Source organism: Trachinotus anak, unplaced genomic scaffold, assembly GCF_046630095.1.
Source record: "Trachinotus anak isolate AG129_WGS33_773 ecotype Australia unplaced genomic scaffold, CSIRO_AGI_Tana_v1 ptg000002l, whole genome shotgun sequence".
Classification (NCBI taxonomy): domain Eukaryota; kingdom Metazoa; phylum Chordata; class Actinopteri; order Carangiformes; family Carangidae; genus Trachinotus; species Trachinotus anak.
Genome location: NW_027273853.1, coordinates 5,232,980 through 5,809,585, shown reverse-complemented (window position 1 = coordinate 5,809,585; position 576,606 = coordinate 5,232,980). Strand labels below are relative to the sequence as shown.

At 40.6% G+C, this 576,606-nt stretch overlaps 19 protein-coding genes and 1 non-coding gene across 56 annotated transcripts; 13 read left to right on the top strand and 7 right to left on the bottom strand.

Moving 5' to 3' along the window:
- The first annotated feature begins 5,611 nt into the window (after positions 1-5,611).
- On the top strand, positions 5,612-13,738 carry skic8 (SKI8 subunit of superkiller complex). Its single transcript, XM_071492615.1, has 11 exons — positions 5,612-5,733; positions 6,105-6,153; positions 6,263-6,290; positions 6,857-6,962; positions 8,348-8,520; positions 10,197-10,345; positions 10,623-10,716; positions 11,601-11,694; positions 11,950-12,042; positions 12,449-12,527; positions 13,494-13,738. Exons 2-11 carry the CDS (start codon positions 6,142-6,144, stop codon positions 13,581-13,583), a joined length of 918 nt encoding a protein of 305 aa, XP_071348716.1. The 5' UTR covers positions 5,612-5,733; positions 6,105-6,141; the 3' UTR covers positions 13,584-13,738.
- A 655-nt stretch (positions 13,739-14,393) lies between these two features.
- On the bottom strand, positions 14,394-22,587 carry slc25a44a (solute carrier family 25 member 44a). 2 transcript variants are annotated; one of them, XM_071492596.1, is made up of 4 exons: positions 22,312-22,587; positions 19,258-19,965; positions 18,876-19,003; positions 14,394-16,462 (listed from the first exon to the last, which is right to left on the bottom strand). In XM_071492596.1, exons 2-4 carry the CDS (start codon positions 19,889-19,891, stop codon positions 16,271-16,273), a joined length of 954 nt encoding a protein of 317 aa, XP_071348697.1. In that variant the 5' UTR covers positions 19,892-19,965; positions 22,312-22,587; the 3' UTR covers positions 14,394-16,270. The 2 variants fall into 2 exon arrangements, with proteins under 2 accessions (XP_071348697.1, XP_071348706.1); XM_071492605.1 differs by lacking the exon at positions 22,312-22,587 and adding an exon at positions 20,804-22,195.
- A 2,097-nt stretch (positions 22,588-24,684) lies between these two features.
- ireb2 (iron-responsive element binding protein 2) lies at positions 24,685-38,759 on the top strand. The gene is made up of 22 exons (XM_071492515.1): positions 24,685-24,751; positions 27,177-27,263; positions 27,890-28,055; positions 28,348-28,485; positions 28,598-28,834; positions 29,089-29,158; positions 29,476-29,659; positions 29,795-29,934; positions 30,135-30,306; positions 30,410-30,510; positions 30,822-30,938; positions 31,065-31,224; positions 31,552-31,687; positions 32,585-32,669; positions 32,754-32,910; positions 33,418-33,542; positions 33,643-33,747; positions 33,855-33,997; positions 34,814-34,961; positions 35,218-35,340; positions 36,171-36,356; positions 37,105-38,759. The coding sequence occupies exons 1-22, from the start codon at positions 24,727-24,729 to the stop codon at positions 37,213-37,215; spliced, it is 2,916 nt and encodes a 971-aa protein (XP_071348616.1). The 5' UTR covers positions 24,685-24,726; the 3' UTR covers positions 37,216-38,759.
- A 2,712-nt stretch (positions 38,760-41,471) lies between these two features.
- snx1a (sorting nexin 1a) lies at positions 41,472-56,469 on the bottom strand. Its single transcript, XM_071492529.1, has 15 exons — positions 56,340-56,469; positions 52,697-53,630; positions 49,934-50,070; positions 49,583-49,658; positions 49,276-49,319; positions 48,601-48,742; positions 48,431-48,509; positions 48,266-48,341; positions 47,837-47,950; positions 46,952-47,045; positions 46,313-46,518; positions 45,481-45,624; positions 45,066-45,146; positions 44,896-44,967; positions 41,472-44,086 (listed from the first exon to the last, which is right to left on the bottom strand). Exons 1-15 carry the CDS (start codon positions 56,466-56,468, stop codon positions 44,036-44,038), a joined length of 2,379 nt encoding a protein of 792 aa, XP_071348630.1. The 5' UTR covers position 56,469; the 3' UTR covers positions 41,472-44,035.
- Positions 56,470-56,862: 393 nt separating this feature from the next.
- On the top strand, positions 56,863-67,401 carry sv2 (synaptic vesicle glycoprotein 2). The gene is made up of 13 exons (XM_071492556.1): positions 56,863-56,997; positions 57,546-57,644; positions 58,642-58,803; positions 59,971-60,133; positions 61,270-61,391; positions 61,928-62,091; positions 62,177-62,257; positions 62,493-62,591; positions 63,338-63,426; positions 63,880-64,007; positions 65,140-65,235; positions 65,831-65,990; positions 66,354-67,401. The coding sequence occupies exons 1-13, from the start codon at positions 56,901-56,903 to the stop codon at positions 66,535-66,537; spliced, it is 1,644 nt and encodes a 547-aa protein (XP_071348657.1). The 5' UTR covers positions 56,863-56,900; the 3' UTR covers positions 66,538-67,401.
- Positions 67,402-68,414: 1,013 nt separating this feature from the next.
- On the bottom strand, positions 68,415-113,286 carry LOC139629685 (AP-3 complex subunit beta-2). Of its 7 annotated transcripts, none has more exons than XM_071492461.1 (28): positions 112,909-113,286; positions 97,894-97,969; positions 97,229-97,303; positions 96,807-96,902; positions 96,415-96,575; positions 95,909-95,975; positions 94,983-95,165; positions 93,511-93,708; positions 91,311-91,408; positions 89,048-89,102; positions 88,875-88,946; positions 88,320-88,382; positions 88,053-88,185; positions 87,581-87,690; positions 87,202-87,378; positions 86,247-86,433; positions 85,490-85,608; positions 81,922-81,960; positions 81,098-81,212; positions 79,579-79,762; positions 79,056-79,221; positions 78,766-78,853; positions 78,398-78,507; positions 77,594-77,822; positions 76,141-76,225; positions 75,782-75,879; positions 72,410-72,548; positions 68,415-71,416 (listed from the first exon to the last, which is right to left on the bottom strand). In XM_071492461.1, the coding sequence occupies exons 1-28, from the start codon at positions 113,244-113,246 to the stop codon at positions 71,227-71,229; spliced, it is 3,651 nt and encodes a 1,216-aa protein (XP_071348562.1). In that variant the 5' UTR covers positions 113,247-113,286; the 3' UTR covers positions 68,415-71,226. The 7 variants fall into 7 exon arrangements, with proteins under 7 accessions (XP_071348562.1, XP_071348593.1, XP_071348584.1 ...); XM_071492492.1 differs by having other exon boundaries at positions 68,415-71,377; XM_071492483.1 differs by lacking the exon at positions 112,909-113,286 and adding an exon at positions 105,831-106,600.
- A 1,792-nt stretch (positions 113,287-115,078) lies between these two features.
- On the top strand, positions 115,079-123,487 carry LOC139629739 (dynein axonemal intermediate chain 4-like). 2 transcript variants are annotated; one of them, XM_071492542.1, is made up of 17 exons: positions 115,079-115,212; positions 115,337-115,499; positions 116,614-116,777; positions 117,162-117,277; positions 117,421-117,577; positions 117,807-117,946; positions 118,315-118,470; positions 118,648-118,833; positions 118,992-119,146; positions 119,489-119,569; positions 120,026-120,180; positions 120,462-120,622; positions 121,102-121,217; positions 121,427-121,525; positions 122,053-122,279; positions 122,357-122,510; positions 122,939-123,487. In XM_071492542.1, exons 1-17 carry the CDS (start codon positions 115,184-115,186, stop codon positions 122,993-122,995), a joined length of 2,316 nt encoding a protein of 771 aa, XP_071348643.1. In that variant the 5' UTR covers positions 115,079-115,183; the 3' UTR covers positions 122,996-123,487. The 2 variants fall into 2 exon arrangements, with proteins under 2 accessions (XP_071348643.1, XP_071348649.1); XM_071492548.1 differs by lacking the exon at positions 118,648-118,833.
- A 2,026-nt stretch (positions 123,488-125,513) lies between these two features.
- snx22 (sorting nexin 22) lies at positions 125,514-137,005 on the top strand. Of its 3 annotated transcripts, XM_071492652.1 has the most exons (9): positions 125,514-125,576; positions 127,501-127,542; positions 127,652-127,802; positions 130,544-130,627; positions 131,077-131,181; positions 132,523-132,617; positions 133,218-133,250; positions 134,954-135,021; positions 136,188-137,005. In XM_071492652.1, exons 3-9 carry the CDS (start codon positions 127,716-127,718, stop codon positions 136,298-136,300), a joined length of 585 nt encoding a protein of 194 aa, XP_071348753.1. In that variant the 5' UTR covers positions 125,514-125,576; positions 127,501-127,542; positions 127,652-127,715; the 3' UTR covers positions 136,301-137,005. The 3 variants fall into 3 exon arrangements, with proteins under 3 accessions (XP_071348753.1, XP_071348744.1, XP_071348735.1); XM_071492643.1 differs by lacking the exon at positions 125,514-125,576 and having other exon boundaries at positions 127,389-127,542; XM_071492634.1 differs by lacking the exons at positions 125,514-125,576; positions 127,501-127,542 and having other exon boundaries at positions 127,561-127,802.
- A 69-nt stretch (positions 137,006-137,074) lies between these two features.
- Positions 137,075-148,899, top strand: adpgk (ADP-dependent glucokinase). 3 transcript variants are annotated; one of them, XM_071492568.1, is made up of 9 exons: positions 137,075-137,208; positions 139,253-139,362; positions 140,276-140,519; positions 141,623-141,848; positions 141,943-142,005; positions 145,328-145,448; positions 145,540-145,736; positions 146,477-146,575; positions 146,710-148,899. In XM_071492568.1, exons 3-9 carry the CDS (start codon positions 140,293-140,295, stop codon positions 147,271-147,273), a joined length of 1,497 nt encoding a protein of 498 aa, XP_071348669.1. In that variant the 5' UTR covers positions 137,075-137,208; positions 139,253-139,362; positions 140,276-140,292; the 3' UTR covers positions 147,274-148,899. The 3 variants fall into 3 exon arrangements, with proteins under 3 accessions (XP_071348669.1, XP_071348674.1, XP_071348686.1); XM_071492573.1 differs by lacking the exon at positions 139,253-139,362 and having other exon boundaries at positions 137,118-137,208; XM_071492585.1 differs by lacking the exon at positions 137,075-137,208 and having other exon boundaries at positions 139,123-139,362; positions 146,713-148,899.
- A 2,356-nt stretch (positions 148,900-151,255) lies between these two features.
- ppib (peptidylprolyl isomerase B (cyclophilin B)) lies at positions 151,256-156,291 on the top strand. Its single transcript, XM_071492625.1, has 5 exons — positions 151,256-151,519; positions 152,868-152,981; positions 153,428-153,521; positions 154,176-154,360; positions 155,864-156,291. Exons 1-5 carry the CDS (start codon positions 151,385-151,387, stop codon positions 155,984-155,986), a joined length of 651 nt encoding a protein of 216 aa, XP_071348726.1. The 5' UTR covers positions 151,256-151,384; the 3' UTR covers positions 155,987-156,291.
- Positions 156,292-161,114: 4,823 nt separating this feature from the next.
- On the bottom strand, positions 161,115-161,186 carry trnap-cgg (transfer RNA proline (anticodon CGG)). The gene has a single exon. It is a non-coding gene; the product is annotated as a tRNA-Pro (tRNA).
- A 12,320-nt stretch (positions 161,187-173,506) lies between these two features.
- On the top strand, positions 173,507-188,233 carry oaz2a (ornithine decarboxylase antizyme 2a). Its single transcript, XM_071492458.1, is given in 6 exon segments — positions 173,507-173,726; positions 181,304-181,370; positions 181,372-181,452; positions 183,192-183,364; positions 184,783-184,868; positions 186,032-188,233. Coding segments are annotated over 6 exon segments (648 nt in total). The 5' UTR covers positions 173,507-173,616; the 3' UTR covers positions 186,163-188,233.
- A 5,115-nt stretch (positions 188,234-193,348) lies between these two features.
- psma4 (proteasome 20S subunit alpha 4) lies at positions 193,349-199,037 on the bottom strand. Its single transcript, XM_071492457.1, has 9 exons — positions 198,951-199,037; positions 198,026-198,050; positions 197,597-197,639; positions 197,266-197,428; positions 196,946-197,023; positions 196,720-196,808; positions 195,835-195,965; positions 195,041-195,164; positions 193,349-193,621 (listed from the first exon to the last, which is right to left on the bottom strand). Exons 2-9 carry the CDS (start codon positions 198,026-198,028, stop codon positions 193,467-193,469), a joined length of 786 nt encoding a protein of 261 aa, XP_071348558.1. The 5' UTR covers positions 198,029-198,050; positions 198,951-199,037; the 3' UTR covers positions 193,349-193,466.
- A 1,012-nt stretch (positions 199,038-200,049) lies between these two features.
- On the top strand, positions 200,050-374,295 carry LOC139629595 (unconventional myosin-IXAa-like). 15 transcript variants are annotated; one of them, XM_071492319.1, is made up of 46 exons: positions 200,050-200,154; positions 201,103-201,244; positions 248,987-249,956; positions 291,050-291,144; positions 291,541-291,603; positions 296,137-296,236; positions 299,433-299,486; positions 305,840-305,940; positions 306,766-306,892; positions 313,841-313,930; positions 321,720-321,836; positions 324,243-324,377; positions 335,681-335,802; positions 337,599-337,740; positions 340,716-340,911; positions 343,801-343,920; positions 346,407-346,482; positions 347,202-347,345; positions 348,333-348,372; positions 348,467-348,589; positions 348,983-349,063; positions 349,172-349,282; positions 349,895-350,017; positions 350,099-350,248; positions 352,479-352,780; positions 353,944-355,071; positions 355,459-355,543; positions 356,275-356,478; positions 358,154-358,251; positions 358,425-358,528; positions 358,678-358,898; positions 360,018-360,134; positions 360,435-360,623; positions 360,841-360,888; positions 360,994-361,105; positions 361,650-361,711; positions 363,139-363,331; positions 364,023-364,151; positions 364,261-364,366; positions 364,657-364,788; positions 366,140-366,263; positions 368,539-368,592; positions 370,157-370,177; positions 370,487-370,722; positions 371,186-371,328; positions 372,330-374,295. In XM_071492319.1, exons 3-46 carry the CDS (start codon positions 249,054-249,056, stop codon positions 372,713-372,715), a joined length of 7,407 nt encoding a protein of 2,468 aa, XP_071348420.1. In that variant the 5' UTR covers positions 200,050-200,154; positions 201,103-201,244; positions 248,987-249,053; the 3' UTR covers positions 372,716-374,295. The 15 variants fall into 15 exon arrangements, with proteins under 15 accessions (XP_071348420.1, XP_071348496.1, XP_071348517.1 ...); XM_071492395.1 differs by lacking the exons at positions 200,050-200,154; positions 201,103-201,244 and adding an exon at positions 209,051-209,762 and having other exon boundaries at positions 371,186-371,439; positions 372,330-372,463; XM_071492416.1 differs by lacking the exons at positions 200,050-200,154; positions 201,103-201,244 and adding an exon at positions 209,052-209,762 and having other exon boundaries at positions 305,843-305,940; positions 358,428-358,528.
- A 3,465-nt stretch (positions 374,296-377,760) lies between these two features.
- LOC139629675 (maternal protein exuperantia-1-like) lies at positions 377,761-382,262 on the top strand. The gene is made up of 3 exons (XM_071492453.1): positions 377,761-378,075; positions 378,226-378,277; positions 381,448-382,262. The coding sequence occupies exons 2-3, from the start codon at positions 378,226-378,228 to the stop codon at positions 381,984-381,986; spliced, it is 591 nt and encodes a 196-aa protein (XP_071348554.1). The 5' UTR covers positions 377,761-378,075; the 3' UTR covers positions 381,987-382,262.
- A 520-nt stretch (positions 382,263-382,782) lies between these two features.
- On the top strand, positions 382,783-385,493 carry LOC139629668 (protein PML-like). Its single transcript, XM_071492441.1, has 2 exons — positions 382,783-383,349; positions 384,068-385,493. The coding sequence occupies exons 1-2, from the start codon at positions 383,277-383,279 to the stop codon at positions 384,727-384,729; spliced, it is 735 nt and encodes a 244-aa protein (XP_071348542.1). The 5' UTR covers positions 382,783-383,276; the 3' UTR covers positions 384,730-385,493.
- Positions 385,494-385,625: 132 nt separating this feature from the next.
- On the bottom strand, positions 385,626-396,428 carry mpi (mannose phosphate isomerase). The gene is made up of 8 exons (XM_071492430.1): positions 396,385-396,428; positions 395,169-395,296; positions 393,434-393,634; positions 392,970-393,111; positions 392,596-392,775; positions 391,311-391,484; positions 389,819-390,027; positions 385,626-388,834 (listed from the first exon to the last, which is right to left on the bottom strand). Exons 1-8 carry the CDS (start codon positions 396,398-396,400, stop codon positions 388,616-388,618), a joined length of 1,269 nt encoding a protein of 422 aa, XP_071348531.1. The 5' UTR covers positions 396,401-396,428; the 3' UTR covers positions 385,626-388,615.
- A 1,828-nt stretch (positions 396,429-398,256) lies between these two features.
- scamp2 (secretory carrier membrane protein 2) lies at positions 398,257-415,840 on the top strand. Its single transcript, XM_071492308.1, has 9 exons — positions 398,257-398,434; positions 404,094-404,171; positions 404,548-404,634; positions 406,014-406,125; positions 407,419-407,547; positions 408,149-408,308; positions 409,488-409,589; positions 412,974-413,091; positions 413,573-415,840. The coding sequence occupies exons 1-9, from the start codon at positions 398,378-398,380 to the stop codon at positions 413,720-413,722; spliced, it is 993 nt and encodes a 330-aa protein (XP_071348409.1). The 5' UTR covers positions 398,257-398,377; the 3' UTR covers positions 413,723-415,840.
- A 6,309-nt stretch (positions 415,841-422,149) lies between these two features.
- LOC139629577 (microtubule-associated protein futsch-like) lies at positions 422,150-503,717 on the top strand. Of its 2 annotated transcripts, XM_071492288.1 has the most exons (7): positions 422,150-422,461; positions 429,973-430,074; positions 482,013-482,095; positions 482,894-483,031; positions 484,049-497,012; positions 497,992-498,224; positions 499,148-503,717. In XM_071492288.1, the coding sequence occupies exons 1-7, from the start codon at positions 422,197-422,199 to the stop codon at positions 499,301-499,303; spliced, it is 13,941 nt and encodes a 4,646-aa protein (XP_071348389.1). In that variant the 5' UTR covers positions 422,150-422,196; the 3' UTR covers positions 499,304-503,717. The 2 variants fall into 2 exon arrangements, with proteins under 2 accessions (XP_071348389.1, XP_071348398.1); XM_071492297.1 differs by lacking the exons at positions 422,150-422,461; positions 429,973-430,074 and adding an exon at positions 454,989-455,245.
- Positions 503,718-510,710: 6,993 nt separating this feature from the next.
- Positions 510,711-567,954, bottom strand: LOC139629530 (inositol hexakisphosphate and diphosphoinositol-pentakisphosphate kinase 2-like). Of its 10 annotated transcripts, none has more exons than XM_071492207.1 (31): positions 567,574-567,953; positions 558,895-559,490; positions 557,327-557,522; positions 555,032-555,122; positions 553,635-553,720; positions 552,977-553,131; positions 552,455-552,556; positions 552,112-552,273; positions 550,780-550,901; positions 549,865-549,966; positions 549,272-549,358; positions 548,260-548,335; positions 547,786-547,895; positions 544,621-544,706; positions 543,878-544,003; positions 541,435-541,479; positions 540,266-540,387; positions 539,007-539,189; positions 538,680-538,821; positions 538,322-538,545; positions 537,319-537,446; positions 537,071-537,185; positions 536,061-536,168; positions 535,848-535,964; positions 534,901-535,041; positions 534,576-534,684; positions 531,289-531,438; positions 528,642-528,704; positions 519,509-519,646; positions 518,501-518,614; positions 510,711-515,039 (listed from the first exon to the last, which is right to left on the bottom strand). In XM_071492207.1, the coding sequence occupies exons 2-31, from the start codon at positions 559,087-559,089 to the stop codon at positions 514,948-514,950; spliced, it is 3,687 nt and encodes a 1,228-aa protein (XP_071348308.1). In that variant the 5' UTR covers positions 559,090-559,490; positions 567,574-567,953; the 3' UTR covers positions 510,711-514,947. The 10 variants fall into 10 exon arrangements, with proteins under 10 accessions (XP_071348308.1, XP_071348299.1, XP_071348318.1 ...); XM_071492198.1 differs by having other exon boundaries at positions 567,683-567,953; XM_071492217.1 differs by lacking the exon at positions 567,574-567,953 and adding an exon at positions 562,919-563,669.
- Positions 567,955-576,606: the final 8,652 nt, after the last annotated feature.

Below are 576,606 nucleotides of genomic sequence, written 5' to 3'. Positions count from 1 at the left end.
GAAGGCATAAACCTCCCCACACACACACACACACACACACACACACACACACACACACACACACACACACACTCCCATTGTTGTTGAGGACTGAGGACTAAAGACTGTAAATATTAACATGTAATGCACTCAAACACTTTATTAAATATCATACACATTAGCCTACACCTGTAATATAAAACCTTACTGGGTATTGTATCAATGGTGTAATAACGAGCACCCCTTTCATCGTGAAATCACTGTTATACTGCACTGTTACAATTTACCTGCCACACAAAAGAGACTTTTATTTATCATTTACAGATAAAGGACACTATTTATATATCTACACATGTCTCTGTATTATTTTTATCCAATTTGTTGCGCAATACCTTTTTACACCGCACTGTTTGCACTGTCACCGGCTTTTATTTATTATATACAGATAGAGGACGCTGCCTCTTCATGTTTATCTTGTTTATTTATCTTGTTTTCTATTACTGCTGGTCTCTGAGAATTACCAATTTTGTTGTGTGCCTACAAAGGCAAACGAAGTGTCTTACATTATGTCTTATTAATTATGTATTACTATGGAAGGTGTGACCACTCTGAACTTGCAGTCCAACAGCTACACTGTTGTGTGATTTCTGTAGTTTCTCTGTTGACCTCTCTCCTGTTTTATTCTGTGCCTTCGGCTAAATGAGATATTACAGTGTAACTTTGAACAAATTAGCCTCAAACCAATCCTGAACCACAAACACAGATCAAAGAGATGGTTCGTTGCACTGAGGATGCGTCATATAGATGTATCCCTGTTGATTTTCCCCAAGGTTTCAACAACAACAAGGCATTATTTATTTATTATATATGCACCCAATTGTATTAATTATGTATCAGTCTGTATTATTATGTAATGTGGAATCAGTGTAAACATTTAGGGTTTTTTACACTGCTCAGTTTGAATTAAGCTGTGGAATTGCTTTTAGTTAGTGTTGTGAGAGAACTGAGGTGCCCTTGAGCAAGTGTTTTAACCCCAAACTGCTCAACTCAAGTGAGCTGCCTGACCAAAGACCCAACCATTACAAATACAAATATATAGAAATATCACAAATACATAACAGTAACAAAGTGAAGCTGATGTTTTTAACAAAGTGTCCCTAGCTCTACATAGATATCAGATCTTATCAAATTATATAAAATTAGGGACTGTATGAAAATGATTGGTGTGGGGAGGGGGGTTGATTTGTAACTTTTAGCTTATTTACAGTAAAAAGAATAAGTAGAAGAAGAAGGAGGCATGTACTGTATTCATCAACACCAAATCATGGCTGTTAATGGACAAGCATTTTAAATCAATCCACCCATCTAAACTGAGATATTTCACAGGTTCATTCTTAACTAGGTTCTTATGTCAAAAATAGTTTCAATCTGAGGGATTTAAATGACTGAAAACCTCTTATAAACGTCTACTTTTTTTTCTTTTTTTATTTTGGCTTAGTCATTTTATTTCCATCCACCCAGTGAGCCAGGTCTAAATCCTATAATCAGTCTAGACTGACCATTTAGAAAATCAAAAGGGGGGCAATGACAATTACATAAGGAGCTGACACTTTTAAAGACTTCTTGCAGCCACTTTCCATGTTTTTTTTCTAACCTCTTCCTTAATGACAGAGCAGAGTTACAGAGGCACTAAGCACATGTAGAGTTCAGCTGACGTCTTACTTTGGCAGCCTACATCAATGCCTGTGCACATCATAAAAGCAACTTCTCATTCATTTGAACAAATTACAAATGCTTTGGCATATTATTATGTAAAAAAAAGTCTGCTGTTTTCTACATTGTTAATGTATCGATAGCTTATATCATGTTGCTCAAAATGTATTATACTGGTTCTCTGTTGAATAGTCTGATACTGAAAAATGATTAGACATTAGTTCATTGCAGCACATGTAAAATGGTTGTCATGATCAGTCAAGTGTATTTTGTCATTTTTATTAGTCTTTCTTTGTAATGTGTCCTGGATTGATGAATTGCTCTCAGGTGAATCTAGACTTTCACTAATGAAGAGGAATGTGTGCAGCATTAGATCAACCAAAGATTAACCAGTTCTCTGGTTTAGCTCATGAACCCTCCATCTGCAGGCATATATACACGGAGCACAACGCAGTGTTTCAGTTTCTGACTATGGAAGAACAACAAGGGAATGAACAGGGTCAACAGCCAGGAAGAAGAAGAGGAGTAAAAGGCTGCGTGGTGAACCATGTTCTTATGTATTTTATGCCTTTATTTGACAGGACAGTGTAGAGAGATAGGAAATGCAGGGACAGAGAGAGGGGAATGAGATGCAGCAGAGTCTGGCCGACTGGGAGTCAGACCAGGGACTTGTTTGGTTATCAGGTTGCCCCCATGCTGGTCGAAGGGTGCGGCCGAATGTTGGCAGAGCAACCATGTCATCAATTACTCAAACATTTCATAGACAGAACAGGTATGTAATCCAACAATGTGCACTGTACTGTGATACTGTATACTTACTCTAATGCTGCATATCACAGCAGTCTGCTTGCATTTTACGGTATTCAGTAAATACACTTTATACATATGCATAAACTGTAACAGACAAACACACATTTCACACATATGCATACACACACACACACACACACACACACAGTATTTATATGTGTGTGTTTGTGTGTGTGTGTGCGTGTATATATTCATGTAAATTATAGTAATGCAATTATATTTATTATAATTTATTTTGTACTGTTGTATTTTATGCCTTGTACATGAGTGCCTTGAAAGGCCCCTATAAATAAAATGTATTATTATTATTATTATAGTACAAACAGTAAAAGTGTAAATGTGAAAACTGTCCCTGTCACTTGAAAATACTTACAGAATACACTGTTATATTGACAACTTGGCAAAGCATTTTGACCTTAATGTCTCATCATTCTGACGGCACTGATGTGTTCATTGACATAAACATTTACTGAGAGACAGACTAAGGTTTCTGGGTAAGTTACGAGCTCTTGCAGGTAATCTATTGGGTGGTGCTGTTTGTACGAATTGTTCCGAGAAATATGCTTACTGTTTTGCAAATGTTGAGGATAATTTGAGAAATGTACCATAGCAACTGAGACAAAATGTAAAAATATGAACCTTGTCCAGAGGTTAGTTTATCCAGACCAAAGCTTTGATTCTGATTTTCAAATACATCCAGTCTTAGTCTATGTTTTGACTCAAAAATAAGCATCTAAAGTTTAGCTTGTGTTTTGAGGAAAATGCTCTCTAAACAACAAGGAGGAATATTACACAATTTTGGTATGTATGTAGGTAGATAGATTTTTTTGTCATATTACAGATAATGACAACAGAAATCCTTCCAGCATGCTGCAGCTAATGAAATAATGTAAGGTTCATTACCCACCATTATTATTTCCCTGAAAACACAAATGAATCACTTGGCTGAAAATAGCAGCATCATTATCACTGCTGCCTGCAGGACCAACAAAAAGAAATGTACAAGTGCCTGAAGGAAAAAAATAATAAAACAGAACAGATCCAGATTTCAGACATCATATTACATGTATCATTTTGAACACAGTTCTTGTATATTGCAGTTTTTCCCCCCACTAATTTGTATAAGTAAACATACTTCAATACTTCAATCTATACTTTAAGTTCCCGTATTTAGCATTTATAAGCAGTATAGAAACATTTAATACATGGTTTATGACACACTATCAGGTTGTTGCTATAAGGACATTTTAAGTGATTACTAGAGACGTTTTAAATTATTACAAATGTATTTTACAATATCGTCATTCATTTATTCTATGTATTCTACTGTGGGTGCCCCCAGGAGCAGTTATAATGGGTGATAAATGCATTAATAAACACGTCTGCTCATACATTAAAATGTGTAAAAAAATTAAATTATGTGTAAATAATTTATGAAAAGTGCTGAACAGTTTTGTTGACGAGAGCTTTTCCCTCAACATAATCACAATAATAACCCCATCTTAGAGTGAGGAGTGTGGAGGAATTTTTATACTACAGATGGAAGTTCCTCCAAAATAAACAGCTACTTGAAAAACAAGCTGCAAACGTTAAGTAAGATGGCAATTTATACTTAAAATGTCCTTATATCTATTTTACATATACATTGTAGTGTGTTTTGTGAGGCTTTAACCATGTATAAATTGTTTGAAAATTATATCATTTGCATCATTATTGGCAAGAGCAAGACTTTTATTCAACTGGAGGTCAACTCATTTAAAGACTTTGCCCACAAGTTTTATTCCACAAGGGCTCCTATGATCCATTTTCCTTATCATAAGAGTCTTTCATGAGGGATCTATTTTTATATCAGTCTATTTTAACTTTGAATTTCTTCAACTATAAACATTTTTATTGAACAGAAACACCAGTTTTCACTGGCTTTCACTGTTGAAAGGTGGTGGTGATACAGAGGGACCCTCTGTATCAAAGGTCTTCCAGCCCTAAATATTGTACATTTTGTTTTTATGGGGTTCAGTGGAGGATGGTTTTCTGATGGTTTTACATCTATGTTTAAGACTTTAGACTCTAACATGAATAAATCTCTGGGTGAGGTATGGGTTATATTCAAAGGGACTTTATATCAGCACAAAATATCTGCTGCAGGATAGCTGTAGCTAATATCATAATCATTTGGGAGCCTTTAAAAAATCCCACCAGGCTCTCCCTCTCTCTCTCTCTCTCTCACACACACACACACACACAGACACACACACACACACACACACACAATATCACACACTGTTTTAAATAGGTCATCTCTCATCTCCTTCACTAAGGTCCTGAGCTGTCAAGAGATTCATGATGTCCTTTCTCTATGACGCACACGTCCATTTCAGCTTCACTTCAGGAGTTATTTAAAACACTCTCTCTAACCTCTACTTGGAATAATTCTCCTAAAACTTTATTTTGACAACCATTTTTTTTTTAAGTGTGCAAAGCAAAGACTGCTGCTGCAGCAACTGTCACAATATTAGGATATTTTTCTGCTTACTCCTCAAACTCAGGTTTGCCTTCCTCTGTGCACCACTGGGGTTTTACTTTACTGCAAACCATCAGTACTGCAGTCAAAACAGACAAGAAGCTGCTCTAGAGTCAAACATTTATCGCATTTTGGCATTTTAGGCACCTTAGATGAGGTGCTGCAAAAGGCAAACAAGAGAACAGAAACACTCTGTTTATACACAAGCTGTGAAAAAATGTATAATACAATGAATTAAATGTTCCTGAATTCAAACTGGAATATCGATGAAACACTGGAACACTGGAATTGAGTCAGTATGGCAGTTCTTTTACTGTGGTCAGTGAATAAATTACTATAAATTACTAATCTATTAGATTCATTTTTTATTTCATTCTCAAATATGTTTCTCACATTTTCTTGATTTTTTATTGTCTATAATTTCTGAGTGGATGCTTCCCTGTCATCAAGTTTTGTTCTCCCTCCTCCCATCCATTATTTATTTATTTATTTATCTATCTATTTATTTTATTCATTTATTCATTCATTATTTTGAATCTTATTCTGCTTTACTGGCAAATTCCGTTGGAGGCGATAGTGCGCTTCACTGCCTTTTTAAATAAACGAAGAAGACACAGACCGGAAGTTACGCTAGATGTTGTCATGGCGTTTCACATGTAAATCGCCGAGCTTCAGAAATTTTATAAAATATATTATTAGGAGAATTGAAGGTACGTAAGAGCATGTTATATCACAGTGAACTAGTTTAATAGCATCAACGCAGTTCGGTCGATGAGGGGAAGCGAGAATCCGATGTTAAAACAGCAAACTTTACTTTGTTGTGAACCGGTTGCAGCGCTGCTAGCCGGAATTAGCCGCCGTTAGCCGCGGTGTTTCAGCACTTTTAACAACACTTTGGTGCAAAATTGCATTTTCATTTCCATTTAAATTGTATCGTCTGCTTTCCCAGCCTCAGTAGCATGCCTTCAGATTAAATATGTGTCGTTGCTTTGGCTAACAGTGACTTTTAAAATAAACACTAGTTATTATTCAGTCTGTCCATTCCTCCTAACTAACTAAATTTAACATTATTGTTTTGTAGGTTGAACTCAGTTAACTGTTTCTCCTGGACCAAAACAATGAGCACCCAAGTAAGCTGCAAATTCACATAGGCTCATGTGTTCTATCCAGCATACCTTGGTTTTGTTTCCTGAATGACAGCACTCAGAGATTAACTGTAAACTTGTGCTTTGGTTTCAGTACAGCATCCTTTTCAAGCAAGAGCATGGTGAGTAACATTATGGAAAAACTACACTTCACTGTGTAACTGTGCTAATTTTCTAACTTAATAAAGATGCCACTGATTTTCTCCTCAGATCATCATTTTATTCAGAACTGCTATCACTGGCTTTTCATCTAATTAAACCTATGTTTAATCAATTAAAGACATGTAAATGCCACAAAATTGCAAGAAGGATAAAAATTATGGTTTATGTGGTTTTATTTTCTTATTTTCAACAAATCTCTTGACATCCACCTGCTTATTTTTAGCCAATCCCACATACAATACTTTTGCAGTAAATACTCACCAGAGTATCAAGTGTGTATTGATGCACAACTGCATAATTTACTCCCTTTTAATTAACACTGGCTAATGCACCTGTACATTTATGACACATTTATAAAGATTTATGTCTCCAGTAGTAAGAATAGCTGTGGAGCTGAGAACCACAGACAGGGATGTCAGAAAATATCCATACAGTCATACAAAAAAACCTCACTAGTTTCTGATATGAAACATCACTTGTACTCATCCCGCTGACTGAGTTTTAACCTGCATTTGTTCCCTCTCAGCACATGACGATGCCATCTGGACGGCAGCGTGGGGTAAAAGTGAGGCAGATGGGTCAGAAACCATTGTCACTGGCTCACTAGATGATATGGTGAAAGTCTGGAAATGGTGAGTTTTTGTTTTATACTGCTCCTCAAGACTGACACTAACAATGCTGTACTAACAGCTACTTATATAGTTGATATCCTTTATTCTTCTCTTGTATTATTTTGTATTTGTCTGTTTTCCTGTTTTGTAACAATAGATTTAATAGATTATTCACTTATTTTCCTTTATGCAGAAACGGTAATAATGAGAAAATAAAAACGGTAAACAGATAAGGTAAAGAAAGGTAAACAGATTTTTTTTCAAAGGGGATGGAGACATCAGACTCTTTTTAAATATGAAAGTATATCAGTAAAGACATAACACTGTCATTTATTTCCAATCCTGTCCAGGCTGTTGTTCACAAGGCTGTACATTTTACATGTAGCTCACAAGCATAACCAGTGTTTTATTGTCATAAGACTTCAGATCTCTGCTTTCACAGTGTCGTGACAATCTTCATTCCACATCAGGAAATTCTGCTTTACTGAACTCGACTGTTTTCAGTCTGTATTGACTGTAGACAAATCAGCTGCCTCTCTGAGTTTTCACAGGAGGAGGTATTGATTGTGACCACTGCTGCAGACTGCAATGTCATACTTCACTGTCATCTTCCCTTTGGACCCTCCCCAGCTGTGCCTGCACTTATTAATGTGGCATAGATCATTTATTGGTTGATTTGAAGTCCAGAATACACTGATGACACTTTACTTTTTAAAGTTCCCCTATTCAGCATTTATTTGCACCATATAAACATTAAATAAGTGGTTCAGAACACACTAAAATGTAGTTGCACTATTAGTACAGCTTAAGGGTTTATTCTTCTATAGTATATGTCAACAATTATATTTTTTCTTATGAAGTCATAGTTTCCCAAATGTGTTTTGATATGTTTTCATTCATTATTTCTTTATACAGACTGTCATTACATCATGCTGTGTATATGTGTGTGTGTGTGTGTGTGTGTATGTATGTATGTATATATATATACATATATATATATATATATATATATATATATATGCTTATAAATGCTACATAGCAGAATGTCAGTGTACATATAGTATATGCACTTTCACTTTCAGTGCAAGTCCTCACAATCATAAATATAAAGTAAGTAATAATAATTTGTCACCATGTGTGTTGTTTTTTTGTTTGACTTGTACTCACATTTTACAGAAGCACTTTCTTTAGCATTGCTTACACAAATGATAGTTGCTTACAGATTGGAAACAAAATAAGTGAGTGTTTGTTTTGGTCAGTGAAACATGTCAAAGTAAAACTAGATCTCAATGATCTCTCTCTGTTGCAACTTTGGTGAAACGGAGCCCAGTTTCTCATTAATCTTCGTTAAAGGTGCTGCAGAAATAAACTTGATTTGACTTGACCAAACAATCTCTGTGCTGCAGGTCAGACGAAAAGCTGGAGCTGCAGTGGACTCTGGAGGGACACCAGCTGGGTGTAGTGTCAGTGGACATCAGTCACAACGGAGCCATCGCTGCCTCCAGCTCCCTCGACGCTCACATCCGTCTCTGGGACCTGGAGTCTGGAAAACAGATCAAGTCCATGGACGCTGGACCAGGTAGGACTGAGCTTCAGAGGATGGTTGATGTGGTTATTTATTGATTAATCAGTACCAGGTGATAGGAAAGCTTGGTAAATGGAGCGGTAATTCTTCCTCAGATCCATATCTGACTGATGTCTGACCTGAGAGCAAACATCAAAGGAAAATGTATTTTCTCTCTATGATTATCATTAATTTAGATTTAATTAAACTAGTTGACCCTCTGTTTCCTTGAAATGCAGGTTAGTTGTAGTTTTGATTTTTACCTTTAACATCTAGTACCTATAATTTATCTAATGAATCTTTGATTTATCCAACTGATGAGTGACACTAATATTAATTAATATTCACACTTACAGTCAGCATGTATTTTTTACTGTAAGATACTACAGTACTATGTCTACAGTTGAAATAATTAGACTGTTAATCAATTAGCTGGTTGACAGAAAAATAATCATTTGCTATTTAGATAATTGATTGATTGTTTAGTTTTTAAGCAGAAGTGATTGATGAATGATTTCAGCTTCTCAGTTGTGGTTGGTGAGAATTTGCTGCTTCTCATTTGTCTTACGTGACAGTAAACAGAGAATCTTTAGGTTTTGGGCTTTAGGTTGGACAAAACAAGACTTATGATGACTATAGGAAATTGTGACAGTTGTGACAGAAACTCTTGCCTAGATTTTTTCAAAATATTGTTGAAATCAAATGAGAGGAACTGCAGTTTTTTGGTTGAAGGTAAAATGTGTCAACAGACCATAACTGAGGCGTTGTGCTGTGACGGAGCAGCCCGGCCAACACATCATACTCTCCAGACGTGAGGGAACAAGCTTATTGAACAATCAACAATCACAGTAGTATTTTTGCATATCGTTCAGCCCTGTGAGATTAAGTTGTTACTGAAATTATTTACTATTAATAGATGTGCCAGTAACTGTTTATCTTAAAGGCGTAGAGAATTACCTTTCTAAACAATTCCTGACCTGTAAGCATAACTCACTTCATATAACTTGTATCTGAAACTCATACTTCTTTTAAAAAGTAAAACGGCCTGACTGTTGTTGCCTGTTCATTCACTGCCTTGTTTTACTGTCTGTCACTTGCCACTGGAGTAAGGTCACCACAAAGGAAATTGTCACCCAGTTTGGTATTAAAACAAACCTGCAGGGGATGACAGCCTGTCCGGTCGGCTGTGTGGCTCAGCATGCAAGTTTTATTTTTTACTCTCACCTTCCAAGAACCCCACACCCAGAAATGTCTGTGCCGTTGTGCATCTTGACCCGAGCTGTACTTCATCTAAATGCCAAGTCACCTTCCATTAGTGATACTCCATTTCACTCAGTGGTTGGTCTGGGTCAGTGGATTAGTTTCTCCTCTGTTTGAACGTACTGTACTTTCTCAGTTTGGATTCTTCAGACATGAGATCTGTTAATATAAAAACTTTTTTTTTTCATTTTTCTTTTTGTGGATTTACAGTGTAATACTTGGTCAACAGAGCACAAATTACGTTTTGTGTCTTCTTCAGGGACAGCTAGACAAGACGTGTTCACATATAAGTATTAAATTGTGCATTAAAAAATAAATTATAACATGGTGAAACGTAACTGAGATTTATTTTATTTGCTGCAGACAGCACTGGTAAAAGGGTCACTTTGATGAGTTAAACCCTCCCTTTGTCTTTCTGCTCTCCTCTTCAGTTGATGCGTGGACCGTTGCCTTCTCCCCAGACTCTAAATACATCGCCACAGGAAGCCATCTTGGCAAGGTCAACATCTTCGGTGTGGAAAGTGGCAAGAAGGAATATTCTCTGGACACTCGAGGGAAATTCATCCTGAGCATTGCTTATGTAAGGAACCATAAATTATCATTTTGCTCGGGTGGGTGGTGGCTTCTCAAGCTCACAGTCTCCGAGGACTCACTCAGATGAGACCTCACTGCTTTGGCTTCACAATAACTCATCTTGATTTGTGTTTTGCCTCATTCAAGGTTTCCCCTTGTTTTAACTCTTAACCCTTTCTCTGCTGGTCCAAGAGTTGTTTTAAAAGACTCGTCTCATGTCTCCAAATGTGGAAATTATAATTATACTATAATTATAATAGGTTTCAATCTGATTTGCTCCTCAGAGCCCTGATGGAAAATATCTGGCCAGTGGAGCCATCGATGGAATCATCAACATCTTCGACATTGCCACCGGAAAGCTACTCCACACACTGGAAGGTAGATTCAATTATTTATATTTATTATTTAGGTAATAAAAGATTAATCAAATGCGACAACTAGCTATTATTTTTATCACCAGTTATTCTGTAGACTATGTTTTTTGATTAATGGTTAAAGCATTTTGTCTATTAAATGCCATTAAATAGTGAAAAATTTCCACCAGCCTTTCTTTGAGGTCAAGATAACGTTTTCATCATTGCTTGTTTCATTTGAGCAAAGATTTTAAATTTGCTGTGATATAAATCTGAGAAAATATGCAAATCCTCATATTTGAAAAGCTGGAACAAGCAATTTTTCAGCCTTTCTCTAAATAAAATAAATATAATAATTAAACAATTTTTCTAATTGACTAATCTAGGTCGGACGTTAAATTCTGAATACAGACTTAAACACTTAAACACATGCTGGCATGTGAAGAAGTTGTGAAATTTTGCAGCCTTTCACTGCTGCATATTTCACATAATAATAATAATAATAATAATCGGAGAAGGGGCGTCCCTCTCTATCTTCAAGAATCTCTTGACAACTCATCTCCTCCGAGAGCACCTCCTCTCCTAAAACCTTAACATGTGTAACCAGCATTTACTACGCACTTTTGGTGAACCTCCTTATACAATCTCCTTGCACTTAGTAAATAGATGTAGTGCTTAATACTTCCACCAAGGTTTCCCACTGCACTGACGCTTTACTGATGTCCCTCACTTGTAAATCCCTTTGGATAAAAGCATCTAACAAATGATTAAATGTAAATGTAAATTTCAGCAAAGAACATATCGATACTGTACATATATTACACACAAACTGGTAATTGTTTGAGTGATAAGGATGACAAAGACCTTGTGAGGATCCTTATGTTGCCTCTCTCTTTCTCTCTCTCTCAGGTCATGCCATGCCCATCAGATCCCTCACCTTCTCCCCTGACTCCCAGCTCCTGGTCACAGCCTCAGACGACGGCTACATTAAGATATATGACGTGTGAGTTGAGCTATTTTTTGTGCCAAGATGCTCATTATATATACATATATACATATATATATATATATATATATATATATATATATATATATATTTAATAGAAGGAACATATGTAGATACAGAACAAGGGATGAAAAAGGTGCATCAGTGTTACTATGTTATAAATAATGCAAATTGCAAGCATAGAAACTGAAAACAGAAAAAAAGGAAACAGGTTTCGTTTGCTGTAACAGATTTGATGATATTGCTTTGCAGGCAACATGCTAACCTGGCCGGTACACTGAGTGGACATGGATCCTGGGTTCTTAATGTTGCGTTCTCCCCTGATGACACACACTTTGTCTCCAGGTGAGTCAACATTTTAGCTTCAAACAGTCTGAAAACACAGCTTCAGGAAGCTGAAACACAGAGGCGTATGTAAGGGTTCATGCTCCACACATGAAAAGACATCCAGCCGCACTACTCTTAATTCTGTGAAATTAGTGACAGATGAGAGAACACTGACATACCTGAATCCATAGGTATTACTCCCTATGACATTAGTGCGTTAGCAGAAGTGTTTTCCTCTGTCTACTTTCCCATGCTTTCACTCCCACTGTGCAAAGCCGTCGTCAACTGAAGCTGTTTTTCAGACAAAGTTTCCAGCTCATAGTGCCAAGATAAACTGAGCAGGTCAGCCAGACAACACAAAGTTTGATTCTGAGATGAACTACAAGACATGTCAAGTGTTCTCTTTCTGCTCTGCTGCCTTCAGCTCGTCTGACAAGAGTGTGAAGGTTTGGGACGCCAGCACCAGAGTGTGTATCAACACTTTCTTCGACCATCAAGATCAGGTGACAAAGACGACCGTGCTTCTTTTCTCTGAGTGTGTTATTGTCAAATTCAAAGTGAGAAAATCCACCCGCTGTAGGTGCTGATGTGTCGGGGGGAAATCAATCTGGGCTGGCCCACTCACATAACCCAGCTCTGATGTTTCAGCTCGGGCAAAACCAATAATCCCAGCTGTCATTACATCTCCGGTTGCAGGCGCCTGTGGGGAGTTTGATCCGTTCTCCAACTAAGCGTCTGATTGAAATGGCACATCTCCTCAGAGAGGAGATCAGAGGAGCTTGAGTCTGCCATATTGTTTTTGTGTCTCATCTTTGTGTGACTGTAAAACCAGGAAGTCCACTGGGACAATTTGCAGCCAATTAGCTGTTCTAGCTTCGCTTTGTTCCTCTGTGTGGACCATTTTTTCTGCTTTGTTCTTAGCTCACTGTGCTGCTGAGTTTCTGACTAAATGAGAGGTTTTACGTTTTTGTAAAAAGTTCAAAGAACAGCAGCAACATGAGCACTCAGTGTTTCACTTGGATGTGTGTATTGTTTGTGCAGGTGTGTGCTTCAGCTGCCATAGTTACAGCTATAACTTGTGATGCACAAATTGAGAATTTTGTGTTAGCAAATTTAGAGAACATTAAAAATGGGTCATGTCTTCAGGAAAGGACATGTTATCACCCTTTTAAAAATGCACTCAAGCCTTTTTATAAATGTCATGTTTTGCTTGTTTTCTGTAAATGTCAGGTTATGTGAAAGGTGCTTGAAATCAAAAGTATTACTACTGTTATTGCATCTGCAAGTAAAACAATCATTCAAGAACAATATTCGATAGAAAACCTTGCAGAATGTCAGACCACCCTGATCCTCTGAGTGAAGCAACGTGTTTAGATGTCATTGTGATGAAATGTAGATACCTGTATGTAATGAATACCAGCGCACAGTGTTATTGAAGATCCTCTATGTTCTGCTCCTGTTGTCTTCAGGTGTGGAGCGTAAAGTACAACAGCACCGGCTCTAAGATCATCTCAGCTGGAGACGACCGTGCCATCCACATCTACGACTGCCCCATGTGAAGAGGGACGTCCAGTCCAGGCTGCAGGAGAAGAGGATCTTCACAGCTGTTTATTCAAATCATGGAGTTGAAGTTGGTTGGGGGGGGGCAAACTGTAAATGTCATGGATTATTTTGCACTGGCCAACTATGGTCAAATAAAAGGGTTGTTTTTGTACTTTCTGCTTCTGTTGTATTCTTTTGAGTTTTAGTTTGAGTCGGTTCTTCAAAAAGCAGCAAAAGATGTAACAGCTGATTACAGTTAAATCTCTAAAATGCAGTGTGACCTCCAATCAGTTGGTTAAAAAATGGAAAACGTTTTTACTCTTATCTTCCACTCACTCCTTTTCTTTTTAAACTTTTATTTGTCCTAGTGCACATTCAATAGTTTATGTTATCTATTTAGCTCTATCAGTTAAGCTGTTACTGTCTTTTGTCAGTTTTGTGGCTCCATAATTTGGAGACATTAATTTGGAACGGCAACCATGAGTTTTCAGAAAACTTAAGTTTCACCCTACTTGTGTGTGTAGTGTCTGTGGGCGTGATATGACAGACTGGTGAAAAATAATTAGTCAGATTTTGTCTTTGATCCTAATGTTGGATGCTCAGCTACGTCAGGAGTTGAACCTGTTTCCTGCTCACAGGAAACTTTATGTTGACCAGTTAAACCTGTGTCTGCTCATCTGACAAAAGCAAAGAAGAAAAGTTATCCCAGAGGAAAGTTTCCGCAGCAGTGTGCAGAGGATGAAGTGTGATATCGCGCTCCATCCAGTGTCCCCGCAGGTGTACTGCAGCCTCATAATACACTGATGCTCCTTTAATAAAATGCCGACTTTGTTTTTTGTTTTGAAGACATCTTTATTATGCACAGATCATGACACTGTTCACCAACTACAGCAGTGATTCACAATTCTTTATTACTTTTCATCAAATGTCCACGAGTTCCCAATGTTTAAAATCATCAAACTAATCTTTAAATGATTCTCAGGTATCAGCAGGTAGTTGGTAAATATACAGGTGCAGCACTTCCTCCTTACAGGCAATGGTCCGTTTAACTTGTTCTCCAGAAATCCTGGAGGAATCATCATTCCTCTTCACCTGAACACTGTGTTGTACAAACTGAAAAGTGCTGTTTGCAAACACTAAAACATTGACGCTTATATAAAAGAAAGGTCACAGAGCGTCAAACCTCGCTGAGACGGGTTTTCTGGCAGTAACAGTTAAATGGCTGAGTGATTCTCCAACAGTGGCCTGGATGTACCCCACACTCATTAAGTGACGGGTGAAATCTGAAGGCAACTCTGGAGTTCAGTTTTGTTTGCTGGTGAGGTGCTGCTGCATTTAAATGTAATCTTTGCAACTTTCTGCCCTGTAACCGAAGAGTAGCAGATCTGACCATGAATAATACACTGAATTATCAACAGCAGAGGTGGCCCATGAGGAATATATTGAATTGACACTTCTCTGGTGTGGTCTATAAGCCTGTAACGTTTGGTTTATGTTCACCTCTCACCTATTCTCTCCTCTTTTCTTCTGTCAAGCTCCACTTTGTTTTTACACAGACAAAAAAAAAAAGCAGAAGCACCTGCCCCCATTGGCCTTTTTACATAGAAATCATCATTATATCTGCACTACTGACTTCACAAACTGCCAGAGCTACATTAAAGACAGACTTTGGGTCAAACTACACAGACTTGGGCCTGGTTTCACAAAGACCTCTACAGAGAGATGTAATATTTGTTGTTCTGTAACTAAAGCGCACAATCATATTTTAAAGATACTTTTGGAAATCTAGCTCAAGTTTCACACTTTGAAGATAAACAAATCTTTTCTGTACAATTTAACAACATTGCTGTAATTAAATAACATCAAATCTTATTCTCTCTTCATTTAGGCTTAAAACAAAGGTGAGATTCTTAGATGTTTTTAAACCTCTGAACAAAATCTTTCACTGGAATGCACTCAGACATCAAGCTCTCCTCCTCTGTTCTTTCCTGTGCTCATTAGGGCAGAAATAAAGGCATTTTGTGTGTCTGTATTTTGGCACATTGAACACTCACTAGACTGGCCTGACTGCAGATGCTCTTAAAATACATACTGTAACTTACTGCCATGTACCTGTAGCTCTATTTTAAAAACTGAACCCAGCTGGAAAGTACGCTCAACATGTATCATGTGCTCACGAGCTCAGGCTGCCTAGGTGCATGGTAAAAATAAAACCTCTGACTCGCTCCATATCCATTCATAAAAAAAAAAAAAAACACAGAGCCATTCTGTGTTGTTAAAATATACAGTACAGGAGCAATGACTTGACTTATCTACTCTCCTTTAACAAACAGCCCCTTGTCATTTTTCAGTGGTTTAAATTTTAAGGATACATTTTTTTTTTTTAATGCTGCCTTTAGTTTTGGCAAAATGCGGCACATTGTTTTATATATTCATATTTCACAGTAATAATTTTGCAAAAAGAAAAACAAAAAGACCAGGAAAAAATGTGTTTGTCCAATAGAAAATAACATGGTATTAACTCCTGTAACTCCCACATGTAGCTGAAGACAAACATCACCACTTCCACTCATCATACATGCATTAAAACAGCACAGTCTGTGGCAGCAGCCGCACAGTAGAGCAGTTACCCCGAGACAGATCTGGGCCATTATCTCCTGAGGCGAAGCCCGGTACGAGGCCCATCTTACTCCCATGAGGCCTTTCACCAGTGCCTGGACTCTATGAGCTCGGCTCGCAGGCTCAGTCTCTTCAGAGTTTCGTATCCCACCACAATGAGCACTGATGTGGGCGTGGAGGAAATGATGCGGGCCGACAGCCCCTTGGTCATCCCCCAGACGCCCTCCTCTGCCAGCAGCTGCTTGAACGTCTCGATGACAGATGATCGTCCCTCCACCTACAAACACACAGGGAAGCATTAAATCATCCTCATTACTCGCCAAAATAAAATCTCACCAGAAGGTCCATTTTATTTTTGTAAAACATTTTATTTTGCTCCAGAACACCTACTCAATGGACCTTGTGGTGAGATTTTTTTTCACCAGCTATTGTTTCCAAGGTCAAGAATAATTTACCAAATCTCAATTCAGAAAGTCTTTACAGTGCTAACAAACCCAAAACTTTGAACATCAACAATTCTTACAACCAGGCAAACTCTCAGAGGAAGATCAAGTTCCACCATCAACTTATTTTGTCATCTAATTTTATTGTGTATTGTTTCTCTCCAAGGCAACATCTAATTTAAGTCCAGCAAAGTTCGGTTGTATAGTGTTTGTTCTGAACGTATGAATACTGAATTAAAAGACGTTAAGTGTGTTTACACCTCTGAAAAAAGGGAAACTAAAAAATGCTGCACTGTAATCGAGCAGGTTGAGGAACCAGTGAGTAATATTGTGTAAGTGTAGCTACAGAGAAAAGGAGCTGACGCAAGCTGTGTTTGGTGTTGAGGGAAATCAGTGTATGAACGGACTGATTATAGGGGAAATCAATGCAAAGTGGCAATTAACAGTAGAATTGAGTGGAAGGTGACTTAGGCTACGTCCACACAACTACGTTTTCATTTTAAAACGAAACAATCTCAGTCCAGACCACAGTTTTAGCTCCGTATCAGAAATGATTTCCATCCATACTAGCACTCCTGAAAACGCCTGCACACATGACCATTCACGTACACTGTGTAAACAGGAAGCAGGCTGTCTACCCTACAGTAGTAGCAGAGACCGTGGAGAAAAGAGATGTTTCATTTTCAGTTATTTCCTGTAACTGTGGCACGTGGGTTTCTCCACCTCCTCGCCCCTTTAGGAGAGCAGCTGCAGGTCTGAGTCTGTTCATTCCAATGGGAGGGGTGAACGCAATCACAGATTATATATTCAGTTATATTAGATTATTATATTCTTTGACTCATCAGAGATCTTGCAGCTCGGATCTCTTCCCTCTGTCGCCTCTGGTCTGGTTTCACTGCTGCAGACGATGCTTTAGGTTTAGAGGGACTTATATGTGAAACTGTGAATTAAAAGTTAGTAAAATACTAAAATAATAATAATAATAATAATAATAATAATAATAATAATATTAAAAATACTATGACTGTTATTATCATTTGACTGTTTTTGGAGGGAAAACAGAGAGAACTGTATTATTAGACTGGAGTGATCTTGTACTGGGTTAATCACATAGTAAGCTGGCATTTAAAAACGAGCGGCAAAATCAGGCGCAAATTCATACTGTATCTAGTTCTGTGACATCACGCCCACGCCCACTTAGGAGACAGGAAGTGTATACCATGTCGTAGCCTGTTATGCATTACGTTTTCGCTTTTTTTTGCTTGAAAACTCCGGAGTTGTGTTGTAGTCTGGACTGTCAGAAATGGAGACCTTTGGAAACGATGACAGAGCCACCCACAGTTGCTCCCTGATTGGGTCTTAGCCTCGACTACAAGCGGTGACAGCAACATGGATAATGAACTACAAGCGTTACTGGCCTTGTTGTCTTCGCTAGCAGCTGTTGTGAAGTTGAATTCTGTAATTTAATGCTACATCTGTCTTTACTGTTCCTCGTCTGTGGTATTTTGTGCAACTAATCAACTGCAGAGCAGCCAATCTGCTTATTTATTGAAGGATTCTGTAGATGAATTGATGATATGCTGATGACTGTATGAATACACACTCTGGTTTAAGACCAACGTAAGTTGATTAATTCTCTCTCGTCTCTTGATATTAAGCCTTATTGAATGATCTACTGTAGTGGTTGTTTAACTTGGGTTTGGGTGAACTTGGGTGAAAGGTTAGGTTCTCTCACAGCTCAGTGTGGAGTTTTCAAGTCCTTCAACAGACACGTTACGATCTGTCCCCGGTATAAAATCACCCGTTATCACTATCACTAGAACGCCACAGTTGGGTCACATGATAACAATCATAACAACAGAGCAAACTCCATCCCCCAATGTAGGCCAGGAGAGATGGCCTGAAGCTTCCTGGAAATTTTACAGTAGGTGGACCTTGTCCGAGGAAATTTCTCCCGCTATTTCCATCTTCGATGATGAAACTTCAAGCTCAAATCATAAAAATAGGCCAGCAAGGCAAGGCATTACCAGTAAGGCGCAGGCAGTGTACTCCTCGCTCTAAATGTGGTTTCAGTTTGAGTCTTTTAAATAAACTTTAACTAATTTCTCTCCCTGAAAACTGTGACCCAATAAAACCTGCACACTCTGTTCATTCCACTTTTCAGGATGTAGTTTTGGTGAATTCATTCTGCACTGACTCATCAGTTCAGCATCCATGTGGTGCACAGTGGAGGCTCTCAGTGTTTACCTGTACTCTTGCTCGAACAACATCCATGGGGTTGGTGATGGTGGAGGCGGTTGCGGCTGCCATTGGTCCTGCCAAAGCCTGCAGAATCAGGTGGGGGCACTCACTTGGTGCTAACAGGGACAGCTGCTCTGGGAATACGAAGGATATGAAAACAGTGTAAGGCCAAAATATTTCATTTAACTGTAGTTTTTTTTATTCTTGTAGATTTTGCTGCATTTTTTTCCCCAAAAGCTGTAATTTCTGTCTTGTATAGTTGCCTTTTAAATATATTTTGGTGTGATTATATTTTGGCCAAATAAAGTGCCGATCTAGATTTCAGTCCACATTCTCATCAAATGCACATAGAAGACAAGAAACCACAGCTAACAAGGTGCTGAATTACCTGCATAAAAATGATAAAAAGGCCACCACAGTGCACTGTTTGGGATGTATGTGAGTAGAGAAGCCACATAGCCCCGGTAAAATCCCCTGAATCCATCGGCTGCAAATATCTGCACCGTAATTTCACGCGTTTGCCCGAAAGTCAGTCTGCGCTTAGTTGCTGCGAGCATCATCTTGGGTTTGGCCTTGAAGCGAGTTAGGTGTTCCCCCTGTCCCTGCATCATCAGGTGTTGCGACACCACGTCTATGGGTACAGTGATGGTCTGGGCCACCAGGGAAGCCGCCCCTCCCGCCACCACCGACTTCACTGTGTTACTGGGCGAGTACTGGGACACATATTTGCGCACCAGTTCGTAGGTGGTGATATAAGCCTGTCCTGAGACGAGGGTGAATGTATTGACCATGAACCCGCGGTACAGGCCGCGCACGCCCTCTGCGCGCAGGATCTTGCAGAAAGCATCCAAGGTGCCGGAGTAGAGGGCCTTTCCCTTCTGCACCTGGAGGCGGGTTCGGATGAGGCTGGCTGGGTAGACCGTGGCCCGGGTGGTCAAGGTCATGAACACACCCAGGGAGTAAAACTTCCTCTTGTCCAGGTCCTCCCATTCGATAATCTGGATCGCACCTTTCTGCTGCATGATGCCGGGCGGGGCAGCGCTGCGCCCCTAGAGCCACATGTCCACAGTCATCAACCCTCCAACTGCCATCACACCTGTAACCAACAAGATTCAGCTTATTAAAGCAGCACACATTAAAGTGACACATCAGACCTGACACCAGTAGCACATTAATAGATTTGATTGAGAGAAAATTAACGGTAACTTTTTAGAAAATCAATTAATCATTTCAGTCTGTTTTCAAGCAAAGATGGCAACACTCTCCAATGTCAGCATCTTTCTCTGTCTGATACGATCGATTATGATCGATTATGATCTTTGATTTTTGGACAGTTACATCACCATTTTGGGCTCCAGGAAATTATAGAGCTAATTTTTCACAATTTTCTGAGATTTTATAGGGAAGAAAATGATTAATCGGTAAATCAAGAAAAAGAAAAAAGCAGAATAATCAACAATGAAGATAATGGTTAATTACAGGCTTGTACAAGATAGACAACTAAACAATGATTATCAAGGCTGCATCATAATGTCTAAATACAAGGGCCTCACACAATGAAAATGATGAATTAGGGATGCAACTAACAATTATTTCCAATATACATTAATCTGTCACTTATTATTTTCTAATTGGTCCATAAATCACTGGGAAATACTGAAAAATGACCATCACAGTTTTCTAGAGCTCGAGTTGCCATCTCCAAATAATAATTTTATCTGAACTAAACCTCCAAAACCCAAAGATATTCAATTTACAATTATATAGAACAGAAAAACTTAAGAAACTGGACCAAATTAGTGAGGTGTTTTTTCCGTTGACAATTAATGTTCTGTCAATCATCTAAATATCATCAATAAATAAATGGATCATTTTAGCACTATGGTAAATCAAACAACTGACATGGCAATGACCTCAAATGAGCTCATATTTACCATCATGTTTTTGTTACAATGTTCACTGTTGCCACAGACTTGTAATCAAGTTACTCTGAACTCCAGATTGCTCCTGATGGTCAGGCCAGCACCTCGTATGGCATGACAGCTTGCTGCCATATAACTGCCTTCCCTTTACAACACTGTAATCCTAAACTCAGCAGTCGTTCTGCATCTGAGACAGTACGTCTTTGCTTTGTAAATTACATGCAAATAGTGTGTATGATGCAAATACATAAAGGAGATTATATAAAACCAGGAACATCAAAAAAGTGGCATAGTCTGAATTCTCAGTTCATAAAATTAGTCAACAATTGTCTACAGAGTCGAGTCAATTCAATTCAATGACCCACTGCTAAGTTACTGGTGTGGGAGTGGATATATTATTCTTTGTGTGGCACAGGAAACATTGCTCAGGTGTAAGGAAGAATTGATTCTGCTAAATATCAGAAAATTCTGGATGCAAGTTTCCTGCAGTCCGTCAAGAAAATTCAGTTAAAAGTCAGGACAAAGCATGATCCAAAGCAGACCTCAAAATCCACCATGAACTACGTCAGGAAACACAAACTGAAGCTTTTAGGACAGCCCTCACAGTCTTGAACAAGACTGTGGGTACACCTTACACATGCTGTGTGTGCAAAACAGCCCAAAGATATCTCAGACCTTGAAGTAATCTGCAGGAAGAGCGGTTGATAATTCAGAAATCAGGAACAGCAAGTCTCTAAGATGGCTACAAAAAGTGCTTGGACGCTGACTTCTTGTAGGGGGCCCAAACATTTGCACATTACTTCTTATTTTTTTAGGTTCATGAAATAAAAAAAAAATGGTGCAGTAACATTTGAAGAAAGGCTCTTTGTAATGTCTGTCTGCTGCAGGGGTTGTATTTATATACTCATTTTCACTCCAAAGGAAAAAAGTCAACGTACTGCGTTACATGCCCAGGGGCACCCAAACATTTGCACACATTTGTGTCCCGCAACCTTTAAGGTACAACTCACAGCCTGACAGACTCGTCCCAGCTGCGGGGGGAGCGACTTTGTGTTATCAGAAAAACACATCAGGAAGACAGAGGACGGTGCCACGGACTGCATGAACACGGAACTGGCCTGCTACAGCACAGAAAACGTTTTCCACCAAACGCCTCATGCTAAACGAAAGGCCGAGACAAAGAGAGGTCGGACCGCAGCGATCGGTTTCTAAGTGAGACGCTCAGAGCAGGACCTTCCTGTAGAGGCCAGAGCGGTCGACAGCCACACAAACACATGATTTTGTCCTTGTAATTATCTCAAAGTAAAAGCCAGGCACGGTTTCATAGCACTGTCGTGTGGAAGTCAAATAAGTCCGTCCAACACGTTACATGTTGTTTTGCTTCGGTTCGTGAAGCAAAAAGGAGAAACACGTGTTCACGTCGCGGCGGGTACGTCGTGTGCGTTAGTTAGCTAGCTACCGACCAGAGCTACTTTGTTGTCTCAGATCTAACGTGGACACAACACGTCGGTGAAACTCACCTGTCAGGGGGTCGTGTAGCTCGGGTTCACCTCCCACTGAGACTGCTGTGAAGCTGACCCGCTCTGTTGAACTCATACGGCCTGTTCCGCGACGAGGTGGGTCATGTCTTCCGTCCATTACTGCTTCGAACAAACATTGTCAAAGGTGAAAGGTCAAGGGTTGCGTTTAGTTGCAGCGTGATGTCATCATCACTACAAACTTTTTTTTTTCCAGATAAAAGAAAATGTGGCACACTACCGGCTTTCTCTCACTGTGTGTGACCCTTGTATTGATTGTGTTTACTTTTGTGAAATTTGACGATTATGTTACATTCACGGCCAGATGTAAACGTAGGAATTTCAATAATCACGTTTAAACCAATGAACAAAAACAAAACGTTAAATGGGTTTTGTATGACACCTGGAGCAGCGGTGGGAGCGGCGCTGAGAAATAAAAGTAGCAATGTCATAACATAATAATAATCTATTACAAGTAAAAGTCCTGCATTCACATTCTTACTGAAGCAAACGCGTGAAGTACTCGTATCAAAATGTACTTTAAAGTACTGATCATGCAGCAGAATGGTCCCTGTCAGTGTTCATAAAATTATTTAGTTGGGAACTCTTTCGTTGATTTATCCGCAGTATATAAACATTCACTAACTGGTTCATGTCACACACAATTGTTATCAATTCACAAAACTTCTCAAGGATTATTACTTCACCTATGATACATATGTCATATCATTATAAATGCGTTTTATTGTTCTTGTCAGTCATCATCTGTTTATACACCAGCCTCAACTTATGGGTGGCCAGATGAAGAGTTATAGTTGTTAATAATATTAATAAAAACACACTATGAAGTAGTTGTACATCCATAAGGGGAGGCTGGAGTATAAACAAATAATTAATGATTGAACAATAATAAACAAATTCCATACTTAAATGTCCTTAAAATACCTTATATCTGCCTACAACTATATTAAACTAAATGTTTATCTACTGCATAGCTACAGTAAAATGGGACCATTTGTTATAATTACGAATGCATTCATATGCAAACTGCATTTTCATTTTGTAGCTGGTTGCGAGAAGGCTCATTTTAACTTCTTTATCTACTGTTTAATCTATAACCATGGACTGTATTTTATAAAGTGATCATAGGTTCTGTAAAATTTTAAATCTTAATCGGCAAAGTAAGAGTTCAAGTAGTTGGCTAACTAGAGCACAACCAATAAGGACAATAAACTGACCGATATTAACTCATTGCAGATGTATCGGCATATATGTTGGCAGATAAATGACAAGAAATTAAAGTACAGAAATACCAAACGTGTTTTGAAACAGTTCTATAATTTTTCCACCAGAGGGAGGTAGACAAGTGTATTCTTCAGCTGTAAAATGTCCTACCCAGTGCATTTCAAATTTTGAGAAGTTGGGGCCATTAAATGTTTGGTATCTTTGCATGTGGCATCAAGAATTGGTAAAATAGTTGCAGATTAATTTTCTGTCTATTGACAAATCAACAAATTGTTGCAGCTCTACTTGTATTTATTGTTAGGTAGTTTGATTTATAATAAAAACATATTTTATAAGTTTCGTATATGCTTGCAAATATCTTAATGCAAAAATCTTAATTTGTAATATTAACTTAAAGCTTTCATATAATTGTAATGGAGTAAAAAGAACAATAATCAAATAACCAGGGCCCACAGTGACACCTTCACAATGCTTATTTTGTCCAACCAATAATTGAAACCTCAAGATTATTAAAAATTCTTCAAATAATTAAAAGGAAAGGCAGTGGATCCTTACATTTAGAAAAGTTTGGCATGTTTTGCATGAGCCTTAAAGCATTAATAAAATAGTTGCAGATTCATTTTCTGTCTGTGAACAAATTGTTGCGGCATTACTTGTATTTACTGTTTTCTGATTTATATTTTACATTTAATTTATAGCACATCATCATGTTTTATAAACTCTGTATATGTTTTGTAAGCAATAATATTAATTTGTAAAGTAATCAGTAACTACAGCTGTTAGTATTTCCATTTAAATACAATAGGAGTCTAATTTAGCTTTAGTGTTATTGCATTGATTTGTCAGGAACCATGAACAAAAAACATTAATCTAATAAAAGGATGCATTGCACCAGATTTAGCTATTAATCAATTACCATCTCCAAAAAAGTAAAGTAGCACAAAATGGAAATACAAAAAAATGTGTAACCAAGTGCAGTTCTTGAGTATATCCACCACTGCCTCGGTTTAATGACCTGTTGTTTTAAATGTTTCTGTTAATTTATTTTTAGTGTTTTTATTTTGTTAGTAATTTGTGAGTGGGCGTGGCTTTAGCTCTCTGCGCTCTGATTGGTCGGCTCGGCGCTGTCCTGTGCAGTCGTGAGGACGGATCGTGTTGATTTCAGAAGTCATCATGGCGCTCACTTCCCCAGTCAAAGGTAAAGAGGTGTCTTCTTCTAACCTTACCCCGCAAGCCGACATCCGATCAGCCTTTTACCCTTACCAGACGGGAATCGAATAAAAAAAAGACAGCCTGCCCCTGAACAGGGCTGTCGTTTGCTTTCAGTTAACATAACATAAAGTGTACCGGCGTCAAACTGGTAGAGACATAAAGCTAACAGTAGCTAGCTTCGTTAGCCTTACTATACAACTAACCGAGCGCTATTAAATTAACTGTTTCCGCGAGCCAGGGCCGTCTTTGCTTTACTCGGAGTGACATAATAAGGTTTTAGCTAAGCTTATATAGTTTGTTAATTGTCTTGTTTTCTATTATCTCCTCAAGACGTTCAGCCAGTAGCACGATAAGTAGCGAGTGTGGGTCGCGATAAGGGGCAGCGTTAGCGGCGTGAACCTTTGCTGCTCCTCTGTACTTGTCTTAAGGACACATGCACGGATGGTCTGATGTATGAGGGCGCTCATAGACAGCACTGTCATCATCACATGCACCAATTCATTCTGTTCATCACAGGGACAGTGTATAACAAGACCAGGTTTTCTTTGCTTTTACGACCCGTTTGTTTCTGTTCACAAAGCAAAGAAAACAACAAATGACAGCGCAGCATTGAGTCAGGTGTGTAATAGTCTCTCTGTGACATCATAATGGGGATTTTAACCTTTCACCTTAAACTAACCTCGCTGCTCTTTAGTGAAAACAGAGGTTCCTTTGAGGATTAATCTCCGCAGGACCTCACCAGTGATCAGCCACTGTTTTCGTTGTGTTGTGTGTCATGTAATACCATATATTTTGCATTCTGGCTGCTTTGTGTTAGGTGATGACTTTAATTTTTGCATACAGTTATTTAAAAGAGGTGAGCACACTAGCTGTGCTTAATGAAATTGACGCAGGAAAAAAATAAGGTTTAGGGTTGTACTGTGAAGAAGTAAGGACACATTAGAGTGACCTGCAGGATGTTTGTGAATAATCTGACCAAAAGAGGCCAAATTGTGCAGAAAATGTCTAAAATATTATTTGACCAGGGTAAATAAATGTTAGACCTTTTTTGCTTTAAATGTTCCTGTCCTTGTGCCATATGAATGCAGCATGAGTTTTTAATCCAATTCCTTGCCTCTTCCACCTGCAGTGGAGTTGAGAGCACACACACTGACCTTACATCAGCATTCAGCTATCATCAAGTCCTAGTCTCAACCTGGTTTATGCCTGCTTTGGTAAATAATGCGAAATTACAGCATTTTGTTTATTTGCCCTCGTCTTCAGCACCAGTGATAGTGCTCTTGCTGCAGTGCCCCACCACTAGTGACAGTGTTTAGAGGAAATACTGCAGACAAGGAAGACAGGAAACTTCTAGTGTGTCAGTTGGTTTATCGTCAGATTTGTTCGAATTAGACTGAACCAGTTCTATTGTGTGTTGACATGTCTTTTCCAAGTAAGTGTTAGGGCCTTGACTTTCACCTCTGCATGCCCTCGGGATTGATTGCAGGGTTGCAGGATTGTTCTTGAGGACATTCTTCCTTTTTTGTATTTATTCAGTAAATACACATTCAGCGTTGCGAAACCAAAAACAACACAGCATGCTTTATATTAAAGACAGTATTTTCTGCGCAGTTTCAGTCTCACGTTAAAAGCCAGTAACCTGAGAGCCAGAGTTACAGCATGATGTCCTGTTGAGAGACCAGAAAGTAATGCCAAGACTCAAAAGATTACGGTGTCCATAGAGGCTCAGCATCTGCTCAGCATTACATTAAGGACTTAAAGGAGAATTTCATCAACATTAAACAGCTGCAAACTGAATTTACCAACATCCAGCTTTTGGTCCAAACCTGCCAGCTTTGAGTCTGCGCTCCCATGAGATACCAAGGATTTTTTAAATATTAGTCTGACAAAGTAATATGAATAATTTATTTTTTCTTTAACCCCTTATGTTAAGGTAACCACATCCTGCATGGGCTAATTTTACTACATGGAAAGACCACAAAGGAAGGAACGAAACCAGAGAGATGTTCTTCATTTCTCTTTTCTCTGTATTTGGATATGAAATGTACTTTTTTTTTTTCATTGTAATTTTATCGAAGAAACAAATTCAAACTACAGTCAAATTCAAAGTTTGGCTGTTTTTGAGAATAACTGCTGAGATACTAAAAACCTTTATTACTATATAGTATGTAAGGATGATGTTCATAAGTAGTACAGAAAAATGTAGGCTGTCTCCCAGTTTCTTTGTGGTGACATAAGCTGTTTCCTTGCCTGACCTACCTTGTTTTGTGGAGATTCCCACTGTGTAAATGTCAGTGAGGTGGTTCACTGTCCACAGCACAAAAAAGCAGATTTGATTCGATCATATCTAGAAAATGTTTGACTTGTGTGAATTTTTCTTTTCTGATAAATGTTTGTTTGCCCCTCTGCAGAGCACCCGTATAGTCATCTAATCGACACACTGAAAGACGGCAGGATCAAGTTCTTCAATCCACAGAAATTAAATGATCCAAGATATGGTGAGTTAAGGCCCTTTGACTCAGTGGTTCTCAAAGTGGGGTCAGGGGACCCACAGGGTTCCCCAGAAAAAGGGCAATAATTTATTTTCACTATAATTCCATCCATAACTAACACAAAGACTGAATGTTTTACTGTTTTGCTCGTGGGTTTCAAGCACTTTCTGTCATAAAACATGTAAAAGCAAAAATCTCATCAGATGGGGGTCTGTGGTTGAGTTTGTGTCAGTTAGAGGGTCCTTGACTGCTCTGACTTAAAGAAAGAGCAGAGAGATTTTAAACCCGTTCTCCTTCTTCTCAGACTCTTTACATGTAGTATTCATTTTACTGCAACATGCAAAACACAGTGGGTTTAAAGGACACTGCGCAGTAGAAATGTGTCAGCATGTTGTACAGTGCAGAGTAAGGGTATGTTTGCCAGAGGCTTTTCCAGGACAGCAGTGTAAACATGTTTGTATCTCAAAGGTCTTAAAGAGCATTTGTGAACCAACCTGCTGCTAAGGCACTTTCACTGAATGCACACCCAATTTGACAAAACTTGAACTTTTAATGAACAATTAAATCTGACTGCATTTTGTTTACCGAAGGAAATTAAACGTCACCACGTCTTCTTTGTTTGCTCCGTGTAGACAAGCTGCCTCTGTCCATCCGTGTCTTACTGGAGGCAGCAGTTCGTAACTGTGATGGCTTTTACACAAAAGAAGAAGACGTCCAGAACCTCTTGGACTGGCAGCAGCAGCAGAGTAAAGCCGAGGTGCCGTTCTGTCCAGCACGGGTCCTTCTCCAGGACTTCACGTGAGTTTCACAGGGTTTACATCAACATCGGGCTCTGTGCCAAAGACATTAGGCAAAATTAGGCAACAGGCAATCGCTGATCCACTCGGTTTGTTATATGATTTGTGTCAGTAAATAAAGTGATTGAGATGTTCTCAGTTTCTCCTTTACCAGAAAAGTCGGAGCAGATGGCTGAGTGACAGGTTGTGGGCAAAGCAGCTGATCCGCTGGATCATGGATGTGTGTTCGTGCCCTTTCTTTGTACTGCAGGGTTGGGTTTGATTACATTTCTTCTTCTGCTTTGCTTTCACAGTGGTATTCCTGCCATGGTGGACCTGGCAGCCATGAGGGATGCTGTTGCCAAACATGGCGTGGACCCCAGCCTGGTCAACCCTAAATGCCCCACAGACCTCATTGTAGACCACTCATTACAGATTGATTATAGTAAATGGTGTGTTTACAGGTGTATTTTCCCTTTCTACATTAAGTAGGTTATTTTTTTCAGTTCAGCAGGAACACTGATCTGCTTTATTAATCTTTCTGTTTTTCATTTTTGTCCACAGTGCCATACAGAATGCTCCAAACCCCGGCGGGGGGGATGGCCCACACCAAGGTCCCTCTCGTTCCACACCCTCCAGGCCTCCGTCTAGAGGAGGCTCACATTGTGGGGGCCAACGGGGCACGTGTAGTAAAGCTGCTTGCAATGACCCTCCAGCCTCCCCAGGTCGACCTCCAGCCTCTGTCCAGCAGATCGAGAACACGCCTCTCCTCTGCCCTTTCCACCTGAAGCCTGTGTCTGAGTGAGTTGTGAGGGACGGGGGGGCAATATTAACTATTAAAGAGGAAATTATGCAACTTGTTAGAGACTCTTTTCTTTGTCTTAGTTTTGCGTTTCACATTTCTAAACTCTTCATCACTTGCTAATCAAAGTCACAACAGTGTTTTTGCACTTTCGTGCAAGGTCAGCTTAGATGACTCGACATATTATCACTGACTGACACTGAGTTCCTCTTCAGCGTGTTTACTGTTGTTGACTTGTTCTTCTTTTCTGCAGAACTGAAACAGCTGTGAAAAACCAAGAAATGGAGCTGATCAGAAACAAAGAGCGGCTTCAGTTTTTTAAGGTACAGCACAGAGCACAATTGTGTTTATTACATTATGTTGGAGGCAGAGAAGTGTCTGTGAGGAAACTGGTGGACTTTTTTTATCGTTGTTATTTTTTGTTGAAGTGGGAAGTGGTTTATAGTTTGTATCAGTCAGATGCTTTTACACCAAAACAAAAAAAGTCTCCATGTTGGCTCATGGAAATATTTTGTAGCTCTCAATTAAAAGTTAAGAAACTTTACATCTGCTTTAGAGAACAACACCAAACTGCACCTTTTATGAGACACACAATTAAACTTTCTTACGGTTGCCGTTTTCCTCCCTGTCTGCCAAACAGTGGTGTTCGAAAGCTTTTAAGAATGTGAACGTGGTTCCTCCGGACGTTGGTGCAGTCCACCAGGTAAATCTGGAGTATCTGTCCAGAGTGGTCCAGGTCAGCGATGGTTTCATCTACCCTGACAGCGTGGTTGGGACCGACTCGCACACCACCATGATCAACGGCCTGGGCATCCTGGGCTGGGGTACGACATTTTATAAACCTTTAAAAACAACTGTAGACATTTTTGTTGTAAACATTCTCAAGCTGCTCAAGAACTGTGATTTACAACCATATCTGATGATTATTATTCTAACATGCTGCTATGCTCCTCCACCAGGTGTTGGGGGAATCGAGTCAGAAGCCGTGATGCTGGGCCAGCCAGTGTCTCTGACTCTTCCTCAGGTGGTGGGCTGTAAACTGGTGGGCTCCATCAACCCTCTAACCACCTCCATAGATGTCGTCCTCGGCATCACGAAGGTAACACCGCTCTGCTGCTCCGAATGTGTTGTGAGGACTGAACCTGTAAACATACACACAGGAGGCCTGTAGGAAGGTTTTATCACTGCAAACTGCAAGAACTGACAGTGAAGTGAAACATCTAGAGATGCAGTGCTAAAATAAAAGAGGTAACTTTGCTTCATGTGAGTAGTAAAATGTTACCTGCTTTGATTTTTCAGCACTTGCGGCAAGCTGGGATCGCTGGGAAGTTTGTAGAGTTTTTTGGGCCTGGTGTCTCCCAGCTGTCCGCCCCTGACCGAACCACCATCGCCAACATGTGCCCAGAGTACAACGCTACTGTCAGCTTCTTCCCCGTCGACCAAGTCACACTCAAGCACTTTAAAAAGACAAGTGAGTGCCACCTGTGGAGCCACAAAACAGCACACAGCACTTCTTTTCTGCTGACTGAGAATCACCAGAATCAAGAACTAACCTGACATCATTTTCTGTTCAGATTTTACCCAGGAAAAACTTGAATTGCTGGAGTCGTACATGAAGGCTGTAAAACTTTTCCGATGCTTTGACGACCCCTCAGAAGATCCCCAGTATTCTGAGGTAATTTTTGTGAATGTGAACTGGAGCTGCGCTTCCTGACAATTGATGTAATAATATTCCTGTTGCTCTGGAATATTTATGCACAAAAGACAGAAGTTATTTCCTCTTGAATGGGACATTTTACCATTTTAAGAATGTAGAAGAGATGACGCTTCGATAATCCTGATATGGTGTTTATGATGAATATTTTTATTTTTTACTTGTTTTTGTAAGCCCAGAAAAGCAGTAATGATGATTGAAGTGCACCATCATGGCTGTGTGGACCTGGTTTGTGTAATAAAGTGAAATAAAAAGTATTATTCTTTGTGCAGGTGATTGAAATCAACCTGAGCTCCATGGTGCCCCATGTGAGCGGACCGAAGAGGCCTCAGGACAGAGTGGCCGTCTGCAGCATGAAAGAAGACTTCCAGAGTTGTCTTGATGAGAAGGTAACAAAAATAGTACCTCTTTATTCTGCCGATCTTTAGACTGAATAAGATGCTGGTGATGTGTTGTTGACATCTTTTTGTTACCCGAGAGCTGAGTTTCATTTGTCTCCTTCTGTGTCCCTGCAGGTGGGTTTTAAAGGCTTCCACATCTCCAAGGAGAAGCAGGAGATCCGTGTCCCCTTCCTGCACTGTGGTCAGGAGTACCAGCTGGCCCACGGCTCAGTGGTCATCGCTGCCGTCATCAGCTGCACCAACAACTGCAACCCGTCTGTCATGCTGACTGCAGGTAAAGGAGGGAATCCCAGGCGGTATTTCCACTGAAAATATTCCCTCATGTAATGTGTATATCAGTCAGAGTATGAGCTGATTGTTAAATTCTGCTGAACATATAAGATTGTAACACACAGTAGCATTTCTGATGTGGTTGTTTTGCTCCGAGGTGGCAGGCGTTTGTCTGACAATCTCGACATTTAGTTGTTTTAACAGCTTCCTCACATCCAGTACCTTCTGTCTCCTCTGTTACTCACAAAAACCAATATGCAGCTTTGTGATACTTAACTTCTCTGTGTGTGCACATTTGTCTAACAGTGATATTTGTGATCCTCTTCTTCAGGTCTACTAGCCAAAAAGGCCGTGGAGGCGGGGCTTGTTGTCAAGCCTTACATCCGGACCAGCCTGGCTCCTGGAAGTGGCATGGTCACTCACTACCTCAGCACCAGTGGAGTCCTGCCTTACTTTAGCCAACTGGGGTAAGCTTGTCTACATGCACAGACACACACACAGATGCAGGGCGGCTGTGGCTCAGGAGGTAGAGCAGGTCGTCCACAAATTTGAAGATAGGTGGTCGGTCCGATTTTCCAGCTCCTCCAGATACATTTGTCTTTGGGGAAGATTTTGAACCGCTAATTCCCCCTGATGTTTCATTGGTGTGTGAATGACCACACGGTCACTCCATGAAAGTGTGTGTGTGAATGAGTGAACTTCCTTTGTGTTAAAGTGTTTTGAGTGGTCGATAATAAAAGCGTATATATTGCCCTTTTCCACCAAAACTAGCAGGTGTAAGTGGCATTTTTACACCCTCTAATAAAAGCTGATTGATCGACCCCTTTTCCACTGCCAGTCGAGTTTGTCTTTCTGTTCGGACTGAGGACACACACAACTGCAAGGAGCAGAGCACACACACACACAGACACAGAATAAGAGTGAGCTGCTAGTCGGCGTCCATACTGGTAAAATGGATCTGTCATGTCTCATCTCTGGATTGGTGCAGAGATGCACCAATCAGGGGTGAAAATTAGCAGGTTCATCCTGGTGTTGTGTCAATGTCGATCGGAGCCGGAGCCAATAAATACTTGCGTCTGTTGCAGGGTCATTTGACCTGGGTCTGAATGATGATTCATTTACATTGCTGACAAACACCTGACCAGTGGAAAAGGGGCTTCAGTGCAGTCCATTTACCACAACACGAAGACAATTACCTGAGAGAAACCTGCATTTGCAGGTTGCACTTTCAATATGTGTTAACACATGTTAATTATCTTGTGTCATAATGAGGGTTTTGTGTGTGACAATGTTGTTGCACACAGACACAGAAGAAGTCTGAATGAATTCCTTTACTCAACACATTGTTTTTCCTTTACATGAAGGTTTGAGGTGATTGGTTATGGTTGTGCCACCTGTGTAGGAAACACAGCACCGTTACCAGAAGCCGTCGTGGATGCAATCAAACAGGTAGGACTCTGCTTTTTATTTCAAAATATAAAATTGTGTTTCTAGTTCACAGCAGTCAAGCCCTGACAATATACTTTGTTTTAGGGGGACCTGGTGGCCTGCGGTGTGTTGTCTGGCAACAGGCACTTTGAGGGCCGCCTGTGCGACTGCGTGCGTGCCAACTACCTGGCCTCCCCTCCCCTGGTGGTGGCGTATGCTATTGCAGGCACTGTGGGAATTGACTTTGAGAAGGAGCCTTTAGGTAAAGAACACACACACATCAGGAGCTGCTTTAAGCTGCTGCTCTGAAGCCTGAGGTTCATCAGGGGATTTTAGGATTTGGGCTGATTTCAGTGAGTAAGCATGTAATGGTTCAGTGTCTTGTGAGGTCACGTGTCGGCTATAGAACAAGTCACAAAACAACAGTTCAGGTTAGTGGGAGATTAAGGTCCTAGCTACTTTATTACCTGCTCATGATGAGTTTTTAATTACTTATACATTCAATTTATTACAGCAGAACAAACAAAGGTGAAACCATAAAAACATTCTTAGTTATAACAATAACCTTATCTTATCTTTATTGATATTCTTAGTTTTTTTCGTGCAGCTACTGTGATGTTTTTTTGTCCCTTTATTTCATGGACGATGTCAGTCTCTGAGTTTCCACTGCTCAGACACCAACATTAAAAAAATTTTGTCTGTAAATGTGAAGCAGGTTGGACATGTGTTGACATGTGGTTTAATATTGTTACTCCTGTTGTGGATGCAGGTGAGACAGCGGAGGGGAAGGAGGTGTATCTCCGTGATATCTGGCCATCGAGGGAGGAGGTCCAACAGACAGAGGAGGACACGGTCATCTCCTCCATTTTTAAGGATCTCAGGGGAAGGATGGAGGTGAGGAGATGACCCTTACTGGCTTCTCCTCTCTCTCTCTCTCTCACTCAAGTCAAGTGAATCATATAATATTTATAAATGTTGTCGTGCTTTCTTCCAGAAAGGGAACACATTTTGGAACAACATCGATTGTCCAGAGTCCGTACTTTTCCCCTGGGATCACAAGTCCACATATATCCGCTCACCGTGCTTTTTCAGCAAGTTGGTACGTTCACATGGACCAGGGAAGGTCTCCTGGTTTCATCATTGAAGTAACACTTCAAACTGTTTAGTCAGTCAGTAATCACCTCCTCTGCTTGTCTCTTCTCTCAGAGTAAGGAGGTTCCGCCTCCTCAGTCGATAGAGAGTGCTCATGCCTTACTGTTCCTCGGGGACAAAGTGACCACGGACCACATCTCGCCAGCGGGCAGCATCGCCAGGGTCAGCGCAGCTGCCAAGTACCTGCTGAGCAAACGGTCAGTTTCCTTTCTCAGACCAGATTTCCTGACTCCTCTAAGACTGTCACCGTCAAACCAAGTTTTTTTTTTTTTCAGGCATTGATTTGACAGGACAATGTAGAGAGACAGGAAATGCAGGGACAGAGAGAGAGCAATGACACACAGCACAGAGCCTGGTCGGCCAGGACTTGCTGCTCAGGGTATTTGGGCCATTCTTTGACTACAGCTGAAGTTAAACAGCTCAGTAATCAGTCAGATTGGCTCATGGAAATCAAAAACAGCTTTTAAAAACTCAAGACTCACCACCACTGTGGTTTGTTTCACTCTGCACGTTCACAACAGTCCTGATTAGTCTGATGGTGCAAGTCATGACAAGTCCAGACTGATTCTGATTGGTCAGAGGACATGCATCATTATGCATTATGCATTTTTTTGCATCCTGCATTAAGAGTTGTTTCACACTGCTGTACCAACATCATTGTCTCCTACTTGTTGGAGCAGTAAACTAACATTTATTCCTAGATTGGCAAACATAATGATATTACATGTTGCTCCATAAAAATATATATAACAGTTCTTAGTTTTGTCACACATGCTTTGTTTTTGTTATTTTTCCGTGACAAAACAAAATAACTAAAAAAAAAAAAAAAAGCCCTTTGAAAACCTAAATTATGACGTATTCAAATTTAGCCATTAGAAACATGTTTTCCACAACAGGAAGCAACGATGTAGATATGTCACAGCTGTGTGATCTCACTGTCGCACTGTTGCCGTTTGTTTATCACAGGACAAATTCAGATCTATTGACATTTCACTTTGAATGTTTCTCCTCAGCCTGACGCCGCGGGAGTTTAACTCGTACGGCGCTCGCAGAGGGAACGACGCAGTGATGACCAGAGGCACGTTCGCCAGCATCAAGCTCCAAAATCGATTCATCGGCAAATCAGGCCCCAAGACTTTCCACATTCCTTCAGGCCAGACAGTAAGTAGACACTTCACCGGAGCTGGAGGTTCACTTATTACACACAAATACTGTTTTTTTAACCTCGGACAAAGATTCAGAGTTCTTCTTGTTTGGCAAATACAAGCACCAGTCCTGCACAGGCTGGCTGTGACAGGGACTTCTGACCTTTGAGTTGTCTCTCACACTGTCAGTTTGGCCCACAGTGGCCGGCTTGTTGGTGTTTTTGCAAAGTAAGAGCTGCTGCTGATAACCTGTCCTCTTCCTGTCTGATCAGCTGGATGTCTTCGAGGCAGCTGAACGCTATCAGAGAGACGGCATTCCTCTCATCATCCTGGCAGGCAAAGACTACGGCTCTGGAAACTCCAGGGACTGGGTAGCGAAAGGACCATATCTGCTGGTAAAGCACAGACCAGACAATAGGATAAACAACCAGAAACAGCTGTCATTTCACTGGCTGAGACCTGTTTGTTCTATGTACATTGTTACTTAATTCCACTTCATCATATCCAGTTTTTAAGGAACTTGACTGAATAGAAACCCTTCATACCACACCGTAAAACTACAATCAATAGGGCTTTTATTTTTTTCAGTCACTGACATCAACCGGCCTGTACAGGGAACAGGTGTCTACATGGGACAGGCTTTTAATTCCTTTCACACAATACTTTCAAACTGATTAATCAAACCAGAATGAATGTTCAGGCTGTCAAATAACATATCACGAATCATTCATTTGATCTAGTGCTGAGAGACATCTAGGCCAACCCCACAGAGAGAGAGAGAGAGAGCGAGAGAGAGAGATATACACATACCGGTAGTCTACCTTAGACAGGATGAAAGCCGGAGGTTGCCACAGTTATTTAAAACCTTTATTTGCATGAGCAAATTTGATGCCATTTAAATTTCATGTCATACCTTTTTGTCTTTGCTGCCATTGTTTTTGAATGCAAGCGTCTTTCATCTCGTGACAATACATCCAAAGAATCGGGTGTCTAATTGAGACCTATCTTCATTTGACAAAATGTGCAGCCACACCAGGCCAGTAAAAGGGACTCGGTTTCTAATTGAAATTTTAAATCTCTACTCTATTTGTAATATAGAAGAGTGGTAAATTTTCTTGCCATTTGAGGGGATGAAAAGGTTTTACATTAAGATAAGTGAGGATCATTCAGTTACCCCATGCCCTCGCTTGTGTCTGCGATTCACCCCTTTCCCTGCGGTCGACAGGGGGTCCGTGCGGTCATCGCTGAGAGTTTTGAGAAGTTGCACAAGAGCCAGCTGGTGGGGATGGGCATCATGCCGCTCGAGTTCCTGCCCGGCCAGAACGCCGACTCGCTGGAGCTCAGCGGGAAGGAGAAATTCACCATCACCCTGCCGGAGAGCCTGAGTCCGAGGCAGCAGCTCACTGTCAAGGTTGGTAACACATCCAGCACCAAACTGTGACAACAGACACACAGAGCTCAGGAGTCTTCGACTGTCAGGAACGTGTCTGGGTGTTTATGTTGTTTGTTTTTATTGTATTTACCCAGGACTCCCCTGTGCTGAGAGGATTGTCTTAGAATAATAGAATAAATTGAATCGATGTTGTTCTTTATGGAGGTGGCAAGAAGTGATGAAATATGTTTTTGCCAAACACAGTACTGACAGTTTTCAAAAAAGATAAATACAGACACACAACAAGCAGCACTTCAGTGACAGGCAGCTGGTCGGAGTGTGTGTGTGTGTGTGTGCGTGCGTGCGTGTGTGCATCAGTGCGTCAGTGTTGAAAGCATTGGTTATGGTTACATGGGTCAAACTATGGCAGGGCAAATTAAACTTAATAATAAGTTAATACATTAATGGGAAAACGAGCCAAATATCATCTTGACATCAGCAGAGGGAGAAGCAATTAGCGATCGCTCTGATGATCATCGATCACCAATATCATCCATCGGCACAGCCCTAGTGGTTTGGACACTGTGATTAATATAAAAACATGCAGCTTTAAAAATATTAATCATTGGAATTTGGACGTGAAAGTGTGTTTGCTGAAACAGCTGTAAACAGCCACAACTGTAGCATACATACACGAAGGATAGATCATGTGAAACACTGTGAATCTGCTGCGTTTGCAGGAGTATGAAAGCTCCACAGTGAAGGATTTGTCTCTGTTTTCTTGCAGACCAGCCAAGGAAAGTCCTTCGCTGTCACCGCACTGTTTGACACTGAGATGGACGTCATCTTTTTCCAGCACGGAGGGCTTCTCAGATACGTCGCTCGGACTTTGCTGTGAAACAGCCTGCAGCCTGGCACCAAGCCTCCTGAGTGTGCACTTGGCTCATGAACTGCAGCCCTCATCATTTCACCGGTTTGTCTTCAGCATGGATGAGAAACGGCTGATTGGAGTGACATAAAGACATAACAGTGGTTTGTCTGCTTCAGCTGGATGAACACCTCCAAACCCACTGGAGTCATGAGACGACAGTTTTAGCTGCTCCTCCATCACTACACGTGGCTGTTTCTGCTTTTGCCACAGCCTCGTTTCTCCTCACATGACCGTCAAAAACAAGCGCAGGAGGAAGTGCTGACAGGCGCTCAATAAAGAGATTGAACCCTAGACGACCTTTGAGCATCAGTTGCTGTCTTGTTGTTGGAGACTGGAACTGCAGAGTACTGAGGGGACATTTCTTTTGCCATTAGAGCCCAGAAGAAATTAATCCTGTCTGCTTCTGTTGTCGTTTAATGAAAAAAAAAAACAATCCTGCCTAGAAAGGCTAAGATGGTGCTAGGTACTATGGCATGAATACGTTGTTTTTTTAGGGGTCAGTACAGCCTGTTTTTTCCCAACGTCCAAGTAATATGAATTTCAGAAAGCTGCAGAATCTGTCAGTTGCCCGCATTTCGAATTAGGGCCAAACAATCTTCAGAAAAAGTACATTAGCCTCCTAATACTCAATTTTTACTATGTGGAAAAATGTGAACTACTTCTTTTTGCTGTTACTTGTATCACTAAGCTCCCTGCATTAGCATGGCTCCCACTACAACTGACAGTCTTCTGCGTCACATTAAAGGTAAATCATAAAAGCCTTTCTGCATAAAGACTCCATTAAGACCAATGCACACAGCAGCAGATGCTTCTAAAGGTTTGATTCATCTCTGCAAAAATATTACCTATTTAAAACACGATGAGTATTTCTACCCAAAGAAATACTAAGTGCAACACAAATACAGTGAACTTTTGTAACGTTAACTGGTGCTGAAGTGAAAGGCAGTCATGTGTTGTGGATGTTGGTGGCTATATTCACACTTGTCATTTTGATGTAATGTTTCTTTTAGGTATGATTGAAAACTGCTGAAATCACCTTCATGGCTTTCACTCACGTATCTTCTCCGGTGAGTGCGTCTGGGTCCAGTTCAGTCTCTGTCCGCAGCCTGAGCCCCACGACCTCCTGCAGTAACTATTTATTTAAAGGGGGACTCCACCGATTTTAGTTTGTTTACAGGTCTTGGAGCAGAGGCCTGCTTCAGCATATGTGGAAAAATATTCCACGTTATATAAAACTTTATAAAAAGTGATGTCACCTGTTGGGTCTGAAGACTACAGGACTGGAAATGGGAAAAAAAAATCTGTTGGTGTTGAGTTATAAAGAAACCGGCTCGCAGCCCTCTGTAGCCCGCTCCTCAGCTCTTTGAGGCTAGCAGCTACATTAGCTGCTAACACAACACCCCCAGAGTCCATGACTGAGCTTTTGGCGGTTGTGTTGCATTGTGGGTAATGAAGGCACCAGGTTTTTGACATGAGGAAGAATGCACTGAATAAAAAACCTGACAACTCTGGTCCTGCTGCATTGACTCGCATCATTTTATTTTTATTTTTTCAAACATCATAACTGACAGTTATAGTTACGTGCAATGCTAAATCGGTGGAGTGCTCTTTTAAAGCAAGCCAGTGTAACTTTTGCTAAAAAGTTACACAAATAATTACAGTACAAATGCTAAACTATAATGCAGCACTAGCACGAGTAGGAGAGAGTTAGCGCTGTTCAATAAATGGCGACGTCTGTCGAGACGTAGAAATCACGTATATTCACTAAAACTAGCGCCAGGCAAAACCCTTGGATGTGTTGAACTGAGGGAGGATTTGGCTTTTCATCTGCAAGAAGAAGGTTTTACTTATTTTGTTAAAGGAAACGTGTTTTTATTTTGGGAGCTAAGCTTCTTTGCGAGCCGGGCTCTGTGTAAAGGTAGAAAGTCCACCTGTTAACACCTCTAAAGCTCAAAACTATAACATACATGTAGTAAACAGTTTGATTGGTGAGCTTTAAAAGGTGCTGGTAGGGGGCTCTTGTTAGCTTACGACAGGGCCAGGCTAGCTGTCTCCCCTGTTTCCAGGCTGAGTGCTAGGCTAAGCTAACAAGTGACAAGTGTGAACCTGGCGCTTCAGCTCTGCGGTGCTTTTCACGCCAGGTGTGGGTGGCATCAGTTTTTCAATACTGCAAAAGCTCTTTGCACGACGAGATTATCAATCCATCCCGGCGACTGATAATCGATGCTCGATCGATCGATCACCGGCGGGACTGCAGTTTGAACTGACTGGACTGAATCTTCAGTGGCTGGACACCAGCTCTGCCTAAAGTGAGGGCATCCTGGAGCTCATGGCCCATCACTCATGGCATGCATGGAGGTTCAGTCTGAAGCTTTCTTTTTCTTTTGGTGTCAGCTGTGAGGTTTAATATTTGTGCAGGACACCATTTGACTCAGTAAAGAGGATTTTGGTAGATAATGGCTCTTTTTCCAGAAACCATCCATCCAGTGCATCGTCACATCATGTGGACCGGAGCCTTCATGCATTTGGAGATGTTTTAGAGAGCATGATAGTGTGCTGTCTGTGTTCATGAGAAGTTATTTATTGACACCTACACTGTTCCTGTAACGTGTTGAACCATTGACTGCCTGAATCTGTTGCAAAACTGTGCAGTTTTTGTCATTTAAGAGTGAACAATGTTGGTGTTTGGCTTTGTCCAGCTGCCAAAATGAGCTGAAGCAAGCAGCAGACTGTCTTGTGGTGATGTCTCTATTGTGTGGGTGCCTCTTGAGTGAAGGTTAGAGTTTCTACACTGCTTCATAAAACTGGACATGTAGGGGGTTTTGTTTTAGCTCCTCACCAAGGCCGGTCCATCTTCACAGTTTGCCTCCTCAGCAGGTTGTCGTAGTTTGTCAGACATGTGTGGCAACAGAAAGCAGCAGCACCAGGGACTGGAGCGTGGAGTGTGAAAGCTGTCCTGCAGTGTCAGTGTGTAGCAGTTAACTGGTTCTCTGCTGTCACTGCTTCTCATGATCTCAGTTTAGGGAAGCAAAGTATGCAAACCCAGGGGAACGCCACTGATTCTACACATCAAGGTTTGTGCTACTCTGAACTGTGAAAACAAGTGGTACAACATCTTCTGGTGGAGCTTCATCAAGTCAAGAAAACAACCCTATTGATGTCGTCAGACTCTGAAAGATGTGGGTGTTTGCTAACAGAAGATGCAGTTAAGGTGAATTATGACTAAATGTTGGATCCAGTGTCTCTGGAACCTAAACCAGGCCCTGCAGGCCCGTGTGTCCGTGCATGCTGAAGGTCAACTTTTTTGGTCAGTTCATCAAGATAACCAAACAATTTTCTTCCTGGAGTTAAAGGTGAGTGAGCTGATTAAAATGACAGATACTGGATCCTTCAAACCAATATCCAGTTTATTTATATAAATACACAACATAAAAAAAACTGGGGTAGAATTCAACCGAGATCTGTAGTGAGGACTCTTTACAGCTGAAGAATAAACTGGTCAGTGCCCTCTGGTGGACAATCTATGCAATGGTGACATTGTTTATAAAAAATATGTCAGTGGCATTTTTGTGCTGCAATTTCTCGTTTTTCATTGACATTCACAGATGCTGATTCACTTGTTTCAGGCAAATATTGGACAGTATGTTGCCCTACAGCGCTGGGTTCTAGTTGGACAGTAATTTTACCTCATACTTCAGCTTTATCCACCTCTCAGTGGAACTACAGAACAGTGTAGTCCTTTGAAAAATGAGTGTTAATCTCTATGAAGTTTCAGTAATATGCATTTACTCAGCAGTTTTAGACCTGATTCCTGTAACATCCTATACACAGTATACATCTGCATGTCATTATAAACTGTAGCCTGTTTTTGCCCGGAGCCAGTTAAGATTTACTCACAAACTCACTCATTCATGTTCAGCTGGCTGCATATTCAGATTCTTACAGGGCAGCTTAGCTTCATCAGTTTAGTTATATACCTGCTAATCTGAGTCACCTATGGAAAAGAAAACAACAGTGCATTTGTGTCTCAAAAACATACTATTTACATCTGGTGGTGGTTGTTACTTCATATTGGGTTTTGTCCTCAAGAGAAACACTCATTGTAGATTTTTCACCCACATTCATAAGCTTGTTGTAGCTTTTAGCCTCAAACAATAACAACTCCAGGCTTATTTTAATGTGAGAGGAGAAGTGGAGAAATAAGACACAGAAGACTTAAGCTCTCAATTAAATCTCCAAGTGTAAACAGTGCAACTTTTATTGATTTGTTTTAAAAGAAGTTTCTAAGACAGTGCGCGTTGCTGACGTTGACAAGTGATGACACAGTATGATGACACACTAAGCCAGTTTGAAATAAACACTGTCTAATGTAACAACAGTTGAAAACAAGCATGTATCTAAAGGTCAAAAACAAAACAAAGAAAACAGTGCAAAAAAATGTCTGCAAGCTTAGTGATGCCTCAATGACCACAAATGATGATGTGTAGCTACACTGCTTCATTTTGACTGTGTGCAAATGTGAAATTAAAGCTGTAATCATAAGACAGCAGCCCTGCCACATAAAGCTGTGATGCAGGTCACTGCAGACTGAGGCTTCAGGGAAGCATTAGGTTCACTATGACATCAGTATGTTTAGTATTTCATGTTTAATCCTATGTTTACAGGTCAACGCCATTGGTCCAGTTCTGGTGCTTTCAGACTGGCTTTTAAAAGGACTCTTCCAGTGTTTTTTCACGCTGTTGCCCATTTAACAGAAATCAGAGACAGTACTGCTTAGTGCTGAAATGATGAACAGTTTTGATAATCAATTTATCACTGATGTGGTTATAAAAAAAATAAAATAAAAAATCAAGCAAACATATTAAACATTCGCTGGTGACACTCTCGAATGTGCGTATTTGCATCTTTTTTTCGTTTATATCTCTGTTCATTAAAGGTACCCTGTGGATTTTTTTGTAAGCAAAATTATATTTACATTTAGTTTCTCATCAAAACACACTGTGCATCTTCGAGGTCTAGAGTCAGTTTTTTTCAAGAAAGGCCAACTGTTAAAATACGTGCTGGCTAGCTAACGGTCATCTTCTTCCTTGTCTTTGTTGGCACATTGATGAGTTTCTTGGCAGCTTTCGATCAGGCAAAGAGCATGAAACCATCAGCAGGACCATGTATTGAATCAGCCATGTGTATTACTAACAAAAATGCAGACCAACACATACAAACACAGCTCTATAGTGCCATTACTTTTTAAAAACTCCACAGGGTACCTTTGAAAATCTTTGGGTCTTGGACTGATGACAAAAGATGTCATCTTGGGCTCTGGGTTCATGATCTTGTGTTTATAGGATGAACAACTGAAAATATGATCAACAGATTAATTCATAATGAAGATATTCTTAGTTACAGCCTTGTTATTCTAGGATTGCTAACCATATTTTGAAGCAGCATCCAGGCATTAGTTTCCATTCGTTTGACGACAGTACACTGCTCTATTGGTGGGACTTGAAACTTCTTAAAAAGGCTAATCCATACAGTGAGAACATGTCTGCATTTAATGCATGTCTGTATTTTTCTTAAAGTTAGTCGACATTGCTTGTTAAAGCCTTAAAAAGTTCCCACTGACACTTGCTGTAGGGCATTACCACACAACAATGATGTAGCTTTGACAAAAACAGACTCAGACGTGATGTTCACTGTGAGGATTAAGTGTTTCAAGTCTCTGCAGGTTGATTTGCAGGTACTGAATTCAAAGGCTGAGTAGAAGGTACCAAAAACAAATGACAAAACTTACAGTATTAGAGGCAAGAATTTAGAGGACGAGAAAAAAATGTAATTTTTTAGTAAAAACCCAAGAATTGCTCTTTAACCTCAGCATTGACACTCGTTATATCATTATGGCTCTTGTGGAAGTAACTGTTATGTAACAATCTGCCCACAACTGTGTACGATTTTCTCCCAAACCAGAGTTAACTTGGTATCTGGAGAGAAACACCGCTCAGACTTAAAAAGGCACAGACACGTGTAGTCGTAAGAGTAAAGTTTGCACAATGACTGAAATCAAATTTAAAATGTTAAACCAACAAGCTTCACCTACAGTACGATGCAACCCTTGACCCCAGCCGTAGACTTTGCTAATCTAATGCCTCTCTTTGCCGTGCACCCACTCCCCTCTGCATCAATAGTATTTTTTAAATCTGAAGGGAAAGAAAAAGAAAAGAAAACATGGTTGGTATTTAAGTACTTCATCCACCTGGTGGAAGTGCTCATAATTCTTTTTTTTTTTTTTTTAACTGTTATTTTATCCCTTTAAGTCTTAAAAGAAAAAGAACAAGTGAGACTCTTGGCCACTTTCTTCATCTGGGTCCCCAGAAGTATGTGATGAGAGAGCAGCCGTGCTGTAAACAATTAACCACTGCTGATGTGAAGGAGCCTCTGATCACACGAGGGAGAAAATCCTGAGAACAACGGACTCGGTTCATTTCCCTTCTCTTGTGGAAATCAATGGAATCATTCATCTACACTTTCTCTCTCTCTTTTCATGTGTCCATATCTTTGTATATGCAAACTCTTTTCATCTAATAAGAAAATATTTGTGGAAGATTAAATGAAAATATACAATTATTAATACAATAGAATACAGAGCTATTATGTTAAAGGTGATTAAAAAAACTGGTTTGATTGTATCTCCCTTTTACAATGCACTCATTTTCCTTGGTTTAAAGGCAAAAGAGGTAAAGTGTATAAGAAAAAGGCAGCCTGTTGTGTCATCCAAAAGGCTGGTAGCTGAGGATTAGGCGATTGCTTTTGCTTCTGGTAAGAAAGCCTCCCAATATTTTATCAGCTGGAGAAAAAAAAAAAAAAGAGTCAACAGTGTCAGGTTAATTCATAAGTGGTTAATATTTAGTGTTTAACTACAACAACACAACAACATTTTCATAGTTCTGATCATCACTTTGTCAGTAGACAGAGAATTAATTAATTTAACATCAAGCAAAAATGTTCTCAAACATGAGTATTTGCTGCTTTTCCCTGTTTTACATCATTGATAATTGAACATTTATGGGTTTTTTGACTGCTGCTTAGACAGAACTAGCTTTTGAAGATGTTCCTTTAGGAGGATTTTCTAGATTTTCGGCGTACTATTACTTACTACTATTATTTAAATGTATTATACAGACAGATTACTTAATAATGTGATGTAATGAATCATTACTTGCAGCCCTAGCCTTTCCTTTCCCTGTGATGTAAACACATCATTCATACCTCACCCCTTAGCCCATGTCTCATTTACTTTCCACTTATAAAAATATCCCTCTGGCTCCTGTGATATTGTGGGTCACTGTACTTCTTCCACTCTTTTCCATGTGTCACTATTTATTTAAATCATTTAAACTTCAAACTTCTGAAGTCTTAACAGATAGAAGATAATCAGCTAAACTGATAAAATGTAGAACATATAATGAATTTAATTCCAATTCCTGTTAATAGAAAAAAATATATGATTTTGTGACACAGAGTCAAAACAAACTGCCACAGTTGGGGAAAAAACAGCATCAAAACTATTTACAAATGTACAGTGAGTGTTTTGACAAAATGAATATTTGACCAAGGAAATATAAAGTACCCATGTTTGACTGGAGAAACACTCACCTGTTGCTGAGATTGGAGCAGAGACTCCAAGTACTTGATGATCTGTCTTTTGAAATTTTTGGCCTTTTCCTTCTGTAAGTGAAAAATTTAAAAGGTGTTTATCAGTAATGATGAACACGTTCAGCTGTTCAGTGTCATCCAGAGAACACAAAAAGGAAAAACATTTGTACCTCAAAGCGAACGACTTCCTTGCGCACGGTGGCAGAAACTCTTTCAAAGTCTCTCTCATACTGCGTCACTTTGGCCTCCCACTGTTTACAAGGAGAGAGGACAATATGGAAGCAACTTAATGCCAGAATATTATCTTTTTTTCAGTCGGGATCCTCAGTCCCCAAACTGATGTATTTTGTATGAAAGAAAATATATATTGAAAAAAAAAAAAATCCCATTTAAACTATTTGTTTCATCGTACCCCCCGTTTCTGATAATAGCTGTGATCACAGTGAGGCCCTTTGAAGTGGCTCTTTCATTACTCAAACATTGTCCCCTGTCTTGAAAAGACCACATCAAACTCCATCACTTCCAGGCAGCCCAGCCTCATCTGACTTATTCTCTCTGATGTGTTGATTTTGGCCTGTGCTGTACCTCAGCGATCTCCTCTTTGGCCAGCTGCAGTTTGTCTGGTTTGTTGGCCCACAGCAGTTTGGCCTCAGTCTCCCTCTTCTTCTGCAGCATGGTCTGAGCATCCTGCCAACGCTGCCACGCCTTCATCCGGTGATCAAACGACCCCTGCAAGTCGCAAACACACAGAGGATCATTTCATGTTTACATGAGGCTATTTAGCCCTGTAGCTGATTCCCAATCCTACTCGGAACAACTTTCAAAATAAAAGTCAAGTCTTTATTGGCTGTCAATAGAAATCTTGCTTTTTTGTGGAATATAATCCAGGTTCACATCATTTGTTTAGCTTGAGTATGAGTGAAAAGGCTGCCCAGATAACATGGCCAATAATAAAGTACTCTAACGCTCTTATACTGCATCCCTTTGTACAGAAGAAAACTGCCCCATGCTGGTCTGCTTTTGTTCTTCACTTTAATTCATAATATTAGTAGCATTTCTTCTTGTCCCTGAAAATACTTCTCAAAGTAAAATTTTCTAGCAAGTATTAAACACAACTATTTTACTAAATTAAAAAGGCAGACTTGACCTAACACAGTGACAGATGGAAGGGCGATTGTGATGAATGTAGTAACCAGCACAAAAATGAAACTAAACTACTCCAAAATTGTTTTCATCTGGTATTAATTTACTTTCATTCATCTTCGAAAACTGAAAGCACCTTGCTCACTTAAACATTGTGAGTGTGTTTTTTGTTTTTTGTTTTTTAACTTAAACTATACTATTTGAGAATTAATACTTTATTATGCAGAATAAGCTTTGATTTTACATTTAGTTTCATATAAAATTTTATCAGTACCCTCACGGCTCCAAGCAGGCGGATGAAATCTGCAATGAGTTCAGCGAAGCTGAAGGTGTCGTTGGCAGCCTGGTCGTGGTGTAACTGCTCCATCTTATCCTCCACCTCTGCCAGCTGGGACAGAGCTCGGGACAGAGCGGTGTTATCCTCTGCACTGCCCAGCATGGCGGCACTCTTGGCAAAGCTCGCTGTGTTCAAGGACAGCTCTAGAGAGGTGGCAGCAAAAACATGTGGAAATAGAATATGAGTATATGATGTATATTAATAATTGTTATAGTATACTTTTTAAGTGCAGGAGGGATTGTGCTTTGGTTTTTAGAAGGCCACAAAGATTAAAGCCACAGTGCATAGGATTTGAACAATCCCTTATAAGTGATAATAAATAAAGACACTGTGACAGACTTCATTTCCCACCAAACATTTTCTCATTTTTCAAACAAAATTGTATACTATCAAAATAATTTTAAAACTAGCTATGATCACAATTTTTTCACATGGTGACTTTAAAAAAAACCCATCTGGCTTCCTGGTTTCTGGCAGCAGGATTTGGTTTTGGTGGTTTGCTCACAATCTGATCAAAGATTACAAGGGCTGGATTCTTGGCGATGGAGTATCTGTTACCAGCTGGAGACAGCTAACCTTTCCTGTGGACGACCAGGGATTCAACTAGAGCGTGGAGCTTCCTGAACTGCTGGTCGGCAGACTCCACCTCCTGCAGCTTCTCCTCAAACCACTGCAGCAAAACATACTGTTAGTACAACTCCCACCATCACGGCCCCTACATGTTTAAAACCCCAATGTTATTCTAATGTTAACATTTCAATATCTTTCTCAGTATAACACTATTTTGTAAAGTGAAGAGTGAGTGGAAACACTGGAAACCCAGTAGAGTTTAATGCACATCTGTCTTTCTGCACATCTATTCTGTTGGAGTACATATTTATTTCAGTATTGAACGTAGTGTGTACACAAATGTGATAGTTTGAGCTCAGATCAAAAGGAGGTCAGTCACAGCTCAGCTACTACTTTATAAACCAACTTTCAATAAATGGGTTGTTGGATTTGCATCGCTGGTTTCCTCCTTCAATATTTAGACAACTACACGCTACCTACTAAATATAGAGTTTAGCAAATGTTAGCTTTCACCTTAGAGCACAAGTGCACATGAATCAGCAAACTAAACTCTGTGTCTGCCGGTTGATGCCTTCATTTAAGCAGGTCATAAATACTGTGTCATAACAAAAGCACACAAATGAAAAACTGATAAATTGAGAAAAACAAACATGTTCACAGCTCTGCTCTGACTAATGTTGCACCACTCTTTAACAGCCGTACTTCAAATGTTTTGCGACAGTGCTGTTTACTGCTTCAGCCTGAATGTGCCATCAGCCTTTAACCGTAAGATGGAAACATTCTGTCTCTGACTGAAACATGCACGTTTCCTCATTACAAAAATGATCTGCTACATGAATGTTTCTCGAGAACAGAAAGCGTTGTGAGCAGCCGGAGAGTGCGTTTACTCACCACATCTGACTCATTCATCTTGATGGTCATTTTACTGACAGCATCTGTTGCTTTGTTAATCATTTTCAGGAAGCCGGCGCCGCTCAGAGCCTGGGTGCTCACTGCTCTGGGCAACTGAAAACACAGCAAAACACAACATCAGCTATAACACAGTCAAGCTATAACACAGTAAAGACTGCATTTATAATATATACTAAAACTTCAGATGTCCAAAAGAATCAAGAATAAGTAAATGGTAGAAGAATAATACATCTCTCCTCCAAGTCTTTACCAAAAAGAGCAGTTTATTTTGTGCTCTAGTTGTGTGCCAGGAAGTTTCACGGTCTTACAGAGACACAGTGCTTCAATGCGATTCAGGCCAAAAACTAAATGTTTGTCTTCTAAAAACGCACAAAGCCCTGAGGCTCTTCTGACTCAATTTCAGCTTACTTCTTCTCTCTCCAGGAACTCTCTGACATCTGGGTCTTGGAGAAGTGATGGGTGATTTACCACCCTCTGCAGATACCTGTGGGATGAGAAGAGAACTCATTTTCCTGCTTGTATCACAGTCAACATGATGAAACCTGCAGAGGACTTGGGTTTTTTTTTTTCTACCTCTCCAAAGCACCTCTTCTTCTCTCAACAAAGTCTGCAGATGAGGAATCTTCCTTTCCTACCTTCACCTTTGTCATACCTGTGCAAGACAACATCCATTTTCACAGCTGATTGAGATTAGATTTACTGTTACAGCTTAAGAGGAAAATCAGAGGATAGGAAACATTTACCCAGGATGCTCTTCTCTGGTGGTGGAGGCACGATGAATCCATTTGGTCCATGTTTTTCAGAAAGCTTCTCATAGAGGCCGAGGAAGTCGCTGAAGCGTCGCCTCACTGTGAATGTCTTGTTGCGGAACATGGACAGTGTTGTCTGAAAGAGACAGTGTCCCTCACTTTAAGTCTTTATATTATTGTATTTCACGTCCCTAACAGGCTCCAACTGTAAACTTCGGATGTAGTCTTTCGCTGTGTCTCGAGTCGTGTACTTCCGCACTCACATAGCAACTAGAGGTAACCAGATGGTGCGCTCAAAATAGCCAAAAAGTTGAGTGTAAAAAGATGGACACTTCTCACATACAGCTGGCACCATCTTGGGTAAGTAGCAGAAGGGGAGGGACCAGTAATGCATTTTCAAAATTGTGAAATTGACAGCAGAGGAAATAGGACACACTACGCCAGTGAGTCTACTGCATACACAGTGTACTACATGTGAGTGTACTGACTGAAGTATCCATTGAGACGCAGTATATGTTCAAGTATGGGCGTTTCTCTTACAATGCACTGACCAGTATTTCCTCTCTTTTCACACTTACCACACATCTGATGAGTAACTGCACTAACTTCCTCTGGATTTAAGATGGACAATTTCACATCAAGAGAAATGGTGCAACACTGAGTTTTTACCTGCGTGGATACTTTGTAGGCCATGTACGCGTTCATCCCGTCCCCTGGGAAAAAAGGACAGATATTGATTTAAATACTTACAGAGCATTACTCACGATAAGCTGCCTGTGGGATTCATTTATAGTTCTTCATCACTGCTCTCACCATCTTGGTTCCTTTGTCGTTTTCACAGTTTTGCAGTAATAAAATCAAGGACTCAAGTACTTCACAATAACCTTTGCTTGCTTGATGTTTAAAGCACACAAACCAGCCTTTATTGAAATGAACACTGTTTTGTGAAAAACTGAATGAAAATAATAAGCCTCACCTATTTTTTCAGGGTCTTTGACAGAGACGAAGATGTCAAATTTGTCCTCCTGCTCCTCTTCTTCCTCTTCTTCCAGCTGAAACAAATATTAAACAGAGAGTGAAATTTTTCCCGTAGTAATAACAGCAGAATTTGGATTTCAGTAAAAATTGGAGTACTTTGTTGATGGAGGTGAGACTTGTTTGTTCTAGTGGGATGTTAAAACTCCCTGTTCCTGTGTTCAATTTTCGAAAATTCAGAGCCTTAAATGAATGAAATGGTGGGCAGAAATGAAAAACTCCAATAGTTTCCAATCATTACTTTGTTACAATCACACTGGGAATTTCACTCTGGGATTAGATATCCATGTACCTCCTCAAGGGCAGCAGATTGGGGCTTGGCCAGGCTGGCAGCGACAGACAGGGAGGGGGCGGACGCAGACGGTTTGGCCATCGCCTCCTTCTTTCTCTCGTTGCGCGGGCTGTCAAGAGAAAGCTCCACTGTGGCCTCTGTTAGAGAGGAAAAGAGAGTAAAGAAACCAGATGTTGAACAGAACTGTGTGGAGAGATGTCCTTTATTTGACATCCCAGAATGTCCAGGCCATGTTACAAGTCTACCTTTATGTATCTATTGACAACATGTATTTACATTTATGGCAGGTATTTACATTTACATGCTGTTAGTGTGGCAGAAAATGTTTTTTATATTTGTCAAAACTGGCAACTGTACAGATTCTGAATGTGAGCAGTTGTATTTACTTCAATATCGGACAAAGAAACTGAATATCTACAGTTTTCGATTTTTATAATTATTCTATTCTAGTCGCAATTATTATTATATTACAAATTCATTACATTACACATTCTTCATTTGGGAGCTGGTGTCTTCCTCAAAGACACCTCAACAAGCGCTGAACTCACACACAGTGTCAACACAAAAATTCTGTGTCCTTTTGTGTTGTCAGTTTGCAGGATTTCATCTTTGAGGTCCTCGTGGTGTATATTACATCTTATACTGTTTTGCTGGTATCTGAGAGGACAGCAAACTAAGAACATCACTGTAAAATGCATCGTGTTTCTCTCTGGGTGTGATTATAAGGCTTTTCATCTTCACTTGACACAAGTAAATAAGCAAGTTCGTGCCGACATAGACTCTGAGTACTTGCAGTTTGCAGTTTCTTTTCTTTCTTCAGCTCAGTTTAATGTGCTACAGTGTTTGTTAACAGTTACAAGTGCCACATTTCTTGAAGAGAGATTCAGTGACTTCAGCAAATAAAGTATTTTTTGTCCGGCATGAAGAAAGTGACAATGCCTCTGTTGTAACTCATCTTCTCTGTTGTTTAGGACACTAAAAGGGAATCATACTGGGTTACTGGCTTAAAGGGGAATCATCTTGGGCTACTGGTTTAGGAGGTTGACCACGAAATAAACAGCAATGTCACCGGTTCGAGTCTAGCCGTAGACCTTTGTTCCATGTCATGCCCTGTCTGTCTCCCCTCATTTCCTGTCAGCACTCTACTATCCATCTACTATCTCCAGTGCCTTGTGAAAGTATTCACTCCCCTGGTGTTTTTCCTGTGTTGCTGCTTTACAACCTGGAAATAAAACTGATTTTTTAGGGGGGTGGAAGGGTTGTACCATTTGTACCATGGCACAAGATGACATCCACTTTAAATGCAAAGAGTTTTTTATTGTGACACAGACGATAATTAAGACAGAAGTCTTGAGTGCAGATAAATATTCACAACCCAAAAGTCAATACTTTGTGGAGCCAACTCTTGCTGCATTTCCAGTGGCAAGTCTCTTAGGGTATGCCCCTATTAGCTTAGCAAAACTAGCCCCTGGGATTGTTGCCTGTTCTTCGGGGCAAAACTGCTCCAGTTCCTTACCCCAACTTAGACGGGGTGTGTTGAGGTATAGCACCCTTCAAGTCATGCCATAGATTCTCAATTGAACCTAGGTCTGATATTTGACAAAACATTTGAATATTTCCCTTTAAACCACTCCAGTGCAGCTTTAGCTGTAAGTTTAGGGTCACTGTCCTGTGGAAGGTGCCCTCCTTGCCTGGTCTGTGAGTTTTAGTGAGTGGCCTACTCTTGTCATTGCATTTTCTTATAATGGATTAAATGGTGCTCCATGGGATTTTCAAAGTTTGATCAACATGTATACTACATGGTTCAGTGGTCAGGGTCCTTTCAGAACAAGTGTTTTTATACTGACATCATCTAATTATGTAACTTCTGAAGTTCAGTTGTTGTACCAGATCTCATTTTGGTGTTTTATATCAAAGTGGGTGAACGCACATGAACTCGCAACTTTTTACTTATCTATAGATGTAAGAACATGATGTAAACAAACTAACAATTCCCTGGAGGCAAAGGAGCTGTAGAATCAGCACACTGTTTCTTTCCTCTACCATTTTTTTTCATTTATTTTTCCTGTTTGATAACACAACACACCATTGAAGAGTTTTCTTGAATGTGCACACCTCTTTTCTCAAACTGAAAACAGACTGACCCCGCATTTTATCTAAGACCAGCACAAATAACTATTGTGCACACATGACTTTGAATGCAGCTATGGATGGATTACTGACCAGGCACAGACCCAGGGGCCTGAAGGGTCAGGGGGCCCTGGGCCAGAGCCTCTTGTTTGAAGTGTTAATATTCCTTGTTAGAAAATCAAGAGACAGAAAATAACAACAAAGAGGTGCAAAAAATGGGCATAAAGAGACACAAAACAACTGTAAAAGGACACAAACAAGTAATGCAAAATTACCACAACTAGACACAAAGCAACAACAAGATGCAACATAACCACAGAGCAACACGAAAATGGCTGCAGAGACTGAAACTGACAGCAAAGAAACACAAAATGATCAAAGAGATGCAAAACGACTCTAGAGAGACATAAAACAACACAAACTGACTGCAAAGTGACACACAACAACTACAAACAATGTGGCCTATGTCTGAGGGGTGGGGGGACTTTTACATGTCTGTGCCCAGAGACCCATTGACTTCTAATCTGTGACTGGTCGCACATGATCATTGTGAACACTCCCTTTGTCACTAATCCTCCCCTTAGGACATTAAATCCTGATAATGGAACAAAAGAATTAAAAGAGTGGACCCACCAGCAAAGATGTCCGCCTCCTCTTCAGAGTGAATGCCATTGGTCTTGGAGTTGACAGTGCTGGTGCTGCTGACGCTGGGCGCTGTGGCGACGGCTTCTTCACTGAAGATATCAGCAGGTTCTGCAGGATGACTTTCTTGCAGAGGTCCAGCTACGTTGATACTATTGCCAGCAGCAGCTTTGGTTGAGACAGATTTGTCCTTCTGCTCTTTATTGATGGTTTTCTTTAAGGTGGCGCCCAGCGGCTCACCGAACAGATCCTCGTCAGGTTCACCGAAGAGGCTTTTCTGCGGCTGCTTGGCAGATTTAGTCTGTTGTGGTTCCGAGAACAAGTCGCCTCCCTCATCCTGGAACAGGTCGATGGTTGCGCTGTTGGGTTTTTTGGCCTCAGCAGCAGGTGGAGCATCACTAAGGAGGTCTACCAGAGGGTCAACAATTTTGTCAGTGCCAGGTGGCTGCTGTGTGTTGTTGGCTGATGCGTCACCACTGAAATCAATAATTGGAGCAGTGGAAGTTTCTTTTGGTTCCTGTTTCCCATCTCCAGGTGGATCTGTAACACTGCCTGCCACTTCACTTTTACTCGTTGCTGCTTCAGCAGTCACATCCGCTACTACCACTTCCCCTCGCGGTGCCTCAGTTTCACTTCCCAATATGTCAACAAAGTCATCTGAGGGTTCATCTAAAGAGATTTCGGTTGTGTCTTTTGCTGTAGCTGCAACTGTGTCAGCAGCAGCTTCGCTTACGTTGTTTGTTAGGTCGACAAAATCATCAGAGTGTTCACTGACGACTTCGCTCGCTGGTTTGTTTTCTGTTTGGCTGCCGACGGGCTCAATTAAGGGGTCGTTCATGATGTCAGTGGAAGGCTTCAATAAATCATTGCTGGGTTGGCTGGCAGGTGTCAGAGTGGTGTCCATTTCAGTCAGTGGAGGTTCAATCTGGGGGAAACAGGGAAAAGGGGGAGAAAGATTTAGATTATTTGAATAGGGCTGCAACTGATGATGATCTGTCAACTATTTTTTTGATGATTTTTTTGATTATCAAAATCATCATCGAGACAATAAAATGTCAGGAAAGAAAATGTCTGACAAACTGGAACATATTCAACTTTCAATCATGTAAAACAGAGAAAAGCAGCAAAACACCTACTATGAGAAACTGGAACCACTGAGTGTGTGGCATGTTGACTGGTAAATGACTAAAATGATTAATTGATAATCAAAATAGTTTTAGTCAGTGACCAAAGGACTAATCAATCAACCAAAATGGGTTAATTATTTATCAGTTTCTCACCACCCATAGCCTAACAAAAGGGTTGTACCCTCATTATATCAAAAGAATCTGCTCTTCCAAAGTTACCATAAAGGTCAACTATAAGTAATTGTCTATAAAACTTCACTTAAGTCAAGTCTCTGTATCCATTTGCTTTCTCTTTACATCCCAAACACGTGTATTTTTACTAGAATACTGCTAAAAATATAACTTCCACAAACTCAATAACTGTGATCACAATCAGCCACATTATGATTAAAAGAAAGTGTAATGGCTTTCTGGTAGGTATTGGGAGTTTTTAATGAATTTTAGGGGAATAAAACAGACTTTAACTAACAAGTTGTGCGAGGAGTGTGAGCTAAAGTAGATACTGCAAGTGGTAAATGTGGCTGCCTGTTAAATGTCACTCTAGATTTATGAGTGAATTGCCTGCTGTCAGCTTTTTTTTTACTCATTTATATGGTAATGTTCAACTTGATTCTGAGCCAAGCCTCCACATGACACTTTTGGAAGCTCCAAAGAACAAGAACAAAACATTTTCAAGTCAGTCCAGGCTACTGGGTGTGCAACTGAAACAAAAATATTAATTTAACATCAAAATGTAAGAAGCTTGTAACTTACAAAAAGCAATGACTCGCTGAAACATTTTAACATGTTTCAGAAATAACTTTATCAGACGAACGCTCAAAGAAGTCTCATGCAGTCTAATGCAACAATCCAAAAAAAAATGTTTGAGATGTTTAACAATCTATAAACATCTCATCACAGGGTTGGGGTGCATTTGCCAGTAATGATGTTGAGTAATACTAAGCAAACAGACTCTTAACACACGCATCTGCATTGGGGGAAAAGGGTTTAATGAAATTATCAACTGAATCCACTAACAACCACTGCCTGGTGCATTTCCAAACATTACTTCAGCTACAGGCTCTGTTAAATGTAACATCCACAACTGCTGACTGTGGTTTTCCATGCAGCAGTAAGTCGAGCTCTCAAAAAAATCAAAGACAGCAACTTTCCAATCTGTCCTCTGAACTTTGACTGTAGGAAAACATCCGGGTTCTGACCATGTGACCACAGCTGACTCACATGACAGGAGGCTGCTTGAGCCAGCTTTTAGTCCTCATTCAAACAGAGTCTGGATTTGAATCCACTCATAAACATGAAACAACAAAATCACTACCTGAGAATGTCAGCTTTCACTGTCAAACCACACAAACCCTATTTCCTCCAGAATGCTAAAATTACACTGCTTTACCAGCTGTATGCACGGCCTATAAGTCTGCACATGCTGAGGATTTTGGTTTTTGGTTTCAGAAGTGTCAAAGATATTCTGCACAGACAATATCCACATATCATTAACTAAATAGGAAAGATATTAAAGAGTAGGGCTGAAAATAAGTATTATTTTTCTTATGGAGAGCCTTGAATCAGCAAATATTTTGCAGCTCTATTAGTCCCTCTATTATGCCATTGCATCTTCAAATCTCGTTTTGTTTAAGCAAAAGTCCAAATACTTTGTTTACAATGACAAAGTCACTGGTTTTGGTTGGAAAAAACACTAGGACTGCAACCAACAAACAACAAAATGACCAAATGTTGAAAAACATCCACCACAACTTACTGGAGTCAAGGGCATTTTCATGATCAATTATTTTTGCGATCAATTGCCTTGCCAGAAAACACTAAAAATGCCAGTTGTAATTTCCCACAACCCAAATTGACAAATTGACATGTCTAGTTTTTCCAACCAACAGTCCCAAATTAAAGATGTTCAGTTTACTATCATGTATAACAGAAAAGCATAAAATCCTAACATTTGAGAAGATGGAAACAGCAAGTATTGAATTTCTTTTGCTTCTAAAATGACTGACACGATTATTTATCAAAATAATCGCCAATTCATTTTCTGTCAAGTGACTGAAAGATTAATGGACTAATCACTGCAGCTCAAAAAATGTAAATCGAATATCGAAATAGCAGCCGAATAATTTTCTGTGGATCAACTAATCGACAAATCGTTTCAGCTCTGTCGACCTGATCAAATCACAAGCAGACAGTACTTCACAGAAACGGATCGGACTTTCTGCGTTAAAACCTCCGTACTGCTCCGACAAGTTATGCTGCAGTGAATACTTCAGTGTAGCATTATCCGACATGACAGTTGCGTATGTCAGCATTATTTATTTCTTGTTTTCTATGCGGTTACAGAAAACAGCGAAGTGTTGGTGAAAACCTCTCACAACTGAACCCAAACTTGCTGAAAGTGCTTCATTAGCTTTCTCCGCTGACGTTAGCTAACTGCCTCGTCAGTTAGTGTCAGTTAGCCAAACCCGAGGCTAGTTAGCCGCCGTGAAATCAACATTTAGACATACTGCGCTCACGAAGAGGTCTTCCCCGTCGTCTTCATCACTGTCTCGGCCTCTGACCTCTTCAGAGTCCAGCACATCTTGGTCCTCGGAGTCGGGGAACGGAGGAGGACTGCGCTCCGAGCTGGTCGCCATCTTCAATCTCTTTTAAAAAACACACGGGAAGGTAACGTCAACCGTCCGCCGCTTACGCACACACACAAACACACACACACACACACAGACAGACAGACACAGACAGACAGACAGACGGACCGAAGCACTGAGGCCGAAGCACCGCCGCTACACACTGAAGTAGTTACTTACCTCAAGGTAGGTTGACTATAAACGAGAACAGGCTGCAAACCGTAGGCTCAGTACGTGCAGACCCGCCACTGTCTTCTTACTTCCTGATCCTCCTCCTCCTGCTGCTGCTGCCAGGTTAGCTGCAGTCGGCGTTAGCTAGCCAGGCAGTCATGGGACAGATGTAGCGGTGCAAGTACATGAACCAGGACAGGGGTGCAGCTGAAGTGAGCTAATCGGCCCTCGGCCCACGGAGCCCATATTAGAGACATCCGACTGTGGAAGATGTCTCGTCACACACGTACCGGAGATGTGGAGGCACGGCGGCCGCTGCTTGCCGCCGGGGGTCACCTGGAGCCGGACGAGCTGGACTCAGAAGAAGGTAAACGCCGTCTCACCTCATCACTTCAGCCTTGACTGAGCTTTGGCCAGAACAGTGCAGGAAAAACCCCACATTTAAAATCCTGCACAAGTAACAATACAAAAGGATCGTCAGCAAAATGTACATTAAGTATCAAAAGTACTGGCCTGTCTGGCATATTATCACCACTGGAAGGTTTGATTGTACAAAAACACAATGTTTAGAAACTTTATAACTGCAAATATGATTAATCGATTGGTCGACTGACAGGAGACCCTCGTGTGTATTATTGAAAAAAAAACTACATTTTAAAAGTCCTATGAACCGTAACTGTTATCTGTAATGACAGTTTGTTCTACACATGTGCACACTGCAGTTGTGTGTAGTATACAAAGGTGTGAGCACCTGCAGAAAAAGCTCTCTCCTGCTGAGCCAGTTTGCATTAACCTTTCCATCTCATTTAAGTCTGTGAAGGTCTGAGGCAACTGTTGCATCTGTAATGTCTGCAGTATGTTGAACTCACTCCTTTCTCCTGACCTGTTTGTGTGTTGTGTTTTGCTGCTTCTCAGGCGAAGTCATTTTTGACAGGAGCACATCACATATCAAACGTGAAGCCGGAGCGAGTGCATCGAGGAGATTAACATATGAGGAAGCAGTGGAGGAAGCAGGTAAGGTTGCATTCAGTGGTGTTGTGGTTACTTTGGTCTGTGAGTTTTCTCATGCTCTTGATCGTGATAGGTAAAGTAACATGTTAGGTGAAATAAATGTGGTAAGTAAACATACTGTATTGTATTGTACTGGTGTTCAGCGGAAAAATACATTGTCCACAAGCTATTCTTTATATAATTTATGAAATGTAAGATATGTAGAAATACAAGGATTTGACCCAGTGGTGAGCAATGAGAATACAACATATTTAATAATGCAGCATTTGGCTGCATTATTGTGAGAGTTCCCTTCAGTTTCTGCCACATTAGATCTAACTCATGCATCCTGACATATTTGTTCAACTTTGTAAATGCAGTTTAATGTTACTTGATACTCTAGTGTGTAATAGTGAGGTGTCAGTTTATTATAACTGACATATATATGACATATATATCTACTCCCCCCGTGAGTTCGCTTCATTCATCCTGGTCGGTGTTTACATCCCACCACAGGCCACAGCAGATACTGTGTGTGGAGCAGACCAACCCGGACTCCGTAGTTATTGTCCTTGGTGACTTTAACAAAGGTGACCTCAGTCATGAACTGCCCAAATACAGACAGTTTGTTAATTGCCCGACCAGAGAGGGGAACACTCTGGACCACTGTTACACCACAATCAGCGGTGCTTATCACGCCGCCCCCCGGGCTGCACTGGGCCACTCTGACCATGTCATGGTCCACCTGATTCCCACATACAGGCAGAAACTAAAACTGTGTAAACCTGTTGTTTACAAGAACCTCCAAGAACCTCCAATTGCACCAATCACCAAAACAAATTCCTTGTATGTGGAAACATACTTGGCAATAAAACTGATTCTGATTCTGATTCTGATAATGGCAGCTAGACTACATTACTGTTGACTTCAAGCAAAATAGGCCTACAAAGACTTAGGAGGATCCTTTTATTGGAAAAGTTCCCTCTTTTTTATTTGCTCTTTGTTCTGCTTTGGCTCTCAGGTTTTGGTTTATTTCAATGGCTGTTGTTGGTGGTTTGCGGTTGGGCCAATGCCAGCGATGCTGTGGAAATTCTGTGTGTGTCTTTTCTCCTGCCAACGGCACGCTGCGATCTGCTGCTGAGCTCTTCAGACATGGGTCTGCTGACTGCCAGCATCTTCCTCGGTGAGTAACAGTCATTTAATAAATGGTTATCATACCTGAGCAGGAAGAGTTCAGCTGTGAGAACAGTAACAGGAAACCCACAGCACCTACTTGTCACCGGTGGACGGTGGTATCTCTCTCATACTTCCTCTAAATTTGGTATCTGTTAAAGTCAATGTAAACAAAGTTGTCTCAATGGCATTAAACCTGTATGAAAAACTTGGATACTAGGTGGAAGAGCAGTGGAACACACAAAGATAAAAACTACGTGTTAATAGTGTTTCATAATTTGAACTTTAACTATTAAATCTACTTGCATAATTAACAAACAAAAGGAAAATGAAAATATAGGTTGTCAAATTTTTGTCAAGCAAGTTGGAGCTTTAATTTTAGTTAACTTGAGAAAAAAAAAGGATTGTTTTACATAATACTTGTTGCAAACACACACAAAATGCCTGTTCTAACAATTTTTGATCTTATGACATTTTATGACCTTATGAGTATTAACTGCATCAATAAAAATAAAAGTAGAACTGGAATAAAAAAAAAAAACTAACTAAAATCTGAAAAGACTGGAACTATCAAATGCACCTTGTAAAGCAGCCAAAACTAAACAGAACAGAGATAGCATAAAAAAAATTAACAAAAGGTTTTATTAGGAAGCTAGTGAGTTTATAAGTGTCACTACAAGAACTTAATGTTAAAATGCTGAGTGACAAAAGACAGAGCACCACCTTATTTTAAAAACAAATGAGTATATTACTGTCTTGTCATACTCAACCATATTGTGAATAAGGCACAGTTAATTGAAATATAATCAAAATGGCAATATGGCCAAGTGCCAAATCACAGGAGCTGAAAAAAAAAATCATAGTAGCTGCAATTTTTTTTGATAAAGGTAAAATGTGTCACAGCATTTTTGTGCATTGTTAGCTCCATAAGTGTTGTGGTGCTACAGAGATGCCCCGGCCTGTAAATCATATTCTCCAGACATAAGGTTCATGTTTGGTGCAAGCCCCAACCAAAATCACATAATCGTTTAAAAAAATTGTTTTCAGTGAGAATGAAATGTAAAGACCATCATTCCAACTGAAATTGTGGCTCTTATCATGATATCTGCCACAATAATCCCAGTATGATTGATTTTTGCATATGATGCAGCCCTAATTGTTAATTCCTGTTTTCAAGGAATGATGGTGGGGGGCTACATGTGGGGATACTTGGCTGACCGGAGGGGGCGTCGCAGAGTCTTGGTTGTGTCCCTGACGGTAAACGGGTTGTTTGGAAGTCTGGCCAGCCTGGCCCCGAGGTTCTGGCTCTTCTTGCTGCTGCGGTTCATCAGTGGCATCGGGTGAGAGCACGATTTTCACTTCTTATTTGCATGGTAGCCATGAACTGGATCAAGTGCATCTGGGTGGTTAGAGAGACCATCCAGGTCATTTTAATCCTTGACTGAAGGACACCACAGAAGTGACTTAAATTACTTTTGGTGAATTTGGGCTGCAAATAACAATTATTTTCATTATTGATTAATCTGTTGATTATTATGTCAATTAATTAAAGATGCAAAGTCTCATAATTAAGAAGCTAAAACCAGACAATGTTTGGCTTTTTTCTGCTTGAAAAGTGCTTGAAATTATTCATTTCTCATCAAAATAGTTGCTGATTAATTTTCTGCAGCTAAATTAATTGATTACATGGGTGAATACAAAACGCAACAAGGCAAACAAATAAGCAAATTATGAGTTGGGGACTATTTATGGTCCCTGCATTAGGTCAACCATATACCGTATTTTCCGGACAATAAGGCGCACTTAAAAGCCTTTCATTTTCTCAAAAAATGACAGTGCACCTTATAATCCGGAGCGCCTTATATATGGATTAATTCTGGTTGTGTTTACTGACCTCGAAGCGATTTTGTGTGGTACACGGCGCTCACGACGCTCTGTCAAAATGTTTTAGTACGACTTTGGTAAACTACAAAGCTGCACCGCTTGCAGCATTACGGCTACCGTAGTCAGGAGCGTCGCGGAGTAATACATACTGTGCTTCACCATAATATTACAGTGTGTGTGTATAAGGACCTATAAGGAGTCATTGTGAATACGCTAACATTTGATTTAGCGGTATCAGACTGTGTTTTTTTTACGTGTTACAACTGGACAAGGTTGGGAGTTATTGTGGATACGCTCATTAACGTTTGAACCATGTTGAGAGTTATTGTGAACGTGTTTAATAAAGTTTGACTGACTTATCTGACTGTTTTGTTTCGCTTAATGCGCCTTATAGTCCGGTGCGCTTTATATATGAAAAAAGTTCGAAAATAGACCATTTATTGACAGTGCACCTTATAATCCAGTGCGTCCTATAGTGCGGAAAATACGGTATATTATTTTGAAATCCCAGAATATGCCCCCAGAGTTCATCAAAACTTGGCAAAACTGACTGGATTCAAAGTATAAATGTTGATTTCGTCTCGCTCTGTAGGGTCGGCGGGTCGATCCCTGTTATCTTCTCGTACTTCTCAGAGTTTATGCCCCGGCTGAGGAGAGGTACAATGATCAGCGCTCTGGCCACCTTCTGGATGGCAGGAAACATCCTGGCTGCAGGTGGGAGGAGACACAAATTCCTAAAACTGTGACAGTGTGTTTCAGAATGGATCAGTTCTTAAGACATGTTTTTATAAAAAAACTTTTATTGTGTGATGTCTTTTAAATTTCAGTTACATTTTACTTTGATTTGTTTGGATGGTTTTGCCCCAAAAATAGAACTTCAGACATTTTGCTTTTATTTGATTGTGGCCATAGATACAGACCCAAAATAAGGGGAGGGTGGCCAGACATAACATCATCCATCTTTGCTCATATAGCAGAATATATTACTTACATAATTAAATTAAAGTTGAGCTTTTGTTATCTGGCTAGAAATAGAACCGTGGCAGAAATCCCAGAGCTGGATCGCTACCAAGTTTGATCAGTGAGATCTTATCCTAAATGAATTCAAACACAAATCTTTACGGTTATAAACTTTGGGGTTAAAGCATGACTTCCTTTTCAGGCACTGTCAAAATAAGACAAACCATACAGAGTTCTGAAATGGAAACTGCACCTGTGTTTAGTAGTGACTGTGCATTTTTTGTCTGCAGGTCTGGCCTGGCTGGTGATTCCCAGAACCTGGGCGCATTTCTTTCTGGGAGCACTGGACTTCCAGAGCTGGAGACTGTTCGTGGTGCTCTGCTCCGTTCCTAGCCTCACCTCAGCCCTCCTCTTCAAGCTGCTCATGCCTGAAAGCCCCAAGTTCCTCATGGAGGTATTCAAAGTCCAGACTAGTGCTTGTGCCAGCAGGATGTTGTCTGTCCCGACCTGTCTCTGAGGTTTCTACCCTGTCCCTGCAGGCTGGTCGGGACAAAGAGGCGATCCATGTCTTCAGACTGATGTTTGAGCTGAACATGAGGGGGAAAGGAAAGGCTTTCCCGGTATGAAATAAATACTTTTCCTATATTCCTAAATGGATTCATAGTCAAAAAAACATATGAACTGCAAAGACACAACTGACATCACGACAAAGATTGAATGATTGAACTTACAAAAACAATGCAGAAGGAAGAAGAAGAGACTTTCTAACCACTTCCTTTATTGCTTCCAAAGCCCTGTGTCCTGCTGTAAGTGTAATCACTCTGATCTTGCTCTAATCTATTTCTTGTTTCGCAGGAATTTGGTTTGTGTACAAGCTCCAAGCACAGAGGGGAACTGGAGGAGACCAGAACTTTGGGTTCATGTCGAGAGCGACTTGCTAGGACTTTAAAAAAGGTAATGTCACACATTCAGACAAAGACATGAGTGGACATCCAAAGAGACGATTTACAGGTTGTCTGAGAAGAGTGCAAAAGCACACTTTATTTCCCCCCTGATGTTACTGGGTGCCTTATCTTGTTTGACCAGTATATTTCCTTGTGTTTCATTGTGTTGAAGCAGCGGGGCCAGTTTAACATGCTGTGGACAGAACGGGGCCCCCATTCGCATCTTGTTCCTCTTCCCCAGTGTGCACAGTGTATAGTTTCCTTGTGCTGTAAATTCACCTGGCTTCAGGTTTAGGGCTGCGACTGAACCTGATTTACCTGATGAATCTGAAGCAGTAACCATCAACAGGTCCAGATACATGAACTAAATATCTTATCCTGCTCCCACAACCACTGCCCTAAATTCAGTTTGTGACCATTTGATTATCTCATAGAATTAACAAACCTGCACACTGTAAACATAATATCAGCTGAGAGGTGAAATGTATTTAACTAGAGTTTGACAGATAAGACCAGACCTTGAGATGAGGAGCCAGCTCCAGGCTCTTTCCTGGTGCATATTCCCAAACAAGTTTACATTTAATCCAGGTACCACAAAGCTATTGTAGTTGGATGTTTGGGGCTTCAGGTGCTTTAGTTTAAAACATAAAATCAGTTATTCCTGTCATAGCAAGAGATTTGATCGATTCGTTCTGATCTAATCATTTCCCTCTTATTTCTCTGTCATTTAAATATTTTTATTTGTTTCACGTGCAGGGCTTGATGCCCATTAAACAGATGTTTAATGGTCCACTCAAATCCAGGAGCTTCACTCTGCTCATCATCTTCTACTGCATCTCCTTCGGGTGAGAAATCCCATCTGTCCTTCTTCATACAAACAACAGCGTCTGTAGTGGAACAGGAGTCCTCCTTCATACAGTGCAGTTCAGGACTGGTTTTATCTCATGTGTTTCAACACTGCTAAATGTGATAAATCTACCGCGAGCAGCTCTGTAGCTTTGAACGGCGGCGAGAGATAACAGCTGGACATATTTTATCACCAACAACCAGAAATCATGTTACTTAACTGCAAAAACGTTTGTCTTTTAACACCTTGTGTGTGAGGCTTGTTAACAAAGGAACGTGAACAGCTACCAGAAGCTAAAAAAAACAAATACCAGTGAGTCCAGTTGCATTTTCTGGGCAGCTGACTCTCTGCTGTTTGGGCGACAGGTTGTATTTTGTGGATGCTTCAGCCCGAGTGTGGGACATAAACTATTTTACCCTTAAATTTCCACTTCTAACGTGTGTGTCGGCAGTTACTACGGGCTGTGGATGTGGTTCCCGGAGCTGTTTGAGAGGGTTGAAGACGGCGGTTCGCCCTGCGCCAACGTGTCCCTCCCATCTGCACTTCACAACCAAAGCTGCTACCCAGTCAAGACAGCAGGTGTGTCGGGATAACAAAGAATTCATGCTGCCATCAGCGCTCGACTTTCAGCCAGAGAACACACAACTGAACATGAAGCTCACACTTAAAGCTCAGCCACGAAAAGTAAGCCAGAGACAGGGTGTAGTAAAGTGTAAAGTCTGCAGTACTAATATCATTTTAAAAGGATCATCACACAGTGGTGCAAACAAATGTGAAAAAAGACAAAACCATGAACCCTCACAGTACAAAAAATGTGCAGCTCAGGCGAATTAGACTCTAAATTGTCCTCAGCTTTGAATGTGTTGAGTCTCCTTACGTGTTATGACTTGTCTTGGTAATGCTTCTCTCGATGAGTGTGTAATTTCCTTATAATTTTCAAGACGCTTCCTCTAAAGAACAGAACAATTTGATTCTAATTACAGGGGAAATAGAGGCAGCGTTCAGTTTGTGCACTTGCAAATAATTGCGCATGTATCTCAAAGGACCAACCCACTCTACAGGCAAGAATACGCTTCAGAATATATGAAGAATAAAGAGTCTAATAATAAATGAATGAGGAAGGCATATTGAGTTTAGACTGAGCTTTTCCTTCTTTCTTCTCTATAATTAGTGTCAAATTACAGTTATTTCCAAAAAAAATATTGACCCATGAAATTAAAATGTCACCACTTGTATTGTACTTGTATGGGTGGATTTATTGGTGGGTGGATGTTTGTCACGCCTCCACGCCGGCGACGGCCCGGGTTCTAACGTTATGTTTTCAACAACGAGATATCTCAGCAACGCCCTGAGGGAACTTCTGCAAATTTGGCACAAACATTCACTTGGACTCAAGGATGAACTGATTGCATTTTGGTGGTGAGAGGTCAAAGGTCACTATGACCTCAAAAAACATGATTTTGGATATAACTCGAGAATTAATTTGATAATTATGACACAGTTTAACTCAAATATCAAACAGGATAAAATGATGAAGTGGTGACATTTTATATCCAAATGGCCAAAAGTCAACTTCACTGTGACATCACAATGTCCCCAGGGGAGATTGTGACCATATATCCTGCAGCCTGGCTGGTTGGCGGAGGTGTACAACCTCGAGGTGGTGATTCTAGTTTATTTCATCCTCCTGTGTCTGTTCCTGTCCTGACAGTGTATATGGAGGGCTTCGCCATCGCTGCATCAAACCTGCCAGGCAACATCTTCACCATCCTGAGGATGGACAGCATAGGAGGGAAGACTCTACTGTGTGAGTCTGTTGTTTATAAAGTGGTTTATTTCATAGAGTAACTTGGGAGACATGTTGTGATACAGTGTCTGAAGTGATGTTTTACATCCACTCTCCTCAGGCTCAGTGTCAGATTATTTACTTTGCTCAGCACTGTCACTCTGCAAATCCTTCCTTCCTTCTTCTGATAGAAAACATCTGCGCACACTTCATCTTTGATAGTAGAGGAATACTCTTCTGAAGGAAACCTCTGTTGTGTTATTGGGGTAGGGCAGAGTGTGTCTTCTTCACTTTTCCTTGAGCGCTGGTCTCCACTGCACTCCATTTGCAGTCAGGCAGACACTCCTCTCTGCTTAATCAATAAACGCTGTCACACCATGGACAACAATAATAATAATAATAATACATTTTATTTATAAGCACCTTTCAAGACACCCAAAGATGCTTTACACGGCAAATCAAACATTTAGAAGCATCAACAAGATAAAATACAGACAAGATCAAATGATATTGAATGAATGAACAGATGTTGGAGAGGAGAGGTCACGCAGCCGCTCCATGAATCCTCGCACTTGATGTCTGATCTTAACTCTCTCCATCTTTGCTGCGTCGTCAGCCCTCAGCCTGGTGGTGTCCAGTCTCAGCGTCTTTTTCATCTACATGGTCCAAACCAAAACCCAGAGTCTGGTCCTCTCCTGTGTCTTCAGCGGCGTGTCCGTGATCGCCTGGAACTCCCTGGACGTGTTGGGAACAGAGCTCTACCCGACGCAGCTACGGTATCTCGCCTTAAAACTAAGTCGAAAAGGTCAACAAGGTCCAGACAAATGTTCTCAAGGATTCAGCCATATTTTTGAGACTTCTACAGAGAATATTTTACTGGCATTTTTTAGTTTGTGCCGAGGATCTATGTTCCTTTTTTCTTTATTGTTTCAGCATTGATAAAGAAATCCAACTTCACGCATTAAAAATGGGACAAAGACATTGCAGAGAGCACTGAGACAAATAAAAGTAGGCAGGGACAAGCTAAATTGTCAGAGAACATTTTTCCAAATAAATCAACAGTAGTTTTTACAGTTTTGTACAATGTTACAACACAGACGCTCACATGTCCTCATCTACTGTGTATGTCTTTCTTTCAGGTCCTCTGCTCTTGGGTTCTTCACAGGCGTGGGCCGAGTGGCAGCGATCACGGGGAACATGGTCTTTGGGAAGTTGGTGGACACGAACTGTGCCGTGCCGGTCCTGCTGGTCTCCACTCTGCTGCTGACCGGAGGACTGGTGGCTCTACTGCTCCCACAAACCAAGCAGACTGAGCTCACCTGATCACTGACGCTCCACATGAGTAAATTATTAGCAAACACCCTCTGAATGTGCTAAAGGAAGGAGACTGGAGGAGTTGTGCCTGTGAAATCCTCCGGTCATATATGTACATATCTGTTTTGCTCCCGGAGGATGTGTAAATGCCTGTGCCTTCTGTCTCTCTTTATGGTGCCTCGTTTAAAAAGCCAACTAAAGGAAAAGTTGTCAAAGGACAGCAGCCTCTCTGCACCTTCCAACAAATATTATTCAGGAAAGTGAGTAGGAAGAAGAAATGCAGTTGTACTACAGTAAATGCTTTGAGCTTGTGAGAATTGAAATTCTCACCAGATGTGAATCAGGCGTCAAGGACACCTCTAAAAAGTTTGCCAGTCTCTAAACTTTACAGAAAGTCTCATCTCCTGAGTAAAAAACTTGGAGGCTGATGTTGGCCACATTTATAAAAATGTCCCTGAATGTTTTTGTCACCTTGAACTGAAAAGGCTCTGAAAGGCTGTTTCAGACTTTTTTTTGATTACAGATATGATATGAACTGAAAAGATTCCAGATGAGTTTTTTGTTCTAAAAATGACCTTATTAAGCTAAATCATGCGTTCATCTATGCAAACACTAGATTTTGAGATTGATTTTGATTTTCATTCTGTACCAAAGCTGTCATTTCCTGCAGACTGGACCAAACCAGTTCATCATTCCAGTGGCAAACCAAAGATTTCTGATTTCAGGGCTAGAACACTAGAGTTTCTGGTCAGCTCACATTCCCATCAGTGATTTTTAGAAAGTCTCTGTTTTCATACAGGTTTCATATTACTTTGTGACTACTGAAGCTTTTTTTTTTTTCAAATAAACATAGTTTTGTTCGTCTCAGCAGCATCTGTTGGTGTCATGTCACCTGTCTGATGTCACATCACACAGATTATATTCACATCTTTTATGTAAGTGGAAGTACATTAGCATTATCAGTGAGTTGTACAGAAAGTGTCAAAGTAAAAGAACCTGTTCAGCAGTAAAACGCTGCTTGTGATTGGTGTTATTATATCTGACATTATTAGATTAACACTGATGCATCAATGCAGAAGCAACATTTTACTGTTGTAGCTGCTCCAGGTGGAGTTAGTTTGATCCACTTTACATACAGTACAGTAGTGTAGTCCAGGGGCTGCCAACTGAGGGGTCGGGCCCCTCCAAAGGGACCACAAAATATATCAGTATGGTTGTGTGATGATTGATGTGAGAGGGAAGAAGAAATGACAAATTTAGATTAATTTTTTGATCTTTTCTCTTAATCTTAACTTTGGTTTTGAAATATTGGGTGATTCGACCTTTTAAGGCCTCAATGAAACAATCAGAGAAGTTTAGAGAATAAGAAATTGTTTTTTATATGAGAAAATGTTTTTTAGAAACAACAATAATTATGTTCTGTAAACTTAAAATGTGTTATATAATGTTTATATAAAAGCTGAATCTGAAAAATAACCAGCAAGAAAAATACCATATTTCCCTCTGAACTGTAGTGAGTTACAAAGCAGAATAAAAAGGAAATGTTCAGCAGGTCAGTGGATGAGTAAAATGAGGACGTCCCAGGAAATGTTTTGGAATTTTTTGAAGGAAACAGGAAACTGTTTTCCAAACTTTAGAAAAGTACACATCAAACATGCCACATGTAACGGTACAAGCTCAGAGTAATAATAATGAGTCTGAGCCGTGGAGAAGATACAGCAGACTGTTTACAACCAACTTCCTCTTTGTCATCATGACTCAAACTGCCACTCCCCTGATCTCTGCGTGTTTTACTGTTCATTCACTCATTCAATAAAACCGTCAGTTAAAGATTAAACACCACTACAGTTCAGGAGTTTTTCCCTTTGAAGGACAAAAGGCACAAACATTGTTTCTGTATTTTTTATTTGTATAATAAATAAACTCGTAATACTTCAGGACCACATTTCACAACCACACACAGGGTCTGATAAACTGTATTTTGGATATTTGATGCAGATAAAACAAAAGGCCAGACATGAATAATAATTTGGAGAATCCTTTGACATTATCCAGCTGTTTTTTCATCGGATTTGTACATTAAACATAAGATTTTTTACTCTTTACATTCTTCATAATGACTCTACTGCAGAGACTGGAAATTTCAGGAATGACTGGGTTGAATGTAAACAATGCAACAGGTACGAAAATAAAACAGTAAACAAACAATAAATAAAAACAGATAGTGAGTTAAAGATAAGAAAACGTGCAGCCACTGGACACATAAGCATCCGTAACAAAACAAAAAAAAAGAAGCCACATGACCTTTGACCTGATCAAAATGTAACAAAAGGCATGAGAACAGTGTCACCTGACAAATGAGATCAAGGTAACACTTCACCTGAAAATGTTTGACATTATCATAAGCACATAATCTGCAGGTATTTTAAGTGATTCTCAGAAGCGTAACACTGTCTTCACGTCGTGCCGATGGGAAAACGTGTTAGTGATGAAGCGATTTAGCAGCTACTGAGAGCACGTTTACTGCAGGTGTTTCAGCAAGAAGGTGACACGGTGACAAAAATGTCCGACCGTTCCTTTAAAATTCCTAAAATTCCTTTACAGGACGTCCTGAGGGAAAAGTCTGAATAGTGAATTTTGCAGAGCTGAAACAGTTGGTCGATTGACAGAAGATTAATCTTAAACTATTCTGATCATCTGGAAGTAGTTGTCAATCAAAAATGCAAAAAAAATCTGTTTCAGCTTCTGAAATGTTTTTCTTAATTTTTTTTCTATTTTTATGAAATTTACAGTGAATGTCTTTGTTAAACTGTGATGAGCACTGTCTGACATTTTATGGAGCAAATGATGCATCACAGACTTTTGTTATTAGGTTCAGTCACTTTTGTCTTTTCTCCAACACTTCACATCTCTCCTGTAACATCTGCAAATCTATGAGAAACTGACAAACAGACAAGTTTGGGTTTGTCAGGTAATAAACTTGTGATTACATGAGAGACGAGTACATCATTTGTAATTTTCACAGACTGTAGCTTCTCAGCAAAGACAAACTATTCTCATTGATGCTGTTCTTCGTCTGACCGATGATTACGATGTGCTTCATGACGATTTCAAGTCAAGTGTTACATGAGTCGTTTTTGAAAACAGCGAGTTCATGTTTGCCAGGTCAATACTCAGTATCATCACGCCCACACACACACACTCGCGCACACACACTCACACACACCACGCCTTATAGTAGGACTGTATTACATGTCGCAGTACATACAATAACATTTATACGTCTTCAGTTTTTCTAAACGCCCCACTTGTTGTGATGAACGTGCGCACTACGACAGCTGCTGTAGGTAGAGTTTGACAGGAGACAGGTGAGTGATTGATTGACGGCATTTTTGTGCCTAAATGGATTCAGTTGCATGTAGTTGTTGTTGCCTCCGTCGAGCCTTCGTGCTACATTCATGTTCAGACTCCAAATGACTGGATGAGTACAGATGAAGCAGATCTGTGTGTTTTTCATGGTGTCATGTTGTTGGGGGGATTTATACCTACAGTACATTTTCTATTTCCTATAATATCTACATCTTAAAACAGTTGGTAACTAACAAGCTAAAAATTTAAACTAGAGTGACAGGTTTAAGTTCCACTTGTCAAAGAACAATGAAAATTTACTTGGCCACTTTATTTCTAAATAATCTCAAGCGAAGAAAGTCTAAATTGTTTGTGTGAAACTTGGGTGAAATGTATCTTCTCAGAACTGGTTTTCATCTAATAATCCAGCTGTAGTTTACTGCTTTGTTTATATCTTTACATCCTCAGATCACGCCACAGAAACACTTCCTTTCATTCTGACAACAACCATTTTCAACTCAACTCGCTGTGCGTTTTCAGAGCGTCACACCACATCTCAGGGCCTTCCTCAGCAGATGGAGTTCACACAGAAGTTTTGTTTTCCACTGCCTTTTTTTAAAAATAACATTTGGAAATATTCATTCATACCCTGCACTGCATTGTTATTTCTGCTTTATTCAGTTTTAGTTTATTTTCATCTTCTATTTCATTTTACTCTTAAAATCCTATTTATACAGTATGTATCTTTTTATATTACCTTATATTTCTTTTCTATCTCTTTTTCTATGTCTTTTTTCTATGTACAACATTTTGAACTGCATTGGTGTTTAAACATGCTTTACAAATAAACTTCATTCAGTCTGTGACTCCATCCACTCAGGAAGGTCATGAGATGTAGCTGAAAGCTTGGAAAACATAAAGTAAGTGAACCTTGTGCTCAAACTGCTGTTTCCAAAGACAAGACTGAACCATCAGGCAGGATGCTGTGATGTTTGTCCTGATGTATTTGGATGGGACCTATTATCATCTAAAGTTAATTTAGTTCCACTGAGTGCACTAAATCCAGCTGGCTCCTCAAGGAAGGAAAATAAACATTTAGATAAAGTTTCAGGGTCTGATTGTCATGAATATCGCGTACAGCTGTGGCGTTCACTGTTCCCAGGAGTCATTTCTAAAAATCGGGACGGGGGCTCTTTAACAAAACAACAAACTGGAGTTAAACGTCGTCACTGACACAGCTTACAGGAGAGCGGAGGAGATGCTACACATGTGATGAGTCTTGGACGACATGTGAGAGGTGGGTGGAGCGAGTGGGGGCGGAGGGCAAAGGTCGAGCGCGGACACACCAGGTCACTGCGTCAGAGCCAGGAGGATGTCTTTCACCAGCATGGTGCCAATCACCATCTTCTCACAGTTGACCGTCAGCTGGGCGGCTCCTTCCTCTTTGGTCGCCACGGTGACCAACACCAGGCTGCCGCTGGTCACCGTCCTGCCGGCGAACCTGTGGACAGGATGGTCAGGAGGAGGAGGAACAGGAGGACTGAGGTCAAAGCAGCAGAGATCAGAAGTAAAGATGAAGCCACAGAATAAAAGAGGGATACACAGCAGGTGAGTGATGACACAACTCTGAGTGATGAGCACACAGGTCTTCATCTACATCTGCACACCTGCTTCACCACAGATCCAGTCTGACCAAAGATGACATGGAGCAAAGAAAAGAAACTCTGTAATAATCTGCTCAACACTAGCTTGATTTTGCGGTGTTAATATGTTTACTAAAATATTTATTAGCATTTGGTAAAATGTTAAAATCAAACAATAATTATGTATTTTTAAGTTTTTTAAATTTAATGAGGTGATGAGTTTTGATCAATCAATCGTATAATTCATCGTTTGATGTCATGAGAACTGTGAACCTCAATATCTCAACACAACATGAACATGAAAACCTAACTATCACCAGGTCTGCACACACATTTAAAACTGTATTTGGTCTTAATTAGTGTGAAGTGTAAGACGCAGCTGGTCCCTCTGTTGTGTCTCATGTGTTTTGCCTTGTTTGGAGCCATGGCAGTGATCAGCCAGGCGGGGGCAGTGTAACATCAAGTCAACATTGCCACAACTGACAGAGTGACATAAAACTGGTACACAATCAGGCCATGAGGAACACGAACACACACACACACACACACACACACACACACACACACACACACACACACACACACACACACACACACACACACACACACACACACACAGAGTCTCATTTATCTTTGATGGCATTTAGCCACACATCACAAAACAAACTGCATCTCAGTCCAACCACAGACGTCAGCTTGTATGCTTGTGCTCCACATGAACCTGAGACGTGTAACTTCTGTGTGCAGTGTTCTCGGTTCATGTTCTGATAAAACCTGGCCTCAGCTGGCAGAACGGGATCCTGCATCCTTCCTGTGGCCTCACTCAGACTAAAGATCAGCACCACCGCAGCTTTTTGTGTGACTGCTGCTTCTTCTTTGAATCCTCTCACCTGCACTCTTTATCTGAACCACAGGGGACTCTGCTGAGGTTGGCGGCAGTGGTCACCCTCTGGACGATGGCGTGTTCGTTCCGGCACTTAACGTCCAGAGTCAGCTTCTCTGTGATTTCATTCATGCCCATCAGCTGACCTGCAGGGGTGTGAGCAGAGCACTGGTCAACCTGCAGACCTCTGAAGCTTCTCTCTCTCTCCCAGTACCAAAGCAAAAAGCAAAACGCAGTTATTATTAATACAACAATACAGAACAGGCTGCTGCTTGTATCAGTGTGGGGACTCAGTACAGAGCTGCTTTATACAAGAAATAAAATAAACTTATTTTTCAGGATCTCTACCAGCTACAAACATATACAGTATTATACTCAGATACTGTATACGTGTCCTAAGACTACAGTGATTTCTGCATCTACAGCCCTCTGAGGGACTGATGTGAGAATTTCAAAATGCTGCTTAATCTAAACTGGAATGCTTTCCACTGAACACAGCAGGGGGCCATTCAGTTTTCTCTGTGAATTCACAGCACAAAAGGGGCGAATATGAGCACTTCCAGCCTAGTTTAAAGCCTTATGAATTTTCACTGTGGTGCTGTGAACTGGAGAAATTTTGCACCCTTCTCTCCTGTAACTCCTGTAACACTGAGGCCTCCCTGTAAACACTGACTTTGGTGATTTGCAGGTCAAACGACATCAGGACGTCTGGTTTGATAAATGTAATTTCATGTGTCTTAATCACTTCTAATTGTTTCTGACAACAGCATTTGAATGTCTGTATGTCACTGTGAAGCAGTAATTAACTGGTGCTAAAGCAGTCAGGCACTTGACAGAAAATTCATCAACAACCGTTTGATTAAGTGACTGAATATTTAAGCCGTTTATCAAACAAAAACGTGAAATATTTGCTTAAATTTATGCTTTTTCTGCTTCATGCTGTTGTATACTGTGAATCTTTAGGCTTTGAACTGTTAGTCAGACAAAACAAATCATCTGAGGAAAGAATCTGTCCCTTTATTCTGACTTTAATTTGGGCTTTTTGCCTGTAGAAAAAGAGGCAGCAGCGGCAGAGGAAACAAAGTGAGTGAACAAGAAAGATAAAACACGATTTCCTGATTGTTTCATGAAGGTTATGTTATAAAACAGAAACAAGCATCAGACTCTGAGCAGATTGTCTCTGTAGAGACTCTGGAGATATCGGCCTCCTTTTCATCCAGTCATTACAACCAACTCACACATCAGAGCCACGCAGCAGTGAATACTGGGAAAATTTTTACTTCCTGGTTTAGTTTTCCTGGTCTTATAGTTCCTGGATGTTTTTTGGTTGAAAATGGGCTGAAGCTTTATTTTAAGGGGGCCTGGGCCAAAGAGTACAGAAAAGAATTATTAATGAATAATCAAAAAATTAATCACACTCAATTCATCACTGATGAAAACACAGGACTGTGTTTGAATATAGTCGTTAAAACAAAAGCTCTTAGTCTTTGAAGCGGCTACAATCAGTATTTTCATAACAATAATTAATCAAGTGACGTTCATACTCAGGATTATCACTTGAATCTGCAGTTTTACAGAGCTTTATGTTGAGTTTCAGCTTGTTGTGTAGTTGTTACTGTTCTGAGTCACTCTCATGGTTCTCATAGTGTCATTTTTGAATGCGGCAGGCAGCTGTTTTCAGTGAATAAGTAAATACTCAACCTACCCAGCACCAAACAGCAGACAGACACACTTAGCGACCAGCTGGTGAACATAGTGGAGCATTTAGCAGCTAAAGAGCCAGAAATCTCCCTCAGGAGTTGGCGGAGATCAACACCCGAGCTAAGAGAGTGAATACTGGACCAGAAACCAGAGCAGCTGCTGAACGCCGCTCTAACTCGTTTTGCCATATCAACCTAAGAGGTGATGATATGTCAGTGTTGTGTTCACAGGTTGTTTCCACTGCCTCCAGTGACCAAAAAAAAACAGTTTCACCAAATAGAGCCTGGTTGTAACACTGACTTCAAGATGTAATTTGACCTCCAAACCACAAAGGGATCAGTGCTTACAAGGTTTGAATACACAACAAACCATTCAGACAAAAAAAAAAAAAAAAAGCATTGTGACATTGCAAAACTTGAAAGCTCAGATAACAGAAAGATGAACGATGGGACACATGATCGAGCGCTGCCCTGAGCCAGATGTTATTGTTTTTTTGTCCACATGGTGCCCAAAGACGAGCGAATCAGGATCAGTGGATGAGCATTTCCAGTCATTCCCTGTGTAGCAGAGTGTGAGCGGCCTTTATATGATGGAGGTTAGCACAGGTGAGTCTGTCTGCAGCTACAGACCTGGAGATGCAGTCACAGTGTTGATTACCAAGGCAGGAGGAAGGGGAAGGGGGGGAGGGGTCAGCGGGAGGTGTTAGAGGAAGGAGGAGGAAGGTGAGGAGGGGTCTGTGTGAGGTTGGCTAAAAGGCAGGTGGGCACACAGACGGCTGAGAAGAACAAATCTATCAAAGCCAACTTACCTAGATTCTGTAATAGCTTCTCTATTGAGGACAGTACAGAGAGGGAGGAACCGTGGATATGACACACGTTCAAAGAGTCACTATGGGTTTGTTAGAGCTGAAAACTCGCTCAGCGTTAGTCAGGATGGAAAATGAACACCAGACACTAGACACATGCTGCTAAACACTGTCTGCAGGTGCTCTACCAAACACACTGGTTGGATTTTGGTGTATTTAAAGTTTTTTTTTTTGTGATGACACTTTTGCACTTGACATAAAATGTGTCTACAGCTTCTATCACAAGGACAAAGTCTTAAAATAAATGCTGATGCGACCTCAGGGTATTATGTGAGTGAGGAGACTGCTAAAGAAATAATGAGAATCTTTGGAATAAAAAGTTGCTCTTTTCTCACATTATACCTGAACAGAATCCCAGATAAATAAAGGCTCAGGATGAATATGTCTTTAAAATATTTCAGGCTGCTAGAAAGAAAGCTATCACACTGACAATGCTGCTGGCAAATGCTCAAAAAGTAGAGAATTTAAGATTACAATTTGATCAATGTGTAAAATACTGGAAAAAAAGGGACAGCATATACAGTATGTGACTATAAACATGTAACCAATTACACATGACACTGTGCATGTCAACCAATTATTTCTGACTGACAATAAAAATTAACATAAAACTGCAAAAAATGTGTTAGATGTAACATAAGAAACATAGGAAATCAGCTGTTTATCAAACCACATACAGTGCAAGAAAATTAGATCCTGTAACTCCCCTTCCCCATTTTTATAGACTTGTTTTAATGTGATGTTGGTAAAGTGATACTGACTTTATATTCCATATGTCCTCATAGAATTATTTCATTTACTTTTGTCACACACCTTGCTCCTTTTTAAACTCATTCTCTGTGAGGAAGACGGGCCTCATCAGCTCCCCGACCGGCGGCTGGATCGTCACAAAGAACTTCCTGGTGTGAGTGCTGGACATGGAGAGAAACGTGGACAACGAGCAGTTTTAGGGATTGATAAAGTGTAAAAACCAGTAAAGTATACAAACACAGAGCACAAAACCTGGCGGGATCTCACGTCACAATATTTCACTAGGCCTGCAGACACATGCAAAGCGAACAAGTCAAACAAAGTGAGTGTAATTTCAAGACTCAGCAGATTCATGGGAGACGGTTTGTTACGACATCAGCGGTATAGAAGGACGCCAGAGTCTACAACAGAATCCATCTCACCACAGCTGGAAGTTCGCTGCTTGTGTCGAGTCACAGAAATCGATGCCCATCACAGTTGTGGCCGACTCACCTGCTGGCAGCAGCTCTGTCAACACAGAGGGGAAAAAAGAGACAACACTGTGAACACACACCAATAAAACAACATGAAGCTCTTCAGTCAGCAGCACAGCTACTTTGATCTATGAGGGTTGGGTCTGTATCCTCCAGTCCAGACTGTGTTCTGTGTGATTCACTGACAAAGCTCCTCTACACACTGATTCTGAGCAGGCTTCAGGTACGTAGTCTTGAGTGTGTTGCTGATGTAAACAGTAAACTGCAGATCATGATGAGACAGCTCCAGAAGGAGAAAATGTGAAAACATTTTTTTTTCTCTCTTTGTGAATTTATTCCAAAGACAGTGTTTGATTGACATCCATCGTTTTCTTTTAGTACTGAATGATTTTGAATTTTGAATGACTTTTATAGTACCTGATTACCTAATTAGTATATAAATACTGTGTACAAATACTATGTAGACTCTAGAAAACTCAGATAGACTCTCTCTAGAAAATTGTTAAATGGATTAAATAGTTGCTATCTATGACATGCATTTGATATTATTTCCTGTTTTATTTTGTTTTAAATGCTATGCTACCATATATCCTTTCTACAGTTCTTACACTGCATTTTATTGTATTCAACTTTTTTAATGAAGTTAACCTTTTTCGTTGGATTTGTGAGGACCCTCTCCATGCAGGCCTCTCGCTGCAGGAGCCTGGTGGGAAGAGTTCAGTCGTCAGGGAGATTCAGCTCACCTGCTAAAGCTGCACGTCCCTCCTTTGTCCAGCCTTGAGCCCCGTTGTGACAGATTAGTAATTCTTTTCTGTTTATTTGTCAGCAACTACTGAATCAATTTGCATCGGACTTGGTGGAGGGAGGGGGCATGGTACAAGGAGGAACCTGTTACATTTTGTGCCAGATCCAGATCATTTATTATGAATTTAGATTTTTAATTTTAATAATTTTTGCATAAAATCTTGTGTATTATATTTGACAGCGGCCTTGGTGGAGGTCTGTGCTCTCTAACTGGACAGAGTGTGGTGTAGGTATTGATGGGTGTCTGAGAAAATCACTACTAACGCTTGTGATCCCCTGACCTTAGGCCCTGCTCCAGCACTATTCCCATTTTCACACTTGTACAAATGACATATGATATTTTCATGCTCCCAAGAGGATAAACTCCTTTTATATTAATGAACCTAAAACATATTGTTTCCATTGTTATTAATGGAAAAGCTCTAAGAGCAGCAAATCCCTCAGTATGGTGTTTATTCAATCATCAGTTCTTTACAGTGAGGTGTACCGGTATGAACACAAAAGCTTCCGTACTGATGCTGCTTTTTTGGTGACCTTGTTTGGATCACATCGTACTTGAAGGTCAGTCCCCACTGGACCCCGTCACCCCATCACTCACCAATCTCTGGGAACTCTTTGACTCTCATCCCAGACTGCAGCTTCACGTCCTCCATGTGCAGGCTCTTGGTGTCGGAGGTGGAGTTGTTGGTGAACTGCATCTGCACTGCCACCATATTGGCGTCAGAGCTGAACGGCTGCCGGCTGAAGCAGTACTCCACCGACAGACCCTCCCCTGTGATCCGGTGCAGCAGTTCGTAGCTCTTCAACGCGCTGGAGGGAGTGATGGTCTGTGGGCAGAGGAGGAGATCATGAACCATGACTGCCTGAACACTGTTTTTGTGCTTTGCTAGGATGGTGGAGGAGAGGGAAGTTTTTCCTCTATCTAGTCTATTTTTCTTTCTTTTTTTTTTTTTTTGATCAGCATTTGTGCTTCGTTTTTCTTTTCTCATTCTCTTATTTTGAAGGAAATAAGTTCTGTGGATTTCACTACACATGAAGTAGCACTGACATATGCATGTGGCATCTGAGCATTGTTAGACATGAACTCATCCTTTAATATATGACTGACTTTGTTGTTGATGTGGTGAGGAAATTCCAGGTCGCACAATCCCCTCAGAAGTGATTACAAACAATGGCTTTAAAACTATGACGACATTTTCAAAACAGTTCTTTAAATCACAGTCTGAGAATTTGGGTCAAATATTTATGTAAAAACCAGACAGTCATATCTAGATATTACTTTTGTGGCTTTCCTATGTGTGTGTGTGTGTGTGTGTGTGTGTGTACTACAAATCTACTTAAGAATAATTCCTACTAATTTGTTTAATAGAAAAATAAAGATGCTGGCAGTAGAAGTACTTACTGTTGGGGAGAGAACAGTGTCAGACAGAGACAAACCCTCCAGGTCGGTCACAAGGCTGCTGGACAGGAAGGTGTTGACGGGCGTGACTTGAGGGGAGGGAGCAGGTTCAACTGGGAAGAAAGACGCAGAGACATTCAACAGGGATGTCTCCAAATTCAGACCTGACTGTATTTATCTATTTCTTATATTATCACCTCTGAGGGGAACAGAGGAGTTGGCATAGCAACAGGTGAAGTGTACCTACTATGATTTGTAGAAACAGACACGTATGAAAACGTCCTTGTTCACTGGTTTTGTCTGACGTGAGGATGGATACTTTGACACTCTCTTTCAGAGGAGAAACTTAAGACAGGAATAAAAACACTCACAGTCGTCGAGGTCGAGTAGAGACATTTCTTTCTTCTCTTTCTTGCTCTCTGTCTTCGCAGGTTTGGAGGGAGGTTTAGATTCAGCTGCCTGGAAGGAGGAGAAACAAAACTCACATGAACAGATGAAGATGTTTATGCGTATGGAGAAGTCAAAACACAGATTTAATTTATTACATGATTTAATTTAAATGTCCGTTTTCCTCCATGGGGTCCCATCTTTTTCTGTGTTTAACATCTAAAGGAGTACATTTTAAATGCTTTTTAAATGTGGAGAGATTCATCGTCATTACCTTTTTTTTCTTTTTGACCTCGGCCTCAGACTCAGAGTCTTCAGACTCTGACTGGCTGCTTTCAGACTCGCTCTCCTCCTCCTCCTCAGATTCTGACTCGGAGTCGCTCTTCTGTTGTTTGCTCTTCCTCTCGTGCTTCCTCTCTTCTTCTTCACTGCTCTGCTCGCTGGAAAATGAAAGCAAACATCCCAGAGTTATATCTATAACAGATGAGACAGATTCTACTCTTGTACAGTGGAAAAAATTGAACCATCCATCAAACTTAACTGGGTCTTGAAATAGCTACACAAGAGCACCCAGAGGAGATTATAGAGACCACATCTGACCACAAACTGGACTTTCAGTGTAAAAGGAAAGTGTGTTTTTGATTTGATATATCCAACTATAAATGGAATTTTAGAAATACAGAATTAACAGATATTAAGAAGTAAAATTTGTGCAAAAAGATGAGATGGATGGTTTGGTTTGAGCAGGGCCCATAAAAAAACACCATGATTGAATAGAAAACAGAAGCATCTGCTACCTTTCACTTTCCTGCACTGGCTTCTTTATTTCGTTCTTCTTCTTCTTCTTCTTGTCTTTCTCTTCCTCCTCGTCCTCCTCTTCTTCCTCAGACTCAGAGCCTTCCTCACTCTCTTCACTCTCCAATCCCGACCCGCTCTCCTCGCTGCCGCTGCCGCTCTCCGAGCCGCTGGCAGAGTCCGACTCTGAAGAGGAACAGGTCAGAGTGAAAGGGTGAGGAGGTCAGTGGTTTTACACGGAGCACAGGGACATGAACGTCTGCCTGGCACATGACAGGATATAAACCAGGTCCAGTGACTTACTGTCTGCATGCACTTACACAAACACATGATTTTTACATGAACCAGGGGACAACAAAGTTTTAAACCATTCCTCATTCAAAAGAGTCAAGATTTCGAGTCAAGTTTTTCATTGACATTCACCAACATAAGTTCATTTTTCTAAATGAGCTCTTCCGTTACCGATGCCCCAGACATTAAAAGATTTTTTGTTTCTCTGGCACACAGAACAAAATCAATGAAAGACAGAGAATAAATGGACAATTTCGTGCTACACCTGCACTAACAATGGTGAATTTTTCTATGACAGCTTCTCATTTGTCAAGTGACATCCAAATGTTTGCTATTTCTTTTATTTCTCCTTTCTCTAATACAAACTCAACTACCACTGTTGTCCTGTTTAACACACCAGTGAACTAAAATAACTAAAATAACTATAGTGTTCTCAGTTAGGACAGCTGAACTCTCACAAACATCATACTTCAGTCCTGAACTATAACTACCAGCTGTACTCTTTCAGTGGATAATACTGAAAGCATGGTATGTATTTTTTACTATAAACCTGTTAAAAGTAACACTGTCCATTAAAGTACAAGGCTGGTGATATATACAGATTTACATTATTCTTATTGTCAACAAATCCCATGGAATGAGTAACATTTACATTTAGTCATCTGTGCGATGATTTTATCCAAAATGAAGTACAAGTGAGGAACCACACTAAAGCTGCAGTGCAGCAGGAGACCTGGTTGAAGTACTAAGTACAACATCTACTCAACAAGTGCAAGGAGATCAGGTGAGGAAGCAAACCTGAAGTGCATAATAGGTGCTAGTTAGTTATCAATGCATTGATCCAAACAACAGGTGTTGTGTAGTAGTTTTTCACTGTGCTGAAAACAGAATATAGCAAATAAAATGTCTGAATAATGTTTGGTGAAAAGAGCAGTGTCCTGCTGATAAACAGCCTCTGACAGGAAAAGCTTTGGTTTTGATCTTTTCAAAGGGTTTGACAATAACAACCAGAGGCACTTAGATTGTCTTCTATCCCACCATCATGATGCTCACAGAAGTTCAATAAAAACCTGTTTTACCTCATAACCAGAACCACCCGGTTCACCTTCACTCACACTGAGTCTACAGCAGAAATCACACACCAACACACCAACACATCTGTGGTGGACTCTCCTCATTTGACTACAGGATGTGATGGCTCTAACAGAGCCAGCAACCCTCTAAAGTTACCACTGTCAGCTGACTCCGTTGGCCCGGACTCGCCCTCCGAGTCCGAGTAGAAGGGCTTCTCCACCTTCTTCTCCTTCCGCTTCTCTCGGCTGCTGCATTTGGTCCATTCAGGCACCTGGCAGAGGAAGCAGAGTTCACACAGTGAGACGGCGGCTCTGCCTCGCTGACAGCAGCAGAGACGTGGGCAGATTACAGTACAGTAGCATGGCCATGAATGCCTCTGTCTGGATGTGATGTAGCCAAATGAAGCCAGCCATCCCTGCTGCAGATCTGCGTTTAGATCTGACAGCCAGACAACAAATTCAGTACAGACCAGACACTAATGCTTGTATGGAGTCTTTCTTTTTTTTTCTTTCTTTTTATGCACAGATAGATGTTAGCACCAGGTGATGCCTTCATGACCAGTTGCAGAAATGGTTTTCTTTTAATAAAGGGAGCAGTTCCATTAAGAGAAGTGATGTCTCTGAGGAGTGGTGACGATCCTCCCACACTTTAAAAAAGAGGCCGTCTGTCTTTCTGCAACCAAACTCATTAACCAGTGCCATCAGCTAATGAGCGTGGACATCTCAGCCCCCCCCCATTTAAAACCCACACAGTTGCTAATGCATCTCGACGTGTCAGAGGGCCGCACGTTCCTGCTAAAAGAATCACTTCTTTAATGGTAGAGACCGAGGAAGAGGGTGCTGTGTTTCAGATAGCTTTGGCTGAGCTAAGCACAGGACAGCAACTACATTAGGCGGGGTGTCATAAAAGCACTTGGGTTTTTTGCAGCTATATGGGTTGAGGCTCAAGGAGGTGTGGCTCTTTGCCGCTAACTGACTCACACTCGTTAATGTTGTGACTCTTTCGAGCAGCGTAAAAACCTGGCAGACGTAGAAAAGAAAAAGATTGGGATGGAGGTGAGACGAGGAAAAAGGGAAGGAGAAGGTTTTTTTTTTTCTTTTTTTTTTTTTTTCAGGAAAGTCAGGAAAGCAAGAGAAACAGGCATAGGAAGGTTTCTGGGTCTAAAAAGAAGAAGGTGTGAGAACAGCTTTGGAGATCACAGAGACAAAAAAATAAATCCTAAATTTTATCACAGCATAATTATTTAGCACAATATCTGACCATTATGTAGTTATTATATACACTAAATGTTTTCCTACTGTTAATTACACTCCAATATAACTTAATCATAATGTACACATATCTATATACTTAAATACTGCAGAAATAAAAAGTCAACATTAACATTTACTACTTACTAATATGTTGACATGCATTTAGTATGAATGTCTTTATCAGTAACAAAGCATGGATTAAAATGAACTAGATGAGGAGGTGGAGGTGAGGGGGAGCCGTCATGGAGTGAGGCAGAAATCACATCACTCAATATCACACAAAAGCATTTGTGACACATTCACAGACTGTGTCACAAATTTCATTGGTTCATCGTCTTCCAGTTTGGCTGTGAGATTTATTCTCTGTCAATCTGCGCTGAGTCATCTTTGTGACGTTTAATCCCATTAATCCTATCTTGTCATCATCACTCTAAATGATGACCAGGGAAAGAGGAAAGAGAGAGCAGTCATCACAACAAACACCACCGCACTCCCAAACTGTGAGGGGGGGGGGGGGCACCTCTCTCCAGTCCCCTAACAAGCCGATCCTCCCCTCGCCGGTGGTTATGACTTCCTCTGTCTGTGGAGACGTACAATGTGCAGAGGGAGAGTCTGTGAGAGGGCTCGAGGCTGACCCTGCCAGCGTTTACAGCCACAACATGAGTCGACATAGTAACAGGTCATTCAGTGTTTGAGCTAATAAACTGCTACTTCAAGCTTGTCTTTGCTCTTTACCTACAAATCATGTATATTCTACATTACTACCGACCATTTTCCAAAGCATGCCATATTTTGTTTAGACTTTTCAGACCCAGTCATTTTAATATATGACTCCTTTTTGGTATGTTCAAGGTGTTTGACCCCACTTTGTGGTGTCCTCTGTGGAGGGCTAATGTATACAACATAAGCATTACACTAACAGTGACCCACAAGCACATGATTTATAAGATCTAATATGTCACTATATGACGCTTCCCACAAAGGTGGCTACAGCGCCTGAGATTTTAGTGTTTGCTGGTAAAAAACATCACAAGTGAAGACTTCATCTCAATTTTACCTGATAGATTTAAGCAAAACACCCAGTGAGGATCGATTGAGCCTGACCAGAAATGTACCCGACCACTTAGCAAAGACAGAGTCAAAACCTAATGAATATCAAAATATCTGAAAAAGGAAATGTGGCAGACCTTAGTAACTGAGAGACTGGAACCAGAGAATGTTTGTTCTTTTGGTTTAAAATGTGACTAAGATGATTGATCAACATTTAAAAAGACTTTATATACATAAAGTATATAAAGTTGAATGTATTTATGAAGGACATAAGCATTCTGTATTGTCTGTATTTTTTGTTTATTAGTAATTCCTCAGGAGTTTATTTATTTACTTATTTTGCTGTCAATACAGTGGTGCACTAATATATTTATGTATATATGAAACTATTGTTGCATCATTGTTTTAGACTGTATCAGCTTTAGCAGGGTGTAGCTAATAAACTCCAACAGAGTATATATGACTGTGTAAGCCTAATGAACATTAATCTATTGCAACTAAGTATTATCATTATATAATGAAAAATGATTCTGCACTTGCATAGCCTGAAAAAAATTGTATTAAGTGAATAATTTAGGAGAAAAATCAAGAGCGATGGTTATTTATTAGGAATTTGTAAGCAGAGACCACTGAGGAGCTCAGTGAGTTGTGAGTTTGTCTACTCAGGTGCTGAAGGGGTTCGTGTTGATGTGTGAGCTGTCGGTAATCACTTGCAAGACCTTAAATTGACGTCACAGGCTAATGTAATTTGATTCTTGCCAGACCACAATTAGAGAAGTGAAATTGGGGCCTTGGATTACAAAGCTAGCTGCGCCTCCGAGGTATGTTGTCAGAAAATCAATGAGATGTTGGAGCGTCTTTGAATGCAGCTACAGGGAGACTACCTGCTCACATCTGCATTATCACCTGATGTAAAGACATTGATAACAAAATAATAGCAAGACGTGTTCAGTGTTCAGTATGGAGTGTATATCTACAGCTTCCAAACTCTGCACAGGAAACAAATATCTCCCTGGAAGGTAGAGAATTAAATTAAAAGTGAATTCTTTGGAAAATGGGCAGCAGTAATGTAACTATATTTATCTAGCAGGCTAAAACATACTAATCTCCCTGTGGGGTCTTTTATGATCCTGTCTCTTTAATTATTACACCAGGCAAACCAAAATAAAATGCAGCAGCTTGCCTCATCTTGAAATCTGCATCACGAGTAAACAGCAAGTTAATACTGAGTATAAAACAAAATCTGCACTATCATACCATTAATTAACAAATATGACAACAAAATCAAGCCTGGAGGTTACTCCTGTGATGAAGCGACTCACTCAAGTTCTTGATTTTATGTCTTCACTTTAAAAACACGTTGTTGGTTATGAACCGATGGCACATGGAGTGAATGGGATGGAGAAGAAGAAGAGGGAATATGGTGAGTTGGGATGATGCTCTACAAGAGAACATTTACTGTATTTTTAAAACATTTGTTTGTTCATCTATGCCCCAGTAGAGTGTAAGAGTATTAGGCCAAAATTAAATATATTTATTATATTATGCAATGTATGAAACATTCTACATCTGTATAAAAATATTAGTATTATTGTAGGTGCCAACCTCTTACAATCCCCCATGGGTCTGCGTCCAGCAGAGACGACAGGAGCAGTGGTTTACTACTGCTGATATGATTTACAGTTAAACTTGGGTTGTTTCTCCCAAATCTGTTCCCTTCTGCGTCACATGTGCTATTGGCTCAAACAGTGGTGAAAAATCACCTGGACAGGGGCGAGTGAGCTGCTGCCAAACAGATGCAAGTGCAGCAGAGAGGGCAAGGAGTTCAGCACCTCTGACTGTTTTCATAGTGAATCAGGAGTTTTTAAATAGAGGCAATAGAGGCAGAGAACAGTCCTCTTTTCTCCTGTGTGACTCATTCTCCTCCATGGAGGGGGGGAGTTAGTAACAGCATCCATTTGGAGGAAGATGGAGGCCAAAAAGGATGCATGTTACTGATGAGTTGTTAATGCTAATGAGCTGTAAGTGAATGAAAGATGATAAGTGAAAGAGAAATCAATGTTATATTGGAGTCAATGTTATATTGGATGTGAGGCTCTGGTGACTCTGTCCAACCCCTCTGAGGCACTGCTCTGGGACAGGAGCAACCCTCACTCCTCTCCATCTTTTGGGGCCCCAGGAGATCCCAGAGGGCCCCTGTGTCTCTGTATGTTACTGTTCCCACTGCACGCACAGACTCCTTCACCTCCACGTTGCGCACGGAGGGGTCTGGGGCGGCTTCAGGCCAGTCAGGCAACTCCTGGTAGCCCCCAGCCTTGGCATTCAGCAGGTGGGACAATGAACCCAACTGGAAGTGGTCTCGATCTGCAAAAACACAAGAAAAAGCAGGAAAGTACAACATAGGTTAGTACAACACACAGGGCATATGAAGCCGCTCTTTTCACTATTCCAGGGACAGACCTAGACAAGTCTCTAACTGTGGTCCCCCATCAGACAGACCTGAGACAACTGTGCCCTCACCCAGTGTTTTTGCAACAGTGGAGATATCTGCATATGAATGGAGGGATGAGGGTGTCATTGTGAGCCTCAGTTATGTCAAAAAATATTAATAGTATAACATGAAAAAAGTTTGTGGGAGGATAATCATGGTTTAATTTTTGGAACTACAGTTCCCATACTTGACTGCTTTGGTAGATGTTAACAGGAAGTACAATGTTGCCCATTTGTAGTCTATATTTGTTTATATTTCAGCAAATTGGCACCAAGCTGAATTAGCTATTAACAGTTCTGGTTTGCAACACACTCATGGATGTACACACAACTATTGCTGGAATACTTTGATACTGACGAAAACTGACAAACATGATGGGGTTATAACAAGCATGTTTCACTCTAGTGTTGGGAAATTATCACAAATTTGATAAAAGAAAAACCTTCTAGCTGGTCAGATGATACATTTCTTTTTCAGTGCTTAAATGAGAACTTTAAAGTGCCTTCTTTACCTTTAAATGGAGACTCAAGGACTGGTGCAGGTTTGAGGGCGAGGAACAGTTTTTTAGCATACTTGCTAAGAGCCCCACTCTTCTCAGTGGGCACGATGAGCTGGCGAATGAAGCGTGCCCGATCACGGATGTCGTAGTTCTGGTCGTACTTGGCCAAATTGAGAACATACTGCGTCAACAGTTTGGTCTGTGAGGAGAAGGAATATTAAGAACATGGAGTATAAAGAAACAATCAACAAGAATAGCTTCTATCTCATGTATTTATGCATGTACCGTATATGAGTATGTCCTACTGCACATATGTGTGTAAAGGCTACCACAAAACAAGGTCTGGTATGAAGACCCCAATGTAAGTGAACTGGTATTTAAGGTACTAACAATTAGCCAAATAGTTGTTAAATTAGTTGATAAGTTTCCAGGTGTTGCTAGGTGATTGCTATGGTATTATGAGTAGTAAGTAGGGTGTTCATGGGTGGTTGCTATGGTGTTATGAGTACAGTAGTAGTATGGTACAGTCTTGCTAGGTAGTAATTGGATTCAATTAGTGGATTGCATACATAGTTGGTATGGTGTTCTTGGCTATCCTGGTAGGGTGTTGCTAGGTAGTTACTATGGTGAATTAGAGGGCTGTTTGGTTGTTGCTATGGTGTTCTGAGCAGTTAGTAGGGTGTTGCTAGGTCGTTACTAAAGTGAATTAGTGGGTTATTAAGTGGTTGCTATGTATCTGGTCGAGGTGCTAAGAGGCAGTGGTGGAAAGTAACAAAGTAGAGTACTCAAGTACTATACTTAAGTACAATTTTTATGTACTTGTGCTTTACTTGAGTGTTTTTCTGCTACATTATGCTTCAACTCCATTACCATTTACTCTGCTACATTTATCTAATAACTTTAGTTATAACTTTTTATAAAGGTGGAAGATAATAGAAGTGGAAGTACATTTACAAGCTATCCATACCTGTTTGGAGTTGGTGAGATACAGCTTGGCAGCCAAATTGATGATTTGTAACTTGACAATGTCCTCTTCATTAGTGAAAGACTTAGCCATCTTCCTCAAGACATCCGGGGCAATCTTAGGTACGTGCTCACAGTACTCTCCAATCAGCCACAAGATACTGGCTCTGGCCATCGGCACCTGACAACACAGGTTAAATTACATGGATACAGTATGTACACATCTATTGTTTCTTCTGGTGATGGACAGGGATGTAACTCGTGAAAAATAATCTTTCAGTTTTTGTCAAGGTAAGCATTACTTGCAACCTTGTCTTCACACATCAACCTACCTTTACTTGCAAATTTAAAATGCAAAAGGAGTTTGTGAATGAGCCTCTCACCTGGATGTTGTCTGTTAGTTTTGCCATGTGCTTGATGATGTCACTGTGCTTCTCCGGTTGCATCTGCAGCAACTTCTTTATAACAACCACGGACTCGGCTACAACCAACTCTGCATAACAGGACAAATTCATTGAAATTATTAATGAACATTGAATTGAACATTCAATAAGTATACCTTCATCTTCTACTTATTTACTGAGGAATTACTCTGAAACAGGTTCCTCATTTTCACTCTTTATTTATTAAAGTTTTTTTTAAAATTAATTATTGATTAATTTCATTAGTATGTGCCTTGGCGATTATTATCTTGTCTTCTCTTATTATTATTTGACTCCTATTTTTTCACGATGCGAAAAAAATGTATTTTGCAATTTTCAAATGCTGATGAATGAATAAGCTTGATTTAATTAAACTATTGACCCAATAGTGCTATCTGCATCTTTTTATTCCAATCGACAATAAAAGACTTACCATCTCTGTTGGACAGCAGCTGCACCAGGCCATTCAGACATGTGTCCCTCACCTCTCCAATGTTGGTAGCACAGCGGCCGATAGCTTGGATTGTAGCAGCCACAAAGTCTTTATCCATGCTTTTAATGTATGTCTACCAGAGAAAATATTCACTTAGTGCAATAATACATAAAGGAGGCCTACTTCTGGCAAATCCCTCCCTACTGAAGGACAGATCTGCTTAACCTTTTTTCTGATTGAAGATTTATTCAAGTTGTTTCACTGTACCTGAAACTCTCTGAGAATGGTGGAAATGTTCGTCTCATTAGCCAAATTGGTGAGAACCTCCAGCTGTAAGAGATAAGACAAAACATGTCTTTTTTGAATACAGCACAGTAAACCTTAATTAATTGGGAAACATAAAAACTGTATTTATTGTAATTACTCCACAGCCTTTTTTGATAGCGCTGTTTACTTACTAAGACTTGTGCCAAAGACTGGGCTTTCACTTTTAATTTTTTTACTTTTTCCACATTGATGTCTACATCCTTGAAACTGCCTCAGTCTGATTCATGGGGATTGATTTGGCATGCCCAGGTAACAATTTGTTTTGGGTGAGTAAGTTCAAATTCAATACTGTTGCATTCACAGTGACAGGAATAAATTACACCCACACAAAATTTGTCAATTTTGACAGTTTGATGTCCTCTGTCACTTTTTTCCAGTTATAATGTCCAGTTATTTCTCCACTTATTCTAAGAAAATGTATTTCAGTGTTAAGATAAGGATGGCAGCATAATTCAGACTGGAGGAACAACAGAGTGGGATATAACAGAAAAGAACCTTAAGGACTTTGATCTGGGTTGGGTCTGTGGAGCGGATGTAGAAACTCTTCAAGTACGGCTCAAACATCCCCTGTGAAAGAGAAAGAAAAAGCTCAGCTGCAGCTCCACCAGCATTTTATTTCAAGTTCTACACACACAGCAACACACAAAATACCACCCGGTGTAGCTCACCCTTCTCTTGATCGTCATTGTTGCCACGTTCTGAAGAACAACATACTGGACTTCACTGGAGGAAGATACAGAAGCAGGAGAGATTGATGGAGAGGAGGAGCAGAAAAAAAGAGGTATTCAATAAAATGTTAATTTGCCTTCCCTGTCCTTCCCTATGTACTTGGCCTGAAACACGCTGTGGTCATATTGGACGTTCACAGCTCTTCACAGCAGTGGTAATGTTTATTCTGAATATTCATAATTAGTACAAGATCATTTAAAAAAGTACAACCCCAACTACTGACCAGCTGGGGTGTGTGCATATGAATGATGGTACAAAAAAGTTGGCACCAAATTGTGAGATGTCCTGGCCACAACATTTAATTAGTGAGAAAACAGCAAAGCATTTACACACTATATTCTGACTTTTTTTTCTGGATTACATTTGCTGAAAAATAACTGTGAGCTATCTGAAAGTAACACGACGGGCCAGGGCTAGCTGGTTAGCATGCTAACTTCAGTAGAAGATGTGATAGAGACAAGAGTTAACACGGGCACCGCTTCCACCTCTGGAGACAGCTGCTGGTGAGCAAAGGAATGAAGCTTTATTCTGCACTCAAAACATTTCCTCTAGACTGGTAAGTAAATAGCTGTTAATGCTAGTGTTGGTTATGTAGCAATAGCAAAACTTACAAATAGCTACTTTAATGTAAGCCATCTAGTTTTATTTCTGAGTTGAAGATATAAGAAATTTCTCACCGCTATGATAACTTCCCTTTAAGAAAAGAATACCAAAGTGTCAGCAAAATAAAACATGCAGTGAAATAGCTTCAAGACCACTACTGCTAGCAGTCGCATCTAAATTAAATCCAGTATTAACACTACTACAATTGTTTCTGCTAATTAAAAGTCAGTTATACACTATTTATTTGTATTTGGTTTCACTTGTTAATAAACTGCACAAAGATATTAAATTTAAGTGATTTATCTGGTAAGACTACAAGGCTGGAGGTAACCACCATGGAGTAACACATACACTGAAATAATGTAAGGTTTTCCCATGTTCCCGTTTCCCCCCATTGTGTGGTCGCAGCATAAAGGGATAAAGAGTGTCCTGAGTCAAAAAAAAGGCAACTATTAATTTTCATGTGTATGAAAACTTTTAGTTTTAAATTGATGTGGCTTTACATCTGCATTTGGGTAACAAGACCAAAAAAAATGTTTTAAAAAAGTTGTTATTGCTAAATATCTTGGCATTATTATTCAAGGTAGTAAACCAATGTAGTGGTTATGAAAGTTGAAACACCACTGACTCTGTACAAATAATGAAGTCTAATGAAACATGTCGCACAGCACAATGGATTTCTGACAAATCCCCCAGAGGGAGATGCTGCTGTTTGGTGATTTCTGAATGATGATCCCATTGCAGCACACTCCGAGCCACAAGAGCACTTGTTCAATATGAAGCTGACAGTCTGCAGGACTTACAGCCAAGAGGCCACCTATGTGTCATCATCACTCCTCATGTTTTATGCCTTCATGTTTACCTCAGCCTCACTGAGCTCCCTGTTTAATTTCACCCTCTCCATCAGGGCTATAAAGATTTGTTTTACTCCCCTCACTTGTCACTTTCTTGTTGTCATACTGTTTTCCTCATCGCTGAGTTTCATGGTCATTATAACTTTCTCTTATCACATTCAGTTGTGTGTTTTTGTCAGTTTGAATAGTGTTTTGTTCCTTTTCAAGTGAGACTCAATGCAGCTCAAGCCTCAGCTCCATTCTCAGTGAAGTACAATAACATTGTGAGATGGCTCATTACTAGTGGCTCAACTACTTTTTTGCATTGCAGCTAAAATCTAAAAAAGACAAGTTTATAAAGTGCTTTAGAGACATTAAAAAACAAAGTGGTGCACTCATGAAATAAAGAATAGCTATAAAAGACGATATACAAATAAAATTGATTAAGAAAATAAAAGCATACTACAAGTGGAAACTCAATTAAAAGCCTTTTTATAAAAATGAGCTTTTAAAACGAGGCTTAAAAGAAGTCTCTGAGGCAGTTTGTCTAATTCTCACTGGAAGGTTGTTTCATAGTTGAGGAGCCCTAACAGCAAATGTCCTTCACCCCCTGTCTCAAGCTGATTCGCAGATCTAAGCAGGGGTTTAGGGGTTGAGAAGGTCAATAATATTAGATGGGAACAGGCTGCTCAGTGATTTAAAAACAAGCTATGGCATATCAATTTGAGTAGACAATTTATTTCAAATGATAGCCAGTAAAGTTCACCTGTGGCTCCTCAGGAGACGGACCAGGGCCTTGGCAATCACCCCAACCTCCGCTTTGGGGGCAAGATGGAAATACAGCTGAGCCACAGCCATCACCACCTGGAGTGTGCAGGGAATGAGAAAAGAGAAGCAGGCCTAAATCTTACGCAGTGATACAAACTCACTATATAAAATCCAGCAAAAGGCCACTGGGTAATGTGTCTCAAGCTTTGTTCTCCATTGAAAACCCATTAATTACAACAGTCTTCCACCACTGCATACATTTCCTTACATTGCCTCATGCTGCGATGCAGATGTGTTGAATTTATTCTGCCAGTGTGCTGAATATGTTTTGCATTCTTTTTACAGCTCCAAGCTAAAAGTTAGAAGATTAAAAGCTTTTTAAAGTTCAAGAAATGATCTGGCAATAAATCATTCAGGTTTGTGTTGTTTAGGTCCTTTAAGGTCTCAGTCAGCATCTTGCACATAATTTATACCAGCAGTAACTGATTTTTTTGCCACTTGGCAGCAGCACAGCGAGCTATGAACATGACATTGACACATTACTTTATACAAATGTTGTGGTGAACTTGTTAGCAAATGGAGGAACAATAGCATTCATTTGGAGCCATCTGGTAAATATAGCTCTGTTTTGTTGTCCACCACCTCCTAAGGGAACATCTGGCTCTTTAGCTGCTAAATGCTCGACTATGTTCACCAGCTTGTTGCTAACTTCATCTGTCTGCTGTTTGGTGCAGAGCAGGTAATTTAGCAGATAATTCTCTGTAGGTTCATCAGTGTCAGCAAACCCCTTCACATGGCCACATAGTTAATATAAAGATATCAGTCATTTTTATTTCCAATGCCCCTTGGGGAAGTAACAAGCTGCAACATCTCGGGCTGAAAAATGCAGCAAACACGAAAGTGCAAAAAACCTGCAGTTCCTCTAATGACCAGTAGAGTCTGGCTCCAAAAGTGAGTCAGCCCCCACAGACTCGCATGTTCAATTCACTGCAATTCAATTAAGTTTTATTTGTATAGCGCCAAATCATAATATACATTATCTCAAGGCACTTTACAGGGCAAGGTCAAGACCTTACTTTGTTACAGAGAAAAACCCAACAGTTCCCACAAAGAGCAAGCGCTTGGCGACAGGGGGGAGGAAAAACTCCCTTTTAACAGGAAGAAACCTCCAACAGAACCGGGCTCAGGGTGAGCGGCCGTCTGCCTCGACCGGTTGGGTTTAGGAGGAGATGAATAAAATGTTAAAATGTTCAACTTTACAACAGAAATAAGCATGTTTACAGCCTGCTAGTTTTGGTCTTTATGGCTAATTTCCAACTTTTTGACAACATTGTGGGGGCAAATTTTTATATAACTCACCCATTTAAATTTCATTAAGGCTTAAAGTTATGCATAATTGAGGGTGAGCTGCTTTGAGTGACAGGTGGGTGAGCGTATCCTTGCCACAAACGAGCATGCACCACACACAGCTCCACACACGCCCCACCTCTTTGCCCATTTTTGGTTTAGCCAGCAATAGAGGAGCAGCCTACTCTGCGCTTCAAAACAGCTCTTCAGAAACCTATGGGTGACGTCACGGAGGCCTCGTCCATCTTTAGTTACAGTCTACGGGAAGCACTTGTATGTGGCATTTTACCACAGAAATTCACTCAAGAACAAAATATGAGCTTCTCACAGGCCCAAAACTAATTCAACGATTTGAAGTGACGTAAAGGTAAAGAGAACCCATTTATAAATCCCTTAATAGGCACAAGACAATAAGCTGCATTAAAGCAATTACAGAGCACAATGATATACTTAAGCAACACATGCTTACTTTTTTACGTAGCCTAGAATCTTGACAGCAGCAGTAAGACGGCCGAACAATGTGTGTTTTATAACATCTAACATGGAACAAAACAGGGCACCCATGTTTTATAAATTTCCTTCAGGAAATTGTCACTTGTCCCCCTTTCAGAGTGCGAGGTCAGCTCTGATTAAGGACACTTCAGATGGACGAACGCCTGCTAATATAAACCAAGGCCGTGATTATGAAAACCTCAATTAATTACAACACCAACCTGCTGCTCAAAGAATAATAAGTTGGGAGAGGAAACAATTATGTTCTCTACTATGGTAACTGGCTGAAAAGGAGAGTTAATGGACTCTACTGTGTTATAACGATGTAAGGTGTGTGTATATAAGTGCAGTGGTCTCACGGCTGCGTTGCGGCTCTGCAGCAGCGGCTTTGTGTTCCTCAGCAGCAGCCGGTGATCTGGATCCATCACATACGGTTTCCTCTTGGCTATGGCAGCAGCCTCGGCTTTCTTCTCTTTCTCCTCCTCGTCTTCATCCTCATCTTCATCTGAGCCGTAGAAGGTCTTCTCCCCGCTGCCCCCCTCCTCCAGCAGAGACTCCTGCAGAGACAATGGCGATCAGACAGTGTCCTCAGGGACAAACCGAGACAGAAACCTCTCTTGCATGGAAAATAGTTACTGGCAGCCTAAAAGGTCACCAGAAGTCACCAGATGGTAATTTGCTCTTGAATATATTTGTTAAAAAAAAACAAAACAGCACCACTATGTACAAGAAGCATTATCATTAGACCTCCTGATGTTTGTTATACAAAATATGTCACTGCATTCATTGAGAATTACCACAATAACAATGTTCAACACAGTATGAAAAATGGCTCAATTTGCTGCCGGTTGCTCATGAGAAAACAAGTTGACAGGTGGGTCTGAAAAACTGATAAATACAGAGAAAAGAATCACCAAGTTGGCATCGGAGAAAGAGGAAAATAATGAGAGGATGATTTCAATTTGTACCTCTGCACAGTCACATTGGCAGAACTGGGAGATATAATTAATCCAACAAAATAACAGCTGTATTGATACAAAAAAAATGCACCTACACACTTTTGTTGAACAGTAATCTCCTAAAATCCCATTCCTATGCAAATTAGTTGTTGGTGACAGCACACAATGGGTATACTTATGAAACAATGAATCAGTGTATAGACTTTTATGTAATCAGTTTCATTGATACACTGTGCTACACTGTAAGCAGTGTCTGTGTATAGAACTACTTTAGATTTAGAGTCAGAAAAAATTTGCCTTTAATGTGACTCATAAATTGATAAAAAACCACAAAGTACAACATGGAGTAAAACCTTCTAGAAAAGTATAGTAAATATTACTGTCCAAAAAAAGTGCAAAATTTTTTAATTAATTAAAGTCATTTGTTAGACAAAATACCGTTTGTTGTTACAGTTTCACAAATGTGAATATTTGTTGCTTCTCTGTGTTTTATTTCACTGTACATTACATATGTTTGATTGTTGGACGGTTGGTCGGACAAAACAGGCAGTCTGGAGGCATCATATGGGCTTGTAAATAGTGATGGGATGTTCTCATTATTTTTAAATTATCATTTCATAGACTCAGTGATTCATTAATTGATTTAAAATAACATCAGATTAATCAATAAAGAAAATGAATGCTAATTGTTGCACTAGTTGTTCATTAAGTTATTAAACTGCCAGGCTAATAAGGTTGACATTAGTCTCATCACCACAGAAGAAATACAAACAGCTGATCAACTACAGAGCCAGAGAACAGAGGTTACACTTTTGTACACTGATTATTTATGGGACACTAAACAGTCTGGATGTGCTGTGCTTGTTACTCACATTGATGTTTGGGTTGAGGAACTGGGTCCTGGCGTAGCGGGTCAGCATGTTGATGATGACGACCTGCCCCCACTCCTCAACGTCGATCAAAAGGTTACACAGCTTCCTGTAGTTCTTGTGGATCAGGTCGATGCGCTCCGGGCACACCTCCTCAAAAGCCATGACAACGCTTCCCGCCACCAACTGCAGCACATGGTCAACCACACGATGATAAGGGTGATGCGTGTGAATACCTCATGTCAGGATGGTTCATGTTATCTATGTGGATTACTGATGCACAAAATACTATCGACATACAGTCACATCTTCATATGAACTACAATTAGCACCTTGCAGACCTGCCAAGCTGCAGGAAATATTAGCACTTCTGGGGTTGAATAAACACCAGAAGTGCTAATATGAGTGTTTATGAAGTTGACCTTTGACCGTTTGGATATAAAATGTCATCATTTAATTTTATCCTATTACACATTTGTGGTAAATATGTCATAATAAGAGTATAAATTCCTGGGTAATGGACAAAAATGTGTTTTGTGAGGTCACAATGACCTTGACCTTTGACCTTTGACCATCAAAATCTAATCTGTTCATCCTTGAGCCCAAGTGAACATTTGTGCCAAATCTGAAGAAATTCCCTCAAAGTGTTCCTGAGATATTTCCTCCGGCCACACTGACTGGCACAAAGACATAACAAGAAGCCTGTGGCTGTTGACGGAACTGTACAGCCTGTTTCTGTTTCTGATGTATTTCAGTTAGAAATTACATGCTTGTGCAAAAACTGAAAACTGCAAAAAAAACTGTAATCTGGTGCGGTGCTCAGAAGCTGGTTCAAATGTTTTGTGCACTCTGTGTCTTTTTATCTGCATTTGTTGAGTAAAATTTGGTGGGAAAAAAAACACTGAATCAGCAAAGCTCTATAAACCCACCGTGGTTTTGTCAGCGAGGAGTTTCTCTATGACTTCAATCAGCTGGTCCTTCTGCTCTGGATCCAAACTGAGAGTAGAGAAAGATCAGTCACAGAAGAAATGTTGCAAACAGTTGTGCTTTAAAACAGATGGATTTTACTGCTAGAGCAGGAATGGATTTCTGAAGGACGTACTTTTTTACTGCCATTAAGGGCTTTAATTTCACAATGGCAATAAGTCACAACAACATTTGATCTTAGCCTTGTGCTTCTCAGACCAGGGATCAGGACTAGAAAGCAAAAGTGAATTATGAATTATCAAAAAAAGATTTCTGAAGCACAAATTCCTTATTTTGATTCTTCTAATTATTATCATAATCACTAATAGGCATCTCCAATAAGTGCTGAAGTAAAATAATCTGAAAAAGGAAAATAAACATCAGCATTTGAGTTCACCATGGTGACTAAAATCCCAACACTGAGTCAGAACTGATTAGTTTTTGTTTTTGGGGCCGGTGTGTGGGTCACCTGTAGAGTTTAGGAATTGCATGTGCAGCTGTCTTTCTGACGTATGGAGACATATCAGAAGCAGCTTCTTTGATGGCCAGCATCATTATGGGGACGATGATCGTGACTCGGATGCTGGAGAGGACTCGCAGGGCGCTGGCTCTGATCAGCTGGTTTGGATCCTGCGAAGGCACAAAGCAAAGATTTAACCAGCAATGTTATGGATGTTGGGCTACAAGGTTGTGGCTTGGCTTCATGTAGTTTCATTTGCGAAGACCATAGTGCACAGTGCTAATAAAAAGAGTTCGAGTAAATTTTTGTTCTTAAAGTACATCCACAGTTCGACAAATGTGTCTCTCTCCACAGTCGAAAAAAGTGAAAACGTGAGCTGTCACAGCTGAAAACTGCTGCACCTTCAGGCCGCGCTGAAACGTGGAGATGGAGAGCAGAGCGAGATCCTGCTGCTCCTCAGCATAACGCACCAAATAGACATAGACCAGCTTCTTCACCTGTGGTAAGGAGGAGAAAAAAAGATTTAATACAAATTATGTAGATCAGTTCAATTATATTCACTGAGATAAATCTGAGATAAAGCCAAGTGATTAAAACCTGAAATAGAAGAGAGGAAAACTGCAATTTTGTTCATGTGAGATAAAGCCAAACCCCACTGGGCTTTTAAAAAATGTGATAAGATGATGCATAAATTATAAGCAAAGAAAATGTAAAAAAAATAATAGAAAAAGCCTTTTTTTAAGAACATAACACTACACAAACATAAGAAAAATCGCATTGCAAATAATACATGAAGCTACATGAAACTGGGCTCATTACAAACCTCTATGTTTTTACAGGCCACATTTTTCACCACAGCAGGGAAGAGATCCGATGCGTTTTTACCTCGGGCGATCATCTGCAGAGATAACACACACCAGAAAACACAATGAGGATTTTACAAGGTGATAGTTTCCAAGAGTAACAAGCATTTGTAAAAGAAGGTGCAACTTTTTTTAATATATATATATTCTATTTCAGCCCCTTCAGATGCTTTTCCTCCTCTTTCGTCTTCTCTGTCCTGCAGGGATAATGAACCGAGAGATGGGTGTGGAGCCTCAGAAGCAGGAGTCTGTCACAGATGATGAATATTTAACAGCTGACTGTGCAGCTTGCATCTCTAGCCACTGTAGTTCTGTCATTGGAAAATGCCTCTGTTTTATAGCTGAGGGATGTTAAGTCTCTTAAAGCTTCAGGATCTTAACTACAGTACCGTTTTAATCGGATTACAATCTCTCGTAACAGCATCATTACACAGAGATCTTTACCATCAAAATTATGAATCAATTTTGGTACCGAGAACAAGCTTCAGGTCTTTCCAGTTAGCGTAAATTAATAATGAAGAATGCTGTGTTTTGCTGAAAACTTTCCTTGCCTTTGTCCTTCATTCGGCACGCAGCCAAATCTGCTGATCGGTGACATCCCAAAGTAAACATTATTTATACTCACAGCCACAATCCGCTTCATTGCCTCCAGCTTCAGGGAGTCTTTGTTGCTGTCCAGCATCTCCTTCAGGTCGTCATGTCTGAGGGGAGGAAACAGTGGAAATTTGCTCACAGCTCAGTCATTTTTAGTACAGACAACAGGGCCTCAGACAAGAAATGCAGACCTGTTTTACAATTTCCAAAATGTTGCAAACATTGCAAGTGTGGCCCAGAAATTATTCCCTTTGAAGTGGGAAATCCTACTTGCAAAATATGGAAAACTTTGAAACAGCAGCTCGTAAAAGCAGAGTAATTGGAAAGTGACATAATCCCTGAAACACGCCAGGGTCTCACTGACACATAATGTGTAGATATTTTAGCAGGGATAGGGCAAAGCAACATTCCATGATCAGAAATGTTTTGCTCAAGATGCGGCTCAGTACAAAACCAGGGGGGTCTGTTAGTATCATACAAGCTCAGGTCTTTAATGTTTTGTTAGTTGATTGACAGAAAATTAATCAGCAACTATTCTGATAATCAACTGTTACATATTTTTAATAAAAATCTTCTGCTTCTGATGTGATAGTAAAACTAAATATCTTTGGGTTTTCTGAAGACCTCAACTTGGTCTTTAGGGAACTTTGATGGACACTATATTCAGGCATTTTGAAAACCAAACCATTAATTGTTTAATAAGAGAAAAAAAGCAACCGAATAATCAATATTGGTAAATAACAGTTAGCTTGGGGCGGCCCGGTAGTTGAGTGGTTAGGGCGCGCACCATGTGTGAACGCAAGACGCTCTTAGCAGGCAGTCACCGCTTCGACTCCCGATCGGTCTGACTCTTTCCTGCATGTCATTCCCCTCTCTCTACCCCCTTTCCTGTCAGTCTCCACTGATCTATCATAAAGGCACAAAAAGCCCCCCCCCCCAAAAAAAAATTGTTAGCTGCAGCCCCAGTTCTAATATTTTCCAACATATTTATTACAACTACACTGTGATTATCATATATTATATTTATGGTTGAGATTTGGAGAAAAACTTGTTCAGAAATTCAAAGAAAATGGCAGTGGGCTTGATGTATAATACATAAAGTAAAATGAACTAATGTCTAAAACATTATAAAAAGCCTTTTCCTCTGTGCTCCAGCTCTCTGTAGGCTACCTCTATGTACCAGCTGAAATGTGTCTGAAGAACAGAGTATCAGCTTGCTATGTACCAACAGCTAGTGTTTTTGTTATTGAGAGTTTTTGTTGGCCCTTTTAATATAATTATTAGGACTGCACAATTAATCAAAAATGCATCAAAAATATTAGTGAAATAATAATATGGCCAAGTGCAAATATCCAAATCGCAGGAGCTGTAATTTCTTTTATAGTTAAAATGTGTTGCAACATACTATAAATAAGCATTATGGTGCTACAGAGGTACACCAGCCTGTAAATCATATTCTCCAGACTTAAAGGAACAAGCCCCAGAAAAAACCACATCATCATCATTTTTATGTTTTTTGAAAATGAAATGCAAAAATGACCATTCCAACTCAAATCATGACTCAAATCACAATCACAATATCAAAAATATATAAAATAATTGCAATATGATTTCTTTTTCATATCATTCAGCCCTAATAAGTATGCTTTCACATTTATCAAGGGAAATCAACAGACAGCACTCAAAACAACTACAACAGAGAACACATCAGGGTGGGGGGTGCAAGGATGACACCCACACCAACAGACGCAGTCAGTTACAGTTCACGTGATCGAACAAGGAACTTCCTTTCTTCTTTTAGTAGATGTTCTGAACTGTCAACATGCCATAGGACATACAGGACATTTAACAATAATAGCCATCACGGACACCAAAAGCTAGTACTGAATGTCTGGTCAGGTTTTTCATAATATGGTCAGTCACTTTACATTATTTTATTCAGGTACAGCTGCTTATATTTAGATTTAACATTTGAGATGTTTCGCTTCTTTGGTTGAGAACTCTATCAGAACCAAAACACTAGCCCTGAAGCTGCATCTCTACATAATCCAAAAACACACTATCTACAGTATAAAGTATATGCTTTAGTTGTTTTCCAATTTTATCAATGACAGCTGCCTCTCACATCTGCATACAGGCTTCTGCAAACCCAGTTAACGTAACTCTCGGGCCACGTTCATCTGTCACCCCTGTCACAGACGACGGGAACAGACCAGTCACAGTGGATGTAAGCTGACATCTCCACACTGACACAATACAAACACACATAAACAATACTGACAGATCCCACCAAACCTGCTGGGAGGAACCTGCAAACGGCAGAGGTGACAGATCCGTGCAGACAGGATCACTGCTGCAGTCCCAAGATAAAGACAGCGGCCTAATTGAACACTGAAATACTGACTGATGACATTTTCAGACAGGATAGATATTGTTTTTTCCGCTATCTATTGTTAAATAATAGAAGGCAATAATTACTTCACCTTTTTCCAGTAATGAAAACCTTTGAATTTACTGTTATAAACCCTTCATGTCTGGTACGTTTAAACACAGTCAAAACAAGTGGCGAACACAACGTCGACATGTCGCCTTTGGAAGTTTATATTAGAAACTTGTAAGCAAACAGTTTATTTACACAACCAGCAGTTATGGAGCTACATTATCATTCAGTCCAATAACCAAAAGTCAAATATTCACTATCTTCTATCTCTGTATTTGGGTCTCTACTATCTCACCCTTATATCTCACCCTTTAGCTGCTAAATGCTCCACCATGTTCACCAGCCGCTCTCTAACTGCGTCTGTCTGCTGTTTGGTGCTGAGCAGCTAGTGAACAGATATGAGAGCAGTGAGAGTGAAATTAAAATAAAAACAGGAAAGTTTCAGCTAAACAATGAGCTGAGTATTGTAAAAAATATGAATTATAGATGTTTTAATTTATATCAGCTACACATGTGTATATGGATAGAAACTGTATTTCTATTTTGAAAATGGCAACAGCTAAGTTAGCATTTAAGAACTGCTCTAAACCTACAATATCATATACATGTATATGAATCAGTTGAAATACTGACATGTGCTTGGTAAGATGCTAAAGTTGTAAAAATGGATTGTAGCAGCACCTGATATATAACCAGGACTGGATATCCACATCTCATTGTGCGGAAATTAAATAAAATTAATTTTGTTTTATTTAGTGTTTACAGAGTCATCACTCTAAATATGGCAGTGTGAGCCAAATGGGTAATTTTCTATTGTTGCCCTTAGCCAGGTGTTAAATTACCCCTCACACTAACAACAATACGAGCAAATCAAAACGGAGCAGGCAGATGCACCATAAAACTGGATAAACGGAGAGTCAGAAGCAACAAAACAGAGTGAGTCCATCTGCTCTCTGTGGGTGAAACAGCATTTACTATTGATTTCAGACTGAAAGCAACTTTAACAGATTATAACTCTAATATTAAAACTGCTTTTATGTCCAGTTGTTATTGTTATATATTGTCTGTGTTGGTGTCAGTTTGTCCGCCTGCATGCATAAACAGAACTTTAAACTACCAAACAAGATGAATCCACCAGCAGCAAGAGCTGTAGATCTGACTCGCTCTCATTTGGACTTGTAGGTCTGATAGGTGGGGTTTGTTTGGCAGTGGGTGGGGTGACCAAAGAGCTGCAGAGCTGCACATTCCCCCTTACTAGTTTCCAAGGCAACAAAGGATGCAATAAAATGAGTTTTAGTTAAGTGATTTCCTGCCTGTGGTGCCTTTGTTGGACACTGAGACTTAAGACCTGAGAAGAAGAGCTAAGAAAACACAGCAATTTTCTCCTGGGACTACAGGCTCCTATGAACACAGGACTGTGGTACTGCTGTCCCTCACACTGCTGTATCACGGGTATATATATATATATATATATATATATATATATATATATATATATATATGAGTGCTGATCTTGTTTAAAGCAGTGAATGGAGGCCATGCAGTCTGTAAGGAGGTGGCTGCTGCAGAACACAGTTGATTTATCACGACTCTGCCTCAACTTTAATGTGTGTGTGTGTGTGTGTGTGTATGTGTGTGTGCGTGCACGTGTGCAAGTGTTTGTGAGTGTGTTTGTGTGCTAATATTTCTGCTGTCATTTTCATCAAAGTGTTAATAATTGCATTGCATGAACAACATAGTTCACTGTGTCACAAACTTCAAAACCCACATTCATCAAAGAGAGTCAAATTAAACCTGACAGTATCTATAAAATGCTGTTTGTCAGGATTATTTTTGGACACGAGCAGTGAACCGACTATGCTTTCTTAGTGACAAATACGTGGCTGCGCCTCAAAACAAACTGAAAAATATACTCAGAGAAAATGCAAAGATTATTTGGCCAAAGCACTGAGTGCCCAGACATGAGGATGAGTAACTCTAATCCTGATTTTGAGCAGAAAATTAGGGTCCCACTGGTTCATTTCTTCCTGTGAAATCATGATGATGGGTCGCAGCCTTTGGCCATGACACCAGAAATAAGTGCATTTTTATCAAGTAGTCTCTTTTATTACAGCCCGAAACATCCTCCGTCCACTGTCTTTGATGTCAACTTCTAAACCCAAAATGTTATTTTGTTCCGTTTCTTCAAGCATTAAAGACAGAACTATGAAATGAAAGTTTAACACCTAAAAGCATCTACTGGTGACATAGTTTGGATTTCTATACCAAATTTGTCATTTGGTTCCTTATTTCTGCCTTTCTCATGCAGTCTGTAGATCGTACAGTCAACAGCCATGTATCAGAGGACAGTTAGCAGGATCACAATGGCAAAGCTGACATGCTGCTGTTGCACAGGTGTAATGTTTATAATGGCTGCTATCTTAGTTTAGTTATAAGCATTTGGCCTGGAAGGGTAATTAGTTTTGCAAATAATTTCGCTATAAAACAGAGGAATGTACAAATTAAAATATTAACTGATGACGCAACTAAATGACAGTTTAAAGGTTTGCGACAGGGGACATTAATGTGTATGCCAGAATTCATTACAGCTCATACAACAGTTGTTGAGACATTTCACTCCACAGGACAGGCCAGAGGATCACCACAGTCTTTAGGATTCATCCTCTGGGGAACATGAATGTCTGTACAAAAGTTCAGGACAATCCATCCAGTAGTTGCCCAAGTGGTAGACAGACTGACAGACAGACACTGCTAGCTAGCTTGGCTAAAAATGCAAATGATCGTCAATTGTCCAGCAGACATTAGATTTTAGCATCTGAGCTCCCTTCAATACTTACTGATTTTTTTGCTGATTCTCTACAATCACACAGTTGAGAAAAAAGCAAATTTTCTGTTGACAACAGCCTCACACTGCTGCACGCTGCTGCTACATGACCTTGCTTGTTCCTAGGATGTTCTCACTCACTCTCCCTGCACATGCAAAGAGCTCACAGCCTCCCTCTCTCTCTCTGGGCGTTATCAAAAAACAAACTCAGAAAACAGGATATCCCATCACTTATTCATGGTTTACAGCCGACCTGATGAGTAAACGTCTAAATTTACCACACACTTTCAGTTTTCTTACCTGCAAGGAAATCTAACATTAGAGCAGAGACATTCACCAAGCCAAGGGTTCATTTGTTTCCCAGCCTGTGTTAATGACCCACATTGATCAGCCTCACTGATTAAGAAAGTGATAGGGATTCATTGTTTGATGACAAGCAAGCTTGTGGAAAATCTAATTAGGACTAGACTTGAAAACATTGATCACATTTGCCGTAGCGGTGACCAACCTGTCCAAGTGGAATTATCAACATTTAGCAAATTTAAACGTGAATTATTGAGAGCAGCAGGAATAGAGTTAGTGGTAGCATATAGCTTTCTGCACCTTCTTCACCATTTTATGCACCAGAAATTGTCTTTGCTACTGTATTTTATCTGTTAAAGCATAAGCTACAGCAGCCTAACAGATACCATGACTCAGTAAATGAGAAGGTTTGACCCTCAAATCATGAATGGAGCACAAGACAAAACAGTCCAAAGCAGCTCCAGGAAAACTATGCCAGCCCCGGGTACTTCACAGTCTATCTGCTCGACCATGATGAATTATCACAAACTGTAAATGCTACCTCAGTGAATTATTTTAGAAATAAAACCTGAGCACCTAAAGCAAAAACGACCCCCTGACTGGGTTTATACTTCTCTGCTCATGCCCAAAGGACCCACAGAAATTCTACACCAACACCGGTTCTCTCATTTCTTTGGATTTCGTCCTGTCCTGCCAAACAACAGCTTCATTTACAAACAGCTCTGAATTATTTAACCCACTGTGGTACAACAGACTCCACTGGCGGTCAGGTTACCTGGCACCAAAGCCAAGAGATCAGCAGGTCCCTCCAGCTGGAAAGTCTCCATGGAAGTAGGCCAGTGTTCAATGATAAAACTTCAGATGCAGTGTCATGGTGCCCACCAACAGAACACTGCACAACTGCAGTAACACGGTAACAAGTGCATGAATCAGAGGCAAGGGAACGGTTGAAGAGTTGCAGTTTGTATTAAAATTTTACATAAGCTGACTCTTTCAAAACAGACTTGAAAAGCTTCTTGTTTTTCCATGGTGACAAATTTAAAATACGCCTCCTTAAACCAACCACATCTGTACTTCAGCAGAGCTCTCATCCTGTAAAATTAAAAGAAACGAAGACTGCAGTTTGTAGGTATGACCCAATAAAATCCAAAAGTACAATTACGTGTGTCTTGAAGCAAATCTATTTCTGAAGAGCCCCACTTTTGATGTCCATTTTAAAGGTTTGCAGTCTAATTAAAAACTTCTGCAGCTCCTACAGCCTTTGCATGAGAAACGTACTGTAGGTCTGATTCCTGATACAATACCCAAAGACATGTCTTACTGTAACAGCAACAATTAATAGAAGCTATGGATTTTTATATATCGTAACAAAGCTACGTGGACAGTATTTGTATGAACAGGAAAACTGATAATTTTCTCCATCCCCTCTCTGAACCAAGTCTATTCGTTTTTCTTTTTGGCCATTGCATTATGAGGTCTTACGCCAGTCCTTCCCATCTGTTTTGGCTTGTGACCCTTAAAAGTGAAGCCATGTCCGCTCTACAACCTAATTTAACATGTTGCATATGTCTATGATTTGTGGGCAGTTCAACTGAACAAGAATGGTGTTCCTGATGTTTTCCTTAGACCAGAGCTCCAACGATTAGTCATTCAACAGAAAACACGTCAGAGCTATTGTGCGAATTAACTGTCATTTTTCAACCTAGAAGGCCAAATATTTCCTGGTTCCAGCTTCTCCAATGTGTTTCTGGTTTATATCATTGTAAACTGACTATTGCTGGGTCTTGGACCAACAAAGTCATCTGAAAATGTGACCTTGGACTCAGGGAAACTGTGATGGGCATTTTCAGTATTTTCTGCAATTTGATAGACCAAACAACTCGTTAATTAATCAATCAAATAATCTGCAGTTTTATCAATAATGAAAATAATCCCTAGTTCCAGCAATAAAGTCTACTTACTTTCTTCTTGTCTACACTTTTTATCTGTGCACAATAAGGTTTTATTTGTTTTATTATTTGGCTGTGTCCCATCACACTGAGGTACAGTCTACTCTCCACCCTCTGTTCTGTTTCATGTATCTATGATTTGCAAGCAGTTCAACTAAAGATAATACAATATTTTATTTTGATAGTTTTAGAAGACTGTAGAGGCAAAAAGCTGCAGGATTTGAAAATGCAAAGGAAAAAGATGTGAATTTGTGTTGAAGAAATATATTTTTATATATTATTTTCTCTCTCGATAAATATCCTACGATACATAAGAATTTGGTGGTTCCTGAATCTCATCATCCAGGTACAGCCATCGTAATCTGCACTGGAAACGAAGCAGCTCAAAGCCCTTAAATAAAACTGTAGCATGAAAAGGTTGAACAGGTCTGGATTCTCCTGGATTATCCTACCGCAAAGGCTGACTTTGGAAACTGCCACCACCACTGCCACCACCGCCTTCCTCCAGTGCTGCTCGTTCCTCCTGGTCTCCACCACCTCCTCCACCACCTCCTCCTCCTCCACCTGTACCTCCAGATCGAAGGTGGCGCAGCTCATCCGGCTGCAGGGCGCTGTACCAAGCCTGCTGCCCGCTGTCAGGGGTCAGCACCGGGCTCTTGTCCTCCTCCTGGCCCTGGACCTGACTCTGCACCGTCTTCACGATGTTCACGGCGTTCACCGGCAGCTGCAGCAGCTTTTGCATAGTGGTCATGTCTGAAACTTAAGTCTTGAGAGCAACCTGTAGAATCCTGGGTGGATAAAGTGGGAAGACTTGCAGTATTCTTGTGCAAATCCTTGGGGTTAATCGGTGTATGAAATTCTCCAGATCCTCCTCAAACAGTTTCCACACAGCAAACAGCAGCTTCAGTTAGATTCTGTCGTTATAAATACTTCTTCCCTCCAAGGTTAAAGATATCCGATGTGGACATTTCTGGCAAGAATGATGCAACAAACCTCTTCAGAAATGCTCCAGCGGCTGCTCAACGACTGCTCCACGGTGGCACGGTTGATGTATTTTGCTGCCTGAGTGCTGTAATCCAGATCCACCGGAGCTCCACAGCACTCTAGGTTCCTTCCCTTCAGTTACAGCTGAGTCTGTGCGGCACACACCAGCCTCTCAGTAAATGGATGCTCGGCAGAGAGGGGCGTGGAGTTTTATCTGCCTCTCCTCTCGCGACTCCTCCCGCTGCTCATGTGGTTCCTGTTGCTGCACCAGTCTCTCTCTGCCTCTCTGTGTGTACACAGGATGTCCACATACACGTTTCTGAGCTCTCCCGACAATGACACAGCCTCTCCCATCTTTTTGCCACGTTATCACGCCCCCCCCCCACGCCATCACGCTTGTCATCTTTCCTCCGCCTGCTTCCCTCATTCATCTTAAGTCTCACTCTATCACAGCTTTTCTTTATCTGCCTTATTCTGAAGTCAAAGCCAGCAGATCTTTGCTGATACCCGACAGATGCTTTTAAATAGTCCTCACTTCTCTTGCTCATTATGTTTAAAAAATTGTCCTGTCTTATTCATTTTTAATATTCAGTGTGGTGTCTTTTTTTTCTCGTCTTACATGACTCAGCTTTTTTGGCAGTGTCGTGATGAGGACACCTCTCTCTCTCTCTCTCTCTCTCTCTCTCTCTCTTTCTCTCTCTCCCACTCATTTCTGTTTGGCTGAAACCAGAATAACTGCCTTGAAGCACAATTCACAATGCTCCTCCTGTGATCTGCAGCGGCTCAGTTAGGATTTGTTGACATTTGCTGAAGACTAATAAGATTTTTAACCTGTGATGTCAACAAGACATAAAACCCAGGGCTGCAGCATTTACAGTGAACAACACTGATGTGTAGAGCGTGTGGTGTAAAAACTACAGCTGGACAGAAAACGGAGAAAATGTATTCCTGCAGCTGCCTCAGAAAAAATTCTTGATTCTATAAGAAACTGCAATCTTTGATGTCTTAGTTCTAAATTTAGGAGGAAGAAGTTTTCTTTCACAAAACAATCTACTCCATCTAATGGTACCAAAATGGAAAAACATCACAATCATTATTTAAAACGCCCTGAGAAGATGCACTTTTGTAAATCTCTTATCAGTCTGACTACAAAAGACTGCTGCTGCTGCCAAGAAGGACTTCAAAGCTTTCTCTGCTTTTTCTTGTCAAAACTTTTGTGTCTGACTTTGGGTGCAGTGCAGTGGTATCGTATTCTTTAAATGAAAGAATCTTATAGTAACAGAACATCTCAAAGGAAATATATGAAGGCTTTCATGAATTAATAAACTCTCGTACGTCCCGAAGATGGAGAATTTATATTCATGCCCTGCTAGGACCGTAATGGAAAGAACACTTTTAGCTTCACTGTGACATCCTCCTCTTGCATGTGTATTTTTTGAAAGGAACACTTTGACATTTTAGGAAATATGTTCAGTTGCTTTCTCGCTAAGAGTAGAGATGAGAAGACTGACAGCACTGCCATGTCTGTACATTAAATATAAGGTTACAGTCAGCAGGTGGTTACCTGGGGAAACAGCTAGAAACTTGGCACATAACCTGTAAAACCACAACATGTTTCAAAAGGTGCTGATAAATGAATTCTGTTACCTCCGACAGAGCCAGGCGAGCTGTTTCCAGTCTTTATGATGAGATAAGCTTTTCAGCATGAAGGAAAAAGACTATCTCTCAATATGTTCTGTTTCTTCTTTTAAAAATTTTTTGACTTTCATCAGCCTTTTGGGGGAGGAGCTACAAAACCAAAAACAACACAGATGTGTTTGCCACGGCTTATGGTATGATGTAATTGACAGAAATTTAAAACGAACTGAAAAAAAGCCAAAGATCCGAAAGCAACATCAGCTGAGAAAAAGGCAACTGTCAATATGTAAAATGCGAAATAATGTTTGATTTGACTCAAGTGTGTTGCAATGACCCACAGCAACACTGTGCAAGCCAGAAACGCAGATTCTCTGACTGTGAAATCTCAACACCAGGCAGAGAAATAGTCACTGACATCAACCAACAACCCTGTTTCACCGTCACGCTGATGGACAGTAAACACCTTTTAAAGGAGTAGGCAAGGTGTTCTTTTTTTGCACAGGTTAAAAACACAGAGAAACTGACATGGTTTGAGAAGTGAAGCAACATTTTACACCTGCCCTGTTTCCAAGGAGACGACAGTGAAGGACGAGGCAGCTGTTTTTAACCTCATATTTACAGACAAACTGGTTAAACTGCCTTCACTGAGGAGACGTCAGCTTCTACAAACACACATCTGCTTAACAACAACAGGCAGCCTACGCTGTCAGACAATTAGGCCTGGATTAAAAAACTAATGACTGATGTTTGCCAAACAGCCTGGAGGCAAAACCTCCTGATCCACATCCGAAGGTTGCAGTTCACAGCCACAAATCTCACATCTATAAACAGTGAGCTCCCTCTGCTGGCGAGTTCATGCTGAAGCAGCGGTGTTTATTAGTGGAGCCTGTTAAATGAGCTGCTGCTGCTGCTGCTGCTGCTGCTGCTGCTGCTGCTGCTGCTGCTCGACCCACGTCGTCTGCACAGCTTCATTACCAGCCTCAGTGGAACAACAGTGAGGGCCATAAGCAGTGATCAAATGCATTACCGAACAGGTGCAAAATGCAAATACCTGCGACTTAACAAAGCAAGACTCCACTTATACAAAACAATTACCTAAATTAAAGTCTCTTTCAAAAAAGTTTATGAGACGAACACTCTGAAAGAATACAACATATTCATCTGTTGATCTTGATTTGGTCTGTAAAATCATGAGTGAACAGCAACAAAAGTGAAAAACGTTCTAGAAAAATGTCGTAGAACACAGATGGTGTGTTGATTTCTCTGACCCACAGTCCAAAACCCAAAGATACTCACATCACTATTATGTCAGGCCAATTCTCACATTTGAGAAGCTGGAACCATGAAATGTTTTGCACTGCTGCTTGAAAATAATTGTTTCAGCTCCATATTACTGTAATATAAAGTGTCAAAAAACATTTCTTAGTAGATACCTTTAGAAGTACATGTCTGTTCTGTGAGAGTTTTAAAGGTATAGAGTACAGACTGTATGCCCGTGCCAGTATATGAACTCACTGCTCATATACTGGCACTGATGAGTCATATGAATGAATTTAATAGTATCACTCAGCACAGCTATCCAATTATCTTTAACAACAATGGTTGACAGGGTTTTTGTCTGATATTCTGTTCACATTAAATCAAATAACTATTCACTATGCATTTATTTCACACAGGTGAGAACTGTTTTTACCTCTTATTTTGTTTGATTACACCTCTTCTCACCAACAACACTTGATTGGCTCTTCTGTAACTCTCTGACGTGGCTTATTGGGAAACTTAATGGAGCTGAGCCATAATAAAAACAACAGTAATTTTCACCTGTGTGTTTTGTGCTAAGACAAGTCAAGGGTCTACCCCAGGAGCCTGAAACCAAAGCAGCCGCATGAAATTATTATTCATTATATTATTTTCCATTGTCAGTCTGAGCAGAGGCCTCATCACCCCAAGTGAAAACACCTGTGCAGGTGTGCAGAGCCTTTAACAAGTCGCTGATAAAAAGAGACATAACACTATGTTAGTACATCTGACCATTTCCAAATAGTATGCTATCACAGCACGCATACACAGTCCCAGGTTCCTCCCTGTGGACAGAATGTTTGTGGACAGTAGCTGCTCTGGCGAAGATCTAACTTGTCGTGGCCCGGCCTGACTTCAACCCTCAGCCCAACTATCTCTGTCTCATATGTTAACGTGAATGTCATTGTCATTAAAAAGATAACTGATATCCACTTTTATACTTTTTTGGAAATTAATGTCTTCTCCTCACAAAGTTCAACAAACAGCTGTATCAGCATAAATCCACTGTGTCGTCCACATTCATTAATCAACAGCACAAAGTCTTAGATATCAAAACATAACGACCAATGAATTCAAGATGCTTAAGAGTGAAAATCAATACCTTTCCCAAAAAAAGAAAAAAAAGAAAAAGAAAAGAAAATGTGTCTTTGTGAAACGTAGAACATTGTCCTGGCTGGATTGGGTGACTGTTTCCAGCATATATGAAGTAAATAACATTCAGCTGCACTCCACTTTCTAAGATGGTATTCATAATTAATTTACATCCTGATGCTTCTTAGCCTAGTAGCTACAGCGAATGATGACTAAACAGTCGAAGCTTACCTATGTTCTATAAACTATACAAGTCATTCATTATCGAACTGGGTAGCACTGTCATGCATGGTCAACTTAAGAATCCAGAGGATACCAGCCTTGTTTTGTGAGTCTTAACAAAATCAATCATTCAGAATAATAAATCATGGCCATCAACACCGCTGCATATCTTGCTGCCTCACTATAAGTCAATGAAAGCTGTTATATTAATGCTGAGTTCCTGCATTGTCCTTCGGTCAGACTGAGGACAATCCTCTGGTGTGGACAGCAAAAAAAAAAAAAAAACCTGGAAGAACAAATTGTTCCCGTGCAGGACGCCTGACTTTACTGTGCTAACTGACCTGACAGACAAGTTTCCCTCCACAACGAGAAATGTGTTGATACAGCTGGTTTGTGTTTGGCAGCTTGATTCCTGAGACTATTCCTGTTGCCCAGATGAATAATTTAGAAGTTTTGACCGATACACCTGCAGTAAGGGAAATGATGATTTAGCCTCTTTGGTGGACTGTTGACTGCACTGTGTTGCTTTAAAAGCTCACACATCAACATGTTAATTACAGTCGTGTCCTTAGAAACCAATACATCTTTCAATGTAAGTATGGGCATATCTCAACCTATTCCTCAAGTGGTTGGTATGTGTTTACATGTCTGTTTGCCTGAGGACAGATTTTTTTCACTGCGATACCATCACCACTGTGCAAGATACAGTCACGAAACTTTACAGGTGTGTTGAGATCAAAATGAAGGCCAAGTTCAACCATGGCCGTTCATGTTCATGTCAGTAGTAATGACTTCTGACCGCTCATGGGTCTGAACATCAGCATATTGATGGGCGTCGTGGCTGGTGTGATCCCATTGTGAGATGGATTCAAGTTGGCGTTGCAATGGGATCACACCGGCCACGACGCCCATCAACATGCCGACGTTCTGACCCTTGACTACTCAGTGGTCATTGCTACATTATTACATAGGTTCTCAGTTCTCATGGGTCAGACCTTGCCCATCTTGAGATAAAAATGATCTCAACTACACACCTGTAAAGTTTTGTGACTGTATCTTGCACGGTTGCAATGCTATGTGACGGACAGACAGCTTAACACCTGCCAGAATACTGAAAACTGCCTCTGTGGTAGTTCCTGCTACAGTGTGTCTCCAGGACCACAGTTTGCCCCGATGATACACACACACAGAGTCACAAGATAAAAACAATATCAGACCCACTGTCACCACTGGCAATAAACAGGCCTCATATCCACTATGCTACTCATTTCCATGGTTACATATGATTGAATGTGATCATTCAGGTGCTCACTTTCAGATTATCAAGAGTTCAAACAATTAGTTGATGAAACAACAAAAACAAGTGTTTAATTAAAGTCAGAAAATGCTGGTTCCAGCCTCTCAAATTTAATTTTTTACATCTGTTTGTCTTTAACAACAACAAAAAGTTCCAGCACACAGATGCCAAACTATAGGTTTGAGTTAATTTTGAAACAGGCTCTTTATTATGTATTAATAGCACAGAGAAAGGTTATTTTCCAATTGTAATATGACCCGTTGGACTTCAGTATCAACCTCAAAAAACATCGATCAGGCCACAGTTGGGAATATGCTGTTCAGACTAAACAAGCACCTTAAACAACTTATCTTTGTTCTTGGAACTTGTTTTGGGTGGTTTCAACTTTTTGGTTTAAACTCATTCTCAGACTTATTTTGTTGTTTCTTATATTCAGATATGATTGAATGAAGTCTCAGTTGTTTTGTTTCTGCAGGGACTGCTGCTGAAGCCTGGCTCAGGTAAGTGTACAGTGTGTGCCATGCTCTCACGGAGCTGCTGCCGCTGTGCGCGCTGTCCAGCAGGGGTGGTGCTGAAAGCTGGAGCTGAGGCCTGCCCCCCCCCCCCCCCCCCCGGCAGGCCTTTCACACCTCACCTCACGGACTTGACATGAACGCTGCCAATTTAAACACCACCACCGCCTCTCTGCTTTAAACACAGACCAGCGAATGCACAGATGCGACAGGTCAGCTGCAGGACCGGGCCTGTATCCGACACCAGCGGCTCAAATCACGGTGAGAGATCCACGACGTCGCTTTCAATCACGGGCCTGACGACAAACAAACTTCTGTCTGGTGCTTTTTAGAATCGCTTTCCGTCCGCTGACGGTAAAATACACTTCCTATGCACCGTAAGAGACAGGAAACTGCACCTCCCCCTCGACAAGCTGCCCCGGTACAACCCCCACAATATGACAAATAAAACGGCGTCAAGCAGCACCGAGGCAGGTGGCTCTGTACCTTTTGTAGTCGGAGGAGAAAATCCCTCCACTCGCCGGGTCGTGACCATATTCGGGCTCCCCGACGCTGGACGACCCCCCCTTCTCGTCGTTGAAAGCAGAGCTGGCCGACATTGCCGTGGCTTTCTGTGTTTTCTGGCCCTCACCGAGCAGCGATGGAGATTTAGCGCAGACGGCAGCGGGATGGACGGCTCTTAAAGGCGCACAGACACTGCCGCTCTCCCCGGGATGCTGGGTGCAGAGGGGGGTGATGGGTGGGAGAGGAGGGGGCAGGGATGATGCTCTGGTCACGTGATTATCCCAGATTGTCGTCTTTAAACCCGGAAGTATTTGACACATTTACCAGGCATCCACGATATTTCCTCATCTGTCCTTTTGGAAATATGGTGTGTGGTTCACATAGTTGTTATTCTTTATTTAACCATCAGCAGCGGTCCACCTCAAGGCTGGATTACCACAGTGCAAAATGGGTAACTGCTCAAAAGGCCCATGTTTATTCTGTATGTTTCTGTGTACATAATCTGATGAATCACAAATTTGTACCACTGCAGTAGGATATCAACTATGACAGGTCCCCATCCTCCAGCTTGTAGTCTTGTCTTGTAGAAGGAGTCAAAAATCTAGTTTAAAATATTTTAGCTTACTTTCATTTGTTGTAAAGTTGTGTTTTATCAAATTGCTTCCATTTATTCTGTGCCAAGTCATTATAACACTCAGGCAAGGTTGTAGTATTCCTACCTTGAAGTGCTATAAGTTTGCAAGCAATTGTTATTATCATTATCAAGACATCTGACAATTACTTTCTTTAATAATCATTTGATTATTCATTGTATGAAATGTGAAGAAATAGTGAAAAATCACAATCATTATTCCCTGAAACCCAAGTGAACTGTGATTGAATTAATTTAATTAATATAACTTTAATTTAATTTAATTTAACTTTTAAGTGAATTCAAAAGTACACTTTACTAATGATTGTTTAAATGACTTAAACAATTATAAGGATACATACAATAAAATAATAATGCATAAAACATACAAATTGCTGCCAATTAACTTTTCAGTCAACCAATTAATTAACTTATCATTTCAGCTTCGAAGTAAGTGGTTGGTTCTTAGGTGTCTGGGGAAATAATGAAACCGATGTAGTGGGGGTCAGTGGAGGCCCAACAATTCATTTTTGCCCCTAAAGCTCCTCGGGAGGTTAGTGGGGACTTTTGCTAATGGTTAAAAAAAAGGGGAAACAGGAAACTTGTGAGCACTCTCCTTGTATTTATCTGCAAAATTATGCCAGTTAACTTTGTGTCAAACCTTTGAAGGAATGCTATTAAAAAATGTTGTCACTGTCAATTTTCTTAAGGGATGATATTAGCCTTTGTGCTTTTCATGTCATATTTATCAGTGGGATGATCCTCTAAAGTTATAAATAATAATCCTAAAAGCCTGTTTTTGTGCCTTATTTGTCTACGCAAACAGACAGATATTAAAGGAAAATTACATTTGCTTTTTCTGTGGAGTTATTTGATGATAAAAAACTTGTAACTATGATTAAAATTCTTGTCATTTTTTGTTATTTTCGACTGAATTGAAATGGAATCTGAAGCAGAGACAGAAGCAGTTGTTGTGATAGGATTGGTTGTGGCATAAGTAGAAGTCGTAGTAAATTGTAGTGGTCTGTAATTATTGCAGCAACATCTCATTCAATTACAGCAACCTACACACACCCTCACATATCACATGTAACCAGGGCAGTAGTGAGGGGGACAGTGGAGCTAGGTACCCTAGGCCTCAATTAAAAGCTTGTTTTTATCTGCAATTGGAAATGAAATTATTAGCATTAGTTATTAGTTATTAGTTTAAGGGGGCTTTCACATGAAATGTTCCTCATTTTGAAATATGACCAGTGTGCTCTAGAGGTGTCATAAGTTTTCATATTTGTGTTTACAAAACTTACTAATGCAACTAAACCTCCAGCAACATAAGAGAAGTGGAAGACTTACTATTTTACATTACTTTGGGGTCTGATTATTTTCTGAAGCCACTATCCAAACATCCAGTTCTCCTCTGTAGAAAATGTGCTGTAACCGTAAAGCAGACGGACCTGGGTGAAGAAGCCAAGATGTCTCCTGAGCCCACAGGAGCCATGGCAACCCGGAGGAGCGGCGGGTTCGGGAGTCTCCGCTCCTGCGAAATTAAAGTCGGAGTTAGCTTCAAAGACAGAGAGGCTGTTCTGGGAGGACGCAGAGAACACGAAAACTGTCAATCCATGCGAAAAAATGAGGAAAACTAGTGTGACAATTAACTCGTAAGGTCACCTCTTCACAACAAGTGCTTTTATTCGTTTCTAGCTCGGGTAAAACACAAGTTAGTTAGCTTACCCAAGAAACTATTGTGTCATTTTTGCTTTCTCCTGTATTTTCTCGACCAAGTAATATTTCAGGATCAGGGATTCATGGAGCCAGTCAAAGTGGAAGACACATGTGGAGCTACACTGGTTCTCAAATCAGAGAAAACTGGACCTCGGCCGGGGGAAGCAGCGACAAAGGTAACGGTCGTGGAGGAAACCCTCAGACCCCCAGGAGAGCCGTGCAGGTAATACATCCATGGTGTCACCTACACAGACTCAGCATATTCTCAACCACTCATTACCTCTCACAGTAGTAATATGGTGGTTTTGTTTTTCATTAAGTGATATTAACAAGCATGGACTCACCCACTAACACCTCTGTTGTGTAAATAAACACCGTTGAAAAAACAAAGAAACTGTAGTGAAAGGTAAACAGCGCTGAGGTGCTTGTGTTTGAGTATTTCCTCTTTATGCTGCTTTATGCTCCTTCTCTACTACATTTCCACTGACATTTCAGAGGGAAATGCTGTACTTTTTCCTCCATTACGTTCTACATACAGCTCTTACTCTACAGTTACAAATTAGTTTTTCATTTTCAAATTCATAGCTCCCAACTTTAGCTTGTGACCACTTAAAGAAGCAGCAGAGGTCTCATGTTTAAGATGTCTATGAGTTTGTTATCATTTGCACCAAAGATACATTTTCATCTAAACTGCAGAAACTACTATTTTCACAAAGAGTAATAATTAGAGAAAAAAATATACAGTATAAATTGTTTGTAAGCACAAACCACTAGGCCCAACCTCTAGTTTGGCAACCACTGGAGTAAACTACCTAACTTTAGCCTACATAAAATAGGTAAAACTAGCTCCACCAATAATGCTACAACAGTTAAATGCTGCTTGATGGATCAGTATTAACAATCTAATAATGTCATAAATAATTAGATCAATCGCAGGCGACATTGTACTGCTGAACAAGTACTTCTACATTTCATACTTGAGTACATTTTGCTGATGATACTTGCACTTTCATTTAAACTAATATGACTAAATATGACTCAAATAAAGAATAGGTTCAAGGAAAATAACAAAAAGTTACAATAGTTCAGGTGGCTTACCAAACAATTATTTACAATACAGTGACGCATGCATGTTCTTTTGTTTGTGTGTAATTCCAGTGAGTCTATGTACAGGTTAAATTCTATCAAAATGCTATTTAAGGGAAGACTTTGGTCTATTTGGTCTGTTAACAGTGTGTAACAGAAAGCAATGTTTTATTGAAAATAAATTCCTGTATTTCTGTCCAGTCATAAAATAGATATTTAACCAATTTTGGTTGTTCTTCCGCTCTTTGTAGGTGTTGGATGAAGATGGCAGTGATGTTACACCTCTGCCTCTGTATGACGCAGAGTCAGGAGACACACCACCCAAACCAGGCAGATTCTTCCTGGATGAAATGTTTTCCAGCTCAGGATCAGACCATTTACAATCCAATACAAGTGTCAGAGTGCGCTCTTCCAGGTACCAGGTGGCAACATTCATACAGTACACACTGGCTGACTAGATGATCAAACAGCAGGTCCACAGTTTATTTGAGACTGGATGAGAGGAGGGTTTGCAACTCATTTGTTGTGGCAGTAAAGCAGTAGAGCAACATTTTACCTTGCCAGTATTATATTAGCACTATTAATAGTCTTGTGTATAAGGTGATGGTGGTGGGAGGAATAATATCCATAAAAGTATTAATTTGAATTCATATTTACTAATTTACTCGTTTGGCCAAGGCAACTTAAAAGTGAATTATAGTCATAGAAATGTTTATAAGGTTATGTCATGTAAATGTTTCTTTATTGCATATGTTGTCTATAAAATATGGACTGACTCAGTAATGACATTGTTTTGCAGCTCATTTATGGGTAGCAGCCAACGATCCAGCCTGCCTAACAAAGCATCACTGACTAGGGACACTGAGGATAGTCTTCCTAAACTGGATGCACCAATAAACCCCCCAGCTCCATATGGTTATTATATTGTTATATGCAATAAAATATTGCCAGATGCAGCAGAATACACTTAAATCTACAACATTTTATTATGATAAAATGACATTTTTGTAGCAGATATTTTGTTTTATATATTATATATTTTTTTTGTTCTCTGCTAGAGTTGCCAAGGAAAAGAAACAATGTGAAACAACACATGACAGAAGAAAAGCTGGATGAGGTAATAGACATCTGTCTCTCTGAGACAGACACCATTTCACTGCTGGACATAAACAGCACTGTTGTCTCAGAGGATGCTGATGATGCAGAAGTCATTAAGTGAGTAAATGGCCCCATTGACTGGTTTTCTTAAATATCAAATAATATCTGACATGCATAACAAATATAGGGAGTGGCACTTTATGTCTTAAAGTTGGGAATTACTTGCCACATACTCTACAATATGTGTAAAGATCAATGTCAGTTTATTTTTGTGCAAACTTGTGTGACATGTTGTACTCTTCTTTGGTTGTAACAAGCTCTTGACTTTCACCCTGTTTTCTTACAGAGAAAGAAACCTTCACTATGCTGAGCTTTGCAGGAACAAAGTGGGCAGTGATAAGTATGAAGAGCGATCAGTGCAGACAGTCAGTGGAGCACCTAAAGACAAACACATCCAGTGTGACAAGATTGCCATGGTGAATGAAGGTTAGGCTTCATTTTTCTCTTTTTTCTCTTTTCTCCTCAAAACTTAAGCTCATAATGTAGCTCAAATGTTTTGTCTGACTCATTTCATATTATTAAATTGCAAACTTCTCTAAGGACAGCAGCTTACAGGAATTATGATATCACATGGTAATATTTTAGAGAAAATATACACATCAAACTTAATGTGCTAATCAATTGTTGATTCCTTTGGCTTTCCAACCTCAGACTATTGCATCACAGACAAGGTAAAGGTTCACCCTATGTTTTGCTGCAGTATCTAGATAGAACTAATACTTTGGTGCAGAGTTATTAGTGTTCAGGTTTTTTTTTGTTTTTGACAATTAGTTGAGATTCTTTCATGTACACAGGAACAACTGCTACTGTCTGGGACATCTATGACTCTTTCTGTAGCCAAAATAACGCCAGTGAAAGTGAGAAGAACTATCCAGAGAATACTCTGAACACCAGCAACATTCAAGAGAACAGACAAGAAAAGAGCAGCAGCAGCAACACAACTGGCACAGGTAACAGCACCTGAGAGAACACTGACTCTGTTTATGTTCACCTCTCCTGGACTGGAGAGGTCAACTCATTATATCAGATCCTATATCTACTCTGACAGATTCAACATTTTGCTGTTTATTAAGGCTAGCTTTGCAATAACAGGCATGTATCATTTTCTCATATTTCATTCGATTCAGGCAGTACCCTCAGCTCATTGTTGGAAATGGAAAACTATGGGAACAGTGTAAATGTTGCGGCCGACCCACAGCAGATCATGGGGTCAGAGTCATTCCAACACAGCTTATCAGTCATGATGAGGAACGTAATGGCAAACATCTTTCAACCCAAACTAGCTGCTTATAGACACCTGCCTATACTAGAGGGTAAACTCAAGGTTATCGCTGCTTTTCCTTCATCCAGCCTGCAGATTTAAAATTAGGACCTTTGTCCTTTTTCCATCTACCACAAATTTGGCAAAGTATAAAATGTAAGTGTATGTGGATACATACAGTGTAAAGTGTAATAATTTTGATTATATAAGATCCTGACAGCACGGTGAAGCCTAGGACTGAGGAACAGAGTGAGGGGGATAAGACGAGCTATTTGACTCCAACCCTTGAACGTCTCTGGGCTTTCAGCTGTGAGCTCACCAGAGGCTGGAACGTTACCAGCATGTCCTGGAACAAGAAGAACCCGGTAACACAGGCCAAAAACCAAAGATCAAAGCACCTAGACCCGCTGCAGAACAAATCCTGCACACCAGCATTGTCATTTTGTGCTGTTTTATTCATTGTGGAACCTGAAATGGGATCTCTATTTAAATCTTCATGCAATATTTAATGTGAATTTTAATTATGTATATATACCTGCAGTTTGCATTTTACTATACATTTATTCTGTAATTTTGGAATTACAGATGGCATATATTCATCTTCTATGGCTCTAATATTACTAGGCTGTTTAAGTTTAAATGAAAGCTTTTGCAAAATGTCTCATTCTTTACTTAAACCTTTGTCTGTGCTCTGGATGCTCTGTAAGGACCTCCTGGCAGTGGGCTATGGTGACCTCATGAACCAGAAACCAGGACTGATCTGCTGCTGGTCCCTCAAAAACCCAGTGGTATACTTATACATTTTTGTCCTTTATTTCCTTTCAGTCATCATCTTACAGTGTCCTGTCTCTGTTCAATAGTGTAACCAGAGTTGAGTAGTGGTAAAGTTAAGCAGGAATAGGATATATGTGATATGCCTGTATGGAAGTGTCCTATGGCAAGACACTGAACTCCGAAGTGATCAGGCCAGTGTTGTTCATGGTAGTACATTGCCATTCGTGTGTGTGTGTGTGTGTGTGTGTGTGTGTGTGTGTGTGTGTGTACTTGCTACACTCAGTTGTGATGGTTAAGGTTAGGGTGAGGGGCTAGGGAATGCATTATATAATGAGTGTCCTCATTATACAAGTATGTGTGTGTGTGTGGGTGAATGAGAGCAAAGTTTGAAAGTGCTACATAAATGCAGTCAATTGACCAATTTTGTTATTTTGGAAGTGACAGCTGTTCTAAATGTGTCCCCTGTGCAGTGGCCGGAACGTGTCTTCCACTGTCATAGTTGTGTTATATCCATGGATTTCTCAGCCAACAACCCCGGCCAGCTGGCTGTGGGGATGTTTGATGGTACTGTAGCACTCTACAACGTCCAATGTCAAGATGACTGGGCATGTACCGCCAGCAGCAGGTGAGAAATGCATGCGTGTGTGTGTGTGTGTTTGGACAGTGGCTGAAAATAGAAAACAAAAATACACATCCCAGTATCCAATAGCATTGGTGTTGGATCAAAAAAATGGATGAATTCTCAGACCAAATAGCTGCTGTTAAAGATTTTGTTTGCTGTTGTGATACTTGGGGTACACGGCTCTTCTTCAGACAGTGTGGACAGTGGAGCATGGAGGTAAACTCACATCACACATTAAAAAAAAGACCTTTTCTATTAGCTTTCTTCATGTTTTTGTTTTGTAGCGCGTGTACCAAAAAGCACCTGCATCCAGTGTGGCAGATAAAGTGGTCTAGACAAGAGATGAGATTATCAGGGGTGGAAAGAGTGGAGGCCCTGGTCTCTGTGTCGGCAGATGGCAGGATTAAGAAGTGGCTCCTCTGCAGCAATGGGCTTGAATGCTTAGGTACTGCAGTCTGAAACAGGCAATGGCTTTAACAGTGTAATTACAGTTCAGAAGTAAACAGTGACACTGTTACCTTCTGACATAAGTGTTACGAAACAGATTTCAGTCACAATACCATTTTTAATTTTCTTTTAGATCATTTACCAGTAAATCTCAAAGCTCAGATGAGCTTTGAGTTTAAAAGGCAGGAAACTAACAAAGATCTGCATCAATTCTATCACTAAACCTGACCCTACATTTTGACCCGTACCGTGAGTTCAAAAAATAATGTTGGTTAATTATTTTTACTATTTTACTTGCCAAGACAGTTGGCAAGACAAAATACCTCTAGTTATTTGGTATTATTCAGTTAATGTACTCAAGATTTGCTATGACAATGCTCTCATGTAAATTATTTCCAGGTTAACTCTGTATAGTAGTGCGCAAACACAATAGTCATAATCATAACACCTGTATCTTTCCTAAAAACATGTTCTTAGACCTGATGGAGCTGAAGAGGACCGATCATCCTAAGGCGCAGGCTCCAAAAAAGAAGAAAAAGGGATCTAAGCTGTCAATAATGACACCTGGTCTTTGTATTGACTTCCATTCAATCGTAAGTTGGCCACAGAAATTGAATGATCCCTGGTTTTGTCTGAGACTAGTCTCAAGGCTAAGAATCTTATTTCTGTGGGAAAAAAAAATATTTCAGATGGCTACGAAGCTGTTCCTTCATCTAGGCTGCCAGTATTCATATGGACAATCTGAGGTTGTTTTTCAGGTTGTGTGTTTCTGCTGCTTTGACTACATGCCCTGCTCCTGCAGGATTCCAGTGTCTATCTGATTGGCACCCAGGATGGCCTCATCCACAAGTGCTCCATCTCCAACACTCAGTATTTTCTGGATACTTACCGAAAACACTTTGTAAGTCTTTGTGGATAACGCACATGGTAAATGGCTGCATATTCCATCTCCATTCCATCATCTAAGGGCAGTTTTCAATAACACAAGAGACCGGGGGCCTGTTTTTGTACACAGGAGTAGTGGGACATGAAGCTAACTTGGCAAGCTTAACACAAGCTTTTCAGTCTCATGAAAGACACTTTGACTTCAAACCAACATGGAGACCAAACCTGACAAGTGTAGTCTGAGTTGTTCCAGCTTATAAATTGTGATAAGTATAAGAATCACCTCCTCACCAAACTATGTGTGAGGAAAAATAGTCATCATTTCTAAATGTTCCTACTGGCAGATATACTGCATTTACACAAAGGTGACAAGTAGAGCACTGAATAATGTTTATATACTGTATGTAATAAAAACAACTTCAGTTACACTGTTACTCTTTTACTAACACATGATGTACAACTGAAACTGGAAAATTCTTGAAAACAAGTGCACAAGTCAGTTATTGCAGTGTTTTCATTATATATCACATCTTGTCCTCTCAGGGCCAAGTGAACCACGTTGAATGGTCTCCATTCAGTCCTGATGTGTTCCTGAGCTGCTCCTCTGACTGGACCATCCAGCTGTGGAGGCAGAGCCACCTTTCCCCAGTGATGGCCTTCACATCCACCCAGAAGACCGTGTACTGCATCAGGTGGTCCCCAAACTACTCCACAGTGTTTGCAGCCATTAATGGACGGCAGGTGGAGATCTGGGACCTGAATAAATGCATGTGAGTCAGTCTGACAGAACATGTGTCTGTTTTAAGCTGTCTGCCTGTAGCCACTAAATACAAACCTCTCCTTCTAGCCTGCACCCAACCATTGTGCACCACGCTGCACCTGGTGTGAAGATGACAGCGCTGCTGTTTGCCACAGGGTCAGACTGCATCTTGGTGGGAGACAGTGAGGGACGAGTGACTGTCTATAAGCTCAAGAACTTCAGTGTGGGAGACAGCAAGCAGGTAAAACTGAGGTGGCCTGTGATATTCCACACGTAGCCTATTGCGTAACACTTCAAATACAAAAGCACATGCATTAATTCATTCTTTTTATTATTCATGTATTTATTTTTCTTATATCAGTCAGGTTTGCTGAGCGTACAAGCTCTTACAGCAAACCAGACAAGTAGTTACAGGCAAGATACGGGACAGCTGAAGTTACAGAGAGTTTGAGTAATTTGATTTTCAGGTGGCTTCGCAGACTAGACAGCTAAAAGCAAAAGCTCTGGTACAGGGTCCCAAAGAATTAAGGATGATTTAAAATTTTTCTACAATTCTAACTAACTAACTTATGACTCTTGACTGAGAAGAGGAATACAGCAGAGTCAGTGTGAGATAAATCGTCTAATACTGTACACAGGTCAAACTGTCTCTCTTGCTCTGTCTTACAGGTGGACAGTCTGGATGACATCATTCGCTCTGCAGCCTCCAGAGTTCAAAAACTGTAATGTCAACGTTCAAATCCATTTTCTCTTTTAGAAATATCAAACAACACACTTGTAATCTCTTTGTTTGAGAGACACTGCAGGTTTTTGTTACTGTGGTTAAATATCTGAAGTTATTTTATTTATTGCCAGTTGTTGAAATCTATTTGAAATTGAAGAAAATGTAGAAAAATGTGGAAAAATATTTTATCCATTGTTCCATGCAGTGTATGCATTTGTCTTTAACAGGTGAACAAATACAAGAGTTAAAAGACAATAAATATACAATAAAAGAGTCTTTTACAATATGTGAATTTGACAATATGTTGCAGTGCAATGTAGTGATCTCCTAAAATTTAGCTTCAAAGATTTAAGTAAGCAATTTAATAAGTAGATTTAAGTCCTTGAGGTGAGCGAACCTGTCACTTCAAGTCTAAACCTTATGCATTATATTATCTGTATCAAATAAAAAAACTGTCTTCAAAAAGATGTAAGGGCTTTTCATTGTGCAATCAAACAAGGTACATTAAAACCAAACAGTCTCAACAGCCTAGAAGAGTCTGCACTGATGGGCTTTATTTTAAGTCCTGGAGAGACACCTACTGACAAAAAATTACTTTTACAGATATTAACAGAAAAAGAGTTTTAAACTGAAAAGCACTGCGTCATCCTTCATCTATGAGGGTGTTTGTGTTATATAGTTTTACATTTGAAGAGACTGCCAGCTTGGGTCAGCTGTTTACCGCATAATTTAGTTTGCTATGAGTTTTTACAGGTGATAAAAGATATCCAGCAATGCTGTCTTTCTGACAGACCAGCGTGCAGCCTGATGGGTAAATGAAACAAGAGATCATGGAAAATCATTTAGCGTCAGATAATTTCAGCCCATGCCACCAGCTAAATGGCAGCAGAAAGAAAACCTGGTGGTGCAATAAAATCTGTCATAAAGCAATGAAAACTCAAATTGACATTTTAGTCCATAGTTGTTTTAAACATTAGTGCATCATTTTTTCATTTTGTACAATATGGTGCTTATTTTGTTGGAGGAACTACTGAATTCAACACCAGCGTAAGATTCATAAGACAGCTTTCAGTTTGTAGCAGTAAACAACAAAAGTCGAACTGTGTGCAGAACTCAAGAATGCGTCAGCTAACGTGGTTATTCTGGATGACAGTGCTTTCTTTCATTCACACACTGGCTCCGACAAATTGCATCACGCTCCCCAGACTGGCTGGCATGTCTATGAATGACAAACTCAATGTGTGAAGTTGTGAAGACTTGCCTTCACATTCCACTGAAAAGAATTTCAGAAGGAGGCCAGATGCCAGCTGACACGTGTAAGAGTGAAACAACAACTTCCAGGTTTTAGTTTACAAATGATCTCATTTTTACACCATTCACATTTCTTTAACTGACAGAGGTTGTCGAAATGAAACCTTTTGTTTACAGTCATTCACCCATTACTGTAGTGTGGGTTTAAGGATTGACGCTAACATTGTCAAACTTTTAGTAATAAGAACCTTAAAATAGTTAACGGCCTGGGAACTATTTTATTCCCTCTGCGTTTCTTGTCAGTCACTGTATGAGTTTATCGCTTCAGTACTTTTAAAAAATACCTACATAAAATAAGGAAAAAACACTTTTTGTTGAAATGAAACAAATAATGATGAAGAGTTGCAAGTAAAAAGGCCTGGAACCACTGATTTAAGTCTGTGATGCTGCTGTACAGATCAGATCCTCTGCAGGACAACATTTTATTATCATTATTATGGTGACTGGAAAAAAACTGAAGGTTTTACATATTTTAATAAGAAACCTGACACACAGTTACAGATTTGCAGATGCATGACTCAAAGGATGAGCAAGTTGTTTAAAAGGCTTCATATTTTACACTTTTCCTGTGTTTTATCTGAAGTGGTTTTAAACTGTCTCAGTGTAGTTCTACATCTCTTCTCTCAGCTCTGGTAACAACAGGTCAGATTTTCTGAGAGATCAAATAAAACCATTGCAGATTTGAGGTAAACACTCAGAGACACGAAGGCTGGTGGGTTCAGGTGGGCTGAGCTCTGGGCGTGGCTGAGAGCAGTGACTGCTTTGTTGTGACATCACAAAGTTACAGAATTCCTGGCGGCTGGTTTTAAGGCTCAGTTTCTGAATACAGGCTGTGTGCATTTCTCTGTGGACTGAGGCTTTGATACTTTCACAGTATTAATATAGAACCTAGACCTGCTTTATAATCAAAAAACACATGGAAATCTACCTTTATACATTATGGGTACTTTAAATTAAGGTTTTCTGTGTCCATAATTCAAAACTGTTTTCATCCAAACAGGAAAACAAATCACAGCGGAAAGGCAGGAGACAAAAGGTTATAAAGGGCAGGAAAACACAGATAAGAGGAAGGTTGAAGGCTGGATGCTGTGGCAAAGAGCACAACAGACGAGAACACAGGAAAAGAGGCCTGTATATATCCTGGGGAGCTGATTAGGGAATAAGAGACTGGTGTGCAGGTGGGCATGGAGGTCAGGTGATGTCTGTCGGTGGGAAACAGTGAGGATCACTGCCGCACAGGGAGGGAGCGGCAGGCAGGAGAGTTAATGACTAGTAAGCAGAAAACAGGACGATAACACAGAAATGAAAGTGATGTCATCTAACGCTCAGCAAAGGAAGCAAATGAGTGATCTCCCCGAAACTGATAATAATCTTTTTTTTCTAATCCAACTATTTATATTACAGCCACTGAACCAGGACTAACCCCCTTCTTGTTAATGTGTATGGCCTGTATCTGCTGACAGCGTCACTTCAGACAATGATTGTTCACCGGCAGGACGAGGACTCACATGAGCTGTAGTAAAACACTGTGATGACGCAACAGGCAGACAAGCAAATTATATTTTTACCCGGCTGTGATCTGTGACTCTTGAAGGTCACATATCCTCACAGAGTTGCTTAAGTAAGCTCTTCTGCCACACTGTGAGCAACAGCAGGGGACGGGGAGATATAGATCCCATGACGACACGTCACAGACACAGCATGTGATTGTGGCAGAGATCAACACATGGAAAATGATCCGTACTTAGGGTTTAAACAGTGAAAGAGGAAACATGGCTGAGAACTGTTCTTCACTGAAGGAAAATAAACCATTTTAAAGTGCTATATGACAGCTTCTTCTTAAGTTTTGAGCAGTGGCTCTGAGGGGATGTGAGCACAGCTTTGCGTTACGTGGTCTGGGTTTACATCCGTTTTTACACCCACTGAATTGTTATTGTTTCACTGTAAGTTTTGGGCAGAGTGGGAAGTGAACCTGGATTTGAAAGTGACATGTGACAGTGTTGCTGTGTCCAAGATCAGAGGTTTAAAGCACAGTCTGGCTGGTTTTATTTTTAAAATGAGGTGTAACTTTTATGTAGCAGAGGCAGAATAAGAATAAATAAATCATGTTCGGCATTTGAATGCAACTAAGTACGTTTATGCAAGTTCTGTTCAGAAGGCCCTTTATTATCTACATATTGAGAGATATGCTGTACAAGTGACTTTCTTTTTTATTACATAAAAAATGAGCTAAGCTTATAAAATATGATCCATTGTTTAAATTGCTCACTAGTTGTTTCACCCACAATTGTACAACACTTCAGGACATGTTTTGCCAGTAATTTACGATCTCAGAGTGCAGAACTTTTAATTTTACGGGAGTGTTTGTCTATTTTCATTACCTATCTTTATCTACCTATTATCTTTATCTATCTATCTTCTGTACCCGTTTTTCCTGTTACTTCGGAGGTTGTAGCAGCCTGGGGAGCTCATGCTCCTCAGTTCAAACGTACAGACGGTGGGCATTTCAGAGGCTGATTACAGATGCAGATGTAGTTTAATCCAACAATCCCGTGATAAATCCGACCTTCATGAAGATTATCATGTTCCGTTTTCATTGAAACTGTTTCAGAAAGGTGCTGACTGAACTGTATTCCGACAGTTCAACAGCACAAACTGCAGCCTCCAAAATGATCCTAAAGTTGAATAAACTCCTCTCAAACTGGCAACTCAGTAGACTTAAGGCTGCTAAATCCAATATTTTTATACAAATGCTCCATCAAATAACTCTGTGTAATCAGGATGGAGTCATTGATAAGAACAAACCCACAGTCTCATCACCCATAACTCAGCTTGCAGTTCACAATCAGCCTTAGTGTTTATTTCAGAATGAAGTTTGTTGGGGCTCAGTATTTGTAAAATCCTGCATACAGCCCTGTGCATGGGTAAAGGTTTAAATCACTGCTCCACCAGAATTAATTGGACAATGGAACAAAAAAATGTGGCTCCACACATTCAGTTGTGAGTGTACAACTTCTTGCATGTGGATGCAAACCACAAACCCACTGGCATTAAAGCTCCATGTTGGCAGCTCTGTACACCACCATGCTCTCCGCCCTCTAGCCTTCAGAGTTCACAGCTGCAGACAGCACACTCCGGCTCTGTGCTCTTGTTTCTTCATGTGCAATTTACTTTTTTTTTTTTTTTTTTTTTTTAGATTTCCAACCTCAGCAACCTCGGAGTGGATTTCTCCCTAAAGGTCGGACTGCACCTTTAATGTCCCTTCATGCTGCTGGGTTTGTCCAATTACTGTGTAGGTGGAGCTGAGGAGGAAACCGACAGCAAGCGTCTCTTTCTTTACTTTGCAGCTTCCAGACGCGGAGAAACCCGTGAGAAGTTGCGTTTCATCTGCTGGACAGCTGATACCGCCCGATGGTGCTGGAGGAAGACTTCCCGATGATCGAAGTGTCGATACCATCGATGGAGCGGGAAGTGGATGAGTCGGGAAAGTCCAAAAAGGTGAGGACGCCGCTCGATCTCTTCAGGTTACGTGTTGGACCGTGGGCTGCGTGAACATCGCTGGAGCACGGCCGCGTCTGCGCGGTGCGGGTGGGCCGTGGCGCCAGGTGAGCCCGGTTACCTGCAGGAGGAGTGGAGGGGAACTCCGCTCAGACTTTTCCTGAGGACGTACTCAGATCCTGTGAAACTGTCGATACAGGCAAACTGTTTCAGATTAGCTTCAGCAAAACTAACCACGGAGCAGCAGATATGAACACAGCGACTACAGTCGATATAAATCGCCTAATGCAGTTTCACAGTAGAAGTCCTGCACTCCGCTCACAGAAGCAATGTGCACTTCAAGTGCCCAAGGTGAAAGTACTCATTTTGCAGAATGGCCCCTGACAGTGTTTTACTATTTAATGACTGGATCATTCTGTATCATGCATTTTAACATCCAGCGCTGCAGCGATCAGTCGATTAGTTGGTAGAAAAATAATCAGGAACGCTTTAGATAATAGAATAAATATTTTAGTAATTCTTGGAGCGAAAGTGTGAAACCTCTTGTTTCCAGCTGCTGAACTGTGAGCAGTTGATGCTTTGTTATGAGCATGTGAGCATGTGTAAACTGAGCTTTGATCAGCACACCCCTGACAGCCACAAACACTGAATGTATGAATTATAACATGTATGTGTGCGTATGTTTTGTGTGTAAAATGTTAAACAAAAAAGTACCTACAGTCTTCCACTGTCAAAAAAAGTCCAGTATTCTCCTCTGAGGTATAATAAAGCACAAATACTGAAGCACATGTGACTCCACCAGTGAAAACTCACATGTACTTATATATTTGCTCTTGACACACATCACCTCATTTACGCTCACACAACTCCAGAGGAGAAAACCATGTTCTCCAAGTCTTGACCTCATGGTAGAGAAGAAGAAGTATTCTGTTACTAAAGCAATAGTAATTGAACTGCAGTTTAAAAGTACTCAATTACAAGTAAGAGTCCTGCATTCAAAGTCTTACATACATTTCAAAAGTCAAAAAAGGTCAAAAGTAAAACTGGTGTGTTCGGTGGTTTAATTTATAGCAATGCAGCATATTTTGTAAAAAAGATCTATGTGTGAAAATCTTTATCTTAAATCTTAATAATTCATGAAAAGTAACAAGTAAGTTGAGCTGTCAGAAACTGTAGTGGATCAAAAAGTAAAATATTTCCCTCTGAAGTTTAGTGGCATAAAACAGGAATAATCAATAATAATAATAATTAAAAGATGTTACATTTGACCATATTTTTATATTGAGGGACATCTGACTGATTCATACATGTCTCTTTCAAGCAGAAATGCCATCATTTATCACCAGCTAAAATACATTAATATGAAGTGTTTGTTTAAATGAACTGTTGAAATATCTCAGTCTGTGTAAGGATTTCTCTTTAGGTTTCAAACTGAAAGCTGTTTTCCTTTTCAGTAAAGACGCTTAGTTATGTTTGCAGATGCAGAAGTGATGGTCTCCCATGTTCCTGGGGAAATGCTGTATTTATTTATATGATTTTAACCTTTGCATTGTTTTGACTCAGTGTTTTGATCACTCACTGACACAGTGAACAGTGGTGGCCTACACATCTCAGCATGCACACAGTGTGTTGAAATGTGTTAAATATGTATTAAAGGTGGTAAAGTTGTAGAGGAAGGTGAAAGTGAGTCTGTCTTCCCTGTATGAAGCAAACCCTGCCCATGTGTTGGCACTAATGTCTGGAGAATTGAAATCTGCAGCTCTGTACCTCCTCCTGGTGGAGAAATCCTGTGCTTGTATGACGATGCAGGAACAACCTGCTAAAACACTTCATAATGGACACCGAACCTCTTTTTTTTGCTTCATGTGAAGTCCTTACTCTTAAATCCTTAACTTAAACCTGCTTTATTCCACCGTTCACTGAGGAGCAACAGTTAAAAACATGGCTCAGCAGAAATATGACAAACTTTGAACAGCTCCTCCAACCTGAACAACCACACGCGTCATTTTTTCAACCTTCTGATGCAGAGTGTCTCCTCAAATAGAGGCCCTACGGCAGCAGGCGTAACAGACCTCAGTTGTCATGGTTACAATAATAAACACACTGACTATACCGAGTGCGGCATACCTACCTTCGTGCTCATGGTTACTATAATAACAGTCATGGATTGGTTGGGTTTAGGCGCTAAAACTACTGGGTTAGGTTTAGGAAAAGATTGCGATTTGGGTTAAAATAAGTGTTAAATCAACATTAGACGATCTTTGTTGTCAGGGTTACAATAACAACAACGTGGTCTTAAGGACGTGGATAATAGAAACATGGGACATGGGAATCGAACACCGCTCTCCTGTGTCAAATTCATAGTGCTAGTTAAAGTTGTTAGTTTATACTCAGCTTCATCTGATATATGTGATCACTTGATGGGATAATGTTCTTTTAAATGCAGTAGATGATAAAGGACAAACAGTGTGTCTGTACACAATGAGGAGGAACAATTTAAAGTGATGTTAATCTATTTAACTTATGTTTCCTCTTTGTTAATTGTGCTTGAAATACGATTAGACCGCATTAGAGAACCATGTCTGTTTAAAGAGACAGAACTTGACGATAAAACAAAGATGTACTGGGTTTATTTTCATCACAGTTTTCGAAATGTGAGACACAACCTGACAAACATTGTCTTCAGTAAATAACAGGCTGTGGATAAATCCTCCGCCTCTCCTCCTGTCTCCTGTTTGCAGCTCTTCAGAGTTGAAGTCTTGTTTAATGAGAGGAAACATTATGTGCTGAGGAGAAGCAGCGAATTCCACACACTGCACAGAAAAGTAAGTACATGAGTGTATGTGTCTTTGTAACATAAAAGAAGAGACTTTATATGGATTTAAAATGTAATGGAAGCTTTATTTTGATAGTCTCCTGCATTTGGAAACATATGTACAGGTTTAAATATTAGAATATTAGAATTATTAGAATTTACAATAACTAAGGAGTTTTAGAAAAGAGAAGCAGATTTTTGGGGATTGAAGGACCAAATGTTCAGCACTTATTTCTTTATCTTAGATGATAAAATTCACTTTTATTTAAAAAATTGAAAGTGTTGCTCACAATGTGGGGAATTGGCAAATGAGGTAGAAAAAGTAATTTAACCATGACTTAGATCTTGTTCCAGCTCATTTGCAAACTTAAATCTGTCCACCTCGTGTGTTGTGCTCTGTCGTGGTTTGTTCGTTACGTTTGATGTGGAGGTTCTCGCTGTATCTTTTGGCACCTGCAGCTCAGGAAGATCATTCAGACGCCCGACTTCCCGAGCAAAAGGAACCCCAACCTGAGGACCAAACCTCTGGAGCAGAGGAGGCAGGAGCTGGAAGATTACATCCAGGTAAAACATCCAGGTGTTCGTCCACTCACCTAAAGGTCGGAGGTTCAATCCCGGCTCCTCCAGTCCGTGTGTCGAAGTGTCCTTGGGCAAGATACTGAACCCCACATTGCCTCTGATGGCTGCTCCATCAGTGCATGAGTGTGAGTGAATGATAGAAGCGCTCTATGTGCAGACATAAGTGCTGTGTGACTGTGTGTGTGAATGGGTGAATGTGGTTTACATTGTAAAGCACTTTGAGTGGTCAATAAGACTAGAAAAGTGCTCTATAAGCAATTTATTTACACCATTTCCTAGTGAGGTGGGTCTCCCTCAGGCACAAATAGCCTCTGTCATGTTCCAATGTAAATAAAAACGAAGTGGTTTTAGGAGCCTATTTAAGCGAACAAGTAAGTGAGAAGGCAGCTTTGTTTATATAAAGCACTTTTTACAACAGAAGTTAAAAGGTGACAATATATGAAACAAGGAGAAATAAGTAAATATGCAAAAAGTTATAGTCAAGACAAAGTAAAAGGAAACAAATTGAGATGCATCTTAATCTAAACATATTAACCAGCTGAGCGTGACAACAGTCCAGTCAGTTTTAACTCTGTACCGACACAATCCTGATGCCCTGTGGCTTTTTTCTGTCTTGTGCCACAAGGTCAGAATCTTTCCACAATGCATCAGCCTTCCCTGAATCATTGGAGATTTTAAAAATCTCCCTGTTTGCTAGTTTTTGTTTTGTGTCATCCACTGCTGATGATCCAACCTGAGCACGACTCAGGCCTCAAGCATCACACACACAAAGAAAAAGAAAAATGGGCTGATATTATATTATATTATATTATATTAATACTGTGAAAGTATCAAAGCCTCGGTCCACAGAGAAATGCACACAGCCTGTATTCAGAAACTGAGCCTTAAAACCAGCCGTCAGGACTTCTGGTACTTTGTGATGTCACAACAAAGCAGTCACCGCCCTCAGCCACGCCCCAAGCTCCGCCCACCCGGACCCACCATCCAACCTTACAGGCTTTGGTTTCTCTGAGTGTTTATCTGAAATCTACTATATTTTTATTCGATCTTTCAGAAAACCGTCAGCCAATCAGAAGAGAGGCTCAGATCCTCTCTTCTGATTGGTTCACTGACCTGTTGTTACTGGAGCAACAGAGAGAAGCCTGATAGAGGAGAAACTCCACTGAGATGATTTTTGGTGTTTAAAAACCACAGATATATCTTTTTATGGATATCAACACTGGAAAAGCGTAAAATATGGGACCTTTAAATACAGAGATGTGTGACCAGTCCTGACAGTATTTTAATAATAAAATAAAATGTTTTATGTCATTCTCTGTGGGCCAGGATATCATCTACCAAAACGAAGATGTGCCGCAAGTGCTGCTGGACTTCCTCCACGTCAAACACTTTCACACGGGGAACAAGATCAGCAGCGCGGAGTAAGTCCTTCAGTCCTGACTCCTCTGTCTGCACCCAGAGATGCTGGACGTGTTGCTATATTTAGATCCTCTATTCTTGGATTGGGGGCAATGCAGCAACATAATAAAACTTCAGAAGCATTTCCCACAGTCATGTGGAGAAGCAGCACTGGCTCTAACCCATCATATAATGATAATAAAGCTGAAGATCAGGGAGGAAGAAACATGTTGATACTTTATGTTTCACATGTGCTGGTTTGTTCAGTGGATTTAAAGTTGCTGCAAAAAGGTTTTTTGTTGTTTTTGTTGCTCTTTTAAATCTGGTTCACAATCTTTGCTGCATGTCCCTGTTCCTGGGTCAGTGTACTTTGTTCAATATACAAGACATAGGTGGTGTTCTCAGACCTCTGGACCCCAACATGTATGTGTAGGACATAAGAGTTAATTGTACATTAGTTTTAATTTTTCATTTTTATAAAAATGTTCAAACTTCATAAAGAGATGAAGTGACTGTATGTACTATAGACTATGTAATCTGTCTGTAGAGTTGTGAACATATTAACCTTTGTTTTCACAGTGTCCTTGCAGAAAATATCTAATAGTTACATTCTCTGATTTCAGGTCACTTGAGGAACTGGACAGTCAGGATTACAGGTAACATTTGTACTAGTGTGTCCCATTTCTCAGTTATATCGCAGTACAGTATATATACTGGACTTCATCTACTAGAGTGGCTGTAGCTACTATAGGAATCTTGAGGCCGGTGCATTGGAGAAAAGAAAAAAAATAGCATAATTTCAGTGATTACAGATGCATTATAATGACTACAAAGTAAGTAAGTAAAGATGATCAAAAAACATTTAGTACAAAGCAGCAGACAGTATAAAAAATGAGATTAAACTGCAAACACATCAGGGAATATAATATGGGTCGTGAGTTGGACGCTCTAATAGTTAAAGATAAATTAATCCAAGGTTTAGGGACAAAAACAAAGCAAATGCATGTTTTGCCTTCGTTTTCACTGGGAACATCTAAAGGACGCTGGTGAGTTGACCTGAGAGACTGTAGGTTTCTATAAGGACACAATTCTTCACCTGAGAGGTAATAATCAATATTTTATATTTAATTCTAAAATCCACGGGCCGCCGATGAAGAGAGGCCAGGCCTGGAGTCACTTTGGAGTCATCCAAGAGGTGTGAAATAGATATTAGATATTAATAAAGAAAAATGTATAATAAAATCACTGAAAGAAGCAACACTGACTGATGTGCATCAAAACTGTTTGTATAGTTTTCATTTATGCTCACACAGCAGCAGCGTCTTGACGTGTGTCAGCAGTGTTGGGGAAACTACTTTGAGAGCTACCAATTACTTTACACTGGAAGAAGTTGAACTACAGCAAAGTTATGCTCAGGAGAAATTTAGTTTAGTTAACTAAAGCCACTTAGAAAAAGCAGTTAAAACTACTTTAGAAAAAAAAAAAAAGATCAAATTGACAATGTTCATCATGTACACATACATCAGGAAATCATAACAATATAATACAAAAGAGTCACATGCCAGTTCATTGCAAAAAGTGTCTACTTGTCCACAGGTCATAACATAACATAACCAAAAATATCAAGTACTCCACCCTATGTGGAGTAAGTATGGACATACAAACGTACAAACACAGTCCAGCAGAGACACAGTCGCCTGGAACGTGACGAGACAGGCGCCTCAAACTAATTCCCCAAGGCGATGCATGGAAACATAACTCTCCCTGTAACCAACCTTGAAATAAAATAGTTGAATTAAATAGTTGATTGACAGAAATGTAATCACCACTGTTTTTGATGAACGATTGATTGTTTCAGTAAGGTTTTGTGCAGAAATCTAGCGTCTTAATTATGTCCGTCGTCAGGGGTTGAAAAAAAGCAGCAGATTTGTGACATTTTCTCTCTGAGTTGAGACATTCAGGCTTCTGCAGCTGAGGGATTTACCGTGATACAGCATCCCAGGAAGATATCACTGTTATTCCAGGATTCCTGAGATTTCTTGTCATAATAAATAGATTTTAACCCCAGAGCTATGAGTACCAGCTCACAAAGCTTTTCTGATGTATTTCTTCTGTATTCAATATTTTGTTATTCTTGTCTCTCTTGTCTTGTTCTGTCTTGTTCCTGCTGATATCAGAAAGCAAGTGCCAGGCCTTCTTATCATGCTTCTAGCATCCAGCAATATACAAACATGACCTGATGCACTGGTGCAGTTACAGTAATGGATAATAACCTGATTCACAGGAAGAATAAAAGCTGATACTAGTGTACACACATTACAAGAGAATTACTGATAACCATCTGCTTTTGTTTCCTCAGTTTTTCGTTACCAAATCAGCGAGTGTTGGGCTTTTTCCAGGATCCTTATCTCTCTGACGGCGCATCAGGTAGGAAGAACAGACCATTTTGTGTCAGAGCCAGTTCGTTCTGAAACATGTTGACGCTGAGAAACAGCGACTGAGGGTGGACCTTTGTGTGCATTTTGTTGTTTGCTGTTGTAATTTTGAAAAGTATTAAAAACAAGACCAGGTCAAAACCTAGTAGATGGCTGGACCGCCTATGGTCAAATCCTGATTTTCTAACTGCGACCTCGTCTGACAAAATCGACACATATACATACAACACATGATTTAAAGACAAAGACTGAGCTGTGCTTTCAGCTGTATTTACTGTCAAATTATCTGTCAGGGGGAAAGTTAGAAGAGACAGAAGATCCTTCTTATTTTGTCGGTCACGCAGAGCACAGCCTCTGTCTGGATCCACAATAGTTTAGCTTTTATTTACCTGAACTCCAGAACAGACTTCTATCAGAGGCAGGTCTTAGTGTCCAACTCGCTCTGTCTGATACGCAGAACTGCTGATAGCTGTATTTCAGTATGAAGCCTTGTTTTCAGTCACTTCTGTTTGCCATGTTAAATTTAATCATTACTCGTTAATACAACCTCAACACTTCCTGTAACTGTTTCAAATTAATATCCCTCCAGTGTTTCAATGGGCAGAAACCCTTTATTTATTTCTTAACAGGACTTTTATTGCTGTGCCACAGTAAGCATATTGTCTCGTTTCCAGCTGCTGATGTTTCTGTTGTTTACATGATGCTCATGCTCTTGATTCATTTCTTTAGCAGTTAGCGATGACCTCTCTCGCTCCCTCTCTCCTCCTCTGTCTTGTTCAGTGTGTCTTATGTTTAGTTGTTCCTCTGCCTCTTTTAGTGATAATGATACACATGATGAAAGTAGTTTATTTGCTGTGAATGAGGCAAAGCTCAGTATATTGGAAGCGCTCCTCTGCTTTCCTGCAATTCCAGCATTGTACCCAGTGTTGTTTGAAAAAAAAGTCTTTAAAAAATCTAGCGACAGAGCTCTAAGTTTACAACACTGCAGGCTGTAAACACTCCCTAATTGAACCTGTTAGCACCTGAAAGCAGCTGACCAGTGGTGGAAATATGGTCAGTCAGTCAGTCAGTCAGTCAAAGACATGCCAGATGTCACACCAGGCCCTGCAGTATCACAACCTTGTCCACACGGTGTAATCCCTGATCTCTGTCTTGCAGAGCTCCCAGACATCGTTGTGGACGGGGTTCTTCAGGGTTTTTACTCCCGGGACGTCCGGGTCAGCTTCACCGCCCCCACTGAGCCTGAGCCCACCTCTTCCATAGAGGCCTGAGATCACAGTCACCGTGCAGTAAAATGTCAACGTGTCAAAGTAGAATATAGAGCACAGTCCAATACATGATACCAGCAAGAAAGATACCTGAAGAAGCCATCAGCAACAAGTATGACAAAGAGTGTGTGTGTGTGTGTGTGTGTGTGTGTGTGTGTGTGTGGCCCCAGTGGGACTGAAACACATCACCCAGCCTTTGTTGTTGTTGCTCTGCCTGTTGTCCTTCCAGCAACGTGAGGATCTCACATTTAGGCCAACAACCAAAATCCAAAAACTGTGATCTGTTGTGAAGTAGCCAGACTCTCAGTGTGTGTCTCAGTGTGTTTTTTTAAGCCATGAAGGTGACACACAGACTTTTAATCAAGGTGTGACATTATTTTGCAACCATAAGCAAACAGGAACCAAAACATTGTTCATTTTAGTGAAACTGTAGATTAATAGATGTGAATTTAATTTTAAAATAAAGACGTAGTCACAGAGTTTAGAAAAGTACTTGAAATTTAAGGAGCAGACAATGTTTACTTTTTAAAATACTCCTGTTTACAGTTTGTTTGTTTGTCAGAGTAACAGACAGAAGCTGCGTACAGGTTAGATGTTTGGTCAAGCAGCCTTAAATGTGTAGCCATATACTTTTGGAGTTGACATATACTGTACATACTTCTTTATCATTTTATTTATGTTGAAACTGTAATAAAGAATCAAAGACAACTCAACCTGTGTGAAGTCTCTACATAAACCTGAGCCGCAGAACAAGAAAATCAACATTGTTCTGTGTGAGAACCTGAAGGAGGAAGGAGATGGTATTCTGCTTTTTCTCCTCCCTGTCATAACACGTGTTCTGTTGACCAGGCAGCTGCGTCGTGGATAGATTCCTGTTTTAATCCCAATAACTTCCCACAGTGGATGAAGAGGTATGATTACTGGTCTCATTTGAAAATGCTTCACATCAGCTATTTCTGATCAAAGTAAATTATTCTTTTTTTGCTGAGGACCCCCAGGAACCCCCTCAAGGACCCCTGGGGGTCCCCAGACCCCACTTTGAGAACCACTGATTTCAACTGCCTGATCAACTTTTTGAAATTGTTCTTGGTCTTTTTTTGTAACGTTCCTTCATTAGAGACACCTGTAAAATGTATCAGGATCCAATACAACTGTTCAGTCATAAATAATAACGTTTCATTTTGATTATATTGATTTAACTGTACGTTAATTACTGAAGTTGCAGTTTGCAGTAATGTTGACATGGACTACAATATATTGTCCCCAACAGTGTGGATCAGAACTTAGGTTAATTATCTCTGTAGAAGTAGAATTTATGTCAGAGCTGTGGTATCATGTACAAACAAACAAAATCTGTCATGTGTTAATTAAACTGAAAACTCATCTAGATTCAGATTGTTTCTTTATAACCTCAAATATTCACGACTACATGAGCAACAGCTGAAGTTTAAATTTGGATTCAACAGCAAGCAGCCCATAGCTGTCGTTACCACTCGATTCAAAAGCTGCTAAATCTTTGTTTTTCTCCAGCAGAAAATGATCTGTTCATGCAGGATCCTGTTACTCACGGTGAGAAGCTGGTTGAGAAACGTGCACAAACACATGCAGACATCTTGTTATTGTAAGGGAACCAGTTCAGGGATTTTATTACAAAAAGTTGTTGCAATTGATTTTATATTGCTTATAATGTTTGAAAACCATCATTTTGCTGAGAAAACCTGTGTGTTGTTCCATTGTGGTTTGTCCACCATTTAAAAACACACATCATCAGTTTAGTGATAAGGAGCAAATCATTTTAGGATATGGGTTCATGTTCGGCTTCTCAGGAAAACTATTTTTCAGACAGGGACCATCTTCTTAAAGGTTAATATTAAATGATGAATTTCAGTGTGTGACATTTGAGAATTACTCCACAAGTAGAAGGTGTCAGTCCCCTCTACAGGTGCCTCTCCTCTGCCTCAAGCAAAATAGTTTACAAGCCACAACAAGCACTTCAGGTAGAACAGGCAGGATCTGGGTCTTTTTATAATTATTTCATTTGGTTGTGGTTTCTTGGTGTCTAATTTGCCTCCTGTTTGGTTTGTTTCAAGTCCAGGTTGGACCTGTCCACACTGAATATTGAAAAGTATTAAGCCAGAAAAGTACATTTTCTGGGTGTTGTGCAGAAGCTGAAGGGCTCTTGTTTCAGAATAAAGCCAAAATGCTTAAATACTTAGAGAGTAAAACGTGTGTACTGTTGTACCCATACATTTCCTGAACTACCTGAAAAGTTTAAACCCTTTATAAACGAGGGAGCAAAGTGAACTAACATAAGCAAGTTAACGCAGCACTCAGTGAGTGTTTCTAAAAATAGGTCATCACGTTTTGGACTTTGACGTCATTGAATATCTTATTTTGTCCGACCCTCAGCACAAAACCTAAAAATATTCAATTTACAGCATCAGATTTGCTTGACAAAATGAACCAATATAGTATGTAATATAGCTCCTGCTCTGTCGGTGCACTCAATAAGAAAGTCAATTTATGAAGTGACTTTAATGGTTGCAGCTGTAATATGTAGAAAAAAGTGTGTTTTCTTTGCGTTCATGTCACGGCTCGGGATCACCAGGATAATCCACATCCACAGTGATAATTTCCAGAAATACTGAGGTGAAATGTGTGCATTTACATTCACCAACAACACAAGAGACAACATGTGCATTTTAAATAAGTAACTCTCTCCAAAAATGCATTTTCCCCTCGTTCTTACTTGAGATCAGACCTGAGCTCCTGTACGATCAGTATTTACCCCTGAGCTGCTTTTGCGCGCATGCGCGGTCAACGAAAGCCGCCTCAGTGTGTACGTGTACGTGTGTGTGTGTGTGTGTGTGTGTGTGTGTGTGTGTGTGTGTGTGTGCTGTCTTTCCCGGTCGTCGCTGCTCCTTCAATGACTTGCACCGACTCGCACTTCTCCAGCTACCTCTCCCTCCACCGGCGGCGTCCGGCGAACTGAACGCTCCGTACGTGAGAGCGCAGGAAACCGGCTGCTCTCCCTGAAGGACACACCTGAACCTGGACAGTTATCGGTACGTCCGGCTAACAACCAACTAGGAAGCTACTTCCCTTTAAACAAGCGCTGTTAATTGAAGCTGAGCCGTAAACTGTCCTGTACTCAAAGTCTTTATGCTCGGCAGAGTCTAAAGCAGCTTTCCGAGCCGAGCTGGCTAACGCTGCTGTCGGATTAGCTTTGATTACCAGAGATACTCCCTGGTGCTGGTGTTAGCATGCGAGCTAACAGACTGAGTGTGTCCACGTTAGCAGTAACTTTAGCCTGTATACTGTTATGGGTGAGACTTCAATGGCAGAGCAGGTTTGTGATGGCTTTCACTGTGCCCCTGGCTAACATGGAGACTAAGTGTATAACCTGCACTGTCCTGTTGTTTTCTCTGCACACTCTTATTTTTCATACACTGTTTTCACTGTATATATTGTATATTTGTGTCTATATATAGCTCTAACTCATTAAGTAAGGCAAAACCCCTTCAGTACCCTCTCCTTTTCAAGAGGGTCCCACAACGACACAACAATGTAAAAGAAAAAACTAATAAGAATCTAATCAATATCAAAAAAAGGGAACCTCGGGACAGGTAATATCATGGATGATCACACTATAGAGTAACAGTGATAGAGTCTGTGTAAACATGCAGTTAGTTTTAACTTTAGAGAATAAAACTTTTTTAAAGATATTCAGTTTAGTATCACACTAGACAAAGAAAAGCACCAAATGTGATTAAAGTAAGTGATTCATTTAGGGGGGCATCACTGTATCTTCATTTGCCAGATCCAGCAGTAGCTTCTTTAACTGAGTGGTATTTTTAGATACCATCTTTCCTGTATGCAGCCCCTTAATGTCATTACCGGTGACCACAATAAACCAGCTGATCAGTTTTTAATTTTAATGTTTGATATGAGACAAATGAGAGATTTCCTTTTTTGCAGGAGTGTGTGGGAGCATCATGTGGAGGAAGGCTTCAGCAGCGGCCCTGCTGGCGTTAGCTGTTGGCTATTTCTACCATAGCGGCCACGATGTGCCGGAGCAGATTCTGGAGTATATCAGCCTGCCAATCTTTCAGTCATCATCTCACAGTGTGAACAGCCAGAACAGCTTGGAGCAGGTGATCTCTGCTGCCTGGGAGACTTTGATAACTTTACCGACCCGGCAGTGGAGTAAAGTGGCCGTAGGGTGAGTAACAGAGCTGTAAGAAATATATGTCTTTCTTCTGTCCAAAAAAACTGTCACCTGGAGTTAGTTTTCATTTCTACATCTGTGCTCCTGCAGCTCTACTGCACACTGTGGCATGTTGAGAGGCTGTACTCAGCTCTGCTAGTGAGAAGGAATGTGTGATCACAAGTCAGTCCCAGCTCAGATGGCCTGGTCCAAGACACGGTGCCCCAGTGAATTATATTGCTGTCCATACCTAGCCTATAGCCTTGAGGCTGTGCTAAAGCTGCCAACACACGTCAGTGTTTTAAAAAGGTGCTCGATGATGATTGGCTGCAGCTGAAGGACTGCCCACCAGAAGGATGGACAGATGGTTTCCACCAAGGAGAGCAGTGAAGGGAGAGAAAACATCTTTACTACACCTTAAGATACTTGTTTGCCAGATCCTTCTGATTTGATTAATCAAAGTGTGGCCAAGTGATACAGAGCTGTGGAGGACTGTTTGTCCTGGCTGGAAAATCCCATTGTTGCAGACTTCTCATGTTATGTAGAATTCATATGTGAAGTGGAAATAAGTTATTTTTTTATCTGGTTTATCTGTCCATCCATTTTCTGGTGCTTGTCCAGGTCATGTTTTTCATGAAATGTATTATTAGGAATTATTCTTATATATAGTTGGGACAAAAATGTAAGATAAATGCCAATAAATGTATGCACTGGGTAAATAATTATCATTCTGACTTATTTAATGTGATATTAAAAAGATCTTAAATTTAACTGTTAACTGATCAGGAGGCAGCAGCTGAGGGAGAAATGAATAAATTAGACCTCAACATAAAGGTGTTTGCCACCTGATGATCCAGTTACACACCTCTGACCCATGACCTTGCTGTAGTTGCTACTACGACTAATAAGATAAGGGTCAGATGCAGTTTTATATGATGAGAGGGGTTAGCTGGATTGGACATTTGGTTGGATAAATACATCTCCAAGTTCACTGTGTACTGTATGTCTATGGGATTATTTATAGTTCAAGCCAGAGTTGAATGAAAATGTATCTTATTAACTGAAATAACACGTACTCAGTTTTCTCTTGAACTGTAATGATTTCCCCTCTCGTTCAGTGTGAACGCCTGTGTCGACGTGGTGGTCTCCGGAGTGGGACTGCTGCAGGCTCTGGCTGTGGACCCAGGCACTGGACTGGATCACGAAGTGTTGCACACCAAAGAGGACTTGAAGGAAGCCTTCATCCATTACATGGGGCGTGGAGCGGCTGCCGAGCGCTTCTTCAGCAACAAAGAGGTCTTTCAGAGGATTGCACGTGCGGCAGCAGAATACCCCGGTGCGAAGGCAAGGCTACCAGACTCCTGAAACGTTCTCAGACGACGATTACTATTTTTAAATGATCTTCCTTCTGATAAACTTTACTTTTGTCCTCTTGCAGCTGTATGTGGGAGGAAACGCTGCCCTCATTGGTCAGAAGCTCGCCACCTACCCTGACCTAATGGTACAGTAGCATGTCTCTACTTCTGTCTTAAACTCTTGCACTTCACCTCAGTTAATGAAAAGTTGTCTGTCCTGTTTGAATAAACATTAAAGGCTCAAGGTCGGTTAAACCAGTTTAATAATAAACATCTGTTGCCATGGCGCCGCGGATGGCTGCCTCGGTGTTTTGGTGCACATTTTTTTGCCTTATTTTCTTTATAAATCCAGTTTTCTGCTTTGGTTTCCGGAGCTCTTTCACCAGAGAAGAGCTCATTAATATCAGAGAAACAACTCCAGTGGATTTTTTTCCTACTTTTCTCGACTCATCTGTGGGATTATTGGACATTTTGGTCAGAGGTCACTGACCGTTGCTCTCGCAGTGAAACGCCGGAGGAGAGGAAAACGTGCCGGTGCGCTTGCGCGTCTCTGCCGGCGCGCACTCCGCACACCTCTCCCAGGTATCTTTCTCTCCAACGTGCGTTCACTGCCCAACAAACTGGATGAACTTCAGCTACTGGTGCAGAAGAACAGAGACTTTTCCTCATCTGCCGTCCTGTGCTTCACGGAGACGTGGCTGTGTGGATCGATTCCGGACTCTGCGCTGGAGCTGACCGGCTTCCAGCTCTTCAGAGCGGATCGCGACACAGAGCTGTCCGGCAAAACCAAAGGTGGAGGAATCTGCTTTTATGCAAACAGTGGCTGGTGCAAAGACGTGACAGTGATCCTGCAGCACTGTTCTCCTGACCTGGAGACTTTCATCATAAACTGCAGGCCCTTCTACTCCCCCCGTGAGTTCACCTCAATCATCCTGGTCGGTGTTTACATCCCACCACAGGCAAACGTGCAGGAGGCACAGCGGGCGCTCGCAGACCAGATACTGTGTGTGGAGCAGACCAACCCGGACTCCGTAGTTATTGTCCTTGGTGACTTTAACAAAGGTGACCTCAGTCATGAACTGCCCAAATACAGACAGTTTGTTAACTGCCCGACCAGAGAGGGGAACACTCTGGACCACTGTTACACCACAATCAGTGGTGCTTATCACGCCGTCCCCCGGGCTGCACTGGGCCACTCTGACCATGTCATGGTCCACCTGATTCCCACATACAGGCAGAAACTAAAACTGTGTAAACCTGTTGCGAGGACATCGAAGCAGTGGAGCAGTGAAGCCATAGAGGATCTGCGGGCATGTTTGGACTGCACTGACTGGGAAGTGTTCAGGACTGCTTCCAACAGTCTGGATGAGTTCACAGAGGCTGTGACGTCATACATCAGCTTCTGTGAGGACTGCTGTATCCCATCACGCACCAGGGGGAGTTATAACAATGACAAACCCTGGTTCACAGCTAAGCTCAGTCAGCTCAGGAGGCAAAAGGAGGAAGCTTTCAGGAGTGGGGACAGGGACAAGTTTAAAGAGTCCAAGTACAGGTTTAGCAAAGCGGTGAGAGAAGCTAAACGACTGTACTCTGAGAAACTTCAGCTCCAGTTCTCAGCCAATGACTCTGCTTCTGTCTGGAAAGGGCTCAGAAAGATCACAAACTACAAACCTAAACCCCCCCACTCCATTAATGACTTCCGTCTGGCCAACGATCTGAATGAGTTCTACTGCCGCTTTGAAAGACAGTGGGACAAGCCTGACACTAACCTCCACATCAGAGCCACATCAGAACCCCCCTCCTCCCCTACCAAAGGAACGTCTCTCTATCCTGGAGAGAGATGTCAACAGGCTTTTTAAGAAGCAGAACCCCCGCAAAGCAGCTGGTCCTGACTCTGTCTCTCCATCATCCCTGAAGCACTGTGCTGATCAGCTGTCTCCAGTGTTCACGGACATCTTCAACACCTCACTGGAGACCTGCCACGTGCCAGCCTGCTTAAAATCCTCCACCATCATCCCTGTCCCCAAAAAACCAAGGCCCACAGGACTAAATGACTACAGACCCATTGCCCTGACCTCTGTGGTCATGAAATCATTTGAGCGTCTTGTCCTGTCCCATCTCAAATCCATCACTGACCCACTCCTGGACCCCCTGCAGTTCGCCTACAGAGCCAACAGGTCTGTAGACGACGCCGTCAACATGGCTCTCCACTTCATCCTCCAGCACCTGGACTCCTCAGGGACCTATGCCAGGATCCTGTTTGTGGACTTCAGCTCTGCCTTCAACACCATCATCCCGGCTCTGCTGCAGGACAAGCTCTCCCAGCTGAGCGTGCCTGACTCCACCTGCAGGTGGATCACCGACTTCCTGTCTGACAGGAGGCAGCACGTGAAGCTAGGAAAGCACGTGTCTGACTCCCAGACCATCAGCACTGGATCCCCGCAAGGCTGCGTTCTTTCTCCTCTGCTCTTCTCCCTGTACACCAACACCTGCACCTCCAGCCATCAGTCTGTCAAGCTCCTGAAGTTTGCAGACGACACCACTCTCATTGGACTCATCTCTGATGGCGATGAGTCTGCCTACAGGTGGGAGACTGAGCGTCTGGTGACCTGGTGCAGGCAGAACAACCTAGAGCTAAACGCTCTGAAGACAGTGGAAATGATAGTGGACTTCAGGAAGAGCCCAGCCCCACCCACCCCCATCTCCCTGTGTGACTCCCCCGTGGCTACCGTGGAGCATTTCCGCTTCTTGGGAACCACAATCACAGAGGATCTCAAATGGGAGCTAAACATCAGCTCCCTCATCAAAAAAGCTCAGCAGAGGATGTATTTCCTGAGGCAATTGAAGAAGTTCAACCTGCCAAGGACTATGATGGTGAACTTCTACACCTCCATCATTGAGTCCATCCTCACCTCCTCCATCACCATCTGGTACGCTGCTGCCACGGAGAGGGACAATAACAGACTGCAGCGTATCATCCACTCTGTGGAGAAGGTGATTGGCTGCAATCTTCCGTCCCTCCAGGACCTGTACGCCTCAAGGACTCTGAGGCGTGCGGGGAAGATTGTAGCTGACTCCTCCCACCCTGGACACAAACTCTTTGAGACACTCCCCTCTGGCAGGAGGCTGCGGTCCTTCAGGACCAAAACCTCTCGCCACAAAAATAGCTTCTTCCCATCTGCTATTAGCCTCATCAACAAGGCTAGAGAGCCCCACTGTTGCTGATCAATTGCACCAATCACCAGAAAAAATTCCTTGTATGTGAAAACATACTTGGCAATAAAACTGATTCTGATTCTGATTCTGATTCTGATTCTGATTCTGATGGGAAAAATGTGAAGAGAATCACAAGAGAACAAGTGTAAACAATTCCCAAAATGAATTTATTCTGCTAGAAGAGCAGCAGTTCAACACAAATGAACAGTCTGGCTCAGAATGAAGTGATTAATATTTGTTTTTGTACCACAGGTTTTGTTATGTGGGCCAGTTGGTCCTAAACTTCATGAGATGCTGGATGAGCAGATAGTCGTTCCTCCGGATTCTCTCCAGGAGACGGATGAATTCCACCTCATCCTGGAATATAAAGCAGGTAAAGAGAAGAACGGGCTGCAGCCGTTAAAGGATCTGTAGCACTTCACTAGATCCCTTCAGTCTGTTAAAATGTTCTTCTCTGTCTGTAGGTGAACAGTGGGGCTCAACTCAGGCACCTCAAGCCAACCGCTTCATCTTCTCCCACGACACGTCCAACGGGGAGATGAGCTCACTGGAGACGTTTGTGGCGAGTCTGGAGGAGTTTCAGCCCGACCTGGTCGTCCTGTCGGGGCTCCACATGATGGAGGGTCAGGGCAGAGACGTGTGGGAGGAGCGGCTGAAAGAGGTCAGTGCCTGAAAGCTGTGTTTTACAGTATTTCCTCCGGTTGTTGTTTTAGTCACCAAAGCTACTGTGACCCATTTACTGCAAGTCACACAGATGTAATGTGTTACTTATTTCTGCTTTCCCCTACCAGTGTATTAAGCTTTTATCACTCTATCACAAAACAATGTCTGATATTGTTGAAGTCTATTGATTGATGTGTGATAATGCAGGGAGAAGTAAAGGTCAAGGTCTACAAATCTCTTCTGTTAGTTTATGTTAGTGAATAATAATAAAAATTGCAACATCAATCAGCTGAGAAACTATGGTTTGCTTTGGAAAATGTTTGCCACTAATGTAGAATCCAGTGTTACACTTCACAGTAAAACATACAGAAACTCTAGTCCTTTATTTTAGCTGATTTTTTCAGTCCAGAACAATTTAAAAAACTGTAGACCAGCAGTGCTGAGGTGGCACACATCATTAAGGCTTAGTCCTAACTGCAGGGGCCCGGGTTTAACTCTGACCCATGACCCTTTGCTGTGTGTCGTCCCCTCTCTCTCTCCCTGACTTTCCTTTCTCTGTCACTGTCCTATCAGGAAAAAACTGCCCAAAAATAACTTTAAAGACTCTAAACTAATTGTTAACATATGGTGTTAACAGTATTTTTATTATTAAGTTTTATTATTATATACAGTATGTGTGCATGGTCACATGGCAACGACTCAAATTATACATTTCGGGTGCTTGCTTCTTCTCTGCAGGCTGTGTCAGCCATATCTGACATTCGTAAGGATATCCCCATCCACCTGGAGCTGGCGAGCATGACTGACAAAGACTACATGAACAGCATCATGCAGGAGGTACATGTGGAAAACAGTTTTCTGAGGGAGTCTCATGAAGTCTCTCACACAGAAAAGATGAGTGTGCTCAAGTTTCACTAATCCCTAAAGAGTTCTGTATATTTAATTAAAGTTTTCCCTCTGTTTCCTGTTAGCAGGTTATGCCCATTGTCAGCTCCATCGGGCTGAACGAGCAGGAGCTGCTCTTCCTCTCTCAGGCCGGCAAGGGGCCTCATGCAGACCTGGCTGCCTGGAAAGGCATCCCAGACGTGGGCCGGGTCAGTGACATCCTCCTCTGGATCCTGGAGCAGCACGGACGCAGCGACCAGTTGTCGGAGGCAGACCTCACTCGCATTCACTTCCACACGCTGGCCTACCACGTCCTGGCTACGGTGGACGGATACTGGGGTAACCAGGCGGCAGCAGTGATGGCGGGAGCTCGAGTGGCCAGCAGCCAGGCCTGTGGTCTCCAGGCTGTTGACGTTAGCAAAGTGGGGCTCAAAGCCCCACTAGAGTTTGACAGCTCACACTTTGAGCCACGAGAGAGGTTGTCCCTGAACCCAGCAGATCCTGTTACGGTGTGGCGTCGTGGAAACGTCACCTTCCACCTCACACCGGTGCTGGTCTGCAAACAGCCGCTTCGGACAGTTGGGCTCGGGGACGCCATCTCAGCAGAGGGACTAGTTTACTCAGAGTTAAAGACCCAGCAGCCCTTCTGAGGTTTGCCTCACTCTGACTGGAAAACGTTGATGGGATGTGCTGAGAAGACCCAGTGAAGCTCCACCTGCACCTGTGCTTGTTGGGCTGGAGTCACGTTTCTGAATGAGAGCCAGGTTCTGTGTCGTCCTTCCCAACACTCCTGAGTTTAAAAACGTGATCTGTGGCGACAGTTTAAAATCCTGCCTGAAGACTCCTCGAGCCTGCTTCGGTCTCCTGTCTCCTCCCTCCTTAAATCCTCCGGCAGACGCAGAAACTGAGGCAGAACTTCACAGAACTGGATCTGACTGGGCTGTGAGGCGGCCTGACTCTATGCACTGTGCACAGATCAAAGCCATCTTCAAAAACTTCAAAGAGTTTTGTTGGCTCACTTACTTTACTTTGACCTGCATATCTTAAGTCTACTGTGCCTTGAGAAAATAGAAGAATTATAATATTATTATTAAAGATTTTATTCCTCCTTCAGAGCCAAACAAAGTTAAAATCAAGCTTCACATCAGTCATCCCTCTGATATATAAACACACACATATATATAATTATGTCTGACTGGAAACTGATGAGTGTCTTTACTATATGGTAGAATCCAAGTGTTATCTTGATGTTCTTTGTTTCTTCTGGTACATTCACATCAAAAAGACCCTAGAACACTTGAACCTTCATTCTCCCGCGGGTGTCGGACCTACCTAGATATACTTGACATTTTTGTTACTTGTTCTGAAAGGATGAAAATACTGGAGAGTGTGACAGCATTTGTGTTTTCTCAGTTTTTTATTTGGTCCAAACACTCCCACTATAAAGATGTGTCAGTGTGGAAACTCCACAGCACAGTCGTGATCTGTTTCTTACTCTGTTATAAATTCCTGTTGCAGATGTTATTGATATTCTCTTATTGATTCATGTGACATGTTTAAATGCAAACTTCAAATATGATTTTGAAGGGGATCCTTCTTTATGCAGTAAACCTGTATTCGCAATCAGATGCCAGCTCAGTTAATGATTCAGTTGGCAGGAAATGAAGTTAGAGGAAAAACAAAATTTCAAATTGTGGTGTAGGTCGTATGTAATCAGCGCTGCTGTACTTGTTTGCTTCCTGTTTCGTTCGTCTTTTCAGGTACTGCTTTCCCTCGGTTCTAAAATGTGATAATGTGACACGATTGGCTGGGAGTCCTTTAAAGCTCTCCGTGTAACAAACTGCAAGAAAAACTTCCTGATTCAGATTCTAGCATATAAGTAAATTATGCTTTTTTTTTTCATGGGTTGTTGTCTTTTTTTGTGTGCTTATTTCAAAATGCCTGCATCATGTTAGATGCACAGTGTGTAACTATCAGAACAATGTGTTTTTATACCTCAAATGGCCACTGAAGGCACGCAATAATAATAAGTCTTAATGCAGACATACAACAAAAAGGTGATGTATGGGATTTAGCAGAATTAATTCTTTGCACTAGTAGGAAGTGGCAGGTGTGTCTGCAAAGGTGAATGTAACCTTAACTCCAACCCCCATTTATTTCTAGCAAGTACAATCTATTCAACTTTACTCATTTCATATATTGTGTCTCATGTTTTTAACATTTGTCAACAAGTTTCATTTACTTGTAGTTTGTCATTAAAATGTGTATGGACAGTAGTGTTTGGCGTGATTGTGTTAGTTGGTGCTGAAATGATTAGTTGAATAATCAGTTGACAGGATATTAATCAGTAAGTATTTTAAAATCATTTTCCAGGAAACGGTGCCAGGCACTCTCTGGTACCAGTTTCCTAAATGTGAATATTTGCAGATTTTCTCTGTTTTCTATCATTGTAAAGTGAATATGTTTGGGCTTGGGACTGTTGGTCAAACAAACAAGACTGTAGAAGTTGTCGTCTTGTGCTCTGAGAAGTAATCAGGAATATTTTTACATTTTTCTCACCATTTATTCATTATATGTGAATATATGTATTAACAGATTCATTGGTAATAAAAATAAGTGTTAGTGAGTGGCAGAAGTGACTTATGTAATATTCAAATGATACTTATTAATGTTGCGTGGGCTGAAGAAGGTGAAAACAAGTTGCGTTTCCCACTGATGTGTTTTAACCCAGCAAATCCTTCAGGGGCGAGGCTGGATTACCAACCAGGCAAAGCAGCAGCTGCCCCACAGCAGAGGGCCCTCAGGGGCCCTAAAACACCCAGGTTCAATGTTTGTCTGTCAAGCAGTGATTTGATCAATTGCAAATTTGTTCAGGAGGATGCACCAGTTGATCACAGTGTCAGAGTGCTTAAACTGAGCCTTGCATTAATTGTGAGGTCCAGTGTCAAAATCAGTGCAAGATAAAATATTCTAATTTTGAAAATGCAGCTTCAATGGTGTAAATGTGGTGAAACAGGATCCTGTTTTTAAGAAGACCAAAAATATTGTGCAGAAATGGTGCATATTGCTACATAATCTGTTGAATTTATTTTCTTCAAGTCATCAGGATACAGAAATGTGGAGGTGCTACATGCAAACGTAGTCATTTTTAAAATACCATTTCATCAATTTCAGGATATTAGAAAGACATAAATCTATCCAGATATGTTTGACCGGAGCTGTCAGTCTCCCCAGCACTGATACAGTACGACTGGATTGTTATTCTTGTACTAAATCATATCTCAAGAAAGGATGTCTGATTTATTTTTATGGTTTACGATCAAACATCAGTTTACTGGGCAGGATGGAGCAGTCACATCACAGCCAGATTAACCTGTTCATGGGCCCCAGGGTGAAATAGTTTTGTTGGGACCCCCACTGTACACAGACACCCAGAAACCAATCAGTAGTCTAGAGCAGAAATGATTAGTTGATTAATTAGTCAACTGAAGGAAAATTAGGTGGAAACTATTTTGGTGACTTATTCATTTAAATCATTTTCAAGCACAAATGCCTCAAATTCACAGGTGCCAGCTTCTCCAACTTCTCAGTTTTCCATGATGGTTAACTCAGCATCTTTTTGTTTCTAACTCAAACAATAAAAACCAAAGAATATGGTAACTTGGGCTTCAGGGAATAATGTTTGGCCTTGTCCCTATTTTGTGATATTTAACTGATTATCAACCCTTTTACCAGCCTGTTACTAACCAATTTTTGTGCGGAAAAGCGTGAAAATTAGGGACCCAAAATAAAAAGGTTACTGTTTTTCAAACCTGGTCTCCTTTGAAAGGTCATTCTTTAAATTTTACAACCAAAACAAAACAAAACAAAATGAACATAAAGATACTGACAGAGGCACTAACACTGTGTAAAAAAGGGAATATAAGACCTGTAGTTGGACTTTTTGTATGGAAAACACAAAAGTGTGTCACAAATCTGTGTCAACAGCTGTTGCAGTGATATGTGGACTCAGACAGTCTCAGGAGACGTAGGGCTTTCAAACAGTTTTTAATTTGTCAATGTTCAGAGTGAGTCTAGCACAGACCAAAAGACCTAAAGTAGGCTACCAAGGACAAAGTGTCCCACGGGTGGGAGGGTTTATTTTAACAGGTTAAAGAAAATAGTCGGATGTGTTGAAAATGAAAATTGGTTGCAGCCCTACACTTGACATATAATGGATTAATATTAACTTGACACACATACTTGAGCTTAATCAAGGTCTTAAAACTAGATTTCTGAGACCAGGCACACGATGGAGGACGCAGGTCCTGCCATAGGTGATGTTGTATTTAAGTGGGGATTAATTAACTTATATAGACCCAAATGAAATGGAGTAAACCTGAGGCTTTTGGGGCCCCTGGGGAGGGTCTGGGGTCCGTCGCTGAGAGATATAAACCTATGATATGAACCCACTGCTTCAGCTCATTGTTTTTACTTCACAGCTTTGGCCAGATCGCGCTGGTACGCGGCTGCAGCTGATTGGCTGACACGCCAGGGGACGTGCACCAATCAGAGCTCCGTGCGTCTCCCCCGCCGTGCTGACGTCGGCCCCTGCGCGGTGAGGCAGGCAGCGTAGCCCGGAGCCCGGAGCGGCCGCCGCTGCAGTCTCCACCCCGGACACCGCTCTCCCTCCACCAATCCCACCCACCCCCTCTCCCGGCTCCTATATAGCTACCACGACTCACAGGCCGTCCTCCCGGGCCGCTCTCTCTCTCCTGGTTGATGGTTAGACTCTGCGAGAGAAGGATGAAGTTCCTCGTCGCTGTCACGGTGATTGTGGGATCGCTGATTTTCCTCGCCTTCCCCAACGGCTCGTCCGCCGACGAGAAGAAGAAAGGCCCCAAAGTGACTGCGAAGGTAGGCGGCTCCCGGCTGCCGGATCATCAGGCGAACCAAAGCTCTTCCTCCCCGCTAACCACTTCATGCTAGCGGGTCGTAAAGCCACGTCACTAGCTAAGTTAGCCTGTAGCCTTAGCTGAGAGCCAGGGCCCGTAGGCTCCCCTGCTGCTAAGCTAACCGCTGCTGTTGGCGCTGTCACAGTGGGATTAATTGCTGCATAAAACCAGGTTAGCCACTGTTGCCAGAACAAGGTAGAAATCTGAATGAAATGACTTGCGTGGGCTGAGCGGAGTTTGCTGTAAACGCCACGAATGTCGGTGTTTCTTACTGCAGCCGTGTCTCCTCATCCCTCTGAGCTGCAATTAGAGCTGCAGACCTGGTCTACAAAGTAAGCCCCCTTCATATGAACCGCTCGGTGCAGCTCAGGGAGGCTCAGCAGATGTAGTGTCGGGGAGCAGCAGGTTTGTCCACGTCTACAGATTCAAGGAAGCTTTGAAGTGGTCAGTGGGTAACCCACAGGCTCTTTGTTTCCAGAGCAGACCAGTCCCTCTGTCTGACTTCTGACATTTACAGTCTTATAGGTTTTGTTCAGAAGGATCGACAAACCCAAACCAAATCTTTACAAATGCATGGTTGTTTAAAACTGCTGCCAGAAGAGCAGCTCTGAGTGAACTTTTGATTAACCAACAATTTAACTTAGTTTTGGGAAAGAACCACTAAAGAGAAGATATACAGGGTAGAATTAGAGTTGTACGTCTTGGTTATAAGAGGCCTTTAAATCCTGGATGAGAGGATTTACGGGGATTAGAGCTTCAAAGATTAATCAATCAGGTGATCCACAGAAAATGAACAGGCAACTATTCTGATAATCAATGTTCGTTTTGATCTTTTTTTTCAAGCTTATCTGTGAGGAGTTCCTGTGTTTCTTTGTCAGACATGGCAGTAAACTGTTGAGCTGTACCTGAACATCTTCTTAGGCTGTGAACTACTCTATTCTGACATTTTTAGACAAAAAGATCAATCAAGAAAATAATTGGTAATGAAAATAGATAATGAAAAATGAGTTGCAGTCCTACAAATGCTGCACGTCTCCTCAAAATACTTTTGGCGAGAAGCCATTACACTGAAACGGCTGCAGGAAAACTCCTCAGCCAAAGGATGGCACAGCTAACCTTTACATTAACACTATGATGTGGCTGATATGTGAAACATGGGGAAGCGTCTGTGCCTGTAAGGTGTAACCCACTGAACGATCCTGTGCCTGCACAGTTACATCAACCCGTTCACTTTGATTTAAGATGTCGGTAAAATAAAGGTGGAAGAAGTCGGTTTGGCCGAGTTTAAAATAACTTTACATCTTTTCCAGGTGTTCTTCGACATTAGAATCGGAGATGAAGATGTGGGAAGAGTTGTCATCGGGGTGTTTGGAAAAACTGTTCCCAAAACAGTTGACAACTTTGTCGCCCTGGCGACAGGAGAGGTGAGAAATTGGGAGCCTTTGTGTCGGTTTGTGGTAGAGTTTGTGTGTGATGTGCAGCCAAACTGCTGTGGTTTGTTTTGCCTCTTTGTCGCCACGTGCAACACTGACTGGTGAATTAACTGTGATGGAGAAGAATAGTTGTCGAAGCAGACATTGATGCACATTCATTACAACATCCTGCAGTTTTCACACACTAACAGGACAAAGAGAAGGTGTCAGGGTTCAGTGTGTATCAAGGGTGAAATGAGCTTTTAACTAGTGGTCAGCATCTTTGTTTACGTTCCCAGAAGCACACAAACGCACACCGCCATGAAGAATATAAGAAGAGGTCCTTGAATAAGTCACTTGATTCACATTCAAAATGTCATATAGTGGCAGCTGGTATCTGTTTCAGATTTTTCATGTGTTGTTTATGTTGTTGTTGTTGTTTTGCTCTAATTAAACAGAAAGGATTCGGTTACAAGGGCAGCAAATTCCACAGGGTCATCAAGGAGTTCATGATCCAGGGCGGAGACTTCACCAGAGGAGACGGCACCGGAGGTAAGACGGCCACAGAACCCCGCTGACATCGTGACTTTGTGCAGGGTTTTTTTTTTGTTTTTTTTGTTTTTTTTTTTCTCCTCCTGCAAGAACGAACTTGCACGTCTGACATATCACTGCTGTCCTGAGCATTTAATGACTTGAGGGCTGTTTCAGGCGTCAGCTCTTTAATGTGTTTTACCAAAAGCAGTTCAGCTGTCAGGAAAATGTCAGATTCCCAGTGTGGACTTATGCTGCTTTATTTCTGTTCAGCTCAGAAGCTTTGTTGCCATCTCCAGAGCATGAAGGCTGTCATGAACTGATGATTCATTTTATTGTTTTATACATTTATGAGGGCAGAGGAAACCTCCTGCTTTATTATCAGAATGGGAGGTTGTGTTAAAATTTTTACCAAGAGCTGTTTCACAAGTGTCATGTTGTAATGATTTTTAGAGTATGTTTGACACTTGGCAGAAGCTTTTTACTACTGACTCAGTGCTGTTCAGTATTCATGTACAGGGAAAATGTCATAAGATAAAGTGAAGATAAACGTTTGGCAGCGATCAGGGTGCCAAACAGAGTGAGGTTGCTACAGGGAGGGAACACAACAAGCTAACAGCAAGCAAATCGTCTTGTAACAGATTTTAAATAGTGCCAATATTTTTCTTCTCAAAGGCAAGAGCATCTATGGCGACCGTTTCCCTGATGAGAACTTCAAGCTGAAGCACTACGGCGCCGGCTGGCTCAGCATGGCCAACGCCGGCAAAGACACCAACGGCTCCCAGTTCTTCATCACCACAGTCACGACTCCGTGGCTGGACGGCAAACACGTCGTCTTTGGAAAAGTTCTGGAGGGCATGGTGAGTCTCAGGCAGTGGTCACATGACGGCGTCATGCTGGTGACGGGAGAAGCAGATCTGAGGTGTTGCTATCTGATCTGTGGAGTTCACCACCAACAGTCAGTAACTGATGAAATGCTAAAAATAACAAGCTGGGTTTCAGACTAAAATAGACGGCAGTTTCCTGCTCTCTGCCCTCCTCAGGTGCACTGTGAATATAAACCAAAGGAAATGGAGACATCTATTAAAGTAGACTGGTCAACTTTTTTTTAACTCTGCCTCTGCACATGATGGCAGCCTGCTGAGCTGGTCAGGGTTGAGTTCTTCACTGTTTTAACAAAAGCAGTTCAGCTGCACAGACCCTCAGGAAAAAGTCTCATTTCCAGCGCCGTCGTCATCGTCACTTTAAGGCTTTGATTAACATTTTGTCGTTCAGAGGAGTGGAGATGAATGTGTCAGCAAAACGCATCAGTGTCGATGCTGGAAAACCAACAGTACATGAGTACAGAAGTACACGAATTACCTGGGCTTAAACTTCAGTGCTGCTTTATCCTCCTGCTCCACTACATTTATTATTACAGCTGTAGTGACTTTGTAGGTGAAGATTTTGCATAATTACATAATGAGTAGTTTATAAAATATAATGAATGTTGCAATTACCACTACAGTAAAGTGATGCTTGTACATTAATGCATCAGTAATGTTAATGGAGCATTGTCATATACAATCATGTAACAGGGGCCATTTCTGTATAATGAGTAATTACACTTATTAAGTTTAAGTACATTTTACTAATGAAACTTTTGTACTTAAGATTTTGAATGCAGGACTTTTTATTCTCAGGCTGCGTCCACAACAAAAACGATCTCCGTCCAGATGACTATTGTAGCTCTGTATCACAAATCTACCTCTATACTATCACACCTGAAAACACAAATCACATCACCGTTCACGTACACTGGGCGCGCACAAGCCAGTGTAAACAGGAAGCAGATTGTCTGCTCTGCAGTGGCTTAGCTGCAGAAAACACTACAAATGAGGAACAGCAAGGACAGATGTAGCGTTAAAATGCAAATGAAGTTAACTCCACAACAGCTGCCATCAAAGACAGCAAGGTCAGTAACGCTGGTAGTTCATTATCCATGTTGCTTTCACCGCTGGTAGTCGAGGCTGGTAAGACCCAATCAGGGAGCGACTGTGGGCGTCTACGTCATTGTTTCTGAAGGTCTCAGTTTCTTCCCGTCCAGACATCAACACAACCTCTTTTTTCAAAATAAAACAGTCCAGCAGCATTTCCAGAAGTCTCCGTTTTAGGGGCTCAGACACCAGGAGAAAATGGCAAATAATGTTTTAAAAATGAAACGTAGCCGTAAATTGTTGTTACTACTTTTACTTCAGTAAAGGACCTGAGGACTACGTCACTGCTGGAAGCCATTAGAGCTAAATCTAGAACAACCAAGAAATCATAAACCTGTTGTTTTAAGATTCACAACTTGTAAACCTGTAACTGTTTCTATCCTCCAGGATGTGGTGAAGAAGATCGAGGGCACAAAGACAGACGGCCGCGACAAGCCTCTTAAAGACGTCATCATCCACGATTGTGGCAAAATCGACGTGGAGAAGCCGTTCGCCGTGGCCAAGGAGTAAGAGCGCTGCTGGAGCAGACCAGGGAAAACAGGACTGTTTGGGGCGGGGGAGGGAGGGGGTGTTGAGGGGAAATTGTGCAGGCCACCTTGTTTTATCACTTACAGCCCTGTGGTCCTGGAGAAGGGGCTTCTGGGTCATTCTGGGTCAGTGTCTGCCATCTTAACGCACCAGAAGAGCATATACATCGAGCAATCATGACGACACTCTGGGTCCATTCACCAACGAGCATTCCAAGGTGCACTTAACTGTTCGTGGTTGTTTTTGTAAAAAATGAAATCTGAAATAAAGGTTTCAAGTTTTGTTAAGTTTTGGTGTCTGAAGTTTTTATGATACCTGTTCACACTAGCTCAAGGTCTGTGTGTCTGTGTGTCTGTGTCTGTGTCTGTGTGTGTGTCTCCACTGGTAGGTGCTGTTTACTCAGAACCATTAACCTATCAGACTGCTCCAGTGGAAACCCAGTGTGAAGCTCAGTTCCCCTGAAGCAGCTGATAGAAATATGAAGGTTATTTCACAGATTTCTACCCAAGTAGAAAGTAAAGATAAGTCACTGGGTGAGGGACAATCTCATGAACTGGTTGGACACCTGCTCAAGGAACCAAAAAAAAAAAAAAAATACACCTGATTTCAATACAGTTATGGGTGACTACTCAACTAAAACATTTAATAAGATGCACCCTGCTATTTGCATCTCAATTAAGGTGATTTATCCTGATAATGGAAACTTTTTTTTTTCCTACAGTCCCTTATTTTGAAATACAATTTCTTTTAAAGGGAAACACAATTTTAAAACTATGGAAATTCCTGAATTTGATGTAAGTTAATAAGTCTTATTATGACTTAGGCTGGTTTTAGACATCTGACCTTCAATCCCATCATCAACCAACTAAGTGAGGGAGCATAAAGGTGCAGCCCACCCAAATTTACAAAAGCAACCACATCTCACTGTCTCCACTGGCAGATGCACCTGGTTCAGGTGTCATCGGCTGTCTGTGAAGACCAGAATAAAACCAGTCACAGCAGCCGCTGGAAATGGGTCAGTGGGGCTACAGAGACGGGAGCTACAATCCTCAGGTCCATGTAGAACCACTTGTTATCCCCTGTATTGTGTGTTATGTTGTGTACACCTGAGCTAGTTTCATTTGCAGTTGAAGACCATGAGGTACGGTTTGAAAGCTCAATAAAAGCTTGTAAGTGTATCTTTGAGTTAGTATTTTGTTACACATGCTAATCACATGAACAAGACTAAAGTCTTCTTTATGCAGGAAACACATGTTTTTTGTGGTTTGGGTGAAATACACCTTTAATCTTGCAGATTCACCAGCTGTTTCTCCATGTCCTGGTCCTTCAGAATAGAGGTACATCTAAAAAGATTACAACAGGGATCCTAAAAGATTTGTTAGCAAGGAATCCAGCTCTGGTGACTGTGTGTTTGACTAGTACATAATCATAATATGGGAATAATAACACGCTTAAAACTGTGAATAAAGCAATCACCTCAGTAACCTAATGTTTGAGATAAATATCTAATTTTATTATTTTGCAAAGGAAACTCTTAGCACCCAGCACAGACTGTTATTTGTACATGCAGTATCAGCCTGACCTGCAGGGGGCTCCCTAACACCGCAGACACCAGCTCTGCAGCAGAACAGAGGAAGTCCATGTCAGAGGTTTCACACGTGATTTTAGTGCAATAAAATGAGGAATTGTGCATCTCTGTGGTTCCCTGTCTATTCATGATTGTTGAGACTGCACTTCTTTTTTCTACTTTGATCACACATTATCTCCAGGGGAAAGAAAGTGGTTTGTTTGAGCACAAAGATAATTTGTTCTGATCTTATTCTTGTACTCAGGGGGCAGATTTCACTGCAGCAGCACAGCATGGTTCAGGAAACCAGGAAACTGACCTTACAGATGCATCTTATCTGACCTTCTCCATGCACTTGTGGCAAAACTGCTCCCATGTGGAGCTTCAGGCATGTTCAAACTAACGCTTTGCAGACTTGTCCAGAGTTTGACAGATGTTCTTCTGACTCATAAAAGGCAGTAGACTGTGGAGTGACTATTTGCCTGTTTTGCAGTCACAAAATCCAGGAAAAAAAAACAGAATGGCCTTTTTTAAAAACCCTGAATCAGCATTAAAATATGTTAGATACTGACGGTAAAGTGCATAAATAAAGAGTTCATTACTGAGCATAAGCAGTGAGTAAAATACCTTTGAGTATAGCAGCCACGTGGTAATAATTTCTGCAAATACCATCTATCGGTGTAATATAATCAGAGAGATCACCATGAATCTGGTGCTTAATAAGAACAACTATAATATTTACAGTAGGCTACAGCTCCTTTGGTTCTGGGTATCCTGAAATATTCAGGATTCTCCCCCCAAACAATGCCCCTGATATAAGTTTAATATAAAGTCATATATTCCCATGAAGCCATTTTTAGAAGCAGTGGAAACACAGAGGCCATGGGAACAGCGCTGGATGAGCGAATGGTATTCCTAAACACAACTGACCTCATGTGTCTCTGTCAGCTCGTCTGCAGACTGAAGGTAACATCTCCACTGACACTGGGGCTTTTTACGAAGAAGCAGGGCTGCTGAGTTTTTCTGCTAACTCTGTGTCAAACTTGCTTTGTGGAACAAGCTGCTGTTGTTGTGAAGATATTTTGTATTGACACTCAGCTACTTATAGATTTCTACTGACTGAGCAGTTGGCAGAGCTGTAGACTTGAGGCTTTGTCTTGAGTCAAGCTTAAGTCAGGTTTAAGCCTGACTAGAGTCTGCTGTCATTACTGCGCCTTTTCACATCAAGGACCCCTAAACTGACACAAATTTGACCACAGACCCACAGTTCGTAAGATTTAATCCCAGGGTCCCTCATCTGATAAGATTTTTGCTTTTTGATGTTTTATTACAGAAAGTGTTTACAGAAACCCACGACCGAAATAATCACACATTCTGTCATTGTGTTACTTATGGATGGAAATATAGTGAAAATAAATGATTCCCCTTTCTGCTGGGGACCTTCAGGAACCTCCTCAAGGACCCCTGGGGGTCCCCAAACACCACTTTGAGAACCACTAGCTTAGATAGCTTAGCCATGCTGGTTGAAAATCTTTTGAGCTGGACTTGCTCTCTAGAACCTGAGACTTGAGGCTTTCCTAGCTGTTTCCCTGTAGCTTCACATTTAGTGCACAGACAGGAGGGTCTGTGTACTTTGGTTCAGCTACAAACGTCATCAAGGTTTCAAAAATCAACCTCAGCTGTCAGAAATAAAACAACAACTGTCATAAATGTACACAACCATCTGACTCAGTCATCAAACATAATGTGTGACAGGCTGTTTAATGTTTCACTGTGAGACTGCAGGTACACACCCTGACTGAGAAGTCCGTCTCTATTTTCAGACATGGTTTAGCATGAATTTGTATAATTACAGAGGAGTGTGGAAGTGCTGTGCTCAGAGTACCATTTAAAAGATTATCTCACTATAAAATGAATTATATCATCTTCGATGAGCTGTGATTAAAGTTTGTGAGTAATCTGAAGTTGTGAAAGTGGATATTGTGCCTCAAGAGGCCTTTACAGCTTTAAACTCCTCAATGTTATTCTTTGTAGAGTATGTTTTCTTCAATAAATGATTGGTGGGAAATGTTTCAGGATTGCTAAACAACAATCCAGCCAAGAAAATCTATGTTGATGAGACACAGAAAGCAGGTCGATGCTCTGCAGTCCTTGTTTTGCCCAGATTCACTCAGGCATCAAGTGACTCACCAGGAGGAAAATATGGAAAGAATTCCCTGGAGTTGGCACAACTGTGGTCTTGGTTAAACCCTCTGTTGTTCGGTTTGGCCTTGTTTGTGGCGATTGGGGATTGTCCGGTGAAACAGTGTTATTCTACACTTACTGGCTTTGCTAGAAAAGCCGTGACGGGCCGGACATATCTGGCATAGCTTCCTGCAAGAGGCTTTGTCAACGAGATTAAAAGAACACTGGAGAGAATCACAACACGAAGCGTGGAGGCATTCTGTCACACTGAAGGACCGAACGTCCACATCCTGCCCTGCTGCCAGTATCTGCTGTTTTCCCTCTAGAATATGATCAGGTTACTCTGAATGTGGATTTTTGCAAAGTCAGTCTTTTTGCACCTGAAATAAAAGTCCTGTTACAAAAATATATGGCTTCATTAAAGCATTTGACTCCATCATCTTCTCCACATTTTTTAAATCTTAACTCAAAACTCAACTAATTTATATATTGACAATGGGTTAATTGTCTTTTGTGTAATCTGAAAGGTATGTTGTTGTTGTTGTTGTTGTTGTTGTTACACTCAGTTATCCAGAGCATTTTAGCATCTTTCAGCTCTTTGTATTGGTTTGGTTGTTCCAGAGGCCCGGTGAAAAACTAAAGGGGGCAGAACATTTGCAGTCAGGGCCCCGAGGCTGTTTTAAAACGTTCTTTTTCGGGCAGGTTTTCCTGGTTTTACTTTCCCATGAATGACATTGGTTTATTTCTCTTAAAATGGCTCTGTATTAGGTTTTTTTAAAACACCTTATTATTATTATTTTAAGACACAAAACCTTACTGTTTTGATTATCTCTCACCACTTTCACAGTGTCACATAAGGCAGATGTTTTTATTTTTAAAAAGTTTTTAAAATTCATTGTACACTACCTGCTAAGAAAGAAACAGTGAATAGACACAGTTGGCAACTAGCTGGTGAAGACCAAAAACAGAGCAAGAAGGACTGAGATGTGGCAGGAAACAGGACAAAAGCTCATGTTTTCTGGATGCATGAATATCCAAATGGCTGTTTGCTAACAACTCTATAATGTGTCCAACATGTTTGTGTTCTGCTGCCATGTTGCAAAAAAGGCTTGCTGCTTTAAAATAGACTAAATGCCGTTTTTGAAATTTTAACACCAACATGTATATTAAGGTGTTTACTTTAAACAAGCATGTGTCACGGTTCCTTCATTCTCCTCCTCATTTACGTTTCCTCAGATGTTTTTATCCAAAGCAACCACACTAAAGCTTGGTGGAAAGGCAGAAGTGTAACTTCCTTTGACTCTATGTTGTAGTTTTAGAAGTAATAACTGTCCAGGAGAATCATTGTCTCACAATTGAGGGCTCGTCCGGGACTTGAACCCGGGACCTCTCGCACCCGAAGCGAGAATCATACCTCTAGACCAACGAGCCACTGTGCTTTGTTATTTCTTCTCCATTTCCACTGTCTCTCATGTCCTTGCAGATCCAGCTATGCCCTGCAGTACCTGATTACCCACAATCACCTGCTCACCTGTTTGCCGTCCCTAAATCAGCTTCCCAGTACTTACACCACCGCAGTTTCACACACTCTGCCTGATTGTCTGTCAGGCCACAACTTTCCAGCCTTTCCTTCATCTGATCACCTGCCTGCTGTTTGAGTTGGTGCCTTTGTCCTGTTTGTCGCAGTTTTTCCACCTGTTTACCTGCTGCTGACTCTTGCCAGCCCACAGACTTCCCCCCTCGCCATCCTTTTACTTGTTTGCTTTGAGAGTTAAAGGTGACCTGTTTCATTATGACGTATTTCAGCTTTACCTGTCTCCTAGAAACCTCATTTCTGTATTACTAAATAGTTGACAAATGTAATCACTGCCCTGAATCTGTTCAGAGGCAACTTTTTGTGAGTGAAGTGAATGAAGTGATACATTTTTGTAGCAAACCTAATGAATATCATATGACAGACTGGGAGCCAATAATTAAACCATTTTTGTAAATAAATTAGTTACATGGCAACAACTGTAAGCCCCCAACACTGATGGACTCTAGATTAATAGTAATGAATGAGATATAAATTCAGGCTTCAAATGAGTTTGAAGTTATTTACTTCACATGCAGCTATTGTACTTTTTACTCCACTACATGTGTCAGACACAGTTACTAGTTACTTTGCAGATTTAGATTTTCACACAAATCATGTGATCAACTTATGAAATATGATGCAGATTAAACTACCCCATAATCTATAAACTCACTTCACCTCCGGCAAACAAGAATTATTAAAAAGTTCAAAATAACAACAGCCAAGGCACGTCCACACAGATAAGGAAACACAAACATGCGATGTACAAGTCAGAGAGGAAACAGTTCGACAAGAGAAGTATAAATATACAATATGAGCAGCAGCAGCGTGGGAAAGGTCGCCGTGGGAACTGGGCCTTGTTTTTTGTCAATGAGTTTTAGAAACTCAGGCTCTGACTCCAGTACAACAGACTCTTGGGTTCCCACCCAGACCTATAGCCAAACAGTAGTGTCACATCCATTTCTTCATTGTTCTCCGGCTTCCTCTCTCGTTTCTTTTCCCCTCCGCTGCAGCTTGCAGAGTTTGTCATGTTGTGCTCTGGAAGGAGCTTTCTTCAGGACGTGGCCGAGGCCGCGGTGACACGCCGGTTCCCACGATCTCCTGCCCTTCCTCCAGAGTTACTGCTTGCTCACTGCTCTGGACAGGAAGACGGTACAACAAGGCCATGGAGAGTGTGTGCTAATTTAGGCCAACTCTGCTGGGTCTCCATTGTCTTAAATGGGAATTACGTGAAAGTGCCCGTGTCTTTTCTGAAGCTCATCACCAGTAAATCTGAGTTATGAGTGTGCGTGCGTGCGTTAAACATGTGAGACGCAAATGTCCTTACAAGTATGGAAAGATAGGAAATATCTTTCAAACTCATGAGGACATTTTCCAGTGAAGACAGTTAGACCAGGGTTAGGGGTCAGAGAGTCCTTCCTCATTTTATCCTATAAGACGGGGTTCTCAGCCTGGGGGTTGGGACCCTTTAAGTGATAAATCTGGTAAAGATAAATCCGAGGGGCCACTAAATGATGAACAAGATAAAGAATATTAAAATCAGATAAACTGAGTCTATTTTTTCTAATCTTTGCTCAGTCTTGTGCTGTGGCTCGAGGGTTGGGAATATTGATCTGTGTGTAAGTCCACTACTTTGGTCCTGACTAAAATATCTATTACAAATATCTATTATAACAGCTATAATCTGTCTTTGATCTCCCCCAGACTTTTACTCTGGCGCCACCAGATATTTTTGGTACGCACATTCATGTCCCCCTCAGGATGAACTGTCTTACCTTTGGTGATTCCTCGACTTTTCATCAAGGGCCATCAACAGGTGAAAAATGTACATTTATCAGATACTTTTGTTTCTGACCTACAAAACCAACCATCAGCCTCAGCTGTACTTATTGTTTAAAAGCTATCTCTCAAATGCTAGCATGCTAAACTAAGCTGGTGAACATGGTAAATATTTTACAGTGAGCGCATGTTAGCATACTGATATTAGCATTTAGCAGCTTCAGTGCACCCTGAGCCGCTAGCATTTACCTTGTCAGACCTCTAAGCTTCACTGACAGTGACAAATCTTCACTGTAAAGTCTTTATTTACACACACTGGCATATGCAACCTGTGACAACAGGTCACAACTATTGGTTATTGGTTTATTTTCACTGGTCACAAGCCAGAAAGTTGGGATCCAATGCCTTATTGCACCACATTAGTTGCTGTGTACTTCTTAACTATGTTTCAAGGAGAGGTTTTAATGCTAAAATGTTGTTGTTGTTTTAATCAAAACAAAAATCTCTTGATTACTACTACTGCTGATTACTTTACTGTGACAACCTTTCTCTGGCAGTATTTCACTTTTGTTGTAGTGCACCATAAATGAAATAAAATGCAGTATATAGATGCATTTGATCTGCAGGACAGCATATTTTACCACAAACTGCAGAGCCACTAAAACTAAAAAGTCAAACTTTGATCATGCTGCATTTTTCTTTCATGTTTCCATCTTTTACTAAATTGCCTTGTGCCTTAAAATCTATCTTTGCCTCATCTTCTCTCCTTCATCTATCGCTCGGCCTCAGGATTAAAATGAAAGTGTAGTTAATGAGTAAAATCACAGGGGATAACAGCTTCCTACGTTGCTCTGCGCAGACCAGGTGGCCTTAGCGCTCTGTTAGCTCGGTGCAGCGTACTTAGCTAATTAAAGTCACTTCCTCCCGGCCTGGACACATGTTTCTGGGGACATGATAAAACGATAAAGCTGTGGTATGGGGACAATGTTAAGTGCTCTGCCAGAGACAATAAAAGTGCTGCTGCATCCCAGCTCGTCTCATGTCGTTGGGCAATAGCAGTTGCGCTTGGTTGTGCTGACTCGCGAACAGACAGGATTGTGTAAGAGTATGAAATATTTATGTGTAGTTCCTCCGGCTGTGGAACCAGTGCCAGAATTTCTGCGTTATTTTGATATGTGTTGTGTGTAATAGAGAAGGAGAAATAACGTGAGTCTGTATTTTTAATGCAACATTTATGAGCCCACATACAGAAGTAAGGAATCATCATCACTTGTGATATTTATGCAGAAAATCTGCAGAAATGGGACAGCAGCTCTTATGTAATAAAGCACAGAGCTGAGGGGCAAGATGGGCTTCTTTTAGAAAGAGCAGCTCTGTTGGCACTGGAGAGATTACCCACTTACACAGTTTCTGCAGACTGCTCACTCACCCAGGGATGACCACAATCCTGCAGTCCCACCATCTACTGGTTTGAGAAAACTGTACTCAAACTGGGAGGAGGTTCATGTTGTCCTGCAGCCCCCCCCCCCCCCCCCCCCCCCCTCCCCCACCTCTGTTTTCATTGTTTCTTGTAAGATGCTTGTTTCCTGACCACACTCGTCCAGAAGCCCCTTAAGCCCAATATCAGTTTTATCAGTGACCTCCTCTCTGACATTGGTCCACAGTATGTCAAGACTGTGATTTTTAGATTTTTCATCATTCATTTCATCTGTTAACCCTTTATTACATTGAGTCAAATCCTTTGGTTTACAATACTTTAACATGTGTCAGTGACCCAACACATGTTGAAGATCACACCCTTAATTTATTTCTGTCGTCAGGTCCTTTTATGCTCAGCCTTGTGGTCAAAGATCTCCACCTCCATCACTTAAACTGCATCATCTCACACCGAGGAACTCAGTGTATACCGACCACTCTTGACTCTGGTGCTCTTATTAGCTCCTGGAGCTCACTATGACTTCATAATACCTCCTCTTTTTTTCTTTTGCTTTGGTTTCTCATTTTTGGATCAACTGTGTTGTGCTTAAAGTGTAATATAAATAAACCTGAGCTGAGTTAACATCCCTTCAAGCTCCATGCAAATTGCTTCAGTAGTAAACCAATTATGGAAGGAGCAGCAGCCAGGATTTTATATGCAAACCCACCACCTTCATTTATATTTGACTAATATACATCAAAATCATAAAATATCTAAATATATAACATTATATTTTCACATATTACACTATATACATTCTTTTAATTGTTCAGTAATGTTTTATACAAACTGTGTCTTCCTATTTAATGTGTGTATCTGTGGGATCTAAACACCTTTTCAGGTTGTTAACATCACTAAATTCTCAGAAACCATTGTGAGGTCTTAATATTAGTAGTTTTGGATCAGAAGAGAGAGAAGAGAGAAAACATTAGAATTTTGACCAAAGTATCTCAGAGGTCACCAGAGAGACTGTATTTGATGGCAGACAGTGGAGTCTCAGATCATGTTCACGACAAAGTCTTTTCTTGGGACTAACTTAGAGTCACTTAAAACCATCAAGCTAACGTCTCCAACCTGCCTGTAACAGACTGTTGCTGCAGACCTTCATTAATTGATGTGGTGAGACTGAGATTACACGAGTGTGAAGATCAGATCAGCTGCAGGGCACGCAAACAGCTCTACCTGGAAACACACGCATTACACAGAGACAATCAGCTTATAAAGGTGCTGAGTATGTCTGCAGAGAGAGAACAGCACATGGTGAGAGTGGGTTTTATCACGTGAAGGCAACTTCCTGGGAAAATCAAGGTGACACACGTGGGAGCAATGAGACCATGTCTCCTCTTCCTAGTCCACTGATTGTTTTTATTTTTGATAAAAATCACTCCTCCTGATTTGACTGACAGTAACTGAATGCAAGGAAGAAATGAATATGCCTACTGTGGCACATTAGTGACTTTTTTGTTTCTCAAAACCTTATTTGGTTTCCTAAAATCCACAACAACCTCTGACGAAACAGACCGTTTAGGGATCAATAATCTAACAAGTCTGGGTGCTCACAACACACAGATTTAATGTAGATCTATGGTGTTATTGTGTCAAGTAGGTGTATGTGTGTACTGTATGTTCTTGACCAGAGAACTGATCAAAAAATGTGATTTATGAATATATTTTGATTATATGAATAATAAAAAGACATGCATAAATATAAATAAATGTAATTAATCAAATGTAGTCAGATTCAATGTCACATAGAGCTACACACTATCTCTGCAGGTACAATGTTCCTGCTGTGCAAATGCATCAGTCTGTAAACTGGATCAAAATAGAAGAGATCAGCTGCTAGTTTCAGGAACTCCTCTCTCATCCACAGTTACACACCCTGCAACTCCAAACAAAACTAGCCAGGTGACTCCTAAATAAAGACCTATACAGCAGGCTGTCTAAAAACACACAAAGTGTGAATAAAACAACTTTGAGTCACATTTCTCCTCCTTCAGTAGAGGATAATCATCTTCCCCCACCTGAAGCCTCTTCACCAAGCTCCCATATCTGAGATAAATCTGTCCACTGAACACAGAAACCAAACTCCATCAAAGTCCCTGTAAGACAGTGGACTCACAAGTGTCAGAGTAACATAGTGTTGGGATTTGTAACTGTAATGTAATGAATTTTTCTTACACTACTCATTGTAAGTAATCAGATTACTGTAAGTCACTAATTAATGTGGTTACTGCACAGCACTGATCAGGACACGGTACAGAGTGACGATTTCCTTCATTATTTTAGGATGTGTGGTAGCAAATGGAGAAGAAAGCCTCTCAGTACCAAGACGGATCCATCCACACCCTGTAGATCAGCCACTGGAACAACAAACAGCATCCGCCATGCAACTTACAGGAGTACATGTACACATTCTCACGTCATCATCTGAAGAACAAAAGCAGACAACTTCTCCTTCCTGTGGACGCCTGCATGCCTGACTCTGCTGTGGACCTCACCCACAACAATCACCATCATCATCATCATCATCATCATAGCTTCCAGTGGAGATTTGGCAGAGCACAGAGGCTGTTCTCATCCAAACTCACACGTACCGTCTTGTTGTCTGGAGATCACAAGAATCCAGTCTTAGTAGAGATATTTCTGCCTGTGGACACGAAGACCAAACGAAAACATTCTGACATGAACTCCAGTGTGTCTTTGTGTTTGTTGTGAGTACCTGCACGAATAAATCAACATTTCCCCACACAAAATGTGGGACGCTGCCAGAGAGGAACAATAGGAACTTTAATTAGATCAAGAGTTTGTCCAGATAATGACATACTCTGGCTCACAAACACACACAGAGTCACATACAAAAGCAGAAACATTAGCACTTGTCTTTATGCTTTTCTCTCTTGTGTTTTGTAACAGAGACAGTTTAGCTACAAGCGTGAAACCTGAACACAGGTATATTCAGAAGTCAGTGTCCCAGTTCTGATGTTTTTCCCCCAGTGTAACACATATGTTTTTACAACAGAGAGCAGAAAACACATTAACAATGTGTACTTGGTTATATGAGCTTATTTTTCAGTAGGAGTGAGATGTTTTCCAAAATCTGATCTGACTTGAGCTGAGCACCTGCAGGCTGCACCGTGTGACTGTGTTTCAGAGACATGCCTCTACACAAATGAAGCCAACCAATCGTATCAGCATCAGACCAGGAAAAACAATGAGCTGGCTCCACAACAGAAGATAAACGAAATGTCAATAAACGGTGAAGTGCAGGTTATAGCCGTTATACAGTTTCACCACTGTTCATAAATCCATCAAAGTTCTTAGTAACAGCTTGTTAGATTCAAACTAGAGTTTTACTAAGTCAGGTTGCCCTATCAAATCTCAGGAAATGTCTTATGCAGCGTTCTTGTCATTTTGTTAAAACCATAATTATGTGCAGCCAACTGGAAAAACTGTTCACGTCAGCCTCTAACTTGTAGCTAGAGAAAGATTTACATGAGAGCTGAACGATATGCAAAAAAAATAAAAATAAAAATATAAAATATATGATGATGTGATTTTTGTTGGGGCTTGTACCTACCAAACATGTTACTTTACGTCTGGATAATATAATTTGTAGGCATCTCTCTAGCACCACAATGCTTCATTTATGATATCCTGTGACACATTATTGGTCATATTGTGATTTCGATAATATTTTGATTAATTGGGTAGCTCTAATTTACATCATTATTAAAAAGTAGTTATCAAGTTTCAGGTCAGATATGTTGACCACATTCAGATTATCTCTGGTCAAGCTAACGTTAGTTTTGTCAGTTGGTTCTGTTAGCTACAAAACAGTTGCAAGTTACTGGGTCTAACAACTGATCTCTACATATGTAAAAACTAGTTTGTGTTGTGCAGCCTGCTTTAATTTAATGATGTGTCATTTTAAACTTGGGACCATCTGGTTTTTACAGCCCAAGTATTTCTCTGTTAAGCCCCTTTTCCACTGGACAAAAAACCTGCAAACACCCACTGACACTGGGCTTTTGTCGGCTGTGGAAAGACGTACAATCACCATTCAGACGCTGGTCAAACAACTGCAGTAGACCTGGGTATTTAGTGGCTCTGCCTCCAGTCGACATTGACGTAAACACAACACCCAGGTGAACCTGTCAGTTTTTGCCCCTTTTCCAACTGTAGCATCTTTCAGAGCACAAACACTGTAGACAGAGCTGCAGCCCCAAAATAAGTGCTCAAACATTTTTACAGGAGGACCAATCCAGGGGTGAGATGCATTTTATCAGTTTGCACAGCGGTTAGCCGCTCACTCTCTCTCCCCTGCGTCTGTTGTGGGCAACCAGTGTAGAGAGGCCAGCACTGGTGGGACCAGCTGGAGCTAAGATGCAGAAGAGCGACTCAGACTGGTGACCAGGAGGCTCAGGATTTTTTTTGAGCGTTAATGTGTTTTGAGAATTGAAACTGACTCTAATTAACTTGAAAATTTGAAAAAAATATTAAAAAAGACTTAACTATTTAAAAAACTGCAATATTAATAGTTTTTCTTGCATGCATTCCTCTGAACATCAAATATTTAATGAAAAAGCTCATATTTAAAGTAAAACCAGTGAGACCAAGAAATGCTTGCACATTCATTGTATTATCTTAATGAAAAATGACCCAAGCCATTCTTGGTCTTAAACTTCCTTCCTTAAGGGATGTACCATTCAGCCCTGATAACACCTCTGATTAGGCGCCTTTCATTATCAAACTTCAACACCCGGATGCTCCTTTAGCTACAGTTTTCAACTCTCATCCCCCACTGTGCTCCTGCTGAATATTTCATCTTCAAAGCAGAGATAGAGTGTCCCGTGCAGTTCACATGATCTGCCTTTTGTTTTCAGCCTGGGGAGCGAACTATCAGGTCAGCGGTGACGGCCTCAAACAACATCGATGAGACAGGTTGAAACAAGATAGACGTTTTGTTTTTCAGCCAGCATCTCATGTGCGATTCTGTGATGCTGCACCAGAGCTCATGAGGGGCAGCCGAGGGACAGTTTGTCCTGGAAACTAAGATGCTCAGGGTTCACCTGAGATTCAGCCTTGGTCTCAGATAGCTGCTGTAGACCTGCTGCAAACAGCAAAACAAAGGACTGCTTCTGTGATTTGGAAGAAACTGAAAATTACTTTCTGTTGTCAGTTTTGTGATGAAACTATCCATCCCTTATCTATACCTCTTATCTGCACAGGGTCATGATGAATCTGTGTTGTCAGATAACGTCTGTACTGCTGATTTTGTTTGGGCAGATGATTAGAAAAGATATGCTATAAGCTGTGCAAAAGATCAGATCTGGAATGTGGCTCATTTATTTCAGAAAATCTTAAGTCAGACTCTGATGTTGCCTAGGTTTTAACATATTTTGCAATGTGACATTTAGCTGCGACATTGCTCATATTCAGTCCACCAGAGTAAAATATCTCAAAATCTGGTTCATATGTTCATGTTCCAAAAAGATCCCAATCCTACAGACTCTGGTGATTCCCTGACTTTACCTCTAGGACCACCATGAGGTTCACATTTCTAGTTTTGAGTGAAATATCTTGACAACTATTGGACAGATCTATATATATATATATATATATATATATATATATATATATATATATATATATATATATATATATATATATATATATATATTTATATTCAAGTGTTACTGTACTGTTTATTCTATGTCATTAGAGATGTTTGTTTTTACCCATAGTTAATAGAGTTGTAACCAACTAATCTAAACTAAATCCACAATGAACACCTCTCACTTTCATGCAACAAATATGCCCCATTCCCACTACAGTCTTAAGCTCGTCATGTGGAAACAGGAGAAATCCGTCAGTGTTTGAGACAGAAAACACAAACAGTGGGTGGTAGTATATTTGCATTATAAATAATGAGGCCAAGAATTTGACCTTGGTCTCAGTTTTTGTTGGCAAACTCAGTGTGACTGAAATTAAAATGTCTAACAGACTCTTTGACAGACTGAAGTAGAAACAAGTGACCAGTGTAAACTTGTTAATGATCTCAACTCATGTTGTCAGTATCAGTCAGTCTGTTTCAGAGTAGTAAGTCATCAAAGGACTGATTGCCTTAAATGTGCTTTATGTTTTTATAAGATGATTTATTATAAGAAATCCACACATATACTGTATGTGCTTTCTTTTTTGCCAAACAGCATTAAAACCCAGTGTACTTTACATTATTATACAGAAACCCGTATATGTATTTAAATATTCATGAAAAGATGAAAACTTTTTAGATGTGCTGAAGGTGCAACAACAAAAATCTATTTGGCCTTATTGACTCATGGCTTTAGCTTGTCTTTGCTCCAGCAGCAGTTTTACTTTTTGCTGAGCGAAGGCTGAGAAAGTACAGACCACCAGTTAATTGACATTAATTTTGTACATTAATGACTAATGTCTAATGTACAAAATTAATGTCAATCCCTGAAAATAAATGCTCACACAGTACCTTATATTTGAAGTTAACTTTTTACCACCAGTGGCTGCTGGCTGGCTTTGAGTTAGAGGATAGATGCTTTGCTCAAGGGCACCTCAACTGCAGTCGTTTAGAGAGAAGAAGTTTTTCTCTCCCTGTCCAGTCTCTTGTAGTTTATCTGAGGGGTTAAACCAACCACAATTTTTTGTTATCTTCTCTATAGATACCTCACATCTCCTCGATGAATGATGTCTCCTCTCCAAAAATCCACATTTGTTGATTGCCAGTTGGACTGCACCATGTTCCATCATGGGGAGGGAGCAGTGTTTCCTAGCTTTGATTTTTGTTATTATTTCTATGACAACTGGGCTTTTGATATTGATGTTTCATTACTTTTCCTTATTTAATATTATGTAGCAGTATACTGACATGTTTTGTTGTTTAAATGGTTATGCCTTGGTCTATCCCCCTGTCTGTCCGAATGGCCTCATGTCCCAGTTCATAAGGTCAGTATGTGCTCAGTTCTCTTCTGTGGGTGCTTGGGTTTAGTTCTGTTACGTTGATCCCTTTTATGGACCCAGGATTATTGTCAGAGGTATACTTGATACTTTATTTTTTGGTTTTTATAAATAAAAATAAAAAACGTTTTTCAAAAACCCATCTGTGTCTCTCTGGTCTCTCTACTCAGCCCCTGACATAGATCAAGAGATGTGATTTCTGAATTTTTGTGTGAGACGGACACTTCTAACTCAGCAACTTTCACTCACTGTTACATCATGAAGGTGCTGTTCCACGGTGGCTGGAAGGTGGCACTGACCCCCATGTCTCCTGCTTACCCAGGCAAGCTGGACCGCCAACATCAATGCTGTGATGTGCCAGGATCAAGTAGCTGGCCAGCTATCTTGTTACTAATCTGATAATCTGTTTGGCACAGCAGCCCTTTTCCACTCCTCCTTACATAACTGTGTCTATGTTCAGATTCACGCTGAGAGTAGGGGCCAAAAGCTGACCACTGTGAGGGACAGCTGGAGACTTTTAGAGGAAGAACAGGGCTTAGCGGTCGCTCCCAGGAGCTGAATTGAGCTTGTTTTTTCAAATATGGCTCCCTGGGTCACTTTGATGCCTACTAAGGCTTTTCTCCAGAGGGGTAAGAGGTCAAGGTTAGCCACCCCAAAGTAGTTTTGGTTTGGTTTGTGTTCAGCTCTTTCTTTGATCCTAAAGGATTACTTGGTGACAGGTAAAACATGCCATTTTCTAATAATGATAACATTTTGGAGCCAGGGATTATAAAAAAGACTGGGAGAGAAGAAGGATTACTGTGACATCTCAGGTGAAAAGATGGTTAGGCTGTATACTGTATATATAGTGTTAGTGACTTGCTAAAAAAAGAGAGGGTCTGTATGCATAAGCACCCCACTCAGGCCACAATAAGATAATCCTCTAGCGTACTGATTTAGAAAGAAAAAAGATAAGAAAGTAGGTTAATCCCTCAGGGCGAAGAACTATAGAGATACAAAATGTAAAGAATGTAACTGAAGAACATCTTGTAATACTATCGCCAGAGAAACATGTATTTAAACTACAATACTACAAATACAGAAATATCAAGGAATGTTTTTTGATGGAAAGTGTATTTAAGAACTTTGCTTTTACATGACAAAAAGTTAATAGATATTATTTGGAGAAACTACTCGATTAAAAGTTAAAGTATTGATTTGGTACTTTTCAGAGTGTCTGGTATAGTGGTACTTTTGAGGTACTTGTACTTTACTTTAGCAGTTCCACTGTATACTCTACTAGTAGTAGTACCTCTACAACAAGAGTGGGAAATATTGCACTTCTTACATTTACTTGACAACTACAGTTTTTATCTTTTATTTAAATAAATGAGTATATTTTCTGCTTCTCTCATTTTTATGGTCCTTTTGTGTCTCTTTGTTGGTGTTTTGGGTTTATTTGTGATCATTTCACATCTCTTTGTGGTTATTTTGTGTTACTTTGTGGATGTTTTGCCTCTTTCTGCAGCTGTTTTACATCTCTTTGTGGCCATTTTGTGTCTTCCCACATGCATTTTTGTAGTAGTTTTGCCGTTTATGTGGCCGCTTCGTGTGTATTTTTGTGGTTGCGGTTGTCATTTTGTGTCTATTTGTACTGGCTCTGAGTCTGTCTGATCAGTGTGCCTCTCTTTGAAGTTGTTTGATTAACTTCCTCACAAGAGATATTAAACATCTTTTCAAACAGAATTTCTGACTCAGTCTCTACCGGAATGTTATTGGAATATTACAATAATTGTAAAATAATAATTAATATATGCCAGTATAAAATATTTAACAGTTTTATATCAGTTTGTTATCTTTATTTATCCTGTTTTTAAAAAAGGAAAAGCTCGATGTGACGTCATTACCCATGATGCCTAGCTGCAGCTATAAATACGCCGTAGCTGCCGCTGCATCTCGCAGTCTGGCTGCTGTACGTCTCTCAGTACAACTCGCTCCTCTCACTAACACCCACACCAGATACTTTTACTCTTACAAAGTTTTGTCTTAACTTACGGATGGTGAACTTTTCTGTGGAGTTTTTGTTGAGTAGTAATTGTCGTGGTTGTAAAAAAGGACGTAAAGATCCGTGTTTCCTCGAAGCTATCATGCTGAACACCGAGGAAAGGTAGGAGCTCATATTCTTCTGGAAACATCACAAACAGACGTTGACGGTTATTGTTGACGTTACGGGCCTTGTTTATGTTGTCTTTTCGTTTCAGTTGATGACTTCAGGTCAACTTTTAAAGTGGTGGCCCTCTGAAAATAGTTAGACTTGTGGGAAGCTCGCAAAGTAGCAGGAAAACAATTGAGAAAAACCCTGAAATGACAGACCGTAAACAAACATGACGTGACTTGACACCTTAATGCAGAACCGGTTGTTGGTATTTTTGTGTCTCCGCGTCAACAAAGTTGGATGCTCAGGCTGATTTGAGACAGGAGTTTGGAAAAACATTGTTATAACGAGGCACCAGAAGTTATACAACAGGCACATTTCGATAACATCTTTCTCCAAAATGTATACCGTAAAATAAACTTTAAACATGCATCAACAGCAGGAACTTAAAGTGACACAAACCATAGCCCATTTTAGCAACTATTTTCTCTATTATTTATATTTTCTCGGTTAAAGAAGTTGTTTGGTCTATAAAAAGGCAAAAAAAACCCAAAACTATTTTCCAAAGCCCAAATGATGTTTTCAAATGTCATGTTTTGTCTGACCAACAGTCCAAAACCTAGAGAAATACAGTTTGTTGTCACAGAAGACTAAAGAAATCAGAAAATATTGTCACAGGAGAAGCAGAATGTTTATTCTTATAAAAATGTTGATTTGATTATCAAAATATTTGGTAATTTATTTTCTGTCGTTTGAATAATCGATTAATCAACTAAGCCTTGCAGCTCTAAAATCCCCATTACAATATATTTTCTAGTTTATATCCTTGTGGGATGTGTTTCTCTGAATTTTGATTCTGAGTTTTGTCTAAGCAACAGTCTGAAACCTAAAGATTTTACACTTTTATCACAAAGATATTACACAGAGGAAAGCGGCAGATCCAAATTTGAGAAACTGGCAAAAGCTAATTTCATAAATATATGGATGGATATGCATATATTATGGATATAAGATAAATGACTGAAATGATTAACCAAATATCTAGCTATACTAAAATCAGATGCTCTGTTAATCATTTAATACTGATATTGATATTTGAAGGGTTAGATCTCATTATTATGTTGTGTGTTATGATGTTGATGTTGATATGATATATTTTACATGTGAAAAAAATCACTTTTCAGTGCTCTCTGGTGGAAAAACGCTGTAACTGTTGTTTATTAAGCAACATTTATTAAAATAAATAAATTAAAAAAAATCAGCAGACTAATTGAAAATGAAAGTAATATTTACTTGGAGCCTGGCAGACTTCTCTACCATTGTGCACTGTACTGCACAAAGCAGTGTCATCTTATTACCTCTGTGTTTCCCACAGTAACCTTATAAACCCAGTAGTGACTTTGTTGTGACCTTATACTGCTGTGTTGTATTTTGCACTGGATGTTCTCTGATTGCATCACCTTGGCAAACCTATAGGGATTTGGTGTCGCTGTGGTTGTGAACATGTCTTATTATTATGTGATAGTTATTTTTATGTGAGAAGTGATAAAAGGTCGGCCTAAGAACAATATTTTTAAGAGCTATTGCATGGTTAAATTGTAGCCTGTGTTTTTCCTGTGTCCTGCTCTGCACAGAAACGGAGCGATAAGGCTTGTTTTTGTCCTCTGTGGGTTTATCATCTGACACGCAGAGAGGAGAGGGGAGCGGCCCATTGATGCTGTGAGCCAGAGCAGTGACTATATTAGCTCTCTGACTTGTTATGGCCCTGTCAGCTAAAGGCATCAACTGGCCTACATTAGGCTGGTTACATAAGCCCCCCACCTCCCCTGTGCTGGTTCACATCAATGGAATATGTTTGTTTGTGTGTGTGTGTGTGTGTGTGTGTGTGTGTGTGTGTGTGTGTGTGTGTGTGTGTGTGTGTGTGTGTGAAATGTACAGAGGTGCATTCACTCAGAAACAGTTGGATTATCTAACCTGAGCTGCCTAAGTGTGACTAAGTGCCTCTTAAAGTGACTGGCAGACTGATCTCCGCTGTGGTTGCTGTGGTTGCTGGAAGATTTTGGAATTGAGCGCAGTTGAATTTTCCATAACGAAACTGAAATGTTAACAGTGCCAACCAGTTTCAGCCAGCACCTGGAACTGTCAACCTCTGCTATTAAAGTCGACTGCAGGCGAGGCTGTGATACAAACGTTTCGCTTGCATGTACAAGTGATCAGTGAGTAGCAGATAAGCTTGAAATTAAGACGTTGCACTGGAAATAAAAGTATTTACACTTACAAAACAATAAATCAGGCTCTTCAGTTATAGAAATTATACATTAGCAGCAGCTAATCATTATTTTCATATCCAATCAAAAAAAAAAGAATAAACCCAAGATATCCAATTGAAACACATTGAAAACAATGAAAGCATTTTTTTAGATAATATAGTTATCCTTCTTTTCTGTTGGTGTGTGGCCATTATTTTCCTACGTGATGGGACTGTTTATATTGGCTACACAGCCCTGATGCGACCTTCTCACTTTTCTTCCTCTGACATGAAAAAAAGCCAGATAAAATCCGAGTCTGTTTTCATTTACTCTCCAACTGTTCTTGTGTACAGCAGCGTAGGCAACTGCTGGTGTCATCTGCTGAAATACAATAAGACAGCCATTTAATTTGGTGCACCGCCCAACGCACAAATGTCACCACAGATGGTTGCTCACATCCTCTCCTCTGTTGGAGACATAAGTTGATTTTGTTTTCCCGCCAAAGCTAATGTTTTCACAACAGGCAGTAGACATGTAGGCTCAAATAGCGTCTTCATTATTATGACGTTATTGTTATTTATTGTTGCCACAGGCTTACCAAGCTACACCTGTGCTGACAAAGCCTGTGTTAAATTAAACCAGTGCAGGTGTTGGATCCCATAAACTAGTGTTGGATGAGGCGTGTGTCTGTGAGATTTTAAAATTGCTATGTTCACTTTATTAGTGCTGCCTGTTTGCACAGTTTGGTGGTTTTATGATCAGCATGGCTTCTATTGTTACTCTGTTTTATGATAATTATAAGAAGTAATAATTATATTATAGCAATGTCAGTCATTCCACCACTTTCAGACTGAAATATCTCAACAACTGTTAGATGGATTGTCATGACATTTTGTCATTTGTGGCTCCCAGAAGATGAACCCCAATGACAATATTAATCCTGCATACAAAGTTGCAGAGTAACTAAAGGAGCGTTTTTGTTATTTGGTTTATCACTTACTTGAATATCCTGCAGTTGTTAAATGTTGTGGTTATGTACACTTGTTTGGTTGTTTTGTCGTCCTCAGTGTGTCTGACCAGCCGTGCACAGCCACAGTTTGAGTCCAGGGGTCAGAGCAATGTGTTTTGACAGGGATACGTCCGTCCACACTCAAGTTTCAGGGCACGTGTGCCTTTCCTGTTTCTGTCTCGACATCTTTTCCGACACACTGCTCTGCCAAACTTCCAGGGGTTGGAGGAGGACTTAGGACTCTCCTGTTTACTTTCCTGCATGCAGCAATGTGTTGTTTATGTCTCCAGCCTAAATCATTTTCACCACAGGTTTTTTTTGGAGCCAGTAAGATTGTTTGTGTTGACAGTCTGGATTTCACTTGAGTCTTTTTCCATTACTAAGCTGTTAAATACAGTATTAGAAGCTGGTTTGGTGTGTTTCGGTTTTCCTGGAGAACCTGCCAAAGCACTTCCTGTTTTGTTTGAGTAGTGTGTTTTTTGGCTGTCAGCCAAACTCTGCCTCAGCAGCCAGCCAACCCAGGCCGTTCATCCCCTCAAACAATTCACCTGAATCAGTTTCTCAAAACAACTTACAACTCAGGAAGAGCAAACTGGCCATGGAAGCATTCATCCTTACAAATAAAAAAAAATGTTTCTATTGCATATACACACACATGTCCTCACCCCGCCTACCGGAATCAGACAATGACGCATTTGGCTTTTTAACTCACACTGCAACACAGAGATGATTAAATCCTCTCTGGCCTATTAATACAGCCCAGGCTTGAGAGTGTGCCTGGGCCTTCACATTAGTGCACAGTCTGTTTCATCCATCAAATTGACCTTCTTTAAAAATGTAACCTATATTCTGTTTTTAGGGTGACCTCATGACCTATTGGTGGGCTGAAGGCTGCAGCTCTCCAGCTGGAGTGGCGTTATGGGACAGGAGGGTGGGACAGGGTGCTTAGAGTGTGGCTGAAATGTCAGAGGACGAGAGTGTTGCCTTTCAAAACAAGCTGGCATTCCCATCAAGGACAGGCTCTTCTGTCTGTCTCTGCAGGGGAAGGTGGAAAAAGAGAAGCAGGTCTTGACATCTTGGCGAGCATGCTTATCTTTTCCTCCATCTGCGTCCCACATACAGTCAGTATCAATTTTGTTTCTGTGGTATTAATGAAGAGAAAACTCCTGGCTGTCTGGACTGTTTTAAGGGTGCACTGCCAGCATTCACCTCATTGCACACTGTACTGTGTTTAGAGGAAGTTCCGGTAGATGTTGTAGCAACACCTGATGGGTGCTGTCACTGCATCTCTTCATGTGTCTGTTCCAGTTATTCAGTAGATTCTTCTTCTCCAGAAAGTTTACAGTGAGTCAGTAGTGGGATGTAACAGTATCCAAATAATGTGCTTGCATACATTTTGAAGTATTCATATTAGGGCTGCAACTAACCATCATTTTCGTTATTTTTTGTAATTATTTTCTGAATTTATCAATTAACAATTTGGAAAAGTAGCAAATTGTCACATTTAAGAACCTTTAAACTTTGATTATCTCAATAGTTGCAAATTAATTTTCCTTTCACTTTATTACTTCTGCTTGAGTAATGGATCTGAATACTTTTTCCATCACTGCACTAAGTGAAGTACCAGGGTAAGCTCCAGGCATGGTTGAGCAAACTACATAAAATCATGGCCAAGGAGAGGTCAAGGTTGTCTGCACTTTGTAATTCATCAGTTCCTGTGTAGTTAAGAACCACGAAAGTGATGAATCGGGGAAAGGCTGTGTGCATTCGCTGCTGTGACGTGAACAGGCCAGAAACAATGAGCTTTGTTTTCCATTGCTCACTCTCTTGACTCGTATCTATGCAGATCAGGTCATCCAGGTTACCTGTCTGGTCGGCAGGGAAACATTAGCACACCTCCTCCCTCTCACAGAAACAGAGATACCTGTAGCTGATGTTTTTCTGTGGCACATGACTCAGTCTATATCAGTGTTTGCTTACAAACAAGTCTGTCTACGTGATGCAGACATGAGAATGTGTAAAGGTGTCAGGTTTCTGTAAAGGTGTAGGAGCAAAACCAAAACGGATTCAAGCAGGGGAGGGGATTTTCTCATCTAAAAGGGCAAAGTTTAATAAAATGAGTATCCCCAGCCCTCAGGTCCAGGCCTGCCTCAGCAGTCTGCCTGGCAGCCTTAGCCAGATGCCATCATGTCTGGTTTGAGATACTCAAGTGTAACTCAAACCGCCGAAGATGTATGTTCCCGAACGCCTCACAAGCTATTTGCAGAGGTGTTTACAGATCATGTGCTTGTTCGTGATGCATGCCTTCCACCATACGCACAACCCGACGGGAACTCTTTGAATGCAGTTATAAATCATAGGCTTTAATGTTGTACTCTTTATTCCAGGTTAGGCTTGAATTGTGTTCGGATAAACAGTTGGAAACTTGCAAATTGTATAAGGGATGATACAAATGAGCAAACAGTATAATCATGTTAAATCCCTCTGGCTGTCCTCTGTACTGCAGAGGTGGGGTGTGCTGCCACAGGTGTTTTACATTTGCTAATTACAAGGACATGCTTAATGAAGTCAGCGTGGGGCCGCGGGCGTAAGAGGCAACGAGCTTAGAGGTTTTCATCAGGAGCAGAGCAGGATTAGACATCATGTCTTTCAGTTTCTGTTCTATTTAAGTTAAAGAGTTAAAGTTGCCCTGTGGAGGTTTCTTGGAAACAAATGACAGTTCTGTGTACATTCAGTGTTTTTAACCAAAATGCATTGTGTGTATCCCTGAGGTCAAACAAACTTGTTGAGAGCATTTCCTTCCTCGTTAGACATTTGCAAAAACAATTTAGGAAAAAAATAAACAAATTGTGCATCGTTTAGAGTTGAAATGATTAGTCAATTATTTGATGAGATAATTGCCAGAAAAATAGTCTGTAACTGGGGCGACTGCATCAGGAGGTGGAGCAGGCTGTCCACTAATTGGCATTGGGTTGGCAGTTCAATCCCCAGCTCCTCCTGTCCTCATGATGAACTGTCTTCGGGCAAGACTACAAAGCCCAAATTGCTCCTGATGGTCAGGCCAGCACCTTTCACAGGAGCTCGCTGCCACTGGGTGAATGAGAGGCAAATTTTAAAGCGCTGTGAATAAGAGTGCTAGATCAATGCAGTCAATCATAGTTTGTTAATCAATTTATTGTTTCAGTCATTTTTCACGCAAGAACCGTCAAAACAGACTGCACATTTTCTGGTTTCAGGTGTGACGACCTGCTGCTTTTCTTCATCATAAATCATAGGAAATCCAATACCCCTTAGTTTCGGACTTTTGGTTGGACAAAAAGACATTTGATGATGTGACCCTGGGCTTTGGGAGGTGTTTTTTGATATTACATAGACTAAACAATCGATCAAAAAAATATCAGTGAAGATAAACCTTAGTTGCAGTCGTAGCATTATTTATATTCACTTTTACTTGCTAGTGGTTTTCTTCTTCCCTGTTTGCGTTTTTGTGTGTGAGCATGTGATTTCTCATGTATGATACAAACAATATGCAGATTAATTCATAAAAAACACTGCTTCATGACTGCTACTATCCGTTAAAAACTCCACAGGGTACCTTTTGATGTTAAAAAGTCCCAATGCAGCTGCAGCAGAGGGTCTGGCCTTTTATATTCCAATGATTTCCTGCATTAATTTCAATTGAAAAAGAAATTACTTCTGACAGGTTGCTTCAGTGACTCTGACCTAGTCCTGAAATACTGGATGGACTCAGCTTTGGAAGCAGCCAACAGCAACAGCTTCCACACAGTTTAGTTTGGCAAACTTGCAGCCGGTCATTATCACAGTGAATGCAGCTCTTCATTTAAGCTTCTCAGGAAATGCAGAGTCACTGTGAACCAGGACCTCTAGAGACCTGTTTGCCTTTATAGAACAGCACTGAGGAGAAACTCTATTCGATTTATTTTACTGTTAATCAATGATTGGTCTTCGTTTGCCTTTCGATATATTTCTACAGCTGGTCCAAATTGTGAGTTCTTGTTAGCAGGTTATTCACAAAAATGGAGCCAAAGATTGGGATTAAGATATGTGTTTTACTAGTTTTGCACATAAACATGATATTTGTCATATCCCCAGTGTTGTTACCATTGTTACCACCATCATCATTACAGTACAAAGTTTGGGGATGTTGCACTAGCGACACTTGGGACTATAATATTAATTATTGAGAATATTGTTGAAAAAGAGAGACTGTGTAAAGAAGGATTTATTTGTAGTTAAAGTAAGCAAAGAAGAAATCATGAGATTCTGTGAGATGATCTGAGACACTAACCAATTCATCTTTGTCCCTGCAGTTCCTGGTTAGTGGGGTCCCGGCTGCCCAGCTCCATCCCTCAGGCTCCGGGGCCTCTGTGGTGCTCCTGATGCCCCTCACCCACAGCTAAAGATCCCGGGTGGGCGAGGGACTGTCAGGGATCACTCTCTCGGCGTGCTACTACACAAGGTGACTGTCTTTGACTACACACACACACACACACACACACACATACACACACACACACACACACACACACACACACAATGCTGTAGTACAACATTTGTAAAGCTTTCTGGTGACGTCTGCAAATGTGCAACATATGATGCAAAAGAAAACAGGGGAAAAGTGTTTACAGGCAAATATCTGTCACATTAATTGTGATAACGAGCACAAACACTGGCTGAACTGAGAGAGGTCACGCTTTAAATTTAAACTTTATTAAAAGAGAGATAGATGATCTAAATGTTGGTCCCAGATTAATATTTTATTTCAGATACATTTGAGGAATAAAAAGAAATGGTTACAAAGAGTAGTGATGGGAAAAATAAGATTGGGCACGTGTAGTTCTAGTCGCTGTAAGCGCTTTTTGTAATCATTGTGATAAGTGCTTCATCCCCTCAGGGACCAGTCTGACTCAGTGCACTAAACACATGAACACCTTGCTAATGAGTTGTGCCCTCATTTTGCAAAGTTGCTGTTGCTGTTTTTTTTTAAAGCTTAAAAATCCTTTAATCTGACTCCTACTCATCATCTGCACCTGTGGTGGATTTAATACATGAATTCTTTCATTCAAATTTTAGATTCTAAATTTATTCATGTAACATCTAAAAAGATGCAGAGATCTCTGATTCAACATAAAGAAATTGAGCTGTTCTCTGGTAAATTTCTGTATTTTATAAACATCTACTCTTAAAACTGCTGTTCTCTCTACTGTGGGCGCGTGCATGCGCATGCGTGTCAAGTTGTACCCCAGACATGTGACTGACTGTCCCTGGGGGGATTAGAGATTTAGGATCAGACAGATCAGTCACAACTGTCATATTAAGGTCCTCATCTGTCCTCAGTGAGTGAAAACCCTTTCTGATGTTACCAGTTTATCAGATCACTCTGGGGACCAGTTCTTGCTAACACTGATATAGACGTTTATTTACTTTAGAAAGGAACTTGGAAGTTATGCAATGCAGTATAGAGTTACATGTGTGCTTCAGTATTTACACACATTTGCATGACAGTTGCGTGACTAAGACAACGTCAGATCCAGTAAACACAGACGTCTAGCAGCAATCAATCAAATTATCTGAAAACTATCAATGCAAGAACTGCTACAAAAAATAACATAATGTACCAAACTAACAGGCTACACCCACCATCACTGCCACAGCACTCATTGCCCAGCTATCACCCAAAGTATCTGAAGATCTGTAACCCAGCAGATTAATAAAAGCAGAAGTGTTGTGTGGCACCACTCATCAGTTACAGTGCAGGATCTGTCTGCTGCAGACATGACACTGTGATGCTTCTTCAAGATACCCAAGCAAACCCAACCACTTCCTCTTTCCATGTTTCATTTAACCACTGCTTTTAGATGCAGAACGCTTTCTTCTTCTTAAAGATTTAGAAAGAAATAATATGCGGCCACAATTTTTTTTTATAATCCCCACTAATGTGGTGCATAACAACAAGGTTTAATCTGTGATTTTGACTTGTTAGTACTCAAGTTGGATGACATGGTCTCACTCAAGTGTATTAATTACATTATTATTGTTTTTGAAGGATTTAGAAGGGTAAACATGTCTGTGGTCAGAGTTGTCTTGTTTCTAGACCCTCTGATGGTCAAACATTTGCTCCTGACAAATGATTCTTAGCTTTGATGCTGAAGAATAAAATTGAATCAACAAACTAATGTACTCCCTGTTTGAATGCAGGATGAGAAGTTAACAGTAACACAGGCCACTTCAGTGAGTGGGAACCCCTCTCTTCTTCACTTCCACTACCAGCTGAGTGAGCGCCGCTCGGCCTTCTGGGATACGGCTCTATCAGACGACAGCCTTTTCCTGGAGATCCCTGCCGGGCCACTTGTGGAGGGGAGCAAGGAGGGGTAAGGATGTGATAAGACCCATTACTTTAGTGATGTGAATCCCCATGCTGTCTGTTCCTGATCTAAATGGTACAAGGACTGTATTATAAACAGTGAAGAATTACTCTGCAACAAAACCAAACTATTTACACTGAAGTCTCTGAAGGGTAACTTTTTATACCCCGTCACCATTATCTCAGGAAGGCCTTGAAGGAAATTTAGTGCAAACCTTCACTTGGACTCAAGGATGAACTGATTGGTGGTCAAAGGTCAATGTCACAATGACCTCACAGAACATGTTTTTGGTCATAACTCAATCATTCATATACTAATTATGACACAATTTAACACAAATGTCTAATAGGATAAAATGAACAAAAGATATTTATATCTAAATGGTTTTAGGTCAACTTCAATGTGACAGCATAATCTTCTGCAAACACACTTCAACACTGTCACTCAGGAACGGAGGGAGAGATAGTGACCATATTTCCTGAAACTTGGCTAACTGGTGGAGGCATGCTATTGCAGTGCAATATTTCTACTTTGAATGAATAAAAATCAATAATGTGTATCAAATACTCCATGTATACTCTATATGTCCTCTGCTTGCTGCTTCACCTATAAATCACTACATTTGCTATCTCCGGGGAAGCTTAAGAACTACAAGGAGGATATAGTGTGTCATGGAAACAGTTTATTTAGCTGTGTTGTGGAGAAAGTGTCTGAAACATAATGAATATAGGGATCAACACAGGAGAAATGGAGCATGTGGCAGTGGTGGTTTGAGAAGTTTTGTGGATGATTTTGAGTCCATCTCACCACAGCTGCTGTCTTTCTACCAAATTTTAGAACCTCCTTTTAAACTCACAAGGGGAAATTAAGAGAGATGTTATTTGTTGCTGTAGCTGCTGCTCCTGTAATTCTGGCCTCTGTCATTTAGTCCTGGCCTGGAGTCCAAGATGTTTCACAGAAATCAGCCGTCACTACTGTTAAGATGAATTGTTTCTCCACAGTATCAGGAATGAACTGTTAAAATTGAAATAACCCTATCAAGTTCTGTTTGCCAGAGCGATTTAGTGGAAATCTGCACAGCATGTTGGTCTCAACTCTTCATAAAAGGCTGTCATCGTGTTTTAAGGCTTCCAGTGTGCCACAAATTAAAGAGGCTGCTCATAGGTTTCTGTTACCATTGCCTTGCTTTGTGTGTGGCTGTAATCGATGCCAGGACAAAGTAACCTTGCCTGCTGTGGTCACAGAAGCGGTCCATTGAGCAGCCAGCTTCACAGCTGCCACTGCATTATTATGTAAAGTTGCAGTGCTTATGTAAAGAGAAAAAAAAATTAAAAAAAAAAACTTTGTGTGCGTCATTGCCTGTCCCCTCTCCTCTCGCTCACCGACTGACTCTCTGTCTCTCTCTGTGTTCATGTCATCCTCAGGCTAACTGCTCTGCTCGAGTTTGCAGAAGAGAAGCTCAAAGTTAACTATGTGTTCCTGTGGTTCCATAAAAACAGAGAGGATCGATGTAAGTGCTCCTGTTATTTTTAAATACCGTGTCTTTTTTGAGGCAGGCTTTGTTTCTCACAACCTTTGTTTTATTGATTTGAAAGCTACAAATACTTGTAACCAGGTGCATGATGGGTATTTTAGAAATGTACAGAATGTACACGGCTGGATTAACAAGTTATGGAGCCCCATGGCAAATGTTTGCTGTTGGGTCCCTGTTTACTGAGCTGTACTCAGGTGTAGATTAGTATAAATGTCTACAAACCTTCCTTTATGACTCGTGACACTCACTCATGATTCTCGTCTTGTAGCCAGGTGATACAAACTTAAACATTAAACATAATAAAATACATGAAACATACTACAAGTACATGTATGACACATGCTTAAAACACCTCCACAAGTTCATATAAAACAGTGTACATCACAACCAGTCATCAGAGTTTTTGACCTTTTTAAAATATACAGTTAAAGCTCTAAGTCTCAAAGCATTTTAGGATCCCACTGTCATTATCACTGCAACACCTCTTTTTCATTTTGTAGCAGGTTAGCACACAACAAAACAGTTTATTCTTACCTTTGTGGTTGTTTTAGGGAAGACACCATTTTCACCACAAGATTCACTGAACAAAATGCACCCAAGCTGTGGTCCAACAAATGTGTTGCTGTGGTGGAAAAGTTTTATTTGCTATTGCTTGTATAATTGCGACCAGGGTTATGACTCTAATCCAAAGAGTTGAAGAACAGTATCATTTTCATGCTTGTTTACAAAAGGGGGTTTGTCAGGTAACAGGTGAAACCATGGACAAGCTGCTTCTCTTTGCTTCCAAGCTTCATGCTGAGCAAAGCTAATCGTCTCCTTGCTCTAGCTGTTCTTAACACACAGCCATAATGATGGTGTCAGTCATTTCATTTCACTCTTGGGGAAAAGGTTGAACTTCGAAAAACAGACCAGTACAGGTGTGTGAGTACAGGGCCTCAGCATTAATAATGTAGGACCCACAGTTGATACTTTAGCAGCACAGATTTGCACTTAAACAAATAACCAAAACCTAGTATGACTGGTTGCCAATCCAGACTTGAAAATGTACACAAACTGTTTATCATATACGTATCAGACTGGTTTTATTGGTCATGTAATCCCAGTAGAACCACTGAACACTCTTCTTGTTTCCTCCCCAGTGTCCATCATCAAGACGTTCCACTACATTGGCTTTGAGATGGTGAAGCCGGGCAACCCCATGGTACCGGCCCGGCCTGATCTGGCCTTCATGGTTTACTCTCTGGACAACAGCAGCTCAGACGAGGAGTGACTGCCACATAATCTCCTGACACCTCCCTCACCCACCCTTCCCCGCCTACCCCATAAGAAACACACCCCTCTGCCCTTTTCTTGTTCAAGCTATTGAACCCGCCTCGACTCTCGCTCTGACGCAAACACCTCCTCCCTTTCAGAAAGCCTTCACCACTGACTGGGAGGTGTCACCCATCCTTTTTACAGACTTGTGGTTTAAGAGGGTGTTTAAGGTGGTAAGATTTCCATGTGACACAGACACGCCCGCCTCCATCCTTTTCCCTTCCCTGTGGATAACTGCAGATTGGGGGGAAAAAGGGAACGATGAAGGTTGAACGAAGTCGTCACACGTGTTGTGGGATTTGGGCTTTCTTTTCTTCCTGCTTGGTGGTTCTTCAAACAAATGTTAGACATTCAGGAGAAGGAGGTTTTACATTAAAATTCAGCATATCTCTCATCTGACAGCTTCTACCTTTTATAAGAAAAGAGACTTTGGTTTGTCTTTGTGTGATGTATACCATGCAAGCTGTGTTGGTAGGGGTAAAAAAAAAAAAAAAATAGAGGGAATTATGGGTTTGGTATAGTTAATAAAATGATGTTTTGGTTTATAATATTGATGGGTGAAAGCCTGATCTGTTACTTTTGACATTAAAGCACATGTAAACATTTCTTTCCACTTCTTCCTGAAATATGTCTACACATCATTCCAGTACATGTCACTCACTTGGGTTTTTTTTTTTTTTTCATCTGTCCAAAAACATCTTGCCACCAATGTTGAAATATGCTGCGAGTCTCTCCAGACGTGTCAAAGCTAAGACGCAGTGTGTGTGTTGAATGTCGCAACAGGAGCAACGCCTTCTCTCCTGCAGTAACTCCAGAGTGAGTTATTGACGGGCTGGAGTGGAGGACGGCCTCGCTGCTGTTCCACTTTGTACATAACTCACAGAAACCAACAGCTGTGAGGTTATTTTTTTCAAAGACAATAAGCTGAATAACTGCAGGTGTGAGGTCAGGTTTAAAACTCCACTTGCTGTTGTTTTCCATTAAAATGTACACATAATGTTTAAATCTAATGAAGCTGTAACCCTGGTTTGTGGATCTCATGTATTGCCTCTACATTTGAGTCGCATAGCTAAGCATCTGAAAAAATAATTACCCATTGAACTTTGAAAAGCCCTAGAAGGTCATTTAACAGCACTTAACAACTTTCTTCCTTGTAAATTGCGGCTGAATTTCTTATCAAGGATGGTCAGAAATTACAGGCACAGACTGGGGCTGGTTTAGTTTCATTCAGCCCTGTAGAGTCGGGTCAATAATACTGTCCTGCACCGGTTGAAAGCTCGATTGAAAAGGGGCTTTTTGTGCCTGATAGAGGAGAGTGCAATGTTAATATTTTTTACTCTTGAGTCTTATTGAGGAATGTGTTCATTTTACATTTTTTCATCCCATGCAGATTCAGACCCATGTTATGTGAGGAAATAAGTTCATCATAGGGTACAACCAGAGCACTTCAGGTGACTGACATATATGCAATTAGAGTTAAAACGCAGGAGGGATCCTGCACAGGTTTTTTTTTTTCCTCTTTTTTAATTTTGTGGTTTGTAGTACTCTGAACAAAACGCCAAAGAATCCATTCTGTGTCTGCTGTCGATTCAAATCATCTTGCTTTTTAAATTCAGCTAATTTAAACCTAGTGTGGTATGTAAAGCAATATTAACCTACATTCCCCATGCCAGCCATACTTCACACCTGAGAGAAACATGGTGATAGTCTGTTCATGCTGGGGTTGGGATGGGGTGGGGGCCTTTTGTTTTTTCCTCCTTCTGCATGTGTTCAGATCATATGAGTCTTCATTGCTACTGATTGAGCCCTGACTATAAACTGTTAGGAAATGTCAATATTTGAATTTTCTCAGAGGTATATTTTTACGTATGTATATTTCTCAAACGTTTATTGTGATAGTTTAGGGATTTATTTTTTGTTTTCAGCGATTAGTTAGCAGCCATTCAGTGACAATCCAAACTTGTATACTCTGGAAATGTTTGTCTTGGGGTGGGGAAAAAAACAATAAAAGTTGATATCTAAATGGGTGTTGTCTGTTCCTTTCTTTCTTTGTTTCCTCTTGAAAGGCCAACGATTTAGCTTTAAAGTAGGTCACATGTTTTGTTGCGTACAGTAGTTAATTACAGGCTTTGGTATTTTGAAAACAAGCATGCAGAGAGAACACAGGAAACAAGACAAGATTATAAAACAGAAACTGGCAACAGAAAAGGCTTTAAAGGTCCCATATTTTACACTTTACTGTGGTTTATTTGAAGTTTTGATATCAATAAGAATCCATATATGTATATGTGTGTGTGTGTGTGTGTGTGTGTGTGGTTTTAAGAACCAAAAACCAAACACTCAGAGAAACCAAATCCTGCAAGGTTGGATGGTGGGTCCAGGTGGGCAGGACTTGGGGCGTGGCTGAGAGCAGTGACTGCTTCTTTGTGACATCACAAAGCTCCAGAAGTCCTGACGGCTGGTTTTAAGGCTCAGTTTCTGAATACAGGCTGTGTGCATTTCTCTGTGGACTGAGGCTTTGATACTTTCACAGTATTAACATAGAACCTAGACCTGCTTTATAATCAAAAACACATGGACATCTACCTTTATACAATATGGGTCCTTTAAAACTAACCATAATTATAGTAGATAACTGTGGCAGTCGAACTAAGACAGTGCAGTGGTGATGAGGTCGATTTGAGGAAACAAAAGTGTTATTTTTCTTCACAGGAACAGTAGCTATAGGAAGCTCTGTTTCAGACGATCGCTGACTCAGGCGCTAATCCCCAACCAGCTCAGCTCACACCACATTACAGCTCATCGCTGGCTTCTCGCCAGAGACGGCAACAACCTCCCCGGTCAGTTGATCTAGAGATCTATTTTCAGTGCCTGGGCCAGGATGGACTCAGCTGTGCTATATCAGCCTCTCTAATACAGCAGCAGCCTGTTTTTCAACTTTTTTGTGTCCTCCTGAAGGAGAAAAGCCATTCACAGTGTTAATCTGTGGCCGCCCACGCAACAAAACACAAACACTACCAAAATGGAAAACACATTATTTCACAAAACACATTACAAGAACACAGTGGTGTTTTACAAAATTATGACACAAAGCAGAAACTACAACTTTACAGAGCACACAACATTACAGAAGACACATTGAAGATGCTCTGTGGAGTTTTCTTGCACATAAACAAAAAATATGTTTACATGAACTGTTTCTGACTAAATTGTATTGAGTATATTATTTAGGTCTACTAAATGCGCTGGATGCATTTCCTTCTAAATACAACATTTTTAATATTTGAAATCCTACATTGTTTAGAAAAACTGCTGACAATTTGGCATTTTACCGCCACCAGCTGTGGGTCAGCAGGGTAGTGTGAGACCAGCAGTGGGATTGTGTATCCCATCACCAGAGTACACAAAACAAACAAAACAAGGACCCGTTCAATAAAAACACTGCTCCACAGAGCCATCAGTGGTCAAACACCCCACTTCAACTTCAACTTTTGTTGTGCTTTCTGAAACGTTATGTAGCTTTTTGCTTCATCGTGTTATCTGAAATGCAGTTGTGTTTTCTGTAATGTTGTATTTTCTGTTTTGTCGATTTTTCTGAAAAATCATACTTTTGTATTGTGCTGTTGTCTTTTGTTTAGCTGTTGGCTTCTCAAAGGTTGTTGTTTTCCAAATTATTACCACACTTTCTATTTTTTTTTAAATGTTTCGTCCAACGTTGTGTTTTGAACCTCAAGGCCACCGTACAAATGGGAGCAGTTTGATGTCATGACATGAGCAACAACAGAAAACAACACATAAAAGATAAACCTCAACACATTAAGATGGTGTTAAGACGCTTCCCCATGTTAGCGTTGATAATTACACAGCATACAAGATAATCACTCATATAAAAAAAACTGAAACCATTAAAGATCTTCAGGATAAAAGTATTATGGAAACAAATAAGTGTAGCTGTTAGACAAGAGGGCAAGTTGACAAAGATGTGTTTTAAGACCAGATATGAAAGTTGAGACAGTGTCAGCACACATTAGAGGTCTATTCCCAAGCCGAGGAGCCAGGCCTGCAGAAGCTCGATCACCCTTTGACCCTAACATGAACTCTGGAGCAGCTAAAAGGCCTAAACTCAGCAGCGCTCGCTCGAACAGGCCCTCTGGGACAGTAAAGTGTGGAAGTTCACTCATGTACTCTGGCACCTAATGCAAAAAACTGTTACTTATGAAATGTGTCTCTGGGCTCCTGTAAACTGAATGAATCTATGTATCCGGGGCCCCCTGCTGATCGGAGCCTTGTATAAGTACTCATGCTCTTCCATAACCACAAGCAGCACTTGTGTCACAACAGTACATTGAAAATCTAAAGTCAGGCACTCAAGCTGTGTCACTAATCCTCGGACTAAAAGACAAGAGGCAGATAGTCCCCTCCTGGCCTTAATCTTTTGTTGACTTTATATAAACTCACCTCAGATTGCGGCCGATAAGCGGTCACCACTCACAGGGTGGCGTTTTCTCAGAAACTGTATGTCCGTGCATCTGCGTCCGGTTAGTGGAGTTAAAACCGCACAGTCAACAGCAGCTAATCCCCTCTGCAGAGACTTCAAACTGCTGCAGAGCTCTATGTCTATGATCTGTATTACCTAATAGCAGGGTAGACAGCAACAAAGTGCATTTACTTGAGTACTGTACCTAAGTATATTTTTCAAATGTCTTTACTTTACTTGAGTATTATTTTTTTGTAAATGTATGAATTTTACTCCACTACACTTAAAAGACAAATATTTTACTTTTGATCTGAAGTACAGCTTTTAGTCAGTGGAATGAATTTTCTTTTATTTTGAAAACTGTGAAAGACCATACACTGTGTTCATCAGAGGAGAAAAACCAACCCCAGCCAACTCCTACACAGTCAGTCATTTCTAACAGCTCACTTTGAACGCGGCAGTGGCCTGATGATGGCTACATGAAATAAAGAGCACCACGGCCTTATCTTAAGTCCATGTTGCCGGACAACTTCAGAAAGCACATCGAGGTAATGTTTCTTTAATTCCAGACAAACCTCTAAACAACTAGTAGGTGTCGGCTCCTTTTGTTGATGCAGCTGTGTTTTTATAACCATTTCTATACTCTTCGTATCATCGTCTACAAGCTGTTTATTCTACAGTCAGTCAGTACGTTCATCAGGTTCTGTAAATGCACTGAGGAACAGCACGACAATGTGTTGACACCAGGAAATGTAGGCTACTTTTAAGGATTATTTAAAAGCAAATATTCCAGTACTTTAAGTAAAAATCTGACTGAGCAACTTTCCCTTGTGTTGGAGTAATATTTGACCTGGAGGATCTATACTTTGACTCAAGTAATGGGGCTGTGTACTTTGTCCACCTCTGCCTAACAGTGTCCTGACAACTAGCTTGACCAAATGATCTCAACACAAGGTCCATTTAGTTGCAACTTTTGGCTCATACTACATGATCTTCATCAGCAGATGGAGATATTCATATTTTCTTTTTTTTTCTCCGTGACTTTGGAAACTGCAGTTGACAAAAACCATGTTGAGAAGGTGTTGAGGAGCTTTCAGTCATATTACATGATCTTCATAAGCAGATGCTGCCTTCATGTCATGTAATTATAGATGTTAAATTTTTGTTGGGTGTGTGTGAGCTGTGTGCTGAGACTCAGGCTTCATCCTCGTCCTCGGGAACAACTGTAAACAAAATTACTTCACTGCAAGGTCCATTTAGCAGCTGTTCTGGAGCTTTCAATTCTATCACATGATCTTTTATCAACTTTAAAAACAACCTGGATGAGAAGTCTTTCAAGATCTCAGAAAGTAGAAATTTAAACATCTGCAACTCCGTGATAAGACTCTATGTGCTGATGAGGATCATTTGATGTGATCAAAAGCAGAACCAGAACAGCTACTAAATGGACCCAGCTGACAAAATTATCTCACAGTAATTAGTAACTTTTCAAAAGCTTTCAGTCGTATAACATGATCTCCACATGAGCTCATTTGTCATGGAATTAAAAATTCAGTTTTTTTCTAAACATTTTCAGCACTTCTCCATCATGTCATCTACTATCGCAAAGTACACCAGCTGATAAAGATCATGTGATATGACTGAAAGCTCCAGAACAGCGACTAAATGGACCTTGAGGTGATATTGCAGTTACAGAGCAACACCATCATTCATTTGGAGCTGTGTTTGTGTCTGATACTGACTCTCTTTTCTCTCTAGTTTCGGTCTCCACCACCTCCTGAGGGAAACATCTGGCTCTTGAGCTGCTAAAGGCTCCGCTGTGTTCACCAGCTGGTCTCTAACTGAGTCTGTCTGCTGTTTGCTGCTGAGCAGAGAGAGGACACTGGGTTGTTAGGAGATTTTTTTGCTAAAATAAGCCAAAAATGACGCTATGAGAGTGAACAGAAACAATGAAGTGTGGGTCCGATAACTCAACATGAGATGAACCTCACTATGAACCTTTGTAAAGCTGAGGGCAGCTGCAGATTCAGGTGATAATCCTCTGTCAGTTCTTAACTGAGTGACCCCCTACATTGTCATTTTACAGCGTAATATACAAATATTGATCCTGGCTGCTTTCAATGAATGTTACTGGTATATAATAACCAAATATATGGGCATCACTGTCCTCACGACTTCTGTGACCCACATTCAGATGAACGAGGAAGAAAACACCACTGATGCAAAGTTAAACTTCCTGTTCCACAGCACCCACACTTAAACATGAACATATCAACCATTGTGTAATCATGTTTTCCCATTTCATAACGGCTTTAAGTATGCATTACACAATTCATGCAGAATACATTACGACCATCTGCTCTGCCCTAGAACACACATTTAGCTCTAATCCCATATCGATTTAAACTGTACATCTGCAACCCCCCCCCCCCAAAAAAGAAAAAAAAAAAAACAGTGAATCTTTCATTGAGATTTTCTTTCACTGCTCAGCTTTGCTCCACAGTTTGGTTCTATCACTTAACTCTGAGGTAGTTTTAGATTCAAAATAAATAAATACTAGTTTTCATCATGAATTGAAATGGAGTATTTGAACCTTTTCATGGCTAAAACTACAACACAGAACATGAGAGGGGGGAAACTGAAAAAAAAAAAAACATCAACTCAATTGTTTGTTATCCTGTTTTATTTGAATAAACAACACATGCAAACATACCTGAAAACTTTTACACACACAAGCTCACATTCGTTCTCACACACAAAGGTCAGAGTGTGAACAGGCTCCACTACTTGTCCTTCTCCTTCTGCTCCTTCTCTTTCTTGTCTTTCTCGGCTTTGGCTTCTTCTGCTTCGTGCTTCTTGATCAGCTCCTCCACTTCCTTCAGCTTCAGCACCTTGATGCAGGTCTTGCCGTTGTCCCGGGTCAAGGTGGCGATCTCCACTGAAACGAGAGAACACACAGAGACTGTAACGAACCTGCAGCAGAGCCATGTGGAGTAACTTTAAGACCTTAGACCTTAAAAACTGAGCTTTTATTGTGAAGTTTTTGCAGGGGAAGGTTTTATTTACACCTTACTGTACTACACTCTACACACTGTGCGTTTCATTGAGATGCAGTTTCATCGCATTGCATTTAGTTTTGCATTGCTGTGCTGATCACATGACCCGCCATTAAACCAGGTTCACCGGGCTCGTACAAACACCACCTGATGTTAATTTCACTGTCCACTGGACAGAATGTAACTCGCCCCTCTCACCATCTCGCTGCACTCCTGACATCAGGAGGAAGGTCTCAGAGGATCTGAGCCAGGTCAGCCAGACTCTGAGTCCTGTCCCTTCCCCCAAAACCACATGAACCAGACTGAACTGACCCACACTGCACACGCCACTTTCTCTCTTTCGTTCTATGGACTGGTGAAGTCATTTATTAATGCACTTTACTGTATCTATTATGATTGTTTTTGTATATATGTCTCTTTTAATTGTGAGTCTTTTCTGGTGTCTTGTTGCTTTTTATTGCAGTGGGGAACTGTATCTCGCTTCCAGCTTATCTGTGTGTGAGCTATAAAAGTGACAATGAAGAACCTGAACTTGATATGTTGATCATGTGCATTTAAGGCAAACAAATGAAACCAGGGTGACAACAATAGCCTGAATTTAACTTAGACTTTTAGTGCTGATGTTCGTTTCCCAACATTTGGACCCACTTAAAAAGAAATCTCACAATTTGCCATAAATCCTCTACATCTGACAGAATTTTATTGGAAATGTTTTATTGATGCTGAAATAATACACACACCTCTTTAAGCTTTTTTTAGGGAGCAGGAGAACAAGTTGTAAACACAATGAACAATTTATCACCTTAAAAAAGTTGATGCAGTGAACTTGTTGGTAAAAAACCTATTTACACATCTGGATGATACAGAGCATCACTACTATTCATCTGGAGTCACCTGGTCAATGTTAAGTTCAATTCAGGAGCTAAAGCTAAAGTCCACTTATTGAAAGGTCGGGGGTTTGATTCCCTCCAGTCTGCATTTCAAAGTGTCCTTGGGCAAAATACTGATCTCCATATTAACCCTGATGCATCATTAGTGTGTGTGTGTGTGTGTGTGTGTGTGTGCGACTGGGTGAATGTGGCTTCCATTGTAAAGTGCTTTGAGTGGTCGATAAGACTAGGAAAGTGCATTTAAGTGCAGACCATTTACCATCCTGTTGAAAAAAGAAATCTTTATCTCAGTGACATCACCAGATCAAGAAATGTACTATGATAGCCGATTGCTCGAGAAATAGCAACAGTTTTTAAAATGATAATTATGACTTTTGATTTATCTGCACATCCAACCACTCAAATCCGCACCTTTCTCTGCAGACAGCTTGCTGACGTCCATGGTTTTATTGAGAACTTTAACGGCGAGGGCGAGAGCTGCGGAAAGGGTCATCTCTCCCTCTTTGTAGTCCTGCTTCAGCATGGAGACGGCTGCCTACAGAGTAAACACAGAGAGACAAAGTAAAAATCACTCTAGTCGCAACCAAGTCCCAAAGCACCATCCTCCTATTGTTAGTGCTGCAGCGCTGACGTAGGAAGAATCTGCAAAATGGCCTTCACGTCTGTTTACAACTGTGAGGGCTGCATTTCATCTCTTGTGGACTCCTCTGTATCTGCCAGATCTCATATCAGCTCCGCACAACACCGACACTGTCGGCATCAGGTGTGTGTTACCTCACTGGAGACGCCACCGCTAAACGTGCATGTACTCATCTTACTGTAGGGCCTCTCGCACAAAAGTGTTTACACAGTGCTCTGAGGAGGCTCTGTTACCCACAATGCTTTGTGTGCAGCCCTGTGAAAAAACCCCACTGAGATTAGCAAAGCCACCATGAATGGGGACTTACACAATTAGCTGCCCTAGGAGTCGGCACGAAGTAGGCCACAGTCTGTTTATTGTGAGCGTCCAGTCTTTGTCATGGCCCCTGTGTTTTGAAACTCTGTGCAGCTGCGCCCCCCAGTGTCCCTATCTGGAACGTCAGCTTCATTCCTGTCTGAACACATCTACACAGCGTATCCATCTATCTATCCAACTATCTATCTTTAATTGAATTTATTTTAAATAATATAGTTGTTGCAGAGAACTGGGCTCGTGTGAGACTTACAGCACTGTTGTTTCCAATGCAGGTGGCTTTCCAGCCTCCGTAGTTCCCACTGGGGTCGCTCTGGTACAGCTGGAAGCCATAGTGTTTATCCCAGCCCATGTAGAGCAGCGAGACTCCAAACGGACGCTTTCCTGTGACCACACACACACACACACACACACACACACACACACACACACACACACACACACACACACACACACACACACACACACACACACACACACACACACACACAGATTAAACTGAGATTCCAGGAACCTGAAAGATTTTGGTTTTATCACTTTGAACTCCTTATAACAATACTTCAATATTACAGCAGGCATGGCCCCTGTTAAAATTTCAATTTCAATTTAGATGTAGCGTAGACAATACCCATGTATACATGCATATAGCCATACTGTGCTGTGTCTTTCTTAAAAGTCTCTTCTTAAACTGTTTTTTTTTTTAGGATAAAGAACAAAATAAAACTTTTTTTTTTTTAAATAGTTAAAACTAATGATAATGAGTAACATTTTGAATCACAATAACACTGAAAAAGAAGAAAGACGGTGAAGGATTTACAAGTTAGTGACTGAACGATGTACATTAAACATTACACTGTATACGTTGTCTGATGTCTGATGACACAAAGCTTGTCTGATGAGGACGTAACGTGAACTAGCCTCTGCATGCAAATGACTGATCTGAATCTGTCTAAGAAAGAACTGAATGCTGTCATATAAGGAACTCATCTGCCAACACAATAACATCTTTTAACAGGAGAAAATAAACCATATAAGAATATGACAGATACATCAATAGTAACTACAGCTAAAAGAGTCAAAACCACAACAAAGACACATAATCGTGAGCCTGCTTTAACTGTGCGGTGCTGCTCTGTACCTCCAAACTGGGTGTAGGCCTGTTTGATGTCACACAAGGCTGTGACCAGCTGCTCGCAGGGGATTGGCTCCTGGTACTGCAGCAGGTACCTGAACAGCAACAGAAACACGCATCATGACATTCATTAATATTTGTCTTTTTGAAGGACAATCCAGCTGCAGCAAACAAAACCAAGCAAGAAACTAGTCACAACCTTTACAGCTAAGCTTCAGCGTCAAGAGCTCACCTCTGTGCTATGAGCCTCAGCTCGTTGGTCAGTACGTTGGCATCTGATGTGATTCCCGCCACACTGCACGCCATGTCTCTGTGAGGTCATGGAAGGATGTAGGATCAATGCAAAAACAGTGATTTCTTTTAATCTGATCAAATCATTTATGACAGTCACACAGTGATGTAAGCAGGTACAAATATGCCACTCCAGTTGCATTCACTTACTAATGCAAGTTTATGAAAGTCATAAATAACTTAACGCACCCTTTAAACATGTAGACCTGTAAACTAATGACACTGAAACACAACAGCAACGTGCACCAAGAAGTAACTCACTCATTCAGCTTGTAGATTTTCTCGGAGAAAAACACTTCATCCAGCAGCTTGTGGATGTTCCTCCTCTCGGCGGCCAGCAGCACGCCATCGTTGGCTAAAATTCCCAGGCAGGTGCCAGCGTGGCCGATGGCTTCCATGGCGTACTCGACCTGGTACAGACGCCCTGCAGAGGACACACAGCGCTGCCAGGGTGAGGACGCAAACACAAAGCACTAACAGGCAAGAAATTTGAGAGCCAAGTTAAAAAGGGTGAAGTAAAATAAAAAGCAAAAAGCCTTCACACAGTAAAACACTTGCAGCCTCATCAGTTACATTATTCAATGACTCGTACCTTCTGGTGAGAAGATGGTTGTTCGGGAATCATATCGACGGGACTGTTAGGAAACAGGAGAGAGAAGAGAGTTCATCAGGAGTCGAGTTGTTTACAGGGCCTATGTTACACTTTTCCAGAGTTTTATTTGAAGTATTGATATCCATGAGAAGATCTATCTGTGGTTTTGAAACTCTGGTTTTTGAGCTCTAATAGCAACAGGCCAGGAGAGAGGCCCTGAGCCTCTCTTGGTACAGACAAAGAAGCTTCTGTTTCATGCGTCATGCATTGAGGACATCAGCAGTCATGTGCCCCTTGTCAAAGAGTTGACTGGCTGCAGAGATGCTTTGTTTTTAATCTCATATGAAAGTAAAGAGAGAAGAAAGCAAACGATCAATATAAATCAACACAATTAATACAAACCAAACTCTAACAGTCGGGTTAACTCACCATTCTTGGAGACTGTGGTCAAACTCTGTAGAAAACAAATTTAAACAAGTCTGTCACCATGTTTGAGAGGAACATATTGGAGAGGCAAAACAATTACACAATTAATAATCACCTGCAACATTTGACTGATGTACACTTAATGTATCAACAACCACAGTCAGTTGGCAGTTTATTAAGAACATCAAACTAAAACTGATGCAATATAATACAACAGTCCTGCAATAAATCCTCCTTCATGAACAAATGTTTCATTTTTGCAGTGCTGTTGGATTTTATATCCATGAGGCGAGGTTAAATAACAGAAACATCTCTTTGTATAATCATGCAACATCACTGCAAACTACATCCTCCACAATGATCATACAGTTGAATCAACACCTTTTTAAAACAGCTTCAACAAAAACCCAACATTATAACCTCCATGGAAGAGGATTTCCTGCAGGACTGTTGCATTAGTTTTAGCCAGGTATACCTAATAATCCGACAACTGAGTGTACAATCCAATAGAGCAATAAACATTATTGAGTAAAATATATTAAAATATGAGAAATAAAAACTACAGATCTGCATGATGTCCTGCGGCTGGTTGTGTCGGTGAAAGTGAAAGAGACTAAACTCAGAATCCATAAGATCGTGTTCAACAAACAATAGCGACTGAGGTTAGTATTAAACTCCTTTATCATTAATATTATTATAATTATTATTGTTGTTGTTGCTTTTATCTTAGGTTGTTCGGCTTTACGTTAGTTAACACTTCTTTATGTCACACAAACGGAGATGAATCAACGAATATTTTGGCCGGACGCCTCCACGCTCCGCTAACAAAGAGTCTTTTGTAAATATATCAAACCTGCACCGAGGAAGAGGAAATAAACGTTAAACAAGAGAGTAATGTAATGTTAGTTTGTAAAAATAGGAAACTTACCGCTGTAAGAGCTTTCTGTGGGGCGCGTTATGATGACAACAGAAAACGGGGTGATGGCGTCATCGAGACGCGACTTTTTTCTTTTTTTTTTTTCCTTATTGAATACAAAAGTTCAAAATCAGCTCTATTAGATAATTATGTTTACAAGGAATCTGACTCCAGTTTCTAGAGGCTCTCAGTATTTTACTTAACCGACACTGGATTTAATAAGCAGCAAAAACAAAGAACAAAGCCGAGCATAAATAAATAAACATAAACATATGACTATCATGTGCAAGCCAGTAGGTTAAAAAAGATACACACAGATGGGATCAACAACTGACACAACATACGATATGTATTCACAAGTCAACCACCTTCTGAAGTTGTAAATAAGAAAACAAGTATTGGAGAGTGCAAGAAGTGCTGAAATAAATATTAAATGAGTAATGCAATGAGTTACTTAATATACACACAGCGTACAGGTGGTGTAAGGTATATACAGCCAGCTTGTATTTATATTTGACAAGGGATGGATGATATGTATATGTCAATGTATGATGTGTGTTTATAAAGTAAGAAACTTATGTACAGAAACCTTTGCTGTCTGGCTGTACAGTGCTCTGTAGCACCCACCAGAGGCAGAAGTTGAAATAGGTTGTGTCCAGCATGTGAGAAGTGCAGTTCTTTTCCTGCCCTCTCTTTAAACTGGCATCTGAAGAATATAAACACAAGTTCATGACGGTACAACTGAGAGCATGACTGCCACAAATACTGATAACATCAAATAAACGACTTCAAATATAATCTACAATCAACGAAAGTGAATTTTAATGAATATACAAACGGTACCAGTTGCTGATAAGTCAATCTTTTTATTCTTTACGCATATATTATTGATAAGCCATTAATAAAAACCTATTTTGGGTTGCCAGATTGTGAAAATCCTCCGCCAGCATAGTGCTTTGCTTTTTAGGTCTGAGACCTGGCAAGTACATATATGTGCCTCTCCAGAGCATAGACAGGGTAAATACAAATAAAATAAAGAATATAATAAATAATTAAAAGAAGAGAATCTAAATATCAGGTTGGGAGAGACGCCCCCTCCCTCCCCTCCCCCCCTTGATGAGCTACTCTGAGGTCAGGGACGTGGCCGAAGTCCAAATGTACTGTTCATACTCTCCCGGTACTGATATCGATGGATCAAGGAATATGACACTATTTGGTAATCAGGTCTTTATCTTTACTTGAACTATTTAGCAGCTCGAAGTGTGTTAAGCAGCTGTTGTTAGCATTGATATCTTTTGCTAGAATCCCAACAAAGCAGAACAGTTAAACTTTAATGTGTCTTAATTAGCTAATGTCGTATGTTAGCTAGCTAGCTAACGTTAGCCGGCGCCCTCACTCTTTAAAAAAAAGTTCCCCAATATCCTGTTAGAAAGGTTTTCTGGCAGAAATCAATTAAGTAGTTTTGGTGCCTAAACCTAAGCAAATTTAAATGAAAACTGAAAATAAAAATAAACAAGTAAAAACAATAAGGAAGCAAAAGTCAAAAACTAAACCAGAACATAAAACCCAGTCTCCTGGGTGAAAGTCCTGTTTGACCCTTGCTTTCTGACAGAAGCCCTGGGGCAAACCTCTCCTGTGTGCTCTCTAATATCACAACTGGCCAGTGAGATCACACATGTTGACTGGACTCTTTGTTGGGCAGATTGGCTTCTAATTTAATAACCATTGATTCTATTGGATTATTGCAGAGTATGATAGATCATCATACTGTGAGACGAAGACATAGCAGGTACTTAGTTATGCAAAGTGATCAGTGTATCGAAGTCCTTCTTACCATCAGATCACCTTCTCTAGTTACTGTGTGTGTTGGTGGGCGTGAAATCAGGCACTGATGATACCATCTTGCCTGCCGTCACTTCAGGGTGTACTGAGTTTCATAGGTTCAGCCTGACGGACAGGCTGCAAACAGCCCCTCACCCTCCACCATGAGAGGACGATATAGCAGCTCTATAGTTATGAAACACAGCATATCTTAATCCTTGTCACCATCAGCTCGTTTTTTATAGTTACTGTGTGTGTGTGTGTGTGTGTGTTTAAGCACCTTTCAAGTAGATGTAAAGACAGAAATGGACTTGAGCAGCAGTGAATGCTCTGTTCTCCACAGACCACAGCAGGTCACCTGGTGTGACGAGTGACTGAGCTGATTGTCTGAGGATCACAGGGTCTCAGGTGGAAGAAACCAGGAAGACTTGGTGATGGATTTTGAGTGCGTTTCAAATAAAAGGGTGGAGTCAACAATAATGCAGGTAAAACAGATATTTAAATTTAGCACTGGTGACTTATGGGTGGGGGGGCAGGTTATATATTTATGTATATATTTGACCACCAGGGGGGCCCCTAAGCCTTGGATGTGTGGAAAGATGAGGCCCATTTTCTTTACCTTGTACAACTGTGTGTGCTGGATTAATTGCCGTCTGCCTGGCAGTGAGTTTTCAAACAGTGACCAGCGATGAGTCAGCTGTAGCGCAGAGGTCCTCCAAGCTGCTGAACCAGTTTGATTTGTGGTCAGAGCAGTAAATCAGCTCTGTTGAGTTTCTCTTTAGGGGTGCTGCTCTGTAGCTGACCTCTGATCTGTGACCTCTGACCTCCTTGGTCAGCTGGTGGCAGTTATGTGTGTGGTCGCTTCTCAATCAGACAGTGTGCTCAGTTACTGTTCTTGGATTTTTCAGTCATTCCTTTATTTATTTCAACAATAATTTAGGGATAAGGCCTTTTTTTCATCTTTTAACAGTTTTGGTTAAACTCAGTGTTGATAAAGGTTTTTCATTTGGTAATATTAAAGGGATGATTCAGGTTATTTGATGTGGGGTTGTGTGAGGTAGTCATGCAGTGTGTTACCTATAGTAGATTCAGATCACTGCCAGTTTGGAGAAGCAGCCGGGAGCAGCGACACAGTAGCTGACTGATGTGCTGCTGTGAACGGGGCCAGCAGAAAAAACGCGTTTTAGACAATTTTAAAAGACACCCACTGAAACAATCCAATATCTGTTTAAATGTTTGCTTCATTTAGAATATTTCCAGGGCTTTGTCAAAGTGAAGTTTAGCCTTTTCTGATTCATTCAGCTGACCTGTGTGATACAGTGCAGGCTGTAGGTGCACTTGTGTGTAAGAATATGGTAGTTAAGCGGTTGAGAAAAGTGTAGTACCAAAGGAAAGTGCTGTTTTGACGGGAAGATAAAGTGCTGAAAATATTCTAAATGAAGCATACATTTAAATGGATATTGGATTGTTTCGGTGGGTGTCTTTTCTCTGCTAGTGTGCTGTGCTCCCTGCTGCCTCTCCTAACTGGCAACGTGCTGATCTGAATCTACTGCAGGTAATATCCTGAACGTGCATGACTACCTCACACAACCCCACGTCAAATGACCTGATCCATCCCTTTAAGGAGCTGTTACTGAAACTGAAAAGTTGTTTTCCAAAACATATTCAGTTTGTGTGTATTCAAAATGAAACTAACCCACATCATGATGACATAATGACACATGGACACTCATCCCTGCGGTTAGCCAAGTCAGTCATGTGATCAATAGCTCCGGACCAACTGCTAAATAGATCTTGAGGTGAGATTGTTTTGTCAAAGGTGAAATACTATGATTAATTCTACAAAATGGAGAATATACTTGAGAGAAATCACATGATGAGATTCAGGCAGTGGTTTATACACCGGTCAAATGATTGTAGAGCGCTGTAGTGTTGTAGAACAGAACTCTTTGTTTCTTGTTTGAGGTTTTCCTCTTAGTAATACAGCCCGGGGTTGCCAAAGCCTGGCAGCTTACCTTGAGATTATCAAAAATAATCACATCCTCACATTGTTCTCCGAGGATTGGCGCTGGGAAGTAGAGAGCTGCAGCTGCAACACCTCAATAAACAACCCGTAACACCGCAGTGTTTATTCTGAGACGAGTACTACGCTGCGTTTTGATTTGTTTTGTGTCTGCTGGGGAGCTGGCTTGCAGATCCTCCTGGACAGGGTTTATATCTCATCCAGCGTATTTATCTTTTTAGGGCCTCTGACACAGGTTTCACATTGTTCTCACTCCAGACTGTAATTTCTAACATTGGAGCTGAACCCAAAACATATATTCTATTTCTTCTCAGGAGTAATCTGTTGTAGCAAATAGCCACAATGTTTTGACATACAGGCTTATAGCTGAGTGATGGATGTGAACCATCCAATCTCCTCTGGCCTCTAATTGTTTGGTATCACTAAAGCTGATGTTGTTGTACTCATTATTTAGCTGCCAGTGCTGGAAGTTGGCTCCAAAGGGATTTTTATTGGCCCCTATAAAACTCAATGCAGTGGCAAAAGGTGCCCGGTGCCCAGCTGAAATATAGGAGGCCGGGATGGCCAGCCACCAATCACCCTGAGGAGGATGGCATGGATCCACAGATAAACCAAACATTTACACACACACACAGCCATACTGTCAAACTCTCTCTGTAACATCTCACTTTCACATGCACTGTTTTTAGCGACTAAGCAGCTCCAAAGTAAAAGTAATGAGTGCCCCAGTACCTTCCATCAGCCTCCTGTCAAAGGTCAGAAGACACAAATATTTCTGTATCTTCACACTGTAGGTTAAATATATCTTTTACAGAGCAGACAGGTCGAGGAACAGGAAGCCTGTTCTAGTTTAACTTGTGTGAAAAGGAATAGAGTTGTTCTGATACCGATACTAGTATGAGAAATGCTTCCTCTACTGCCTAAAATAATCGGGTATTGGCGAGCATGCGAGTCTATGCACTGATCCAAAACCACATGACTTATTAATAAACTTTATAGTTTCACGCTCAGACAAAAGGGCAGTTTTCCTGCTCTAAAACAGAAGCCTAGGGCAGGAAGTTGCACTGTGCAGCCACTGGTAACTACTGTTTTGGAGCAGTGAAGAAGAACTGACTTGCGATATATAGTGTAATGTTTGCCGTTAGCAAAACGTCAGTGATTTGCCAGGCCATAATCTGGAGGGATGACACCAGTGTTAGGACAACGAGTGTAGGAATTGTTTTTTATTTCTTTATAATTGACAATCAAATTAGATAACAAAAGAAATATTCCATGTCATTCATTTATCTGTTCAAAGGGTTTAACCCACAGACTGAATATAAAAATGGACGTAGACTCCAGGTCTGAAAAGTGAAGCCAAAGCTGAAGTATTCATCAGGGGGCGACTCCACTGGTTGCAAAAATAAGTCTGATTGTTTTTCTGTCAGTATTGCCCAATACTCAAGTTCAGGTATTGGAATTGGTCTTGGGAAGGAAAAAATAGAACCAGTTCATCTCTAAATAGAAACATGCTCATGAACTTCATCATTTTAATTACTTGTCTCAGTTCCCACCCATGATTGCTCAGACATCCCACCATTTCAAAATCCACTGCTAATTTTGCTTTGTCACAGTTTCACAATCACGTCTGACAATGTGACGCTATTCAGACTGTGTTACTCATAAAACCTAGAACGAAAATAGAACCAAGAAAGGTAGATTCACTTGGCACAGCCTTCACCTGATGTTTCCTTGGTAATGACACACAAGCAAAAGGATAAAGGTTATGACACATGAAACACTGGTTAATATTCTATAGAGCTAATCTGAAAGAAAAAGAAAACTTTTGACTAAAATATGTTTACATCAGAGAGGTCTGAAATTTTTACACATTTTAAAGAAGTGCATGGAAAAAATGGGAACCACTGTGGGGATTGGTGAAGAAGAAATGTTGTTTACAAGCCTGAGTCATGACTTTGAAACAAGTCTTTTCTTCGTAGTCGGAAGTTTCCTTTTTCTCTGCTGCAACAGATTAGGCCTCAACAGTATGACCAGCGTTTCCAGAGCCATTAGCTTAATGCAGTGTTTTGAATCCAGGAGAGTCAGTTTATCTGTGTGTTATTTCCCACCAAGAAAATATCAGATGAAGGCAGCGCCAAGTGAATCTACCTTTTTTTTTTTTTTTTTAACCAGGTTCTGTTTTTGTTGTTGGTTTCATGAGTCACAAAGTCTGCATACTGTCATATCATCAGGGATAACTCAGACTGTGACACAAAGAAAAAATTATAAGTGGATTTTGAAATGGTGGTATGTCTGAGGAATCACGGCCGGGAACTGAGGCAGGTATCAGACAGTGTGTCATCGCAGGTGGGCGTGAGATCCTGATCCTGGAAGTTTCTCAATCACAAGAACATCTTTCATATTTGTACACAGTAAGAAACTGAGCTGTTTACTGCCATTTATTCCACGATCATTAGGGAGCTAAGCAGTGAGAGAGCAGTTTCAGGCTCTTACAACTTTCATTTTAAAATGGCACAAGTATAGTATGGAAACCCACTGAATGCCTGTTGGCTTATTCATACTGAAGCAAGAATAAATCACGCAAATGAGCTGCTGTCCTGCTGGTGTTGACTTAATGATGAAAGTGGCATTTTTGAATTACGATGGTGATTAACTATTGTTTAGTTTAAAACTAAAATTAAATAGTTTATTTATCCCTTTATTCATTTATGTTGTTGGTCTAAAATGAATCTTTTGTGAACATAATGAAATCTGCCTAAAATATGCAAAGACACAGTCCAGGAAAAACTACTGAGGACATGAGTTTAGTGGTACATAGGGCCATGAACAGACTTTGGAGAAAGCGCATTTTGAAATAAAAACTGCCAGAATTAATACAAACAAACAAACAAACAAACAATCAATCAAACAAAAAAATGCTTGAAACTAAATTCTGCTATCGGGAAAAGAAGCAGGATAAATTCACATCTCATCAAATGGGCTGTGTTTTCTCGATTTTGTTGAGATTTTTATTAGGATATTTCACTATTTCCTAGTTAGATTATGTGTCATATTTATTCATATAATTATTAATTTCATAATGTCTCAATATTATTTGATTTAAAATTTAATGTACTAATATTGAGCACTTTTGGATCTATCTCCATGAGGATAAAAAGACACTTTTTATTAAAATGACAGTGCTTGTGCTTATTTACTTTATTGACAAGACTTAGCCAAGATAACACTCACATATCTGTCCGTTACTATGAAGCTACCATTAGCAACCAGTTAGCTTAGCTTAGCATAAAGACTGAAAACAGATGTGTAAAAAAACACATTGTAGTTTACACACGTCATTTTTGGAAAAATGAAAGAAAAGAGGTATAAAGTGTTAATTAGTGAGCTATAGAAGTGCTCTTAGAGACGTTTTGTAGACACCTGTGCACAGAGCCACGGTGTGCTCAGTCTGTATGCTTAGCTAATCAGCTGCTAGCGGCAAAAAATGTTTCATGTAAAGACATGAGAGTGGTATAAATTTTCTCCTCTAACTCTCAGAAAAAAAGCCATTAAGGGTATTTCCCAAAACGTCCAACTTTTACCTTAATCTGGTAACATCAGCATTTTATTCTTGATAAATCTAGCAATACTTGGATATGGACTCTTGTTTTACAGTAAGAAAAATGTCTAAATGCCTCGCTGACATACCAAGAGGCCCCTTTGTTGCTGATGTCTCTGTTTTTGAGGAAACAATTTTTTTTTCTCATCCGATCTCGGTTTTCTGGTTGACAGAAGAGTCATGTTGGCCTCCTGGTTATGCTCTGCCCAAACATTTCAACCTTTCTATTCTATTGTCTCCATCAGCCCACCCTCTGCCCTCAGCTACTGTCTCTGTTATTTTATGTGAAGCTCCTGTCACTTTGGACACCGATGCTGGCCTGAATGTGCTCGCCGAGGGCCCCTTGACACGGAGTTGGATTCCAGCTTTCAGGGCCAAAGGGAGGATTTCCTTTTCAAAATGTCTGGCTGGTAAATATGTCACCAGGCTGGAAACCGATCCCATGAAAAACAGGTGGGATGTTTTCAAACCCGCCACAGGAGTGTGTGCGATCTGTTTCTTCCCCTCGCACACACTCGAAGGTAAAGCGTGTCAGTCCCCTGCCAGCAGAGGTATTATCTGTCAAGAGTAAGCAGCCCAGGGGCAGTTTATCCGAGATCTGCTGCTAAATCTTCTCTAATTAGATTCACAGAGTGTGTATGTTATTCCTATACACCTCAGAAAGAGTAGTATTTCACTGTACACCCCCATAGTGATAACACAAATGAAATGACACTGACCTTTCAACTGACAAATCCATTTTGACAATGAGGCGTGTTGTGTGAGGGGAGTTATGACTCACAGGGAGTTTGTTGTCAACACATGCCCCGAAGAGGAAAAAAACCTGTTACTCATTCTTATAATTAAGTCACAGAAATTCTCCATCATTCATCAAACACCCACTTGTTATCTATTACGAATTAAAACTCAATACATACATATTTTAAAATACTGTTTTAAAAAAACCCTGATTACATTACAAGTATTCAGAGGTTATATACATTGTTTGACATATATAGTTAAAGAAAACACTGTTGGCACCTTGATGTGAAAAAATTAAAATGAAACAGCTTTGATGCAGGAGAACAGGTGCCTGAGCAACATCATACTACCATCAAATCCACATAACTAATACAATGTGTATCAATGTGTGTCAAATATCAGAAAATTACATACAAATAATAAGATTACTAATATTTGCAACCAGGGCACATCATCAGCTCATAAGTAAAAGCTTCATCTAGACTCTGCAGCCATGTTAACACCTCTGTGCAGCCCTGTCACCTAAAAATGACATTTCTGTACAACTAAACTACAACAGCAAATACATCTTGTAGGAAACGTAATTGTAACCTGATTATGTTTTCTATTAACATAATGAGAATATATTAATTTACTTATTTCTGATTTTTAATGTCCCTATAGGCATCAATAAACTATGTTTTATCTTTATCTTTTATCTTATTTATCTGTTTTGAAATTTGCAGGTAATGTTCACAGAATATCCAAATATTCCAAAATATCTGACCTTGCAGTATAATATCCATTTGTAGTGACTGCACTTATTTCTGTTTAGGCACGTGCAGCTCTTGGTTAAGTTTAGGGGAAGGTTGTGGTCTGGTTTAATACATAAGATATTAACAGAGACTTCAGACGTGTTTATTTACATTTAACCTAAACCATTATCTTCTCCTAACCCTATAAAGTGTGCCTTTTGGCCCCTAAACCTAACCACAGGTACAATGTTTACCATAGTAGTTTAGCATGTTAGCATGCTAACATTTGCTGATGACCAAGAAACTCCAAGGACAGCAGAGGCTGATGGGAAAGTCACTAATTTTGCAGGTATTTGACCAAACAGATCTTCTAAATTAAACAAAATATTTCATCAGTTCATATTTTCCAGAACAACATACATAAGAGATTAGTAACAAGCAACTAGTAATTACTGAATTTTAATTTGTAACCTCTCACACTACTTGTTACTAAAATCAGTGATCACATTACTGTAATGTGTCACTAAATAATTTGTTGCTGCCAACACTGTTCGTGGTTACAATAATAACCACCTGGTTATGATTTGGCAGTGGTTTTTTGACCCATCATCGTCCTGTCAGGTAGAAGTCATAATTACTGGGGCCACTAGAGGGCTCTGTCATTAGAAAGTAAACATTTCTGAGCATTTGCTGAACTGACTGATGCAGTTTTTCAGTTGACTGTATAATTTGATCATTAACCCAAGTATTAAATTGAAAACTGTCACTTTGACCTGATGATGGCACTAGAGGAAGAGTTAAAGACCACCAAAGTCTGACACATTCCTTCTCTTGGGATCATGAATATTGGCAAAAAAAGCACACTGATCCATCCAGTAGTTATTGTGATGGCACTGGAGTAATTAACCTCATTTTCTATATCATTTTCATGCCCTGTTGAACAATAATAAATAAATTAAAGAAGCGAAATATTAGGGAAACTTGAAAACATGTATGATTCGTAGCCCCAGTTTTGTTAAGCTTATTATTATGTATGCAGTGTTGCTCTATTGAGCAAATTTTAGCGAAATTTTAAAATATATTTTTTAAATATAATTAATATACATATCTCCATACAAGAAACAGAACTCCATATATTGGAAATAGAATTACCTGTAAAATAAATATAATAAAATAAAGTGATTAAATTTATCAGTAAACCTCACAGATACACTTCATTTCAAATCAAAGTGATTCAGGGACATGCATATTTGTGTGTGTGTGTGTGTGTGTGTGTGTGTGTGTGCTTGGGGGTGGTGGGTGTCCACACTTGTGGCCACACCCCACTCATGTCAGTCATGTGCTGAGTGACACCGCCTGCTATCAAACCTGAGATGAAATTCAGATTTAATTGCCAAATTCCTCACTTGAAAACAATCACCGTTATTCAACAGGGGTCTTCCCGAAGCCCACCCACCCATAACGCTCCCACCCTACGGCCTACGTGGACGCGCAGTGCGAGTGCACGCACGGTACGACTTGCAGCCGACTGTAGGCGAGAAGAAAAAGAGAGAGAGAGAGAGAGAGAGAGAGAGAGAGACCGGAGCTGAGGGAGGAGGGCGACGTGACGGGAGGACTCAAAACAGAAGCTCTCAGGACTACGGCAGAGAGAGAGAGAGAGAGAGAGAGAGAGAGAGAGGGAAGGGAAACAAAAAAACTGGATCATATCTGCAGCAGATCTGGAGATTTGCGGAGCCGGATACGTGGTGCGGACTGTTACGCACGACAGCGTTTTCTCTGCGGTGAAACCAGCCTGAGTTTTTGGACCGGGAGGCGCACGGCTCGCCTGCTCTTCCTCGTCAGAGAAACAGAGGGTTTTATAGCGGGGAGGGTTAACGGAGCAGCGGACTGGAGACACCGTGGAGGAGGTAAGCTGTGTTCCTCTCTACAAGTGCACACAGTCTGTAGGTTTAGCTGTCAGGAGTGGGGCATGGCAGAGCTCCGTGCTGCTGTCAGTACATCAGCTGTGGTCATTCAGGTTTCACATCAGCGCACACAGCATGCAGCCTGTTATCTTCAGAGGAATGACTCGACACGGACGGAACACCTTCCCGCTGCAGCCCTGTGCGCACCCTGGGCTCCAGGCTCCCCTCCCTCCTTCCCCTTCCCTCCTCACATCACCCCTCCACCGCCACCCCCTGCCGCCGCCGCCGCCTCGGATAAATGTCACGCTGTTTTTCTTACATAATGCGTAAATGTGCAGGTACAGATGTTGCCTGGTGTGTGCCGGACGCCACATCTGGTCAGCAGTGTGTGTCTGTGGGGTCGCTGCAGCAGCAGTAAACGTGACGCACTGGTGTGAATGGATGAGCTCCTGTAGAGCTCGGTCCATCCAGAGCAGAGCTGGTGGGGCTCATTGTCGCAGAGGAAGGCTGGAGCCCTGGCTGAGTGTGTGTGATGCTGGTGGTGTAGAGGCTGCAGGGCTTTGTTTTTCTGTGTCATTTACTCCACCTCCTGCACGGTGCTGAGAGCTGTGACGGACGGCTGTGACATTTTTCGTCATGTGTGCGGCTGCTTACATCAGACTGCTGCTGCTGCCTGATGGGGCATGGCCGAGGCTCTGCGCAGCTGGACACAGGGGTGGTCAGCTGCTGTGCAACCATATCCACATTGCTATGGATGAGGCTCAGTATAGTTTGGTGTACTGGTGTAAAATCTGCTGTATATCACACCCTGTTGACCAGTCACAGAAGAGAATGAAAGCCCTGTTGCCAAAAGGGGAAATGTGCAGCTGCTGTGACTTTACATAGTCAAGCTGAAACAATGGGTAACTCCTCTATTAGGTGATTTACTAAGAAATGATCTGGAACTTGAGTCATTTTGAAAGCAAAAATCCATCGGTTGTGTTATTATATTTGGCGGTTTTCTCATTCTTGTGTGATACTAAACTACATTTATTAAGGTTTTAAACTGTTCGAGGGACAAAACATGTAATTTGACGATGTCATCCTGGACATTTCTATGATTTTATGACTATGGTTTTCTGACCTAACAATTAGACACAATCAACAGAGTAACTGAAAATGAAAATAATTGTCAGTTGCAGCTCCTATCAAGATTCAAGTAAACTGTCCTCTACAAAAGAAGAGATGGGAAAACCTGTCAGCTATATTTATACAGGGGATTTCAAGATTTCACCACATATAAGCATTAAAACAGGAAGCTACTATGTTCCCAATTGCTTTACAGAATAAAGTGTTTTAATTTAGTGAATGTGAAAAAGTAGTCTGGAAATTCAGCAGCAAGGTTAAGAGGTAGAAGAGGTAATGATGGCAAAGTAAAACCAGAGCTGCATGGATTAGTCGATTAATTGACTATGTAAGCAACAGAAAAGGAATCGGCAACTATTTTGATAATCAATTAGTCGTTTTTTAAGCCAAAATGCCAAAGCGCTGCTGGCTGCAGCTTCTCAGATGTGTAGATTATTTTCTTTTCTTTGTCCTTAATGATGTTAAATTGAATTTCTGTTGGTTCAGATAAAACAAGACATCTGTGGATGTTATCTTAGGCATTTTTCACTGATTTTTGAACTTTTCCTACACAAAAAGATGAATTGAACAATCAAGGAAATAGTTGGCAGATTAGTTGATAATGAAAATAACCATTAGCTGAGGCCTTATTATGAATTTGACACTATCACTCAGCTTAGAGCTTAAAAAAACAGCAACAAACAAAGTGGGTCTGTTACTCAGGCTTCAGCTGGAGCTTAAATGAGGTTGTTTCAATCCAGCTGACATGTTCAAACAGGCCTACATGGCCTCAGTCAGACCAGACCAGACCACCAGTGCCCCCAAGGTCTCTGTCCACGCGCCCAAACACTTCAAGTGGAGACCCACCCTCCTCCTCCTCCTCCTCCTCCTGCTGATCTGAAGTGCTTGTGTTCAGCAACAGCACTGAGGAGCCATGCGTGCATGTGACGAGTCTGCTGGCCTGTGGCCCTTTACATGAAATGTCACAGAGGGAAAAAGATAAAGTCGTTATAAGTGAGTTATTTTGAAATGCCAGGACTGACGGCTGCCTCTCACCTCCTGTACGCAGGTGACGTACAGTCGACTCCTCTGACTCCCCCCGCTGCTGGTTCAGTCAGAGCAGAATTCCCTTATTGCGATGTCAACTTTGCTGACATTAACATTTCATTCACTTATTATGTAAGTGGCAAAGCCCTTGAGAGCATGACTGAAAACATTGCTTTGACAGCTCCAGCTGCCCAGCGAATCTCCTCGCGAACGCAGCAGAGCAGCTCAGAAGTGCCTCGATTGTAAAACATGTGACAGATAAAGACGTCACGGCAGAGAAAGAGCATCCACAGTGACTTTGTCTGCACAGCCACAGTCAATATAAACCTCACCACAGTAATCACATACACAGTAAAAGGAGAGGAAGCTGGAATAACAATCACTTTAATAAGTCATGTAGAATAAAAGCCTCTAATCCTTTCTTTTCCGAAGTCTGTTTGAACAGAGTGGACGGTTTGCTCAGCATCTCTCCTGCTGTACAGTAGCCGCACTGTCAGCATCATGGGGTGTCCGTCTTAACCACGAGGTCCCGGGTTTCCAAACGCTTTGTGACAGGTCTCGTGTCAGCTGTTCATTCAGTATTTATGAACACAGCCAGTCAAGAGGAGGAACAAGGCTTTATTCATGTATGGAGCCTCTCCTCTGAGATTTGATGACGTTCAAAAGCTTAACGGAGGTGTGGAAATGATGTAAATGTGTTTCATGTTGAAGATGTGTTGTGCTAAATTGTTCTCCCACTTACATTGTTGTGAGAAATGTAACAACATTATGTTCAGATAAGTGCTGGAAGGTGGGTGGGAGGCCGGTGTTCAAACTGCAGGACTTTGATTTTTAGAGACCGGGGGTGGCATCCCAAGTGTTGCCTGACATGTTTTGCAACTTGACATTATTTAACAACACTTTCTCGTTATGTGACTAGAAAGCATGAATCAGGCCTGCATTACATTCCCCACAAAATCTATTGTCTGTTGTATATAAACATAATTTTCAGACAGGGTTAAAACAGAAGTGAATGTTTATTAGTAGGAATCAAGCCCAAAGATTTGGACGTGATAATATGGATTTACACCTGAGGATTACTGATTAATTTCTGAATGAGAAAAGACAAGTCAAACTGTAGAATTACAGCTGATGGGGCTTAACTTGGCTTACCTCCTCTGTATAGGGCCTATCTGACCTTGTTTCATATTCACTGGCATCCAATCAGATTTATGGTAATCTACGGGCTCTGATGATGGTGATGTCTGTATTAGATCGCGGTGATAAGCTCATCAGCAGATTTAGGGCGGAGCCACACAGCCCGTCTACTGTAAATCACTGAAAATCATTTGAAAGCCCGCTGACCTGCATTTATATTTTCAACCGGCGGCTTCAAGACAAATAGTTTTGTTGTACGACGCTGGTTGCCACTGGATCCCGGCGTCCTCGCTCGAGCAGTCAAGTCACGTTCAGACCTGCTGCTGCAACGCTCAAGGCTTCGTGTAAGACAATACCAGGATGAGGTCAATGTTACATGTACCATGTCAGTGCAGCTATATGCATCTCTAACCAGGTGTATTTATAGAGCCTTTTACAATGCTGCTGCTGCTGGTGGTGGTGGTGGGGGTGGGGGTGTGTGTATACGTGTGTGTGTGTGTGTGCGAGGGGGGCATCTTAAATAGCATCTGTCTTTGTCCTGACACAGACCAGAGGAGACTTGAGAAGATACTACAGTAAAGTAGTCAGGTTTCCATTGTTGTCACTGGCTTTTGTCAGTGAGGGTTTTAAGAAAAACAAAACTTCTCTCTCACATCTTTCAACACCGTGGAGCAGCAGCATAAAGCTTTCTATGCGTTTTTCTTCTTGTTATTAATTTAAATGAAGTTCACTGTTATATTATCAATCTGTGGTGTTAAATGTATTTCAAGAGTATTACAATTCACTTTCAGTTCTGCCTTTGTAGTGCAAGACAGAAAGTCTCACAGTCATTGTGGGTGCAGTGCATTCTGGACTATTGAAGCCTCTCTCAGTGGAGTTACTGCCATGTCTTCCTGTTCTTAGGAACAACACTGCATGTGTTGTATATGTTGTATATACTGTATATGTTCTTAGGACGATCACTGTATGTTTTGATAAATGTCGATGAAACGTTTTACGTTTGGCATTCTTTGAGTTTGATGGACACCAAACTGTGACAGTACTAACACTTTTTTCAGATACACCAGTCTGCGTGTGTCCTGTGTGTCACCGAGCTCCAAAAACTATGAAAACATTAGTACCTCTGTTCATCCGCAGCTGAAAATAGTCCCTAACAAATGCACTGTTCACTCCTGTTTGAGTTACTCTTGATAAAAACAGCAGTGCCCAGTAGTTTTAAGAGATCACTGATCCTTTTTTAAAAATGAAACTATGCTTTCAGTTATTTTCAGTAGGAAACGGTTGACTATAGACAAACACATTGTTGGTAATTTTCATGGGGTTTGTTGATCATTTCACAAATCTAAAATAACACCAGCCTTATACTTTAACTCCATAGTAGCTGCATTGGGTAGCAGCTTGATATGAGATATTATTTCATATATTATATACAATATTTTAATTGTGTAAACACTGCCCTCCTAAACAAAACATTTGCCCCATATAACGCCCCAGAAGAGCAAAATACACCACTGTCAGCTTTTTGATATATCATGTATGAATGGTGTTCACTTATTTTTGGCCACAGCTGGTCACATTTTCCATGTTAGGTTGGGATTTTCTCCCAACAAACACACTTTGGCGTACACATGCTTATGCACACAGCTGCACTGAAAGAAAAATAACAGGCATTTTAACATCTGTAAAGGATTCTGCATGCTTTCTGAGTATCGACAGTCAGTTGGATCACTCAGTGGAAATGTGACCACTGACACACTTCTGCTGTTGACGCTGCTAGCTGAGGCTGCCTGGCGACCTGCTGACCTCTGTGACACTCATGTGACGTGTGAAGACTGAAAGTGATTTGTCATGGTGCTGATGCGCTGCTGGACAGAGTGTTTAAGTGAAGTTCAACATATTCACCACAGCCTGAATTAGACAAGGCTAACCTTGGGAGAATCACTGAGGCACGTTTTTCTGCTTTTACAGCCTTCATCCACAGTGGAGGTTAATTCATAAACACATTCTCCTTGTTCCGTTTCCCGTACTCTTTAGAGAATAACACTCAAAGAAACTATGTCCAAAACAAAAAAAGACAGCCGGCGAGAAATCCTACCTCTGTCTTGTGCAGCTGTCCAATGATATTAAAATCCCTTTTTCCACAGTCTTCTTCAAAGGAGCTGCTGCAGCACAGTATGTGTCACCGGCGCAGATTGTTAGCATGATAGCAGAATTCCTTTTGATTCCAACATGGCTTGATTCTTAGCAGGGAGCTGCTGTTTGTTGTTCTCTCAGCTGTTCAAAGCCGAGCAGTGAACAGTGAATTTCTGCATCCATTATTGGTTGTCACATCTCTTTGTATTATTCATTTAACCTCGCACTATGGCTGTCACTGCTTTGGGCATAAACACCATTTAAAGACTATTCTCCTTGTGCAAATAAACGTGTCTCGGTTTTGGTTGCTGAAGGTACTTTGACACGGGGAATTGGAGCATTTGATTGTGTTTGTCGCAACAGGCAGCAGCTGGCGAGGCCATGGATCAGTCCCCTGGCACCGCCTTGGGCAAAGAGCAGCCAGCAGCATTGCCACGCTCTCCTCCGTCCTGCTCGGCTGGTTACAGATGGAGAGAGAGGGATGATCAAGAGTGGGAGTGCAGGCATTAATACATGTTGAAGGATCGCTTTCAAATAGAAGAGTGGACAGTCGGGCGCTCACAGATCAGGACTGTGCTTCCAGCTTTAAATGCCTCTGCTGGCTTCTGTGTGTCGTGTATCTGTGGGATGTAAAAAGAAAATCTGGGTTTATTATTATTATCTGTGTTGTGTTGAACTTGTTATTTACACACTCTGCTTCTTTTTAACTCATTAATTGCGCACTGTAGAGAACCTCAACAATCAGCTTTTCCTCCATTTTGATTCAAGTCAGAAAAGGTTGAAGTTCCTTCTCGCTGTGGAGGGAAGTAGAAAACAACTCTGTGCGTCTGTTTCTGCAGGAATCAACATGATGGTGACAGGCTGTCATCTGGTTAATGCTTGCACTGCATCTGAGAATATTTACAGAAGGTTGACCCACTCTTAATTTTCCCCTGTGACGTAGCGAGGCAGTGGCATGGTGGCGCAGTGGTTAGCACTGCCGCCTCACAGCAAGAAGGTTGTGGGTTTTGAAACTGGGTACTTCAAAGACATGCGTAGGTTAGCTGCCAACTCTAAAATACAGAGACAAACAACCATTGTTGACTGTTGACTGTGATAAATTGGCAACCTGTCCAGGGTGTACCCAGCCCTCACCCAATGTCAGCTGGGATTGGCCCCTGCGACCCTGAAAGGATAAGTGGAGTGGCTAATGAATGAATGTAGCTGGGTGCTTTTTTAGTCCGACAACCTCATGGGACATCCTGGACTGCAAAGCCAGGAACAGCCTGTAGCTTCTGTTGGCATGGTGACCATCATGTCCAGGTGTATGAGCAGCATCGTACTGAGATACACCTCATGTTCTACCCTCGGGCAGAAGATATGAAGCTCCCACATTTAGATTAAACCACTACAAACATTAGTTTATCCTTTCTCCAATTTAAGGGGGTAAAAGGCGCAGCTGACTCAGGGTTTGTGGATGGATACAGTACTGTTTGTACTTGTGTCCCATCTTGAAATGGTTTTCAGTTCTTTTTACTAAACCATGGCTGTCAGCCTTACATCAAACTAAATCTGCGTTACCTGATTTCTTCTGGTCAATGATGGGCAGCAGGAAAAAAGCTACAACCACAACACTGACATATGATCATCCTATAAGTTGATGAAAAAACTTTTTAGGAAACAGTTGCTCATTTATACATCTAGAAGATACAGAGGAGCTTTAGCACTATGTTGGAGTTGTGTGTCTGGTCAGCTGATGACTGCTGGTCCAGTATTCTCTCCTCTGTTTGGTCCACACCAGCTTCCGAAGGAAATATGTGAAATCTAGCTGATAAATGCTTCACTGTATTCGCCACTTGGTCGCTGATTGTGTTGGCTGTTTGGTGCTGAGCGTGTAGTGTTCAGTGCCTTCTTTTTATTTGGTGCTTTTTCGCTGAAGGCAGTTGCATCTGGCAACAACACTGATGAGAGTGGTGAACCAAAACAGTAAAGCTGCGGGTCGGGAAACCAAAACAATGAGCTAATAGATGCTTCAAATGACTGAGGAGAAATGCAGAGTCAGGTGATGATCACCAGTGGGTTTGTCACTGTGAGAAAGCCCCTTTCTCTTTACACAAGTATATTCTGCTCTGTTCTGCTGTGTATGGGAGCAGTGCAGCATCTCTGCAAAGATGGTCAATGGACAATGAGAAGGGTTTTTAATAAGCAGCATGATTATCTAAACCACTTCATTTGAAGGAAAAGTAGTGTACACAAAATGTTCTAATGATCCCTCTCTGCAAAACTGTTGGCATGCACAGCTAAAGCAAGTACAGCAGGTCAAAGTTGAACCATAAAGTTGGTCTGAGGATTGACAATGAACAGTTTGGCTCACAATTTGTTCAACTTTTTTTCTGTTTTTTGTTCCAAATAACCCAAGAAGCTTTTTTTTTTTAAAAAAAAACAAAAACCTATATGATCATCTGAATACTTTCATCTGACATCTTTTTAGTGATGTTATTGATTTACCAGATCTTAGTAATTAACTTCTTGAGTACAAGGCTATGATAATGGATATGATATCCAAAAGGACAAGAATAATACCCAAAGTGTGTGAAATTACCAGTTTGTCTTCCTTTCCCTGTCCACTTCTGGGTGGTTTTAAGTGTTCAAAGAGCCCATCCACATGATCCACATGACCTCAGTCCAAGTGTTAAGTCAGCAGTCATCTGCCCTGCTGAAGTGTCTTTGATCAGTTCTCTGAAGCCCTAAAAGCCTGGAGGTCACTGTGCTACATCTGACCCCACAGTCAGAGGTCTACACAACAGAATTTCCCTGCAGCGATCAATAAAATATCACATTAATCATTTTGCTGAACTGTGAAGTTGCTCTGTATTTATTTCTTAGACTATGAGTCGAGCAGCTGAGTGCAGCTAGAAGCCAAACCACCACTGGTGCAGCTGGATGTCGGTTTGGAGGAGCCCACAGAAAACAATGGCAGGAGGCTGAGAGGATGTGATGAACAAGTACTGCAGAATATCAAATTCCTATTTATTACAATGTGAGATGTTGTGATGCTGCAGTCAGCTATGATTTGTGCTGGTTAGGAAGTGGGAGAACATCCGGAGACTTAAATCCACTCCGGTGGGTTCAGTTCAGGTGGCCAGCATTAGCTCAGTCTGTGTTTTAGCTCTGCTGCCGATGCTGATGCTCGCATTGTTTGTCTCCCTGTGTTGCCAGCAGATTGATGGAGCTGTTTCTCAGATTGACAGATCTAGCTCAGCCAGCCACTCTCGCCTGAAGCCGGCCAGACTCCACCGGTGAAAAAAAACTCCAGAGAGGGTTAATCAGTAGTAAGAAAAACTCCTGCCCCTCTGCAATTAGCACCGTGTCATTTTGGGGTTCGGAGACAGCCGATAATGTCACATTTCACTTTGTGTCTGTGGTTCAGTAGTTAAACATATTTGACAGGGTGCCTGCAGACTCGCGAGGCGGCGTTATTCAGCGCTCGTGCCACTTCCCCGGGAGCTGAATTACTGTCTTTTAATAAGTGCTTGTCTCATATTTGTGCCGTCTGCGCTGTCAGTGAGTTTGCGAGCAGCGTCTGGATTCAGTAACCGTGGGCTGGCTGCGGGCTGGGAGTTGTAGCCAAATGACGCCCTGCTGAAGGGCGCTGGCGGCAGAAACACACGCGAGAGGAATTTGAATACATGCACTGTACGACAGACAGGCAAGACAGGCATGTGACCTACTGTCTGCCACCGCTTTGTTGCAATATGCTGTTGGCAGTGTGTGTGTGTGTGTGTGTGTGTGTGTGTGTGTGTGTGTGTGTGTGTGTGTGTGTGTGTGTGTGTGTGTGAGAGAGAGCGAGAGAGACAGAAAGAGAAGCAGTGGTGGCCAGAGCCAGAACAAAGCAGTCTGCGACCAGAGGACTTGGGTGTGGCACACTCAGTTTGATGAAGCACCAAATGAAGTCTGATCTGTGTGTATTACTCTCTTCCACACTCGTGCTTTCACACAGCCGCTCGTCTGTCGGTGTAGCATGTGTGGAACCTCAATAGTTTCTGTGAACCCAACAAAACGTTGAGTATAAAAAACTGTCAAGTATCAAAGCAAGAAATGCATTTTAAAGTGTCGTCTTTGATCAGACATGACCTGGTTTAAGTCATAAAATCGCCAGTTTTGCTTTATTCTGAAAGTGACATTAGGAATACATACAGGAAGTGAAGGTGGGAAAAGGTCATGACCTGCATCAGAAGTCCCAGACCAGAATCAGACCAGGAGTTATATCATCTGCTTCTGATGCTCCTTAATGTTTCCAGTGTTGTACACTTTTATTTCTGCACAGCTCTTGTGTGGCTTTTAAAGGAAGAACGACAATCGAGCTGCAGCGATTAGTCGACCATCAAAACATCTGATCAAAACTATTCCACAACTTGTTTCATTTTTTATTTCTAATGTAAAAATGTGAAAGATTGGATGTTGCCAGGTTGCGGAATGAAAGAGTTTTTAGATGTTCTTGGTCTTACATGAGAGTAAACTGAATATCTGTGGGTTTTTTACTGCTGCTCAGACAAACAGGACATTTGATGACGTCTCTTCCTGCTGTAGGGAACTGTGGTGTTTTTCACCGTTCTCTGTTGATTTACAGAACAAATAATTAATCAATGGCAAAAACAGTTGTTAGTTGCACCTTATTTCAGAAGAAACATATCAAATATAACACTGACACCTGTACTGGAAGAAATCTGCAAACACCCAGCTCTGTAGCTCACTTGTCATCCTCCTTTTCCTTTTGTTCACACTGTCATGCAAAGTCTGTGCCTCTGTCCATCCCCATGTCTCTCTCCCTTCTCTCTCTGATCCTGAAAGCTTAGTCATCGTGCCAAGGTTGTCTGAAAGTTGCTCTGTCCTGCAGTCTGTCCTACTTGCTCAACTCTAAACTGGGACGCCACAATACGGATATAGCAGGTAGGAGGAGGTGGTTCAGTGGCTCAAAGTCACATTTTGTGAACATCAGACGATGCAGGTTGTGACTTTGCAGGTATCTTGTCTTGTCATCGCCCTCCACTGTGTTGTCGTGTTTGAACCAAAGAGTTTTAATGGAGGTTTTGTCCTGTAGCAAGACATTGAACTCAGTTCGGCTGAAGTTTCAGGTTGAGAGCGAGGTGAATAGGAAGTGACGCATTTTCTCCCTTGTGTACATGTAGTTAAAACCCTTTGTTTAACATGGAGTCATGCGGTACGTCACACAGTCACCATTGTTCTTCAGTCTTTATTAGTTTCCTCATTAGTTTGTCTTGTTGGGCTCCATAAACAATTGTACAGCTGCAATTACAATTATTTTCATAATCAATGTATCTGCCTGTTATTTTCTCAATTAGCTGATTAATCATTTGGTCTATAACTTGTCAGAAAATAGTGATAAATGCCTGATATAATATTCTGGAAATGAAAGGCATCAGCGTCAAATTGATCAAAGTTTCACATTAGACAAATAAAAGCAGCAAATTCTCACTTTTAAGAAGCTACAGCCAGAGTGTGTTGATATTTTTGCTCTAAAAATAGCAATTAGTGATTAATTGATTGATTGATTGTTTCATTTTTTGTTGATGGACCAATTGTTTCAGCTCTGAACACCTGACATGTACAAGAGTTAATGGCTCACAGAAGCCATGTTTTCATCACTTTATGTTGTTCGGTTCGTCCTTCTTCTTCTGTCATTGATGTGTTTGGAGTTTCACAGATGAGGATTTACTGTTTTCTTGCTGTTTTGAGACGACGGTAAATTGAATATCTTTGGGTTTGGGTCTGTTGGTTGAACAAAACAAGACATTTGAAGATGTAACATTTGGCTTTGAGTAATTTTGATTACTATTTTTTTTGTAACATGTTCTGAGATTTTATAGCCTAAATAATAATCTACAGATTCATTTAAAATAATAATAATTGTTAGTTGCAGCTCAGCAAACGTCAGCATTGCTCTTTATACTCTATTAGGATCCTCATTAGCTGGTTTCTGTCTTGTTGAGCTCCACAAACACAGCACCATAAATAACCATTAATATCTACTGAAACACACAAGTCTGTTTTTGAGGCTCCTCCGCCCTGTTTTCATCATTTTTATATGTTCATAAAACAATTTAGAGCAGAAATGGTCAGTCGATTCATCAATTAGTAAAAAAAAAAAATCACTAATTTTCAACAATTCAAATCAAGAATGTGATATTTAATGTATTATTGAAGATTTTTATCAAGCAAAGATGCTGGCGAGTTGCTGTTTCCAGCTTCTCAGAGGTGAAGGTTTGCTGCTTTCCTCTGTTTGTATTGAACACTTCACGTTTGGATCACAGACATTTTGATGGAAGTGAATGAATGAACTTAAAAATTTAATTAAATTAATCAATCAGCTGATTTGTTAAATAATGAACAGATTATTTTATTATTACAATAATCATTAGTTGCAGCCCTGTAGCAGCTCGGCGACAGTCAGCCTCCCTCGTTAGCCTCTGTTAGGATCCTTTTGAGCTGGTTTCTGTCTTGTCGTGCTCCGTAAACAGTAAAGACCTGCAGCAGCTGTTTTCAGCTCCGTCTTATCCTGGCTGCTTTACTCCTGTTTTTATCATCATTGTTAGTATGTTAATGAAGCAATCAGCTGGAGTTCAAAGCTTGGACCTTCTTACTCTCCCTCTACTCCGGATCATTCATTCATTCATTCATTCATGGTCTACACATACCTCCTCAGCCTTCCCTGACAGGCAGCGGTTGCTAGGAGCCAGACTCACTTGCTCTGGAATAAGCAGCTAGTAGGTAACAATAAGGGTCAGTGCTGAGGAGCTTCAGAGACGTGTTTATTAACGTCAGACGCAGCAGCAGGTAAGAAAGACTCTAGTTTAATTCATTTTTAGACCAGATTCAGTGAAATCGAATAAAAAGAGACGCGTGTTCAGCTTTTTCTTAAGAAATGTGATATCTTCAGTTTTGTCAATGTTGTTTTTCTGTTGTTATTGATCTGTCAATGACAGCTGCCTTTAGAAGGACAAATTACTGTCATATGACATGAAATGATATCTTATTTGGCCTGAATAGCTGTTACACCTGTTGAAATATCTGGATAGTTTTCAACATACTGTGGACTTGTTTTGTCCCATTTGTCATAAGTCAGAACAATAGAAACTAGAACTGAAATTAAGTCTTTGAATTGATTAGTCGATTAACAGGGATTGAAACTATCATCTGAACTGATTAATTGATTAAATATATTTTTTTGTAAAAAGGGTTATGATATGCCAATAATATGCCAATTTGGGAGATTGTGAGGAGTTGTTTACACAGTTTGTTAAATAATTGATTTATAAAATATTCAGTGTGTCAGTCAGTAATGAAAGTAATCATTAGTTGCAGCCTTAATGAAAACAAATAGGCACTTTTATGTATCAGAAGATAATAAAATAAAGACTTATAGAAGATATATGCCTAACACAACAAGGCACAAGGAAAGTAGTAATCAGTGAAGATTAAAGGGACGGTTCAGCATGTACAGTGGACATACAGATGATGAATAAGGAGCGTCAGTTAATAATTTTGGGGGGAAATGGACTGTGTTAATCCAGCAGGGAATCAGTCGTCTTCAGAGCTGTGTTGTTAATGAAAAGCTCCGTTTCCTCCGAGGCAGCAGAAGCTCTTTGGTATAATAATGAGAGCCGAGTCGCAGCAGCGCTACGGTCTCATCTGGAACAATAATGAACGCTGCTCATGTAAAACGAGATGCAGACGGAGTGCTCTCATTGGCCAGAGACGAACGAAGGGATGCGGTCGATTGGCTTGTGGTTTCTGAGTGGCCGTGATGTGGTTGGCTGTTGTCACGGCGCTGAAAAGTCTCACCAGGCAGTGTGTGTTCAAATGGGGGTGAGGGTGGATCCGTGACAGTGACAAGACTGTGTGTGTGTGTGTGCGTGCGTGCGTGTGTTAAAAGGTGAGCACAGTGGGGTTTAATTTAGTCTGATCAGGGTGTGAAAGCTCTCCCTGCTGTGGTTACATGGGTGTGAATGCGGGGTCTTTGAGTCATGACACACTCTCAACACACAAAGACACACACACACAAACTAATAACTTGTGTCCACATTCATGCCTCCTCTGAGATCAGACGTCATCTTCCTGCATTCATTTCAGAGATATTTTATTATTTCATGTGCTTGTCATTAATGATTCTGTTGTTTCTCTGCCGTCTTGGATGCTTTTCAGGTAAATCAGGTATAGAGCTGCAACAATTAGTCGATTAATAGAATAGTTGCTCAAAAGAAATTAATTGGTGACTATTTTGATCATTGTTTTTGTAATTTTTTTTAAAGCAAAAATTCCATTCATTTCCAAACATTTACTGTTTCTAGTCTCAGATGTGAGGATTTGATGATTCTCTAAACTGAATATCTTTGGACTTTGGATGGTTGGTTGGACAAAAAAGACTTTTGAAGTCATGAAGACATCATATTGATCCTAGGGAAATTATTATAGGTATTTTAGAGACATTTAAAGACACAGTTAATTAATTTATTGAAAAAGTGAGCAGCAAATTAACCGGTGGCATGTGACATTGTGCTAAATTATCACCTGTACATGTACCATTCTATTTATGTGAATTATTCAGTGTGTGGTTTGTTGTTTTGTAGTTGTATTGCTTGTTATTTGAGCCCATCATTGAGTGTTTATACAGGGAGGAAAACTGCATGAAAACCTTAAAGCAGGGCTGTGTAACTGTGTTTGAAGAAAGAAGTAAAAGTTGAAATCATGAGCAGTAAACTACACTTCTTCAGTTCATCACACATTCAGGACCTTTCCCGTTACAGCCTTACTTGGTCTGGTATGACCAGTAGCTAATGGTGGCTAATGTTAGCAAACTTCAGATGGATTCCTCTGTATAACTGAGAATACTGAGTCAGTTCATGACTCCATGACTCTTGTCTAGTTGTGCTACTACTACTTTGAATTTTAACTCTTAACACTGTCCTGCATTTATCACCCACCACTGTTGCTTTAAAATTACAACCTTGAAAAATGACCATAAATGTGAATCAACACCTATTTGACACAGTCTCAACAAAAACATCACTACAAAGGATAGTGGTCATTGCAGATAGAGCTGAAACAAACTATTATTTTCATCATCAGTTAATCTGTGTATTATCTTGTTCTCTTTTGTTTTGTCAAAGTCACAGTTCAGAGCTTAAATATATTCAATCTACAGTGAAACGAAACAAAGAAGAGAAACACATCCTGTCACTAGAGAAACTGAGACAGTTGATTAATTGTTTCTACACTACTTGCAGGATTGCTGTTCACCTGTGTAATATGCAGTGCAAACCTACATATCTAACGCAGGCTGAGTCGTGATCATCAAAGTACAGAACCACTGCATCCATGTCGTCCCTCACTGTTGCTTTACACATTGTAGTTTTTATGTGTGTGTGTGTGTGTGTGTGTGTGTGTTTGTGCGTCTCCATTGCGACCCTTTAAACGCAGAATATGTAATTTTCTGCCACTATAAAGGATGCTATAAAAGATGGAGTTTGGAAGTATTGTGGGATCATGGGAGTTGTTGTTCGTAATCACCATTGCAGTCAGCTATGAACTGAGCTGCCGCTAACGTTTGCTCGGCTTGTTTCTCTGACAACCACAGCATGGACACATATGCAAAAGATGCCATTGACAGACGACCAAATGAAACTTCACTAAAATTATGTATTTTTCAAGGTTTGAAAATTCCTTGAAACATTTGAGACAATATAAATATACAATGCAACAAAATATCATAATAATAATATAATCCAGTTGTTTTTAGACATTTTAATGTAGAAAAGTTACAAATTAAACCTTTAAGCTCATTTGTTTGTCATATTACCATCTCACCATGTCATCTCACCATTGATGAATGGAAATAGATTTTTACCATCACATCTTGTTTGTTGCTTTAAACAAAGCATAGAGTCACTCGTCACTTCCTGTGTACAGGCAAACACTGCTCTTCAACCTTTTGGATCACAGTCATAACCCTGGTCTCCTTTGAAAGGTCACTCTTTAAACTGTACAACCTAAAAGTCAGAGTGAGGAAAAGAGATCCTGAACCAATGTTATAGAAGCATAGAAAAAATGTTTTTTTGCCAGAAATATTTGTTTTGGCATAAGAAAGGGGAATCTAAGGCCTGCAGTAGAAAACATTTTGGAGTCGTAGCAACAAGTCTGAACCAATTCAGATCCTGAAATGCTCTGCACAGATAGAATCAGGAGACAGAGAGCTTTCAAACAATGTAAGATTTGTCAAGGTTCTGTGAAGACTGAAGTAGCTCTACCAATGAGAAATTAAAAGAAATAACAAAAGACATTTATTATTTAAAAATTCAATGGTTCCTCACTTAAAATTTAGAGTTTGTTACACTGGTGTTTAAAATGAAAGCTCCAGAGAGCCTGGATCTGTTCACTATTGAAGGAAATTCAAATCTCCCACCTCTTCAGTCCATCTCCGCCTGACTGACAGTTGATTAGGTGGAGGAGACGGAGCAGCTGCCGCCCGAGAGAAAACAATCAGAGAGTCACACACTGGCCTCTAAGTGGATTTGGTGGCTGGATGGAGGAAAGAGGGAGGGGAGAGAGGGGGAGGGGAGACGGCGTCTGTGCTACATGTCTAGATCTCCTTGTATAGTGTGTGTATGTGTGTGTGTGTGTGTGTGTGTGTGTGTGTGATTAGATGTGCCTTTTGTTTTCAAGACGTGTGTGTGTGTGTGTGTGTGTGTGTGTGTGTGTGTGTGTGTGTGTGTGTGTGTGTTGCCAGTTCTGTGCTGTGGTTTAGCCTTGCCAGCAATATGTTGGACGTGTGTGTGTGTGTGTGTGTGTGTGTGTGTAAAAGATGAATGATCTGTGTGGGGAAACTGGGTCGTTCCACCAAAAAAATTAATTGGATCCAGTAAAGAGATGAAAGATTTGAACAGAAATGAATAATATAAAATGTGTGTAAGTGACAACATAAACTGTAAAACATGTAGACAGAGCGTAGCAGGATGGATGGACGGATGGATGGAAAACCTCTGGGTCACAACATTAACGAGACAATAAAATGGTCTTAATACCATATGATGAATATAATGACATGGGAACATGTTGAAAATGTGATTTATTGACTGGACTGCAACAGAGGGTCCGCCCCTACAAACAGGTCTGTCACTGACTGACTGACTGAGTGATGATGTTTCCTCATTGGTCGTTGCTCTTTCAAAATCATTTGGGACAAACAAGCAGCGTTTCCAGCTGAGCTCTTTCCTTCCTGTCAGACCCTTTTAGGGACTTTTTTTCACAAGAGCACCTAGTGACACATTGAGCAACTTTTTTGGACAAACCTTAGGGACTTTCCATCGATGAGAGTTGTCAATACTGTGCTGTGAGTGAGAGGTCAGGCTTACCCTCCTCTTGACGCTGACCGTGCGGCAGCGGCTGTGAATCAGCTTCTAACTTTCTCCCTGACTGATCATCACAGCGCAGTTTTTGTTGTTAATTTTTGTTTGATGACGACCTGGATTTTCGCAGCAGAGCAGCAGCTTGGAAAAGGCCTGGAAGTTAACATGTTGTCTTAACAGGCTGTGTTTCAGTGATATATTATATAATATTAAAACACTGTATATGTGAGCACAGAGAGGAGATGACACTAGACAGAATCCAGTCCCGCTTTCATTGTTTTAGCAAACAGCCTCAGTATTTTTTTCAGCAGCACCTTTTCATACATGTGACACGTGTGTGTGTGTTGTGTGTATAGTTTATTTTGCTTCCTCCTCAGAGAAAGTCAGAAGATTTATTGCAAGATCCAACTCTGAACACAAAAGGTTTGGGATGGATGGATGGATGGATGGATGGGTGGGTGGATGGGTGGGTGGATGGATGGATGGCAGTACAACAACTTTTGACTTAATGATTTCACAGTTTAAGCCTTTATATTTCCAACAGTGTGTGTTATGGAGCCAAAAGCTTGAACCACAAACTGATCCTGAGACCTTTGTCTGTTGTTGATTTGAAGTTTCATCACATTTTCATCAGCAGTTGTTGCTGCAGCGTGTTGTGACGCACTCTGTGGCTGTATTTATCTCAGTTTTTATAAACGTGTGTATGTGCGTGCGTGTGTGTGTGTGTGTTGAACATGGTAAGAGTTTGTGGTCGATCTTGAAAGGAAGTGGAGAGAGCAGCTCTGTCTCTGTCTCTCAAACCTCCTGGTTGGTGCAGTAAATAAATCCACTCAGGTAATGATGACAGACTACCAGGAAATACTTAAGTTACTGCAGTTGTTTGTCACTTTTAAAGCCTCAGTCTGTCTCCATACTCAGTGCAGTAAAAGCAGTAATATCATGCTGGAGTGGGAAACACTTTATATCTTGTTTTCATCGTATCTGAGTTCTTTACTGTCCTCTGCTCTCTGTACCTTGCTGTTTACGCAGCATGTTTTACATGAGCGAAGCCATGCCGGCTCACAGTGAGGCAGACCTTCCCTCCACTACCCCGTCCCATCCATACGTGATTTATTGATGAGGATGTGTTCATCTTTCCTGCTCCCGGAGCAGAATCACATGCGTGTCCTTTCTATTATTCATCTCTGTGTGGTCATGTGTGGAGATTCACAGAATATAGACGTGTGTGTGTGTGTGGGTGTATGATTTCATGATAATGACTGAGACGACACTGAAGAGGATGATGATGCTTGTGTGTGTGTGTGTGTGTGTGTGTGTGTGTGTGTGTGTGTGTGTGTGTGTGCGCAACTTCGGTAACACCCTGTTTTATGAAAGGTGCCCTGAGGCTCATCCTTGTGGGAGAAGCGTTTGGCCTAATGGCTGCATTCTTGGAACTAAATGGAGTGTACCTAATCCACGTCATTGATATCTCCACACACACGCACACACACACACACACACACTCTCTGACAGACGCACACACTCGTACAGAGCTCATGTCTTCCCTCAGGGCCTCTGTGAAGGAAGCAGACTGGTGGCTGATGGTGCAGACGGACCCTCAGTCGTGTCTGCGAAGCTTCTCTCTTTAAAATGTCACCATGAATGTGATGCGTCTAAATGTTAACGTCCCAATCAGAAATAGCTGTTGGCCATGAAGCCTCATTACTGCATTAAATGTGTATTTGAGCGTCTCCGGCGGGACTTGCAAACACAAACGTGGAATTTGACACCACTTTCCTTTTTTTCCCCCTTCTCGTTCTTCCCTTCGGCCTTGGCCACCAATTTTTCTTTTTTCTTGTATTCTAGCTGAGAGAAAACAGGCATTTGGTCCACAGGCGATGTGAGGGTTTTAAAAACATCCTCTGAGTTGTTTGAGGGGGGGGAGGGTCAGATTTAAGTCTGGAATCTGAGTAGAGTGAACGGCCATGAGTTTGTCACACAGTCTGTGTTTCTGTGACATAATCCTCAGAGGATTCAGTTCCTCTGTATGATGGTCATATCTAATCTGTACAGAATTGGACTGGGAGTGCAGAGAGGGTGACTGAGCCAGGGCTGTTGCCATGGTAACCTCAGGACCAGGGATAATCACTGGACCAGGCATCTGCTTTCAGGAAAAGTGTAGTGAGATGTTTTCGAAGGGTTTCTGGAGCTCAGTAGATGAGAATATTAACACGCTGGTTATTATTTAATTTTACATTTGACAGGCTACTTTTAGCTTCTAGCTTTCACTTAACTAAAGAAGATATTTCTCTCAAATGTTAACGCAGTAATTTGACATTTTGGGAAAGATGGTTGTTCACTTTCTTGCTGAGAGTTAGATGAGATGATTGATATCACTTTCATGTCTGTATGGTAAATATCAAGCTGGAGCAGCAATCCGTTAGCTTAGCTTAGCATAAAGAATGGAAACAGGGGAAGCAGTTAGCCTAGCTCTGTCAGAAAGTTAAAAAAGCTGCCAACTAGCACCTCACCAGCCTCACCACCTCGCCGGACTTTTTCTTGGCAGGAGTGACTCCCGTTAGCAGGAGGCTTGATTCAGGACTAAGAAGGTCTTGTTTCTCTGGTTTGTTTCTCTGTCCTAATAATCTCACAGCTCTGTTGTTAAATTGACATTATTTTCTTATTTCATTGTGTATTAAATGCTTCAAACTCAGTGTGAGGAAATCATATCAGGCACAAGAAACACAGTGTACGTTACAAATAACTTTAGCTTTAGTCTTAATGCATGTAACAGTAAACAGGGTAAAAATAGTGCAGCTCTTCTATGAACTGAGGTCAAATGTGTAATTAAGCCACAGGTATGAACAATAATGTTATATGCTGTCACCTTTGTTGGACTAATGCCACATCAGGACATACAGGACAGAGCTCATTACTAACTAGTAGAGCATGTACCTCTGCCATAGATCTCAACAGCATAAATATGTCTGATTTTTTTTACATCAAGATACAAACATTATTTCTGAAAATGTCCAAAAATGCCCTAGCTCACAATATTTAGAAAAGTGATTTTTGCTGGTACTGCCCCCCTAATCTGATTGACACCAACATTTATTGGGCTTGTCCCTGACCCATGCCCAATAAATCCATTCAGTACCTTATATGTCATCCTGCTGACAAACAAACAAACCAACAAACAGACATGGGTGAAAACACAACCTCCTTGGGGGAGGTAATAATTCATAAAGTCAGTATGATATAAAGAACAATTTGCACCTTGAAGACAAGAGACTGGCCCTTCGGGCACAATAACGTTTAATCGTTGAATCTCTTTAACTTTCAGTCAGCTACAGTCAGCTGCAGATACAATCATGTGAGAGCTCATTTCTGTGCATGAGCTTGTTTGGGGTTTGAGTGAGTAACTGTGACCACTGCTACCGATCTTATTGAGGTAAGAGCTTGATTTATGACCCTATTTGGACTCATCTTCACCAAAAAGCCTTTTGTGTTTCCCTCTCAGCCTCCAGGCTCAGAGCTGAGCACCATCTCTGCAGCCGTTTCTTAGCGCGTCACCCATTTCTCAATGATAGGATCCAGTGGAGCGTTCAGTGCCAGAGGTCTTCACTTTAATAACATAATCACTTGGCCGAAAAAGAGAAGATGAGCATCGCTATCAGCTCCACATTCAGCTACCAGCCTCAGTTGTGTAGCCCTGAAATCTAGTTGTTCAGGTCATATTTGTTATAAAATTAACCCAAAGTATCGCAGTTAAGTCACTGTTTCTACTGTTTCTCCCTGTTTTTTCTGGTGTTTGTCTTCCCACAAAAAAAGGTTTGTGCTCACACCTGTGTGGGCATTTTGAGAACACAGCAACCTTTGTCCCAAGTAAAAAGTGGAAGGACAGTGTAACAGAGGTGAATAATAAGGGAGATTTCCGGAGAATCTGCATTGTTTTCCAAACCAGCTGTAGACTTCTCTGCAGTGAGCAGGAGGGAGTTTGGTGATGACTAAAGATTCTTTGGCCATGGTTGTATGTTATACACAGTGTTGTCCATCAGGACTCAGCTTTTGCTGCAACACAGTTCAGCATCTTCTGGCACTGTGCTTTGTTTGCATTCAAATGCAGGCAAGCTCACATTTCTCATATATTATGTTGTAATATTAGCAGCGTTTTCCTACTGTTTACCTGACAATCATTGCTATGATAGATAAAATCATTGCTGCAGTGATAACTTTCCAAAGGTGTCTCGTAGTTATAGAAATTGCTGTGCAGCGTTGTGCTGTACGATAAGATGATCAGCCTCTGGAGTCAAGGATCTATTAAACTAGATTTACTGGCTGGTGTTTTATTCTGGTGCCTTAAACACAGAAATGGGGTCTTGCTTTGTTTTCACATTGGGCTGTTTGTGGTCTGAATTAGACCTGCAATGATCAGCTGATTAATTGATCATAAGAAAAACTATTGACTAGCTATTTGGGTTTTCTGTTGTTTTGCATTTGGAGATGTCCCCTTGGGCTTTAAGAATCTGGGATACACATGCTTACATTTTATACACTGAACGATTAATTGATAAATTCAGAAACTAATTGTCAGATTCATAAATAATGAAAATAATTGTTAGTTGCAGCTCTAGTCTGAATGTTATTTTTTCGCAAACTTGTATATCAAGCACTAAAGCAAATGGGGAAGCAGGAGTATATTTTGTCTCTTGAGTCAACCCGCTGAGTTGTCTTCAGCTTCAGTTTATCTTTCTTTTCAATGATAGTCTCATTTGGCCCATGTGCTCTAATGAAAGGTTGAACCAGCTGTGCAGCCTGCAGAGCCCCGTCATTACCTGGCGTTGCACCGCAGCCTCAGCTCTCAGATTTGTCCCCTCCCCAGTCTGTCTGATCTGCTCAGAGCTCTGCAGCAGCAGAGGCAGCAACGTCCTGCACGTTCAGACTCTCAGGTTTCTCGTGATTCAGTATCCCCTGCCCAGAAAGCTTTGCGAAAGGAGAGTCAGTCCAGAAACTGTGAGGTATGAGGAGGATGTGCTAATCTTTTGCTGCCCTGCGTACTTAAACTGACCATTACAGGAAATGAATCATGTGGAGGAGGCAAACACAACATGGGAGCTCTGTGGCTGAAAACTCTGAGGTGGAAGTGAAAGTGCCGTGTTTGCCCCTCGCCTCCTATCGTGTCGTATCTCACCCGAACCAAAAGAGGACCTTGAAACATCTTCCTCTTTAGCTAATTAGAGACTCATTTCCTTTTGGATTTCAGGGTGGGTGGGTGGTTCGCTGATGCGGTTAAATGAAAACTGAGAACTGAGATCAACTTCTACTCTCTGGAGAGAGAGTGAAAAACAAGGAGCAAGATGATGTGAGGCTGCCAACGAATGTACAGAAGAAAAGCCCTTGTATTGTTATTGTGTCCAGCCTGGATGAATTTGCTGAAACATACGGTCTGGTACACACAATAGGTGGGGCTGAGGCGAACAATACAGGCTTTTCCTCAGAGAACAAATCAAAATGTCAAACGGACATTTCTTGGAAACTCTAGTACCACTTAACCACGTACGGTAATCACTTTCTCCTTAATGAAACACTTAGTGTTTTTTTTTTTTTTTTTTTTGTGTGTGTGTTCGAGAAGTGGCTGCAGGATCCGGTCAAACATGTACTCACCTTGAGTAGAGACCTGCTGCCGAGTCAGAGGTCAAGGCTGAGATCCTCTCCACCTCAGCATTCGGGTGAAGTGTTTACAAGCCTGTAAATAGAGCTTGTCAGAGCTCAGACATCTGGTCGGGGCACATTCTTCTTATTTTTCTCCAGTGATCTCAGATTTTTGCATGACCCCCACCCCCCTTCCCACCACCCCCCTTTACAAACACAAACTCTGCCTCAGGTTGAATTAAGGCCCAGACAACACAAAACATGGGGCTTAGACATTCCTTTGGTCTCTCAGTGAATGTATTTGACATGGGTCTTCCTCCAAGCTTATTTCACCTTATTTAAATGTTACTAGTTTTACTGTACCAGAGGAAATATTCGCCCTTGTCTTACAGCTATAAACTGATAATTATTCATACCTCTCCTACCCCTGTAAAACATTGTATATCCATCTTCCTTAATAAAATGCTCTCAAAATGTCCCGGATGTTTTTGACTGAGGACAGCAGGTCGACCTTGAGGATCTCAGACCTCCATCTTTGCTCTGAGCTCCGTCTGTCCCTGCTGACTGTGGAGGACGTGACCGTTCCTCTTCCCGTCACTTGAGAGACGCCACTTCTCGACAACCGTGTTGTTGCCATGGTTGGTCTCATGACTCACTGTGACGGGAGTCGACCCTGTTGTTGCCTATCAAGGCCGCCACAAGCTTTATCTGTACCTCTGCATGCTTCATGGCTCCATGTGCGGCATGTCTTGCCTTTCCAGTGTGAGATGAGTCTTCTTGTCGTTATCAGCAATAATTCTGAAAAGACTGAAACTAACACTGAATATATATCCTAACTCAGTGTTGTAAGAGTGTGTTGGGTAACATATTCCTTCATTGACATTAAAACAATGCAGCAAACTGCAGTTTTGATTTCAGAGGGGACCTTTGCCTCTATCAGACGTCATTTTCCAACCAGATCACCAGACAGATTGTTGGTAGTAGACAATACCTGCAATGAAACCCTTTCACAGTTATTTGTTTGCAAGAATATCTACAAGTTACTTACTAAATTTTTTCACCAGGATAATCCAGTCAGGATCTGTACTGATTCCCAGTGAGCCCTGGATACAGTCATAAGATAGAGAACAATAAAACGGTTAGTACAGTCAGTTGTGCTCCACTGTTCTGTTGTTGTCCTGCTCCACAACACTCCCAGCTGCCCTTGAATGCAACCTTCTTGGCTGAAGGGATTTCCAGGATATGGGTCCCACCTCTTCCAGACCCTTTGCTGCTGACATTGTGTGACCATTCGTGGCCGGGGTGTGAAGCGCACCTAAACAGTTGTGTTAGGTACGGGATGGCAATGTGACCACTGTGTAAATACCACTGTCAGTAGAGTTACACTGAAAGTACAATACGGTTTAGGCTAAGGAAATGTTGTGGTTAAGGCAAATAAACCATGGTAAAGGTATGGTCAGGGTGAGGCTACTAAAATGTGACTTTCTCTACTGCTTTCTTTACTCGCTATGTGTTTTGTCTGTGATGTTGAGATAACAGATTTTCATCATGGTTTAAACACTGATAACACAAAGAGTAATATTTGTGGATAAAGCCATCCTGTCAACAGTTTTACAGACCTCTCTTTTATAATGGAGGTCTATGAGAAGATTTCTTTTTGGACTGCTGAGGATTGTTGTGTTGCAGTGTTGCGGTTTCCCCTGAAACAAAACAGCAATCTCTCTCTCTTAATCAATGTTTATACCACTTTGCTATTTTGACGAGCTGACAGGAACAGAATCCAACGAGAGAGTAGACTACCCCACCAGCGGCCGCTGAGGCAATACTTGCTTTTACGATAAATTCAGTGTTTAGTCTCTTCAGGGGAATTGTTCAAATTAAAAAGATGAGTAATGCCTGTCTTCTCCTTTTAAGGTTAAAACAATGATCAAAGAGAATAAAAGCCTGAGAAAGCCAAAGAGGAAAACGAGACTCCAGCAGACGGCATGTCATTTCAGATTCCATTACTTCTGCCGAAACCTTAAGAGCCTCTGTCAAAGGCAGGGCCCAGAATGTGGGCACAGACATGCAATTCGACATCCCCTCTGCTGATTGTCAAATAGCATCTCTTGTTTGAAACACAAGCCACTGGCAATTCTTGTGGCACCCTTGTTTTGCTTGTCTTGGCCTTTTTCCGGCTGGACAGTGACCAGTGTCGCGTTCCTGGCCACTTCTGTTGCGGTGCTGCAGACCTCTTCATCTGAAAGCCGTTTGGCTCCGTCTGCAATGACTGCATCTGCTTTTATGTATTTTTACACACACACACACACACACACAGTCAAACATGCACACCAATGCATGCATTAGGTGCTGACCTGTTTTGTCCGTCCACATGCAAGGTGTGGCGGGTGGTTGACATGAAGCTGAGGTGACAGGCCTGCAGAGAGGAGTGTTCAGGGTTAACAGTCACGTTACCTGGCACACTGTGCTTTGTGTTCACAAAATCTGTTCAGCCAACATCATGAAAGGCCTGGACCAGATCCTACATCTGTATCAAAAAGCATAATCCCCTGTTTTCCGTGCAAACACATGCACGCATCCGGCCGGTCATGACATGTTTGGTTCTTCCTGGTCCAGCACTTTGAGAGCCATTATTAGGGCCAGATTTGCTTCTCTTTGATCTTCCCAAAACGCCACGACCCTACCATTCATTACAGTGCAGAAATTATGCATGAGGAACTGTCAGTCCACAAGCATTACTCAGCCTGAGCCCCTTTGGGTATGACTGGAAAGTAGCAGGAGGAAAAAAATGTTTTAAATTAAGGGTTAAAAGAGGATTGCATCCTTTGCAGCCATTTAATTGGTCATGACGTTTTACATCTCAGACCTTTTTATAACCAGGGCAGCTCAGAGTGAGTAATGCAGTAAGAAGTAAGTACTCTATGTTCTGAAATACCCTCTCTCTTTAAGTCATTTAATCTGATGGAAATTTCTCACATTGATGTCAGATTATTTAGCCTAACCTGCCCTGTCCACTTGACATGTGGAGCTCTGCGGCAGAAATCAACGTCAGAGTTTATCAGAGCATTGATTATTTGAAAATGAAAATGCAGACGAGTAATGCACAAAACGGAGAGGCTGATATTGATCGTCGTCCTGCAGACGCTAATCCCAGCACAGAGCCGCGGGGCCAATGGGAAACAGAGGTGGAAACCGGAAGATCAATGAGGATGATGGAGCCATTAGCGACCCTAGTGAGGGTAGATGGATTTTTGTAGCATTGTTTGGAAAGTAGGACTGTTGATGTTGGGTGTCTGTGCAGTGGTCACAGGCACAGCTGATGGTACGTCTGTGGTCGGTCTATTGACATTTGGGGCGCAGGTTTCCTCGCTCATGTCGAAGCCTGTGTTTTGAAGCGTGTCTGTTGTTCCTGCCCGCCTTATTAAGTTCTACTCTTTCATTTTCCACAGTTCTGTGGTGTCCAGTAGTACCTCAGAAATAACTCTGCTGGATGGTGCTCAGCTGACCGCACCTCCAGAGCCAAAGCTCCGTGCAGATCATCTCTTGCTCGCTCTGGTGCTGAGGTCCTGAGCAAAGCTGCTTTAATGCAAACACTCTCTGGGGTGTTTCTGTTGGCCTCATTCAGCTTGTGGGAGGGAAACGTATGCTGAGCTTGTCCTCGGCTCAGATGAACGTCCACTTTTATTCTACATGGCAACAACAAGAGAAAAGAGGGAGGTTTGGGTATAAATGATATAAAAGCTTGATTGAAGTTTCAGATTCTGTTTAAAAAAACTTACATTTAATAAAAGTAAAGCCACATATGTGGTTTCACCCCTGGTCCAACATGATGTGGATCGGTTCAGTTCTGCAGTTCAGACTGAAATATCTGAACAACTACTGGATGGATTGTAATGAAATTCAGCACAGACATTCATAGTCCCCAGAGGATGAAGACATATGCTTTTTGTGTAGCACCTTTCAAAAACAAGGCAACTCAAAGTGCTTTACATAAAAAATAAAAGAAGCAAACACAAAGCAGTGTAAAAAGAGTAAAATTCATGTGCAGCTGTAGTTGAACATCGACAAACGTCAGTGGCAGGACCAGCGACTTTTTGACTTCCCCTCTAGCGCCACCATGCTGGAGATGTAGGTTGTATATTTGTTTTATATCTCAACAAATTTTGGATGGACTGTCATGATATTTGTTACACACATTCATGTTCCCATGAGGGTGAACCTCAGCCCTCGACATCAGGTAAAAGTCTTTGTCTGTGTAGCCTCACAGCGTAGCTGTTAGCTTGGATTGTACCTCACTTGTAAAACAGAAGCCTCTGCCAAATAAATACATGTGAATGGGTTAGTCCTCTTAGCTACATGGCTTCTCCTCTGCATGAACATCTCTGACAGGAAAGTGATCTGTGATAAAGAGTAAGTGTCGTCTTTGTGATAATTCTTGGTAAATCGATCTATTGCTGAAACTCAGCCACACACTATATCTCTCTCAGCTGCTCCACTCTTCATTGATGAAAATAAAAAGTCATTATTAACTTTAGAGTTATTGCTCTGGCAGTGATGAGCTGTGATAGTCTGAAATACAGACTTTAAGTCACAGTGTCTCTATGAGGCTGTTTTATTTACTGGTAAAACATCTGCACTGTGCTGATAAGAAATGAGTTGGTATTTTGACCATGACAGTAGCATCATTTTGCTAATGTGCTAACCACTAACTTCTTGTAGACACGACAGATCAAAACACCCAGACAGGAAGAGGCCGTCTGTGTGTCTCAGGCTCAGGACACACCCCACCGCCCTGCAGGGAGGTCAACATTTTCTCTCTGCTCACAGGCTCGGATCAATAACGACTCGCTGCTCATTACTTATAGAGTTATCTGTGTCTCCTGGGGGAGAGTTGGCTGCATCCTGAGAAACATGAAACTGACTGTTTTGTACGTGTGGTGCACGTCACTTAGTATGAAAATCATCTGTGATCTCAGTTCATTCGCATGACTTTTAATATTAATCTGAAAATGTTCAAGTTTTGGCAAACGAGCCGAAGCAGTGATGTTTTTGGCCAGATGCAACTGTTTTATATTGTTTGAAAGAAAACAAAAACGGGGCTGCAACTGATGATTGTTTTCATTATCAATGTCTTGATTCATTGATTAATTGCTTCATCTGTATGATTATGATTTATTATTATGCTGTACCATGTGTATTATAATTTTCCACAGCCCAAGGAGATGTATTCATTTTTAAAAAGAAAGAGTTTCAGTTTACTATTATAAATGACTAATAAAAGCATCAGATCTGTAGATTTTGGACAATATAAACTGGGGGTGTTAAAAACTGGGAATGACAAAAATTATCAAATGAGATGATTTTCTGTTGATCAACTACTTGATTAATGAACTAAAACGTCTTTTAGCTCATTGTGTTGGTTTTAGTTCAATCTGACTGCTCTTATCAAATGGCCCAGTATAATAGTATAATTGTTTGTGACTTACTTTATTTACTTATTTGCAATAATTTTTGTGATGTTTATTGTGAATCTTGGTTTTTATCTAGTTTATATTGGTGGTTATTATCAAACAGTAGTTGATTTTCATTGATGAATTTGTGGGGAATTCCCCTATTTGGCTTTATCAGTGTATTTTCTCCACTTTGTCAGTCGATTATTTGGTCCCCATTCTGTGAATGGCTGTATTATTTACAGACTTGTTGTCATTTTCTGTGTCAAACGCCTGATGAAAGTGGTTTGACTGAAACGTAGCTATTTAATATATTCACCTAAAGTGTTGATTTTTAGTTTTGTAAGTAGAAAAAACATTTTGTTTTTGTAAGTACTGCTGAATCTGCAGCTGGTTATGTGGCTTAAAAAGAAGGATTTAAAGGGGAAAGAGAGACGGAAGGGAAAGATTTAGGAAATAGAACAACACAGTGATTGAAACCAGCTCCAGAGTCCTGTTCACCTCAGAAAACAAATATTTATTCACTTATATTGTTATAAAACACAATAATATAACACTGAGAGGACATTAGATACATATGGCATTAATTGATTTCAATCAGCCTGTTACCATGGCAACAGATGCTCTGATGATGTCTGATTGTAGTGGGAAAGGGCTCTAATCAATACAGCTCCCAGCAGTGTATTTTTTTCTGGCAGTGATGCTCTATTAGTGTGTGTGTGTGTGTGTGTGCGCGTGTGTGCGTGTTGTGATAGGAGGAGAGCAGTGCGGGTCGAGGTGATGTCATCCCCCAACTGGGGAATGTAATGAAAATGTGCAGAGGACGGAAAAGTGGCTCTGCAGCATATCTTTAACACGCCAACACACACACACGCAGACACACATATCTTCCTCTTGTTTCCTCTCATCTCCTCTCCTTGTTTCCTTTGCTTTCCTTGCCTATCTTCCTTTCCTCCTCTCCTTGTATCCTCTCCTTCCCCCTTCCTCTTTCCCACCTTGTTTCCTCCTCCCTCATCTTCCTCTTCTTCTTCTTCCTTTATTTTCTCATTCCTCCTTTTCTCCATTCATCATCTGACACAAGGAGAAACGTTTTTTTTTAGCATCTATGTCAGTCCAGTAATTGCAACTTACACACACACACACACACACACACACACACACACCCCTCAGAGTGCTGCACTGAATGACTCGGCACTCTGTCTCTGTGTGCACGGGTTTTTCTGGCAGATGTTTGTGTCTGTGTGGGCTCAGTTCCTGTGAGCTCTGCTGGCCCGCTGGAATTCAGGAATTCACACACACACAAACACACACATATGCACACACACACACACACACACACACACACACACACACACAAGGCATTTATTATTCAGCTTTTTTTAACCTTTAACTTTCCAGGGAAAGTTGCCTGAACACATTTTCTGTTCTCTAGTAGCACTCTGCATCACATTCACACTTAAAGTAAACCTGTGTTTGAATTAAGGGGGGTGGGGGTGGAGGTGGGGTTGGGTAGCAGCCTTTAACACTACACCCATCTTGTTGTGTATGACCAGGCCATGTCATGCATATCGCTCTTTCATTTACTTGTGACAGTGAGCTACACATGTAGAGTTATAGACCTGGAGATACATCCAGGTAACTTATATTATTGTGTCTCTGAGTCTGGATACTGAACAGGAGACCACCGCCCTGCAGTCGCTGTGTTGACCTTCACTCATCCATACAGAACGACCACAGTGGAAATGCTGTGTTGGATGGTTGTTACTGAAAAGAAGAAGACGCCTGAGTGTCTGTCTTTAACATACTGTTGTCTGCACTCTCAACAAACTCCACCAGCATCAGAAATTTGAAGGGGTAAACACAAGCAGCCAATCACAGTCCTTGCTGTACCCCATGTGGTATCTCAGTTGACGCTGTAGTCCAGGACGTGTAGTCACATTTTCTAGGAGGCACACGTTAATGTCACAGCCTACTGCATGACTTTGAAACCTGCACACGTCGCCGCTGTAGGGACATCGCAGCCCCTTAACACACAAGCAGAAATCCCCACAAAGACATTTATGATGTAATCAGCTGGACACAAGAAAAGTGAAGGTTGTTCAAATCCTGCTCACCTCTGCAGACCTGGTGGTCAGCTGTTGTGTTGAAGTAGTTTTTCTTGTCAGATTTTCATCTTTGTAAAAAAACATCAGAGGAGTTTTGAGGAAACAAGTTTTTACACAACTTTTGAAGCGTATTAAACCTTTAGGCAGCTCTACTGGAGCAGATTTAAAGAGCTTGCTTACTTTGCTAAAGGGCACCTCAAGGGAAAACACTAAAGGAGGGAAAAACGTTACTGATTTACATCCTCCACCCACATTTTTCTCAGGTGATGTGGGACTTTGAAAGGACAACCTTGTGGTAGCAGCAGGTATACATTTCTGTCAACTTCTCAGGAACCAAAAAACATATTTTGAAAATGCAGGAATTTGCCAGTGTTTATTCAGATTATTTAAAAAAAACTGGGTGAAAAACTGATAAAGGAGAAGAAAATCCAGGTGACAACTGGGTTGGAAGTTAGTTAAATATCAAGGCTTTCATGCATCCAGCTGTATGCAAATCACACACACCTTTGTTAGTTTTAAATTCAGGTGAAAAATGTGAACACAAGGTGTGTTTGTCTGTAGGTTTCAGTACCTGCTGTAGATCAGCCACATTACCAGCAGCCAGCGATGAGGAGGGAATCCACAGAGAGTCAAAATATGCCTGTAATCCTGAAATGATGAGTGATCAGGGGTGTGTGTGTGTGTGTGTGTGTGTGTGTGGAGGTAGAAAAGACTTAATGTGTGTTAGTCACAGCTCCAGCTGTAATTTAACCGAGCTGATCCTATTCTACTAATGCAATCATCCTCGGTTTAATTTAAGTACAGTACAAGCCTCGGTTTTAGGATGAAGAAGGAAACACACCTCCTGTGTTGACAGATTTGAAGTTAAGTGAACTTGTGTGTGTTTATGTGTGTTTGTGTGTGTGTGTGAGCCGTGTTGAGGAATGCTGAGGTTTGGTGTTTATTGCTCTTGTACTGGTGAGAACCGACTGTGGGAGAGGAGGGGGTGTTAATGTTTACCAGCCAGACTCCGAAGACCTGCAGGACGAGCCGAGCTTCATGTGTGCATTTCATGTCCTGGACCCGTGCCCGTCCCCGGCAGCTTTCTGTACATTTATATGATCTTAAAAACTCCCCGTCTCCTCTAATGCATTAGTTTTTGGAAGCACAGTAATTTACTGCATGCTTGCTGCCGTAAAATATCAGCTTTTATTCCGTTTCTGTGCCAAATAAAGATCTGGAGATGTAGTCGTATGAAAGATGAGAAACTTACCTTTTCTACATCTCCAGAAGAGAGACAGCTGCAGACTCAGAGGATAGATGAGATGTTCATGACTCACAAAATCTAAGTCAGAGTTAAATCCAAAGTCTTTTTTATTAAAGCCCCTTTTCAATCAGACATTTCCAGGAACCACTAAGCCACAGAAGCTAACCTCAGGAACAGAACAAGGGACTAAGAGTCTGTTTTGCTCAATCTTGTTTGCGTTTTCTCTGCATCTGAAGAACGTAGTAGCACAAATTGTAAATGGTGACGGTTCCTCTGCCGTCGGCAAGTTCAGCATCTAGAACAGGAGCTTTTTTTGGCGGAGGAACTACGTTTTGTTGAGTTGAAATGAGTTAACTTTATTGCCACCATTACAACAAAAGTTGTAAGGAGTGTTTGCCTAGTTGAGCTCAGATATGTAAGCATCAGTGCTGGGCAATAAAATGATCTTGATAATTATCACAAAAAAAAAAAAAAAGAAAGAAAATTCCCACAACTGCAAGCAAAACAGCATTTTGCCTGCAGGATACAAAGGCTGACAAGTTTTTCCGTAGATTTTGATCCTGTCATGTCATCAAGAAAGACACCCAGGAGGCAAAGGTGTGTTGACATGACATGAGTTTGCAGCAACAATCACAAACCAGCAGGGTCAAAAATGATGAGGGCGTGGACTTGTGATTAAATTAAATCAGCTTTTCTTCAGCTTCTCAAGAGTCGGAAACATGAAATCACTCAAATGAACAATAAAAGTGAATTACGTAGTCAGGTCATTACACACAGTAGATAAAAGGGCAACTGAAACACAGAAAGTTGGCCAGTCAGCAGCAGCAGCATCACTGCATCAGAAATTCACACTAACTTGACTCATAACGTGTTTCCCGAGTCAGGAGAGGAACTGAACCAGTGTTTCCAGGAGCTTATCAAGTACAGTGTGAGTCTTTTCTTTAACAGTCTGTAAACAACATCATTCTTTCACTTTTCCCAAATTCTTTTGAAGGAGCTATTTGTAAGTTGTGCTGTTGCTACATAGCATTAGCATGAGCAGCTGTTCACTTACCAGTCTAGAAGAATCGTTGCAAGTTCAGTTCAAACATCATTCCTGTACTCGCACAGAGCTGTCTCCAGAGGTGGAAAACAACGCCAGCGTTAACTCTTGCCTCTATCACGTCTTTTCTTCTAATGAAGTTAGCATGCTAACCAGCTAGCTGCGTCCCATCTCGTCACTTTTGATAGCAACTCACTGTAGCTTCCAATCTGAAGACGTAGCGCTGCTCAGAGGGCGTATTATAACCTCTTGTCTTGTAAACACAACACTGGCTGAAGCTGTTGTCAAGTGACAATCACCACAATTGATGTTAAAAGTCTGGTCTGATACAGGACTTAATATTTCATGTTTATGGACTCATTTTTGACAGTTTTATATTTAAACTAAAAATTTGACCTGTTTTATTCTTCTTGCATTGATTTTGTATTGGCACCAAAGCTCTGGTGTCAAATCAGCACTAGTATTAAAAGATTTTACCCAGCTCTTGTGGATTCAGGTGAAAACAGTTTCTTGTTATAAGTAAGTGATAAATTAGTTAAATAAGTGTCTGACGAATCTGAACTTTGCCTCATTACAAATGTTTACATGTATTACATGTCTTACCAGTATCTGATAATATTACAGAGCCACGTGACATTTTGGATATCAGCCTATTTGAAAGCCTCCTATTGTTTATAAATCTATGATAATGAGTCTTAGTCTGAAGTCAATAAGAACTAATGTCAGTCATATTTCAGGCTTTTATCTGGACACAAATACAAATGAATACACTTAATAATGCAACAGCTAATGGACACATGCAGCCACAGAGGAGATGGCACAATTGTTTTCTGGGAAGTTGTTACGGATAATTATGTTACAGACAATCTGAGAGCATCTAAAACCACTTTTAAAAGGAAGCACAATGAAATCAGACTATTTCTCAAGCTCGTCACTCCAGGCCTAGATCTTAATATGTTTAACAAATGCAAGTCCATCGACAGTGAAATATCTTTAAACTTGTATTTGGTTGTACACAGTTAAGACAAGTCAGTTGACTTGATTTAAAGCTCCCATATTGTACAAAGTGAGATTTCCATGTGGTTTTTATTATAAAGTAGGTCTAGGTTATAGATTAATACTGTGAAAGTATCAAAGCCTCAGTCCACAGAGAAATGCACACAGCCTGTATTCAGAAACTGAACCTTAAAACAAGCCGTCAGGAATTCTGTAACTTTGTGATGTCACAACAAACCACCAAACCACCCTAAGCCATGCCCCAAGCCCCAAACAGTTTGTGGTTCTTAAAACCATAAATATATCTTCTTATGGATATCAACACTTCAAATAAAACACCAATGTAAAATATGGGACCTTTAATGGTTTTCTAAACTGAATATTTAAGTTTTTGACTGTTGATCCCAAAAAAAATAAATAAATAAAAGATTAATTTTGCATTGTCACCTTGGGCTCTAAAAAACTGTGAAGACATTTTTGGACATTTTAGACAATAATTAATAAATGATTTATTAAAATAATCAGTTACTTCCTCCATCTCCATCCTCCTCCTCTAAACTCACATCCATCTCTCCTATCTGAACGTTTTCCCTTTCTCTCTGTCAGTCTTTCTCTTTAAATATTAAGAGCTCTGTTTTCTAACATGAGCAGTTTCCCCCTCACCTGAGTGACGGCTCTGAACGGCCACGACCTGGGGCTGAACCTGTCCACTGGCCGGCTGACTGACACACTCTCATTAAGACGTCCTCTACTCTTTCAATCTTTCTCCATTTTACAGCACGAGCTCATTCCTTCACTTCGTCGGTTTACGGCCTTATCTCAACACACTGTCAGCGCTTCAGATTCAACCGTGTCAAAACAAGACGTAAAAGACATTCAGGCTCCTCCACTTCACCGCCTCCTTTTACTCCTTCTTTCCACAACTTTCTCTTTCTATTATCTCCTCCCCTCCCCCCTTCCTCACTGTGCCTGACTTATATCACTTTCCTGCTTCATCCATCATCATCAAAACTCCTGTCAGCTGCAGTTTTTTGCAGTAAATGCTGAACATACTGTATTAAGGTCACATCCATCCATTGTGCTCGACATGTCTCATAGCCGTCCACTTCCTTCCTGAACGCCTTCACTTCATGCAGCTGTTCAAGGAAATGCCAGCAAAGGTTTTTTTTTTTTATCTCCCAAAATATTTGCGCCATCTTCACAGCTCTTCCTCACGTGATTTGTCAGAGCTGTAGCTGGTATGTAACCTTGGCTCCTCACTCTGAACTTTGACCTTTTAAGGACTATCCAGCAGTCCCCTGATCACCTGGAGGGTTCAACATAACCTTCCAGCTCCTCCTGATGTCTCCTGCTGTCTAGCTTGCTGGTTCATAAACTCTCAGGCTACTGAAAACAAAGAGGTTAATTTTCTCTAAACGTGCAGTCCAGTGATTTTCTGCTCCGCTCCAGTAGAGCTCAGAGGGGTGGTGTCAGTCTAACTTGAAGTTATAGCTTTCTAGACAACAATGCAGTGAGGGAAAGAATTAAAGTTGCTGTATATCCGTTTTTGGGGAAAAAAACAAAAAAAAACGTTATTACTTGAAGAAGGGATTTGGCTTCCCATGCCATCCTTTAAAATGCTAATCCGCAATATCCTTTTATTTTGGCGACATCTGTGGTGTTTTTGAATGGTATTTCCCAGAGATCAATGGTGTTTCAGACTTGTACTGCAATGTCTCTTATTTTATGCTGATAAAATTTGAATTAGTGCAGGTGTTTTTTTTCTACTCAGGTCTTCTTCTTCTGTTTATTAAAAACAAACCACAAGAAGACGGCAACAAAGGCATATATCAATCTAGTGTGATAGTGAATTTTGATTTGATGTAATTTCTGTTTCTTAAATCCCATCTGTATGCTGACATTTTATCCCCTGGTTTAGAGTTTTATTTGAAAATGTATAACAAACTGTAGCCTGTGTATCACTCATATATCATCAGGTGTTTTTGATGTGGAGAAATATAGGAACAGCTGGTACTTACTCACATTCAATATGTTTCCCCACATGCAAATGTAATATAAAAGTAATATATGTGTATATATTGAATATGAAATATATGTACATATGAAATAAAGAAATACATGTAAAGATTCTTTTTGAAACCTGTTAGAAATTGGAACAGTTAGAGTATGCCTATGTAGACAAATGTCACATCTCATCTCATCATGTCCCTTACAAAGCCTGTCAATATATTTACAGTAGGTCCCAACAGTCTGAGACCACTCCCCTAGAATGAGAAGACAGATGTGTTTAAAATTAATGAGACATTAAGAAGAAAAACAAATATAAGCATAAAGAACTTCGATATGTGTGTTGTTTTTAGTCAACTTGCTTATATAAATTAAATATATATTGTTAACATATAAGGTTGCAACATGTTAATGTTAATGTAACATAAAAATTAATCATATGACAGTATTGTATATATGTGATAATAATATATCACCTTATAAGTGGCAACATCACTCTTGACCATATAGGTCATATATTACATTTGTGTATGGACACTCTCTCCTTTGCTACTGTATCTGTATCTGTCCTTCTTTCTCACGGTGGCAGTGGCTTGTCTCCTGCCCCCAGCAGCGAACGTTTGAGCAGCAACACAAGAGCATGTCGACGACCGTCATGAGTCACTATTTTCCAGCTTAATGACTCACTGAGTTGGACTGACAGCTGAGACCAGTCAGCTACAGAGATCTGATGAAGACGAACCAACTGCAGAGCTGAACTACGGCAAGAGCATTTGTGTTTATATGAAACTGAAAAAGGCAGCAGCGGGGGGAAAGTGGGCACAGGGTCAGGGGTTGTTTAGCAGTGGAGTTAAAGGAGAAGTCTGAGTGATATTCTATATTTTTGTAATCAACAAATCCCATGAATAAACAAAAACAGTGCTGACGCAAACAATGGAGCTCAATGGCACAGAGATATTACAGGCTTTTTGCTACACAGACAGTACCCTGAGCCTCTCTTCTGATTGTCTGACTGGTTTCTGAGATATCTAATAAAGATACAGCAGATTTCAGGTAAACACTTAGAGAAACCAAATCCTGCAAGGTTGTATGGTGGGTTCAGGTGGGCGGGACTCGGGGGAAGGGGAGGGGGGGGGGTATCACTGCTTTGTTGTGACATCAGTCTTGTCGGGCTGGGTGTTTCACAGTATTAATATAGAACCTAGATCTTTAAAATTTTTGTTTATTTTCACTTTTCATTTCATTTCATTCTTTCATTGTTGTTCTGCTAATACAACATTCAACACTACTGTTCATTTACCGTATGGCAGTTGTTTTGTATTTTATACTTCAGCTGTACATGCAGATTTAGCCGCCTTAGTTTGGACACAGTGTGAATTGTTCGTTAATTATTGTTTACATTTTTTCACGCCCTACAGATTTTAATAACTCTGCAGTCTGGGAAATTCAGACTGACAAGCAGGTGTGATGTTTTTCTTTCATTTGTTTTCGTCTTTATTCGCACAAGTGTAACAAACGGCCAGAAGGAAACCACCAGGCAGCACAAACACACCGTGAATACTGGCTGTATTTACATTTCTGCATAATAGACATGAAACTGTGACCTTTTACCCATTTGAACAGCTCATTAGTGTCCCAATGAGCGACTGCATCAGTCGCAGCATCGGGGGACGTTGCTTTGAATCTTGTGTACTCTCTCTCATCTCTGTCTGTTTCTCAGCTCTGTCTTCTCTACCTCCGCTCCGTCTTTCATCCCTCACAGTTCACTTCTTTGTTTCTCACAGACACCCAGCTGTCTGTTCCCTCTCTCTCTCTCTCTCTGGCTCTGTCTGGTGGTGGTGTGCTCCTGCAGACTGATGTAGGTGGTCAGGATCAGTCCAGACAGCAGGAGGGAGAGGAGGGTCTGTCTGGGGTGCTCAAAGGACGACTGGCTGGCTCGTCCTCTCCTTTCTCTTTCTTTCTCTATCTATCTAGCACATGGACTTTGCTGAGAGAGCCTCAGAAGTAAAATGTTATCCAGAAAACAAAAGGGAGTCACGATTGAAAGCAGTATTAGTTTTCACACAGTTCTGTTGGACATTGTGCAAATTTCTCTTTGTTTGGTTTAGGACCTTTTTTTCTTACTGCCATGTCCTGTCTTTGCATTATGGTTCCTCATAAACAGCAATATTTGAACTGAGATTTGATCAGGGAGAGTAAAAATGAAATAGCAGAAATTTAATGATGTGATGTTGGTGTATGTTTGTGTTGGCATATTGAATATTCAGAGCACAGTCAGAGCGAGACAGAAACAGCGTGAGAGAGATGAAGGAGGTAGATGAGAAGACATGATGAGAGGCACTGTCTCAGAAAAGAAAGATTATTGAAAGGAAACGTAGACCAGAAGATGAAAGGTCGACAGGCAGCGATCAGTTAATCTACATTCAATTTCAGCTCCTGTTTTTACATTTTGGGCTTCTTTGGTTTTCATTCTCTCCTCTTGTGGTTTATCTGTTGGTCATCGTCTGGTCTTGGTATTTTGTATTTCCATGGAGACAGGCATCCAGCAAAACAAAACTGTCTGTGCTTTTACATTTTCTGTATTTATAACTGTTATAACAGTCAAATTTGCTTCATTTCCCAGATCACAAATAGTACAAACCACTGATCATCCAAAGGTCAGAGCCACGGTTTCACACTAATGCTCCTGTCACTGAAGAATTAGAAAACACTGTCAGTGATGCTAAAAACAGCCATGACCATTACTCGTTGTTTTTAACTGTACCCATATACCAGTGTGTTATCTGGGATTCATGTCGATGATTCATACTTAATTTTGAAAATTAAAACATCAAACATTTTAAAATAACCTAATTAATTTTGATATTTGAAGAATTTTTTCCCAAAATAAGATAACAGCCACTTGAAATACACTTAAAGTTTTGTATGAAGGCTCTTACTTGCAAAATTGTGTCTTATCTGAATAACTTTGCCAAATAGTCAGTTTTAAGTCATATTGCATATTGGAAGGCTGCAATTTAATATTATAATTTAAAGGAAAAGTGAAAAGTGCCTTTGTCAAACCACGCTGTTTTGTTGAACCTGATTCTTCAGCATATATTGTTATCATATAGTGATAGTTATTTCTCTTGGTTGCCGTTTTTTTATTAACTCGTGCAAATGAATTTGGGGAGACTAAATTCAACGGTCAAGAGTTTCTACAGGTTGATTTCTGTCTCAACAGTTGTTTTTTCTCACATCACATTTGAAGCTTCGTAGTCTGTGAAAAAGAGTGTGTAAAAAAAAAAAGAGAGGGAAGATGGAGTGCTGTGTCCACTATCAACAGGGAAGTGGTGAATTACACCATTGTACTCTCATTACAGCCACTTTTGTGTGGAAGGTGGCAGCTGTTAATCTTGGCACACGGTTAGAGCCCTTGGATTATCACGAGTATACACACACACACACACACACACACACACACACACACACACACACACACACACACACACACACACACACACACAGGGTATGTGGCTCTGATAAGCTGTGGCCGGTAGCCTTTAAATTCATGAAGCAGCCACTGTTCCTCATTGTTTTGAATGTCTATCAGTTCTTGTCTCTCTCTCTCTGACTCGCTCTCATGCTCCTCTCTTGTGGCTGCTGTGATAGTGGTTCCCTTTACGATCTGAAACAGAAAGCCTTTTGAGTCGGCCCTTTCTGTCATGGGACAGATGAAATCGCCATGACACTACTGACCCTGTTGTGACTTAATGTACTGGAAATGCCAGAGGCTGTGAGGACATGAACTGATGTCTGAAGCCACTAATTTCTACTTTGAACCCTTGTTGTTCTGTGGCTTTGCCTCCATGTTTAACCATTTTCTATCTTTGTCTGCCTCTTTTTTCCCCATCTCTCTCTCTCTCTCACCTCACTGTCCTCCTCCAGTTGGGATGTCCTGAGTCAGTCCTCCGGGCCCAGAGAGCGGTGTGCTGATGGGACCTGCTGCGCCACCATGAGCTTACAAGATGGCGGCTGCAGCTACGCCAGCAGCGCCAACATGGCCACTGCCAGTGGCAGCATGCGGCGGCGCCTGGAGGACCAGGAGTTCACCCTGCGCGTCTACCCGGGCGCCCTGGCTGAAGGCACCATCTACTGCCCCGTCAGCGCCCGCAAGAACACCACAGCTGCGGAAGCCATCGAGTGCCTCATCGACCGGTTGCGCCTGGAGCGTACCAAATGCTACGTGCTGGCCGAGGTGAAGGAGTTTGGTGGGGAGGAATGGATCCTGAACCCTGGTGACTGCCCTGTCCAGAGGATGATGTTATGGCCGCGAAGCGCCCTGGAGAATCGCAGCGGTCTGTGCAGCGGCGACGACTACCGCTTCCTCCTGCGAGAGAAGAACCTGGATGGATCTATTCATTATGGCGGCAGCCTGCAGATGTGGCTGCGGGTGACTGAGGAGCGTCGACGCATGGTAGAACGGGGTTTCCTCCCTCAGCCTGCAGGGAGTGACCCTCCATCCGACCTCTGCGCTCTCCCAGAGCTAACAGAGCGCGCCCTTCTAGAAAGCCTGCGTGCACGTTTCCGCCAGGAGAAGATCTACACGTACATTGGGAGTATTCTTATTGTGATTAACCCGTTCCAGTTCCTGCCAATCTACAACCCTAAATATGTCAAATTGTACGACAACCACACACTGGGGAAGCTGGAGCCCCACATTTACGCTGTGGCAGATGTGGCGTATCATGCCATGCTGCAGCGAAGGAAGAACCAGTGCATAGTGATTTCTGGGGAGAGCGGGTCAGGAAAGACCCAGAGCACCAACTTCCTCATTCATCACCTGACCGCACTCAGCCAGAAGGGGTTCGCCAGCGGGGTGGAGCAGATCATCCTGGGAGCCGGGCCTGTGTTGGAGGTAAGAAACTCACTGGACAACACCTGCAGTGTTGTACAGAGGACATGGCTCTGCCCATGTTTGTCTGAGTGTTGACAAGATATCTCAGAATCACATAAATCACATTTCCATGTTTTTTGGTTTGGGCCAAGGAACAGCTGATTTGATTTTGGTTGTGGTTCTGATGTGGATTTTCTTGCCACAAGCAAGATCTCTGAAACTGATAGAGATAGACATCTGCTTCCAAATCCCTGGTGAATGTTGCACAGTGAAGAAACCAGCTAAGTGATAGAAATAACGTCCTTGGGTGAAAGAACCTTTTATTGTTGTTCTATGAATTTGCTCCTCAGGTGCTTCCACCTGACTGAAGACTGTATGTGAATGGTTTCAAAATAAAAATGATGCAGCGTGGACGTAGCCTTAGTTCCTTGGACCACTTGGTGGTAAAGAGCCGTAAGTCAACTCCTTCAAGACAAAGCAGAGTACAAGTCCAGTTCCAGTCTGAGACAACTGCTCGATGCCGGAGATGACGTTCCTCTCAAAGAACTGTTCCTGTTTCTAAACAGTGTTTAGTGAAAAGATAATAGGGCATAGCTGCATGTGCTATAGCAGCAGGCTGAAGTCAGGCTGAATACAGTTCATATGTTGTGAATTAGACACCCCGGTTAAAGGAAGTGACAAAAGCCATATGAAATCTGAGGAGTAGTCAGCACGTTATTTCTCTGGCGGTGGAATGTCAGCTCATGAGACGAGGCATGAAATGGATTATAGAAATGTCCTTCTCAAACTGGAATGCCCCCACATGCAGGGAAACCTATATTTAGCCCCCGGATTTACCACATATGACTCTTATATATATTATGTGACCCAGAAATGGGGTTTTCCGTACTGTCCAATCTCTGCATTGACTGGGGGGAAAAAACCCTAATGGAATGTCGTCTAATCCACCCTGGATTATAAATCAATAATGGATTATGGAATTTCATTGGGAATGTCATGTTTTTCTGAAGGTCCGATCAAGGGCAACATGTTTTCTTCAGCTTGATAAATATGACTCTGTGGGCCTCCGAACAGTTTGTTGTTTTCTGGCTGCCATTTTGTTCTGCAGCTCGCAGCTTCCTGTCAGGACGTATGGGAATGTCATGTCAACACACAGCTGTGTCTGCTGGCATCATGTGGGTCCCATGTGGAGGTCTGTACAGTGAAACGAGGCTGTTCTGCAGACAGTTGGATGTATAGTTTTTCATCTGGAAATCATGAATCACCTTTTACACCTCCTGGCTGCTTCCGGGGGAAGAAACTTGTGACTGCAGCTGCTTTCATGTTTCAGCTTTTGTTACATAAAGGATAAATGGAGTCTTGCCTTTGTTAAAACCTCATTTTATTTAGGTGGACTCCTTCTTTATACCGCACCATACATCCTAAAAAATCTCTTGCAAGACAACAAACAAGGGATGTGTTACATGTTGAAAATGACTGGTAGCTTTACCACATAGTTGTGGTTGAACCTGGCCGTCACATGTGCCACAGTTGCACTTCTCTGCAGGCGATGATTACTGAAGGCCTGTCAGAGCTCGGATGCCAGAGGCGACAGCGGCTGTGAGCGCTGAAAAGGCTTGTGTCTGATGATAACACAGATAGAGGAACATTATTCTCTGAGGAACTAGATACTGTTTGTTGGTTTGTGTGTGTGGTGTGTCCCATGCAATCACTTCCCCATCAGTCACCTGTCTGGCGGAGGTGTGAGAAACAAGGTGCAAAGTTTACATGTCACAGTGACAAACAAGCAAAGGGAGATATAATGTAACACAGCAAATATTTGATTTCTGGCTCCACTTTGTCGTGTTTGTTGTCCTCTTTTTCTTGTGTTCTTGTTGATGCTTTGCCAGATGTTGGAAACATGATATTATGAGAACAATACAAGGAGAATAACTGATTTTTGATGAAAAATATTTATGCATGTTTAAAGTTGCAAATAAATTAATACCATTATATAACATTTTTTTATATTTCCTAGCTGTCTCAAGTCTTTAAGGACTAGTTTGATCTTTTGAAATACACGAACTCAGTTTCTGGGAATGGGAGTTGATGAGAAAATTGATACCACTCTCATATCTGTACAATATATATACAGCCAGCAGCCGGTTAGCTTAGCGTTAAGTTTGGAAACATGGGGAATCATCTAAATCCACCTACCAGCTATAGCTCACTAATGAACACATCATATCTTATGTGTTTAATCTGTATGTAAACTAATATAAAAACACCTATGTGTGTAACTGGAGTTCCTGGAATCTTAGTTGGTAACCTAGCAACTACTGCAAGAAATAACAGAAATAACCCCCGAAAAATGGTGAATTATTATTTTTACACTTTGGTTTTTTTTTAACAGCCAACAAGCTATGACATGTTGACCAAGAGTCAAGGAGGTGCTAGTTGGTGGATTTTGTTACTGTTGAACAGAGTAAGGCTAGCTGTTTCCATCTGTTTCCAGTCTTTGTGCTAAGCTAAGCTAATCATCGCCAACCACAGACTGTAAATAAAGATGGATGTCGCGTCCGTGACATCACCCTCAGGTTTCTGAGGAGCGGGTTTGAAGCTCAGAGTGGGCTGCTCTGCCGTCGTCATCTTGGCAGTCCGTGACTGGCGTAAGTCCTGGCTAATCCAAAAATGGACAAAGAGGTGGGGCATGTGTGGAGGTGAGACCCAGTTTGTGGCAAGCATACGCTCACCCTCCTGTCACTTTGGAGCCAGCTTCAAGTGGCCTTTTGAGGAAGTGCAGTTTTTGGAACTTGCTGCTTGTATTTACCAGACAAATACAAGAGTTGCATCAAACTTCTCATTAAACTCTCTGAGGTAAAGCAAGAACATGTTTCCCAAAATGTCAAACTACTGCTTTAATTCTCCAGTCCAGTAAGATTAGTGCGTTAATAACACAGACTTAACACAGCATTTAAATCTTTTATTAAACTGACATTATTATGGAGCCCATAATGACCTGTTTCATGATATTTATATAGATAAATGACATGGGAGAAGGCTTCCCAACTGGGTCAGTAATAACACAAAGAAGAAATGATACGTCAGCTGTCGACACATAAAATAAATAGCAGCCATATTTTTTTTTTCCTCCTTGATTGAAGAACCCTTGACTTCACTGTGTTCCTGCTTTTCTGAAACCAAACCTACACCCTCACATTGTCCAAGGTCTCATCAGCAGCAGTGGCAGCTGTACTGTGTTTCAGAGATGAGCAAAGCCATTAAGACTAATTCCATGAATGTTTGAGAGGAAGCAGGAAAACACCAAGTCCATACTCTGCAGTGATACAAAGGCAATTAGCCAAACTCTGATTATTCTGACTCTATTGTCAGTCTGCTTGTCTACAAATCTATTTAAAATGCTTAATAACGTTAAATGACATGATGTTTATTGGCTTTTGCAAATATAAGAGTATTCAACTAAAGCTATTAAGTGTAAATGATTGTTTTGATCGGAAAGATCCTCAGTAAAGCTTTTATCAGAGCTGAAATACAGAGATAATGTTGTAGACAATCCAACATCATTTCCAGATATATTCAGCACGGCCGACGATGATGTGTGATGTCAGAAAATACCAACAGGAGCAACTGTATTATCATGAAAAAAAAGGAAGAGCCACCATTTCTCAGCAGCATAAACAGCACTTTGAGAGGAAGTTTCAGCAATATTAGTTAAAAACATGACATTATAAGCAGAATATGTGTGTTTATAGAGAATCAATAAAGATGTGTGGTTTTGCAGTAAAAAATGATAAATAATATTTTCTTTAGTAAGAAATCTGGAACTAGTATCTACTATCCAATAGCACACAGTCTATACACAACATCTACCGTGAACTATGTTCCTGTGTGCTGTAGTTTTTCCATCTCTCCCCAACAGCTGAACATGACGTCCGCTTTAATGCACTATCTGCATCGTACGACCAACAGCTGGATGCAGAGACATTACTGGCTGCTGCGAATGGCTCCGGGCCCTGACATGTTTCTATGAGAAGCAGCTCTCTGGGGTAAAAAGTTTACCGTCGGCCAAGGCTCAAGAGCCGCAGAGCTGAACCGGTCGAATTCTTTGGTTTCCACAAGTTGTAATGCCAATTACAGAACCATTCGCTTCGGTCAGATGCTGCTGCCGCTGCACTGAGGCTTTGTGGACGTTTGAATGTTCGCCCTGAGGCAGAGTCAGGCTGGAAATATGAGGTCAGTGAGGCTTATTAGATAGATTACAAATGAATGCCAGTCTTGAAGAAGTACTAAAACTCTGTCCGGTTTGCTGGTTCCCTAATGTGTTTAGTAGCTGCTGGGTCTCTTTTGTCTCCCTGAATGAAGCTATATATCTGATCCTCCATCTACTTTAATGCTGTAAATGGGTTGTTGGGCAAGTTACTTGAATGTAATGTAATTGTACCTATACAGTATATTACATTACTTATTAGAAGGGCTGCATAATTCCTCAAAATATAATCAAAATTACAATATGGCCAAGTGCAATGTCCAAATTGCAGGAGCTGCAATTTTTTTAAAGGTAAAATATGTCACAACATTGTTGTGCATTGTTAGCATCATAGCGCTGTGGTGCTACAGAGATGCCCTGGCCTGTAAATCATATTCTCCAGACCTGCTTGTGTGGTACAAGGCAAACAAAAATCACAGCATCATCATTTGTAAAAAATTTTATTCCGTGAAAATGAAATGCAAAAATGATAATTCAACTGAAATCATGACCCATATTGCGACCGTATCTGCCAAAGTAATCACAATATAATTTCTGCACATGGTGCAGCCCTACGTATTACAAATGATGCAACATCCCAGCTCAGCATTTAAATCACCAGCTGCACAGATTGTAAACCCCAAATTTGTCCCTTGAGGCTATGTACTTGTCTTCAACGATTCAATACTCACATACTACACATTCTATAATAAATGCATGTGAACATAGAAACAAGACATTATGTTTAAAGCGCCTATAATTGATTTTTGAACCTGAATCTGCAGCTCCCCTCGGCTTCATGAAGGTTTATAGTGATGCAGCTCACTGACAGGCTGTCAGGCCCACAGCTTTACTGTTCCACTTTAGTCTCGCTGCTCTCATTGGGTCATATTTGGCCACAGCAGGTACACCTCCTGCTCAGCACCAAACAGCAGACACACACACAGTTAGAGACTAGCTGGTGACCATAGTGGAGCATCTCGCAGCCGAAGAGCCAGATATTTCCCTCAGGTGTTGATAGGGAGTCGACAACCGACAGATGGCCACAAATGTGACTGTAAGTGAATGATGAGGTTGCTCCGTAAGAGCTGAATGAATAGATGGTGATGATCTGACAACTTGTCTCAAGTAGACAAAACATCACACAACATGTGAGTAAGACAACTGTAGGACAGAGATCATAATATCAGGGTGTTCCTGGTGTTCCTAGAATTTTGTTTTGGAGCTAAAACCTTTTTTTTTTCCACTTCAGTTGTTTTCAAGCTAAACAGCCAAACATTCACTTGTTCCTCCTCCTCCATTGTGCTGATCTGCTGCACATAAAGACACACATAAAGTGGCAAGCATTAAAATGGACGCACAGATACTTCATAGACATAGATAATACACTTTCACATTAAAAAAAAAACAACTTAAGTACAACCTTTTAAAATGTCGCAATGAATTAAGTGAATTATGTTTTTTGGAGCTAATAGTGTCTTTGGCAGATTAATTGATAATGAAAATAATCGTTCGCCACATTCCTCATATGTTCTGTTGACATTAACTCTCTTAAAAATCGTCCTGTGGAGGAAAATAAATGGCCGTACACACTGGACACCACAGCTGAGAATCCACAGCTGCGAAGGGATCTAAACTAAAATGCTTGACAAACAGCGTTAGAAAACTGTGGCAGTTTTCTAACTGCCACAGTTAGAAAACCCAAAAACGCAGCTAGATCGTGTCAACTGTATTTGTTTCAACAAACAAATGATAAAGAAAAAATGATCCAGACTTTGACCTTTACTCTGCTCCAGCATCTGGAATAAAAATGAAAAAAAAAGAAAAAAAATTCTCAGGATGAACTATGTCCCACTGGCAGGAGCCGCCGTGGCTGGGCCTCAGTTTGAGAACATTTGTATCAGAGCCTGTAGACTCAGATAAGTCATTCTCTTTGGATTCACTCAAGAAGCTTACTGCCAACTGGATGAATGGAGAGGGGAGGAGAACCTGCAAGTGAGTGAAATGTTATTTATTTTAAAACCTTGTTCCATATAAATATTTAAAATCAATTATTTCAAGTCTTGTGCCAAAAACATTTTATTGACAAAATTTAAATGTGGAATACAGAGCAGTACAGGGTGAACTCTGAGCAAAGCTTCCGTCTGCTCAGGGGAAATGAAAGAAAATAAGTGACGGCTAAAATAAAACAGAAAAGCCTGATAAAGCCTGAGTGTGTTGCTTGCTGTTGGATGCAGATGCTAAAATGTGTTGCCGACCTCTTCTTACCTTCCACTTGTTTTCCTCTCTCCTGTTCGTCCCTCTGTGCCAGATCCCGCTGAGCGCTGTGGCCCTGCACTTCACATCGTGTTACTGTCGAGGCAAGGTCAACAGCGCTGCAGACGGAAGCTATTTTAGTCATTCGTCGAGCCAGTGTGGAGGACCCTTACTCCCACACAGCTAGAGACACGAGCAAATATGTTCATATGCACAACGTAGCACACAAAACAAGCTCATAGCTGAGCAACAAGCGGCACACACGAGCACACAGCAGATCAGTCGTTCATTTCCATCTCATCATCTGACTTTTGGCCTGACTGTTTTTTCATCATTAAACTATCAAATAACACAACATTTGATATCCATATTGGCAAAATAAACCCCGGAGTTATGCTCCTAGTTTCGGTTTTAAGTTGGAAACCTTCTCCGTCTAAAGTCTTTCACTAATCGTTTCCGAATTTTCTGTTGCTACTGTTTTTATTTTCTGTCAGTGCCTGAATTTGTACACGTCTGCACTTCGTCTCACCGCTGCCGTTTACTGCACCAACATGCTGAACTGCTTCTGGCTGCGTGATCGCTGTATTTCTGATTAGGTTTGGAGACTATTTTCGTCAGCACACTGTGCTGCGAGCGGGGGAGGAAAAAAAAATCCTGGAAATTTTTGAAGAGGTCACAGAAAAAAATGTGAAAAGCTTAAATGCAGTAAAGGTGTTTGTTTTTAGGGCTGGGTTATATTTCACCATTTATTTATAACATATTTGTCTTAGTAATTTCTGTAACACAGACTAATGAGTCCAATCAATTTGGAATTAAAAACTAACAAAATGATCTAACGCAACATTACATTAATCTTAGTATTTTGTCTGTATTCTTGCCATAATATGATATATCTTGATATTGTGATAAATATCTGCAAGTAGTGATTAGTTTCATTATGTGCCAATTATTTTTGTGATTAATTGATTGCGTTGAGTGTTTAGTCTACAAAATGTGGAAAAATACCCAAGCCGAGGTCATGATGTCAGATGATGATGATAATTATTACAGCTACTGATGAATCTTCTGTTAATGGACTAATCCAACCTGAACAACCATGCAGGTCGTTTTTCGGTTTGGTTTTGTCTCCTCAAGTAGCGCTCCTACAGCAGCAGGTGCACCAGACCTTGGGTGTCATGGCTACAATAATAAACATGCGGACTGTATCGAGGGCAGAATACATACCTTTGTCGCCATGGTTACTATAACAATGGTCATAGCTGGGTTAGGTTTAGAAAAAGATTGTGGTATCGCTTAGAGTACTTCCTCAACATTAGATGATCTTTGTTGTCATGGTAACGATAATAATGGTCATGGATAATAGAAATAACAAACTACTACTTTCACATGGGCATTGAACACCGCTCTCATGCTCTCTTATATTCGTGTGTGTTGTTGACCCATCCATCCATCCACCCACCACAACCTCCTCCTGACGTGGACGTTGTCGCTCTATCAACTACGTCACAACACTTTTCCCTTTGCTCCTGTCATCATTACTACGGCCGCTAGATAAGGGGATAAGGTCAGGAGGTAGAGCAGGTTGTCCACTGATCAGGGGGTCGGTGGTTTGATCCCTGGCTCCTCCAATCCACGTGTCGAAGTGTCCTTGGGCAGGATATTGAACCCCAAATAGCCTCTGATGGCTGCTCCATCAGTGTATGAGTGTGTGTAGAAAGAAAGCGCTGTATGAATATGTGTGAATAGGTGAATGTGGCTTGTAGTGTAAAGTGCTTTGAGTGGTCGATAAGATGAGAAAACTGTGCAGTCCAGGTGCAGTCCATTTAGATGTGGTCCAACAACAAAACATGACTGTGGGTCATAAACACCTGCTGCACAAACGGCCTATGGGACAGTCTCCACTAATCCATTAATCAGCTGAATGTTTCAGCTCTATTTATCAATGTCCTGTTCAGATTTTAACCACAATAGTCCTACTTGGGTTTCATTTTGTGTTTAAGAGCATTTTTAACCTGAAACTTGTGCACACACACTTGCACACACACATTTACATGCACACAACCTGCCAGAGTATGACAGCGTCCTGACTCTGTTCACCTCTACTGCAGCAGTGGAGACAGTAACTTGCTGTGACCGACATTGCTCTTCTTTCAAGGACATAGTAGTGTGTGTGTGTGTGTGTGTGTGTGTGTGTGTGTGTGTGTGTGTGTGTGTGTCTTTCTCTTTCCATTTAACAATTTGAACAGTTAGCTGACTCACTGTGACCGAGCACATAAGAGCTTTATTGTCTTGACTGACAACCCTCAGCTCTTGACGGACAGGGATCAGTCCTGTGACCTTCTGGCTACAGTGCTGCATTTGTGGCCACTGAGTGACATTTCTCAGAAATACAGCAGTGCGGCCACAAAGAAAAAGTGACCATCAGCATTACACCATGCCGGCGGTATCCTCTGACAGTTCTCTGTGTGCTCTGATGGCCCCACTGGATTCACTTCTTGTCGTGAAAAAGCCTTTATTAACGCGCTGCAGATGGCCAGTAGCTGCAGTGGTGTGTAATCTGAGCTGCGTTCAGAGCCAAGTGACAGTAGAGATATGACTGTACAGCAGGGTAGCGCTGACGGGAAGACAGCTGGCACACTGATGGGAAGGACTTGGCGCCTGCGGCCGTTGTGTCTGATAGTCTGGTCGTTGTTGTGCAGTCAGGTGATCTCAGGTGCTTTTTTTTTTTCACTCAGCCTCAAAGATGCAGCGTATTTAGTTTCAGACAACTACATATACACACAATATGAAATTTGACTATTATTTCACTGTGTTTCATTAATCAATATCAGACTCTTTAATTGTGCTACAGTTTTGCTTTGGTTGAACGTTTTTAGTCTTTAAAGATTTTGGAAGATTTCTGGTTTTACTTGCTGTCTAATGTGCTGCGACTATACAATGGAGAGTGTTTGCAGACAGTCGTGAGTGACAGGGAGATTGTTAGACAGGGATAATTCAGTCCTGGGTGTTGTTGGTATTACAGCTAGCTGATAATAGCCCCCTGCTCGTCCTAATATGAGGTTTCCATCACATCAGCTGCTTCATGTGTTGATTTACTAGTGATTCAGCACCTAACAGGTTATCTGAAAATCAAATTTTTAACCTTATGATATTTTTTTTTATATAATACAAGACATATGAGCGAAATAAGCCGTCAACGCCTATTTCAACCTTGCAACTGCAGTGAACCAATGACAGTCTCATAAAAATGGATTCAGATAGCCAGGGATTCATATGTCATATGACAAAGGAACCAATCCTGTCAACCTGTGGTGACGGGGGGCAAAATAAACACAATACCTTGTCAATACAGAGCGAGAGTTAGCATTAGCACAGCCACTAACACTGTATCAGCCAAACTAACAAACAACATAAACAGCTAAAAGATGCTAACTATGCTAACTGTTCTGATACGTCTGCTAGTCTCTGATTCTGGTCTCAACAGACTCCTCATCTGAGTCTGGGTCTGACTGAGGCTCTAACATGAGGCTGAGTCGCTCTGATGTTTCCTCACTAACCATCTTGATGCTCTCTGCTCTTTCACCTGTCATCCTTGCACAAACAGCGGTGGTGGGCGGGGCATAAGGACTGATCTAGATTTCTCAATAAGGGAAGTGTAAGTGTAGATGTGTTTACAGATACATTTTGTGTTTTTTTTTTTACTTTTTATGTGAGAAAACCATGTTAAACAAAATGTTAATGATATTTATTGATTTTTACATGGTTGTCTGGAGAGGAACTTTAAGGACAGCACAGAACTGAGAGGAGCATATTAAGCTAAGGGTGGGAGATCTCATATAGTGAAAGATCTTTGACATATGATCTACTCTTCAGATGAATGTACAGATCGAAACTGTATTTAGATATTTAATTTTAAAAGTTCAATCGTTGCTAACCTGCCCTGTGTCAACTGTTTAACAGCTAGCCCACTAACTGCAGCTGGAGACAGAAGTCCTTGTTCTCCAGCTGTGATTGGTTGTGAAACAGTTTGTAATGCAATGTAATAAATCACCACTTTCAGTCGGGACTTTCAGAATAATATCAGAGCCGAAAGAGGATGCAGAGATTTGTGAGTTGGGCCTTTATGACAGGCTTTGTGTCCAGGCAATCACATGCACAACTCGATTGATTCAGATCGTGAAACGTGATTCTCCCCAAAAAGACTCATATGATCTTTTGCCCAGACTGTTCTCCTCTTCATTAAGATATTGCAGAATATGCACAATAATCTGTCAGATTTTATATTCGTCAGCTGTTTCTCTTCAGGTTTTCATGGTTCTCATGTCCCTCAGCTCAGAGGTCATCAGGCTTTATGTGCTGGTATAAGAAAGATATGATAATATATAAGATACTTGACATCATGTTGGATCATCAAACACAGAGAGACACAACAACATTGTCAGGGGGAGACCAGTGGGGAAGAAAAGACACGTTTACCTCATCCTTGTCTCTCATGTAAATTGGACAGACTTCCACACAGACTCATAAATTTGGAACAAAAGGCAGGTTTTTCCAGAAATCTCATGCTCTGCTCTGGAAACAGCCATAAATTGTGGACATACACATGTTTAGTAAATGATTTAGGGTCTTGTCTCATTCAAGGACATCACGCAGCTGTTAATGGACACGTTGGCTGCTGTTGTTGCAGCTACAGGACTTTCTAAAGGGAACTGGTCCTGGTTTACGTTCAGTAAATGCTGGAATAATCTGGAATGATCTAAAAATAATTGATGGGCTGAAAATGTAAATTTGGCGTCTTTTTCCGTCCTAGGATTCAGTGTTGGTCCTGGTCCTCTTTTTATGTTTGCGTTATTGTCATTTGATCAGTAAGGCAGCCCGTCCTCGCCTCAGATGTGGCTCTAGATGAACCCAGATCACGCATTCATGCCTGAAATCCTCCTGAAGGCCGACTAAGGCTTTGAGACTGACCCCAGCTGTGTGGTGCTGTGTCTGGGGGCAGACTTACTGAGGGCCACAGGGGCCAGACTACAGCCTGCCTTTGTTCTGGTGGTGTGGCCAGCAGACCTGCCTGTCTGCCTGCTGCAAAAGTAGCTGAGCAGACCCCCTCCCACCTCCTAACTCCTACCCCCTCCACCAGATGGTTCCCATCCAGATGTCCCCCCCTGCTCTTAACCAGGCCCTTAGGGACACGACCTGTCTCCTGTGGCTGATAGATGGCTCCAGGTAGTGCCTCGACCCTCTGGTTTTAAAAGTGTGTGTTCAAAGGCCTGTGTATCGTTAAGTGTGTGTGTGTGTGTGTGTGTGTGTGTGTCTGAGTGTGTAAGGGCTTGAGAAGCTGCCCAGTACCCTTATCCAGTACAACAGAGCCTAGGATTGGAGACAGCTACTCACTTTAAAGCTTTAAATCCCATGTAGCCTGGGCATATGGACACACTTACTGTACAGTACCAGCACTGCGGCTGCTGTGGGTGAACCCACTGAACCTGACGAGCCAAATGAAAACTGTAATGCCCTTGTGGAGGCTGGCAGTTTGACAAAGGAAGCATGCATTATGGCACCTTCGCTCAAGGCATGAGTGTGTTGTAGGGAAGCTGCTTTTATTCCCACTTGAATGAGGGCAACACTGCTCTGCACTGTTTCCTCTGCTGTTTGGTGTGTGTTTGTGTATGTGTGTGTGTGTGTGTGTTTGTGTGTCTGGGCTCCTGTCAGAACGTGTTTGCAGTCAGCCCTCCCAGCAGCAGGGCAACAGGAGACATTCACCCACGACTGAGTGTGTCCTTGGTCTTTAAATCACAATGAGACATCCAAAAGCTCTCTACTATAAGACTGGTCTCTGCAGAGGACGGGCTGGTTTCACTGCACAGCGCTCTACACTGTGGTCCTGTGCACGAGGGCGTGCCTCTCCTGGTGAAGGGTCACATTAGCTTTCATTCATCTTTTGCAGATGCTGGAGATTTAAAGTGGCTCCCTCTTGATTTAGTAGCGCAGGTAGGACGTTGAGTAAAGCTCTGTTTTTTGGAGACATGTCCTACTTCTGTATTCTTGTACCACTTCCTCCGCAGACTGATTTTGAGCGTTGCATTTCACTAGCTAGTTCAAATCCCGGCTTCTCTCCAGCAGCAGCAGAATGAGTCTTCCTTTCATTACATGTGGCTCAACAATAGCCGCTGCCTTTACCTCCGAGGGTCGTGCGCTGGCTAGCTATCGTGGGTGGGTGCTGGCTAATCATGCAGCCCACCACAGGCCCTCTATGTTCCTGTTAGCACTTCCATCCCTATAATCTGTATCCTCTGGGCAGCGAGCGCTCTTCGATGCGCTCCCAAACATCTGTTCGCTGGATTATCCCCATCTCCTTCTCATTCTGTCTTTCTCTGGAGCATTCCCGCTTTCCTCTCTCAGGAAGCTCAGTACAGTGTGCGTTTATCCCTGCAGACAGCTGTACACAGTGTACTCAAATGGTCTGTGCTCGTATAGTTGAGCTGGACGAGGTTCAACCTGATATCGGCGGCCAAGTTTTCTGCTCTCGCTTTCTGCAGCCTGGGAAATTAACTTCTGCTGTTTGCTCAGTCTTAACTTCTTAATCTGTGTCTGTTACTTATTTCATGTCCAGTATTTTCACTGTGTCTGTTTTAATCACTCTCTCATGTATGAAAAGCATCAAACACAGTATTTCCATAGTGTTTCCACAAAACCCCACACACAAGTGATTTCTCCTGTTTAGGTCTTAACTGATTGTTGTAATTATTTCTTTGTGAAATCATTATTTCAGATTCATATTCAGATTTTAGTAACTCGAGGCAGTAGTGTAGTACCACAAATAAGGATTGTTTTCATTTTTTGGAGCCCAGGGTGACACCATCAGTTGACATGTTATCATGTTTTGTGCGACCAACAGACCAAACGCAAAGATCTTACATTTACTAAAATGTTAGTAAAATAAATCAGCAAATTCTCAACTTTGAAGACCCAAAATCCAGCAAATATTTGGTGGTTCTGGTTTAAAAATGACCTGATAACTGATTAGCAAAAGAGTTAGCAGATTAATTTTCTCTCAAACGACTAATCAATTGAGTAATTGTCTCAGTGTCCAAACAACAGCCCCTGGCAGGAGTGAAGTGCATCATTAATTACTTGAAAAAATATGACCTTGCCCCTCAGACCATCATTGCAGATGTTGAACCCTCTGATTCTTTATATCTGGCCTGTCTGTGATTTCAGTTTCATACCAAAGCTTCTTTTCAGATGTCCACATAGAGATCACATGCTCACTTCTTTTCATGGTGAGATGATGCAGCAGGAGAATCTTATCTCTGTAAAAATGTGCCATGACCGTCAGCCTGAGTAAAAAAAATCAATCAAAACATCAATGCAAGCTTGATTGTTTGCCTTATAACAGAATAAAAGCATATATGAGTATTATATCTTTAACACCTCTTCAAAAGTGATATTATTTAAAAGTGAAGGCCTCGGTATTTGTTATCAGGCGATATTGGAAGTGACGTGAGGAAGCCACATTACACATCTTCTTGTCATTACTCCTTTGTCATGACTCCACCCTCCAGATTTAGTGACAGGAAATTGATAGTCCAAATGGGCCTGATTCAATCTGAGCCTGTTTACGTGGTGTCACAGCAATCAAACCCAGATGAGATTACAAACATTAGGAGTCTTAGTCGGACACAAGGCCATCTGGGCTGATGGGAGCAATTTAGCAAACTGGATCAGCGTTAGTGATCTCGTCAGTCTGAGCTGGTTAACTGCAGAGTCATGACTGAAGCCTGGAAGTGAATCTATCACAAAAGAAGTGGTCATCTGTTTTAATCTGTGATATCAGTGATCTGAATTTTTTTAAAGACTGTTCAAATTTCACTCTCATTCCTAAAATGTTTCAGTGTTTAAGTGTACATCTGTCTTATATTCTGCTCTCCTCATGTTTTCTGTAACACAAATGAACCGGCGTGTTGCTCATTACCTTTTCCCTCTGTGTTCTGCGGTTGTCATCCACCCTTTGAAGAGTTATTTTCACTCTGTAAAGAAAACAAATTCTGTGTGTTGGTTTCTGGAGGTATGCCTCAGACTGATTGGTGGCCTTTGTGCACGACTGCAGTGTGTGGTGATGCTCAGAAGACCAGACATCAGAGCAGAGAGAGTTTTAGAGATTATATGAAATGACATTTGGTGTGCATCACATGTGGGAGTTTAAATCAGTGCTGGACGTAGGAATTTTCAAAAGCATTTTATAAAAGAGAGGCAAGGAAGTTGTGCGCAAATCATTTATGTTTCACAGTTTGTACTTTCAGCCTCTTAAAAGTTAATAGGTTTTGGAAAAATTAAAGAATAAGACGTGCAAATAAAACATGCAAATAATTCCACCCACATTTTTATGAGCCAATAAATTATCTGCACAGAGCGTCCACTCACCCCAGTGTACGGAGCAAAGTGTTGTTTTCCTTCTTTAAAGGCTCTCACACTCTTTCAGACCCTGTTGAATTCACTTGAAAATCCTTCAGCTTCTAGCTCAAACTGAGGCCATATTCCTGGAGCAACGCTCTCAATTTAAATTTCCTATCTCTAATGAAGTTACTCCCCACCCCCGACCATGACCCGAGGTGCCTGTGTCGCCTCAGGCCGCCGAGCACGCTCAACACGATGAAGCCTCCTGCTCTGTTAGATAGAAAACTGTTTTGGCTTGAAGTCAGTGGGTCCATTACCAGGGATGTTCTTTCTTGTGGCTGCTCCGTCTTTGTGGTGAGACCCCCTGTTGTGTATCTAAAATCCAGCTCGTTCATATTCACGTCATAGCTGCAGTAATTACAGCCATGAATCTCTCCACAAACCCTCCTGCTTTTTTTATCCTGTCAGTCCTTCTTAAGAGATAAATCTGTGTCACTTACTAAGAAAAGCATAAGACAAGGATGTCTCAACATGTAATCTGACAGTTACACACTATATGTCAGGTGGTTTATCACATATGCTTAGTAACTCGTGAAGTCTTTGTTGGCGAATTCCTTGACAGTGCTTCCATTTCTTTTCCTTTTCTGTGTTTGTTAAAGGGTTAGACCAACAATGTTTCAAAATTTTAAAAAAAGGAGGCAGCTAGTCATGCATTTGACTTAGGCTTTGTTTGTTCAGGTTTATATGACAATGACAACACTGATGTGCAGCATGCAGGATGTTTCCTATGTGTATGGCTGCGTCAGAAAAAACTCACTGCTCCTATATAGTCCACTACAAAGGGAATTCCTCATTTTGTAGTGCTGTCCAAATGTATCGTGAGAATAATCATACCCTATATAGTCGACTCACAGATCCCACAATGCATTGTGAAAAGTAGTGTGCAACCAGTGGTTACTAACCAAGCAATATATACCATTGTGCATTGCACTCGCACTGAAAGAAAGAAAAAATGTCCAAAAGTGTTTTTTCATTTTACACATGAGCTCACTCTGCAGTCTCTGCAGATAGTGAGTAAGCAGGAGTGAATGAGTGAGTGATTTCAGACACAACCTGTGATTCTTAGATTAACATGGTAGCGTGCTAATTAGGAATGAAGCAAATCATGCCAGCTAACTCAGGCAGGCCAACTCAAGTCTGCTGCTCCACCCAAATGACAAACTCCTCTCACTGTAACACATATCCTACACACCCTTTTAATCATGGCTGCATTTCAGTCGTCAGTGCTCTGCTCATTATTTTTCTGCATGCCTGCTGCCATGCCGCTCACCCGAAATCTACACTGCTGCTACTGCTGCTGCTGTAAGCATTTCAGAAGCTCCACCTACACCCCAGCATCCACCTGAAGGCTCTGACTTTAGGAGAAGTAAGTAGCCTAGACACCAAACATTAATGCTGTCCATAATCTACATTTACTAAATTATCTTCCATGCTGGCTGACTGAAGTAAGCACAAGATACAGCAGAGGCTGATGGGAAAGTCAGCACCAGATTTCATGAACCTGCTGTGGTGCTAGAAAAAAAAATCCAGGGGACCACTAATGTCTTTGGGACCCATCATCTGGTAACAATGAATGTTTATAGAAAATCCATCCAATAGATGCTGAGATACTTCAGGCTGGACCAAAGTGGTTGACTCTGCCATGGAGCCACGTTGCTAAGGTGGCTAATAAAAATACAGCAGACATATGTCTTTCCAGAAACAGTGCTATTAGCAGATTCCATAAGGACATAGGTTTTCCAAAGAAAACTGTTTAGAGACAGGTCTGTGGCAGCAGAGCAGTAACAGCAGGTTGCTGAAGTCGTTTGTTGTTATCGTAACTTAAATCATAGCTTGTACTCATACTGCGCTCTCACTTTAAAAGGGATTTGGTTCAGCTGCTGTGCAAGTTGAGTAATAGTGGTGTTATCAGATTGGCATGGAGTCATTATCAGTGGTCTTTGTCCAACCCTCCCTGGTTTGTGTTTTTGTTCTGTGTTTGCGTGTCTCTGCGTATCTGGATCACTGAAAAGAGTTTCAGACAATAAAAGTCCTAATCACTATCTTTGTGTATTTGTGCACTTTCACAAAACACAACTTTACACATGAAGCACCTGAACACGAAGCCTCATCCATCAGGTTTCAACAGGTGTGTGTAGAAACACACTTGAACAAAGCAGACCCCTCCACCCACCCAACCCCACCTTCACAATAACCCACTGAAGTACAGTCGCACCGAAAGCAAAGCCGGCCGTTGTGGGTAAATGAATGAATGAAAGAATGAATGAATGATGGGATGAATGGTGCAGATGTCCCACCGAGTGTGTGACTGGGTGGGTGAATGGAAAGGCGGGAGCGGCTGGTGGAAGTTTGAACACGTTCCCATGCTTTTTGTCATTTTAATGTACACATGTACATCTCTTAGTGTGTGTGGGTGTGTGTGTGTGTTCTGCACTCAAACCTCCTGACAAAGCAAACTATGACGTATTTCTACTCTTAGCATCTTTCCTTTCATGTCTCTGCTCTTTCACTTACTAAACCCTCTATAGTACTTTTCTTTACACTAATCAATCCCAGCTCTCTTTCTCTTCCTGTGGAGGCTGCATGGAGACCTAGCTGCTTTATCCTGGAGCAAAATAAGACAGTTTAATTTAGGAATCATTTATTTAACTAAGACTTGGACCTAATCTACTTTGTGCATAGAAAGTTGGAAACCTGGGGAAGTGTTTCCGCGTTTAAAAAAAAAAAAATCATAATTATTTGCTGTATTTCTCTCAGTACTCTGTATTTGTTCAGTTCTGATCTATGTCCTGCTCTCAGATGGTGCAATGACCTGATTTCCCTCCTGGGAATCATTAAAGTTTCATTTAATCTAATAGACCATAGCAGCACAGTTGAGTGATGCTACCGCTGCCATAAACTGTGGTCATATAGTACACACACAGGCAGGAGTTGTGTGTCTTTGTCTTTCTGCTGCATCACAAGAAAAAGTCTTGCGAGCTGTAAATTTAAAAGAGTTGTGTGTTACATTATGGTGATTAGCTCTTCTCTAAAACCTCGACGTGATAACAAGCTGCAGAGTTTGGACACAGTCGTCTGGAGAACATTTAACTCAAAACTCAAGTCAAGTTATTTGGATCTTTCTTCCACTAGGAGCGTTTTGGTGGCCATGCTTGTTGTTCTGCACTGAAATGTGAGTTTTAAAATTGACTTGACTTGACACGTTATAGGAGTAAAGTAGGTGATTGGCTGCTCTGCAGGTGCACTGGATGGTAGTGTAAGTGGGCAGAGGCCATGATTAATACAGTAGTTTCATAATTCAGAGGCAACGTATTAGTAGTATCACACCACTCCCTAGCCCCAGAGAAAAGTGGAATATGTTGCTCAACTGGCAACTTGGAGTCTTTAAAGGTCCCATATTTCACACTTATCCAGTGTTTTATTTGAAGTTGTGATTTACATGAGATACAAGAGCATTTTCAGAACCAGAAACCATCTCAGTGTAGTTTTACATCTCTTCTCTCTGGAGCTCTCTGGAGCTCTCTGGAGCTCAGTCAGAGGCTCTGAGCCTCTGGCTTGAATATAGAACCTAGACTTGCTTTATAATGAAAAAACACATGGACATCTACCTTTATACAAGATGGGAGCTTTAACCGGATCCCCAGTTTTACCATGAAAAGCCATAAAAAAGCTTATGAATGAAAATGAAAACAAAGGTGAACATCCCCCCAAAAATCTGTTATATTATTTTGAATAACTAAGGTCGGAGTTTAGGCATGAAGGAGATTAACAAAAAGCTTAACAACGACCATTAACAATTACTGTGGTTAACATAAGGCTAACTGTGGTTTGACCTGAAATTGAGCTGGCTCCGTGCTAAGTAAGACTAGTGGGAGTGACAGATAAAAACTAGATGAAATACATCTGTGGTACACAGCACCGGTGTCCTGGTTCTCCTGTATCACTGCAGCCACTCGCTGTGTCTTCTCCCTGATGCAACAGCCCTGCAGAGAGAAGATGAAAGCGCTCTGTTGCGGCCCCCCTGCCTCCTCGCCTTTATCTTCTCTCCATCCCACCCACCCCGCCGCAGCACCGTGGGCACATGGCACATAGGGGGGAGGAAGGAGATAAAAAGAAAGGGGGGAGGAGAACACAGAAAGAGGAGAGTGAAGGAAGGGAGGGGGAGGAGATGAGAGGAGGAGGGTGAAATCCTCGTTTAAATAATGGAGAGCGAGCGAGTCACTTTCAAGCGAGTGTGGGCTCCCGAGTGCCCCAGTTCTGGGGGTTTAGTGTAACTGAGATGAGGCTGGTAACACAGCCAAGGAGGCTGTTTCTGCCTCCTCCTCAGGAGTAAAGCCGTGCTGCAGGAACACTTCCTCCAGGGGCAAAGCAATTCTCCTGCCACATCCAGTCACCTCTCGCCTCCTGAGCAGCTTGGTCACCTTGTAAACAAAAGACACGAAGGACTGTGTCTGAGTGCCCTCGGAGCCCTGACTTCCGTCCTTTTAAGGTGTTTAAAAGGCCAGGTCTGCTGCAGTCTGCACTGTTTATCGCTTCCTCCCCGTAAACACCAAACAATCTCTGCTTCATCCTAACAACCGCAGCTCTTGCAGGGCAAAGGTCAAGGAAGATGACAGAGCAGTGTCTCTTTAGAGTCACTCGCTAAGCCAGATGTGCCTGCTGTTCATTTCCAGGGATATAAACATGATGCGATGCACAATCTCTGAAGACCTTAAATCCGTTAAAAGGCATCTCGTCAAAGGAATTGCAAAATGTTGTTAACCTCAGTTTTCACATTGTTGGCACATTAATACTGAACTGGAAAATCATATAAACCTGTCATCTATGACTCTGCACTAATGCCATCTGCTTTAGATCATCTGTATGTAAAATGAATAGAAGGAAGTTTTTTTTTTGGACAGCAATCATACAGGAAATTGTCACTTCATGTTTAGTAAGAAAGAATGTGCCTTTCTGCAGGTGTTGGATATTGTTGGTCACTGCTGTTAATCCTTGTGTGTGTTTCAGCTCTTTTCTAACATTGTCATATTTGAATTTCTACACAATGTGCACTTTTATTAGCAAACTTATCTTAAAAGAGGGATGTAAAGTCTGTATTTGAACTGAATTGAAATGAGTTGTAAAAAGTTGCCGTCGCTGCCTGACGTTCTCATTATGATTTAAACAACTGGAATCGGTGGCGTCATCATCGTGTGTGAAGATAAGACTTTTTCCATTCAAACTGCAGCCTACATGAGGAAGACTGTTTCTGATGGATGTCTGTCTGTGTTTTGGTTCAGTCACATAAGATCTGCAGGTGACACTCCTGTGCCTCCTTTTGATAACCTGTTAAGACTAAATAGAGACTCAATCTGTTTATGACTTCTTAAGGTTTGTTTCCATCTTAAGGTCATAATTAGTCCCAGATACCTGTCTTATCATTTGGATACAGATAACAAACTAAGAAAGTGCTGACAAATTATATTTTTATTATTAATGAATCCATATAAAATTATAATAAGAGACATTTTGCTAATTTTAAGTACATAAACATTTCAGTGAAATGAATATGTTAGGCATATTTTAGTGTTTATGGTGTTTATGTTGCTCTTAATGCACAGATTTGTTTGTAGGGGTCAGTGAGTCAGTTTTCAGTGCAATAAAAACAGTTTGAGTTTGGCTGTAATCATTAAGTTCTACTGTTTCTGAATGTCTTTGGCTGTTCGACATCAAATTATGTTTTCTCCGGCTCTAGGAAAACTGTGTTGGCCACTTTCTTTCTCAGACCAAATTACTTGAAAATAACTGTCAGATTAATCAGTTTAGGAAATAATTTGTGTCAGGCTTTTTTCACCTCTCCACACCAGTCAGGCAGACAGAGCTGACTGATTTTGTCACACCATCAGCTCTTTGGCATTTATCTTATCATGTTCACGCCTGTTTGCTGTGTTAGGATAAACATAGATGTGCTGCTGCTGCTATCACTGCACCATCACAACATGGTTGTTAGTCAACAGCAGTTTGGATGATCCTGTGGCAGAGCTGCTGTTTTGTTGTTTAACGTGGATTTACTCTGAATGAACACTGTGACTCTGTTGGGTTTTGCTCTTATGACTCCCAGTGTGTGTTGGTTGGTGTGAGTGTGACAGTATGCTACTGTATGTGTGTTTGTTGTGGGATTACATTTGGTGAGTGCCGCAGTGGCCTGTTGTAATGTTCACATTGGCGCCATGCATTTTTGCGGCACTGGTGGCTGCTGCCTGATGTAAAAATAGACCATGTTGCTACTACTGCTGCATGAAGCTTCGTCATGAAGTCTGAAACACGTCGGGTCAGAGAAGGAGACCCAGAGAGATAAGATAGAGGAAGGAAGTGAATGACGGAAAGATAATAAGGCCTGGAGCTAGTGGAGAGAGGGAGAAGTTAGGGCAGCTAAAAAAGGAAAAGCAAAGACAGAAATAGAGAAGGATAGATTGGTCTGATATTCTAAAAACCTTTGTAAAAGTTAAGATAGAAGAAGAAAGAACGTCTGCTCAGAGAAAAGCTCCAGCTAATTCAAGATACAAAGAGGAAACAGTCCAGTCTCACAGGAAGACCAGAGCTCCTTGCTTCAGGTGGCTTCGAATCCTTCCGCTGTTTCTTTCCCCCGACAGACACAGATAAGGCAGAAGGAAATGCCATGCTCCTTTATTGAATTAATTTGCCAAATCCACTGTCTGTACAGAGCACTAATTCAACTTCCCCTCTCTCGCTTCCCCTGGCACTCTGGTAACACAATACCCATCCACGAGCTTGAGCACAGAGATCGGACGATAATTCCACGAGTGCTGCCATTTTGGCTCTCAAGTTCCGAGCACTCAGGAAACTCTCAGGTAAAGCTGGAGTCATGTACTGTATTTTTGGACAAGGTGGACGTGGAAATGGCCAAACTGGAAATTGGATTTGTTCAGCCAAAACTGCTGTAAATCCACATGTTTATCTCATGAATTTGAAAGTTTGCCTCCAGAAAGGTTTGACCTGAACATGGCAAGACGCTCGGCTGAAAGCTGCCAACCCTGGTGTGTAGTCTTTACTAACTTCCCTTCACAGACAAGGGATGCTCAATTCAACTCTCTGTGGATACCCATCTGGCAGATTAGGTACCTGCATTAAAACAATGCACTGGAATGTGTTGATAGGCACATGTTGCCTCAGGTGCTGGTGAGACATGAAGTATGAGCAATGTATGGAGTCTGGATCCAGGAAGACCAGTCTGAGATTAATGCATTTTAAAAGTTTAATGCAAACTTTTTAAAATATAAATTTGGTCTGTGAAAGTATCAAAGCCTCAGTCCACAAAGAAATGCACACAGCCTGTATTCAGAAACTGAGCCTTAAAACGAGCCGTCAGGACTTCTGGAACTCTGTGATGTCACAATGAAGCAGTTCCCAAAGCCCCACCCACCGGGACCCACCATCCAACCTTGAAGGATTTCGTTTCTCTTGGTGTTTATTCGATCTCTCAGAAAACGCTCAGAGCCTTTCATTGCAAGGATTGTGAGCTAAACAGCAGAACTGTGGCAATAATGTTACAAATGAATCCACTGGGAATAAACTGCATGTATTTGATTACCACTACATCTGCCCTGCCAGAGGATGTCATGTTGCCTTGCAACAAAAGTTGAGCCTGGTTTAAGGGTTCAAGCTCCCTACATTGGCCGGATGTCTTGCTCAAGGGCAGCTTGTTGAGGGAAGTGAGAGTCACTCAGAGAGAGAAAAGATGGCGGCGCGCTTAGATGCAGTGGCTTTACTCTCCCTGTGGATTTTTGTTTACTTTGTTTGGTTGTCAACCAGCAACCTTACAAATGATCTTATAAAGGTCGGAGGGACATGTAGCGATCAGGACATCAGTATGAACTCATCAACTGTGCAATAGTGTACACTGTGTATGCACACTGAATGTGCCGGCATGTGAAATCTAAGATCACTGCTTTTATTTCCTCCTTTATACTGCACCTATATTTATTATTGCCATGTTTATGTATTACTGCCTGTGGGTTGTGTTGGTTTTATTGTCTGTTGTTTTTGTGTATATTGTCTTTTGTTGTTCGTATGTGTTACTAGCCACGGGGAACACACAGTTTCATTGTACTGCTGAGCAATGACAATAAAGGCATTGAACTGAATAGTTGTGGCTGTGGCTCAGGAGGTAGAGTGGGTCGTGGTTCAATCCCCGGCTCCTGTTGAAGTGTCCTTGGGCAAGATACTGAACCCCAGACTGGCTCTGGTGGCTGTTCAATCAGTTTATGGTGATGTGTGTATGTGTGAGTGAGTGGGTGAATGTGGCAAGTGTTGTAAACTTTCAGTGGTCTCTAAGACAAGAAAGGCGCCGTCCTCGCAGGTCCTTGAGAAACTGAATGAAACCTGATCTTCCCTACTGTTGGTCTCCGTCCTGTGAACTGCAGTTTTAACTGTAACAAAGCTTTTGTGTTCACTATCAACCGTCAAAATATTGGAAAGGCACCTGCTCAGATGATGAATATGTCTGCCCCTGAAGTGAGAAGTAAATTTATTACACCCTTATCAGCTCTTTCTCAGCCCACACTGACTCCCATCCAGCTCCTTTATTTTTAGATTGAACTTGATCATCAACGTTGTGTTTTTGTTGGCCGGACACGCCGTTGGCTTCGCCGACTCAAACACACTTGTTCATCTGAGCTGTCAGCAGACTGAAGGGTGAGAAACAATAACCTGAGAACAGCTACACGGAGAATAACTGGAGGCGCTGCTTGTTGGAGCTGGAAAGTGTGCATCATCACCGAGTGGAGAGCGTGTTCTCTCTTCAGTCGGGTCAGTGAGGGGATGGAGGAGACGGACTTGGCGCTGCTGAAAGGGGATGGGCAGGTACAGCAGAGTGAGAGTGTGATGTGAGGTTCCTGTTGTAGAAATGAGGTTTCAGCCCACGGCCAGAGATGGAGAACAACTCTGCTGTTCTGACTGAAGTGGCGATCGCTCTCTCTGATCATCTCTGACCTTTCAGACACAACCAGCCTGAAGTGATTGATGACGCTCTTTGCTCTCCTTTGTCTCACAACACTACAGCATGTGTCCCTTATTAATGTATCCTGTCTTTGCCGAAGTGCTTCATCATTCCTTGCGTCATTTCTCAGCATTTTTTTTCCCTCAATACCCGGCTATTGTTTATGTCAGTCCGTATACACTTCATCAGTTAAGAAACTGCACTGTGCAAAGGTAACTTCTCTGGTTACACTTAGCCGAGCTCTTTGGGGCCTGGAGAGTAAGTACGCCAGCGTTTACAGATAAATGTAATGATAACAGGGTCATGAGGAGATTTGGAGAAGTTGGGAAAAGTCAAACAGGGGGAAAGGGAAGTGGTTAATATAATTTAGTGAGCACTTTTGAGCAAACTATATATTTATAGGGTAACAGAGAATAAAGATGTAAGGCCAGTCTGTGTGGCTTTGGTTCAGTTGTATACTGTATGTCTGTGAATCTGAATATAAAGAGAATTTTTGAGTTAATTTTTAGATGCATTGAATGTTTAAGTTTTATAAAGATAAGAGCTTAAATTCACTAACGTATATTTCATACAGCAGCAGTTAAAGGAGCTATTTGTAAGTTTGACCAGCTCGGCCCCGGTCCGTCTCATCTAGACTTGCCACCTCTCTCGGTTGTTCTCTCTTTTTTGAGCAACTGTCCTGGAAAATGTATCTTCGTTCCTGAGACATGAATTTTCCTGGTTTTTCTAGTTTAGACTTTCATAGTTTCATATTAAATGCTATTCTGTTTTCTTTCCTGGTTATGTTAGATCCTGTGTCGAAAAATGGGTACAACAGTGATGGTTGGCCAATAGCCATACCTACACTCTTATTTGATTGGTAGCAGAAATACAAAAGTTTACCTTATTACCAAGCAACTGCTGTGCATCCACATCCATGACCCCACCATGACTTCAGGCAGAGAGGATTGAGGTGGGTGCCAGCAAGAGTGTTGGTAAAAAAAAAAAACTTATTTTGTCAGAATTGTGCAATGGGGGGGGGGGGGGGGGGGGGGGGGGTGGACAAGGAGGACGTTGCAGAAATTGTCTAAGTCTCCCAATTTTTTCTCAACACTTTCCAAAAGCAACTGTAGCTTTCAATCTGCCCTGAAGATGCAGCACTGCTCATCAGACAATGAAGCCCTTGTCAAGTGACCATCACCACCACCCGCACCCACCTGACAAAGACATAAGAACCTAAAGTCACTTCTGTATATTTTATAAACAGTAGCACTTAGAGACTGCACCGCTGAGGAGGAAATAAAAAGCAACAATGAGCTGCTGAACCAAAGTAATGAAGTGACTTTAAGAGTGTGGTGGAGGACGAAAGGAGGAAACGCCTGAGGTTGTAAGCAGCGTTTCTTTCCTCAACAACACCCCCAGTCCACAACGCACAAGCATGTACACACAAATACACAATTCCACACAAACCACACAACTCCTCTTCACTGAACGCAACATAAAATTGCTTCTTGTGTATCTTAAGTGTCAACTCTGCAGAGACAGAGGCAGTTTGACCCTGAAGAAGACCAGTGTGTGTTTTTAATCCTGTGGTGACACAAATAACGACTGAAACAAACCAGCATGCCTCAAACTTTCAGGAGGATTCACTCCCACACTTGTTTTTTTTCTAGACATTCATTTGCATGTGCTTTCTGATTTCTTGACTGATAGTCAAATGTCTTGTTTGGCCCAGACAACAGTCCAAAACACGAGGATATTAAGTTACCAACAGTCAGCAAATATCCACATCTGCCAGGCTGACACCAGCAAATAGTTTGAACATTTTTACAAAATCTGACTTAAATTAATCAGCAACTCTTTTCAAAATAGTTAATTTATTAATCAAAATTAATCAAATCTGCACTAATTACAAGTAAGTATATCCACTATCTTTCTGTATAGTTGCAGCCTTCATACGGTCTCCACACACATCATGAAACCTTTGTCCAAACACACTGACGCACCTACGCTGTATAATGTACACAAACACACACTACAGTGCGCGCTCCCTCTCCAGACACACACCCCTCCCACTGAAATCCAGAATTAATCATCTCTCGCTGCAGCACACACACAGCAGCATGTAGGAGTCCAGCTCTCGAGGGATTAACACCTCCACACACTCAGCCGTGGGATTTTCCCACACCACCTCGCACACTGAGTTAAATTCTCTGTCAGTCACACCGTGCTGCGTCACAGGCTCACCGCCAGCTCCGAGCACGTTCCCAGGAACGCTCAGGATTTGCCAAACGAGGAAAGGCTGTGGTGTGTTAGAGCGCTGGATCGAAGCGAAGGTGTTTTGGGGTGGAATAGGCGTCTTGATGTTTGTTGAAATGTGTATGTTTTTCTTCGCAGGCTGTTTTTTTTTTTCTATCAGAGAGCGTGTAGTCGAAGTTGAAAAACACACGCAACTTGCTAACAGCTACCCTGGCAGAGGCAGACAACATGAGGCTAGGGCATTTATGAGGTATGGCTGAACTGACATAGACAGTAGTCACACTCACACACACACACACACACACACACACACACACACACACAGCTCTGGAGCCAGTTGTTGGCCGAGTCATAAACATTTCATCAGGTGGCGTTAAACACAGACCTGTGCCTCTCAGTGTCTTTGCAGGTTTTCATCCAGCTGTTTTATGCACTTTTTAAAAAAAATTGTGAAGAAGAAAACCGGAGTCGCAACACCAGAGAGTAAAAGGAAAAAGGCAGAAAAATAAATTGAATGCTCAGGTCAGGTGGAAGAGTCGGCCTTTCTGATACAAACTGACATTTGATGCCACTGTTTCTTCTCACTGTCGCACTGTTGTTGTATAAAAAGTGTTAATGTACATAGCCACAATGTCTTGGTTCGATTCTGAACAAAGACCCCCACGATAACCGAACTGTTTCCCCATGTTTCCAGTCTTTATGCTAAGCTACCAGCTCACTGCAGCAACAGTATTTACAATAGAGAGTGATATATTAATTTTCTCAGCCAGAAAGTGAGTCAGAAAGTGTTTTTCCGCAAAGTGTCAAACTGTTTCTTTAAAAAGACAAAACACACTTTTGGTCAGGATGCAGCAACGAGATACGACAATATCATTGAGGACAATCTCATCTGAATAAAAGCTCATAAAGGATGTTTTAACCATAGATAGACAGACAGACAGACAGACAGACAGACAGACAGACAGATAGATCCATAGATCCATGTATGAGTCCTGTATCCTGGACCACATGGCAGCAACGTGAAGTGTAGCTTGATGCCTCTGTTGTTCTCGTCTGGGAGCCTGGGTGTGGGGAGTCGGAGACGTGTGATGCTGGAGAGCTTGTTTATGTTGGAGGCGGTTTAAAGCAGCAGAGGGAACAGAACAGTCTTTGCTGTTGCAGTTTAGTTGTATAATAATAACACAACGCGTCGCCGTGGCGGTCAACAAACAAACAGCGCTCTGAGGCTTGTTTATGGAGAGCGGCAATGTGTTGATTAAAAGTTTATTGTCTGTGAGTCTGAGATATTTGCAGTCGATGACCTGCTCTAATGTCTGGCCATGGATGGAGGAGGGGTCCAGCCCAGTGCCCAGTGTGGGGGGAGTTTAATGTGCTAATGACCATTTCTTTTGTTTTTTAAATGGAGGGAGTTGTCAGTTATAGAAACTTCTCTTTCTACCTTTCTCTGTCACCCCCTCCCTCCCTCCCCTCGCCTCCTTCCCTTCCCTCCTCATGGCACCTCTCCCACTTCTTCTCCCTCCCTCATGTTTCGGTGCCTGTCGTCCTGCTCTCCTTCTCTCTCCTCTGTCTCTCCCTCCTTCCCTCCCTCTGTCTCCACCTCCTCACTAACAGTGGTGGAGGAACTGTTGACAGTCCTGTGCAGTGGAAGGAGGCTTTTATTGGGCCTATGTGTTCAGCCCTTCCTGAGGCCAATGGGATCCAGATGTGGACCGGCACTCTAGTGACAGCAGCCATTTATGGAGAGAGAGAGAGAGAGAGAATGTGTGTGAGAGTGTGAGAAAGACGTGATTTGTCATCTTCTCCACGTGCGATCTAACTTTCCTCAGCACATGTACAGATGTGTTTGGCTGTGTGGGATTTGCACTGAAGTTTTCTGTTCATACGAAAGAATTAAAATTATTCAGGCTCATTTCCTGAAACATGAAAACACATGAGACTCACACGCAGAGACAACACACCACAAGGTGAGCATCTCTATTGTTGTGTTGTCTTTCTTAAGCAACACCGGGGGACATTTTCAACATTCCTGATACGTTCAAAGGCTGTTTGAGGTTTGATACTGGCCTTCAGAGGAAAGGTTAGAAACAGGTTCAGCTCATACCACGTAACCACGAGTTCAGTTTGTGTCACGTCCTGAAAGTTGAAGTGAAGTTTGACCACATCTCACTTATTGTGCGAGGAAATATAAAGTATGATGGTGCTGCAGCTGTTTTATTATTATCATATTTTTCCAGTTTTTAAAAGATCTTTTTTTTCTATTTTTCTACATACAGTGACGTCCAAAAGTCTGAGACCACTTACTTTTACTTACTTTTTTAAGAAACAGTGTCTAATATCACTGTATGCCATTTTGTTTAAGTGTCTTTTTCACCTGTTTCCTATGTTGTGCTCCTGTTTCCATATTAAAAGAGAAAATGAGTCAAGAATTTTTCTCATTCGTCCTGCTCTTTGGTTGTGGAGATGGATTTGATTTTGGAAATATCTTCAGATTTTAAAAAAAACAACTTTTTTTTAAACTTCATGGGTTAATTATCTATTCGAGAAACTGATGGTTACCTCAAATGCATTCTAATACAAACTTGGGCTCTAGTCCTGTTTGACTGATGAACATTGATAGAGGATGTTCTGTTTGTTTTTGACACGTAGCACTGTTTTATTTTACAAGATTCAACATTTGGGAGGCTAGTTAGCCTAGCTTGCTAGCATTAACACTGATTTCTAAAAGATGTAACTCATTTTGTTCATGTGTTTTTTTTCTTCTTCAATACCTGCTGAGTCACTTGCAGCTCCTGCACAGCTGTGTTTATCCAGAGGAGAGGGTGGAGCTGTGACGGACAGGTTTATGGCTGCAGCTAAAGATTATTGCCATAGTTAATTACATCCTCGATTAATTGTTTGGTCTTTTTAAACATGACACATGTTTCATCCAACCAACAGTTCAAAACCCCCAAAATACTCAGTTTAAAATAATGTTAATGTTAAAAATATTAAGACAAGAAAAACAAGCAAATGTTTACATTTGAGACACTAAAACAAGAGTCTATATTTTTTCTTAAAAATTCACTTGATTAGTTGATTATTCAAATATTTGCTGATTAAGTTTTTATTGAGCCACTAAGTGATTAATTGACTAATTGTTGCAGCTCCAATTAGGTTACAGATAAACTAGCAGGGATCCTGAGGGGCTGCGCTGTGCTCCATGTGAGTTAAGGTCCTTACAGGTGCAGAAACACAGAGGTGTGTGTGTGTGTGCGTGTGTGTGCGTGTGTGTGCGTGTGTGTGCGTGTATGTGCGTGTGTGTGTGTGTGTGTGTGTGTGTGTGTGTGTGTGTGTGTGTGTGTGTGTGTGTGTGTGTGTGCGTGCGTGTGTTTGTCATGTATTATTCTGTGTCTCTAGCTTCCTCGACCATAAAAGGACCTCACATGACTTTCTGTCTGCAGAGATGTGTGTCCCTTTGTGTGTGCACGTGAAGTATGCGTGCATGCGTGTGAATGGAGTAATGGGCGCCTGTTGAAAGGACGACCCTGAAACAGCCTCCACACACAAGAACGAAGAGCCGCAGGTGACTAATGCTGTACATCCATGCAGCGACATCCTGGATCTGCACAGAGACTCTGTTCTTTAGACACTACAGCCTGTTTACTGATGATTCTGAATCTATATGTGCAGACAGATTTGGCCGTTCTTGTACAGCACAATCTGAATCTCTGGGAAGTGTCAGTATTTCCTCTGAAGACGAGACAAACAGTGACTACTTGTTTAGTTTCTACTTTTTAGCCTGGATGGGGATCACTGCATGTTTTCTCACATTTGTTCTCCAGCTGATTTTGTGCCAATCAATGATACACAGCGCTGTCTCTCTCTCCACTGTAAAGTACATTAACGCTCACTTGAGTACAACCGCATATGTTCAGAATAAGCCTGTTATACGTTACAGCCGTGTCTGTTAGACCCTTTTCGTGGATCCACAGGCCAAAATCAGCTCATTGCCCTGTTTTAAAACTCCTTGTGGTCAAATTTGGCAATAAATACTGAGCATTTACTCAACGGGGTGATAGTCACCGAGCACAGCTTTTCAATTCGAGCACCAGTCATTATTTTGTGACGTTAACTGCTCGCGCTCGCCACATGAAACGAACCTCCGCCCCAGTGTGTCACCTAATAGCAGAGCAGTATTAGCCAATGACTACACCCACATAGAGAGCCATGGTGAAGCTGGCTCCTCAGAAAGCTGAACCCAAAGCGAGTCGACTCTGCAGGTGATAAAAATGATGTAACGACTGATGTCACATGTGAATCATGTTAAGTCTAATGTATCACAGCACAGAGTTTTTACCTTATTTTGGATCCAGTTTAAGGGGAAATGAAGCTGCAGATGAGATTTTGAACAGAGACACATGTTAAAAGTATGACGATACACAATGAACTCCCACTGCATGCACCAGTTAATCAATAAATTGATTATTAAACCAGCAGGTCAATACTGTGCAAAAAAAAAAAACAAAAAAAAGCAAAAGCTCATTAAGGGAAATGATGAAACAAATGAGATATAATGTCTTAATCATTGAGCTTCAGAGGTGCTGAAGCAGATTTCTTTACCTCTGGACAGAGCAGGCTAGCTGTCCCCCCTGTTTCCAGTCTTTATGCTAAGCTAAGATAATCACCTGCTGGCAAGAGATTAACATACAACAGACAGACATGATAGTGGAGCTGATCTTCTCATCTGATTCTGTTTTTTTTTTTTTTTTTTTTTTTCCAAAATGTCGAACTCTTCCCGTGAATCTGTTTGTTTGTTACTGAGAAAACATTTCGTTATAATGTGGCCTCAACTTTTTCCTCAAATAAGCATCTCTGGTTAGGTACCTACCAATGAAGCTAGTTCAATTATTTACTTTTTGGTTTATTTGACAGGGACAGTGCACATTAATAAACATAGCTGTGAATAAGACCAAGTGAGCCAAGAGACTGTTTTTCGTCTTTTGTATTCTCCTGGACAGATGTTACCAGGTCACCCTGAAAAGTATATTAGAGAATAAAAATGTGAGATTGAAAAAGTTACTGCGATCATTTAGCACTAATAATATTTGTACTATTTAAAACATGCAACACACAAGCACATAACACAAACATACATAGCAATGAAATGGAGAATATTCATATAAATAGAAATACAGACTAAATGAGACAACATTGTGATGCATTTTTAGACACTCGCAGAAACATGCAAAGCAGAAGCACATAAAAAGGTTTAGTGAACACTGGGAGACAATAATTGAATAAGTGTTTATGTAGCTTTGTTAAGTGACTCTACTGAACGTTTAGCCAGTAAATGAGACTGATGTCAACATTTAAACAGTGAATGAGGAAAAGATGCTCTTTGATAAAAGCATTGAGGAAGTAATATCCAGCTGTGTGTTGACTCATATTGGTGAAGCTTGTGTGCATATGTGCATAATTTCAGGCCACATCAAAACACTGTATTAAGTTTCTTTGTTTTTCCGACACCTAAATGAACTCACCTCCTCTCCTCACGTGCTGGCTGTTATGATGAGGCCCCTTCAGTGTGTGACCCGCCAGGATTATGTAACCCTGCTCCTCCTCCACCTCCTCCTCTTTCCTTACCTCCTTTCCCCTCCCTTCCTTCCTTTTTTCCTAGAAAGGAGAGCTCATCTCATGTGTCTGTTGTAAAGGAAAGAGCTGAGAGAAAGTCTGATGGTGAAGTTACAAGCAAGTTGTAAAGATGAGTCAGAGGAAGATGTGACTGACCTGACTTCAGTAGCTTTGCTCACACTGATGTTTTAGAGACACACCCTGTCATGTGTATTTAGTCAGATCGACTGTAGCACTTAGTTAGTGTGTCTCTGTCAAATGTGGCTGAAGAGATTTGAAGAGTTGCCAATCATGTTGTTATTACAAAGTATAGGTGACAATTACACTTTCATTCTGTTCCTAAACTAAGATCAGTGTCTGTTGATTAGCTGAATATTGTCAGTAAAAATCTTACTAAGTGCTGTCAGTTAGTGCAGTTTTATACTGTATATTACTGGAAATCAATTGGTTGATTTACAGGATTTTTTCTGCAGTAGCTTTTATCATGAAAAAACACCAACCATTTGCAGCTTTAAAAAGCAGCTTTTTCTGTTTTATATCATTATAGCTTAAATATCTATGACTACTTGGTGGGCTAATTAAAAGTCACCAACAGGTTAATCAATAATTACAGTAATCATTAGTTGCAGCCCTGGTTTAGTGCTCTCCTGGAGGGCAGTTTGACAGTGATGAAGGACCAACACCACCTTGCTTCCTGTCTCCTCTTGCAGAGGATCGAGCTTTGCGAGCTCCGCCCTCTGTGTGAGTCAACCTCCCAGCTGCTCGTGACAAACACCAGTTAGTCCAGTTAATGAGGGCTTGTGAACGTCCAGATGCGTGTGATGGTAGTTTACCAACTCAGAGTGTTGACTGGGTCTCAAAGAGATTCAGGAGCTAGTTCACTTGAGCTGAACGCAAACACACCCACACGCTCACACGATGTTGTCATTTGTCACATCTTATGAATGTTACAGCTCACCACTACGAGGGGCAGAGCTCTTCACACACACACACCTGCTCTCCTGCGTGAGTGTGTGTTTTCAAGCTTGACTGCACACCTAGAGGTAGGGCTGGCATTGAAGCTACTTCAAACCACACACACACACACACACACGGCCTGTTTTCTCAGCTCGCCATGTGAAGCCGAGCTGCACCTGTTAGCGGAGGAATGCGATGTGATGTCATCTCTCTGAGCTGCGAGTGGAAGCAGTAAAGCCTTAAAAAAAACCTTGAGGTCTGAAAGTGGAGTCAGACGGCCCTCAGGGAGAATCCACACAGCATGAAATCATCCTGAAAGATTGTTCTCAAGGCACCGCTGCCGCTCCAGATGCTGTTTAACAGCAAGAAACAGGGAAATCAGGAAATGTAATTTGTCCCCAATGACTCTGATTATATTGTATACTGTGGCTCCTATAATATAATGTGCACAGTCATACTTTATTCATCATGTTGCTAGTTGTGATGTAGCACAACAAAGTAAACAACTCACTGAAACTAGGGCAAATGAATTAAATCACTGCTGCCGACCTTTTCGCTGTTGGTCCTGTAGGGACTCTCTGTTCCCCTTGTTTTAATGAAGCTAATAGGAAATCTAACAATGACAATAATAATAGTTTGTGAAAGTCACATCTGTCTTATAGAACAAACAGCACGTGAATACAAACAATGCATAAGACAAGGTACGGACAAAATAAAAGAAGTGATACAAACATCATGCAGTGTGCAGACTTTTATAGTGGGAGCTGAAAATAGCTTCATCTGAGTGAAGGAGTTGTCACTAAACTGTCGGCAGTGCAGTAGCATTGTGGGTAATGTAGGTAAATGGACAGCACTAATGTAGTGCTTTCCTAGTCTTATCAACCACACACACATTCACACACTGATGATACATGGGGAGGTGGTTTAGTGGTTCAGTATCTTGCCTGAGGACACTTAGAACTGCAGACTGGACGAGTCGGGAACTGAACCATCAACCTTTTGATCAGCGGACAGCCTGATCTACCTCCTCAGGATGTGGTCACCTCAGGTGTGGCTGTTGGTCAAAACCTGTGGGTGACAGGTTTTCACATTTTAAAGAATTCATAAAATAAAAATAAAAATGATGTTGTTGTTTCTGCTGCATCAACCTTTTTGTTGTAAAAAGCTGCTGCAAGTCAAACAGTGTTAAGAGGAGGAAATGCTAAGCAGGTGGAGTACTCTTTTAATGTCAGCTTTTAAGTTAGATCAACTGAGTGTAGCTCTCAGTCTTACCTTTACAGTACGGTGGCCCTGAGAGCCAAACGCACTGCAACTGAAGAAAACGTACAAATACACAAAACGCAAGCAAATGACGTGCGCTGCAAACACTGAGAACACAACAAAAGTGTTTCCAGGGGACACAAATGGGAAGCACTTGCACTGATGTATTATATTATATTGAGCTCTCAGGGCCACCGTACTACATTCCTCTGTGACTGTGTCTGTCTGTATTTCTGTCACACTCTAACGTGCTTGTAGGGCAGAGAAACGCGAAGGAGCAGACCTCTCCTTTAATAAAGGCCCAGTGGGCTGGAACTCGTTTATTGAACACGTCTTTGAAAGGAGAAGCCTTTGATTAGGGGACAGGGCTTTAACACACTTGCATTAAATCCTATTCTTGAATCATTTTTTCCTAATTTGAGGAGTGAGAAATGTCCCCTCTCTCTTTGTCTCTCTGGTCATTCTTAAATATCATAAAGGGATGATCCTAGAGACGTGTGTATGAGGACTTTCCAGTTGCTATCTGACTTATCAGTGATGAAGCTGTCAAAAGTGCAGTTCAGTGTGTGTTACTGTTAACTGCGTATCATCGGTGCAACATGGCGACCTGTTCCTGTCATGTTATAGATGTGTAATGAAGCGGTAAATGGGTAAGTGTCTCCCTCCAAGCCTGTGATCTTGGGTGTGTGTGTCTATGTAGGTGTTGACATTTACTGTATCTGCAGCATCTTTCATTGGATGGAAGATGTGTGTATCAGCTTGACTGACACACTGCATGCAGATAGCGTAGCTGTGCTGCTGCTGTGCACCCACAGGGTGAATGCAGAGCAGAGGTTTCTGGTTAGTTTTTGTTGGGATGAATTGGCAGGTTGGAAGGTTGAGCACTTCTGTCCTACCTGCTGGTGTTGAAGCAGAATTTACAAAAGCAGCAAAATGAAACTAAAGTAACCTGCTGTTTGGACGAGTGCTGGCCAAACACAAAACTGCCCCTGCAGCAAGTGAATATCATTGTGTGTTTACAGTGCAGTGAATTAAGGCTGCAACTATTAATAGCAAAACATATTGAAGGAAATCTTTATATTTGAGAGGCTGAAAACTGCACTTTTTTGTGTGAAAAAGTACTTAAATAATTAGTCAACCATGAAAATAGTTGCAGCTCTGCAGTGAATGCTGACAGTGTCAGTCACATGTATAATTTATGACTCACAGCTGCCACCCAGCATAATGTGGCCTGCTCTATAAATGTGATATCATTTTTCAGTAATGACTAAATATAAATTGATTTAAATGATTTAAGATTTCTTTGTCAACCAGAGTGTCACATGATCAGTCCCTTGAGCTCTACTGAAGTATAAAATTCAACCAACCTCCCCTTATTCAGGTTTTGGTTCCATATTAAAATCAAAACACATTAATATTAATTGTATACAGGTCCCTGGACCTCGTGACAGCCACTGAATGCACAGAGTTTTAGGAGATATTGAATTGTCTAAGTTTTCATGATAATACTTTACTTGAAGTCCCCATTTGAAAAGCAATGTACAAACATTTATAAATGGTTTATAACATAATGTAATTGTTAGCAGATAAAGGGATGTTTAAGTGTTAATTAATGTACATACAGTATTTGTCAGAAGACATATTTTATATTATTATAACTATGTTTCCACTATCCTCCACTTACAACTACATTATGGTGTGTTATAAACCATATATTCATTTTTATATGCTGCTTGCAAATGCTAAATAGAGGGATTTTCTGTACATAAACAAGTTTAATGCCACCTTTTTATATTGTTGAACTGAAGTCCCTCACCCTTTTCTAAATAGTTTCTGTTCTTCTATCCTCAGCCAAACAAAGGATAGAAAGATGATTTTTTTTTCCTTTTGAAAATAAACACAATTTGTGCTTTTGTGTCCATATTCTAAGTAGTATTAATTCAACGCAGTTGTAAAAATAGTACAGCATCTCTATTTTCCCTGTTATTAACACTAAATTACATATTAGACACTATTTGGAAATAACTATGAAATTATAAACCCATAAAATACAGTGTGGCCAACAAATGTGCTGAAGTCAAGGATAACGGTGGCCATGTTTACGTTTGCGTACCAACATAACAGTTGATTAGACTCACAGGGGACCAGTCTAGCATGAAATAAAGGTCTAAGTAAGTCTGGGTAGGTCTTACCCTCGTTCCCTCGACCTGGATATTCATGCAGGCAAAAAGAAACTCACAAAATATCCTGCTGAAGCAAGCAGTCACCATCACCTGGACATCAGAGCTCCGCAGCCAGCATCAATAATTTTAACCACTCAGCACTCCATGAAACACATTAAAAAAAAAACGAATGGAAGCGGGCCCAGCAGTCATTTGGCACGTCTCCACTTGTTTTTCATAATCTAGGTCACCTAATAGGTTTTGAGAGTGTTTGGGGAAAAGCTGCAGCTGTACTGGAGTAAGAGACCAAAAAGAAAAGAAATGGAAGAGTTGGGGGGGGGGGGGGGGGGGGGGGGGGGGGGGGGGGGCACCAGGTTATGAGCATTGGTATCTGAGCTGATTTTAGCCCCTGCTCTGAGGAAAGCCTTGACATGCTAATTAACAAGCTAGCTCCCATTTCGTCCCACTCCCCTCATCACTTAACACGCTAAATCCTGTTCTGAAATAGCCGCACCACATCCTTCCTCCTCTGAGGGTGAGGAGTTGAGGTTTTGTGCAGTGTTGGAGGAAACAACTGGCTAACGTAATGTGACAGCGTGGAAGAGCCTGCAGGGGCTAACACAGCGTATGAGCATACATTAGCATACTGTCGGTATGAAGCCAATGTTGCCATTTGGACATAAGGATACGCACACACACACACACACACTCTCACACACTCACACACTCACACACTCACACACTCACACAGTCTGGGCAGGATTAAGCCTTGGGGTCAGCACATTTGATTCATCATAAAAACTAACATATGGCTGGCTAAGCTGTGTATCTTTGATTTGTACAAATGGACACTGTGGTGAGCTGTTTTCAACACACTGGGGTTATTTCTGGACTCCATACGGCACCACAGGCGATGCAGTGAGGACTGGGGTTAATTCAGTTTGTATTGAGTCATGTTGAATTTCAAATTGAAATGACAATTTAAGACTATGGGAACTGCAAATATACGCACTCAGTATTTCTTGTTCTTGAACGTGTCCTCCAGGCAACATGTGTTGTTTTTTTTTTTTTTTTGTTTTTTATAAAAGAGGAAACATGAAATCACAGTTTGCGAAGTTTCTTGTTGCCTGTCATAGACCAAGATCCAAACAAAAAAATCCAAACATTGTGTCAAAAAATGTTACATGTTCTTGACATGTACAGTATGTCTCTGTACATTTCAAATAAATACAGCACATTTTCACATTTTTTAGCCGTTTTAGAGCCGTTTTCAGATTTGACCTAAGATGAACTGAAGCCCAACACTGAACACACAATGTCACAATGGTTCCCAACCCCTGGACCACAGACCAGCATAAGGCCACTGAACACATGCTACATGCTAATTTGGAAAAATCTTACATCTTGTATAACTGTTTGACTTTATGAGCTATTATAGACTTTATTTTTACAATAATTACGCTGAACTTGGCGCCGTTTGTCTGTGCTGAAATTTCCCTGCCGCTCCCAACAACAATAGACTGACTTATAAATTCAGCAGGTCATCGGTACACAAGGTAAACGTGTGCGTCATCACCTCTCTACAGTCATCAGTACAGTAAATCTCTTTTTTCTCTTCACAATTTTTTTTTTTTTTGTCCATGCGCTCTAGAAACGACACAGAGAAGTGTTTTCAGATTTCAGATTCGAAGGGTATCTGGGCTCAGCCTTTACAGACAGGGTGAGGAGCTCTGACACTCAGAGGGAGCTCGGAGAAGAACAACAGCTCCTTGAAAGGAGCCAGTTGAGGTGGATCAGGCACCTGATCAGGAGGTCTCATCAGCTCCTTCCTTTTGAGGCGCTCCAGGCACGTCCAACTGGCAGGAGGCCTCAGGGTGGACCCGGAACACGCCGGAGAGATTATATATCTCACCTGGCCTGGGAACAACTTGGGATCCCCCAGGAGGAGTTGGAAAAGGTTGCTGGGGAGAGGGACGTCCAGTCTATTTTGCTTGCAGAAAACGGTTTGATCGATAGTCTTTTATTTGAAAGTCGACGGTTGAAATGAGGAGAAAGAAAGACGAGGATGACGCTCAGCAAAGGGCTAAAAAGAGGCCAGAAGTGCTGCTGAGAGGAACCGCAGAGACCAAATAAAATGAAGTTTTGGTTTTTGTTCAGTTTGGTCTTCATACTCGCCCCCTCTCTCTTGTTCTCTCCCTTTTCTCTCCGCCTCCACACACCCTTATGTTTAGCACACACACATGCACACAGACTACATACACACAAACAGAGTAATCACCGACTCACAGTGTGTGTTTTCCTGTGCTGTGGTCACAGCAGGCGTTGACCATGAAGCAGAGTTCACCACTAAATCATCCAGACACTGCCGCCCTGCTCGTTAATCTCTTTCACACACACACACAAACACGCTGCATGCATCCACCATATGGCACACATGCCTACAGAGGTGCATAGATTATCAGCTCAAACAGTACATACATCCTTCTACACACACACACACACACACACACACACACACACACACACAGAGTCAGTCTCCCCTGTCTGCCCCCTCCTCCCTGTGTGTGTCTTGTGCCAGCAGTGGTTTGATTGTCATTGACAGTTTCCATTAGAGCCGGACTCATTTCACTCCGAGTTCAATCTTTTCGGGAAGTGGATTTTCCTCCGAAACTGAAAAGTGGAAATATTTTGCCACAGAGGGGCTCTCATATCCCGAGATGATGGAGGATGAAAGCTCTGTCATTATCATGTGAATTGCAGTTTCGATTTACATTTTGGACTGAGGGAAGTGAAGGAGAGCTCACTGCTGGTCCACTCTTCCCCTCTCTGTGTGTGTCTCAGATCATGGGCTTTTATTCTGAAGGGATCTGATGGAGAGAGTGGGGGGAATGAAAGGATGGAAAATGGGCAGAAGAGAAAGATCTGCCTTGTATTTTCCTCTCTGTCTGTTTGGGGCTGTTACATGTGTCTCAGGTTGGGGGTGTTGGTGGTGTAGGGGGTTGTTTCTGAATGAATCATCACAGAGATCAAAGCCTGATTCAGGAGCAGGATTTTACTTTTATTAACCGTGTTATTCCTCTGTTGTCGTGTTCACCCAGCAGCCACAATCAATTATCTGACGCCCACTCCTCTCTCTCCCTGTTCCCTCATCTCGCCTTCTCTCTGCTGTTTCTTATTTAGTCATTTATCTTAACTCCCAAATGCTGATTGCATCAGCCTGAGATTTCACCCCTGCTTCTGTGAACTGCAGCGCTCAGATATGAAAATATGTTTCTCTGCCTGTCTAATGTCTCACACTTTCTCTGAATTTTCCTTTTCCATTTTTCTTCTTGCTCCCTGCTCCTATCACCCCCCCCCCCATCCCCCCCACCCCCCCCTCTTCCTAAGCTCACTTGTAATTCTTCTCTCCTTTGTTTTTGATCCTGTCCTCATTTCCTCCATCTTTTGTCTTGTCTTCTCCTCTTGGCTTCACTCCTTCTTCATTCCTTTCATTTTTTCCTAGATAATCTTCCCTTCCTTCCACCTCCATTCACTCTCCCTCTGCTTTTTTCTTTCTTTTCCAGCATCTCCACAAAATCTCTCTTTCTCAAAATGTTTCTCCCTTTCCCTCCCTATATCCTTTCCTTGTTTCCTCTCCTCTCCTTGTCACCTTCCCCAATTTCCATTTCCTTGTTTCTTCTTGTCTCCTCTCCCATCCTTTTACTCCTCATTTCTCCTTGTTTCCTTTCCTTGTTTTCTCTCCTCTCCTCTCCTCGTTTCCCCACCTCTCTTCATTTTCTCTCATTGTTTCCTTTCCTTGTTTTCTCTCCTCTCCTCTCCTGTCCTCTCCTCGTTTCCCCACCTCTCTTCATTGTCTCTCCTTGTTTCCTCTCCTCTTCCAACCATCTCCGTTGGGGCCCATCAGACTCCTAATGAGAACCTGAATGAGTCCTCCAGGGGCCTCTAATGATGGACTCCCTGTGTGTGTTTGCACACTGTTTGTGTGTGTGTGTGTGTGTGTTTTTACAGAAATGCCCACAGACTCCCACGAGTTGTGACTGAGTCTGTTTTCAGCTCTGCAGCGTGTTTGCTTTCATAGGAATTTGGCAGTTTAGTGCATGGTTGACGTGTCTGAGTGTGTGTGTGTGTGTGTGTGTGTGTGTGTGTGTGTGTGTGTGTGTATATGTGTGTACTTGTACTTGCTACATAGTAAGGACCAAAAAAAGTATTTTACTAACAGAGTGAGGACATTTTGGGAAAGTGAGGACATTTTGGCCGGTCCTCACTTTTTGAGACGCCTTAAAATCACATTTTGAGGGTTAAGACTTGGTTTTAGAGTTATGGTTAGAATTAGGTTTAGGTTAAGGTCAGGGTCAGGGTTAGGGTTAGGCACTCAGTTGTGATGGTTAAGGTTAGGGTAAGGGGCTAGGGAATGCATTATGTCAATGAGTGTCCTCACAAAGATAGAAGTATGTGTGTGTGTGTGTGTGTGTGTGTGTGTGTGTGTGTGTGTGTGTGTGTGTGTGTGTGTGTGTGCCTGCCTCTTGCAGGCCCCTTCCCTGAGCCTCATGACCTCTATTACAGTGCTGTGATTGGTAGCTTTTGCCTCTACTCCCAACACATTTTTTCACTTTGGTCCAGAGTTCAGTTCCCATCATTAAGTTTGCCTGTGGACACTCAGTGTTTTAAGACCCTGCAGTCTGAGTCTAGAACTGAGCTTTTCTGTTTGTTGATGAACGGATTTGATCCGTCTTTATCACACTTTGTGTCACATGACACACAGATCATGAGCACAGAGTACACTGAGCCATTACAGTATCCACACACGCGTTAGTGGTGCAGACACTTCCATCTTTAGTGTTAGCTAAGCATTAAGCTGTTGTACCTGCCAATCATCACCTGTCTCCATGGCGATATGTTGACCCAGAGGTGACTCTTTCCTTTTTCTCCTCAGGCGTTTGGGAACGCCAAGACAGCCCACAACAACAACTCTAGCCGCTTCGGCAAGTTCATCCAGGTCAACTACCAGGAGAGCGGCACTGTCAGGGGGTGAGACACACACACACACACACACACACACACACACACACACACACACACACACACACACACACATATACACACACACATACAACACAGGTATAGAAATGGAAACAGGTGCACAATTCACAGTCACAGGCATGCACAAAAACAGATGGGGAAATTGTTATTTAATAATTACTCACCAATCAATGGTGGCTTAATTCATGCTTCACAGATGATAATCACGTAAAATAACCGGTAATCAATATCCTACATTGATCACATATCATCATGATAAGAAAACAGTCATTTAGACGACTTAAGTAATAGTGGTCTTTGATACCTTAATAACGTATCATTCAACATTTTACAATATTTAGTTTAGTGTTTGCATATTAACAAATGTGTGCGTGTGGTTTTCAGAGCCTATGTGGAGAAGTACCTGCTGGAGAAATCACGTCTGGTGTACCAGGAGCACAATGAGAGGTGGGTGGAGGCATCAGACAGACAGCAGTGGTTTTATCAGAGCTGATCCAGAGTCACTGAACATGTTGCTGATCATTGTTCCTGATCATTTCATCTCTGGTGCATCTGACAGACTTTGCGTTGACATATTGTCACCTAGTTGGCTCAGTAACCACAGTCTAACCTGCTCACGTGGTTAGATTTTGTCCCAGGTTCCCCTGCATGTTAGACTGTCGACATGGGATTTCATCAGCATTTACTTTTATTATTAAAAAAAATTAATCAATATATTTATTTCAACAATCCCATTTGCAGTTCCAGCCCTCTCTGGCTTAATCAACAGCTCATTTTCAAGTTCTGCCCATTTCTTGAAAGGTGCTTATTTTAAGAGAGCCCTACCCAGTTTTGTGTGTCGATATAAAATCTCAGTTCAAACAAATCTGTTTTTAAAGTCCTTTTTTTTCTCTAAAAAAATGAAAATAATGAACTTGAAGTAACCCTGGCTGATGCGATGTGCTGTGGTTCTACATTAGAAACTGGAAACGTTGAGAAGAGTATTGCTGCTTATTTGAGAGATGAGATGTCAAATCGATATCTCTGCACTCGTGCGTTCTCTGTCTGAGAAACTCAACACTGAAACAGCCTTCATTTCCTCTGCAGGCTGAAGATGCATTGGGCTGAAATGGCCCTCTGCCCTTTCCTCAGCTATCAGGTTTCCATCTGAGTTCGGTCATTTATGCAAACGGGACACAATTTTTCCTTTTAATCATTTGTTTAATTACACATCAGGCGTCTTCTCTTTTTGAGAACATCTCGTAGAGGTTGGTTGTGTTTCCCGTTTAGTGCAGTGACAACACTGTCTGTTCTCACTTCTTGTCTCTTTTCACACACTCACGTACAGTAGAAACCCACTATGTTTGTATCACACACACACACACACACACACACACACACACACACACACACACACACACACACACACAGTTTCTTCTCCACACCACCTCTGTCTCCATATCTCTCTCAGGCAACAGAAAAAAAATGTCTTTGTGAGGGGTGTAAAAAAAAAACAACGTAAAACCCTCCACTGGTCATCTAATCCCTCTAACCCAGGTTGGCCTTAGGTGTCCGTTTCATCCTGATGACAGCGCCTGGCGGCCATATTGATAGGGTAGAAACTAGAGACAGGACCTCCCAGTCGGCTCAGACCTGGAACAGAGAGGTGGAGGGAGAGCAGACAGGCTGATGATAAACTACAAACTGGCTTAAATCATAAAGCTGCTCCCTGACAGACTGCCTCTGTGCGACCCCAGCACAGGGGAAAAAATCAAGGGGAGGGAACCAGCTGAGCTTTCCAGGGATCCTGTCAGGCTTTATGACTCTGCACTTTGATGGGACGGTAGTGAAAGTCAGAAAATGGTCCACAAATAGTGACACGTGTGACATATATTCCACAAAAAAGAGGCAGCAGGCTGGGTGTCACACTGTAGTTTGACTAAAATGAATAAGGTAAAAATGTTTCATCAATCGATTCTTTTTTTTTCAGTCAGTGATTTTACACTGGCCTTCAAAATTATCCAGTTAAAAGCTAAAGACAGACACAGAAAAATATTAAAATAAATTAAAGTAACCAAGTATGTTGAGAATATTTAGGTAGTTATATATGCCAGTCTTCTGTTGTGAGCTGGAACAAGTTGTTTAAAACATCTCTCTGCAGTCTAGTCAACGCAGGTGCAAGACAGGTGAGAGGTGAAGTAAGGCAGAGCTGAGGTTTGGAGAAAGAAAAACAAATCTGAATCTATTTTAACTCGAGACTGTTTTATGTTCACTGTGGCGAAAAAATATCAAGCCGTTGCCGACAGTGCAGATGCAACTGTTTTCATTTTCCAAGCCTGACCCATGTGAACCCAGCACTTAGAGTCTGACTCACAGAGAAAGACCACGTCACTTCCAGGCAGGACACAAGTCACATTTTCATGAACACAACCTCAGTATTCTCACAATCAAAGCGAGTGATTGTGTATTTTTATCAAAGGCCACATGAGTAGAGCTGAATAAATGTGTGCTGTGTTGTAACTCTGATGTGTGTGTAGTTATCTAAATCACTTATTTTACTGGACCTAACCAGCAACATTACCAGTATCTTTACACACCATGTACATGTGACTCATCACAAGACCTTAGCTCCCTTGTAAACTTAGTTGTATATATTGTTTTTTTTTTAATATTATCATATGACGTCTATTTATTTAAGTATTTACAAGTGTATTACTGCAGTTTTTCATTATTTTCTCGTGACCAGGCATCTAATCTTATTTTTCTACTGTATTGTTACTGTATTTCTATTGTATTTCTGCTGCAAATTCCTTGGACACGTGCACTTGGTGAATAAAGTCTGATTCTGATTTTTGGCATATTTGAACATGTTTTGGCAGAAAGATGGTTGTTAAACGCTGCCTTAAGCTCTGTGGCGGGTCAGCAAGACTTGTTTTTCTCAAGTGTGGTTTGGGGTCAGGGGTTCTGGTTTTTAGTTCAGCGTCCATGAGGATAACGGCTTCATTAAGGGAAATAACAAGCGCCCTGTGCCCTGGAACAACCAGATCCAACAAGCAACCTGATCTGCATGTGTGTTTATTTGTTACAGTGCACTGTGGTGAGTTAAGCCAACCAGCCTGCTGACTAGTTAGTCGACTATTTTGGAAGCTCATTCAATGTTCATTAGGAGGAAATGTTAAATGAGAGTTATTTGAGGTGTTCAGCCCATTAATTATTTACCTCAATCTTTGTAGAACATGGAGCTCAGAAAGGAAAAAGTATGAATATTTTAGTATCTTCAGGAGATTATGCAGCAACAATTTGCTAGAGAGTTGTAACGGGAGATAAATGTTAACGTTAATTTGAGGTCTGCAGTGGTGGAGAAAACACATTGGTGCAATGATATATTAGCTTATACATGGACATTTTCACTGCTTTGAAATAGTTTGTTGGAAACCTGTAAAATTACCATTTATTGTTTAGTGAATTTGTAGGCAACACACAACCGTTTGTGTTGCATGCCTCTTATTGTTTAACCGCACATCACCTTTGATTGACATGTGTCAGTTTTGGTTGGCTGGGAAACAGCAGCTAGTCGCAACGAAATTGCTAAAGCAGACCATACTGCGTTAGCTCCACAGGTAGAGAGAAATAAAAAAAAACATCACAGCCCAACAGCACAAATTAAAAGCACAGAAGCCCTTTCACATTAATGTTACTATTAAAAAAAACACAGTCATGCTGTTTGTGTGCTGCATGAGTTAAGAGCACTGGTGCCCTCGTTCTGGTGATTATATTATATTTGTAACATTAGCACATGTGAACATTGTGCTTTTTCCACATAATACACCGAGCATATATCTGCAGATGTGTTACATTAATGCACGTACGACTGCAGTGTAAACAGAACTGAATGAGTGTTATTGATCAGTCACACAGGATCATAAAGAGACGAAAAAAATTTGAAAAAAGCCGTCAGTCTGCTCCTCCATCAGCTGCCACAGATCCCCAAACACGGGTCAGACACAGGCTGACAAACGTTAGCAGTGTTCATTAAACAGCCATGAACACACTCTAACAGTGTGAGCTGCATCTATTCCTGCAGTTTCAGTGCAAAACCATCCACATGTTTCATAAAAAGACCAGATCACTGGAGCTAACAGCTAACTCTGCTCTCTGAGCTAACAGCCATGTTTCCCTCTGGAGATAATGAACGTTTTCCACTCATTACTTCTGTGATTGATGCAGTTTGACACAAATACAACTTTTTTTCATGTTTTGAGCTGATGACTTCCTCTGCCCACAATTAAGTTGTTGTATTATGTTATGAAACTTAAACATAAAGATATTATTTAGTGGCTTATTAACATTAGCATTGTTGCTACTACATCTCCTGTGTACAAGTGCCGTGGACAGGTCTCAGTTTAAAACACCCATCTACCAGTTACGCTCTGGGATTCTTTAATATCCTCCCTGGACTTCCTAACTTTCCACCACTCCATCAAGCTCTAAGTGTCCCTGTGCAGAGACGTGCAGCTCGTTTCCAGCTGTAATAGAATTACATCTCGGCGCGCTGGCCGGGGCCCCAGCCTTTGTCACGGCTAATCAGGGGCCCTTACCTCCAGCCCACACACCACACTGCTGCTTTGTTTGACTTGAAACTTGAGCCTGCCGGGATCGAAGGTGTGACTTATTTGTTTCATATTGCAGTTTTGCAGATAGAGAGAGTTTTTCACTGTGCTCTGCCCCACAGCTTTGATGGAGTCTCGTCCTCTGTCGTTGTTTCAGTGGAGCGAGGAGATGTGAAAGCTGCTGTCCTCAGTTCACCTCTGAGGAACTGAAACTGTTCAAGAAATCAATACAGGGAAAATGTTTTGTGCTGTATCGTGTGATCATACCCTCTAACTTGTATGTGTGTGCGTGTGTGTGTGTGTGTGTGTGTGTGTGTGTGTATGTGTGTGTGTGTGTGTGTGTGTGTGTGTGTGTGTGTGTGTGTGTGTGTGTGTGTGTGTGTGTGTGTAGGAACTACCATGTGTTTTACTACCTGTTGGCCGGAGCCAGTGAAGAGGAGAGGAAGACATTCCACCTGCTTAAACCTGAGGAATACCACTACCTCAATCAGGTGCGTACAAGTTTTCCATCTACCACTGTTATGTGACTATTAGAAGTTGTCACATCAAGATAAACAATTGGTGCCATTAATTTTCCCTTCAGGTGCCAAACTGTTGCAGAATAGGAAGGTGCAGCAGTTTCCATTACTTTTATTATAATACACCAACATTTCCACCTCAGCCAAGCGTAAAGACTTTTTTTTGTCATAATCTGATGTGTTATTTTATATTTTTGAATTTCTGGGTTTTCCACTCTGTCTGTCTGTCTATCTATCTATCTATCTATCTATCTATCTATCTATTTATTTAATTATTTATTTGTTGTTTGTTTGTTTGTTTATTTGTAAGTCTGCCACTTGCTGCCAGGCCTTTTAATTTTGTCTCATCTTCTGTGGCTGTGTACATTAGCATTTCCACTGCTAATAATCACACTGATGACCAGTACAGCTGAAAGGCAACACAATTCAGTCTGTGTGATTTTATATATTAATATAAATTGTGATTTAATATATTTACTGTAAAATGTAATGACAAACTGTAGACAGTGTCTGTTTTTGACCAATGAAGCAAAGTGTTTACCTGACAAATCAAAGTCCTTCATCACATTGATACAAAAATCCAATAAGACTATATCACAGCTCTGCCCTAAATCACCCAGACATACAGTATTAACATCATTACCCACCCCTGCTTTTTGAGAACGGACAGAAGTTTAAAACCAGTCTAAAACTAAAAGTTTAGCATCAGGTTGATTATTTACAAATCAAACATGTTTTTTTTTACTTATTTGAAACAACGCCCAGCCCTGCTGATGAGTCTCAGAGAGTCCTGTCTGCTGGTGACACATCACCATGTAAACAGTCCCTCATGCAGCACAGACAACATCTTATTTCTGCTCAGTCATAAGGTATTTGGAAACACAAGCCACCACATGTTAGAAAGGATGGAAAGCCCAAAGTGACAAAAAGGCCTTTATGTAATAACTGTTAGTCTTGACGTCAGTTATCCTCTCATTTGTCAGCAGTTACCAAAGATGATGAAGCAGCATTTCTTACTAAATTAGAAGCTGTTTAATGTGAACCAGTTGAGGGGCAAAATGTTATTATGATACAAAGACACAGAACAACACATTAAAAGATCGAATATGTGATTTGAAGGAAACATTGTGAGGTTCAGACTTTACTGTGCTGAGTAGATTCGAAGATTGAAAAACCATTTTCTCTCTTAAGAAGCAGTGAACATTCATCCCAAATGCAAGAAAAGGATGAGTTATGATTAAAAAATAAAGCAGAGGCACCTTGTGGAGAGACTGATGGAGACTCTGAAGATGACAGAAAATTTCTCTGTCTCCCTTTTCTGTCTTTTTCACTTATTTATCATAACCGGAGCAGTTCTCAGCACTGAAGTGTTGATTGCATCAGCCCAAAATATTTCAGCCCTTCATCTCTGTGTGTGTGTGTGTGTTTGTGTGTGTGTGTGTGCTTGTGCACTTGCCAAAAGCCCCCACATGTGTGCATCTTCAGCAGTTGGCAGCAGATGTGTGCAGGCTTCATGTTCCCACCTCGTATGGCTGCATGCTGGGGAGGCAACAAAAAAATCTTCTTTGTTCATCTTTTCTGGCTTCCCCCCAAAAAAAGTAACAGTTTTTATTTTTAATTTTTTTTCCTCGTCCTCCCTTAATCCCCACGACAACAAACCCCCCCACTCCCGCCTTCCTTTGCTGCTGGCTGCCTGTTACCATGCAGCTCTGTTTCCATGGCAACAGCAAGACTCAGGAGTTAATCTGGCATTGGCTTGCTCTCGCGCAGAGGGCGCCGATGGTCGCGTGTGTTTGTGTGCGCACGCGTTTGTCTGAGCATGTGTGTGCGTGTTGGTGTGTTGCAGGGACACACACACACACACACACACACACACACACACACACACACACATTCCTTACACAAACAGTGTCACAAAGGAGCAAAAGTGATTATCCATATTTAGCTCTCTTCCCTCTCAAAGATGGGTTTTGTTGTCTGTCGCTGTGTCTGTCTGTTTCTCAGCGGTGGAACTTAGTGCACTGACTCAAGTACTTAAAGCGATTATAATAAGCAGTGTATTAAAAGACATCATAAAAACAGTTTGACAGTGTGAAAGGGCTCGCATGTATTGATGAACCAAGAGGAATATCACCTGATTCTGCAGCTCTAATCAGCTCTATAGTGCATTTTAAATTTAAGTGTCCGAGCCACAGCTTTCCTGTTGGCTCATTCTCTCTGTTCCCATAGTGTCATCTTCAGCCTCAGCAGGCAGCAGCTGTTTTCAGTATAAATGCTCTAAAAACCCACTGTCCACTACCTGCACCACCTCCAAACAGCAGACAGACACAGTTAGAGACCAGCCAGGGCCTGGTTCTACAAAACACTGCAGGTTTTCTACATAAGTATGGCACTTAAGGTTTAATTTCTTCTTAGCTGAGGGAGTTACTTAAGGGTGTTGCACAGAATCTCTTAAAAGGTTTTCTTAGTGAATGAAAAGGTTAAGGAATTAAAGTAAAAAACTACCGGAGCTAAAAGTGGATAATATATGACTCTGTAACTGCTGCACGTGTAAATAAGCAGCTGTTCGCTCACAAATTCACCCCATTATGTAAAAGCTGATGATATGTCAGTGTTTCTTGCTCCTGTCCTCATAAGTGGTTTTTGCAGGTTTAAGATTTCAGCTCTGGTTGATGTGTTGACACCTGCGGTTTCCATGGTTGCAGCAACAGCAAACACTTGTTAAGCGGCTCCATCAAAGGAACAACTTCTGCATCTGTTTACAGTGCAACCAAACAAACCTGTGCTCATTCTAAAAAGGAAGTCAGTCAAAAATAACCCTGGTAACCGCGGTTACCTCCATGGAAGTTACTTCAATTTTTTCTTATGCAAAATATCTGAAAATTGGAGTAAGAAACGAGGTTATGTCTCCGCGAACAGACACTGATGAAGATCGTGTGGTGTCTGAGATTCAAACCACTTGTATCCTCAATCACCTCTGATTAGGTCACATCATGGATCCAATTATTGCAGCTCTGGAGATGTGTGTGTCTGTTTGTGTGTGTGTGAGGATTAGTAATTTTTTCCACCCACATTAACACCATGTGTAATCTCTCTCAGTCTCTTCAAAGTGTGCGTATTGTTGTTGTGTACTTGCTGCCTTCTTAACCCCGCTCTGCCTTGCTTCCAGATGACAAAGAAATCGCACAAACTCCACTGGGACAATTACTATGAGAGCGAGCTGGTCAGTATCATGTGGATGACAAGCTGTTTGTGTGCGTCTGTGCTCATGGGTGTGTCATGGTACTCTGGGTTGTTGGTGCCAGTCTTGGTCTTGTTCCGTCTCTGCTGTCCACACACACATGTCTGCTTTTCATTGAACTGGACTAAAGATGGAGGCGACCTGGCCTGACCTCAGCTGCTCGTGCTCCATAAAAAAAAAACACTGCCTCTGAAGTGTTTAAAGGGATGCCTTAATGTCATGATTTTACTGTAGTTATTTTATTATCAAGGGATTTCTTTACTTTCTTGTACTAAATTCAGTATCTCATTTAAAGAGAGGTATGTCAAGGATTTGACGCTGAGAAATGACAGAAAAACTAATTTACTATATGTTTTGAAAATAAAGTCAGAGACAAGGTTTTCTGTCTCTTAAAGAGTATTATAACTATTGTACATTCCTTTTTTTTTTTAACCAAGGAGCAGGACAATATACCAAACACAATTCAAACATAAAGGAATCCCTTTAAACGGAATTTGGCTTTGGATGCTTTGCTGTTGGGAAATGAGTGATTCACCATCTTTAAAGGGAAGTTCAGGACTTTACCTTCAAGTCAAGTCAGCTTTCTTTCAAGAGCACATTTAAACACAGCCCGAAATAGATGTATTAAATAGATGTGTTACCTAATACATACACAAAGCTTTCCCACTGCACTGTAGCTTTACTATTGTCCTTCACTTGTAAGCCACTTTGGATAAAAGCGTCGGCAAAAAGAGTAAGTAGAAAATAGAAAAAGAAATAGCTTGACCTGACCAAAGTGCTGTACAAAGGACAGTAAAATAAATAAAAGCAAGTAAAACAAATAAGTTGAAAAAAAAACAAAACACAAAACATACTAAATATACTGCATACAGAAACCCAGTGAACATACGGACAAAAACAAGAAAAAACAAGGAGCAAACGACTACATTTACATTTATGATTGGACACACACCACAGAGTGCAGGAATAACAACTGGACAATGTGCAGTGGACAGACTAGGTGGTTGTTAAATTCAAGGTCAGAGAGGAAAAGGAAAAGCAGGAAAAACTGTAAGCTCTGAGCATTATGATCAAAATGTGGTTTTTGAGGCAAAGATAGTTTAAAGTGACCACAGTGGAAAAGGTCTGTGCCATACTGACATATGAACACTGCAGAGAAATGACCTTAAATTAACTTGTTTTAAAAAGAAATTTAAGGGTTTAACTTTTCTTTGCAATGTTAGTGTCAGCGAGTGGGAGTTGACATTGGATGTTTTGGGCGGATATGAAAATGAAAATAATTAGTCAGTAAGTTTATTTTGAGTATAAAATCACACTCAATCACAATCATTTTTTTTTAAAGCAAGAGAAGACTGAAAGAAAGAAGATAATATCAATAGGGTTTAGCTTTTTCAGTGGGTGGGGGAAAGTATGACTTATAATAGTGATTTAAAAAAAAATCTAAATCTTATAACAATGAATCAGCTGTTATGTCAAAAACATGTGGTAAACAGTGAACAGGAAACCAATACTAATTGTAATAGTTTGAAAGAAAGCATCATTTCCTGCAGGCTGTTTATTCAAGTTTTAGGCTTTACATCCTGCAACTTCCCTATGAGTGTGTTGTCCATTGTGTGTGTGTGTGTGCGTGCGTGCATGTGTGCGTGCGTGCGTGTGTGTGTGTGTGTGTGTGTATGTGTGTGTGTGTGCGTGCGTGCGTTTGCTGTTTCACTGGTCTTCGAGCTTGCCACTGTCTTGCCAGTCTCCACCTAAAGTGAGTAATGTTTGGTCAGTGGGATTTGTTGTGTGGTTAAGATAATGTTACGATGAGCAAACACTCGACGTGAGAGCGGGTCAGTGTAAATACAGCTCATCTGTTAGTCTTACTGTATCTCCCTCTTGACTTTGGCTCTTTGTCTCCTACTTTTTTTTTTAACTATTGTTGTATCCAGGAAAGGGTTTCTGAGGACACTCACTAGATTTTTGCACAAATTTCCTTAAATTCAAATTCATCCAGTTAAAGAAATACTACTAGTAGATTTTTTTGGTGACAATTTCAACATCCTCATAAATATATTTTGTTTCTTACTAAGAGTGAGATGAAAAGATTGATGGCAAATATTTTAAATGCGGAGTCATCACTCGTTCAGCTTAGCTCGGAGTACAGCCTGCAGCTTTAAACAGCGAGTCTGGCTTGGTCTAAAGTGAGAAATTACACCTGCCTACGCCTCTAATGCTGCGTCATTCACACACTGCAGGTTGTTTGTGTGACTTGTACATAAACAGAAATGTAACAAACACTATCTGGTTTTATTTGAGCTTTTTTTCTTCATCACTATTTAACAGCTGGACACAGAGGCTGGACCCAGCTTCCTAAATCTTGTTGTTACGGTGATGTTGAGTATGGATTCACTTTACCTGCCTCCAAGGGGCATGGACAGAGGAAAGAGTCTGAAGAGATCAAAACTCCAGCTACACTTGGAGAATAGAGAACAATTTTATTATGCAGGATGATGAAGACCAGAAGCCAAAATGTGGTGGTCTCCCAGTAAAGTTGTTATTTATACAGACAGTTAGGTTGCCAGGTTTGGTATTATCATGCCAAATCCTCTACTTGGAAACATGTGCTGTAACTGAAACTGCTGCACAGTAGGACTGGACAGATAGATCAACAGTTGTTTGTTCTGAAATACAGCAGTTACATCATAAAATCACAATTTTCTGTTTCCACATATTTATGTTAGTGTGTGAGTTTAAAAAAAACCCAAATACGTGTAAATAAGAGGTGCTGTAGGTGTATTTTAGCACCCTAGACTTTATGCTAAGCTACACTACGCTAACAATGCCCTGATTCCTCCATATTTGACTTTTTTGTTTGCCACCATCTTTTAAATTAAATTAAGCATTAATCATTTATATCTTGCACAACACTGTCATTCTTGTTTTCCAGTTAAATTGGTTAAATTGGTTATTTTAACTTATATTCCAGAGGTTCCTAACCTGAATTATGTGACGCACCTGCTACGTATCAGATAAGCTCATTAATAGAAGATAGCTGATAGTGATAGCTACTGTATATACACATTTACCTTCCTTAACAACACATGAGATTGGGTCTTCTCATCTCACCCTTGCAAAGGAAGCAAATAAGCACATCTCCCAGAATGTTGAACTGCTCCTTTAGTGGAGCCCTCGCCTCTTTTTCCCCTGGCTCCTCCGTTCCTCCACTCTCTCATATTTTTTCCTTACACAACGGCCCCCTCTCACTGTTTGCTGACACACTGTCTCTCTCTCGAGGGTCAGCCAATGACCTCATCAGTCTGTGACCTCTACTGTCCAAGGAGATGATGTCACTGTCTTCAAACACACACACACAGAAAGCTCAGCGGCCCTTGACAGCTGTCTGAGCATCTGACCAACTCTTTCGGCCTATTTAACCTTTGACCTCTACAGGGTGGGTGGGTGGTGGGGGGGGGGGCACGGTGCAGTAAATAGAGACACTCAGCTCTTTGAACAGTGACAAGTGTGTACAAACTCCAGATGCAACGTCTGGATCTGAAAATAGAAAGTAAACAAATGAGAATTTAAAAAAAAAAGAATCGAATATTTGACTGAAGATCCCAAAGACCAAACATTTTCTGGTGTGTGCAGTCAGGTGTCTGGTTCTGCGCCTCGGTGGCTGTGGGTTTGCACTCTGTGGCTGTTTGGGTGTCTTTGGTTTTTGGTGTGGAATGTCTGGTGGCGGGGTGGCATGCTGGTTTTTTGCACAAAGTCGATCAAATTCCTCAACGACATAAATCATGATTAAGTCATGGGTAAGTAACAGGAAAGCCTCGACTGGATGCACATAACTTTTAACTGGATCCATGAGGAATCTGTTAAAAGGCTCCATGTGCAGACTCAGCTGGGCTCCTGACTTGGCTCGGTGTGCGCCTGCACCAGGAGTGTTGCAACTGGCATAAAATTACCATTTCAGATTCTGATGTGAGAGGAACATATTGTTTCTTAATCATCCGTTTACTGCACTTAAGAAATCTCTTGTTCTTTTTTTTTCTTAGTACCAATAGCTAAGGTTTTGGTTTTTGACCAAAGTATTCCCTCGCAACTGGCCAAAAGTGATCTCTTTATTTTCTCAACTTCCTTGAACATATCACATTGTGCTGCTTGGCGTGGAGGTCAAACATACCCATCAATTTGAAAACCGGCTTTTCCCAGGTCTCGCTGTAGCTCGAGAAGCCTCAAAACCCCTTTGTTGCAACTGGAGAAGCTCACTGGAGAAATCTGCCTCTCGCTGGCTCTGCAGCTCCTGACAAGTTCAGAGCCAAAGGAAAACAATGGAGCAGCAGAGCAGGAGTGTTGGATGTTCAAGTGTAGAACAGGCAGATCCAGTGTGGATTATGGGTTTCTGTGTCTTCTCTCGCTGGCCGGTCCCTGTGGTATGTGTTAATTACAGCCTGAGAGTTGCTCGCTGCCGGAGCAGAGACATCCTGACCCGACCAGAGGGCTTGAGGAGACACACACACACACACACACACACATACAGTAAACGTACACATCCTCACTCTCTAACCCCTTATTTAACACCAGTGCTCACTCATTTAGTATCTCAGTCATGGCAACACTCATTCATTCATAAGCTAACAAACGACCACTGTATGATACCAGTGTCCCCCGGGTGCACAGGAATGCTCCCTTCTGTTGGCTTAGCAGGGTTTTCCCCAGAAAATGTGTTAACAGAGGTGGTTCGCATCTGTTCAACTGAAATAACCCCTGAAGATTTTCCTGACTTCACAACATGCTGCTTTAATTAATTACTTCAAAGTAAATCAACTGGATTGATTAATGACTGTCATCTGCTGAGCTGAGTCAGACGATCATGACGATGTCTCCTGTGATCAATTTAGTTTCTACGCGGTGGTCTAAACGATGATCTAACCAATTAAATATATGACCTTTGTTATGAGATGATCTCTTTCCTGACGATTAACTGACAACTGGACACAACTTAGCCTTTAGACTCATCTCCATAAAGACTTGCAACTCAACTTTGACTTGAGAACCAGAGACTCATGACTTCACTTAACTTGACATTCTCCCCGAACCCAACAACTGAAACTGATGTTATAAACAAAGCAAGGACAATCAACTCTTTATTTTCCTGTTGCTTGAATCAATCTGACAGCAGGTCTCAGAGCTTTACGAAGGCAGCTGGACTTGAGGTTGCTTGAGGTTCTTGAAGATGTTTCACTTTCTTGTTTCACCTTCTTCAGAGGCCTTTTGGATGAAATGTCATCAAGAACCTCAAGCAACCTCAAGTCCTGTTTTCTTCAGCAACTCAACTTATGGCAGACGGCCGTCCACCCTGACTCTGCTTCTATTGGAGGTTTCTTCCTGTTAGAAGGGAGTTTTTCCTCCCCGCTGTTGTCAAGTTCTGGCCCATTGTGGGAAATGTTGGGTTTCTCTCTATAATATTGCAAGGTCAAGACCTTATCCTGTAAAGTGCCTTGAGATAATGTATGTTATAATTTGGCGCTGTACAAATAAAATTGAATAGAATAAAAATAAAGTGCAGTTGCCTTCATGAAGCCCTAAGAGATCGTGACCTGGATGATTGAGAATCTTCAAAGACCATCCAATAGCAGCCAATTAAGTTGCGCGAGCAGGAAGAAAAGATGTGCTTCCAGTCCAGAACAGCACTTTATCACAGCGATACCAAGAGTCTTTAAATGGTCTAAAACATGTTTGAAAGTCATGAATAAAAATGCTTTGAAAAGCAGTTCTATTATTAAACTATTATTTCTGTTAAACAAATTAAATTGATACACAAACTTGAGGACTAGACACGTCATATTCAAGACATGAGACTTACTTGTAACCTTCAAAACAATGACTGTGTCCTGCCTCTGATTCAATGTTATATTTTATAATAAAACTTCATTATCAGGTGTTGGTATTTCCTCTGATGTTAGTGGCAGCAGCCTTTATTTCAGACAAGATGGCTCACCCACTCATATCAAGTCAGGTCAGTTTTATTGATATAGCACCAAACCATAATAGAAGTTATCTCAGGACACTTCATGTACAGCATCTCTAGACCGTACTCAGAGACCCAGCATTACCTCTAACCAGGTAGAAACCTTGAACAGAACCCGGCTCATGATGGGCGGCCGTCCGCTTCAACTGGTTGTGTAGGAAATGACACCGAGCACCAAGTCTTCACCAGTGGAGCCATGTTGATCATCAAAAAGGTTGTGTTATAAATTCATTACAAAATCCTTTGTGAAGCTCATGTTTCTCTCTCTCTCTCTCTCTCTCTCTCTCTCTCTCCTGTCTCTGTTGTTTCCACCTGACACCAGCAGGACTGCTTCACAGTGGAGGGAGAGGACCTGAAACACGACTTCGAGCGGCTGCAGCTGGCCATGGAGATGGTCGGCTTCCTTCCCTCCACACGCAAACAGTAAGACGGGCAACGTGACACATACGATGCATTGTTATATGAACGATTACAGAACCTCAGCTCTACAGTCTGTTAGAATCAGAAATGTCATATAGTCGTTGTGTGGAGAAATCTGTCTCATTACACTTCTGTGTAACAGACAGCAACATACTGAAGCTAACTCTGTAATTATTCCTACTCCTCTGAGGGTCATACAGCTTGGCTTGGGCAATATCCAAAATGTAATATCTTGATACAGTCCAGCCCAAATATTGCGATAAACAATATTATCGTGGGACTTATATCATATCAATATATTATTATTGTATATTTCATGTTTTAGATGTTTTTCATTGCAGTATATTTAATTGTATTTATAATATGTTATGTTTCAGGTATAAACGATGCTGCCATCAAACATCGCTGTATTCGATATTATTGAATATTGACCCGAGCCTACTCGTAGCACGTCTTAACTTCTTTGATTCCTCACGTGCAGCTCAGAGTGTGTTGCACCTCTAGTTTAGTTTTTTTCTGATTGTCTTAAACTCTTTGGAAATAACCTATAACCTAATATATAATATACCTAAATAACCTAATAGCCTCAGTCAGGAAGTGAAACTGTGTCTGTCAGTTTGTAAAGCCGTCTTCTTGGCGGTGCACAGCTTCCATCTGAAGCAGAATTACAAGTCTGTTCACTGGATGATTTTTACAATGTAAGTTTATAAAGAGACCATCCAACCCCTGTCTTTTCATTCATTGTAATTCCTGCGCAGTGAGACAGTCGTTTAGTTTGTACAAAATAATATAAATGTATTAACAATACGTGTCTTTGTTCCTCGACAGGATTTTCTCCCTGCTGTCAGCAATCCTCCACCTGGGAAACATCCGCTACAAGAAGAAGACCTACAGGGACGATTCAATCGACATCTGCAACCCAGAGGTCCTGCCCATCGTCTCAGAGCTGCTGGAGGTGAGTGTAATATAACACTAGTTCAAGTATGGAGCGTTGCTACAAAGTCCAAATCTACACATTTTATGGAATAAAGTGCGACAAAAAATATTTTGTACAAACTAATCTTATTTTAACTACGATCTGGTTTTTGTCTGAACATCCAGTAGATCAACATTGACAAGTCTGAGTCAAAAACTACAGTACGTTTTGTCCTACTGACTTAATGCTGAAATGCAATACTCTAAATACTTTGAAGGATAATAAAGATGAAGAATGGGAGCAGGGCTTTACCACAGGGCTTGTTTATTCTCCCTAAATAGTTTCTTTGCCATTTTGTCTCCCTAAGTTCTTCCATTACATGCCCATCAGAGATACTTAAAACTCCCTGGACTTGGTGAGCTTTCAAAGTCGCATCCATTCAAGCAGAGTTTTCTCTCTGCTCTGTCTGTCTCTGAGTTTACCGCCCATCTGAGGGTTTTTACAAAAAGGCTTTTAGAGAAGCTGAGGGCTCTCTACATACAAGCACAGCTTGTGGTGACAGCGGAAGTGAAGAGGTGCTTCAGGTCCCAAAGAGCCGTCCAACCATCCTGTACTTCCACAAAGTACTGTTTGTGTAGAGGCTATTTTCAGAGCTCTCATGCTGGCGTGCTGTTGCGTAGGCGAGCTTTCCCATCAGACAACAACTCGTTGTTCTCCCAGCATCACCTGCACAGTTACATCATATTTAAATTATTATAGAAACACAACACACACTAATACAAATAAAGAGTAACTTTTACACATGACTTGATTTTGTTTCCTTAATTTGGAGGTTAAAAGTTTGTTTCATTGTAATGTTTTTTTGCAAAGAGCTACAGATTCAGCTTCACATCTTAGCTTGCACATTTCAATCTGAACTTGTCTGACTGCATATTTACGAGCAGATTAGTTTCCTCAGTGGCTGCACTTTGTCTCTGTAAATCAAGTTCAAATGAAATTCAGCCAACCGCTGACTTTTAGCAACAGTATCATAGTAGAAGAATATGGTAAAATAAACAATAAGGTAGAAGTAAAACAGCTTGAGACTATTCATAGACTACAGAATTGTGGCATTGTCTCATGTTTGTTCATTGTTCCGGTTTTTAGTATTTAAATATATTTTATCATTGTATTTTTACAACCTCACTTCTGTTTTATCAGTGCACGAACAAAAACTGAAAAGCAGTTCTTACAAACAGTCATGAAGGAAACATTTACTAAGTAAAACTGGCTTCATCTCAATGTAAAATTGCTGCATTATGAGTAAACATCCTGCATTTTAATTTTTTTTACTTAATCTAAGTGGAAAAACAAAAGTGTTATCAGCAAAATGTCCTTCAAGAATAAAAAGAAAAAAGTGAAGAAAAGAGAGATATAAAAAGTAAAAAGTACTCACTAGATACCAGAATGAGACCAATAGAATATTAATGCATTACTATTATGCACAATTGTGTAAGTAATGTTTTAATGTAATTTTAACTGCTTTATTATTGGGTACTGTCGTTTAATCTACAAAATATTGTGTTTTTATTTGTAAAATCAAAGTAACAAGTAAATGCAGTGCAGTTATGAGTACAACATTTAGTAGAAGTATAAAGTAGCAGAAAATGGAAATACTGCAGTAAAGTGCAGGTACTGCAAAGTAAATGCACTTAGTTTCATTCCACCACTATTTATAAAGGTTTGATCTATCCATAGATTGAATTATCCAATGTACAGGAACCAGTCTGGGGCCGTGACACAAACTTCCTAACTTGCAGATCCTATCTTTTTGGTAACCATGGTGATGAGGGTTAGGACCAGATTTAGGATAAAAGCCATCACAGATGAACAGTCTCTAAGTCCATGTTCCTGTCCTGACTTCAGACAGGAAAAGTGTTTTACACAAGCTTCCCAAAAACTTCACAAAAGCCTAAATAAACTCTCCTAACTTTAGGGAAACTGTTCATCTGTCCTGACTTTCGACTTTCCAACGCTCGTCTGCTCTTTTGTTGCTTTTACACAACCAAAGAAATGTCCACAGGCACAACTTGTTTATTGAGAGGCTGTAACGAAACGTTTGTTGGTAGATAGCCCAGCAGCTACAACCAGCTTTGGAGAGGCCAACCCAGCAACATGGGACTCTCTCTGTGGTGGTGCAACTGACAAATTCACTTTGTTCTTTTTTTTTTTTTTTTTTTTTTTTTTTGGACAAATTAGATTCTCAGAATGAAGTGACCCTTTTTTTAAATCAAATTTAAAAATAAACAGGTTACAAAAATGCTTCAGAAATAACATTAAGTAAGATAAGGCAGGAGATTCCTATAGTTAGGATTTGCTTCTGTAATACCTTACCTTACACTACCTTAACTTAAGACTTAAGATAAGAAGTGTCTGTCATAAGGCCTCTGGTCTGTAGGTTTGGACTCTCTATTGTCCACATGACAAATTCAGACATGGAAAAATGTGCCACACAACATTTGCAAGTTTATAGTTTTGTAGTTGTATTGTGCTGAGTTTGGGGTCATTCTTGACACTAAGTGTAGACCACACACACACACACACACACACATTGTGAGGACAGCTCAAACATCCACATGCTGTTCTGATTTACCTTGGGACTGAGGGATGGTGTCACTTCCCAGTCCCTGTTACAAACTGCAGCGATTAGCCGGATGTGCTTGTTGAGTCGCTGACATAACAATGTCCGAAGTGTGCCGGAGACTCCTGTCAACGGCACAGCGGGGATGTTATGGCTGTGAGGAGCCTGCCAGGGTTCCCCCTTTAACATCCAGACTGGTCTCTTTGACTGCAGAGGTCCAGAGTGGCAGTGACGTGAGCTGAGCCACATGCTGGCCACATGCTCAGGGGAGCTGGTGTTTTAAGTTCAAGTTTATTTGGATGTCTGTTAGTTGGTGCAGAGGCAGCGGCTATTTGTCCCCAGGGACGTATAAAACATTCCTACAGTGAAGAAGAAGAAAGAAAGGAAACCAAAACACAGCTTCATGGAATCGAACAAAGAGTCACAATTAAACAGCAGTTTTACCTCTTTAATTTGGAAACGTTCTTACTGAAGCTTGTTTTTCTGTGACGATAGAGAAGCCAACTGATGAGAAAACTGTTATTTGATGTGAGGAGGGAAGTGTTGGAGAAAATATGTGATGGTGTTATTTTATTTATTTTCTTAATTTATTAACTAATAAGGTAATAAGTTGTCTATCTTTTAATTGTAACATGATAAAAGGCTTATACACTATTCTGTTATCTACAATTGACATGCCTTTCAATCAACATTAAATTTTAATTTGATGCGAGGATTACAGACAGATAAAAAGACCACATACTCATGTTTTATGATGCATGTTAGATGATGTATGACTTTTATTTAAAAACTTTAATTTTAAGAGCCTTTGCATGAGCGAGACTGGCTAAATGGCAGCAGGTTGTTGAGGTTTGCTAAATGTAGTTTCATGTGAGTCATGCGAGGCTGGAACCGCTCCGAGGGAAAAGCTCGGCCAAAGTGAACACACCGGCTTGAGGGAGGTCTCGATTAGCATGAAAACCCAGTGCTGGAGTCAGTCTGTGCTTCACTTTAACATGTAAAGTGGTTCAACATTTTAGACAGGATGAGACGTGAACCAGTGCTCTCACTACCACTGTGGCAAACTAATGTGAAGCACCCCGCGAGGAGAACTGATTGGCACGAGTGCGGATTGATGCATGAATAGGAACGAAACTGGCCGGGACCTCCTGCTTCCTGTGGAGGTGGAACTGGAAGAGGAAGTAGAGCTCATGGGGCTGATTGACGGCTGACAGACTGCATCCTCCGAGCCGTGGAGTTGAGTGATTTGACCTAACCAGAAACATTCCTGTGCAAACTGGACACCAGTCCGGAGAGAGTAGCTTTCTGTGAGCACAGATCCCACTAAAGCCTGAATTTGTTAATGGTATTTTAATGCACAGTTTCTAAGAATGAAGAACTAAAGGTTTTATTAATTCATCACAACCTTATATAGGTCAATACAATGTGATTAAGTCCTGTCAGGCTTTTGTTTTATTTTGACCTGGAAATAATCAGGAAATGCTGGAAAAGATGTTATTAAAGATAATCAAATGTTAGAATTTAATAGATATGAAGTTCTATTCAAGAAGCACAGTATTTTTAACCCTTACAAGCAAATCTGCAATAAAAAATTGGCGAGGAAGATGAAAGTCAGTGGTTCTGCCTTCACAAATAAAGAAAAAAGAGTGCTAGCATGGAATCCGACTTGAGGTCTCCATGTCACTGGACAAAGAAAAAGTTAATTTATGAGCAGAATCACTGACCCCAGACCCGTGTTTAAAAATGTGTGTGTATTATGGTATTAGAGCTGTGATCATAGACGGAGCAGCAAGCCTGTTACCAAGCGACTAATACATGAAAATGTACCGGCTAAAGACCAATCACCAGGCTGCAGAATAGGCTTTGCTCTTAGTGGAGGGATTACCAGCCAGTGTGAAATGAAGTCTGATTATGCCACCACCACCCTCCCACACCAACCCACTCACTACACACACATACACACACACATATATGCGTATGCAGCCTCCCTCCTTTCCTTCTGTGTTTATCTCAAAGCCTCAACAAAGTCAGCGACTGACAAAAATAGGTCCATAATGGTATTAACCATGACATTAACACCCCTGCTTTTTATATGTGAAGACATCAGGCAATCACACAAAGACATGCCCTCACATGTATTCACACACACTTACAAACACGTGGTCTCGGCAGCAGCTGTTTGGCCCACTCCCATAATCCCTGTGGATGGAGGAGATGTGTGCAGTGACATCTGCTTCTCACACTGTGGCCCTGTCATCAATGGTTTGTCTGGGGCCAAGTTTAGAGGCTGTGCAAACTCGCATGCAAGGCCACATAGTATTGTACTGTATGTGTGAGAGAAGAGAGGAGTGTGTGTGTGTGTGTGTGTGTGTGTGTGTGTGGGTGTGTGGGTGTGTGTGTGTCCTCAGAGCTGCTAATCTTGGGCAGCTATGTTAGTCAGAGGCAGCAGGGATATTATGAGCTTCAGCTCAGGAGAATGAAGGGTCAGGTAGGGAGGAGTGATATGGATTAAATGTTTATCATGATATAGTACATTTTCTGAAACATCTAGTTATTTAACTGCTTATTTTATAAAAATACTTACTATCACCTAAATCAACCTGAAGTTTTAAAGGTCTGATATTTTACACTTTTCCAGTGTTTTATCTGAAGTGTTGATCTCCATCAGAAGATATATTTGTGGTTTTAAGAACCAAAAACCATCTCAGTGTAGTTCTCTCAGGCTTCTCTCTGGAGCTCTAGTAACAACAGGTCAGTGAGCCAATCAGAAGAGAGGATCTGAGCCTCTCCTCTGATTGGCTGACTGTTTTCTGAGTAATTGAATAGAAATATAGTAGATTTCAGGTAAACACTCAGAGAAACCAAAGCAAGTAAGGTTGGATGGTGGGTCCAAGTGGGCGGGGCTTGGGGCATGGCTGAGGGCAGTGACTGCTTTGTTGTGACATCACAAAGTACCAGAACTCCTGACGGCTCGTTTTAAGGCTCAGTTTCTGAATACAGGCTGTGTGCATTTCTCTGTGGACTGAGGCTTTGATACTTTCATGGTATTAATATAGAACCTAGATCTGCTTCATAATCCAAAACACATGGACATGTCACTTAATACAACATGAGACCTTTAAGATAGGTAAGATAAGACACCTTATTGTCATTGTACATTGTACAACGAAATTCTGTTTGATACTCTCAGCATATAAAACAGATAAAAACAGATAGAAACAGACTTAAAACAAGTAATTGTTATATATATGAATATATAATATTCTTATAATACTGTATAGTAATAATATATCTGACACTGATGGCATAAGCAGATTTGTTTTGTCTGACCTTGCAGAGCTCCCTCCATATCCACAGAGGATATTTATTATTCAACCATTTTAACAAGCTGAGTAGTAGAAAACAGACCTTTAATGTTTCCATACACTTGGTGGAGTGTCCCTTTAATAGAGTTCAGAGCTAAAATCCAAAGCACACTTCTAGTAAAATATTATTTTCATTTGATACGCTGTCAAAATTTTGTTTTGGTCAGAAGTTGGAGTCAGCTGCGGAAAAGCTTCCCTGATATTTAGTGTCCTCAGCAGGGCTCATGTACTGAGCTCAGGCCCTCTGGTAGCAGTGTATGGTCTTGTTGTTAATGTCAGAGAGTGTAAAGTGAACTCCAGTGATTTCACACTGGTTTTAAGGGTAAGTTTACTGGTCATGTGGACACTATTCAGTTGTATGTGTTCTGAGGCTCTGGAGGGGTTTTGTCAAATCTGTGAAAATAACCTCTGATGACAGAGTCGTCTGAACTTCAACTTGTAGACTACAGATGGAGACTACAGTTTTTTCAAGCTGGGGAGTGTGGAGTTGAAAAGACATGGACATTTATGAGGCAGGAAACGTGTAACTGGTTATATTATGGGAAATGTTGTATTATGGGAAACACTGTCTTCCCAATAGAAGCCAGTGGCCAGGTGCATATAAAATCACTTTAATAACCTCTTCAGTAAAATACCTCCCCTCAGAGCATCCTTGTTCCCAGTGGTCACATACAGTACCATGTAACTGCTGTGCCCCAATACAGATCTGTCTGAGAACTGCAGCATTGCTGCACGTCATGCCCTTGTCTCTCCTCATGTAGGATACATGTCAAACTGTCAAAATAAAAGCAGAATAAGTCTTACTTCAGCATCAGAGGTTGCCAAGTACCACACATTCATCGTAGGGTCTCACATAAAACTACACATCCCTCCTAGAGCTGCTGTGACACCACAGACTGTCGTTAACACTCCTCCAGTCTAACACTGTGACCCTGATCCTGATCTTTCTGATCCTGATCCTTCTTGTCCTTGACCTTGTTTTTTTTTTTTTTCCTTTTCCAGGTGAAAGAGGAGATGCTGCTGGAAGCGCTGACGACCAGGAAAACTGTGACCGTTGGAGAGAGGCTCATCGTGCCCTATAAACTTGCTGAGGTGACCTTTTTAGTAACCACGCCATCTACACACAGCAACAAAATGTGACACCGACCCTCCTGAGACCTAAACACACAGGCTTTATCTTTTTTATCTTCTGAAGCTGATGACCCATTACTGGTAAACCCCTGTGACCAAAACCTAAAGGATGCTAAACACTGAGTGATATTTTAAACATTTTTTTTTGTAATTGTCGTCTTTGCTAATAATGATCAAAAGGGCCTGTGTGTCATGGAGGTGGAGTAAATTCCACTCTGTCTCAAGAAAGCATAGTGGAGCCGAGTGTTTTGTTATGAAGTGCGTCAGCTGTGGGGGAGATTCTGTGTTTGTGTGCGTACATGCATTGGAGCTTGTCTGGGGAGTTTGTTGTGGCTCTGCCCCTGCCCCCGCCTCTTCTGTCTGAGGCTCCTTTGATAGGAGTCTCTTCCTCTGCAACTTCCTGTTTCCTGTCGAGCCAAACAACAGCACGACATAACCCTGTCCACGCAGCCCTCTGGACTTACAGTCTGGGAAATCTACCTTCAGGATGGCTCGGCTGACCTAGATAGACTCCTCTGATGTGTATCATAGTGTGTAGTATCATTAATATTCAGTGCTTTTCATTTATCTCTCCATCCCCGCAGCCTTTGATGGCCCTGTGTAGAATTGAATTTGGTTCAGCTCTCTGCTTGTGGCTGCAGGGTCTTTTGTCTGAGGAAGGAAATGCTACACATAGATAGTCTGTTACTCCACTTGGCTCCACCCCCCCATCTGATCTTTGGGTTAGTTTAGCCCAACAATGGTTGCTCCCGCTCTCCCACACCCCATCCCTGCAGTCATGTGGTCTTGTCTCAGGAATGTGCAACCTCCACTGGAATATACAGTACAGAGGCCAGAAACCAGATCCTGGGTCTGTCTGTTTGTCTCTGTCTCTCTCGCTCTCTTTCTCCTTCAGTCACACACATGTCAAACACATAAATTCACTTTTTCTACCCTGGCCCTGCAGCAGAGGCTTAGACAGTGTGATCAGAAACCTAATCCCAGGCGGGGGGCTGCAACTATGATAAACCCTGTCCTGCAGCTCCACGTGTGTACTCAGAGAGAGGAAAATGACCTGTTAACACACTGCAGTTTGTCTGAGCCTATATTAAAGTGTCCTGCTGAGTTTTTACCACTAGCAGAGCTATAGACCAATGTTTTTATGAGTGGGCTCAGTTTTGTTTGCATCATGCACACGAGTGGAGGTACTGATTTTATGCTTTTTCGCTAATTGACAGTTGGTAGTGGCAACAAACAGAAATACACCAATGGTAGTGTGAAAACTACCAATTATTTGTTAAGTTGACTAAAGCTACTTAGAAAAAGTAGTTAAAACTACTTTGTAAAAAAACTAGATCAAACTTACAATTTACATCATGTGATATGAAATTGTAACAAAATCCAATACAAAAAGTCACATGTCAGCTTATTGCATAGTTTCCCTACTTGTTCACAGGTGATAATAAGTGCTGGAACGTCTGTTTACAATAACTGCGTAAGGACTGTCCATGGTGATTCTTCCTCAGGCTGAAGCTTGGTTTCGCATGTTGTCACTGTTTGAGCACTGGTCTAGCTTTTGCACATGCTCTACACAAAGTTGACAAATGCATTGCCGGTATGCCTCAGGATGAAAGAAAAAAGGGGCGGGGCTGGTCAAAGATGGTCAAACATGGTAGAAAAAGTAATTTAACTACTTGAATCACTGTGCACATATGGATGTAGCTGAACTAACAACAAGCTACTGCAAAATGTAGTAAAAGCACTACTTTAATTACATGTAGTTTTTACATGTAGTTTACATGTGTCTGTGTTTTTTCAAATCACTTGATTTCTTTATTGGATAGGGACAGTGCATGTTGATGACCATCAGTGCAAAATACAATGTAAACATGCTGGATTGTAACAAAAATGCTAATTCACATCCATAATCTCTATAAAACAAATTAAAATGTTTTTTGAGGAAGAAACTGCACCTAACACCATTGTCAACACCTTCTTAAGCCACTGACCCAAACATTAACCATCACAACTGTAAATCTAACCCCAAACTGTACCCTAACTATAACTGAACCTAGTTTTTACCTTAAACCCTAAAACCAAGTCTCAGCCTTCAAACAGCCCTTTGAAGAAGTGAAGATCAGCCCACATGTGCTTACTTTCGGAAAATGTCCTCATTCAAAGAGCACACACACACACACACACCCACACACACACACACACACACACACACACACGTGTGCACCACAAGAATAGCGAAAGTGAAGCCCTGCTCTGATCTGACCGAGGGCCATGGGAGCGAGCTGAGGCCACCTGTGGAATCCATAACACGCCTGTTTTTATACAAAGGAAATGTGGAAAAAAGAACCTGGCAAATGTTGCTGGTTCTTCTCAGAAATAATTTCTTCCCACTTGGATGAGAAAGGCTGAAAAAAAAAACTGTCCAGCCACAGTTGAGATGGGGAGATTTGGATGAGGTGTCTGACCTGGTGAACTCAGTGTGCTGCAGACTAGACAGATCCCCTGAACTCATCAGATGGACCCGGGTTGAGTCAGGTGGGAAACTTTTGGGTTTGGTTCCAGCGTAATAGTGAGAGTAAAAGTCAATCCTCGTTCATGAAGGGAAGCTGTGCTTGGCAAGGAGGCCAGAATCTGGAGCTGAGTTTGCTACTGTGTTTGAGTCCTACCCAAGGACACTAAAGACAGGGTTTTTGTGGTTAAGTTGAAGGTTTCATTAAAATGTTTATTTCAGTTTTAGTAACATTTTCATTTTGAATCTGGCCTTTCATTCTTTTCACACTAATTTTATCCTTTTGTTCAGCTTCTCACAAGCTCAATAAGTCAAGATATCAGGCTTCACTCAGGTCCTCAGATTAAAATATTTCTAATGAGTGACCCACCTTATTGCATCTGTTTTGATGATTTTATTTCAACAATGTTTAACATAAAGGCCTAAGTTATCAAAATCTGTTTTTAAATATCAATGTCCGTGATGGGAGGTTGGGGATAGTTCATTGCACTGAAATGGATTGAAAAGGAGCATATTGATTTTAAAGAGTAGTCTTGGTACAGTATGACCAAGTATTTGCGAAGGTAAGCTTGCTCTTTTTGTGTTAAAACATTGATGTCCAAGTGAGAAAGAAGAAAGTGGGAAAAAAAACCTGTAAAAAATAACAACTCTTCGTTACCCATTAAAAAAGACTCAAGTGGTGAAGACGGTGACAATATGTAGACTTATATCGAGGCCACCACTTCCTTCTTCCTGTGTGAAAGACATTTGGGGAAAGGCAGTCAGACACTCATTCATGCGCTTTGCATTCATATAAAAGGTGCTGTTTCATGGGGAGGGTGTAGCAGTGCGGTCCCACTGCTGGGGGATTGTAAAATGTGTCAGTTAACAATATATGGAGACACACACACATACACAGAGACAAAAACAGCAACTACATAAATACTAATTAAATACACATGCAGATTGACATATTGTGGTGAAACACACACAAAACATCCTGCAGCGAGGAAGCTAGCGGGCCACGTGCAGTGTGAGCTCATGCTGGTGTTTCACACCTCCTGTGGTTTTCAGGAGAAAGAAAGAGAGAGATGGAAAGAGAGAGAACAACAACTTCCCCTCAGCAGACCCTCGTAATCACAAACATAATCACAAGCTGAGATCTGGTTTAACAGTCTGGACCATTACATTTTACAAAAGTCTCTGATTAAGTCCTGCTAATTATTTTGTCAGGTTCTTGGGTGGCCCTGTAGAAAAACATTTTCAACCCATTTGCTTCCAGCCATCTCCCCTCCCAGTTCCTAACTGGTCCCATTGTGATGAATAATTAAATTACATGGCAAACACAGAGACAATGAATGCTCAGCAAGCATGTCAAATGTTCGCATAAGATCTGCCAATCCCCCGAGTTTCTGCTGGAGCCTTTAAACCGTGATGCTTTTTGAAACGTTGTATTATTCGTAACAAGCTTATGTAACTTTGTGGGAAGAGGGACGTCACAGGCCTGCTTGCTAAAAATACCATAAACAATCAATAATGCAAGAGTGAAGAGGAGGCTTTTAAAATGCACAGTTTTGCTTCATCACGGCCGTTGGCTGCATGTGGCCTCAGCAGGCAGTTATTCAAACAGCCCTTCAAAGAGAGTGCATCCGCAGTGGGGCTCGATCAGATTCATAGTGTCCCGTAAAGGCCTCTGAAGGACAAAGAATATTTTTATTTTTTATTGTTACATAACCGATTTGAGACATTTTGGTTTTTTTCAGTTGTTTTGCTCCTGTGGAGTGAGTCTGTGCGCCTGCTTTTATTTACTGTTTCAGGAATCGTCAGACCAACTTCCTGTGGTAACTTTCCCTCTTTAAGTTGCTTCCCTCCGAGCAAAGGTTGTTAAACAGTGCATATATGATATGTTGAGTTTAATCTTAGTTTAACCAGGCAAACCACAAACACAGAACATGTCTTAAACACACAGTATGAAACTTATACTGTAAGGGGTCTCAGTCAAATCAAAACCAAAAGTTGGCATCAGGTGATGTTGTGAAGTAGAGTGGGATCATAGGAGTTGTTGTTTTTGCCACCTTTTGCATTAGCTGCTCCTGGTTTTGATTCCTTCAGTGTCAGTCGTTTAGAAGGTTTTTACCAGCAGCTGAATTATCCACAGAGATCTTCTCCTCTTCAAAACAAACACACCAGGTGATTATTACCACTAGAAACACTGAATAAAGCAGCTTCACATTTAATCCCCCAAAAACAAATCCCGGAGTGGGATTGAAACAGAAAGAATTGTCAGATTTTCAACTTTCCAATGGTCCCTGAACTAACCATGTGTGATACATGCTTCCGTTAGAAAATATAACCAAATTTAAGCTAAAAATTTCCCCAAATCCCTTCATTCTACAAGTCTCATTTTTAAAAAATGCCAAAAATAAACTGTTTGCTCAAACCAAATAATTCTAAGTCAGTGTTTCGCTGACGTTATACGGCGGACGCGAGATGTCAGGGGAGGGTTGGGAGCAGAGACTGCTGCTAACCTTTGTTTCAATTGTTTCCCTGTTAACAATTCTCTGATGAACCAGACATTCAGGAGGTTTGTACATGGAGTCAAATTATCCACAGAGGTCTCCTCCTGTCCAGAACAAATGGATTAGGGGATTAAATCAGACCAAATGAAACGGATCGTTACCATGATTAAAATCACAGATCTCTCAGGTTTGAGAATCTATGTAAACATTTAGGATAATGTAAGAGCACAACTAGTTGTTTTTAGAGACTTTATGGAGAAATATAAAAAAATATATATATTAATGCGGAAAAGTTATATACTTTAGTTTTATATTTAACTTTAAAAAATGCAAACTGCATTGAGACAGCCACTCACTTCACTGATAAACCACTAAACCACAGAATTTCTCTGACTAATTACCTGACCTTTGACCCCAGTCTGATAATCAGTCTGAATCACTGTCAGTGTCATTCACACTTGCGTCCATTTTTCTGTCGCTATATTTAATGCATTTAGCTAGCTGTCAATGGAGAAAGATGACGGCCCCGATCTTAGTCTTGCCTACTGAGCTCTGATTGGTTTCTCTAACTGGTGGAAATGGCTGCACAATGGACACAACAAAGCTAGACCTGTTTGAATCATTTGAATCAGACTCTTTCCTTAAAACCAGCTTGATGTGAGCAAAACCGAACACACTGTTATTGTTACTTCTGTCTGTAGTGTAGCCTGTGGTTAGCTGGTTAACCGGTCAAGTCTTTGGTAAAATGGGGAAATCCAAATGGCCTCGTTAAGGTTTCATTGGGTGTTTAGTTTTTATAAAGAGCAGTGTGATTTTGTATTGTTTCTCTCTCCAGAGGTCGACACAAATAGCATCAAGTTTCACCCTTCTATAATCTCTGTTGTGATGGACTGTTTTGGGGTTTGTGGTGTGAAAATGTTTGACCCAGTTGAAGCAGATTTCTTTTGTCCTGTTCCACTCCCAAATTCAATCATAACACGTCCAGCTGCCAAAGAACGTGCTCTTGTGTCCAAGTCTCCATTTAAGTCTGCTTGTGTTAGCTTAGCATGCCTTTCATCACGTCTAAGGAGAGCATAGTTGCTCTTTGGCTTGTTGAGACGTAATGGCTCGTCTTGGCAGTGTTGTTTTTTATGGATCAAAAAGTGATCCATAAAAAAGTTGTCCAAATAGTGATCTGCAGGTCTGGAGGCACTTAAGGCTCTGGCTCTGAAAACACCTAAAGTATTACAGCACCGCACACAGCAAGACTACCAAACCAGGAACAGTAACTCAGGGTTGTGAGCAGTGTGGGAGCTTTAACGCAGGCTCTAAATACTAAGTGGCTGCTGTTATATCCCTGGCATTTCCCATCTCTAAATTACAGTAGCACAGTCACAGGCAGACTCTTAGCATTAATGCCAGCTTACTTGAGCTAATAGGTATTTTTGTGCTAATGAATCTTCCTTGAGAGAGAGTTATGGTAGTTGACTGTTGGCCCATTTGAACAGGCTGCAGCAGTAGTGTTGTTTGCATCCTAACATTTGAGACAGCCACAAAAATGTTTTTAAAAAAATAATGTGGATCTATGGATCTTTGTCAGTTTTTAATTTGGTTAGAGGGTTAGATTAGACTGTCATTGTCATGCTAAATATGGATGTACAGCTAGCTGGCTATTAGCTTAGCATCAAGGCTGAAACAAAGGGGGAACAGCTAGATAACTCTAATAAACGTACAGGATGTAATATGTTATTAAGTAAAATGTGGAGGTGCTGCTATGCAGATTTTTTAAGGCTAGCTAACGAAGGCTAACTGTTTCTTCCAGCTTCCAGTCTTTGTGCTAATCCTCTCCTAGCTCTAGCTTCTTATTTAGAGAGTGGTATTGAGCTTCTCATCTAATAAAAGCAAATAAGCTATTTTACACATTTCTAACTAGTCCTTAAAGATTTCACAGTAACTGTTGTGGGTCAAGTGCAGCCATTTTTTAAATTAAATCTGTTAATTCTGGTTTAACTAATTAGTGAATACAATGTCAGAAAATTGTTTTTTTTTTTAAGTTTCTCAGTGCTTTCAAATTGCTTTTGTGTGTCTGGCTAACAGTCCAAAATCCAAATATATTCAATCCACAATCATTTTATTGACTGTCTCTGTGGTGATTTAAAACACAGTCCATCGATTGATTGTTCACCGCAACATTTCCGACCCACCCATCTCTGCTTTTCCTTACGGTTTCTAGATCTTTTTCTTCCTCTCTGTCAGTCCCGACAGATGACTCAGCTGTTGCCCGTGTGTGCAGTAGTTCATTAGACCTCTCGTCTGCCCACTTCACACGTTTAATATGACACTGATCCAGTTCCAGAGAAGCAAGAGGGAACACTGATGTTGTGTTTGTCTTCTTGCCCTGGTCTAATCTGCTGCAGTTTGCAGGTGTTTGGATTTGATGCAGTGAAGTCGGCAGGTTTCTATCATATGCTCCCTGTAATGGTTATTAAAGCGATTACCAGTAACAGTATGCTGCACGGTCACTTTGTGCTGCTGAAGATGAAGAAGAGTATTGAAGTGTTTTATTGGTTAGCTTTAGCCTTTGAACACTTGTGGGCCACCACTGAGAAATAAAAATGGTTTAGCAGCAGAGAGGAGTCACTTCATTGAGTGATAAAACACATTCAGAGTGGCCTTAAACAATATTGGCTTCTGCTGCTGATTAAGAAATCCACATGTTTATGATTAGGAATAAACTGACATCCTCTGTGTGTGCTTGTGTATCTAGGCTGGCACAGTGAGGGACTCCATGGCCAAGTCCCTGTACAGCGCCCTGTTTGACTGGATTGTGTTCAGGACCAACCATGCCCTGCTAAACAACAAGGATCTGGAGGACAGTTCAAAGGTAACGAATGAAAACACACTGAAAGTCAGAAACACATCTACAGTACTACTGTTCAAACGAGATCAGAACAGTTCAACTCAACAGTGTACACAGACAAGATAGACACAAATTCACACTTAGATAGTAGCCTAGCTATTATGAAACAAAACAGAAAGGTTTAATAGTAGTAAAGTATATGATTATATGATTTATAGTGACAGTGTTGTTATGTCAAGCCATGTGCTGTGTGATGAGCCATAGACAGTTTTCTATAATGCAGACAGTAAAATTCTGTTGTATTCTATTCTAGTCTAGTGACAGTTTAAACTGAATTATAGGAAGTGTTGCAGGGTTTCTATCTCAGTACTGCCTCCTCAAACTAAGATGACATCTTTAACCATACTTTAACCACACTGTTCATGTCACCATCCATTCACATGAAGCAGCCGGCTGAACTGCGTCACCAGTTAGGGGGAAATATTCTTTAAACTGAGTACATAGATGAGATGTTGCGCCTTGTAGTACGATATTCCTGGGGCGACTTGTTAGCTGAATAGTTAGGGCACTCCTCATGTGGGTGCATATGCTCTGAGCAGCAAGTCTCCAGTTCAACCCCCTGCCAGACGGACTCTTTGCTGCATGTTATTCCTCTTGGCATAAAATGGCCAAATAAATAAATAAATAAATAAAAATGATCTACCTGAAACTTTTTTTTTCTGAACAGTCAAACTTGAACGGTTCAGGTATCATCCTGTTTTTTTACCTCACATTAACAAGTGAGAGCTGAACCGAAAAACTTGAATAAAGTTTCTATTCAAGCTGAGCTCCTTGACAACATACAGTATGTGTTGCATGGCATCGCATGTGTGGAAAAGCAGGAAAACTACAAGGATAAAAGTTTTATTCATACATTGTTGTCACATCATACATCCTGCTGAAACATTAAAACGATCATAAAACTAACAACGTAGATATTGTATATGCACTAAAAAACAACACCCTTATACAACAAAAGTAGGCTGAGGTCTGGTCAGGAATTAAAACAAGCAGTCTTTGATAATTGGTCAGGACTTCTTTACATTTTCTGCACTGCACTGCTTGCTTAAAATTAAATAATCTATTCAAACAATGTTAATGGAGGTTTGATGTTAATGAGTATACTGCTCAGAGCCCCAGTAGCTGAGACTGAGTCCTTACCACAGTGGCCCAGGTTCAAGTCCGGCCTAGACCCTTCGCTGCAGGTCCTTCCCTCTCTCTTACTGTTGAAGCAGAAATGACAAAAAATCATCTTTAGATCATTACATAACCTTAAAATTCAATTGACAGCTGTGATTAATAATATTGACAGGAGCTGAGGTCTGCTGTGAAAAAGGCCTGTTTTACTGACAGAGGAAAAAACATTACCATCCTAATTGAAATACATTCATTGTGAATTCATCCTCCCTCTGTCCTATTCATGGCTTCCCTTTGTTCTTTCTGTCTGTCCTCATTTTCACTTGTCTGTTTCATGCTCCACATCCTGCTGCTGTCTGTCTGTCAACCACATCTGTCTGTGTGTCTGTCAGTCAAGACTCGATTCCCTGTTTTCTGGCTTCTTTTACTCCCGAAGGCAGGAAGTGATGTGATATGAAATACCACTGTGTGTGTGTGTGTGTGTGTATGTGTGGGTGTGTGTGTGTGTGTGTGCGTGTGTGCGTGTGTGTGTGTGTGTGTGTGTGCGTGTTGGAGTGGCAGCTGGCAAGTCATACCCAGTGGGGGCATCTAAAGGATTAGAAAACAGATCGTTGTGTGTGTGTGTGTGTGTGTGTGTGTGTGTGTGTGTGTGTGTGTGTCTGCCAGCAACATTTGGGCAGATGGCATCAAGTTCCCCTCAGCTCAGTTTACCCCCTGTGGTCCTCTGCTGTCCCAGTGCAGTATGTGTGTGTGTTTGTGTGTGTGTGTTGGCACTGACGTCATCTGTGTGTGTGTGTGTTTGCCATTGGGTCGATGAGGTTGCACGTTCTGTCAAGGTCATTGTTCTTATGTGCAGATAACAGCCTACACATGCACCGTGCTCATGTTCTCTGTATTTTTATGCCACAATGAAAAATTGCCCTTCAGAGAGAAATAAAACACTGTTGAATACATTTAAATGAAATTGGATACAGCTTTTACAGTCCATTTCATAATTAAGGGCCTTTTTTGCCTCCGTCAGATGGTGCATATTAATGATACATGATGACATGAATCTTACTGACACCCAGAGGGCAAGTGGGTCTCTGAAGCTGTAAAGGATGGGATATAAAAAGAAACACAATAAAAATAGAATGATGACATTTTTACTGTTTACAGTGATGCTAGAGGTGATTATATTTTTTCCACATTTTTCTGATCCTATATGTGTGTAAAATATGGACATAAAATGTGCCGTCTGTGTTTGTCCACCAGATCCTGTCCATAGGAGTCCTGGACATCTTTGGCTTTGAGGATTATGAGAACAACAGCTTTGAACAGTTCTGCATCAACTTCGCCAACGAACGACTCCAGCACTACTTCAACCAACACATCTTTAAATTAGAGCAGGTAGAGTGGTATTACTCTATCTCCTTTCTTCTCCTCTCCTTTCCTTCCTCCTCTTTCCTTTCCTTTCTCCTCTTTGCTTGCTTTCTCTTTCCTTTCCTTTTAGACAATGATTATTGTGCTGCTGCTGATAACACATCGTTGCATTTAGTGTTTTACTGCCGCTACCACGACGTTAACAACATTCATACGTGATCTGCTACGCTGTGTCTTGGTATGTAATGACGTCAGTTTATGCACTGGCGTCACATTATTGTGGCTGCTACACATTCCTCAAAAATGCCTTCATGCTTTTGACTGATGTAGCTGATGGAGTGAAGAATGGGTGCTCCTAGCTTCCCTTTCAAACGGAGGGCTTTTGTAGTTTTCCTTCATACGTCATACTGGTGAAAACGAAGGGCTTCCTGCTCAGTGGAAAGCTCTGATTGTGGTAGAATAGGGTTCAACACACTGTGAGAGAGGAGCAGGTTTCATAATGCTGTCATATTTTCTGAGATAATCTCCACACATCCTGGGTGTTTAATCTGATGTGTTGTCACTGCTTTAAGCATTTTCTTCTGCCCTCACTATACCTTGCTATAGTCACTGTGCTAAACATGTTTCTAGTAAAGGCTAAAGATGTGGTCTTTAGCTTAGGTTAGCATAAAAAATAGAAAAATAGGTGGAAACCTCTTTGCAAGGGTAACAAAGTCTGCCCACCACCACCTCCAACACTTACTAATGAATTATATCTCCTTTGTTTAATCCATACAAAAACCAAGTACAGAAATGACAGTTCGTTTTGCAGGGAGTTATGTGATGGACTGTTTCTTGGTTGGGGCTAGTTACTTCTTGGACACTCCTCATTTAGTCCCTCTAGGAAGACAACACAGTAATTCATCTAGCAAACACAAGCTGCGCCCCTCGGTAGCTGTCGTAGACCGCAAAGGCCGAATCGAGATGAGACGAATGAGACTGTCCTATGGAGGATTTCTGGCTTGCTTCGCTGTCCACCCTCACCGTGTCACAAAGTGCTGCTCCTGTCGCCTAGCCACCTTGACAAAACGTAACTTTTTGTTACAAAACCTTGAGGTTTTAAGGCCCTTGGTTTTTTGTAACAGTTGTACAGTTAGCTGTTCAGCTGAGCTAAACCCAATACTTACATTTAAAAGGTAATCCTCTGGATCCTGATGTTTGCTGCCATATTATTTTCATTACCGGCCTGCAGTGAATCACGGGACAGGTTGGGAAATGATGGTCACATTTCTCAGTGGCATTTGAATGAGCCTTCAAATTGGGACTGTCTAGTCCTGCCACTGTGAAGCAGTGGGTCCTCAAACAGCCTCTGAAGGATGTGGCCCCTGAACTGGGACACAGCTACAGTTCACAGGATTAAAAAGCAGAGTAAAACATCCACAGTAAAGTAATTAGAATAGCATCTTTCATATTAGCTTCAGATAGCTTTTAAAAAAGCTAGCTTGGCTTGCATTTGCAGGAGGCTGCGGTCCTTCAGGACCAAAACCTCTCGCCACAAAAATAGCTTCTTCCCATCTGCTATTAGCCTCATCAACAAGGCTAGAGAGCCCCACTGTTGCTGATCAATTGCACCAATCACCAGAAAAAATTCCTTGTATGTGAAAACATACTTGGCAATAAAACTGATTCTGATTCTGATTCTGATTCTGATTCTGATTCTGATTCTGATTTAACTGTCGGCAGAAAAATGTAATTGACAAATCAAAAATCAACAATCACAACACAGCTATTAATTAAAGAGCAAACATACAACTCCAATCAGGGCTTTTGGTGATTAAATATGCTTGTCAATATTTGCATAGTCACAGATCAGACAAAATGGCGGATGTAACGATCAAACTGTAACTGCCACGGAACTCTGCCAGCAGTGGTTGCTATAGCAACAGAGTGATCAACCGAAACTAGCTCCCAGTGACAGAATAAAATGAGTTAATCAGAATATAATATCAATGTAGTATGGAAACCAGGTTCGATATTTTGATTTCATTTAACCTACATTTCTGTACGAATGTCTCCTGTCAGTGATGTAATTCGGACCAAAGCAGACTGCAGTTGTAGCTCTGCATGTGGTTTAGCCTGAATTACCCTCACAGTTGTAATTTAGGAAGTTGAAGTTTTCTGCCAGATAAAGTAAGTGTAACACAAACACAAGCTCTTCAGTCTTCAGACCCAGTTGCTGCTGACTAAAGTAGCGTCACTTGAGACAGTCAATCAGACTTTGAGTGGCTCCCTCTGGAACCATGACAGGCTTCATATGACTTTCTTTCACATACGCAGTGGTACTTCCCCAGACCCTGAAACATCTCTGATGTTGTTTTTAAACAAACTGACTTGACTAAAAGCATTTCTTGGCCATGCTTGTGCTAGACGCTAAAAAGCTACCAAGGGCTTATGAGAATGAAGGCTGACTCTTTGCTTTTAATGTCAAAGTATTCAACATCTAGCTTCTAATACCTCCTTCTCTCATATATTATCAGTCCATAATGTTGTATGTATTCTAGGAATTATATGTCTCAGTTATTAAGGGTTAAAATTCACTGCTCCACACACCATGAGGAGGAAAACACCTTTTAACACACAGCCCTTTCTTCTTCAGTAGCCCCAGACTAACATTGTCAGACCTTTAACGTCTGCAAGAAACCAGTCTTTGCAAGATGAAAATTCCCCAGTGTAAGTGCTTTGTGCTGGATAGCCACGTCCCCCCCTGACATTACAGTGCAAGCAGCTGTAATTATGGAGCTAGGTTAAGTTAGCATGCACATCCATTAAAGTAAAAGGTCAGGGGAAAGTGCTGAATGACCAGAACAGGCTGACAGGCTGGGTTAGAGTGCAGGAGTCAAACAGAGCTGGATGTTTTCTGACAGCTAACTGCTACTAACAAGGGCAACACATTTTTTAGTTTGTTATTGTAGGTTTTTTTTCTGACTGAGCTTGGCTTGTTTATGTATCTGTTTACTCTGAATGCATCATTTTTTTTCATTTTATTTCATCATCATTTCTCTCACAATCTCAGCTGTGAGATCAGAGAGACATCAGCTCTGGCATCATAACAACCCCCTCCCCAACTCTCTCTTCCACTCAGAAGGACCATTACTGAACCACTAATCCCTGACCAGCTATATTATGTATTCATTATGCCCATTTATTCAGATACCAACTGCCAAACCACTTAATATTCTGTGTGTTTGTTTTATTTTTTTTCACATCATATTCATAGAACAAGTGAGGGAGCACTGTGAGACAGACAGAGAGAGACAGAGAGAGAGAGAGACAGAGAGAGAGACAGAGAGAGATAATGAGTCCCAATCAGTTGGACAGTGTCACAGTAGCTGTCGGCTCTCGTCTCCCTCTTACTGAACTGTGATAGGTCGTGGCAACTTAGCAGGCGGGCCCATCGCTGAAGGCTGAACAAGAAGAGGAACAGAGTGGAAAAAAAGAGCAGTGTTTCAGTAAACGAGTGCAATAACGTCCCTTCACCCTCAGTGGAGATCACAGATCAATCAGTCCGCGCTAATGGTTCTGTTATCTGTTTCTGTCAGTTAGCCCTCAGGCCCTACACACACACACACACACACACAGCAGGATATAACATGTGGTAGAAAACAGGTTGTGTTACTGCAAATGAAAATTTGACGGTTAAGCACTCTGGGGCTTTAAATTTACATGTAGATTTTCCACTGCTGAAGCTGAAGTTCATACCAGGACAAATTTGGAAAACTGCCAACAAACAGACAACAAAAATACTTGAAAGTAAAATATATAAAGATCATAAAATGAATTTAGTATTCCTGCTGAAAACCATTTATTTATTCTTAACAAGGGGCAAGTGTTAGTTTATTCAACATGTTAATTCCAGTGTTCCCCTCCTAATCAGCCAAAACATAGGACGTAAATACCCATAACAAGCATAAATCCACAGTATAATCCATAATACAAATTGTTAAAAAGGGGATGAGATAAAAGAACCATTGAACCATAGAACAGCATAAAAGCAGTTTTACCTTGTCAGGGACAGTGCTCATTGATCAACATAAAAAAACAACTGTAAATTACATTTTCTGCCAGATGTGAAAGGAGGAACCCTAACAATGAAATAAAACATACAGAAACATATACAGGTTATGCTGTTTATCGAAAGGTTGGCTTGACTTTTTTAAATATAGTTTGTGAAGTCTTTCACCATCTAGCTAAAGTAGTACACATTAATCCAAAGAGAACTGTATCTGTTTTAATAAGTTAAACATTTCAATGTGTTCAGAGACAGTTCCACTTATGAAAATTACTTGTGTCATTATGTTTATAGGAGGAGTAACCACACAGACTTGCTCATGTCATTTACTTTATTTGAACAGCTTTGTACTGAATCAAACCTCAATGTTTCAGCGTGTCTTCATGGTGGGTTAGAAAACCACTTAAATTACACTGTCATCAACATATACAAGACATCATACAGGATGTCATTTTTATCTTGCTGATTTTTTTCTTGGTAATTTTATTTTACAGGTCCTTAAACTCTAATTTATTTCCAAATAATCTCATGAGACGGTTCCTGGAAAGAACTGTACTATTTTGTATTTATAATAGAGAATGATCAGTTGGTACATGTCCAGTTATATCTAAATGCTAAGCTAGGACAACTTTGACTTTTATTCAGAGGACAGCAGGTGAGCTACAGTGAAAGTGAAATGTGTCTTCAAACATAAAATTCAGCATAAATGAAGAATAGTTTCCAGTGATAGATGACGGACTACTGAATAACCGGGTTTAAATTGAGCAATTTATTCCATGAAAGATGATAATAAACATTTTTTTAATAATATACACATACGCTCTCTCATCTGTATTGACTGTCAGTAAGTACGCATGAACAAGACCTGTTTCCTTTATTAGCTGGTGTAATGCATGCTGAAGTTGATTTTCAAAAGGCCATACATTTATTTTAAAGTAAATAAAATAAAATATTATCTCTATTAGATCATCAAAAAAGTGTTTTTTCTACAACTGCTATCTACCGTTAGTATAGTAAAATATAATTAATAGTTTTGAGTTGTACTGTGACGGCAGGTAGGCGCTCCTTATCTCTGTTTTGATTGAACCCTCTACTTGAGGGTTTGTTCCTGTGTTATGTTCAACTAATAAGTGTCAAAGTACTGCTGAGAAGTTTGCTCTCACAGTACGGTACCCAGTATTGTTTCTGCAGAGTTCACGTTTATTATCCTTTAATCACGGGGGTCGTCCAAACCTTTGGCTCCCTGCCGTCCGTAAGTTTATTTGACAGGACAACAGTTGAGGTGGACCGGAGTGGGCCCCTCTGAGGCAGGTTGGTATAGCTTCCTAATCGAGGGTCGCCAGATCTCTACTGATTTGTGTTTGTTTGAATAAAGCTGTGGAGTTCATGCTGTGGGCCCCATCTACCCTCACTTTGACGTCATTAGGAGAGAAAGCTCTCCACACCTTGACTGTTGTATTTTATTGTGTCTTGAACTGCTGACCTCAGATCAGCCAGTGTTCAGTTACCTGAAGAAGATACAGAAATTTTTCCCAGCTTGCAAGAGATTTATAATTTAAAGGTCCCATATTTTACACTCTTCCTGTATGTTGATAAGCATAAGAAGATGTATTTGTGGTTTTAAGAACCAAAAACCATCTCAGTGTAGTTTTACGTCTCCTCTCTCAGGCTTCTTTCTGGAGCTCTAGTAACAACAGGTCAGTCAGCCTCTGATTGGCTGACTGTTTTCCAAGTGATCCAATAAAATATAGCACATTTCAGGTAAACACTCAGAGAAACCAAGTCCCGCAAGGTTGGATGGTGGGTCCAGGTGGGTGGGGCTTGGGGCGTGGCTGAGAGCAGTGACTGCTTCTTTGTGACATCACAAAGTTCCAGAAGTCCTGAGGGCTGGTTTTAAGGCTCAGTTTCTGAATACAGGCTGTGTGCATTTCTCTGTGGACTGAGGCTTTGATACTTTCACAGTATTAATATAGAACCTAGACCTGCTTTATAATCAAAAAACACATGGAAATCTACCTTTACACTGTATGGGACCTTTAAGAAGTCATCATGACCCTGTAGGTTTTACTTTATGGTTCATCCTTGACTTTGATATTAGCAGTTTACAAAACTCAAGGTCAACTTGCTTAGTTGTTCCGGAGCTCTTGACCACATCGACTTAATGATGAGAAGACAGTGGAAACATGTCATCAGTTCAAAATCACATTTATAAGCAACTGTGGCAAGGTCTCCAGGCAGAAAATCAAAATCAATCAAACTGTAACTTGTTTTGTGGAGTAAGTGTGTACCACTGCTTCTCATTAGTCTGTCATCTTGACTTTGAAACATGATGTCGGCTTTCCATCAGGCGGGTTTTCCTCTTCTTCTTCCTCCAGTCTTCACTCCCAACCCCCTTCCAGCCAATCAGTTGGTCTTATCAGCAGTATGTGTTTACCTTCAGAGCAGCAGCCGAGGATAAGTGAGAAAACACACGACAGCCACCGCCTTAGGCAAACACCGTATCATGTTTAACTCGTGAGATATCATACTGACTCAGTATAGAAATAAAAACATGTGGCCAGGTTTCCTTCACCTGATAGAAGTGGAAGACTCCAGCTCTCTGTTGTTAATGAATTTAATGTAAGACTTCAGCAGTAAAGTGCCAGGGGACTTTAAATGGTCACACTGATAAAGCAGCAGTTAATTATTCATATGTCAGAAAAGCTAAGTTGACATTTTGGTGCAGATTTTACAGGTTCTCCACCCTTATTCCAATCATACAGCCCAGCTCACTCCTTGACGTCATTTTTGTGAGTCATGCTGGTCGTCAGAGTCCCTGTTGCGCTTGACCACTAAAAGCAAAACCCACTTACAGAGCATGCTGAATGACAACACAGCGTGTACCTCTCCTTGTTTTTGCATGTGTCTTCGTCAGTTTCTACGTCTTTTCTCTCTGCGCTTTTAAAACCACCAGAATTTGCTGCAGCTCCCATGACTGCACCGCAGTCCCTCCCGTCTGCTCAATAAAAACACTCTGCTGTCATAACAAGAGAGACGGGCGCTCGGGGAGGGAGAAATAAAAAGAAAGAAGGCACACAGAGATAGGAGGAGAGATGGAGAATTACACACAAACACACACCCTCCCTCACCTCTACACCAGGGCACCGGGCCAAACACAATTCAGGCCAGTCAAATGCTGCACTGCGTTACACAGCAGAGAACAGACACAGAGTTGACTAATGGACAGAAGGATGGCCACAAATCCTGACCAACCGCAACAGAGCTCCCTGCTTTCAGCAGGAAGTTTTAGGGGTTTTATTGCTCACAGATTGGTCTAAATCTTGGCTTTCTACATCTTTGTCTGTCTATTTTATCAGTATCTGTTATGTCTCCCTATCTGTGTCCTCAGTTCACACTTTAATGGGTCAATTCACCCAAATTACAAAAAGACAGATGTACAGTACAAGATACTAGATACTAGCCATGTAGATAGGTTTGGATTTATTTGCCAACGCCCAAGATTTCTGCCTAAACTCCAACTTTACGGTGACTCCCATATTGTATAGAGTGAGATTTTTTTTTTTTTTTATTAGAAAGCAGGTCTAGGTTCTATATTAATACTGTGAAAGTATCAAAGCCTCAGTCCACAGAGAAATGCACACAGCCTGTATTCAGAAACTGAGCCTTAAAACCAGCCATCAGGACTTCTGGAACTTTGTGATGTCACAACACAGCAGTCACCGCCCTCAGCCACACCCCAAGCCCCACCCACCTGGACCCACCATCCAACCTTGCAGGATTTGGTTTCTCTTACCTGAAACCTTCAATATTTTTATTCAATCACTCAGAAAGCAGTCAGCCAATCAGAAGAGAGACTCACAGTCCCTCCTCTGATCATTAAAACCACACATTTATCTTCATATGGATGTGAACACTTCAAATAAAACACAGGAAATGTGTAAAACATTGGACCTTTCAGGGAAATTCCATTTACTTTCATGATATGTAGGTGACATAAAACTAACTAACTAACCAGCTCTTTAGCCCCTGTTGACATCTGACATCCAGTTCCACCTCATTCCAAAGAGGCTCTGTTAGTTTGAGGGAACTGGTATACTTGGGAATACTTGGCATACTTGGGAACAGGTAATGTGTGCTGTGAGACGTGACACTTTATGTCTTGAAATTAGTAATTAAACATATGGTGGACAACAGGGAATGTACATATGCAGAAATACTCCTCAGACAGGCTCATAAAGTACTGAGAGAGGCACCAGGAAAACACTCAGAGAACGATTGTGCTGTATCATAACAACCGGCCTGTATCACTGGCCCTTTAAGACTGGTCCATCCAAAGTTTAGCTTTGGCTTCATCTTCATCCTTGTGGTTTGGGTGACAGGAGTGAAGTTAGACAGGATCTGCTGCTGCTGCTATCAGATGTGCCTTTTTTACAGGCAATGAGTTGTGAATGATAACTAATAGTTTCAGCTCTAGCTCAGATGGCTGCAGCCAGCCGGACAAAAAAATAACGCCCAGCATGTCGCAAGACACTTAATGATGAAACTCAAAGTCTCTCAGCCGTTCTGCTTTTCAGTCGTACCTTAACTGAACCAGCATCTGTGCATGCTTCACATACTGAGTCACAGCTTTGAAGTCTGTTTGTAAATATGTGTATGTAATAAAACGGCTGATGAGTTTGTGCACTTATCTCTTCATCTGAGCGTCTGCATCTAATTGTCTCTGTCTCTGAGTCAACACTTGTGTTCACAAACTCTCGCACAGACACAACAAAGTCAAACAGATGACCTGAGTCAGTCGTCGCTCAGCGCTCGACTTGATGAGAGTTAAACAAAAGCGCACGCATGCAGCTTTTTTTTTTTTTTTATTGCTGTTTTCGTTTTGCTTGATCCGATTCAACCTCTGAATGAAACCAAACATGCCACATGTTCTGAATGCCTTGACAGTTATTCTGCAGCCTAAAAAAGGACGAGAGGGCAGACGTGCCGCATATGTAAAAGTATGTGCCGGCGCTGCTTTGAATACTTCACCACTGTCTCATTGTAGTACTTGTGTGGCATGTGTTCCAGCTGATTTTGAAAATGTTTTGCATATTTTCCTTCATTACCATAATGTGAGTTCAAAAACACATGCACACTCCCATAGATACATGCAAATGTGGAGACACTACAACACCTACAAATCTAATCGTATCTACTGCTGGCTTTATTTTAGAGTTAGTCCCAATCATTTCACACATTCCTGTGAGAGAGCCTCAGTCCACAGAGAAATGCACACAGCCTGTATTCAGAAACTGAGCCTTAAAACCAGCCCTCAGGACTTCTGGAACTTTGTGATGTCACAACAAAGCAGTCACTGCTCTCAGCCACGCCCCAAGCCCCGCCCACCAGGGCCCACCATCCAACCTTGCAGGATTTGGTTTCTCTGAGTGTTTATCTGAAATGTACTATATTTTTATTGGATCACTTGGAAAACAGTCAGCCAATCAGAGGCTCAGATCCTCTCTTCTGATTGGCTCTGAGCCAGTCAGAGGCTCAGAGCCTCTCTTCTGATTGGCTGACTGACCTGTTGTTAGAACTCTAGAGAGAAGCCTGAGAGAGGAGATGTAAAACTACACTGAGAAGATTTTTGGTTCTTAAAACGACAAATATATCTTCTTTTTTTTTTAATATTTTTTGGGCATTTTTTGCCTTTATTGACAGGACAGTAGAGAGTGACAGGAAAGTCAATATATCTTCTGATGGAGATCAACACTTCAGATAAAACACTGGAAAAGTGTAAAATATGGGACCTTTAAAGAGCATTTTAAAACCCACTTGTTTTCTTTGTTGGTAACTTCATATTTTATGGTTTACAGAAGATGGTCTTCTCTGTTGTCCTCTGTTCCTTCTGTCTCTTTTGTCCTGTAAATCTCTTTCTAACTTCTGTTTTGCAAAGTACCATATAAATAAAGTTTGCTTGGTTTTGACTTGCTTCAATATCAGCTCAACATTTACCTTCAGAGACAGTTTGGTCCATGATGGAAAAATGAATTTTGGCTGGATATCGGTAATATTTTCTGTAGACAGCTTAGGATCCCCCACAGGGTTGGCTGATGGTTTTTTGTAACCTCTCTCCTCCAGCGACCAACAGCACAAAATTCCCATTAGCATCAAAGACATATCTGCGTAAAAGGCCATGAAAAAGTACCAAGCACATTCATATTCCTCAGAGGAGCATTTTGTCAGCGTTCCACATAAAAGGCAGATTGCCATAACATTTTCTCAGCATACTAATGCTTCCAAGAGGGATAAATCCATTTGTTTCCAATGACCCCAGTGCTTTTCATCTAACTACTGGCAAGGCTCTAAGAATAGCACAATTAGCTGCATCTTACTGGGGGATGTAAAGGCCACTGCAGCATCTAGGGACTGCCATAAGCACTTTAATTACTTTTATTATTGATTTACCTGGTACAGACCCCCTTCTTTTCTGCTATTTTTGTTCAGCTAGGCTTACTGCCTGGTGCTGACCCTGAAGAAGCAGAGTTGTTTTTATTCAGGGAAGGTTTGCTGAGTGTGCGTGCTCTGCTGCAGCAGTTACGACACACTGGGACCTGCAAAGCTACTAGAGCAGGAGCTGCCTACACACCGTGCTCAAATATACCTCATCAGTAGCTTCCCACTGAGAGGAGAACGTTAACCATCTACCACCCCTTCCACTTTTTTTCCTCACTTTCCATCCCAGCTGGCTGGGGTGTCTCCCACTGGTTTCTCCCTTAGGGGTAACAAGAGGACATGGGTCATATCCCTCATTGTCATCATTGGCCCCTGGGGGCATATAAACGTTACCAACTACCTCTGGTTTTAACCAACCAACAAACACCCAGGTGTTTTCGTAGCAGCGATCCAGGTTTTTAGTTGCCTGGACTTTTTGGTCTGATGCATGAAGAGTGTTCACACACAGGTATAATGAATTCTGTTGCTGTTAGTCAGATTGACAGCAGGTCTCTTATTTGAAAGTCATTGAAAAAACTTCTCTCAGTCCTATCTGTCTCTTGCCTCTGTGAGTACTGTGAAACTGCCCTTGAGCAGGGCACCGAGCTCCCACTCTGATCCTGTTTTACCGCTCAGTGACGAACAGTAGATGTGTGTGCATGTGTGAACATCAGTATTTCTGAAAAGTGTTGAGTCAGTCCGGTTCAGGTAAAGGTTAAGAATAGTCAATAGGGTCAGTAACAGCTTTAAAAGGACCTTTAATTCATCGGTGCTTCATGTATTTTCTCACCTGTGTGTCCCCCTGCAGGAGGAGTACAGGGCAGAGGGCATCACCTGGCACAACATCGAGTATATCGACAACAGCGGCTGCATCAACCTCATCAGCAAGAAGCCCACAGCTCTGTTCCACCTGCTCGATGAGGAGTGCAAGTACGCCACCTGCTGAAATACCGCTGATGCTCTGAGAGGCAGCAGTTAGAGTCACTTTGAAAGAGGGTTGTTCATTTCTGGTTGAGATTATATAGAAACAAATTTGTGCGTTGTTGGAAACAACAGTGACCTGGTTAACTTTGTGATGGATTAAAGGTTGATACTGCGGCTACTGTTGCACTCAAGGATGAAGTAGAGGGTAAAACCACCTGAAGATATTTCAGTGACCTTTGCTCTAGCTCCACTACAAGGTCAAAGTATTGACTATTTCAAATAATATCTAAACAAGTAGCACCAAATGTGTGGAAATGTTTTTTTTTGGGGGGAAAAATCAAATCTGTACCTTTTGATTATTGGTGGTTGTTTGAGCAGGAGAGGTGCCAGTTTGAAGAGCAGAGTATTGATGTGTAAAGGTTTAAGTGTGGTCATGTTTTTTTACACTGCTGTGGTTTGGACTTTTTTTTGCCTTTGCTGACTTATTCATAATTTACATCCCTAGTTTGTCAGAATGTTGTGGAAGACAAAACGTATTTCATCGCTTTGTTGAAATGACCTTTCAATCACCCTGCACAAGCGTGTTTTGCACCCAACTGGTGAATGGAGGTGAAACTGCTCCTCGTGCAGTCCTTTTGGTCATTAGTGTGATTGATACCAACACTGGGACTTTTACCAGGACTAAAACATGAAGAGATGCTGATTCCTCCTCCAGCATCTCTAGATCACGTTTTCGCCGTCCTCCTGCAGGTCAGCACGCTGCCTCTGCATCTTTCTCCTCCATAAATCAAATCCAGCGCTCCCTGTGCATAAAAACACATCAGGCAGTGCACACACAGTCATATTTATCTACGTTAGCTGTCATCTTACTTGCCACTTAGTGTAACTGGTTCATCTGGATCTAATAACGCCTGGAATGGACCAAATGGTGTGTATATGTTTGGGTACGTGTGTGTGTGTGTGTGTGTGTGTGTGTGTGTGTGTGTGTGTGTGTGTGTGTGTGGAGAAGGGGAAGCACTTTTAGAGAATTAGGGTCAAAGGGGGATCTCTGAAGAAAAAATGAGGGAGGACAGGACCTCTCCTGGGGTTTGTGCTGCCACAGGAAGGCGCTTCATGTTAAATGATTACACAGAAAGACAGAAAGACGCTTAGAGATCTCATCATTCACAGTTAGAGGAGCTCTGAGCTTCAGGGCCTCTGGAGAAGTGGATTAGGTTACTGCAGGATAGGGGGCGAGTGTGAGGGTTCATTTCTACAGTAACAGCATCAAGCTTTAAGACCCCTGCGGATATACTTCAGCCAGAAGTGTGTTTCAGAGATGTAGGGAGGAGAGGTTTAGATGATATAAAACATCCCTCTAGGAATGTTAATCTAGCCCAGCTGAGGTCAGTGGCTGATGGGTAAAATATCCATGAAGCAAAGGTGAAAATACCAAAGACGAATGTGCAAGTAGAGGCGCTGTAGCTGCGGTTTAATCTGAGCTGAAACACTAAGTTTGAATCCCTCAGGGTTAAGGGAATGGAATTAGAGATTCTGTATCCTCTCCATAAATTTAAGCAAGGTACCGGGGTAATCATCAGAAAATAAAAGCGCTACCGTATGTAGCTACCTCTTCTTAAATAGATGGGGAATTGTTGGGGAGATTTAAATGGCTGAAATAAATGCCACAGGAGAGGTTTTTGCATTAGTTCTTGCCTTGTTGTACATAAAGTCTAAACTTTTTCATTTTGGAGTTTTAGATTTTAATGTTCTGATGTCTCTGTGTTTTGAACCTGAGCCTGATAAAGTCATTGTTTCTTCAGTTTCCCCCAGGCCTCCAATCAGACCTTGCTGGACAAGTTCAAGCGTCAGCACGAAGGGAACAGCTACATCGAGTTCCCTGCTGTCATGGAGCCCGCCTTCATCATCAGACACTATGCCGGGAAAGTCAAGTACGGAGTGAAGGTGAGACGCATCCTCTGATGAGAGAGTCCATCAGATGTGTTGAATGTCTTTGCACATTCAATAACTGACACTGTAAACAGTCATCTGGTGGACACAAGCAGAATAACGAGACGGCTGTGAATGAGTAAATACAACTGAAACCATAACTCTTTGGTTTACTGCTGGTGTGACGTTACATAAGTTCACATCGGGCAGATTTGTGTAGCACATTTACTCTTTCACCTGTTTTTTATCATATGAGATCAATGCCATTAAATCAAATACCTGAAGTGAGGCACCTACCACTTGTAAATGTCTATTGTCTTCCAAGACAATTGAGTTGCTTTTAGTATAAACCTAATGATGATCCTTGTAGCCTTAAAGGTGTTGTATCACCAGGTCTCTAACTCTGTCTCTGTTGTTGGTTTCTAGTAATCTTCATAAAACCTACACAACAACAATAAACAATAAGCATTCGTGTTTTTACTGTTTGCAGTCCTGAATTTACAGACTGGTCTGAGAGAGTGGGACCTGTCAAATCTGACATTATGCTGAGCCCGGTGGACAAAGTAGTCCTCTGTGAAAAGAAAATATCAGACAATAAAAGCACAAATTATATCCACTGTTGCTTGAGTTTGTCTGTCTTCACTTGAGAGACTAAATAAAGAAACAAAATCTTTCACAACTAAAAAAAATTTGCTTTGAGACTCTGCAGTTGCTAACTAAAGAGTCCCCTTGACTGAAATCAGTCCTTTCAATGTTAAAGTCCGGTGTGTTGTCATGTTAAGTCAAAGGTCTTCATACTGACGTCGATGTCCTTGTGAAGTCAAAAACTCATCACAAACAAAGCTTTCTACAGCTCCTGAACTCCTGACAACCTTGAAAAGCATAATACAGCTCCATCAACAGGAGTAAAGCTGGTGTCTTATTCTTTTTAAATCAGGATTGGATTTGGATTTGAAGTGTCAGCTAAAGGTCTAACATGTCAGTTAAAAAGAGGTCTTCTTCCTGTGTGATAAAAGTCCAGAATTGAAGCTCTTCTCATAAACCTTGAAGGACCCTGAGAGTCTGCTGCAGACCTACCTGTTGCTCTGTCGACCTACTTCTCCAGCTAAGTCTAATTCTCTGTTCACCTCGCAGCTGTGTTTTGATCAGAAGCACATGTGCTGGAACGGGCTCGGCGTATTGTTGTTTGACTGTACTATATAAATTCATAACAGTTGGTTATTGTGGATGTGGAAACGTATCTACTGAGAGCCAAGGAGCTGTTTGGTGTGAACTGTGTAGAAAGAGCCACAGTCGTGAAATGTGTCTGACGTTGGCTCGGCAGCGAACACACAGCTGACTCGTATCATGTGGAGAGAGAATAGGTTGATGGGTTTATAGATCAGGGCTCTGTTATCCAAGCACGGCTTCAGCTGAAATATTTAATTACTTGCAGACAAATGGGGCAGAAGAGGAGTTGGTGGTTTCTGTAGTCACATGTTTGTGAGAGAAGATTTTCTCTGTCTAAAAGAGTGAGAGGTGTTTGGAAAATGTTATAAAAACTTACCTCCCCTGCCCCAAACATTGAGATTAAAGGAGCTTTTGTAAGTTTTGCTATCAACATTAGCATCAGCAGCTGTTTACTTACCAGTCTAAAGGAAATGTTGTGAGTTCAGAATCAAACTTCATTGTTTACTCACCAAGAGCTGTCTCTCCAGAGGTGGAAAGTAACACGAACATTATCTCTTCTTTCTTCACATCTTTTTTGCTACTGTAGTTGGCATGCTAACCAGCTAACCGGCCCATCTTGTCACTTTCCGATAGCGACTCACCTCCTGAAGACGTAGCGCTGCTCACTGGGCTTTTTATGACCTCTTGTCTTGTAAACCCATTGATTGCCGAAGCTCACCATGACCTTCCACCAAAAAAAACATGTTCGGCCACAAAGAAAAATTAGCCTCCTTAAAGGAATAGTTCAACATTTTGGGAAATGTGCTCATTAGTTTTCTTGCCAAGAGCTACATGAAGATCCACTCTCCTATCTGTATGCTTAATATGGAGCTAGAACCAGCAGCTGGTTAGCTTAGCATAGCATCAAGGCGGTAAAAGGCGGTAAGCTTCTAGCCTGATCCTACAAACATCTTTAAAGCTCATTAATCATCTGTTTAACCTGTAAAAAAAAAAGTTCTGGTTTTTGTTATGTGCCAGACTAGACTAGACAGATGTTTGCAGTTGTGTTAATTAGTGAGCTTTAAGTGGTGTTTATACTCTGTCTGAACTGCATGCAGGATACTGTCAGAAACCCCCACCCACCACAGCTTTTCAGCATCAATTAAAGAGGTATAAAGATTTTTTTTTTCTTTATTCAACAGTCAGTGTGGAGATTGACATTGTGTTTAAGTGGTTTGCCCTTGTCTGACCATTTCTGTAACTTTCTGAAACCAGTGATCTGACATTCACACCCACTTCACACCGTGATTGATCATCTGTGTGGAGGTGAGGGAGGATCCAGGCATTTAACTCCTCTATTTGTGCCGCTTTTCAAGGGAACAACTTAAGTTCAACACTGTGAATGAGAGACTTTTTTTAAACACTATCAGACATGAGAGTGGTATTGATGTCTTTCTATATCTCTGCAAGAAAACTCAATTTCCCAAAATGTCAAACTAATCCTTTGACTGTGGAGAAACAGCAGTGAAACATTTTGTCCATGAATAGTTGTAAACTGTGCGGCCAACTGGCTTTCCACTGTTTAACAAACAATAAAAAACACAGCTCAGCACAAGACAATAAGTTCTGCTTGCGTTTGTTATGATACTTGAGCTGTATGATTCTGTTTGTTTAAATAACTAATGAGCTTCACAAATGTTCCCCTGTGGTTGTGGATGATTTTTCTGTTTTTGATGTTGTGATAGACGCATAAACTGAGGCTACACTTCAGTGGATAAAGAAACAGACAAATCTTTGCTTAATTATAACGATACAAACTTTATTGTCTGTCCTTCATTCAGGACTTCAGGGAGAAGAACACTGACCACATGCGGCCCGACATCGTGGCTTTGCTGAAGAGCAGCAAGAACGCCTTCATCTGCGGCCTGATGGGAATCGACCCTGTGGCGACTTTCCGCTGGGCTGTGCTGCGAGCGTACTTCAGAGCCCTGGTGGCTTTCAGGGAGGCCGGCCGCAGACACACCCACAAAAAAACAGGTGAGGAAAGGCCTAGAGGCCCAGCAAGAGGCAGCAGCCTAAAGGTCAAAGGTCATGCAAACCTATAATCTCTATCGGCTTCTATGAATCATTTCCTCTAAATTTTAGCAAAAGACTTTCAAAATAAGATGAAATTTAATTTATACTCCACCCGCAATCTTCTACATAACTGGATTTAATTTCTTTATTAACTGTATTAATCCTTCAGTTCCTTTGTGTGTGTTTTCTTTTCTATAATCTGACTGTAAGTGTGATACTGTGCTGATCCCACTTACTGAATTATGAGAAAATTAACAAACAAAATAAACATCTGGGCTCCGTGGAGTCTTGAGGTGCAGGATGTAAACATTAACAAAGTGTGTCCCAGTGAGCTCTGATAAACATCCACACACTCTGAGTCTTAATGGCAGTTTCCGGATAGATGCCACACAAGTAGGCTCATAAAACCCGTGAGTGTGTGTATTGGGACGGATGCTCTTATGACGCATGGTGGGTTGTTTGGTGACTGTCAGTCAAATCTGATCAAACCACATCCCCCCAGTCCTGATGGAGCAGATTAGCTGCATTCATTGTTGCCAATTTAGTGATTTTCTTGGTAGATCTGGAGACTTTTAACATCCCTGAAGCAGCTTCTGTCTAAGTCGTTCGTCTTTAAGAGAGAGAGAGTCTCCAGTATTGTGTTCTGACCACTTCTCACTGTTGCTGTGGTCCTCTGGATTGACTCAGTCCATCAATCATCAGCCAGACTTGTGGATGTGAATGTGAATGGTGTACTGATATTAATGACCAATCATAGATCTATATTGTTTATATGAACAATGAACTCCTTTGTTTTTGTTGGAGATTAAATAACTTGGCAATTTCATCTTTTGGATTGAGTCTTTATCATAATTCAGCCAGTTTATTCCAGTGTCGGGATCATTTTGTTGTACAGCATAAAACAGATGTAAAGTTTGTGAAGTTACAGGTACCTTCCTGGCACTGGATGTCAGTATATCGTCAGAGAGACGTTTGACTCTAACGTCGGACCAATGTTAAATTTTGGTTGGAAATGAAAATTGTCAAAACTCAGCGTTTGCTAACTGACACCATGATGTTTAGCTGATGTTTAGTAGAGGTCGGGTTTTACTCACAACTAGAATGTCAATATTTTTGTGTCAAGGTCACCCTGACATGAGACATTTGGAAGTTGTTGGATTTTGGTTACTTAACAACACAACTTAACACTAACAAAATATCAACGTCAGCTCTTGTCAGCGTCCTATTAAAAATTAACGTTGGCATAAGATGTTGTCCTGACATTGAATTTTGGTCACCTGACGTCACAACCTGCATTCACCAAATACCAACATCTAATGAGGTCGATGGCCGGCTTCATGCCTGCAGGGTAGATTTAGATGCATATTGATGAGATGGCAGCAGCTTGGGTAATGATAATTACTCCAAAACTTCATTTTTCTAAAAGGCTGTTATGTAGATGCAGATGTGGATGTTTCGTTAAACTCTTCATAAATTTTATATAATGTGTTATTTTAACTCATTGTTGCTTATTTAGTCATTAATGTTCAATGTTGTTGAAAAATATTCAAAATTCGAAGGAGCACAAGAAAAAACTGACCTGCCACTAAATACCAGTCACATCACGCAAAAGCAGCAAACAACAGATACCCAGAATCATAGTGTAACATTATTATACAACTTTGTTTTGTTGTATTCTGTGCTTAAACAACTAGTCCATTAATTAATTATTGGATCATCAACAATTTTGAAAATGTATCAATTGGATAAGATAATAGATAATAATATAATATGTACAATTAGATATTTAAATATAACAGAAATAGCAGCAGATAAGGGATATTGCACAGGTGATGTGTGTTAATTGTTGGATGTGGTAAGTTGTCAGTCTTTGGTGTGTGTGGTGTGTGTGGTGAGTGCAGTTCTGTGTGACTTCTCATATCAGAGGATGTGTTTCTATTCTATGTTTTCTATCATTGTATGTTGAATATCTTTCTGAGTGTTGTTTGGACAAAAGAAACATTGTGAGAACGTTACCTTTCGCTCTGGGAACTTGCGTTAGGCATTTGTCAATATTTTTAACATTTTACAGACTGAAAAGTCAATTAATCAAGAATAATAATGATCCATAGTGAAAGCTGCAGCCGTAATGACTGTTGCGTGATAAAAACACAGTTTGAACCCAACATACACACATTTCTCCTCCTGCGTTTTCTCAGAAATAGGAATTAGTCAAAAGTTGTTTTTCGTCTCCAGAGGCTGCAGCAGGCAACAATAACTGTGCTCCATGTGATGTTTGAGCATGATGACTGTTTGTAGATGATCTTAACTTCACCGCTGAACTCCCACTTGTGTGCTATAACTCTTAACTGTAGAGAAAGCTGTGCTCCATGCAGCCAAATCCATAGTTTAATTGGGCCAAGAACAACAGGGTGTGTTTGTGGAGGTGAGGAGCTTTTACTTGGAGCTCTGCTGCTGTAGATGAGGAGGAGGAGGAGGAGGAGGAGGAGGAGGAGGAAGAGGGGTTTTGATCTTCTTCTCCGGTGTTTATTTTCATAAACTGGGAGGAACAGTGCAGCGTTTGAAAATGTCACCAGCATCTTCTCTCAGAGGGTTGTGTCTTCGTTCCCTCTTTAATTCTTATCAGCTTCGTCTTTCTTGTCTTGTTTCTGCTGCTTTTCTTATTCACCTTTCTCCTCTCCTTTGCTTTTTATCTCCTTTTCCTACCTTTTTATTTTCCCTTTTTTAATGTTTAAGGTATTTTGAACTATTTTATTCTTCATGATATAACATGAAGATGCTCTATTGGAAACATTAACACTCTCTCTCTCTCTCTCTCTCTCCCTCTCTCTCTCCCTCTCATCATCTTAGGGAATGACGCAGCAGTCCCCTGTGCTGTCGTCAAAACTGTTGACAGCTTCAGCTTCCTCCACCACCCGGTTCACCAGAGGAGCCTTGAGATCCTTCAAAGATGCAAAGATGAGAAATACAGTAAGTATTTCTAACACAGTAAACAGGCTCCACTTCAGGTGAACATGTTTCTGCAAAAACCAAAATCAAGAGAAAATCAAAAAGCGCTTCTGTTCAGTCACACACATTCAAGGTAATGAAAGAAAATTTTCCTGCAAACAGTTTTTTACATCCAATTTCTCCTTTTTTCACCAAATTTCCATAAAACACTTGAATGAACAAAACAGACAAGAAAGGGATGAAGGCATTTGTTAAATTCAGCTTCTTTTTTTTTTTTATTCAAAATGACGGATTTGAAGTGATTTTTTTATTTAATAACCTCTCTCCTTCACTCTGATTAGTTTTGTTCAGATTATCAACAACAAATAACAGGAAATGCTGACACTTTTCTTTGTGTTTGCTAGTAAAAATTTAGGTTTGTCCTGTTGCTGACAACTTTAACTTTTATTTCTTCAAATTAAACTCCTCTGTGTTTAAACTTGGCATATAAATTAAATTTTTTGTTAAGATTAATGACATGTGAGAGAGAAAACTCCTCACATCTAAGCAGTGTTTGAAAGGTGCTCCCTGTTAATTGGGTTTGTAATGAAACTGTGCTGTCGATAAAGCTCTGAAAAGTGAAAAATGGTCCCAGTTCTCATGTTTTAAATCCCAATCAGAAGCTTTTCACTCAGCTCAACACAATCAAAGAAATCAATCCCAGGCTGTATTGAAAAAGTCTTTTGTGGTCAAGTTGAGAATAGATTTCGGGTTTTATTACGGCTGTTAATAAGAAATTGGAAATCAGACGCAGTTCACATCGACTCACCTCGGAGCAAAGCTCATAACCAGACATATTCCCACGCATGAGTGATCAGACAAATGAATCAGCCCCGTGTGGATCAGCGGGTTTTAATGAAGCGTCTGGATGTTCCGGTCGTCCTTTATCACTTGTTTTACCACTGATGGTCTTGTGTCTGTGGCCTGTGTGTGTTTTTGAGTGTGTCAAGTGTGTGTATGTACGTCGTGTGTCGTCAGGTTGTAAAGCAGCACTTTGTTTTCATGCACATAGCTCCAGTGAAATTTAACAGCTGTCGCCACAGAAATTGATTTCCAAGGAAAGTTTCCAAGAACATTCTCCAAAGAGTTTCCTCTGTTAAAGGGAAACTCTGCTGATTTTACACCTAAACATCAGTTTTAGTCATGTTACCTCTACTCAGCCTGTAAAAACAGCTCGGTGATGTGTCCCGTGGCTCTGGAGGAGCAGTGAGGTCTGAGAAAATATTCCCTGTTGATGTCATCAGGGGTTATCTCTGCTTGGGTTTGGAGATGGAAATGGAAATGTGTTACAGACTGAAAGCGAGGGGTCTGAAAGACGTGGGCACTTACCAGACTCATAGTTTCTAATGAAAAGACACCACAGAGATGGTTTATAGGAAACGGAGGATTTCCTCAATGGAGCATTTTTGGCCTTTGACCCACAGCGACCAGTAGTGGAAAGAAACTAAGTACATTTATCCAAGGAAGTTTTAAAGTATTTGTACTTGAGTATTTCCATTTTATGCTACTTAACAATCAAACTACATTTCAGAGGGAAATATTGTATTTTCCACTCCAACACATTTATCTGACAGCTTTAGTTGCTGCCTACTGTTAGGATGAAGATTTTACACTATAGATAATATAACAAGCTTTAAAAATAAGCACATTTTTAAAGATTAAACCAGTGGTTTTCAACCTTTTTGGCTTCTGACGTCTGACAAAAAGCAGCGTAGTCATATTCAGATGAGTTTGTCAACAGCCCCACCAAAAAGTGATTTCCCCCTCACATGGTTTAAATGATTAAACGTCTCACCAAAAATCAAAAATTGGAGAAAAAAATGTGCATCAGAACTTTGCTTTTTCTTTGTTTTTACTTGTAGGAATATTTTGTCACCTTTGGTCAAAGCTAGTCTAACTGTTACCCCCTGTGTCAGTCTTTGTGTTAAGCTAAGCTAACCGGCTGCTGGCTTAAGCTTCACATTTACCGTACAAACATGTGAGTGAGTGAATAAGTCGCTGCACAGTCAGAGCCGTGAGTTTAAGCTTTAAAAGAGAAAACCGCAAATGTAAACAGGAAACACCCAGCTCATTAGCTGCTTGTTTTTATATGTAATGTCTCTGAACGCATTAATGTTCCTCTGCCAAAACCTCTGAGGTGAAGAAAAAAAATCTGTCATCCACACACACACACACACACACACTGGGGAAAGTAATACCAGGCTAAGACGAGAGCAAGATAAAGCTTTAGTAGTGGATAAAAGTAGGACAGAAAACACCAGGACAGACTGACGGGATAAAAGAGGCTCTCTGTAAAATGCAGCATGTTCATGGTGAAACCAGGATGGTGGTCGTTGTGCTTCAGAGGGGTGAAAGTGAACGTCACAGCACTTTGAGACTGTGGACGTCTCAAAGTGCTGGATCTTCATGATGACTGAGATGCAGATGAATCTATTGAGCTTATGTGTGTTTTCATTACGTCCATCCAGGCATCACAAGAAAGAATCCCCGAACTCCTTTGTCAGATCTTCAAGGCACCAACGCCCTGAATGAGAAAGCCAGCTGGTGAGTCCCACACAACAGAAGTTATAGCACGATGTCTGAGGACGATACTGATTTTAATATTTGAGTGTAAGAGATCAGATAGACTGGCGACCTGTCCAGGTGTACACTGTCTTAGCTCAGTGTCAGCTGGGAATGGCTCCAGACCATAGGCTGTATATAAAAATGGACGTAAAAGTGAAGCCTTAAACCTTCATTCTGTCTAATGACCATCAGGGGGTGACTCCACTGGTTGTAAAAATGAGTCTGATTGTATTTAAGTCTATGGGAACATGTCTCTACTTCCCACCTGATTTATTACCTCAGTAAAGGTTTTCCTAATGAGTTTATGGTCTCAGTCTCTAGTTTCAAGTCTTCTTCAATACAACATGATCTTCAGTTTTTTAATTATGGTCCATTTAGAGGAAACCTGCCTGACAATCAGGATAGAGTACAGAGCAGGTCACATCCACCCCTCACTCCTCCTCAGCTCCACCTTCTCGGTCAAATTACAAACTTGAGGCTTCAGAACGGCAGCTCACAAACCAATGGGTGATGTCACGGTGGGCTGACACTTGCTCCAGCCCTGTGTGACGGTAAAAGTGTAAGTGGTATGGCTAGTGAATGAATGAATGAAAGATCAGATCATTTATATATGATTTGATCTTTCATTCATTCATATGTCATGAATGTTTATGTATGTCACCTGTATTAACAATCCTGATGACAACCCCCCCCCATAGGGATGGCTACGGTATTGGCTGTAACGGTCGAAGCTCCAGGTCGAGTCGTCTCTCCTCGACAGGAAGTCCCGCCCTGGAGGAGGACGGGATCTTCCTCAACACGACCAACAGCAAGCTCCTGGAGAGAGCTCAGGGTATCCTACTGTGAGTGAGACGCACACTCAACCAATACACAAGTGTTATAGAAACACTAAGATAGACAATTCACAGCTAACCGAGCAAAATTAGAGTCTGGTTGAATTCTCCAAATGATCAGGAAAGGAGCTTCAGTGCTTCCTATCTTATCTCCTTGAGCATAGGAAACACTGGACTTTCCTTTACAGAAGAAAAGGAGAAAGTGCCGTCCCACAATTTTGCAGCAGCAACATTTAAAACAACACACCACTGGAGTTTCACCACAGCAGAACCGTGTAAATGTAGAAACAACAGGCAGCTGTTTCATGTTTGTGACACAATCCAACACTTGGATCCTTGGATGATTGTCTGAGCTCCAAATCCATAAATGTAGATTTATTCTCTTTCAAATCCAGTGAGTCACCATGAAGAACAACCATATTAGATTTATATATAATAATGTCATCATCATAACAAATACTATATACATAAATATTGTTTTTATTGAATTATTATTTTAATGTCTAAAATCTCTCTACTTGTATATTTCTTTAATGTTATCTTATTTGAAATTTTCAATCCTGTTTGTTTTGTTTTTGTAATTAAGAAAGGATTACAGTTGTTTTTTGTTTGTTTTTTAAATCCTAGTGCAGTCAGATTCTCTCAGTACTGTGTTTGTCTTTTCCTGAATCCTTATGAATTCTCCTGCACATCTTTCCTTCACCTCATGAGGCTTTCCATCGAAGAAAAGTTGTTAGGGAAGGAATTTTTTTTTTTTCACTTTTCGACTGCAGCCCAGGGCAGTGCCTGTCATAGAGAAGGTGCCATCCCATTGTATTATGGGTAGTGTAGTAGGCAGAATTTTTCAGTAAATGAAGCAAACAGGGACTGAAAAGGAGGAAATCTCAAAGAAACTTGGGGAATCACCTTCATGAATGTGAATGTGCAACATTATATGAACCATGTGTACAGACTGAATCCTGCATTTAATTTGAAAACTACATTTCTCACCTTTAGGAGAAACAAAAACTGCAAAAGCAAGCCGACCCTTCCCAAGGTAAGACTCAAACCTGACACAAAACAAACACCATCTAAAAACAGCATCTAAACTGATTCTCAGGCTCACTGAGTGTCTGGTTTTCTGTGTGCAGCACTTGTTGGACGTCAAGTCTCTGCGCTACCTGAGCAGCGTGACTCTGCACGACCGCATCACCAAGTCTCTGCTTCACCTGCACAAGAAGAAGAAACCGCCCAGCATCAGCGCACAGTTCCAGGTCAGTGCTGCCGCCGCCCTCTGCTGGGAAATCAGAGAATTACAGAAACATCAGTCACAGCAGATTGATTATTAGCAGCAGTGAAAATGTGAAAGTTTATCCGACACAATAAAGTAAGATTAAAATAATAAAACATGCAGATTTAAAAGTTTTTTTAGTATTGACAGTTCTAATTTCTAATAGGTCTCATGTTTACATATATGTTTTTATTTTATATGTCGATATACAGAATTTCATATGTGGAAATTCAGCAGTATTACATTTGTGTGGTAAATAAAGTATAAAATCTTGACTGTCATAAATGTAGTCACTGTTTTTACAGGACAGAACAGGAGCATGGTTTTCTTCATTGTTATTGGCTGAGGATGTGATGTCAGTTGTTTGTGTTTGCAGGCGTCCCTCAACAAACTGATGGAGACTCTTGATCAGTCAGAGCCGTATTTCGTCAAGTGTATTCGGTCCAACGCTGAGAAGGTAAATTCTGCTGCAGAGGAGTCGTCACTGAATCAAAGCTTCTCGTAACGACTGACTGACGGTTTCTGCTTCTGTCGTATTCACGCTTTCTCTTCCTGTCTCGCTCAGCTCCCGTTGCGTTTCAACGACAGTCTGGTGCTCAGACAGCTCAGATACACGGGGATGCTGGAAACCGTCCGGATCCGCCAATCAGGATACAGCATCAAGTACACCTTCCAGGTAAACCTCTACTGCTGCAGTGTCTTGTCAGGTAGCAGGTCTACAGTGGTGTCATGTCATCAGTTCATAGTGAAGTGATGGACGGACGTGGCTAAAAAAAAAAAAAATTTAAAGTTTGCTTAAAGATATTGTTGATGATTTTGTCACTTTTTATTTCTTTTCATGTTTGTTTCGCTTTAAATTTTCTTTTTTTAGCAGTGTGTTTATGTGTGTGCCCTTTTGTACAGCACATTTGTCCTTGGCGCTGTGTGAGCGCCCTGAGAGCCATTGAAAACATGAGTCAAACTCTCAGTATGCCTAAACATACTTTGGCACTGAAGCTGATCCTGATCCTGATCCTTCTTGTTATTGCTGCACAAATATGGCTGAATTATTCCTCTTAGTTATTTGGCTTGATGTTGACATTCACAGTTATTAGTCTACAAGGAATACAGTTATTTTACTGTCGTTTTTGGGACGTGATTTTGAGGCTTTTTAAACATAATGAAATGTGCAGTGATTTTCAGTCTCTGTGGAACCTTAAATCACCTTAAAACAGTATCTGCCAACTGTCATGAAGCTTCACTGTATCTAAACCTGTTTTTCTGACCAAACACATGCACCATGTTGCAGGACTTTGTGCATCACTTTCACGTGCTGCTGCCTCGAGGCACGAGCCCGACCAAGTCAGGCATCAGGGAGTTTTTCAGACGGATCCACCTGCCGCCTGCTGGGTATCAAGTGGGCAACACCATGGTACGGATTCTGGAAACCAGTCCATCTGTTTTCTTTGTTGGACTGCTGAGGTTAAAACTGAAATGTTCCTCTGTGATGTAGGTGTTCCTCCGGGAGGTGGAGCGTCAGCGACTTCAGACCCTCCTCCATCAGGAAGTCCTGCGGCGAATCGTCACGCTGCAGCGCCGCTTCAGGGCCGTCCTGGAGAGGAAGCACTTTGTCAGCATGAGACGAGCTGCTTGTGTCATCCAGGTGAGATGCTGTGATGGGAAGAGGAGGGTGGTGCTCATACTGGCTTCTGTGGTCTCCACCATGAATCACCTGAACAATCCTGCACAGCAAAGTTTCTTCCACCCGGCGGAGGAGGAGGAGTTTCCATCGTCCATTAAAGCCACTTAGCCTCAGACTGTGCAGCATGAACTGATTAATAGTTGAGCATTTACTGCAGATATATGAGGAACAGGTCTCGGTAAATATAGCGATGAGATATGGTCAGCATTTAGTCTCTTACTACAGTTTCCAGTTTGTTATTGCTTTTACTCTGTAATATCATCGGATGCATGGTTGTAGCTGACTCAACAAGATAAAGAAAATGTCTGCACTCACAGTTAAATATTATTTATTATTTAAGATAATACTTCTAACATTTAAAACTGATTTGCTCTCATCAAAGAGTAACTGAACACTGCCCCCTCACAATCCTCTGCAGTGGTTTAACTCTTCCCGTTGCTGCCGTGATGAAGAGGTGGACTCCAGGACCACATGATAAGACTTTTGGGTGTAGTTACAGGTGCACCCATGGGTGTACCCATCAGTGGTGCTGCAGGTGGTCAGAAATTAAACAGGCGAAAACTTAGTTAATGCTTTATAGTCATTTATGGGTCCAGTATATTACAGCTAATTGTTGATGGTCAACAAATAAAACTCCAGGCTGTAAAACGTCACTGACTCAGCAGTGATACTCACAAACATATTTCTACCTGTTCCACACACTGACCTGTAAAATAAAGTCAGTGTGACACATTTTCTACCTGATCAAGAGTCTTTGTAGGAAACTCAGATGAACACTGACATTTGATAATGAACTATTTTTCATGACTACATCATTTTTCTAGTTTTTTTTCTCAAAAAGTCAAATATGACGAGCAGGTATTTCATAAATGTAGTAACTAACACTTTCTCCATTTCCCATAAATTTAGAACCAAACTGCATAAACTTGTCTTGAAAATATTGTAGTAATTTACAGATAAATATCTGCTCATATTTAGAAAATTATGAAGAAAGTTTCCAGGAAATTAGCTGGAAATTACAGGACCAGTAAAATAAAGTGTTACCAGACCCTTCTCTTTCCTTCAGCAGGGACTACTGAATGAATGTGTTGGTTCACAAAATCATCAATTACAATTTAAACAATTAAATTTATGTCCTGTTTAATTTTTTTAATTGGATATATAAGGATTTACAACAGAGCTGTTTCATTCAGATCAAGTCAAGCTTGTAAATCTGAAAAAAAGAATGTGTTTTTAAGATAGAAAATGAAAGATATGTTACAGACTATTAATTAATGCTGTTATTTCTCCGATGAGTGAAAGCAAACGGTGGACAGACAGACAGAGGAGGCAAGCGCTGCATCCAGGCCTCTGTTGGTATGTTTGTTCTGGCAGCGCCCTTCGAGGGGAGCTGTTCAAATCTTTGTCAGGCTGAAAGAAAACAAACCCAGTCGAACCCAGTCAGCCCAGAACCGGAGAAGCACTGATCAGGAGCCAGGGAAGCACAGACACTGTAACATTCAGGAGAAAACATGGACATATAAACTGTAAACTGTCAGCTCTAAAATGTTGAGGTTGTAAATGAATATTTAAGTTGTAAGTTTGTCAGAAAAAGCTCATGTGCTTGTTGATGAAATGTTTGTCTGCACTTGCCAAGAGTGCAGTTTGATGATGAATGAAGAAAATGAAGTTATTCAAAGGTCAAATCAAAATAATGCTCAGTGTCCTCAGCTCATTTGGGTTTTTAAAAACCTTCCTGTGACATCTGCCAGATGCAGGTGCCAGATAAGGCAGTCACACTGTATCACATGGTCCTGACTCAGTATGACCTGCCACCAATAACAAAAACATCAAATTCCACAATCTTCAGTTACTTATCTGGGTCTCACCTAAAGCTGGTGTCGGCTCAACCTGACAGGAAGTGAAGTGTTTTTAGAGGGTCGAAAAGGCCAATTAACACGTTTTCCTTTTGACAAATATCCACATTTGCTGCCCAAAATTCATATTTCAAGTCGGTCAAATGTAAATCAGTTGTTTCATTGAGGGGCTTTAGTGTGAATCCCAGGAAAGTTATTGTTGAAGAAAAGAAAGAATCATTTGTTTCACAGTTGGAAATCGACTCGTTAAAACTGTGATTTCTGTCTGAAAGCAGCTTGGATCTCCTCCTCTCACTGTAACGCAAAACATTTTCTCCTTTTCTGTTTTTCCGCAGCGATGGTGGAGATGCTGCCTCCTCAAACAGTCCACCATCAACTCCAGTATAGAGGAGGGGGCGGCAGTCTGTCTGCAGGCGGCCTGGAGGAGCTACATGGAGCGCAGGAGGTTCCTGCAGTGGCGGGACTCTGCTATCGTCATACAGAGGAGCTGGAGAAACTGCTGCCATCGCAGGTCTTCAGCTGCTGTGACGGTTCAAACAGCCTGGAGAGGATTCAGAGAGAGGAGCCGCTACTGTCGGACGTACAGGACGGTGACGCAGCTGCAGACGCTGGCCAGAGGACACCTGGCTCGACTCAGGTGAACAGAAGAATTAGAGCACAAGTGGATGTGTTGGATGTTTTTTGAGTGGATGATGAGTCACTGAGACGTTTGGTGCTTTTTGTTTTGACATGAAATTATATTTATGATTTATATTCATTTCATAAATATGAATTATAAATTATTTGTATAATTATAATATTATAATATATTATAATAATTTATCCGCAACAGCTTCTGTTATAATACTGAGTGAAAATCAGATTAAACATAGTGTCATCTAATTCATTGGTTCTCAAACTTTTTCACATCAAGGGCCCACTTTAAGAACCACTGATCTAACTCACACCTGGCAGACAGGTGCACAGGACAGGAGAGAAATGTAAAAGAAACACAGACAGCACTGAGTTTATTAGTGACACCACACGATGGACGTTCATCAGGGATTAAAAAAATGTAAAAACTGAAAAACAATAACACAAAAATCTGGGAATAATTTGGATTTAAAAAATATTACAGTGCAAATACGAATATTTTTGACCTTATTGTTTTTTCTATTTACTTAAAGTAATTTAAATTGCATAAACAGCAGCACTTTCTCCTCATTTTTATTTTTACTCTCTATTTCCTGCAGCATTTTCTGTTTACTGTGACAGGACCTCGTCAGTTGTAAAATTCAGTTAATCACCATCTTCAACAAAACAAGGAGGAAGGTTTTTAAAGCTGCTGTAGTCAATATGTGGGAGGAGTCCTGTGTAGAAATAGACCCACAGAGAATCATCACCTGACTCTACTGATCGTTTTAGTGTCTTTCAGTTCAGTGTTTTGGTTTTCTGGTGGTTTTGGTCTCAAATAATACAAAATACAGAAATTGTTTTCAGTGGAAAAGCTCTCAAAACTCAGGTAACACAGTTACAGACTCTCCTGACTCTCCTGTAAAGATAGTGCAGCATTTATTACCTTAAGAGACAGATGGAAAACAAAAACAGAGCTTAAAGCGAAGACAGAAAGATTCATGTATGCATGTATCCATAGGCAATTTTGGGCTAACCATATTTACTGTCAGTGTTGTCTTCACTGTGCCCAAGTGGCCAAAAAAAATCTGTGAAAACAACATTGGTGGTCATACTGAATGTTTTCAGGATTTAATGTAAAACCATGTTGGTGTGTGAAATATTCTGCTTTCTGCCTCATGTCTTCAGGTTGAGAGAACTGAAGGAGCAGCATGAAGCACAGAGACTCAGTCCACCAGCCGAGGTGGATGCAGGAACTATGGAGGACCTCACCGCATCGGGACAGGAAGATGACGTCCAGGACGTCTCTGCAGAAGTGTCTGAGGACTCTAAGCCAGTTTCGTGGGATGTGGGAGAGACAGAAAAAGAAGAGGACTCGGAGCGCAATAGGAGCACAGATGAGATGAGCCATAAGAACCGGTCCAAACGAGAGAGCAGACGAATGAGAGAGCTGGAGCAGGCTCAGTTCAGCTTGGAGCTTCTGAAGGTCCGAACCACCAGCGTGGGAGGTCCTGTGCAAGAGGACCCGGTCCCAGACAGCAGCTCCTCTCAGCTGGAAGAGCCTCACAGACACTCACCCAGAGGATCCCCGGCTAGTCATGGCAGTTTTGAACTGCTCAGTGTCGAGGACATAGAGACTGAAGGATCTGGTTTTGGCTCCCAGTCGACGGCACCTCAAGAACAACCTCAAGCTGTCGATACTCAGCTACACGAGCGGCTGAGAGATTCAAACTATAATGAAAAGCCCGTGACAGAGGGTCCCAGGGCAACATTTTATATTTCTTCTGACCAAAGTCCAGTTCACGAACCAAAATTCGAAAGCCCCAGCAAATCTTACAAAGAGAGGAGGGAGTCCACGTCTAGAAGGCCGGTAGTGGTTTTAATCAGTATGCAGAAGGAGAGTCCTGTGGATGAGGGGGAGCTGCTGGCAGCCCAAACCCTAGAGAGAGCTCCCCAAACAGGAGCAGCATCATCCAGTTCTCAAATGACCCCCATAGTAGGCTTGGAGGTGGGATCAGAGATCGAGCAGGCCCAGAGAGACAAGTCCGCTAAGGTCCCCTCTTCAACCACTCATAGATCAACTCCAGAAGGGATTAGCTCTTCGGAGGTGGACATCCAGATCATCCTGGAGCCCAAGCCCGGTGAGCAGGAGAGCAGGGTGGTCCAGCCTGCACAGGAGGCCCCCAGCCCAGTCCTGGACACCAAGCCACCCAAAGCCCTGAAGAAGAGCTCAGGCCAGACTGTGATTGTGAACATGGTGGAGAAACCGTCGCACACTGTGTTCTCCCCACCCAGACGCAAGCTGCCTTTCTCCAAGTAAGTGTGGCTGTTTAATGAAATCCTTTCTCCAGGTGCAGCACAAATTCTGTACAACCACAAACCTACACTATTAAGGACCTTTTAAGTAAATATGTTTTTCAGAAAATCCAAGACAATTGTGCTATTTGATGTATATTTAATACTTTAAGCATTAAACCAAATGCAGCATCATTATTTTAGGGATCCTGATCGTACATTTTTAAAAAGTTTTTCTTTTCAGTAGCTTTCATCTGCACAAAACTTCCCTGCGAAGGACAATGGAAGCAGTTGATGTAAAACGTCAATTTGCCTCTATTTAGGACATGACCTTTCTGTCAAACCAATAGTGTCAAAGTAGATTTGAGCCTTTTTGTGAAACTTTAAACATCTGGTTGTGCGTTGCAGGTCAGATAAGGATTTGGTGAACCAGGAAAGATCTCTTGCCATGTTCAGAGACGACTCTAAATCTGCAGGATCCAGAAACAGAGAGGTAGGACACACAAACGTGTGTGAACACACCCACACACTCCACATCGTTTGATTCTCATACAGTGATTTGTTGATGTGTGCAAACTAATCCCTGAATTAATAATGAGAAATTTCAAGTTGACAGCATGTTTCTGAGTGTAAAACTGAAAAAAAGTTTAATTCTTAATTTAATATTCTCTATGTTAAGACCTCACAATAAGATTCATTTTCATTGGCCACACTTAAATAAGGATTTTGAGTGAACTGGTTTGTAGTAGCTCTCACTGTGCTAAGAAAATATACAGAAAATAAACTTAATAATAATAATAATAATAAACAGAAAGCAAACCAGCAGAGAAACACATCAGATTCACTGCAGGATAAAGGAGCACAAATAGTTTATGTACAGCTGATTGGTAGAAAAATAAACCTGTAGAAATATATAACTTAATTTTGATTGAAAATTTAAAAGGCATTTCATCACTAAATCACCTTGCTGTGGTCCCTGTGCAGACTGATGAACTTTCATTTACATTTACAGTTTCCCTGAGCACAGTTCCTGTGTTTTTGCTTAGATTTAAGTACAACTGTTGTGTAATTCTGAGGTAAATGTTTACACTTACTTTTCACAAAATTCATAGTACATATGAAGCCAATCCCAAGATCTCATGTATATTTACACACGAACACACAAACACACACACACACACGCGATGCAGCAGCTGACCTGATGTTCCTGTGGTTGCCTGGAAGCAGGTGGGCCGTCCGGGCCCCAAAAAGAAAGCTCGAATGTCCCGGACGCGCTCCGACTTCCTCACCCGCTGTAACTCTGAGGGGGCAACCCAATCAGACGACGACGACGAATACTACATCCCCGCCCACTCCCGCACGCTGCCCCCCTTCCTGTCTCCCACACACGCCCACCCCGAGGCTGACTGTCACAGTGACTCAGAGATGGTAAAACACCGGATCTCCGGAGGCCCCATGACCTCCAAACAAGTCTCCTGTCCACTCAGACCCCCCCCACTCCAAATCCACCTTCTTCTCAGGTGGACCTGGTCAGGCAGCTGGGGAGGAGCTTTTTAACACTGCTAACGCCACTTTCATTCGACTGTTTCACTGCTGATGAACAGACTGATGTTTCTTCACTGCACTCAAACAGGCCGTCACCGTGGTTGGTCTGTAGCCAGGAGCTTTGCACGTCGCTCTGGTCGCCGTTGGTTTGAAAATCAGTCCACGCTCAGCTGTCACCTCCCGGCTTCACTCTTCTGTCTCAAAAATATATCTTTGTCAGGGGATACTTCAACATTTTGGAGTTTAATCTCATATTTTCCTTCAGTAACTAAACAAACAACTATTTTCATTATGTATTTAAAAAAGAAATTTGCACACAATCAATCTGTTGTTTAGTATAAGATGTGAAAGTATAAGATATGAAAAATGTCTTCTGTTTTTCTTGTTTCGTCAGACCAACAGCCCCACACCTAAAGAATTTTCAATTCTTTTCAATTTTTGAAATCAGTTTCAAGAATTTAAAATTGAACTTGAAAATGTAAAATGTAAAAAAATTCAAATGAAAATTTACAATTACAGTTTCAATTTGAAATTAAAATTGTAAAATTGAGATTGTTGTCTTGCTCCTGCAATTAAAAATGTGACTTTTTAGAAGCTAGAACAAAAGCTAGAACAAAAATTATTCATTTTCAAAACTGCTGTTGATTCACTTTCTGTTTAAATATCGAATAATTGACTACTTACTTCACCATTAAAGTGAAGCTTATTTCTTTAAAAAAAAAGATTCTAGCATTGTTTGTATATAGAACATCCCTGAAAGCAGGGACTGCAGCCTTCAGTTATTTGTGTGCTGCTGTCGGCACCCTTATCAGATTAAACTGCTATCAGTCACTTTTAGATGAAGAAGAAAACTCAGTTGCCTTGAATGAAAAATATAAGATTAAAACTCAAAATGCCAACACAGTAAAGTATCCCTGTGCCGACTTCTTCTTTGACAATGAACAGATTTTCACAGTAACACCAGTTTGACTGAAAGGCTGTGGATCGTTGAAGATCTGATCCACTCATATCTTCACCTGCGAGAACCAACCTGTCCTGAAAACACATCATCATCACGCCTGCGCTCCTGCATGTTGGAGCCGTTTCCACCTCGAGCCGAGCAACTTCTCACTAACAACGTCATTTTCTAACGGGATCACAGAGCATGACTTCTGTTTCTCTCTCACACACACTGTCAGCATCAACATCACTCTCTGTGATATCTCTTCAGTCTCTTCGGATTAAATTGATTTTTATATCAGTAGATTTAGTAGAATCACTGGAACCAGAATATTTATAGCCAGAACTTTATTTAAATACTGTATGTAGTGACTCATATGATTTAGAAGCATTTACTTTAATGATGCATATATATTTATAATATTACTGTCCATGATGCATGTATCCCAGTGGTCCAGACGAACCAACCTGTGTAAAACAGGAAACTGACCTTGACTAAATGTCACTAAACTCAACCCATCCTGGTCAAGTCTGAAACCTGCCAGAGCCTGATCAGTTGATTCTAATAAAATGCAAGTGTATTTTTTTTCTCACCTGGTTGTTGGTCTTTGCTCTCCAGCCTTCTCATAAAGACCAGAAGAAGATCCATAAGACCATGTCTTCAGGAGACCTGGGCAAGGTGGAGGTCCTCAGGAAAACCTCCAGTCAAGATGGAAGGTAGATCTCCCCAAGTGTTTCTTTGTGTATTTGCACAGAAACTGACTGTTGTTTCTCTTTTTTTATTGACATTATATGTCTTTTATTGACATTTTTTTTCACTTTTCATGGTGGACATTGGTTTATTTTTAAATGAATTGATCTTCAGTTAACCAGTTGTGTTTGTGATGTAGCAGGATGAGAGGGAAGATGCGATTCTGGAGTAAGACGAAGCATGGAGAGAAGAAACTGTCCAGAGAGAAGCAGGCGAGCAGGACGGAATCTGGAGAGACACATGGTGAATCACCTGAACACACAATGTGCTGTCTGTGGCCTTTGAGAGTAGATTTATAGACTTCTACAGTACACACAAATACAAAAACATACTAAGTGTAACCCCTCCCACATTGTAATCGTACTGCCTCTTTCTCCATCTTCGCCTCCCAGAAGGCCCGTCTCCTCCTCACAGTCCAGACCTGGAGGCGGCTCCTGCTCGGGGGGTCAGGGACAGTAAGGAGAACAAGGAGCCGTCTCCCAAGATGAGGAGGCGTCGCAGCGTGAAGATCAGCAGCATCACTCTGGAGCCCGCCCAGTGGCAGAACGACGCCCTGCACATCCTCACGTCGGCCCACGACTACCGCAGCATGAACGACTTCCTGATGAAGAAGGTGAGAGGGTGAACCTGCACCTGAGCAGCATAGTGAGCTTCACCAGACCCAGACTGCTGTTCATGTAATTACATGTGTGTTAGTAGATAAGTGAATTAGTAAAGGTACAATCCCTGTTTTTATTACATTATTACAGCTACGTGAGAACCTCCACATAATTTTGGTTTCATTTGTCCAGATGTTCTGATTCAACCACCTCAGTACAGTGGAGGTTAACAGAAGTGTGTTTTTTGAACTCACAGCATCAATAAATAAGCGTCAATAAAAAAAAATCAATCAGTATCATCTCACTCCACACACAGACCTAACTGTCATCAGTTATCACAGGGACTATTTCTTTGATAGAAAGTAGTCCCAGTTGTGTGGAACCAGATTAACTGGGACAATGTTTCTGCCATGACACGCTGCTTATTATTTTTCTTTAAAATGTAATGTGTCCGTGCTGTGAGCTCTGAAAACAAGGTAGGTGTGGAGGCAGAAATCTCATCCTAGATAATTAAAATAATGATTATCTCAAGAGATAAGTGAGAACAGGAAGTCTTTGGATTTATGGCTTCCATCAGGCTCCATAACCAAATCAGGGAGTGTTGCAACTACATGTAGTTTACAAGGTCGTAAAAATGTAGGAGCCTGTTACTGTGCTGAAATCATCTCCTTCATCCAGACTTCAGCTGTAGAAGCTTTCAGCTTTTTTTTAAACATGTGTTTAAAAAGTCCTAAATTAAACTTTATGAATCTTTTAGACATTATTTAAGTCTGTTCTGTGAACAGTGTCCTGGTTAAGCTTTTTGCCTAATTTATTTTCAGATTTAATTTTATGTTTCCATGACTCCAGCTACTGCTATTACTTCTAAATTAGTACACATATTCACACAAACAATTAGTACACACTCCAGGACTCTGCCCAGGATTTAAGGTAATGTGATCAGATTATCTTCATACTTTATATTTGTGTGCTAGTGTTGCATAAGCCTTTACACCCTGTTTTGAAGTGGAATAATCACAGTGCGTTAGAGTTTCCCAGTACAGGCTCCACTTTTTTAAAGAAGACCTTCAACAGGAAGTTGCCTCAGTGAGCAGTCACTGTGCTGTTAATTTGAAAAGTGTCTGTCCCCCCAGATCGCTGACCTGGATTCCGAGGACGGTAAGAAGGACACCATGGTGGACGTTGTCTTCAAGAAGGCTCTGAAGGAGTTCAGGATCAACATCTTCAACTCGTACTCCACCGCTCTGGCCGTGAGTCCTCGCCGCTCTTCTCTCTTCATTTGTTCTCAGCTGCCTCAAACACAACAGCATCAGTGAGATAGAGAAGGTTTCAGTCACAGAAAAGTGAGACAGATACTTTCCTGTGACTGACTAATCTTTCTGGTTTGTAGACACCACACCTATCTGGAACATGAGAGGGCTACAATAAACTGAACAACCTGAATAATCTAAATGGAAAAGAAAAGCATTGATCAGTAAATAACTGGTCCTTTGCTGACTTTCACGCAAACTTTAAGTGATGCCTTTACTTTACTCTGCACTCACCCCCAGATGGATGATGGGAAGAGTATCCGTTACAAGGATCTTTACGCCTTGTTTGAGCACATCCTGGAGAAGACCATGCGTCTGGAGCAGAGAGACTGGAGCGAGTCGCCGGTGAAGGTGTGGGTCAACACCTTTAAGGTCTTCCTGGATGAATTCATGACTGAGTACAAGCCCATGGAGGGAACCATCGGCAGGGTAAGATACATCAGATTCACCAGATCGATGGACGAAAAAGACAACTGGGAAATATTTATCAAGCTGTTTATCTGTGATAAATACAGGAACATGTAAGCAAACGAGCAAAAAAAACTGCACAATAAATTCCAAGAAATGCATGCAGATAGTTCAAGAGTCGATTTTACCTGAAACACACACAAAATCCACAAAAAGTAACAAATGTCTCTGCTTTCAGGCTCCTAAACGTGAGCGCAAGAAGTCGAGGAAGAAGGAAACTGATATCGTGAGTTTAGAAATACTTTGGAAGATTAAAACAGAGTATTTTAAACATAAATAAAACATTTGTAAATGAATCTGATCTGACTGGCGGCTCTACTGCCCCCTGCAGGTGGAGGAACACAATGGCCACATCTTCAAGTCCACCCAGTACAGCATCCCCACCTACTGCGAGTACTGCTCCTCCCTCATCTGGATGATGGACCGAGCCTGCGTCTGCAAACGTGAGGACTGGATACATACACACACACACACACACACACACACACACACACACACACACACACACACACCAACAGTTCCTAATGTTCTCCTAACTCACTTACACACAGGCTCTCATGCCCTTGTGTGTAGTTTTTATTTCCACCCACACGGCACATTACACATTACTCCTACTCCCTTCACACACACACACACACACACACACACACACACACACACACACACACACATACATACAAAACACAGAGACTGCACATTCATACTCACAAAACTCACACACTTGCCCTGCCTCTCTGAGTGTTGGAAAAATTGGATTAACCCTCCCGCTCCTTTCATCAATCTGTCTTCGGTCTAGTTACAAAGCTCCATCTGCACTTTGAGGGAGCAGACATCACATCCAAACTGTCTGCCACTCTCGACGTCCGCCGACCCGAGTCTTTGAGGTCGTGACTGACTCCAGCTGCAGCAGCAGTTGTTGCAGTGGTTGTAGTGTGAGGAGGGTGTAGAGATGTCATCAGTCTGATTGTGTTGTTGTGTTGTCTGCAGTGTGTCGCTACGCCTGCCACAGGAAGTGCTGCTCCAAGATGACGACCAAGTGCAGTAAAAAGGTAGGTGGAGATTTTTTTGTCTTTCATCTGAAGGTGTCGTGTTTCAGGATGCTGCAATATCTCAACAGTGGTAAAAAGAATGAATTAGTTCAAACACTAATCAAAGCAATGATTCAGTTTTCACCTTCTTAGTGAACTTTTCTTCAAACTAAATTAAAAAAATCATCGTATGTCTGCCACATTTTGGAAAGATTTATTCTACAGTCAGAGTAATTCTGCCTCAGCCATGTACATGAAAACACAAGAAAATGTTTTGACCTCTTCTCTTTTTGCACATGTTATTGTGTTGTCGAGTTATTTCTAAATGGATAAACCTCCACTCAATAATCCACAATGACAAAGTGAAAACATGAAAAAACTAGAAATTTTTGCAAATTTATTAAAACTGAAATCTCTCATTTACAAAAGTATTCAGTTGCTGTGATGCTCCAGATTGTGACCAGGTACATTTTGTTATATGTCAGGACAAAATTCAAACCATCAAGTCCCAGGAACTCTCTGCAGACCTCCATGATAAACCTGATACCTGCATCAGGGCAAGAGAGTACAATCATTTCTAAAGCTTTGAGTTTTCCAAGGAGCTCAGTGGTCCCAATAAATCTGAAATGGAAGAAGTTTTGAAACACAGACTCTTTTTGGAGTGGGACATCCGATCAAACTGAGAAGACCAAAAACCCAACAGTCACTCTAACAGGGTTTCAGAAGTCTTCTGCAGAGATGGGAGAACCTGCTGGAGGGACGACCATCTCAGCGTCAATTAGGTCTTTATCCGACAGAGGCTACAAGGGAGCTGCTTTGAGTAAAAGGCACGGCAGCCTGCTCGGGGCTTAGCAAACGGCTTTTAAAGGACTATGTCTGGCCAACACCAGGCACCGCTCATCATCATCATCCCTATGGTGAAGCATGGTGGTGGCAGCATCCTTCTATGTGGGGCTTCTCAAGGGGGAGCTTCTCAGGGATAGGGAGACAGTTCAGAATTGAGGGAAGGGTGAGAAGTAGAAAGATTGAAACCTGCTCCAGACTGCAGGTGACCTGAGACCGGGGCCACGGTTCATCAGCACAACAATGAGACTTAACCAAGAGGACTGGAGCCTGTACTTGTTGCCATTGGGGCTTTTACAAAATACTGAATTGAGGGTCAAAAAGGCAAAAATTTCTAAAAACATCTTTTCACTTTGTCATTATGGATTATCGAGGGTAGACTGATGGGTAAAAACAATTAAACATACAACACAAAAAGGTGTGTATAAAGTGAAGAGGTCTGAATATGTTCTGAAGCCACAGTAAACATAGATATTCTCTGTAGACTTTAGTTTGTTTACTGGCTTCATCATCCATCATCATACTGTAACTGTCCCAGCAAACGTTACCAACAGTAGGCCGACTTTAACGCGCCGTATTTCTGCGTTTGTTTTTTTCTAAACAAGTACGATCCGGAGCTGTCGTCTCGGCAGTTTGGCGTGGAGTTGTCCCGTCTGACCAGCGAGGAGCGAACGGTGCCGCAGCTGGTGGAGAAACTCATCAACTACATCGAGATGCACGGCCTCTACACAGAGGGGATCTACAGGAAGTCAGGCTCCACCAATAAGATCAAAGAACTCCGTCAGGGGCTGGACACAGGTGAGCTGAACACCTTTCATTAGTTTAAATATATGTAATTATGTATCATCTTCATTGACTCGTTTTTCAGTTCTGTTGTGGAAATAGCTTCAGTCAATTATTAGAATATTATTAATTATATTATTAATATAATAATAATAATAATAATTCAACACTTAAAGTAACAGAGTCAATACAGACTGTGACATACAGCTGTTTGTAGTTCAAATCTATTCAGGCTACTACTGCTACTATTACTAGTACTACTACTACTACTTCTTCCTCTATCTCTTCTTCTACCACTACTCCTTCTACAAATACGTCTTCTTTCTTTACTTCAGTTCCTACTACTAATACTAAATGTACTTCTATCCACTTATAATACTAATATTGTTGATATTACTATTACTACCATGCTACTACTTCTTCCTCTATGGTTTCTTCATCTAGTAGTACTGTTACTAATACTACTTCTACTTCTTCTTCAACCACAACTACTCCCACTAGTACTACTACTACAATTAACTGTTACTACCTCTACTACAAAAACTACTGCTACAACTACTGTAACTGCTGCTACTACCAATACCACTGCTATTACTGCTTTACTACTACTACTTCTATTATTACTACAACCTGTGAATACAGTGTACACAGTCACTATAATAATAAACATGAGTGAACGTTAATTTACATCAACTCTCTGCTCCAGATGTGAACAGCGTGAACCTGGACGACTACAACATCCACGTCATTGCCAGTGTTCTCAAACAGTGGCTGCGTGACCTGCCCAGCCCTCTCATGACCTTTGAACTCTACGAGGAGTTCCTCAGGGCCATGGGTAAGCTCATAATTAGCTCCTTCAGTGGCTGCCTTTTACTGTTTCTCACTCCAGAGGCTCCTCCAGAGTCAGTGTGATGGTTCGTGTGTGTTTTTTTCTCTCTCTTCAGGTCAGCCAGACAAGCGGGAGGTGATCCGAGGGGTGTATTCAGTAATCGACCAGCTCAGCAGGACACACCTGAGCACACTGGAGCGCCTCATCTTCCATCTGGTCAGGTGAGAGATGAGATAGCAATCAACATCAACTGTAGAGCCTCAGGCAAGAGCCTGAAAAGTAGGTTTTGAAACAAGATCTGACGGATGATTTTGCCTGAGAGTGAAATGTCTGTGCAGGCAGCTTTTTTCATCTCTGCTGCAGAGGTTTCAGATTCCCTGATTCTCACTGATAATCAGACAGCCTGGATTAGCTGTCTCAGTCACATGCCATCCTCTAAGTGTTGTTTCTGCGTCATATTCTCTAAGTATCAGCATCAGGATTAACAGGATTATACCGTGGTGTGTTACAGGATCGCCCTGCAGGAGGAGACTAACAGGATGTCAGCCAACGCCCTCGCCATCGTGTTTGCTCCCTGCATCCTTCGCTGCCCCGACACCATCGACCCGCTGCAGAGCGTCCAAGACATCAGCAAAACCACCGCGTACGTCCACTGACCTATGACTCAAGTTTTGCAAAGTAACTCTATGAATTATCAAACAGGACTCGTAGTAATATAATAATAATGAGAATAATAATAACTTTTATTTAGAGAGAACTTAGTACAAAGTGCTTTACAAAAAATAAATAAATACAATAAAAATAAATAAACAAATAGATAAAATACAGTAATAAAAAAAAATAAGATGCAAAAATTAATAATAATCAAAATAACTGCCTGCAACAGATGTTTTATGGATCAAAGGAGTGTATATACCAAACATTATAACAGAGATGTCCCACTCTACAGTTTTCATTAAGATTTAAATAGATTGTTTTTGTTTATATTGACGTTATCGAAGTACTGATGCTGATACTTCAACATTATTTCTTTGGGTTAAGTGCCATAACAGGAGTCTTTTTTGATTGGCTGCTGGCTCTGAATTTGTTTTGTCATAACATTATTAATCTGTTTGGCCGGAGTAGATTTACTTTGATGGTGTTCATTTTAAACATGGCTCTTTAAAAATTCTACTTTTGTGTAGTTATATCACTGTAATAGTTCTTACATAGAGAGATAAGTTATTACTGAATATTTACACCCATACTGCCAGTTGTAGTTAAGTGACAAAGCTAACGTCAGCTGCTAATATATAAACTGTTTAGAGTGATGACTAAAATGTGACCTGAAAAATAACACAATTCATGTCAAATTACCAAACATTAGGCCCATAATGACTGAATGACCAGGTAGCACTGGTTTGATTTGCATTTTTCACTCTGAACTGAATAAATCCTAATTCTGACAAATTTATTTCTTCATGTATGCCTATGTAAATAAAACAAAGTAATACATCCGCAAAGGACATAATTTATATCATTTGCCTTAAACTGTCACTTTTGGAAGTTATACTGCAGCTTGTGATGCTACACTGACTTTCTATTTACATGGTTGAAGACTTTTTTAAAAACCATATACATAAATATTAATTAAGATAAGGTCTTCTCTTACATGTCAGACATTTAAAACATGAAAACAAAAGATAAACAACAATAAGAATAATAAATAAAAATCTGCATATTTCCACATGATTATGTTTATGTCATATTTTCATTATTTGTACATTATTCTCAAACTCAGACATGGTTCACATAAGAAAATCAAATATTAAAAGGAGTCATAGTTAAAAATTAGGACCATTTACATTTACATTTATACCTCGAGACATTGAGACACTGCTGAAGTTTTTAATAAATTAATAAGTGATTTAATAAATCACTAATTTATAGTTACTGAGAACTACGCACAAACTTAATGATGGATTTACAAATGGCTTGACGTCTCTGCCCTGCAGCTGTGTGGAGCTGATCATCAACGAGCAGATGAGAAAGTACAAAGCTCGTCTGAAGGACATCAGCAGTCTGGAGTTTGCAGAGAGCAAAGCCAAGAGCCGACTGACCCACATCAGGAAATCCATGGTAAGACCAGACTACAGCTGCCGTCAGTCCTCCGACAGCAGGCGTCTATGACACGTAGTCAGATGTTAGTGTGAATAAACCTTACTGCCCGTCATTCAGGTGGATGTTTTCCTACTTGTTCCTCTCACTCATCATTTAAACTGTGACAGTTTTCAGCTCCACGAGCAGCTGGCATGGTTCTCACACGGCCATGGCAGGAGTTCATTCTTCTGTGTTTATTTACATCTTTCATCAACAGATTGTCTTGTGTATTTGTTACACAAGCAAGAAGCTGAACTACTAAAGGGGATATACCTTAAAATAAACATGCACACAGCAGGACACAGTTTACAACTTTATACACAGAACTTACTGCTGTTGAGATGAACCTGAAATAGAAATTGCAAGTGTTAAAAAACAACCCTGACTTTTATAAGAACATTTCTAACTCTAACATTTCTAACCATTTCTAACTTACCTCTGTTATTAAAGCATGTTTCTAACTGACTTCAAGTCACAGCAGATGTTAAACGGGACTCTCAGGAGCTTCCAGATGTTCATGTACATGGGAAAAAGGACGGAGTGGAAAGAGTGAAAACCAATTTAGAGAAAGTCATCAGTAAATAGTAATGTTGCTCTTGTTGGTCATTTAAACTCAAAATTTAAATGCATTCAAGTTTTTCTTTGACAACAGATCTGAACTGTAAAGAATTATGAAATGCAACACAGCAGCTGCAAAAGCAGTGACAATACACCAAGTACAATGTGTAACTGCTTTTTCTACTGTTGAGGAAATTATTTTAAAGACAAAAGGTATAAGTAAATCTGATTATGTTCGATCACGTCTCACTCTGGCCTACAGTTTCAAGCCTAGAGACACAGAGGCGTTGAAATGTGAATAAAGAGGTTAAACATAAAGCAGCAGTACAGTGGGTTACAGCACCATTGAGCACAAAAGGCCATCTTCATCTTCACAAGAAAATGAAACCACAGGAAATCTTAGGAACCCTCCTCACTACATTTCAACAAATTAAATTACTGTGCTTCTCTAAGGAGCATCAAGCTCTGTAATATGTCTTTCTAGCAAACACAGTAACTGGAAATGTGCTGCTAACTTGTTAGCGATTCCCAAACCTCCCAGATTCCTCTAGCAACCAGTTGTATCTAAATTTTCCCAGTAAACATGGTTTTAATGGTTTGGAAGATAAAAGATGTTTAATATCTTGGTTAAAACAGAGAAAACTTTTACGTTTTAAAAAAGCGATGTTTTATATATTTAAAATACACACAGTATAACTGTTATGTTAACAGCACTTCAGTGAATATACTTAGGTAGGATGTGCCTTCACTTCAGTACATTTTGGTTCCAATACTTCTGTACTTTTACTTAAGTAGATTTTTTTATCGTGTGATATTTCTACTTTGACTTAAGTAAAGGATCTGAGCACTTTTCCCACCACCGTATTTAACTTAAATCATGGCCAGATTAGCACAAGTGAATAGTTGGTCAATCGATTAGTCATAGAGAAGATGAACTAGGGACAATTATCATACTTTTAACCTTCTGACCAAATTGTCATTTTTAAACAAAAATGAACTGGTCCCAGTTTCTCATATGTGAATATTTGCTAATTTCCCAGTTTTCTCCGACAGTAAACTTAATGTTTTTTGACTGTTGTTCAGACATATATGCTGTTGTAATGTGTTAATTTGGGATGAAATGAATAATAATGGGACTTTTTCACTATTTCCTGACATTTTAGTCACTAAAGAATCAACTGATTATTAAAAATAATTGTTCACAGGTGTATTTATAATGTAAAAAATTGTTGGTTATAACTTAACAAGAGTCACATGATGGAATAATACAATATTTGCCCAAGGTCATGACTGTAAAATACTTGACACAGTAAAAATGAACACTTTGCAACAAAACACAACAAAATAAACTAAAACCATTAAGGTCTTAAAACTCTAGAAGACCACAAACACAAGATAAAGGATGGAGGACCTGTCATGGTTTGAGGTTGTACTTCAGTGGTGAAATTTCCTAACAAATCTGTACTTAATCTTATCATGAAGGACCAGCTGATGTGGAGCAAACCTGGGATAGTTTCCCACTTTGCCCTTTGATTGATAAAAAAAAAAAAATTCAGTTTATCTCAGTTTTAACCTAAATGTCTCGACATCTTTAACCTTTAAATCACTAAAGACATACCGACTTGATTACCTTCACCACTCCCTAACCCTAATCTGTCCTTCCTTCCTCCCTCCCTCCCCCCAACCCTCCTTCCAGAAACCCGTACTAATTGCTGTTAGGTTTATGAGCATAACCCGCACTGCCACCCCGGTATGTATGACCCTCCCACTCCATGTGCCCACCCGCCACAAGTCCTGTCCTGTCCGTCAGTCTCTTTACTCCGTCCACTCATACTGTCTGTAACGTCCACTCACAGTACTCATCACGTCTGTCCATAAACTAGTGCTCAGTACTTAGGTGTCTGACTCTGTTTGTGTATTTGTTACTGTTTTATTAGAGGTTGGTTAGTTGTGTTGTGTTGTTGCTCAACATTGTTACTGTATTGATTCTGGAGTCCCTCAGGCTAAACCAAACACTTAGGATTAGCCGACTCTTAGAAATGGTTTGTATTGAACTGCCACCAAAGAAAACAGTTCAAAGTTCTACATTTATTGTGTACTGACACTAAAGGCAAGTTGATATTGTTATACAGGTTGATCATGTGATGAAATGTGACCCTCAGCAGCAACCATGTTGGATGTTTTGAGAGTATTAAATGAACATATATATATATCTGTATATATATATACAGATATATATATATATATATATATATAGACTTACAGGCAATTGTTTAGTTGAGGTTCTGTTTATGTTTACAGACAATGTTAAAGTCTGACTTACCATTTTATTGCTGAGAGACTTGATCAACTCTTGTACGGAGAATTGACTTGTGTTCTAATGACTAGACTTGAACTTTCTTAAATTTGGCCTTGATTTTTATTTCTTATGAAATATACTGAACATGAAAACGTTCGCCTCGTTTAGAAAATACCACAGATTTTCACATAAAACATGTCACTGTGGCTCTGCACAGTCATTGTTCCTGCCAGGTTTTGTGGAGGCACAGATTCTCCTCAGTTCAACATAATCACCCAAAGTACAACGAGGCTGAGAACTAGACTCAGACTCAATTATATCTCAAGATCAAGACTTGAGACTGACTCAGTCCCATTTCTGCTTGAAGCCCACTGTGGTGCTAACAGATGGGATTTCAGCAGTAACCAACATTGGCTATAATAAAATAATAATAATAATAATAATAACAGCAGTTATTTAGCTAAATAACTTGGCAAGTTAAGTAATGACTCACAGACAGCCACACATTGGAGCATTAAGTGAATTAAGTTGATTCTTATGAACCTAAATGACCAAAATAGTATGTAACAGTATGATTTGAAGCTAGCTAGCTAGCTAGCTACTGCTAACAGTGTTGATTTAACGCACAGTAGTCTACACACACTTTATGTTCCTCTGCTGTTTGTATAAAGTTAATTGTCCAAAGAATTTCCATTGCGGTGTTGTTGCGATGTCTGATCTGTGGAAAGCAAACCAAGCTAACAGCCTGTTAGCTCCTGAGAAATGCTAATGCTATCAGACTAGCGGTGCGGTTCCTGTGGGACAAATGAAGGCTCCTCCTTTTTTTTTTGTCTCTGGCTGAAATGAGTAAAATTAGGCAATTTGTGTTTCTTTTCCAAGACAAGGTAGATTTGTCTTTGGTTGATGTTTGTTTGTGTTGAGCGTTCAGAAAGAGCAACACTCAGACGTAGCTGCTGTGACTCCACTGACCGCTCTTTGCTTCTCTGTTTCTGCTTCACAACTTATTAACATGCAGCCTAACACAGCTAAACTTAAGGTAATGCCTGCCTGTGTGTTTGTGTGTGTGTGTGTGTGTGTGTGTGTGTGTGTGTGTGTGTGTACGGTGACATTCAGCAAACCTCATGGTTTCTCAGCAGTGGTGTTGTGAACTGTGGTCAATACATCCTCTGTATAGTTACCATGTGGTCAGAACATTCAACTGTGACTATAGCGAGTCCTCTGTCTGTGCTTCATCACCGTCAACGTCAGCGGCAAAATGATTATTCCTGGTGAACCTTGGCTAACACTCACTTTCACACTGTGTAATTCTGTGTGTGTGTGTGTGTGTGTGTGGGTGAACTTGCAGAGCAAAAGCCGTGTTCGACAAAGCAGCGGCCACACGGCCTCACCCCCTCACAGCCCCCGAGCACCTCCTGAGGTGGATGGAGAGAGTGCAGGAGGAGGAGGAGGAGGTGGAGGTGGAGGCGGAGGAGCAGGAGGAGAGGATGCAGCAGAGGCGGGGCTGAACGAGCAGCAGCAGCTGGCGATGCAGCAGGAGGAGCGGATCCTCACCGAGCAGATCGAGAGTCTGCAGAAAGAGAAGTACGACGCCTGTGTGGATGGATTCAGATCAGATGACGCTGAAAGTGTTTTTGTTCATCGTGTGGTGCAAGTGCACAGCTACCCAAACATAGACAAGATATACAGTAAAAAGCATTGTATTCTCGACATAAAACATGTCTTCAGAAGCTGTGAAAAAACTTCATGTTATATTGTTAATACAAACAAAAAAATGAAAACAAATTCATCTGAATCACCCTCCATTTTTATCATTATTAGCAGAAGCATCACTCAGTAAATGGTACCAATAAAAACTCTTTACTTTTCCATGAGTGAATGTGTCTGTTTGTCTGTTGTTGTTTTTAAGTCATCACTTATCTGCTCCTCCGTTGTATGGATCACAAACACAGTTGCATGTCATGATAAAACCCAAAGGCTCAAATGTAAATGTGCTGATTTGGATAAAGCAGCACTTGACCTGTGATTTGCATGTGTGTGTCGGCAGGGAGGAGCTGACGTATGAGATGCTGATCTTGGAGCCGCGGGCGTCCGACGATGAGACTCCTGAATCTGAGGCGTCCATCGGGACAGCAGACAGCTCTGAAAATATCACCATGGAGACCAAAGGAGCCACCTCAGACCCCTCTGGTGGGTGTGTCTTACAACCCGGCTCGTTTTGGGGAAAGGGAAGCAGCATAAAACCAGATGTAGTTGGATAAGCAAAGGAGCTTGGAGAAAATGATGCAAACAATAAATGAGGTAAAATAAAAGGGAAAACAGGGGAAATGGATGCTGTTAAAACAAAGAGCCAAATATAAACAGGCGACTCCAGATAAACAAGAGCTGCAATGAGCTTTCTAAAGGAAAATACAAATGAAAATAAAACCTGTCAGACCACTCTGTCCCGATTTTAAAACAAACAATACTTGATAACCAAAGTTTAATGAATTAATTCAAAAACCGACAAAAACTCAACAATAGCAGGAGGTATGCTGGCCTGGCTTTGGTACTGTCGGCCCCAAATGGCATCTGGTTGATTGGTGGTCTGGACCAGGTGCCGCTTTAATCAGGACTCAGCCAATGAGGAAGGTGGGGACACCTCCAGCGGCTGCACACACACCACAGGCCCTGCTCAGACCTGGCTGGTGATCCAATCACAACAAATTAGACTAATCAGACTGTAGCAGAGGACGTCAGATGAGTAGGCGGTCCTTCAATGTGGCCCAGGACACATTTGTTCACACTGCTAGAAGAATGTGGCCACATGTGGTCTAGACCACTTCCAATTGTGGTCCTGGTGATCAGATCTCAAATGCATCCTGGGTATTTATAATCACAGTCGACAACAGTGTTATAGCTTTTCTTTGTGTGCACACAATAATTCAATCACTGTTTTTTTAAGTTAATTAAAGTAACAGCTTAATTAAGACAGTGGAGGTCTGCTATTTATATTTAGTTTACTTTAATTTTGAAGATGATGTGAGACAATCAGGTTTAAGTGGTTTAATCAGAATATTGTTGTGATCTAGTTAAAATATCAGCAGTAATGTAAATGCAGTGTATGTGCGTCTAAACAATATGTTCTCAACATGGTTAAAATGTGTCTTTAATGTCTCTCTACCTTTGTATCTCTCTCTCTCTCTCCACAGAGCACGGCACGTTCCGCTCCAGGAAGTCGGAGGCTAAGAGCAGACGAGCTCTGCGCCGTCAGCCGGACTCCCAGGACTCAGCCGACTCCACCTCCACCGTCTCCTCCTATCACCCCTCCTCCTCCCTCTCCTCTAACGCCTCCGGCTCTCCGTCCCCTCACTACCGGTTCCGCTCCTCCTCCTCCGGGCCCTTGCTCACCTCCTGCGGTTTGGGGGCCCCAATGGCCGAGGCGGAGGGGGGTCACAGAACCGGCAAGACCCAGCACAGGCTCAGGCTGAGCCGCAGTTCGCCACGCGAGCCCTCGGGAAGCCACCGGAGGGAGTCGGACTTCAGCTCGGGGCCACAGCAGCTGGTTCTGTACGGCAGCAACGAGTTCATGGTGTGAAGACGAGGAGGGAAGGAACGCCGGCCGCCGCCTGTTCGAGCGCAGGAGGGTGGGCGAGAAGGGGAGGAGGGAGAGTCCGGGGTTGGACGAGGCTGGTCACGGGGCGAGGTTCATGCCCAGTGTCGCCTGCTGCCCCTCCTCAGTGCCCACCCCCTCCTCCCCTGGTCCAGTCAAAGCAGGAAGCTGCAGGAATCAAAGAAGAGAAGACTGGACACGTTACACAGAGGGACAAAACAACAGATGGTCAAAGGAGGAAGACTGATGCCTAATGTGAAAAACAGAAAGAGTGAAGCGAAAGGTTTGTTGACCCTCTGATCTCAGTGCTGTTTGACCCCTGCTGGAGCACCGGGGGTCGGAGAGAGGAGAGAGAAGAAGAAGAAGGGGTGGACGAGTGGTGAGACACAGAGAAAAACCCACACCTGCAAAGCCAAATCTTACAGTGCCCTGTCTTTATTTTTTAGCATGTGGGCAGGTGGTTAAAGCCACCGAGAAGAAATGTAGCCATACCGACTGAACTGGCGGACGTTTTGTCTGAAACCAGCACCAAGCTAAGTCTGCTCTTCACGTTTACACAGGACACACCAGCCAGGAGGCTGCATGCTTCTCCATCACACTTTTTCCTATGTCAGTTTGAAAAAACTGTACAGAAATATGTCACAGCTGTATGTTACATATTATTATTATTATTATTATTATTATTATTATTATGTTACAGGGGAAAAAAGTGTACATAGAAAGAAACTCTGCTGCTCTTGGTTCATTCATCGTTGATTAGTCTCTGTTTCCTGTTCTTTGCAAAATGAAGTGTCTGGTTCCTGTTTTGTTTGTGTGCTGGTCTTGTTCACCTACATGTGATTTGATTTTTCTTTTTTTTTTTTTCCTATTTCACATTGAACAGAGCCAGTTCTGGGTGTCCTCAGGTTACACTCTGGAGAAATAATAGAAGGAAAAGCTGTCGATCTGTGCTACGTGTTGGGTGTCACGCATACGCGACCTGGGGTGTCAAATGCCAGTCAGTCAGCCATATGTGTTTTCTATCTGCCTTTCCCTGCGAGCGTTCTGTTTTTCCTTCCGCTTTTTCCAGAAACATCAGTATTACTTTGTCAGGACTTGAATTTTTTTGTTAATATATATTATTGCTGTATTATAGGTGTTGTTATTGATATCAAAGATGTCGAGTTTTTGTTGTCAATGGTTTATTTTTGTTCAGATGAAAGCCATTTTTTTCTTTCCCATGTATGTGTGTGCGTGTTTGTGTGTGTGCATGTCTGAATGAATGAATGAATGAATGAATGAATAATTCCTGTCACTGTATCAGCTCCCACTGTGCATGTGTTGTCATCTCTACACACACATACACACTAGTGTTTTCCCTACAATATTATTCTTATCAGTGTGGAAAATCTGTGCAACCAACAAGTGACACTAAAACTAACTCCGATTTACGAAATATTTCGTCAGTCTGAGTTTCATTGCACTTGTGGGGAAACTCTTGCACTCACCAATTCACTTAAACCGTCCATGTTGTCCTCTGAGCCATCCAAAACACTTTCTTCTTCTTCTTCTTCTTCTTCTTCTTCTCGTTCAACAAACATTAACAAAGCTCTTCCATCCTCTTCTCCTCCGGCTCTGGCTGTGAAAAGTAGCATTTATTCTGCAAACAAGTAGCACCTAACTCAGACTGTCCTCGTGTTTCTGCATAATCTTACTCTCTTTCTGTCTCTGTCCACACAGTAGCAGTGTGATATTCAGTTTCATGGGTCTACTCAGTAGCTTAACAGCAATGATGTCACCGTACTTAAGCTGCAATATCTCTCCTTTGCTTGCTGCGTCTGTGATCAGATACTTTTGGGGCGACTTTTGCTCCGATCTCACCAACACAATCAGTGTTAATCAACTTTTCCTTGAAGCTGGAAGTGTCAGTGAAGACTCGGTGAAGACCCAGTTTTACTGCAGATGTGGAGACTTGTTGTCTTTTTTATCACATTAAGTGTAGACCTGTTTAGAAGAAAAAACAACAGTTTCAGTGAACTGAAAGGACAAAAACTGATTCCAGGTCAAATATCTTTAAGCTGGTATTTGAAGGGATGGTATTTGTACATGTCCAGGCTGTCTATATGGCATTCTGCAAAAAAAATATAAAAAAAAGACAAAAAAAGAAAAAAAAGTGAATGTACCTGTCACTGGAAGGCATGCTCTGCTTTCTCTGGTTGTTTTTGTTCCTCTTTTATACACAGTGTATGTACTATTTATGATCATGCGTTTGGGGTGTACATTGGTTGAAAAGAATCTGTTATAAAAGGTGTTATAAAAGGATATATTATCCTGTGTACGGTTCATTATCTACTATTAATCATGGCAACATTTTAACAGGCCACACTCGGTCTGTCATGTTTGTGCTACGAAGCGAAAAAAAAAAAGTGTTGTGTCTCTCTGTCTGCGCCACTCTGGACACGGTTATGTATAAGGTGCAATTTGTGTTATATTTCTTTTTTTAATGATACAAACATGTCTATGGTTGTAAGAAAAAAAAAGACTTTATGGGGGAAATTTCATCTGCTTATTAAAAAAGCAAAACTGCAGCCAAACACAAATGAGTTGTGTAATATTTTGACAGAAATGTGTATTTGTACTTGATGTCACAGAATGTATCTTCTTTGGGACAACATTACACATTAATGTTTTTTTTAATGTGGGACATATAGTTTTAATTTTCTTGTAAACAACCAAAGTTATATTTGTTTTCAGTTTTACACACTGTGTGCATCCTCGAGGCCTAAAAAAGAACCCAAATACATTTCCTTCCTCTTAAAAACTTTCACAAGGCAGATATCTAAAGGAGCTTTTTGTAAGTTTTGTTATTGCTACATAGCTAACATTAGCATTGACAGCTGTTTAGTTACCAGTCTAGAAGAAACATTGTGAGTCTAGCATCAATCTTCATTCCTTTAGTCACCAAGAGCTCCAGTGGTGGAAATTCAAATGGCAACTCGTCACTTTCTGATAGTGATGCATTGTAGCCTCCAATCCGCCCTGAGGATGTAGCGCTGGTCAGAGAGTGTATTATAACCTGTTGTATTATAAAGACAACAATGGCCAAAGCTTTAAATGTCAAGTGACAATCACCACAATCACCTTCCGGCAAGAAACCATGGTCTGTGGCAGAGAAAACTTACAAATAGCCCCTTTCAAATATTTTTGAAAAAAATGCATTGTTTGTATGTATGTTTGCTCGCTTGCAGTCTTTGTTTTCATTTACTTTGCTGGCACATCGCTTTGCATTTAGCCTTCAACTGTTGGGACACGTGGGACTGTGTCCATTCCAACGTGCCTGTTTGTGCACAAGATACAAACCTATGCAAATTGCTTCTTGTCAAAACTTCCACAGAGTCCCTTTAAAGGTGCTATTTCTAAGTTCTGCTGTTGCTACATAGCCAACAGCATTAACAACTGTTTGTTCACTCCTCTTGGCATAAGCCTCAGCCCTCATTGCGTTTACAAGGCAAGAGGTTATAATACGTTCTGTGAAAAACGCTACTTCTTCAGAGCGGCCTGGACGCCACAGTGACTCGGTATCAGAAAGCTGGTTAGCGTGCTAACTTCAGTAGGAGAAAAGATGTGATAAAAACAGAGGCAGAACAAGAGTGTTGCTTTCCACTACTGGAAACAGCTCTTCTTTACAGCGAGAAAAGGACAGAAGTTTGATGCTAAACTCTAAACTAGACTGCAAAGTAAACAACTGTTAATGTTAACGTTGACCATGTGGCACCAGCAAAGCTTACAAATAGCTCCATTAATGGATCATATTCATGACATTTAACGGCCATTATCACCTGAGAGCCTCTTTAAGCTGCTATTTTTGTATGGATTCAAAAGTTTATGTGTCACTTTCTGTTCACTTAAAATATTATTCATAATTTTGTATATTTTACAATCAGAGATCTTGTGAGAATATAACAGCTCTTCAATTAATCTATTAAGTGAAGGGACAAAGGCATGATCAAATCCAACAAGATATGATATGGTCCTTATATTAATTTTTTTAATTTTTAAATTTTCTATCAATTTATTTTCAGTAGGACTCAGTGATGTGATGTTGCTCCAGTAACATATAGATTGATGTGTTGCTGCACTTTATTTTGTAGCATAAAAATGTTCTTTAAGTTAATAGTCCTAATCCAATAACATCATCACCTTCCTCGCGTTTTACACAAGTAATTTTACTTTTACTTGAGTGAAAGTTGTTTGAATTTTAATTGCATTAAATAGTTGTATCTCATCCCTGATACACCAGCCAAACCTGCAGCATATCACATGAAAGTAGAGCTTATTCTCAATTTCATTTCCTTTACACTTTCAACTAATGGTATAAGGTCATTTGTTTCTTTACATACTGGCCAAGCAACTGTTAATCTGAACTTTATGAATTATTAGAACAATGAATCTGGAGGAAATCCAGCCTCTGTGTAGCAGGTAAAGTACCGATCCGGTCCTGATCTGGGATACAGCGCAGCCAACAGCACCGGGACTTTTAACACATGTATCACTCCGTTAATTAGCGTCACATTAAAAGTCATCTATCTATCCATCTGTCTGTTGTTACAAACTTTGCACCGCCGAGATAAATACATTCCCTCAAAATGAATAAATTATAGGTGGTCGTCAGAAGAGGGCGGGAAAGCCCGGATACTCCAGCATCACCTCCAGCTGCGCTCAGCCGACCTCGGCAAAGAGAGCCCGGGCCCTGACCCGCTTTTATGTCTTCACAGCCGAGCTGACACAGCATCACTTCCTCCTGTGTGATACTGCCTGATTACAGTCAGCCGCTTACATCACAGTACATTGGTCTTTTACTTTGAAATGCATGGGGACAGAGCTTAATGCATTCTGAGCGGTGACATCTGGATTTTGGTTTGATTTTAATTGTTATGCACTTATTCGTTCATATTTCATGAATTTAATGAATTTTAATTTATTTTGTTAGTTTACCAAAACAAAAGCCTCCGCCGCTCATCCAGCGGGGCAGGAGAGAACCGGCCCGAACAGCGGGGAAGATTCCTCCGCCTCCCCGCAACACGTCTGTTGTTGTCGCACCTGCGGCGTGTCAGAGAGGAGCGGGCCGCATAACCGAGCAGGGAGGGGCTCGTAGAAGGGAGAAAAGAAAGAGAAAGAGGGAGAGGGAGAGAGAAAAACACTGAGTTTCCCTTCCACTAAAATGAAAGTGGAGTTAATGTGACGCTGTTGCTGTGAATCACCTGTTGGTCCCTCCCGGATGAGTCTGCTCATGAATATAAGTGAGGTTATTACAGCACACATGATCTGTCAGAGGCTCAGCTGGCTCCACATCCAGCCGGGACACGGTGAGTTTCCTTTTCACTCCACTTTATCCACCGGCTTCAAATATAGCTGAATGTTATCTTCATGTTTGAACTGACAGATTTATAAGACTTGACAGATGGAAACTTTAAATTCAACATTGAATCAAATGCTTTTTACTTTAAATCCCACAGATGTCTGACAACAAAATCATCGTTTTCTTTGACCTGGAGACAACTGGGTTAGGTAACTCCTCCATCAGTCATAGTATTGTCATGTAACTTTGTCAAGGTATTTACTGTATTTGAACAGTGGGTGTTATGATAGGTTAAGGTTTGAGAACAATTGCCTCAAGTATTTTTTGTATTTTTATATAAATTCTTATTTTTGAGTTTTAAGGTTCACATTTGATTTTGGAAATAATTGACATACTGGAATTTGGCAGCAATTTTCCTGATCTTTTACCCAGATCTTGTTGCCTTTATTACTAAGATTTCTTTTTTTTTTTTTTTTTTTGTTTCATGTTCTACCACTGAAACATCACTGAATTTTTTTTATCAATATTTTTGCACCATTTGAGGTCAGTGGTGAAGGAAGTACTCAGACCTTTCACTAAAATAAAAGTCATGATACCACAATGTAGAAATACAAATACATTTTGCAGGTAAAAGTCCTGCAGCTGATAAATGTGATGGTCTGGCTCATTTTAAGTTTATACACTGCTGGGTATCTTAATCAATAATCAATAACATAACTTAATAACTTATTTGTTGATTATGTTATGTGTTATTCGTCTGAATCTGCAAAGTAACTATTAACCATAGTTATCGGATAAATGTGTGAAGTAAAAAGTACAGTGTTTGCCTGTGGAGTAGCAGAATGTGGTAATACTAGGTCTGAAGTACAGTATTTGTGTAAATGTACTTGCTGCGATGTCAATCTACAGACTAACTTTTAGTGTCTTTGAAGTGTCCACCGTTATGTAAAATGAATTATTGTAGCCAGGATCATAATTATTTTTATCGATCCAGTCTGAAGGCTCCACCCGTCAACAGCGGTGATACAGAGGTCAAGGTCAAGGTTTCTAATCTCGCATCTGTCTCTTGCAGTTGACTGTGGACTGTAGTGAGAAACTGAAGCTGGGTTTGGGGAGAAGCGTCACTGGCCTGCTTGTGTGCACCGAGCCACAAGCAGCCGGAGATGCTCTTCCTGTGCCCGCCACAGGATGCCTCCGCTGCGCGACAGACCTCAATGAGAGCTGCGACATGGAGATTTCATTATTGCACACAGAATACCCATAATTACATACTGAACCTGTGGCGAGATAGCGAGAGAGCAACTGCTTTAAATCATCAGTATTTTTATGCAACAGTGGATCAACTGAATCTTGCCAGTTTTTCAGTATTGTCTCACATTTTAAAGATCGAATGATTCATCGATTAACTGTGAGAAATAAGTGTGAGATTAGTCGATAACGGTGATCATTAGCTGCAGGCGTGGTTGTTGAATATGTCAGTGACACTTGGCTTCCTGTCAGGGTTTGATCTTCAGCTACAATCTGGCCGAAACTAGATGTGAGGATTTCTCTGTGACTTCAGAGTGACGCGCTGGATTCTGCGGTTTGGACTATGTGGGTGTGCGCAGTGACTCACTCATTACCGTCACATTTTTGGCAGGACTTCATATTTCATGTGTAGCCACTATGAGAATGCCACGGCTGCACAGATAAAGATAAAAAAAAGAGCATCACCCAGAAAAAAAGCCTCTGTCAGCTGATCTCTGAAGACTGCGCAGAAACAACAAGCAGCAACACCAAAGATGTTAACTAAGAATTACTATTGTAATATTATGTTGTAATAATGTAGGTGAGTGATGTATAAGTCCTACAATCCATGATTAAAATTTTAAGGGCATTATCCTGCTGACTTTGCAAAACCCATATGTAATCAACTTCAAAATATTGCTAGGCAACATCTAGATACAGGAAGTAAGACTAGACTACCTTATATAGGCTATATGAGCAGCATTTTTATTTTTATTTAATTATTAACTATTTAATTCATTATTTTTGATTATTTTAAAAGCAGATTCTCAGACATGGCTTCCAGATGAATGTGTCCCTTTTCTTTTAAGGCAAACAAACATACTTCAAATGACACAATTACTTCTCTGTGTGGACATTCTTGGTGCTTATAGCTGTATCTCAATTCAATTCAATTCAGTTTTATTTGTGTAGCACCAAATCATAACATACATTATCTCAAGACACTTTACAGGGTACAGGGTAACTTTAATATAGAGAAATGGCCTTCATCAGAATAGGGTTCAGGTTATGGTCGAACAGAACCAGTTCATCTGCTGCCCGAGCCGGTTGAGATCCTGTTGGCACTTGAATGAGATTAGATTATTTAAACATGCAGCTTCTCGAGACTTTCCAAATGTTATTGGGCCAAATGGAACAAAATAGTAATTTCTTCACTGTTTCACAGCCACCACTTCTCCAGTGATTGTATATTGAGAAAATGGTTTTTGGGCCAGAGTTCATTATTTGATGAACACAGAAGGTGAAATGCTCTGTGCAGCCATGACCCTTCACAGACCAGCTTCATTCCTGGGGGCTTGAGTGAAGTGGGTGTGAAAGTAGGATCGATGGATTTTTGGGAATTTGGTCGGATATAGCTGAGCTCCCCCTAACCCAGTGTTGGAAAGGTGTGTGGGGGGGAGGTACAAAGCTGTTTAACCATCCGACAAGCTTTTCTTAAGAAGCGTACGGGCAGCTTTAGGAGTTTGCACCAGTTACCATGAGGATGATTCAGTAGTTTACATTTGACTTAAAGACAGAATTTGCTATTTTGGGAAATATGCTTGTTCCCTTTCTCGTCAAGAGTTAGATGAGAAGGTCAATACCACTCTCATGTCTGTACAACAGAAACACCACCATCAGAATCCAGTTGTCTTAGCTTAGCATAAAGACCGGAAATAGGGAAATAGCTAGATTGCCTTTAAGTAACAAAAGTAAAAGAAGTAACAAAATTTAGCCATTTTTCCAGTCAAAGAAATAGCCTGTCAGCTGCAGCTTCATATTTAACAGCTAGACATGAAAGTGGTATCGATCTTCTCATTGGCAGGAGGGAGAGTACGTGTATTTACCAAAATATCAAACTATTGCTTTTAAGTCAGAGTTATCCCTGTATGGTAAAATCTCACACGGTAGACTCATTTACATCACAGGTTATGATGTCACCAAATCATCCGCCTCTACATCACATTATCAGTAGATCTCTGAGAGATGCTGAAAAACCACATTGAGCAGTTTTCTGACAATAAGTTGATGTGTTTATAATTTTGGATATTGCAATTTATATTTATTTATATTTTATTTTTCTCTTATTAATCCGTCCCTGCTCTGCTTTCAGACACAGACGTGTGTGACATCATCCAGTTGTCCGCCATCTGTGGAGAGAGGGATTTTAACGTCTACACCCTCCCCCGCCGCCCCCTCACAGAGAGCGCCAGGGAGGTCACAGGCTTCACTGTCAGTGCCTTTGGCCTGTTTCTCCACGGAGTTCCCATGTCCACCACCCCTCTCGTTGAGGCTCTCACCTCCTTCATCGCCTTCCTTCGCTCATTCCGCCGCCCTGTGCTGCTGGCGGCCCACAATGCAAGGCGGTTTGATGCACCTGTGCTCACCAGAGTGCTGCAGCAGTACTCCCTCCGGCAGGAGTTCCAGAGGGTGGTCTCTGGATTTGTGGATACCTTCCTGCTAAGCAAGAACCTCTTCAGGAGTCAGGCCAGTTATTCCCAGGAGAATCTGGTCCGGCACTTCCTGGGAAAGACCTACGACGCCCATAATGCTGTGGAGGACGCCAGGATGCTGCAGGAGCTGTTCAAATCATGGAGTCCAAGCGCATTGAGCGTCTCCAGATGCACTTTCAGGGCAAACCTTAAGTTTTAAAAAAGATAAAAACAGATTGAAAAGAAAATATGCTATAAAAATGTATCTTTTAGTTGCAGTTTTTAACACATGTACCCTGAGATGGTTGGACAGACATTTGTAACATCGAGACAAAAAATGTCAGATCATGTTCATACTGTATCGTGACTTCTGTTATTTAGTTTTGTAGCTTTGTTGTCTAATGTACAGTAACATGTTTCATACAAGTATTGAACTCTTTCCAGTTAAATAGTAGCACAGTTTTCACACAGGAACCATTAAACCTTTTCTGTTTAATTCTTCTAGACAACTTGGTATTTTTTGACCAATTATTTGCAACAAATTTCAGTAGTCATGCAGGGGGAGGACTCTCCCCACAGATGGTACGCAGGGGGGTGAACACATTATTCTCTGGAGTTGTGTGAGAGCCAGTGGCACAAGAAACATAGCACAGATAGAAGAAGGAATGGATTCCACTAGATATCAGCCAGTTCTGCAAATGTCCTGCAGTCAGTCAAGAAGTTGAAAAGAGGCTGGCTACAGCAGGACAATGATCCAAAGCAAAAAGACCTCAAAATCCATCATAACCTTCCAAAAGAAACAAGCTGAAGCCCTCACAGTCCTCTGAGCTCAACATCACTGACAATCTGTAGCTGCATCTCAAACATGCTGTGTGTGCAAGACAGCTTTAAAGATATCTCAGATATTGAAATGATCTGCAGGTAGAATGGGTGAAAATTCATAAAAAGAGTCTTAGCTGGCTATGAAACGTGTTTTAAGCTGTGACAGTCTAAACGGGAGGTTACTAATTACTGAAAATCAACATTTGAGGGAAGGTCCATTTTTAAGTATGTTTGTGCAGGGGCTGTATTTACCTCTTTTGTTGCTTCAAAAATCATCAAAATTTGACATTTCCCCTCTGAAAAAATGTACAGCAATAATCAGTATTAGTAAATCTAACAACCAAGCTATTACTGGGGTGTACATTACTATAAATGAGGTCATAGCTCTTTGTTCATTTTGTGTCATGTTAAGGAATAATATTTAATTTTCAACAGGTTTATTTGTTTGTTTTGTGTTTTCCTTTGTGTTCATCATCAATGGGGCTTTTATTTTGACAGTTGCGATCTTCCGGCCGGGGTTGCCTCTCTACGCAGGTGTTAAAAGGCGTGGAGGGAAAACTTTCATGGGATAAATACAACAAATACAGACAAATGGATGCGGTTTAACACCGTGCAGCGGCACACAGACTGCCAGGGACTGCAGTTTGTGTTTGTTTGGTTTATTTTATAAAGTCAAGGCTGAAGCGTGATGCAGAGCTCGGCCGGAGCGGAAGAGTGTGGACGGTCGCTGGTTTTCTTTGACCTGGAGACCACGGGGCTGGGTAAGGTGACCTGTGACCCGCTGTTGTGTGCCTCACGACTAATGGTGTAAACGCTAATGGTGTAAACATTGCAGCAGCAGAGCACTCACGTTTCAGTGAGTTACACTGTGGGCTACGACGTGTCCCGCTTTTTGGCCTGTATTTGTTTACATTTGGTAAATTCAGTTAAAAATATCTGCGCCGAATTCGCGATTGGAAGTCCCTGTTTGCAAAGTATTATTGGATGTACTGGTAATTATCAGTAAATTACTTGTATAACTCAGGACATCTTTGGATCCGTTCAGTTTGCCTGAGTATGGAAGATAAAGAAAGCAAAAACATTTACCAGAGGTTTCAGTGAGACAAAACAGTTCAAAACAAAGAGCAGGACTGTTTTATTGTGGTATCGGATTTTTATGTAATCAAGGTACTTCAATGTGAAGTAACTTGATTTGTCAGGTGTATATTTCACTCAGTTATCCAGCACAGACATTATTATCAGGTTATTTTGTCCATTTACAGTTTCTTAATAGACTTTCCTGGTAATTTACTTCATCATCATGACATAGTATAAATTATAGCATGATATCCTTGTTGCCTGATTGTTGCTGATTAACCTCTGGTGAACATAACATCCTCCAGTTATTTCATCAAAGTTTTTACATGTGCTGCCTCAGACTTGGTGTCTGGATGGTCTTCCCAGAGAAAATTCTTCTGAAGCTCAGTTTTGTTTCTCCAGGTCAGAGTTGTGACATCGTCCAGCTGGCTGCGGTCAGTGGGGGCCACTCACTCAACCTCTACATCATCCCTCGCAGTCGGATGCAGCGAGGAGCAGCCAAAGTGACTGGCTTCAGGGTCCGCAGACAGAAGCTGTACCTCCACCGCCAGCTTGTCCTCACCAACTCCCTGCGAGAGGTCCTGGTCTCCTTCATAGCTTTCCTTCAAATGCTCAGAAGCCCACTTGTCATCGGCCACAACATCCGTCGCTTCGACTGTCCTGTACTTGCTCGAGCTCTTGATGAACTGGACCTCAGAGCAGAGTTTGAGTCTTCAATCTCAGGCTATGTTGACACTCTTCCACTGGCCCGAGAGATGCTGAAGGACCGCTGCCTCCAGAGTTTTCGGCAGGAGAATCTGGTCAAAGAGCTGTTGGGTTTGAACTACAAGGCCCATGATGCTTTGGAGGATGTGCGGGCATTGCAGGCTCTGTATAGTGTGCTTCAGCCCACGCCAGAGCTGGTTTGTAGGCACATGTTTACTCTGGACACCATGGAAAACAAGCCAGCGGTGACAGCTGCCAAAGTGCCCTGTAAGATTCCTGGACAGCGCCCCCTGTGGGAGCACTTCAGACCGACAGTGGAGGTCACGGAGCATAAAGCAGAGGACCACGATGGATTATAAAATATTTTACATCAATAGATTATTATCAGACTGAGTCAAATACTGTTGACAATGAGACCATAACCAAGCAGACTGGCAGCCTCTACCACCCTATGCATTTTACCTGGTGCCCCGCAGCAGAACTCATGAAACCTGCTGCGTTACTTTATGCACAAACCAAGACAACTGTCAGTTTTCCTCCAGTTGTTGGTGGTGGACATAACTGATGGACAACTAATCTTCTTTGGTGCAAAAAAGGAAAAGAAGATGAGGGCTTGCATAAATTTGTGGGACTCTTCAGATGGCTTTTGATATCGGATGTTGTTTACTGCAGTATGTCCTCACTATTTAGCTCAGTGACAACAAACAGGCAGACTGTCTTTATCCATAATGAATACTTCTTTAGAAAGAGCCAAGTTTCAGATGTCTGTTTATGTGACTTAAACGGTGAAAATCTAGACACTGGTGGGCAGATCTTATTCCACTTTCAACCCAGCACTTTTGATTTTCAGTCATCAATATGTGGATATAGTGATAAAGCTGGATATCTGCCTTAAATATACAGTTTGGAACTGAAAAAAAAATCTATGTAGTTTTACTGTGTTTTGAAGAGCTCTGCATGATATTTTTATTGGAGGCAAATAAATCTAATAAATGTATTTCTTAACATTTGTCGCAAATTATATACATCATTGCTTATTAGTGCGTAATTAATATGTGAATATTTAAAGTAGGCCAAGAAGATATGGCTGAAATCGAATAAATAAAACTGTTGTGCAATATTACCATGGATATATTTCACTATAATTTAATCAATAATTCATTATAAAAGAACTGTTTGATGTTTTACTCTGCAACATGCCCTTGATGGTTCAAACAGGAAGTTACAGTCACAACACAAATAAGAGCTCAGGCAATTTAGTAACAGAACAAGGCTTTATTAAAACACTTGTACATACACATTCTCTGCAGTCCCATGCTACAGCATCACCATATTCAAAAATGCTAACCCATGCCCTCATTAGAGAAATCTTCTCACCATAGTTAAATAAAATAATTAAACTAAAACATTTGGGCCTTCAGATTTGTGTGCATTTGAAGGACATGAGTTAAGATAGGGAAAAATCTAAAAACAAAATAATCCGTGCAAAGTCCAGTATTTATTAAAACTAAAAGGTGACTTAAAATAATATCAGTAACAAAGATGTGCTAAATTAAAATCCTAAATCAGATAGTTTTCGAAACAGTGACTTCTACAAGACTATGTGAATAAATTAAAACATTTTGAAAAGATGGCAAATAGGTTGTTTGTTGACAAAAGTTTCACAGGTATGGAAGGATGATTCTGAGGTAATGGTTCTTTAATCAAAGAGATGCAGTGATTTTAACTATTAATACCCTTCTAATCTCTTAATATTCTTCCATTCTCAACTGTTTTAGCAACAACAAATAACTAAAGGTTTAGTGCATCTATATTAGAACATGCTCAGGGGTCAACCCACGTCACTAACATGGTCATGAAGTAGGTAAAAGCTTTAGCAGGGTTGGCTCAGTACACTGGTCATTCATTCAGGTCAAACCATGAGGAGAAATATATTTAGGTTGGCAGGGTGATAGAGCATTCATTCTCAAATATTTGATTCAAGATAGCCTATAAAAACTATTACAACAAGAAAGTCCATGACTTCACGATTGATTGAATTCAGATCGACCCTGGTGTGAACTGGAATATTGTGTAGAAGTTTGCACCATACTGAAATAATCTAGTTACGATATTTTACCAGCAAGTTGGAAAGCGGTCACCACAAAAGAAGATAAACCACTCACTCCATGATTTCATAATGTACAGGTAAAACCTTATAATACAGTTAGCTCAGGGATCTTCTCTCTTAGTATGTAATGTCTCATATTGATAGATCAGTACAAACAACAAAACATACAAAGTCTGAAAGTTTTGGCTTCAAATACTCAGAAATACAGACATTTATTCCTATAACAATATAAAATCGTATGCAGCATTTTGTCGTACAAATGTACAATACGAGGATGTGTTAACGGGCTTGGGTCAAATCGTCTAAGTATGCGACAAGCAGCAATAGTCATATAGAAGAAGACATTTTAATCACTACGCATTCCTGGTTCCCATGTTGTTGTGCTTCATGGTCTTGGTAGTGACCCTTCTGGTTTGCTCCTGTTTTGTTTTTTAATCTCTATTATTGTTCACTACTTTGAAGAGAAGTTTCCAGACCATAAACATGCGCTGCTAACAGCTAAAAGCAGTAATACTCAGCAGGATCAACTTCACTGTGACTAGTGTGGCTTGAGCCATTGTCACAGTCAAGACAGAAGTCCCTCTCCAGTATTACCACTCAAAATTAAACATGCACAAGCATCTCAGAATTACACTACTCTCAACTGTTGCTATACTAACAATGAATTTTTTGCCCCCAAAGGTGGATATTTACTCATTCAAGCTAAAGATAAGATGATAAAACAGGTAGTTGCACCAGCGACCCCAGGGGGAAGACAACTAAAACAGTCATGCTCAGTCGCCAACAAGGTGGTACAGTGGCTGTACAGCAGTGAGTGGTTGTGTACTGCCCCAGTTTAAACATACTCCCCACCCTGCTGTTTGAACAAGTCGACGTCAGTGAGTGTTATCTTTATCCCAGACTGGAAAATAAGAATCTAATTGTACTTAGAATAAAAAGTAAAAATGTCTGGAACAGTGAAGGGCTCCCAGTAAGAAAATAACCACACCAAAAGGTTTATTTATCAGTGGATCTAGAGATTTCAGTCATGATCCTATGATTCGTCAGCAGGTTGTGTTTCCCCTATTGACATTGACTTCACGTACTTCACTTTAGGCACCTATCTCACCTAAATGGACTTATGGTGAGATTGTTTTCTGTTTCTGAGGTCAATAATGATCTTTTTCACTCAACATTTTGATAATAATCAGGTTCTTCATCAATAACCTGATCCAAACAGTGCCATGTGAACCTTATGTTTATATGAAGGATGTTGTTCAGTGTTGCAGACATGTACTCAGTTATTAGATACACATGGCTACAACTTTAGTACACAACAACTACAAATACATGCAATAAACTACCTTTTGAGACGGTTGTAATGTTTGGTTTTTGTTGTTTCAGAGATCAAATGGATCAAATGTGTGATCATTGTGGAGGCTGTGGTTCAGGGTGTTGTTGAGTGTTACATTGACAGATGTTTCTATTATTTTCTCCAGCTAATTTATCAATGAAGCACAGCCAAATAACAGAAACACCTCTCTGTAGGCTGCAGTACAGTTCGACAGCACCACAAACCACATCCTCCACAATCATCATCATCAAGATGAAGCAACACCTCACTAAAACAGTTTCAACAAAAACGGAACATTACAACCTTCATGAAGGATTTACTGCAGGGCTGTTTCAGACCTTATTCATTTTAGCAAGGTGTATCTAATAAACTGGCAACTCAGTAGACTTTACAGTTACACTTTGTCCAGCACCTATCAAGAATTTGGGACATGCACATCCTCCCCTTTTTCTGTGGGGGGTGTAAAGTTGTACTTGCACCATTAAAGGTAAAAAAAAAAAATAAGTGGTTAAAATCAGTTAAAATCCAGCAGCAATGGCTCACTGCTGGATTTTAAAGCTAAAGAACACTGCTGCTGGTATACAGGGTGGACACAGCAGTCCGCACTTTGGGTAAGGGGTGGAGCAGCGGGCACAGACGGGCACCAACACCATGTCTGAAAGCTCCTTCAACATACTACCCGCTAACAAGGGCACATTAGTCATCGGGCTCAATCCATAACGCAGTCTAGACCTTCCTGAGTCAAACCAGAGGAGAAACAAACAGGTAGTATGAGGTTTCACACACAGCCACAGACTCACTACTACAGGAGGCAGCAGGCTCGAAACATGTTCATCCCTGACGGGGAGGTGATGTGCAGGGAGACGCTCTCATTGGCCGAGACAAACAGAACTGTGCCCCGCCTCAGTGTGACATCGGAATGAGCAGCGGCAGAGGTTGCCGTGGCGTCGCCGTCGATGACCAGGAGGATGCTGGCACTGTCGACTGGAGCCACAGTGTACTGTTTCACTGAGGCTGGGACCTGGAGGAAGGACGGGACAGAACAAAGTGAGCATGTTTTATAATCATAATTTAAAAAAAAAAAAAAAGGATCATCGGTCTGTGTCAACTTGTTACTGTGAAAATGCTAAATATTTTGACAGAAACAGATTTTTTAAAGATGTTCTCATGAGCACAAATGTAAGAATATTATTAGGTTATATAAAAGTTAATGTGAGATATTTTCATGTGTGAAATTCTCTGACAGGTCTATTTTGAAACCACTCGAGCTGTGTATTTGTGGGTGGCTCCCCACAACTTATGACACCATCCAAAACACAACTGATGTTATGACATGTCATGGCAGGAAAACCACAGGTGTAACAAATAACATTAATGTTTGCAGCATTCAATTAAGGTTTACAAACCTAAGGCCCAGGCATTAATGGGAGTGCTTCCTCGAGCTGTCCCCGCAGTCACTGGTTACTCAGTATAAGTCATCCGTCAGTGCATAGTTCAAAGTATCACAAATACTGACATCAACCTAAATATTTAATCACAACTGACACCTGGTCAACAAACTCATGAAGTTGTTTTGCTGAACAAAGTCTGTGATAACAACAGTTTATGTCTTTGAGTATAAATGGAGACTAAAAGTGGAAGAAACTATTTTTTTTGTTACTAAGGGAAAAAATGCTTTATACTTGGCCCAAACATCACATTTATGACAGGCGTTCAGTTTTTTATATATTTGTCCTTAGTCGCTGCCATTTCCTGAAGGTCAATTTGTTTTGTTGATTTCAAACAAAATCTCTCAAATTCATAAATCAAATTTATAAATGACAGGCCTCATCGTGAAGAACTATTCTGGTTATTAATAAATATATTTTTTTCTTTATCTGAAATTTTGCCATTTTGTTTTGAGATTATAAATAATAAGATCCGCTACACAACTAGTGGGTGTTACTTTCTGTATCACCACTCCACCTCCCAAAATGTCATCATCTAGTTAACTCAAGTGTCCTACCTGTATCCTCATGACAGAGAAGTCTGGCACTGGGGGGTCGTACAGGGACACACAGGGGTCTGAAGCATCCTGGACATGGGGGAAGATTTTGGAGCTGGCGGGGGAAGGGCTGTAGTTCAGCATTTCACACAGTGTGTTAACGTCGATGTATTTGGGCGTGAGGCCGGCCCTCACCGTGTTGTCTGAGCAGGCCATACACTCGATACAGTCTGGATGGATGGATGAACAGACAGAGAAGGAAATCCAGTTTTAAATAAGCAGAGTGGAGCCGAGTCTCCTTCAAGCGGAAAAATCAATTCTCAGATTCTCTTACAATGTTAGAAACAATCAGCCCGCGATGTTAAATGGCTTCCAGGAGCTATTTCTTCTCCTCCACTTGACTTATCTACTGTTACAGTTAGTGATTTCCCAGAATGCTTTTCGACAATGAGCTTGAACTTACACTGAACTGCAGTGATAGCAAAGGCAAGACTGCCAATTTTCCAAGTATAAAGGTGAACTAAACACATCAACAACTTAATCTTACAGCTGCACTGCATTCTGCTCTGCTGAGGCAGCTGTTCGTGAGCACACTGCTGTATTTCTTTGCTGTACAGAACGCTGACTTCAGAGAAAAGACACACCAAAACACAATGTTTCAGTTTGATAGCATTGATATCTGAAAAAGTTTTTATGCTTTGGAAATGTGTGATGTGAAAAATTTATACCAAATCATATTTCATTGTCACACAGAAAATGAAGAAAGGATGGTTGTCGAAGGACAACACTGATGATATTCTGGATTCTTCGTACTATTAGAAAATCCTGAAAAGATCACAGTAACAACTATTCTGTTTGCATCCACAGCCTGACACTATTTTTTGTTCCAGAGAGCTCCACTGTTTTCCGAGAGCAACTAAAAACACATTAATGAGTCACACTGTTACACTGGGTGACATGTTCCTTCATTATGCACTGTAGTTTATTTTGATTCAATCCCACACACAATCTCTCACTAGTATAACAGTAATAGTCACTAGTATCAATCCACAACTTAAACTAGTCCCCAGTAAATGCACTATTTAAGCCAGGTTGAGTAACGGTTAAAACAACAGTGCCCAGCTGTCTTTGGAAAGTACTGAGCCTATATTAAAAATGAAACTACATGTTTGTGACGTTCTTTTAAAGATTTACATCTTCAGTGGGAACAAATAGTCTTGTGACTGCCTGCCACAGACAGGGAAGGGAAACCAGGAAGTGTTGAGAGACACAGGCACGCTTATATCATTGTTGGTTTTTGGCTTTTCATGGGAGAGGTTGACAAGAAGAAAAACTTGGGATAAATCCTGCCTCATCCTTTAATACCTCACCTGCTGCTTCTCTGTCATACAAGAGCACTGCAGGGACCCTGGAGTGACTCAGACACATTCACCTGTTGTACCCATTCTAATTCAGTCTGGATGAGATCTAGTGCACAGAATCTCATGAATGAAAACAAAAAGCACCAGCTGACCTCCATAAAGGTAAGCATGAGGCTCATTGGCGCCCAGGAACATGGCCTGGCCTGGATCCAGGACCACGTGGTTGAGGAAGTAGAGGGAGAAGCAGCCGATGTCTCCAGGATACTGGGAGTGGAGACGGAGCAACAGGTCACCGTTGCTGCTTGATGTGTCCTTCCCTGCTGCACCTGCACACGTCAAACATCCACGAGTGTGATTGTGTCAGTAAGCTATGTTGAAAAGTGCAGACTAACTGACCTTTGCTTTTTCTAAGGGTCTTTTAAAGCCCCCTATTTGTACAGTTAGTAAATATCATGTCTGACTTTGGTGCCCCTGGGTGGTCAGACAGAATAATGCCTGAGTAATGTCTGTCTTATCCAGACAGGGATGCACAGCACTTCACCCCTCTGCTGACCCATGGACACTGTGAATAGGCTGAAAGCAACTCAGTCAACAGACTGCAGCCATTCTCAAGTTTGTCTCATTTTCACACAAACAACTTTATGCCATCAGAATAATTTGAATGTGGGCATAACCACATAAAATGTTTATTTCTTAAAATATTTTTGGAGGTTTTCATAAAACTCTGAGCTTTTATGGGATTTTTTTCATTATCTGAAGTGAAGGTTTTTAGGATAGATGGGTTGTGTACTGTATAGATTGTAAAGCCCTTTAAGGCAATTTGTGATTTTGGGCTATATAAATAAAACTGACTTGGTTTGTCTTGAGGACACTTGACAGACTATCCATTTTAGAAAATTCCTTACACAGAGGTAATCATTTAACTCTCTAAAACAGAGGCATTTCCCTGTAAGTGTTTTTTTATGTATGTCTGTGCTTCAGTAACCCAACGTTGTGAATGTTTCTTTTTTCAGGTGAAAAGCTCACTTTGTAAAACACTTGCATCAGACACCAGATTGTTGACTATGATTAAATAAAAGATTATTGCTACATTTGAGCAATCCTAAAGGTCAAACGTCTGTATGTGACAAAAGCACAGCAAATTGTGAATTTATTACCACAAATTCTGACAAGGTATTTGAGAGTAATTCAGTTTAACAAAAAGTCCTACTTTAGACTTTTTTACATGTGAATTTCTTCTCTGACACCATCTTTAAGCAGGGCAGGAGGAGCATGTGTAATCTGCAGGAAGTAATCTAAGCTACAGATGCTACAATTCTACACTCAGTCTGTGAAAATAGCAGACAAAAACTTTATACTTAAGCAATATTATGTAAAACACATCATGAAGTCATTTGAAGTGTAAGTGCTGTGAGCTTATTTCCTCAGTGTCCTCACCCTCCTCAGTGACTCTCTTCACCAACATGTTGAGCTGGTCCACAAACACCTTCTTCTCACAGTTCATCATCCTGGTGAAGCACTTCTTCAGTGCCTGTTTCGTACGGCCTGCATCTCCCATGCTGCTCCGCAGCTCCTCTGCCGCCTCATTGCCCACGAGAGCATGGAATTCTGGGACAGCTGATGGATGCACAAACACATTAACAAGGTATAAATTTATCTTTTGCGAAACATTTACTCAATGTGCTTTACCTCAAACCCCATCCATTTTATAGAATATATATAAACACTATTGTATGTCATCTTTTTTCCCTTGTTCCTCCAGTCGCTTCCCAAAATCAATCAAAATCCTCTAATGACCCTGTGGGACTCACATTTAAGGAATCCCAGGATCTCCTCCACTGGTCTGAAGCCACAGAGGCCCTGGAAGCGCGTCAGAGCAATGGCCATCTCCGGCTTGTGGTTGTTGTCTGGATAGTGCTCCGGAAACTGAGCGTGGAGACGAGCAGCCAGCTCCTGAGCAAACCATAATGACAGAAAAGCCAATGGTTTTACTGTCCAAACAAACTGTGCTGAATACTGTGACAGTAGGCTCCAAATATTAGCATGCCAGCTGGTCATCCTAAAACACTTCAAGCCTTTGTTAAATTCAGTATTTCTAACCATATATGTAGGTTTCTGTACAGCACCCACAACAGTTGGACAGTAGTGCTGAAATTAGCCTTCACCCATTTTTTGTGGCCTTGGTTCCAAACAGACATTTCAGGAGACAGAGAGAGTTTGAACTTTCCCAATCACAGAATTTGAACACTGTGTAGGTGTGTGTTTGTGAACTCACCCTGTTGGGGTGGGCCTGTATGGACAAAGCTGTATTGACAGAGAGGACCTTGAAAAGGAAGGGCAGCTGACCCTGGAAGGTATCTTTAACCTTGGAGCCCAGGCAGGCAGGGAAGTGGGCAATCCACTGGCCCAGTGTGGTCTGTGCGATCCTGTTGTCTTTAATCTGGGCATCACCTTTTGGGTGGGCACCCATCCACAGCTGGAACAGACAACATTACCTTCAATTGGACAGATTATCCATTTTACCAAATCCTTGTGCTGGTGTCAGTGGGTGAATGCAGAGGTAGAATAAAGGTTATGGAGGTGGGTTTCCCTTTCCTCAACAAGTTCCATTGATGAGCACTAAATCATAATTAAAAATGTAAATAGAACTTCATAAATTCAGACGAAGTTCTGTTGCTTCCCTCATTTCTTTCTCTGAAATAATCCCAGTAGTTTCCACGCTGTCTAAGACAAAGGCCTGGTATCACATATTTACTCAATTTGTCTCAGCAAGGAGACAGAAATCCCAACCATCTAAGAGGGATAAAAGGGCTAGTCTAATGTCTTAAATGTAAATGAAGGATACTGTCTCTCAAGGACGCACAGTTGTTGATGGACAAACACTGACTACTGCTTTGGGGTCAAACATTTTAGCACAGGACACTTTCTCTAACCTGTGTCCTGGATCAGTCCTGGGCTCAGTACACTCAGTATTATTCCAATTTCAGAATTATTCACTGTCTATTTTTAAATATAAGAACACAGATTTATTGCAGTATTCACATTCAATCATGCTCAATTGTACACTGTATTTATCTATTTTTGTTTTTTGAGTAAATTCTGTAATGCACTCATACCATTTAACTTTGTTATCACCCCTAATTTATGTCAGTTTCCTTTTATGTAAAACTAAAATCGATTCAGCTGAAAACACTGGAGCACAGCTGAGCTAATGCACAGACAAACTAGGGTCACAATAATTTCTCACCTAACATTTAAGGTACCAATAAGACAAAAACTAAAATGTCATAGACATGCTAAACAATATGTCACATAATGTACCACAGACATCCATACCACCCTCTGTAGATAAAAAAGAAAGGAATGATAATCAACCATGGCATGTGGTTTGTGGTACGTGAAAATGTCACTGCTGCCATAACATGACCTTCATGACCTTCATGACAAACCCTGCAGAGCTGCTGTGGCTAAATAAAGACAGACTTGTGAAAGGCATGAGGAGAACAAGCCTCTCTGCCAAGACACTAAGGAACACCAGCACATTTAAAAACCTGTAAATGATACCGGTTTGACACTGCTCTGTACTGAGGTCGAGTCAGAACACTAGAGCAAAACTTCAAGACCTTTAAGAACCTACAATGCAGACAATAAGCTTTAAATGGGGTCTCAGAAAACTGAGAGGAAAACCAATTGTCCAACTCTGTTCCAGTGTTAAAAAACTACATTAAGTGCTCTAGTGCTGCTGTTGGCAATAAAATCAAAGCTACTCATCGTGCTATCTCAGATATTATTAATCTAGCTTTGACAGATCTTGTCTATAGTATTTAAGTCTCGTCTTTTATTTGAGAAGATCATTCTACCACAACCACGAATTTGTTGTCAAAAACATGTTCATGCAATTTACATGTCAAATTGTTTGTCAGGACTCTCGCACAGACATAATACACTTCTCTTTCTGAGGACCTGGGCTGCATGATGGACCACTCTAGTGATATGAACCAGTAGCTTACCTCTGCATAGGGTTTTCCATCCTCTATGACAGCTAGTGGGTCTCCCCCAATCACCAGTTTGGCCACCTCGCTGTCCATCCCATTCTTCCCCCATGCATAATTTTGCACAGCACAGGTCAGGGGAAACACTGAGGAGGGAAAAAATTAGAGCTGCAATTATTAGTTGATCGACAGACAAATAACTGGCAACTACTTTAATGATCAAATAATCAACTTGTCTTTTTTTTTTTAACAAAAATGACAAAGATTTGCTAGTCGCAGTTTCTCAAATGTGTCAATTCTATGCTTTTCTTTGTCATATGTGATTTAAAACTGAATCATTGTTGACATTCGGTTGGACTAAACAAGATATTTGAAGATTATGGAAAATTATACTAGGCATTCTTCACTATTTTTTCCACTAATTTTAAAGACAAATTGATTAATCAAGAAAATAATCTGCAGACCACTTGATAATGAAAGTAATTCCCATTCCTAATCTAGTACGTTCCAGGGGTCTCCTTTACAACTGTGAAAAACAACACAACACTCTTTTGTGATGGATCCTGAGGTGAACACTATTGTTTTTCTCTGTCTGAGAATGAGAGTCTAATACCACCCACTAATAAGAGACGGGGGGGAACTGAATTTCTAAAACATCTTTTCTCCTCCACAGTTTGGACTATAATACACTGCTTTGTTAACTGCAGCTAACAAACCAGTTTGCAGCCTTTGCGGTTCATTAAGGTGTGGCTTCTTTTGACGCGGAAATAATCAACCACAGCCTGCCTAAATATACAGTCAAACGGGGTACACAGATGCCGCCGGGGACACATTACTTTATGTGGCCGGACACCGGCGAGCTGACGAGGCACCGTCACTGACACAAACACGTACAGCAAGCAGGTTCACGTTTGCAAGTCTAAACAAAACGTCGATGTAAACCGCGTCTAGCCGTAGGTATTTTATATGTGGCCAAAAGGCCAAGCTGCATGTTGTTTCGCCCACAGCGCCGCTTCAAACAGTATCTGCTGTCTATTAAGCAAATGAAACGCCGGCTGAAATAATGGTGTGGATGCTCGCCGACAACGAGCTCTTTGTTCAAACATTTGTTCACATTTGAAAGCTTCCTCGGGTATCGTGTCATGTAAGCAGACCTTTGCAGCACAAGCTAACTGAACATATATCGATGAAAGAGGTGATTTGACTCAGTTAGGAAGGAGAAAATCTCGCTCACCTCTCACTTCCTCCATGGCTGCAACGCTGGCTGTCAGACCGCCGGTGACGTCACGGATCGTGCGCCAGACCGACGCCTCACATATTAAATTCACCACGTCCCCAAAACAAACATTTGTTTATTTATTTTTTTAATTATTATTTTAATAAATTGATGGACTGCATAGATTGCATTTGGATGTCGTTCAAATTCAAAACACTGTGTCTATTTACTTATTTATTTATTCATTCAATTATTTATTTATTGCTTTTTTGCTTTTCTCAAATCTTAAAGAATTTTTTTAGGGCAAATGTATTTCTATATTTTTTTAAAACAGTTTTTATGCTTATTTGGGTTCTGAAATTTTAATTTGTGTATTTATTTTTTCAAAATTTGTATTACCATAGTGATTTTTATTTTACATTTGCCTCTGACATAATTCATAGTATGTCATTCAATTTATATCATAGTCTACTGCCTGCATTTGGTCCATATTGTTTCCTGTACTGTTTGGTCTGTGTCCAATAAATATATAAAACCATATAATTCTCTGTTGTAATATTAAAGGAATCTAATTAGTGATACAAAGTGGAAAAAAATGCTATGATGTAGACAATGGCCAATATAAACTCTGTGTAGACCACGTTATACCGCTGCCTTAAAGACGTAGTCATAAATTAAGTTGAGAGACTGGTGAGAGACAGATTGGCAAACAAAACAAAACAAAACAAAACCCTGGTTACAATCAGTGCAACAGAGGCTTAGACATGTTGACTTTTATGGGTCTGTGTGGGTCAAGCTTTAAAAATACTGAACCTACATTTCCTGTAATGTAACTCAATAGAAAGTCTAAGTTGTTGCGTCACATCCAGGAAAGCCTCTGTTCCACCACCTTCTGCAGCTCAATGCCATCTCTCAATTAACTTTTCTTCAATAAATCTTTCAGAAAAAATGAAGCATGTTTCAGCAGTTTACTTTCCATATTCTAAGACAAAATGGCATCCACTACAACACTTGTTATGAGAAATTTAAACCTTCATGATTTTAACAAAGTTAAACGATGATTAGATTGTGACCATAGAAAAAACTACACCTTGCTTGATAAGTACGTAATTTGGTTCTGTCCATGTCCATAAAATTCCTCTCGTCTTCAGTTTTGTAGTTATAATCTCTGCTGTCTAAAAACTTCAGGGGCATTCAGTCCTCTGTTCTTTTTTACGCCATGTCTGAAGTAACCGTGACCCAGGACCCCTTGACTCGCTCATGAACTCCTCTCTCCTGTCCAGCTGAGACATTTATAAGTAGGGCTGTCCTTATGAAGCAAGCCACACAACATAGGAGGGGATAGGCTAGAGATAGACTCTTATATTTGTAAATGTTAGCGTAGTTATAAATGTCAGTTGGATTTTGAATGAGGTTTTCTTACTTTATCTTTCACTAGACCTTCGCTGCCCCATCTGTCAAACTCTCTGACCCCAGTCACACATTTATACACACAACTCGTCTCACAAGCAGACTAAACCTTTATACCCAAATCTGTGGACTGTTGCTTGGATGTGATTTTATACAAAATAATGTATTGAATTTGTTCAGATAGTTGTTTCAAGTGAAAGTCATTAAACCTTCACCAGTTCAACCCAGGTAATTTACTGTTGCTTAGCAACAACTACTTTTACAGAGCTATGCTACTTGGCTGGTGATGTAATTTAACTGTTATGATGAGTTACTCCTACTGCACATGTGAGTGGTCTAAAACATTTTATAAGAGCATCCACGGCCAGGAGGAGGCACGACAGCCTTATTACTGAAGTGAGATCCACAGGTGGCGCACCTTTACTTCGTGACTGCTAATTGTGTCAACTGACTTACACGTCATTGCCCAGCTGTCTCAGTGCGCCTGCGCTGACAACTTCACTCGAGGAAGTGGGTAGGAGAGGCAACACAAGCGACAGAGCAGAGTTTGTTGTCTATTCGCCGCTCAGAGAGGATAAAACAGCCACGCAGCCTTTTCAAAATGTCGGCATTTGACAACAACCCGTTCGCAGCGCCTGACAGCGACAACCCTTTCAATGTAAGTGTGTTTGGTGTTAGATTCTGCTGAGTTCCTGGTAAGGAGCAGTCGAGCCTGGGTGCTGACATATCATTCGTTTAAAGGAAACTTGTTGGGAGGATGTGGGGGCGGGATCTACATCTGTTCTCTTGAAAGCCATTTGGCAAAGATGGCTGATTGACAGAGCTTCAACCAATCAGCGAGCTTTGTTGGGAAAGAGGGCATGGCACCCTTTAGGTTTAGTTGCAGGAAGTTAAACTGTAGCCAGTTAGGAATGTGTGTCAAACCATTTTAGCCACATTACAACTGTTTGTGTTCAATTTCAAGAATTTGTAGCATTGGATGGATTTTCTAATATGTTAATCTTATAATGTTTCCAGTTTCAGTTGTGGAAAAGGTACTCAAATCCTTTACTAAAATAAAAGTACCAATACCATAGTTTCAAAATACTTTATTACAAGTAAAAGTACAGACAGTCACAGCTATCTGATTCTGTCTGATATGATTAGGTTGTTAATACTGATCCATCAATGTATAGGCAGCATTTTGATGTTATAGCTGCTCAAAGTAGAGCTAGTTTAATATATACAATTAGGTCGTTTTTTCCAGTGGTTTCCAATGTGGTGGTCAGGCCCCTCCAAAGGGTGGCAATATAAATCTGAGAGGTCATGAGATGAGTAATGGGAAATGTAAAATTTCGGTACCTTCATTGGTGCTGCTGGATTCTAACCTACAAGATGTAGCCTAGAAGTCCATTCAGTCTATAAAAAGCTCTGTAACTTTATGTCTTTGTGTCCTAAAAAATACTGAATCTGGATCACTTTAGAGCACACAGCTTGTCAGCAGAGTTCATTGAAAAGTCTGTATTATTCAGTGTTCAGAAGTAGGCCATCTAACACCTGGTGGTACAGTGTTAAAGTGGCTCACCTACAGATTAAAGTGCTTCTTTATTCACATGTACACACACGTTGTCGAAGCTGTTCAATTTACAGTCAGATATGACAAAGAAACACAGTAAATCTTCACATCTGAGAAGCTAGGACCAGCACATTTTGGCATTTTTGCTTGACATATGACCAGACAATTAATCAATTATCAGAGTAGTTGATTAATTAACTTCTGTCCATCAACTCATCGATGAATCCACTAAACGTTGCAGCTCTCCAGACTCTCCAAATCTCAGATAAGTTGCTTGCAATTTTGTTATTGCTTAAATTGTGTTAACATGGGTCTTTGAACTGGGCCTCCACTGATTTGATGTTACACTTCTGTAAAGTATGGCTTGTGAGAAACATTAAAGAAAGAATGGCCGTCAGAGAGGCAGCAATGGCTGTGATACTCTGACTGTGATCTCAAATCTGGGTCAAGCTCCAAAAACAGTGGGTTCTGCTTTTCCCATAATGCAACTTGAGTGCATTTTTTCACTAGACCGTCCCTGTCTGGTAAATGCCAAATTATTCCTAACTTACATACTACTTACTTAACTTATAATAATAATTATGATTATTGATATTATTATTATTATTATTATTTAGACATATACAGAGGTACAGCCCTATGTACAAACTTATTTTCTGATACAAGAAAACCTTGTATTTTTTCTCTCAAGGATTTGACCTGTTTTTTCCTTGTAGCTGTAAAGCTATAAACACACTAGTCCACTTTTCTGCAGTAGTCTATATATAGTAGAATCTATATTTACTCTAGACGGCTTCTAAACACTGTACATGCTAACATCTAATCTATGTTATAGCACCATGTTATACACACTTGCTGTTTTTAGCTCTATTAAAATCAGGTTTGTATCTTGCATCATTTGTCAGGTACAAAATGTAGAGGAATTTTATTGAGGCTTGTTTGTTGAGGCTTGTTGCACAAACTAAAAGTAAAATAAGAAATTTGAGACTTGAAGGTAACTGGACTTCACATACAGTATAACATGTGATGGTTACCTACCCATGTAGTGCTACACATCAAACCTTTATGATTTCAGTGACATTACATAACGCTATCGTTTTACAGGAGTGCAGAGTCACACTTTATTATATGAGGTGCACAATAGCCGTGACGTCAGTGGAGACCACTGTTTGCTTGCTGGGTGTGGAAGTGACTGAATAAATAACCTAGCAGCAGCTGGAATATGTTGTCTGTGCTGTAGTGCAGAGCACTTCACTGTGAACTGGTTAAACATAAACAAGAACAAACAAGTTAAAATAGTTAAAATATTTCCAACTTTTAATATCAGGATACCAACAACACACACACACAAATCAGTGAAGATGTGCACCCTTTGTGACCTTGAAGTGAAATGTGGTGTTTTTTCCCAGTCATCTTCAGTGTCCTTTTATAACTGTGTTTCAAACAGTTGTAACACTGTAGGGCTGTGGTATGCAATATGAAGGATGGCTGAAATCTGTTTAGAAGCAATATCCAGCTGTAGTTATGAAATGTGTACAACAGCCACACCTAGTTATTCAAAGACTATCACAGCAAATCCTGTCTCCAGGTAGAGAGACAATTAAGTCAAGACAACTGGATTTGATCCCAGATTTATTTTCAGTCTATAAGGTTGGAATTAGGTGAATTTTAAGACCTGACTATTGTCGAACTTAACATCAGTGGAGAGGTGCTTGTGTGTGTGTCTCCACACCTCTTTGCTGTTGTTTAAACATGGTGCAGTCTAGTTTTGGCTCGTCCCAGCTTAGTTCTTATTTCAGAGGCTTAGTGGTTGTCATCACTTTGGTTCTACTGTTCTTCATTCGCTGCTGTCTGGGATGTGCCATCAAAAGACACAAGCAGTTCTACAGTTGTGACTCTGCAGGGTATTTTTCCTGCCTCTACATATGGTAAACAAATTTTGCATGATAGGTTTTGAATATCTTCATTGGCTGTGGTGCTTGTCAAAGAATTTGCTGTTAAGACATTGTCTGTCATTAAAAACCCACCCCAGGAAGATGATCGCTTTTATAAGAATGAATAGATTTTTTTTAATATTTCAAGTTAGTGTCGGTAGTAGTGGTCAAAACAGTCTAAGAGGATGTGATCAGTTGCATTTTTAGGTGTTTATTGAATCAGATTTTTAGTTTTTACTCATAATGCCCATACGCATTACAGAGTGAACCTGTTAAATGATATCCCTGTGTTTCCTGCTGGGAATGTTAACAGGTGTGTCAGGAGCAGATAAGCAACAATGAGTGAGGTCACCCTTTTAATCACATGACCAGCAGGGGACGTGTTGGGTTGTCATGTGAGGTTCTCGTTCTTAACTCGTTCCTTCACAGGAGAAACTAACACATGATCTAGAAAAAGGTTTTGTGGTTGTTAGTGTGGTTTACCTTTGTCACAAGTTCAGTTTTATTGGACACTCAGTCGCCAGTTTATCAGGAACACCAGACTAAAACTAATGGAGTCTAATACACCAGTGCTACAATAACTCCTCCCTGAATGAAGGTTATATTGTTTGGTTTTTGTTGAGAGTAGTTTATGGTTACTGATGCAGTGTGATCTGGCACTGTAGGAATAATATATTATTTATCTTTTGACCAAGCTATTAAAAATGCCGCACTGTAAATATGCAAACAAACGTATGACACATCAGATGTTGTTTTCCCTTTTATTTCTTATATTTCATAGATAGTGTAAATGTTCCCCTTTTCACAGAGTAGAACATAAATACCAGCTGCTGGCTCATGACATTAATTGTGGGTCAGAGGGTCAGAAACAGTCCATGGAACCAAGACCAAGTGAGGTTGAGGAAGGTCCAAGATGAAGGCCAGAGAGTCAAAGTCCTGGTGGATCAGAGCACAGTACAGTACAATACAGCCTACTATGATTACTTCCCAGGTCATTAGTCATAACTAATATGTTCAATAAAGGGTCAGATTATCAAGGTATATACAGGAAACTGTGTTCAGCCATGTTTTTAAAGGAGGGGAAACTGATTCCCCCTCTCTCAGGATATGACCACACTGAACCTGAGGGCTTGTTGTAATGCAGGGGGAAGAGTCAGAGAGTTACCTGTTGTTATTTTCCTTTTTTGGCTAGTTGTCAAAACAGTTAAGGAATTTCTGGAATAGTATGATTTATTTGCATTATGGACAGAAAAGGAATTTGAAATATTCTCAGAGGAGCTAACACTCCCTGGTTCTCAGGGAACATCAGAGACTGCTGGGTCACGACCAAACCATGTAAGATGAATGTGTCTTTTACATGGCTGCATGGTTCTGCAGGGCTGGACTCCAGGAACATCCCAACAAGAGATTATTTTCTTTACTGATTCATCTATCAGTCAATTTCTCATTTAATCAGTTTAGTCAATAAAATTGTGAAAAATGTCCATCATAATTTTCCACAGCTCAGGGTGACACCTTTAGATCTGGTGTTTGTGGTGTGGTGTTTGACTAATTGTCCAAAACCACAAAATATTCAGTTTTCAGTCATGTAAAACTGAGAAATCAGCCCATTGGAGAAGCTGGATCCAGAGAATATTGTCATAAGAAAATAATTAATCAATTATCGAAATAGTAAAATTGCTATTCATTTTCTGTAGATTGATTAAGTGACTGATCACTGCAGCTTATTTGGCCCATTAATTTCCTTGTATAGTGGATTTCAGCTGGTTTTTTTTTTTTTTTTTTTTTTTATTATTTTTTTGGGCTTTTTATGCCTTTATTATAGACAAGTGGAGACTGACAGGAAAGGGGGTAGAGAGAGGGGAATGACATGCAGGAAAGAGTCGGACCGGTCGGGAGTCGAACCAGCGACTACCTGCCAAGAGCACCTTACGCTCAACATGGTACATGCCCTAACCACTCGACTACCGGGCCGCCAGCTGGTTTCTTTGACAAAAATCTGAATAACAGTAGGAAATGTGTTAATTAATTTCCGTCATTTTGCTCAACAGGACCACGGCCGTGAAAAGTCTGCTTTTGTCAGACTTTCACTTTTCCAACTCAGCAGTTAGTGGCCGCTCATATCAGCTAGAAACAGTTGAACTCATTGTGAGGTCTTTGATCATACAGATCCCACCAGAGCCCATTAATGTTTGCCAACAGGCCGTGTCTGATTCCTGCTAAGAAAAGACTTCTCCCAAGCTAATGATTGATAAAGACCTCCAGGGATTATTGCAACAGTAGTTGGAAGTTATTGTAACTCACTTTATGACTTGGTCAGAACATGATACCAGACTTTTTTTTTTAAGTTTACCTTCAGTGCTCCAAGAAATCAAAGTTCCTAAGGGAGAGTTCTTCTGAAGATAAGATAAACAGTCGTAATGTTTGTGTGTTTCTCAGAGGATAAATTTCAAGACTCAAAATTAGAGGACATTTGAAGTTTTTTTTAACTTTTTGAACTAATATTTACAGCAACATGCACAGGCGACGTGAAAGCCAATTGGTTAGGGTGCATACCTCAGCCCCCAGTTCATCATTCCCCTGCTCCCCTTCCCCACATTTCCTGTTTCTCTCCACTGTCCCTATCAAATAAAGGCATTAACCCAAAAAAACAGCTGTGCTCCAGGTGTTGGTCAGGTGCTCTACGCAGAGGGAAAAATTTTGAAGTCAAACAGAAGGTTTTCACGCTGTGAAAGATGTTTTAGATTTGTCTCAGATGTATTGGTAGTTTGTGTGCATGGTGTTTAGATGAGTGACTGATAGTGATGATGTGTGTTGTTGTTTTCCAGGATCCTTCTGTCACACAAATGACCAACTCCAGTGCAGAACCAGTTGACCAGTACAGCCCCTTCCCTGCCCAGTCCACAGTAAGACAGAAACCAGTGTCATTATCTTTGTGTTTTTTTTTTCCTTTTTCTTTTCTATCGTTGTTTTTAGTTTAGTCTTCGTCAATCTTCACCCTGTTTTTTCATACTCATACTCTGTCTTTTATTTTTCTCTCTTTTATTCGTCATGTTTGATCATCCCCCTACCAGATGTTTGTCCTGCATGTTATGGTTTTGTTCTCTTCCTTGTTATTCCTATTTTCTTTTACTCGCTCTACCCATCCTCCTGCTTCCTCTTACTCTCCCTAACTTTCATTTCTGTCTTCCTTCATTTTCTTGTTTGTCTTGGTCTTGGTGTCTCATCCTCGTACATCTCCTCACCACCACTGTCATTTCTTTGCTTATTTTCATTTTCCAGGATGGCCTAGCTACTCATACAATTCCAGCCTCCACCTCTCCCTACCAGCCTGCTGTGTTACAGCCGTCTACAGAGCCAAGTCCACAGGTGAGTCACACATTGGTGGAGACTACATATTCTCTCTCTCTCTGCCAAATCCTCCACTTATCTGCTGCAGTTGAAAAATAGGACGTTGAAGTAGATTAAAAGACAATATTTTCCTGGATCTGGGGTCATGTACTGTATGTTTTATTGCAGCTCTGTTATTGGTCACACAGTTGGCACAGTTGTATGCTTCACTTAACACAAACAAAATTAAAATAAAGAAAAACACTGAACATACAGAGGAGTGTAGGTATCGACAAAGCAAACAAAAGCTAAATAAACAAAACAAATACAGAAAAGACAAGAAGGGGTGATGTGGAGTTCATTGTTCTTACAATAATCCCATTAAAAAAATACAATGGATGATTGAAAAATGATAATAAATGTATCTTCAGTATGAGGAAATCTGTGTTCCGGCATTCAGTAACACACTAATGCGTCTAATAGAGACACTACAATCAAAGATCCAAAGATTTGCCTCCAGTGTGATCTGAGACACTGCTAAACCAACTGTTATCAGCCTGAGAGCATGATACGGGTTGGTGCGGTCTTATTGTTAAAACAGTCACTGTGATAATGGATAATTAAAAGTCAAATAATGACTGACAGACAAACCACAGCTTGTTTTTAAGAGACCTGGAGAGACAGTGTTTGGTTTTGCTGTTTGGTTAGAGGCACAACTGCATTAAGAAAGTTGTCATGTTTACTCAGGAACTGTTTACTTAAGATTACAGAGCTCAACAACATCTAAAATATAAAGTCATTCCTGATTTTAGTTTATCCAACATTTTCCTCATTTTAATCCTCTGGATGTGTCTGTAATTACTGGATGTGGCTGAAGAGCCACCCACCCAGCCAGCCTCCCAGTTCCGTCACCTCAGATTAACAAGTGTTACCCGAGGCAACACGAACAATCTACTCAGTTTACACAATATTATAATGAGCCTCCTTGTTCCCTGGGGTAATCTCATAAATATTCATAGCCCCACTGATCACCTGTGTCCTTCCTTTTTCTGCCATGTCAGACACCAGATATGCTAACACAGTTATCACAACCTTAAACAAATGCAGATGTCTCTCTAAACACTTGTGAAAATGCTCATCTACAGTACATGTTGGCTCTTTAATAAGTAACACTGGTCATTCCCCGTGTCAGGTGTTGTATAGTCAATGTAAAACATTGACTATATAATGCAGGCCGAGATGTGTACTGTCTATTATTTTGAAATTGAGCCTGACAGTATGTGTAAGGTCCTGTTGCCCCTGCACCATTTGTATGTGATTTGAGCTGCTGATACGCCTCTGCACTAATGTCACCAGGATAAATTCCTGTCGATCTCCTGTGTTTGTTGACTAAAGTGTTTCTGACTGTCCTCATTCAGGCGACTGCTGCAGCAGCTCAGGCCAACCTGCTGAGGCAGCAGGAGGAGCTGGAGAGGAAAGCTGCTGAGCTGGACCGCAGAGAGCAGGAGCTGCAGAGCAGAGGCCCGACAGGTCATTAAAGACAAAACCTCCTCTCTCCTCTCTCCTCTCCTCTCCTCTCCTCTCTTCTCCTCTCCTCCATGTTTTTCTTTATATGACATTATAGCAGAGTTTAAAATTCATATTCAGGTTGAAATCACAAAACTATGCTGATGACACCTATGGACAACTACAGATGTTGCGTCACCTTTCAGTTTGGTGTAATGTTAACATGGATTTTCCACTTTGTTGTTTGCTGTTTGTTGGGTTAATGTTGATGTTGACCTCCTTTAAAAAACTACAGCCTCCATGTGCAGTATGTTTATCCCACACTCATATTAATGTGAACTGTGGTCAAGTAGAAATATCAAACAGTTACAAATATTTACAGTTTAAAACATCTCAAATGTTAAAAATAGCTTTTCTTTTTCTCATGTCTTTGTTCGTTTAAAACTGTACATTTTTTTACTGTAGTTTTCAGCCTCATCATTTAGGCTTTAGCTTGTGATGGACATTTTATTCTGACAATGAAACAGATTGATTAGTCAAAAAATGAACAGATGTGGATGTGGACAGTATGTGCTTCACTAGATGGAGGAGGCAGTATGACAATGCTGTGAGCAGTGTTGTATCATGTGTTAGTCCAGATCTGGGGTAGTCTACACATACATCTGCATCCTGTACGTGACCTTCTGAAATGTAGCATGTTAGATATCTTATCGAACTGCCACAGTGGCTACTTCAAAATAACTGTATTTAACCTGCAGCACAGGGATCTACAGTTGTGTTTGTGTGCATGTGTTCTTACATTACTGCAGTGCTGCCGAGTATATATTTGCCGAATATGATATTCATAATAATTAGGGCTGTCAATCGGCTAAATATTTAATTGCAAATTAATTGCATGATTGTCCATAGTTAACTCGTGATTAATCGCAAATTAATCACACATTTTTTAATCTCTTCTAAACGTACCTTAATGGGATATTTTTCAAGTTTTTAATACTCTTATCAACATGGGAGTGGACAGATATGCTTGCTTTATGCAAATGTATGTTTTTTATTATTGCAACAATCCAAAACAATGACAAATACTGTCCAGAATATTCTCCAGAATAACCTCAAAGGTACTGCATGCAGGCTTTGAAGCTGAACTTGCCGTTCAAAAGACCCTTTGCTTTATTCAGTCCTGCTTGAAGGATTGTTTCTGCTTGTCATCCACAATGTTACTGCTGCGTTGCTTCCTCATTTCCCAAACTATGGGAGGTCATAATAACAGAACGTACTTCCTTTCTAACAGAGAGGATATTGTCTCTGTCTCGACAGGTAAAGAAAACAACTGGCCTCCACTTCCCAGGAGCTTCCCCATCAAACCATGTTTCTATCAGGACTTCTCTGAGGATATCCCCCCAGAGTATCAGAGAGTGTGCAAGATGATGTATTATCTCTGGATGTGTGAGTACATAAAGATGATTTTCATGTATTAGCATTTTTACCTTTACATACAGAAAATGGCCACAAACCCTGAGATTCCTCACCTTGCATCATTTTAAAACTTCACTGTTTTGATTCTCTGGGCTGTTTGAATACCAAAACTTTGTTTACACAAACATATATTGTGTTTCAATAATCAGTGCAGCTGTAATCACTAATATGGTTATGCACAGTTGTAACAGTAGAAATGTAAAATGTAAAAATGCCACCTTGTGGCAACATAAACATTCTGCATTCAGTTTACACTGGTGCCTGCTGATGGAACATGAGACTTTTAAGAAAATATGTTTCTTCTTGTTCTTTGAGATTTTTTTAGTCTTTTGACTTTCACTGATTTATCACATGTCATCCTCTTGTTCTTTGATAAACTCCAGTTTGGTATTAGACCCTCGTAGCATTACATCATCTTTGTTCAGAGCTTTGTACAGTTACTGAAATGTTATTACAGTGTTTACAGCAGTTGTAGCAGACCTGTTTGTGTTTGCTAGGTAAAAGAAGATGATGCTGATATCACTGGTGTCGTTAGTGTGGTTGGCATGTGGCTCTCTCTCTGTTTCCTCAGTCAACTGTGTGACTCTGTTCCTCAACCTGCTGGCCTCCCTGGCTTACTTCACCACTGGTGCAAACCATGGTGTGGATTTTGGCCTCTCTATTCTCTGGCTCATCCTCTTCGCTCCCTGCTCCTTCCTCTGCTGGTACCGGCCGGTCTACAAGGCCTTCAAGTGAGTCTCTCCACTGTCCCTGTTACATAGACCTCACCACACAGTAACGCTCACCATGCCTCAAGAGGAGGTCAGTGTTAGATGACTGTGTGGAGAAATCCTCTTTAATATAATTACAACCACTATGTTTCCATGACAACCTCACCCATACAAAGTCAGTTGAGGGCATTTTTATCTGAGCTCTTATTTTTTATCCTTTGATTCACAGTAAATGAAAGAAGATGCAACTTCAAGACAAAATAATTTTGAGTGTTGTTATACATTTTACTAATCCACACATGTAGTTTATATGTCAGTTTTAAATCTAACTCAGTAGTACAATAACGTAGTGGTCTTCACCAGCACTATCCGTTTATTACACCATGGCCATTTAGAACACAGTTTTCTCTTGTGGTGTTTGTTAAAATAGTTTAACACCTTAATTGACACCTCAATCAAAAGCTCATTTCATATTTCAGCCTCTATCTATAAGTCAGTGCACATTATCTGTTAAACTGTAGAGTAACTATAGCAACAAAATATGTGTTAAAAAATATATGCTCCTGCAGTAAATCCTCCTTCATTCATGAGATCATTGTAGAGGATGTTGTGTGTGGAGCAGCATTATACTGAGAGGAGCTTCTATTATTATTTACTCTATTCACATTAATATTAATGGGTTAAACTCAGTACTGGAAACACTTCTCAGTATAATACACCATCATTTAACAGCACCAAAAACTACATCCTTCAAAATAACCATGAAGTTTAATCAACACCTTAAACACACCCTGGCAAAAACTCAACATTAAAACCTCCATAAAGGAGGATTTATTGCAGGGCTGTTGTGTTGTGTTAGACTGCATTAGCTTCCCTAATAACCTGCCAACTGAGTGAATATGAGCACAGTAATACACTTGTCGATGTGCTAATCCAGAACATGGAGGACTCAGCAGAGGAAATGTCACTTTGTTACACAACACAGCAGTCTTTGCTTCAACCTCGTCCATTACTTTGTTGCTTTGTGACACTTTGTTACACATTACTGGTTATTAGAAGACTTGCACAGACATGAGCACGTATTTACTAAATAGTGATGCATTAGATGTTCGAGTCTTTAAAGGCTTTGATTTTGAAATCGCCAATGTTCCCTTGAAAATGTACTGTTTTTAATGGAATGCATGTTTTTCTCATTTTTAGGACTGACAGTTCCTTCAGCTTCTTCTTCTTCTTCTTTGTGTTTTTCTGCCAAGTGGTGATCTTCATTATCCAGTCTGTAGGTATCCCCGGCTTGGGGAACAGGTGAGTCACACTGTGTGGTTAATGTTTGTTAATGAGAGATTAGAAAAGGTTTGGATAGTGTCCAAACTCTATTTGCACTTTTAATTGGGTAATAGTTAATCTGAACATGTTAATGACAATTAACTGGATTTATTGGTGATTTAAAATATTCCTTTCAAACAGCTTCTCTGTTTGTTTGTGGTTTCTTGTCTTAAGTGTGTGGATTGCTACCAGTCAGCCGGCCTATAAGCTGCTGTCCTCTCTCTTTTCTCTTTTTTTTTGTCATTTTCTGCATTCCTCCATCTCCTCTGACAGAGACTTTCCATCCTTCAGCCTCTAGCCGACTGCCTCTCTGTCTGCTGGTAACTCTGTAAGTTTCTGCTGCTCTCTGTGTCTGCTACCTGCTGCAAACACTCGCTTTCTTCTGGCTTTGTCCGAAAAAAAATTGTATTTTGGTTTTGGCAAGAAAAGAGTCAAGAATAAAGCCAATCAGTATATGAGTCAGATAATAATTTCACAGGTTTGTTTTAGAAGCAGATGGTGATGTGGCCTCTGCTTTCAGGTGGCTTGACTTTGAAGGAACCAACTAACAGGTTCATGTTTTAAACAGTTTTCACTTGTGTTGTCTCTCTTTTTCATTGTATTTACTCCTTTGTTGGTACTTTGTGTTTTGAAATATTTTATCGGTATTGTATTGTCATAAATTGGAGTGATAATAGTAAGTAAAGCCTGTTTTAAATATAAAACGGAATATGAGAAAACACATAGTAAATTAAGGCAGTGTGTTAAAATATGTTTTAAAAAGTTATTCTAGATTTAGATTTTTTTAGATGCTTATTTTACCAGATTAAATAAATCCAGAATCCATTCTAAAAATCATAAAATAGATAAATATACTTTAATGAAATAAGATGAAAACTTAAATAATATAAATGTCCACTTTAAAAAATTCTGATCAGATTTCAAAGATTTATCCATAAATCTTGATGACTGCACAATTTCTCAGACTTATTGACACAGTCAAGAAGTTATAAATCGTTTTTCATCTTTCTCTTCTGAGTCACAGAAACCTTCTTCCAGTTCCAGTTCAGATACCGACATCCTTCTACATGATTTTACTACATCCAGGATCCACTCCTGTGATGTGCTTTTTTTCTGGGTATACTGTGTCTTCAGAAAGTATTCAGACCCTGTCACGTTTTGAACAATTTATTGTGTTGTAGATTTAATTGTTTTGTAGATAAAATTGGATTTCTGGCCCATTGATCTACACTCAGTGATCCATAATGACAAAGTAAAATTCAGCAAATTTATTGAAAAAACAAAAACTAAACTCTCTCATTATAAAAGTATCAAACCTTTAACCCAGTCCTTTGTAGAAGCCTCTTTGGCAGCAGTTTGAGTTTGGAGTCCTCTTGGTTACGTCTCTGTGAGCTTCGCACACCTGGATTTGGGCAGTTTATCCCTTTATTTCTGGCAGATCCACCAGAGCTCTGTCAGATTGGATGGAAAACATCTGTGAAGTGTCATCTTCAGGTCTCTACAGATGTTCTATGGGATTAAAGTCTGGACTTTGGCTGGGCCACCTCAAGGACAGTCAGAGACCTGTCTCAAAGTCACTCCTGTGTTTTCATAGCTGTTTGCTTCGAGTCATTGTCGTGCTGAAAGGTGAACTGTGGCCCTGGTGTCTGGTCACCTGCACTCTGGAGCAGGTTTTCTTCACAGACCTCTCTGTATTTGATCCTCCCCTCACTTCCAACCAGTCTCCACGTCAGTTTTAGATTCTTAGTAAATTTGCAAACATTTCTAAAATTGTGTTTTCACTTATCATTTTGGATTGAATATAGATTTATCTGCAAAAAAGGTAATTTATCTGTTTAAATCTATTCTTCTACACAATCAAGTGCAAAAAGTAAAGTTGTGTTACTCTGAATATTTTCTGAAGCCACTGTAACACTGGTCCAGATCTTTGCATTGACTAAAAGCTTATTTCAGTCTCATCGGACTTTAAATGGTCTGGCGCCTTCCCACATCTCCTGTCCCACATTTTTCAGGGATGGAGCCTGTGTGTGTGTGTGTGTGTGTGTGTGTGTGTGTGTGTGTGTGTGTGTGTGTGTGTGTGTGTGTGTGTGTGTGTGTGTGTGTGTGTGTGTGTGTGTGTGTGTGTGTGTGTGTGTGTGTGTGTGTGTGTGTGTGTGTGTGTGTGTGTGCGTGTCTCAACTCAAGTTGAAGGTAAAAAAAAAAAAGCCCTTTGATTTCAAACTGGCACTTTCCAGAATTACCCTCGTCCAAGTGGCTTTTCATTTCCCTCTTTCCCTTTTCCATTTAACAATGATACTTGTCATGTCATTAAGGCAATTTCCATAATGGCAAAAAGACAGTCGAGGGCATCCTGCCTTGTTATTTTTTTTATATTTGCCAGTGTTGTTTTAGTGAACCAGTAGCTGTTCCTGTGCTGATGAAATGCAAATCACAAAGCAGCACAATTTTCAACTACTTATTCTGATGACAACAAAGGGGCTTCTGGGATATTAATATGAAAATGTACCCACGCTTTGAAATGTGTTTTATTTGATCTTTTAGAGCACATATTCATGCTGTAATAATATCACTTTTATTATGTTCATTATTTATTCATTTATTAACATTTATTCATAATGTACTTTATAGTTTTTTTTTGTTTGTTTGTTTATTGACATACTATGATACAGTAAGTCAATTAAGAAGAAGTCATGTAACAAATATGGACACATATAATGGCTAATCCAAGTGACCGATAACAACTGGTTTTTGCCATAATTTTATCAAAAAACTGAGGCTGATTGTGCACGATGTAAACTAAAACCTTTTCACTTGAAATATAACATAATTTCTGCCCTGTGTCTCACTACATCTCTAACTTTCCTCATATTCATATCCAACCATGATTCCCACAGGGTAGTTTTTCCCCTTGTGGAATTGATGGGTTGTCCCAGATTTGATAATATCCTCGCTTATATTGAGAGATGTAACAGATTATGACTCAGTCTAGTCTGCGTCTGTGTGGAAGCTCCAAAATCACATTGGTATTCACACTTGGTAAATTCTCACATGACTGTGCCTCTATTGGCCCAGAGCTGGCAACAAGTTCATTTTCTATCTGTGTAGTTAGTTATTATTACTATTATGTGTTGGGTGATATGAATTTATTTATTTTTTTAATCAGATTTTAATGATTGGCAACCTTCATTCTGCTTCTTCATCTTGCATCTTCTCAGCTTTTCACACATTCTTCTTCTCTCCCTAAATGCAACCAAACTCCCATCTAGGACACACGTAAACTGTGTGTGTATGCGCCTGTAAATAAAATGTTTGTGCTGTTGACAATGACCTTCAGTTAAACTTGCTGATGTTTGTCGTCTCCAGTGGCTGGATCGCTGCCTTCAGTGCCATCAGTGTAAACAAGGCCGTGGGAGGCATCATGATCATCGTGGCCATCCTCTTCACCATGTGCGCCGTGCTGTCTGTCATCCTGCTCAAGATGGTAAACGTTCCTTCACTTTTCTTAGCAAATCAATCAAGTATCCCAGACCTTTCATTTAATATTACTTCAGTATTTTTTTTTTTTGGCTGTTAAGTGCTGCTGTAGGATATTTCATCTTTCATCAAGTTATTAAGGAAAAGCTAGGAAATCATCAAGAACATAAGTGAAAAATGCTTTGTAAACAGACGTCAACATCGATCTTAGAAAGACAGAAATTACAGCTACAACTGTAGTTTTTAGCTAATGTTACTCAATAGGACTAAATGGTGCATTTGGAGGGAATTATTTTCAGATGCAGATTAATTTGGACATTTGGGCTAGTGAGTAGTATCAGTCAGATTTGACTGAAGTGCCTCTTTTTATGGTAATTAAGGGACATAACACCAAGTGCAACAGTAGTGATCCCGATGTAGATCAGGGGTGAATTAAACTCATTAGTTATTGTAGCTGTCACTATCCCTCACCACCTCCTCCTCTTCAGGTGCACAGCTTGTACCGCCGGACCGGAGCCAGTTTCCAGAAGGCCCAGCAGGAGTTCTCTCAGGGCGTCTTCACCAGTAAAACCTTCCAAACTGCCGCCGCTGGTGCAGCTTCCTCCGCTGCTCAGGGAGCCTTCCAGGCTAACAACTAGTGTCAGACTGAGCTGAGATGAGCTCCATTTAACAGGTCAAGGTCTATATGTTATCAGGTCTAGATGATCAACTAAACCAATGTTGACTCGCTGACGACCTTGAGGTTCACTGAGAACTTCTGATTCTTCCTGGAAGTTATTGGTCCTCTGGGAACAGCTCCTGGCTTTAAGAGCCAGTGGCTGCAAAATTAAACTCTAACCTTATAATGTATAGACCTTGAGCTAGGTGAGTCTACATTATTAGCCTCCCTCCTTTCACCTGCACCATCAATGGACATGTAATTGCCCACATTTTGCTTCTCACATTCAGCATGTCTCCTGCAGAGTGACTTGGTGCAGCTCTGTTTGGGTGTGAAAAGCAGTCGAGGGGAAAGTCACACATTAAGAGCGTTTAGAAGTGGGAAGCATGAATGAAGTTGACTGATTGCTATTTCAGTGTGTCCTGGCTTTGTATATTTTGTGTGCACTTTTTGGCAATGCTCTTCAGCTTAATGTGTTACTGTGTGAGCATGTGTGTTTGAGCGTGTGTGTGTGTGTGTGTGTGTGTGTGTGTGTGTGTGTGTGTGTATGTGTGTGTGCATGCAGGTCACATATGTTCAAGTGGCTGCAGTATGCTTTTGTGTGTTTTTTTCCACACTGATGGTGGATCCTGATGGTGTAATATAAATAAGATGAAGTGTTTCTGTCTCTGTCAGTGATTTGGCTTTTTTTCTGTCCTGTAAAACACATTTTTTGTTGTTGAACCCAGTAAGAAAAAAACTATTTTGTTTTGTGTGCTGCAAATTTTATTCTAACGAGGAAGAAAACAGATCTGTTATGTAGTTAACTGTAACGTTTGTGGCTTAAGATTTTTGGATATCACTCTGTGATACTATAACAATTCATATTCATCTGGGGTCCTTCATTTAATGACAGCCTCCCCTGTCACTTTCAGATTGTAATACTCTGCTGTCAGTTTTCAAAACTTGCCTTTGACTTCTCTCTGGAACCAAAATTTTTGCTTTGACATTTTGGAAAAACCAATGTGGGGCTGGGAAATTGGTCCAAGTGTTTTTTAGTGAGTTTTGGTTTCATGATGGTTTCTACTGAAAGATCACATTATGCTTCACTTAATTTCATGCTTGCAAACAGCAAATTTAGTTCCTGCTTTTATTTAGAAAACAGGCAAAATGTAATTTTATTCCACTTTAGGGCAATTTTTCTTGCAAAGCAATAAATCATTGTTTTTTCCTTTGTTGTCCTACATCATATTAATGGTAATTCAAGCAGCTTCAGCTACATCTTTGAACGCAGCCTTGCTCTAAAGTTGTTTCTAAGGAAACCAAAGTAATACTGAGTTTAAAATGGACATTTTTTGCCAGTTAAATAAATAAATTTAAACTAAGTAGACTGACACCAGTTCATACAGTTTGCTTAAATGGGCCGAGTCAATGCAATCTGAGACCTTCCTCTGTTCACTACTAACTGTAAATGCAGGAGGAAGGACAGGTTATTTTTTACAAGGTAAAAAGGGCTCTGCTGAGGTTTGATGGTCACAGGTATGAGAGGAGAAGCAGGAAACAAATCCCAGATTTTCCCTGATGTATATCTGATTTGTAGTTTTTACCAGACCAGTGTGAATTTAACATAAAAGTTACTTTCCTAAGAGCAGACTCAGTGTCTCCACATCAACAGTACACAGCGAAGGTATTGCATTTTCACTTCCTCAGATCATTTCACCTCTTAAAATGATTACAATTCTCTAAAGTCTTCCATATACCTCTGTGAGATACCACCAAGCTCTAAATTATTTGTGTACTGATGTATATTTTCTATGCAATTTTTTTTTTTAAACATGCGTACGTGTGTTTTATTTGATGTACTGTTTTAAAACATCGGCTTGGATGTGATATATGTCAGCGCTCCTAAAGAACAATTGCAAACGCAGATAATTTGTATGATGTTCTTGCAGCAGAAAAGGGTCTAATTTAAAGTTCGATCTTACATCCATTATATGATACAAGATTTGTATTAATTCACACATCGCTGTGTGAATTGTACTAGGAGAACAGAATTCAGTGCCTTTTGTATTTCAATATTGAATATAGTATCTAATAAAATGCTTTGCTTTCATATAAAGCTGTAAGTCTTTTTCTTTACCTCATCACAGTCTTTCACCCTTATTCTGTTCTGATTCCTTCTCTGTGTACCTTAAATTAAGAGATGGATTGATTCAGGTCTCTTGAATGTGACCTCTCAAACTCACTCAGCAGCTGCAGATTCTCCATAAGGCAGAGCTGTTTGATCATCATCAGACCAGCTCTAAACATGCCAGCCTGCACCTCGTAAATCTATGGTCACATTATTTGCTGTTTCACTTCTGCTGAGGCCTGAATGATGGATCAGTTCAAGCAAGTGTTTCCTGTGTTGCTGGGATCTGAATATGTTCCCTGACACCCCCTGTTTCCCATTAGGTTTAATGCAGCCAAACCTCCTGCTCTGGAACAGCACTTCATGTCTCTTTTTTGTTTGTGGTAATTTGATTAAAGACAACTTTATTTGTGAATATTCTCCATATTATAGTATATTATTCTAAATATTATACAGAATATTCTCCATTTGTTTCCAGTGGTTCTCAACCTTTTTCAACTCAAAGCCCACTTGAAAATCTAAAAAATGTTGACAGCCCACATCTGACCCGGTAACAATACAGAGACCAAATAAGATGTTCTCAGAGCTTTTTTTTTATTTTAATGATATAGTCAAGTATTCAGGCCTGAACTGAAAGCTTCTGTTCACTTCAGTTCAAAAAATTTTCTTTTTTGATTGACGGAGGAGAGATCACTTCCTATCTCCGTCTGTCTCCTGACTCTTTCCTTTTAACTCTTCCTGTTGCTAACCAGCTTTTGATCTGTTAGCGAGGAGTCAGACTGAGGTAGCAAACAAATGTAGGATGTGGTCCAGCAGCAAAGTGGTCCAGCTGGCAATAACATAAAAGTTCCTATCATTGGCTTATCACAATGATAGGCCTTAATAAGAGGTGGAAAAACTTTTAAATGATTTTTTAAACATTTTTTATGTTTTTGAATTCCATTTTCTTTTAAAACATTTAAAAACATAATTTATATTCTAATTTTTTTGTATAATTACATCCTTTCATCAAAATTGTACTGTTTTAGAAATGATTATTCTATTATTCAGCCCACTTACAGTACCTTTACAGGCCACCAGTGGGCCCCAGACCACAGGTTGGGAACCACTGCTCTAAACTAAAATAATTGTTGTGGCCTGGCTCTGAGTCCATAGCAAATAAGGGAACACACTCGTGGGTTTAACTGAAACAAAATTAGTTTTATTTAACAAAAATCAGTTTTTGCTTAAGTAAGATGACAAAAATGGCAATTTCAAAGAAAACTGGCAGACTGAACCAGTGCTTCAATAATTAAAAGAAATACTAAATTAAATAAACAGAAAATCAAGCTCAAACAGATGACATTGTGGTGCAGAGGAGGAGGGATGCTCCAGAGTGCCACAGTGGATTGGTCTTTTATAATCTATGGGGAGGACGGTGGCCGGCTGCCTCCACATCCCTGATAACCTCCAGCTCCACCCAAACAGGAAGCTGCAACGTGAGGCACCACAACACACACAAGCCCATGGCCTCTGCCACCCGGGGCCCGTCACATAATATTAAGGGCTCCTCCACAGGACAGGGCCAAATAATTAGCTAATAATGCAAAGGCTACATCAGTTGTTATTTTACTTCAGTCGTGCAAATAACTTAAAACTAATCAAATTCCCAAAATGTTGGCCCCTCAGGATCCAGCACATGTTGTTAATCCAGCCTTGTCAGTCAGCTCCGACAGATTCACAGTTCACCTTTGTTCAAATGTGACTGAGAGGATGTGCACGAGCAGCCAATTAATAGAAACACTGACGCACTGTGTTTGGAGATGTTATTATTCCAGCTTGTTTCTTCACTGTTTGGTACAATATCACACCACCAGACAGACTGTAGTCACTATCACACACTGTTTCATTTGTAACACTGTTGAGTTTGGATCAATGTTTATATAAAACATCAAATCCATCATGAACTACCTCGGACAAGCTGTAGATTTTGGATCGGCCCTCGCCCCGACTCAAACATCATTAAAAATCTGTAAGTAGATCTTAAAGACGCTGTTTGTGCAAGACAGCCTGTAATCTGAGAACCTCAGGAACAGTGGGTGAAAATTCATAAATCAGAAATAGAAAATCTCTAAAGTGGCTACAAAAAGTGTTTGCAGATTATGATATCTGCTGGTGTGGGTGGAGGGGTGGGGTCTGTAGGTGGCACTGGTTGGACTGGAGCGGCAGGCAGTTGTATGGTTGGATGGTTTTATCTGGTATCTGGAGGTTTCACATCAATTTCCTTTGTTACTTTGCTGATGTGTTTATGTGTTGCTGAACTGAAATGTCTGCCCTTAGCCAGAACATTAATAAAAATCTATTAAACAACAGCTGAACATCCCGCAGACAGATGTTCTCATCAATACCTCAAGATGATTTTCTCATCTTTTGGACTTTTCCTGTCAGTTTCCTCCTCCTGCTCTATTTTAAGAAGAACAGAGGAGACTGGACACAACACAAAGAGGAGAGAAAGACCTCTGTGACCGCTCTGTGTCTGCAGTGACCCAGACAGTCTGTGGGGAATCTGCACTGAAACTGCTGCTTCGACCATCTGTCTGTCTGTCACCGGCCTCTCTGTCAGTCCATGCCTCTTCCTCCAGGCTCTGTCTGGAGCTCAGAATAACTGCAGCTACGTCCAACAACTGGGTCGGACAGCAGGGCTGCCTGGGCCGAGTCAGACAGGTGCTTTTAGAAGTACAACTGTACAGTTTCACTCTTCTCTGCAGCACATACTGAAAGAGACTGTTACCATTAATTAGCCACATTTGTAGTTGGTTGGTCAGAAATGACAGAAATGTGCTAAAAATGGGGTATTTTTAGATTGGTGGATTATTAAATGAAGGTCTCTCTTTATTAATGCCCGTGGTGCAGAGTGGATGATACAGAAAACAAATCTGTTTCGCTGACAAACTGTAAGTATTGAGAGAGAGGGAAGGTCATTTCCTAGTGGGTTATTGTGAGCATGCTAATCACCTAACACCCTAATTACCAACACTCGCTCTTTCAGATACTGTACTGTCAAATATGCAGCATCCAAAATGTTACCAAAGTAACCAAAGTATTATCAGTATTAGTCTTACAATAAGTATCAGTGTCAGCAAAATGCACTTGAAGTATAATTATTCAAGTGAATTCATTCAAAGTATTCATTATGCAGGGTGTTATTTTCTTTAATAATACACTGAATTATTGAATATGTATTATTATACACTCCTAATTAGTTTAATAGCAAAGCACTGCATTATAGTTTATAAGCTCATCATATTCTTTGCATTTAAAATCTTAGTATAAAAAGTAACTAAAGATGTTAAATAAATGTAGTGGAGTAAAAAGTACAATATTTTCCCCTGAAATGTTAAGAGGTAGAGGTATAAAGTAGCTTAAAATGAATATACTCATGTAAATGTACCTCATATTTGAATTTCCCCGAGGGATCAATAAAGTATTTTATCTATTTGTCTATCTATCTATTGTACAAGAGCAGTATTTGAGTAACAGTACTTAGCTTTGTGTATTTTAACATTTGACAAATCTGGGTACTGTAAATCATGGTAAAGGATTAAAATGATCTCATCTGCTACTTGTTCGAAAAATTGCCACAAATTGGACATGATCAGTTTGATCCTGGAACGAACAATGGGAATCAGTTGTGAAAATTAAAGTTAATATTGAAAGATTTATCAAGAAAAATGCATTTTCGTCTCTTTTAATGAGTCAGTTCAGGATTAGCATCAGACTTTCTCTCAAACAAAGACAAAAGCTTGACTTTTCTTAAAGGGATCTATTTTAAAATTGACCTTTCTGAAGCCAGTTTTACTACAAGACAGTGACTGAAGAATCTGTGACTGTTACCACAGGGTTGTTCTCCTTTCTGTTCCAGCAGAAAAAGACAAACTGAGGTCGTAAACCGTAGCAGGTCTGACAATTTCTCAGCCGTAACCTACAGATGTATTGTGCCTTACGTCATCCGCCAACTTACACTGAGTCGGGAGTCTGGTCTGTTACCACTAGAGGGAAGCGTGGCTGTGGTGTAGGTGCTCTGTGGAGTGAAGTGCTGACTCACTGTCAGAGAGACCTGCAGCAAAAAAAACCCCATAATTTAACTTTACACTGCTACTGTATAGTGTTATACACTGTTTATTGATTTATTCATTATTGTCTGACCCTGTCTCTTGCAAACAAAGCTGAATTGAGCACTAACAGCTTAAGTCTTTACCAACACAGTTTTTTTATTGTAGAAATATATAGGATGAGAAGCCTTAAATGGCACTGTTAGGGGATTTGAAATTTGCCCCGATGTGTTAATAGAATACAGCACATAAAAAACAATAAGCACAAATATCGTAAATGAAAGGAATTCAAAAGTATTTAACCCTTCACCTTCAGGTCTGAAAGTGTGTGTGCTCCTGTGTGCAGTTATCAGTGATAAGTAGAGTGAAATAAAGGTTCAGACTTACATGTAAGGCCCAGCACAAGTTGGTGTGTGGACCTCCTTATTATCCTCTCAGTGTGGTACTGACAGTATATGCTGAGACGCCCTCTGCTACTCGCTGAAATGTGCCAAGCTCAAGGTTAAACAGGAGAAAGGCTGAATGAGGAGCATTTCTCTGAGAAGAAAGAGGCTATTTTAAGGGCTGCTCTGCTGTCCTTCGCTCTCTGTCTTTATCAGTGTGTCCTGATGTGTGTATGTATGTGTGCATAAAGAGAAGTCTAAGCTCTGGAGAAACTGCCCTTTCATTTTCTACAGATTATTTTAATAAATTCTCCAAATTCACTGCACAAGACTGACTACATTCATACATCACCTGAATCCTAAATGGAGACTGAGCAGTGGGCAGTGGGCTCTAATTCACATTTAGAGAAATATAATCCTGCTTTACTTATCTATCTTTACTTATCCTGCAAGACAATAAAATGTCTTGTTGCATAGTGTTTTTATCGTCATGTAGAGCTGTCTGAGTCAGGCTTTGTGAGTGTAGAAAACGTTGACAGAGACAGTGAAATGCTGAAGCTTCTATGTTGGATTTTATTTTAACTAATTTAATATATACACTTCAAGAGGATATTGTCTGGGGTGCAAGAACATATGTACACAACAAATATAATATGGAAAAATCTGGTGATCCATCACTATCAACCTCTGGCTATATATCTAATTCTTATTGTATGGAACATGGACATTGTACACTCGTGGTCGTCCATACTACAGCCGGATGCAGCATTGTGTCAGCACTGGGTTTGTGTGCATGCTAGGATATGAGCTACTTGCTGGATGCCAGGGAGCATGTCAATGCATTGCAATTCCTTTTACTGGTGTAACAAAACCAGGAAAAAAGATTTGTATGCTTCTGCACGCAAACATACACACAGTTGTAAATGTATTAGGGACACCTGGGTAAAACTAACATGAAACAGTCCTGCTAGATATCCTACCTTCATGAAGATTCTAATGTTCAGTTTTTGTTTAAACTTTCTTAGAGGTGCTGATTCACCTTTTAGTCATTTTGGAGGCTGTAGTTTGTGGCGCAGCTGAGCTGTATTGCATCATAGAGATCTGAGGTGTTTCTGTGGCCAACTCTCACTCATAAAAAACAAATAGAAACACCTCTGTATGTAACGCAGTACAGTTCAACAGCAGCACCATCTCTTGCAGGACTGTTGCATTAGTCTGTATTAGTTAGTGTATACAACTCAAACAGTTTGTTCTCTGCACATTAGTGGGTGTTGTTGCCTTTACAGGTCGTTGTATTATGGGTTGCTTGTAGCCTTAATGTTGATAGGCTGGATTTAGCCTCTTCCTGGCCCGTGTTAACACCTGCATGTTTGTTTGCTAATTTAGCCATTGTGAAATAAAGGTGTGTCCCGGAATATCACCTTAGAAAAGATGACAGACACGTAAACTGTCATATTGTTATATTATTATTATTATATTATTGGATAATAGCTATTGATACATTAATGTGTACACCAGTTCAATGTTGCAGCTGGTAAAGATGGAGTTAATTTGAACTAACTCATATGCCTTTGGGACTGTAATGCAAAAAGACGTTAAATGTGGTATAATAATAATAATAATAATAATAATAATAATAATAATAATAATAATAATAATAATAAAGATATATTAATATATATTTTAAGGCGGTTGTCTCCCAGATGGCTCTTATTTTGAAAAGTCCACGGGAAATAAAACTTTTGCACTCTCTGACACTCTACCCCCTGTGCTCACCCCCTCCCCCTCCCTCACCCCTCAGCCTCCTCCTCACCTCCGTCTCCCCCTCCCACCTCGCCACACTCTTCCCCTGCTCACAGCGGTGGTTGTCATGGCGATGGAGTCAGCCTCGGCGTCGGCTCCGGGGGTTGTTGCCATGGAGATCCCGGTGCGAGGTGCGCTACCGGTGGTGGAGGAGGACGAGGGCTACAGCGCGCCGCCGCCGGGGTCCGAGGAGCGACTGCGGTACCGCCGAGGTGGAGGGAGACGGCGGAGAGGGGTGCCGTTCAACCGGGGCAGCTACTACATGCTGATAGTGATCGGGGAGATCGGCACCGAGCACCAGCTGGAAGCCGCCAGGGCGCAGACAGAGCGGGGTGAGTGATGGACGAGCCGCCGGTGTGAGTGTGTGTCTGTCATCTGTTTGGCTGCATGAAAAGACACGGTACAAGGCTTCAGTCTGGAAACAGCAGAGAAATGCTTTGACGCAACGAACAGGATAGTATCCATAGGTGGAGGCAGTTGCTGCAGCATTGCACCATGGGACACGCATTTTCTCTCACCCACTATGTCTGCAAAATTGCAGACTCAAGTTGTAAATGCAGCAGAGGTCTTTTCACTTTCATAGAGCAATATTTTGGCAAGCAGCCTCCCTCTGGGTCTCAACCAAAATACTGAACTCTAGTTAAAAGCATCAAATCGATCTATGAATCTCTAACCAGCAGTTGAAAGGACATTAACACACCTGGCCAATCAGCATGGCTCCATAAATGAGACCTTATTTGAAACCTGCATAACAGTGTTTCAGTCTCTGTTGTCTTAGCAATTTTTTAAGCAGCTTCTATTTTAAGGCAGGCATGTGTGTGTGTGTGTGTGTGTGTGTGTGTGTGTGCGCGCGCGTATGTGTGCGTGTGTGTGTGTGTGTGTGTGTGTGTGTTTATGCTTGCATGTGTGTCCCTGCGTGGGTGTATTCCTGGATGGAGTGTCATGTACCCTCAAACTAGTAAACAAAGGCTGTGCTCAGCCTAAATAGCAGATATTATAAGGAAAAAGACGTCGTTTTCAGTTTCCTGACGGACGCTCAGGCATCATTACTCAGCTGAATGTGTGAACGCTGTCTGAGTTAAAACCTGCTCCTCCTCCTGAGGAGCTGCAGCAGGCTGCAGTCATTCCTGCCAGGGAGAGCGCGCTGAAGTTTGGGGATGTGAACAGATTGTGGAGCAGTTGTGAAATAAGTTGCAGCGTGCAGATTCAGGAGCATCCTGGTCACCAATTTTCTGCTGTGCCGCTGCCACTCCAAGTTGTTCACAGTTCAGGTGATCAGTTGCACTTTGAGAGGCCAGTATTAGACGCCGTGTCAACCCCGTCCGTCCCCTCTGACCTCCTCTTACCGCTGTTAGAGATCTGACAGCACTGCTGCTCTGTGTCGGGCTCGGTATCACACCTACTCGGCTCATTACAGCATCGATTCTTCCTCCCAGGTCGGTGCTTTCAGTGTGACTCAGTGGGAATGACCTGCCATTGACTCTCATCACATGTTAGCTGCAGGGTCCTTCTGTGGGCCTGCAACGAGTCACCCCCACTGCAGTGTTGTAGTCGCGACCAAAACAGAACCAAAGCTAACAAGCTTTGTATTTAGACAGATTTGATTTGCTGAAAATCATTCTCGTGCCTCAACTAATGGTTGTATTCATTATCAGTTTAATGTGAGTCTTTTTGTTTAATTTTTGAAAATGAAGTTAAATGTTCACCACAGTTTCGCAGAGTCCAGCGTAACACTCTGAAACATAATCACAACTCTAATCTTGGGTTGCTACTAATGATTATTTTTTGATAATCATTTTTTTATTTTTGGGTTTTCTTGACCATCACTCCAAAACCTAAAGATGTTTGACTTTAATATCACTCAAGACAAAGACACGCAGCAAATCCTCACATTTTAAAAGCCTGAACTTAAGAATATTTATCATTTTTTGCTTCAAAAATAACTAATAAAAATAGTGGCAGGTCAATTTTATATAAATAGATTAACAAATCGATTAGGTTTTAGTCTGAGCAACAGTTCAAAACCCAAAGGCATCCGAGTAACAATCATATCGAAGAAGTTGCATATTAATGTAGAAGCAACAAATCCTCAAATTTATGTAGATAAATGTATTTTTTCTACCGTTTTGGCTTCACCATGTGTCAGAGTGTTACAAACACCGTATGAGCTGTGAAGTTTGGTGAGGACTACCAGGAGACATGAAAGGTGCTAATGCTGCTGGGGTGGAGGTTTAACAGGAACCACTCAGGTTTCTTATTGTTATTCCAAACTCTTGTGCTACAGAAACTGGTAGCACACTGCATGACGGCATGAAACACAGTGGCTTTTTACACTTTTAAAGCCCGGGGCTAACCTTAGCCCCAGGACTAAATCTGTCCCGTGTTTATTTTTTAACCCATGCTGCGCTGTTCAGGCCTCAGGATAAGGCTCAAAATCTGAGCTCAGGGTTAAAACATTAACCATAAAAGTACAAACTATCCAAATCTGATTTGACAACAGATATTTTTTTGCAAAACTCCTGTGTATCCTTTTTTGTCTCTCAACCCTTCACAGGTTGTAACGTACAGTATGTTATGTAGTTCTATGCAGATCAGTTATCTGCACTGCCAGGCTCTCACATGTTTAGTTCCATCGAGGAGGTTTAGTTTTCACCCGTGTGTTTGATTATCTGCAGGATTTCACACAACATACTGAAATGATTTGTACCAAACTTGGTGGGAAAATTGGGCATTTTTTTTTTATCAGTTTGCTAAACATTGCAAGACAGGCCAATTTTCAACATTTTCATCAGCCTGTCAGGAAATAAAGTCTGGATCTTGATATAAAAAATCTGACATTATCAGTTTGTACAATTTGGTGCAGCTCAAGATAATAATCTGGATCTGTCAGATGCAGATTATTGTCTTGGCCTTGGTGGAGGTATGTTCTCTACTGAGCGCCTTTCTAGTTGAAAACTGAAAACATTTGCACTGAATTCGAGGACTGTTCCTGCACCACACATTTGTCCAAGCACCAGATCCCTCGTGCATTTCATTGCTCCTTGAAAAGAAAATGACTGTTCCTGAGAAAAGAGGCTCATCAGACATCACAAACACATCCTGAGCTTGTGATGCAGCGTTGTTCCCAGAGGTTCCAGGAAAGACTCTCAGGCTGATACCTTTCAGGTTTAGCAGACCAGGAGCCCGGAGGCAGTGAAACAGAGGCGTAGTGTGACTGTGGCTCTGACGCTCTCACCTCAGACGGCGTGAAGACATCATGTCCTGGCGGTCTGCAAATTCAGAATCTTGCAAGGATATAACTTTCAGTTAGTGTCTGTAACACTTGTCTCCCTATGGGTGTTCTGCAGCATTAAGCATCTCTAATCTTTTGGCTGTGTCTCATAGAGGAAAGTGAAATATGTGCAGAAATGAGTGCAGTAAATGGCCCACTCAGTAACAGATGAGCTACTGAGTGATAAAATATTTGCATTCATGCCATTATTAACATTTCACATCTTTCCACTCAGGTGTTCTTGTCAGTATCAAACATGCAGCCCTCACAGGCTGTAACAATGTTGTTGTTTTGTCCTTGACAGAGGAATCAGCTTGATTGATGTTGGCAACATTGGAGTTCAAGTTTTCACAGCGGTAATGAAAATGTAAATGTGAGACTGTATGAAAATATCAACAGAGATGTCTCAAACCACTCCTGCAGAATAACCAGCAGCTCCATTTTCCATCCATATGCTAAGTGGGTTTAAAACAATCATATCTGTGTCATATTTTGGCAGAATTATGGCTGCCACTGGATATTGAAATTCATTGCAACTGACACACAGTGCATTTGGAAAGTATTCAGACCCCTTTCATTTTTTTCACATTTTTCTTTATGTTGCAGCCTTTTGCTAAAATAAAAAATGAGTTTTTTCCCTCACCAATCTTGAATCAATACCCCATAATGTCAAAGTGAAAACTCAATTTGAGAAATTTTTGCAAATGTATTAAAAATGTAAAACTGAAATATCACATTGATATGAGTATTTAGACACTTTGTTATGACAGTTGAGATTTAGCTCAGATACCTCCCTTTCTCCTGACCATCTTCTGTTTCTATACCTTGACTGGAGTCCACCTGTGGTCAGTTCAGCTGATTGGACATGATTTGGACAGACACACACCTGTCTGTGTAAGGTCACAGCTATACAATGGACATCAGAGTGAAAACCATGAGGAGGACAGGACTGTCTGCAGAGCTCAGAGACAGGATTGTGTCGAGGCAACATTTCTGCTGCACTGAAGATTCCCAAGAACTCAGTGGGCTCCGTAATTATTTTATATTTACACAGAGCAGCCAAACTGAGCAATCAGGGGAGAGAGCCTTGGTAAGAGAGGTGACCAAGAACCCGGTGGTCTCTCTGACTGAGCTCCAGAGATCATGTGTGGAGGTAGGAGAAACTTCCGTAAGTGAAAAACTTGAAGGGGTCTGAACACTTTCTGAGGGCAATGTAAACAGCTGTTGATGCTGATGTTGGCTATGTAGCAATGGCAAAACTTACAAATAGCACTGATTGAAGTCACATAGCTTTACTGGTCGTACTCTGGTTAAAGTCGTGTGTAGGTCAACATAAGTTTATGATACTAGTTACTGGGTCTGCATATTGTGAGGAACAAACAACAGAACATTTTAGTCCACCTGCTGTAGGGTGCTGGTGTGTTGAATGTCCAGCTTCAACCACAATTATTTTCGTTATTGATTAATCTTCTGATTATTTTCTCAATTAATCGATCAGTCGTCATGTCTCTGAAATAGAAAATAGTTAAAATGCTTGTTATCATTTCCCAGAGTCCAAGATGACGTCTTCAGATGAGAACCCAGAGATATTCAAATTACTGTGACATGATACAGAAAAACATTAAATTCTCTGGTTGGAGAAGCTGTAAATGTTTTGCACTTTTACTTTGTAAAATGATGAAAACAATTAGTCAAAAGAGTTGTAAGTTTTACATTTTGCTTCACTCTGGAGCAACAAGCTTGAATGGACTCATTACGGCCCCCCTGAGGTCAGGGGGCAGAGAACATGGGTGGGTGTGTTTTTTCCTAATTGTCCAGAAGGGGCAGCAATGAACCCATTTCACACTCAGAGCAAACACAAAGATCAATTCTTTATGTGCGTGTTTATTAAGCTGTTTTTTTTTTTTGGTCTCATCATAGGAGTGTGAGTCTGACTCAGTTATTCTGTGATTGTTGTCATTATCCACTGAACTGTAGATTCATCTGTTGAAAGAAAATATCTATCACAATTTCTGAGTTTAAATTGCTTGTTTTGTGCGACAGCCTCAAAGATATTTAGTGAACAATGACATCAATCAGAGAAAACCTGCAAATGATCACATCTGAGAAGCTGAAACCATCGTTTGGTTTGATTAATAACTTTAATCTTTTTTAACTTAATAAAATTAATTCATATCCAAAATAGTTGCCAGTTAATTTTCTGTCAGTCAATCAATCAGCAGATTGTTTCGACGCTACAGTTTGTTATGTTTACATCCACAGCCACAAAAGGTTCAAGTTCAAAATTCTTCATGCATGTGAACATGGCCATTGATCGCTCCTCTCTTATCTATAAACAGTTTAGTCTGCATCTAGTTTTGATGTTTGAAACAGTGACTTTGTCTTCTCATCCTCCAAGAAGAGCAGATTCAGGTGATGCACAAAATCAACAGCCTTCTGGTACGAGAACCTTCATTCCTCCAGAAAAATCCTGCTTTCGTTCTCCTCTGTAAATACTAACAGTGTGTTACTGTGAGGATTGGTGTGAAAAGGAAAACAACATGAGACTGGGGGGTTGTAATTTTTATGCTTCTGGTAGTGAAAAGACAGATGTTTGCCAGTGAATGCCTACAAAACGTTAATAACAGTGACACAGCATTTCTGGGAACAGACTGCAGTCTGCAGCGAGGGAACAGTTTCTCCTCAGCTGAGGGCAAAACAAGGTCTTCAAAGCCTCTTTTGTGAAAGAGGAGATTTAAGCACAGAGGTGTGGATTTGAAAAATTAGAATAATCAAATTTCTTGCTCTTGCTGAAAGAGTCCACAAGTGGATAAGATGAGAGAGGTGCGTGCATTGGTTTGTATCCTGCTGGATGAGATCTGACACAAGTTCCCTCTGAAGTCTGAGTCACTGCGGCTCAGTAGGATCTGATAAAGCTGCTGAGTGTGTGTGTGTGTGTGTGTGTGTGTGTGTGTGTGAGTGTGAGAGAGAGAGAGAGAGAGAGAGAGAGAGTGGGTGTGAGATGCAGATCAGTTCATTACTGAGTCATTTCTACTGATCCACTGGACTCCATTTAATTTAGTTGTTTATGTTTGGACTTCTCATTATTACTAAAGGTCTTAAACATTTTACGATAAGGAAAATGTTGATGATGTGGTAAATGAATGATTAACCATTCAAAATAATGTGACGCAGTAATTTGAGTAACTACTCAGTACCAATGAATACTGATATCAGTTAAAATATTTCACCTTCCTATTAAAAATATTAGTCAGTGATTAAGTTCACATGTGATTTCTGAATAAAAACACAAAGTAAGGTCACAGAGGAAAAAAAGCAGCCAATTCAAACCTTTACTTAAAACTGCACATATTCATGTATTGACAGTAACAATGGCTGTGTAATGTGACAGCTGGAGCTTTAGTGACCAACCCACAGATACAGAACATTTCAGCATCTTTCAGCTCATTGTTTTGGTTTTCACGCCCTCAGGTCCCTCTCTTTGTTCTCCGCCTTGTTTCCCGCTCTAAAAACCTGTGTGAGTTCCGTGCTCAGCACCAGACGGCAGACAGACAAAGTCAGAGAGTAGCTGGTGAACACAGTGGAGTGTTCAGCAGCTAACATTTCTGTTGGTGGAGAGTAAAACAGCTCAGAGGAGAGTGAATATTGGATTTATATTCATCAGCTTTACACAAACATGATTCCAGACTAACTCTAATGTTGCTCTGCAGGATGTGCAGATAGGCAACTGTTTTGCTAACAACAACTTCTTAAGGTGATGATATGTCATTGTTGTATTTGCAGCTTGTTTCTGCTGCCCCCCAGTGGCCAGAAAATCAGTTAATGCAGGTTTGAATCAGAATTTGAAGATTGCAGGCTCAGATTTTTAAAAATAAAAAACTATAAATAAATTGTTATTCTCATTCTCATAATTATTTTATTATTTATATTATATTTTTATATTATTATTATACTATTTCTTGTAAAGGTAAATGTGTACTCTACTGCTATTAGTAGTAATATATAGTAGTATAGTAAAATAGTATGAAGCACAACATCCATAATCTGAAGACAGAATTAAAGATATTTGTATCATATAAAATTTAGTTTGAAACTTTCCATGAATTTAGGAAATCTTGTTCATTGTATTTTAACTAAATAATTAGAAAACAGAAATTTTCATCAATTAAGAAAAACCTGTTTTCTGTCCAAGTCCAAACTACAGTAGTGAATATAATACGACCCCTGTATTATTAGAGGTTAGGAAGACTGATGTAAAAAAATGCATTGCAGTGCCATTAGTTTCAGGACAATTTGAACCTGAAAAGTTTTTCTCATTGACCTTCCCTGCAGCCCAAACAGAGAGCCGAGAGGAGACGGTGGGAGGAAGTCAAAATGCTGCAGCAACTTAAAAAAGAGGTTAATTCAAGTTCACAGAAACAGAGCGCTGGAGATCTCCTGCACGATGACTCGCATGCTAAATGTGCCCCCGGTTCATCAGAAACTACTCTGAGAAATCTTACTCAGTTTCACTAATGTCTTCTGTGCTTTGTGTTGTTGTCCTCAAACGATCTTTGTCTTCCTCCCTGGCAGGAATTCGATCCTGGGACGTCGACCTCCAGCGCTGCGACCTTGACCAGCAGCTGCAGCTGTTTATAACCCGTCACTCTGCGCACTTCTCCTCCGAGGTCAGAGGTCAGTGTGATATGGCGCTCCCTGAGCCAATGGACCGGTGATGAGACAGCACAATTAGAGTTGTTTCTTCTGAGAAAAGCTTTGATACTCTGCAGAGTTTTTATGAAACAGATTTGGATGGAATAATCTCTAAAAGTGACTTTAAAAAGCTGCATTCAGCAAGAATTTAACATAAATACACATTTTTAAATTATATTTATACATTTTCTTATTATCTCAAATAAAACTAATAGAGAATATAACATAGTAGTTTCTCAACTGAGATCCTGTAGATGTGCAAATTTCAGCTGGAGATTGTGTTGGGTATGTTCGCTGCTCCTGCTACAAGATGAGATGAAGGATCAGTTACTGACAAAGCTTCCTCTTGTTCTTTGGTACAAATGATCTCTGAGCTGGTGACGAGGAGCACGAGGAGCAAGGTTTCTGCATTTTGAATTTCAGATCTGTTAAAGAATTAGTTGATGCTTTCAGTGTGTCAACAAACACCTAATGTAGAGATGCTGCCCATTTACCTATGGTACTTTGAAGCTGGAGATATGGTAGACTTACTGATATCATATTAATACCAGTGTATCCACATAATACCAGTGCTGTGACATGACAGCAGATATTGTCCATGTTGTCTTAAAAGTGAATTTACAGTGAATAGATCTGAGTTTCTAAACTTATTTGCATAAGTGAATAATGAGTGTCTCTACGCGACCAACCAAAATATTAACCTCTTTCAAAAGTTTGTTTTCCACACTGATAATATTGATAATAACTGTTCTATCTTTATCTGCATTGGCTGAGTTAAATGTAGGCTAACTGCAGGTTAGGCTGCTTAAGAACAGTTTCTGAACCCTGATTCGAGACTATACTACTCCTGAATATTTGAATTTTATTATAGTTCAGGGCTGTCTTACTAATATTATACAAAAGAATAAACAGACATACCACCACACTGTCACATGATCTATATTTAGATAATTTGTGAAAAACACTCCTTTGTTTTTTTGTTTTGTTTTTTTTTAAGTTTTCCAGATTAAAATGAGAAAAAATGTTCAACTAGACAAATCTGAATACCACTGGTTCGTTATGCACATATATACGTATACGTATCTCCTGTTAGAGCATCACTACAAGCCTTTTGTTACTGCAGTGTGACTGACAGGAGAGAGTTGAATCTAATGGACATTTAATCCTTGTGCTTTACATCAAAGCTGAACTGTGTGTATAATCACCATGGTGACGGTTCAGGGAGCTGCAGTGTTAGGTCTGCCTGAGTGTGTGTGTGTGTGTGGTGGTTTAGGGCTCAGAGCCCAGGCTGAAAGTACAATAGATGCTGAATAGGGACTTATTTCAGTCATCTGCCAGGTAAGGGCCTGTTGGGATCAAACACACACACATAATGTATACACACACGCACACACACACAAACACACGCACACATACATACACACACACAAACACACACATAGAAAACAGACAACCAGAGGATAGACTATTACTGCACTGGTGGTAAGTGCTTAGCAGCAGCAGTCAGCTGAAAGTGACACAGCATTTTTCAACATAGTTGTTAAACGAAGCAAATACCTTCAGAGGAAACAGAGGAATTGTTGTGAAACAATAAATATCATTAGGATATTTCACTGATCCCTCATCCTGTCCATCCTTCTGGGTTACTTTCACAAAGAAACACACCTCTAAAGTGAGTCACCTTTGTTTGTGCGTACAGCTGCTGTTTATTGACACAACTGCTGATAAAACGTGATTAATTCCCTCAGGTCTCCTCCATCTGTAACACATGAGGACATTAATAATTTAACTTAACACAAGGTGATAGGAATATAAAAAATATAAATATCATGGTTGACTGTAAGTGTCATTGGTTCAGTGTCCAGTGACCTTAAGCCTCCTCCCTGCTGATGTGATGCTGAATCCCTGCAGCTCTTTCTGTGGAGGTCGACTGTAAGAAATTAGTATTTGATTGATAATATTTCATAACACCTAAGGTGTGTTGTCTTTTCAGTGTCGTCTGTAGTTCAGACCTATTTAGTCGTATCACATCTTTATTGATAGATGTTTACTGCTGTCATCGTCCTGGTGATCACATTTGTCAGTCAGAGTGATGTCTGTTTCTCTGGAATCAGTGTTTGACTGTCTTCACATAATGACATTTTTTTTTTAGCAATAATGATGTTGTCAATGCGAAGGGCTAAACGATATGCAGAAAAATCATATTGTGATTATTTTGACAGATATATATATATATATATATATATGACTCACCATTATAGTGGGAATAGTGATTTTTTTGCATTACACGTAGACTATATTAAAATTATGATAATGTGACTTTTGCTGGGCTCTGAACCAAACAATGTTGTTCTTTTCATCTGGAGAATATGATTTGTAGGCCGGGGGTATCTCTGTGGCACCATGATGGTTATTTATGGTCTGTTGTCACACATTTTACCTTTATCAAAAAATTGTAGCTCCTGCAATTTGGATATTTCACTTGGCCATATTGCCATTTTGATTATATTTTGATTAATTGTTCAGCCCTACTACACAGTGTTGACCTCCGACCTACCACACAGAATCAGAGAGTTAAACAGCTAATCTGAAATTGGATTTAGGCTTTAGGTTGAGTCTAGATCCCACTTACAAGAGATATTTATCTTGTCTAGGAAAACACATGTTAATGAAATCAAATAATTTAGATTCAGGCAGAGATTATGTAAGATTTGCTACACAGTGGTCACAAGTAGCAAATACAGAAAAAATGTGAAATCACTGTGTATCTGTACCAGAGCTGAACAAAATGAAAAAAATATAATCATAAAATCATACTGTGATTATTTTTGGCAAATATATGTGATTACGAATTATGATGATGATGGTTGATTTGTTGGGGCTTATAACAAACAAGCATTTTACTTTACATCTGGAAAATATGATTTGTATATATTGGCATCTCTGTAGCACCACAAGGATTCATTTATGGTATTTTGTGACACATTTTACCTTAATTTGGTAAAATGTGTTTACCTTAAGTTGGAATTTCGATTACTTGTTCAGCCCTAATCAGTACTGTGCACATGAAGAGCTATGTAGTCAGCAAACTGACACGTTAAAGTCAGTCACACATCAATTTCTATATGAAACTAAAATTAGCTAACATTTGCTATTGGTTATACCAGACCAAGTGTATATAAGGCTGTAGCAGCAAAACCCATTTGAACAAGGCAGCTTTTTATTCCTCATCAAGGGAACTTTTTACATTTTTTTTCTTCTTTAAAAAAATTACATAGTGTGGCTTTAATACCTGACATGATAAAAATATCACAAGGACTTTACACTAATATAGTTCCTCTAAACAGATGTTCTGCATCATTTAACAAAAACTTAATGTGATTCTGAACAGTGATGCTAACACACTGTAGCACCATATATTAGTATTCAGCGTGCATATGCACATTGTGTTGAAAGGTAATGTGATCCCCCAAACTAATAATGGAAATGAATAAAAATGCATTCTCCCTCTTTAACACCGTGAGGTAGCTGAGGCTGGAGGACCGAGGATGAAGGCTGGGAGTATTGATTCTACGCCTCTTTTTTCAGTGCGCCACACGAGGCAGATCGATAGCACTTCAATGGAGAGCAGTCCGATGGCTGCAGTGCAGAAATAGATAAGGGATCACATTGCTTTGGGTTGACGGAAGAACTTCCATTGTGGGAAAATGGCAACAGCAGTTCTTGCCGTGCACTCGGCTGAGTTTGGAGATGAGGACTGATTGGTTCACTGATAAAATCTGGGAAGGTCCGGGTGAATAGAGGGTATCGATTATGCTCTACTTTCTCTCCCGGCTAGCTGAGGTGCTCTTGGGAAACCAATAGAAAACAGTATCAGGCTCCTCTTGTACGACCATGAGTCAGGGTCCTGAAACAAACAGCAAATATTGGAACATCTCAAATTCAGTTTTACGGACTTACTATCACCTAATTCATATTTGAGAGAAGTTTCAAAAGTTCATGTCCAAAATAGATCCAGTTTGGAGGAGAAAATAACCTTTTACTCTAACCAATAACAGAGAGACTTCATTCGATGGTTATTTTTCATCGTGCTAACCAAGGCCTTCAGCTCCCTACTACCAATCTTTTTCCTCACAAACTACTTTCTGTTTTTTGTGTTGTCAGTCCTTTTGAAATATTCAATGTCTTTTTTTTTTGGATTTCTCATTGCAGTAAAACTCTACAGTGCTGACCCAGTGTGAAGGGACATTTATCTGACGACTCCTTCACAGCTTGTCCTTGATTTCTCTTGATGCACATGACTTCCCTCCGCTCATGATTGTTTCCTCCAGGGGGCACTTGTTAGTTAATTGAAGGGGGTCACAGTTTATGGAGGTGTTTGCCATTGTGTAGTTTTTCGATTTGTAATTTTCATCCAGGGTCAGCTGCTATGAAAACCACTTTAGAACTGCATCGTGATCATAACAGAGAAATGGTCATCTGACCATAACAAAGCTTGGTTTATTGTTTGAACTGAGATTTGTTAAAACCACCTTACTCCACTTTTAATCCAACAAAAACAATTTAATCTCGCTTGTCAGGTTATTATTAAATGAACAGAATACATTTCTAAACCTCATTGTATGTCAAAATTACACAACAAGGTGAATAGTTATAATAACTGAATTATATCTTGAAATTCCACAGTACACTGGTTTTTGATAAACATGATCAAAGCCCTTTGTACTTGTGTGGAATGAGAAGTACGTTTTCTTTTCTTGTTGTATTGGCAAAGCACAAGGTCACATCACCACAGCACTGATACACTGTGAATCATCAGTGGGATTTACTGGTTTTGACTGATACTAAAGATAAAGTTACTGCTCGATCTGGCGTATTACTGGTTTGTCCGCAGCTTTGTATGAAGTCACTGATTTTCTCTCCTCGCAGATATAATTTTAAACCTTAAGCAACCAAATTTAATGTTGAATGAATGCATGACTAAAGTGTTTTATATTTCTGAACAAAAGCTTTAGTTCTTTAACTTCTTCACTGAGCATGCACTGATGGTTTGGGTATATTTTCTGCTGATATGATAATACTTTTATGAAATTAAATACATACATGAATTAACTTCCTTTATAACCTTTAAATTGAGTTTAATGTTTAAATCCAGATGAAAACATTGGATAAATGTAGCACAACTGAAAATAAATAGACGACACGAGGAGAAACTTATAAATAGATCATGTTTATTGATCAAAGATCTAAAATTCTCCTCCAGTCTTGCTGATCATTTTTCATTTAATGGGTACATTTAGTAGGAGAGTGATGTTCAGTACAACCACTTTACAGTAAGAAACACAATCACTCCCTCCCCTTTAAAAGGCTGATGATGTGCACCTGCTGACATTGAAAAGGCAGAACAATCTGTCAGAGACTCACTGCGACCCATCTGATGATATGGGTCCTGATTTAAATTGTGGCCATTAAATACGTTATAAACAGCATGTTTTGATTTTAAATCGGTCACAAACAGAATTTACTGTACACACTGTGATTACAGTTTGTTTGTCACATGAACATCCCTCCATAACAAGTATCACACAGTGGCTCCCACTCTTCAAACTGTGAATCTGTCTGTACCCTCTTACTCTTTAAACACACATTCACAAAGAAACACACACACACACACACACTCAGTTGCCAGTTTATTAGGTACAACTAACTAAAACTAAATCTAAAGCTACCAAATAGCTTTCTGTTATTTAGCCGTCACTCATTAAAGATAATATAAACACTGGTCAGTATAATGTAATGCAGCTCAGCAGTGAATAAACACTGAACTGAGTTGAATAAACATCTAAAATGGATTCAGCACAAACAGAAACATAACATCATTGCAGCAAAGTTGTGTTAGATATCATTAGTTTTAGTTTGGTGTACCTTATGAAGTGGTAACTGAGTTTAAGTGCTATATTCACTGTGAAGCTCAAACAGTCAACTTTCATGTAAATGTATTTATACACACACACACACACACACACACACACACACACACACACACACACAGGCTGCCCACACAAATACCCAGGCAAGGAGCGGGTGAGAGAGGCCACGGATTAGTGTCAGCGATTTACTCTGATTAACCCTCCCACACTGAACTCACAAAGGAGTGTGTCCATTTACTGTGTGTGTGTGTGTGTGTGTGTTATCTATCTAAAAATTGCCTGTGTGCATGCTGTATTTTCCTTATTTAAAAAATGGCTCTAAATCATGAAGTTGTGAAAGTCGTGTTTCCCAGCTGTGGGCGTTTTTCTGTGTTGCTTCATGCTGCAAAGGGAGTTGCTGCTGAAGCTGTCAGAGATATGAAAGGTGAGGTAGCAGGTACGCAGGGAGGTTCATGGCCAGTCAGGTCTTTCCTTGAGCTCCTAGCAGAGGGGACATGTCAGGAAGCATTAGAGAAGAAAACCCATTCATCTGACTCTACTTCATTTGGTTCGTTCATTTGGACTCATCATATTGTTTGTGTCGTCATTTGCTCCTGAGCTTTGTAGCAAGGATTTTTTTTATTTCCTTTATTCAGTCCAAACCTTTACTGTATGAACTCATAGTGAAACTGTAGGTTCACAAGTTCAGAACCTATTGAACATAGATTTGTCTCATTTAAATGGCAGCCTGCAGGGATTACACTATACATCTCTCTCCTCTACCTCCACACTGAGAGCTAGTTTAAATATTTTGTCTGCTCCATTATGTCAATGATGGTACTAAATATTAGAAACACCTGCCAGTGTAACACAATACACTTCAACAAAAGCACAAACTACAAACCTCTCTATAACTGAACACTATAAGCTCATGAAGGAGGCTTGCTTTCGTTTTTTATTTCGGTGTACCTAATAAACTGGTCCTGTATGTAGAAATGTGAGCATATCTGTTTTGACACATAACAACAGATGATTTACTGTAAACACCTTTAGAAAATGAGGTTGTCAGTAGTGGAGGAACGACTCAGATCCTTGCTAATACCACAACTTTAACAATACTGGGCTGAACATCCATCCATCCATTTTCTATAGCGTGTATCCACACAGGGTCGTGGGGGGGGGGGGCAATCCCAGGTAGACACTGGGTGAAGGTGGGGTAAACTCTGCACAGGTTGTCAGTCTATCGCAGGGCTGACATATAGAGACATTGCACATACTCACAATCACACCTACGGGCAGTTAAACTAACGTGCATGTCTTTGGACTGTGGGAGGAAGCCGGAGTATCCGGAGGGAACCCACGCTGACACAGGGAGAACATGTAAACTCCACACAGAAAGGCCCCAGGCGCGGGATTCAAACCCAGAACCTTCTTGCTGTGAGGTGGCAGTGCTCGCCACATCATCACATTTTTTTTTGCATATTGTTCGGCCCTGCTCCATCACAAGAAAAAGTCCTGTTTTAAAAACCTTTGACAAATTAAAATATGTAAGTAAAGTAAGGAAAATGTTTGTATTTGAGTGACTGCTACTGATGCATTTGTGTGTCTGTGTGTCTGTGTGTCTGTCTGTCTGTCTGTCTGTCTGTGTGTGTGTGTGTGTGTATATTTATACAGTGGCTGCACATGCTGCTACTGTCCTGTTAGAGCTGGTATTTCTCCAAGATGTTTATGTGATGTTTTGAACACTGAGAGTGCTAATTGGGCCTATAGCAGCAGTAGCTTTATGGGAAACAGGCTCTAATGTCCCAGAGGTCCAGCGATGCTTTGAAGTGAGATGTGAAACATCACATCTTCCTCTTCTTTCTTACTCTCTCTCCCCCTCTCTCCCTCTCTTGGTGAGGTAGATGTGGGCGGAGAAAAAAGGAAAAGTAAAAGAATCAGTGGGAATAAACTCGATATAATCATTATGTGTGGATCTTCCCTCCTACATGCACACACTCAGACTCTCACACACACACACACACACACACACACACACACACACATACAGGTCGAGCTCAGTAAGATGGCTTAGTCAGGCAGGGAGCTCATGAAAGACTATAGGCACCCTATCCTAAATAAGAAGCTTCCAGAATGATCTGCGGTATGGACGCTGTTTTAAAATCCAGCCATAGACTTTCTCCTGTAGCTTTTCTGTGAGACCACGTGACCCCTGCAAAACAAAAATGCACCTGCACAATCATGCATCATTAAATGGGATTTATTGCTCTGAAAATTAATTCCAGGTTACAGCGCTACCTTTTTTAATTATATAAATCCTTAATAAAACGGGCTGATTTTTTTGTTTTTGTAGGTGCCTTCATGGTGCACAGAAGCTACTATAAAAATATTAAAACATAATGATTAAAGAAAAGGACTTTTTGGGCCATTATGAGTTTCCCTCAGTCTAACCTGTGTGTGAAGTGTTTATGGGAACACAGACACAAGGGAGGATTATCTCCATGGCATTTTCTGATGTGGATGTGGTAGAGGTGAGAGTTGGCCTGGAGGCAGCATACAGTGATTAAAGATTCACATTTGACGCTGGAGCTAATTTGCTCCAGTGCCTGGGGATTGAGCCTTTTCATGGCTGTTGCCGTAGAGACCTCACCTTCCCTGCCTGAGTGGGATGACACTTAGAAGACCCTCAAGGTTCAAAGATGAAAGGTTAAAGAGGTTGCCTGCCCTTTATCCATGTATCATGACTGAGGTCAACGAAGGCAGTGGGCTGGTGGAGGATGGACAGGACGCCATGCTTAAAATCATAAGGAAGCAGTGTTGTGTTTTTGTCTTTGTCCATCAAGGGATGTAGTTTAGATGAACCTGGTTGTTGTGTTGAAACAATGACAGAACCTGAATACTAAATCTCTATGTGACATTTTTTTATCCAGGTTTTTATCTGATGCATTGTGAAGTTACTGCAAAGAGTGTGTTGTTTCTAAAGCCCCAAAATATCTAGAGCTGTCCATGAGTCAGGATTTTCAGAGCCAGCACTTCTAACAGAAGCATCGACTCTGGGGACGTATCATCTTCGGTGTATTAACTGGTCAAGTGCTTGTGATTTGATGCTTTTCTTATCTATATTTTATTTTTTTATAAACACTCAATATTATTACTAATGTATTTTCTTTATTACAACCTATCTACAAAAAAGAAATACATTATTCCCGTGGTTGTCAATTCTGCCCCACATCAGGTTTTACTTAAAACTCATGTTTCAATGTCTTTGTTCATCTGCTCGGATGTGAAAACATCAGATTTCCACAAAGATAAAGTAAAAGTTGACGCCTTGCTCATATCTGAGTTATGAAATCCTGCTGCACTGCAGAGTGTCTCCTGCCGGGCGGCTCTTAGAGCTTTCAGCCCACCAGAGCTGAGAGTATCAGAGCGGCCAGCAGTCGCACTGCCCAGCGTGGTGCTGAACTCCGTTTCCATCGCCAGTCTCTACTTTCATCACAGTTTTGTGGTACGGTTGCTTTAATGAGACTTAGTTTGTGAAGTTTGCACCTCACTGTTACCCCTGTGTTACTGTGAGGAAGCTTAAAAATAAAGTGAGTCACAAAATGTGAGTTGACTCTGGGTCTTCTTGACTGATGCATCGACTCATCGACTTTCAGGAGACAGCCCTAAAAATATGCAACTTCAGCAAGGCCTACTGGAGGTATGAAAAAACCCAGTGACGGACAGCAGTGCTGATACAATGATTTTCAACCTCAGCAGTAAGTTGAGAAATGAGCAGTTAGCCGGACTCACAGAGGATCAACAGTAATCTTCAGCCGAGCTCGTGTCTCTGTGAGGCTGTGTGAGCGTGCTCACTATGAGTACGTTAACATGCTGACGTTCAGATATAACATTCACCAACATGACCATCTTAGCTTAGCATGTTAGCATGCTAATATTTGCTAATTGGCACTAAACACTGAGTACAGCTGAAGCTGCTGGGAGTGTCATTCCTTTTGAAGTGAAGTGTTTAGTTGTTACCAAAGTATTGGATAAAATAAAATGACCTGATGGTGGCGCAAGAGCAAAAGTTAAAGAATCACCACGTTTATTACAGTCTTACAGGGCTGAACGATATGCAAAAAAACAAAAAACAAAAGAACATTATTTTGACAAATATTGTGATTGGGATCACAATTATATTTTCACTTTCACTGAAAAAAATATAAAAATGATGGTTGTGTGATTTTTGCTGGGGTCTGTACCAAACAAGCTTCTTCCTTTACATCTGTAGGATATGATCTGAAGGCCGGGGCATCTCTGTAGCACCACACTACTTCATTTATGGTCTGTTGTGACACATTTTACCTATATCAAAAAATTGTAGCTCCTTTTGCACATTGCATTTGGCCATATTATAATTTTGAAGTCATTAGGATCCTCAGAGCACCATCCAACTGCCGTTGAGACATTTCAGTCTGGACCAAAACAGTGGAATCGACCAAACAACCAAAAGACCAACACTGCCATCCCTAAAGCCATGCTGCTAAAAATATACAGGACAACAGAAGCAAAAGAATTTCAACACCTTTTATAAAAGTTGTTGCTAAGAACTAGTACACTCCTGTTTTGTCCACAAGATGGAACCTGTGCTCCGTTGGCTGCTGGGTACACAGATTTATACCACAGCCTCTACAGCTTGTGGTGTCTTCATAGATATAATATTCATGCAGCTGCATCATCTGAATACATGGCTTAAGGTCAAAAATGTGTAAATCTGTCTATTAACATCTTAAAAACCTGTGGGCACTTGGGGCTGCATATCTGGCTCTTGGGGATCTTTTTCATTTTAACCTTCTGAAATAGCCACAGCACCCCTGCAGGTGTATCATTGGCTCCAGTGCTGCATGCTAACACTTTAGCATAGAGTGTGTTACATGACAGGAAACTGTAATTATCTCAGATATGAGAAAATGAAAGTCTGTGTAGATTTCCTGGAAGTGTTGAATGGTTAAATAAACCCACATGCTGGTAAGAAGTCAAAGTGTCTGACCTACCATGGGCTATTTTCTCTGTGAAAATATTTCTCTGCAATAGAGAGCTGACGTTAGGATGTGACGCTCGGGCTAGCCTCCGTTCCACTAGCTCCTGCAACCCAGTGAAATCTCATGTAGCACTTTCATCTGTCTTTTTGAATAAATAAAGTGTTTTTCTCTCCATATTCAAATAAGATTTGTCTGAAATAAGTGAAGCATTTACTCAGTTAAACAATGAGTCTCCTGTGAAATTTTACAGTGCAGCATGGCTACTTACTTACATTTTTAGTTGTAATCTGTGCTGTCTAAAAGGTCAACAGTGTCTCCGTCCTGCTGTTGTCACATTCATGTCTGAACCGAGTAACCGAGCACTGTGACGTCACCCATTGGTTTGTGAGCTGCTGTTTTGAAGCCTCGAGTTTGGAATTTGTCCGTCGCCATCTTGGTTTTTCTGAAACCAGAAGAAACCATATTTGGAGTAGACGGTGGAGATGAGGAGGAGTGAGGGTGGATCTGACCTGCTCTGTACTCTATCCTGATTGTCAGGCAGGTCGCCGTGTGTGGCCAAGTGTTTATCTCCATCCTGTATCGCACCTCCTTTTTTTTTCTTTAAATGACGTTCTCAATTTTACCCAGCACTCCTGGATAGTGTTATGACTCTGTAGGCTCATGGCCTCCAGTTTTAAATATTTCAATCTTTGTTTATAAGAAATCACATTCTGTCTGTAATTGTGGTATGGCGGCTTAGGCGCCGTTACCATTGAGGAGACGTCAGTTAGAGGCGCAAATGAGAACAGTAACAAATTCAAAGTGCTTTGTTGTTGTAGTTGTTAACAAAATGTTGGGCCACAGCTGCTGAACTTTATCAAAATTGACAAGATTTAAATTTAAAGGTGAACAGATTCAAGCTGCAGGTTGAGTTTTTGTATCTCTGAATACTGTGATCTCACTATAACCCACTCATGTGACTGAATTTTAGGCTCTGTGATTGGACGTTTCTTTTCAAAATGCACCATGGGTGTTGTGGTTAGCTTGTACCCTGAAAACTTACACAAACTTTATATCTTAAACTTTATACCTTCTCTTTTATTGAAGTAGCAGATATTTTGTAACACATTTTCTCCAGCTGTGAGTCATGTAACATTGTGCGTCTGTATGATTTTGGTTTTCTTCTGGTTTCACCTCGACTCTCTGTACTTTAAACAACACTAAAAATCACACTCACAGCCAATCATATACTTTTTTCTCAAAATGTGCTAACATATCAGCTACACTGAATTAATGGTATTTAATTTTTTTGTGTTTTTTGTCACTCAACAGACTCAACAGACAAACAAAATGTAAGTCATCTTACTTTAGAAAACTCTGATCAGCTGTTCTCCTGACCCGTGCTGAAGTGTTACCATTGAGCTTCTAATCATTAATGCTTAATGTAAAATGTCACCCGATGACCAGTCTTCCAAAAAAGGTTATCTTTTAAAGTAGAAATAGTGGATGGAAAACTTTTCTACATTGTGCACATATGCACAGGCTTGAGATCGCTGCATATTAGGAGGTAGCATCTCATTTGTTCTTCTTTCTTTTGTGTCGTATCCTTGTCCTAGATCTTTCTCTGCTGCTTGCTGTAATATATGCTTATCTGGAAGTAAAGAAAAACCTCTCTACCTCTCCTGTAAGCTCTCATTGCTCTTACTTCTTGGCACTTCTTTCTCATTTCATTATTCTGGGCTTAAAGTAATATTTTTACACATAAAGTCTGACCACTAGATGACTTTAATTGCTTTAAAAAGTCCCTTCTATCTCCTTGATGCAGTTCCTGACATTTTCCTCTCCAACATGAACCTGCTCCTGGGTCACAGCTGTATTTGCACTTTGGCTCTAAACTTTGAGACACGTATTAATTTCATGTGGGGTTGGAGATGTTGGAACCCTTTTCATTCATGCTGAAAGGTACTTAGGAGGTTTGAATGTGGAAGTGAGAGGAAAAGTCCTATATGAGGGAATTATCCAGATAGATTAAGGAGCTCTAATCACACCAAACATTCACTCCGTCGACCGAGGCCTTGGTGACAGCTCTCACCACCACCTCACTGCTGGTGTGTACTGAAGAAGAGCAGTGAATTCAGGTCAGAGCCATTAGCTACGTGCTGTCAATCCCATCTTTCCCTTCACTTCCCTTTTTCCCAACAAATCATTTAGGTGTCATCATTTTTATTTATTCTTTGTAGATCTGAACATGTCTGTTGTTTTCCACTGAAAAAGGAGAGTGGGCTCTCCACCCACCATCTTCACCTTCTGTTGGTGACGGTCACATGACAAGCAACCAATCAGTGGCCACTTTATTAGGTACATTTCTACTACGCAACTCAATACAACGCTGCCATAAATTCTACATTTACAAAGTTTATAATGTTCATTTCTGTCAGTTTACTAAAGTACTATAGTTATGTACAGTTCTGAGGTACTTCTACTTTACTTCAGTGTTTCCATTTTATATTACTTTATACTTCTACTCTACTTAGAGACAAACATTGTACTTTTTACTTATTTATCTGATAGCTTTAGATAGTAATTATTTTACATATTTATTTTATTAATACAAAATATCATCAACAAATAGTATATGTATTTATGGTATTTATGAAATATGTTTTTTACATATTATGGTATCAGATTAAGCTAACTTGCAGTACATAAAATAGGTGAAATTAGCCTCCACTTTAGCACATTAATTCTAATCCAGCTGTAAAATATACTGTACATTATTCTGAAATGGACCATCCTTCAGAATAAGTACTTTTACTTTTATTATTTAAAGTATATTTGCTGTTAATACTTAAGTGAAAGTTTGAACGTGTGGCTTTGAGTAATTCTAGACAGTAAAGATTCTGAATACCTCTCCTACCACTGGTTTTGTGTAAATTTAAATTAATGATATGTTTATTTTTTATTATCATATACTATTATTGAGGTCATAGTTAAAGGTGGTGTTGTTCTGAACTGCAGTAAATTGAGAGGTGTTTCTAATGTTTTGTTATTTATATACTTGAGAAGAAAACACCTCTCAGTATAATTCAGCTCAGCACAAAACATCTCTGGCTGTGACCTCGATGCTAAAAAATATGATTTAATTAACGCCTCCATGTCAGTGTGAAAAAAAACCCTGAACAATATAGGCATAGAAACGTAGACTGTACAGGTGTACCTAATAAAGTGGCCACAGAGTGTACAGTACATCAGCTGTTATTTTGGAAACGTGTCAGTGTGTGCTTTCTGAATCAGGAAATCAATCCAAAATAGGTAAAAATGTGTTTATTCCATTAGAAAATTCACAGATCATGAAACTCATCATACTGTAGCCACATGAGCTTCAACAGAGTGAATCACAAAATATATTCTGACCGTGACTCTCTGAGATGATGATTTGTACTTTGTACTTTTTGGTTTAGTTATCATTGATATCATTAGATCATTTCCACTCTGAGTCAGGGTGGCAAAAGTAATAATAATAATGATAAAATATAAAAGACTTCGACTCAAACTTTCAATGATGAGTTAAGAATTTTAATTTCCCGTGAAATGGCTTGAGAAAACCTTGAAATATTCAGGTCTGCACACCTGAATATTATGATTAAAAAAACGATGATTCATGATGAGGATGATGATTTAAAAAGTGATGGCTCAAAACCCTGGAAAACAAAGCAAGGTCTATTTACTTTGTTATATTTACTCAAATTTTCGTCAGTACTATATAATAAATGTTTTGTTAGTAATTTATGAATTTTGCTGTCGACACTGAAGGTCTAAAGTTGTTGGAGTTATTTTAAGGGCCGGAGGCATTAACACCTTTGATGGAAATTCTTCAGATTTGGCACAAACGTTCACTTGAACTCATGGATGAACTGATTAGATTTTGGTGGTCATGGGCCAAAGGACAAGGACAGTGTGACCTCATAAAACACTTTTTAACCATTACTCAAGACCTAACACAGCAATTATGACAAAATTTTACTGAAATGGTTATTATTTTGAATGACTCTAGATAAACAGGATTGTAATCTGAAACTAGTCTGAATGGTGGCGGCATACAACTTATTGGCGGTAATTATAGTTTTCTGTTTTAAGGCTTTTTTGAAAATGTAGCAGTACTCTGGATCTGGATCCGGATCTGGATCTGGCTTGTACTAAACTGTGGTGCCTTTGGCATAGTTAGTTACTTTGGCAGATAATATAAACTTCTTTCAATCTCATTCTCATGTGGCAATGATTCTGCCATATCTGCATTAGCAGGTCTGAGATCTGCTGCATCAAAATATGGTTCCTGTATCAACACGTGGCAGGACTGTCCATCACATGAGGAGCTGTGCACAGGCAGACTAATGTGTAGAGACAGAAAACTAGCATGTTGAAAGAAAAAGCTTTGGAGGAACAGTAAAGATGAAAACAAAAAGGAAACCCAACTAACACAACTGATGATGAGAAAGAGGAAATTAATTCAATTCTGACAAAAGTGTTGTTAGTGGAAGATCACAGAGCTGCTCAAGTTCAAAATGAGATGATCAGTGTCTCATGTTTCTCCTTTTGTCTCTGAGTATTGACGGACAAAATTTTGGAAAAATAGCTGCAGCTGTCACACACGTGCTTCACCATACATGTACAAAAACACAATCATACTGCACCTGATTTTCTCTGCTAACCTGCGTCATGTTGTATAAATTCCTGAAGCCACCCAGTTAAAGGGCAGAACAAATACTCGTCCAATATTTTGGCCATTTCTCACGTTTATGGCACCATTGTTCCTTGGTTTTCCCATCAGCAATCACCTCCTGCCTCTGAACTGTTTCTTCCTGTGTCGATCTCTGTGTCCGTCTCCCATATTGGCTGGTGAGAAGAAGACATTTTCATCACTGTTAAGCTCTGCTAGATTGCCTCGATGTAATCGATTGAGCACAGTGGCAGCAGAAGTTATGGTTTGGAGGCTGGACACTCTTTTCCCCTGTGCCAGGACACTGTGTCGGCGGCTCATTTCCTCTGCTCTCTGCCTGATGTTCCACAGCTCCTGGACTGAGCCTGTTTTATGTCCTTCTCTGCTCATACAGGGCTGCACAGCAATTAGTTATGTAGAAATCGAAAACACACTTCTGACACCTGCGTTTTCCAGATTGTGTGAGGTTGTGGTTTTTATTGAGTCCCAGATTGTTTCCTACATACAGTGCTCAGGTGCTGTGAGGATCCAGGCAAACAAAGTTTCATATATTATTCAACTCATAATCAATATTCAGCTCACAGACAGTATGAATTTGTTCCAACTAACGTTTGTGGAAAATAATTTTTGAAGAAAAGTTGCAAACATATGTGAACAATTCAGCATTAATTCATAATTTCTCACTGAAATATTTTCATTATTTGTCACTTTTGTTCAGGCTGGGTCTCAAAATTTAAAATAAAATGAAATAATAATAATAATAATAACTATTTTTATTTATAAGTGCCTTTCAAGACACCCAAGGGCACTTTATAAATAAAACATTCAGAAGCATAAACAAGATAAAACAATACATGAATGAATGGAAATGAAAATAGACCAATCGTTCCCAGCCTTTTCCAACTCATGGCCCACTTAAAAATCTCAAATACTGGTGGCCCACATCTGGACTTGCAACAATACTGAGGCTCAATAATGTGTTCTCCTTTTATTTGAACCTTTTTATGAGGACCTTTTATTTCAGTGATAATGATTGAACCTTCAGGACTGAACTGGAAGCAGAGGAAGCTCAATTTCTCTTTTTTCTTTGAGGAGGGAGACATTGCTTGTCAATTCGCTTTCTGTCTCTTGACTGTGTTTTCTCAGCTGGGGCTCCAATTTGACAGTAACCAATTTTAGTGCACAGACTATCAGACTGAGATAGTAAACAAGTATGTGATGTGGACTGAACAGTGACAAAATAAAAGTTCCTATCATTGGCTTATCACAGTGACAGACCTTAATACGAGAAAAAAAAAAAACGACAACAAAAAAACAATGAACTGAGTTTTTAAAACATTTTAATTGGTGTATTTCATTTTAAACCATTTTAAAACATTTAGATTTTATTTTATTTTTTCTAAGATAATTACATCTTTTCACCGAAATTGTGCTGTTCTGCAAACGATTTATTGGCCCACTTACAATACCCTTGGCCCACAGATTGGAAACCACTGGTCTACAGCTGTTCTTTCTTTTTAACCTTCAATGACCTCAGTAAACTCACATTTTCAATTCTAGATGCAACTGTTTTGTTCTACACTAAAGTAACGTACAGTTTGTGTTCTACTGACTGCTTGTGCTGGTGGTGCACAACCATTTATTACTTCAGTTGGTGCTTTTCAGGTTGTGTCAGGGGATCTACGGTACCAAGTGTTTTGTAGCACATTGTTAAAAGAGTACAACTGTTGGACTCACAATGAACAAGTTAAAGAAAAGGGATCAAAATCACTGCAGCAGAACCAGAGATATTGACTTTTCTATTATATTCATTCTTCGTTCTTGTTAAAACCTGATGCTACATTGCCCACAATGCAACTCGACCACGGGCAGTTCATCGGAGACTTATGTGTGTCATACTGATAACAGCTGCCAGCTCCTGTGGAGCCAGGAAAGGCTTTATACAACTTTGTTCTCCTCAGAACCTGCAAACAAACCTTTATGTGTAACCTAAGACCAGTGGGAATTGTATCCACCAAACTCATTCTCGTCATCATCATCATCGACCCAGTTGTGTATCACTGGCTGTTATAGACTCAAGGTAACCACCATTTTAATTTTGCTGTGTAACAGTGTCCTGACCCTCAGTGTGACACAGCACTTCTGTTCTCTCACCTTGTCACAGCAGGAAAAGAGGAAGAGTGTGTGTGTGTGTGTGTGTGTGTGTGTGTGTTACCCTGTTGTGGTGTTAGGATGGTAAGGTCACAGAGACTCACTTCTAGGACACGTCAACCTTTCTAAACAGACCTGCTGAGAACACACACACACACACACACGTTCCTGTTTCTCATACAAATGCATTAATACTTATGTGCTTATGTACTGTATGTTCTCTCATACACACACACACTCAGAGGACACTGCTCCACAAATATCCGCAGCATCAGCTTTGCTTGTAAAGGCATGTGAGGAGCTGTCAGTTTCCATTTCGCTGCCCTGAGTTGAACCAGCGTGGAAAGGCCCTTCGCGCTTAGTCGACTCCTTTCTTTCTGCCTCTCTGCACATCATCTTGTGCTTTCTAGTAAAACACTCCCGGTGCCCGGAGGCAGCGAGTGGGGTGAAGAGTTTAAACTCCCTCATGTTCACGAGTGCCACTTGCTTCGGTCGGTTAGTGGGACATAAAAATTTCATGTGTGTTTCTAGTATTTGTGTCGTCAAACTGTGCTGTAGTTTTCAGCAGACTGGTTCATTCAGGATTCCCTCACTAGTAGTGCTAATGCTAAAGGTGAAGCAAAATGCTAATTTGATGAGTTTTGAACAGTTCAGACTGGTATGTTTTATTTCTGATGACTGAACAGAGAACTGTGCAGTATGAGAGGTTATTTAATGGACTGTACTTACAGTATGTGTTGCTCTTCTGATCTTATTGACCCACTCTGACCGCTCGGCCACATTCACCCATTCACACACACATTCATACAGCACTTACATCGGAGGCAATTTGGGGTTCAGTATCCTGCCCAAGGACACTCCGCCAGCGGACAGTAAATGTCTGGAATCAAATTGGTGACCTTTCGATTTAGTGGACGTCCCGCTCCTGAACTACAGCCACCCTGGTGTCTGGTGTCCACAGTTCCAGAGGTAAACATCCAGTTCATTTTCAGCATCCAGGACTTGGATTGACATGAAAATCTTGTGGCTGAATCATCGTCACCAAAAAAACAGCAGAGCTGTGAAATATGAAATAGTCAAATAGCCACAAATAACCTGTGTATGTTAAAACATAATGAGAAGAGTCATTGAGGTGTTTTTCAGAAAGAAGCAACCAGTTAAAAGTAGCACGTACCACTAACAGCCAGAAACCTTCATCAGAAAAAACAAGCAGTTGCTTAAATCACCTCATTTCCAGATTCTGAAAGAGTCAACTTTGGTTGAATTTCGCTATGGCACCATGTTTTGTTCCCAATAGCAACAAATGCAAAGCTGTTAGGACCAAGGCTCATGGGTATTGTAGTATTTAGAGTGACCTGGCCAGGTTAAACTGACAGAATATTTCTTAGGAAAGAGGTGGATAAACTGAAGACTAAAACTGATAGCCGTAACATTGACCTGTAGTAATATTGCATTGACCTGGAGAGTCGTGTGTTTCTGTAGAAACTGAAGAAATCATTAAAGGAAAAGTTTGAAGTTAAATTTTACAGCAGGGAAACAGCAGCTCCTTAGAATTTACAACCATCACAAGGAAATAAAGGAAAGAGATGAAGGCCACACACTGACTAAAATATAAACGCAAGAACCTCAGATTAATTGTGTTCATTAAGATTAATAGATTCATTTAAATCCTCCGTCTGTTACATCATAAACAGTCTCCAGGGTTTGGCAGGCAGCACAGGATAACATCTGGTGCAATGGATCCAGATTCAGGTTCTGTGGCCCCTGAAACTCTTTTTGCTGTGACATGAAGTTGAGGTGATGATTCAGGGTCTTTTGCATTTAAATCTGTGGAGAGTGTTTGTTAAACAGCTCCACTGTGTGTTCAATGGACCTGAGTGAAGCCACAAACTGTGTGGACACTAATGCTAATCCACCAGTGCTTGAAGTGCAGCGTCATCACGGGCTGCTCCCCTGTAATCTCTCTCAGCCACGAGCCTGAACCGTCCCATGTGGGCAAAATTGAGGATGAGTGTTTGTTATGGTGTAATATTTCTGTGTTATCTATGAAAGGAAAATTACCAAGAGGCAGCAATAAATGGATATATATTTTTTTTGCCAGAGCTCATGTTTTTATCACCTGCCAGGACAGCTGGTTTGAGAAGTGAAGTGTGAGAGCTGTGTTTTTCAGGTAAACACGTTAAGTTATGCACTCCTTAAAGAATGAATAGGTGCTCACTCTGCTGTCTCTTGGCTGTGGTGACTGTAGCTCTGCAGGTTAGTGTTTGATGTCTGTCTGGTTTGTTGTATCGTCTACTGCAGTGTTAGATGTTGAATGAATCCCTCCACTCCTACATTAATACTCTGTGAAACAACACTAACTGCAGAAGTGAGGCACAGTGATTCAACAGGCTGATACACAGCTTGGTGAATCATCCAGTTTTTTTTTTGTTGTTTTTTTTTTGTTGCTCTCTGTGACATTTTGTGTAGTCGTTGTGTTATCATGGCAACACGGGGGAATTAACCTGAAGAGAGTTTAAGAGCTGAACTGACTCGTTACTATGGAACGAAGACCTGGAGGAAACAAATCAGAGCATGGTCAACGTTCAAAACGTAATTTCACTTTGAGTCATGTTTGACTGCTACACATTCGTCATTAATGCAAATAGCGGAGAAGATTGACTTCACCTGACTGAGACAGAGGCCAAGAGAGACAGAGACAGAGACAGACAGGGAGAGTGAGGGGGAGAGAGGGAGAGAGACAGAGACAGAGAGAGTGAGGGGGAGAGAAAGAGGGAGACAGAGAGGGAGGGAGGGACTGAGAGAGAGAGCGAGTGGTCTAAAAGTCTTTTTTTTCGCAGGAAGGTTCCTCACTGAGCTGTAATATCAGCGGCCATGATGAGAGCTGGTCCAGTTCTCTAAATGATAAGGAAAGGAGGTTCAGTGCTTCCTATCTTATCTCCTTTAGCATAGGAAACAACGGACCTTCCTTTATGAGAGAAAAGGAAAAAATTCCTGTCCCACAATTCCCAACATTTAAAACAACACACCACCGTAGTTTCACCACAGCAGAACCACATAGATGTAGAAACAACAGAACAGCTGCTTTACGTTTGTGACATGATGCAAAACTAATGAAAATCCTTGTCTGATTGTCTGAACTCTGAAACCATGAATATAGATTTATTCTCTTTCAAATCCAGTCAGGAGTCACCATGACAAACAAGCACATCTTCTTTATCATCATCATAATGATCTAAAGATAAATGTTGTTTCAAAACCCTGCTCACTGCACTGAAGAAATCATTTTCTGTATTTAACAAATTTGAACAAAAACTCTATATATATTCTGTCCCTTACTCACTTGCTTTTATTGACTGATTGTTTTAGTGGGTCAACTTCCTACCTGTATATTTCTTTCATGTTATCTTAATTCAACATTTCAAACCAGAGTATTTATCATCCACGTGTTATAAATAAAGTTGGTTTAAAAAAAAAAATCCTAGTGTAAGTGCAGTCAGATTCTCTCAGTACTGTGTTTGTCTTTTCTTAAATCCTTATGAGTTCTCCTGCACATCTTTCCAGGACCTCGTGACATTTTCCATCAAGGAGAAGTGGTTAGGAAAGGAGATTATTTTGACTTTTCGACCACAGCCAGAGAGACAGAGACAGAGAGAGACGGAGACAAAGAGGTAGAGAGGGAGGGAGGGAGGCATCTTTCCAAAGTGGCTCATTGCGTCATACATTATTGAGGCAGCTGTTGAATTATGCAAAGCTTTGATATTGATCCCAGGGCCTGCCATCGCTGCAGTCTGAGGGAGAGAGCGGGAGTTAGTGAGAGTGAGGAAGAGGGGGAATACGGGAGAAAACGGAGGATGGGGGAAAAACAAGTGAAAGAGGGAGGTACCCGAGGAAGAGGACGTGTGAGAGATAAATGTGATGAGATGGATGGAAAAATACACAAAGAAAGAAGGGAGGGAATAAAAATAGCCCCTGCAGTTAAAGAGTTTCTTCAGAAGTAGGAAGAGTGAGACGCTACTTCAGAGGGAACAGAAAGAGAGAAGGGTTTTGGAAAATATCATACCTCTGGGACCAGAGCTTACTGTTGTGCTCCACACATCATGAGAGACATCCCTGAGGGCCAAACAATATGTCATCCCGACAGAGACGAGCATCAGGGCTTGGAAGACACCAGCGTCCACGTAGAGCCCGTCAGACGCTTGGTCTTTCTGTTTCCTCACAGAAACATGCATCTGTTGTTGCTGTGATTTACTGCAGCCAGTGAGGAGCAGTGCTGACGTTAGTGTTGAACACCAGCTGCCCTGATGTTTTGCCTCTGCATAGTGATTGATCAGAGAAACACTTCCAGGAGGGGAAGTCATACAGTGACAGAACCGCCTCAGTTTGAAGAGAATAAATACTATAAACCCACTAAACTTATTTCATGAAGACCAGAAACCTTTAGAGTTAAGTAACAAGTTTACAGGGAATACTAATCAATATTGCAAAAGCTGTTTACATCAGGATAGTTAACCAGTGAAGTGAGCAATAATGTATGACAGGGTTTCATGAAACACTGAAGTAATAAACCAGGTTTTGACAAAGGCTTCTACAACACAAAATAAAGTTCCCTCCACAAAGACTAATAAAACACTGACACAGGGGAGGCTGTGTTTAATTACAATAAGACTTACACGGTTTATTTTAGACTATGCTTGTATAAACTATAGCACTATCTCTTAAACCTTGTGTTAATATAGATTTTTAAGTAATTTAATTTTGCTGAGCTCGTGTGTTATCATGGCAGCAGGCAGAATTAACAGGCTGATGCTAGCTAGCTAATACTCAGAGCCCAATCAGGTGGACCATTATTATTAGTCGATATTATCCAGTGTCATCACAGATACACTGGCATATTCTGTCTGTCAGCTGAGCAGTGATAAACATGTCAGTACCAAAATTATGTTTAAGGTTATTTAGAAAGAGTCACAGTTATTTAATTTGTCCAACAGACAGCACTGACGTTTTCTTCTGTTGTAAAAGTCCCTGTTAAGTTTGTATTTTGGTCACTTTAAAATCTTTAAAATAAATGTCTGTTGAATTTAATTTTCTAAACTAATTGCCTGAAAAAAGCAGTACAGGTTTGATTATAGTCGCTGACACTGCAAGGTTAGTCAATAAAGCTCACATACAGTACATGCAGTTTGGTATGATATGAGCAGTGATTTAAGCCCAGTGAATAAACTGTTAACTCTGACTCAGCTAATGTCACCTGCTTTTTAGTCCAACCCACAAAAGCTCTGATTGGTTTGGTTGTTTCTCCAGCAGCTACACCTGATCTGTTGACATGACTCCACAGATTCTGAGACAAGTGTGGATCTGCTCCACAGATATGACTAAGATGTTTTGTTGCTAAGATGAATACGGAAAATATTTTCCTCTGGTCGAAGCTTTGCAGCTTCATCTGTTCAGAGACATGTCAGGCAGCCTCTCGGCTCCTCTGATTGGCAGCTTAAGTGGGAAGGTGGGACTCACTGAGTGGAGAGGTGTGGGCTTCATGTATACTGAATGGGCTCTGGTGATCCAATCAGCTGACAGGCTGTGTGTGTGTGTGTTCAGGGGATTGTTTAAGTGTTACATGCAAGAGAATAGCAGCTGGTGCAGTGTACTCGTAGCACCTAATAGTTGTTTGATACAGAGTGATTTTGTCTCACACACACACACACACACACACACACACACACACACACACACACACACACACACACACACACACACACACATAATCTTTTATTCCAGTGTAAACATTGTCATTAAGCTGCTATTATACAGAATGACAGAGAGAGGTATAAAAGACTGGAGAGAGAGTGAGAGAGCTGGTGGGCTGCGCCTGGTTGTCATTTAATGTGACACTAAGTCAACAACTAAACAAACTTATCAGTGTTGTGTGTGGACATCAAGCACTTAGTGTCATTGTTGTCACTAGTCCTGATTAGCTCAGACTTCATCACTGTTGTTTGTTATATTTCTCTCTTTAATAACTCAAACACACAGTTATTAAAAATCTACAGAAACCGACACACAAACATCACAGTTGTGTAATTGGTGAATGTCTCGTTCCAAAAGTGTGGACATGAATATGCTGCGATGAGAGCCTCCACTCGTCTGGAAGGTTTCCACAGGGATTCGGCCGCAGCAGCATCACTGAGGTCCAGCACAGATGCTGTGAGATAAGGCCTGACTCAGACTGCTCCACTTCATCCCACAGATGCTGGACGGGGTTGAGGTCGAGGATCTGAGCAGGACAGTGAAAACCATTTCTCTACAGGCCTGGATTTGTGCACGGGGACATGAAAGCAATCATAAAGCCCCTGAGTTAAAATTATTATTTCTCTTTCTACTGCCTGCACATTTCTGAGTACATTTGTGTTTATTTGTGCAGAGTCACTCAGGCTCCCTTTGTTTGTGCTGGGCCCACTGGGTTGTTCCAGATGTGCTCGTCCTGTTGGGCCCCCTTCATGCCCTGGTTGCCATGATATTTGGTTTCAGTAGTCTGGGTCCCCTAATGATTGCTAATGATTTTGGTGAATCTCTGATCCTTCCTGTAGAGCCACCATCAGGACGTACATTTAACCAACACAAAGTGGCCTGTGTGTTTAGTCTTACTCCTGCTGTGCTGCTGTCTGCACCTGTACAGGTGATGTTAACACACTGTCCCCATTCAGCCCTTTTGTGTTGCCATGATAATAACGTGTCTGCTGAATTCCATATGGAGTTAATAGTGCTGCAGGCTAATCCTCTTTGTACTGTCCTATAATATCCCTATAATATTGACAGACAGTTAGCATGAACTTGACTGTGACAGACTCAGTGCTGCACTGGTGTTTCTTTTGCCTCTTGTTTGGTCTGATAAAAGCTGTCTAAAACCGGCGATTGGCTGACAACAGATGTTTTTATTAAGCGCTTTGAGATGTGGCGCATAACACCACACACACACACACACACACACACACACACGCACACACACAACACAGACCTGCTGCTCTCTCTCTCTCTCTCCCTCCCTCTCTCGCTCTCTCCCTCTCCCTCTCTCTCCCTGCTTACAAAAGCAGTCCACCCACCCACACCGCCTCGGCAGTGAATGAGTTACAGCTGGTGCAGTGTGTGAGCCTGGTGCGCCCCTCCCTGGTTGGACCGCACGCCGCTGGTCGGCTGTCTGCAGACGGATGTTGCCGCATCCCGGCGCGCTGCGCTCCGCCAGCAGGTTGCGTTCCTTTCCAAATGTGCCAAATCTCCTCCTCTGTGCTTCTGCCGCCTGACGCACACGCAGCGAGAGCTCCTCTCCGGTTTCTAGACACACAACTCTCCGGTAAAGTGGCCCATCATCCACAACGGTACGTAAACTGTTTATAAAATACCCGAACAGACGTGTTCTGCATGTTTTTCTGTTTGTTTTTTTTCTTTTTTCGCGGAGTTGGTTGCGGCGGCAGGTTTCTTCTTGAGTGGGATGCTCTGGAGCGTCTGCTGCGTATTTTTGCATGTTTTTTTTTTTTTTTTTTTTTTTTTTAATCTCTAGCTCTGATTTTTCTCTTTCCGCACAGACGTGACGTTTACCCTCGAACCACTGCGTGTCAGTCGGTTTTCCTTTTGTCTGTTTTTGTTGCGTAATATCATCCAAGCATCCAGCAACGAAACATTTACTTTTATGCGCAGTGTTTTTGATGGCGCGTAATGGGAAGGGGACGGTCTGGGAGAAATTAGGGCATGAGACAGCATAAACTCGTTAAATAATCAGTCCTTTTAAATCTTCCTTGACATAAGAAGAGGCATGTCAGGTTCAGTCAGGGGATTTCAGCAAGTCCGGTCTTTATCCAAGTAACGGGATTAATGAAGGTGATAGAACAGTAGGTACCTGTTTAACCTATTTTCTCCGTGAAAATAGAGCCTACTGTACTGGAGCCTGCAGATCAATAACAACTGTCAGTGAGCTCTTACATAAATAACTTCAGCCTCTGCTTTTTATCAATGAAATAATTATTAGAAAACTTGACAAAATGTAGGAGTTGTGAGGATGATGTCGTGGTCAAAGAGGTTATCCTGCAAGGACACAGGTCTGATCCCTGAAATGAGCCTTTTTTTCTGCAGAGTCACTGTGAGTGGATCTGGATAAATATGAGAAATACTTTAAATGCAGGTGATGTAGACGAACCCACTGCCCCCTGACAGTGATGGAAAAAAAGGAAAAAGAAAAACCCAATACTGTGTTAGTTGTGGCATTGCCATGGTTTCCAGTTGGCATGCTGGTAACGTGATGGGATGAAGTCAGTCTCAGGCTGTGTTTTGGTCCAGAACAGGACAAATGACCAAGCAGGTTCAGACTTGAGTGCACAAAGAGGGGGGTAGAGACTGTGCTTGTGTGTGTGGGGGTGTTTGTGGGTGTGTGTGGGTGAGGGGCTGTGTGTGTTTCAATCGTAAAACAACCAGCCCTCATTTGTACTCTAAAATAGATAACTGTGTTTCTGATGATTCATTCATGCCGTTGCAGTGAAACCAGCCTTCTCTCTTTCTCTCTCTCTCTCTCTCTCTCTCTCTCTGTGTGTGTGTGTGTGTGTGTGTGTGTTGTAGGGTGTCTGTGAGATAACGATTGATGCCAAGAAAAGCTGTTATTTTTCAGTGTTAGTCAGTTTTCATCCTGGGTTATTGAGTTATCTTCATGTAATCGGCTGCTCCAGTTTCCTGTATGAGCTTCTTTGGACTGGATGTTTCCAGTGACTCAGCAAAGGTGGTTCGACCCAGGCACTGTGTGTATGTGTGTGTGTGTGTTACTGTTCTAATTGAGTGTCTGTCTCCATGCAGGATTATTTTGGCTCTGTGATATAAACTGTGATTGTCTGCATGCATGGCCGTGTCTCCATAATTACTTTGCAACGCACTAATCCCAACTTTAATTTTTGGGGTAAAACTGAGCCGTCAACTCCCTTAATCATGTGTCATGAAAGACTTCCTCTGCAGCATCCTTGAAAAAAAAAACAAACTCAAAGCTGCACATCAATCCACGCCTTTACTTGAAATAAATATTAAGTACTTCACAGCAGAAAGCGCAGCAATCATCTTTTTTAAACTTTGTGTTAGTCACGGAGTCGCACTGTTAAAATAGACTCTCTGATGACATGAAAGATGCTTCTGGAGCCGGGGTGCTTTAACGTTCTGCTTGAGTTAAACTGGCCTAACTTGGCCTGGTTGAAATGGCTCTACCACTGTAAGAAGCTGTGCATGTGTGTGTGTGTGTGTGTATGTGTGCATTACCATGGATTTAATGTGAGGAGGGCTTTGTCCATTTTACCATTTCTAGTAAAATAGTGGGCTAAATGTCTGTGTTTACTTGAATTTGTGCCAAAACTAATACCTCTAATACGTGTGGAGCCCATGGCATGCTGGGAATTTTTAGCACAATTTTGTTTCCCAGGCTACAGTAAAAAATATAGCCCCACTATCAGGCCCACCAGTGAATCAGCTGTCTCCAGCTCAGCTAACATTGCTGACTCACTGTTTGACGTTCATTGCCTCCCTCTGTCAAAGAGTCAATACACTGTACAGATGTTGAAGAGACGGACTTTAAACTGAAATATTCACATCTGTACTTTATTAACAGTCACTGCTGAAGTACCACTAAACAAAGGCATACAGTTAGCCTCTTAGTGTCTTGGCCTCCTGGTGAATCAACAGTTTCAGAGAGTGCTGAGTCACTTTTTGACATTTGAATCCCACAATTCAGTCCTCACATCCCACACTGACTCCACGTAAATGCAAAGGGCCTACCTGAACTATAGAAAGTGCTGCGGACTATAAAGCTGCTGTAAATAACTTTGAAGTCAAAGGGAAATGTCTTTAGTTTTATTTCTTGGTGGTTTCAGATGCTAGTCAAATGTCCAGCAGTTGATCCAGTCATCAGAAAAACAGAAGGTCTATATTCATTAATAAATCCAATGAGGTTTCTTTGATAGAACAAAAATCAAAATGGAGTTTTGTGTTCGATGTGCCTCTGATAACCCTGGAGGCAGCGCTGATGCTGGTGTAGTGAGAGACGCTGACTGGTGCTCCAGTCCATCGAGCAGCTGCAGCACCAAGGTTAGAGCAGATTTTAAACCACAAAATATAAATCTCAGCAGTAAGGAAAAGAAATGAAAGAGTAGCTGTTGTGTTTCATCAGCATCTACAGATGAAGCGTCACTGGGCAGAGCATCGACTGCTATGTCTGAGCTGCTGAGGAGTCACTGGTTATTAATTATTACTCCGTTCTCTTGGAAGACTAAACATTATACTGCTGTAAAAGAGCTTGTGCACATAAAACCTCCCTCCGGGCATAAAAACAAAACATGCTAATATCAGATTCATGTTATCTAACAAGTCTGATGAGTCTTCTTGTATTTACATGACAACATGTGAAATTAAACACTTTAACTTCAGGCAAATGTTCATCTTAGAAACATAAATAAAGAAAAAAAATTAATAAAGTTCTAAGACTTGCACTGCACAGAACCAATAATAATGGATAATAATGTGATCATTTTAATTGACTGCTCAGGGGTTATTGTCTTTTTTCTCTGCTAAGAGGTGAAAGGTCAGAAAACAGCTAACCCTGGAGCCAATGGGAATCTTTTTGCCCTTCAGCAGTGCAGGTCTTTGATGACACTTCAGTTAAAAGGTGTATTTTGCTCGGTGTAGTGCGAATTGCGAAGTGCAGATTTTTTATATTTCTTTTATTAATTGATCAATTCTTTGGTCGTCAAAATGTCAAAAAATGTGAAAAATGTCCAACAATATTCAGTTTACCATCACTTGAGGCAAAGAAAAGCAGCAAATCCTCAAACTTTAGAAGCTGGAAGAAGGAAATGTTTGTTTGAAAACCAACTGTTAAGTAGTTAATATTTGCAGATTATTTCTATATTGATTGACCAATCGATTAAACAACTAATCATTTCAGCTGTAGTTTGGATCAAACCTGGAAACAAAACAGGTAAATGTTTTTCAGTAAATCTGGCAGGTCAGCTGATCAGGTGATCTGACTTCATCCATTAATTCAAGCACGCTGCTGATTACCACAGTTATTATACATGTATGATTTGCTTCAACTGATTCAGCTGTTTTTCAAATCACTAACTCCAACCCACTCGAAAAGGTGCTTATTTGTTAAGCTGCAAGGATTTGGGATTTTGATGGAGACACTGAACCGCACTCGCTCTCAGATTAGCCACTGGCCAGCTGAGCACAGCGGAGGGGAGACGAGCGTCCAGGGACATGGATCACATGGTAGGGCAGACAGCTCATTTAGATGAAGTTCATTGATTGAAATCACACTCACAGACACACAAAGTCACAGCTTTACGCAACACACACACACACACACACACAAACGCCTCCATCCTGTTTATAATGTCTCTAAATGGCTTAACCGCTGACCATTGTAAAGCACCCTGAAGCCTTCATGACTCTCCCGGGGCTTGGCAGAGCCTGAGATGCAGACCACTGTGATCGCTGACATACTTCATTACACCGTCTTATTAAAGTATTAACCGTCTTATGTCACTGGGTAAAGGCTTGGATGGGGACATTAGTTGGCTTTCCAATTAGTGACCGACTTGATTATGTAAATGCAGTCAGAGCTTGAAATCGGCTTGAACCAGGTTCTCCTACATACCAGCTGGACTTTGGGCGGCCCTCTTGGGTTGAGGAGTTGACGAAAAAAGATCTGCTGAAAAAAATACTCATTCATTTCAACATGTAACAAAGTCCAGTGATCTGCCAGTTGGACTGTTCCTACTACTGATACCACTGCTCATTGTAAACTTATTGTAACGCTTCTTTTTCCCTCCTACACCGGCCTCACAAAGCAAATTGTCTATTTGCCACTATCTGCTCTCCACAGGCCCGGCAGGGTAGTCGAGCTGTTAGAGACTTCGAGCAGTAAAATCACGGCTTTGATGCAACAGCATCAACAGCAACATGTATTTTGGGGACAGACACTGAGCTCCTACCTGCTCAGTTCAGATAAGAGCATCAGCTACAGGCTGAAATGCGGTTGAGGAAGGCTGTGAGCGTGTTGCATTGTTGGATGGACTGGGAGAACATTATAGAGCCAGTCCAGGAAACAGGCGTCATAATGCTGCTGGCTCACTGCCTTGAGAAAACCTGTCTGCAAGTCAAGTGTAGTCTGTGTCCAAAATTAACTTTTTGGCTCATCCCAGTATGACTGGCAAACTAAAACACCAGCTGCTGAAAAGTTATTTTTATTTAATATAGTTGCACCGTTAAAACATCCCATATTCTCCCCATTTCCAGTGCTGTTATTTATGTGGAATCAACTACTGTGCAGCATGAAGAGATGAGACTCTATTAGAGATTTAATTTCAAACTTGCTCTTGACATTAATTTGTCTTAGACATTTTTTTGATGCTTTGTGTTGCCAACTTGGAAGTAGTGTGTAGATTAATTTAACATTAGGCTAATTAGTTTTCAAAAACTTTGGTCCAATACTGAAATATCTTAGCAACTGTTACATGGATTGTAATTAAATTCATGGTCACCACATAATGAATCCTACTGACTGTGGTTTCATCGACTTGTCCTTTTGTGCCACCATGAGGTGCCACCATGAGGTGACATAAGTGGTTTTGAGTAAAATGTCACATGCCTGTCATTCAACCTGTGGAGAACATTTGTGTCATGTTGAATTGTAACATCTATCGTCATCAGTGATTCAGTGATTATTTGCAAATGCTAACATGCTAACAAGTGCTGAACATGGTAAACATTATACCTCCTATTGTCATTATGAGCATGTTAGCATTTAGCTCCAAGCACAGCTTCAGAGGGCCGATACCACAACTGCAGACTCTTAGTCTTGCTTCTACAGAACCATTGTTTTGCTTTGATTTGATTGGCTCATGGTCAGAGGCCACGTACACTGGTCAGCATAGACAAAGTTTGTGAGCAAGTTAAGATCAGATCAAGGCTGTATATAACAAAGATATTCAAAAATCACTGACATACTGTAGTCGTCTGTCAAGTTTGAATAATATTTACCCTTTGTGAGCTACGCTATCAAAGCTACGGATTTTTACTGCATCTTATCACTGATGGTGACTTATACGAAATAACCAGGGAGAGGAGTATGGCTGGGTGACACTGCAATACTTTGCAGTGATATCTGTCTTATAGTGATGTTTCATGGATAGTTAGTTTACTGTATGTGCACAGAATGTTTAAAATTTAGAGCATGTCAGACATCGGTGCATCAGTTTCCTGATCACTGCTCTGTGATCGTTCACTTTTCTGGTGTTAGCTCTTCATCTTTACCTTTCCCTCACAGAGCAGCTGACCTGTCTGAAATTATATAGGTTTCAATGGGGAGTTTTAGTGTCCCATTTTTAACTGCTGTGTCAGAGATACCACTGAGTAATGCACTTATATTTTGGGGGGCATGAAAATTGACATTAACAAGTGTAACATCCTTACGAAGCACTGCCCTTTAGGCAGAAATATTGTTACTTTTATTGGACTTTCATAAAGCCTCATTGGTCACACCCTTGTGAGGTACATCTTCGTCTGAGCAGCAGCGTCTTGATAATTGCTGCGCAATGTGTCACAATACAGTTAATCCGGTCTCCTGCTGATATGTATGTACAATGAAGAAGTGCCAGTAACATAAATGAGAACCAGGCACAAATCACCATCATCACTATATGAAACATAACAGTCTGTATGTTATTTCTGCTTCTAAAAACCCTGAGATATCAAGACAAAGGAGGGCAACACAGAGAACGGGTACTGAGCCGAGAGTCTCGGGACTCGTCGACAACAATGAAGAGAAAAGAGGGGAGGTTCTGGCTCAGAGAATGCAGCAGTGAGCAGTCTTTGCAGTGTTTCGCACCTCCCTGTTTGCTCTGCTGCTTTAGCCAGCTCTCCCTGCTGCTACAGTATGTGTGTGTGTGTGTGTGTGTGTGTGTGAGAGAGAGAGAGAGAGAATGAGGGAAAATGTACAGATATGCAGAAAACAGCCATGCTGGGTTTGTATTATATTAATTTAAAAAGAGACTGTTTCGACTCTAAATACAGACCAATGCGACGAACCGAGCCACCCCTCCCTCCACTCCCCAAATACCCGCTGCTGAGATTAAAGCCCCTGTTTTTCTGAGGAAAATGTAGTCTCGAGGTGCAGGAGCCATTCTGCCACGGTCTCCGTCTCTCTGTTCAGTTTATAGCTCTGCTTCGTTCTGCTTGACGAACCATCAGTCTGTCTGTACAGGAGCTCTCCTTCTCTTGTTTTTGACAATGTAAAAATCCAATTTTTTATTTTTTAATTTTTTATTTTCTGCTGGTGCAGCCATGCAACCCACATACCACGGTGCTTAAACATTCAACCAGCGACCAGTAGATCAAATCAGGAGTGGACAGGGTTAAAAAAAACTGATGTTTTTCATTCAGTTTCTCCCTTCGTCTTTACACAATGTGGAGGTTATAGAGCAGAAATAGAGAGGGATAGATATAAGAGCTGGAGCAGAGTAAAGAACATCACTGTGCAGCTTTTTGAAACAGAGAAGAAGAAAGAAGAGTCTGAATGACAAAGCAAGACAGTGAGAGGAAGAAGGAAATAAGATGGTATGACAGTGAGAGACAGAGTGAGAAAAGGAAATAAGAAGTAGCAGTCAGAATAAGAGCGAACTTCAGAACGACAATGAATGACACAGACAGTCACAGGACAAGACAAAGAGAGAGAGTAGTCACACTGCAGAAAGGCAATTCATGCTGATGGCAGCCATATTGGGCCAGAGAATGGAGGTGATGCCTCAGTGTCTACCATCGTTCCCCTGTGATGGTGCAGAGCAGCAGTAAACATTGATCCCTCCATCAGGAGCTGTTCCCAGAGGCCCCAACCTCCATCCCTGTGTCCACTCTGATCTGCTGACAGAGACACCACCGGGTAGCCAGTGAGTCTGACACACCCAGGCTCTGGGGGGAGCGACCCCAGCGAGCCAAGCCATGTATGACCACAGTGAGAATGTAACCTTTTACCTTCAGCTCTCTGACACCTTAAAGGAAAATCCACATCAACATAAACACTTTTCCTTTCATTGAACGGCGGTTGGTGACATATGCTGCATCGCTGTAGTCTGAATGGGTGAATGGGTCTGGAATCTCTCAGCTCAGTTTCGATTTGCAAGGTTGGTTATCAACCAATCACAGCAACGACACCTGTGACATAGTACAGAGTGACAGTAAATGTAAACAGACTACAACATAATTTCAGTTCTTCTTCTTTCAGGGCAAATATATCGTCCAGTTTGCATAATGCTGTAACAGGAGTGAATTCAACAGACCTTTCCACATCAGCGTCTTGGCTGGTAACAAAAATGCTTCATCTGCCCCGCCCCATTTTAGATAAATGGTTGTGATTGGCCCTACCAGTCTCTGGATGAATGCGTATCTGTCTTAATTTGGAGGGTGGTGGGTGGGGGTTGGTATATAACTAAGCTAAGTTCCATGACATGGTGCCACCTTCATATGAATACAGTGGAAGCTAAAGGATGACTGATTTGCATAACTTGGGTTTTATTTCTGTAGTTTTACCCATTAGTCATATTAATAACACTTGTATGCACCAAGTCAGTTGCTAAGATCTATGGATGACATCGCAAAAGGTCGTTCACCAGGAACCATGAGCGCTCAGATGATCATAACAGTGAAATAGTTACCCACACTGTCCATCACGGTTTATAGACCATGTTCAGCTTTGACCTGCTGTAGTTGCCGTAGTTGTGGGTCGGCAGGTTTCTTGTACGGTGAGGAATCATCACTGATGTTTAAACCGTTTGGCTAAATTGTCTGAATGTTTGTGTTTTTTTTCCACATTGGACTTTGTTGATGACAAAACTATGTCATCAAGTTATTAATAAAGATGTGTTGGCTCTTGACTGTGATAGATATTACTACATTGATATTTTTATATTGAGTATTTAAGATCAAATATATCTCAAATCAATGGCTTCTTACTAGAATCAACAACACAGAGACGGCCATACAGTCATACAGTCAGGAATTCATCATAGACCAGTTTTAACCAGTAGTTGATGCTCAGCCTAACTCTGTCCACATCGCTCAGCTTGCATTTGTCCAACAGTGTGTTTTTAGCTTCCAATAACAACACCTCCAATTTGTGCACGGTCACAATTAAATGGGAGGTGAAACTGTTGAATGTTAGAATAAAATTAATTTAAAAATAAGTTAAAAATAAGAAAACGTCAAAAAACGTCAAACCTCTATGGGAGAGTGGAACTTGTGTTGATTCAGGATCCCATAGAAAAGCTGGTTCCCTCTTATGGAGCTGCTGAACACAGGCAGTGAGTAATCATTGGACAAAACACTGTCTATGCGTAAAAATTATGAAGCTGAACCCGAGGACCTACATCTTGCTGAACATAGCAGGTTTAAATGTGCACTGCAACCAGGAGATGCAAATGAAGAGGGAGACATAACTAACAAGGGGCCGGTGTCCATGGTAACCTGTCCTTCACCTAACCCTGCTGTAATGTAAAATAACTCATCTGGTTTAGTTGCTGTGATGAAGCTGACATTGGACGCCTTTGTGTTTGTTTCAGGATGGCATGTCAAGTGCAGCCATTTCAGAAGAAAAGCATCTGTTATACAGTTACAATCAAACATCTTATTAGAGTATTTTACTGAAGTATTTTGTACACAAAAGTCTTAAAGTGGCTTAATCCATCAAGGCTCTTTATTAATGGGTGTTTTGTCAGAGAAGGGGTTACATTTTTGAAATATTGGATACCTAATTTTGCAATTTAAATCTTCAAATCCTCCTGCAGTCTCCTAAACCCGCAAAAACAGAACAGCAGATTGAAAAACAGCCACCATGCCAAGCTGGAATAGTCCTGAAAAAAGCCTGTGTGAATGTAGATCTAAATCTATGAGAAGCTGAGCCCAGAAGGGAACTGGAACACACAGCTTTCTTTTTTTCTTTTATTATTGCTTTGAATTGACTGCAGCCGATAAATAATAGTGAAAGCAGAAGTTGTGTGCTCCAGTTTCCTTTTGAGCTTTTGACTAGTCACAGATTTGAATCAGCTTGTCCTTCTCTCAGAGCCTCAACTTCAGGATCCAGTGCCATATAATCACTGTATGTTCATTCAGATAGAGAAGCTTCAGTTTATGTTAGACTGGATCAGCATCCGCGTCGTCCTCCATCCAAAGCCATGTATCTATGAGGCTGTTGTTTCTTATAAGCTGTTATTACCAAGTGACCAGCCTATAACTCGAACCCGCACGCTGGAAGTTTTAAAACCCCCTTAAGCTGAGAGTAAATCCCTGAGGGGCCGATGCCTCTCACCCAGGAGCCGCTGCAGAAAACTCTCCAAACAAACAGCAGTCTATCTGCACCCAATTTAACAGCCTGTGACTTCTGAACGGCATTTTCTCTCACCTCTCCATATCCATTTTCTCTTCCTTGGGCTTGTGATTTCTCTCAAGTCTCTGAAGTCTCCTCTGTGAGGGGAGGAAGGCTTCTTCTCTACATCCTCCATCGCTTTGGGTTGTCCCATCTTGAGCTATTGAATATCTTGTCATTGTGTGAGGGAAGGTCACATCGACAGTTATTTTTCATAACTGTCTTCTCCCTCGTCTGTATGTGCTGAACCCCGAGACCCTGTCTTGTGTCCGTCAGCATGATGAATGAGATGTCCCTGCCTGTCAAGGTATTGCTGACAGCCGGTTTGTAATCACCTGACACCGCAAGACCTCAGCGATGAAAATGAGGAATGTCCTTCCTTAAAAAGACATAGGCATGTAGTATATGTGTGTATGATACAGCATATATTTACGTCACGGTGCTTCATAGTGAAAAATAACATGTAAGAAAATCAATATAATGATTTCTGCTTTCAGGCAAAAGTTCACATCCTGCAGCTGTAGCGGGTGTAAATTCTGCGTTGTGTTGTACCGTGGACGAGCACCGCAATTTGCAGGCCTGTCTTCCAGCACTTCATTATAACTCCCCTTCACACTCACAGCATCTCTCTTGCATAACTGCTCCAATGTCCTCCTAGGGAAAAGTCTAAAAAAAAAAAAGAGAGGAAGAAAGTTTAATACTCACATTACCAAAGAACAAGATTCTCATAAAATACAATTCATTTATGTATATACACAACACACTGCAGATTAAATGGCAGCCCTGCCAAATACACGCCTCGACAAACTTCTCTTCCCAGAATTACGCATGACAATAACCTGGCGGATGTAAGCCCAAGATTCACTTTCTTTTAGCTTGATGCCAAACAGCGCTCTAAGACCAGTGAGACTGAACTACAACAGTACAGTTGTGGGCAGCTAAACAATGAGGAGAAGCTCATTATAAAGCTCTGCAAAGATGTAGACTCTAGTGATAATACTATTGTTAAAATACCAGTCCTAGCTGCATCAAAGTCACTTCACATCAGGCACAACAAAGACACAAAGGGTGAAGAAATCTTGGACGTCACCAGGGAAAAGTCTAGGACCAAAGAGGAAATAAAGCCAGATGAAGTGCAACACACATATTTTATAAAATAATTTCTAAACTTTCGGTAAAAATGTAGATTTGTCTCTGTTTTGGCCACATGGATGTGACAGAGACCTTGCAGATCAAAACATTGCCCTGCTAAAAACTTCTTACTACAAGCATCCTCTCCAGACATGTATAAAACTCTGTAAAAATACTATAATATGGCTGATATTTCATTTAGCATGGTTTTCCCACATAAAAAGTGAAAAAACAGAGGAAAACTGGGGCTGGAAGCACATCTACACTTACACTTCCTAGTTGAGAAAAAATACTGAGTCATGGCGTTGACTGTGTATTTCACTCATTATATGTCTGGTATTATATAAAAAAAACATCACATGGACATGTTAACAAGGTTAAACACTTGGTTTTCATTGGATGGGGTCTTTAATAAGAATGGTCCCTTTAATAGTTATGTGTACAGATTCTACATTACAAGCTGTTTACCATAAAAATATATAAATAACTACCTTTCAAAATAAGTCTAAGATTGATACTACCCATATTGTAGCACAACATGGACACTGCTGCACAAGCTCATTTAGGACAAATAATGCAGACAAATCTGAATGTGACTTCTTGTTCTAGATACGGCCTGAACACAAAAGGCCCATTACTGTGGGTATTTATACTGTGAGACAGCGCAGGGAGATGTTTGTGGTGGCCTTAAAAAGATGGTCTGACACATTTTAGTGTGATGTTTTGGCAGCATGGACTGTAGTTTGTGTGTGTGTGTGTGTGTGTGTGTTGTTTGAACTAACTTAGACTTCTTCCAGCGCCTCTTTGGGTCTTTAGACAGTGGGAGGAGTACGGGGGAGTGGGGGGTTGGGGGGCGGTGATGTCATAGTTGGCACGATGTGGACCGAACTCTAAGAGACAATGACACTTTGCCAATATCCTCCTGCTGCCCTTTTCTAGCAGCAGCTCTCACTGCATTTTCATGCCACTCCTCACTCTCAGGGTGGTCAGTCGTCCTGTTTGTCTCTCTCACTTTCTCCCTGATTACACTCTCTTCTACTCCTGTTATGTTTATCATGAAGGTCGTTCAGCAAACTGGTTTAGTTAGAGAGTTTAGTTAATATTATCCTAAAGATGGATCTGTGAATGTTTGTGTGTGTAAACTAGGCTGCGTAATATATCACACCACCATTGATTCTTTCTTATTTGTCCAACCAGTGTTGTTCTGTCTGGGCCTCAGCTTCATGAAAAACTGTTCAATATGCCATTTAAATGGCTAAATATGCTATGTTAAGAATTTTAACTGGCCATATAACTGTAGTTTTTGTGCTCTCTGTTGGTATAAATCCTCAGTAACTCAGTAACTTCAGTAACTGAAATTTTGGGCTTCACAGTAGTACAGCTTGACACTTTTCTTTTTTCTACACCAATTTTTAGATTGACATGTGAGTTAAAAAATGTAATAATGACTTTTCACCTGATACTGATAACAAGCATTTTTTTGTGTTACTATAAATGTGGCTATTAAAAAATGGTGACAAAGTTTTTTACTCAGCGGGACATTTTATAGTTGTCAGTGTCTCTGTGGTGGACACTGTTTCTGAAGCACTATGGATTAATAAAGTAATGATTGTTGCACTTGTAGATACTGAATCTGCAACAACAAAACTGTTGGTATCACACGCTAGTGTTCACTTGAATGCATGTTTGCAAGTGTGTGTGTGTGTGTGTGTGTGTGTGTGTGTGTGTGTGTTAGTGTGAGTTGTGTGCCGTCACCATGGCAGTCAGCAGCAACAAAGACTGAATAATAGACTTGCAAAAGGAGCTCAGAGGCCTCTGAAGGAACGCACGAAGAGGAGGAGACTGAGATGGCTGCTATTATGGAAGATGAACTGCTCTGGTTGAGTCTGACCTTAAATACCTTGAAACTTTCAAACTGAAATATCAAAGAGCTCTCTGACTCTTTCCTCTTATTCCCACTGATTTCTTCCATCTAAGGTGTCAGACAGGATGATAGCGAGCTAATACCTCATTCCTGAGTTAAATCAGTTCAGTTCAGTTCCTCTGAAAACACTGGAGAAGTTAGTGAGGAACTTGGCAATCAGACGTCTGATGTTCTCTCTCATCTCCTTCATTCACGTGGTAATGACTCATTGACTCATGTGCTGATAAAGAGTTGGAGCTATTTTAGAATCCAGTTGGGAGAAGTGAGGACAGTGACTTGAACCAAATGGTTTTTGCTTTGTTGTGAATTAAATAATAATTTTTCATAATCATCTCACAGTATTTAATGGTAATGAGGGACCAGGCAGAGGGACAACACTGATTCATATAATGTCTCCATTGTAACACACACCAGTGATGGAGGAAGTGTTGACATCCTTCACTTTAGTAAAAGTACTAATACCACCAATGACTGTACAAAATACTCTGTTACAAATAACTGAATTCAAAGTGTCACTGAAGGAAAAGTATGGAAGTGTAACCAGGAAAATATACTTATATTATCTCATAAGATTGTTATTCTCATGCATTAATGTAGCAGCAGGATTTTACTGTCATACTGTAGTTAGTTGAAGTAATTTTTGTACCCATTTTCTTCTTATTATTTTTATCTATTTTAACTGTGACTAATAATTATTTTCATTAAGGATAAACCTGCTGATTATTTTGATTTATTTTTGAAAAAAGTCAGAAATCTGATAAATCAATAGTTTCAGTTGTAATTGTATATGCAGTTGTGTAGTTTAAATTATAATAAAACATCACATATAATAAGATCCTCATATGTTTTGTGTGTGAAATCTAAATTTGTAAACAAATTGTAGAGTAATAAAAAGTATAATATTTCCCTCCGAACTGGAGTGAAGTACAAGTACTTCTAATTTCTATTTAAGTTAATGTACTTATGTTATATTCCACCACTCTCTCATACAAATGTTAACGTCTTTATTTTTTGTACTTTGAATTCAAAGAAGTCCAGATAAACATGACTTAAACTAAACTAACTAAACTAAAACTAGACTAGTTATAGGATGAAGAACAGGACAATGTGAGCACGTCTGTAGTTGCAGGCTTAATTAGTGACTCAAACAAGACGTTGATCAGTCTTAACTACTGCTTCAGAGCAGCCATTTACATTTCTCACTCAAACAGAAATAACCAAATAAAAACACAATTAAACTTTTACAGGTTTATATTTATCCAGTTTTTGTTGGGTGTTAATGAGTTTTCAGACGTGTCCTACTTTCAAAGTGCTTGTTTAAGGTGCAGTTTACTGCAGATTCATGGCTCACTGTGGGCCCAAAGGAAGCCTGTTGTACTGAAGCTATCACCATACTGGCCGATTGCATTGATACCAGACAATTTATCAGCAACAAGATTAGCTGGGAGGAAACTCTATGTTTCCTTAACTGGTTCTTGTGAGGAAATTGAAAAGCTTTGCAGGGATTTGGATCCACTGTAGTCACTTCTTAAACCGTCACTGTCCTAACAATAAAGAAGCTGCTGTGAAGGATTTTAACTAGAAGCTGTGGGAAGCAAATCACCAACAGAATATAAACTCATATCACATAAATTATTACTGTCCTGTATAATGTGTATAGTATCATCCGCCCTGGTCACTATTTAAAACCTAATTTACCCACAGTAACTGCTTCAGCACCTTTTTAGCTTGTTTCATCTCTATTGGAGAGCTCTGGTTAAACACATACATATCCCACTCAGGATGTGGATAAATGAATATATTATGAATTCTAAAACTTACATTTATGTGCAGAGCTTCTGTAGAATAGAACATGTTACCAAACTGTATCAGAGAATCAGAAAGTGTTTACACTTAAAAAAAACCAAAAACAAATGTATGAATGAAACTTTTGTTTTTCTATCTCATGCCGTCTTAGTTTTCATGAATTTTATGGAAGGTTTTATGCTTAAATGTAGTTTGGCATTCACTTTGCTTTTATATGTGTTCATTTGAACCATTTATTGCCATTTTTTATGGCTTGATATTGATTTGTTTATGTTGTGTTAAGACCAGCTGCTTTGTTTTATCTTTAGTGCAAAGAGTATTTGACAGAAGTGTAATGCTTTCACTTAAGGAAAAAAAATCTGCTCCAGTTTTCTGAATTAACGCGATCATATCTCAGAATTATTAGAATAATGTCGTTAATTTAGAAAAACAGAGCAGATTTTATTTCTCAAGTGAATGCATTACGCTTCTGTGTTCAAAATGCTTCAGTTTTTTTCACATTTTGTTAGGTTGCAGCTTTATGATGTCATTTCTTCCCTCATCCATCTAGACTCAATACCCCATAATGACAAAGCAAAAAAAGAATTTTATGCTTTGCCATGAAGCTCGAAATTTAGGGTGCCTCCATTTCTCTTTATCATCTTTGAGATGTTTCTACGCCTTCATACGGATCCACCTGTGGTAAAGCATATTAGAGCGAAAACCAAGGAGCTGCCTGCAGAGCTCAAAGGCAGGATTGTGTCAATGCTCAGATCTGGGGAAAGATACAAAAACATTTCTGCTGCAATGAAGGTTCCCAAGATCTCAGTGGCCTCCATCATTCTTACCTGGAAGACGACTGGAACAAGCAGCACTCTTCCAAATTAAGCCAATTGAGGTGAACCTGATGGTCACTCTGGCTGAGCTCCAGAGATCCTGTGTGGAGATGCGAGAATATTTCAGAAATGTGTTTGTCACTGTGGGGTATTGACTTCAGATTTATGAAGGAAAAAAAGAAAATATTTTGGTTTTAGTATAAGGCTACAACATAAAAATATGTAACAAAATTGAAGGCGTCTGAACATATTATATAACAGGAAGTAAGGAAAATTAGTAACTGCTGCGGTAGAAGTTACTGGGAATCCAGTGAAATAAACAACTGAAACTGGAGGAAGTTTATTTGACAGGTTGAAATGATACGTACTGTACTGTTTTCTGCTGTTCCTAGAGAGACTACCAGCTAGCTGTTACTGCCACAGAGGATTTAACTGGCTTAGCAGCCCAATCATTCAGCACTGCCAAATCACAGGACAAGGATTAGCATCAGGAACTAAGGCTCTGGCTTCCTGTTGCTGTTGTGAACCAATGACAGCGACTGTGGTGCAAGGAGTAAGTTTGAAAACCTTGAGTTTTCGGATCCTTGGTAAAATGACATTACAAGTTAAGGGAGGTTATTTACAGTGGCTGAGGTGGTCGATAATTAAGCAACTATGTACTTAATTATAGTAAACAACAGATAGGTAACAGTAGTTATGTTGATCAGAATCCTTTAGATATTTGCATTTCTGCACAAGTGGATGTACTAACATTTCAGACCAGTGGAAACATTGGAGCTAAGTTGAAATATTTTAGAGATACAGGACCTGCATTTCAACGGTCTGCACTGCAGACTGCAGCAGTGACTCAGCAGTCAACTTGACGCTTTTAGAAACAAACAAATGGTTCGACTTCGACTGGGTGACGGTGCAGCACTGAAATGAGCACGAAGACAGTCGGGTCTGCGCTGGCTTCTTTAATTTTCCAACCCACTTCCCACCACTTTATCTTTAAGCCCAGACAATAGTAGTGAGTCCTGGGGAAGGGGTGAGCTCACATTAGGCAAATGAGATTAAAAACAGGGTAATAACTTCAATCAACCTCCACTGATCTGACGTGTGTATGAAGATGAAGCCTGAGGCATCACTACAGCTTCATTAACTTCTTTACTTGACTTAACTTTACTTGATTTTACTCTCAACAGAAAACAAGGTCAGAGTTACAGCAGAAGGATAATTAGAGGGCCTGCAACTACAAAATATTTAAATTTTATTTTCTACACATTTACAGTATAATAGATGAAATGAAGAGTTGAATAATCATCTATTTTGATAACTGATGAACAGTTTCATTCATTTTTTTTAACATAAATGACCAAAATCAACTAGTTACAGCTTCTCAGATGTGAATTTTAGCTTGTTTTTTTCATCATCACATTCACACCTTGGATGTTTTTTTTTCTTTTTTTTAATAATCGAGAGATCAATTGATAATGAAAAATCGTTAGTTGCAGGCCAACAGTAAATAGGTAACCTAAGTCAAGGATGGTCCTGTTTGATGATTCTGGTTAAAAATGGTCTTTGGCTTCAGCTGTGAATGTGATCCATGATATTTCTCTAATCATCCTCTGGTCGATGACTTTGACAACCTCTCAGTTGATGCTGTGCCTGGTTTTGGTCTGGTGATCAGACAGCAGATGTATCTCATGGTCTTTTTGTCTATAAAATGTTAAGATAAAAAAGCAACCGAAATACAAATAAATGCACATGGTGTTGTCTTAAAATGACTTGTTTTGTCTGAACATAAGTTCAAAACTGAAAGTTCTTCAGTTTACTGTCATATAAAACAAAATTTAAAAAAATTATTAACTGATTATCAAAATAGCTGCCAATTTATTTTCTGGTGATTGACTAATTAATTAATCAATTCATTGTTTCAACTCTAGGTGCATGTGTTGTTATACATCCCTACTTTCTGCTTCTTTCCCTCTTGTCTTTAAGGTGTACCAGCAGAGATGTTTGGGTGTAAAATGGTTTTTAGTGGGTGTTGACACCCTGTGACTAGAAAATGGTTTGTAGATATTATGACAGCTCAACCACATCAGGGAGCCCACAGGGATTCTGCCTCTGGTCGTCCTCGTTGATTTAACAGTGTCTGACACTCATCATCTGCTCTTATAACTCAAATTCTTATTTATTTTTTATATTTGTTCCCTCAGGTCAAGAAAACATTTCCTATCTCAAAGTACAGATACACCTTTTTTTGGTTTATTGTTTCATTTAATTCTATAAAATGTCAAAAATAATGTCAAATGCTCATTGACACTCGACTCAACTGACACTCAGAGAGTTGTTTTATTTTTAAATGATGAGAAAACCAAACAAATCTTCACATTTAACCTTCAATAATTAAATTCTGTTTATTATTTTTTTGTTTTTCTTCCACGCTGTCTCTACCCTCTACTACTAACAATAACTGCTTAGCCTCAGTAAGTAGTTATTTAATTACTACTACTACTACCACTACTGATAATAATAATAGTAATAATAATAATATACAATATATTACAACAAATACATTTAATATAATCTTACAAAACAGTTAATTACATCCAGTAAGCATATAAATCTTATATCCCAATTCACATCCCTCCATTTTGAGGCCATTTTAATAAACTATGCTTTAGTTGATTGGCTGAAAATTACCAGCAAATTTTTGGGGTAATTGATTAATGGTTAAAGTCATTTGCTGAGCAAAAAAGTCTCTCAAACATTAAGATTTTCTGCTCTATAACTTTGTAAACTGGATATATTTGGGTTTTGAGCTGTGAAGCCGTCACCTTGGACCCTGGGGAAACTATTTTGTGATATTTAAGATACTAAATAATTGATCACAAAAATAAGAAAATAATAGGCAGTTGCTAACCTAGACTGATCATCTAAACTGTATCATTTCACCTTACCATTTATCATTTCTTTGCAGTGGTCTGGACTAAAAGTTTTGCCCTACCAACAATGAGTCCTTCGACCTTGTATCTGTGTGCTGATGTGAGCACCATCATAGCAAAACACCATCTACCATCTATGAGGCTCATTGGTTTTATATTTATAACAGGATGTCGACCGTCTGTCTCTCATTACGTTAGCATTATGACTTTTATGTTTGAAAGAGGATCTGTCCTTGGAACTGAATCATTTTCAGCTTTGTGTTGTACTTTATGATGCTATGAAACTAAGACCCTGATCTCCCGCTGTGACAACATCAGTGGTGAGTTTAGTTTCCTTTTTATTTTCTCAACTCGGAGTCCTCATCCAACAGTTTGTTCTACACTTACAATGTAATGACCTTTTAGTGGGAATTGCTCCCTATATTTGAATTTTGGTAAAAAATGAACTCAACGACGTAGGCTACTAAATTGCGTTACAGTCTGTTTCCCTAGAAGTAGCTTCTGCTTTAATTTTTTTTTTACCTATAGTCTTTAAATTCCTTGAACCCTCCTGTCACCCCCCCCCCACCCCCCCACCCCCCCACCCCACCACCACCACTGTAAATGTAGAACATGCTATCTGGAGCAGCACAGTGGCTGGGCCTCGGCCGATCAGTGCTCCGTTTTAGCCGCCTTTAAACAGAGCGTTCTCGTTTTGGGAGTTCAGACGTGGATATTTATATCAAACGGGTCAGCTGAGGAAGAGCCGGAATGAGCAGAAACACCGAGTTCTGTCTGACAAACGACCTTCCTTCCTCTGGGCCTCGCAGTTATGAACAGAGTCGTGCAAAGACCAAGAGGGAACGAGGAGTTCACCTCCCCGAGATCCTTAAGTCAACCGACAGAAAGAGGGCAGATAACACACAATGTCTGCTCTGCCACCGAAAGTTATTTTTGTCAAGAAAGTGGATCATTGCAGATGTGTGATCTCAGTTAACACAGATACTCCTGCTGGATTACACATTACTGAATATTTCTCTGTTTGACTTCATGAGGATTTTTTTTTTGGATCAGGCCAATGACAGGTCAAATTCAGGTTTAAGGCTGAAATAGTTAGTAGCTTTTAGAAAGTTAGTTATTTTTATTACTGTGTCATGCTATATAGGATAACATGGCACCACTTTGCTTCACACATCAAAATTATGACGAAATATCTGGTAAAACCAAAACCAAAATATCCACTAAATATTCATTTAAGAGTCTGAGCCTGACAGACTTTTCCTGATATTATCAGACAATTTAAACTTTTCTTAAATATAAAATTCAATCCACTCTACATGGTAGAGTGAGTTTGAGTGTTGTGGTTGTTTGTCAGCTACCTGTCCAGGCTGAACCCTGCCTCGTGACCCCTGTGAGCTGGGGTTGGCTCCAGCCCCTCCGTGACCTTCAGAGGATAAGCAGTGTAGCTAATGGATGGACAAATATAATAAATAACATACTATTGTTAGTATCGGCACGTAAGTCAGCTGATAAACGAAAATAAATCGCAGGACAGAGATGCCATAGATATTCTTCAGGTAATTTAGAAACAATATCACCATTAGATATCCTCCAGAAAACACAAATGTCCTGTTCACTACGTATCTTGGTCAGAATTATGTAATAACCCAATTTAAGCAATCTTTATTAAAAAATGTTTTTTTTATTTACTGTGTTTAAGGTAAAATAAAAAAAAATATCAGCCAATGTCAGATTGCTAACCTACTCTAATACCTTACTCTAATTAATATCAGTACTATTTATAGATGAATTGGTAGACTCTTATATTAATTCATTAATTGGGAAAGAAGTTTTCTTTTCTATTTTTAGCTCTCACAGCATAAGCAAAGGATCACTGGATTTCCAGCTTTGACACTGACTGTTACTAAAAAGACAAAATCCTTGCACCGAAATCCACAAATTTACCTTCTACTTTCAGAAGGAGATACAGTCTTTTAATCCCAAATTCAGTTGCTGTGTCTTTTGTGGTGGACTTAGTGAACTGCAGAAATATGTCACAGTGGTATGCTAATGATGATATGCACGGTTTTGGTGTTGAAAATCACAGACATATTACCAAGCTCCAGAGCCAAGAGGACTTAAGATTGATTCAGCTGACACAGAGAGCAGGGAGCCTGCAACAGCAGGAAAGTCTTTGCAGAAAATAGAGGGACTTATAAAATGGTGTAAGTAAAAAATTATCAAGCAATAGAGCATTTTCATAAGTCTGCTCTTTCTTTTACTGAGATTCTCAAAATGCCTTTAGCTCAATGTCAGGATGCTGCTGCTTCTTCTCTGTCTGGGATGCCAGTGAAGGAAAACCACAGGGATGAATAGTTGAAGGCAACTTGGCTGAACATCGCACTCTTCAAAAGGACTGTTTAAACAAACACATCTTAGGAGCTTAGAAACAGAAACTGGCCTGCCTGAGGATGCTTCAGCTCCACACAGTTTGTACCTCAGTGGATCCATTGTGGCCCTGAGGGCTAACTCTATAATTTCCAGTAACAGCCTTGTTAGTTATTACATATTTCAGACCACAGGGTTAAAAGACTGGGATGATGATCGATGTTTGTCATGAGTACCACACAGTTTTTTGTGTTACTTCTTTTAGCTTGCAGAAATTTTGACTTTGTTGTTTGCCAGAGAAAGAGGCACTGCTCTGGTGCAGTCGACATAGGTGGTTAGGACTTATTTGAAATTCGCTTTGAACTAGTTTTGTTAAAGGTCCCATAATGTATAAAATGAGATTTCCGTGTCTTTTTTGATTATAAAGCAGGTCTAGGTTCTATATTAATACTGTGAAAGTATCAAAGCCTCAGTCCACAGAGAAATGCACACAGCCTGTATTCAGAAACTGAGCCTTAAAACCAGCCGTCAGGACTTCTGGAACTTTGTGATGGCACAACAAAGCAGTCACTGCTCTCAGCCCCACCCACCTGGACCCACCACCCAACCTTGTAGGATTTTGTTTCTCTGAGTGTTTACCTGAAATCTGCTATATTTTTATTCAGTTACTCAGAAAACCGTCAGCCAATAATCTCAAAGAGAGACTCAGATCCTCTCTTCTGATTGGCTGACTGACCTGTTGTTACTAGAGCTCCAGAGAGAAGCCTGAGAGAGGAGATGAAAAAACTACACTGAGATGGTTTTTGGTTCTTAAAACCACAAATATATCTTCTAATGGATATTGACACTGTACAATAAAATACAGGAAAAATTGTAAAATATGGGACCTTTAACTGTTTTGAAAGAACTGAGACTTCTATTAATTAAGTATATAATACTGTTTTGTTGTGTTTTACTGTTTTACTGGGAAAAAGGCTGACGTGCTGGTGTGTAGACAAATGGGAGGTGGAGATATGTCTTGTCAAGGCGTGTCTGACGCACTGCAGGAATTAACACCCTAATTTAAGTCAATGAAAAATTCATCATTCTTTCCCATCGATAGCTTTCTTTCTTTAGGCCAAGCACGTTCATCATTTTGTTAATAAGAAACTTGAGCAATGCTCACACATGAATTTGACATTTGTCCCATGTAGACAGATAGATGTTAATATGCAGATATATATGTATATGCAGCAGTGCACCTCCAGGAACAGTCAGTCCACCTCTTTGGTTCAGACTGAAATATCTCAGTGTGTCCTACCAACTTTTGCGATGCCCTGACTTTTCCTCTTGTGCCACCATAAGGTTGACATTTGTGGTTTTTAGTGAAATGTCTCAACAGTTATTGTATGGATTTCCTCACAGAGACACTTGAGTAGCTGTGGACTTCTTTCTTGTCTTAGATACAGTAGATGCACATTATAAGGCATTATTAATTCTAGCTCTACTTCTTGTCAGATGTCTCTGTGGAAATTATTCAAGCATCATAATGAATTTTATGCTACCTCACTAGTTTCTACTGCATTTTCACAAATGTTTAGACCTGTGGTTCATGTAGGTTTATGTCGTGATTTTTATGAACGGCAGGAAAATGCTGCTGAACATGATGTTTCACTGCATAAATTAACACATACTGAAACAACATATGCATTAGGATATGTTGAGCTGAGAAGTAACACAAATTCAGGCCGTGATAAAACAAGCCACCCACATCAACTTTTGTTGAACGGTATACAGCACCGTCGTCCTCGCCCGAAGAGCCAGTGAAAAGGACAACGGATGAAAGAGCAAATAAAAATGTAAACATTTGATTGCTGCTGTTCCATCTCCTCAGTGGGAGGCATGACTAAACCCAGAGCCTAAACATTCACTTGCCTACAACCAAATCCTCTGCTGATTCCTCACTTCACACGTCTTGTTGTCTCTCAGTCTCTGCAGCACTAAATAGATCTTCGTTGGAAACTCAAGTCAAAACAGACAGTCCTTCGAGGCGGGTGTGTATCACACAAAATTTGAAATACTTACGTATATGTTGTTCTAGAGTGAAAACTTTGTATCATTAGTATCTTGTATTTAGAAAAAGATGGATGATTTTTTTATTTTTAGCTTAATGACAAGTAAGGATCCATTTTAAACTTGATTTTAAGCTGAACAGGCTGAAACATTAAATTCCCAAACCTGACGCCCACATGTTCCATGACACACTGTATGATGCTGAATGTCCATTTTATGCCTTGTGGTTAATCTGTATGTTAAATCCTCTTGCACTTTGCCATGTACAATAGTAGGGCTGCAACTAACGATTATTTTCATTATAGATTATCTGACAATTATTTTTGGATTATTCAATAAGTCGTTTTGTCCATAAAATGTCAGAAAATATTAATAATTCCCACAAACTAAGGTGATATCTGAAGATCTGACGATATTCAGTTTACTATCATGTATGACAAAGGAAGAGTCAAATTCCCAATTTAGCAATTTTTGCTTTAATAAGCAAAATGCAAATACATAATGTAGCTGTAACCAAGTAAAGGACATTTAATGTGATAATTTATAAATAAGATACCTGCAAAACATCATGAGGAACAATCATCTGAACCTGAGTCATTTATAAATGAAGCACCCTTTAAATTCTTTGTCCCGTCCATTAGCTGTGCTTGCTGGTGAGAGTGAACCTGATCTGAGAGAACTCCAGCCCGCAGTGGCAGTGACAGTCCTCTCAGTTCTCTGACTGCTGGGGGGGGGGGGGGACAGCAGCATTTGAGACTGACTCAGAGTGTCTTTGTTGCTGTAGTATCACGTTGTACCAGTCTGCAGTGTCAGCGAGCAGTCACCCTGCAGGCAGCCATCAGCTGCAGCTAATGCAGTCTCCTCTCCTCTGTTTCACCTGAGAGAAGCACATCGGGAGGTCAAAGGGACTCACCGTCTCTCTGGGCTTCATCCCTCTGAAAGTGGGTTTACAGATTCATACCACAGCTGCGCCTCCAGTGTCCGCTTTGACAAGGTTGCGTCAGTGTTGTGTGTTGTTGTGTGTCAGTGTTGGAAGTATCAAAGCAAACTTGCAAATCAGTCCTCACCGTCTCATCGTGGTGTGAAACTGGACACGTCTGTGGGCAGATCTGCTGAAGTGTTTGAACTTCTCCACCAGCACTGACGGGTGTCGTTCTACATCCATCAACAAACGCTTTCAATCAGCTCTGGCTCTCCTCTCTCACTCTGCGCTGGGGTCAGTTTAGTAAAATTAATTTTCCATCTCACATTAGTGACGGTAACTGCAGTGTGTCTGCAGGGGGAAAAAAACATATGGTCGTCATTCTGTTGCTATGGTAACATCAACAGAGGCATCCACATCAGTGATGCTCTCTGAATATTTGATTGTTTGGTTTATACATTAATATATACATCAATTAACAACTGTTTTCATCCAATCTTCTTTAGATTGTGCTTCATTCTTCTTATTCTGGGCTTTATTTTTTTCTTTCTTTGGGGGGGGGGGGTATTTTACTGTGGCAACATTGTCACCTTGGATTCTCTGTTTCTTATTTATGGTGGCACTCTTCTGATTCTCTGATCAGACATGGTTATTGCTGCTTGTACCTGCAGCATATTTCATACACAGTGCAATTCATAAAATCAAAACAGGATAAGATAAAAGAAACAAAAAAACAATTACAATTAAGCCAATAATTGTAATTAAGCCAATTATTGTTAATTAAAACAAAAAATACAGCCAAGGCAAGTTTATATAATCAATTATAAATTTCAAAGTGCTGTAAAATAAAAAATTAATACAAGTTATTAAAGAAACACAAAGCAATAAAAAAAACATAGCTAAACCTAAACATAACAGACAAAAGAAGAAAATACAATACAGTGAGATTTGTAGATAAATAATCCCACATTTCATTTACAGCAGCAATTAGAAGCATTTTAAGCCTCAAATGAAGAGAACTGAGTCACAGCGAAACCAGGGTCACTGGAGAAAGCAGGTCAGGCCTTGTAAGTGATTTCAAAGAGCAGTATTTTGACTGGCGCAGAGACTTGACCGTGGTTGTAGTGTGTTCATATTTCATAACTGTTAGCCATGCTTGCAGAGTAGCTCCTCTGGGTATGGTAATGTCAGCCAGACTTTCATTTCAGTTTCAGCAAGTTTTGATTTGTCCAATACTTTCATTTACACTAAAGACATTCAAATCTGATGTTAGCATGCTAACATGCTAAACTACAATGGTGAATATGGTAAAGATTATACCTGCATCATATACCTGCAAGCACACTGTAAGTATACTAGCACACTGATGCTGGCATTGAGCTCAAAGCAGGGCTGTGTCAGTACAGCCTCACAGAGCAGTTAGCACAGCTGCAGACCGACGGTTACAGAAATAACCTACACAAGATGAATTTATGGATCTGCTTTGTGTTTTCTCTCATTTTCATGATCTGAATATATTTGTAATCACTGAGAGAGAGGAAAAAACTCTTGACATTTCTTTATATAAAAATGTCACAGATGAACGTTCGCCAGATAAGAGGATAATGTGGTTGATTATAAATTGATTTGATTCAGTTCTAATTTTTTCATCAGTGAAGAATAAGAAAGAATAAAGTACAATCAACAGCAGAAAGCAGATAGCATGGCTGCAATTATCATCTGTAATAGAACATCTGCTTATTGAGTGCTTCTCCCTCTGACTCTCAGATGGCCTAGACATGTAAGCACCGCTCTGATTACCTTATTGATATAGATGCTGAATCATTTTAGCAACTTTAACTTTTCCAATCAATCTCATTCAAACTCTAATGCATTTTAACTGTCGATAATCCTGCTTTATAATTTGGTAGTGTATCAGATTGACAGTGACTGACATCAGAGGTCTTTGTTGACAGTCCGGATCCTAAAAAGATAGCATAGCACTGCAAACTCAGGGGACGCACTGAAGATCCCGGTGGATGGTAGAGTCACTGAGATCTCCCTATTATTAGACCTCTCTAATATTAGAGCCTGCATCTGTGCTGAAACAAAGGGGAATTAAAAGCTTAACATCACCTCAGAATGGAATGAAGAGTTGATGCATAATTATGTTGAATATGCATAAGGATGTAAGAAAATGTGCTTCACAATCAAATGCATTTTGTGATATTTCTCTTATTTTTGTGTGTGGATTTCTAGGCATTAGTAAGGGTTGTGTATTTTAATATTTTTGGCCCGTAATGTAAAAGCATTCTGCAACTCATTGCAAGTGGCACATGTTTCTGTTCATCACCAGAGGTCATGTAATGGAAAAGCATGAAATCAAGTTTAATACCTGGTATGAATGGAAATGTGTGTGTGTGTTGTGCTTATAGCTATAATTTTAAACTTCACCCTGCAGACATCAGTGACCTATTTCCTTTTCCAACTTTTGTTCTTATGTTGATGCACAAGGGGGTTGCTTGTCTCTACATAGTGATTGCCCCACATATGGTGCAGAATGTGGTATCGTAAATCTCCCTGACTCAAAGAGGTTTTCCAGATCAGGTCTGGATGACATCCAGCAGGATGTCTTCAGGCCAGACGGCTGAGCATTTGGCAAGAGTGTCGGTCAACTTGTTTACCTCATACAACCTTCTTGCCTCGAGGAGGTTGGGTCTCACACTTCAATGATTCCATGTGAAAGAAGTTAAACTAATGTTTTTAATTTTCTCCTACAGGACAAAGGACTCTCCACCACAGAAGTGATGTCCTAGAGACTGTGGTGCTTGTCAACCCTTCAGAAGACACTGTTGTATCAGAGGTAAGTCGACATATTCTGAGGGATGGTACCCTTCTGGTTGAGTGTAAAGTTTCCTTCAGTATGTTTTCTCACATTTACCTCTCAATTCTCTATAAGCCTGGGCATTTGAAAATCATTTGATCGTTTGAAAATCCTAATGTGGTGTCTAATAGTGTTGCAAACGGTACCAAAACAATTGTTTTGTTTTGTTTTTTTTGTTTTTTTTCATTTTTGATAAGGATCCCATACAAGAAATAAGTAACCAAGATACTGTCTGTACTGAGAGGGATATTTTCTAGCTGTAAAATAAACTTGTCAGTCTTGGATGAGTTTGCAATGGAAAAATAATGCAAAAATAATGAGTTGGGCTTTGCTTTATTCCAAAACCATGCTTTGAGGAATATACACATATTTTTCTACAAAACCTTTATTGCATAACTTTTCCTTAATAAAATACAGTCATTATTTAAATCAGAATCCAGTCAAAGAAGACTAGATTATGAATCTAGCCAGGTATTTGATGCCAGCTTTTGGTACCAAGGAAGTATTGAGATAAGATACCCAGTCCTATTCTATTAGATATTCATCACCAAAATCACCTCTTTATTTTGGGAAGTAAGAAAAATACTTTTGTGTCTATTTTCAGTTTGAATTTTCCCAAGAATTTGTTGCTAAATCTTGAAACTTTGACACAATTTAAAGTGCATCTTCTTATGTCAGTGACGCAGGCATTTGTCTTGACAGTCTTATCTCTCCTTTAACTGTCCTCTGTCTCCCTCTCTCCCTCTCTCTCTCTTTCTGTGCATGTCTCTGTCCCAGATCCAGTCTCTAGTCACAGACTCAGCAGGACACAAGCTTCTGGTCTTGAGTGGCCAGGGCTCAGATCACGGTGGCCTTCTTCTTCAAACTGGGGTTTTCACCTACCAGACCTTTTCACGTGTCGTTACTGATCCTGGGGTAAGTCCAATCTGCTAACACTTAATAACATCATGATGAAGGTTATACACTACATTACATACATTCAGACAGTAAATACATGTGTGTGGTTTAAAACAGTTTCATATGAAAGGATGGATACTCGCATTGATACATTTGTTAGAAATGTATTTGTTGTTCCTTAGATAAAAGGAGGCGGACTGAACAGCAACTTGCTCTTCTTTTTTATTCAAACAGCTTAATGTTGAATTAGAGCTGTGTTTCAATTTACGCCTTCATCCACTTTATATACATTTTCAAACACCTTAAGCTGGGTGGTAATCTGGATCTACTGCTTTTGGAACCAGAGGCACTTTGGCTATATAACTTAAAGAAATCATCACCACATGGACTGAATGAAGACCTAGATTTTAAGGTGTTTTCTTTCAGGTTAAGTTTTTTTTTTTTTTTGTCAGGCATAATACTTTTTTGAGGTTTGTTATCTTTTATTTGACCACAAGATGGTGCCATAATGAGAAAAGCAAAGGAAGAGAAAAGTGCAGGTGACAAAGATAATGACTTGATAACAGAATTATATAATTATCATCTCAGATGCTTTGTATGATTCTCCATGAATTTAGCTTTTTCAATAAAGAAACTCTGTGCGCAACTCTCCTCCTTTAAACTGTCAAGGCATTCAAGGCTACCAGAACCAGCACAAATCTGATGGGGTTTAGGTGCCTCTTCACTTGATGTTTTTTGGTCCATAGAACAATAGAAACTAGTTTGAAAATCCACATTCGCCATAAAACTGCACAACAATATTGCACAAATGATGACAGAAAATAGGAGTATTCGTGCCCCAACTCTCTCAGTTTCCAGCAGAACTTATCATTTTCTTCTTTAAAATGAATTTTTAAAAAATCCCATGAAACAAAAATTGTCTCATTGATTATTGCAACAAATCATTTTATTGTTTTTTTGTATGTGTTTACAGCATAAGTTTAACACATTTATGCATATATCACTGACTGATGTATATGGGTGTCTTACCTACAGGTCAGTGAGTTACTGGGCACAACAGCCCCCAAGCAGCAGGCTACACTTACTGTGTCCTGCCGCGGGGAGGTGGGCTGGAGCTCCCTGGGACAGCAGCAGACCCTACGGGAGTTCCTGGAATACAGACTAAACCCTGAACCTGTTCTCCCCAAGATGGAGGGCGTCACAGAGTTCACAGAGTACATCTCTGAGACGGTTGACGTCCCTTCACCGTTTGACCTCCTGGAGCCTCCCACCTCAGGAGGCTTCCTGAAACTTTCCAAGCCATGTTGCTACATCTTTCCTGGCGGACGAGGAGACTCTGCTCTCTTTGCTGTGAATGGCTTCAACATCTTAGTGGATGGAGGCTCTGAACGAAAATCCTGTTTCTGGAAGCTTGTCCGTCACTTGGACCGCATCGACTCAATTCTACTTACACACATCGGCGCTGACAATCTCCCAGGTATCAATGGGCTTCTTCAGAGGAAGATAGCAGAACAGGAAGAGGAGCAATCTCAAGGCTCCACCAACTATAACGACTGGATGAAGAACCTGATCTCCCCTGAACTAGGCGTGGTCTTCTTCAATGTACCAGAGAAGCTCCGTATGCCAGAATCTAATCTCAAAGTGAAACGCAGCATCGAAGAGGCCTCGCTAACTTTGCAGTACCTCAACAAACTAGGAATCAAACCGGAGCCTCTTTTTCGAGTGGTCAGCAACACTATTGAGCCCATCACTCTATTCCACAAGATGGGAGTGGGCAGGTTAGACATGTATATTCTCAACCCCGTCAAAGACAGTAAAGAGATGCAATTTTTAATGCAGAAGTGGGCTGGCAACAGCAAGGCCAAAACTGGCATTGTGCTGCCCAACGGGAAAGAAGGAGAAATATCTGTGCCCTACCTGACATCAGTAACAGCCTTAGTTGTCTGGCTCCCTGCCAACCCTGCAGAAAAGATAGTCAGAGTGCTGTTCCCTGGAAATGCACCACAAAACAAGATCCTAGAGGGGCTAGAAAAATTAAAGCACCTTGACTTCTTGCGCTATCCTGTAGCCACACAAAAGGACATTGCCTCAGGAGCTCCTCCCTCTGTCATTAAACAAACCAAGTTAAAACAAAGAACAGATAGTAAAGAGAGTCTTAAATCCTCCCCAAAGACTACTGCAAAGGCAACAAAGAAAGAAAGTGAAGGACAAGATGATGTGTCAGCTGCCACAGAGGCAAAGAGCGACTCTGTGAAAGAAAATATATCAGAGAAAAAAGAGGAGAAAAAGCCGACCAAGACCATAAAATCTAAAACTGATGGGCCAGAAAAGAAAAAACTCTTGAAGGAAAAATCCTTAAAAAAGCACTCTAAGGAAAGGGTTTCAAAAATGGATGAGAAAAAGGACAAGGAAAAGAAAGAGATCAAAAAAGTAAAGAAAGATGACTCTGCTAAAAAAGATGAGAAGAAAGATGTTAAATCCAAAGAGGACAAAAAGAAGGACACATCCAAACCTGAGCTGAGAAAAATTACAAAACCTGACCTAAAACCACTTACACCAGAAGTCAGAAAGACATTACATAAAGCTAAAGTGTCAAGTAAGGCCAAAACTGGAAAAATCAAGGCAGCAAAGGCTGAGCCTGCTGAACCCAAACCAGAGGAGCCAAAACCTGAAGCTATTCAATCTGAACCGATACAGAATGGAGCTGTTGAGGGCACGTCTGCTCCCTCCACTCCTGAAGACCTCACCAAGGATTTTGAAGAACTGAAAAAAACTGAGGTTGTAGCTATATCAGCAGAACCACCAGACACTACTGAAGTTTCACCTGAGCCTCCAGCACAAGAGAAGCAGGAAGAAGAAGAAACTCTATATGAAACTCCAGTTGTCACAAAGTCACCTGAAAAGGAGGTAACAGCCCCAGAAGTGAAAGCTGAAGCTGAAGTTGAAGACAAGGAATCAACACAAGGGAGAGAATTAGAGGAGGCCCAAAAGTTTGAGGATGAAGGAGCAGCAACTCAGGACGAGGAAGAAGAGGAGGAGGAAGAAGAGGCCCCAGCTCCTGAAAAGAAAACAGAAGAGGAGGAGGAAGAGGATATGGGAATAGGTGAAGAGGAAGATGAATCAAAATGGAAGGAGGGAAAGGATGATGGGCTTGACAGAAAACATGAGATAGAAGAGATGGAGAAATCAGAAACTCTCGCAGCTAAGGTTGTGACACGAGAGGAGCTACAAAGGACTCCATCCAAAGAGGAGCAAGAGGAAGAGGAGGAGGAGGCAGTGGAGAAAGCTGAACTGGAGGAGGTCGAAGATTTAGATGTAATAGCAGATGAAGAGATCAAAGTCAAACCTGAAGATGCAGTTGAAGAACAAATGGTCAGCGAAAGTAAAACAGCTGAAATCCTGACTACAGCTAAATATGAGGAAGAAGAGGAGGAAGGCTACCTGTCACATGTTGGCGGGGCAACAGCTCCCATAACCTCAGTAGCTCAGGGGGCCGCTGCAGCTGAACCTGTCTCCTATATCCAAGACGAAACCATCCCGGGCTACTCTGAGACAGAACAGACCATCTCTGATGAGGAGATTCACGAGGAGGCAGAGGAGAGGATACCACACCTTCAATATGACGTTGGTGCCTATGATGTGTCCGTTCCAGATCAGACTGAATCATTTGTAAACATTCATGGCATGCGGGAGATGCAAGCTGCAGCTATGACCGACAAAGGGTTTATCCCAGTTGTGCAGGAGCAAGTATCTGTGTTCACCAACATCATCACGGCTCCTCTGGCAGAAGAGGAGCATGTGTCTTCTGCAACGTCCATTACAGAGTATGACAAAATGTCCTCCCTCCCTACTTCGATTGCTGAAGATCAATCTGTGGCATCTGTTGCAGCACCTCAGGCTGAGGAACCACCCAAAACCCCTGTTACTCTGCCAACCCCACCTGACACTTCACAAGGCAAAGAGCAGCCACTTTCTGCAGGAACTCTTTCCCCGCCTTCTTTAGAAGACGACAAACAAACCAAATCTCCATCTGATGACATACAGCTTCCTGTTACAGAAGTGAAGACAGAGGCTAAAGCCTCTGATGCTCACGACGTGGAGGAAGAAGAAGAAGAGGAGGAAGAGGACCAAACTCCTAATGTTGATATTTCACTTGAGAAACTCCAAGAGGGCTATGCTTCATCCCAAATATTACAGGATAAAGACATAGACATTGAAAAGCTTGCTGGCTCAGTGTCTCCTGTTTCAAAGTCCACACCAGACACCAAACCAGTCCACCTGCCAGTTGAAGAGGAAAATATAGATGCAATTGCACCTAAAGATATTTCATCTGTTGTGCCTACAAGACCTTTTGGATCAGACTCAGTAACTTCAGAGAGCGAGGAACGTTGCTTCAGTCCAGATGACATCACTGTGAAAATGGCTTCTCCTCCACAGTCTGGACCTTCAAGTGCAGCTCACTCTCCAATTCGTCAGTCACCAGTGGAGGACAAGATGAAGGTTTTCCCTGGTTTGGAGTTGCAAAAGCAAGAAGAGCTCCCTGATGTCATCACTACAACTGAAGACAAAACTAAAAAGGAAGCTGAACCAGTAACAGAGACAAAAAAAGATGTTGACAAAGAGAAAGCAGATCAGCGTCAAGTAGAAGTTGCAACATCTTTGGACAAAACATTTGAAAAGGACATCAAAGAGGTTCCAGTGATGAAAGAGTCAGAAAAAGACATTTCACTTGTGCCAAAAGATGAAGGCAAACAGGCAGAAACAGTCCCTGTTGTTGCTGCATCTTTAACAGAGGTTCAGCCACCCACGTCAGGGAGAGATTCCCCCATCTTATCTGGACAACATGATGAAGATGGTGAGGTTGGGCTCAAAGACAAAGAACCTAAAGTGCCTATTGCAGGTAAATTTCCAGAAAGACGGGGCAGTCATTTCTTAGATGATGATGATGACGATAACAAGAAAGATGATGATGATCATGATGATAAATCTGCAATTAAAATCATCAAGGCGGAACTGGAGAAAGAAAAGGACGACACCTCCGATGTCAGACAAATCAAGGAAGAGCAGAAACAGAAATATGTCATTGAAGATGATGTTCCTGCAATCAAGTCCATCATGGATGAGAAAGAGGCAGTAAAGGATGTTACCTCCGATATCAAACCTGTCAAAGAAGAGCAAGTTGCAATGGAAACAGTCACCATTACAGATGAAGAAAAGGAGCCTGAAAAAGACCATAAAGAGATGGAAATTATTGCTTCTGAGGCCAAACAAATCAAAGACGAGCAGAAGCAGAAGGATACAAAACAAGAAGATTTTGACCTTAAAGCCAAAGATGAGGTACAGGAGATGGAGGTTAAGAGGGATGATGTGTCTGATAGTAAGATTTTGAAAGAGGAGAAGAAAGAGACAGAAAAGGTTGATACGTTTGATATGAGCTCTATAAAGACCGAAGAGAAAGAGATCGAAAAGGTCCATGTCACAGATATCAAGCCAGTTAAAGAGGAGGAGAAAGATACAGAAAAGGTTGAGACATCCGATATTAGCTCTATAAAGACCGAAGAAAAAGAGATCGAAAAAGTCCACACCACAGACATCAAGCCTGGTAAAGAGGAGGAGGACAGGAAGACAGAAATGGTTGATAAATTGGATATTAGCTCTATAGAGACTGAAGAGAAAGAGATCGAAAAGGTCCATACCACAGACATCAAGCCTGGTAAAGAGGAGGAGGAGAAGAAGACAGAAATGGTTGATACATTTGACATTAGCTCTATAAAGACTGAAGAGAAAGAGATCGAAAAGCTCCACACCACAGACATCAAACCTGGTAAAGAGGTGGAGGAGATGAAGACAGAAAAGGTTGATACATTTGATATTAGCTCTATAAAGTCTGAAGAAAAAGAGATTGAAACAGTCCATGTCGCTGATATCAAGCCTGTTAAAGAGGAGGAGGAGAAAGAGACAGAAAAGATTGTTACATCTGATATTAGCTCTATAAAGACCGAAGCAAAAGAGATCGAAAAGGTACATGTCGCAGATATCAGGCCAGTTAAAGAGGAGAAAGAGACAGAAAAGGTTGAGACATCTGATATTAGCTCTATAAAGACCGAAGAGAAAGAGATCGAAAAGGTCCATGTTGCAGATATCAAGCCATTTAAAAAGGAGGAGAAAGAGACAGAAAAGGTTGATACATTTGATAGTAGCTCTATAAAGACTGAAGAGAAAGAGATTGAAAAGGCCCAAGTCACAGATATCAAGCCTGTTAAAGAGGAGGAAAAGAAAGACACAGAAAAGGTTGATACATTTGATATTAGCGCAATAAAGACTGAAGAAAAAGAGACTGACAAGGTCCATGTCACAGATATCAAGCCAGTTATAGAGGAGAAGAAAGAGTCAGAAAAGGTTGATACATTTGATATTAGCTCTATAAAGACTGAAGAAAAAGACACTGAACAGGTCCATGTCACAGATATCAAGCCTGCTAAAGATGAGATGGAGAAAGAGGCAAAGAAGGAAGATATGCCCATTATTGAACCTACTAAAGATGAGGAGAAGAAAAAGGAGACAGAAATATCTGACATCAAAGTGACTGAAGATAAGAAAGAGGAGAAAGAGATAGAGAAGATAGATGTCTCTGCTACCAAGCCCTTTACAGATGAGCAGAAGGAAAAGGAGAAAGAGATGGGTGACATCACTGTTGCTGAACTCGCCAAAGAAGAAGCAATTATTGTCAAAGGTGACACATTTGCTGTTACCATAAAAGAGGAAAAGGGGCAAGAGATTTGTAAAGATTCTACCTCAACCATCAGCCTCCCCAAGGTGGAGGAAAAGGATGTAACAGTGAGTAAAGATGAGATTCTTGCTGCCAAGCCAACCACAGAGGACGAGAAAGAGAAAGATACAAGTAAAGATGATAGCTTGGACACAAAACTGTCCAAGGAGCAGGAAAAAGATATGACAACAAGCAAGGATGATGCTCTGCCCTTCAAACCTACAACAGAAGAAGACAAGAAGGACAACATAAGTAAAGATGATACTGCTGCTATAAAACTTACCAAAGAGGAGGAAAAAGATAAACTGCCAAGTATGGAAGATACTGCTCCTGTTAAACCAACAGTTGATGATACTGTTGGTATCCAGCTTACCAAGATGGAGGAAGAGCATGTACTAGTATGTAAAGAAGATTATTTCTCTACCACACCAACCGAGGCCGAAGCAAAAGAAACACTTAAGGATGCTGCCAAACCAGTCATGGAAGAAGAAAAAAAGCACGAGACAAGTAAAGATAAAGATGTCTCTTCTCCTGTCAAACCTGCTAAGATGGAGGAAGAAGATGTGATCATTTCCCCTGTCAAAACATCCAAGGACGAAACAAGCACAAAGGTTGATATTTTTGTTGCTAAACCCACCACGCATGATGAAAAAGAGAGAGATATCAGTACAGAGGTTTGTGCTGTCAAATCCATAGAAGATAAAAAGGAGAAAGCAGTGGATGAGGATGAAACCTTCACTGTCAAACAATCCGATGAAGGAGAAGTGACAATTCAGGATCACAGTGATGATATCAAACCCGTAAAGGAGGAAAAAGGTACAGTAACAATTAAGGAAGAAATATCTGATGTCAAACCCTCCATGGAGCAGGAAAGTAAAGACACTGCTGGTGTAGCATCCCTCACCGATGAGGAGAAGAAGATAGAGTTAAAAGAAGTTACATCTGATGTAAAACTCATCAAGGAGGAGGCAAAAGAAACACCAAAAGAAGATACTCCTGATGCAGAGTTCAAAGTTGAAGAAGAGGAAATGGAAAAAGAGAAAGAAAAGAGCGATGTTTCTGATTTTGTATCCATTAAGGAGCAGAAGGAGAAGGACATTGTTGATACTTCTGTCAAAACCTCAAAGGATGATAAGGAGGTCGAAAAAAGCATCATTTCTGACAAACAAATAAAAACAGAGGAGGTTAAAGAGCAGGAGAAGGGTGACATCTCTGACCACAAACCCATCTTGGAGGAACTGAAGTACAAAGAAACTGAAAAGGATGACACACAGAAAGAGAAAGAAATGGGTGTCACTATTGAGCAACCCAAGGATGCTAAAGAGAAAGAGCCACCTAAAGTTGAAACCATTGAGGAGGAAATGAAACAGGAGAGCTGTCAAGCTGAATCCATCAAACAGGAGACAGAGAAGATGGACACTCCAACATTTAGCACCGAAGATGAGGAAAAAGGGAAACGTGATTATCCTGTTGAGTCTGAACCCAAGGCGGATGACAAAAAAGAGGTAGATCTTCCTATGGCTCAGACCTTGGAAGAGGAAAAGACTAAAAGAGATGATATTTGTGATCATGATAAGCATAAATACACAGAAACATCTGATAAGCCTCCTGTAGTTCAGACAGAAAAGGACATTTTTGGTGCTGGATCAGTTGAAATGCAGCAAGAGCCTTTTGTAACACAATCAATACCTGAAGAGCTGAAACCAGCAAAGGGTGACATTTCTGTATCTACTCATGACATCCAGGAGGGGAAAAAAGAACTAGACAAGGAAGCAAATGTCATTATTAGTCAAGAAGAGAAGATGGAGAAAGAAAAAGATGATGCACATGTTGCTGAACTGAGCAAAGAACAGAAAATGGAAAAAGAACAAGAAAAAGAATACAGCTATGAGACTGAAGACATTAAAGACGAAAAGACCAAACCACCGGAGGATATAAAGATAACAGAAAAGGATGTGTCTGACAGAAAGATGGATGAGATCACAGAGAAAGAGAAGTATGACTCCTCTGATGCAGACCACACCAAAGAGGAGAAATGGGAGAGAGAGGAGTTACAGGAGAAAGACCAGGACAAAACCATTAGACAACCTGCACAGACAATATCAGGAGAAGCAGTGGCATCCAAGTCAGATTTCAAGCCTGCATTTGTGGTTCAGTCCTCTGATGAAGACAGAGAAGATGAAGAGGAGGAGGACATCTGTATGGGAGGAGCAGGCTCCAGACCTTTGTCGGTGGAGCCAAGAAAATCAGACCATGACATCTCCTCTGCAGGTCTGCCATTATCTGAAACTTCACAGACAAGTGACCAAACTAAACCACCAACATCAGAACAGATCACAATGATCATTCCTACACTTACAATGCAGGAGCCCTCTATTGATGAGGACGTCAAAGATTCTGGCAAAGAAGAGTCCAGACCCTCACCTAAGGCAGACAAAGATGTTGTGAAAACAGAAACCACACCTGCTCCTCTCACCAAGCCAGAGACCTTCATTGATATTGTCACATCAAAGGAGGAGTCAACCTCTATTCCAAAACAAGAACCAGCTTCTGATATCCCAGCTGCTAAAGCAGAACCAGTGTCAGACTCAACTGAGACAAAGCCTACGTTGTCAACAGTATCAAGCACAGACAGTCAACCCAGGAGCTGTACACTTTCGAGCACTGAGAGTCAGTCTAGTGTGGAGGAAACACCACAACAAGAGAAACAGACACCCTCTCAGACAAGCCCAGAAGTTATTGCCACAGAAAAGACAAAGCCAGATGAAAAACCAAGGAAGGAAGCAGAGAGGGAGATGGAAGGAGAACGAGAGGTGGCTTCTCCAGGATTTTCACGGCCTTGTTCGTATTTTATGTTGGACAAAGATTCTGAGGATGCTGGACACACTGATGCTGTTAAATCAGACACTCCAAAAATGGAAAGTGAAATTGTGACCTCAGAGAAGGAGACAATCAGTGGAAGCCTACAAGATGAAAAGCAAACCACTGGTGCATCCAAGTACGATCCCTATGAAAAGCCTGTCCCAAAAGATCATGACTCAGACTCTAGAGAGGAGAGTGAGGTTTCTTTAGGTTTTGATCACACCTCCGATATCGGTATTGATGATAACAGAAGAACAAGCCAGTCCGAGGCTGGAGGAGCCATGTTCCTCCTTGATGATCAATACAAAGAAGAGCCTTTGTCCTTCAGCAGAGTTGACTACAGCCCGGTGTCCCTCACAGAGAGTGAAAGAAGCAGCCACCACAGTCGAAGTGCCTCCCCTAAATACGAAGACAGAGAGAAAGGCCAAGAGGAGGAGAGTGAGAGAGAAGAAAGACCAGATACACCTTACATTGACAAGAGCTTTTCACCCACAGACATGCAAGACAACAAAATGTCCCAAGCTGCTGAGTCTTATTCTTTCACTTCCAAAGAGGACAAACCTGAGAAATCTGAGAAAGAGAAAGAAGATATGAAGGAAGGTGCCGTAGCAGCTCTTCATCCAGGGTCAACCAGAGAAAGTGATAAAGTTCCTACCAGTGCTGCCGTTCAATCAGCAGGTGTATCATTAAGACAAGAAACACCCTCACCTTCATGGAGCCAAACAGATCTTGGTACCCAAGCTTCAGCTACCCCTGTAGCTTTTGGAGAATTCACAGAGAAGAAAACATCAGAAAAAGTGAAGGAAAAATCTGCTGAGTCACAGAAAGATAAAATGGAGTCCTCTGATCATGAAAGTGAGGGCTCTCCATCTGGTCGGCATTCCCCTGCAGAAAAAGACATTTTACCTCAACAAGCATCACCTTCAGAGAGAGACGAAACATCAAGTGACTCAAGGACTGCCCCTGCCACCACCTTTTTAGGACATGAAATAGACAATAATGTTCTTGCCTCTGATAATAGTCAAATCAGCAGCTCTGCTACTTGTAAACCCATGTTAGACTTTCCTGAAGGAAAAGAGAGCCTGATAGATAAAAGGTTACTTGTAGAGGGGGAAGATTTCAATGTTGATGATGACGAAGACGAAGATGAGGACGAGGAGGAAGAAGAAGAGGAGGAGTTGAGTGATGTAGATATGGAAAAGGGTGCAAGAGAGCAGTCTGAAAAAGAAATGTGCAGACGTAGTCCTGATGATAGTGCTAACATGGCAGAGATAGAGGACTCAAATAAGAAATCTCAGCTACCTGAATCAAGTTTCCTGAAAGAGGAAACAGTGTGTAAACCAACACCTGATGATGCCTCTGCCTCTAAAGTCACAGAGACAGACAAGGACATAAGTAAGCAACCACCATCTCCCGACGCAAAACCACCCAAAGAAGAGGATGCAACTGGTGCAACAGCTGCTTTCGAACCTCCTGAGACAAAGAGTGAAGATGTAGGCAAAACAACTCCATCACCAGGCCCAAGTGCTCACAAAATGGACGAAATCTGTGTTGCTGCACAGGATGCCCCGAAACTTCCTGAAACAAAGAAAGCAGAGGACACAGATGACAAGTATTTGTCCCCTGGACCAACCACAAAGAGAAGATTGTCATCAGCAGAGGATATAACCTCCTCTGAAGTACTAGAGTCAAGAAAAGGAGATGACGCTAAAGGATCTCTATCGCCAAGCTTTTTGACAAAGGAACCTTGTCAACCAACATCAACGAGCAGCTTGACAGGCAGCTCTTTGCCACCTGATCATTCAGAGTCCAAGCCTAAATCTAGTCCCTCACCTCCACTAACAGGCAGCTATGCTGATATCGGACAGTGCAGATCTGGAGATCATTCTGAGCATTTTTACAGTGAGGAACATGAAGTAGAATTGAAGGAGGATAAGAAAGAAACACCTGTGCTCTCAGATGCCTCCCAGCTATCCAAACTAAGTGATGATAAGTATTACAGCCAAAGGGACATCCAAGAAGAAAGTCTAGATGAGAGGCAGACCCCAGATACCATTGCAAAACATGAGGAAACTACCTCATCAGCTTGCACATACACCACCTTAACATATTCTACGTCAACATACTCTTCCACATCATACAGTTACTCCTCCTCAGCCTCAACTTCTGCCTCTTTGAGCAAACAGTTTGGAGACAAAGTTGAAACCTTCACAACATTAACAGGTTCTGAGGTACCTCTAGTCAAAGAGGAGTCATCCATCACAAAAGCGTCTACAAGCTCCTGCTTTGGAGGATTTCAGAGAGATGAGTACATGGAAGTGACAACGAAACCTGCAACAAAAGTGTCTTTACTTGGTCAGTTTGAGGAGACTAAACCATCATCTCCGGTCCTGCCTACCACTGCCAAACAGACTGAGGATCAAATTGGCTCTGCAAAGCCTGAAACAGACACAAAGTCAAGCACTGATAGTTTTTATATGCTAGAAACAAAGATTACAACATCCACCACAGCATCATCTCTACAACATACTGAACCTGTGAAGGTGTCAGAGAGTTTATCCACATCAGAGGCTCAATTCGATGTCTCTCCTCTCCAAAGGGCTGACTCCTCTGACAGGGGGTCCCAAGGGTCAGCAGAAGATGAGGAGCCTGATACACTTGAAATGGACGACAGCACCCTACCATGTCGCATTGAATGTCAAAAAAAAGTGACTGAGCAAACTGAGTCATATGCGGTAGAAAGTTCCACACATGCTGCAGAGACAAAGACTGTCACCATCACCTCGACTACTGTTGTGTCTAAACCTGATGTGGTATCGCAAACAACTCAACAGACAGCCTCATTTACTCCACTGAGTGATAGTGGAGCTAGCAAAACCTTATGTGCCGTAACAGACGTGTCCAAAACAGAAGAGGATAAAGAGAAAAAGGAGAAAACATCAGAGGCAAAAGAAGAAAAGACGAACGGAGCTTTCGCACCTTTTAAGGAAGATGCAAAAGTGGCAGAAAAAGAAACAAGTGAAAAAGATGAAAAGACAGAGTTTGCTAAAAAAGACACTGAAGTCAAGCAGATTACAGAGGAAAAGAAACTAGAAGAAAAGACATGTAAAGACACAGAAAGCACAGAAAAGGAGAAAGCTTCAACTGATCCAAAGATGTGTGAAAAAGCAGAAGATGGCAAGGGAAGAAAGGCAGAACAAGTAGAAGAGAAAAGCCTATTGGATAAGCCACCAGAGAGATTAGAAGTTAGACGGAAGAGCAGTATATCCGATTGGGAGCTACTACAGAGGCCCGATGATTGCCCAAGTGCTCCTCCTCCAGGATATGGTGATGATGATGAGGAGGAGGAAGAGGAGGCAATGGAGGCAATGGAATGGATGACCAGTGTCCACGGTGTCTCTGTGTCCTCTTCTAAGGATACCTATCACACAGAAACATCTGGTAAAGGAGACGTAAAAACTCATCGTCCCTCTGACTTGAACACTGGTGCCACTTCCTCCTCTGCCTCCCCTCCAGGTTACTCCTCTTGCGAATATAAACATCGTAAAGGAGAACTTTCTCCATCATTCATCAACCCCAGTCCTCATCAGCTCTCCAGTGACGACGGTGAGGAGGATGGCCGCAGTGACCACTTCCAGGACGGGGACGAAGATGATCAGGAGCAGCACTCTGTGAAAAGGAGGTCGCACAAGCAGAGGCACCACCATGCTCAGAGTTACCATGGAGACACTACGCAGGGGCCTGGGGCCATGTCATCTGGTTTGGCTGTGACATTAGCTGGAGAGGAAACACCTCCGACATCAGTGAGTGAATCGTTGCCGTCACAGTCAGACTCCGATGTTCCCCCAGAAACCGAGGAGTGTCCGTCCATAACAGCTGAAGGAAATCTGGACTCAGATGAAGATGCTGAACATCTGCCAGTGGACAAATCTGCATCTGGAGCTGGTGGGGGCCCCCACCCTTCATCACCTAGATCAGCACAGAGGACTCACGATCCCCTCCCCACCCCGATGAAGGACCCTCATCCTCATCCTCCCCAACCCGATGTATGCATGGTGGATCCAGAGGCTCTTCTCAATGATCACAGCAGCACAGAGAAACTTCTCAAGAAGGAGCACAAGACCACTAAGGGCCTCAGAAAGGGCAAACCCAAGTCCGCCTCCCCTGCTCGTAAGGGAGAAGTCAGGAAGAGGTCCTCTACTCCAGTGAAACAGACTAAGGACTCCACCTCACCTCGATCAGCCTCCCTCAGGAGGAAGGACACGGAGAGAAGCTCCAGGCTGATCAAGATGTCTGAGACTCAAGGCTCCAGGAGTGAGATCCTCAATCCAGGGAAAGGCTTGGTCAATGGTGTCAAGAGCAGTTCAGGTGGGTCACATCACAAAATGACATTAACTTACTTCAAAAATAATTCCTGGATGTTGCATGCCACACAGAGAAAGTAAAGTAGATTTATTCTGATATATTGCAGTTGTTTATGTGCATTAACTTTCATAACCAAAATTACAAAAATTCTCCCTAAAAAAGAAAAAATATTCAGATGATATCTCATCATCATAGACAGACCAGGCATAATAGGGGGTTTAATTTCCAGCCTGTTGGATATTGGACCAGATATTGGATCTTTCAGTCAGAAGTCAGAAGTAGATATTAAAATCCATAAAACTGAATTTCAGCCATTAGCCATTAAAAAAATTAAAAGGCTCATTAAAAAACAGTAATAATGCAATCAAATTAACTGCGATTACCTAAATGTGATTAAGCTGTTGAAATTACACTCACAAGTATTTTATTCACAGTTGATACTTTTTAAGAAACTTGGTCATGTGCTGTTTATTGGAAGATTGTTTTTCCCACAAGAAAATGTTTGAGAACCGCATTTCTCTCTGGACAATCAAATTGTATATATTTGTTTAATTATGATTATGGAGTCGTGTTAACAGCTTTTTGAACATTGGCTGTCTTTGTGCAGGCGTCAGAAATCTAAACTTGATTATGTCAGATTCACAAATGCAAAAGATTATGCTCATTAAAAATTGTACTGTTAAGCTATGCAGTGACACAATGTACATTAAACAGCATAAGAAGTATAACTTGAAAAAGATGCAGGAGCACATCAGAATTATGGATCTGCAACCCAGATGTAATTCTATAAAAGTACAATGAAACTTAATGGTCCTTTTTTTCAGAATAATTGATCTGAATAAATAAATTAGTGAGTAGAATATAATTTGTTCAGTTGAGGAGAGAGTTGCATAAGTTCTTCACCACTGCAGCGCAATTTTACTAAATTCTAAGTAGTATTATTACACTCAAATGCCATTTTTATACCCTTTATCACTTCCAGGTAACAACACACAGAAAACAAGTTCAGCCGTCCCTCCTGGACCACCCGTCTATGTCGACCTGGCCTATGTGCCCAATCACTGCAGTGCCAAGAATGTGGACCAGGAATTCTTCAAGAGAGTGCGGGCTGCATACTACGTGGTGAGCGGGAACGACCCGAGCAGTGGAGAGCCCAGCCGTGGAGTACTTGATGCCCTGCTGGAGGGCAAAGCTCAGTGGGGCTCCAATTTACAGGTATTTATTTACCCTCTGTCTCCATCTGTCCAATTATGCCTGGTTTACAGACTAATGTAGAGGGTGTGCTCATTCACTTTACTACAGTACATATTTATAAATTAAGAATAAATATAACAATAGTAAATAATATAAAAAAGAACTGAAACATTTCATCACCAGCAAGTAACTGTGGGCAAAATTGCTTTGTTAATAAAACAGAATGGAGGGAAAGTGTAACCTAACAGGTGTCACAATTATGCCGATTACTGCTCTGTATGACAGAGAAACTCAGAACACAAAACAATTTTACCTTGTGGACAGTGATCATGAGAGTTTTTACTCCTGCCTGTGAAGAGAGGGCAGACACATTATAACCAAACCATTAGTATGTACTGCATGTTTGTCATACTGCCTCATTTATTGACAAAACATAAATGCAGGGTAGGGATTGGACCAAGAACATTGCCTCAGGGCCACCATCTATCATGCAGATACCTCTGCACTCACTTAAGTTTACTTCAGTTGTCTGCACAATCCTGAAATCTGAAACCCAGTGAGATACCACCCAGTTGAGATGTTTCTGCTATAGCAGAAATCTGCTGCCAAAAATCTATAAAATATTTCCGCCAAGATGCATAAAGGTTGTTTAAATATGATTCACACACTTCAGCAGTTAGCACACTGTACCAACTAACTGAAGTATCCAATTTGAGACACTGCATCTGTTTTCAGTCCTTGTGCTAAGCTAAGCTAAGCTAACCAGCAGCTGCCTCCAGCTGCATAAAGTATGAACTGTGCAGACCTTAGAGTGGTATCAATCTTCTCATCTGACTCTACGCAGCAGTGCGGTCTGTTATCTTCATCACATATAGCCCATCACTGTCTCCTTTGCTCCCTTCCTACTGTTTCCCCTCTCAGTTTCACTTTGTGTCCCCCATCAGGTGACTTTGATCCCGACCCACGACACAGAGGTGACACGGGAGTGGTACCAGCAGACCCACGAGAGGCAGCAGGACCTGAACATCATGGTTCTAGCCTCCAGCAGCACCGTAGTCATGCAGGACGAGTCCTTCCCTGCCTGTAAGATCGAGTTCTGAGCTTCACGAGCCCTGCTGTGCTCCACACCCCTCCCATTATCCCCCTCCCTGTCATCTGCTCACAATCGAGATAGAGCGAGAGCAAACAACACTCTCTACTTCTTCAAGGCTTCTCGTTCTCTCATGGTACCAGTCTCAAACACATTTGCTGCAGCCCTCGATACACTAGACTCTGTTAGCTGAAATAAAAGTCAAACCTCCGGGTTCATGCTCCCTGTGACGATGGGGTTATCCCGCAAGTAAAATCGTACTTTTATGTTTGTTTTCTCCTGTGAGTTAAATGTCTGCCCTAACACACTTCTTATACTAGCACTAACAGTTGTGGTAAAAATTCAAATCATCTTCAATAACATAATCAAAGTTGAAATCTTTCTTTGCCTCATATCTTTCAGACAAATGGACGTTATTATCCCACAAATATATAAAGCCACAGTTAAACTTTAGATTAGTAAAATGTAGCTCTTACATTTGTGGCTGAAATCACAATTAAATCAGAGAGGAAATATTCCCGAGAGGCAAATCTCTCATCCAAAGGGCCAAAACATGAACTTCTCCAAAATATCTACAACATTGTCTCCAACAATCAATACGTTTTTTATATTGTATGCACAGTGTTTTTAGAGGAGTAGAACTTTTTCAGTTTTTTTTTATTTGAAGCTTTCTTTTCTGTCAGTGCTCACAACAAAACTCATCCTTTGCAGTTCTGCTCACATGACACTAGTGTTCACATTAACTCAATAACGACATAAATTGATGTTATGTTGAAAAAAAAACACAAAAAAACAAAAAAAAGGAAAGCAACGTTCCTTCTTGTCATTTGTGGTGAAGTTTTAGGAGGTGCCTGAAGTTGCCACTCTTTGAAATTTTTCTTCTCGGCTTTCACAGCTTAGCTGGTGCATGACGCTTGTGTTTTAGCTCGGGCTCTTTCAGAGAGAACTGCGTAGGGTTAATCCTTAATTTAGCCAGCCTCCAAGTGTGGAATGCAGCATAGTGTAGATAGGTTACTACACTGTTTGGCTGTCTATGCTCAAGTGAATTCAGTAGGCGCCAGGCAAAGGGACGACGTTTCCACACTGATCATATCATATCTCTACTGGATGTAATGGTTCTTCTTTCAGTCTTTATCACGGTCTTTGTTGATTGTATGTACTCCAGTATACATATAGGGTAAATGTTTCTATATCAATACAGAGGTTATGTTAAATAAATAATATATTTTGTGATGCAGCAAATTATGATTCTGAGGTGAATGCAGCGTTTTCGATCATTGTTTGAGAAGGTTTAATTGATATTTCCGTCATTTCCTCCTGTTCAGCTACATTTTTACCGTCTCTGTTCATATCACAAAGTGATGGAAAAAATAAAGCAGTGACCTGTGACAAATGTAGCAAAGGAAGCTCATCTGTTCGTCCCCTCAGAGGGAACAATATCCCAGTAGGAACTGCAATATTTATACATAGTGTTGGGGTTATTTTTCAGGAGAAAAAACGTTATATGAAGTGTGTTACAGGAGGCTTCTTTCATGTGCCTTTAGCTTGTGGTTTTGGAGAGAGACGGATATTTTAAGGACATTTTGAAGCAGAGCCAGAAACCAGGGTAACTCAAGTACACAACTTTGAAACAGAGGACCAATCAGTTCATACAGTACACACACAAATGTATCCAGGATACTCGAGAAATAGGACACTCACTACTTTGGAAAAAACTTTGGAGCTGTATAATGTAATTAAGCATTAATACCACATCCTGAAAAGCCACTATGGAAAACTTTCAAACCAATATGAATGTCTTCAAGCAAGGTATTGCACCAAATAGGAACGCACTTTTCTGAGGTGGGAGGGGGGAGTTTAGGAGTCGGATGTGTGTTTGCAGTTGAAACACAGAGTGTAGCAGAAGAAAACAATTTTTCACTGTAAAATAAAATAATGTATAAGATGTTTGTCCAACTGAGGGATTACATCTTAATGATGAAGTGATTACCTAATATTAATCCCAGAGTAATATTTACTGAATGAGCATGAATGTGATGATGATGATTGTACTGGATGCAGTTATGAAGTAGGAATGTTTTAGAGGTAGTTTTGTGTGTGTGAGTATACGATACACACTAAATAGCTGTTTTTATAATACAGCATGGTTCGTTTCCGTAGGTTATGTGGCGAGTGAGTTTTTTCTGTGGGTTCAGAGTGAAAGATCTTTGTGTTTGTTCACAGCCTGACGCGAGAGTAGTTCATACGTGTGCTCACGTAAAATTTACACAAGGCCAAGTTTTATTTCTGCATCTATATCTGAATTTTTAGAGAAACAGATTTACATCTGCAATTAATTTTCTCCAAACTTGTGCTGAGAAGCAAACAGATTACTTTCGTTTACATTTGATTTTTGTCTGAATAAGAAGTAGATTTCTGTCGAGGTGGCTGATCTCGTGTTTTTTTTTGTATTTTTTTTTTTTTTCTTTGGTCTGTTTTGTTTTTTTCTGAGGAGAGATTTGAAGCTTGGGGACAGGCCAGGTGAAGCGGGGAAGGCTTGGATTTCCAGAACAGACTTTGTTTGAGCTATTGATGACAGATTGATCGTCAGGATGTTGCCAACTAAAAGCAGGGAGGATCCTCTGCTTGCACAGTTTAACTTCACCCACTTCTTTACCTCAATCAGATTCAGAATATGGAAGGACCTCCTTTAGAAAGCTAGAGCATCTTGCTAACTTCTGCTAGCCTGGGACCAGTGCCATTTTTTTCACCTGTAAAACTCAACACTAGCACTTCTTTATACCTCATCTTCCAACGCCTCTGTGCTCCTTGCTCTGCCTGGCACACCTTAAACCTTCAAATCAAAGATAGATTATTTGCCACTAAATGTTTTTCTTTTTTTCTTTAGCATAATACTTTCATTATGCACTGTGTAAGCCTTGAAATGCATCTCATTTCTTGTGATGTTTCAGAGGCAGACAGCTTTTTTTATCCCACTGAGGAGAATCTAAGTTTGATGCAGGTTGTATATTAAATAGCTGGGTACGCACAAGTACACACACACACACACACACACACCCTAATCTGGAGGGAGTTGAATAAGTGAACCGCACGATGTGCACACTGAGGGGGACAGTGAACAGTGAAAATGACTCCCTGTTTCAGTTCACACCTAAACGTTTGTGAAACCATGTGTCCACAACAGGAAGATGCTTTTTAACGTATGGATCAGTCTGTGGATGGTCTGATGTGTTGTACTGTCTTTGAATCATGTTTTTAAGTTGGCAGATTCCAAATACCCGGCCTTGAGACGTTCAAGGCATAAGCAGAATGCTGTGAATCACTCAATACTGAACTGTATGACTTTACAGAAGCTGAATGCACTATACAGAAGATCTATTTTTCTGAATGTAGAGTTGGTACTACCACACGAATGCTGCTGGATCAAAACAATAGACAAAAAAATAAAAACAAAACAAAAAAAAACATTCACATCAACTTAGACAGAAATAAATTTTAAGGAAGGACAGAAGGCAGGCAGATACTGTTTTCTGTTTTTGACAAGTTGTCATTTCAATTATAGTTCTGTTCAGAAGGAGGAGAAAAGTTTGATTTTTGAACTGAGATCCCATAAGAAACATGAAATGTAACACAGAAATAGTAAGAACTGCAGCTGCAACTTTTTCCTTTTCCTGAATATGACTTGAAACACATGCAGACTCGGAAACCATCAATAAAATTAAACTGCTACATGTACACTTGCGTACTGTACACAGGAGTGTACATAATCGCTCTGGAAAGAACAAATCTGAAAGATATAACAAACTATCCGTCTTGTGATACCTGCTCATTTTAGCTGATTTTAGTGACAGTATGATCAAAACTGCTAACTATTCCTCAAACCAAGAAAAATACACAATACGCTGACAAGATACAGAATGAAAAAAGTGCATCTTTCAGTTCAATTTCATCGCCATATCTGCATTAAAATGAACCATCATTTGATCACAATATGGTGTCATCTGTCCATCTAATCTTTCTGCATGTGATTTATTTAGTTATAATCCTGAATGTAATTGTTTAACATGGAAATAATAATAAAAAATACAATGCTATTTTAAAGAGGTATATTTGAAAAAAGCTAATTGTCTTAACTGGTACTGAAAAGACCTACAGTAATATAATACTGGGCTGTGCTTTTAATGTTTGCCCTAATAACATGTTGTTAAGAAGACGCTGTATTGGTAGTTCTGTTTGATTCTCTCTCTCTCTCTCTCTCTCTTTTTTTTTGCATTGTATTAATCTTAGTTATGTTTTTCTTCCTCAGCGCAATATTAAATATCTCTGTCTCTTTAAATCTAACTGGTTAAACTAGAACTACTGCAGATTCATTGTAAAAGGGAAACAGCCTGGTGATCATCAATTAAAGTACATTTAAATCTAAATGTGTTGTGAATGTTGTTTTTGTCTATTTTGACTGATGAATTTACATCTTTTATATATGAGATTAGGGAGTAACTAATTACATCCAAATGCATTATTAAAAATGATAAGAGTATTACAGTAACCACATGAAAGATGAAATGGAAACTAGTTTATCATTTATGACTAAAGAAGGCTGAGAGCCCACACAGGGGCCCGGGAGGTCAGGAGGCCTCTGGTTCAGAGCCAAGAGACTGTTAATATTCAATGTTTGAAAGTCACAGAGCTCAGTTAAGACTCAGAATGACAACAATAAGATACAAATCAACCACAGAGACCTGAAACCACTATAAAGAGACAAAAAACAACTACAAAGACACAAAAAACAACTACAAGAGACACAAAACGACTACAGAGAGATGAATAAACAAATATTGAGACTCACAATAACCACAGAGAGACTGAAGACAACCACAAAGAGGCTCAAAATTACTTTAAGAGATGCATAACAATTCCAGAGATTAAAATTAGACGAAGAAGTGTATATGACATTGGAAAAAACAAAAAGCTGTGTTCACACACACCTGTGAAAGCAGCATTAGTTATCTGTGCTGGGTTGGTGTGTGTGATCTCTGTGGTCGTGTAGTTACATATACAGTAGTTTTAGAGGAATATTGTTTGTTTTCCCAACACAAATGGTATAACACAGTTAAGGGATCACCAGTGTATTTCATCCTGATGGTCAGCACCAGTGTTGGTATCAACACCTCTCAAGACATTTCATTCAAAACCACAAATGTCAACCTGCTGATGCCGCTGCAGAAAGAATCACAAAGTCAGCAGGATTCATCCTCTGGGGATCACGAATGTACAAGATTTCTTGACAGTCCTCCAATATCTGCTGAGACATTTCAGCCTGGACCAAAGGAGAGGCTAAAATGAAAGCAGTGTGATTTTAAGATGCTTGCTGAATTTTATTTATCTATTCTTTTTTAAATTTTTATTTAATTGGGCAGTCTCAGTGAGACGAAAATCTCTTTTTCAAGAGAGACCTGAGAACAAGAAGACACAATCAACAAAAAGACAACAGAACTACACAATACAAAAAACTAAAAACAAAGACTTAACAAAAACATTCACACTAGTCATAAAGTACATCAAATAAAAAAGCTTTAAAATCTCCAACGAAAATCTAAAAATCTAGTTTGAGGGCAGTTTGCAGTTCGTTCCATTTAAATGGTTTTAAATGGTGCATAGTACCTGAATCCAGTTCTGCCAATATCAGTGTGAATACGAGGGATATCAAGAGTCAGGTTACTGAATCATGCTCTGTGGATACTGGAGTTAAATGACAGCAGAGATGTGAGGTAGTTTGGAAGCTTTGACAGTAGAGTTTAGTAGAGTAATGTGAGATGGCTATTTCTTATTGACTGTAAGGAGGTCCAACATCAGAAAAAATGCTCATTCTACTGATCTAGACCAGTAGAATGTAGTTTGTGGAGAAGGATTTAATGATTAACAGATGTTATATTTACAGCTTCATTTGCCTCTTTTTAAATTGTCTATGAATTTTCAGCTGCTGTACACACTGATATTTCAGAAATATGCTGATATCAGCTCATATACTGAGCCCAGCTAATTTATCATGCTGTCATGCTCTGATGCAAATTACAGTTAAGTTCAAATGACTTTAATGTTGCAGTTTCTCAGGGAGTTTGCAGAGCATGCATGTACTTTGTCACCTTCATACATTCACGTAAAGTCAGACTGGTTTAAATGCTCCAACATGTACAACTTTAATTTTGTGTTTTTGTCACAAACCCAGTCGTCATTCCACTGATAAAAAATCGATAAACAGCGTAATATGAGCTACTTCAATGATTAAATTGTGCTGTGACACATAATTGCAGTTTGAAGCAAATTTCCACAATTTATCGAGAAACCAAGTATTTCTCATCACTTCATGCACAAGGTCTTAACTTTATTTGGGCGTTCTCATTAACTGTGATTAGTTCCAGCTGGTGGACAAACAGATATTTGCATTCGTTCCAGTAACAGCAACTCAACAATAATTTAGTTTCTGTTGTGTAATTCTGTGCAGAAAATGTGTTTTAAACCCTTTATAATGGCACTCTGACATGACCATGTTGGGGTTAGAGATTAAGGCAAATACATCTTTAAATTTTAAACTGCGCAGTAAAGCCCATTTAAGAATATTTTTTTAGTGTTATTACTTGTGGAATGAGTCTTTCACAACATTTTTATATACTGCCTAAATAACAGGAACGCCCACTGAATCCTTTCCTGTGAAGAAAGGCTCAACGTACGACGAGATAAAGAAGAAACTTTTTAAAATTCCGAAATAAAAGACCCAAATGAAATATGTATGCTAAAGGAAACGAATGTGACACTATTTAGTTATTTAGCCATGCTACCACTTTGGTCCAGAAACAATTCAACAACTATTAAATGCATCGTCATGAAATTTGGTTCAGATGTTCATGATCCCCAGAGGATGAAATGTAACAGCTCTGCTCTTCCTTTGGCTTTAGCAGCATCACTGGTGAATTATCCAACACTTCAAATACCTGCAAAACTAAAGACATTCTCATCAGCCTCAGCTCTACTTTGTGTGTGTGCTAATTAGCAGATGTTGACATGCTAGCATGCTAACCTAAGATAGCGAATGTGGTAAACATTACACCTGCTAATGCTGCATTCAGGCAGTGTCGGCAGAATGGGAAGAGCAGGGGGAAATAACCCTCTTGTTCTGACTTGGGACAACAAGGTTAACACTAAATACCAGATCAAATCCCTAAACTTGATACTTTTGTTGTGATATGTATTTATAGCACTTCCCTGCCAAGTAAAACCAGACACACAATAACAGTGTATAGCTCCAATAAAATTAGATGAATGGATTAGTGTTAATATTTGATTTGCAGCCACTCTGCCAACAGTTTGTTGACATGTCTGTAAATCTTTTCACCAGGAAATATCTTCAGCATCAGAAATCCCAATATATTCAACTCAGAATCACAAGTATTATAGCTTTGTCATTCTGAGCAAACTGATGTTAGCATTCAGCTCAAAGCACCACTGTACCTGAATACAGCCTCACAGAACCACGAGCACGGCTTTATACACTTATATTTGTTTAATAGGTGAAATTATTAACTATTAATTATTAACTTGAGGTTCTTGAAGAGATTTCACCTTTCATTAATATGAAAGCCTTTATCAGTTCTGGCTGAGTAGAAAAATGGTTTGAAAGAGGAGGAAAAGAATCCATCTACGTCAAACTGGAGCAATCATCACCAAACAGAAGAGGTGGTCTACGACACCACTTATCAGCCACTTAAAATACAGTGATGAGATCACTCCCCAGGCAACTTGAATGAAGATTATGAAACGGTGACGGAGCTAATCAGATTGTGGCGGTAGGCGATCATTCATTGTGGCCCAGGATGCATTTGTGTTCACACTGCTAAAAGATTGTACCCACATATGGCCCAGACCACCCCTGAATGTGGTCTGAGTGATTGGATCTCAAATGAGTCCTGAATGCCTCCCATTTGTGATCAGATCACTCAGGACAGATGTTAATAACAGGTCAGAACAGGGCCTTTATACCCATCCACACCATGACTCAGGTGACACTAACAACTCACAGGATGGCCGGGTGGGTCAGCGACTCTCACCTAAGACCATCAAAGTGTCAACGATCCCACAGAAGATTAAATGCCTGGGACTCCGCACCAGTCAGTCGGAACTAAAGGAGCTGGTCAGACCAGAGTCCAAGTCCAGTGGCCTTCGTAAAGTGTTGTTGCTGAAAGATTCTTCCCTCTGAAGCAATAATTAAACATGTTAGTCCTATGAGGATAAAGCCCATCAACTGTTTGGGCCTCCAGAGGTTAAAAATCATACCTTCATGGCTCTTTATGTCTTGGTCTATGGGGCATAATGTCATCATGCTGTGACTCTGTGGAAATGTTCTGTTGAACTCAAGGAAGATATTTACACCACATGTACCCAGTATGGAGTAGATGATCTGATTGAAACTTGCACCTTTCTGCATAAAGTTGCATATTAATGAGGGAACACTGATTTCCCAGAAACTGCTACAACTCCTGGCACTCCTCGAAGTTGAAACTGATAACAGCTGAGATAAGAAAAATCTTTGCTTAGTGAGCTAATTTGGTTAGTTAGGAGGAAACCATGATGACTCAAGAACGATGCATAGTAACTTCACACATTTAAGTGTCTCTTGTTAAATAAAAGCTGAGTTTTCTTGTGCAAATTGAGTTTGCAGTAAACCTGTAAATTAAATATGAGGTAAGATGATGTAAGGAAATGAGATATTGGCTTCAGTATTGGAGACAACAGGCTTGGTCAGGTCAGCTTTGATTTGTCAAGAGGAAAGATGAAAGAGGTTATGTTTCAGCGGCACTGCTCAATTTTCACTCCACACTTGTCAAAATAACTTAAGAGTTTTCTGGTTTTTTTTGTTTTGTTTTTTTTTTTTACATAACTCAGACTTTACTGTGAGGGAGAGAGAATGACACAGTAATCCTTATGAAAACAACCACACCCTCCCTGAAGAGAGGGGCCGACAGATCAATTTGGGCTCCAAAAATCAACCTTGATGGATCCACACCTACACACCCTGCATTCATTCCAGCTGGTGATGAATGGCTCCTAATTTATCTTTGTCCGCCATTTCATTGCTCCTCTGCGGTAAGTGTGTCAGCCTCGAGCTGCTCTCTATTTTGCTGTCTGCACTCACAGGAAGAAAAAGAGGGTGAGAGAAAAAAAGAAACAGAAGGAATTTGGCCTGTTGTCCACTCATGCTGGCACACTCCTTCCAACCTTGGATGCTATACCATTAAATGCAGTTTGGGTCTCTGGCGGGGTGAGACGCCACACATCGCTGCTCGGCTGCCACATCGGCAAGCAAAACAACCCTCCTCCCTCCTACGGTTACCATGGCGACTCATTTTGACTTTGGAGGAGGGCTATGGGGGAGTTGGGGATGTGAGGACGTGGGTGTGGAGGTGGCACTGAAGGTCTGACTGGGCACCTTCCTGCCTCTCTGTCGGGTTTGGATGGAGACTAGATGAGGGTAATTCTCTCATCAACATGCCTAATAGCTACTCTCCTCTCCTCTCTTTGCCTCCCACTTCTCTCTTTGCATTTACATTTATATTTTAGGCAATTAGAGTGCAAGCTAAAGTCACTGAAGAGTAGGGAGGAAAGTCAAGGGTTTGGGACACAGTGAAAATGCACATGTAAAGAAAATGTGATGCAAGAAATAAAAGAAGAGCTGAGAGAAAGCCTAAAGGGACATTTAGAGCAGATTGAAAAAAAGATCTTTAGACCTCAGTCAGTAGTTTATTTTTCCACTTCTTCACCTCCATCTCTCACAGGATTGTGACTGAGAGGCAGATGAATAGCTGGTCCACTGGCAACATACAGGACATGAACAAATATTGATGCCAAGAGGAAATTCAATGCATCATTTAATCTTATATTTGCAGCTGATTCATACACTATGCAGGGACTTTCAGCAAAGCACCAACTGGTGTCAAAACAGTCCAGTCATGAGTCATCAGTGCCATTGCTTGTTTTCTTTAAAGACAATTTCATGTGCCATGGGTCTAAAATTCTGCAGCCTTATTCCACAGACTCTTCAACATTATAACTTTATGTTCAATTAGTTGACAGGGTTTTTTGATGAAGTGATGCTGTCTCTGCCTCATCTGTTAAACCCTGGTGTGAAATGGCAGCTTTAGAATCAAAGTTTTGATTTATAGCTAATTTGTTTTTGCTTTTGCCACGTAGCTAACATTAGCATTAACAACTGTGTACTTACCAGTCTAGAAGAAACATTGTGAATTCAACATCAAACTTCATTCCTTAGCTCACCAACAGCTGTCTCCAGATGTGGAAAGCTACGCCAATGTTAACTCTTGTTTTGCTTCTATTTCTATCACCTCTTTCCTTCTACTGAAGTTAGCTTGCTAACCTGCTACAGGTTGGCTCATCTTGTCACCTTCCTTCACCGAATCACTGAAGCGTCCAGGCCACCCTGAGGAAGTAGCTCTGCTCAGAAGGCGAATTATAAACTCTTGTCTTCTAAATGCAACAATGGATAAAGCTCTCGGGAAGACTGGTAAGTAAACCACTGTCAGTGCTAACGTTGACTATGTAGCAATGTAAAACTGGTGAAGAGGGCCTTTAAATTCTGATCGACCGACACCAAAATGTGGCATTTTCTGGTATTTAAGACATTTGTAGATGCTTAAACAGTTTCTCAAATATTTTATGAAATCATCCAATCTATGACATTGTCATCCTGACTTTCCATGTCATAATTTTACTGTTTGGTGAATTTTGCTCTATGCTACTCTTCATAAGTGTTCTTTCATTTTGTTTCCTGTTAAAGGATTTTAATGGGTAAGTTTTTTTACTTCTCCAAACTGAGGGTCAATGAAAGTGAAGATTAAGGCAAATTTGTGATTTGTGATTTTGGGCTATATAAATAAAATTGACTCGACTTTCTCAAAAATATCCTTAAAGATTTTCAGTAACCAGAAAGCTTAATGCAGATGAAGTTCACGTAAGTTTTTTTTGTTGTTGTTTTTTTAAATAAATAGTTTCCAATCTTTCTCTCACGGTGGAAGTGAACAAATTGCGTAACAACACCTAGTTCTCAATTGCCGTTGAATCAAAACAACTAAAGGTGTTGAGTAAGCTCTAAGGGGAGGAAAACATGGTTGAGACGATCACCACCTGCACTGCTTAAAGGTAAACCTTGTCACAGAGTGCTCAACTGAGCTTTAACACTGTTTAAAGTTGTAACGCTTCCATTTATTTGACTGACAGTTACATAAAAGCTGAGCAAGAGGGAGAAGTTAAAGCTTTTGTCAAGCCAGACATTAGAGGATGAGCATATGGCTATTTCTTGGAGGCAGAACAAAGCAGTGCACGTCAGTAAGAATAAAATTCACAGAAGATTCAGGAGAAAAGAATCGTTTGTTCATTATTGGCCAGAACTTCACGTCCCGTCACAAAGCGCACAGTGGCTCTTGTCCCTGAGAGACATGTACTGACATTTTTCACTACACTTTATACTCAATATCATCTCTTCAGACTGAGCTGAAACATTTTACAGCAATAATTACACTTTTATAATCACACTTTTTTTCTTTTCTACTCTGCTACTCAAGGGAGTACATTTGATAAAGGTCACAAACTACCTGCAGTCAAACAGTCTGTCATGTAAAACTTGTAAATGAAAGTAGCTACTGTGTGCTGAAGCAAGTAGAAGGCTGTGTGTTTGTAGATGAAGAGTGTGTGTGTGTGTGTGTGTGTGTGTGTGTGTGTGTGTGTGTGTGTGTGTGTGTGTGTGTGTGTGTATATAGAGACAGAATGAATGGACGTTTTGTGTTGAATGTAGAAAATAAAGCCTGAGAAAAAGTCTTGTCATCCAAACTGAGTGAATGACATCAGCTTTTGGCTTCCGGTGAGTCGGCGGTCTCTGTCTGTCTCTCTCTGTTCACCCAGCGCCGCTCAGGAGGAGTCAATTACATCTGGGGGCGCTGCCATGGTAACGCATGGCTGCAATAGGAGGAGGCATGAGTCATCACTACTCTTAAAAGCCGTTTGGAGAGGGAGGGAGGGGGAAACAAAAAGAGGGAGATTAGGGGAGATGGAGTTAGGGAAAAAAAATGGGGACAAAAAATGGGCAAGATAAAAAAGACAACAGAAGAAAAAGAAGAGAGAAAGAGGAGAATAACAAAATGTGGTGAGAGGAGAGCAGAGGAGGAAAATTGGGTGAGATGAAAAGATGAGAAAAGAGGAGCAGAAACTAGATGAAAAGACTGGGTGAGGAAAAGAAGATGAGTGGAGTGGTGACGTAAGAAGACAGGAAAGGAGAGAGGGAAACATGTTGATTAACGGTGAGGGAGACTGAACAAAGAGGAGAGAAATTAGGAGAGGAGGAAAATGAGACGAGGGGAGACAGGGTGAGGCAGAAAATGGGATGAAGAAAAAACAAAAAAAAAACAAAGGGAAGACAGGAGAGGGAACAAGAAGGAGAGGAGGGAGGTTGAGTGAGCTTAAAAGAAAGGAGGAGGAGATAAAAGTAGAAGAGGATGGGAAGTTTGAAAGAAAAACCAGGGTGGAGAAAAAGGAGGAGAAGAGAAGGGGAGACAGGAGAGGGAATGAGAGGAGGCGAGGAGGCAAGGTGAGAAGAGAGGAAACAAAGGTAGGAAACGAAATAGAGGAGAAGAAAGGAAACAGGACTAAAGATGGAAAAAAACAGGAGAGGAGATAAAAGTAGAAGAGGAGAGGAAGCAGGAAAAGAGAGAGTAGGGTAAAGAAAAACAGGAGATGAGTGGAGAGGAAGGAAAGAGGGAGGTGGAAAGGAGGAGAGAGGGGAGTTAAAGAAAAAAGGGGAGGGATAAAAGAACAGGAGAGCAACAAAAAAAAAGGAGTGGGGGGACTGATGGTAAAAAGAAGAGCACAGAAACACAAGGGAGGAAAAAAGGAAAGAAAAACAGAGAACAAGAGAGAGAGAGAGAAAGGTGTGTGTTGGCAGAGCAGTGACAAAGAGCTTTCTTTATGGAGCAATAACAAGCTTATGTGTCTGGACTCTGGGCCATCACACACACACACACACACACACACACACACACACACACACACACACACACACACACACACACACACACACACACACACACACACACACACACACACACACACACACACACACACACACACACACACACACAGTGGCAGGTGTGAACACATGTGATTTGTTGTTCTTGATAGCACATTGAACAATATTTTCACTGTTTAATTAATTCTATTTTATTACCCTTCTCCTCCTCCTCCTCCTCCTCCCACCCTGAACCTCGAAGGATCAAACTCGACAGAAATCAAATCAGATTTTACACATTAAACCTCGACTTGTTCTCCAGCAGCCAAACTCCTCACAGAAAACACACACATCTCTTTGGCTGCTATTAAATAGCTCATTAAATAATCACATAAATACACAACTACAATTACCTACATCAACCCTCCTCGAAGTAAAAATGATTAAATCCTATTCAAGTCTAAAAGTCTTTCCACGGTGGCTAAAATATACATGTGTGTTCTACAGCACGTGTTTCCAGGTTTTTGGGGGTCAGTTCATTTTCTTGGCTGTTTTCTTTCTCCTGTGGGTGCTTTGTTAAACACAGCACGGCAGAAATATAATGCCCATCATTACTGCAGCTCACTGTTTCATGGCAGAGCCATATCTCCTCAAGCTTTGGTCAAAGTAATAAAAGTCTTTTATTTCGAGATTTAAAGTAACTTTTTCAAATGAACTGAAAGTGAACTGACCCCCGGTTCAGTCACACATTGATTAAAACCTATTTCCATTTTTTTGATTCACGATTTGTGAACCTGAGCATCACTTGTCTTTACAAACCGTCATGTGATTAATTTAACATTAAACATACACATGTAATTTGGTGTGATAGCAGACTGCATATCCACACAAACGGGCTGAGAATTCAGAATTTAAAAAAATAAAACAGATGCAGTATTCAGGTAGTCGTACATTTATACTAGTTAGGTAATCAAGTGGTTTTTCCCTTTAATTCTAAAATAAATCTATACCACAGATTTTCTTCAATTTTCATTTGCTACCCCGCCAAATGAAAACATAATAAAAATACAGCAGGAGACCCACAGTGTGTACAATACTCTGACTTAAATATCTCTCGCAAGTTATTTAAAGGCACATTTACAGGTGAATTGTGTTTCCGTTACACAGCAGACGATCATTGAAAAGACTAAAAGACTATTACACTTTGATCAAACTGGCTCAAGTTGTACAAAACAGTTCAAAATGGAGTCCTCTTATTTTGGTTGTAGGAATAAATTAAAAATCCTGTGCCATAAGTTCCACTAACTGATTTCAGCAGGTACCAGGCTAAGGTAGGACACATAACCCGAATCCCTCCTTTGGTTAGACGTTTAAAATGGGCTGAGAATTAAACCAGGTGTGCAATGTGAAATCATGTTAATATGACCTTAACGGAATAGTTCAACATTTTGCAGATGTACACTTATTTGTTTTCTTACCAAGAGTTAGATGAGAGGATTGATATCACTCTCACGTGTAGCTTAGCTTAGCACAAAGACTGGAAAGAGGGTGAAACTGCTAACACCATCTACCTACCATCATGTAATTAGCACATAGCATCCCATTTTTTAAAATTCAGACAAAAACTGTGGTGTACAAATTACTGTTTGAGAAAACAGCACAAAACCACAAACTGTTGTTTTCACATGATCTTTTCTATGAATTAAGCAAATGGTGTTAATTACAGGCGCAGTTCTGTTCTGGACCGAGCAGGACCAGCTGTTTTCCCTGTTTCCTGTCTTTGTGCTAAACTCAGCTGACTGGTTGCTGGCTGTAGCATCATATTTGGGATTTAGATTCAAGAGAGATATTACTCCTCTCTCCTCTCATGTAACTCTCAGCAAACAAAGAGCATAAACATATTTCCCCAAGCTTCTGCGATTTCTTTAAGCTTTAATTTTCACCTGAGGTTCTGACATTTGAGACTGATATTCACTGAGTCAAGGCGTCAGCTGTCACACACTTCAGTTTCAAAAACAACAGCCTAGTTTCTTTCAGGCTGGATGTATTGTTTTAATGCAACTGAAGAAAGAACTAGGTTGACATTTTGACTCAGTCTGTGATGTATTTCAGCTGTAAATGTCTGCAGGTGAGGTCAGAGAAAAGGCAGCTGGTGTTTGAAGGACTCTGTAAAATAGCGGTTGGGCTTTAGCGTGGGCAGCATCCAAATTAAAGAAAAGGCACAACTGGTCTGAATGTTGGCTTGATGCACTGTTACTCAGTCAGAGCTGGTTTATCGGTGCAGATGAGGAAGATGGAGGTGATGAGAGGCTGATGAAGGTCCAGTGTTTTCCCACAGTCCAGAGCAGGGAAGGTGTGGATGTAAAGAGATCTGAAGAGTCCGTGTACAGTCTGAGTGGTTTTATTTACAGTCTGACCCGAGGCAGAGCGGCCTCTCTGCAGCATCAGCATCTCCCTCCAGTGGGATTTTTTATGAATGTGAGCAGAAGTACAGAGGAGAGATGAAGAAAAGCATGGAGAGACGGATACACCGAGGTCTTCAGAGCGTGTCCTCAGATACCCAAAAGTCCTTGTGTTTTTCAGACAGTCTACTCACTGAAGCTGAAGTTGAGGCCAGAGCTCTCTGTGATCGGGGAAGAGGGGCCGGCACTGGACACAGCACTGGAGGGGATGCTGCCATCTGAACAGAAAACAGAGAGAATTCAGTCAATTATCTCTGTAACTCAGAAACACACTGACCCCAAAACACACGGCGATCTGCACAAACTGCACAAACATGTCTGAAAACAGATCAATTCTCTGGTACAAATGCTACAATTTTAAAACCTGCCGACCCCTGATGGAGGCATTAATCTCATTCCTCGCCGCCCTGAGCCCTCGCTCCACTCTGAGAGGTTTGTTGTGGTACAGTATGTGCGTCATGTGGAGGGATACAAAGTGAACACAGAGCAGGGAGTGATCTGGTACAAAAAAACGAGAAGGCAACAGCATCATCCCCTCGACACTTCGTGTTCTGTTGCCATGGAGAATTTTATGAAAACACTTTTTCGGTTTTGATAAATCAAGCCACATGTACGTAAATGTGTATATTGATAATCTGACTACAATATAGTCTTGGAAGTTAGAACCACGATCACTTGCAGCACATTCAGACTAGGTTTGGTAGAAAATATATCAATATTTGAGGCCATTTTAAATGAATTAATGAAATTATATTGTCTCATGGTCATTTTGAGACATAAAAACATATTCAGTGTCTGTCTGGGCTCGTTGAGTGACACACTGTAGCTCTGCAAACAGCTGTCCTTTAACTACAAGCAGTGGCAGCACAAACAGTGTCACAACAACAGCAGAACAAGTGTCCTGTTCGTGCGGCTCTAACCTCCAGCGTCCCTGCCTGTGTGCTGAAACACAGAGCTGAAAAGCCACCCAGAGTGAATGTAAATGAGTACACATGGAAAAATGGGGGAAACACAAGAGAAGATAAGAAAAAGAGAAATCTGAGAGCAGACGACTCATCGATCAACAACAGCAGCATGAGGATAAATTAATCACATCACGACCCAGGAGGATAAAAGAAAAAAAAAAAACTGATTGAATAAAGGAGGAGAAGAAGAGGAGGGTAACACCACTGAAGAGGAAGGACCGGGTTCTTAAAGAGGCTGTGATGTTCTCTCCGAGTCCTATTTTACTGAAGTTTATCCCACAGGATGATCTGCCACATTTACATTCTGCTGTTATCTAGCTCATCTGACAGTTTGGGGCCTTTTTCTTTTTAAATGTGTTTAGTTAAATAAATAAATAAAATTAAAGAAAATCGCACCTCCTATTATCTTATATGCACGTTATACACATTTTAGTTGATGCTTTTATCTAGAACAGAAACTTAAACTGGCTGTTCAGGCTGGTGTTTATAGTGCTGACGCAGCTATTAGTTGACTGACAGGAAATCGATGTCCAACAGTTTTTATAAACAATTAAATCATTTTAAATGACTCCGTAAACACCAGTGAACAGAAACAACTTAATAAATCATTTAAGTGATTTATCAAACAGAAATGACAAATATTTACTGTTTTTTAGCTTCTCAGATATTTTGCTGCTTTTCTCTTTTTAATATTATCATAAATTAATTATCTTTGGGTTTTTAGACTGTTGTGTTGGACAAAACAAGCATTTAGAAGATTTCTGGGAAGTTTAGATAATTTTTCATCATTTTTTCATATTTTCTAAAACAAAAAAGAAGAAAAAAAGAATTATTGCCTCACAATTGTATGTCTCCACTAACCAGCCAAGTTTCAGGAAACTGTAACTCCCCCTCCTGAGTTAGAGTGTTAACTAATAGCCAGAACAATATGATGTCACAGCGAAGTTGACCTTTGACTTTTTGGATCTTAAACATCATCACTCCTATTAGACATTTGTGTTAAATTGCGTCATAATTAGCATAGAAATTAGTGAGTTATGGCCAAAAACGTGGTTCGTGAGATCAGTTCATCCTTGAGTCCAAGTAATTGTTTTTTCCAAAGGAGGAAATTCCCTCTTGGTGTTACTGAGATATCTCATTCACACGAACATGAGGTCACCGTGACCTTGACCTTTGACCACTGGCCATCAAACTCTAATCTTTGAGTCCAAATGAATGTTTGTGCCAAATCTGAAGAAATTCCCTCCAGGCGTTACTGAGATATCACGTTGACAAATGAATAGGACGAATGGACCTGAACCCATAAACCTTGTGGCCCCAGCTCTCGCCACGGAGCCATAAAAAAAAAAAAAAAAGTGTGACATCACTGAATAACGCACAGTTTGTTTTCATATTTAACATTTTCATATTTCACTTTTGGTCAACTGTACTTGTTCATGATCCTGATGAGGTGTTGAGTGAAATGTGCTGCTCCTGTTGATGTAAATTAATCATATATTTATGGGTGTGTCCGATCACAATCAACAACACTGGAGATAAATTTTTCCTTATTTATCTTGCAGTTCCAGCATTGGTAGGTAACTTTTTTATTCTCTTTCATATTAAAATGTATATGTTAACTGAAAAAATACCAAATAGATTAATAAATAATAATCGTAAGCTACAGGCCTAATTCTGAGCTTTGTCCAAGGACAGATGCCTTTCAGCTGACGAGGGACTGAGGGATGTGACCTTTATGACTCAGTCAGTATCTGTAACCACTAGGTCATCGCAGATAAATGAACGCCTATCAGGTCACATCTGCTACCTTCAACATAAAGGTCATGTTGAATGTGGGGGAGGTGAAGGAAGCTGATTCATCTTCATTGAGGTTTTGCTGAGCGGGCACAGTCTTCTCCAGCATCACTCTGCTGCTCTGTCGAACAGTTTCTCTCTCTGCAGCTCTGCTGGATCAGCCCAGGATTAAAAGCCTTGTTCAAGGCAGAATCTGAAACTGACAGCTGCTTAGTGACGACAGGCTAAGAATGAAAATGTTGAGTGAATTATTTTGTCCTGTTAGAATCATTCAGACTTCAGCAGTCAGTATGTGGCTTTAAAACCAGTGTTCTTCCATCTATCTCTTATTTATGTAGTCCTTAAAATAAATTAATCTAAAAAGAATCCACTGGCACTTAGCTTTATGGCTATTTAGTGCCATATAGAACATTTTTTTTTTTTTTTATGAACACACATTTAACCTGATGTGCCAGATGGTTTGTTACATAAAACCATCTGGAAAGGCTTTCTTGGAAACTGTTAAAGCACAGGCACTAGAAAAAATAAATTGACAGGTGATTGGATGAACTATCTAACCATCGTCTATCATATGATGTGACAGGAGAGTGCCAAAGAGGAAACACAACACAACACGCCGCAGTCTGAGGAACTAATTAGGATGTCAATTGTTAACGTCTCTTTGGAAGAGAAATTTGTGCAGAAAAGGCAAGACCACGAATACCAAAACAGTTACTTCTACGTAGCTGCCAGTGGTTCCTACGATGGTGGTTGGTGAGAAATCAAGCTGCCACACAAGGTTACCACACAGCAGTAACAATAGTTTAGGGATATTTCCAGTCTTAATGTCTTCAAAACTGTCTTGTGCAGACATTTATCAGAACAAATAAAAGCAGGTCGACATACTGCATAGTGCCATAAAAATCCTTAAAAACACTCACGCCACAGAGGCTGACTTGGAGGCCGAAGAGACGTCTCAGATCCAGAGGAGGACAGAGGCTGCTGAGGGCTGTAGAGAGACGTCTGACTCTGAGAGTCGAACAGGCCGGAGAGCGCTGGAGCAAAGACAGAAAACACAACAAGCTCAGTTTCCACATGTCAAATATCAAAGCTCATTTTACTTAATGGAGCAACAGTGTGGTCGATAATCACAGGAAAACAGTTTGGGTTCTGGTGATTACATCCAGATCAGATTATTAGAGGAGCATTTTGGGCCAATTTTAGGAAGGAACTGGACAAGTTAAAATAAATTTAAACAGTCATCATCCAAACACTTTGTAATCAGGGACTCAAGTCTACAACCACAGATATTCAGTAAACATGTGGCATCTTCCCTGGTGATGCTGTGTCATTCATCATTTGTTTGTTTTGAGTCTGGTCTTCAGTAAGAGGTCACGTGACTGACATGTACAAAGTCAAGAACCTTGTAAAGTTTGTTTTAAAATAAATCTTGGATGCTTTGTGTGTATGTTCAGGATCACCGTCCTAAAATTGGGGAACTGTTTGTTTATCCAGTGTGAATGTAAACACCCACAAACACATTTCGACTTCATGGTTACTGTTACTTTTCAAACCGAATGTGTTAGAGTCAATGTCCAACTACCCAGAGATTGTACTTTACTTTGCATCATGAAACACAACAAAACAGATCTCGAGGCATAAACACGGAATTTTAGAGCCTAAAATCTGTTTTTCAAATACTGATGTAACATTTCAAACAAGAACAGAACTGAAAAAAGTACTTTTATCTCAATTTAAGTAATTTAAGTAAATTTTAGCCTTGATAAAAATAAGTTTTTTACAAAAACTCCCTTTCATTACATACTTTGTGTTGAAAATATTTGCTGACCTAATTTGTGTGTTTTTTTTTTTGTTGCCTCCCAATCAGAAACCCTCTGCATTTTATATGAAACATATGTAATTATTGCTGCGTCACAGTGTAGACCCACCTTTCATGGTTTTGGCGTGGGCCTCGCTGCTGCTCTCACACACTGTGTTGAGAAACTCGTCCACCTGCTTCAGTGAGAGCGAGTTGTGCAGCGTCTCCAGTGGGTAGATAGAGGGCACCATGGAGCAGCCCTCAAACCCTGCAGCACAGACAGGACAGACACATGTACACCTGGTCGAGCCACTTCTCCAAAAAAGGTGGAGGAGCGGTGACATTACAGCTCTCTGTGCATGTTGGCTGCTCACTCTCTCAGTGTGGCGGCCATTTTTATTTGTTAACTGGCCACACAAACTTTCCAGCGGCTGTAAGATCTACAATTAGTATCTTATTACATTTCACATTGGCTGGTAGAACAGACACAGTTGGTAAAGTAGACAAATTTACTAACCAAAGTGTCAGCAAACATATGAGTAACACGGCTGATGTTAACTGGTTAATTCTTTGATTAGTGAGACCATATCAATGAAAATGTTCTGATCACTGGAGAAAGTGTCATAAATGTACAGTAAGAGTTTTTCTTATCTTCATCATACTGACGTTATGATCACATTGGACAGATTTTTAAAGTCTGGAGTCAGAGTCCAGACTTGTGTGGAAAGTGACGTAATAACAACACAGATCACTGTGTTCACTGATCCATGTTTGCTTGTTTGTTTACTCGTTAAACAAACTCAAAGGGGTGAGTGATGCATATGGTGATTAATCAAGTTTAAGTAACCACCAGCTGCATACTGTTGTCATAGTGACCGTCAGTCATATCTGTCAACATCATTTCAAGGCTGATGCTTAAACAGCATTTTCTTTAAGGAAATGTTGGACGCAGTTGAAAACGTGGTGCTGCCAACAACATTGGACCATCACGGTGCATCGTTTACACTGTAGAAAGATTTATATCTATGTGCGGTTTTATCAATTTTAAAATGACTCATCTTAAATATCTTCTTTACAAACAGAGGTGAATATACTTGTGCTTTTCATCTCTTTTTTTTTACCCTGGTAAATTTAGATATCCAATAATCCTGAAAAAAAAAAAAAAACTGGTTCACATGACAATAATCTGGGCTGCTGAACTGTCCTTGAGCAAGACAGTAGTTGTCGTGAACTCTGACCTCTGACCTTGATTATTTTTCCTTAAGGATCCACTGTAACACAATCATTTTACTGGCTTTGATAATGAATGGATTGGAAGTGAATTGACCACAACCTGGTAGCTTAGAAAAAGATGTGAAAACAGGTGTTTTTGAATATATAGTCATTCATGTACTTTATGATTTCATTTCATAAATGCCAGAAAAATTGTTCCTGAGAAACAACAGCTGACTTCAACAAAAAACTTACAGCAAATACAGCCCAGTGGCATTCAGTGCAGCCCAACAACGAGCACGACGATGAAGTCATTCCATCAACCCCCCACCCCCAAAAAAAAAAAAAACGGGAATGGATGGAGGTTGAGTTCATCCATCTCCCCAGAGAGCATGCTGAACAGCCTCGCACGTCTCCATGACTAATGAGTTACGACTACAGATTTTTTCACCTTCTCTAGTGTAACAACACAAGCGGAACCAACTGCAGTCAGTATTTAATGGACAAGAACGGCTCGAGGTCTTGACGGCCCAGATATGAATTTCCCCAGTTGATAATTAGTTGAGTTGCTCAATGTTAAAGTGTCTCATGGGATCATTAATGTGCCCCTTCATGGACATCAAGAAAGTTATAAATGATCTTTTTTCTGCTTCCACTCTTATTTATATCTACAATATCTCTACATGACATTTGTTTGTCGACCCTTGACCAAAAATCTGATGAACACCAGCAGAGGGGCAGGATACATGACAGACAGCTGCTTTAACAGTTGTTACAGGGCATGTTTAATCTTTCAATCTTTACCTTACTGGATTTCAGCCAAAGCAGCTTTGTTCATTAGACTAAACCAAGATCACTGTTCAACATGGAAACATCTTTCTGTCAAAGCTTGGATGACATAAAGAAAAATAACACCCACTTTAGCTTACAGTAAATTGTTATTATAAAGCCTCAGGAGGAAGTGGTTTGTTGGCTCAGCAGACAAAGATGTGTATCACACATTTACGAGCTCAGTCTCACTCTTTAGGCTTACTACATGACATTTATCCTCTCCTCTAACTGTTTATTCTGTCGTTACTGAACTGTCTAATGAAGCAGGCGCTGCATAAAAATAACAACAACTGGATGGCATTCATCACATTCCCCTCCTCCTTATCTCTGCTGCAGCCTCTTCATGTGGATATCAAATTCAGCTCACACACTAGATGCAGTGGGAGCAGAAACCACTGGTGCTACACTGCACCACACATTCAGCAAAGAAAGGAGGACAGAAAGGAGAGAAAGCACAAGGATATTTAAAAGAGCAAGAGGAATGACGTCTATGAGACAAAGCCAAAAAAATGTCAATATTCTCATTCCTGAAGCAAAACATCTGTAATTCATTGCAGACAGTCAACTCTGCAAATTGTGCAGCAGCGTTAAGGTTGCACGACGTGTCAAGACATGCTCCAGAAACACTTTACAAAATCAGCAGTTTATGACCAGGCTACCACTTAATTAGCCAATTAAAATGAGGGATAAGATAATGACCCAAATCTTTCAGCGGACACTCACATATCTGCCACCTGGCCAGGAAGCACATTTTGCAAACACTGTGGGAGGCACAGTGGAGCCCACACCCGACCTCTGCTGTGTGAAGGCCAAATTGGCGCCATCAACGCCTCTGACTCCAGTCCACAGACAGAGCTCATTACTGAGCGAGTGCCCCGTTTTAAAAGGCTTTTTCTGTGCAGAAACCATCATCTCTAGATGGAGCATGCACACAATGCAGTTAGACAAGCCTGAAACTCTTCCTCAACAGAAGAGTTTGTTTCGCTGGTCATCACATGTGCACCCAACATGCATGTACAGCCATTAGTCCTCTTTATGCAGATTCTAGGATTTAGAAAGACGATGTAAAAACTAATGGACGCTTTCTCCAAGAAAACCTTTTTAGTTTGGAAATGACACAGGGGTCTAATTTTCTGCAAAGAAGGACAGTGAACAAAACAGACAAAAAAAGACTTAAAGCCACAGTGAAATTAAAAGTTTTAACAAGTGTTCCTGTGGTAATTCTTCAGTTCTCTCTTGGTTTTCAGATATTTTTTTATATACAAATAGCTTATTTTTCTCTGCCTCCCTCCACCAGTTTTTATGCTCATTTTCAATTTGTCTGTAAAAAAAATAAAAAAATGGATGGAAACACTTGAAAAGTTAAAATATTGCAAAGAATTTATGCTTGGCTGAGATGGCAAAGTTGGTTTGGCATTAAAAAAAAAAATATGACAAAGTGCAATTAAAACAGACAAATCAGATGCTTCATGAAGAATGTGACATAAAAATATGCTTCATGGCAGCAGATGAAAACATCAGATCTGTGTGGCGCAAATAATATTAATAACAATAATAATCTCAAATTAACACATGAAACAAACATAAATGCCATATTTCTATCATGATTTCCACACAGTCGAACTGTCAGTCCTTTAATTATGTATGTTCTTCTGCAATGGTTTATTGGGCCCTGACTATAGACCTAGTGCAACATACTCTTTATCTCAACTTCCTAATATTAGCTTTTTCTTTTGCAGATAAACTGGAAGTTTGGTTCAAAACTTCACTATAAGTGGACAGAAACATATGACTGATCCCTAACTGGAATGGATACACATAATATATCCAATCAAATGTGGTTTGGTCGTCCAGCTAACATCATATAAAACCAATTTTAGCTAGTTGCTAATTGTAGCTGTCAGAGTAAGATCGTGGATCAGAGGTCTGTGTCAGTTTACATTTCCAAAGCATGCGGCTCTAATTTCATCGTTTAACCCTCATTCATTCTGACCACTGATCTGACAGTACAGGTGAGGGAGGTGTGGGTGGAGCTCAGTCATCCACAGCTCCTCAACTCCTCACCTTCTGTATCTCAGAAAGCCTCACTCACTTCTGCCCATTTTTCCTTCAACAGTGTGTACGCAGCGTGTCTGAGTGCAGGTTCTGCTTTCATTAACACATAATAAAGATATAATAAAATAATAAAAACTGCTGTTTCACTGTGACTTTAAGTATGATGAAGATTTCCTGCACTCCCTGCTTTAAAGCCACTGTTCAACCTCTGGTTGTCATGCAAAACAACACAGAAAAATAGGAGCAGGTTCACAGTTGGACATGAAATGGAGCAGGGCTCAGGCAGCAATAAGAGGAAAAAGGATGAATGCACAGACGCAAAACAAGACTGGAATAACTACAGTCGATGCAAAGCTCAGCTGGCATTGGCAGCGTCCCACTTGCTCCAGGTGGGTGAACGGGGCTAGAGGGAGTCGAACGAGGAGGCAACAGGGGAGTACAGAAGCTGACCGTGGAGGGATTCTGGGAGCTCCTGACCAGACATCAGCCAGGTCTTGAGGACGCGGAGGTGGTAGGGGCAGTGATGCAGGTGGTGGGCCATGGCCCCATCCACAGCCAGAGGGGCAAACCCCAGCAGGGCCAGCTCAGCGGGAAGCCCCTCCAGCAGCTGGACGACATGGAGCTCGTCCGAGGGCTCTGAGGGACGAGAGGCAGAGTAGGGACAGAAGAGGAGACAGAGAAAGTACAGTGCAGCAGGAGGAGTGACAGGAGGAGCGACAGGAGCTATGCCGCAGAACAGCACAGAGCTAAAAGAGGAGTGTGGCTTCAAGTAGGAGGACTGTGTTTGTAAAGAAGAGTCTGAATAGAAAAATAAGTTTAAAAAAAACAAAAAGCACGTGAAAAGGGAGAACGGGCTGTGTGACTTCATTTAATCAATACATGTGTTGACCTTTAAGTTATGAATGAAGCAGACCAACCAAGCCTGAGCCCTGCTGCAGCCAAACACAAACAACTGACACACTCCCACCTTCTCATTTCAAAGTAAAAAAGGTTAAGGCAAAAGATAACTAAAGACAGCTACAGCCAAGAGCTGTCAGTACTCAAAAAACTGAAAAACAGAGGCACAGATCTACTTCACACAACATGTGAACCAGAGTCTTCAATAATATTCCTAAAAGAACAAAATCTTCAACACCATATTTCAGAAAATACAGTGGCATCCCATAATTTCCTTATTTTTTCCCAATGAAAAACTGTGTGGATAATAAAGAATATGGAGTATTTGAGGATAAGGCTCAAACTCTCAGTGGGTTCACAGGCTCCAGGTTCAATGTGGCACTAAGTGCATGGAAAACCACTGTTAATGTGTCACTATGTTTGCAACCTTACATAAACTGATTTTTTGGCTACTTAGGTTCAGCAGAAACAAGCTGTGAACACAACACTGACACACCATCCTCAATATGTTTGCAAACACTTGCTTATTTACACGTCCAGTTGTTACGGAGCATTACTCTCATTCTAAGCCACGTGTCTGGTCAATATTCACTCTCTCTCTTTTAGCTGTTTTTGGTCTCTACCAGCTGCTAACATCTGGCTCTTTCAGAGCTAAATGATCCACTATGTTCACCAGCTTGTCACTAGCTAGTTTGGTGCTGAGAAGATAGCGTACACTGGGTTTTTCGGGCTTGTTCTGTGAAAACATCTGGCTGCTGTGGATGAAAACGACTGAGAGCGGTGAGTGAAAACACTGAGACCAAACTTACTACAAAGCTCTGTAAGGCCGAGGGGAGCTGCACATTCAGGTGATAATCCTCTGTGGGCTCATCACTATGAGCGACTGTTTTCTATTCTCATTTCATTCATTGCTATTATAAAAACATTTATTATAGCTGCTTTAAGCAACACATGGATTATTACCATCTGACGGCCCCTTGTCTATTTTCAAGGCCTTTTGTATTTCAGTTTACATGGTGCTCATACACTACAATACAAAACACCTACAGGCCATTTCTTCCCTGGTCAGTTGTTCCAGCCACAACAGAGGGAACAGCTTTAAAGAGACAGTGCAAGACCAAGAGAGAACAACTTCTCTTCTCCTGACATTTGACTGGTCAATAAATAATCACACATTCATGCCTGCTGCTCAAACACTGCATAAAAACGAATGACAAAACTCAGACTGTACTCATATTGCTTTCTCTGTGATACAACATTTCACCCAATAACAAGGTTACGGGAAAAGACGCCTGTTCACTGAGCATCGTAATAGATATTTCATCAGTGGTAATTTGCTAATTTTCTCGGCAAGCACTGCAGGTTTTCTGAGGCCAGAGCAGAATGGATAAAAATAAATAAAATTAGTTTTCTCTCTCAACAGTGTGTGAGTGTGTGTGTGTGTGTTACCTGCACACATGTAAACCAAATGTCTGAGTTTAGGTTCTAAGAAGCATTTCACTCCAAAACACAGCACTGATTTATTCTCTACCTAAAACAAAATATACAGTTGAAAATGTTCTTAAAAATGTTTTATGTTGAAATGTTTTCAATAAAAGCCCCCAGCAGCTACAGCATGAGTTAGTCATGGTGTGTTTAGTTCTGCAGACATGACTCTCTCTTTTTAAAAATAGATCTTACATTACCACATGATGTTCTACACTTTATAATATGATATAATCTTTACCTTTAATTAACAATCAGAAACCAAGAGAGGTAAACGAGGTGGCTGCAGGTCACAGAATCTGAAATTAAAACCAACCTAAAGAAACAAAGCTGAAGGAAAACAGTTTGTTTATACAACAACAAACATACTATACTATAGTTTACTACATATATTGTATTATTATGTGCAGACATAAAAAAATAACACCTTTAGTGATTACCCGATTCATTTTATTACTTAAGGTTTTAAATTTCTACTTGACACACTGAGGGTACTTGAGTCCAAACCTGAGATAACCACCCATCACTGTGGTTCTCAGTGGTCTGTCCAAACACTTGTCAACATTATATCAGGTTTCTGAATGACACAGACTCTGCTCGTAATTCTGAATGAACGCATCAGATGATCGGACGTCATTTCTCCTGCTGAGGTACAGTCAACACTAACCAGGCGGGTAACACATGCAGGGCTGTTTCTGAGCTGTTTATCTCAATCCTGAACACCATCCAGTGATCTCCACATATCCTAACAGGACCTGTAGTCAGTTACGTGCTGTGCAGATGAAAGAGTGAATCTCATCAAACTGCAGCTTTAAAAAAAGATAGGAAATCTTTTCAGAAAGAACTGAAGAGTTACTCTCATTAAATCCCAGACAGCTGCTGTTTCCAAAAGAAAACTTTGTATCATGCTCACTGGCTGCTCACCAGAGACAGACAGAGACGGATGACACTGACGACACAGAGACAAACTCCTCACACAGTGACCCGACCATGTTAGTGTGAAACTGTACAGTAACTGCTGAACCTTTCTTTCTTTGTACAATAGTCAGTCAGAATTGACAGTACTGACAATTCACAGTGGATTACTGTGTGTCAACCCACAGGTAAAACAAATACTGAAGAAGAAGAAGAAGAAGAAGAAGAAAAAGAAGAAGAAGAAGAAGGTTCTACAACTAACGATTTTTTCATTATTGATTAATCTGATGATTATTTTCTTAGTTAATCAATTTATTGTTTGATCTCTGAAATATCAGAAAATGCCCATTGTAATATCCTAAAGGGGAAATATTCAAATTTCTCGTTGGGTCAAACCAACAGTCCAAAAGCCAAACATTCAATTTACAATATTAAAAAACAGAAAAGCAACTTGAGAAGCTGCAACCACAGAATTCTTAGCATTTATGTCTAAAAAAACTGAAGCTGAAATTAAATGGTGAAATTATTCAAAAACTATCAAAGTAGTTGCCAATTCATTTTTTTCAATCAGCTTATCAATAAAATAACTGCTGTTGCTCTAGTCAATTATATCAAAAATTACAAAATGTTGCTTGTGAAATGGCACAAATTTGATGAAAAAAAAAGAAATACAGTGAATTCATGTGATCCAAAAAAAAAAAAAAAAAAAAAAAGCACGCTTATTTACTGTCAACGTTTTGGTGCACAGACCTTCATTGTGTTATTTTACCTGATGATGAAAATGACCTGATGCAGGTCTGTGTATCGAAACATCCAAATAAAAAACTGCTAGTGTACTAGTGGTTTTCTCTAATGCACCTGTTGATTCACAGCTGTGCAGAGGTTCAGCTTCCAACTGAGAAATCAATGGAAAAAAAAACAAAAAAACCCTTAACTCCTCAGGATCGAATAGACTATTATGGTCCCAGCTGATGAAATAAAAAAAAAAATAAAAAATCAACTCATCCTTGTCCTGTAGGATGTGCAGCAAAAAAACACGTGTGAGTCGAAAAGCAACAAATGAATTTAGAAACACTCACAAGAATCACACAAAAATATTGCTGTGTGATTTGGTGAAGAGCTTCTCATTCACTTGTTGAAATGCAGCTTATGTAGTTTAAAGAGGCACCTCACCCCCCGAACATGTTTTTTTCTGACATCTGGTGGTTTAACTTCTCACCTCGCTGCAGTGATGTACAGGTGCACCACAGCATGTGATCAGTGCACCATGACAACACTGGGGGGTGTGGTTACAGGTGCAAGAGAGTAGATTTGTCTGACCACACCCATCAGTGATGCTGTGTGTGGAAACTTTCAACCAGAAAATGCAGTGAAACATGTCTTTACAAGCTGGTTTTAAATTATTATTTTAAAGTTTGGAGTCAAAACTAAGAAAAGAACAGAATAATTGATTTAAAATGAACATAAAGTGCAGGAGAGGATGTGTTATGATGTGTGCACAGATTATCTGCACGTGGAAATATATCTGAGGAAGGAGGATATATTGCACATGAGGCACATACATCCATACTGTGAAGAAACAGCGGGATCAGAGAAGCAAATTAAACAAATGCAGGCAGAGCAGGTGATGTTAGAGGTGAGGGTCGAAAACAACACAAGGTACAACAAACACCGAGGGCGTGTGGAGAAATAGAAAACTCGTGAGAGAAATTTTGAATCCTGGAGACGTTCAATGTAATTAACGCAGCCAAACGTCAAACCCCCAAAAACAGAAAACACAGGAGATGTTTTCCCACAAAAAAGGTCATGCAAGATAACAAGGGAAACTGGAGGAGTGTCGAAATGAACTTGAATAAATACAGACATACCATTAGTCGGATGCCTGGCAAACGACACAGAAAATCTCTTTACTGCCGGCATAGAGAACAGCTCTGAGGAGATAAGAAAGGTAACTGGTATTACTGGGACTGCTGGTACCTGTGTCTGCCTGGATGCCTGTTTGTATGTGTTAACATGAGGGGACAAAAGAAGAGGAGAGGAAAACAGGATGAAAGAGAGAGTTGGCCTGTCCATTCATCAACGTCTGTCTGCCAACCAGCATGCGTGAAAATGAGAGTAATCTCTGAAAAAACAAAGAGGAGATAAGCTATCAGAGGAAGTGAAGGGAAAGGTTATGGGGTTGGATGGAGTAAATGATGGATGTTTTGGTTGAATAATAAACATGCAGGAGGAGTGATGCTGAGTCTTAATCTGAAGGGCGTTACTCTGTGACAGGAAACAATCTGAGAACACACTCTCCCTTTTCTACCTGTCCTTGGATCAACGTCAGCTATTGACTTTCTTTTGGCTTTGAAGCAATAGTTTGACATTTCCCTTTATTGCCAAGAATGAGATGAGAAGATTGATATCTATCTTATGACTGTACTGCAAAAATGAAGCTACAGACAGCAGCCGGTTAGCTTAGCTTAGCACAAAGTTAAAAACAGAGGGACATATGTAGCCTGACTTTGTCTAAGCAGCAAAATCTACCTACCTGTATGTCTAAAGCTCACTCAGTAACATCATATCTCCTATTTACTTAACCCATACAAAAACTGAAGTCACAGCTCTGATATGCAGTGGTAGCTCTGTTGGTCTCCACCAACTCCTGAACGAAACATCAGCCCCTTTACCTGCTAAATGCTGCACTGTGTTCACCAGCTAGTCACTACCCTTGTGTGTATACTGTTTGGTGCTGAGGAGATAGTGTATAGTGGACTTTTAGGGCTCTTTTGGCTTAAAATGATGCTTTGAGAGTGGATCCAAACAGTAAAGTTGAAGTGAGAAAACCATTGATGAGATGAAAGCACCATAAAGCTGAGGAACTGAAGAGCTAGGAGATGGCTCTCTGTGGTTTTTAGACACGTCATTCATTGTTAATACAAAGATATTGAATATAGCTGCTTTAAAGTAGTAAATAAATGATTGAATTGATACTCTTAGTCCAAGCAGCAGCTATGCAAACGTCATCAAACCTAATGAAAAAAACTGATGTTTAAACCTGATCTCTTTTCCAGGATGCAGGATCCAGGATCTCTACTAGTATGTCTTATTTAAAAAAAAAAAAAAAAAAGTACAAATATCCACTTTTATATAATTATGAGTGTTAAATTACAATTAAAATCCATTCAAAAGAGCACATTTGGAACATGAAGGCTGGTGTCGATAAAGGTGTATGAAATCATCTGACAGGCCTGTGGAAGAGCAACAAAACATAAAGAGGTTGACATTCAAACCAGGATTGAACTTCCTTTAACATTTCTAGTAAGCACAAAGTGATATTTTGTCCTGAAGGAGTCCTCTCTTCCCAGAAATGAACAGCATGGACGTCAGTCCAGACCCCGACCTGTCTCTCACAGAGCAGCACATTACATGATGTAAGAGGGCTGAGAGAGGAGAGCGTCGGTCTGCTCCTGGCAGTGTGAAGCCTTTGCAGTCAGAGTGACACCCGGTGGACAAACTGAACAGAATTGTGTCTCAAACCAACAGTGGGAGGAAAAGTCCCTGCAGTTTAAACAATGTGCAGATCCATATGCATACATAAAATCTGCCAGTAAAATCATCCGCTGCTGACTGAGCCTGAGGGTGTCATATTCGTCTTTGGAGGCAACTAAATAAACTAGTGTAACTAAACAGCTGTGATGATATCCAACACAGATGTCTGGGGTAATTAAACCTAATATAAGGACCCCTGCTGGCTGTGGAAACATCTTGCCTCTACTCACCATTGGCAACATAAAACAGAGGGAAAAGAGTAGGGAGGGAGAAAGAGACTGGAGATTATGTAAAGGTGGATTATTGGGTCTTGAAAATATATCTGTTCCAAATAACAGGCTGAGTTTCTTAATGTGAGGATTACCATAAATTGTGATTAATGAGAAAAGCCAGAGTTCTGGCTTCCAGACACAAAAACTACTGTACTTCATTATGAAATTAAATTCCCTGAGAGAGGATCTGTGTACATACTGTACGACAACATGCACAGAGAGAGAGAGAACACACTCCAACACATACAACCCCAAGCAGACGGTGGTGTGATCAGGAAGTGGTCATGCTGATCTGGAAGAACACTGATCACTGATAATGTCACACAGTCCAATGCAAGGTTGCATGCCCAGCATCTGCTGCACAGCCGCTCTCTCTGCTGTCAAATCAGTGCCAATATCATGCACACTGTAAGGAAAATCAGTCAAAAAAAAGGTGATGCAATAGTTTGAAATTGGTGGCTTGTTTTGGGAAAGACAGTGAGAGGAAAGGGAGCTTTGATCCAAAAACCAGTGACAACAGTGAACGTCCCAAAAATCAAAAGTATCGGAAGCTTAAGGAGAAAAACAAGAAGTAAAGAAAAGATTTAAAAGCCAGAAAGAGAGTTCAGAGACCTCAAAAAGGACAGAGATCAAAAAAAAAAAAAAGAAAAGAAAAAAAAAAGAAACAGACCCGCCTTGTGGAGGAAGGCAGACAGCAGTGTGAACGTACCAAACATGCCAATCTGGCACGGGAGACTCCCAGGGGACAGAGGTGGTTTTCGGTGGTGGTGGTGATGCGTGCGGACATAGTCCCGCAGGTTGGGGGCGCTACAGGACACCCCGAGGGCCGAGGCACTGAAGAGGCCAGAGCAGAGCGAGCCTGTGTGAGGAGGAGCCGGGGTGGGAGGTGTGTGGGGTGAGGGGATGGGTGGAGGTGTGAAGGGTGAGTATTAGTTTTCATTACACACCATGCCGTTATTGTCATAACAAACTGTTGCTATGAGCAGTTTTTGGCATGAGAGGGTGAACATCTCAAAGGATGTACACCTCTGTGAAAAACTCCTAAGTACAGTTTGTTTGACCTTCATCTTTTCACTTTAATTGTGAAAAAAAAATCAATTAATAAAAATGGACAATCTGAAAAAAAGGCCACTATTTGTTCATAGAAATCATGACATGCAAGCTACAAGGTTTCCACAACACAGACTTCATCTACAAGACCTGTGTGTGTTTATGTGGGTGCATGCACATGTATGCACCCACATAGTGCATACAGAACATGTGTGTTTTGTATGCAAAAAGCAGCAGAGTTGTGATGAACAGGCCAAGTGTGGAAATAAGACACCTACTGTGCACAAACCATCTGAAGTTGCAGATACTGCTGCCAACACCAAACAGCCAAATTCTCATATTTTTTTATTTTTATTTTTGTTTTATAAATAATAGATATTGAGTTTCTAAATCACACAGAGGAGGAAATATCTTTGAAACGGCAAAGCAAAAAAAAATTAAAGGGCACCAGTGTTGAGTCTGCTCCTCATTCCTTTGTTCTATAAACAGTATGAAGGTATGAAAAGCAGCTCACTGAGGTCGTCTCTGACACCTGCTGCTCTCACTGTGCCCTGAGCAGTCGGTGTTGTTGGTGTTGGAGATGCACAGGGAGGGATCACTCAGCAGCCTCACACTTCCTATACATACCAAACCGACAGGCTCCACTCAGAGAAAACACAGAGGCTTTAGATGGAGCTGCTTTGATGTTGTGTGAACACAGAAACAACTGTGTTCGTAGGCTCAGACCTGTGATAACCATGCACTGAGTGACCTGATGATCAACACATTTAGGGAGAAGTAGCACTTCACCCATACTGCCCTTTTGCCCGTCTCGTTTGCCTGATGTTTGTGATTACACCTGATTGTATCTGAGATTTTGTTCATATTTGGAGGGGGACATAATTACCTTCCTTCCTCTCTTGCAGATATCCATTTAGTTTAATTATCTCTTTGTGCAAACAAAGGAAGTAAACTCCACCATACAAAAGTTATCTAATTATATTAAACCAAAACTTCCTCCAGGAGGATGTTATTCTGGTGCTTTGATTGCATGCAAAAATTATGTATTGGTAAAATAGCATACTGTACTATTTAATCTATTAAATGCTCAAGCACAAGATGAGGTAAAATGCATTAAAACATTTTAAAACACATATTATTGTGTAATGTTTCCTGTAGCCCGGTGCAATACCTGGGTTTCAAAACTGTTCCGACAAAGTGACTCCACTCCCCGTTCTCACATTCATAGTTTTATGGTTTTGTCCACACTTCTTGATTTAGCCACCGACCTTTCATGCTTGTGTGAGTGTCACTGTGTTAGCAGGTTGATGGGGGTTACATGCCCTTGGGGGACTGTTCATACAGTAACACAAGAGTCCTTCAAGGGTTCTTTCAAAGGGGAGGGGGGGTTATAACAGCTAATCTGGAACATTTTAGGACCAATAAATTCATTTAACATTTACATTTTACAGAGGGTTCATTGTAGCACCAGGATGAGCACAAAAACTATATTTGGTGCAAAACAGAAGACTTTTTAAGCTTGTTGATTTGTTTGTCACCAGCAATCAAAACCTTGTTAGACTGTGGTCGAAGCACTGCACCAGGAAACTCCCAACTATATACACATATCCTATATCATATTACATTTAAATAATATTTAATTTAGTTGTCTTGCAAGATTTATTATTCAATGACATCTGCAAATTATTAGAACAATCTCTCTTAAAAATTAATTCTGGCTTCAGATTGAGAGTTTTTCAGCCTTGTTTTTTCCACACATAGCTTCTTTATCGGACAAAAACAATGCTGATTAATCATCCTGCAAGCTAATGATTTCTGGATTGTACTGATTCCTTCAAATACAATGATTTTACATTATATTTATATACAACTGTAATATGTGCTTGCTTGTGTTGCCTTGTGTTTTTATTTGTTTAGCTTTGTAACCTGCTTCTTTTGTTTTCAGGATTACAACCTGTGTAAATTTATCAAACTGGACAACGTCCCTCTCTGGTAGCACCACAGCACAGCTGTTAGTTTTAGTTTTCCAGTCCCCTACAAGAATCTGAATCTGGGAAGGTTTTGAGTGTGCACTGTGTTTACACAGAGAAATGCTTGATTGACTGCTGTTGATGTGCACCATTGTCCCATAATGCCTTGCACATAGTAAATAAATGAGCAACTCAAAGCTGCAAGAAGTTAAATAAACTGATGCTGAATAACAAAAATAATCTGATTAAATCTTTAGAGAAACATTTTACTTTCTTGTTAAGTTTACTTATTGTTGACACGCTGCATCACTCTCACCATGTCAATACAATTAGTATGCAGTGATTGGGACATCGGTTTTCATTCCCGTATGAGTTTTGCAGTGTTAATTACTCTTAATTAAAACTGCAAAATGTCAATCTGCAGTAAACAAAGTCCACTGATTCAGTGTGATCTTGGTTCAATTCCTGTGCAGACCTCAAAAGTAACAGGCAGAAACACCTACAGTATGTTACCTATGTCATCACCTTATCACCTGGCAGGGATATCGCTACCTCTCTGAGCACTTTGTGACTCCAGAGATCCTGCAGTCGGCTGTGAATACAACTCCCCACTGACCTCTTGCCTACATAGTTTGGAGTCTGATCCTGTTTGGCTGCTGCTAAGCTAAGCTGGGGTGGAAGCTATGTGACCATCAGAGAGCAAAGGAGGGTGGGGGGGGGGGGGGTGAAAAAGAAGGAAAAGAAAAACAGACAAAGAAATGCAGGAGACACGGAGAGGTCGGAGGGTGAGGGAGGAAGAGGATCAGTGATGACAGCTGGAGATACATGTGATGTGAGGTCAGGTCAGTGTGCCTGTTGGTGTAAAAGCTCTCTCTCTCATACTCTTTCTCCTCCACACACACACACACACACACACACACACACATACTCACTCTCTCCCTCACTCTCACACACACACCAGAAATGAGGTGCCCACCTAAGCCACTGGTTGGTTTGATCTCAGGAGACTGGCGTGAACACGAGGGGAAGAGTCGGTGTGACGTGCAGCCTTTGGAGGACTGGGTGGGAGAGGTCTCAGAGAGGACCTGAGTGGGGCCATGGAGACCAGGGGTTAAGACTGAGATGGTACCCCAGTAAATCAGGGACCTGATGTCTCCCATTAATTTAAACAAAAACACAGTTTCATATGAAGGAAAAGATCAAAGACAAACGCACAACCTCTGAGCTGAAGAGACTACACTTATTATTAGGACTACACTCTGCCTAATGCTTCAACACTAACACAGTTTGCGGTTTGGTACCTCCATGGAGCCAGTCTTGCGGTTGCGAATCATGGGAGACCGTCGCTGGATGTTGATTGGCTCTGAAACAGGAAGTGCCTGGTCTGGCTGGTCCTGGGAGAGGTCCTCCAGACTCCCCTGATTTGGCTTTTTGTCTTGATTCTGATTTAATCAGAAAACACGGGCAGAAAATGATTGGATGATAAAAACAGCCTAAGTTGTGAAATGCAACAACAATCATTTCTCCATCAACACAGTTGACTAGAATGTCAAAAACTGTATGTTTCTACCTAATTTCCAAAAAACTGATTAACATTTTGATTACTAGAGAAACAGAAAAATGTCACTGCAGTGATTAGCAGTGGCTCCACAGGCTTATTTCCTGTGGACAGAGTGATGTTGTTACCACACGATCCTTCAAAACTATAAGGTCAGTCATCACTGTGCAACCAAGAGCTCACTAACTTTTCAAAATAACTTCCCATTAAAAAGGCATCTAACTTCAGAATGTAATTATGTAACACCATCCAAACTTTGTGTGCATGTAAGCAGAGAGAGGACAGGCAAAATCTCCAGTGTTTACAATTCATAATTAACAATTAATCAACTTGGGAGCCCTGGAGAGCTCGTTATCTCCTTAAGATACAACCACACAACAAATTTGACCAAAGAGAAATGAAAAGGTATAGTAGTAGCCCTGCAGCAACTAAAATACAGAGATAAATGGTTAAACCATTAATCTTGTTACAGATACTGTTCAGCAATTTTGTGCATCTTACATATGAAAACAGTTGTTAATGGAGCAACTTAAAAACAGACTGTATCAAACTGGTCATTTCAAATGCATTACACTTTGCAGAAATATCAACTGAATGACATATTGATGATATTGCTCTGTTTGGGATTTGCTGTGGTTGAATATAATTAATGGTTGTCCATGAAACCCCATAAAAGGAAACCTCACACACCTCAGAGGAGGCTGGCCGGAAGCCGAAGCCGAGAGGCACATTCTCTTCATCTTCACAACCTTTGACCCCCGGACTGAAGTGTAGCTCGACATGGAAACGCTCCTCTGAGGAGGGGTCCTGCTCAACACACACATATAAAGACATAAAGAAATCAATATGTGAAACTCTCAGAACATGAATGAGAAAGACCTTTGTAGCTCACTGCAGGCCGACCTTGTTGTTGTCTTCATACAGCATGATGACAATCTGTGTCATGTAGTTGAGTTCAGTCACAGCACTCAGGTAGTCCATCGCCTGTTTCCACTGCTGGTCCTTCTCCTCCTGATACACACACACAGCATGGATGCAAACACGTACAAGAAAAACACATAAAACTGGTGTGAGAGATTGGCCTGTATTTACCAACAATAAGGTAATAATCTTTTTAACTATACAACTATACTGAATCACTGCAGAACTCTACTGTTATTATTGCCCTGCTTAAGAATTGTGTATGACTGTGTGCCACCTATCAGAAGAGTCGCCTTTGTTGGCCAAACTGGCAACTGACTCATAGAGACAGTTGATAAATTTCTCTCCAGAGCGGCCCTTTCTTGTCATTAAGTGAAAACTGCAGTGAAGTTTAGGAAATAGAGAACATTTCTAATGACACATTGAGGAGAAGAAAACCAGTTCTGAGTCAATCTGGAGGCCTTCAGCAGCACGTGGGGTTCTCCATCTTAGAAAAGCCAGACCAGTATTGGCTCCATGGTCAGACTGGGAAAGAAATTTAGCCTTGGACTTTAGCTGCAAGGACCAGCCACGTGTGACACAGACAGAGCCGCTAAAGACACTGATGGAACCTTAAAAACTTTACAGATGCTTTGGCGGGCCACCAGCCCAGTCTCCATGGCCAGTCCGTCTGTGCTCTGTCTAGTTGTTTGCTGCTATATTATTGTTTAAAATCTCATTAACAGAACCTTTAAACTACTGTTTATCTATAATCCCATCCATTATACCTCTGCTGATATATTCATTATATCCACCAAGCTGAGTTCAACTCCAAAAAGTGTCTCCATCCTATATGGACCTTTACCCATTTGCAGTTAGTACAACATTCATATAAACATCAGTCTGTAGATCTGCTCTTATTCTGGCAAATTATCATCAGCAGACACAGACAGAGTGGACACTGTCACTCTGTGGAGAACTGAACAGTCAGAAACAATAAAACCAGAGCGTACATCCAGCAGCCCTCCGTAGCGGAAGATGCTGAGCAGGGAGTGAACGTGGCTCTCGCTGGTGAAGTAGAGACGTGTGCGGACATGACGACCAGGAGACATCACACCCCGAGAATACCTGAACACCAGGGGACAGGAAATGACACAGCAGCTCATCAGTCAGCACGACACCAGCGACCATCATAAACAAACACAGATCCAGATTAACGTGCTTGCTTCAGTGTGTACTTCAGTGGCGGTTTTATACTCACAGTGGGTGCAGCTTGTTAACGGCCTCGTCCTCGTGGGTCCTCTGCAGGTCCAGCTGGATTTTCTTCATCAGAGGAACACAGTAGGCCTGAGCTATGTCCAGTTTCTCAGCTTTGCTGATGCCATACTCCTGGTGTGAAAGATATGGAGGAACATAAACCCATTTCATCACTTTCATTCACATCTTTTCAATCTACATCTCCATGGTAATGATGAGATGGACCATGTCTCAGAAGGCGAGGAAACACACTCCACTCTGCTCAGCATCACAGGGTGAACGCAGATTATCAGAGACCCACTCAGACCCGTTAACAGCTGCTGCTGCTTTTATTATAATTAATAATAAGAATTATTACTGAATTATTACTGTCATTATCTATCATTAATACTATACTTGTATCAGTACTTGTACTATATCAGTATCAGTGCTATAAGTGAGTTCCAGAGTCATGGGGCAACACAACTGAAGGCTCTAAACCTCATGGTGGTGAGACGGGCAGGAGGTGCAGTGATATTAATAGAAGAAGAGGATCTAAGAGCACAGACGGGTGTGCAGATATGGAGTAAATCAGAGAGATATACAGGTGCTAAGTAGCACATTTGCACACAAGTACTCCTTTTTTTTTCTTTACCGCTGAATCTTTTTTCCTTTAGAGCTGAAACATTTTAATTTTGCCATCGGGATCATTACAGTTCCATTCTGTAATATAACTGTTCCATCACCACCTCAGTTATCTGCAAAATCCCTCCTGGTACATTTCTCTAATTTGACCCATTTGTTAAAATTCCTCACTTCTACAGATTATCAAAATACATCATTCAAGGCCCCGGTTTTGGCTGTCTGGGATATTTTCCTATATTACCAAACAATTCAAAACTGAGAGATTTCTATGTGTTTGAGTCTATTATCTTCTACACCTTATATATATATATATATATATATATATTACACACTATATTATACTCTGTATTTGGCTGGTAGAAATGACAGTGTTCTGCTTTAACCTGTGGTATGACTATGTCAGCCAGGGCGCGGGACAGTCTGAACAGCTCCAGCGTGTCCTCCAGTCCCAGCGAGGCGTTGTGCTGCGAGTCGTATTTGATACAGTCATAGATGTCCGGGATCTTGCTGATGTCGTAGCGCCCGTTCTTCATGCGGAAATCTCTCTCTAGTTTGGACCAGCGCTGCAGCATCAGCTCCAGCGTCTCGCTGTGGTAAAGCTGCAGGTCTGGAGCAAAGCACAGAACGAGTAACAATCTTTAAAACAGACTTATTGATGGTATAGATTCACTAAGTGGACACATAACATTGTCTGCATCTAGTTTCTAGTTTCTCTTCTGTAAACCTGAAGGTTCATGCTACCTGCAGACTTGGGGTCCTCCAGTCTCCTTCGAATCTGAGAGGTGAGACTCTGGATGAGGGTGTACACCTTGTCACAGGTCATGACTGGATTCTCTATGACCTTCATGGAGTTCACCAGTGATGGACTACCTGTCGGGGCCAACTGGAGCCCAGTGGAAACAGAAGGAAACTGATAAAATGTTCTACATGTTCACATTATCTTTGGATACGGTGAAATATTAGAGATATAGAGGCTTGAGAATCACGTCCAACTGTTTACTTGCAAAACAAGACATTTCACAAGTCATGTTATCAAAATCAATTCAGGATCTCACGTTTGACAAATACCTTCTCATAGTCCTGTGATGTAAACTCCTGATCCTTCTGCATGATTTCATGTAGCCGGGCCTTCACCTTCTGTTGGCAGTCGGTCAGAGAGTCGCTGTCACTGTCTAGCAGTCCATTCATGTTGGCGCTCTTCACCATCTGGACCAGGATCGGCGTCAACTCTCCTTCTAGAGCCAGCAGACCCTGCAGAGGAACCAGTGGATTTAAAAAGAAATGCCACACAACAGCTTCAGTTCCTGTTTAAACTACAGTAAAACTAAAGTATGGGACCTTAACCCTTTTAGCCACCTTGATATTCTTGGTATGGATCAACAGCCTGTTTAAAATGTAAACTTTTAGGATTATTTAACTCAGAAAAGCCTGTTTCCCGGTCATTTTGACAAATTACAAGTGTTCAAAAACATTTGTTGCTGAAATTACTGTAACTTCTTGATTTTATTTTGCACAACTTCTCAAACATTTATTTTCTCTCAAGTAGAGCTGAAATTATTATTAGGAGATCAATGGTTTAGTCAAACAATCATTAATTAGTAAATCAGTATCCATTTTAAGTATCAATTAATCGTTCGTAATTTTCTTATCAAAAATGTCAAATGTTTCCTCTCCTTTTTTGTCACATAGGACAGGAAACAAAATATTTTTGGACTGTTAGTTAGATCAAACAAGCTATTTGAAGACATCACCTCAGGTTCTGGTAACCTGATGGACATTTTTCACTGTTTTCTCAAGTCTTTATTTTTAAACAGTTTACAGATAAAATAATTAATCAAGACGATAATAATAATAATATGATTAATTGATAATGAAAATAATCCTAAATTGCAGGGCACCTTTCAAGCTGCACTAGAGTGCTACACACTGCACCTTTAGAAGAACAACTGCAGCTGAATCAACAGCAAAAAAATCCCACACAGTCCCACACATGTACACATTTCTAATATGCAACAGATGTGAGGTAGTCAGAACACCCACAGATATACATGTCTAATGTTTAACTTCTTACCCTATTACCTTTGACCAATGTCAACGTACTGTACGCTGTGAGTGACAGTGTAAGAATCCTCTACCTACATATGTCCACTTACAAAAGGTGCACATGATACAATACTGGGAATCACAGTATTTCACTAATTAAGTGTAGGATCAAGTTTATCTCAAGCATCTTACGAGATAGTCTATCCTTGTGTCAAAAGTTCTCCCTTAAGTGTGTAAGTAGCATCAGTTATACATGAGGTTTATTCTCTCAGGTGAGGCCTTACCTTGGCGAAAGCAGCAGCCGTCATCTGCACTCTGCCTTCGTCAGAGGCGTAGATCTTTAAATCATGGCGGTAAGTGCTGTGCAGACGCAGGAGGCCACAGCCTGGAAACCCAGCATAGTCACCTGGAAGATCATACATAGAGTAGAGCGTCACAGTTAACTGGACCGGTTACAGCACTCAGATACTTTACAGTCATTCTCACACTTAAAGAATCGGCTGAGTCGGGGAGGCAGTTGAAAAGAAAAGAGAAAAAAATACAACAGTTTATTGATTGTACCCAGAAGTACCAAGGATTTCCATTCCATTAAAAACACAGGCAGCACAGAACCTGTGCAGGTGCAACATCACTTTCAGTTCAAATGCATCGTCCTCAAAATATTTTATTTATATATATTTAATATTTTAGTTTTTTACATGGTTGGCTCACTTGAAGGCAAACTGAAATTGTGTGGTTTGAGCTATGAATAAAATGAAGTGAAAGTGAAGTGAACAGATGTTGAGTAAAACCCAAAAATTACTGAGGGCAGCTTCCCTGCAGATGAGATCAAACGCTTCAGATTACCTACTAGAATAAAGACGATAAATGTCTTTTTACATGCTAAATGTACTTCAATCAATGTAGCTGTAGGATGTAGATGCATAGCAACGCTACAGATCAAATCACACTGATGCTTCATGCATTTCTTTAGTCTACAGCCAATTAGCCTGATGTTTCAGTTATCATGCCTTATTTCACAAAGACAGATCTGGTACATGTTGGGGACTTACCCCTGTCCTCGGCCCTAATCACGGCTAAAATATACTGACTTTCAAACAAACAACAAGAAGTCATGAAAAAAAAATGCAGCAGGATTAGTGTGAGATGATCCGCGTTAGCTTACAACACCAAGACTGCAGTCACTTTAGCTGCATGTGTGTGTACAAGCAGGTGACCAAAACAACATCTGCTGCTGTGGATCAACTCGGGAGCACATCAGCGACGACACAAACAATCCACAGCAATCTCAATGTAGGACAAACAGGACTAGTCTCCAGGTGAAATGGAACAAAATCATGATGAGATGATGAGGAGGAGGAATCAGAGCACGTTAGTGGACGGAGCGACAAAACGCTCAGAATGAGAGAGAAACAGTGGAAGAGTGGTGATATCCAGGAAACCCTTCTCTTACCAAAGTCAATAGGGGACTCACAGCCAAGGGACCGGCGGTTACCGGCTAGTAGTTTACACAGCGCAACAACAACAACAACAGGTAAGAAGAGAAGAGCAGAGTTAATAGACAAAACCTTTGGTGGAGAAAGAGGTATGAAAACAGTAGCTGGGGTGAGAAAATAGCCTTCTTTTCATTAAAAAAAGAAGCAGGAAAGAGACAGACTGCACCTAACCACCGATTCTGGTTCCAGTTCGGCTTCACGTTGTGTTTCTGCACAGTTTGGAGCTGGTTTGCATGCACCATGAAACAAAGCATTAAGAGGGAAAGCCTGAAAAGCGTGATTGATGAAAGGCACCGAGGTATTCCTCACTTCAAACCTCTGGAGGAGATAGACCTTCATGTAACCAGCAGGTTTGTCCAGTTACTCGCTGTATCTCACTCTGGTTAAAAGGGTCAGGGCAAAGGTGCACAGGAAATTTTGAGTGGAGGAAAAGCAAAGCATTGCTGTCCTGTGCATACTGAACAATGCTAATCTAGGTGTGGTTAGGTGTGCTGAGCTGCACTCCCGTCCACACCTGACTGTGATGTAATGTTTGTTGCACAACTGTCCGCTGTGAAGCGCTGCACTGCACAGGGTGTGGACAACATGTGGCAAACGCTAGATGGCAGCGCAAGAGGTATTTCCATCCTGGGTTTGGTTACAAAATATCATTATCTCATGTGATGACTATTTTTATGTAATTTATTTCAAGGTAAAAGTTTTGTTAGCCTTTGTTACGGCTCAAATCTATGGAACACACGACCTACAGAAATCAGAGAAACAGTTCATTAAGAATTTTCTGTTGTATTGGATCCCATTTGATTTTACATCTGTACCTAATGAAGTCACCAGAGTGAGGGTTCTGTTGTTGATATACAGATGCTGTTGATCTTCATTGTGGCTGTCGCTCTGCGTGTCTGTTTAGTCTAGAAGCCAGTGACAATATAATCGTAACTCAAGGTCCACTCACTCACTTGTTGTGGTGATTTTGACCACACCACACAGTGTTTATCAGGAGATAAAGGAGGAACCTTTTTTTCTGAGTACGGTTCAGGCCTTGAGTTAAGGTTGTTTCACCAGCTGCTGTTTCTAAAGTCAAGAATTAACTGTCAGTGTAAAATGAGGAAGTGTATTGAGATACAGAGAGAAACCACTGACTGCACTGAATGAAGTCAGTCATTGGTGTCTAGTTTATTTTCTCAAATGCAGAGTCACTTTTCTCCCTGCGATAAATGAAGTGCTGAATAATTATAATGTAGGTTTTGTCGTGATTTTAAAAATCATTGCTCCATTTAGAAGAAATTCACTGCTGTCCAGGCTGCACCTTGTTTCCTATTTTAGATATTTTACTTCAATTGAGGCTTTAAAACACAAACTTACTTGTGACCTCACATATGCTATGTTTGTGTTTGTCTACAGTCTTTGTGCTTTTTTTCCCTCACCAGACTTTGAGTTTGTGCTACACCATCTGCATCATTGACTAAACTGCCAGGAGCCTGTTTTGTTCTGTACAGTCTCCAAAGACTCCATCATGGAGGCACAACATTTTTAATTAATTACACAAAGTTTTTTTGATGTCACATTTTTATTAACTTAATTATTATTATTACTATGAAAGAATATATTTAAACCTGAGATTAGCTCCTTTCTGATGTATCAGTCAATTTTTATTATTGAGAATGAGTTTTTAAGTGAAGACAGCTATTCTAAAACATCACACCTACAGAAGCAAATAAGAAATTATACAAATAATAAGATCCCTGTGGCTGTGTGAAGCCTTAAAATCTGGCTTGACGTGTCTAAACTAATCCACCCCACCTCTGACCCCCTCTGGCATGCTGTATGTCAGCTATGCAGGGTTGACACTGCACATGGTTGTGCTTTCAGTGACTGAAAAGAAGGGCTGGAAATAAGCATCCAAGAGCAAAGACAAGGTGAGTGTGGGAGGACAGTCCATTACTGTTTTTACTGTTTTAAAAAGAAATTACCTTTGCGCCTCAGTGGATGTGGATGTCTGTGTGAGTTTTAGCTTAAAGGTGAGTGGAAGTTTGTGTGTTTGTTTCCCTGAGGGCATGTGAGCATCTGCACACAAAAGCAGTTTCCATCTAATGGAGTTTTGAGGGCTGAACTTCACACAGAGAGTTTGGTCCATTCATTTGAGAATTGTATGAAAAGTCCACGCGAAACTATCTGAATATGTTCTATAACTTGTCTAATACAACATGTTTTACAGTGAATAGTGGTTTTGAGCAACTCAACTGTTCTAGAAAAGTTTTCTCCAGGAAAAAGAAACAAAAACAGGAAAGACAGAGCTGTACATCATGGAAGAACTTAATTTACATAAGAGGCAGAGAGGAAAGATCTTTGTGAGTACTTCGATCAGCTCGTGTGTGTGTGTGTCTGAGTGTGTATGGCTGGTACCTTGACCTCCAGGGTACATGCAGCGAAAGGCCCTGCCCAGCTCCTCAGCCTGAACGCGGCCTGCAGGCGTCAGCTCCCCGCCCCACTTCAGCACCAGCAGCAGAGAGGGACCGTCCTTCTTAGAGTCTGGAGAAACAGCAGCAGCAGTTGTGTTCATATCAGTGATCACCACACTTAATAATTCAATACCTAAATTTTAAATGTCTCCAAACTTATATTTGGCAAGCTGCACAGGCATGGATGTCGTCTGTCTGTTTACCAGCACTGTTTGGAGTTAATTTCAGAATCAATAAACGAAATGTCTTCTCCTTAGTGGCTGCTGTTCCCCTTCTAACCACCTGTTTCAGTCCCTGATACACAAGTGAATTCAGTTACCTCATTTAGCACCTTTCATTTGCTGAAATGTTTTTCTGATTCAAATTTTCCTGGCTGTGTCTTGTTAATGTTTTGCAGCATCAATAGTCTGACTTCCTCTTCCATCTTCTGATTCCACCTTGTCACAATTACAGGTTATGTAATTACCTTTTCCAAAACATTAATTTAAAAAGAAGTGAAGAAGAAGAACTGTTCCACTTCTTATTTGCACTCATTCTTTATTATGTAATCTGACTTGTGTTGTCTGTTTACAAGAGATTTGTCTTTCTAAACCCGTTCACTCACACTCACACTCACACACACACACACACGGTTCAAAAAGAGTTATCCTAGACATAAACACTAATTCTGTGCATGTTTGTTTGTACCTTCTTCTTCGCTGGAGGCTTTAGGCTGTCCATTACGCAGATAGGTCAGCTGGACTTTCCTGTTGATACCTGAGAAATGACCGTACCTGGTGGGGATGAACACACATACAAAGCAGACACAACAAATTTTGGTGTGCACATAGACAGACAGACACACAGTAAAGCAAACATAGATACAAAAAAAGAATTTATCCCATCTTCAACAATTGTGTTTAAATATTTAACACTTCCACTCCAACAAAAACTTAAAAGAGAAAAGAACAACACTGATCATACACACAACCAAGTACCAGGATTAGCAGCTGGTTTAACGACAATTCAGCCACTCAGTAGACACTAAATAGCTCAAGACCAGTACAGTAGCTCCAGCGGACCTCCCAGTATAACTTAAGTGTGTATTTGTGTACGTGTGTGGGCAGGGAAAGAAAGTGTAACTGAGCGTGTTTAACTTCTAAAATGGTGCGAGGTGAAAAATCAATGTCAATACTAATCCCGTTGCCATTCTTAAAAGTCACACACAAACTCAAACTCGTATCAGTTGCCTCCACTCTCCTGGTGTGTTGTGCTGCAGTAAGAATTTGGCACATCCTGCAGACTAATGACCGCATGGTGCTCTGTAATAGGACCGGCAGCTGAGCAGACGCCTCAAAAAGCCACATGATGATGGACCCTTGACCAGGATAAATAACTCTGGCAGAGAGCCAGAGGGTTGGAGCTGGGCTTTACTGCTTCAGAACGGTTTGTTTCTGGTGGCTTGGCTGATGCATGATGTTTACACTGACATTAACATAGTGATGCATGAAATTTTATTTTGTCTGTTAAGCAGCTCATGAATTACTCACAGCCTGTTACAGCTGCTTTACATTTTAGGATGAACAAAAAGGGAAAGCATTCAAGAGTTATGGCCTGTTAAAGGTTCCATATTGTGTAAAGTGAAATGTCCATGTAATTTTATATTATAAAGCAGGTTTAGGTTCTATATTAAAACTGTGAAAGTATCAAAGCCTCAGTCCACAGAGAAATGCACACAGCCTGTATTCAGAAACTGACCCATACCACCTTGTAAGATTTGGTTTCTCTGAGTGTTTACGTGAAATCTACTATATTTTTATCTGATCACTCAGAAAACAGAAGAGGCTCACAGCCTCTATTCTGATTGGCTGACTGACCTATTGTTACTAGAGCTCCAGAGAGAAGCCTGAGAGAGGAGATGTAAAACTACACTGAGATGGTTTTTGGTTCTTAAAACCACAAATATTTCTTCTTGTGGATATCAACACTTCAAATAAAACAAAGTAAAAGTGTTAAATATGGGACCTTTAAGTCTCTGAGCTGTACGTGCCAATAGAAACAGGTTTTGGGGGACATACAATTTTGTGCCAGCTGTTCAAAAGAATCAAAGATGTCAGGATTTATAGTAGAATAGAGATCATATAATGAAGTGGTCTCGCATTTTAGAGGAAGGGGCTGGTGATCTTCTATATTTTTCTTAATGTCAACAAATTCCATGAAAAAAACAACAACAACAACAACAACAACAACAACAAATCTATTAAACACATCAATGAGCCACAAATTTGCACTGGGTCACACATTTCTTCATTATGAAGAATACAGACACTGTAGCTTATTTAGAAACAGCTTCAGAGACTAATAACAGTGATTTTTAGAGTCTTTTAGAGTCTCTGGAAAGGTGGAGACCAATCCACATGGTTCTGTTTACACTGCTCTGCCAGCTGTTTGAGCTAAATATCACCACCTCTCAACTTTGGAGTAAAGGTTTTTTGGACATTTGCAATGTCTGGGACAAGTATGACCATCTGCGTGAAGCACAAGAAGACATTGTGGGGTGTGATGGAGTCATAGAACTGTACTTGCATGAGCTGAGTATTTGGTAAAGGAAACAACAGAGTCATGCTGAGAGGGGGAGCAGCTGACTGCTTACTCCATTGACTGATAGTGGTGCAGCTGTGGTCAGTGCTCAGCAATACCAACCAAGGCAGACAGACGCTGCTCCGAATGGGACAGTGTGGAGCCCACACTGCAGGAGCTGCATGATGGGTCAAGTAATTACATGAAGAGACACTGAGACAGAAAATATTGATTTATCTACTGCACTTAACTGATACATAAAAACTGTGTTTTCTGAAAGCATCCACACATCCTTACTTTTAGTGCCTACAACCTTTACACAGTTCTGGATATGAGCTGGTAAACCAAATATCTTTCACTTAAGTGCATTATTTTTATGTTTTGCAGTTTTACTTGTGTAAATCCACCCGCTCTATTACACTTAATGACAAAAATGGGGGGTTTTTTTGCATTTCCTGAAGTTTTGATATTCTAGTACTTCTAGATTATTTTGTTATCTCTGTGGAGAAGAGCAACAGCAAATCACCACAATTAGTATAAATGCTGATGGGAGGCACGAGGAAGGAAGACGTTAGAAGATTAAAAGTCCTGTTGATATGTAGTGAGGACAGCATGCAGTCGAAAGAGCACAGCACACACAGGAACACAGTGAAATCATCACAGACATTTGACTGTGTATGTGTCCTTTGTTAATGGCTACAAATGAATGAATGTTAATGGAAATGATACATTCAGTGTACAAAACATTAGGAATACCTCACAAACCTTACTAATCTTGCACAAACTATGACTCAACTACGACCTTCACCCAGTTTATTCAGATGTTTGCGTCATCTGGTCTCCGTCAGACTGAGACAAGGCATTCCTAATATTTAGTACACAGTCTAAGAAGACTAAAGAAAAGGAGGGTGGTAAAATGTCATCCTTTAAAATGAGAAGGGAGAGGGTGCGTACTGAGTGTCATTCAAGCTGGATTCCCTTTTGGAGAGAAAGAAGGAGGGATGGTTGGGCAGGAGGAGAGAGAGAGAGGAGGGAAAGAAAAGATAAAGCAAAGAGTTAGAGACACAAGAGAGGAGGGAGTGAATCACAGTAAACATGTGTCTGGCTGTGAGGACGAGAAGGACGACTGAACCTTGGCCGAGTGTTGAAAGATGAAGCTAGTTTTACATTGTGAATCACAGATGAGGGTGGGTGACTGCCGATGAAGGATGATGGCAGGAAACAGGAGGGTAATGGCTGATGGGGTGTGTGTGTGTGTGTGTGTGTGTTTATCTGATGTGAGGCATCACTCACATCTCCAGGACAGTCTTGAGTTGTTCCAGTTTTGATTTCTTCTCCTCGATCTCGCAGTCGTTGTGCTGGCCCAGCTCGTCCAGCAGCAGGCGGGCGATATCCAGCACTTCCTGGAGACACAGAGGCAGTTCTCCTGAATTTGCCTTTTATCTATTATTTCATTATCCTGACTAAACACACACTGGATCCTCTGGATGTCCTGACTTAATATTATGTGAAAGACAAGACTGACAGTGAAGACAGCAGCTTCAAAAATGTTTTATACTATAGAAGATGATACAGTGACAGGATGACAGCACTCAGACAGCTACGTCTAAATATTTAGACAACAAAGCAATAATGGTTTATGTTCCTGAGTAATTAAGGGTATGTAAACATTACTGTATCCTGTCTAAAACACTTCATTATAATCTGCCAAATCAGAAAGACAAAGGCAGGGGAGAGAGTGTGGGGAAAAGAGGGAACTAAACTCACCTGGAGCTGTTTTGGCTTTTTTAGCTTTAGCTTCCCTGACTTGTAGCCTCCATACTTCTCAAACAACTCGAAGAATCTGTGAAAGACAGACAGAATAAAACAACAGGATTGAGGGATAAATAGAATTACCACCTGGTGGTTGTATCCCTCTGCCAACCAGCCAAGGTGCAGGAAATATGGCCACAATCTCCGCTTTTTGAGTTACAGCACTGAATAATTGCCCGAGATGTTTTTGCAGAACATTATGATGTCACAGTGAAGTTGACCTTTGACCATTTGGATATAAAATGACATCACTTAATTTTATCCTTAAATTGTTTCATAATTAGTGTATGAGTTCATTAGTTATGGCCAAAAATGTGTTTTATGAGGACACGGTGACCTTTGACCTTTGGCCACCAAATTCAAACCAGTTCATCCTTGAGTCCAAGTGAATGTTTTTGCCAAATCTAAACAATTCCCTCAAGGTGGTCTTGAAATACCACATTCAAGAGCCCAAAACCATTTTAAGAGGTCACCGTGACCTTGACCTTTGGCCTTTAATCACCAAAATCTAATAAGTTCATCCTTGAGTCCAAGTGAATGTTTGTGCCAAATTTGAAAAAGTTCCCTTATGGCATTACTGAGATATCTCTTTCACAATAATGGGACATACAGACACCCCAGAAACACAATGCTACCGGCTCTGGCTGTCACCAGCATGGAGGCATAAGAAAAAAAATTAAAGTAGGTTAAGACTGTTGGGCTGGAGGCAGTCCGGACTATTTTTATCCTCTTAAAATGTGAGGCAGCATCAATGGGTTACACGGCTTATGCAGAAACATGTAGAAATTATTCTTGTTACCTGTCTTAAAATAGACTAAATGCAAACCGTGCAAAGCAAACAGGGCGAGTGGGGATGTTGTGGCCTTTAGTTCTTCAGATTGTGTATGTGACTAAAAAACTGAATATGTGGAAGCTGTATTTACAGTGAGAAGGAGAAACATCTTAATGCTGAATGCAAGAGACTCACAGAGGATGTCGAACCTCCATTTTCATCTTTTGCTTTGGTGTGCGGTCTCCATGCCGGACAATGGCAATAACACAGCGCAGCTCCATCCTGTAGAAATTAGAGGAGGGGGTTGGAACACGCTTAAGATGCAGCAGATGCTCTATTAGTATTTCGCTATTCACCACCACAGTCACCTCCTCTTAACCCTGAAAAAAACACTGCTCATCATCCAGAGTGTCACTGACACCAGCGACACAGATTGGAATTACTCTGTGTAAACATGTGAGGGCTGTTTTCCCCTGACTTTATTTGTCTATGGAAAATGTCTGATGCCTGAGAGTATATTTGAAATTTTGGTATGATTATAGGTATAGATAGGTACAGATATGTGATAGATCAGGTGGAAATAATACATTTTGAAATCAAACAGCTTTTATTTTATTTTAGCTGAAAATTTCTTCCTTATTTATCTTATTTATCATATTTAATTATTATTTTGAATCCATGAATCTATTTTTGTATTTTGATGATAAAGTTAAAAACAACAGACAGTACTGTGTAAGGTCATATACACACTAGTCCTTTGATCAACATATTTTGTTTAAAGTACATACATGGTTCCTGAGGTTGTGGGGACAATGGGGATGTCTTCAGCCTCCATGGGGATGGACCAGGGGATGTGCAACTGAGGGGCCAACTCCCTCATTACCATATTCCTGGTGGAGCACAGAAAAGCAAAAATGGACCTAAAATCATTAAGGAATCAGGGTAAAAAGTAAAAAGCAGAGAAGGGACATTACATACAAAGCAAAAGTAAGATTTAAAGCTGCGTCTCAGATTTCACCTGAGACACTTTATATGCAACACAAGGCACATAAAGTGAATCCAAAAAGCTTTGCTCGAACACAATACCTGTTCATTTACAAGTTTACCAAGATGCTGCAAATCCAGATCATACAACATTAGTATAATATAATGTCATAATACTAATGTCATAATACTACATAATACATAAAACTTTGCGTTTGCACAGTCTTTCTCCGCCTTTCCTTTTCCTGCAAGGCCTTTGCCACCTGAGGATCACACCTTGAGGAACTGTGTTCATGCTTGTGTCGTTACTGGAGGGAAGCTTTCACCCGTCTTTCTATTTGTAAAATATATGATTGGGTCGTCATAAAGCTTCAGTTACTTTGCCTGGAAGGAGAAGTAATAAATCCAAAACAAACTAAGATGTAAAACTGACAACGGGATCCTCTGAACTGTGAATAAATTACAACATTACAGCTTCCAGGCAATAGTTACTTTACAGCTACAGCAAGACTACCACCTCGGGGTTGTATGTATGTATGTATAACTACACAATTATATCACATGAACTGTGTGAAAGTCGTTCAACAAAAACTCCCATTGTGTTTGCAATAAATTGTTACGATAAATCATATTTCAATATTCCAGTCAAAGTGATGTGTTTCATGCAGTCGACAGGTTACAGGTCTGTGTTGATCAGTGTGTGAGCTGATGTCACTTACCCCAGCACTTTGGCACAGTCATCGTAGTACTTCATGGAGTTTTTGACAAAGCTGAAACCGTTAACGTCACAGACGAAGGAGTGGCCGTTGGCTCTGAGCAGATCAAACCCACACACCGTTTGCTAAACAAAAATCACACGGAGACTGGGTTTAAGTGCTGATAGAGACTCATCAGACACTGTATGTGTTTATCCACAGAGGCAACAGAAGCATGATTATAGAAAACAGAACAGAGAAATCACAGACGCAGGATCTGGAGGGATGAGCCCTGGAGCACACAGTTATAATTAGAGCTTTTGAATGAGTTGAACATTTTGACATAAACCAAGAGAAATGTGTGTCCCATGACCTCAAATGATTTTTGAAGACTTATAAAAATCTCACAGCAAAGATGGTTTTTGAATTTGATTCTCTATTCCCTAAAGAGCAAAGATCATATGTTTGCAGAGGCATCATCCTGTTTTCGTGCTTCTCTTTAAACTCAAGTAAAAAAACTGATTTTATTAGCAATGAAGAATTACATTTGTGGAAGGTGTTCAGCAGATTTTCACAGCAGCAGAGCAGCAGTATGACTGTTACAGGTCACAGTCACAGGTTTATGTTTATCAGGTTTTTACTCAACTAGAAATACTATCAGGAACATTTTCCTTTGGGTTCATAAACTTTTAAACAACTTGTCTTTACAAAAACTGTCCAATACACAGAGTCTTAATGTTCAGAGTTGTGCTTACAGAACAGAGACCTTATGAATAACACATTTTCTCTGGCTTGTGCTGTGGTCGACTTAATTTTTTAGTTGGGAATTAAGTGTGTTTTTTAAATTCACTGAGTCATTCATAATGAGCTACAGTTGTTACTGGCACCAGATGTTAATTTGTTTGATGTTTGCTGATTACAGGATTGTATAAAGGTTGGTCAGAGCAGTGTGATATGAATCATTCTCATGGTAGCAGGTTTGAGAAAGAAATGTTTCTAGCTGCTCCAATTCACCAGGTATATTTATTTAAGGAAATACTTTGTTCAGTTTGAAAATAAAACAATTAAATATCAACAGTTTGTCCACACAAAGGCTCCACAACTGTGTGTTTCACTAACTGGTAAAGACAATTTCTCCAGACTCTAAAATGAACTAATCATAAAGATCTTGTGGTCTTGTGCAGCTAAACACATGATGCAATGTTTGTGTTTACTGCACATAAAAAGATCGCCAGTGGAGTGTTTCCACCACTAATGCTCATAAATAATGCAGTTTTCAAAAAAGACCTGGGACTTTTCTTTGTTTTCCTGCACACTGTGCTGAACTACATTCGCTACCTGATGACTGAAGTTTACCTTGAAGGCCAGGCAGACCTTGCGGGCCACCAGTTTCTCCATGGCAGTCAGCATGACGGGGTAGCGGATCTCCTTCCCCTCACTATCCCGCTCTACCTTTCCGTCCAGAGCAGGAGACTTTCGGGCCTCGGCATGGGCATAGTCTGGACCCACTGTGTAAACCTGCGATGTCCAGACACATCACACAATACAAACACACATACACATACACACAGACAATGTCTCAGAGCAGATGGTGACGATTCTATATTTCACCAAATGGACTTAACTGTGTGATTCATTCTGAGTCACTGCTGCATAAATCACTTCAACCAATTAAAAGCCTCCATGAAGTGAACAATACCTTCACATCAGTACCATCTGTGGGCATGAACTCCTCATAGATGTAGGATCCAGTCTTTCGTACGCTGCTCTCTGGGGAGTACACGCTGCTACGACTCCCTATCTACAGCAAACAGACAGAGACAGACCAAGGAAGAGAAACTAAAATCATTTGAATTTCATCTTATTACTCAACCTTCACTCCATCTGTGTAGTTTCCTGACACTACTTTGAGTCTGATTGCCCCACTACCAAAAAGGTTTAACCCTGCAGACACAACACAACAGTGTCTCTGTCAATGTGACCTGCTTAAGTTTTATTACATTTTCTTTTTCTCATCAAATAAAGCAATAACACTGAGAAGGGAAAATTTTCTTTTTAAAATGAGAAACATCAAATCAACATCACATTAACTGACATACAGGGACAGTGAATATTCACTTCAAATCATAACTGTCCATGACTGCCAAGTGACGTCCTGAACTCCTGCTTCCTGGTTGTAAGTTTCTGCCAATGACTGAACCTTTTGTTACTGAGCTGATACCTTTCTGAAGAGTCTCTGGCTGCCTCCTCCAGCAGATGTTGGGTAATAGATGTAGACATTGTGGTCCTCAGCACACACTGGTTTCTCCACAAAGGGTTTAGGGAACACCTCCCCGTTCACCTCGACATGGTCCTCCCCCTCCACAAGGTTACACTCTGCATATGGACAAGTTTTATTAGACAATCCTTAAACAAACCTTAGATGGTTCAGATGAGAAAAATGTACAGATAAGTTTACATTTTATCACTTTCACATTTCACTGAGCCTTGGTTACTAGTCGACTTTAACTGTTGCAATTACATTATAATCTAAAATAAGCGACAAGACTGAATGTTGAAGTCATTCATTTACTTTACTTATCCTTAGTTAACATGGACATCTAAGATTCACCATCTACTTTCCAACATGCACCTGGCCAAAAACTAAATAATAAATAAACAACACTGTTGTTTTTCAATGTTTACTGTCACAGCTATGTATTTATTGGAGGATGACATAAAAATAGTGACAAACAAACTCAGTTACATCCAAATTTGCTGACAGAGAGCAAGACTTAGGAAAATTTAACTTGGGTTTCTCAACACTGAAAATGTTTATGCTGATATTCTTTCATGTTCATATAAAAACTTATTAACATGAAATAAGAACTCTTGCACACCTTCAGGATTGTCAGGATCTCGGTTTAACACGGCATAACGAGGTAGGTCAATGCCCTCTTCCTGTAGGATCCGGTACACTTCCCTCCTGACAAGGAATCAAACTGCTGTTACAGAACCTCCAAAGAGGATAACCATATAGTGAGTGTGTGTGTGTGTGCAGCTTTTATGTGTGTGTACGTGTGTGTTAGGGTTAGGGTTAGGGTTGGGCAGTAAAACCGGAAGATTGTATGTAAGGCATATGAAAATAGCAATTATGTTATTTTCACTCCTATTACATGATCACTCCTCTTGTTGGGAAGGAAAAAAAACAATTGCTAACTTGTGCAAACTCGTTGATTGTATAAAAAATGCAGCTACGGGAACTTGGCAAGAGACAGACAGGAAATCTCCATGAGGCTTGATGATATGTATGAAGACAGTGATGGCGGATATGCAGATCCTTCAAAATTATTCCCATCTCTTGTGCCAACCATTGCATGAATGAGTTTGTCCTTGACTTTAAAAACTATAATAATAACAATAACAATAATGATAATAATAATCAAAATTATTAAAAGGAAAATATATGAAACGAGAAAGAGTAAGGTCATCAAATAAATCAGTGAATAGCAAGTTTGAAAAGTGAGTTTAGCTGTAGGAAGTAAATGTAGAAAGTTCTGCAATGCCAGTGTAGAGGCTGTTTAATTGATTAGTGTCAATAATATGAAAAGAGAGAAATAATTGTGTATCATCGGTATAGAAATGGTAACTGAGACTGTTTCCCAATGATATGACCAAGTAGCAGCCTGTAAGTAGAAAATAGTAACAGCCTAAGAATGAATCCCTGTGGAATTCCATATTTTAGTGGCACCAACAGAGACTTACAGCTCCCTGTCTCCACAGAATGACCTTCCCAAAAGAACAGAACCAACCTAAAAACAAACCTGAAATGCCCACGTTATATAGTGTTGACCAAAGTCAGCTGCTCAATTTCAAACTTTATGGTGAGCAGACTCCGTGCTATGACTAAAACTCAACTGAAATTTCTACTGTGCATGAAAGAAATGATCTGCTCTGCCACCTTTGAAACAGATGCCAATGTTGAAAGTGGTGGGAAATTATTAATGGGTTTCTAAAAGGAGAGGTTATACAATTACAACAATTGGAGTTTAACTGACATATATAACACTTGTTGGGAAAACAGTGAAAGTCAAAAAAAGTACAGGTGGTGTTAAAAATGTACACTGGTGCAGGTACATCTCCCAGGTACACTGCTTTTTTGTTTTGATGTTGCTCCTGTTACTATGGTTTGTTAACCAATGAGTTTGAAAGTCTCTTACTGAACAACAAACTCTCAAGGCATCACCTGAACAATACAGTTTAAGGAAGTGTGTTTGTTTTACTGCTCAGCACCTACCTGTCCTGTATGAAATACTGCATATTGAGGTCATTGATGAGCAGTGGATTCCTGAGCTTGGCATACTCCACAGCTTTGTCTAGAGGGAAACCTGAAAAAGTGTCACATGGTTAAAAAGTGTATCAGCCCATCATCTTCATCAATCAAATCTCAACCAGCATTTACAAATAACTGAAGTCATTAGGATTTAAATTGCTGCTCTTATAGTCTCTGTTTCCCGATCATCTGACATGAATAGTGACTCAGTCCATATTTGGCTCAGTACATTGGCTGTTTCTTTGTTTGCCTCAACGCACTAGTTTTTCAATGTTCTAGTGAAAGTGGTTCTATCTGTGGTTTTGATGGTTTTTTATCCTGAGAGGGCTGAGTTAGGAGAGAGCTGATGATTTCCCATCCGTCTCTAAAGCAGAAATACTAACTGCAGACATGATCAAGCTTAGGTTCAGTGTTTGGTGACTGTTTGTTGACTACACACACGTGATGACCCTTAATGTATCCTGATTATTTTCCCTTAATGTGATGGTAGCCAGTGTTTTGACCCAATGACTAATACAGACTATGATTCTAAGGTCAGTTCTTCTATAGAGATTCCACAGGTTTAACTATATTCTATCAGGTTTCAGTGGATTTTAGAAGGATTCAATGTGAGCTACAGTAGATAAGTGATCAGTAGCTCATTTTATGACAGAGCAGCATGTTTGACATGGTTCTCATTTGCACGGTGTGATATCATTCACTTTAACTCTGAACAGAGCCTCTGCCTACTAATACAGGGCGATGCTCATGTTATTTCTAATGGTAATGTTTTTTAAGAAAGTCTTGTAGTTTCACTCATGTTTTGAATGCCCGCTGTTGAGAAAAAAAAAAAAAACAAAACTCTGGGACCCAGGAAGTGATGTGTTTCCACTTCTGGCAACAACAGTTTACTTGATATATCAGAAGAAGTGTGTAGTTATGGTTAGGAGCAGCAGCTGCCGTCGTGACTTTAGAAATAGGAAAAAAAAATCCATTAACAGAAAAGTCAAGGAACAGGACCTCTATCTTTACCACTGAACAGTTATTTGAACAGGCTTACAGCACCACCAGTGGTTAGTCAATTACTGGTAGAGGTATTGACACATTTTACATGTCGCAAGAGCCTTTCATGTCTAAAAACACTCATTCTCAAGGCCATCGCTGTCATTATTCACCACATTCCTCAAGTGAGTGACAAACATCCATGTCTGTGGGAAATATTTAGGTTTATATTAAGATTTTCCTTCTTTCCAACAGTAATAACATCACAGACTCATACTAACACTGAAAAATTCTTGTTCTATTAAAAGCAGAATGGACTAAAGCATCAACTCTGACTCAAATACACACCGAGACAGATCAGAGTCAGAAAGATGCTGTACTGTGGTTTCATCCTGTGGCTTTTTTATTTGACTATGTAAATGCTAGTGATAAAAATATAAACTGAGCCTAAAGGTTGAACTCTTGATGCTTAAATGTAAATGTGTGTGTGCAGTAAGTGTCATTTAAGACAGAGGATATACTGTATATATATGGAGGTGTATTGATCTCATTCCTCTAGCAGTGCCTTTGCCTTTGTTAGACTGAAGATAAATCAATTGCAAACCTTAAATAGATATTTCCAGTCCCATGGTAGCTACTTGTTTCCCATTGAGACATTCCCATAAAGTGGTCAGACAACCTGACACAAACCTGGCAAACTCTCTAATATATGGCACCACTTTTTAGGATCTTAGTCTCAAGAGAACACAGAACATTTAATTTATGGAACAGATTTATCAGCAGTTACAAAAAAAAAAAAAAACAAAAAAAAAAAAAAAAAAAAAAAGGAAATTAATTTCAGATAAACTTCAAGAAATACAAGATGCTGAGGATAAAGTAGTTAAAAAATAAAAAAGGAATTTCAAAACAGAAATTTGATGTCAAAGAATAAGAGAGTGAGCATTTATTATTTATTACTGTTACATTCCAGGTGGATTTTCATCTCCTCTCCTCATTTTATCTTTAATAACCTTCACTGGAAGGTGGATCAGGTACAACTTTTTTACATGACATTCAGGTATTTTGCTAATTTGTGTCAAAATAAGAGACAACTGCACAGCATCAAGAGAAAGTGAGCAGCTTAAACCAATTAAAAATTCATTGAGAGGTCACACAAAGATACTCCTCATACACAGGTGTAGCCTGAACAAACCTCCAACACCTCTGTGGAGGGTTTAAATGCCAGGACACACTTCCCCTCCACCCCCCGTCCCCGTTTCCCCTCATTTTAGGATTTACCTTTGGAGTGGAAAGAGATGAGGCAGTCGCAGAGCGGCCATTTCTCCACAGGCTCCTCCAGGATCACCTCCTCCGGAAAGATGACCACGTCAATGTAGTCGAACTTACAAAGGCGCTCCAGGATCTGAGTCATGGGCTTGGATTTGGACTTCTTCATCATGGCACATATGCCGACCACAATCTGTCGCTCTGATGGCTGGTGGAGAGGACAGGGATGATGGAGAATACTAATAGTAACAAAAATGTTGGTGTTCCCCACGTACAGGGGAGAGAAAACACAGCCGGATAGACACACAAATATGAGTCTTAGAGGTTTAAAAATATATATTGGACGTCATTATGAGATTCAAAGAGTGATTCTTGATTAGTTTGATGCTTTTCTTGAATTGTACAGCCTGTCTTTCTCTAATGGATGTGTGTATAGATCCTATGGAATCATGGGCCCCTACACTACCACACACGACCCAGCGCTTTCCCTGAGAGCTCGGTTAAATCCAAAACTGAAATGTCTGAAAATGAGCAACATAATAAAAAAGAAAACCTTCTTCATTTAGGTACATGTTTGCCCTCGCAATGACAATGAACTCAAACTATTTTCACTGATCCATCTATTTTGTATCTGGTGTGCAACGAGCTTCACAGCCTTACAGGATGCTACTACTGCTGCAGACTTTGCTCTTGCTCAGTTGTCACAGTTTATACCAAGATCTGAATGATGATGACAGCTGTGTATTGACTTTTTATTAATGTTAAATCATTGATTCGATTATTACTTTTTGAAACCTGAAAATAATTCTTCCATTATAAGAAGACAAACTTTTTCACATTTGATTCACAGGACTGCATCACACCAAGTAGTTTACTGGTACATAAAAATTAATAAGAAGTCTTTGCTGTTGTGCCACAGTGGTCTCAGAGACAGTTCATGTATCTCTGTACATGTTGACCATCAACTGCTGTTCAAAGACAGACACGCAGACAAAAGACAGGGTGGAAATCATATCTAGTGAGCGAGCAGCTCACACAGCACGACCATAAAGTCCTTTTATAGCTACAGGGGCTCACAACAGACCAGAGGCCTTACACTTGTTTATATGCTGCATTGTTCTCACGCCAACCTTTGTGTATTTCTGTCTCTATTTTTTTTTCCACTATCCAATTCCAAATAAAACTTTCCTCTTTAAAATTTCCAAGCCTGTCCACTTCCTTCTGGCTAAAAATGACCAACACTGTAGCTCCCTATTCTGATCCAAAATTAACTCTTATTTCTCCATGAGGAACAGTCGCTGGAAAATGTATGATTGATATTTTTAACGCCATTACATGTTAGAAATGTCCAGTTTATAAGTGGAAAATACATAAACTAGTTTATAAAAGTAACTCTCATTTGAGAGTTCAATATTAACTTTTGCAAGATGGTGCAACATTTAGGCAACTATTAACTGATAATATCACAACCGATACCAATCAATACCTGAAGAAACACAAGTTACAGCTCATTACACGCCTGTAAACTAGTAAACTTTTGACTCAAACTGTGCACACCTGAATTAACACCTGTAACTTACCGACTCATCGTCATCATCCTCCATTTCTTCTTCTCGAAACATCTCGTTCTTCATGCCTGCCTCCATTTGACCCATGTCCTGCTCGTCATCTTCACAGCCAACCACAAACCGAGGAACGTCTCTGTCACCCCGCCCCTGTGCTGCCCCTGCTCCGGCTCCTGCTCTAGCTCCTGGTCCTTCGCAGGGCTCGGACATCACAGACCCACACGTAACATGGCTGCTTCAGGTGGCTCCTCCCAGTGCAGGGTCAGATAGCGACTACAGCGGCCAAGCAGGAAGAAACTCTGTCAACTGTTGCACTATCGCTGAATGACTGACACCGGATAGCTGTGGTGATAAAGTGAAGGGTCTGTTAGCGTTTCTGAGCTGGCTGATAACAGCTACGTGAGGGTACAGTGCTTGCTGAGGTAGAGAAGGAGTAGTGGATGTCCTTAGAGGTAAAACAGAGGGAGTGGACTCCACGTGTGTTGAGGTAGTCGGTCAGGATCCTGGTTGTAAAACTTCCTGTGTCAGGACAGAGGAGGTCTGGCTCTGAGAGACAACATGTCCCAGTCTGGAGACGCCACAGTCAACATCTGTCGACCATTTTTCTTGCCCTGGTAGAAAAAAAAAAAAAAAAAACACCAAAAAAAACAGACAAACTGGTTTAGCAACTAGTTTAAAACACATGCTTTAGTTGAACACTGTCAAGATACACAAAAGAGTCAAAGTTAAACAACAGTTGTCTGCTGCAGAGACACAGAAGCTCCAGCTGTGTGAGCTCACCGGCACAGATAACCACAGCGCCGGTGGAGCGGGAGTGCGACGCACTTATGAAATAAACGTCAGGGTTGTAACATCAGCCGCACAACAGAGTCAAACTTTATTGATTTCTGAGGAAACTGGGTCATTGCAACACTCAAGAATCAAGAGAAAATGTTACTCAAGTTCTAAATGAAGTCTAGAAAGAATTCCTGCTGTGCTGACTGTTGAAATATTTACAGATGACAGCAGTTTGCACATTTATTAATCCATAGTGAAATATAGTTTTTACAGACAAGCAAGATATTTGCAGCAAGATATATTCACAAAAAATTTTTAAAAATGAAAGTATAGGATCAGGAAAAGCAGGATTAAGCAAATTGTTTCTTGGTTCCCTGGTTTTTCAATGTTTCCACTGTGAAGGTGAAAAGTCCTCAAAATAAAATTGGTATCATGTGAAATTTAGGACCCCCCCCCTTTTTTTTTTTTTTTTTAAACCAGACTTAAGGTTAAGTTGCTGCTACTTGCAGTGAAGTGAAAGAGTTCTTTAGATCGTTATTGTGCAACAGGAAATTGTGATGTGTTTATACAGTTTTTTCAGATTTTGTTTAGACCAAATGACTGATACGAAAAACAGTCGGCAGATTATTCGCTAATGAAAATAGTTGTTAGTTGCAGCCTGAGACGAGCACAGTCATTGACACTAATAACAGCTTTTTTGTTGCTATTTGCATCCAATAAATGTAAATAAGCGCAATGTGTAAAGTTTATTTCAAATAACAGGCTAAAACTACTATATTCTAAATTACACGTATCCTTTCAGCTATTATCTTAATTATCATGCATCACATGATAACAGCCAGTGTTAAGCTGTACAATCACTCCAGGTGTGCGCTCACCTCTGTCACTACTACAGTCGTCCAGGATCTACTCTTAACCAACTTCAGAGACCTGCAGAGTTTTTACATTTAGCTTTAGCTAAATCTGCTCCCATGAATAAAAATGAAGGATTATACTTTTATGTTTCACTTATTAATACAGATCTCACTGCTCCTGCAGGTGAGATGAGCCACTCTTCAACACTCATTCACACACACACACACACACACACACACACACACCCAAACTGTCTTATTACAGACAACATCATCATCATCTCCTCCACATTAGCCTGCTGCTGACTCAGCACATCTAATTTTCTAAAGAGTCCATGCCGTTGTTTGGTGTTGCCGTGGCAACAGGGCCTGAAGAGGAGCCAGACTGCTTCTCTATTGTCTCCTGTATGTACATTAAAGTGGTTCAAGTTACCCTGGTTTGCATTTCACTTTTCAGATGAAGCCTTTATGAAACACCCCTGATGGATCCAGTCTTACTGTTATTTTTGTGGAATAATTATTGAATCAAACATTGTGTTTCTGAATTTCGTTAAAGTGAATTTCCATAAAGTTGTTTAACCTGAAATATATCTAATCTAGAGCTGCAATTATTTGTCGATTCATCGATCAGTCAACTTAAAATTGATTTGATGATCAACTTATTGTTTAAGTCTTTTTTTTAGGCAAGAATGTCAAAACATTTCCATTCCCAGCTGCTCAAATGTGAGGATTTAGTGCTGTTCTTTCATCAAACATATTTGAGTTTTTAGTCAGACTAAACAGGAGGTTGCCTTGGCCTCTGAGAAATTCTGACAAGATTTTTTTTTAGACAAACAGTAAATCGATTAAATGAGAAAATAACCTACAGATTAATCTGTAATGAAAATAATTGTTGGCTGCATGCCTAAACACATCAAATCAAGAGCTCCTTATTCACGCATTAACTTGCCATGTCCATTTAGTACAAGGATTCAACCCTGTGGCCTTAGACGAGGTGTGATTGATAAGTTTATGGGCCAAGTACGTGCACATCCTTGTTAAAAAAACATCTCACTGAGTCCAGGTTGGTTTGCTGTTCCACGTGTATAATGTGTAGCTGCTGCTCATCCGCCTGCTTCACAAGAAACCGATGCAACACTTAAGTTGATCCTGCGATTGTTTTTCAATTTCCACTTCCCGCAATGTTTAACACAGACGCATTCTGGGAGGTGGAACAAAGAGCTGATGTTTGCTGTCACCGCTTTAACGTCTTCATGTGGCCTCACAGTCACCACACAGTAGAAGATCTTGGTTGGTGCCATGTTGCTTTGTAAGCAGTATTTTTATATTATTCCTAATAAACATGCACACAAAGTACAAGCCCTAGAAGTACAATAAAACCAATATCCACTGGGAAAAAGAGGATGTCATACTCTGCAGCATGAACCTCCTTTATTTCTTCTAATACAACTATAATCCCTGGAAACTCAGAGAAAACAGAAGCAACAATAAACTAATCCCAGGAATAACTGTCCTGTTTGTATTAGCTCTCTATGCCTTGAAACAATTTCCAGAACAGATAAAAATGACATAACAATTGACTCTTAAATCATCACACACACCAAAGCACTGGATGTTGCTGTGCTATTTAAATCAGAGGCTATGGCTGTCTCACCAAAAATCAAGGTGAAATCATTTGTGAAACTGTGAGCAGTGGTCAGATTTCACCAGACATTTGCAACCCCAGTGCATTTATTAGTGAGTGTTTGTGGTCACTGCTGATCTGTGATCTGATACCACACAATAAAGAAACAAAGCTGTTATGTCATTCTCTCGTAACTGTGCCAAAGCCCCGCAGCGAGGTGTGAAACGTAGCCGAGCTCTGAGCAGAAACTTGCTACTGTACAGCAGCGTGTCCACAAACATGAGACGCAGCCAAAGCCAGTTCATGTGCCTCTCACCAGTACGGTCCAACACCCCCCCTTCAAACAACACCGCCACCCTCACCCCGCCGCCTACAGCAAACAGCTGACTCGAGGGGAAAAGGCTCCAGAAACAGACGGGCAGATCATATCACCTCTCATGACGGACCAGAAGCCGACTGTGCGCTCCATGCATGTCTTTGAGTGACGGCGAGAACTTATTTAAAGTCACTCCCACTAAAATGCAGCGCAGGTTACTTCACTGGCAACGTTAAATGATCTGGCTGCTACAGAGCCGACTCACTCCCCCTGTGTCCTGGACTTTCTGCCAGGACATACCTCAACAGAGTGCCACACATGACCCAGACTAACCTTGGTGCTCAAAAATAACCATGTCCTATGGGGGGTGGGTGAGGGGCAGATGGGAAGTGAGGGGTGGAGCCAAGGCACGGGTGGTGGGTGCCATGGGCCAGCTACGCTGCCCAAAGACAACTCATCATCACTAACCTCTGAGGCGATGACAGCCGGCACTAAACCAAGGGGAAGACTTGTTGCCAGCCCGGGGTCGAAGAACACTCAGAGATAAACTCATAAATAAATACCTACAACTGCTGTGAGCCTGAGTTTATTCAGTCTTTACTGCACCAAGGACGTGACCTCTACTCTACTGGCAGGATAAGACCACACTGCAGCACAAGGAAAATGCAGCAGGATGGGTGGAAACACCTGTACGCAAACACTTCACACAAGCTGCATTTAATCATGCGACGATTAAAATAACTTTCAGCAGTGAACTCAGCAGGTGTCACGATTGGCTGGAGAGGAAAAACACTTAGTGTTTGATTGCACTGCAACAGCTCCAACGGTTCAACCCTGCCTGCCACTATCATTTTTCCAGGTGTACTGTGCAACATCTCCCCAGAAAATAAACTCCTCTAACAGCTGATTTGCATCCTGGGAGGTATCTGTGGTGCATACACAAATCTTTGCCACAGATCAAGAAGAGGGTAAAATCCCTGTCAGGATAAAACTGAACAACATGAGCATAAAGACATCTGTATGTCTGAGCCATGTCCGATAAATACAATGCTTTCAACCTGTGTAGTGAAATAGATCCACCTTCTGCAGACAAAACAATAATCCTGTTGGATAACACTGATGTTATGCTTCCACTGTGTTATAGTTGAGGTGAAACCAGCCACTATAAGAGCTGGGGATTTGACCATAACACCTTTTAACCCTTTACACACAGTCTTTCCCCTAATGTAGTTTTAAGGATGTTAGAATAATCTTATTCCATGTGAAGGCTTTGTAACCCAACAGTGTTAAAGCAGAAATAAATAAACAGAGATCATTTTATTCCACTGTCTTGTCGTATTATCACACACACCACCAAAGCACTAGACATATATATATATATATATATATATATATATATATATGTGTGTGTATGTGTATGTGTATGTGTGTGTGTGTGTGTGTGTGTGTGTGTGTGTGCTGTATCAGCTTGTTTTAATTCTTCATTAGAGCTAGGGTTTTTATACTGAGACAAATATTAAAACCCATGTTTTTATAGCTGCACCATTAAATCAAATGGAAATATTCTACATTAACATATTCAGTATTTTTGGAAACATTTTGGGCCCAACACTACAATTTAAACTTCTATGGGTTGTAGCATTGTTTGGCTGCAGAGTATTAATTAATACTGACTAAAGAGTCTGGTGCTTGTGTATCAGTCATAGTGTGTTTATGTAATGGAGTATCAGAAACTGACAGCACTGATGAAGGTTTGGTCTGATTCTTTGACTTAATTTACTTCTTTGACTGGACATCTCCTGATCTCTTTACATTTCATTTAAGCAAAGCCCTTTTACAGCAGCTTGTGTTAACACAACATTTAACACTAGTGCACTGAGAAAGATTCACTATAGATTCAGATGCATATTCAGTATAAAGAAATGTACAGAAACACTACAGGTATGTTTGAGGTAATTTAGAAACAGTGTCTCTACTAAACTGTTTTCAGTACATCTGCAGGATGGAGGCAACAGTGAGTCGCTGTCAGAAAGTGACGAGATGGGCTGGGGCTAGCAGGTTAGCATGCTAACTTCAGTAGAATAAAAGACAGATAGTGACAGGAGTTAACATTGGTGTAGCTTTCCACCTCTGGAGACAGCTGTTGGTGAGTAAAGTAATGAAGTTTGATGCTGAACTCACAACATTTCCTCTAGACTGGTAAGTAAACAGCTGCTGATGCTAATGTTGGTTATGTAGCAATAGCAAAACTTACAGTACAAAAGCTCCTTTAAAATACAAATTTAAGGGATTCTCCACAAGAATGTTGGTAATGTTATGAGCAGATTTTTAAAACTCTCAAATATCAACATCAGTATTGGCCTCAAAGTATTCCCACTGACACAACTTCAGCCACCGCTGACGATTCAAAGTTTTATCTCAAGACACTGGGTGTATAATGAAAACATGACTTTCATATTTCTGTCCGTAACAGGCCAACATAAGCTGTGCCCACGGCTCAGTGGTGATGTTGTCGTTCAGTAGACGCCAACAGAGGCTGATTAACATCATAAATGACTTAATGTCCCTTTAACTGAGGGCAAAACAAAGGAGACAGACAAAGATCATTGTGCGAGACCGTCTCCTCTCTGCCGTCTGTATTGTTTGTCTCCAGAAAAATAAAACCCTCCATCCCCCATGAATAAATTAGGAGCCTGATTAAAAACATCCCCAGCTGTCACCTGCAGGCCTTCAACCATGGATGACTCACCTCCAGGACCGGAGATCAACAACAAGGCTCCAATAAAAGGCTTTTAACCTTTGAGACTGTCTGCCACATGAAGCCGCCATCGTGTTTATGGCGGGGAGGAGCTGGTCATTAAATCCTATTCACTATCACAATTCCCTGATTAATTGGCAAATGAGAAAAATCATTACACACTGTGCAAATGGCAACAGTTTTTCTGTCAGTTATACTTTGTGGATGGATTGAATAAGAAAACTAAATAATGAATTATATTATGATGCGTCTGTGATCGGGGCCTTTATTGTGAAAGAAATTTAATAGCATTTTGCTAAGTCCAATATCACAACTTTTCCACTGGCGTGAGGATGATGCTGAATAAATAAGCAGCTTGTTAAAAGTCTAAAGAGAGTTCGAGATTAAATCATTAACAAAACTGTTAATAATTATATCCAATAAAACTTACTGCCGAAGTGCACAAAGTTATCAAGACATGACACTAACATCAGCCATGAGAAAACATTATCACCCTAAAGGGTCAGATAACATGCTGGTGATGTTATCAGGATTCAACTACCAGTGGGAGAACAGTGAGAGCTGCATCTACAATCTTGTAAATTAATTATGCACTGAGCACTGCAGAAATTAGCTTTGTTTGCAGATACAAATTGCCATCATGACTGAAAACCGAGGCCATAATCGGCTGGCTGGTGCACCGCAGGCCCTGCAAAACAGGCCCATTACTTCTCACTCATCAACGCAAATATTTCTCACTGTAGCAGATGAGACCTCTGCAAGTTTTACAAGATGATTTATGGAGCATGGAAAGATACATGACTTCTCCTGCCTCTAAGCTTCTGATGAATAACTTTTGTCAAGCATACAGCTTTCAGGATTACAATAAAATGAAACTTTAATGGGACCCTTGGGAGAATCTGGGCTGCTGCTGCAGCAGATAATATAAAGATGCAGCAATAACACAACAGAGGATAAACAGGAAGATAAACAAGGAAATAACTGATGGGGTGTATGTATAAATATAGTACAAAGGTGACAATTTGAGCACCATAACACTGCAAATACAATTTATGAATGAGAAGAAAAGGATAGATTACAGCAGGAAATGTATTCCCCCACATAACTGCTGGATCTATTCAGTTTGTAAGAACCATATTACATTATGTGACTTAGTGTAGGTGCATTCAACTTCAACAAGGACATCAAAAAATATGAAAATGCATTTGTTTGTTTTATATTAACACCACTGATTGTTCGACTTTGAAATTAGACATGAATAAATCATAGCATGTGGTTTGTAATGTATTCACCAGTGACCACTTTTTTAGTTTCTTTCATTTTCTGTTATTGAAATTCTTTTGTCTGCAGTTTTAGTTCTGGCTTTTCATCTATCTGGGTATTTTAATTCATTCATACTGGTCATATTCATATAATAACTAGTGTAAAACAGTAACAGTAACTAACTGGAGCAATTAGTAATTTTATCTATTAGTTCATCAACAAACATTTAACTAACTTTTATGATAACTAATTAGTAATTGAGGTCATTTATTAAGTAAAAGTGCCAAACATTTTTCTGTTTATGTGTCTTTACTGTGAGAATTTCCTGCTTTAATTCGAAGACTTGAACTTGGGATTTAGGAAAATTACTTTTGATGGTTTATAGACTTAACAATGATTATTTTTCAGGCAGTTCATGGTTTGGTGTATGAAATTATCAATCACGCCAATCACAGAGCAAGAACAAGATGTCTTCAAAAATATTCGGTTTTCAGTGATTTTTGACAAAGAAAGGCAGGAAATCCTGTTATTAGAGGCCGGAGGCAGAGAATATTTGGCATTGCTTCACTATTGTAGATTGAAAAATGACTGAGATGATTAATTGTATTAAGTATTTGTCGATTTTTTTTTTTTTTTTCGAACTGACCGATTAATCGACCACTTCTTTCAACCAGTTGTTTCAGCTCTAATGACAACGATCAGCATTAGAGCCGCAACAACCGGAGGGCATGAGGGGTGATGATCTGGGGGGAGGGCTCCCCTGTTCCCACACTCAGCAGCTACACTCCCAGTTTCATTCACTCAGTACAATGAATTTAAACTAAACTCTCGTCCATAAAGTGGCCAAACACGCTTTCATGGTTCAGGTTTTCGGTTGTTCACACAAACTGTACCGCCGCACATTACAGGTGTTTCCACAGCCTGCGTTTTAACTCAGCGCTCAACACAATGAATGAGTCAGATGGAGGCTCGGTTGTAAACCGCGGCTCCTCCGGGAGAAACAAACCGCACAAAACGCACATGAATAAATCAGTGCGTCGGCCTGTTCATCACGCACCACTCCTGACAGACCCGGGAAACTTTCACATCGTTACGAGCTTGCCTGTGTTTTTGCGTAAATCCACCGAAAGAAGTGCTGGATCCAACTTTCCCTCCGCCGCAGCCACGCCGTGAGGGGGCAACACAGAAGCCTGCAAATCCACGGGACTTACCGGCGGAAAACCCGTGGTCGTCAGTCAGCTGGTCACTTCCTTGTTTCCCTCCGGCTGGACTGGTCTGAAGGGAAGCTGCCGCTGCTGCAGCCGCTTCCCACTTTGGTTTCTTTTCTTCTTCTTCTTCGTCTGTTTTTTTTCTTTCAACTTTACTGTGACCCACAGTAAAGTTGTGAGCTACTCGCTAAAGTTCATGCCCGGTCACTGCCGCCACTGCGCCGCTGTTGCTGCTGATGCTAGCTTCCTTCCTCTTCTCTTCACCTTTTTTTTTTTTTTTTTTTTTTTTTTACATAAAGTTTAGGTTTTTTTTTGAAAAGCAGCGTCGTCACTGACATCTAGCGGCTAAACTGGTGCATTGCAGCGCTGCACGCGTCTACGTTTTTGCAGGTTCCTGTTAAAAAGTGTTGAATAAATACATACAACAGTAACAGTCTTTGTCTGAATCATGTAAAAAGTTTCATATTGATGAACGTATGTATTTGCAGTAGAATTGTGTAATAAACTGAAAGAGGCTAATCTCAACATAATGTAGGTATAAGTAATGAGGACATACTGTAGGTGACCAGTCAAAGGTTTGCACACACCTTCTCATAGTTAAAATGATAGATAGATAGATAGATAGATAGATAGACAGATAGATAGATAGATAGATAGATAGATAGATAGATAGATAGATAGACAGATAGATAGATAGACAGATAGATAGATAGATAGATAGATAGATAGATAGATAGATAGATAGACAGATAGATAGATAGACAGATAGATAGATAGATAGATAGATAGATAGATAGACAGATAGATAGATAGACAGATAGATAGATAGATAGATAGATAGATAGATAGATAGATAGATAGATAGATAGACAGATAGATAGATAGACAGATAGATAGATAGATAGATAGATAGATAGATAGATAGATAGATAGATAGATAGATAGATAGATGCTGCTATAAATTACTTTCTTGTTAAACTCAGGATCTGTGTGTTACATCTTACCTGTCTGGTGTGAACAAAACACAATTTACCATTTTAATGATGTTGTTGCTGTTTCATAGCTTAATATAATCCTATTACCACAACCCTCTCTTGTTATATGCAAGTGATTTCTCCACTGCTTTTGTCTGTTTAAAACTTGTGTGACTTCTCAGCTGAGGTTTAATTGCCTCCTCTGGTTCCTCCCTGTCAGACTAAACATTAGGGAGGAGGCTTCCCCCAATGGCTGCAAAAATAAAAAATAAAAATCTGTGCAGCATGCAGACATAACCACAGACTGTACATAAGCCCTTTTCAGTTTATTAACAATAAGAAGAGGTTTCTGTACATCATTGTTTGTTTATAACTGGATGTGGAGACTTCGAAGACAATTAAAAATCAAAATGAAGTCAATCTGTGTCATGACAGAAACTCATGGATGCTGTTGGTTCAGTTATATTTTTACAATCTTTCCCTTGGGTGAAATGTAAAGACTGCAACCTGTAGCCCTCCGACACACACTCAATATACCTAAAGCAGCAATGGCTGACAGTGGATATGTGAGGGACAAGGCTATCAAGAGGGTATCAGGTGTGCTGTAGAGCAAGAGATTAAGAAAGGCCTCCCTCTGATTGTATTTACTCTGACCTTAAATTTAATACCTGGTATAGAGAAAGCATAAAATGTAAATCTAATTTTTGTCATTTGAAGACTGTAACACATAACGCACAACCTTTTTCATTCAATCAGGTGAATTTATTCATCAGCCCTGCTGCCTCACACAGAAACCACACACAGTCATCAGAGGTATGAAACAAGCCTCACATAGATTTCCATAATCCCACAGTTCCCTTTGCTTCTCATTGAGTTGTTCCCAGCATCAGACTGGCCCTGGTCGCTGCCAGACAGCACGGTGAGGCTGATGTGAGTCTGGCAACCTGTCAAGAAAATGTGGAGCAGCTCTCTGTCCCATCATGCAGCAGGACATGAGAGGCCAGTCTGTGCTGCAATATAAGAAAGTAGTGTTCAGTAAAAACCAGTAACCACCTCTCCCCTCCTTCTCCTCATCTTCTCTCTCTCACCACCTATCCAGCATCCAAAAATCTCTTTTTTCAAACACTTGAAATTATGTAATGCTTAAAAAAAAATCTAAACGCTCTCTGAAGCGCTCTGTCTTCACCCATTCAATGGACACACTATCAGTGATGGCCATTTTGAATTTCTACAGCCTGCTGACAAACAAGACCTTATCCACCTTATGGCAAATTCAGCTCCACACAGAGACAGACACTGAGAGGAAACAGGGGTGAAAAGGTCTGTCAGAAGTGCAACATTAGACATATAAGTCAACAGTCAAATTACTGTAGACACTTATAGAGAGGAAGTAGTTCAAATGTGTCTGCTGTGACCAGGTTAGCCCCTTACCCAAATAAAAAAACAGGAAACTCTCTCTTCATATAGTTTCCATGGATGAAAAGTGTGCACAGTTACTAATGATGGATAATGAGGTGAACGGGTTCTCCAAGCATCTTTCTCCAAGAGATTTCATGAAGAAGCGGAATATATTTGCTGTTATTATGACTCAGAAACTCTGCTGCATTTACTGAAAATGAGACTGATCTTTATGCAGAACTACACTAATGTTTCTCTTGACTGGAGGTCATGGTGACTGTGGATTACATTTCACTAATGGCTGAGGATTAACATAGCTTCAGTGATGCAGAACTTTGTATTGTCTATAATATAAAATATGATACAGTGTCATAAATTGAACAAAGAACTTACTAAGATGTTAAAAATTGCTCTATCTCACACACCTATAACACTAAAATGCTGCTTATATGTTAATATTATATATTATATTATAATAGTGACAGGAACCATTTTGAATTCACCTGTAATGGAGTATTTTTTTACATGGTAGTCAGTTTGGAAAATAATTTAAAAATACCAGTGTCAAATAAAAATGAATAAAAAATCCTATTTAAGTAAAAATACAGAAGTGTTTGTCAGAAAAGTTATTTTTGTGCATTTTGGTGTTGTATCTGGCTGAGGTGAAGGTTAACATTTCTAACTACTTTATATATAGTTGGGTAGTCCAGTGCTTCCTAACCTGTAGGATAAATCTGAGTGGTCATGAAGGTTTCAGAGGGGAAGTAACTCTTTGGTGGAACTGCCAACAAACCAAAATCATGACCTGTTTTGTTTTTTGTAAGGGTCAAAAGCCAAACCTGTTTTGGAGCCCGCTGGTTTAATCCTCATCATTATCACTGTATTTTACAAGTTTATTGTATATTTTGATGTAAAATCCTAATCTGTAACATGACTGGTAACTGTATTTGTTGAGTGTAGCTGAATAAAAAGTGCAACAGTTAATTCTGAAATATAATGGAGTAGATTCTATTCTTCAGATGCACAAGCAAACAACAATCAGGGAAACAGTAAATGCATGAATGAAAATAATTAATATATACTACATCTACATCTTATATCATGCATTTATCCTTTATCTGTCTCACTTTTATAAAGTATAACACTGCAAAGTGTAACTTAGGGTCAAATCCTTTTTTGTACCTTCTGCCTGAAATGAGAATGAAACTCAACTTTTGAAGACAGTTCCTCTTCAAGTTGAACAATAGTGAGTTAAAGACACACAGTACTTTACAGTAGTAATTTCCTGTTGGATCCAGCGCCCGCCTTTCCTTTCCATCTGTGTGAGTCATCAGGATGTATGTGTTCTCCTACATATCATACCATACAACTAGATAAACCCCCAGAGCATTAAAGACAATCACAGAATGATGAAAAAATGATGTTCTGTACATCTGCTCTTACATTTTGTCCAGACACACTCTAAGTGTCAGTGTCAGTGTGGCTCATACATCCACACATATATACATTTATATAGTGAGTGGGCCCTGATAGCCATAAAGCACCTATTCACTTCTATGGAGAGGCTGTAAAGAAAAAATGCAGCCCTCCCACTTGATAGACTGCAAGAGGCTGTGTCAACACACCCACACACACACACACACACACACACACACACACACATTCTACCTCCTTTCATTAACGGATAGTAGGAAGAGATGCCCGGCCAAGACTGGTTGAAAGAAGTCCTTATGGCAGGGAACACACACACACACACACGCACACACACACGTACACTTACACACACACATACACACACACGTACACACACGAACACATACACATGTAGATATTAGCAACTTGTGTAAAAACCATCCTGGGTAGAAAAAAGGAAAAACCTTGTAGCAGAGTGAGTTTTTACATGTGTATTTGGTATTTGCAGGACTGTAACGGTGTGTGGCGATAGTAATGACACAGTATGATCTCATTCTAATTCCAGTCAAGTGCTGCACAGAGGACCTTCTTTCCTGTCAGTGGGGCTGCCACCTTCTGGTCAAGGAGAGAAGTTGTAGGATTTGCTACAGAATTTAACAAATGCAGATGTTTCCATACTAATTGCAAGGGCTCAGTGAATGGTTCTATGTGTATGACAATGATGTGAATCATATATCTATGACCCACCAGATCTAAACCTAGTTGAACACCTGGGGAAGATTTAGACAGCACTCTCCACCAATCATCAAAACCAAAAACTTCAGGTAACTTGTCACCAGTGTGTAGATTATACTGTTAAGTATGTTTGTAAAATTTGAGATCTTCTTTGAATCAAAATTAACTTGGGTTTGAACAATACTTCTCAATACAATCTCACCTATGTGGGTGTCAAATGGGGATTTGTGTCTAACAGCAAAATGGAAAACTGAACAGCATTTACCGTCAGTTCTTAGCCACAGAGATGAACTCATTCTTATTCTCTGAAAGAAGCATTCACATGTATTTTTAGAGGTAACTAAATATGTACCAAGAAGTTTTTGAGTATAAGGGACAGTGAGCAGACAGTGCACTTCATATACTGCAAAAAAAAAACAACTCACAATCACTTTGCACAAGCAGCTATGAAGTGCTAAACTGAGAATGTCTATTTCAGGCACAGCAAGGAATTCTGGGAAGTGTTATAATTTTCTGGCATCCACAGTATGTTTACATTTCTCCAACCTGTTGCTGGTAGTGAGACGTGACATGTGAAACAGTGTGAACTGTTTCTAAATACATATGCTGTCTGATGTCTGTTGATTCCAGTGTGAGTGGTCCCTAAAGAAATTAGGGAGAAATGTTGGTCCATTAGATCAAACAGACAGGGAAAGCCTCATCTGAGTGTTTCTGCCTGCCTGTCACTATTCTTGTCTGATATTTCTCACTTGCTGCTAAAATGTATCTATTGTCTTACTTGTCTGTCTAAGCTGTGGTGGTGGTTTATTTCTGGAGCTTTGATGTACAGACCACTGACATTTGTGAAGTAATATATTCAAATATGGAATATTTGCAAATGCAAATGAGGTGGTTGAGTACATTACATGAGTACATATGGATTTATTCTCAGTGTACATAGTGTATGTTTAAAAAAAATGAAATAACATTCAGTCCACAGCCATGCCAACAGCTCTGTAAAGCCCCTCTTCCACTGGTCAAAAAACCCGGTAAGACCCGCTAATATTGGGGTTTTTGTCATGTAAAAGGGTTCAATCGGCATTCACACCCAGTTCAATGACTCTGCAGTAGACGCGGGTATTTATCAGCTCCAGCTCTGATCAACTGCGATCGGCATTGATGTAAATACAACACCCGCGTGAACCTGCTAATTTTCACCACTTGCTGCTTTAACATCTTTCAGACCCCAGACACTGTAGATGGTTTGACAGCACGGTGCTGTTAAACCAGAAACACTGCTGTGACTCTGCTCACGGAGATGAAAGAAATGAGCTGCAGCCCCAAAATAAGTTTTAAAAACATACAATTATCAATCGAAGTGTCTCACACAGAGGCTCTGAGACTTCTACAGGAGCACCAACCTGGGATGAGCTGTGACAGATCAGTTTTACCAGTTTGCATGGCAGCTTGTAGCTTACTCTCTCTCCCCTGCGCCTGTGTGTGGTGTGTGTGCTCTAACTGCATGTGATGACATCATGCCTTGCAGTTGTGTGTGTCCTCAGATCACACTTATACCCAAAAGATTTTGGTGGAAAAAGAGTATAAGGCTGCACATTGGCACAGTGGTTCTTTCAGCTAAATGCTGACACATCTTAGTTTAGTGTGATAGCATTCTAACATTGAAGGAGCTATTTATAAGTTTTGCTATTGCTACATAGCCAACGTTAGCATTACTAGCTGACTTACCAGTCTAGAAGAATTATTGCAAGTTTGACATTAGATTTCATTCCTTTATATGCTAAGAGCTGTCTCTAGTGGTGGAAAGCAATCCCTTTTGTTTTGCTTTTATTTCCATCACCTCTTAGCAACTAGCCCCGTCTCCGTCAGCCTATCTTGTCACTTTTGGATACCGAGTCACTGTAGTGTCCAGGCTAGTGCTACTAGAAGGCGTATTATAATCTCTTTTATTATAAATGCATTGCTGCTAATGCTAACGTTGGCTATGTAGTGATGATAAAACTTGCAAATAGAGCCTTTAAGATAATTGCCACTAACGCAACATGAACTGCAGATGAAGATGATGGCAATGTCATTAGTTTTGTACATTTTGGACATGTGAAACTTGATGATTGGGCAATAGGAAACAATCAGGGATCACTAATGTCTGTAGGATTAATCCTCTGGGGGCCATGATTATCAGCATCAACCTTCAGTTTAATCCATGCAGTACTTATTGAGATATTTCAGTGGGAACCAAAGTGGTGCACGGACCGGCTGACAGACCAACAGACATTGAGTGACATCTCTAGAGTCATGCTGCTAGCATGGATAATAGCCTTAAATATGCTATAACTTTGAGTTATTGTTTGATTTACGTGACCTGAGAGAACAAATTCATTGTGTTTGAAAACCCATTTGGTCAATAACTGATTCGGTCATTGTCATATGTATATCTATGCATAATACACAGTGTATACAAGTGTGTGTGATGTCTTTGTGCATCTGTGTGGGTGAGTGCATGGGTAGGTGTAAACTGCATCAACCCATCAACCGAAAGAGTCGCCTCAGCACATTTCTGAGCTTGAAATTTGTCACCCTGAAGAAAAAGCCTCAGTCTGGTTTCAGATGATCCCATCTGACTCCGTGTGTCAGCAATATTTCAACTTGCTGCCAGCGTGTGGCTGTTCATATTTGGATAATTTGAGCTGGAGAAGAGAGAAAACAAGTGTCTCTGTGTTGACCTTCCTCAGCCTCTCTGAGAAGTCTTTCAGGCAGACTCTGTGCTGTGTAATGCTTCTAGTTGCAAGTCAAGTCTGTACTCACAGAGACTGTTAATGAGCTGAAACCAGTGACTATAAGCAATGGTTTGGGTGTGTCGACAAAGACACAGATGAACACAACCCACACGCACAAATACAGAACAACTATTTCAGGTGAACATGACTTAACTAAGGTTAACTCATACAACAAATAAACCTAGGGGTTTTAGGGGTAACAAAAGGGTCATTCATACTCAAACTAGTGCATTATATCGTATAAACTGGCGAGTTACAGGATATCACAGCCAATTAAAATTATAATATTATTGATTTTGTGAGTCAGCTCAACTCTATGTCCACACACACAATCTCTTTATGACCCAGACTGTAAGAACACAGCCTGCCTGTTTCTAGAGGCTCCTTGTGTGCCCAAATATGTAGTTAGCCCAATACATAAAGCTAATACATTCAACACTTTTAACAACCTGCAATTTCAGGCCAACGACATTATAACATACGGGAGGGGTTTCTCCTGCTGCCAAAGACAGAATAAAAGAGTGGTTCAGTTCTTCAAGCTCCATGGGACAGGATTTCTTCATGTTTTGTGGTCAGACTTTGTTGCTGGAGAGACAGAAGAATCAATAACCAAATAGTGATGAAGTGACAGTAGCTGGGTTTCCATTGCAGTTTTTGCATAAAATAGAAGCAACTTAGAAAAGTTAAGAAAACACATTTGAAAATGGTCTGTGTTTCCACTGAGTGATCTTAAAAACTGATATCATTCCATGATATGGCAGGCGCTACAACTTGAATGCTAAAGAAGTGTTTCCATTTCAATTGTGCAAAATATTGCTTTTTTGAACAGTCTGATAAACCACCTAATGCAAGCGTATACATTTTTTGTGACATTTGAGTTTTGTCAGTTTTTAAGTTTGCATATTCAAATTGCTCATTAAGCAGGTTAAGGCAAAGGCACCTAGAGATAAAGCTGATTAAAGCCATTTTCATGTTGGGAGCAAATTTTTTAACTAACAAATCCAAAAAAGCACTACTAGCAACACCTGCAGGCTTGTATGTTGTCCCTAACCCTAACACTAATATTACAAAAGAAACACAAAAATACATAAATGACTATACATACTGATGAATTTGTTATTCACAGAGCCTAACAAGAAGTTTGCTTTGCTCTGTGGGTGGTGACGGGCCATGGGATGTTTACAGTCAAAAGGGTTTATCATCTGGGGAACAGAAAAAGGAAATTTCATGGCAACTTGTTCTTTAGTTTTTGTTATTTCTTGTGTACAAGAAGAAACTGTGACCTCATGGTGGTGCATGAAAAAAGGTATGGGACACACAAAATGCATAAAGGTTCATCCTCTGGAAATCTGGAATATCCACCAGAAATCTCATGTAAGTACAATCAAAGTGTTGATCAGAGGATAAAAGAGGAAGACTCTTTTAGAAACTGACTGTCTACACCAGATGTTGATGGCTCTCTGAGCAGTAGCTGTCCACACATGCTCTTATAATCCAATCCTCAGGCACGATGGGTTTGCACTACCCCGGAGTCAATGAAAAATAAATAACAGGCTGACATTTTAAAATTTTAATGATCTTCTCAAACCACTTAACAGCCACCTGTTCAGTGGCTGACAGGTCAAGTGCTCTC

Bases quoted from the DNA above. Each gene is read 5' to 3' on its own strand.
- skic8 (XM_071492615.1), top strand. The intron at 11,695-11,949 runs GTGAGTTGAGCT...ATTGCTTTGCAG, and splicing joins TACATTAAGATATATGACGT to GCAACATGCTAACCTGGCCG. The intron at 12,043-12,448 runs GTGAGTCAACAT...TGCTGCCTTCAG, and splicing joins GACACACACTTTGTCTCCAG to CTCGTCTGACAAGAGTGTGA.
- slc25a44a (XM_071492596.1), bottom strand. From the start codon at position 19,891: ATGCAGCAGAAAGGTGCGATCCAGATTATCGAATGGGAGGACCTGGAC. The intron at 19,004-19,257 runs GTAATTCAGCAC...TCGTATTCCCAG, and splicing joins TTTTTATCATTTTTATGCAG to AGCAGCTGTCCCTGTTAGCA. The intron at 16,463-18,875 runs GTAAACACTGAG...GTGTGTTTGTAG, and splicing joins TTGTTCGAGCAAGAGTACAG to GTGGAGGGACGATCATCTGT.
- ireb2 (XM_071492515.1), top strand. From the start codon at position 24,727: ATGGCGCTCACTTCCCCAGTCAAAG. The intron at 24,752-27,176 runs GTAAAGAGGTGT...GCCCCTCTGCAG, and splicing joins GCTCACTTCCCCAGTCAAAG to AGCACCCGTATAGTCATCTA. The intron at 30,307-30,409 runs GTGAGTGCCACC...TTTTCTGTTCAG, and splicing joins CAAGCACTTTAAAAAGACAA to ATTTTACCCAGGAAAAACTT.
- snx1a (XM_071492529.1), bottom strand. From the start codon at position 56,468: ATGGCGACCAGCTCGGAGCGCAGTCCTCCTCCGTTCCCCGACTCCGAG. The intron at 49,320-49,582 runs GTGAGGCTTATT...CTTTTTTCCCAG, and splicing joins CAAAGACCCTGAAAAAATAG to GGGACGGGATGAACGCGTAC. The intron at 48,510-48,600 runs GTAAATGTTTCC...TGTCTTGCACAG, and splicing joins ACCAGAGAAGAGCATCCTGG to GTATGACAAAGGTGAAGGTA.
- sv2 (XM_071492556.1), top strand. From the start codon at position 56,901: ATGTCTCGTCACACACGTACCGGAGATGTGGAGGCACGGCGGCCGCTG. The intron at 56,998-57,545 runs GTAAACGCCGTC...GCTGCTTCTCAG, and splicing joins CGAGCTGGACTCAGAAGAAG to GCGAAGTCATTTTTGACAGG. The intron at 62,092-62,176 runs GTATTCAAAGTC...CTGTCCCTGCAG, and splicing joins GCCCCAAGTTCCTCATGGAG to GCTGGTCGGGACAAAGAGGC.
- LOC139629685 (XM_071492461.1), bottom strand. From the start codon at position 113,246: ATGTGTCAAATACTTCCGGGTTTAAAGACGACAATCTGGGATAATCAC. The intron at 95,976-96,414 runs GTGACCCACACA...CTCTACTCTCAG, and splicing joins GCAATTCCTAAACTCTACAG to TTTGGATCCAGAGCAGAAGG. The intron at 87,691-88,052 runs GTAAGTCTTTTA...CCTGTTATGCAG, and splicing joins GCTGCTGTCCAACAGAGATG to AGTTGGTTGTAGCCGAGTCC.
- LOC139629739 (XM_071492542.1), top strand. From the start codon at position 115,184: ATGAGGAAAACTAGTGTGACAATTAACTC. The intron at 117,578-117,806 runs GTGAGTAAATGG...GTTTTCTTACAG, and splicing joins GATGATGCAGAAGTCATTAA to AGAAAGAAACCTTCACTATG. The intron at 118,471-118,647 runs GTAACAGCACCT...CATTCGATTCAG, and splicing joins CAGCAACACAACTGGCACAG to GCAGTACCCTCAGCTCATTG.
- snx22 (XM_071492652.1), top strand. From the start codon at position 127,716: ATGGTGCTGGAGGAAGACTTCCCGATGATCGAAGTGTCGATACCATCG. The intron at 133,251-134,953 runs GTAACATTTGTA...TTGTTTCCTCAG, and splicing joins CTGGACAGTCAGGATTACAG to TTTTTCGTTACCAAATCAGC. The intron at 135,022-136,187 runs GTAGGAAGAACA...TCTGTCTTGCAG, and splicing joins TCTCTCTGACGGCGCATCAG to AGCTCCCAGACATCGTTGTG.
- adpgk (XM_071492568.1), top strand. From the start codon at position 140,293: ATGTGGAGGAAGGCTTCAGCAGCGGCCCTGCTGGCGTTAGCTGTTGGC. The intron at 145,449-145,539 runs GTAAAGAGAAGA...CTCTGTCTGTAG, and splicing joins CATCCTGGAATATAAAGCAG to GTGAACAGTGGGGCTCAACT. The intron at 145,737-146,476 runs GTCAGTGCCTGA...TCTTCTCTGCAG, and splicing joins GGGAGGAGCGGCTGAAAGAG to GCTGTGTCAGCCATATCTGA.
- ppib (XM_071492625.1), top strand. From the start codon at position 151,385: ATGGTTAGACTCTGCGAGAGAAGGATGAAGTTCCTCGTCGCTGTCACG. The intron at 151,520-152,867 runs GTAGGCGGCTCC...CATCTTTTCCAG, and splicing joins GCCCCAAAGTGACTGCGAAG to GTGTTCTTCGACATTAGAAT. The intron at 152,982-153,427 runs GTGAGAAATTGG...CTAATTAAACAG, and splicing joins TCGCCCTGGCGACAGGAGAG to AAAGGATTCGGTTACAAGGG.
- psma4 (XM_071492457.1), bottom strand. The intron at 197,429-197,596 runs GTACGAGTCATT...TGTCCTCTGCAG, and splicing joins AACCATCTTCTCACCAGAAG to GGCGTCTGTACCAGGTCGAG. The intron at 195,165-195,834 runs GTAAGTCTCACA...TTTACTCTGTAG, and splicing joins GCATTGGAAACAACAGTGCT to GCAGCCGTCTCCATGCTGAA.
- LOC139629595 (XM_071492319.1), top strand. From the start codon at position 249,054: ATGAGCTTACAAGATGGCGGCTGCAGCTACGCCAGCAGCGCCAACATG. The intron at 321,837-324,242 runs GTAACGAATGAA...TTTGTCCACCAG, and splicing joins ATCTGGAGGACAGTTCAAAG to ATCCTGTCCATAGGAGTCCT. The intron at 348,373-348,466 runs GTAAGACTCAAA...TTCTGTGTGCAG, and splicing joins GCAAGCCGACCCTTCCCAAG to CACTTGTTGGACGTCAAGTC.
- LOC139629675 (XM_071492453.1), top strand. From the start codon at position 378,226: ATGTCTGACAACAAAATCATCGTTTTCTTTGACCTGGAGACAACTGGG. The intron at 378,278-381,447 runs GTAACTCCTCCA...CTCTGCTTTCAG, and splicing joins CCTGGAGACAACTGGGTTAG to ACACAGACGTGTGTGACATC.
- LOC139629668 (XM_071492441.1), top strand. From the start codon at position 383,277: ATGCAGAGCTCGGCCGGAGCGGAAGAGTGTGGACGGTCGCTGGTTTTC. The intron at 383,350-384,067 runs GTAAGGTGACCT...TTGTTTCTCCAG, and splicing joins CCTGGAGACCACGGGGCTGG to GTCAGAGTTGTGACATCGTC.
- mpi (XM_071492430.1), bottom strand. The intron at 393,112-393,433 runs GTGAGTTCACAA...TGGTTTGCTCAG, and splicing joins TACAGGCCCACCCCAACAGG to GAGCTGGCTGCTCGTCTCCA. The intron at 391,485-392,595 runs GTGAGGACACTG...TGACGTGTGCAG, and splicing joins GAAGAGAGTCACTGAGGAGG to GTGCAGCAGGGAAGGACACA.
- scamp2 (XM_071492308.1), top strand. From the start codon at position 398,378: ATGTCGGCATTTGACAACAACCCGTTCGCAGCGCCTGACAGCGACAAC. The intron at 398,435-404,093 runs GTAAGTGTGTTT...GTTGTTTTCCAG, and splicing joins ACAGCGACAACCCTTTCAAT to GATCCTTCTGTCACACAAAT. The intron at 407,548-408,148 runs GTGAGTACATAA...CTGTTTCCTCAG, and splicing joins GATGTATTATCTCTGGATGT to TCAACTGTGTGACTCTGTTC.
- LOC139629577 (XM_071492288.1), top strand. From the start codon at position 422,197: ATGGCGATGGAGTCAGCCTCGGCGTCGGCTCCGGGGGTTGTTGCCATG. The intron at 483,032-484,048 runs GTAAGTCCAATC...TCTTACCTACAG, and splicing joins GTGTCGTTACTGATCCTGGG to GTCAGTGAGTTACTGGGCAC. The intron at 498,225-499,147 runs GTATTTATTTAC...GTCCCCCATCAG, and splicing joins AGTGGGGCTCCAATTTACAG to GTGACTTTGATCCCGACCCA.
- LOC139629530 (XM_071492207.1), bottom strand. From the start codon at position 559,089: ATGTCCGAGCCCTGCGAAGGACCAGGAGCTAGAGCAGGAGCCGGAGCA. The intron at 535,965-536,060 runs GTCGGCCTGCAG...TGTGTTGAGCAG, and splicing joins TGTATGAAGACAACAACAAG to GACCCCTCCTCAGAGGAGCG. The intron at 515,040-518,500 runs GTGAGTGTTTTT...TTTTCTGTTCAG, and splicing joins TCCAAGTCAGCCTCTGTGGC to ATGGCAGCATCCCCTCCAGT.